Genomic DNA, 576,716 nt, shown 5'->3' with positions numbered 1-576,716 from the left:
AGGAAAGAGTGAAATTTTTTTGATAGAATAGGAACTAGAATTGAGCTTTTAAACTCTGATTTTTGCAATTACTTTCCAAACAAAGAATAGAGACACTTCAGGTTATTGACAGTCATATAAGGTGCCATACCCCTTTCTTCTTGGAAGCTCAGCATTCATCACTGACTAGATACTGTGAATCTCACCAGTGAGATACTTCCTAAAATTATTATCTTCTAAGCATGCTCTTCTGAAAAGGTGTGATTAAATGCAGCCCATGCATTAGGGCAATCAAGAGTATTCCTGGATGAAGGGAAAAACAAACTAATGGTGGACAAGCCCCTATCAATTTCCTGTTATGTTTCTTGAAAACAGAGACATTATTTTATTTCCTTTCTGAATATCAGGATAACTACACATTTCTGGAAGGCTTGGTCTTCATAATGGAGAGTTAAACATGAGTTCTGATCAGAATTTATTAAGATCCACAGCCCAGGTGTAGTGGCTGCAAGCTTTTAATTTGGCATATTATGGAAAAAAGGGTGGAAACACAAATCCAGGTATTCCTAAAATTCATCAGGATATGGTTCTGTGTGCCAGAGTTGGGATCACTTCTGGTCAACAGTAATGCAAGCAGAAAGTGGAGTTGGAAAAAAAAAAAAAAGGGGTCTTTTTTTTTTTCCTTGGGCAACGTAAGTTACTGTGTGCTCCAGGATTAGTATTAGCTCAAGGGGATCTTTCTGAGCATAGCTTTATTGTCAACTATTAACTCAGTCAAGATTAATCAAAAAAGTATATGATTTCTAATGGATTTTCAGGTTTTACCTTCACTGCCTTGCCTGTATGCATCATATTATAGGCATCTAGTTTAAGAGTTCAGCATTGCTAACACCTACGGAATCCCATGCTATAGTCCTAAGCTGGAATTTGCTTGTTTCTGTGTGATTATATTCTTATCAGTGTTGATATTTCTCCTGCTTTTTGTCATGTCTGGGAGCAGAAAAAAGACTGCAGGCTGCATGTAAATTACAGGCACTTATGGAACCTTCAGCAAGGAAGATATTATAGTAATGCAAATTATTACAATTATTGCTATAATAATATACTACAACATGCTCCTTGTGAATGGTCATTGTGTTTTGGAGTACTGGGAAGAATAAAACAAAACCCTTTTCTTCCTGTTGTCCAAACACAGCACTATCAATTTTACTCACAGGTAGTTGCTTACTCTAAAAAGGTATATACTACCACTTAATATTTGTACAGCAGAAGCTTCTACTGCTCCCTGTTTTGTTATTCCACAATGTGGAAGCAAACAATCAGGAAGGTTTTTTACATAATTGTGTTGGTTATGAAAATGTATTAAAATATATAAATATGTATTTCATGTATGAAAATATTAAATTTTTTATTTACACTGTACATCACCAATTATAACTTTTGATAATTTAATAATTTAGCAAGCAGCATGAATTTACAAATCTGTGAGTCAATGCAACCAAAATAAATGTAAAAAGAACCATATGCAATTTGAAATATTGAATTTGTAAATATTTTCACAATTCAAACAATTTCAATATAACCAAATATATTTTTAAAGGCTTCCTTTACAAATACTTTTGCACCAAGAAACGTTGACCACAATAACCACAGATTTTGAATCTCTAGAACTTACATAAAACATAGAAAATACTTCAATTTAACTCAGATAATTATTTTTAAAAAGTGCTAGAAAAGATAAGTGTTTGCAGAGGGGTAACAATATTGTTCGTGGCTCACCCAGTCTCTATAAGAATAATCAAGCTCCTGACAGTGCCTAAACCATGTCAGAATTATTTCTGTGAATTACCTGGCTGCCTGCATGTCTCTGCTTCCAGCAAAGAATATTAATCTCTCAAAGATAGTTGTAAGACGCTAATTTGTCTTCATTATCAAACTTCTCATGCAAACTGAGTAGATTCTGAATATTTGGGAATGTTTTAGCCATGGAGAGCTCATCTATCACTAGTCTATGCAATTTAATTAACAGCTGCTCTTTGCTTTTTCGAATAATTCTGGTTTTGGTATACTTTTTGCTCTGTAGAGTTAGACTTTCCTCTACTTTTCTGACAATCATAGAGACTAATTTGTATTTTGATATCATATATGAGTTACAATTGCTAAACTCCAACTGTTGAAAATAAATATTTCTTGCTTTGCCCTGGCAGAACAGAGATCCACTCCCAAAAATACTTCTTCACATATTTTAATCTCAGACATGTTAAACCTGTTCTCAAAAATCTGTAGAAGTTACTCAGCCTGTCCATAGCACTGTGAATTCTCTAGAAGATAATGTGTTTTGCACTTGCTTCTGCATCTGGAAAACATTATCTGTATCAATATTTTTTGCTTAACTCACGATAATACCCCATGCACTTTGAGGTGAATGTCTGCACTCAATATTGTTACTTTTTTTTTTTAAATATACATTAGTTGAAAGGATGGAAAGACTTCTCTCGGATTTTTCTTCATCTATGTCTAAACATATAATTGGTTTTAGATGTGGCAGTTGCTTCCTGTGAAATAAGAATATCAGTTGTGTTATGTCTGTATCATGTTGATGCCAGGAAAGTTTTTTTGGAGCCAGAAGGGAAATGTATGGAAATCCTTGTTGCATCACCATTTCCATAACAAACATCAAAACAGTCTTGTTTGTTTTTTGGAAAAGATATTAATATAGTAGAAAAAAATGGCAATAATTTGTTCCCATCAGCATAACCTGTGGGCGCTTTCTGTTTTTTTGTTTTCTTTTTGTTTTGTGAGATCTGCAGCAGGTGAATGAGATGAGAAATAATGTGCAACAATGAGGGCTTGCTTGAAATCAGGCATCCATCAACATTTACGGAAAGCATAGGTCTTGCAAATAGTTTGCTTTTATCTTTTTTTTCCTACCTCCTCTCAATGGTCACATGCTTCAGGAGGGGCTGCTTTGTTAAACAGTCACTTGCTGGATAATTCTTGTATTTTTTTCTAAATGCTTCTTTATAGTCAAGGAATTGAGGAAACTACTCCTTTTAGATTTAAATATGTTCAAAACTCCCTGTTATGTTACCAGTACTTAGTATCTTGACCAAAGTAAAGCCAGTCATTCTTTGCTTTGCCTGTAGGACATTTCTCAGCACACTTGTTCTTTGATCTGTTTACTTTTATGTTTCCCTTGTGCTAGATCAGCAGTGTCTGTTAAATAGATATGACTATAACCTCTTTGTTATTTTAAAGATGATGGACTTTGACTCAAGCCTTTCCCTCACCTAACATGCATGATTCTGAAGATTTTGCCACCTTTTGAGTATTATGATTTTCTGTCACAGATGTAACACTGCTGAGACATGTAATGTGGATTTTTGCAAGTTTCTGGTATGCTGACATTTAATTAGGACTAGACAAGATCTAAATGAAGCAATTAGGTCAGAGTATGTATTTCTGCACTGGATTTTCTTTTTTCTTAATTCTCTCATTCCTCCTGTCAACTTTCTGCTTCTGATGTTGGTTTTTTTTTTTTTCTTTTTAAATGGCTAAGTGACCCTGACCAGTTTCTTCAGCAGAACAAATCTTAGTGTAGTCCACAAGGAGTTCTGCTTCCTGTGAGCTTCCATTATTGAAACTGGTTTGCCCTGATTTGCAGCGTTTGGGCCCTGTGCCTAAAATGCTTACTTTTGACTGGACTATTACTAAAGTTTAAGAACTTGGTACAGGGTTATTCATTCTCTTCTAAGTTTTTCCTCAGCCTCAGAGCTGAGGATGGTGGACATCCCAAGTGGATGCAATCTATATGCAAGTACATCAAGAAAGCTTGCAATAATTGACAGCTTCATAGCCTAATAGATGCATTCTCCAACCATCACACTTGATGCAATATGCAGTATCTGATCTTAAAACAAATGTATCTGTTTCTTAAGAAGGAAATGAAAATGTGGTGCTACTTCAGTTTAGAAGCTGTTAAGTTTATCAAATTTCTTTACTGGGATTTTCTTACAGTGATACAGCCTCATTTTATAGTGGTTTACAGAACATTGAATGAATTCCATCTTAGAAATTGTTTGGGGTATTAGAAAACTTGGCTGCACTCTTAGTCTGAAAGGTTGAACTTCTTTTTCTCTGAGGTAAGTGAAGTGTTGTGCACCTAAGTAACTGGGAAAGGCAGTTTCACTATTTTACCATACAGCCTTAGATGTGACTGAAAGCCAGTTTTAAATCAGTGAATCATAGATGAAAATTATTTGTTTTGGCAAAGCTATTTATCAAAGTGTTGGTGGCAAACCTGCCAGACAATGTCACGATATAAAACCAACCAAAAATAATTGCACTAAATGTGGGGCCTGCCATGCCATGGAAAATCAGTAGCTCACTACACCTGATTATCTGAAAGCAACTGTATCAGCTGATCAAGAGAAAGTAGCAAAAGCTCTGTAATATGTCATCTAAAATTCCTTGTAGAATGTACATCTGATGTAGTGCAGGTGTGGCTTCGTTATCCATAAACTTTTGATCCTCTTATGAATCATACTTACCTGTTGGCATTAATTACATCTTACACCAAAGAACTTCATTGCTACTTTTGAATGTAAATTTGGACACCTTAGGGATGGACCAAAGGTAATGCCCACTTTGGGGGGGAAAAAGGCCACTGAGTAGACTATGGGTTATTTTATTCTGTTATGTACAGTTACTGTACAGCTTGTGGAGGACAGCTGTGTATGAACTGTGCAGGCTTAAAGTTTGTTTTCTTGTATACAAATAATAAAAGGAAAGAGTTTTCCATAGCTGCTTTTGGGCTTCTTTAGGCCCCTGTATTTAGATAAGTTCATACATTATTCAAAGAAATTATATCCACTTTATGTCTCCACATATTGGGCCACTTTTCTGATAACAAGAATTTTAATAGATTAATCTTAATCTTGGTAATAGTATACAAAACATTCCTAAAACAGCTTTTTGAAATAGAAGTTATACTTCACAATTTTTAGCCCAAACAATGGTAGTTGCACTTTGTCCCATTGGCCTTCAAAAGGTTAATCTGGCATGAACCAGGGAAAAGCAGTATAAATCTTAGGATGCTGTTGTTGGGGTTTTTCTTGTGGGTGGTGTTGGGATTTTTTTGCATTTTTTTGTGTTTTGTTTCGGGATTTTTTTTGTTGGGTGTGTTTTTTTTCTCTTTAAAGAAACATATGGTGAACATTCATAGTGCCAGCTGTCACAAGTAACAAAGTTGAATTTTGGTTTGTTGGGGGCTTTTTTGAGAAAAGTACCAAATCTGGACAAAAGCAGTTGCGGGTGCATGGTATTAAACACTGTTTGATATAAATAGTAATTAGTGCAAGATTAGTTCCTTTTTTATTTCTTCCATGCGTTTCCTGCTTTCATATGTCTAGGAATAAGGTTTTGAGTAACAATTTATAGACTGTAAGCTAAAGGAGACAAGTAATATGGTCAACTAGATTCTTTTCCTGGGCACAGGATATTACTTACCAATTTGTCTAGTGAAATTGAACCTCGTAGCTCTTGCCTGCAATTAATCAACCTTTTTCCTACATTTTAAGGCAAGATAGGGAACTCTGTTTCACTATGGCAGACATGAGGCAGAGCTATGGAGTGCTTGAAATTGCAATGAAAAAAGCCCGCATCACAAGCTGAAGTTGACTGTGCTCTATGCCAGGATATCAGCTGCAGTGTGATGCTGTCCGTGGTTCAGCTTTAAAGATCCTTATTCAAATACATTGCTGACTACCTCAGAATCCTAGAAACCCTTCTCCCTGCTTTTCCTTTCAGATAGTCTAAATCATCCATGACAGAATTGACTAACCTATTCTTAAAGAAGAGTCTTCAGTCTCTTTTGGTAAACTGGTCCCATGCTTCACAGTCCTTGCTGTTAGAAAGTTTTATCCTTGTGTCAATACTTAACTGCCCTTCCCAGCAATTTAAGCCCATTACTTCTCACCCTGTTACAGAAGGAAAAAAAAACAAATCCCGCTACTTTTTTTGCAGTTGCTTTTTATACATTTGGAGACTGCAGTTCAACTCAAGCATCTCCCAGATTCAAGTGCTTTAGTCATCAACCCTTCCTCAGGGGCCATAATTTCATCCATTCTCGTGGTGGCAATGACAGCCTCTTTCACCATTGTTTCTCAGTGCTTGTATGCACTACCAGCTTGCAGGTGCATAAAAGCATTGTCAGGAAAGATTCAAGGCTGAATGTATGTGACATGCTGACGTCAATAACCCAGACTGCAAAACAACTTTATAACCTGGAGAAAACAGAACAAGTCTATAAAAGCTTGTGAGTAGAATCGGTTGCATAATCCTGCCTCAAACACAGTAACCCCTCAGCAGACGCACACAGCCTGCTCAGCCTCTAGCTAGTCATACATGTTCAGACTTGACTCTTTCCTCAGGTAAGCAGATGAAATAACTGTGCTCACAGCATGTTTTATGTCCTTGCTGGAAACCCTGTTGGATGGGTTTCCTTGCAGTCCTTCAAGGCAGTGACAGGCTCATTCTCTCTGGCATGAGACAAATGAGCACACAGTCCAGTTGCTGCCGCCTTCTGGACATTCCCTTGTGTCTTCATGTCCACCCTGATGTTGTGTGACTGAGAAACCTGTGATATCTTGCACAAGGCAGCTAGCTCAGCCCTGGAAAACAAAAGCTGTGTGGGAAGGGTTTTCCAGACCACCCAGTTCTTAATGGCTATCTTTGTTTTTCCCTTGGAGTGCGCAGTTTCACATTCACTTTAAACCCACATCCCTCGGGCCTATCAATAAAAGGGATGGGTTTCTCCCATCCCTAATTGCAGGTCCTCCTTTTTGTTGCCTGTATCATCTTTATGGCAAACAAGATTATTTGACTGATCCAGCTGGAAAAGAATTTAGGAACAAAACTAACAATGACTTTCTGCACAGTATCTTCTGTGTTTTGCTCTGGGATTGCACAAGCACTGTTGGAAGAATAAGGAATAAATTGGGGCTGGCATAGGGCCAAAGCAGGGAAGCAGCCTGGACTTAAATTCACTGAAGTCACTGCATCACCAGTCTTGGAGAAATCTGATTGTTATTCATCTCAGCCAGATCATTAAATCTCATCCTTACCCTCTCAGTAGGGTGCTGCAGTGTGTTAGGCTTCCTCCTTCACCACACCTCTGTGTGACTGATGCTGTCATACTCTTAGGCAGGACATCACCCTCTTCTGACTATCCCAGCACACCTGCATCACTGGGAGTGTTGTTTCAAATGTGTTTCTTCCCACTGTTTTGTATCCTTAAAACGTGCTGATTTTATGGGGTCATTTTTTCCTAGCTTGTCAATGTCTTTGGAGTTCATAACTGAGACATATCTTTAGTGTGAAGCTAGGTAAGCTCAGGAACAATAAATGTAGCAGCTTCAGAAGGGAACAGCAGCTTCAGAGAAGGGGATACATGCCTATCTCTACCTTTTTGGATACCAGAAATTTTCTGTCTTCCAAACCCGTTCTGCTGAACTACTTCTGAAGTGACATGTCTTGGCATAAGCACAACAGACACATCCCTACACTAACTTGGGTGCCTTGCACATGGCTTGAACTTTAGGGATAGATATTCATGCATTGTTGAACTTGATTCAACTGGCTTACCCTTCATAGGAGACATGTGGTCAAAAATCAGCTGAGGCCACATCTTGATTTTCAGCCTAGCATGCTAATCCCAAGATGTTGGTTTCGTTTTGCACCTTTTTTTATGCAACATTGTGTTCCGGATCCTATGGGACTATCTTTTCAGAGCCAGGTAATTCAGCTAATGTACGATATTTTTCATCCTTGCTTTCTAAATCATTACATTTCAAGAATTGCTTTCTACTTGCACTGGTAACAAAACAAAACCATGCTTAAGTCTGCTGGTGCATAATCTTTTCTTATCAAAGTCCCTTTCTCATAAAACCTTATGTTGAAATATTCAAAAACCTTAGGAAAGCACGTGACTTCCCCCTGCAGTTACTGCCTACCAGAAGTTGGCTCCCTTCTTTGAAATGAGACCTTTACTCACAATAAGCTAACAGATGAGGTTCCTCCTTGACCCTGCTGCTGATCATGAAACTGTCAGGAGAGAGTTATGCACTTAAGAAGGCATAAATCATGTAGCTAATCATAATTAAACCTGCGGAAGTTAGACAGGAATTGGTTACAGAGACAAAACCAATCTAGCAGCCATTGCAGCTGCCCTTTTTGTAAATCCATCATTTGGAAAACGATAAGCATCCAAGGAAAAACAAATGCCTTTTGCTTGAATGTATGCAATTTCTAACACAGAGGTGATTGCCTTGAAATCCCAGTTCTAAATAATTTGCTTTGTTTAAAACATGAATTAGAGGTGGGAGAGGGGGTTGTTGGTTTGTTTTTTTGGTGGTGGGTTTTTTTTTGTCTTTTTTGTTTGTTTGTTTTATCATACTCGCAGTTTTCTGTCCTGCCTAACCCAACAGAGATTACTGGAAGAGAAAGCTTTCCGGACTTCTAAAATCAATTAGATACAGAATTGAGCGAGCACAGACCTGGGCTCAGAGGGGATGTGCAACATCAAGCCTGAGTTTTCAATTTTCAGCTGAAACTCAGCTGAAAGTGTAAATCTTTCTGTGCTCGGAGATTTGAGTCCCATATTAGAATTTCGGTCAAAAGCTTTTCCTGTGGCTGTTACTTAGGAACTTGGAGCAAGTGCAGTATTTCTCTGTTCAAACAAAATTACAGAAAACAGCTTGGCACAGAAACAATTTACTGCTTCATCGAAGTGGGGGGAGATAGGAGGGTGGGAATCTAGCTCTATACTGATACAAAACCAAGCCCATTACCTTTATGTATGTATTTTATGTTAGATTTGTTGGTTTGTTGTTTTTTTTTTTAAAGCATGAAGGGGGAGAAAAGCAGGGAGGAGGAAGAACAAGAGATCAAGAATAAAGACTTGAATCTGCATCTGCCTTACCCATAGTGAGTGGCAAGATCAACTCTACTATTGGCTTCTCTGGCATCTCTTTAACATTTTTTAATTGTTCCATTTTATACAAAGAAATATACATTGGAGAATAGAGTTTGTACCTCACCAGATCAAATGTCCAAGGTAAATGGATGTTCTGTGGCAACTGGACTGTGGGAGCATTTCACACTGAGGCCCAGTGGGTGGTAGCTGTTTACACAGAACAAAAGATCTACAGTAGGAGAAACAGAGAGCAGACCACCATTAAGCCTGCTAGTAAGCTCAGTCACGTAGTACACTTGTATTAAAGTGACTTCTGTGGCTACATTCACTTTTCACCAGGAAAAGGGGAAATTGAAATTTGCTCTTGTTATGGAAGTGCCTTAAGCACTAGACTTTTCTGCTGCTTCTTCTCTGTGCTTCTCTTCCTGGCTCTGTGATTTTTTTATTTATTTTTTTTAACTGAAAATTCCATTTTTCTTGGTGCAACTTGCTGTTCTGGTACTGTTCCATGAAAAGTTTTGCTCTTCATATGTCAATAGTCTCTGACAAAATGAATAATTTCATTAGAAAACCCCTGATCAAGCTGTAATTGGCACACTGCATCCCAGAGTGCTTCTGTACAAAAGGAGAGAATGCATATTGCTATGCTCTACTCCTTATGGTCCTCAACTCTAATTAAAGATGCCTTGCCATCTGTGAAACAGTCGCAGCAAGAAATGTGAAGCAACTCCAGTTACAGCCTAATAACTTCTAGCCTAAATGTTCCTTTAATGCTTGCTCTTTTTTCTCCAGATAATTTCAGAATAAAACCTCTGGTGCAAACACTTTCTGGGCATGGCCATTTCCGAAATGTCTGGATTACTGGTCTGTGTTATTCAGGAAGTCAGATTAGATGATCAGTCGTGGTCACAGGCCCCATTTAACATATACCCTTTTCCTTTACCCCTTTCAAAGTGTGAAATGCAAGCTTGATACTGAACAAGAACTTTTTATTTTCAGCTACCATTTCCCAGAACTCTCTGGGGTAACATGTGTAGTGGAGGTCTGCCATCCCAGAAGAGTAGGCTCAGCTACAACAAGTCTGAATTCAGTGTATTCTACTCTTGGAGGAAAGACCTATAGAACTGACAGGAATGGTAAAAGAAGTTGGTCAGATATTGCTGAAGTGCCAAGATGGGGGTTTTTGTACTTTAAAAAACCAACCAAACAAAACCAATTATCCAAGATTTGACAAGGATTCTACCTTCTGAGAGAGATTTGTTGGAGAAAAAAGATCTTCTTTCATATCAGAGGATGGTTTAAAAACTTGCAGAAAAGTAGAGCTTTTTCCATGACGGTCTCCAGCACCTGCTGGTGTCCAGTAGATTGTGCTGAGGAAAGTAGATGCTTCCTAATTACAAAAACAATAGTGGATGTTAATAGTTGGTATGCTTCTCCCCATTGTCCGATGCAATCTTTATTGCATCTGCTGCATATGTGCCAAGTGGCATGAAGGAACCTTCCTCAACCATCAGCTACTGGAGATGGAAAAATTACAGCTCTGTTCTCCAACCAGGTAGGTAACCTTCCCTGGGGAATGATTTAGGAAAGAGTCATACATCTTCATCTATTGTAAAACCGCAAAGCCAACTATAGGTATTTTGCAAAATGCATCCTATGCTCTGAGAGATAAGGGTTGGATTAGACTAGCATGGCTATATCCCCAAAGTCATGATTCTGCCTTGCACAAATTTACCAGAAAGGTTTCTACCTTTGGCTTGCACTGACAATGATCTGATTAGCTGGCTCTACGATACATTGCAGGCAGAGCTGAACAAGTAGATTAAAAAATTTGAAAGCACTTGTGACATCAAGGGATAGATGAAATCACTAAGACAATTGAATCATATTTGCAGCAGAAGGTAACATTGCAAAATTATTAAATCCACAGACCATTTTGGCTGCCTTGCTTATGTCCTATGTTGTAAAATATTGAAGCCAAAAATACCAGAGGCCTCTGCTGCTCAAAATGTCAGCTTGAATAGCTGTCTGGGGCTATTGAGTCTCCTCTGTAAGTAAATGATATAAAGGCTTCGGTGTGAATCAAAGTTGAGACACGGAGTGTTTACTGACCTTGTTCCATGGAGGCTGATCCAAAGTACTTGGTAGAAAGGCAATGGGTGATATCCCCATGTCTACTTATAAGAACTTCTATTCTATTTGTACCACAGCTATGGTTAGTCCCAATGGTTAATCAGCTTAGCACATATCTGGACAGAGCAACCATATAAGTCCCATTTTATACCCTGAGAAATAACGATCCAACCAATACAGCAGAATTGGAGCTACAGAGGAAAGATCAGAGGATGTGTGAAGCAAAGTTGAGTTGTACCATGAGGCTCATGGGAAAAGCAGTGAGTGAGTGTGAAGCCAATGAGGTCTTTGGCTTCAGGAGGTAAGATGTAGCCATGGAGGACCCCAAGAAGACATTGGAGAAAGTGACAGGAGATGACCACTGCGGATAGTGCAGGCACTCGTTTGTGAATGATAAACCCATTTGGAGATCTTTCAGCAGGGCTTACCTGCTTGTGCTTTACTTGGATAGGAAAAGTAAAGGGTGGTGTCCTGGGATCACAACTAAGGCTATCGTGTTGACTGGGGTTAGGACTTGTAAACCTGTGTTCAGTTCCCTGTTTCATGCAAATTCTTTCTGTGCCAACAAGCAAGCCATTTAGCCTCTCTCACTTCCTGATCTATCGTACATGGATAAAAGCCTCTGCATTCTCTCAGATTGAAAAGAATGGGAAGATCTTTTCCAGCAGTAGTAGGGGATAGATAAACTTGGAAGAAAATGTGCTGGACATAATGGAGAATGGATACTCCTGGAGAAGGAGAAAAAGATTACCTTTTAGAAAGTAGATGCAATTAGAAAAGCCTGCAAAGCAAATTATCTGATGTTTAAAAGACAAAACAGACATATCCCCCCCCCCCCCGCTTTGATTCCTCTTGATTTTCCTCTTGATTCTCTGGAAATTGTTTCTTTCCAAATCGGTTGTTTACTGGTTTGGTATTAATGTCTTACTGAAGGCTTACCAGACCTTATTTCTTATTTGCTTTGATACAGCTGTAAGTGATAACATCACATCCTGTGTTAATTTGACTTGGAAAGAGAAATACTGGATGGTTCCATTCTGTAATTTGCAGAATAAAGTACTCATATTCTCACTAGAGAACCAGAATGTTTAGCACCTTAATACTGGGCTCAGTAAGCTGAAATATCAACACATACTATGCAACAAAGTTCAGTGAGGAGATCCCAATGCTGACTACATTGTGCTGTACCAGTATGGAAAACTGGCTGGAGTCCTACAAATGTGGTGGCCACAGCAGTGCAGCAGACATCTGCACTAGTAACTTCTGCCTTGCAATTACTGCTGTGCCTGCGTGATTGATCTGTTTCAGGTAGTGTCAGTGACTTTCTGTAGTAATAAACACATGTGCACAAAGAAAGAACACTTAAAGGGGGACTAAGGCTGGGATCTGATGTGCTATAGGCCTAGAAGTAGGCGTTGCAGACGCACTGCATCTCAGATGTGATGTGCACTGCAAGGCAGAATGCTTGGTGGGAGCCTGTGTGCTGCCATCGGTACTACAATGCCCATGAGCCCTGTCTTGCCCAGAGAGCTGTAATAGGTATTTCTCCTAGAATGCAGAATTATTATTTTACCTGGCCAGAATCCACAACTTAAGTATAAAGCCCTCATCTCCACCTTTATAGTCAGACCTGTTCTTTGAATACTCTACTCGCATTTGATTAAAAGGCTGATGACACACAAAGGAGGTATTTTCTTATCCTTTAAGATGGCTTTTCTAAAACCACTGCATATTCAGCGGCATTTAACAATGCATACATCTGGCTGCTTGTATGCCCAATGAAAAAGGAGTTTAACGTTTTGATAAATGGCAAAACCATCTATATATTTCAAACTAAAAGGACAAAATAACTTGGCATAATTTCCTAACATGGTCACATGGTATTAAAAATGTTTTGTGGAGGAATTATTTTAAGCTATAAAATATTCTGTTTGTTTTTTCTGACTACTGAGATAACAGCAGAATGTTTTGTCTACTTGTATCCAGTCTTCATTAGCTGCTGGAAGATATAAAACTGATTCAAACTTCTTGGAACTTCATCTCAAAACAGGCATAATTTATAATGCTTTGGATGGGAATTTTCTGAGAAAGGAACTTACTTTAATAGTGGGGTTTCTGGTGGTGTGTGGGGGTGGGGTTTTTTTTAGGGTTGTTGGTGTTTAGAATATACTTTTTATTAATTGCTGTTAGTGACTGACTTTTTCTTTGGTTTTGTTTCCATTTGTATGCCTAAACCTCTTGCTCACAGCTGAACTGTTGGTGCCATTAACTAGTCTTGTTGCTGGTGGTTATCTTTATTCTAATAAGACCTTAATGCCATTTAGAAATATGGTTTTGTTTCACTAGATGCTGTATAAACAGACTAAGACAGTCAATGGTTGAAGACTTCAAAGTTTAAGTATGCCAGAGAGCAGAGCAGAGCAATGGATTATAATAAACAAGCAGAATAAATATTACATAGGGACAGCAGGTTTTTTTATTTGGTTTATTTCATTTGATTTGGTTTATTTCATTTGTTTAGATTTTAAGTAGGTGGTGCTCAGTAAAAATGAAAGGAGATCATTTGATTAAGAAAACAAACAATAGAGAAGATGTGGGAAGGGAAGCACTGAAGTGAACCCAGCAGGGAGTTAGACAAAGGGAAATAAGGCAAGTAGATACACTGAGGGCTAAAGTGTCACAGAGAAAGTTGGAAGAAAACATACAGATTGAAAACCATAGTAAAATTCCTGAAGGTGTCATGAACATATGGTGTTATCAGTTGGTGGTGTACTGTTCAGTCTCATGTTTACACATGCATTTTGTTTAGAAAGACCTGATGATGTTTCTAACACTAACTTTCTTCACGGTACCTGTGCAAATGCTAGTAGAGGGTTGGGACCAGTCCTGTACTCCTCAGGTAGTCCTTCTCTGCTGGACCAGTGCTTCTAGGCTCTTGACAGTCTGCACAGGTTTAAAGATGACTGTGGGGTTTTCTATTTAATACAAGGAACCAGACCAGCATAAACTGATCTTAACATCAGAAACACAAAATGAACTTAAACTCACTTCTGTGATCCTCATTGCAACTGAAGATCTTGGCATCTGCAGTTTACTCTGGTAAGGGAAAGAAAAGGAAGCTGTGCTTATCTGACTGTTAGAGAATAATAGATCTGTTTTCCATCGTGTCTTGTATTTCAGTGGTTACTTTCCATGCCTCTCATTAAAAATCTGGCCATGACAAAATGAAAACTAGATGTGTCCTTTGACATCAACAATGGTTCAATTAGTGGGTAGTCGGTAACTACATTAATATACATATGACTTTTTGGAGAAGTTAGTTGTTTACATATACTGTTTTTAGAGAGGAAATCTTAATTTGGAGTCTGGTCTCTCACATTGCTGCTTTCTAATGAAGTTGAGCCTGTGCCATCTGATAACCATACCAATTACTTGGAGAACTTTCATGTTGCTATTCACATAATAGTTGATACATGAGTTATGTTTTATGCTAGATAATCACCTTGAGGAATTTTTTCATTCTGATGAAGGCATAAGTTATCTTTTGCTGTAGTCACTGCATCATAGTTGGGTTTTTTTAAGCAAAAATAAAAGAAAAAAGTTAAATGTATTTCCTGTCATAAACCTGAAATCTCAAGCCAGTACCTTAAAATGCAAGAACAAGCTATTAAAAACTGCCTACAAACATGAAACAACTGTTTTAATTTGTTGCCAAAACTAGTTTATCAGATTAAGATAGCTGACTGGCCTTCCTGATGTTTGTGCTTCGAACTTTTTCTGGTCTATGGTTTGCTGTGTGGGATGCTTTTGTGTCACTAGTCTTAGTCTGACCTTTAGTTATGAGAAAGAAATTCTTTTTTGTTATGAATAGAACACAAGGAAAGTATAGCTTCACCTTCACTATGCTATCTTTAACATAAAAACTCCAGTACGGCTGAAACTAGAAGATTTCTACTATCTACAGCAGTGTTATTGAATCTTCGCTTACCTCTAGGTAAAGATGTTGAGTACCAGCCTGCTACACAGACAGAGGGTCCATTTCTACCACAGAGATCTGGGATCTCAGTAATTGCTTAGCTACTCCTCCCCTGTTGTGAGAATTAATTTGTGTTTGCAGAGGGCTCCGAGATGGTCAGATGAAAGGCTCTGAACAAGTACAAAGTATAATTATTAGCCAATGTCTAACAAGGATTTATGATTAGCATGCTGCCTGTGTAAACAGTGTTTAACGTAGAGTTAACATAAAGTAAGAGCTGGATGGCCCATGTCACTAAGTGCTACTTTTTCACTCACACTGAAACTCTTCTTAAAACATTTGAGATCTGTGTCTTCAGCTTGTTGCAGCTCAGTCTAAAACTCTTAAATGAGGCTACTTTGTTGATAAAACATTGTTTACTTAAATCTTAAAAATAGGCAGGAAAGAATGGCTTGATTTCAACAGCTGCTTTTACAAGGGTGTCTTGGCAAGAAGTAGTCATTTATTCAACCATCAACATAGAATTAACATGTTAAGGTAAAATTTTAAAGTTTCATTCGGTTCTTTAAAGAAATGTATATTTAAAAGCAAATCTCCGAGTTTGACATATTCATGTACACTGCAGTACACACTAAATGAGTCCCTTTCTAGCTTAAATTAGCAATTCTTGGGTTTGTGAGAAGTTTTGCTGTTTTGCAGTAACAGACTCTTTACTTCTAATCACTCTTGGTATTTGACCACCCCAGGAATGAGCTATATGGTATACATCACCTAACAGTGGTCAATTTATAAATACTTTGGTTGAGGAGTTCTTATCCAAAGAACCATATCAATATTTTCTGTGATTCTCAGAGCTCTAAGTATCATTGTGGATGCAATTCATGCCCTTCCTATTTTAAAGGAGATATTTAAGGTAATAAAATTCAGCAGGTAAGCGGTAAACTTTCATTGACATGAATGTCACTGTCAGATGTGCACATCCATCTGTCTATTCCATCTCACACTGTGAGTTGTTGCTCATTTTATTTATTCAAGATCTGTACAATAGTTTTGATGAGAGTAAGAACTCTGCATACCTTTCTGCTCCTTGTCAGAACTGACACCCAGAAATTCCTCCTTAAATGCCTACAAGTTAATTAAAGCTGCTGTGTAAGCTACTTAAGCTGCTTTTTATCTCGCTACTTGAGAAGAAATAAAAGTTCTCTTTTAATACAACTGGACAGGAGTTAGAGAGAACAACAACAACAACAATTTAAAAGGGCATTTTAAGGACTTATAATGTCCAAGAGAATTTGCTAGGTTTCAGCATTTCACGGTGCTTACCAGCTTCAGCATGTGTCTTCCTCTTTGCTTGAAACCTGTCTGATATCCATTCAGAAGATACAGCTGCTTCTAATGTCTTTTGCTCATTTATACGTTCGAGCAATTCCAATATACTAGAGAGAAGAAGGGAGGGGACGAGATGAACATCCTGACAAATCTTAGGGCCTTGTCATAGCTTATCACGAAGTAAAAGGTGTATTCCTGTAAAGGTCCTACCAAGGATGGTTAGAGCAGCAGCATGTCCACTGGCTAATGCTGCCCAGAAGAGCTATAAATAGAATCTCTTCTCTCCCTAGCACCAGCTAGATGCTAGATTTGTGATCATGGCGTTTACAGTCCTGCTCCACTCAAACAGATTCTGTGCCAAGCAGTAGGTGAAAAAAGCAAGCAAGCTTCTTCAGATCTCAGCACAGGGGATGTAGAAAATTAGATGATGAATTCATTATAAGCATAGAGTCTTTGCAGCTGAAGTAAATGTTACTCCTGTGTCAGATCCCTTTCAATCTTCCCTGACAAATGAACTGGCATCGACAGGCATATTACAAAGGCTTTATGGTTTGGGTTTAGTTTATTCAGGCACAGACAGAGGAAAGGCATGCATTTTCACTCAGTTGAAGACTCTTTAATTGCAGCTTTGTCTGTGTAAGCTCTGAGGAGTCAGGTCTAATACACTAATAATTAAATAAAAGCATGTTCAGTGTCTCCCTTTTACCAGTTTGCCTTACAATGTGTAATTCAGAGCTCTGTTATTCTTCAAGAGAGATCATCAGTAGATAATGCTCAGAGCAAAGAATCCATAGCATTAGACATAGGATGCTGTATTTTCTTCGCTGAACTGGAGGCACCAAAACTTTGTGAATCAATAGTTTATTAGGGCAAAGGGGGTTTTTTGTTTTTATTTGGGTTAATTATATCAAGTCAAAAGACTTCTGGCTTTGTGTGCTGAAAAAAAAAAAAAAACCCTAGCTTTTTTTGTGTAGGTGTGTATCTATGTATATGACTGATTTTTTTTGTTTTTGTTTTGTTTTTGTTTAGTGGCCACTGGGAGTGTTGCATGTGAGATGATAGTCCATATTCTTGCAAGCTCACAGTACAGAGGAGAGAGAAAGAACAGCAGGAAACATGGCAAATGCCAGGGAAGCTCAAAGTAAGAGCAGAGCAAAAGACTCAATAAACAGCACTTCCAAAAGAAGCAAACATCTATTACCAAATCTCTGTTGCAATAACATCCTCAGAGGAGAAATCGAGAAGGCAATCTAGAGATCTGTTAGCTGTATTTAAATAGTCTTTAAAGCATGAAAACCATTCCATTTACAAACTTAAAAACAAGACAACCTTCTTCCCAAGTCTGCATACTCAGCTAATAGTCTTGAGTAATGCTCTTTCATGTGTTTATTGGTTATGATGCCTTGCCCTTGCTAACAGATTTGCTCTTGGTTACACCTGTGCTACTTCATGGCTTTTAAATAGGCACCAAGTGGTTGCACTTAGCTTTGAAAAAACCATGAATCATAAACAGACAAAAAGAAGCAAAGCTTAGCTTGCTTTCACTAAGGTTTGACTTTGTAGGACTAGTAAAAGAAAATGTAGTATATTCAAAACCATGCATAGATGATTCGGAGCACACATGACAGATGTGCTAAAAAAGTTGATGCTCTCTCCTATAAAGCTGAGGCTAGCTTCTGCATTAGTTGTAAGTACCATCAGTAAAGGCTTGTTAATACTTCAAAGACAGAAATCGCCTGCCTGCCCTGGAAGTAGGAGAGTTACAATTGTGAATGTCCTGTTTTGTCTTCAGGGTGGAAGGTAGGGGAAGGGAGCTTTTGACAGTTCTATTTCTACTAAGGTTTTTTCACACATCAAAACGAAACTGGATTCTGTGAGGGCAGAAATTTTAGGACTTTGCTGCCTATCTAGATACTGATTTTATGACATAAATGACAAAGTTGCAATCTTTTATTACTTCTGAAGTAATTTCCAAGTCTTTTTGAGCCTGTCAAACCTCTCTGACTTCTGTCTCTCGGCACGGCTGTACCAGTTTCTCTGAGTTTTTACCATTTGGGGAACTGCTATTACATCCTAAAATGTCTTGTTGGTTTTGGTGTTGTTTTTTTTTTGTTTGTTTGTTGGTTGGTTGGTTGTTTTTTTTTTTGGGGGGGGTGGGCAAGCATAACTATTTTAGTTTCCTTCTGTGCAGTAAAACTGTCTTCTGTTTCTTATGGGTTGGAGAGCTGAATCTGTTACAGGGTTGGGAGAATCTGCTTTCACTGTGATGAAGTTGCACCTACAACCATAGTCATTTAATGAAAGACAGGAGGTGATAATGGAGTGAGCTACCCAGCCCACAGTGTGCAGTGTCTCGGTACAGCCTGGTTCTGGCTGTACAACCTACAGTACTGGTTCCTGTGGCCTCCAGTAAAAGAAGCTACTAATTCATACCTCCAGGGACATACAATTTACTGTGGTAGATTAGACCATTCTTAGCACCTTCTTAGCTTTTCTTAAGGTACCAGAGTGTTAGTACTAAGCTGTGTCTTTTCTTGGTTAGAAACTAGAACTAGTTCGCTCTCTCGTTTTGGTAGATTTCTCTGCACCTTTGGTGATTTCTACAGTAGCTGCTTATGCTCCTGTCCAGGAGCAGCAGGATGCTGGTGAGTGGTCTGTGTTTAAAACTCTGCAGAGTGTTTTTAAGAACTTTAAAGTAAAAGATGGTATTGATAAATATTTTTGAGTAAAATTTTAATGACAGAAATTCAGACAGTTCCTGGAAAATTAAATGCTATTACAGTGTGCCTGTAAGATGCCAGGAGGCTTTCTTTAAGTGGATGGTATTTGGTTTTGATTTTTCTTTTTTTATTGTTGTGGGGGGGGGTTGTTTGTTTGTTTGAGGGATTTTCTTGTGTGGTTTTTTTCTGTTGGGGGTTTTTTGTGTTGGTTTTGAGTTGGTGGTTTTGTTGTTGTTTTTTTTTTTTTTGTGGTGGGTGGTTTTTTTTGTTTTTGTTTTTGTGTGTGTGGGTTTTTTTTTTTTTGTCTGGAGGAATGGAAATACAAGCAAGCCAGCAGAGCAGGAGCTGTGCTTGAGTGCATCCTTGATTTTTTTCACACCCCCACTCCCCAGTTGAGGAATTTTCTGTTCTCTATTACAGGTCTCTTCCTGAGCTTAGTGGTGGGGTCCAGGATAAAAAATATGCCACTAATCCATTTCTATAAATGCTTCTTAGAGTCACGTTAAACAAGTTTATGAGCAGCTTCTGGCTGACTCACTGCCAGAAGTTACTCATACTGAGAGTCAGCAAAGGGGACAATCGATCAACGTTCATGTACTTTTTTATAAAAAAAAAAGTCATTTGTTAGGTCACACAGATTGTTAGGCTTGGCTAAAGAAAAATTCCTGTGCAATTAACTACAGGACCATGTTCTTTAATAATGTATGCTGGTATATAACTTAAAGTGCTGACATCCAACAGTGACAATACGGTACACTTCATGTGGCCTTACACACAGTTTACAATAGGAGACGCCTTCGGGCAAACAATCTATGCTTCAAGCTTTGCACTTGTGTATCTCTCTTCTAAATTGTTTGTCTAATAAAAGACACTGGATTAACTAAGCTACCTGTTGTTAATTAAGCAAAGGCTTGCTCTGCAGTCATGTAGCCTTAATTGGCACAAAAACTAGTGAAAAAACAAACACAGCTACTAAGCTATTGTCCAGATCACAAAGCCTTCCCAAAAGAAAATTATGCCAATAGTACTGTCCTTAGTTGTTAATTGCTTTAAAAATGTTTACAGTGAGGGGAGAGATTTATAAGCGTGCTAAAGTGGTTTGTTAAAATAATCATTATTCGCAAGCTTATCTGAAGGATGTAATATAATTTGCCTAAATACGAGCACGTGACAAATAAAATGGGAACACCTATCACTTATGTGCAATATGTCCAAACTAGCTGTGAGAGTCATTGATTTCCACTGTTTGATCTCTCAGCCTTAATTTTCTGACACACGGATTTTCTTTGTTTAAAGATGAGCTTACAGCCAGATGTGGGATATAGAAAGCCACAACTATTTCCACTTCATAAATGGGTGTTTTCAAACATGATCTCTTCTATGGATTTTAAAATATTTTATCTGCATTTTGTGACTTGAGCCCACCTCTCATTTCCCAAAGAAAACTTTATATTGTGTGTGAAGTGGTGTGGCAGACTCATAACCAGGAGTTTCACCTTTCTATACTATGTTGCTAATGGCTGCTCCCAGTCTGACACACCACAGACCTTCTAACTAGTCTCTGTAATTTTAATTACAGCAATGGATACAGATAATCTTCATTCAACACTTTCACTCATTTTTAGGAATAGGTAGATGTCAAATGGGGCAAAAGTGGCAGCAGCAATCACTGGGGAAGATGAGAACAGATGGCAGGGGAAGACAGAGGCACCTGGCCCATTGTTGTCAGGACTGCATGATTAGGAATTTTAAAGGAAGTGTAAAACAAAGATGTGTGCATGAAGTCACTCCATCAGCAAAGCAAGTGGCAATGTAACAGACATGGAGGCTCTAAGGGGCTTCATGAGACTTTCTGCCCATAAAAGTGCTTTTCTTGCATGATAGGTGGAAATGGGGAGAGAGTGTGGACAGAGACTTGGTTTTGAACGAGTGGGCTCTATATATCTTCCACTGACTTAATACTAAGATACCAAGGTCCAGCACCATAGCCAAAGAATCTGTGAGAAGAAGCAAACGCTGGGCTGTGAAACAATTTCTGTGCCTGTATTTTGTATCCTAACTCTCCCAAATCCTCTTCCACCTTCCCTGGAGGGAATTGTCTGCTTTGTAGCCTAAAGAGGCTCCCAGCATCCCAGTCCCCTTTGTCCCACCTCCTTTTAGAGTTCCATCAGGCACCTTCCCTAGATTTCCCCATATTGATGCCTTCTCCAGGACTATAAATGGCCTCCCTGCCTATGGTCTTTCTGGCTTTTAGCGCTGGACAGTCTTCGTACAACCATCAACGTGAGTGCAAAGACAATAACTGGTGTAAGGGATTTGAGAAGGGACTAGGGACCAGCTTTGCATTTACTTAGAAAGAATCTCTTGTAGAAGTGTTTGCCTGCAAGGCTTGGGTTCTGCAGAGCAAGCTGCTTGTGTTTGGCTCAGGGCAGACATAACTGCCGCCTGCAACTCTCCAAGTGGCCAAGGCCTAAATGCTTCTTTGTAGAGAATATGTTTACTTTATACAAACTTAAGACAAGACTTTTGAAAACTTGATTTTAATGAAAGTTAAAGGTTAGCCAGATACTTAAAGGGATACAAGGATGGTTTACTTTATCCTACCTTTAAATGTTAAGGTTAGTTGTTAGAGTAAAGACAGTGCAGAAATTAACGGAGTGTATACACACAATGGGAATGCTCTCACAGCCAGTTTTCTCAAGCATTGTGCTGACGTAAAATGAAAGAATAGGTTTTTTCATTGCTGTGCTCCTATGAGTTCCTGTGAACTTGTTGGAAAGTCATAGATGAAGTTCTGGGTACTTTTTAGAGGGCATGTACAAAGAATAGGTGCAGATTATGTCATTTTTTGTGTTTATATATCTCTTCAATAGCCTTGACTCAGAGGAGAAGTTTATTGAATCTAGTGCTATCTTTCATATAAAAAAGTGTGCCTGTAGTCTACAGCTTTTAAGGATCTATTTATTTTTTTCTCTCCACTGTATATTGTAGAATTGTATTCTTTCCTAATATGGTGCTTGAGAGATGTTTCAAAAATAAATCATATTGACATTTGGATTTAATTATAAATTTCAAAGATAGGAACACATAGTTTATACAATATTTCAGCAAAATATTCATCTGAGTAGTACACAATGAAAACAAATTTTATGAAACTTAAATTATTCAAGGAGCCCAAATACTAAAGTCTTTGAGAATTTATATGTTGATACGGAGAGAGGTCAAAATAGTGGTCTGTTGAAATTAACAGCAAACTCTTAGTCCTCTACAGAAACAAACCTGTGCGGTCTACGCAAGTTACTTGAGCTGGGGAGTGAATGCAAGTTAGCTTTCCTTCACCATTTATTAGAGGATTTTGTGAGAGAAGGAAAACTAGAGAGAGCAGTTGTAACACTGCTGGATTTTAAGACAGTGTTGGTATACTGCTCATCTCTGGACAGTGATATTTCAACTTGTCATTTTTGCAGCGACAAAAGGTCAGAAGGATTTCTGTTGAAGACTCTTTGGAGCTGGATCACTGCAAGGTAGCTGAAATACTTGACGTAGGATTTGTCTCATGGCTTTTACCATAGTTTGCTTAAGAGGTAGCAGAAGCTTGTCCTGAGATTAGAGCTCTGCCATGGTTAATATTCCAAAGGCTTACCTGAAGCAGCAAATGTAGGAGACCAAGTACAGCAATAGAGTTTATCTAGCATGGTCTCCTATAGTAGTACCCTTATAGCCAAACTGGTGAAATATGGACTGGGTAAGTGAATGACAAGCTGGGTGGAAAACTGTCTGGACTGTTGGGCTCAAAGGGCCGTGACTGCCAGTTTTATGAAGGCCAGCAGACAGCCAGCACCAGTGACATCATTCAGGATTGATATGGGCATCAAAATTTTACACCTTCATGAATGACTTGGACTAGAGGACAGAGTGCACTCCCAGCAAGTTTGCGACACTATATTGAGTTATGGGAGGACTAACTGATGATGGGTCTGCTATCCACAGAGGCCTAGACTGGAGAAAGGGGCTGACAGGGTCTACAGGAAGTCTTACAAAGGCAAGTGCAGAGTATTGAACCTGTGGTGGAATAACAGGCTAGGGCACTGACTGGCTAGAAAGCAACTTTGCATACATGGGCATGGGAGTCCTAATGGACAACAAGTTGAACATGAGGCAGCAATGTGCCTTTGCTGCAAAGCTGGTCAAAAGCATAGTGGGCTGTATTAGCAAGAGCGTGGCCAAAAGGAAATGTTTCTTTCCCTTTATCTGGGACTGTGAAACCATGCCTGGAGTGTCATGTTCGGTTTAGGGCTCCCCAGTACAAGACAGACGTTGACATACTTGAGTAAGTCCAGTAAACGACCACCAGGATGGTTGGGGTCTGGAGGCACATAATGTATGATGGGCAGCTGAGAGCTGGATTTGCTCAGCCATGAGAGGAATAGGCTAAAGGAAGATTTTATCAGTGCCAACAGCCACCTAATGGGATAACAAAAAGAAGAGGGAGCCAGGCTCTTTTCAGAGGTGTGTGGTAGAAGGGTGAGAGTTAACGGACACGAAAAAAATGAGAACATGGGAAGCTCCAATTTGATATAAGAAAAAACTTTCAACCATGGGGGTAGTTAGACACTGCAGTAGGGACCTGGAGAGGATACGGACTCTCCATCCTTGGAGATAGTCAAAACTTGACCGAACAAGGCCATGACAAACCTGCTGCAACTCTGAGCAGCAGGTTGGATTAGGTGGCCTCCAGGTATTCCTTCCCACCTGCACGACTTTGTGTTTCTCAGCAATGGGGGAAGGAAACACTAAAAGCAAGACTAACTCTCAGATCATGAAATTTATATAGACCAATTAACACATGACATTCTAACTTTTAATATCCGCGTGTATCCATTTTTTCACTGAATAGTGTGCCTCCCAAAAACTGAGTTAGTGCTATGGTGATGTAGCCCTTGTCTAGGGTGTCTGTTCCTAAGGCGCAGAATTCTTAATTTATGAAGTATATTTCCCTCACAGGAAACCAGTTAAAATATTTTTGCTTTACTGCAGGTGTTTTTCACAACACCTCAAGCTCCTTTGTACTTTCAACTTTATTCATCTTTGTAGATCTGCCATCTCCTTTTATAAAGCTGTAGGATCTGCACACGATTTTATGCAAAATATTTTGGTAGATTCAATGAACTTTTTCTTTAAGACTATCAAAATGATTTATAAGAAGACCCATGTGTCATATCTCCCAAAATATACTGTCAAATGGGAAACTTTCGGTACTATAGTCTCCAGGGTGCCTCTAATGACTTCCTGAACATAATCCAATGTATTGCAGGACTCTGACGCATACTTTGTCTTCCTAATGTAGCTACTTCTAGCATTTATCATCAGTTCAACTCTATTTTCAAAGTCCCCTCCAAGAGCCTTGTGATTTACATGAAGATTACAGTTTTCACTTATCTCAGAAGCTTCTGTCCTTTATAATAATGGATGGACTTAAAATATAGATTAATGAAAATATACAAGTGAGAAGAAAGATGGGAATGGTGAAACAATACATTCCTTCAACACTTTCAAGAAGCAAACTGATGAGACTGAGGAAGTAAGAGATTGCTTGAGGCATTGAATCAGACAGCTGGAGGGGCTGAAGGTGAAACAGCTAGAAGCACAGGTATAGAATTCTGTTGCCCTGGAGGAAGAATTTGTCTGGCTAAACTAGAAAGAAGGAAAGATGTGGGAAGGCAAAAATATGCTTAGAATGGAGAATACTAGCCTGATTATGGAAGCTTGATGAAGCTGGAGAACAGGAAATAGATGTTAGGCTAAGTTGGAGCTGAAGTTCAGCAAGAGTTGACCTAGTGGTGGGGAACAGTAGCAAAAATTATTATTGAAATCAAGAAATCACAGCAATAATCATGCTGATGAAAGCACCTTCCAGATTTTAAATACTATGGTCAATAGCAGGCTTTTGTGTGGTGGATTAAGGGCATGGACTCCAATTGGGGATAAATCGAAGACCTTTATTCTGTGTTACAGCCTCATTATATACTTTTCTCCAGCAGCACGTGCACCACTAAGTAAGCTATGATTGGTGTACAAGCATCATTCAGCGCCACTATCGGTAACCCCACTGGCTGCTATTTAGGAGGCTTGTGTTCCTCTCATACCTAAGGGTCAGCACCTGTTTACTTCCCCGTTATCTTCCTTTACTCTTGTTCAAGGCTCAGGGCAGGAACTGCCCGAATCCTGTTAACTCTTTCCATCCCTTCTCTCTTTGTTACTTCTTGCTTTTGCTCTTCCTTACACGTTGGTGAAAATACTAATTTATTCTGGTACATTTAGTATCATAAAACCCTAACACAAAGTCAGTGTAAAGACACACTTGGAGAAGTATAAATAGTGACAACAGGATCTGAGGCCTCCTGCAGAGGCGCAACAGGCAACTTCAATAGATTAACATAGTGGACTAAATTAATTTCCATTGCAAATTAAGTGCATGAATAATCTTTAATTGCTATACAGTCACTGGATTGACTTTTATTATTCTGAAGAACTAGAACTAGCTGATTCTGCATGATGTAACTGTTGATCAGGTCCAGCAGCGGCTTAATCTGTTGTTATCCCACTGGTTTACTTTAGAAAACTTGATTTTTGACTCTTCGTTGAATGGACATCTAGCCTTCAAACTGGTAACAAGAGTAATGAATCATCCACTTTCATCCAGTCAAAATGAACTGTTGGTGACAAAGAAGAGTAGAAGAGTGGGTGAAGGGGGAAGGAACAAACCTCACAAGGTAGTTCAGTGGAAGGTATAGTCCAATCGATAGGGAAGGCTGAAGTGCAAGTTTCTTGATTCCAAAAAAAAAAAAAAAAAAAAAGACAGAACTCCAAGAAATAACAATGAAGCTCTTTAGACTACATTATTACAAGCACCTATCTGAGCCTAGATCATTACGGTTGCTCTGGACTGCACTGGTTTCCACTGAAAACAAAGCCTACTGAGATACTTATCAAACTTTCAGTACCAAAGTGCTCCCCATGTTTCCAGCAATACTTACTCTGCAAATTTATCAAGGCAAATCCTTCAAAAGAAAATGAAAAATAAAATTAGTTCTTTTACTTGCATGGGTTGCTTTTTTTTTTTTGGTATTCAAACTTCTGATGAGATGTTCGTGAGATCTAATAAGATCATAGTTCAAATTTCTTTAGCTCTTGGATATAAATTGGAGAGCTGTCAGATAAGTTTCCATTTTAATTACAGCACCAAATCTGCACTTCTGAAATTGTACTTGAGGTTGCTCTCCATATCTTCAGTGACTGAAAGGAGTTTGATTATATTCAATAACTTTCAAAGGTCAGTCTGCACCCAAGGTAATGTTTTTATCTGTTCAGAAAATAAAAATATTTCAGTCAAGCTTAACCTTCCTCTGCCTTACATGCATGAAGGTAACATATGACAAAGTTTAAAAAATTAATTTCCATTAAGTTTCCCAGTATACAGGATCCAAAAATTGCAGTTAGGATCTTTGCAAAAATACTATCCTATAGTCTGTAAATCACTTGCAAAGCTGACATCCACCAGGATCTCAGTTTCTAATAAGTCATAAGAGACTGTCTACTAAGATAGAGATTTTGAAAATAATTAAAGTATTTTTTCATATTGTTAATTTTTCATGTGCACAACTTAATCATTGATAGTATTGTGTAACTGTTACTTTATACTTATATAGTTCCTGCCTTGTGCAGGAATTCAGGAACACTGAACAATTAAATTGCTTCAAAATCTCAGCAAAACAGCTACTGAAAAGTAATTCGGTAATGCCTGTCTACACATGTGTGCTTTCTACCTGATCTGTTAAAGACTTCTTTCAAACGTTGTGTGATTTCCCATTGCTACAACTTACAATGGAAGCAGTACCCCTTTTTATTACCTTGATTCCTCTTTTGCCAGTAGATTCCATTGCTACACAAGAAGTACTGATCCTGGATTTAAAAAAAACCCTGTATCCTGCATGTAGGAGAGTGTTGCGAACTTTAAGCCAGCTGAACTTCAGGGATCTGTGGACTCTCATATCTGCCTGAACAGCAGAGGAATTGCACTGGTTCTGGGGGGCAGGGTATTCTGGATTTACACTAGTTTGAGTGGAAAAAAAGAAGTGGCTTGGGAGCTTTACCCAAATAAGGATTAAAAATTATTTACTATTTGAAATCAAAATTATATGCACTTGATTGTCATGTCAAAACAGTTATCAACATTAAGAGAACATAAGGAAGCAGGTGAGCGCAGCCAAATGCCAGTGCACTTCTGGTAAAGGAAATAGCCCCTTGACCTAAAGCATGGTAGGTGTCTTTTTGGTTTTCTTTTCAGTAGGAGTGCTACACCCATCAGCATCTCTGGCAAGCAGCAGCAAGTCTAAAACAAATAAACTTTAGTGGCAATTTCCTGCCCTGGCTTCCTAATATCAAAATTGCAAGTGTCTAATTAAAGTACTTAGAAATGAAATAAGGGGGAACAGACATAATGGGTCCAATATTGTGCTGAGCCTAGTTTTAATGAGCACTGTCTTCAGCAGAGATACAAAAATAAGGGCAGAATGTGGCCCATGTTTGGAGAGTCACAGTCAGAAAATGCACATAGCTGGTAGACGTTGTTATGTAAGAGAAATAAGGAATTGGGAGCATAGTAGTGATAAATCAGGATATACCCTTGTCTCTGAGAAATCCCAAAGTGAATGACTTAATCTGTTGAGTTTTGCCTTGTGACAGGTTCATTATCCCACACATTGGAGAAAATGCATTGCATTTATCCATTAAATTACTTTCAGCAAAGGTAATGGAAGGAAATGATTGAAGTCTTTTCTGCTCATTTGTCTGTTCTTAGCACCCTCCATATATCCAACTGACATGCTCTGGTTTTATTTCAGTACCTACAGACATACACTGGGCTGTCTGTTTAGGAAAAGAAAAATATACATTTTGGTTTTAATTCACTAGACTTTTACCACTTTCATAGAAATTGCTATTTGGTAAAGCACTATCTTTATTCAGCATATTATCATTTTAAATTTCTAGCAACAGGTTAGTAATCCCATTTTTTTTTTTTTTTGTATCTTAACAACAACAACAAAAAAATCTTTGCAGAGTCTTTAACTTGTATCCCATCTACCTTCTGGCTGTTTCTATTTGTGTTGTGTAAATATTTTGAACGCCTTTATGCAGCCTTTTGGAGAATATTTGCAGTCTCTACACGATAGTACAAGGTTTTTGTCTGGAGACTCTGAAGGCTCAAGTGTGTCTAACTTTTATGTCAGCTTTTAGACACTTGACTTTGATTATACAAAATTATGAAATAAAAAGGGGGGTTTCCACTGGGTTGTTAATTAAGTAATTATATTTCTGCTGGCAGGAGGTGGATTATTTTATTTCCTTGCTGAATATTTTTTGTGTTGAAATTTGGGGTGATAGAAAAGATATAGCAAGAAAACTGGGCATTTAATTCCCTCTCAAACTCATTATTTTTATTATTAAGCAGACTGCAACAACAAGAAAATCCAATGTAGGTAATAATGTGGCATATAATCACCTATGGAAAAATGTCCAATCTTTCCATTAAATAGTGAGATTAATCAAGAACTTTAAGTTCTTTTCAAGGTTGGGGTTTTTTTTTAAACTTTCTGTAATGATCAGGCTTCTTTCAGAAACCAAGGAAGGAATAAAAGGATCTATCCATCATTTATTTCACAATCTTTTGAAAAATCAGTCTTAGCCAACTTGTACCCTTCTTTAATCCAAAGTTTTTCAGAAGAACAGGTACTCTGCTAGGAGATGTAAGGGTTTCTATTCAGTGTGACAATTATTTCTGTTTGCCTGGAAAGAGAGGTCAATACCTACATGGACTTGCATAACATCAGTGCAGTGTCAATAAAGTCAGGACAACAGTGAAAGGCAAATCAACAAAATTGAGAATCATTGCTAATGTGAGTATAGAGGTGGCAGAGCGAGAGCAGACTAAGTGTGCTTTGGGTGCTTTTCCAAGAAGGATGCCAATAGATACCTCTCACCATGGCCAGTTCTTTCCAAAAAGTAACTAAAGAAATCCTAGCAGCTTGGGGGAAAAGTAAAGTAAAGTTTACTTTAATTTTGGGTAGAGAAAAAAAAAAAAGTCTTCTGGGTGCCAAAATGTTGCATATTCTCAAGTTTTACTTAGTTTTCAGGCATTTGCGAGGTTTTAGCTGCTTTGTATCTCACTGGTCTTTCAAGAGGGATACATCACACTGCCAAGAGCCACTTTAAAATCCATTAAATGTAAGTGAAAGTGTCAAGCCCATTTCTTCTGCTTCTGTCTCTTCCATAACAAGCAAGAAAAAAAAAATCCATTTGTTTTTAAGATACTCACTTGCTTCCTTTGTTGCCAAGATGTTTTTCTGTAGCTGAGGAGCTCTGCTGCTGAACTTTTACAGTGCTGTGAATTTCATTTTCCAGAGCGGAAAAAAACTAGCACAGTGGTCAGGACAAATGAGTTCAGGTTGACTACAGCAAGCTCCACTCCAGGTTCTGGACCTGAGAGCCGAATTTAAAGAGCTCTGCATTTGCTCCTTCTGGAAAGCTGTAATAACTTGAGTTTTCCTTCCACTCTTGCATTTTTTTGTGGCTTCCTACACACTCTTCTTGATATACTTTCCATGTATAGGAATGTGAGATCTGCTGAAGCTGCACCCTCTTTTCCTGCAGAGCACAACCTTATTTTCTCTCTGATGCTTCATGCACTCACTGAGCAACCCTGGTATTTTTCACTCTCACAAAATACCTATGAGGACAACAGAGTTGAGACCAGTGATCATCTCCAGAGCTTCTCTCAGACAGACATTCAAACATGGCTTCTAAAACTGTTTACTACTGTAGCTTCTTGAGATAACAGAAAACTGGGCCAACTAATATGGCTGCTAATGACCCCAGCAACAGCAGATTTTGGTTTCTGTGGTTTGTTTCTCTGTATCAATGTAGTTGGGTTTATACCTTACAGGAAATACTTTTTTTGTTTGGTTTTTTTTAGGGGTGTGTTAAGGAAAAAAGGTTAAGGCAAACAGGTTTTCTTGCTGGAAGTTGTTTCTAGATAGGCATTTTATTTTCTACTGGTTTGTTTCACTCAATGTCCTGTCAAGGGGAGAAGAAACGCACCTTATATGCAAAGTTCATTGTTAATCTAATTAACTTCTTAACTGTCTAATAAAATATTATTAGTCATGTTACAATGGTATTAATACTTATGGTTAATGTACAAAGAAACTCTGTTGTATCTATCCTTTCCTCTCATGCTACACTTATGCTTCCACTGCCCTTCTGGGTTAAAGTCTTCAGTGTGGCAAGGGCATGGGGCTTGGCAAGTCATCAGCATCCCAAGTCCTTTACTAGGAGAAGGAGGATGTAGGTTGTTTCTTCCTGCTTTTTTCAGTTTCCCTATGTGGTCATTTTTATGTTTGTCAATGTGCTCTGCACCCTGCTTTTTCTTCATTTATCTGCAGTCTTATGTTGCATCCAAATTTACCATTATCTGTTTTATATACATTGAGTGCTTGTTCTTTTTTATCCCTAAAATAATGTTTGCTCAGTTCTTTAACTGACTGTGGGGCAGAGTGCTTTATAGCCCTGTAATCATCCCATATCCTTGCTCCTATTACCCTGTGCCTGTAACTCCTCCATACTGATCCTCCTCTGCTATCATGCTGTGCTTGTGTTCCTCCAGGAAAAGTCTTTGTGCTCGGGTAATTGATACCTCATTGTTCACAACTAATCATTTCTTGTGACTATTAGTTACAGAAATACTTATAGTAATGAGTCATGTCACACAACTGTACAATGCTAAGCAAACGAAACCAACTAGGTTAGCAGTCTCCGGATTATTAGATAATTTCTGTTAGAAGCAAACAAGCGAAAGCAAAGCTCTAGGTAAGTCAAGACAAGTCCAGACAAAGCCTGAGAAGCCCTGAGGCCATGGTTATCTGCATGATGCAAAACCTGCTGCTTGTTACAAGCAAGGCCATCACCATATCTACTGGTCTACAAGGCTTTGGGTGTTTAAGCACCTCCACTGGCACAACTTTTTCTGTTTCTCTTTGTGGTACCCAAACCCACCCCAGCTGTCAGCAAGGGCTGTGTCAGTGATGCCTGCTGCTGCACACAGCCCATTGCAGGGGACATGGGGCTTCTGCCTCTGTGGAGGGCAGCTGGTCTGTCACCAACATCCCTGGGCCTCAGCCCTCTTTCCTCTGCTCCAAGGTTGTGACTTTTCCTCCCATTTGTGGGTATGTTGCTTCCTGTAACTGATTCAAGATCATTTTAGCAAAAGGATCAGAGGCTTTTTTCTCTGTGTTTTCATGGGGGTGGACTGGTACTCTGAGGGGAGACCATTTCATTTTGGTATAATAGGGTGCGGCCATATCATTTTAATATAGTAGGCTCTGTGGGTATGCTTGCAGGCAGAGGTGAAGGTAAAGGGGGATGCCCAAGATGAGTGGCAATTGTCAAGTAATACATATTCCCTTCTTTCTGCATGGAGATGTGACATTAAAGCATCCTTCTTTTTTTTCTCCCTTTTCTATTTGTCCAATGCTGTTATTTCCAAAGTCTTTTTATTTGCCTTACTAGCTATTAAGTAATTCCTAATAGGACAGTGGACCTCAAAGGGGATTCTTCTGGATTCCTAAGGGTTTACAAAGGAAATATTAGGAACAGACTAGGTTTGGGACAGCCAGCGAAAGAAGCTGCTGACAAAGCACACCAGTAACTGTAGCTATCAAAATTGCCAGTACTTTTGGAAGTACGTTTCTTAAGGAAAAACCTTTTTTTAAGAAGGTACCTATTTAAAATGAGTTCTTGCTTTCATTGTTGCAGGTAATAGATGAGAATTATTTTCATTAGGACACAGGGCTAGTTTCTCTTTGGTGAAATGATCAATTATTATTTATGCAAACAGCCAAAAAGACAAGCCGTATCAATAGAGATGTGCATACGGCCCTTCTTTCACTTAGGTCAGCTGCTACTGTCACCTGCAGGAGCAAGATCTATTTCATAAATCAGGCAGTTGTGTTAAGTTGATGTTACACTGGGCTTGCCAGCCCAAGCATTTGTGCCTTGCAATTGTAAAAGTAAATTTTTACCATGCTACTACCTGGCTTATTTTTAATGTATTAAAATTTCACTTTTAATATAAATAGTCATAATGATTGCAACCTGGAGAGTAGCAGCATATCACCTGGTTTATTCCAACTCTCACAGTTTTCCAGATCTGCTGTGTTTATGCAGCCACTTTGGACTAAGAATGGGCTAAGAATGACCTATCCACATGAAATGATTCTTCCTATGAAATATATTTATCAGGAACCTGAGAAATTTACTGTCTTGAAGGTAAAAGGCACCAAGCAGAGAGGCACTTTCGTGAAGGAATGAAGAACAGATACCTGTCTATAAATTTGGTGCTATGACTCAACAGAAAAAGATGGCTCTGACATTTATAGGATTGAAATAACAATGTATTTTATGTTTTGAAAATATAACATGCAGGCAAAGGATCTAAAATTTGGGACACGGAATGCATGCTTCAACTCAGTCCTACTTAACTTTTGTTAGTAGTACAAGACTGAGGAATGTGATAGATTATGAGGAAGTAGGCAGTGTTAGAAAGACCTTTTGAATGGTAACTTCAAACACAGTCTCTTTTCTCTTTGGTTATCAGTCTATTTAGGTGTGTTATAAATAGCAAAGATAGATTGTTAGATACTTTCGAAAAGAAAGAGCGAGGGCAGGACAGGGAAGTAATAAGTTATATGAGATACCAATCATGTTTCCATCAACAAAAAATGACTCATGATTCATAAAAGCCTTCTTTATACTAGAATACATTGTTTAGTATTTTGTTTAAAAATTAAACAGAACATCTAACTTTTCAGCAGCTGCAACTTCCTGGCCTGGTTTCCAAGGGACATTCTATAAATAAAACATATATTTCAAAGCCTGAATTTTCTTTAGAAGAGCCTATAGGCAGCTTTGGTGGGATATTGTTTTTCAGCTCAATCTTACTAATTTGCCAGCTGAACAATTCTTTTGCAAGGAAAGTGATGAGTAAGAAGTGTGTTTTGAGTTGGCAAGTCAGAATAAGGTACCTCACAAAAACAAACATGCAAAAGAAAAAAGATCTCTGCAAAATCCAAAGCAAAATTTATGCCAAGATTGCTGTTCTGAAGAGCAGTGTACAGCAGCACGGTGAGATTTCAGTCAATTCACCACCTGTGAGTAATCCTCTAAATAAAGCTATAAATTTCACAGTAAATCCTTCTGCAAGGCTTTCAAAGCCTTGCACATTAACAAGAAAATATACAGTGCACGATTCAATATAATCTATGGGGAAAAAGGAAGGTTAGAAGATAGTCCCTCTGTCACTTTCTTGTCACACAGGCTATTTGCACATACTTACATAAAAGAACCAGTTTCTTTTCTGATGCCTTTGCTGAGATGCCATACAACTCCATAATACGGAATGCATCACAGGCACTGGAGGGCAGGCCTTAACTAGACACTAAAAAAAAAAAAGGAAAGTCCTTTATGAAAAGGCTTTTCCACCCTTTATTATTAAAATCTGGTATCAGGGATGGAGGTTGTCTATATCTGAGGAGCAACTGAGCTACCTTGGAGCCTACAGAGGCAGAAGATGGACACATCATACAGTGCTTGTTAGCAAGCATTTTTAGTGTGGGGACAGAAGACCACACTCCAGTGATATTTCTCTATTTAGGACCTGTGTGTATATATATTTGTGTTATTATTTGCTTGTTTTAGTCGTGTATACTTAGCCAGAACTATGTGTGAGATCTGGTGCACCTCCTTACTTTAATAATGGCCGTATCTGTACCATTTAATAGACAGGCCATGTACAACTCCCTGGCCAAGTGGCACAACGTAGTGTGGCTTGTGTCTGTGCACTTAAGCCTTCATCCTTCCTCATGCCCCCTGACTCCAACTCCCCCAAATTAGGTGGCTACGTCCAGGCTTCTAACTGTGAGCAGTGCCTTGCATGAGCTATCCCCTGAACTAAGGCCAAGCACTGACTGGGAGAATAAGCCTTCAAATGATCTATAACCATGCCAGGGAACAAGCCAAGAGCAAGAAGGTACAGATGATCGTGGCCCAGCGCTCAGTCTGTGTCCTAGCCTTGTTCTGTTTACTGGAATAGACAGAGCACGTAGCCAGAGGGGTCAGGATGAGAGCACAGCACTGAATGTTTTAGCCCGCTAGGGACATTTGTCCTGATGGCCTTGGCAATGTTTTCTCATGCACTACTTCTGTGCATATGCTCATTCCCTTCCCCTCCTTGCTTTCCCCTGCCTGTGCCCTACCTTTTCACGCATGTCTGAGAGACAGTCCAAGCAAAAAGCCTGCAATTATACTTTGTCCTGATCATGTCCTCTAACGATTGGAAACATTTTTTTGAATTTTAAGTTGCACAGACATATGAAGGCCAGGCACATCTGGTCCAGGAGTCCCAGTCACAGACTTGGAATGAAAGATGGAGACTCTACCACCCTTTAAAAAAATAATGTTCCCAGGAACGTACAGGACTGCAGAAGGCTGCCTGCTGCCCTGCCAAGGAGCCTGCAATAGCATGTGCACTCCTGTGAACTTCTGTAGAAATTGCATGGTTTAATTTTTGACTTGCTTTGATTCCAAGGGAATACAGAACTCTAACTCAGGCCGCCCTGTGTTACACACCAGTGACTTTCCCACTGATGGGCACTGTATGCCTCTGGGGTACAAACACAAGCTGTGGGCAAAAGTAATGAGAACGTCGTTAGAGTGGAATAATTATTATCACAAGTAATAATACTGGAATTGAGTACTTTTCTTCTGTTAATATGGCAGCAGTGTGGGTAGTAATGTCACACAGCAAAGGCAGTGGTAAAAAGGATGGATTTACTCTATGAGTGACTAAGGTGAATTCTCTCTATTTTATGTAGGTGAGTTTATAAAGTGAATAAAATGCTCCCCCACTGATATATGAGTTCATGCTGTGCTGCCTTCTAATAAGACAAGAGCTCCCCAGTGCCTGAAGCATTTTTCAAAATACTGTATAGGATCTAGGATCACTGACATGTTTTAAAACTTCCCCAACACTAAACGCGCCTGTCTGTGACGGTGGAAACCTGGTGGAGTGGTAAGAATTACTTTCAGGGTGTCCTGGGCCAGACCTTAAATGCTGAGAGTGCAACTTGATTTGGGCCAGCAATCCTATGGGCACAGATTGGTGCAACCCATGAGCATCATTTAGAGGAACTGTCAGTAAAGGAGTGTGTGTCCTTGGAGGTAATTTTAGTTCTTTTAATAGTTTACAGAGCAATTAGCTAAAGAGAAGTTGTTGTCTTTACAGAATGCTGTGATGAGTTGTCTTCACCAGTCAAAATCCAGAACAGGGATCTGAAAAACTAGAAAACAGAAAAAATGTGACAAAAAACAAGCAAGGGCAAGGAGGCATGCAACTTTACAAACTCCAGCTGGGGGAGCTGATCCTGCCCATGTTGAGATCAAGAACAAACTATCTAGTGGCTTTGACCCAGAAATGGTTTAAAATGAAGATAATAGGAAAATTTCCTTTTTATTTCCCTCTTTTTTTTTTTTTTAAAGTGTTTATTATTTTGCTTATTTGAAGGTCTATTGTCTCTATTTGAATAAGGTGGGTTTTTTTCAAGGATCAGAGATGTCTTACATTCTTCAAGTGCTATTCATTTCCGATAAAACACTCTATGTTCCATATTAGCCATTAAAATTTCCAGATTGTAAACCTGACAGCTTTGACAGATTTATTCTTGTTTTCTGTCAGGGTGAAGCTAAGATTTTGAGGGTAACATCTAGCATGTGGAGACTCAGCCACTCTTTCTGTGTCCCTGGCTTTGCTCTGTGGTGAAACTAAGCTGCCAAAATAAACGAGGGAAAGCAACTCTTTCCTGAAGCGGCTGAGGTTTGAACAATTGTAGTTTTAATATTCAATGTAACAAAGAAAAAAAAGATGCAAAAAACCATAAAATCTCTTGATACCCAAAAAAGTGAAAACTTAATAAGAAAATATCCTATAACTAAATATTTACTGGAGAACAAGTGACTACCTCAGAAAACAGAGGTAGATGAGAACTGTACAGGAGAGGCTTGGCTAGTGCAAATTGTCATTAATTCCTTTATGATGAGTTATGACACCATGGACATGAGCAGCTACAGGCTAGAGAAATGTCATGGGCTGGGACTCTGGGTGACTGTAGCTCCCAAGTTCCCTACCTGAGTCACAGGCAGAGAAGAAGGGACTGCAAACATTTTGTTTCCTGGTATTGCTAGAGGGCAGATGGAAGTCTCCCGTAAGTTTATTGCTGTAGCATCAAGTAACAATATGGAAATGATTAGAATCATGCTTTATGTAAGCTCTTGACTAGTTCTGTGCTGGACTATGGGAAAGCTGAGGCAGAAGGACCGTCTTGTGTGCTGACTAGAGACAAACGATATCCTTTTATTTGCCTGGTCAGAAGCTCTGGTTGTACCTGGGCATTACCTAAGCCTCCCTTAAACATGCAAACACACCAAACCCCTTGTTGTTCAATTCCTGGTTAGTGGTTGAAACTGTTTTAAGTATTCACAGTAAACTGTGTTCAGATTCTCAATGGTTAAACATGCTATTTTTTTATGTAAATCTTATGTCTATAAAATAAACAGAAGCTGATTCATTGTTCAGTGTGGGAAAAATGCAACTTACTATGAAAAAAATAACACTAAGGGCTCTTTTACTTTTTTTTTTATTTTTAAATAAAACCAAACAAACCTATAACTAGAAATATGTTTGTAGGCTGGGTAACAGGAACAGCAACAAAGTAATGTGGAACATAGGTTTTGATCCAGTGTATAAATACAATGAGAACAAACTAGCCAGTTCTAGGTGTTTTAACACTTGGCCGACTGGCTGCCTATATTTGTAATGTGCCATATTTCCTACCTAACCCCCATCGTTTATATACCTGTTCATATGGAAAGAACTTTAAGTCATCTATAAAACTGGTTTTAGTGCAGCTTGGCTCATAGAGATATTCCTTCAAATTTTCTAGAACACTGAAAGTGTAAAGGAGCGCTTGTCTGATACTGCAAACAGGTAGCAGAGCTTTTTAACAAAGTAAGAACTTGCTGTTAACTTTAAGATTAATTCCATGCACTTAATTCCATCTTCCCAGGCATAACTAGAGAGATGGAAAAAAAAAAAAAAAAGGTAATGTGAATAGATGTGAAATAAGGAATTAAAATGACTTTGCAAGGAAATTCTATTGCCAAACTGATCTTTGTTGATGGAAATAATTTGGTAGAGAATTTAAAAATAGTTATGGTCTTGAATTTGGATCCCAGGATTGCAGCTTGGTTTCATGTGTAATGTTGGAGCTGGCAGGCATATATTACACTCAACCAGAGGGCTACAGTAGGACCACCTTGGATGCGCACCAGTCATGACTTAAATATTTATTTGCTAAATAAAAGAATAAGTCTTGCTCACAAGAACATATTTATCTGGCCAAGAACAGATAGATTTTTTTTTTTTCTTATGCTTTGAGATGACCCTATGTAAGCAAAATATGACTTCTGTTTTTGTTTTGTTTGGTTTGGTGGGTTTTTTTTGGTTTTTTTTTTTTTAATTTTGTGTTGGTTTTGGTTTGGTTTGGTGGTTTTTTTGGGTTTTTCCCTCCCGAGAAAGCATATAGCATGATTTTGTATTCATCTCAGCACAGTTCTTTTAATTAGGTTCAGCACTGTCGTAAGTTGACAGTACAGATTTCTGGTCTGGAGCCAGTTAATATGTACTGCAGATGTATCTCAGGACTCTTACAGGCCTGCAAAAATGGAGCTGCTGAGGGACCCTACAAAGCAATGTATTTGTGTTCCTGGTGGAATAAGTAACCTGTAACTTTATGCGTATCAGATTACTTGATGTGTTTCATAAGTCAACTCATAGAATAACGTCAGCTAGAACCTCCCAACAGTGATTCTCCATCTCTATCTCTTCCACCACTGGGTAAGGGGAAAAAAAAAATAAAAATCTTTTATTTAGAGGAGGTTCTGGTGGCTGACTTGTAGTGAACAGTTCATCGTTCTTTTGGTTTCTGCTGTGTTTTTCTCATATTCATAGATTTCAAATATTCCAGTAATTTTACTTCTTTAGTAGCTAAGTTATGGATTATTTATCACATTAATTACTTTTAATGTATTTTCTTTGCCCCCAATCTAATGTGTACACTAAAAAAGGTTTACTACAATATATGAGCATGTGCGAGAATTATGAATATTTTTTAAGTACTGGCAGCAATGCTTTTGTTAAGAATTTCAGATCCTGACTGCCTCTAAAAAGCTGAGTAGCAGAATTTTAGTGTTCAGTTTGTGTGGCACCTGGAGGTAACCCTGTACTAACAGGCTGCTCTCACTATTTGCGTATTGGGTATCAGCTGAGAAGACACAAGATTCATTTCATTCCTAGGAGCTATTATTAACTCATCCTTTGTGTAACAGAGATTGAAGTGTTTTGAATATGAAAACCAGTAAATACAGAAATATTAAAAAGTTAACAGACAATTCTGTACTCTTACAGAGGTGTTGAACATATATGTGAAGGTGCTCAAAAAAAAAAAAAATCTTAGTATTGTGTGCAACATTTACTTAGAGCAAACCCACAGGGAAATTACTTTATTTCATCTTTTTCTTTTATATAAACTGGCAGCATTTTTAAAACAGCTCTTTCACGTCAGCTCTGTACATAATTGTTCTGTTTTGGCTGGCTAGTATTATTTGCTGAAATACCACTTCTTATCTTCCATCTCTTTGGCTGTTGTCCACTTTTCAGCTACTCCTCTGCATCTTCTGAGTTGTTGGACTTCTCCGGGAGACGATTTATAGCTCTTTAGATTGTCTTTGTATGCTGCTTGCTTTTGTTTAAGTTTTTTTTCTTAGTAGTATGTCCCGCTATTGTATTAGTAAGGAACATTCAGATTTTTTTGGTGAGTGTGGTGCAACTATGTGGTGGTAATGAAGGAATAAGTTTATTTAGTTTGTAACTATAGTTCTTAAGACATTAATTACTTAAGATTTTCTTCTGATATGACAGAAAAGTCTCCATGCTTACATTTCAAACTGGATGCCTTACTGTTTGCATTGTCACCATTCTATAACTGTTCACAACACTAAACCCAAGAAATATCTCATACTTTCTTTTGCAGGAAACAGTGTAGAAAGACGTCTTCTTATGAGGAGTGATAGAGCACAGTAAGGGATTGTTGTAATTTTTTGTCTTTCTTTTAAAACAAAAGCTGTTTTTAATAAGAACCTGGAATTACTCGTGTATAGTCCATCAAGGCTTTTATGATCTTCAAAACAGGGAATGCTTTTTGTTCCAGCTGAAGTCACATACCAGAGTGATGAGCATCAGAAACCCTAGAGAGGCAGGAAGACAGATGTCCTATAAGGTTAAATTCTTTTCTTTTCCGTGTTGACTTTTTTCTGTAGAACATACCATGATGTGGTGTTAGCTCCAACTCTCACTTTTAAGAGTAAACTAAAATCATGATTTCAGGCCATATTCTTATTCTCCCTTGTTTTGATTTCCAGGTTTACATATGTTGTAAAGCTCAACAAGAAGATTTCTGTTGAGACCTAAATACAACTTTATCATAGTGTATTAAAAAACATGATGACGGTTATTTGGTTAGCCACCAATTTCCTTTCTCATGCTCTCAGTCTCAGATTACTAAACTATCATCTGGCATTCTCAGACATGCTAACTAATTGTCCTGTAGTAGACAAATAAAGAGCACATTTTACAAGTAATGTGTGGGACGTAGTAACTAATGTCAATTCGTATGTTGCCTGGATACAGCTTTTATTTCTGTTTAGGATTATTTAATTAACTTCTTAATTGTAAAGTACAGAGAATTGAAGCATGCAGTCCCAAGTTTAGTCAATGGAAAAACTCAATAGACTGTAATGGACCTTGGCTTGGACACCTACTGCTATGGTCGTCAACTATATTGTAATTGCAACACAAAACATGAAAATTAAAGGGGGCTTAGATGGAGTTGAAGAAGGCTATATGGAGGGGGAGGATGTTGTGTGATGCCCATCTATAAGAAGGGCCAGAAGGAGGATCCAGGGAACTACAGGCCCATCAGCCTGACCTCAGTGCTTGGGAAGATTATGGAGCGGTTCATCTTGGGTGCACTCACATGGCATGTGCAGGACAACCAGGGACTCAGACACAGACAGCATGGGTTCATGAAGGGCAGCTCCTGCTTGACCAACCTGATATCCTTCTATGACCAGGTGACCCACCTAGTCAATGAGAGGAAGGCTGTGGATGTCATCTACCTGGACTTTAGTAGAGCCTTTGACACCATCTCTCACAGCATTCTCCTAGGAAAGCTGGCAGCTCATGGCCTAGACAGCTGTACACTAAGCTGCATTAAAAACTGTCTGGATGGCCGAGCAGAGAGAGTGGTGGTGAACGGAGTTCAATCCAGCTGGTGGCTGGTCACAAGCGGTGTCTCCCAGGGCTCAGTATTGGGACCAGACTTGTTTAACATCTTTATTGATGATCTGGATGAGGGGGTTGAGTGCTCCCTCAGTAAGTTTGCAGATGACACTAAATTGGGTAGGAGTGTTGATCTGCTCAATGGTAGGAATGCTCTGCAGAGGGAGCTGGGCAGGCTGGATCGATGGGCCGAGGCCAATGTTATGAGGTTTAACAAGGCCAAGTGCCAAGTCCTGCACATTGATCACAACAACCCCATGCAACTCTACAGGCTTGGGGATGAGTGGTGGAAAGCTGCCCATCAGAAAAGGACCTGGGGGTGCTGATTGACAGCTGGCTGAACATGAGCGAGCAGTGTGCCCAGGTGGCCAAGAAGGCCAACAGCATCCTGGCCTGTATCAGAAAGAATGTGCCCAGCAGGAGTAGGGCAGCGATCGTGCCCCTGTACTCAGCACTAGTGAGGCCACACCTCGAATACTGTGTGCAGTTTTGGGCCCTTCACTACAAGAAAGACACTGAGGTGCTGAAGTGTGTCTAGAGAAGGGCAACCAAGCTGGTGAAGGGTCTAGAGAACAAGTCTTATGAGAAGCAGCTGAGGGAACTGGGCTTGTTTAGCCTGGAGGAGGCTGAGGGGAGACCTTGTCGCTCTCTACAACTACCTGAAAGGAGGTTGTAGTGAGGTGGGGGTCAGTCTCTTCTCCTAAGTAAGAAGTGATAGGATGAGAGGAAATGGCCTCAAGTCGCACCAGGGAGGTTTAGATTGGACATAAGAAAAAATTTCTTTACCGAAAGAGTGGTTAAACATGGGAACAGGCTGCCCAGGGAGGTGGTGGAGATGTTAAAAAAACATGTAGATGTGGAACTCTGGGATACGGTTTAGTGAGCATGATGGTATTAGGTCAACAGTTGGACTTGGCAATCTTAGAAGTCTCTTCCAACCTAATGCTTCTATGATTAGGCATACCAGATTAATGAAGATGCTTTTGTAGAGAGATTGTTCAACATGTGTCATATAAAAGAATAAACCAACTTTGAATAGCTTTTCAAGTGAACATTGTCACTCTTTCTAACAGGCTAAGTATGAAGGTCCTGTGGAAAAAGAACTATATGTGATAATCGGAAGTGATCTCTCTCTGCTTTATATTGGTCCTTCTTATGGTTTTGGGATGCAAGTTGCAGAAATCAGTAAATGTTTGATATTGGCATATACTGCTCTATGCTCAATGAAGAGGCAGAAGGAAGTACAGAAGGCATACACATAATGTATAAAAGTGAGTCATGGCTCCCTCTCTGTAAACTTCTAGTGTAGAAATGTTATCTGATGTCTGAGCTAATTGAGAAAGATGTCTGGGGCTGAGGCCTCTACACTTAAAGATGTTGAGCTGGGAGGACGAGAACACTTTGTTCATTTGCCCCCAAGCTATAATGTATTTCTATCCAAGAGGAGAAGAGGAAATAGAACACTATAGCAAAATTGTCAGATTTAAGGTATTCATAACACCAGCTGAAACAAGAGTCTATCATCAAGCTGCATTAGGCTGCCTGTACGAGATGAGATGGGGCCATGGGTTGCTGTTTTTTTGTGGGTTTTTTGTAGTTTTTTATTCAAATTCAGAGGTACAAAAAGTCCACAAAACCTTATATATATGCTGTCTACTCTAATATCGTCTCAAGCAGGTTTAGGGTAGGTGGAAGCACCATAATAGTGGTGTATCTTTTACTATGGTTGTGTCTGCCATACCTGGTTTGTGGTGAAATGAGGGAGTTTTTAGTCTAAAACATCTGATTATAGCATTGTCATGAGTAATAAGAAAGGATCAAAATAAAAAGTAATTGATAAAATGAACAGTGAACTGATGACTCAGTTCAAGAATATGATGAAAGACCATTTCAGTAGAGGTGAAAGAATCTAAAGGAGGACTTTCCACACACAATGATGTGGAAATAGCTATCCAAGCTGTATTGTCATTTTCAAAGCACTGCTGTCACTTAGCCATGCCTTGGAGTGTCTAGAAAGCTAGGTTTTTGTTATTTTTCTCTGCACGTATTCGATGTTACATGAGACCAAGTACCTTGCAGATCATGTATAGCTTAACCAAGATGTCAGATGATAATCCGTGGCATTACCTGGGTAAATCTACTTAATTTATCCAGGAAAAAAAAAGGTGTGTGTATGGAGGATATTAAATGAAAGTATTCATGTACTGTCTACTGACTTGACAGCCTAGAGCCAGACATGATCCCGTAAGTTATGTTGTGCAGAACTGCTGGACAGTAAAATTCCCACTGTATTAGGCTGTGTGGAAAGGAGAGAGATAGCAATGGGCACCAAACCAACCCAAAAGCACTGAAAATTCAAAGGGTAATGAATGCCTGATGAGGTGGGGGAGAAGATGCAGAGATGTCTCAGTCTTTAGTAGTAGAACTAGTTGTTCCCTAGACACCAAGTCCCTTGAGCTGGAAGACAGGGAGCAGGGGCAGAATGTGGCCTTCACGATTAAAGAGGAAGAGGTTAGTGACCTACTACACCACTTAGATGCACACAAGTCTGTGGGGCTGGATAGACTACATCCAAGAGTACTGAAAGAGTTGGTGGATGTGCTCACCAAGCCTCCTTCCATTATCTAACAGAAGTCCTGGCTAATTGAGGAGGTCCCAGTGTACTGGAGAATAGAAAATGTGACACCATCTACAAGAAAGACTGAAAGGAGGATCTGGGAAACTACAGACCTGTCAGTCTGACCTTGGTGCCAGGGAAGGTCATGGAGCAGATCATCTTAAGTGCCATCACGAGCCATTTACAGAACAACCGGGTGATCAGGCCCAGTCAGCATTGGTTTATGAAAGGTAGGTCCTGCTTAATGGACCTGGTCTCCTATGACAAGATGACCTGCCTGATGGATGAGGTAAAGGCTGTAGATATTGTTTACCTCAACCTCCATAAAGCCTTTGACACAGTTTCCCGTGGAATTCTAGTGAAGAAACTGGCTGCTCATGGCTTGGATGAGCATATGCTTTGCTGGGTAAAACACTGGCTGGATGGCTGGGCCCAGAGAATGGTGATCAATGGAGTCAAATCCAGCTGGTGGCTGGTCACAAGTGGTGTTCCACAGGGGTCAGTACTAGGGCTGCTTCTGTTTAACATATTTATCAATGATCTTGACAAAGGGATAGAATGCACCCCTAGTAAGTTTGCAGATGACACCAAGTTTGGCAGGAGTGTTGATCTGCTTGAGGGTAGGGAGGCTCTACAGAGGGACTTGGACAGGCTGGATCAATGGGCTGAGGCCAACTGTATGAACTTCAACAAGGTGAAGTGCCGGGTCCTGCACTTGGGCCACAACAACCCCATGCATTGCTGCAGGCTTGGGGAAGAGTGGCTGGAAATCTGCCCAGCAGAAAGGGACCTGGGGGTACTGATTGACAGCGTCTGAATATGAGTTGGCAGTGTGCTCAGGTGGCTGAAAAAGCCAATGGCCTCCTGGCTTGTCTTAGGAATAGTGTGGCCGGCAAGAGTAGGGAAGTGATTGTCCCCTCGTACTCGGCATTGGTGAGGCCACACCTCAGTGTAGAGAAAGGCAACAAAGCTGGTGAAAGGCCTGGAGAATAAGTCTTAGGAAGAGCGGCTGAGGGAACTGAGGCCATTTAGTCTTAAGAAAGGGAGGCTGAGGGGAGACCTTACTGCTCTCTGCAGCTATCTGAGAGGACGTTGTAGAGAGGTAGGTGCTGGTCTCTTCTCACAGGTAATTAATGATAGAACAAGAGGGAATGGACTCAAGCTGCACCAGGCTAGGTTTAGGATAAATGTTAGGAAAAATTTTTTCACTGAAAGGGTTCTCAGACATTGGAACAGGCTGCCCAGGGAGGTGGTTGAGTCACCACCCCTGGAGGTGTTTAAATGTCATTTAGATGTGGTGCTTGGAGATACGGTCTGGGGGTGTACTTGGTAGAGTAGGGTTGGTGGTTGGACTTCATGATCTCAAAGGTCTTTTTCCAAGGTGAATGATTCTATGAGGGCCGGAAACCAACAGGCATAGAGATGGCAGCCTCTGTTCCCTGGGACTTCTAGGCAAAGGCAACCCAGAGCAAAGTGAGCTTTTCTTCTCTTCTCTGGAGGCATGACTGTGATGGCTTGCTGCCTTCTGTGCTCATCGTTGTAGGTGCAGAGACTTTCTCCTTGCTCAGTCTACTCTGAACCTGCAGCATGAATTAAAGGAGTGGGAAAAAAAAAATTAAAAGAAACGAAAATTGCTTCACACGGTGCTGCCTTGTGAGATATCCACAGTAACTGGAAGAACATATTTTTAAGAAAATATTTTAGAAGAGTTTCAAGTCATTCCTGAAAGCCAGTTCCTGTCGGAATTCCTCTTTTCACCTGTTTGTTGCTTCTCTTTTGCCCTTCTGAGCTCGTTAGGATAATGAATAACTTTTTTTTTTTTTAATTCTGTGTGAGTGGCATCTAGCATACTGTAAGTATCAACATCAGGACACAGGCAAAAGTGGCAAATAAACCTGGAGGTCATTATGTCCAAGACACACGTTTGCATGGGAAAGGACATGTCCCTAAACTCCCTTTCCACCATCCATTGTTTCAAGCAATTGTGGCCGTCAGATTGCTGACCTGTAACAGACACCTTACTGTAAAACCTGAAGTGTGCAGGCATGGCATTCAATGTCCATTAAATACCTAGATGAAATCAGCAGAACTTGCCTTGTTCACCATCAAATAAAACACAAAGTCCTGAATCCAGTGTGTTTTAACATGCTGATTATTTTGCTGAAAAAAACCCTGCACCTTTTTTTGTCAACTGACACAATGGAAGATGTGTTAATATATCTTTGCTGTGAAGGAAGTTTACAACATGGAAGTACTCCACAAGGATAGCTTTCAAGCTGGGCTTTGGCATTGAAATTCCAAAGAATAAGATATTGAAAAGAATAATTCTGTAACTTGAAAAAAATTCTCAAAGAAATGCACTGTCTTAAAAATCCCCAAACAACTACCAAAGGTTCTGCCTGTCACACTCTCTCCTTCACAAAAAGCCCTCATGACAAATCAAAAAGAAAGCATTTTTCACTGCCTGTTTCAGGCTACAAACTAGACAACCACTTTGCTTTTTATTTTGGTTAGCAGCTTGGACTCCCGTACTCCACAACTAACCTGAACAAATATTATGCCTTAGATCATTTCAAGAGAACAAATTCCAAAACAAGCAAAGAAACAATAGATAACATTTTTTTTTCTCAAGTAAAAATAGGTAATTAATTATCTTTCTAAGAAGGATAGATAATAATTTGCAGGGATTTTTTTTTTTTTTTTGTCTACAAAAGTACAATTTCTATAGACTTTTAAGTCAGGAAGGGAGAAAGAAACCCATACACAGTAGTTTTGAACTAGCTTGAGTCCTACTGTGCTGTGTACACAATGTAATAATATCCTTAGCAAAACAAGGAATAGTTTATACAGCCCCATGCTGCATAAGAACCCTGTAAATACTGGAATTTTACATAATGTAAAAGTTCCACGCTTTATAAAGGGTATTAGATACTTTTGCTACCAGGACTGAAGTTTTGTGGTTAGTAAAAATATTCATCTATAAACCTGTTACTGGTGTTGAGCAATATTGAATTTTAAAATACTTGTTCAAGTTCAGACCCTTGTATATCTCTTGCTAAGCAAAATGTACAGAGAGTGATGGCAGTGCTTCCAAGCATGTTGACCCTTTCCAATTCCTTGTGATGGTCCCCCAGTATAGACACAGCAAGTGCCTGCTGATTTCATGCTTCCTATGAAAGGGAAGGTAAATAAAAGGCCCTATTACATACCCATAAGAGCTCTCAAAATCTGATTAAACTTTGGCTGTGGTGGACAGCTTCCCTGGTAGCTCCAAGGTACAGCTCATACTGTGTCTCTGAAGGAGGAAAGAAAGATGTCTTCCACGAATTCCTGGCGGGGGTGGGAGGGGGTGCAATTGCTCACACATTCTGCGCGTTTTCCACAGTGATCTAGCCTGGGACTGGATAAGCCTGTTTCTTGCATGTGGTGACTGTTTATAAGTTTTTGTGTCACTTGTTACATTTTACGAGCTTCTCTGGGGAGCTCCGGTCTTGTTAGATGTAACAAAGGAAAAAGAACTCAGTGAGGGGAAAAAAGAAGGTTTGCTGATCAAACTTGGTGGTCATAGCAAATACCATGGCTGGCAAAGAACAAGTTCCAGACTTTGGCAGCTCTCTTGGATCTGCAGATCTCTTGTAATTTTTGAGCTCGAACCATCTGTGGCTAAAAAATTCCTCAGGAAGGCTTGTGCTCTTTGTTTATCTGTCATATTATCCCTTAAAAATCTAACTAGAAACCAAAGATTTACAGCCCTGGTACAAGGCACGGTTGTCTCCAAGGGAATATACTTAAGCAGCTAGAAGGCTGAGAAGAAGGACTGGATTGACTTGTTTGGGGATTCAAGGTATATGCACCACAGGACTCCCCTGTCAGAAAAGGTGCCAGGCATGAGGTCTCCATAACAACAATGTACTTGGAGGCATATTTACCTGGATCCATTCAAGCAGTCATGCATCCTTTTTACTCACAATTTGAGCTATCCAGGCCATAGCTGGCTCAGCAGGCATTTAGTTAAGCTGGTGTGTTACTGTGTAGGCCAGAATTCTCATTAGCTGGTACCCATGATTGCATTAACATTGCTGCCCTACTTCGGTACGGGGCTGGCTTGCCTCCAGCAGGTGCAGTCAGTGCAACAAATACATGAATGTCTCACACCAACAGGAATGATCAGGCCACAGATAGGGAATTGGAAATCCTGTTAAGTCCATGAACAGCAGGGAGGCACAGATGGTCAGCACATCTGAAAATCCTGGTACTTGTTCAGGTTTCTTACCATGGATCTAGATGCCTCATTTTGGGCTTTCTGTCCCTGCTTATGTTGTTTCCATTTCTCACCTGGATATATTCACTGTTTTCACTGTTTTTCCTGAGCAGATCTTCCCGTTTCTCTCTTTTTAGAATATTTTGCCTGATACTTAACCCAAAAACATCTCTGCTATTGCAGTGGAAGAAGAGGGCATTGCTGTTCCCAAGGGAATGTTCTCTTCACATGACTGTAACAAGATGCTTCTGAGTAAAAATTCAAAATAAGCTATGCTTTTTTGACACAGCCTTGCATTATGCTTTCCTATCTAACACCCTGCTCATACCACCCTTCTGTCTTTGCCTTCCTGTCTGCAAGGATCTACCTCCTGTGAATTTTTGTCATTTGAAGTCTTCCCTATCCTGACTCTAAGAGTGAGATCACGTGAAGTGTGAACGTGACAGACAGATCACGGAGTCTCAGTGTAATGTGTTGCAAAGTGAGCATGCTCTGTTGCGTGGCTCAGCTGTGTTTTTAAAAACATAAAAATTACAGAGTTTTAACATGAAACTGAAGATGATCAGCCCAATTCAAATTAATTTTTGTTGTGCTACTTTTTGGAAGCTTTTTGGTCCCATCTTCAGGAAGGAAACTGGCTATTTAGAAATGTAAGGCACTTTCACACAGTGCATTAGGAACTGAATATAGAAACAATGATAGTTTTATCCTCTTCCGTAAGATATTCAGGACCAACGGAGGCAGGGCTATCTACTCTGTGCTTATGCCACACTACTGCCTTAATAAACATAAATGAGAGATTCTGGGCTTTGAGTCTGGTCATGTAGTGTGCTAGTGCCCCCTTAGAAATGCCAAGTGTCATCCCATTCCCACAGCACCTGAAAGGGAGATCTTCATCACACAGTAGTGTCTGATCTCCGGAGTTGGAATGTTTACATCCATGTGTGACAGAATGTATCTACATGAATGTTTGGTTTCCACCCAACATCTTATGGTGACAGCAGAACGAGGTCGAGTACTGATAAGCTGGGGCTGATATTATTTTTTCAGGCCTGGAATGTGAGTCGAAGTGTGTATTCAACAGTAGACTAAGATACTTCAGTCAATAGATGTTAGAGCCATTATAGCCCTCACTTGTAGTATTACTTTGAGAAATACTTAGTTTTCCCTTACATTCATTTTTGTAAACTGCTGAATTAGAACAACATTTTCTCATTGTAATGTGCTTTAATAGCTTCCATATGGAATTTCTGTAAGTACACTGTGGATTTATTACAATACTGGACATCACTTTAGGGTTATTTATTAGCATTATTTATGTAAAGCAGACCAAAATTTAGCAATGCTAATAGAGCTCAATCTATCAAAAAAATCCGAGAGGTGTCTTGGGTCTTTGGATTGTTGCTCTTATACTTTTGAGCTGGCTCAGAGATGATACCACAAATCTGTTTTGCTCTTCAAGTGCTGGGTTGAACATTATGTGCTCTTGATAATTTTAAGGGTGGGTAAGTGGAGACAGACATTGCTACTCGCTGAAAAAGAGTGAGATGACAAGTCGGTGTCTTCTCTGTGTTTGATATGCCTATGTTCATTTCTGTCGTTAGCCTTGTAAGCCATATAGAAAGCCTGTCCTTAGATACGGGACCAAGGACCGAGTGAATCCTTCTAGGATTGCTGCAGTTTTTAAAAGATGCTGACAGGGATGTTCACTTGGGCAAGTAAAGAGGTAGCACTAGTTTGCTATCTGCCATCTAGCAGAAGTTTGTTACACCTGGTAGCTCAAGAAGACCTGGAGACCTGGACAAGTCTCTTCAACAGGGAATGTTCAGAAGGATCAAGTAAGATGTCCAGAAATTTTGGTTACCCTATCGCTTTGCAGTAAGATAAGAGGGGAATGTGAGCAGCATTCAGCCTACAGTGTGAACAAGCTTGAATGTCAAAAGTTTCCCACTGGCACAGAATTAATAGAAAGTATTCACCAACTCCTGCAGCCTCAGGGCTGAGGCACAGCAACCAGAGCATTGTTTCTGAGTGAGGATCTTGTCATGATCATAGACTAAAACCCCCAGTCTGAATGTCCTGAAGCTCTGGCAAAACTTAGATCCTAAATCTGTGGCTCCAGTCTGTTTCTGAAACAGTATCTACCTGCCTAAGTGAGGATTACACTGTTCCTAGATTTTTCTGGTTTGCTCTTTCCCTACATTGCGGACAAAAGTGCAAAGCTCCCGCAAATAAGATCTTCGTCAACAAGCTGAGATCCCAGACCTTGAAGACATAGGAAGGAATTACCATGGTCCCAAGGAAGGAAACTGACCCAGTTCCAGAATACATTGATGCAGAGACAGAGCTTTTGGGTTTATCGAACAAGATGGGTAAATCTCTGGCAGAAGAATCTTTGGAGGTCAAGCCACTAAATTATTTTTTTAAACCTGAAAACTTCTGTTTGGAACTAAAATAAGAAAAATTCTATGGCCAGAGTAGCTTAGGACTAGATGTTATAGGAAGTATTTGCTTTTAAGATAGTATTCTGAGGGGTTTTTGTAGTAACTGGAGGAGAGAGGAAGGCACTTAATACTAAGACTGCCTCATCTGATCCGTTGTAGACACTTATCTAAGGATGAAATTAATCACACCTTACAAACACTTTCCACTGAGAAGTTTAGGTGAGTGTCTCAAATATAGGCATATATATTTGTACATATGTACCCCACTGCAGATTGTGGTTGGTATGGATCTTCTGTAGTGTTTTTCCATAGTTTAGCCATTCAGACAGAACTTTTTTTCTCTACCCCTCTCTCTTTCAACTTGAGATTTGTTTTCTGAATGTCAACTGTGAAATATAACATCACTAAGAAAGAAAAGCAAATTAAAACCTATTCAAACAGCTCTCTAAAATCAAATGCAAATTGTGTCTTCACAAAATGTGCTGCTTTAATGGATATTCTAAAAAGGGAATATTTCTTGTTTAATTTAAAGCAAGTAGCTTTCAACAGAGATTCTTCTACAACCCTATTAGCAAGAGGCAAGGCAACAGAGAGTTTAGAAAGTGTATAATATGGATGTCAGACTGCTGTGTGCATACCACATCTGTGTTATAGGAAAATACAATATGTATGTAATTGAAATGCCTTTTCTGTTACTTTTTTAAATTTAAAATTATCTGGAAAATACTGTCCACTTGTATAGCAGAGAATCACTTAAAACCACTCTAATTTGTTGAAGCAATAGAAATTTTTAAGTACTACCTCCCACACTTGTATCCATTCATATTCTTCATCGATGCTAATATATGCTCCCACTTAGAAAACAGTTATTTTACCCTTGCATACCTCAGATACCAAAGATGATAAGCTATTGAAAAATAGCGTGTGGTTGGGGTCTTTTTCTTCCTTAATGGCACTTCCTTTATAAGTGCATTTCTAGGATTACACCAGGACAAACTTGCTCCAAGGCAATCATACTAACTTGATGTGTTTCCTAACTCTTTTAAGTGTTTGACTTTGCATCTTTAACATTATGTAATGTCAGTTCTGCATGTAACATACATCCTGCTGACAGTCTGAGTGCTTGCTGAGTAGCTCCCACACATCAGTTCCTGGCCAGTGAGTGAGTGAGCCACTTCTTTTTAATGGTCTGAACTCCTTTAAGCTCCCACTCCTTTCCTGTCTCCTGAGATGACATAGCTGGCTGACAAATAAGAAGTCTCAGCCTCCCTGCAGTGTTCTAACCAGCCAAGCTTAGCTGCGAGCAAAAATTTAAATTCTGTGAAAATTAAAGTGGTGATTTGATGCTGTTTCGACTAAAATGTAAAATGTGAAGTAGTTTGGCTTTTGTTGCTTGTGGAGCAGGTTAAAAGCACAGTAGGCGCTGTGTATTGCTCTACTATGCAGCTGGTTCAAACAGAAGCATCCGTTGCCACCCCAGTACCAGCACTGTGGTTTCACCACCCTCCCAGATGGGAACAATCAGTACCATGGATTTCTATACCCTGTTTAATCTTGCTTTTTCACCTCTGATTTCTTTTATTGCTCTTACGTGCTCTTTGTGTTTCTGATAGCTGGGACATTTGCACATGTTTTGCCTGTTATTTGAGAAGGAGGTTCAGCGGAAAAGTCAGTCAATCCAGGCTGAAAGGGAAGCCTCCATGCAGCGTCCCCGCTCTGGCTGATTTCTTGTGGGGGATGTGTTCCCCTTGAGAAGAGGAGGAGGAAAATGCTCTGACATGCTGCAATGTTATCTGAGGGATATGAGAGTGGGCAAGACTTCATCCTTTTGAGTTGAGTTTGATTTTGGAAAGACGATTGTCCCAGGGCCCTGAGGGGGTCTGACTGTCCCTGTCTAGCCCTCAGGGTCCCCACACCCTGCCATGGCCCAGGACGCCATTTCAGCCCCCTGGGGCTATCAGCTGCTGCCCCAGTGATGCCACAGTAGTGACATTCCCCCACTCCACACAACCCTGTCCAGCCATGGAACCCCTGAGCTGGGCTCACCCATGGGCCATATCCTGGCCTGTCATCAGCCCATCCCCAGGGATGTGCCCCATTCCTGGGACTGTGTCTGCCCCCAGTCACCCCTAGCTGTCCTGCTCCTGGCTGGAGCAACCAGACAGGCCCTGGCTGATAGGCCCTGCCCAGCCAGCCTAGGGTATGTCCCCATAGTTCCCAGCTTCCAAAGAGATGCTGGCCCATGACCAGCTGGCCTAGGCCACTTTTTTGACACTGGTAAATTAGCCACCATGAAAGCAGGTGGGTAAGAAAGTCCTCTTGACCTAAGTGCAGATCAGAGACATCCACCGCAATTCCCTCATCCACAAATCCACTCATTTTACTATCAAGGGTCAGACTGGTCAAGTATGACTTAGTCTTAGTAAATCCATGCTGACTGTTCCCAGTCATTTTCCTCTCTTTCAAGAGTGGTTTCCAAGAGGACTTACTCCATGACTTTTCCAGGGACTGAAGTGAAGCTGATGAGCTTGTAGTTCCCTGAATCACTCTTTAAAAGAACTCCAAAGAGGAGTTCCCAAAGGACCATTTTTTCTTGAAGATGAGTACAAAGTTTGCTTTTATCTAGTCACCAGGACCTCCCCTGATCTCCACAACCATTCAAAGACAATAGAGATGGGCCTCACTATGACACTGGGAGCTTCCTCAACACACTTGATGAACTCACCCTTGCTTGCGTTCTTGGAATTGACCCCTGACTCAGCCTGCACCCACTGCTGGTATTTTCTTTCCTCCTCAAACCTTGCCTGTAGAGACCTGGAAGGCCTTGTTGGTAGAGACTGGGACAGAGAAGGCAATGAGTACCTCTTATCTGGCCACTGTCACTGAATCACTCCTTTCAGTAATGGGCCCTTCTTTTCCTTGTTAAGGCTTTGATTTTGCAACTACATTCCCCAGAGGTTTCTCAACAAAGCTCAGCGGCTTTGAGCTAGACTGTCCCTCTAACTTCAGCTGTTGAAGTCTCAATATCTTTATTTTCAGGTTTTTTAAGTGGCTTTTTTTTTTTAATCTCAACATTTCCTTTATCCTACTTTTACATGTCTGTATGTAAAAGAATTGTTATGCTATTTTACAGCAGCATTTTAAATTTATTTAAAGGGATTCAGAGTCTTGGCCATAAATGTCATGGAACTGTTTATACTACAAAAATTTTCTTGTATTGCACCTATTCCAGAGCCACAATCCAAATTCTGCCTGTGGAAAAACTCTTTGATGCCTTCCAGAAGGTAATTGTAACTATACCTTTCAATGTGTGCATTCAAACAATACAAAATAGAAGATGTTTTCAAAACAAAAGGTGTTTTTTGAATTGTTTTTAAAGATGGGATGTATAATTCTCACGTATGCACTTGCTGAAATATATATCATGTCTTGTCTTCCTGTATGTTCATACAGCACTTAGCCTGATAAGCTGTTATTCAATTTAATCTCTTTGCTCCTTCCATATACCAGAATTATCTCATTACTGTGCATGTGGGCACCTGTTCCAAATTATTTCTAATGACCTTAATTAGGCTGATTTAAAATTTGTAATTATTGCTTTTCAGCCTTTATTTAGAGTCAGATTCCTGTGAATTTGTCAGAAATTGCAGAAATTGTAAAGAAAGTTCTATGCATTAACAACTGCTGTAGCAGCTGTAAAAAATACACACTACTCCCATAATGTTCTTCAAGTTGCAATAAATTTGTTTCTCTGCCTGCCTTGGTGTTTTAACTGCCCACTTACTAAATCATTGCCAAAAATTAGTGTAACAACTACCTTCTTAATGGTCAAAGAGTGCAGCCAAAACCAACAAAACTGTTCACCAAAGGAAAACACGTACATTTTGATATAAACTGTAAAAACATGTTATCAACTCTTTTCTTAAAGAGACTTGGGGTTTTTTACTTCATTTAAAAATGCTAGGCTGAAAATCATCCTGTCTTTCCTAGTAGTCGTGTGTATGACAGTGGGCACATCTTCAGAAACCTATGAAATCCACATATGCTGATAGAAAAGAGGCAAATTTTATTTTAATCATTCACTCATTTAATCAGCATGACTCTTGTTGGTTCCCTTCCTTTTGCACACAGCTCTGTCCTTGGAGTTCAGAGCAAATTTGAAATGGGAATCATGGAGATCAAGTTTTGAACATATCTTCAACTGAAAGGAGAGCCTGCTGAAAATACTCCTTCTGACTTGCCATATATCACTTTTTTCCTGTACATCAGCCACTTTGCAGACTGTGGAAATTCAAGTTTCAACACTTTAAAGGCTGGAGACCTGCTGCGTCAATAAAAGACAGAAGAACATCAGCAAGGCTTTATGGTCCTTCCGTCCCTGTTTATGTTCCTCCGGTTTCCTTTGCCCGTTCCCATTGGTGAAGGAGGAACCAAGGCTTGGATCACAGGGCTCTTACTTCAGGCGTAAGGAATGTGGCTTTCAAAGTTCAGCCAAGTATGAGCTACCAGGATACAATGCTCTTTTAAATTGTAAACTTTCAGCCAGCAGCACCTTATTCCCTATATCTGTAGTGCACAACACAATGCAGACTTGCTCTTTACCGGAGAATGGAGGCAATAATACAGAACTGCTGACAGTACTGAAAACTTACCAGTATTATATAGCATGTGTCTTTTCTTATAATGTTGTGAATGACTATGTGAGGCTGAAGAGGAATAAACCAAGCCTCTTGCATAAGCAAAAGTTTCTGATAGTCAGCAGTACTTTTATCTCCACTCTGATTAAAGAAACATTATCTTAGTAAATGTTTCTTGTTGATTGCACCAGTTTATAATCTTGCTCAGCTAAGTATCAGAGCACGTCAATGTTTCTGTCAAGCTCATTGATGAGGAAGAATGCTAGGAAGAGAAATAGGGTGGCCAGTCAAAATTTTGTGTGTTGAAGGTACTTCATATATTAGCTTCATTTCATTATCACCAGTCAGCACTCAATAGTAGGTTACACGTATTTCAAATCCAAACAACTAATTGGTAAGTTATTCTGATGGACTTTGATTTCGTTTCACTTAGTCATGATTGCCAAACTCCAAGAGTATAGCTTGTAACTAAGAGTATTTTTTTCCAGATGGGGAATTACAGCAACTTTTCAAAATACTGCAGAAAATTTACTACTGAGAAATTTACTTGGGGATTAGAAATACACTGTGGTTTTGTATATTTACTGTGGGACATGGTCAGCATCAACCTGGGGGCAGCAGTAATTCCTAGTGGAGTACCAAGTATCGTTATCTTTTGGTTAGCCTTCTGGTTTTGTAATTCCTTTAGAAGTGAATCCCCCCATAGTTGCTTTCCAGAGAAGAGCAGTGTTTCACAGAGAGACGTAAGAAGTTTGTTTCACGGTAACATTTGTTACATCTTACTTATATTTCTTTTTCTCATTCGAGTCAAGGAGGACATGTTAAACAGCCTTTTTTTCAGGCTGATAGCACACGGTGATTTAAACCCTTTGTATTCCAGGATTTGTGCATCATACCTGCTGACACTTATAGGGCACAGTGTGCCTTTAGTTTATTCACTACAAAGGTCTTCTGATTTTTGTATAACATCTGTCCTTTTTGGTTTTTTGACCTTAAAAGAATGTATTTTATATACCTGAATTTTAAAAACAATGTGTTTATAACCTTACACCACTGATAATTCTTAAAAACAAATGTTTCCTGTAGGCATTACAGCTTAGAGGTAAAAATGACCAGGTAAAAACTACTGCCAATAAAATATTCCATCTTTAACAGAGGTTTTCTCTAACTGCAACAGCAATTACAGTGTTACAGTTAGATATGTGCCAGGACTTGGAAGTCTCAGACAAATTTAAGCTATGCAATCACTCGAGATTTTTAGATTTCAGATTTTTTGTTTAGAATGATGTATCTGACAATGTATTTTTCATGCTGATACAAGTGAAAAAGCATTTTGTTACTATCTTAAGATGTTGGTAAATAGTAACAGAAATACGGTGTGGAACAGATGGATGTTCTCAGTTGTTTAGCAGGTGAGAAATTTCTCTGCAAATGGAAGGCTTCCAGCTCATCTTTGTGGCACTGCAGCATAGTGTAGTGTACAGTGCAGAACATGGATATCTCTCTGCCCATCTTACTGGGCAAATAATGAAAAGGAATAACCAGATCATGCTCAAGAAAATGAAGTGGTCACCTAGAGAGGGAAGGAAACCAGAAAAAAATATCTGAAGATATCAGAGTTGGTGAGAAACAATGTGATGGACTATTTCTAGTAAGATTTCCACTGAGAGACATTTGACTATGGTGTGGTGAATTATTAGCTTGCTAAATTAGTATTATTTTCAGATAATAATGTTTCACAGAAAATTGCATCCTGTTTAGAGTGGAAAAACAGGTCAGAATTCTGGTAAGTTTGCTCTTTTTATGAATAGTATTTTTATTGTAAGTTTATTTTGGTTTTGTTTTCTTCTTTCAAATTTCTTGGAGTAACAACAAATCTCCCTGTGGGTTTTTTCACACAGGACTTGTTACCAAAGTGATTAAACACAGGGCATTGCAGTTCAGCTCCTGCCTGTTAAAGTTTAATCCTTAGTCACTTAGTTGTTCTGTTACATGCTTTGGACTACTGATACCATAAAGCTGCATGGCCTCTATTAAAATTAAATTGTAATAAACTGATAGAATATGTCTGAAACACCAGGTAGAATTAAGACTGAGAGTCTGTTAATGTGAATAATTACTACCTCAGCAAGCCATGTCCCTGCTCACACCATCAGACTCAGCTCAACTGAGCTGCACTGCAGGATGCTCTTGGGAACAGCTATGAGATCTTCAGATGACAGTTTTCTCTGTTATTTGTTATTAAAGCAAACAGTCAAACCCTAATTCCACAAATCTAGGAATAACTTGGAATATTAAAGATCACTGGGGTCCAAAATCCCAATAGAGGAATTCAAGTTCAGAACTGAACTGCTAAATCAGGACATATTACAAAGGGCTCTGTCTATGTATTCAAAGGCGCGCAATCGTACACAAGAAGATATACTCAAAGTGAAATCCAGTGAAGATCACTGCAGTAGTTATTTGGCTGCACTAGTACCCTTAGTCTTAAAAAAATAATCAAGAAAAATATGATAGCATCTTTATAGCTTTAACAGCAGCAAAGATTTTGGGCAAGGTATACAAGGTATTGGACAGTATTAACTACAGTGAACTGATGTGTGGTGAATTGAATGCCTCAAGATGTTATGTAATGTAGACCATTTAGAAATATAGTGTTTTCTCTCGTGCTGAAAGGTCTATTTCATTCGTGACTTGAGAATACAGTCTAGTTTTCAGTTTTTAAGCCTGAATATATTGGGATGGAAGTTCTGTCTTCCAGAGTCCTTCCAAAGGAAGCAAATTTTTATGATTTTTTTTCCTATTTAGAGATATTTAACACGTAAACTTAATTTAATGGGACTATACTGATCCTTCTTCCCAAAGTGTCAGCTCTTGGGACTGCATCACATGGTGATGCTCTCAGTGACACTGATGCCAATACCAAGCAGATACCATGTCTAGGCAGCTGGAATGTTTGCTTTCATTGTATTTCCAAAACTTGGTCAAGAACAGCTGGCACATATACGTACACATGGGCCAAATATACAGGAGAGTGAAAGAACTCCCTGGCAGTTTGACTGCTTTTGTAGCAGGGCTATTTTGTGGTTTTGTTGGCTGGTTTTTCTTAATCCTTTTTTTTTTTCCTGCAAACTGCTCCAGCGGGAAATTCCTTATACTATCAAAGTCATAGTGTTTGAGCAGCTGTGAACTTACAAAAAGCCTGGGACACAAAAAGGTGTCAGTAAGAGTAATTTGTTTGATGATGCCTGCAACAGGTTAAATAGCTTCTTTTAAAGATGCACCCAAGTATCCAAGCCCGCTCAGGAATGAAACAGCACATGTTGCTCAGGATGAATATAGAGTCCTATTTTCCAGCTTTCAGTCTTAAACAGAACTTTGAACTGGATTATAGCCCCAAAGGAGTAGAAAAAGACTAGTGGTATAACTCTTACAAAGAGATTTTTGGGCAAGCATTGGATTCAAATAAGTTGTCTGTAGCTGGAGGTTTTCCCTCTAAACTGAATTGAAGGGCGCTATTGCCTAACTCCAAGGAAAGTGGAGAGGAGGGTTGTTCATTGGGATGAATTTATCTACCCTTTTGTTTGTTTTCTGCAATAAAGATTGATTATTCAATTAGAATCCATCTTGTGGAGTTATTAGGCATAATGGGAAGTAGAGACGTTAAAATCAAGGCAGTAGGACAGAATACAGGAAAGGACACAGTTTAAAGTTCAGGCATGAAAGAAAGAGTGGTAAGATGCACCTCAGGATGCCACTGCAAAACTATAGTAAGCACATTAAAGGGCAGGCTTTTTGAAACACAACAACAAGCTCTTTAAGTGGCGTGATTTTTTACAAAAGGTTGCTCGAAGTATCTGATGGAGAAAAGAGTAGAGTACTACAATGAGTCTGGTACAGCCACCAGCCAAGTCAGTTGAGTATGCATTGCCTATTGGCGTTATCATCTACAGGACAGAATATTATTGTTGCTAAGCAGCTTAAATAAATTGCAAGTGAGGTGGCAACAGTGCCATGAAATAGTATATGCAATAATTCTGATATGTACTACCACTTTTATGAGCCTCGTGCATATTAAGCAATCCAAACTAAACATAGCTATTTACATAGTCAAACCGTTAAGAATAAGGAAAGGCTGCTGATTTTATCTGAGCTTGTTGGTACAGATTCAGGACATCAACATCCTGATGTCAAAAGGAGAACTAGCTAATTGTTGAGCAGGACATTACCGGATAAGAAACCACATAATATGTGACCTAGAAAATATGATTTTTTTTTCCACCCAGCCTTGGAAAACATAAAAGCAGAGTTCCTAAGGCAAAGGGCACTAACTGCTGCTTCCAGAAGAAATAAGGAATATTAAAAGTGCCTTTATTCTTCAGCTTGGTTTGAGAAAGGATCTTGCTGTGTTCTTTTTGCTGGTTTGTGGGGGTTTTTTGGTTTGTGTTTGGTTGGTTGTTGGTTTTTTTTTATTTGAGAGCACACCCCAAGACTGTTGTTATGGAAATACAGGGCTCGGTTTCTAAGAGAAATAGAGACACTGATAAAGTCTTAACAGACTGGACTCTTGTGCTGTTGTCTGCTGCCACACTTTGTTATTTGCACAGTCATGGCAAAATTTTAAGAAACAGGAATAATATTACTGACAGATGGAATCATTTCTGTTTAAGGACAGATGCTTTTTATACAGCATTTATTTAAAAATATGGATTCTTTGAATGCTTGTTTATGAAAATTTAAAACAGCAAATTAGCACTTTCTTCATAAGAATGTGTTTCCCTTATCAGAATCTAGTTTTTAAGAACATCACACACATGTAACATACCGTGTAACTAAATTAATTACATAGCCAGCACTTTTAAGATATCCAAATGCTGTTTAGAGAAAATAAACACTTCCTGAGTAACTTCAAAAATCCTTGGGCATCCTTTGCTTTATAGATGCATAAGTCTCCCCGTCACTTCTAATAATAAAGATACCACAATAAAACTTGAAATGAAAAAGCTTTTTGTGTCGTTGCTATAGTAGGACAGAAGCAAGGTGTGAAGGAAACTCAGTCATCGTAAAGGTTGAGCAACCCTATGTGAACAGTGGGAAAATATATAAAATAACAATGGGGATTTGTCATAGTTGTTGTCTGGGCTTCATCTCCTGGGATACACTCCATGCCATGAGTCTGGTTAGTGTGCCTTGCAGCTTGGTTCTCTGCATCTAGATTGAATTCTGGTAGATGTCAGTTCTCAGTACCATAGCAGAAGGTAGCCAGGTACAAATGGCAACTTTGAAAGTGCTGTGCTGCATCAGAAAGGAAATGTAAGTGAAGAAAACATTTCAGGTCAGCTGAAAAAAAAAAACATTTTTCAGTTTTCGGTTAAAAAAATGTTTGCTTTTGATTTTCCTGAAAAACTATTTAAAAAAAATACTTTCAGTGCAGAAAACTCCAGTTTTGGTGATACAAAGTTTTTGTTACAGGGGCTACTCCGCAGAACATTTCTGGCTGGCTCTTAAAATGGTATTCACCTCAGAGTAATTCTATCTCTGGTAAAGTAGAGATCCGGTAACCTGTCTTAGGTAGCATAGCTAGTTGGTACCATTCCTGTAGCAGAAGAAAGATGGCTTTTATGAGTTTTAGCTGACATGACATGACAAACCCAAGATCAGGCTGCATGACAAATGCAAGATCAGGCTGACAACCTGTTGGCAAATTTCTATGGAATGGGAAGATGGTTAGGTATTCTACTATTTTTCTTTCTTTTGTATGATAAGCGTGGATTTATATTGTTTTTAATATAAACTACAAGCCTTGGCTGACTTAGCTTAATTTCAGAGTGAACCACAACCGCTGTCTTTGAGAAAAATCTAGAACACCAAAATACACTTGCTTTCTACATCTAACTAGTAGGATCTAAACAAGCGTTAATATTAAATGAGAATTTCAGTCATGAGGTAAACAGAACTGAATAAGCCTGTGTCATAAGGAACACCTTAGCTATATTTGTGAAGCCCAAGTACGTATCTGCCCAAGTACTCATCTTCCAGTGCTTGTCTTATAGGATTCAGCAGAACATGTGGCTGAAGCCTAGTTGCAAGATGCATCATCAGAGTAATTTATAATATGTATGTAGTGTTTATCGGGATATAAATATATAAAAGAGAAAGCACGCATACAAAAGATAAAACACACAGACCGTTAAGTAAGCTGTGCTGCCTGAGAGCTAAACATCTTCAAAGAGATATATTGTAAAGCAAGTGATTTCAGAACACAAATGATAATCAGATTTATAACATTGTTTCAGGTCTCTCACCCTATTGCACTGACTTTCACATGTCTAAGGAGCAGCTACTTTTTTATGCTGATGCAACTTCAGCAGTTGACTGGGAAAGATGAAAAAACACAGGTCACACAGAAGGGAATTGAATCAATTACAAGAGCGAAAAGTGAAATAACTGCATGTCTGATTGTTACGTGTTTTCTGGGGACAAGTGACATTGCTTTCTCTTTCATCCCTTCTCTTCCAATTCTTTAATGCCTTATTCTTTTTAGGAAGACAGCGAAAGACACACTGATTTTTTTAAAGTTAATTTTGACCAACAAGCAGTGCTTAGTACAGGATAGATAAAGGTGGCTTTGGCTAAATTATGAGCCTTTGAGCTTGATCCAAGCTCTGGCTCCACAGGTGCTCACCCTCTGATAACAGCAGAAAAGGAGAAACTTGATATACTGCTCAGCAGCCATTTCTTCCTCCTCCTTTTAGGAAACTCGGCTTTTGTTCAGGGAATACAGGTACAGCTGTGGCTCATGAAATGGTGCAGGATGTTGACAGTCAAATCAGATGACATTTTATGCCAGTATTTCCTTACTGTACAAGCTCATGAGCAAGTTTTAGTTAAGTCACTTGTACTTCTTGGCCCAGGTAATCTGGATAGCAGTCCAGGTGTGCCATACAGATGGTGAGTCTGATCTTTTAATCTGTGCTTTTGAAATCCTGATGGTATTATTAGAGCTGTCATTTGTCTTACCTCTGATCTCGAGAGAACATTAATTTGTCTCTCGGGACTGGGAAGAATATGTAGTCAATGTGAAGTGCTTTCATTCTTTGTGCCTTGTAAAGGGAAATTCTAGAGAATAGTGTTCAAGAGGGGCAGGGTCTTTTTTAAGCCTTATTCCTTATGTGTGCTCTAATCAGGTCCGTTATAGAGGGTTCATTTTGTCTTCCTTTGCATTTACACTTTGGGATGACTCCAAGGCCACTAAGAATGTCACTGAAGACTAAGTGGTTGAGTTAGCTTTCATGAATGGTTGAACTCATCATTTGCTTTCTCTCTCAGATGGTTACATCCCGGTCTCTTGGGGAACATCTGCCTACTTTTGCTAGGCTGAAAATTAGAACAAAATTGAATTTTTGTCTCTCTGACCGGGAGTCTTTTCTTGCATGTGTTTGTAGCTTGTGAATACAACCAGGCCTGCAGCTATCCTTGGGCGACAATGATCAAGCAGCGGCCAGGACAGCTTTTTTTTTAATTTGAATTTGGCTGCAGTTGGCATGTGATCTTCACCTTTGGCTGTCTGTTCCCCACCCTCTAATCATGGCTCTCTCATCTGAAAATCTGACTGTTGTAGGCCTTTCTGCTTGGAGCTATGTCTTAAATATATTTGGAAGCAGATAGTTACTAGTTGAAGTCTTTTCTTATTGTTGTGTCATTAAATTTGCTAACTCTGAGATTTTCAGCAGATTCTGAGATGTTGGTCTTGATCTCAAAGCTCGTACATAATTTGATTGTTGACTAACCCTCTGCATACCGTTTTTAGACAGAAATGCTAAAGTTGGAATTTCTTCGATTTGAGAGGGCCTATGAACATCTGTGAACTTTGGAAAATTTCTTCTGGTCTCTTGGGCTTTTTTTCACTTAAGATGTCATCAGCAATATTTGAGGGGGATACTTGCTGCTGTCAATTTGCAGGAACATATAACGTGCCCAGAGCAGAGGATAAATCTTTGCATGTCTTCTCTTGGATCTGAAGAACAGAAATGAATTATGGTAAATGAAAATGTACAAATGAAATTATGCTTTAAAATACTTCTTGGAGTACAGCTTTAAAATTGGAACTATGCTTAACATTCAGCTATGCAGCAGTCTCTCTCTCATTATGGAGCATAGTCAATATAGCTAACACAAAGTATATGTATAAACGTCAGTGAGTTCAGTAGTACAGGACTGGGGATCCCATGAGTGGACTTTGCTTTGCGAAGAGCAGCTCTGTGTCACTTTTGACAGTCTTTGCTTTATAAAGAACAGATTGGATAAGTCTGTGTGGAACAAAGTGTCTTTGAAGTGAACAGCTCCATTTTATTTTTTTTCTTTTTGTTTGACAGTTCAAAACCAAAATTCTAAATCATGCCATAATTTCCTTTTCTGTTATGCAGAAAAAGAAATAATAGTAGTGAACTTTTTGATGTTAATTAAAATAAGCAAACAGATAAAGTCTGAGACTGAAACCCCAGAACTTATGTGTCTGATTTCAAGTTTGCAGTTGGTCTCCACCTATAAAACGGGATGGTAAAGAACCCCAAACATAATTCCCAGCCCCAGGATTTATAGATGAGAGAATCTGGCTCTGACTTACATGGAACTGTAAATATAAAGCCTAGTAAATACGAAGACCTGCAATTGGATCCAGGAAACCAGTTGCATGTAAAATTCGGTGGGGCTTAATTGTCAGCTTTGATCATGGGATACAGGCCAAATTTTTTTTCTTATTCTTCAAGTCTTACATAAGTGCATTTTCAAGAACATCACTGTCTGTGTTTTGGAACTGAGCAGGGTCCTATTTTACTTTACAGCTGGAATGGAATTATTTCAGGAGGACTTCTGACCTGGTTTTTGGCTTAGTTCAATAGGCCGCAGACTCAACCCAATGGCATTTCTCTGTATGTCTGAAATGATAACTTCTAAAAATCACATCTAATAGCTTTCAAAACTTTAGGGAAAGTTACAGGTTTTGATAGCCAAAACCTTGTTGATTTTACAGGAAAGCAATAGGAAAAAACGGAAGACAGGTGGACATTGTGCTTTCTCTCAAACAGCCACAGTTTCGGTCTTTTTAATTCAAAGACCTGGTTAATGATTCCTGTACAGCAGAGTAGAAATGCTATGTCCTTCTCACAGTTGTTTAATGTGTTATTATGCTGATGAACTGTCTCATAGGAAAGTGTCAGTGTTGGGAGATGGAGGGGAAAATGGGACGTGCCAGAAAATGTGGAAGATTAGTTTGTGGAGTTAAAATATCTTAGAAAAGAGAGGCAACAGCTCAAATACCAGCAGGGACAGAAAGAGCGAATAGGAGTATGTAGAGCCAAGGAAAGAGACTGCTGTTATTGGACACATATGGGTTGCACAAAAGCAAATTTATCCGGCCCTTGTGGACCAGAAAAAAAATTGATATTCAGACGATGAGAAAGAAGGAATGCTGGGGCAAGTTCAAGGCCAGTAAGGAGGTAGCAAGAGGTAGGGTGGAGACTGGAAGGAGGGGTCTGCAATATCAGGAGTTTCTATAAGGTACAACTTGGAGGATTCTGCTATGCCATAGATGAGGAGGTGCTGTGTCGTGTGGGGAAGGACTTGCTGCTGTGGAATGAGACAGTGCAAGTGAATGGGGAGAAATTTTGCGTATTAACTGGGACAGGAAAAGAGACAAAGATATAGAAGACACAGCAACTCCAGGAAGGGGGAAGGAGGCTTTGTAATAAAGGTTGATTTGTACAGATGGGGAGTGTGGAGGAGAGACTAGGGAGGAAGGCAGAAACCTCTATGGCATGCTACAAGCTCAGCTTACAGAAGCTACAGAGTGTGTGACCCTCTTGTTAACTTCATTTCACAATGTTCCCTGCATGCTTTGTGCGGCTTCCAAGTAACGCATGACATCAGCAATCTTAATAAAAACCACCTGTTTGGTACATTTTATGTTCAGCTCTCTTAAACTTTCCTAGTCCAAAACATCCAGTGCTATCTGGAGCAGGAGTGTAATTAATTTTCTCTAAATTTGCTGAGCTTTGTTAAATGAGTTCTTTCCTTAAGGAGAAAAATGTGTATTTATATGCTTTAGCTCTACATATTTGAAAATCATCTTTCAGCTGTTCAGCTTTGTAAGCTGATAATTACATCTGTCAAAATTAACTCCTGATCCTCCTCTTGAACCTAGTCTACTTCCAGCAATGTTCACGATCTGTGTTTCAAGACTAAATGAAACAAATGGCTGCTGTGCACTAGGGAAGTATAGTGTGTAATTGGGCACAGGTCTAGCAGGAAGAATGTTCAACACACCCCAGAAGATCTCTTTAAGCTCCAGGTTGCCTGGAGTCTTTCAAGTCAGACAAGAAGCTGTGTTTATACATCCCTCAGCACAAGCGAGAAGCTGTTGTGGGCCAGAGGTAATTAATATCAGCAGTTAAAGTAGCTGCTTCAAGAAAATAAGTAGCATTAGAAAAAAAAAATGCTTAGCTTTCCACTATTGTGCTCCAAAAAGTCTCAGGTTGTGATGTTCCTATCTGTTAAATATTAGCTTAGTATCTCTCAATACATAACAAAAGATAAGAAGGACCACTCTTTTTTCCATGGCTACTTTGGGAAGTTTATTCCAAGTTTTGTTTAGCTGTCACAGAGGTTCACAAAGTTCTCAGTACTTAAGAAATAGGTGCAGGGGCCTGTCTTTTTTGAGAAGTTGCTATAGAGTCACAGCCAGAATTCAGAGTTCCTTGCTGTGATCTCTTGTTCTCCAGTTTAATCTTCTATTAGTGACTGAAGAGCGCTTGCCTCAAGGTAGATTTTGTGTTTTGAGTGAATGGAGCCATTCCCAGGAGTTTTTTGAACCTCTTTTTGTTTTATCAAAAAAGTCAGGCACAAGGCCGGCTTCTGAAAACCTATTTTAGGACAAGGAAAGGGGTCATGACCCTGAGGCTATGCTGTTTAAATCAGCAGAACTTCTTTGGAATCTAGCTAGGATAAGTGAAAGGGCAAGGGCTCTGCTGGTTGTGTGGCAAATTTTCCAGAGTGCTTTTTCTGAACAAGCCAGGAAAAGATTTGCCTGAAGGGACACAAGAATATGGGGCACATTAATAACTTTTTAACATAGAAGCTCTGTTTTTCTAAGAGAGAAAAATAAAAGGACTAAAAAGTGGGTACAGTAGAGACTGGTGGAGGGAAGAAGACATGAGGTTGACCTCTGTGCACTTTCAGTAGATGTGCAGCATGGTTGGGGAAGTTGAGTGCTCTTCTGAGACTGCTGGGCCCTCCTTGAAATCTGCTGCCAGAGCTCAAAATCTCAGGTGGTGAAGTCCCTGTGCCAAGCTTAAAAAATGGGTCTTAGTCTGGAAGTAAAAAGTGGATGAGAAGCCTTTTCCCCTGGTCTCTTTTGGATTACCTGCAGTGAGAAGACAGAGGTAATGTCTCTCTCCCTTACTGAGAACTTCTTGTTCAAGTCTTTTGGAAAGAAATGGAGTAAACTGATCTTTGTTTACGCTTAATAGTCTGTAATAAATACTGCTCTCCCTTGCTGCCTTCTTGCAAATGTTGGTGTCTTTCGGATTCTTTTGAGTGTGGACCATGAGGGCATTACCACACCTCAAAACAAAAAATAGTTGTAAATAAATCTCTACGCATAAACGCCCCAGACATCTCTATACATATACTTCTTAATCTACTTCTTCACCTTTCCCCCCCTATTTTCACATTTAGATATGAGTAGCTGTAGTGTAAAACAGAGGTATATATTTTTGTCTGCTCAGGACATGAGAAAGGGCACAGTGCTCTCTGTTTCAGCAGCTGTTCTCAGAGGCCAGTGTGCTAACTGTATTTATTTATTAGTGGGTTGTTTTGGTTAGGCTATTTTTTTCCCCCAGTATAACTTCTTGCAATTCTACTGTAATCGGTGGACATGCTTTCTCTTTCTTACACCAACAGAGATTGGCCCAAGAGAATTTCATGGATTATTCCCTTTTGACCTCTAAATTCCCCAGGTTAAGATTTTTTCCTACATGGTTCTTCCATTATCATCTAGCTCTGAATGCATCGTCTTGACATGTGAAATAGCAGAAGTATATACCACGTGTTTTCTGAGGACATGAGCCATAACCCTCAGAAATTAATTTGCTGCTTCTCTAACCCAGAAACCATTGAAGAAATTACATCTAGATGAACAATGAAAACATATTGCAGTTAAAGGAAAATTGCAGATTCTTTTTGCTAGCAACCGTGGTTTCTAATGCTTCTTTAACTTTTAGTTACACATACCTGAAGTGATGATTAATCTAATGAAATGTGCAAAATTACTCATGAAAATACAACTTTCATAAACAGGAATTATCTTAAAGTTTCATAAAGTGTTCCAACATTCAAATATAAACTTACTTCCATGTTGTAAATAACTATCACATATGTGTATCTTCACTTCTGAAATTTCCAGTAGTTCTGAAGGAAAAATTTTCATCCACTTGAAAAGAGCATCTTTCTCTGCAAAAGTTTACTCGTAGCAAGAGCAACTGCATTTCTTCTGAACAGTAGCAGAAATGTGTTGCTTGCCCCTCGATTAAAAAAAACTCAAGCTGAAGACTAACTTCCCCTCTCCCTTCCTGTTCAAATTGTGAAACTGGCCTGAAAAAAACACATTTTTTTTTCTTTCCTCTTTCCAAGTCATTCTGGTGCTCTGTGTTATGATCAGGAGTAATGGGTCCTTCTTAAAAAATGAAAATGTGAAACGCTGGTCCTCTTGATTCCAGCTGTTCAGACCTTAAGATAAAACAAATGTCACGCATATTGCAATAAATCCTGAAAGCTAGTAAAACGATGAGAAAACATGATCAGAAACTGTGCAGAAATGCACAGATGGAAAGAATAGCTTGAGGGCTGATAAAGTTCTTGTTGACTTTTCTTCTGGTGCTTGTTATGTGACAGCTACTAGCATCAGATAGAGAGAGCAGGGAGCAGCCTATTCACCCTAGAGCACTTGGGGCCTGTGTAGTTACCTGACCTCCCTGGTTCTCTGCTTTTAGGCCTCCAGAGATGACACACGGGATAAAAGCACTGATTAGTGTATTAGTATATACTATATGCTAGCATATAGCCATCCACGAAATTGTTGCTTAAGCATGTTAATTTTTCAAGAATGGCATAGTAGGTCCTAAAATTTCTCACTAATCTTGTAGCAATGGTCTGTGTTCTAGCTGTAAATCTGCCAAAGCAAGAGATCTTCCTCTTGCTGTGTATTTTAGTAAATACAGCTATTTGGTCTCTGCTACCCCTGTACTTTCTCATAACAGGTTTGTTGCATAAAGACTTTAAAAAAAAAAAATAAATACAATGGTCCACATAAACGTTCCAAGACAATAGACTCTGAGGTTGTAAACACATGCTTGTGACCTTATGAAGAGAATTTTGGTTTGAGAAGAGGAAAAGCTTGTGATCAAGCAAATACAATCACAATCATAACAAAAGAAAAGAGAAAATTACTGTCAGCATAATTATTTTGGGCGTCTCACTTCTCTGTCCTGCCCAATGCTGCCTCTTCATGATGACCTCTAATTCAGGACAGAATACATAGTTCAACCTAACTGAAATGTGGAAGTGTCATAACTCAGAAAAATTTGTGTTAAATTTTTATTTACCATATTATTCAAACAAACAAAACTGCAGAAAAATAACTTTGCAATCCAGAATTGCTACAAAATGGAAGTTAGTGCAAACACTTCCGAGTATTATCAAAATGGCTGTTCCTTGAAGGATCATGGATACGGAGATTATTTGTGTAACTCAGTTCCCATCAGCCTAGAAAGATACATAAAATGCGTGATGAGGTTTTTAGTAATTCAGCATTGTTCCTGTTACTAATTAACCCTACAAGCAGCACCAAAGATCATTGCAAAAGTCATTTAGTGGCTCCACCTTTCCAACATGGCATTTCATACAGATGATGTGTAAATGTTTGATTGTTTATTTTCTAGTATTGTGTTACTTTCCATTATACTACCTGTGGTGAAGATAGCATATGTAAATAAATCTGAGAAGAGATGGAGCTGGGGACAGCTTGTATATGTCAGTGTTCATTTAAGTTAATCAACCAGCTGGTCTTTATTCTCCCCTCTTTTCTCCCCAGAGCAAGAGAGAGATTCATGCTTCCTGACTGACTGCATGAAGAGGGTAGATTATGTCATTCTAGTGGCCAGATGGCCTGACCACAAAATTCACTATGTCAGCCTTAACAGCCTCAGAAGGGAAGCTCCCGGCCTCAAGACTGTCCCCTCATAGCCAGTGAGGAAGTACAGTGCTACAAGCATTTTTAGAAGCTGACCTGAAACTTTGCAGGCAGCACTTGTTTTATAGAGAGAGCTATTCCTCTGACACCTCTAGTAAGTGGCTTCTTCCTGAGATACCAGTATAAAGGAACTGAATAACCCCAATGGTGCGCACAGCTGATGCAGGGACACACAAAACATTGCACTAGCACCTAAAGCACACACACATTCACCCCTGTCATCCTTAGGCTGAATTTTGGATGCAACTTTTGTTTTGGCATATGATCATACCAGAGCTAGATTTTTGTGTACGTAGGTTTTATCTTGCCCTAACTCTTGTCATTCTTTTGTGTATATAGGGCAAACACACCACATTAAGAAACAAAATTAAACGCAGGAACAACTTTTAATTGAATCAGAGACATTGATGGAGAAGGAAAACTAATGGGAATAAAGCACACAGATGCAGCGAGAAACTGTTCTTACTATTCCTGTCCACGTCATTCTAGCTTGTTTTCCTTAGATACCAAATTACATCTCCAGCCAGTATACTTTAACTCTGTTTCACTGACATCAACTTTGTTCTGTTGCTGTTAATTTACAGAGGCGTAAGGTTCAACCCACTGTGTTTGCCCAGCCCTCAATTTTACAAAGGCTTTTCCTCTTTTAAAATTTACTTGAGTGTTGGTAGAAAGATGCTTTGGAAAGAAAGGCTTCTGACAAACCTTGTTTAGTCTACTGCCAAATTAGTTCTTTTTTAAAGGGAACTCTGGAAGTTTTAATTATGGTATTTCTACAAAAACCTTGAAGTAAAATAGTAGTTTTATGCATTTTCTTACTTTCCGAGAAGGAAGGAGTAGTTATGGCTTAACCACAGAATTTAAGATGTTAATTTAAAAATAGATATCATAAGATTTCTGCAATCCAAATTCACATTTAATGCATGTACAATACGTGTTTTCTAGTCTGTTTGCGTTGCCGATGATGTGTGACAGAAGCTTAAGTTGTAAATGAAATCCATCCCTAAAAGAATAGGTGACAAGGCAGTGTAAAATTTAATTCCCATTGCATGAGTCACTTCATTTTCACATGTCTCTTTACACTTGATTGGACACACTGATATTTTAAATGCATTACAAATTTAATCAAAGGCATCAAACAACATACACAGTGTTGAAATTACATCCAGGAAAACATCTGGGACTATGGAGTGGGAATTACTCTTGCAGAAACAATAGAGATTCTATACTTTACTAGATTAATTAAATAAACAAAGGAATATTGAAGCTCCTCAGAAATGTATACGGAAGGTCAACTCATGGTATTTCCCAGATTGCAAATTAATGCATTGATCTTGAAAAGACTTGTGTATTTGAATAACTTCAACGATGACTTTATTTGACTTTTTCCTGCGCAGTCTGTTGAGAGTGCTTAGATGAGGTCAAGAGGACTAATCCCATATGCAAAGTTATTTAGACTTGTGTTATCAAGTTGGGGGGGCTAAAGGTTCAGTCTTGCAAGTTTCATTTACTCAGATATGTCTGTTACCCTTTGAAGAACCATAGTTTAGAAAGGAACAAGCTCTTGAAGTGAGGTTGCTTTATTATCAAGATATAATACCCTGTCCTATGTAATACCCTGTGTTATTTAGCTTCCTGTGTAGTATATAATCTTCCATGTTTAGAAAATGTACTCTCTTCTCTTGAAACCAAGCTAAAAAACATCATTTAGTTTCTCTCCATACTCTGTCTGCCAATATGTCTGACTGGGATTGTCTTAAATTCTTGTGCTAGAGGCCTTTTGTTGATTTGTCTTTTTCATCCCTTTGGAAATAATTTACACTATATCAGCTTAGGTGTCAATATATAGGTGTAAATAAGGAAACAAATTGACCTGGTATAAATCACTAGTAAGAGGTTTCATGTTCCATAGTTTCTTACTCTACAGACTTCATTGTTGCAATTCGCATCCTGGGCAGTTTCAGTGAATGCCTGTGCTGTGCCTTAGTCATAGACTACCCAGAGATACTTTAGGATGCAGCAAACAGAAATGCCCAGATGACGTGTGAAATGATTGCTACTCAGGAGCTGAAAACTCAGAGCTCCATTTACCCTTTCTTTTATTGTTAGGATCAGGTTCATGGAAGATGAAAGAATATAAAATTTTGGTAAATGGAAGGTTATTTCAGCAGAACAAACACGCAAGCAATTATGTACTCCTCCATCATGTGCTATTGAAAGCAGATCATCAGAACTGAAACCAATGATGAAATCCAGAATGAAGAAATATTATAATTTACAGGACAGTTATTCTGTAAATTCATGGTTTCTTTACCATCTTTCATGTAGCAGTCTCTAAGTTGCCTTGCTCTAGCCTAAGATGGAGTATATATTTTTAAATAGGTCAGTCCATTAAATTTGATGTAGCAATATTCAAATCTATTGCATTCAGCTCTGACGGTATATAAGGTATAATTTTAAAAGTTGCTTATTACTTTACCTTGATTTGTTTTGCACAGAAGAGCAAACTAAGAAAAACCCAAGGTTCAGTTTTCAATCACATGTGGAATATTCTGTCTTTTTTTTTTTTTTTTTTTTTTTTTTTTAACTCAGACATGAATGAGAGACTTCTACGAGTATTTCAGCAAAATGCTGGAAAGTATTAGAAAACCAGGGATTTGAAAAACTTATAAACAAGTTTCTCTTCCTGCTACTCTGATCTGCCACAAAGTCTGAGAGCCAGCATTTTGCCTTTCTTCTTCTTAGCTTAAGAAAAAATCTTGAAAACTATGTTCTTCATAGGGCTGGAAGGAAATTGGCCTGAGTCAATAAATTGAACAGAAGTGCCACCTTCTATTACGCAGATAAAATAAATAGGTATGTTTTGTGACAGCGCTATCAAATTACCAACTACACAATGACAAAATACTCTTGTAGAAATTAGCAGTTTCATAGCACCTGTAGTAAGCTGTAAACCTGACTTTTTCTATGGTTATGTGTTGATTTCATGCCCCTTCAATACTGAACAGTTTATGAGCTCCATCTTTGTTCGGGTTATGAATGTCTTCCAAAGCTTGAGATACTTATTTAGTTTAATTCAGTCTCTAATAATCTGATTGAAATGAGACAATGTAAAAAAAGCTGTTGTTTTCACTGTAAAAAGAAAATGAGTATCATCAGATTTATTTGTTTGGGTTTCTATTCATTTTCCTCTTTTGTAGTGGACTTTTTTGTGGAGAAAATGCCTTTAAAACAGGAGAAGTCAGAAGCCACCCCTATTTCTAGTTTATAGAGAGAACAACAATGAAAAATGGATTCATTGAAGTCTGGTTAAGGACCTGGTTAAAATTCTGGCTTTCTTTAACAGTAGGGAATGTGTTCTATTACTCACTTTCTTGGATTAGATTTAACAAATCTGTCAAAGCAAAAATACAAGTTATTTCCTTCTTGCATTTGTAATAGAAGCTGTTCTAAAGCTCATACTGAACTTGTGCCTCAGAAAACTTTCTTGCAAGAGTTGCAGTGTTTAGGGTGATAGAAAAAAACCTAAAGTCCTGTCTGTTTCTGGAAATGTAAGCAACTCACTGCATTTTTTTGTTTTGTTTTAGTTTAGGTGTGGCAGTCTTAGGGCACAGGGAAAATTCCAGCTTGGTTAATTATGTTCTGCCTTTCCAATTGTCTGCAGTTAGGCAGTCATTTCCTTTTCTTCCAGCTCTGTTTCTCACTGTGATGTTCATATGAAACGTTAAACAGCTGCTTTCTTAAGATCCATAGGTGAAAATACCTACAACACAGGTAAAGTAATTCCTGTGGATGCTCTGTACTCTAGAAGTTTGGGGGTTTTTAACCCTGAAACCCATAAGGTAGACCATAAGCATTTATGACAAAATTCAACATCCTTTTGGAAAAGATGTAAGCATCCTTCAGTCAGTCATGCTTTTAATCTCTGAAAAATATGACCTTGAAAAGAGGTGGAAAGGCTCATTTAATAAACAGAAATTACTTTTGTACCTTTTGTTAAGCAAGCTATGGAATTTAAGAGCATCACTGCTCTATGTTGTGCCTTACCAAAATGGGAGGAGCTGACTGTGGATCTTGTGACAATATTGGTGTAGAGTCAGGCATTTTGGAGTGATCTATAATAGATGTAAGTAGGTTGTGTACAATTGGGAATATGCACTCTACGCAAGTCTGTGCTCATTATTACAGCATGACCTAGCTTTGACTCTGCATAGTCAATAGAAAGAAGAGATAAGTCAAGTGAAAAAGGCTGTACCTTTGCAGAAAGAAACTATCCATTCCTTCCTCCTGCAGTTTATAAAGCACTAACAGTAAGTGAGATTTTAAAAAGACAACCTTATTAAGCCCGCAAAATGAAGAATCCATTAAGTAATTCCCTGCCTACACACTCCTGCCTACGCAGTTTTAATTCAGGTTTTTTTGCCATATGTGAGGCCAGTTTTAATTACGGTCCTATACCAGGACCGTATATTAGGACCATGCTCATGAGATAGCGCTCATTTAATAATCTTGTATTAACTTCATTTTTTGGCACAAGGCCTTTATGTACCCCATTACTAAAACCCTGTCTGAAGAGACAATTAATTATTTCTGCTTTTGCTTTTTTTGTCAGTGCCCATCACTGAATGTCTGAGCAGTGCATGGGCTTTCTTCTAGTCTCACACCAAACCCATGAGGTGAGGGGCTAATATCGTTCCCATTTTATACGCAGAAGAAATGAAGCCCAAGGTAAACTTGAGTTGAAATTACACACTGGTTTTTAATATGAGTAGTCTGCGTTTTTTGAGGTTCCTGGCTGTTGCATCAGGATTTTATCATTTCAGTGCCTAGCTCCTCATATGAGTTGCAGCTAGGATTTCTGCAGAATCATATATTTGACATCTATAAAACCAAAGCACAGTATTAATGACTACTGCTAAAATTTATATTTTTAATGATTACTCAACTTTTGACAGATGCAGGCTTAAAATCTAGGTTTTGGTCAGCTTTCAGCTGCCTTTTCTTCCTGTAGAACTTTGTTTTAATACTGTACCCAGCCAAGAAACAGTGTTCCAAATATATGAATATTTCCTTGAGCTTCAGGAACTTTTTCATTCAAATCCAAGCTGACACATCTTCCCTCCACCTTTTCCCCTAGCACCCAACAACTGCATTTTTTGCCCTTCCAAAACTCAGCAATATTTCATTTCAGAAAGCAGAGGCTGTTTCCACAGCACAAACAGTTCAGTGTTTCAGAAGCAAATTATATTCTGCTCCTTCCCTGGCTCTTGGACTGAGGGATTATCGAAACACCAGAAATTCTTTCTTCTCAGTTGTCTACTCAATCACATGGAAAGCACGACTCCCTGGCCAGCCCTGGTGTCTTTTCTCCCCTTTGTTCTAACTGTTTCTGATCCTTGCCCAATTCCCTCTCTTCCTGCCCTGAAATCTCTTTTCTGTGATGCATTCAGTGAAATGGCTACTTGCTCACAGGCCTGGAAGGTGGGAGAATTGAGAGCATGGGGGACAACCTCCACACCTGCCACTCAGGTGCCTACACTCCAGCAGCTGGAAATGCTGGTCATGTGCTCAATACCAACATCTTTTGGGGAGTTTTCACTGCAAAATAGAAGAAAATTTTGCCAAGCATATGTAAACCGGTTTTTCAAGTGTGTTTAACATGATTAAATTAGAGCTTAGTTCAAGGGAATGAAACAGTGTGCCTTCCTGACGTAAGACCACTTCCATCCAAATGTTAGTCTCAGGTGTTTCAAAATTTTATGAATGCTTCAAAATACTAAAACGATCTGAGAAAGTGTCCCCTGCTTGCTTTTGCTTTTTTTTTTTTTTTAAAAAAACAAAAAACAAAAAACCAAAACAAAACAGATCAGGGGTGGAGAGAGTCAAGTAACAGCAGATAGTTCTCTGACTTTGTGCTTAGAGATGACCCAACCATTTCGGCTGAAAATGTCCAAACAAATTCAGCCTGAGGCATACCCTGAGCATGAGGAACTTTAGTTTCAGCGGCTTCAGTTCTTTATGACTTTCCTGGACTTCAAACAACATTGTATAAATTGGAAGTATTATGCAATCTTAATAATAGGCTATGTTACCACTCTGCTCACAACAAACCAGTCAGCATAACTGAAATTCCTAGGTATACTGTGGTTATTAAAAGTGAGTTTTCTGTGACTTACTGCTGGCTTTCCAGCACGTCATAAATATTTAAAAAAAAAAATAAAATAAAATCACACTTTTGCTCTTTAAACTTAACTTGATTTTCTGCAACTTTCCCCAAAGCATAGTGGATCATGTATTGCAAAACAAGTTTTAGTTGTTCTTGGCTTCTTACTCCACCCCTATAAATGATCCCTTTCTTTTAAATTACGGTCTCTGTAAACTTGACATTAGCAAAGATGAAACTATCAGAGACTGATTTTTCACTCAGATGAGACAACTCTGTTCTGGTTGGGTAAGAAGTATGGCAAAATGGCCCTAGTGGCCACTGTGAGTAATTCAGGGATATAATCTATAGATTTTACTATCCACAGGCATCAATACCTAGGTTTGTTCTTTTTTTCCTGAGGTGTAGATGGAATTCCCAAATAAAGCAGCCATTGAAATGAACTTTGACTTCTGAAACAAGCTTACGAATTAACTAAAGCAAGCTTCAGGCACAGAAATTAAAAGCAAACTGAAAAACTGAAATAAAGGCTGCATCAGCAGTAGCAGGGCCTGGTTTTATATTGATATTACTAGCATGTAACTCAAAATGGTACTGACTCAATCTCGTGCATATATACTGAGGTCCCAATGACTGTTTATTTACTTTGGTATCAGCAGTGTATTTGTCCTACAGATAAATGAAGGCATAGTTAACTTGGATTAAAACAGCAGTGAAGTAAATTTATTGGATTTTCAGGTGAGTAAATAGCTGAATTCAAGCTCAGATTCTCCCACTGGCTTGCATTTCTACAGAGAGCTTAGTTTTAATGACAGAATTCACTTCTGTTTAAAATCGAGGTAGCCTAACCAGGTTAAGCACCCACAAAGACAGGTGTTCTTCCAGCAAAGAGAGGATATGAAGCATATTCCTGTATAGTATGATTGAAGTCTTGGAAAACTGTTCATTTTGAGAATCGATGAAAGAAGTTGCCATGACTCACAGTCTCCTCTGAAGCTATCAGAAAAATATGGTTTCAGCCCCGAACAATGTAGGCTGTTGATTTATCTCAGCTGCTATATTTTGTTTTCTTATTTTCTACCATTCCCAGGGACTATCACAGTCTTTCTTTTTTCTTCACTTTCTGTTTAGTATTTAGTATATTCTGGGACTTTCCTTGAACACACCTGCTGTAAGAACAGTGTTCAAGGCAACTTTGGGAAACAATAATGAGGTCATTTTTCAATTAATTAATTATGTTAACAGGTGCTGAGCTTTCTAAATCCTTTTTCAGGAACCTATCCTATTTTCCTAAAGTGCCAAAGCCAGTGTGGCATCTCTGAAAATTAAGAGATATGAAACAAGTTTCAGGCTCTTCCACAGATCTGCTGTGAGACTTTGAGCCAGGCATCAGTTCTCTCAATTGTAAAATGTGGATAACACTATTTTTTACTCAGCTGTGTTAAAGTACCTGGAAATCTAGATGCAAAGTATCATACTCATGAGAAAATGTCCCTCACTGCGTAGCAAAGAAGTATGTGTTGCAATGTTTTATGTTTTATAAACAGTTCTGAAATCTCTGCAAGGTACTGTTTATAGTACTGCGAATCTATTATTACTACATACTTATTCTGGGCTTTTTCTTTTTGATACAGGCCATATTTTGTTGTAAGTTTTGCTGACATCTCCCATGTGTTGGAAGACAGTTGGGGCATGTCTCTTACAGTTAGGTCCTCAAATCCCTGCTTATGAATCAAAATAATGAAGCTACTGTCACAAAAAAAAAAAAAAAAAAAAAAAAGCATTTCTATCACAGATGGATGACATCCTCAACCAATGTAGAATAACATTTTGTAAACTCACTTCCTTCTAGGTGACGACAGATTTCGGGGACTAAAAGTAAATACAAGTTGTATAATTCCATTTCCAACCTTGCAATTCCTCCCATTATAATAGACTGATTACTCTTTTCATTTTAAGCCTCTTGGTCTATTTCTGAGTGCTGCTGAATATCCACTGCTTCCAAGGAAATCAGTTGTGCCTGCTCATTACCTCTCTGAACTAAATGTCTAGAGCACAAAACTTTGTGATGCAGTCGTGGATTAATTATAAATTACAACAGCAAGTGTGATGAGTTGGTCTGTCTATGTTGTTTTATTCGAATTCAGATAATTTGAACCATTTTTATGACTGTTCATTTAATGCAGACTTCTTTGTTAAGTAGCTGTACCACCAATCACTGTCTATACAGTAGTGCAGAATAGCAATTACTAAATTTTATTCTATTCCTGTGTGTTTTCAGAATTGACAGAAGTAGATGCAGTCTATTACTTTAGGCTTGAATCGAGTCCTTTCTCATTTGTAGTTCTTCTGGGTGAATCTTTGTAGAAGGAAAGAAACTTTTTATGTTGTTTCCTTACATCCCGTCCTGCATGGAATATTGTGAGAGGTTAGCGGTAAATTGCTGATAAATTGAGATTTTATCATAAAGAGTAGCAAGGTATTGTCATTCAAGACAGTTTGGTTCACCGACAGTTAGCACTATTTCATATCCAAAGGCTTGACTTTATCCCTTCCAGAACTGGGAACTGAGTTGCAAAGTTTTTAACTCCAGAGTTGAACTTCACTTAAAGTGCATCATACCTGGATTCCACACATGTTATGTAATATGCTTTTTGTTTTGTTTAAATATGGTCTGGTTTGGACTTTTTAGAAGCAGATAAAATTAAGAAAAATCTGCACAGATTTTTTTTTCATAGCTTGAGCAAATGCTCTGCTTATATTATTGCTGCTGAGTTATATTGCCATGGAAGCTTTAGGAAACTGCTATAAAAGCCAGCTGAACTCATTACTGTTTCTTTGTAGGTAACACTGGTGTACATGGTAATTCAAAGAGTTCACTGTCTAAGTTAGAAAGTAACATATTTTTCAGCTTGCACATAATTAGATATAATCTTTCTTGCATGAGCAATTTGTAAGCTAAATTAAAATAATGGAAAATCAATTCTGTGAGGGGAAAAAAATTTATCTATCCTTTCAAAAAAAAAAAAAAACAGCTGGAGGAAAGGTGTTTGTGTACTAAAGGGTTGTATGTTATCTGATGACAGAACTACCAAAAACATTTTTAAGGTCTTGGATTTGGGGTTTTTTTAGTAACCTTTTAAGAACCTTGATATTTTTCCTGGAGTTGAATTAATTTCTGCACAGAGAGCAAGTGTTAAAGTCTGAAAGGCAGAATTGCTGGGAATTCCAGTGAGCAAGGCAAAAGTGAAGGATCTCTAAAACTGCTTCAGTCTTTAAGAGAAAAAACATACAGCCAGCTGTTGAGAAACAGGAAAAAGTTTACGAAAATTATGACCTCAAGTGCCTTCTGCCATTTAGGGTTAATCATATTGAACAATCTGTTGCCTTGCAATTGAACTAGAAGCCTGGCCAAATTTCAAGTCTATGTCCCACCTTACAGTAGAGCAAACCTGTGGCTTACCTGTATCTTTAAACAGATCCTACTGTGGCTCTTCCATGTTAACAGAAGGAGATCTCGGCACTGCACCATGGCTGTGTCCCTTTGTTGATCTCTATGGAGGTGCTTTGAAAAATTGAATTCCATTGGAAAGAGTGCTAAAGTCCATGAATTCTCACTCTTTTTCCCAAGATTGACCAAATACTTTTCCAGGGTGCAGAAAAATATATAATTTCTTTTAGCAAGGAGTAGTACTCTCTAGATTAAGAATACCTTTACTTCCTTTATAGGGTAAGTTTAGCGGAGCTGCAGTAAGAGCTCCCTGATGATACATATTAAGGAAGGAGCCTCCCTCTAGCTGAGTCTGTAGGAGCTGCACTAGCCTCTTGTCTGCTGGAGATGGTTATTTGCACATCTGACATGCCACCAAAATGCCTATGACCACATTTTCTATATTTTGGAGCTTTTTGTTGCTATCATGACTTCACACAGAATGAACAAGCGTAGTTGTAATGCTAGCTCAAGTTGAGCTCATTCAGCTACGGTAGCATAACCTGCAGCTCTCATTGTTTCTGGATTTGGAAGTTCAGAGCATCTATTTGGTATTCAGAACCTGAGGGATACCTCTTGCAATGATACTTGCTTGGACTGGTAGATGCGCTGTGTCAGCTGTGTGCTGCTCTTCCACGCACCACTGGATTCAGAGCATAGTGCTGTGATGCTGCAAGCCGGGCTCATGCATCAGCATGTGGATGTGTGTGTAGAGAGGCTTCAGTACTCTCACTATAATCCTTGTATGGGATTGATAATTGTTGTTAATGGTGAGTTACATGAAGTGAGCAGCACAAGTTCAGTCTCCACTGCATCTGCTGCACAATGATGGCCTAGATTAAAACGTGCAATATCGCACGGCTGACATTATCTATCTTGTGTTTTGTCAACTTGTGTATTTGCAAAATAACAAGAAAATCTCCTGCTGTGAACTAATACACTGAATTGATGGTGGCTATTGAACTTTCACTGAATATTAACTTCTACTGTACTTCGCAAACGTACTTATCAAAAGGTGATCATGCCAGCCTGAGCTATTGATTGCAATGTAGATCTGCTACACTTACCATCGCCAGCTCTTCTTACAGAGAATGCCAGGCTAATGCTCTGATATGCTTTTCAGCTCATGGTGATGAGGACCTGCAAACTGTTCTTTGTCTAACGTCAGGTGGTTTCATTTGCCTTTCAGAATAATGCCATCTTTTCCTGCTGGTTATAACTGTTAGCAGCTTACTAGCAAATTTGTTTGATGTTGTGCTTTTTTTTTTTTTTTTTTGAACTATTCTACAATGGTGTTTAGATTAAGGGTCAAATTTAGCAGTCTTTTCCCATAAACTCTAGAGTAAGCCTTTCTGATATCAACGGGATTGTTTGGATATAACTAGTGGAAGAATTGGATCCTGTACTCTTGCTCAAGAGAGAAGTCAAAGGGTTGAAGTCCACCTAAAGGTTCATGTTATCATGAGAAATACAAATAAAGGAGATGGGAGTCACGAGGCTGAACGAAGGATGATGGGTCAGCATCTTGGGCACTCCCAGATGATGGCATGTGGAAATCCTGGAGGGCGCTTTCAGACACTGGATCTAGGGATATCATAAATTAGTTAATGCAGCAGACTAGTGAGTTAAACTAGCAGCTTTCCATGGTGTGTGGGATCACAGCAACATGAAGTTTTATTAAGATATTTGTTGTGCTCCAGGCTGGAGAGGGCAGACAAGGCATCCTGTATTTGTATTCAAGAAACTTGCTATGCAACGCTTGCACCTTTTTCCCATGAAGTTGTTCCATTGACTGCAGTCCACTAATTTACATTTGAACATCATTAGGCATTCAATGTCATTGCTTCATGGCATTTTTTTGTTGAAGAGTATTAACTCTGCAATATCATAGGTACAATTAATTAATAAATTAGGCTTAATCTTCATAAAGTATTAATACTAAGCATGATATATTTCCTGATTATTTGTCTTCTCAAAGAAGCTGTGGCTTGAAATGAGTAGATCTACATTTTATTAAACTTGTAGGGATGTATTTGAAAAGAACACTTCTTAAATGCCAGGGTACTTCAGTTTTCTTAACAATCCTCTGCTTTAGTGTGATCGTGACTTTGAGGTGCAGTCAAGCAACCTTTGAAAGCTGGTTCACTTGGACAGCTTGTAATAAACGGCTCTGTGTCAGTAAGCATTACAGATCTGATAAGAGTCTGTGACTTGAAACATATGCAAAAAAGTGAAATGAACTGGTGTTCCTACTGATCATGATGTGCAAGTTCAGTACAAACTACCAAAATACTGGATTGCAAAACAATAGGCTCTTGGCAGTAAATGTCCAAACTCAGTACAGCTTGATCATTATAGGGAACATAAACCTGTGCAATAAAATTAACACTGTGTTTGAAGTCGGTTTGTAAGAAATGCTTATGAAATCTGAAGGAAGTTTAGAAGTGTTTTGGGTTTTTAATGTTCTGAAATTCTCATTCCTATGCCTTTTTATTTGTGCACTTCACCTCAGTGACAGTAGCAGCTGAGGAAGGAAGTTCAGCTGAACTCAAAGAATTAATGAAAGTGAAGGAGAGGCAACTGCCTTTTTTTTTTTCTTTTTGAGTGTATTGGTGTCTTTTCTCAACACTAGCAATGAATGTGAAAGCAATAAAGACTGAGAAGCTAAGAAGCTGGGACTTGAGAGAAGAAGTCACTTCTCATAAGCACAGTAAACACACGAATGTACTGTCAGTGAAACTGCTGTAAGCAAAGAATAGAGTAGAAGTCAGTTAAAAATCACCCACTTTTTTTTGGTGACGATATGGGATGATAAAAGCAGAACAGTGGAATTACAACTGGAAAAAGAAAAGAAATAAAAGCAAGCCAGAAGCTACACCCTGTCCATAAATTTCCTATGTTCTTTCAGCCATTTTTAAAGTGCTTTTAGCTCCAGTAAAACAATGGTCCAAAGGACTGAAGACTTTTCCATATTAGTGGAAATTTCACTGAAGTTAAAAGTACTTCAGTATGAAATTCTTACTGAATGGCTCATCATATTTGACCATTTCATTAAGATCCTGAGAAGAATGAAAAACTGAGTCTGGTTGTTCTTTCCTTTTCAATGCCCTAAAATGAGTAGATGTTTTGCTACTTATGTAGCCCTACAGAAGATGGTGGCCATGTTATGTTTCCATGTGCAATGTGAAACTCTGTGATTTATGCTTTCAGTTGTAGGAGTAAAAGGCACTGGCAGTATTGCTGTTCCTCTAGTTCCTGGATGCTTGCTGCTTTCCTACTGGCTGCTAAAAATGGGGCTGGGGCAGAAAACTTGATTAGTAATCCTGATAGCTGAAGAGACCACAACTACAAAAAAGAGGGTGGCAGGTCTAGCCAGGCCTGGGACACATAGTAGTGGAGTTCCCTTGGCTTAGGAACATGTGAGAGGTCGTTGCTTCCAGAGGCACTCCTTGCCTGAGAAAGCACTGCAGTCAACTTGCTGAATGGTGGTGTTCATCTTTTGTTAGCAAATATGTATTGATTTTAATGGCAATGCATCCCAATGCCCCCAGCGTGTCGGTCCACATAAATGGCAACCGATAGGATTGCTCTACAACCCTCTATGGCAGTAACCTGATGTAGTGGCTTCAACAGGTTCAACCTAGCTAATTTGTTCTTTTTTACCCTAGAGTGTTACATGTCAAAAGGACATGAAAAAGGAAATAAAGCATAGGAAAACCAAATAAACTTAATTCCCAACGCTCTTGAGCTACAGTTGCAGTCATCCTTGCACAGCAATGTTAACAGGTTTCCTTGTGCCTGCAGGCATGTTACCTCTCCCGTTTACTCTTTAAGAATGAGAATTTGAGTTGACTTTGCCGAGAGATGGACTCCTAGTTCCAGGAAGGAGGCTTGATGTTCTTCCAGCCCAAAGGTTAAGGCTCTAATCCATCCCCTGGAGCTAAAACAAGACAATGACAAAACTTTCCCACTCCTTACAGAACATAATTGTTGTCAGAATATTTTGAAATGAATAAAGGTTACAGTTAAAAGTTTCCATTCACATGTCTTCCCTATTGGCTTGGTTGCTGCCATTGTTCTGATTTTGAGAGTATAAAGATACTGTAAAAACATCTCATGACGCTAAAGAATTACTGCTATTCACAGCTTGGGGAAACACCATCCTCCACCTCCTCATCATCCTTGACATGGCTATAGTAGCTACTGAGTTTGAACTCGCTGCCAATCCTTCATCAAAATCCACCAGGGCTGCTGAAGGTGCCCCATCTACCCAAGAAAGGGCACACATGGCTTGAATATGTGCGTACATAAAAGTTCCTCTTGGGTTCCCTTTGTCTGCTACTTTGACTGAAAACTAGATTTATAAGGTCAATTTAAAGAAATTATAGAAGAAATTATGTTCTGCTTGCACGGTGTCTAAACATTCTTCCGAGCATCTCTGGACTACAGTTTTATGTAAGAACTTTTCCTTCTTGTTCCTCTAGTCATGCTTTGCTGTCTTTTATACCATGGCATGAAGGATACCAAGGAAGTTCTTGATTAGATTAGCTGAATCAAAATCAAGTGTGGTTTGGCCATGTTCCTTTTAGGACCCCATTATCATAATGTATCTGGCGTTTTTACATAGCTAAATTACTCTGTGGTTTGAGTGGTGAGGAAAGAGTCCTGATGTGTTTGTACTGTCAAACTTTTCAACACCATACTGTACATTTCTCATAAGAGTACACTTGGAAAGAAAAATCCCTTGCTGCCACGTGGCTAGACTTTAGGCAGCTCTTTACAAGAGCAGGCACCTTAACATAGCTGGAACTGAAGTTTTTTGTCTTCTTAAAAAATTGAATGCAGCCTCATAGCATGATTTTATTGAAATATTTAATGTAACCCTATACAGCTGTTAGTTGTTTATACAAGGAGATAGAACTATGTAGTACAAGTCAATTTAGCATGAACAAAGCCAAGCTAAAGTATGCCCATAACTTGCAGCCCCAAAGCTTCTTCTCTCAAGACTATCTTCAAGAAAAAGCCACAAATTTCAATCCTGTAATTCTTACTGACCATTTAGCTCATGGATTATCCAGCCTGATTATTATTGAAATCAATGTGCCTGCCAAGTTCTTCTGGCCTACTTCATCCACTGGTAACATTAACAGACTTGTTATTAGCTGGACTGAAATTTTAAGGCCATTTTCTATCCTGTAGAATAAAATCTGTGAGCTAACCCCATTAGTCAGTCAGTTAAGTCTTCAGTGTGTGGGAATTCAAATTCTTTGAGCCCAGACTCCTGGGCCTGAGGAGGAAGTGAAATCCACAGTGAAGCTTCAGAGGAGTGTCATTCTCCACATTCTCAGGCCTAGTCCTGCTCATTAAGAAGTTAGAAGATGGTAGTCTTCCAAGTAGTTTAGTTAGTAGATCAGCAGTCTCCAGATTCCAGGGCTTTGTGTATCAAACCCAAAATCATAGTTTGGCAAAAGACATGGTCATAACAAGCCAAAACTTTTGTTGCACTTTGTCCATGCACACATCCTGGCCATTTTCTGGGTTTATTGGTTAATAAGGATGGAGTTTAATTTTAGACAGAAAAATAAGGACCAAAGTTTAAGAAAATGGGTTGAGTTGTATTTTGCAGTTCTGACAGAGAAAAATCAGAGCTTAATTTCTCTTGGATTTTGGTGGGGTGTATTGCTAGCTGTGGAACTGACTGACTCAGACTCAGACTTGAATCTGTGTAAAATTGCCTTTTAGGTATACTTAGGTGTACCACTGTTTTTTCAAGGAGGTGTTTTAAATACTGTGAGGCATAGTCAAAATAATGGAAAATTTTAATATCTGTCAGTATGAAATGGATATTTGTAGCTGTATTGGTCCAAGAGCAAGAATTGTCAATTTAAGACAGTACAGATAACATGATATGTTTTATTGAACCAAGAATAATTAATCTAATCTTTATATAACCATACATCCAGAAGAGGAACTTCTGGGCCTTCAAGCTTGAACATTCTAAAATATTCTTGTTCCAATAAGAAGTATCACATTATCTACCTTGTCTACTTAAACACATGTTCAAAATGATGGATTAGTGGCTATTTTGGGCACATTTTTACTGTGGTGTTATCTTGAGTCTCATTTGACTTACGCAACTGTTTTCAAAGTTATAAACATGTACTCTTTATATGCCAAACTAAATCATGATCTCTTTTTCTCTTTGCTCTAGTCACACTTTCAAAAGGAGTATAGTTTACACAGTTACAGAGTGTTGCATGAATGTGTTCTTGGTTTATTTTTATTATATTTTACTTTATTTTTGTCAGCAAGATAAAATACGTTTAAGAAACAAGCATAGATTTTAATGAATCTTATAGAATCATAGAATCGTTTAGGTTGGAAAAGACCTTTAAGATGATAGAGTCCAACTGTTGACCTAGCACTGCCAAGTCCATCGCTAAACTATTTCCCTAAGCGCCACATCTACACATCTTTTAAATGTCTCTGAGGATGGCGACTCAACCACTTCCCTGGACAGACTGTTCCAATGTTTGATAACCCTTTTGATGAAGAAATCTTTCCTAACGTCCAATCTAAACCTCCCCTGGTGCAACTTGAGGCCATTTCCTCTTGTTCTATCACTTGTTACTTAGGAGAAGAGACCGACCCCCACCTCACTACAACCTCCTTTCAGGTAGCTGTAGAGAGCGATAAGGTCTTCCCTCAGCCTCCTTTTCTCCAGGCTAAACAACCCCAGTTCCCTCAGCCATTCCTCATAAGACTTGTTCTCCAGACCCTTCACCAGTTTCATTGCCCTTCTCTGGAGATGCTTCAGCACCAAAATGTCTTTCCTGTAGTGAGGGGCCCAAAACTGCACACAGTATTCGAAGTGCAGCCTCACCAGTACTGAGTACAGGGGATGATCACTTCCCTGGTCCTACTGGCCACATTCTTTCTGATACAGGCCAGGGTGCTGTTGGCCTTCTTGGCCACCTGGGTCCACTGCTGGCTTATATTCAGCCAGCTGTCAACAAATACCCGCAGGTTCTTTTCTGCTGGGCAGCTTTCCAACCACTCTTCCCCAAGCCTGTAGCAGTGTTACAGGGGGTTGTTGTGAGCCAAGTGCAGGACCTGGCACATGGCCTTGTTGAACTTTATACAATTGGCCTCAGCCCACCATCCAGCCTGTCCAGATCCCTCTGTAAAGACTTCATACCCTTGAGCCGATCAATACTCCCACCCAGCTTGGTGTCATCTGCAAATTTACTGAGGGTGCACCAGATCCCCTTGTCCAGATCATTGATAAAGATATTAAACAGAACTGGTCCCAGTACTGAGCCCTGGGGAACACCACTTGTGAGTGTCTGATGACTGGATTGAACTCCATTCACCACAACTCTTTGGGCCCAGCCATCCAGCCAGTTTTTTACCCAGCGAAGAGTATGCCCATACAAGCCCTGAGCAGCCAGTTTCTCCAGGAGAAGGCTATGAGAAACAGTGTCAAAGGCTTTACTAAAGTCTAGGTACACAACATTCACAGCTTTTCCCTCATCCACTAAGCAGGAGATCAGGTTAGTCAAGCAGGACCTGCCTTTCATAAACCCATGCTGACTGGGCCTGATGACCTGGTTGTCCTATATGTGATGGCACTCAGGATGATCTGCTCCACAACCTCCCCAAGCAGTGAGGTCAGGCTGACAGGTATGTAGTTCCCCAGATCCTTCTTCTGACTCTTCTTGTAGATGGGCATCACATTTGCTAACTTCCAGTTAACGGGGACCTCCCTGATTAGCCAGGACTACTGGTAATTGATTGAAAGTGGCTTGGTGAGCACTTCTGCCACCTCTCCCTGTACCCTTGGGTGGATTCCATCCAGCCCCATAGACTTGGTGTGTCTAAGCGGTGTAACAGGTTGCTAATCATTTCCCCTTGAATTATGGAGGCTTCATTCTGCTCCCTGTCCCTGTCTTCCAGCTCAGGGGCTGAGTACCCAGAGAACAACTGGTCTTACTGTTAAAGACTGAGGCAAAGCAGGCATTAACTACCTTAGCCTTTTCCTCATCCTTTATCACTGTGTTTCCTCTCAACATCCAATAAAGGATGAAGATTCTCCTTAGCCCTCCTTTTGTTGCTAATGTATTTATAGAAACATTTTTTATTGTCTTTTATGTCAGTAGCCAAATTAAGTTCTAGCTGAGCTTTGGCCCTTCTAATTTTCTTCCTACGTAACCTTGCAACATCCTTGTAGTCCTCCCGAGTTGCCTACCCCTTCTTCCGAAGGTCATAAACTCTCAATTTTTTTCCTGAGTTCCAGCCAAAGCTCTCTGTTCAGCCAGGCCAGTCTTCCCTGCCATCTCGTCTTTCGGCACATGGGGATGGCCTGCTCCTGCACCTGTAAGCTTTCCTTCTTGAAGAATGTCCAGACTTCCTGGACTCTTTTGCCTTTCAGGACTGCCTACCAAGGGACTCCATCAACAGGCCAAAGTCTGCCCTCTGGAAGTCCAAGGTAGCAGTTCTGCTGACCTCCCTCCTTACGTCTCCAAAACATGATAACTCTATCATTTCATGAACATTGTGCCCAAGACAGCCTCCAACCATCACATCACCCACAAGTCCTTCTCAGTTTTCAAACAACAGGTCCAGCAGGGCACCTTCCCTAGTTGGCTCCCTTACCAGCTCTGTCAGGAAGTTCTCTTCCACACACTCAGGAACCTCCTGGACTGTTTCCTCTCTGTTGTATTGTATTTCCAGCAGACATCTGGTAAGTTGAAGTCCCCTAAGAGTACAAGGGCTAATGATTGTGAGACTTCTGCCAGCTGCTTACAGAATATTTCATCTGCCTCTTCATCCTGGTCTATAACAGACTCCCACTAGAATGTCTGTCTTGTTGGCCCTCCCACTGATTCTTACCCATAAACACTCAATTGTATTGCCACCATCATGACGGCCAGACAATCAATACACTCCTTAACATACAGGACTATGCCCCCACCTCTCCTGCTTTGCTTGTCCCTTCTGAAGAGTTTATAGCCATCTCTTGCAGCACTCCAGTTGTGCGAGTTGTCCCACCATGTTTCTGCTGTGGCAACTATGTCACAGTTTTCCTGCTGCACAATGGCTTCCAGGTCCTCCTGTTTGTTTGTTGCCCATGCTGTGTGCATTGGTGTAGACGCATGTCGGTTGAACTGTTGATACTGCCACCTTTTTGGGGGGAGAAACCCTAATTCCTCTGTGTCCATTCTCAGGTGCTTCTGTGGTTTCTAACACAGCAATAACCCTTGCATCTTTGCTTCAGCATAGATCTCCATGCCCTGCCTCCACTGAGATGGCAAACTGAAGGACCGTGCTAGCACACTGTCCCTCAAACATTGGCATGTTTCCCCCAGGCTTATCTCTAGTGAGCTTGGTTTTATCCCTTTCCCCCTTCAAATCTAGTTTAAAGCTCTTTCAATGAGCCCTTCTAACCCCTGTGCAAAGATCCTTTTGCCGCTTTGAGACAGGTGTACCCCATCTGTTGCCAGCAGCCCTGGTGTCGTGCAAATCAATCTATGACCAAAAACCCAAAAATCCTGGCAATGACATCAGGCTCAGAGCCAGGTATTGATCTGTTGGATCTTTCTGCTTCTTTTCTTATCATTCCTTGCAACTAGAAGGATACAGGAGAACACTACTTGTGCTCCTGAGCCATTAACCAGTTGTCCCAGGGCCCTGAAGTCTCTCTTGATTGCCCTCGGACTTCTTGTTGCAACTTCAATGCAGGAAAACCAGGTAAAAAATAGCTAAGAGCCTCTATAACATATTTATTATTGGAAGTGTGATATCTGTGAAGACGTACTGCAGTCATTTTGGTGTAAAGGAAAGATCGTGTTAACAATCACTGCAATTATCCGTCACTGCATGATTGAGAACATTTGCAGATGCCAGTCCTTTAATTGCAGTATTTTTATTGTTTGCATCACCAGTTAACAGGATCTGTAGAGATGTATAATAACAGATCTAGCCCACATAGCTTACTGTGATTGCACATGATCTACAAGCCTGGTCCACATCAGATAGCAACTTAAGGCATGAGAAAATTAGAGAGGCAGGAGTAACTATGGCAGACAGGAATCTTTGGTTAGTACCCTGATGCTTTTACATGGCAGTATTCCCAGGGACCAGGTCTTGAAGGGCAGTTAGATAGCACCATTAAGGAGAATTAGATGCTTAAATGCAGTTACAGACCTTGTCTTTCATCCACAAGCAGTCTCACTGAAGAATGAGGACAATATTTCCTACTGAACAGAAATGTAACAAAAATAGCAGGTTCTCTCCCTGAAGACCTAGCTGACAAATGTGTGACATGCAAGTCAACACTTAATATTTGATTTGAAAGGAAAATGAAAAGTAAAATAGAGGAGTTGTTCACCTTATCCGGATTGGGTTCAGAGAGTTTGCACAAAAGGTGCGAACTGGTCCCCATTGCACTAACAAGGAAATCCTAAGCAGGAGTACCGTTGCAATTTTTCCTAGGGTGTCACTGGGGGAGTAGTTTGAAACTGCTGCCAGGCCTCCCCTGGAGCACTTCCAGATAGAGGCTGCCCAAGAGATGTGCTGCACCAGAGTATCTCCCCACCAACCCTGACCGCTTTGTGGACTGTGGCATCTGGCTTTAGGCTGTCCAGAAAAATGAAGCTTGCAATGAGCTTTCATCACTTCATGATCACAAAAGACATACCCTGCTAAGTGAATGATACAAGGCTGCAAGATTCACTGAGGCTTTTATAAGGTGCTTTGTTTTTTCAGCTGAGTGTTTTATAAATCTGAAGTCTCCCCTGAAAAATAGTGATAGGTTTTAAAAGCTGGTTTCCTGCTGAAGGAGAATAAAAAATTACAAGTCTGAGTATATACTGTGTTGACTAGGCTACCGACAGGTGGTTAGAGGAAGTCAAATAATATGCAGACAGTTTCTCCCCCTGCTTTTTCAACATTTCAGTGCAAATGGTAGCCTGCTTTCTGGAAGCAGCTCTGTTCCAAAAGCCTTGGGCGCCTGGAGGGTTTCAGCACTGCGCACTCCTTTGCTTTTTGATGATGGACTCCTGAAGTATTTCTTCTGGTTCAAAAGTGTTTGAATAGCAAGAGATGTGTACATCTGTAACAGTACTTTCTGGTAAATTCTGCAGTAGCAATTAGTCTTTGACACCCTCAGGAGATCCTTCAAATTTGTAATATGCACTGATCAAATGATCACACAGTACACCTCTGCAGCTTTACTGCACGTATGCTATGCAGAAGCCTTTGCTAGGAAGCAAAGAAGAAACAACAACTTAAGTTTTCAGGAGTACAGGAAGCCAGCTGCAAAGATAAAACTAGAGGAAAAAAATCAGGAACAATCCTAATATTGACACATATGTCACAGGTCTATTAAAGACCGACCACAAGAGAACTTGAATTAGAACTTAGCCACACACAAAACGAAGCTGAGATCAGGTACGGCATGAGTAAGTGGGATGTCACCGATCAGCTAGAGACTTCCTGTTCAGCTGTCAAAATGCTCCTAGTAGAGAAGCAGGAGCCTTACTGCTGTGCAAGAAGCCAAGTTTGGGAGGTGTAAGGAAAAACAACAGCTGCCACAAAACTGCTAGTTTTGTGGTTATCATCTCTACTGCTCACTTCTGGGCTTTAGATGAGGAACATTTGGGGCATCCCTACATCTGTGGGAAGGGAGCAGACGCTGCAGCTGGATTTCTGTTTGGTAGCCTGAATGTGCATGTCTTCTGTGAGACTAGGGAAGGGAGTCTGTCTGTAAAAGCAGCTACTTCCACCTACGTTTATTCTGGCTCCTTTCAGTTATCCATTCCTAGATAAATTCTTTCAAACGTGGTGCCAAAACTGCAAGGTGCTGGTCAATTTTTGCAAGCTGCCTGAATGACTCACCTCATTTCTCAGATTACTGACAAAACAGGGAAAAAAAAAAGCCTAGTGGGATCGAAAGCATTTGGCAAGCCTGTACTGTCACTTTTGTGAATCAGAATGGCTCATTTATGGTCTCTTTATTCTTGTGTAGCAATTTTTTGATCATGGCTGTCAAGACAAATATATGGCAGGGGCTCTGCTAAGTGCGAGGGGGTGCAACAGCAGTTACGCCTACCATGACAGGGAGACAGTCTTGCTACAGATGCTTCCCTGGTGATAATACTGTGGTGACTCTGCCAGGTATACAGACAGCACAGGAGATGAGGTGTGCAACCATTTTGGAGTTTCTGGCTAAAGGCTGTGGGGTGTCCCCTGACATGACAGGATTCAGGAGAGAATCCCAGAGAATATGAGTATGGAATACTGGAGGCTAGTGGATTTACTGGGAAGCCCCAATGTACCAGGGTACAACAGGATACACCAATGCACCCAGCAATCCTGAAGCACCCAGAACACTCACAGTATCACCCCCTGGCTTCAGAGCAACAACCACTGGGGATTCCCAGTCAATTCAGGGAAGCCACATCTTTTCTGTGGGATGTAAGTAGTGTTGTGATGGAGTTTGTGAAGCCTCTCCTCTGACCGGTCACTGGAAGAGCTGTGAGGTGCACTTTTATGCCGAGCACCCTTAAATGTGGGATTTTATATTTTTTTGAGAAGAATCCTTTTAGGGTGAAAGGCAGTTCAATGGCTGCCTGTCACAGATCTGGTCCCCACATGTGTTTGCTATGGATGGCTTCCATCACTCATTTTGCAGGCACAATTATTTCTGGCTGAGGTGGGCCTGGGAAACATGAGGCTGAATTCATGAAGGAGGCAGCTTGGGTTGAATCACAGGGATTCAGGTTTGCAAACAAAGTCCTATCTGTAGACATAAATGAAAAAGCTGGCCTTGAGCTCTCCTGTTGCTGACTGCAGTACGCCTTTTCTGTGAATATGTGCAGTAGAGGGCACTAGTATGTTAATTCACATCTGGTCACACACTTTATTTCTTTAATGGGATCCACCAATAATATAGTGAGGGCTAAAGGCTAATTAATAGTAATTGTGTATTATTAGAATATATGTTAGTCTTTGTTAGAGGAATACGTTGATTACTCATAAGCAAATAATTGAGCATCATCTGCGTGCGCAACCTTCTTCTGAACTTTGGGACAAATTTTTACATAAAGCCCTGCTGAGAAATGGGGATTTCAATGAGTTGGTATGAACACTTCAGCTAGCTGCCACACTGAAATGGTCAATGAGTTCTCAGCAACTGGTGTGGGTACAATTTAATGGAGGTAGCTGAGGGAAATAGTCTGCTAGGAAGAATGTTCCTGCATGTAATTTTACTGTGGCCCTGGAGAGCAAAACAAAGGACAAAAGGCTACTCTATTCTTCCAGCAAGTGTACAAATTTAGTAGCTATCAAGGATAAAGGATGAGATTCATGGATAAGAATTTGTAGCTTGCTCAATATACTTTTAATGAAGCATCCCAACAGAAGTCTCTGAAGCAGCAAATACTTCAATCAAGTTGCTTAGAAATCATGTCAGAAAGCTGGCTGCGTAAGGGAATTGGGAATATGATACAAAGCCATGAAGAGGGTGATACAGGTCAGCAGTTCACATCTAGCCCAATTCTTTGGTAGCTGCACTATTCATTTTATCATGAAGTTTCTGGATCTTTGTGAAATAGGTTTGCTAGCCTGTTTTGTTATGAATATGCCCAGGTATCAAAAATTCTGTAATAAGCAGCATTTCCCACAAAGGAGCCAATGAGCAAATAAACTAATTAAAGTTCCTGCTCATAATAAGCTACTGCAAGGACAGCATTCAAAAGAATTTGGACACTTATCTCTTAAACACATCCTTCTTGCCCACAATTGTAATACAGTGCTGATTTAAGATAGGAAATCTCTGTTCCTGGCTATTGTTCATTTCTAAGAAATGGACAATAAACAAACTTTAAAACCAACAGATATTAAGCTGGCACCTTTCTCAGGCATTGGAAGTAACTTAGTAAAACAGGGGGGAAAAATTAAGGTTGGTACTTCATAAATTCATATGCAAAGAAATTAGAAAAGGGACATCCTCCCAGCTGGATTTTTCCAAGCTCTCGTTTTTTTGTTGCTTTGTTTATCAAGCTTTTCAATATCTTCATTTGTCTCCATAAATCTGTTATATACATTGAAGACAATTATATTCGCAGCAGTGTGTCAGAGGTTAGTGTTAAAAGTGGGCAAACATTCTTCATTTTGCTGCTCTGCATCATGTCATAATATCCTAGAGTCCTTTCTTCCTCTGTTTGTAGCAAATTTTTCTGATGTGAAGAGATACTAGCTTAAATTCCAGGAGGAGAGGTCATCCATCACTTTAGCGAGTGATGATTAAGCCCTTAGCTTCAGTATCCATGGTTCTACACTCTAAAGACAGATATTTCACTTCTCTGCATCAGTCCTGTCCTCCTTTTCTCCACATAGTCAGCAAAGAGAACTCTCTCATAATTCAGAACAAAAGAGGAATGATGAAAATTCATGATCCAGATACAGATGACAAACGAGACAAGGAATTTTCTCTCATATTGCAACCAAGAAAGACCAACCTGGCCCTTAGTTTCAATCAAATTGTTAGAACTCAGCAGGTTGCATTTATAGCTGATACAATTTCAGGAAAAATTTTGTGTTAATTTTGTCACACATTCTAGCAGATTCAACACAAACGCTTTGAACTCCGTTTTCATAGAAGGCATCGTCACATACAGTAGTTCAGATTTTATCTACAGCTGAACAGTAAGAGGGGTACCAGTATGTCTTTTAGGAGGGAGTGGAAGAAGAACCCTAGCGAGGACGATTCCCTGGTGTGAGGGAGTGGGAAGAAGGAATGTGCACACGTGTAAGTGGAAGGAATGATGAAAGGTCTGTCTTGCCCAGCTAAAGTGTCATTTGGGGTCACTTTTTCTGGGCATTTTGAAAGAAAAACCCAGGCTTAATATTTTTTAAAAATGACTTTGAGGGTGTGTTAACAAATTAGTCTGTTTTCAGAAACAAAGTTAAACTTTAGGAATACAGAGTTGAAGGAATAGAGGTGGAGTACCAGGGAGAAATTGCAGAAACGTTCAGCCTTCCTCATGTGGTTAGGTTGACTTTGTCAACACCTTGTTAGCAACTACTAGTAATTTGAGTAATTTATATAATTAGTCCATGATATGTGCATACTTTTGAATAGAAAAACATTCCTGATGGTTTAATTATGTTTGTGCCTAACAATTTTTTCCTGTTTATGGCCTGAATAATTTCTTTTTACTATATTAGTTACAAAAGTCTCCCCTTAAAATACATGTACAAAAGCCAGATGGACATCATAGCAAACCATGTCATTCTAGCTCTTAAAATGAAAAAATAATGAAATAGAGGCAATAAAGAAAGGGAAGAGCATAGCGACTTTGATCTGTACTTTTTGTTTCTATGACTGGCTAGTATGACCCCAAGAAAAGCCTTTAACCTTTCTTGCTGCAGTAACAAGTCAAGCTTACATATATCTGTGGTTGTCCTGGGCTTAATTCAGCTTTATAAATTTCTATAAAGTACTTTGGTCAGTTTATTTAAATGCAAGGCAAGACAGCAGCAAAGTCTGCTCTTAATGTTACATTTTCTAGCGTTGAGATGAATGTTGACAGAACAGAAAAAATGAGAAATACAGAAGGATCACTACACAATAGCCTGGAAAACTGTTCTGCACATTCCCTGTATGCTTTATCTTCCTTATTTTCCCCCAAGGAAAGAAAAGTAAGATGTAATGTCAAAAAGCAAGATATTTGGCCAATTTATTATAGAAGAAGAAAGCAAAATACCTTACTGAAAAGTAGGACAATTCTATCAAAAGTAGGACAGCTTACCACGTATTAAGTACCTTTGGATTATATGAATTATATCATGCTTACTTTACACACAAAGTTAGTTCCAGTGACTTCAAAGTGGGACTTCCCACATGAGCTAACAGAGGAAGATTTATCCCACATAATAAAGCTGTAGTACCGTTATCAAACAGGGTCAGAATACACACCCATCAAGAAAAGTATCTGGAGAACAGCTACAACTGGTTGAGCTCATGTAAAAAAGCAAAAATGTCACTGGCACTTAGTCTAGAGATCAAATCAGTTGAGAAAAACAGAGTAGATCAATGATGCTGAAGCAGATTACACAGATTAAAACTCTAGACCTGAGCAGTTAAATTTACTTTCAGAATAACTGTGCAAAACCTGTGAATTTTGTGTGCCTTTAAGGTAAGCATAAGGATGAGATCATCTCAGTGTTGGCAAAGGGTGCAAAATACACAGCATGATGGAAAAATGTTTTTCTTAAATGCATTTTTTTCATAATGTATTAATGGATAAATGAATTTTTAGTGTTCTGATGGCATTTTGAGGGCAGTATTTGCAGAAGCCCTTCTCCAGAAGCAATGTATCTGTAATTATAACCCATGCAGACTGATTATTCCTGTCCCATAAGGTAGGCTGTCTGAGTTGTTGGGCTTTGCCCTCTCAGAGGCTGTGTCTGCATGGTCCAGGTAAATCACTCCTGATTACACCTACAAAGGAGCCCAGCTCCAGAGGAAAACCTTGAACTTCGAGTTAGACTAGTTAGCTCCTTACACTACACATGGGGAATTAGTTCGTACAGCACAGGATTCATGGGAACCAGTACCTTTAGAATAGGTATTGCCTGAGCTGGAAATAGAGGCTGCTAAGGAAAAGATACCTCATGAGTCCCTTTTAATGTTGATAAGGAGGGTAAATAGAGAGTGCAGAGGGAAATAGAATCATAGAAACATAGAACAGTTTCAGTTGGAAGAGACCTTCAAGATCATTGAGTCCAACCTTTGTTCTAGCTCTATCGACACCACTAAACTATGTCCCCAAGTACAACACCTACCTGTCTCTTAAACACCTCCAGAGATGGTGACTCCACCACCTCCCTGGGCAGGTTGTTCCAATGCCTGACAACCCTTTCAGTAATGAAATTTTTCCTAATATCCAGCCTGAACCTCCCCTGGTGCAGCTTAAGGCCATTAAGTAGAGGGGTTAAGTGAGAGGATTTGACGGTTGGTTACTTGATATAAAATGTTTGACCTGCTGTCTTTAAGGTTATAGCAGGCAGTGTGAAAACATCAGTCCTGTAATTGGTGCCCAAAGTATGCCTAAGCCTATTTAGTTGCCAGAGCCCCTATTTGGATACAAGCCCTATGCTCTGGGTCTCAGATCCCCATCTATAAAATACTATAGTCAACAAACCAATGCTATAGGTGATGCATTATATAGTGTTTTACACAATATCAGGACCTGAGGGCACTAATAGACTTTAATGAGTGGTGCAGGTGATTCCTTTGAGGGAAAGGATGCCATCCAAAAGGACCTTGATAGGCTTCAAAAGTGAGCCGATGTGAACCTTACGGAGTTCGGCAAGGCCAAGTGCAAAGCCCTGCACCTGAGTTAGGGCTATCACCAGTATCAGCACAGACTGAGCCATGGATGAATTGAGAACAATCCTACAGAGAAGGACTTGGGGATACTGGTAGATGAAAGATTAGATATGATCTGGCAATGTGCGTTTGCAGCCCAGAAATCCAATCCTACCCTGGGCTGCTCCGTTCTTGTGAGACCTCACCTCGAGTACTGCATCTAGCTTTGGGGTCCACAGTGCAAGAAAGACATGGAGCTGTTAGAGTGGGTCCAGAGGAGGTCTGTGAAAATGACGAAAGGGCTGAAACGCCTCTCCTATGAACAAAGGGTAAGAGAGCTGGGGTTGTTCAGCCCAGAGAAGAGAAGTCTCTGGGGAGACGTTATTGTGGCCTTTCAATACTTAAAGGGGGCTTATAAGAAAGACGGAGACTTTTTATCAAGGGCTGTAGTGATAGGACAAGGAAGAATGGTCTTAAACTAAAAAAAGAGTAGATTTAGATCATATTTGAGTAAGAAATTCTTTACTGTGAGGGTGGTGAGACACTGGAACATGTTGTCCAGAGAAGATGTGGATGTCCCGTTCCTGGAAGTGTTTAAGGCCAGGCTGGATGGGGCTTGGAGCAACCTGGTCTAGTGAAAGATGTCCCTGCTCATGGCAGGGGGGATGGACTATATGATCTTTAAAGCTCTTTCCAGCCCAAACCATTCTATGATCCTATGATAATGGCTCTGACTAGCCTTACCTGGGACCAACACCCTGCCCATGGTCCCAGAAGCCCTGTTTCGGCTGGGCCTGTGCCATGTTGCAGGGGTGCTGGGAGTACTGATTGACAAGTGTCTGAATATGAGTCAGCAGTGTTTCCAGGTGGCCAAAAAAGCCAATGGCCTCCTGGCTTGTATTAGGAATAGTGTGGTCAGCAGGAGTAGGGAGGTGAGTTTTCACTGAAAGGGTTGTCAGGCATTGGAATAGGCTGCCCAGGGAGGCGGCTGCGTCACCATCCTTAATGTGTTTAAAGGTCATTTAGATGTGGTGCTTGGAGATATGGTTTAGGGGTGTACTTGGTATAATAGGGTTGATGGTTGGACTTGATGATCTCAAAGGTCTTTTCCAACCTGAATGATTCTATGATTCTTACCCGTGTTTTCAGCAAATGCTTAATAAGTCTCTCAACACTGAAAACCTTGTGGGTATTATGCATAACTTCAACTTAATCCTTAACATTATCAGTATTGTATGTGCCAAGCAATGACATCAGCCCTGGCTCCTGTCCTTCTCCCCCAGAGAGACCTCCTGAGGCTTGAAGCAGAGCTAGAAATCCAGTATGATATGAGGACTGCTCTTCTGACACAACTTCTCAACCCTTTTATCCCATTTGATTCAAAAATTAACTTACACAGACATATCTGTGATTTTTTTAGGAGGTATGCTGAAATATGAACTGACTGTGCAAAAAGTATGTGGGACAGTGAAGGTGAGGGCATATTAATATGCAGAATCTTAATATAACTCCAGTGCACTACTGCCTTCCTTCAAAATAAAAAGACATATTCGCAAGCAGGACCTGCTTGACTTGTCTGTTTGAACAAGTGATCTTCCAGTTTTGTTTGTGTATAGTCAAAATGGTGGTTCTATCGGCAGGAAGAAAGAGCCAGTGCTCCTTTACAAGATTATCTATACATATAATTTTAAAGAGGAAATTTCCCTCCACCTGTGTCAGAAACAAATGTCAGCATCCAAAGAACAGAAATCATGTTTTTCTTTGACTTAAATTTGAGAGACTTAATAAAATGAGTAAAGAAAGGCAGCAGCTGTGAAAAGAAGTCTCAGAGCATGGAGGTGGGAGTTGGTAAGATCTGAAATACAATTTACATTTGAGAAGTGGTGTAGCCGGAAATGAGGTTTCCCTTGAAGTTTCTAAGAGATTGAAAGAAAAATGTGGGTTCTCTCTCAAAAAAAAAAAAAAAAAAAAAAGAGCTGCATCTGACCCACAAAGTGTCTATTAGGGATTTAAGTAAAACAGGCAGAGCTTCAAACGTCAGAACTACGACCATTCTAAGCTGATGAAAACATTTGCTGTGGGGAAAGCCAATGTCAGTTGAATGACGAAAATTGTAGTCTTTAATATCACCTTATCACTTCAAGGAATGAAGGCTAATCCCAGGTTCTCCCTTGTCAGGGAAAGTTGAATAAGATGCCTCATCAACTGAAAATACCAATCTACAGATATCTCCAAAGACATTGAAATATGAAATGACATGTCTTCGCAATCTCCTGTGCACTAAGTGAAACTGTCTTCGTTTAACAGGTAGGAAAATGGAGTGGACAACATATTAATGACTGGGACTATAAAGAGAAGGTGACTGAGACAGTTGGGGTTGTTCAGCCTGGAGAAGAAAAGGCTCCGGGGAGACCTTATAGCGGCCTTCCAGTGCTCAAAGGGGGCCTGCAGGAAAGGTGGGGAGGAGCTCTTGATCAGGGAGGGCCGTGACAGGATGAGGGGTAACTGTTTCAGACTGGAAGAGGGGAGATTTAGACCAGATATTAGGAAGAAATTCTTCCCTGTGATGGCTGCCTCCCATGTGTTTACTAGATCTTTGTAATTGTTACAGAGACTTTCAAACATTCAGATTCTCAGTCATTAAGAGATAGTATAGCTGGAACTTATTAGATTGAAACCTAATCATTGCTCAATTTTTTTTATGCAGGTGGGTGTAGCTTGAGCACAGTACCTGGAAAACATGAATCTGATTTAGCTTAGAATCATAGAATGGTTTGGGTTGGAAGGAACCTTCAGGGTCATCTAGTTCCAACCCCTGCCCATGGCAGGGACACCTTGCACTAGACCTAGTGAACACATGGGTTACCTCTTTCAATGTGAAATTTGGTACTTTAAAGGAGTAGCGAGTTGAAAGCCAGGTAATTTCTAAGTCTAATTGTTCATTAATTCTCTTTGTTGAGTCAGTTTTAAATGGAGCTTTTTTATCAGTTTAACACTAGAAAATTAAACTTAATGAATGTGCTCACTAATAAAATACTGCTGAGCCCTAAAATCATCCATTTCATATACTATTTTCCTATGCACCATTATAATAATATAGATGTCTTAAATGGCTGTTAAAAGAACAGTAACTGAACTGTGCCAGACTGCCTACATGCAGCAGTGCAATATTGAAGGGAGAAATGGTTGACACTAGGCAAAGCAGATGTAAAGAGAACTGGAGTTTGCATTAAAGCAAACTAATGGGCGAAGTACGTTTAGAAGCGCAACTGGAGGGATGACCAAGTGCCCCTTAAGCAATAAAAAGTGCTGAGGGAATGGATCTATGGCTAAGAGCGTTAGTCTGTGTGTAGGTCACACCAGAGCTTTATGGACTGCCCCGCTGTAGAGAGCACAGTTATTGCTAACCCTCTATGTTGAAGGTAGAAAGTCAGGAGAAAAAGTTTGGTGCATTTTGCCAACTGTATCATAACCCTCAAATTCTCTCTTTAATATAAAGAATCTCAAAGATGTGAATTTTGACTAGTGATTCAAGCCAGAGAGACTATTCTCTACGTGTTTTTAATTCCTAAGGTTTATAATGGAGTATGTGAGACCTCTCAACTGGCTTAGATGAAATCTGAGAAGCAGCATTTTTATTCCTTTGCTTTCTTTCCTTAGCTTTTTACATTTTTGTCCGAGTTCTTCATCTTGCAATCTTAATATTGCATTATTGTTCAATACAGCTAGAATGCTAAAGGCAACTATAGGGAGATGCTACTTTTAATACAGGCATAGTGCTTTGTAGTATGGAATTGAATGGCCCTCTAGAACTTCTCGTTGAATAAATCAAAAATATTGAGAAAGGAGTTGAGGGAGCTTAGGAGAAGTGATTTTTTTTGTTTGTTTGTTACGTAAACTGTTTTCTAAAAAGACAAAACTAGAAATTATCACAGGCTTTGAAGAATAAGTTGGAGAGTTGGAGTCTATCCAGCAAAGAGGGAAACATTTGCCTATCAGAAGGACTAACCTTCTTCAAATGTTTGAGGAAAAAAAGATCAAGATCAATCCTTTTTTCTCCTTCCCACAGCCCTGTCTGTTTAGCGATGGGAAGGCTTCAAGAGGGTTATCCCACACAACAAAGACCTACCGGTCCAAATACTGTAATGTCCCAACAAAGTCAAAGTTACCATAAATGTAACGCAGCTTTCCTCTTGCCCAGAATTGCTGTGGCTTCTGAGACACTGGAGCAGCTTCATTTAAAGATGAGGATTCCAACAACTCTGATAACATTCCTGTGGTCTCTGAAGTGCAGTGATGACACTGAAAATACTTTCCCCAGAATTAATTTGCAGTAGATGAAATATCTGGAGTTTCTTATTTAGATGTGATTTTTACTTACAATTCTTTAAAAAAATTTGTTTTGATTCTGCAATTTCTCATTTGAATATAAATAACATTGAAAAATGCATGTATCATACAATGGCTATATGCATCCTTCTGCAAGTGAAAGATTAGTCACTATGCTACTTAATTTAAATGAACTCATTCTACCCCTTATCCTGTTACTTTCAAGTTGCTTTCTTGAGGTTCACAGTACCTCATTTTTGCAATAAGTAACTTACACTTGTGATTTTTCACACACGAATGCATTCATTATGTCTTGACTAGATATCAGATGATCCAGCTACAACTATTTAGTAAGGCATACTCCATTTCTGAATCTGTGCAACTACATCAGTGCTACGTAGTTTCACAGATGCATTGAAATCATCTCTGATTTGAGTACAGGTTATACAAATAAAAGTTTACTTAGAAATAAGAAGTGTTCTTTCTTGACAGCCAAAACCTCCCAGTCCCCCAGTTATGTATGATATAAAATATCGTACATATGTTTCTTCTGCTGATCATGATATAACTTAATACTAATGATATTCCCCTCTGAGGGATTCTTGCCTAACTACATTGCATATAAGAACAGTAGATTTACTGCAGTAAGCAGATAGTTTTAAGGGGGTTAATGGCATGAAGAAATTAAAGAACTGCGGACTACAGCTGTAGTGAAGTTTTGGACTACAGTTGTCAAAATAGTTACAGAAATAGGTAAATTTCTGCAAGCTGAAAAGAAATGTCAGGTATATCTAAATAAACAAATATTTACACTCTGACGCTTCAGACTTTATATCAAACAACATCTCATGAGGACTTCATGACTTCTAAAGGCTACAGGTTTTCCTATTATTTTAATCTTTCCTCATTAGTTTTTCCCATCCAACCTTTGTATGGCAAGTATTTTCAGTGAAAAAAAAAGTTCATCATCAATTGGTGAATGAAGAACTTTTAGCTGTCATTTCAGCAACCCCATTATCTGTTTAGACACTTTTAATTGGATAAATAAGCCATGTTTTCTGCACACACTGTCTCTAATGACTATGACTGAAACTGTCATCTACACCCTGAAAGGTCACTGAAGCCCTGAACAGGCACAATCATTTCTCTGTAGCCTCTGGTAATCCTTGTTTCAGCAAGCGCTCCCTGCCACTACTATTCTCTGCCCTTGTGGAGAGATTATGCAATGTATATTTTGTATTTACTATCCCTTTTCTTGCCTTTTCATAATGCACAGCTCCTATCTAAGAAGCTGCCAGTATTTTTTCCACTATATTGTGGGTGTCCACGTACCCTGTAATTCTCTTCTTCCTTGATTTGAGTCTCAAAGGGATTCCTTTCTGCAGATCATAGGAGAGGTCTGCATATGTCTAAGAATAAAAACCACTGCCAAACATTCAAATTGCAGACAGGTGTCAAGATGTTCCTGCTCTTTCCCAGCACAAGGGAGAGGTTTCCAGTACAGAGAAGAAAGATCATCATACAGAAAAAAAAAGTGGGATCTGTTGACAGAAACTACAGTTTGAGTTCCATCAAACATACCTTATTCCCTTTTCCTCCCAGTCTCTTCACATGACTGCGGTGCAGGATTTCCCTTTCAAATAAATATTTGGCACTTGTGTCCAAAAAGACAAACAAATATGCAGAGAAAATTTTGCCCGAGTAAGTTAACACTCCTATTCAAAATTCTGTGGCTAGATGAATGGATAAGTGACAACAGTGATGAATAAATAGTGTCTGGGCCTGCCAAAACCCAGCATTAGAAAGTATAAACAAAGCAGTACTGAAAACAGATGGATTCATTTTAAGTTTTATCCCTTTTCAGTCAAGAGATGCTAATGAGGCAACTTCGCTTTGTACCATGACCCTGACACATTGTGTGCTAACACCAGCAAGGAGCTGGACTGACACAGAGTCTGAGTGCCAGCACACAGCTGCCTTTCCACAGGACTACGTAATTATTACTAAAAACTACAAAAAAGCACAAATCTTCCTGCTGAATAATGACAGAAGTGAATTGCAATAGGCATCAGAGCTATGTAATTCCAGTAATTAGGTATTTGTGAGTATTTGCACTGGATTCACTGCAGAAAGCTAAAACATGGGGATTTGATCGCTGGGTTTGGTGGGAGAGAGGGGGAGTGTTGCTAAGAGGAATTGAAATCTGGTGAGATTTTACAGGCATGGGAACTGCTCTATCAAATAGACCTGTTGCCTGTTTACTCTGACGATGTCCAAAACTTGGTGGGTATCGGAGACAGGTACAGCCTGTTTGGCAACTGGCACCAATACAATATGGCAACTTTTTCCAGAGGAAATAATTCTTTTAACTGCTCCTCTTAGAATCCAAGTAACAAAGATTTTAATGAAAAATATAGGTTATAGGAGTTTCAATTTCTATCTGGTTAAACCAAATTTTAAATATAACGAAGTTATGCTTGAAGTAAAACTCCAGATTTGAAAATTATGTATGTTCACGAAGCTCTGGTCCAAATATCCAAAATATAATAATGTGTCTGAACAAAAAGCCAAGAAAAAATATATCTACTTGTCTGGAGATGTGGATTTGGATACTGTTTCTAGAAGCAAATTATAAGAGAAATAACATCTCCCAGTGACAATTACTTATTCTTAAAGTTCACAGGGGAACTTTCTAGCAGTGGGTCTCAACTTTCCTGTGGTCTAGTCCCCCCCCAGAGACTGCTGCTGCCTACTGCTCTTCTTCTGCATCTTCTCTCCTCCCTGTGCTGCACCTCTCCGGCTCTGCCTCTTTCTCCTCTGTGCCTTTGACACCATTTTCTTTTCGAAGGAGAGTTGTTCACCCATTTTGCTCTACAGCTTTCTCCTTGCGTCATTGATGGCTCCCATAAAATTATTAGGTTTTTTTTTTTTTTAAAGAATTGTATTATATAGAAGTTTATTCTATGTATAAGAAGAATATTATCCAGACTGTGCTGCTAACCAACGAAATATCTTCTGATAGAGCTATGTAAAGAGCACTTTTCTTTCCAGGCATTGTGGAAACCACTTCTGTCCTTTGATCCTGTTCTGGGAAGCTCACATGTGACCTGTGTATAATTATGGCCTTCACAGCCAGCACTGGTGGGATCTGTGTCGGGACACCTGTGAGCTGGAATGTGTCTCACCTGTTGAAATAAGTATTTTATAGCTACATGAAAGTTAAATGAAATATACAGCTGTAGAAAGTAAGATTATTTTAAAGAGAAGCCAAGAAAAACCGAGCTTCTGACTTCTTAGCCAGCAAGTAAATCAAATCATAAACCAAAAGTGTCTGAAAACAAAACCCGTGACACTCCCTGCTTTATCTTCCACTTTTCAGTGGAAGAGAAACTGAACTCACCTTCAGTACACTTGGTTATCTTACAAGGGATGTTGTAAAGTAAGACATTCATATAAGACAGACTATATATATATTTGAAAAGTATTTTCCCTACATAATTTTGTAGTACTGTTACTGTTATTGCTAAATGAATAATTGATCCTAATTCTTTGACTGCACTAAAGTGAGAGGCCTAGTGGCTTTCTATGTGCTTAGATATATTTGCTGAAAGGAGTTTAATAACATAACAATATTGCTGTCTTCTGTTATCGTTTCTCAGGTTATCTATCATCGAGCTGATTGGACCAAATTCCTGAGAGAGTTCTGGTATTCTAGATCATTTCCTAATCAAATACGGTCATGTTACTTATGTAATTCTCCCTACCCTACAAGGGGAAAAACATGCTTATTGTTCATTCCATGGAGATTTTGAAATCAAAATCATACCACAGACCAGTTTCCCATCCTTCCCTAATATCGATTTACTTTTCTACAGTCACTTGGAGAATGCCATTGTGCTTGCACTTTCTTACTAAGGGAATTTCGTTATCAAATATATACAATTTGTTGACCAATAGAAGGGGCTTCATGAGATGGCAAAAGAGCAATATTTATCACTGCATCTGGTAAGTGTTCTTGACCATTGCTGTAATTTTGTTGAATTAGGTGGCCCAATGTTTTTTCATCCAAGAAGATGATAATAGTGATGTAAGGTAAGCAATTATCAAGTTTGTCTGGGATGGTCCAACTACAAGGAATATTCTTAATTTAAAGATATATATAACTGCCAATATATATTTTTTTCTTAAACCTTACTAACTTTGGCTATCAAATGCAATAATAAATGATACTCCCTGTTCTTGTTCAGGGGCTGTACCTAATCCTGGAATTACCGGCGTCTGTATATCATTTCAATGGTAAATTACAGCTGGGATACACTAACCCCAAAGTGTGAGTAAGAACTGTTTGAAAATGATTGGAAGTTTCTTGGCACTTTATAATCAATTTATAATAATTAGCTTAGTCTTCATTCTCTTTTGACAGTTTGTGTAAAATTTGTGCTATTTTCTTAGCACCAGAGCTGATTGTTTTCTCAACAGAAGAATGGTCTTTCTGGTGAAAATTAGATTTCAACTAAACCTCATGTTATGTTAATTGCCTTCCCTCACTGACAACACTCTTTCGTTCTCCTCTTCCCACCCCAACCCCCTCCCCCAGTATTATCAGAGGAATGATGGAAAATTGGAGTACCAATTTGTCATTAACATTTCCATGGGGAAGTTGTAATTTCCCGACCCTCTCCGAAATAATTTAAATTTCAAAACTCTTTCAGCTACTAATTTGGTGCAAAAAGGTGATAAATAATATAAATATATGAATGGCTAAAATATATTATCTCAATGTAGGTGTCTTCTGGCCAGTTCTCTAATAATGCATTCTGTGATTGCCTAACAAGAGACTAAGCACAAGAAATACGAGAGTATATCTCAGAGCAAAATTTGTGCTACTTATCTCTATTGCCAGTAAATAACTTAGAGTAACTGTTTCTACAACTGTTAAAAGTTATTCTCCTTGAAAACAATAATGAATAATGACTTTTGCCGTTTGGAGAATGGTGGGAAACCTGTAAAGAGGTTAGAAAACTACTTTATTTCTCAAAACAGACGGCTTTCATGGCTTATGCCCATAATATGGCTGTCCAAAGAAAAGTTACACTTTATTTAGACTAACATTTTAAATTGTAATCTAATTTTAGGTCTAACATTTTAAATAGTAATCTAATATTTACATGCAGCAGTGAATTTGGCCTTTGCCATATTTTGTATTATTTTGTTGGTTTGTTTAATAGTAATTATAGGATAGCTTTGTTCACCATTGGAGGCACGTGTTTTCATAATTCTATGCTGCTAACTGGGAACAGGATGAAAAAACGGGGCCACGGGGCATACAAATGAGACTTTAATTGCCTTCATTAAGAATATCACATGCTTAATAGAGAAACCCTAATGAAATTCAGGAAAACTTTTCCAAATCACCTTTTCTCTCCTTGGAGAAAGGTGATTTCTGGAAGTATCTCAACAAATGATATTTTGTACGTATGAGCCAGAAACTGAGGAATAACAGTTAGAAGAAACAGAAACAAGAAGCTATTTTTAGAAGATAATCCTTATTGTATCTTTATACATAAAGGATATATGATTCTATGTGTGTAGACATGGTGCTTAGGGACATGGTTTAGTGGTGGACTTGGCAGTGTTAGGTTTATGGTTGGACCAATGATCTTAAAAGTCTTTTCCAACCTAAATGATCCATGATTCTATAAAATAAATCTCTCTGAAATCTGCACGATATATTTCCATAAAGTGCTGTGACATTATACAGGCAATAGCTAGCTCTACCTCCAGTGGTTTAAGATTATATTATTCATTGTCCAAAAAAGTGTTTCTTCTTAAGCCACTTATGTGTTTTCCTTTAATGACCTTTAACTGTTTATTAGTGTTTTTCAATAAATTATATTGCAAAAGAGACCTTCAAGTGTTTTTTGACTCCTAACTGGAAAATCTATACACTCTCTAGAAAGAGTAGCAGAAACAGTGTTCTAAGAACGTGAAGTATCCTTATTATTTCACTAAATATATGTAAATTTGGTTCACAGTTCCTCTTTCCCTTTGTTCAGTTCTTTTGTTGAGGTTTTTTTCCTATACTCTCTGATATTCTTTTGTAAGGTCCCAATTACATGTAACACTTCAGAACATGCACTAGTTTAAGGACACTAATAATGTTGTTTCTGCCTACAAAAATCAATTTTGTATTGATTAATTAAGCATGTGCTTAATTCTCATCCTAACTAAATCTTTTCTTATTCTGTACGTGCCTGCCTAGAAGAGAGAAGACTTAAATAAATTCAGTAGGCCTGTGCACTTTGATGGAGTCCCCATTTTAGCATAGATCTCTGTCTACATTATAACTGTATGTATTTTAGCTTTGTAAAACGTACCAGAAATAACTTCACCACTTTCCTAGCTCTGGTAATTATTATGTGCTTAATTGTTTTTAATTTCAACATTTGTTCACTCTCTAGGAGTAATCACAAACACCATTATTTTACAAGATTTTTATAATTTAAGAAGTCCTTTTCTTCTATATTGTAAGCTTAAACATTAATGGTAAACCATTTCAAAATCAACTTATGGTTGTTTCTAGGAAGAGCCCTTAGGGCCATATGGAGCTCTTATGAGTGGTGAGCATGCAAAAAAAGTTTAGTTAAAATAATATTCTGAATCTGAGAGTTGAACCTCAAAGCGGTCTTTGGGAACTTCCCAGAAATTAAATTTTCATAGTCAGGATTTTCCCTTAAAGGAATCATTAGAAGAAGTAGTGAATTTAAAATGTGTATTAAGTGACACAGAGTTTGATAACTTGGCAGGATAATCCTGTCCTAATTTAGAAGAAAACAACAGTCCAACTTTTTCATCTTGTTGAAGAAGCAAAAAAATTCTAAATCTATCCAAATCCTCCAAATTACTCAGAAACTTTAATGAAAATTATGCTAATCAATAAGTCAAACAAATAGCATCAACTGTGAAAGCAAGCCTTAATAATGTGCCCTTAACAATGTGAAAGATATGGTAGAGCCAAACCTGATCACACAAGTTGTAAAGTCATGAGCTCATTCATCCTAAAAAACCTGGGGTTTAAATGAGAAATATGGACAATGTAAGCCATCAGTGTGGTTTGGTTTGGTTTGTGAAAGTCTAAATACCCTTTCCACTCCATTTTCACTGGGGGCTCAGTTTACACTTAACCGAAATTGTAGCTGGAACAAGTTTCCATATATAATCTACCAAGGCACATATATACATGTGTATATGTGTGTATATACATACATATATCTATGTATATATAGGTACGTAAATATTTTCATCTTGATTCAGTCAAGCATGCAGTTCAGTGAGCCGGTCCATATGTAGAAGTTCCATACACATATTTGCAATACAAGGAATTAAATATTGAAAGAATATGTTAAAAATTGAATGGCCTATATGATTTTTTGTTTATGCTAGTTTGGATTTTGGCCAGTATCTGAAAAAACATCTGTTTTATATAAAATATTAAGAGGCAAAATGGCAACAATGGGCCATGTTTCTGAAAAGCTTGTTTTATTTCAAGTAGCCAGGAGCGGTATCTTCCCTCCCTCTTCTTCCATCATTTAATTTTCAAAACTGGTTCTAAAAATAATTAACATTGATGTCCAAAGTGTTATAATGTGAAGATACAGTTTTATATCACTGTTGTGCAGAAGCTAATTTTTATTATTACCATTAACATGAATTTATATATGTATATTTTTAGTCTGTTACTTATCAAATATGAAAAACAAATAACACTTCAATATTGTATTTAAATGGCAATATGTTTCTATTACTTGTTGTCAATGAAATGATAACAACAGGTTTTAAAAGTAGACAGATCACATATGACTTGGTGCTGCAGTCCGTATCAGCTTGATGAAGGCAAGATGGAGCACTTTTTTTTAAAAAAGTAATTATTCTCCTAATGGATGTATTTGCCCTGAATAAGGCAATTCTTCCTCTGTGTCAAACATTTTCAGAATCACAACTCTCATCTTAATTTGGGGTAAGAAATAGTAGACACTGGATGAAAATTCCTTCCCTTTCTTTAATAAAGCTATTTTCATATTTTCTCTTGGGGATGTGTGCTCCAAAGTGTACTTAGAAACCTTTCTTCATGAAAAGTGCAGGAGAAACGGATAGTTTTGCTCAGATACAATTATATTATCTAAAGCTTTGTCTTGAAGAGAGTAATTGACTTCATATCTTCAGTTGTTTTATCTTAACTTTGAATATTTCTTTGCAGATGTAGCCCAAGAGTAGAAATTCATATGCAACAAGTACCTGTACCTGTGACCACATATGTAGGATGCAGCAATGTCTTGTTTTTCTTTTGTGTTATTACAGTCTAGCATCATAATGAAACTCAGAAATATTTCATGATGTGCTGTGATGTAAGAATTATTTTTATGTCCTTAATGGATTTTAATGTCTTTGGAAGAAAAGTGCTTTCTCTCTCTCATGTACACACACATTCTGTATGTTATCAGATTAAGATAGGAAAACATATTTAGATCCTCCTGAATATTTAATGAAGATATGTTACTGACAACTCAAAAAAAGCAAAAGAGACTATACAGGATTATTATACCATCCTTCTCCATCCTGATCGGTATTTCAAATTACAAGTGGATTTGTTCTCTAAACTCTTTTAGATAGGCTTTCTTCTTTTGAAGTAGGCTGAGCATGACTTCATTCATGTTGGCGTTAAACACATGGCTGGGTTTGGGTTTTGTTTTGTTTGTTTGGTTTGGGTTTTTTAAATCTTGAAATGTAACTTTTGCTCTGACAGTAAATCATGGTTTAGTGGTTTAATGAGGGTAAATTATTCCACTAGCCAAGACAGACCTTGTTGTGGTTTTATTTTTGTTGTTGTTGGTTTTGGTTGTTTGGGGTTTATTTTATTTTATTTATTTATTATTCTTTGGTAGTGATACTTCATGATTTTCTGAAAGTAGTGCTGCTTTGGAGCCTGGAACTCTGTTCATTTTCACAGTGTTTTCTTTTTTTGCTTTTGCATTTGAAAGAAAACAATGACCTTGGATACCATCATAGCTGTAACTTGTCTCCAGGAATATCTGTATATTATTTCAGTCCCTAAGTAATGATACCTAAGAAGCACTGGCTGGGAACCTATATGTGTGTGTCCTCATCAGTACACTCCATCATGTGAATACTAAGATTTTCATTTGGGGGGTGGGGGGGTGTTTCCCCTTTTTTACTTCCTGGGACTTCAGCTTAATTTGATGAAGCACTGTAAATCCCACTTCATCTTTTAAGGCACTAAGCCAGTTCAATAATTATAGTAAGATGAACCAAGACTGTAACAAAGAGAGAGAAGGAAATAGAAAAAAACCCAAACAAACAGACCCTTGAGAAGTTCTGTGATTTCTCTCTTGATGCTGGCATCATCCACGGAGGTACTGTTAAAGCACCATAAAGCACTCTCTGAGGTAGAACTCATTCTGTCTTTTCTAACTAAAAATCTTTAACTCTTTTTTTTTTTTACAAAAATAATCATATATTCTATCACCTTTATTTTCCCAAAGTTTATGTTTTGAAGATCAGAGTAAAGTTATTAGCATATATTCTATGGAAAAAGAAAGCCTATGTAACTGGACTGAAAATCCATCTTTGAAATAAGTTAATTTCTCTGGGTAATTAAAATTACAGACAAGTGGTCATCATAAAGGAAGGCATGAGGTAATGAGACTTAGATGGCAAACAGCATTTGTACATCATCTTGCCTGAATCTCCTTCAGAAAAGGTAGTAGTGATAGGACTGTCCCTGCTCTCAGAGCCCCTCTTGAGGCAAGTAATTTTTAGCCTTGATTTCAGAAACTGTGCTGCAAGGGCAGCCTGTCAAAACTCCTGTGTGCTTTGCTCCATTACACTTTTATCCGATATCACCTATCAGCTAAAATAACATGGGCCACATCAGCTTCAAGCAGGCAGCGGAGGGAGAGGCAAATGGTGATTTGAAATGCAAATTGTAGCCCAGCTTTTTGCTAGTTTTTATTAACTGAGCCAAGCTCAGCTTTGTAGGCTTTCTCCGCAGTAAAGGGGCAGAGAGTTTCCCCTAAAGGGAAACTAAATCTAGTCACTAAATTGCCATCTAGACTAACCTTTGTCTCCCCTTCCCCAAGCTTGTTGGAGGATTAACAGGAGGTTAATCTCCTCAGGATAAAGTTATCCTTTGTGAATATCTCATGACATGTCATTGATGAGATGCAATCTTGCTGTTCATGACGTACGATGCTCCACAGCCGCGTAAGGCTCTGCAGGCCACCCTTGTTCATGACCCACTGTCTGGCTGCATTTGTGTGACAGCAGACATGTACTGTAATGGGCTGTGTCTGTGTTTTATGAATGTTCCAAATCTGGGTTTAACAATATTTGCTCGGGCACTGAGAAAGTCTGGGAATTTGATCTTGGCATGCACTTGGAGACAAAAATATAGAGCAGCAAATGCGCATATGAAAGACCTGGCCAAAATTCACCTCTGTTATCCCAAATGTCACTCTGAACATTCTCAGAGACTTTTAGACTCCTGATAGACTCTGTTGTGCCAGTATATCTGAATGTAATGAGCTGGACCTGTCAGAAGCACACCCCAGCCAGCATATTAATTCACTAGCTTTACAAATGTGATTCTTTAAAAGATTTTTGTCTTTGTATTATAGATTTTTGTGATTTAAACTTTGAATTAACACCTACTGCTATATCTGTCTTAACAGCCTGTGTCCCATTACACGTATCTGCAAGCATGCTTAGGAATGCAAATAAATCACTGTTACTGGAGGGATATTTCAACTACCATCATTCAGTAAAACATATTCTCTAAGTGGGAAACAGTGTCTAATTTCCCAGTGCTCTAGCAAAGTCTCCTCAGTTGTTTCATGAGATAACATAACAAAGATATCCAGAGAATGGGTGTATGCTTACATTTCGTTTGCTCAAGTACCACATTGCACTTAAACTGGCCTTCAATCCCCAGTAATCTCTTCAAAGTTTTCTTTTGCACATTATACTCAAAATAAAGGCAATGATACATTAGTAGGTGCCAGATACAGCTTGCTAAGCCATACCTACTGTGACTAGTTAATAGCTTCCTGATCCATCACTGCTGCATGTTTCTTGCTTTGCAGGTAAGTAGTCTGCCGCTTTTGAAGACCAAAATATCTGTTTTTTCTTCTTTATCAATTTTGTTTAGACCAGTGTCAGCTGTCTGTGAAACTTGTTTGGATTAAGATTTCATTATGAATTTGAAATGGCCCAGTTTCATTTAAGAGATTGTCTTAAAACATCTCTGATATACTTGGGCAGTTTTTGATTACGCTTCAGAGCCAGCTGCTGACTACAGGATGAAATCAGAAACACCTCACAATTCATTGTTTTGTTTGGCTTTAGGCTTAAATCTAGTGCATGGACAGGAAGGGCTGAACTTTCCAAGATTCGCTCATCTCTTTTGGACCTGTAGAATTCTGGAATGCAGTTATTTTTAGCAGTATCACTGAAAATGTTACTTCCCTCCTACATGAGTCCCTGTTTCAAATAATAAGTTCTTCTGTAACTACTGTGGTATTGTTGTATTTCTGAAATGCGCCATTCAAATATGAATGAAACTGCAGTAAGTTCTCTAGGAGGAATATAGAATCATGCTACCATCACAAAGACATCACAGTCTAAAGCAACTAAATGCAGATAAGAGGAAAAAGTGGAACTAAAATGCCTAGGTTTTGTTCCAATGTAAGCCCAGATATTCTTTATGGAATCAGCCTTCATTGAGCAACTTCACAGTTGTTTCACTTTGCCTAAGAGCAACCTAAATTTAATTCAATATATAGTTGTTTAAAGCAGATTTCATTTAAAAATAAATTGTGTCTAATTTATTCTTTGACTCAAAATACAATCTGATGGTTTTTCTTCTGAAGTGACAGATAAAACATGATTTTTTTTCCACCATAGATACCATTTTAACTTTCTGGAAGATATACAGTGTGAAAAATTCCACAAGCTCTAGTAGTGTTGATGTTCTTGTCTTGCACCAGCACAGTTATGTTCAAAAAGGTATGATAGTTTAAGATGTGCTTTGTTTTCTTTCCAGACTTTTTTTCTTTTTCAGAAAGAATTTTTCTTTGTAAAATCTGAGAGGCAAAAGCAAGGTGTGTCTTTTATGTTTTTAGATGCACAGGTTCTCAACAAGTTGCATTGCTTGACAAAGATTCATGAATAGCTAGAGGAAAATAAGATGCAAAGATGAATGCTTAAGCTCAAAATACATTAGTAAACACATTGTGAGGGAACCCTTCACACTTTTAAATGTCAAATAAAATTTTCTGATCTGCATTTCAGATCTCTGGAAAAGATCCATAGCCAGTGTCCAGCGTGGGTACTTGGCCTAGATGCTGAAGCTATAGAGCTAAGAAATTGCCTGAAATGTCTTCATGTAGTTGCATTATGGTTATGGAAAGGAGAGGAAATTTGTGGAGCAGTGGGTCATCTAGTCTCGGCCTTCTGATGTTTGTTGCATTTGCCCTGTGTGAATCTTTTATAGATTTGCCCAGCATTGAGTTAAGTCTGGTTCTTCAAAATATACAACTCTAAATTTTTCTCTATTGTTCATGGTTTTGAAAAGGCACATAAGTTTTTGAAGAGGCTGTATTTTGCCCAGATTTAATTTGAAGTAGCAATCTTTAAATGCTGCTGTGAATGCGATTTATACGGCAGTGATAACTTAAACTTACAGTCCCGTTCAGACTGAAGGTTCTCAACATATTTTACATACTCAAACTACAAATGAAGAAAATAGAAATCAAAAAATAATGTTACAAAGAATACCATGCCAATACAGATATTAGGTAGGCAGCATTTAACTGTTCTGGCATGGGAATCTATACTTAATAATTAATCAAAAATACAGGAGTTTTAACAGCAGCAGATGGTCAGATATTGTCCTGGTTTGGGCTAAACCAGAACTAATTCTGTTTTAGCGCTTTAACTTTTCAGTTAAGTCTCTTCTAAGTAATTGCACTTTCTGAAACCAACAGCCTGTTTTTCCAGACAGTGACTGCTTCTAGCAGTGGTAAGGCCTGATGTTTATAGTGAGTACCAAGGAGCAGTGTGCAGAGAGGCCCTTGCTTATACTTGTTCTTATAGTGACCAAGGTCACTGCTGAATCTTGTACTCCATGTTGGGGTGCTGTAAGTGAAAAGGGTCGCAAGCATGAAAAAGGTCGCACCTGCAGGGAGGAGCGAACCAGACAGGTGACCCAAAATTGACCAACAGAGTTTTTCATCTCATATACGTCACATTCAGTATAAAGCTGATGGATCACGAGGGTCAATCTCTCTTCTTCGATGGCCAACATCTGAGGAAGACTCTGTCTGTCCTTCTATCTTCTATGTCAATATGTACCCTCCCTTTGAGGGAACCACGCATTCCAAATTCATCCCTTGTTTCTCTCTGCAACTTGAATTACCTGATATGTTGATGGATTCATGCCTTCTCTGGTTCACCTCTGCATACCCAGAACTTCAGAAGCCATTCAAGTTCCTCCCTTCCAGATTATCAAGACGAGCAGGGCTTTCCTGAAGTTGTAGGATGAGTGGGGATGGGTTGACTCCAAAACTCACTTAGGCATGAAGATTCATTTAGCCAGCAATGGACTAAAATGTGGGTGGAGCCCCTGCTCATGTTCTAAACCCAAGAAAAATACTACAGTAATCAAAAACAATTAGTAAGAGAAAAAAAACAAAACCATTATTCACTCTCTTAGGGTGAGGTATAGCTAATTAGCTAATTAGAGGAGGTGCAACTGAAATTTTAGAAATGTTATGGAAGAGTCTAAAGCTGATTAAAACATTTTGTGAAACTTGGCAGATCTGGCTCAGGTTCTGAGTTTGTAGCAATCCAGGGTCTGGTTTACTTCATTCTTGGTACTTTCCACACAGCATTGAGTATGTTCAGCAGCTTCCAAATTTAATAGGAATCTTTAAATAATGTAACAGACTAAATCCTAAATTTCGGCCTGTCATTTTGCATTCAGCTTAGTTATTCAATGAAATCTGCAGTCTGCAAGAAAAGATCATGCAGCGCATTGTACATAGGCATCTCTCCTGCTGGCTGGGTAAGCATGGGAGCATTGCTGCTGCCTGCATGCCTGCCTGCTGCTGCTGCCCCACCAGGCTGCTACGTAGGCACAGGAGCCGCAGTTACAACCCAGCTCCAATGTTCTGTCACCATACCAGAACTTCAGTTGGACAACTGATCTGCTACACAAACAGGCAACAGGTAGGAGATAAAACAAGTTACATCTTCTAATTAACTGTTCACAATGTTCAGAAACAGAAAGTCACCCAAATCCTGAGCTCTTGAGAATCAGCTACCAGTGAGGTAAAACTGTCTACCTGCAAGACTCTATGTGTGTGCAACTGAAATGAAGATCAAACTAAGTAATGCCGGTTATCTATGTCTTATTGAGAACTTCTATAGAGATGGTGAACTTCTAATAAAGCAAGTTTAAGGAAGGATATCTAGTAATTTTCAGATTTTTAAGTAAGGTTAGAATATCCACTAATTTTTTTTCAAAAATGGTTATTCAGGCAGCGCTAATTAATGAAGCATGATCCTGAGGGAAAGGACTTCAGTCCACGGTGCATCTTTGTTGTTCCCTTATTTCATAGAAGCTTCCTCTTAATCAGTCATTCAGGCTTTTGTCCTCCTTAATCCTGAAGAAAAGAAATGGCCTTTGCTGGTCTTTTTCACCTCCCTGCAACTTTTGATTTTGGTCTTTTTTTACTTAAGAAAACAACAACAAAGACCTCAAAAAAAACCCAAACCTAGCCCTCCACAACTACTAGCAACAGTACTAGTAGATACGCCTTTGTTCCTTTGGTTAAATTAAGCCTGTAAACCATGAAAACCAAGGTGTTTAAGGGATTGCCTCTCTTGTTGACATCTTTGTGTGCCTTCAGCTGTCCTCGTGGGCATTGCAGCCTTGCTGGAGGATCCGCAGTTCAGCTGTTGACCACAGCAGCCTTCCTGAGTAAAAGGGTCAAGCTCTGCAAAGTGGCTTATCAACCTCCTCCTTGAGCAGAGGAAGAATCTGGTAGAGACACAAGTGAGATCAGCTTGTAAGGTCATCCTCTAAGTCTTCCTTCAAATGTGTGGAGTGCGAGATATGTCTGAGAAATGAAGAGATATATGGATAGGGATGTGGTGCTGTGAAGACTCTAGACACAGCTCCAGCATCAGGTATCCCACAGTGAAGACCCAAGAGCTTGTCCGAATTGGGGTAGAAAGGTCTTTCTCCACTCAAAGGACTTACATGTCAAAGAACTTGCACTGTGACCACTTGATGATGTTTCATCTGTTGAGAACAGAAAATAAAGAAGTCCTTGTCTTTCACATTACAGTGAAAAAGCATGAACTTTATCAGAACACATACCAACCAGACATTAACTTCACAACAATCTCATTTCTGTGCCTGTCACTCGTGGGTCATCTAGGCATTTCCATTCATTCTGAAAGTTTCTTATTTTAATCTTAAAATGCCTCTCTGCGCAATTTAGTTGAGATATTCCTGTTTTAAGTAATGCCATAATGCTTTCCTTCCTCCTTCAGAGCTCTCTGAAATCAAGCACTGCAGTCCACTGACATGTTGACAGTTTTGCATGAATTAATGAAAAAGGAGTCGGAAATGAATGACAAAGATATATTTATTATTTTTAAAATGACTGTGTATCCAAGTTGCACTTCTGAAAAAAAAAAATTAAGGAACTGAAAAAAAAAAAGTGTTTGAAATGTATTTTGTAGAATATATTTTGCTTCTCCTTTACAATATATCATTTTAGGAATCAAAGCTCCTGTCTTGAGGTGGAAATTTTTGCTCTAAATTGTAAGCAGGACTGCCTTACTGGTATAGCTTAATATGCTGAGAGGCAGTGAAAATGGATGTTTCCAACACCGGGAAAAACTAGGTCCAAAGTTGGTCATTTAATAGATAGGGGCTAACTTTTATTTAGTTCCTTTTACTTAAAAACAAAGATATGAATCATCTTGGTAATAAAACACAAAGATACAGGACATAAACATACCTCCTGAATATTTTCTTATATACTTCTTCTGATAAAAAGCTAAAATGCGTAAGTCTAAGTGATTCAAGCACAGAAGTAACACCTAATCTTTTTGAAGCAATGCACTGTGGAATGCGTTAAGTTAGTATGTCATATAAGGCTTGTACTCTATTTGCATGCACTCCTATTTCACAACCATATTTCCTTTAACACTTCAGCCTTCCCCGTACATTCTGTATTTGGCTTTGCACTTGCCTGGTCTGTGGTAATAACCTCAGGCAAAGAGCACAACAGCGGCTGGCTGCCAGCAGCAGAGGCCTGGCGCTGACTAGGCAAGGATTTGCATGGCACATGCCAGCTCAAACAGAGACACTTCCTTTCTCTGTTTTCCTGCCTTTAGAGGCCAGCCAACCAACGATGAAGTTTCTCCACTCCTGGAACATCTGGTTTAGACTCTCAATGCTTATAATTATCCACCCGTTCCCAGCTCTCTGCAGGTGCAGGAAAGTGTAGGACAGGTTCTTCGAGAACACAGCTCTACAGTGGATAAGTTCATCTATAAATCTTTGGTAAACGCATGCCGTATGATTTAATATACATTCATATTTTTATAATTTATGCCGAGAAAAGGTCTCACTGATAAAATGCCAGCTGGAATAATATCATTTATAAGGTCATGAAACCTGAGGCAAAATCTCCAACTTTGTAAATACAGGGCTTTGTATGGCAAACAAAATCTGCATGTCAGCATCTCACACTGCTATATCACTTACATCTTTACCATCTACCCCTATATCACTCATTCACTTTTTACGCCTTCTCTCAACACAGGCTTTCACTTCTCAGGCACTTATTTATCTTCATCCACTGCTCCTCCCTTGCAGGTCGACAACTCGCTGTCCTCATCTTGCATAGAAACACCAGGAAAATCTTCCCACGCATTCCCTGGCAGACAGATGCTGTTGTAGTCCGCATTGGCTCTTAGAGGGGCTCTGACCTGTGAATGTCGTCGTAGCCGCGACCCATTCCTTGTTCGACTCAGCACGTCTTGCCTAAGCAGATGGTGAGTAATGGCATGCAACGCCTACTTATCTTTCTGTGCCTCTCTCCATATGGTTCCTGTATTAGACCTGGAAACAAATTGAAGGAGTTAGTGTGACTAGGAAATGAATTCCATTAACCTCCACAAAGTTGCTGTTAAAAATTTTTGTGTTCTTGAACTGATATGCATAGTGAGCCAGTTCAGATCTGAGACAGGAATGTGCAGTTTCCTTGATTTTATTTGGGTTAAACTCACCTGTACCATGCCTAAACCTTACTCTGTCGCATGTGAGCCTGTGAGCCGCTTGAGCACACATGTGAGTTTCTCAGTTTCCCATTAAAATAATTTCATGACAGGTGAGATATCTTGCAGCATTAGTGTCTGTACATTTACATTACATAATATCTGTAAATGTTCTGATACTATATAGGAGTACACAGACTTAGAAATGAATAATGTCACTTGCTCCTTTTGGTTGTGGTAGGGGAGAAAGTATTTAAACATATGAAACAAGCTGATATTAAAATGGATGTTTAGATCATCTTAGATTTAGTTATATCCTCTTTGTGCTTGAAAGGAACTGATTAAAAACGTCAAGATTTCAGGATTTAGGATAACATTCTCAAAAGGAGCTTGTAAAGGCTCACGAGTCTCACTGTCATTACAAGACATAGATTTCAGTGAGACTTAACCTCAAAGGCTGGAATTATTTTACAGATATTTTTGATATATTCATTTCTCAGTCACTTGGGACTAAATCCCCAAGAGGGAGCTACAACACGAGGGATGCAGAAAGCCTGAGAGACAGTGAGCAAGCAAGTATGATCCTGCAGCAGCCCAGTAAAGAAGGAGTACACCTGGGAGTAAAGAAAAGGGGGAATGCGTGTCTTGGCTTCTCGTCCCTGCTTTGGAGGTGGCTCATGGATTTTACATTGAAAAGTCACAGAACAAAAGTCACAATCAATTGGGTTTAATTTCCCTTCCTGACCCCAGACCTCTCTCACACCTTCATGTATCCTGCCTTTATCACTAGTCTGTAGTAAAAGCTGTGGAGGAGGCTATTCACCCACCTCTCACCCTTAAGGCCAACTTACAAGAAATAATTAAGGATTCTTTGTTTTAAAAGACAGCATGATTACCTATAAAATGCTGGCTTGTATACTATATACTACAGAAAAAAAAATTGTTGCCTTAATCATTGATGTGTGGCTAGAAGTTACCTTCTAAATCAGAGAAAATAACAAAGATCTAGAGAGAGAGAGAAGAGGCTCACACAGCCCTGAGCTATGTACAGCTCTCAAGCAAGTCAAGGACTATTTCTAGGGGCATCTTGGTTGACTAGCTCTGGTGCTGTGAGTTGGTGCAGTGAGTTGTGACGTAATCTGAATTTCTGTTTGTGGGATGTAGTCTGGCAGCCCAGGCTATTGAAGGTGATATAATTACATTGATTTAGTACCGAATGGCAGGGCTAATGCAGCCTGACCCGGTAATGTCCTGGTGGAATTCCCGAAGAGCCACAATCAATTTCTGCTGAGAGCTCCTGCTTCCCTTTGCTTCCCAGCATATGGGACATGGATGTTTATTGTGGCTTCCAGCCGTATGAAGGTTTAGGTGTGCAGGTCACATAGGCCAAGAAGCTGTCAACCATAAAAAGTAGGGATACTCACAGGGGCATAGAGATACCTGTTCCTGTTCCAATGGTTGCTTTATGTATTTTAAATATATTTTTTATCTTATATTTAACATTTACCTTATAAATCAGCCTCTGGAAGAGGGGCTGGGATTAAGGCATCTCTGTCCCTCAGTGAATGTTCCTGCCACATGGCTGCAGAATTGTTGCTTCTCACTTTTTACAACAGATTTTTTATTTATTTATTTGTGCAAAGTGAAACATACTGATCAACAAAGTTTGCAAAATTAACAAAATATTGCATAGTGGGGAATTTAAGGCACTCCGTTGAAGAATGAGAAGAATTTGCAACCCAGCCTTCCACATTATGTAACTAGTGATTTTGGGAACCTGCTGCATGTGCCTACCACATGCCCCTGCGATACAGTCCCTCAGATGACAAAGATAGAGGAACTGTGTTTGTGGATCCTGCCAGGCATGAATTAGATATGAAGAATTCAGCTCTGCTGACACTGAAAGACTTCTAGACATGCCCAGAGGTGAAATATTAGCCACTTGGTTTAACATTGGAAGCAGAGGACTGTAGGGATAGCTGAAGAATTTCTGGGTGCAGGCACCCAAATGATGAACAATGTCTTTGAAAATCCTACTTATTCGCATCTTTAGATACCTACCTAACTGCAACAATTTAATTCCCAATGAATTTAAGACAGTACTGCATGTTAGTAAATGTCACAGTTTTTTTTCAGGGTCTGTCACAAAACAGGTTATGTTAAGGAGGAAAACTCAGCACCAGCACTGAAATTCCTGTTTAATGAACTTGTGACCTTCTTGCACCTTAACACAAAGTATTTTTAACCATCAGAAAAAAAAAAAAAAAAGGAAAAAAAGGTTAAAGAGCAAGTGCAAGAGAATACTTGGTCTTTACAGGCCATATATCTGGATACTGCAGTGAAATGAAAGCCTATGGGAAGTAGGGCCTCATTCTACAAATGTTTAAGTATCCACTTACATTTGTTGAATGAACAGTTTTATAATAAAATCATGCATATCTAGGAGTACCTGCATGTTAATCAAAAAAAAAGGAATAGTGGAAGAGTTAACCTTGACCTAGCTATCAGGAAACTGAACACCATTTGAAGCATAAAATAAACAGAGGGTCCTTTTCAGATTTGAACCAAAGAGCTGAAGTATTTCTAATTATTACTTTTAAAAGGATTTGAATATTTGCCTTCAAAACTCGTACTTATAAACTTCAGGCAGCTTCAAAACTATAACACACATAATTTTTTTTTTTTTTCCTGAACTTACATGTATGAAAGAGAGAAATTTATGACATCATTATCTAGTGTTAGCAATAATCAGCAAATCAAATTTCTGGGACAATTATTCTAATAGTATTCTTTCTGATTACCATCTAAAAAACCAAGAGAGTGCTTGTGATCACGTCACTATGTAATATTTCTTTCAAAAATAACAACGGATTGCTAAGAATACTTATGTTCTACCTACAAAAACAGGCAATATTCACAGGAACACGTTAGAGAGCCAGCTCATGTGGATGAGGTTCAGCACATGTCAGTGGAAAAGGACCTTCTTCTGCCAAACCCTGGGGAGAGATGGGGGCTGCACTCAGGGCCCTCACAAGGAAGTTGATCTTTTTTGAAGGATTTCTGCCTGCCTTGGTATACCTCATTTTCTTATAGCTGTACTTGCTCTATGACTTGTTTGTATATGAAAGGTAAATATGCCTTGTTCCAGGAGAGTATGTTTTTGAGGTATGTTTATATACACAGGTATAAGCATAGGTGACTAATTTTCTGCAGACTAGCTTCATGTTCAACATTGCAGGAAAAAGCTATGCAAAATGCAAACTCTCTGTTGTGACAAAATGGTATCGCTCTTTGCAAACTCGTTTCCCTTCATGGGCATCATCAATACATTGTATTTTTAATAGCTGTTAAAATTAGGTGTCATAGAATCATAGAATCATTTTGGCTGGAAAAGACCTTTAAGATCATCAGGTCTAACCACTATCCTAATGCTACCAAGCCCACCACTAAACCATGTCCCTAAGCACCACATCTATACATCTTTTGAACACCTCCAGGGATGGTGACTCCATCACCTCCCCGGGCAGCCTGTTCCAATGTCTAATCACTCTTTCAGTAAAGAAATTTTTCCTATATCAAATCTAAATCTTCCCTGGAACAGCTTGAGGCCATTTCCTCTTGTCCTGTCATTAGTTACTTCAGAGGAGAGACCGACACCAGCCTCACTACAACTTCCTTTCAGGTAGTTGTAGAGAGCAATAAGGTCTCCTCTCAGCCTCCTCTTCTCTAGACTGAACAGTCCCAGTTCCCTCAGGCGCTCCTGATGTGTCTATGATGAACATTCTGTGACTACCCTGCAGTTAAAACAAGGTGGAGGTTTGTATTCAAAATAGGGAAGAAATCCCTGAATACATACCCCAACCTTGTAAGCAGCTCCCTCTGGCCAGGTTGCGTTACCTTCATTGTGAATCCACTTGAGCACAATGTTCCATACATGTATATCGACAAAAGATACACAGAAAAAAAAATAATATACAAAAGCTACAAAACGTATGAACCTACAAAAGGTTCCAGTCACACCCTTTCCTTCCCCAAATCAGAATTTTACTCTTTCATTATAGCATGACCATTCTAGCAAGATAAAAGCAATCCATTCATTTCTGAATAATACTTATTTTGAAATACAAAGTCTGTACTTTCTTAAATGCCTCTAATGAAAGTATAATAGACTTCCAGAGACTGAAAAGCTCACTTCTATACTTCTGTTCTATACAGCAAAATCTGAATCACAGCCCACTCTTTACTATGCCTGAATATTTGTAACTGTTTTCCTAATACAGTAATCCTAACTCTTTCTACGTACACCACAATGAAAGGCAACGGAAAGTTTAATGAATGAATAAATTTGATGAAGGCATTTGTCATCAAATGGGTGCTCTTCACAATATAGGACCTCATTTTTGTTTGTTACATACCTCAGTCATCCCATTTCGAAGACAACCTTGAAGATGTGAATTAAATGGAGCAGATGCAGTGTGGGTGTTGTGAGTATGCCTGCACTCAACCCCAAAATAACATTATTTACTATTTCCCTGCTGAGAAATGGTGTAAAAATTAATCTAATTCATATGGTAAATATGTTTCGGTGCCACATTCACTACCAAAATCATTAAATCAGTGAGACAACTCACATGATAAAATCTTTTACTGGGTAATAATCTGGATGCTTACTGAGTTACATGAAAAGTCTAGAATTTTCAAAACTTTAAATTGAATTCCATGTGATATACTTTGTGAAATGTCACTGAAATCAAAAAAATACTCATGTTTAAAGGCAAACATATTTTTAAGTGCTCTAGTAGACAAACATCTATAAATTTGTCATGCAACCTCCAGGTCAGCACCTAAACTTTGGAGGATTTAGATGACTTAAACAGAGGTGGTGTGAATTATTCATTAATGTTTGTAAAATTATTTGAGATCCTAACAGAGAAAAGTGTCAAGAAGTCCAGAACATTACCACCATGTATAGGTTTTAATCACACCGTATTTCACAAATTAGGCAAATTTAACTTCGTTCAGTGAACTAATATTCTGTGGAATTATAAAAATTCATACAGAAATATCCATACACTTTGTGCAAGGTCATAAGAAGGTGAGAAAAGTTTAATTACAAGGAAGAAAGAAGAAAGAAAAATTATCAAAATGTATGAATAATCACCTCAAGTACAGACCAAGAGTGATACAGGTGAAACTGGATGAACAAGTCATAGACACTGTCTCTACTTTTCTTTCCCCCCAGGGCACTCCACAGTATGATGTGGTGTGGAATTTACTTGGGTTTTCTCTATTGCTTCTTTACTCCCAGAAGAGCCTCTTCTCACTTCAGCTTAATCACAGCATGTCTTGCACTTTCATTTTGTTGTCTTACTTTTGGGAGGACAGGCCATGTAACCTGTTATGGGATATGGCCCTGTGCGTGTTTATTGTGGTTTCCCAGACCAGCTGTGGCCCACTTAACTGCAACCACAAACCAGCAGTGGTATGAGAAAAGACCGTAGGGAAGTGTGGACAAATCAAGCAAAGGGTGATTGTCTGATCTGTATAGCAGGGCTTTAGCAGTTCCATTACAAAATCTTTTCTCCTTTCGTTAATGGTCAGGGAAGCTGTTGTTTCCTCATTTAGATGGAGAATCATGTGTTCTGCATCAATGCTTCATGAAAAGTCCCTGGAGTGGATTAGATAAGAGTATGACCTGCTAGACATAGTAATGAATAAAAGGCATTTAATCTTCTCCACTAATTTACCATTTAACTTTGGAGAAAAGATAGGTTGTTTTATTAAGAAATGACAGCAGAGCCCCGCGATTGCCAAGGACAAAGCGATTCTGAGACAGACAATTCCATCATGGGGAACAGTCAGCTGTCCAAAACCTCCTTACACCTCTGGCTCTTGGTTGTCCATCTCCTGCTCTTTGTTGTTCAGAGCAAACCACTTTTTTTCAGGTAAATCTATTTTGACTTTCTTATCCAATTTGACACTCACCTTTATTTTCTTCCAGACCTCCCTGTGATGGTAACCACAAAACTTCCTGGGTTTGCCTCCTTTGAAGTCTCTAAGAAATCTCTACCATTACCATGGAAGATTGCTCTCCAAATGGAAAACAGAAGGGTATTGCTAGGTTTTCACTTCTGCAAGCGACAGTTTCTTTGTTGAATGGCTAACAATACTCCGGCACATTTATACAATGACTTTATCATATGTAATTGTTTCCATTTTCTTTGGAAATGTAGATGTCTATGTGTCAAAAGGAGCCTGATTCTGCAAGTGCTGAAAAGCCTGCATCCCCAGAACTTCATTGAAGTCTTGAGCGGTTCACTATTTGCAGGGGCAGAGTCTGCCTTCCCAGAAATTCTCTTTACCAGATAAGGAAGATAGGATTTTCAGGCGACTGTAACTATGTGTTCAACATACTGCTTAAGAGGTACCTGTCATCTGTAGACAGCCCAGTCTGGTAGAATCACGCCCTGAAGAATGAACTAACACCAACACCCTCCCCTTCGCTTCTTTTTGCGCGTCTCTGCACGGGAAGTCTCCTAAATGGTCAATATTTCTCATCTTCTGCAAAACTCACTTTCTGTTTGGCTCACCACCTACCGCATTCTCCCACCTGATACTGATTTTGATGAAGATGCCAAAATTACATGACTTCTGCCTTTTTATTAAAGATCTTCACAACTTAAATGCTTAAAACACCCTTAGATAATCAATAGATAAATGAGACTATTACGTTGCTTAATTCAGAAACATGAAGAAGTAATTTTATCAACTCCCATGAGGTAGACAGCACAGCAAAGTTCAGCTTCCCGTGTGCTGCTCAATATACAACCTCCGTGCTCAAAAGGAATGAATTGGTAAGAGTCTGAGTCGTGCTTCTAGGAAATCTAGAGATTATCACATTTGTGCTAGTTGTTGAAATTGTTTTTGTGAACCTTGGCTTTCATCATGTTATCTAAAAGTTCCCTGATGTGAGAATCAAGATACCAGGAAAAAATAATCAAAATTTTACTTTCTTCTGTAAACTTCAGTGCAGGAATTAGCAGACAGCTTGAGCTGGTCTAGCCCATTTCATGTGAGATTGGAAAGATGCTGTCTCTGGCTGAGAGTTGCCAGCTTCAGGCAAGCTCAGCCACTGATGGCTTGAGCCCTGATCCGTGGTGAAGCCCAACACCCGTAACCCCCACTTTGCCAGTTGGACTCATAGTAACCTCAGAGATCCAGGCAGGCAGAGCTCAGAAATGTGTTTCAATCATTTAATGGGTTTGAAAAGCTCTTGAAAAAAGCCCTTTGCTATCAGGCTCTAACCATTATTATAACAGCTATTACAAAGAAAAAAGAAAGCAAGTTTCTTTACACCAACCTAGAATCTGTCCAACCAAAAAAATCTTGCTGCCTTTAATCTAAAGTGAATAATTCATGTTTTAGCTTAAAGAATTCAAAGAATATAGACCATTATCAGCTTTGACCTATGTGAGTAATATACATTTAAAGGGGGTGTGCAGGCAAAAATAAAGGTAGGGAATGTTTATTCCTCTAGTTCTACTTTTTTTTTTTTTTTAAATTTATTTTTATGATGGTATTTAAAGCCTCAACATTTCTGATATCACTAAATGTAATCGTAAAGTAACAAAGTGGAAATAAATTAAGGTGTAAGTGAATGCTACTTGGTAGGAATGCTACTAGGTCAAGGGTCTGATCTATCTGAATTGCAACTGTTGCATGTGTTGTCATCCAGTATTGCAATACCAAACTCTGTTTTGATGCATCTAGACTTAAACATATCCAAGAGATGCATCTTCTTTGTAAGAAGCTGAAAAGGAGTCAGGAGTCATACGATTATTACTATCTGGGCCCTGATTCTGCCTCTGGGATGTTGACGCTTGGGGTAGATGGAACCCAGCTATGTTTTTCTAGGTGTATATGGCAACCTGCTGATTGCTGTCTCACCAGAATAAACTGTAAACCTTTCCAGCTGTTCTTAATCTGGACCCTTAACCTTTAAAAAAACCAGAGGCTTTCCATTCCTCAGAGCCAAACTTTGCTAACAATATCTAGGTTGTTTTCAAACCAAGCTTCGAACATAAAAATGACTAATAAATCTATATTCCATAATGGTTAGGCTGGAAAACTATTATTTAAAAACATACTCAGTTTTTACGACCCATTTCCAGTAAAAATCCAAAACATCCTTCACTAATGCTACCATTTCAGATACTCAGACCCTGGATGATAGGCATGATATCCGGATAGATACACCAATAAATATGTAAAGGCTATAAATCTGCCTCAAATTAGTGATTTGTGGATGCAGAGAGGGGGAAGAGGGCTGGGAAATTCTGTTTTCTAATCTGTTCGTTTCCTGACTCTTAATGTTCTGTAACTTCACAGCTGGTGATTGTATTTTTCTGTGGTTTGTGTTATTATGTGCTAAATACACTACCCCATGCCCTTCGGTGGGACCTGGGGCCTTAAGAATAAGGCCCTGATGTTGCATGGGCTTTCAGCCTGCACCCGATTCCACTCATGAAAAGAGAAATTTTCGGCATCCCAGGGGTGGGGGCCGGAGTCAGCCCCTAGCAGGCTGCGGATCCCGGCGGAGGAGCCCTACGGCGTGGGGGTGAGACGCGTTTAGAGGAAGGATGGAGGGGGTTTGGATGGAGCCACAGCCTAGAAATTCATAACGCTTCAAAAAACCGTAGCCTGCTGGCTTCGGGATTCCAGTTCGGGCTTCCCATTAAAACAACAGCAAAAATAGTAATAATCATTCATAAACATCCATCTTTCTGACTTTTTTACGGCCTCGTAATTGCCCCCTCTCTGACAGGCGGATTTATGCCTTGGCCGCCAGCGCCCGGTGGCGGGGAGCTCCGCCGCCCGGGTGGCACCGCCGGCTCCTGCGGGGCGGCACCGGGCGGGGGCGCGGGGGCGCACGGTGGGTACGTCCCTTCCGTCCCGTTCCCCCCCCCCCACCTCCGCGCCGGGGCGGCCAGGGCCGGTGCAGCCCTTCCCCGGCAGTCGGTGCGGTGGTTTTTAAAGTGGCAAACACCACCCCCCCGCCCCCTGGCAGCCTCCTGCTTCGTTATCGTCTCCAACCTCCCCCCACGGCTGCTCTTTTTTGGTTTCTTGGTCTGTTCGGGTTTGGGTTTGCTTCTGGGCTTTCGGCAGCCTTCTCTCCCGGCTGGGGGGAAAGCTCTCATCACTTGATTCTTCCGTGCAAAACTCAAGGACTATCCCAGCAGCGTTCAGGAGGGAAACGTTTTCCTTCTCTCTCTTCCTCTTTTTCTCTTCCCAAGCAGCCTCCCTTCAAGTCCCTCCCGCGGATCTCTCTCTCGCCCTCCCGGCGGGACTTCGCAACTTCTGCCTCCGGCTCCGCTGGCCTTTTTTTTTGCGTTTTTTTTATTTTTTTTTTTTTATTTTGGGGGGTGTGTGTGTGTGTGCTTGTTTTTCTTTGTTTGGTCATTTCTCCTTCCCCGCGGTGGCGGGGAAGGAGCCTCCCGGTCGCTGCGGACCGCGGGGTACTGCCGACAGAACGGCGGGCCAGGCGCGGACCCTCCGGCGGGCAGCGCCGCCCCCTCCCTCCCTCCGCCGGGAGCGCTTGCGAGAGAAATGATGGCCTAGAAATTAAGCAGCACTTCTGAAGTGGTACATCTGCCTCCCCCCGCCCGCCTCCCCCTTTCCTTACACTGTTTAGGATTTCCCCGCGTCTCTGCCTCTCCTGCACTTAAAATTTTTCTTTTAAATTTACTACGTGTCCCCCCCCCCGCCCTCGAAGCCCGAGGTGGTCGCGGAGGAGGCAAGGCGCTCCCCAGCCCTTCATGAGCAGCGCGGGGCGAGCGGGGAGGAGGCGAGCGGGGGGCGCGCTCGGCGCTCCGCAGGAAATGCCGGCGCTGCAGCGGGGAGCGCCCCCGGCCCGCCGCCCCCCGGTCGCCCGCCGCTGACGGCCGCCGGGGCGGGGGGGGTCGCTCCCGGCCCCTGCCCGGTTGCGAATAAGCCCCGGGGCAAGGGCCCGCGCTGCCGGGGGGTGCGCAGGGAGGCCCGTCGAGGCCATGGCCGGCGGCGAGGCGCAGAGCCCGGACTGTAGCGGGCGCTGCCCGGCGGCGGGGCGGCAGCCCGGCACCCCGCGGGGCGGCGGCAGGGCGGCGGCGGCGGGGGGGACGTCGGCCTCCCGGGCCGCGTTGCCGCCGCCGCTGCTGCTGCTGCTGCCGCCGCCGCGGGAGACCTGGCGCCGCCGGAAACTTTCCTCGGCGCTGTGCGCCGGCTGCCTCTCCGTGCTGCTGGCCCTGGTGGTGAGGCTGGTGCGGGGGGAGCGCGGCCGGGAGCTGGCGGCGGAAGGCGGCGCGGGGCCGCGGGGCTGGGGCTGGGGCTGGCTGCCCCCCGGCGCCGTGCCCCTGGGCCTGGCCGGCGCCTTCTTCGGAGCGGGCCGGTACCTGCTGCGCGGCGGCGTGCGGCCGCGGACGGCGGCGCTGCTGCTGGCCGCCTGCTGCGGGGGGGAAGCGGTGGCGCAGACGGCGCTGGCGGCGGGGGAGGATCACTTGCTCTCCCTCGCCGCCACGGGGGTGGTGCTGAGCTGCCTGGCCGCCGTGACATGGCTGGTGCTGAAGCTGAGGCAGGGCGTCCTCATGCTCGCCGTCACTAGCGCGGCCAGGACCACGTCCCTCGTCGCTTTGGAGAGGGTCCCGGCGTCCTGGCGGCCCTACCTGGCCTACCTGCTGGGGCTGCTGGGCATCCTCCTGGCCGGTTACGCCGACCGGCTCTGGCCCCCGCGGCGGGCCGCCCCGCTGGCGGAGCCTCCCGCCGCCCCCCCGGCCGCGGACGAAGCCCCGGTGCTCAGGCGGCGGCGGCGGTCCAGCTCCATGATCTCCCCCGAGATGTCGGGCGGCAGCAGCAAGACCCACCGGCGGACCTCGCTGCCCTGCATCCCCCGGGAGCAGGTAGGGCAGGGGCTGGGGACGGGGGGCGGAACCCGGGTCCCAAACTTTGCTGGCGGCGGGGTGGCGGGTGGGCTCCCGCCAGGGAGCTGTGCGCCGCCGGCCGCTTGCCGGTAAAGGGGCTGAGCGCGGTGCGGGCTTTCCCCGGCGCCGCGCGGCGCAGAGAGCCCCGGGCGGCTGCCCCGGGCCGGGGCTGGGGCCGGGGGAAGCGGGGCTCTCCGGACCCAGCGTGACTTGCCCCGGCTGCGGGCATCGGGGAGAGAGCTGGGGGGTTTCTTTTCTTTTACAGCCATCGCCGGCGCTTGCTTTTCTTAAGCCTGGCAGAAGGTTGAGGCGGGTGGTACCCGCTTGGCTCTCGGAGCTGGTGGGAACCTGCCCTCAGCACAGCCCTCAGGTGTCCCAGCATCACTTACGAGCCTTGCTTTTTCAAACCTGTAGTTTCCTGGAAAGGTAGCTGAGCCCTATTAAACTTGTTTTAAGCTTTAAAGGGGTGTGTGTGTGAGCCAAGCAGCTTGCCCCCGGTGGGAGAAGTCCCTTATCAGGGCGACAACGTGTCCTCTGAGGCTGGTCCGCCCAGCGCGGTGCTCATCTTTGCACTTTGCCTCCCCAAGGCTGTTCCTGTGCGCGTAATCAATAGCTCCCGCTCTGCTGTGGTTGTGGGAATCGGTACGAGGCACACGCGATTTATCTCAACTTTGTTTCCTTTAAGAGGTCGTGATTTGAATGGGTGAGTGAGAACTTGCTGTGCTACCAGCGGTGCGTCCTTCTAAATGCACACCTCAAATAAAAAAAAAAAAAAAAAAGGAAACAAGCAAACACCATTATCTTTACTGCACAGCTGTATAGAGTCCTGCCACGGACACAGGGGTCGGCTTAGTTTTGCGGTCAAAGTGTTTTCTCAGGTTTTTTGAGATTTAAGATTGCCCCACGACAGAACTGTTCGATGGATCGAGTGTAACTGCGCATATTGAAAATCAGTGCAACCGTCGCTGCGTGATGGAAAGGGAAACCTGGGCGAAAGTAACTGGCAAATGGTGTTAAACTTTTTTTTCCAATTAGTATTGAAAATAACTCTGTGCACTGTGGTCAACTGAAGTGTATTGCTGTACACCAAAGGTTTTCTTTCAGGTTGCTTTCTGGCTAAGCAGCTAAGTATTTCCCAAGTGATGGCATCTAACCATATGGTGTGGGTGGCTAGTTTGTTTCTGGAAATGGTTGATTACATCCCTTTGTGGTTGGTTATGACATTTTCTAGAAGAGGGCCTGACAACCTTGTATACTTGAGGCTTATTTTACAACAAATGTACTTATTTATTTAACGGTTTTGTTTAGATAAAATAAATATTTACCACAGTGTCTAGGCACATACAGTGTGAAAAAGTTGAAAGCTGACCCGGTTCTGGCTTTAATAGGAACTGAGAAGGGTGTAAGAATAATTTGTAAATACACTATCTAAGGAGTTAAAACTGTTTGTACTTACTTGATGACACTAGGCATTTCTGGTGGTTTCTTACAATAATAATTGTTAAGGTTTTAAACATATTTCCACTCACTTTCGCACTTCGAGTAAAAGCAGCTTTTTAGTTAATGTCTCTAAATGCACTCATTTGCAGATGGGGCTCACTAGTTTGTGATCACATCCTTCTCTTTCTTATGGAGGGAATTCAAACCATCTTTATATACCAGGATGTTAAACTGGTGATGGATAACAAGGTAGATTTTATTCCCCCCAGTGGTGCGTTCCTTGGGGACAGCCGTCAGCTTTGCCCCGAGCAATTCTCGCCTCTAAGCTGCGGAGCTGGACTGGAGTTAGCTGGCGACTGTTCAGTTTGCCCGCTGCAGGATTTTGGCAAATTTCTCTTTCTTTTGTTCTCACTCACTATTAATCAATAGTGAGATCTGGTATTGCTTGCGTCACTGCATGATTAGAAATGGATGACTACTTTCGAGTTGGGGGAGACTTGTTTTTTGTTTTTTGGTTTTTCTTTAATGCCCAGTGTGTCTGTGTGTGTGTAAGTCAACTTCCCTCCCTAAAATCTGTCTTCTTAAATAAATGTTAGCAAGATAGAAAAATTGAAAAGTTGAAACAAAGCTCTGTAAGGACCTTGAAGAAATGCTGGGACAAGTGGGACTCTCACAGCAAACAAAGTTTGTGTTTATAGCAAAAATCAGCTCCCTGTAGACTTAAAGAAACCATAGGTAAATGTTTCTCTTTTGGACAGTTTTTAAATATAACATGTTAAAAATAGAGATGAGGGCTCTATAAACAAAACCAGGCCTTCGCTCACCCCCTGTTTTTAAAAAGCATGCCCTGAATGTTACTGGTCCGAAAGATAGCTAGTTAACACATCTGGGAGCTGCCAATAATTTTCATCAGGATATGGATCTACTTTATTTCTTTGAAATACATGCTTTCATTTGGTGAGTAACATTAGGTGAAGTTTTAGAGATGTTCCCCATTGCCTCTTGTGTAATCTTTCCTATTGCTGAGAACTTAATTAAGCTTTTGTTTTTCCAGAGTGTGATTCCCCGCTGATCTGACTGTTTGTGATACGAGATTCTACAAAAGTCAGAGTTTCTGAATTTATTCTTTTTAGTCACATCTCAGTTGTTAATCTGATTTTTTTCCCTGATAGAGTACAGAATTGAATCTTATGTGGCCTTGTGATATAAAGGACAGTACCAGGAACTGCAAACCAAAATCACAGAGATATTAGCATATTTAAAATTAAAAGTATACTTCTGTTTAAGCTGCTCGTAAGAGTAGCTGAAAATGCCTATGTCACTAAATTATTGCTTCTGTATAAATGTCTCATCTTAGTTGCTGATCAGTTCCCAAAAGAATTTAAAAACTGTTTAATTAAAAAAAAGTTACAACCGAAATCAAGCAACTTTCTTTTGTTGCTACAAGTGCTCTTTACTAGTTTTTTGTTTAATTCTATTTTTTGTGGCTCATTTTCATATATGTTCTCTTTCTCAGCTTCAGCAAATTCTTTGGATTAAAGGCTTCCAGTTTGGCGTGTGTATAGATCTCGTTGAGAAATGTGTGCTTTGTAATAGCCTGATCCTGCTCCCAGCTGAGAGCGTTGTCTCCCTGTGATTTCATCAATGCCAGCTGAGGATGCTCAGCTCCTTGAGGGCTCACTCACCCAGATTTGAAAGAGGCTGCAGAGAGAAATTGTGAATGGATGGATAAGACAGTGAATGAATGAACAAATGCCTTTTTTTTTTTTTTTTTTTTTGGTGGTGGTGGTAAATGCATAAGTACTGCCAGGATGATGACACTTGGAGTTTCTTCTTCATGTTTTTGACAAACATTTTAGTTTTTCCTAAAAGTGCGGCGAGGAGGTTGGGGGCGGGGGGCGCGTGAGCCAGAAATGTGTGCTGTCTTGGTGTTTCCCATGAAAATATATAGCCCGTGTGTTCTGGAGCTTGTGCCTCTGATCTGTGAGTGTTAATCTCGAGATACAGCAGTCCAAAGGGATGACTTCATCTTGGTGGGTAAAATACTCCACAGTAGATAGTAGCTGGACAATTTTAAACCGTGCTAAAGACTCCCGATTTTGGTTTTAAAGCCTCGCTTGTTGTTTGTTTTGTTTGGGGGAAACGGGAAGCTTTCAGCTAAGCTGGATTTATTACAAGTGTGTGTTAAATGAGCTAGAGTGACTGCTGCAAGTAGTTCAATTTGCTTTGCCTTTTTAGATTTCTTTTTTCCCTTAAGCAGAAGGCTGTCACAGGTACAGCATACAGGTATGTGTGGTACTTTCTAGTTCCCAAACTGGTGGGTGGCACAACCCCGTATGAGAAGGCACTAGCGAGGTGCTGAGTCTTGCTCTGCTGAAAAGCCCTGGTCAATGCAGGAGGCAGCACCAGGACGGAGAAGTTCCTCCTGCAGCTCTGATGTCTCCAGCTGCCAGGCCAGCAGCTCCATGTGCAGTCTCCTGTCTGTGTCCTCTGGCTCCTGAGGCAGAGAGGTTTTCTGCCCATTTTCCTTCCTTCTTTCTCTTTACTCTTTTCCTCCTTCTGAGCAGCCGGAGAAGTAGAAAGCTGTTTGCCTCACTGAGGGTCTGTCACTTATTTTTAATTGGTTTGAGACTTGGTAGCTTTTCCGTGCTGCCACGTCTTTCCCTGCCTGTTTCTCCTTTTAAAAAGTTATTTTTTCAGATAAGTAACTTCGATTCCAGACTCCTCTCTCTTCCAGCAGCAGGGGGTTTTTTGCTTGGTTTGACCGTTTTTCATGGGGTTCTAGATGGTGACTCTGCCTGTTCCCAGTCTGTAGCCTGGGAAAGTTGTGAGCCAGGACCGTCGTTATCGCTGCCTGTCTGTGGAGTTGAGAAGACAACACAGTAACAGTTCACATGGTCAAAGATATCTCTTCAGTGATAAGATCTAAGAAACGGAGGAGAAAAAAAATATATTTGTTGGGTTTTTTTCAAGGGAAAATTAAGGCTTTATATGTTCTTCTCATTGTTCGACAGTGAGAGCTTTGTAAGTGCCAGGAATATGTTGCTTCTCCCCTTTTCCTGGCTCTCTATCGTTCTGTCCTAAAAAAAGGGCACATGTACCCTTATCTTGTAACCAATTTTTAATATGACGTATCCTGCCCTATGGCCTGAAAAAAGGGGATCTGCGTGCAACATACAGAGATTTAAAATTTTGGAGAGAAGGCAGATTAAATCTGAATATTGAACTTTATGTATGTTGAAGTTACGGTCTCTTATTAGACATGCAGTATTGTATACCGTATACCTCCTCTTGCTAATAAGCATTACTGAGCTGTAATTACTCTGATAAGATTTGCTGGCATTACCATTTAGGTCACTAGAAACCGAGGGATACTGAGGAGTTATGTCATCTGGTGACTTGCTGAAACACAACCGTGTAAAATATTTAAGTAAGGCTCCAGGAAAAATCACCCAGGGATTCCAGATGTAATACTTTATTTTCTTTTGCATGGCTTCATTTACGCAAACCCGCTCTACTTAGGTTTTTTTTTTTTTTCCTTCAGCCTCACAAAAATGTAAAAACTGCTGCTGAAACTCTCACGATTGGTTTAGAATCTATTTTTGACAATTGGTTAAATCAAGAAATGTATATTATGGCATATTGGCAAAAAAAGTAAAATACAGTGGTGACTTTCTGCTCTTTCTGCCTGAAGTGTGAAAATGCAAAGCTGGGGAACTGAAAGAAATCCTGTGTATGCTGGGTTGTCATGTTAATTAAATAAACAGACAGAACAGTGACCCTGTGTATGAAATGTGTTTTGAGAAGCTTGTTGGGGGTTGGAGGGGAAAAACAGTGACACATGATGTTTTGGATATTAACTGCGACATTTGTATGAATTTGTCCTGATCCGCTGTTACTGTGCTTGCGTTCCAACTCTTTTTTTTTGCAGGAGACCAAGACATAGCTCTGTTTTGCAAATTGAAGGAATATTGCTTGGACTTTTTTCTTTAATATATATGTAAAAAAAAAAAAAGTCCCGCCCTGGAACTGGAAAGGTTACTGAATTCTGCTGCCTGCAAACCGCAGGGCTCGGAATGAGGGTGAGCTGAATGCATCCTACATGGTTTGAGAGTAAAAAGAATGCTGCTGCATTTAAAGCTTTGAGCCAGTTGCTGTGATTTGCCTAGATAGTCTGAGAGAGGTACAGTTTATAGGATACCACTTGATGGATAAGGAAATAAATGTAAAGATTCAGATAACAAAGTGGAAGTCAGGTTTTTCTTTGTGCGCATTTTTTCTTCTCTGCTTGTTTTGAAAAAGTTTCTTGATGAATTACCAAACCCTTTCCTCAAAGTCTCTTCTGTGTTAGTCAGTGTCACTCAGAAGAAATGCCTCTCCTTTGGTCTATGTAGTGTTTCGGTGTTTTTTTTTTTTTTTTTTGGGGGGGGGGGCGATGGGGGAAGAGGTTGCCTTTTTTTTTTTTTTTTTTGTCTGTTTGGTGGGGGTTTATTTTTACAATTTCTTTTGCTCGAAGGCCTGCTGCACGTACAGTGGTAGCATCAGGAGTTCTCTGCACCAGGGTGATGATTTGAGAAGTAGCAAAAAAAAAAAAAAAAAAAAAAAAATTAAATGTGTTGTCTGTCCAAGTTTTTCACTTGCGGGGACTATCGGTGTTTTTCTTTCTGAGCTGCCGCTGGAGAGTGAACGAGACCGTGAGCAGCGGGAGGGCTGTACCCCTCCATCAAGCGTTCCCTTTTCCCAACGGAGGGTTTGAGCGGCTTTCCTTCGCCCTCCGGGGGGGTGGCTGCCGCTCTTACGAGCCCATTATCATCCTTATTATCACCGTTATACCCCAGCAGCGCCGCACGCACACACGCACCCCTCACCGCCCCCCTCCCGCCTGCCGGGGCCGGGGGCCGAGCGCGGGGGCGGGGCGGGCGGGCGGGCGCTGGCGGGGCCGGGCCCCTAGAGGGCACGAGCGCCCCTCCGCTGCGCCGGCGGAGCGGTTCGGCGCGGTAGCGGGCCAAATCTGTCCGTGGTGCTTAACGGAGCCCGGCGGTGGCGGTGGCGGTGGCAGTGCTGCTCTTCAGCGCTTTGCTCTGCGTCCTCCGCGGCGGTGACCGCCCGCCTCGGCCCGCCCGGCTGCGGGGGGCCCGGCTGCGGGGGGCCCGGCCGGAGCGCTCTGCCCTGGGCGGGGGCACCCGGCAGCCCTGCCGTGAGGGGGCGGCCGGGCAGTTCTGCGGTGCGCGGGGCTTCGGGCGGGCTGACACAGAGGTCGTTGGAAGAAGAGCAGGGGTAGGTTTTGGCCTTCGGAAAGCCGATTGCGAGTGTAATTGGAGGTCTGGGTGAGAAGGAGCTGCCTCCAGATCCGTCAGGAATCCAGCAAAGTACCTAAATCGCCCTTGCTTTATGTATTGTGGCACCCCATCCCTCTATTCGCATATATAACTATTTATAGGAGTGCAATAGCAGAATGTGCTGATGAAACAAATGGTCCTTCGTCACTGTGGAACACATGGGGCAGCTGGATGGTTCCCCAATGCTGCCGTAAGGGCTGCTGGGTGAAAAGTAAAATACTCAGCACAGGGACTATATTGGTTATAAGGGTTTGGCTGGTGAAATTACATTTTTAATTTTGGAACCTGTCAGGAAAAAGACTTTGTGTCAGCTGGCAGTGCTGGTCACCAAAAAAGCCTGTGTGCGTCTGGAGTATTGTAGTGAAATTAGATTAGTGAAGTCCCGGCATGGAGTGTTGTATTGAGGTTTTGTCAGCCAAAATGAATGGTTGGGGTCTACAGGTAGACCAAACCTCTGATCATCATCTAAGAAGAAACTGGAAAGATACATAAAAGTAGATCTGACTGGAGAGTACTGAATAGGTATTTTCCTTAAACTGAAAGAATAGAAATGAGTTTGGAAAAAAGACAAAACCACCCCCACCACCAAAACAAAAACCCTCAACCCCCCAACCCTTTAGTTTTAAACTGCTAGGAAGAAGTCTGGGTGTGTAAGACAGAAATATGCACCGGTCATGGAACATGGGTGTCGCAAGGTATGAGTGAAGCTATTTCTAAAATCTTTAGACATTTGTATTTATTATTTGTTGAAGTTTAGAGGTTTCTTATGCCAAACAGGTTGAGGTTTAGAAAAACTGGCTTTATTTTTTTAAAAAATCTGATACTAGTTAGGAAGAAATTTCCCAGTTGGTTACTCTTGGTATGCTTTAGTGACCAGACTATTTATCTGAAGCGTCTGCTGACCGGGACCTCTCACTGCATGACTGTGTTCGTATTTTTTACTACAATTAACTACTGAAAACAGTTAGGGAGAAGATGTTTATGAGCATCAATACAGCTAAAGGCTCTCCCTCTCCCCCTGCACGAGGCTGGAAAAATAGGAAACCTCCACGTTATCAGAACTAGCGCAGAGCATAGCTGAGGCCTCCTTCTAACGCCCCTAACCCACCAGTGAAATAAGCAGGGCTGAAGTGACTTGTTTGCATTTTGTGTTTTGTAGGTTGCTTAAGTTACCTTTGTTTTGTAGTAAGAATTTATGCTTTGGTTTGAATTTTAAAATAAACTAAAATTATATTCTGCATCATTACTTTTTTTTTTTTTTTTTTAAATGGGATTTTTGTACTCTGTAGGAGTGGTGCTTTTCAGATATACTCAGGATGCTTTTCTGATGGTTGCTGAACTGAGACGGACCCTGGTACAGTTTGAAAAGCAACCATTCCTCTTAGACTGGTTGGTCCTCTTAGAAATGTCTCAGCTTCATTAAAAGCTGTGTGAAACATGAATATGGTGATGTCTGCTGGAAAGCTGTGTCACTTGCTGTGTTTCGAGGTCAAGTCACTGATGGTTGTCGGATTTATTTTTTGTCTTAAAGAAGCTTGTTGTTTCTTTGAACAAGCTTGCAGACTGGTTTTCTTTGGGGAAATTATAGTAATGTGAGGGAACAATTATTACTAAACCTCAAACCTGAACATTACTTATTCTGAGCAGCATGCTTCTGACTGATGTTTGAGGAAATTTGTCTGTAAGCACGTTTTGTGAAATGAATTCCAGAAGGGGAAAGAATAGAGTGTTTGAATGCCGAAGGTTAACTGGTTTTTGGAGTATCGTGCTTCCAGCAGGTTGATGATACCTTGCTAGCATCTCTGTATGCTGGAGTTGCAGCCACGGCACCAGCAATAACCTAAGTTGTTCCTCACCGTGGAGTGCAGATAATTCTGCTAGTCCCTTGCACTTACTTTTGCTGTGCAGTTTTAAATAAAACAATGCATATTTCTGTTTAATGTCGTGGGGGATAGGCAGAACATTAATACGTTTGTTACCTGTGTTACATAAAAATACTGATCCTTAGCGAAAACGTACACCCCAAAATTGCCTTAAAATAGAATGTGGGGCCGCTGAAGAGGCCAGGGTGGCAGGCTGTCTGCCCTGTGGTGGCAATAAAGCCACTCAGGTGGCAGCCTCCAAAAGCACCCTCAGGAGCATTTCTGTTTGCTGTCTGACCAGCCATGGATGAAGGCACTTGGAAAGGGTGATGCATGGGTTGAGAAGCTACGTCCAAGCAATTTTTTCTCCACTTCTGTGAGCAGTAATCTAGATATGCTCACCCAAGCTTTTTGTTGCCTGCAGAGTAAAACTTGTGAAACCTTGTCTATGTTCATGTATTAAATCTCAGTTGAAATGACAGCTGTAGAAAGGTGCAGACCTCTGTGCAAAAGTGTAGATTAAAAAGGGCTGCGCAACCTTGTCTTATGTGCTGCCACCCTTGCCTCCGTTAATACAGTTTCAAGTGCTTTTATTATATGATTCTTGCTTCCTTGCTTTCTTGCTTTCTTTTTCTATTGTAGCCTGTTAAAGCTCACCAGCTAACAGATCTAACTTGGGTTTCCTTGCAGAGGAGACTATGCTGCTTCATTTTTACCACATACCCTCCCCCCCCCCCCCCCCAATGCAGACAGGGCTATTCCTATATTGGCAATACGGAAATCCTTCCCCTGATAACTCGCTTGGTTAGTGGCAAAAAAGTGTTGGATGCTGATACAGTTCTCAGGTGCATTTCTATTCAGTTTTACTGGTGATGCCAACCACAGGTTACTCTTGATAAGATTTGATCACTGTATTTTGGGTTGATAAGGAATTTAGGTGTGTTTGGGTGCGTTTGTAACTGCAAGATAACTGATAAGTTATTTTACATGCGGCAAGAGCTTTAGTTTGAGTCTGTCAGTGGGTTTGTTACAGGAATACTTGTGCTGAGACATAGCTCTGCATCTTACTCTTGTGAGACAATGAATACCTTTAACTTCTGCTGGAGGTTGTTCAGTGATATTTTAAATCTTGTGCAAGTCAAGGTTTGTTAAAAATGCTATTTTTCTTATTTTTTTTGGTAGTGATTACTGACTCTCCTCCCTGCCTCCACTGACTTCACTGGGGATTGAGAGTGCTCATTCCTCCCAGGGTGACAGGATGATCCTTTCAGTTCAATCATTAGTGCAGGAGCAGGGTGTGCTCCCATACACAAATCTGCAGAGAGCGTTTTTTTTTTTTATTATTTAACAGCTAACCATCCTCTTTCTTATTTTAAAGAAAGTAATTAAGAGGTAATGTTTGTTGTGCTGCTTGAAATGTGACTTGAGTTGTTGTAGAATGTTTTTATAGGTGTGTGTGCACACACATATACATATATCTTTATATATCCATATCCCTGTGTATGTGTACGTATATGCACACTCGAATTAGTGTTGTGTATCCTAGAGGGACAGAATTCTTTGTTTGACTGTTACAGCGCAGTCTGCAGCCCGAGTTACATATGACACTGTTCTTCCTGGATATTTAGTAATATTTTCTGATGTCTCCACAGGCAGGCATGTTTCTTAATATACCAGCCTCTGTAGCCGCTGCTTGACTTTTGATTTGTTATAATCTTAATCTTTCTTTTTCTTTCTTGACTTGCCCGTGCATGCCAAGTTTTAAAAAAACGTTCTTCTTTTACTTGTAAATACTTGAGTAGTGATTTTGATCAACAAATAAATACTTGTGTCTTACAAATGCATGCGTTCCAATATTCAAACTGGAGCTTGGTGCTACAGCTCCATTCTGGAGGTGCAAAGCCATACAGGTGCTTTACATGGTATCTCTGGTGTCTAGACTGACTTGCCGCTGGCTTTAGCTGTGACGTGGAGCTCGGGTCTGGCTGAGCAGGAAGAGGTGATAAGGTTCCTGTGCTGGTGTCGTTCTCAGGGGCATAAATGGGGGTTTGTTCAGCGTGGGGCTCTGGCTGGGTAGAATTATGATAAGACCAGTTGAAATAAATAGACGATTTGACTTTTTACAGATAAGAGTGATGAGCTTTAGCTCTGTTATGTGTAATGGATATGTTAGTGCTGTTATGTACCTGTTCTCAGGGAAGCTGTGGACTAGTTAGTATTTGTTATTTATTAGGACCATTCTGGAAATCTATTTATTATGGCAGTTCCCATAAATTCGCTGAATTTCTGTTGATTCTGAATTCTGTACGAGGTGAAATGTTGCAACATAATTCATGTGTCATTACTGAGGATTTTTTTTCAAGACCAGCTTCATTCATATGCAAGTGCCATTCTTAAATGCAGTCCTAATTGTCTACTGATTACACAAAACTGCAAATGAATAAACATTTTCTATTAAAGGATTTAATGCTGTACTTCCTGTGTGCTTGTGGGGAACGGAGCTACTAGAAAGACTCCGCCAGAGATTCAGAAGTTAAAAGGGAGGTAAGGGTGGAAGGAGTGCCCTACCCTTTCCAGTAAAAGACTTCTGCTCAGAGTTGCAGAACATTAGTCTTTCCTTTGACTTGTGGAGAAGCAAGCAAATCTAGTACTGCCCGGAAGCGGGCAGGTATACCAATAGGTGTGTACACCTTGGTTATTTTGGGCAGCCCTGACTCTGTATGTACCTGATTACAGAATCTATACTGAGAAATCTGTTCAGTGGCAAAGAGAAATGCTGTGTGTGCCATATTGGTACTGAAAACTGACTTCTGGGTTGCAGAATACAAAATGGTAATTCTTCCTAAGCTTGCTGTGTGTGTGTCAAGTGGTGTAATAGAGGAGCATGGGATAATAGTGCAACAATTAGATGGACTGGGGTGCCAGCACTAAAGCACATATTCCAGCTTCAATTCCCCTTAAGGATCCAAACCTGTTGTTTCCTCTTGACCAGGCACCTTTGGAGTCAGAGCCAGCTAATAGGAAATACTGGGCACTGGGGTTTAACTGAAATTTAGAACATCTAAACCTAGCTCTCTTGACAGATGTGATGTGGCAAGACAGAGAGAGATGGCAAACCCGAATGTTTCTTGAAGAGTTCTTGAACATTTTTAACTGAAGTAGTAAAGATAAATTGTCTATCTCCTTCCTTTAAATCTATCCAATCTTTATTTCAGCTTTCTCTTCTGCTGTGTGTGCTGTATAAATCTAGACTTAAAAACATGTGATGTTCATACTCAGGGTTGATGGATGGTATATGCTTATGGATAGCAGTCACTGAGGTGTAGAATCAATGTTTTTCATTCTAATGTTTTAGCTGCCATCATCCTTGGATCTAGAATTTTCTTTTCCTTTTGTATTACATGTAAACGAGAGAGAAGATCCTTAAGATTAACCTTAAGATTTCCTGTCTTGGGCTGTGATCTGCCACTGTAGCAGACTTTCTGGAAACTCAGAATTTTAAACTCCGTGTTCGTGCTTGGACATGCTGTCGTGTTTAGATCTCTAGATTTTATTATTCTTTTGCAAACTGCAACTGATCTGTGATCAAAAATGATAAAATTCTTGGCTGTGAATTAGTACGACTCCTTAATGGAAGGGAATTTGCGGCTGCAAATATATGTGCTTATTTCATGTTCTGATTTGCTTTATATATTGTCTCTTCTCAGATGAAAGTGGAAACACGATGCTGAAGTAAACATTGAGTTTTAAACTGAAGTCAGTGTATTGTAGAATTTACTGATACGCACTTAATTCCAAGTCCCCAGCTAGTGGGAGCGGTGACAAAACAGCTTCCATTGCAGTCATTCAGTGTACTCATGAGAACTTGGCCTAGGGGCCTCTGGGTCTTTTATTTGGTAAAGGTTTTTAGAACTGAGATAAAAGTAACGATCAGATTGTCTTAATCATTCATAATAGCAGGTTAAGGAGATGAGAACTTTAGGCAGAAACTTGATAGCCCAGAAAGTTTCTTTCTATCTTTCCTGTGATCTTAATGGATTGCTATCTAAAACAGTGAGTCAGTGTTTGTAAGCATAACTATGTCGTATGCTATCTTTTGAATGCTTGAATTTGCAATCTCAGATGTTTTTAATGAAATTTTATGTATCTAACGGCTTAGATGTATGTAGGGTTTTTTTTCCAAGTGTTTGTTTAATAAAAAAGTAAACTTAAGAGAAATGTCGTGATGTTGATGCCCGTGTGCTTTGAGTTAGCAGCTTCCTTAGTGCCACTCTTCTGAGATGCGATGAATGGTCAAATGTTTCTTTTTGATCTAGGAATGTTTACATCAAGGAGCTGATTATTCCTGTGTCATTCCCTATCTTCTAGCCCAGCAAATCTGAAACCTCTTTCCTCTCATGAACAACAGGCCAAAGAAGTTAATGGTGGGCTTTGGACCCTTGTTTCTGCTTCCATGTGTAAGAGAGGTGGGTTAGATTTGTTTCAGACTGTCTATGACTGACACCCAAGAAACACTAGCGTTTTGTCCAGTGATACATTTTTTCCTTAGCTCATCTCATTTCTTTCCCTTCAACAAGATTCAAGAGTATCTGGTGATTTTGTTTTTGTTTGGTTGGTTTTGGTTTTGTTTGATTGTTTTGGGTGGTGGATGTTTGTTTGCTGAGCCAGGGAGATCCGTCCATGAGTTTGAGTCTATGGAGGTGCCATCTCAGACTTTAAGGGATGATAGAGTTACCTGGCTGTAATTGCAACAGCTTGTATGCAAAAATTCATTGGTGCCTTGGAGGAAATAGAAGAAGAATTAAAGAAAGGCAGTTTCAGATAAGCACAGGTAAAATTTCCAGTTAGTATGTGAAGTCTGTCTTAAGAATGTATATCGATTGGAGAAAGGTGGTTGCTGGTTTTTCATTTATTAACACCAAATCAAGAAATCAAGAAATGCATTTAGTTGATTACCACTGTTATTTCCCCTCTCCCCTTCTTTTTGGAGTCTCTTATTTATTTATTTTTTTTAAATCCTTTGCTTTCCATAGACTGTAGTGGCCTTTCACCTTTTGGGACTGTTTGTTCTTAGCAATGGCTGGAGCGATAGTGCAGCTCGTGTGACATCATAACCATTTGTGTTGGCAATCCTTCCTCATGGAGGACTCTCAAGTCTGACAGTGGTGAAGATGACTAAGTAGAGACAGATTTATGTGGAAATCTTATTAATACCCATAAAAGAGAGAATGAAGGCATAAGAAATTTGGCTTCAAATAAACAACCAAAAAATGCTCTGTTCTTAGAAGCATTTGGCACAGCTCCATCATGCCTTTTGTGGGAACTGGCTCTTTGTCTGGCCTAATCTTGACTTCTTTTTTTTTTTTTTTTTTCTTCCTTTTTAAAGATTACTAAAGACTTCCACTTTTCCCAAACTTTCTCACAGTAGAATAAAATTAATTTTCACTTTGGTAATGCACGAACCAGTTAATTATTTCAAAGACAATGTAAAACAGATGTCTCGCCTTGTTTCTCAGCAAAGATTTAACGGTAGCCTTGCTGTGAGATCTTTCACTGCTACCAAATGTCCCTACATGTTATATGGTGCTCATAATCAAAGCAGTTTACAAAGAAAGGGAAATATTTTTCAGCTACAGCATGTGATGGCTGGGAAGAAGTTGTATCGGAGATGTGGAATCATAATTCAGTTTTCTGGTACTTGGATATAAGATTTACCCAGATGTTTAAAGAGCAGGGTCTGAACTTCATAGCAGAGGTCTGGCTGTTCATAATGGGTTTTATGGTAGGTGGTTCTGGTGGGGAGTCCCTTTTTGATTCAGCTTTCTGGAAGCAGAAAGTTAGCAACTAACTGAGCATTGTGTGTTTGTTCTGCCCTGTGTATGTATTCGTTTTACCCAGACTGTAGCGCTGAGAATCTCATGGGATTCCTTGCCATTGCTGTCAAGGCTCCCAAGAGCAGTGCCCCTCTTGGCCCACCCAACACTCTTATTTCACATTTGCTACGGGCAGCAGAAGTCCCTCTGTCATACTGCTGGAGGCAAAACCTCCTTCGGTCTTAATTCAGTTCAGCCCAGGGAGTGGTGAATACTGAAATGCCATGTGCAACAACAGGAGAGTGAGCTCAGTGCCTGTCGGGAAAGACTTGCCAGCAGTCAGATGAAAGGGTCTTCATAGCAGTTTTGATACTCGCCTTGGGAGAGGTGCGTGTGACGTTAGGTGCATGCCAAGGCACATGCTCTCGTCTGTGCAGCTGCAGTAAGGTTTTCTGCTTAGAAAATTTGTCTTCATTTTTGCTGCAATACGTAGTATGTAGAGGCAAAAATCTTTTAGAAATTAAATACCTGCATGTGTTCTTTGCGTGTGGGCAGAGCTTTTTGTCCTGGAAATAATTTCATAATATTCTGAACACTTGTTTCTTCCCTGTTCCTGTTGAATGTGTAATTGAAACAATTCCTGTTTTTCTTTAAAATGTTACTATAATGACCTAGGCATGTAGTTAGTTGAGACATTGTGTTTTAGATCTTTAACTGATCCATGTACCAGTGAGTGTCTTGTACTTTTCCCATGTATTATTTTTCCCAGCAATTAGGATAGGCCAGGCTCACTCCTGATGTGAGCACATCACTGATTTGAAATAGGAAGCAATGAGTTAGCTTTTAGGGATAGTTTATGAGCAAGACCTTTTTCTTTATTTGTTTGCTGCTGCTTCTTGAATGTGTGTGTTTTTTAGGCCTGCTGTTAGCCCTGCCACTGAAATTGTAACCCTTTCAGAAGAAGGAAGCAACAACAAAATGAGGAAGAAACTAGGAAAGATCTCTCTGGGTGAGAAGATCATTTGCATTTTCTAATGTTTGCCAGGGTAAAAAAATCTTTACCATGAACTGTTGCTTGAGGACCTGGAGAGACAACTCCCATGGGCTGGTCTTTGGCCCCTGTCCCTCATTTGGTAGCAGCGCGAAGTTTCCTGCATTGGGCAGCTGTAGGTGGGATTGATGTCCTGCAAATGGCTCCTTGGAGGGGAAGTGAAGTTGTTACCTGGGATTTGAAGTCCCAGGGCTGTATTCTAGTGTTGGTAGCATTTACTGTGCTCCTCAAGTTCCTGAGATAGCATAGTTCTTTTTATTAACTCTTGGTAAGATTTCAGGACTGCCATCTCCACCCATCCCCACGTGTTCTTGCACTTTTGTGTCATTTCGGAGAGCAGTAATGCTGCAAGAAAACATGTTTCCTCAGGCCAGTATGTTTTATTAAGTGGCTTTTCCAGATACTTCAAAACAGCTGCAAGTATTGAAATTTGTTATTCCATTGGTGTTTGAATATCAAATGGCAAATTTGTGTCCTCTCTGCTAATCTTACTTAGTATTTGTGTTGTTCTCTTCGCCTTTAAGAAAACCCTGTAGACTTCTGGCCTGACCTTATGAGGTGCATCAGGTATTCAACTTGTGCTGAACTCAGCAAGCAAGGCATTTAGCATCTCACAAGAAGGAATGTGTTGACAGATTAATCTTGTGTTAGCTTTTGTATTAAATGTTGTGGAAAAGCTGTAGAAGCTTGTGTTAGTTCTTGCTGAGTCAGAGGTGTGGTTAGAAGGTGCATACTGAAATTGCTAACCCTGTTTTAATGGTGAGCTTCTCCAAGCTGCTGTCTTCTGAGTTAAAGGGCTGCAGTACATCACTGGTTTCTAGGAAGCTGAAAGTGAGGGAAAGCCTGACAACTCTTCCTGTCGAGTGGACTATACCTTATTCTCTGTATTTGTGGCAATTGAAATATGAAATTGAGCAAGGTTAATTAGTGCCATGTTCTTCTGTTCCATCTAACTTCCTTGCTTCTGCTGTGTGATTTACCTGAGAGCAGCTAGGTTCAGCTGTTGCCAAATGAGTGTGAAGAGGTATTTGTATAAAATGCAGTTTGAAGGGAAACGTGGTTCTCAGTCTCCCTTTATTTGCTATGGAGGCCAAATGCATCGCATCCGGTCTCCGCTGGATGAAGCCTGGAAGTCCAGAGTTCCCTCTGAATTCTTCTCGTACTTTACAGCTCCTCCCTGCTTTGTATATACAAACAACATTCTTTGGGAGGACTAGAGGGCGGAAATGGCTATGAACAAAAACCGTATCTTTTCTGATATGTCAGAAGATACCAGAAAAGAATAGTGTGCTCCGTGTCTGCTGGTAACTGATTTCTTTTCATCGTACTTATTTTGTAGGAAAAGAAGGCTTGGTTGGATATTAGGGAAAACTTTCCTAACAATAATGGTAGTAAAGCACTGCAACAAACTATCTAGGGAATTTCATGTGTGTACATGAGAGGTTCTTTTAGAATAGCCTTTTAGATGTTTTTCCAAGTGGGTCTAGATACCTGCTTTTTCTTAGGCAACTGTAGCTGTTGCTGCCAGTGTTTCCCCCCAGCCTGCACCTCCGCTGCCTACATCTGCTTGTGGGCTATCTCCCCTCGCTGCTGGCCAGCATCCTCATGCAGCACCAGTTCCTCCCACTGTTGGGATGCAGAGCCCAACCAGTAAGCCCAGTTTATGTTCCGCTTGGTGCCCAGTGTGCAATGTTAATGTTACTCTGGAGCCAGGAGCTTGCAGTCGAGGTGATTGCCCTTTGACAGGATTACTGAAGAACAGATCGGATTTCTTATGTCTCTTCTGCTGTTGCCCTTCTCTGATGCAGGAGTTGCTTGGTTTGCATTATCAAGTTGTGATTGGTGGCGGTCTTTTTTTTTTTTTTTCTTTTTTTTTCCCCCCATTTTCTTCCCCTTTAATGATCGTGTTTGAATCCCAGATAGGCTCCTAATTGCTCTTCATTTTGGCCAAGCTACAAGTTGATTTATCAAGTCCACTTGTTAGCTTAATGCTTTTACAGCTGCCAGAAGAGTGCTACATGCTGTAAGTGAGATGAAGTGGCCGGGAGTTGTTAGGCTTTGCGTAAGGTGGTTTCTTAGCAGCCAGATAAGAGACAGCAGTTTGAAGGACACAACAGAGCACTGGAGGGCCAGACCTCCTGACCCTTGCTCATGTGAGTTAGCAGCATTGGACTTGGGAGAGAGCTCCTGCAGGAGGAAGGGCCTGGGGATGGGTGCGTGTAGGGTACAGCGTGTTCTGTGCAACTACACCCTGCCACCCAGCCCAGTAGTTCTTGTCCGCTTGGTTTTTAATATGCTTGTTGTCAGTTTATGTTGTTTGGTGTTTTTTTTTCTCTTTTCCCTTGTAGAAGTCATTTCAGTCTGAACTAACTGGATGGTTTTTAAAGGCTGTTAAAATCTCAGCATGCCAGCTGTAAAATTGCCTAATCAACTCCAGGAGATAATCTTCCCTGGGGGAGACCTTTGAATGCATTGACTGTCAGTAGGAATAGGTCAGATGCCTCCAGGTAACTTTCTGGGAAGAGAGTCTTGTTTTCAAAACTGTATCTAACTGCTTTGTTAAGAACTAAGTAACTGGTTAGTGGGATCTGTAATAAAGGTCCTCTTTTACGTTTGTGCTAAGTCCTCTTAAAGAAAGCAAATAACTCATTAATGCTGCTCAGCATAGAAATAAAGCAGCTGTTCCAACTGTCAGAGGCTTTAAGAAAAACTTCAAATCAGAAAGAGTTTCTAGACTTGATCGGTTGATAAAACTCAGTAGGCTATCACACTGCTGTCTGGGCTCAGTTTCTCCTTGGAGTCTGGAAAGCATGTTGAGTTTGGGCCTGAGAACTAGTTCAGAGTTGTATTTTAAGTGGGTTGATGACACCTGAGGGAGCTAAGCTGTTACAAGAGTTTTGGTGTATTGAATTTGAAGAATAGATCCCTTCCTTCCTATGCTGGACTCCAAAATTTAGCAGTGGAAATAATGGAGAATGTCATTTGGATGTGATGCTGACCATATTGGTGGCTTAAAATACCTGGTTAAAACTACTTCCAGAGACTTCTATAACTTTGAAATTGCAAAATTGATTAACTCTGAATTATACTAAAGCTTCTTCGTGTATCTCACCTTCCTCCCCCTGAACTGGGGAAGCAGAAGGGAAAACCCACACCCGAACAGGCAATATTGCTGAGGCTTGCGCTTCTTCATTCTGGCACTTCCACTTGTGAGCCTGCAGTGGGTGGAGGATTGTTCATTGAATTACCTTCTCAACACCTCTGGCTCTCCCTGGTGCGTGGGGTACCATGCAGGCTAGCGCATCCTTGGGATCCTGCTCTCCCAAGGGGGAGCGCAGGGTCATGCTGTGAGCTCAGTAGTACAAGTGCAAGTGACAGATTTCAGGAACAGGATGATGTTACATAGGGAATTTGAAAAATGGAAGTGTTTATATATAGAATAAGTGTATATGTGTATTTTTAATTGATGTGGGGGTACATGCAGGCCTATTCATAGATGAAAATAAGGAGAAGGGAGAGAGGAAATAAAGCACCACAGCTGTGATTTGTCAAGATTGACATGAAAACAAATATTATTCTAGTAATCAGAGGAAATTCTTTGTAAAGCACGTACAAGAAAGGTATTTTAACCCACCTCAACAATTTCCTGCCCAACTATATCTGAAGAAAATCAGATGGACTTCTCCCCCCACCCCCCACCAAGAGTCGCTTTTAAATTACTGTTTCTCCCCTCCTCCATTTCTGTTGACGTTGGGGTTTTTGTTTGCTTTAGATGTTTTTCTTTTCTCTTGTCAAATGCTTCTTAACTGATTTTTGACCTGGCGTATAAAACTGCATCTAAAAAGTGTAGCTGTGGGGTAGGGAAAGGATTTGGTTTGGCATTTAACTGTAAGGTGTACTGAAGCTGAAGGTTATTGATATTGTTTCCACCAAGGGCTGTAAGGCCGGGCAAACTTGGTACGCCTGCCTGGTGTGCTCCATTTGCGGTGGAGGCGGTGGTGTGCCTCAGTCGGTTCTGGTCAATCACTGCTGAGTTGACTCTGCCGCAGTTCTTTGGGTAGAGTGCTGGCTTTTGTACAGCTGATCGATGGAGGCATGAAGAATAACTTTACCCTCTCAACGTCATAACTGTTTCCAACTCTTAAACATCTGAACTCCTAACAATGGTATGAGAGAAAAATGGTTAGGCACCGTACCTAACCAGAGAAATGGAGATAAGTGGTTTAAGCGAAGTCACCTGGAAAATGCCTAGTGGACCAAGGGGTTGAATCTGGCTCTTAAAATGTTGCAGGTTCATCTTGTCAAACTTCAGCTGCCTGAGGGTGACATGTTGCTTAGGACCCTGTGAGTCCCAAAACATTTATCGCATTAAATTATTTTTGTCTTTATTATTAGAAAGTATTTCTCTAACTCTGTTTAACAACATTCCTGCTTCGGTTGTCTGTCAAAAATGGGAATTAAGGAAATGCAGCCACAGGCCTTATGAGGTGAAAAAGGGAAAAAAAGGAGAAGGGAAAAAAAAAAAAAAAAAAGAAAATACCACTGAAGTGGATGCTCTACTTCCTGCTGCCCAGAGAAGTTTCCCATTTCTTGTTGGGAAAAAGACTTTGAATGCCTTGTGCTAATAACCCTTCCCTCTTAATGTGTATTGCAAACCACAAACACACCATTTATCTGCGGGGAATGATATTAATAATTTGAAGAGTGACTAGAAATAAAAACAAATCTGGTTAACATCATCCATGACCTGACTTGATTAAAAAGAATTTTCCCCTTGAAAAACTATTCAAATACTGTTTCTGAATGAAACTATAGATAATAACAGTGGCTGATAATACAAGACAGAAAAGCATTTGCAAGAAGCGTAACCTTGAGCTCCTTTCTAGCCTGTACTGAGCATGTGGATTGGAAAATAATAATAGATGAGGACTAAGCAAAAGGCTTCAGGCTGGGGCTTTTGATGTTTTTCTCCTGTGATGATTTTAACAGTTAATGATGAGATTGATATTTTCAAATGTCTGTTTGTCGTCTAAATATATTGCAAAAGGCTGAATTGTGGAGAGAGGGGAAAGAGTGAGGGACAACTATTTCTGTAGTGTAGAAATGCAGCTTTGGCTCCAGCATAGAATCATTAGGTTGGAATAGACCTCGGAGTCAGAGGTTTTTGCAGGAGGCTGTGGTTAGGGGGCATTTTCTGCTGCGTCACAGGTGATCTGGTCTCATGGGGAGCCAAAGAACCCATTTGTTTGGGTTCTTCCCTGACCAACGAAACCACACTGCAAGAGGGCATGGGGCTATTGGGCCCCCAACTCTTGTTCCCTGGATGCAGCAGACCCTGCATATGCCAGCACACTGATTTGCGTAGCTGCTGAGCTGCTTTTATCGTGATGCGGGCAGAGTCCTAGAGAAAGCACTGTGAAAGCAGTCTTTTTGGAGGGTGCTAGTTACCAAGGCTGGGTGGAAGGAGGACAGAGAGGGAAAGAACTCAATTATTTGCCTATGTAGGAGTGGGAGTCAGCATGAAAGTAAAGGAAATTACTCTTGATGTAGGAACAGGTCAGTAAATCCAGGCAGAGATGGAATAGCTTTGGAGAACTGCATCGTCAGGGTGCTTTTATTCAGCGTCCTGCATGGTCTTGGGACTAAACTTCAGTTTGGGACTTAGATTTGACATCAGTTCTTTCCTGTTGCTCAACTGCTTTTAGTGGGTTACATTGAAGTATCTGTGACTTATGGTATAAATGGAATTAATGTGTCACTTTCCCTGTCTTTTGCTGTATCAGTTTAGATCTCAAGTCAGTCCTGGTGTAAGAGACTTTTTGGAGGAGGATGTCGGGGGGAATGGGCATGTGATAATAGTTGATGTGTGGGTCTCTGGTCTCACAGGGAGTTTGTAATTGTTGGAAATTACATAAGAAAATACCTCTGGAGAGTGCCATTGCTTTACAGACCTTCAGTGAGCTAAAAAAGAGGGGAAGGGATATAGCCCAGGGATGGTACAGTCTTAACAGACCAGCGGGTTTCCAGGGCCTGATTCATTATCATTGCATAACGCAGCAATATGTTAGCCAGTGGGCCAGCTCGCTCAGGACAGAATATAGGGATCTCTAACGTGGTGCTGCCTTGTGTGGTGCACAGCCTTAGAGAGACCTGGAAACTATACCTTGTACCAGGCTCACCTGAGACCACTAAATCCATTCCTGATTATTAACTGCATACTTCTAAAAGGGATAGGGAAACTTCAGCCAGATTAGGTTTCCAGCATGACATCAGTAACTCCTGCTTGTTACTCTTTCTGGGCTTTAACTGGGCAAACTTCAGTTAGGGCACAGAAGAGTATTTTATTGACTAAGGGACTAGTTTGTCATGGAATTAATTGTCTCTTGATATACAGCTGTTTATAGAGATGGACACAAAGTACAATTACCTCCCTTGGTAGGCTGCCATCCATACTAGAAAGATGTGTGGTGAGCACACTTCTTCAAGAAACTGGCTGTAAGACTAGGAGGGATTTCAGGATACATTTTTTTACAGGAAGATTGAAAGAAGTCTTTTTTTCTTCTGCACCGCCATGCATTGTTGCAAACAACAGCCAGAGTCCTGGCTCTTCACTACTCTTGTACTCAAATATTCGTAACCTTGAGGAAATGGAATTTCTGCTGGACAGGCTCACTGGGATGAAACCAGCCTGCATCAGCACCTCTAGCATATCAGCAGTTATGGCTGGCATACACACCCAGTGCATCCTCAGCAGGAGGGAGCTTACCCTGCTTCATGTGCTGCTGGCAGGCAGCATCTTTCCTGAGAATACCGTTGGTATGATGCCCCTCTGCTTTATGCTACTTCACTCACTTTGTTTCTCTGCTTTCTGACTTTGTCTACTTGCTGTTAAAGAACAGCCAAGCCACAGCTTTTGGTCTTTATTTCTGTAGGTAAGTGCATTGAAATAGCTTGGAGGCCTGCCAGTAATCTTGCAGTTGACATTTAAATCTGTCCTTTTTTTTTTTTTTTTCCTCTAAACCCATTCTTTCTTTTTTCTTTTTACCAGCATAGAGGTCTGAATTATGTTGTTTGATTAGTGAACACTCGCCCTCTCTCCTGCCTCCAAAGATGCTGCCAAATGCTTTGGTGGAGATGCGGAGCAATTCTTGAGGGTCACCTATGAGCTACGTGATGCTGGTGGCTTTCTTGGGGCTGCAGGAGCAACGAGTTGAAAAGGAGTTGCAACTGTTACCTGTACTTGCTGAGCATCAAGCTGTTGATTTCAGTGCTGATGCACAAATCTGTTCCATGATATTTCATTTTCTGTTTTAGATTTAAAACCCTAAAAAGCCCTGTTGCTTGTCTCACCTTATCAGGTCAGGCACGTAACTTCTTTCTTTTATGGTAGTGGATTATCCTGCTGACACTCGCATTTTCCTACATGAAGGAAATGCTTGTGTGGTTGCTTAAGGCAGTGGTGCTGCCGTTGTGCTCGGGGCTGTTACAGTGCAGCTTATGTTGCTGTTTCCTGAACTGTGTGCCTAAGCTAGTGGTATTCATATTGCTCCCAAAGGCATTAGCAGCCTGGAGTGTGGATGCTCTGCTCCGCTGGTGTGGGTGGAAGCAGGGCTCTGCACACAAGCAGTTAACTGTGGCTCAGCTGTTCAGAGGTAACACCTAGTTTGGTCACCTCAGTTAACTTTGAAGCACATGGTAAATTTCATGAAATTAATGGACTTGTACTCAAAACATTGCATACAAAGAAGTATTTTATATTCCAGATGTTTTAAATTGCCTCTGTATTTATAAAAATGATACTTAATCAAAGTAACTCTGAATAGATTTTTGACCGAAAGTGAAATTTATTTGGAATGTTTGTTTTGGGGAAAACTCTAGTAAAACTTTATTTTGCTTGATACAAATGATTTATTTCAAGAACACTTTATAAGCGCATTACTTGATTTTTACAGAGTTGAAATGTAGGAAAAGGGAGAGGAGATATCTAGGAGTAGCCATGGTGGGGGAAAATAGCTTGTCTACGTGGAGAATAGCTGTTTTTTGCTGACGGGGCATTGTGCTCTTAGTTCAGTTGGGAGGCATGTTCCTAACAAGCATTTAAAGGGTCTCATTTGCAAACTGTGTGGTGATGCTGAGGTTCCTGGTGACTTTCCTTCAAAATAAAAAGGAGATTGTGCAATAAAGCCACAAAAAAAAAAAAAATCTATCTTACTGAAGGTAAAGAAATTCTTTGTATGTGAGCAATAAAGATAGTGTGATGATGTTGCCTGAGGAGTGGAAATCTGGTTTTTAAGTGCTCTAGGTCTGCCTTTTAAATCAGTGACAAATAGGCACTAACTGTCTCTACAGAGTCTGGACTTGACTGACATCCTTCACAGTGAGAAGCAATTGAGGGAGGTGCGATCAGCTCGTCTGCCTGGTAAGAGGTAGAGAGTTAGTCTTTGGTTACCTGGCCCAGGAATGGGAAGGAGGAAGTGGTAATGTTAGTAGGTCAATGAAAGGGTTTAAGTCCATGAGGAAGGCTAAGTAAGCCTTATAATTCTGCAGGCTGTTAATAAGTATATTATCTGTCATGCTGGTAATTCTGCAGTCACTCCCTGGTGAAGCGGAGGGCGCCGTGGAGACTGGTGAAGTCCTGTCCACACTTCACTTGCTGAGTCCAAGCAACTGAGGAATAGGTCAGGTTGCAGGAGAACGGCGGGGTGGTGTGTATCTGTGTGTGCAAGGAGTCCTCTGGCCATGTCAAGAGCTGAAATGTGAGAAGGTGCTGTAGAAGGGTCAGCACAGGAGTCCATGAAGCTGACTACTGCTTCTACTAATACAATAACGGTCACATGTTGATTTTGGGATGAGATGTGGGATTTTTTTTTTCTATAAAGATTTTTTTTCTTTTGTTTTTTCTTAATGGTGGGCACTGTTGCCTTAGATGGCTTAGCAGGTCTGATTTCATTTGCTGTTGAAGAGCAGTAATGTACCATACATCTTCCCCTCATGTTAAATGCCAGGGTTTGGTATATTTTTTTAAAGCTTTCAGCCGCCAGAAGACGCATGAAATTTTATGGGAAGTCAGTTTTTACAGGCAGAGCCAAGTATCAGAGACAGAGATTAAGTTTTTTCAGTTCTTCACTGTAGCATGTTTGATGGAGCCTTCCGCTTTTTTGTTCTGTGCAGTGGTATAAAATCAAAGTGCAAGAAACCAGTGAAATGACTGCGATGACTTGTCTGATAATAGGTCTGAAATGAAGCACAGCTACACTTTCTCTTAAAGTTTATTCAGCCTTTTGCTCTATCAATCTTATTTTTGTTAGTCTTTCAATTTATGCTAGATACCATGTTTCTTTCCCAAGTAACCACAACAGAAGCATTTAGGACCTTTACCAGTTTTACATAGACTAAAATTTTCATGAATACTTAGAGCCTAAGCAACTTCCACCACCGCTACCCCCCCACCCCCCGCCATAGCTATTCTTTTATGTGATAAATGGCTAAGCTTTTCAAGCAATTTCCTTATATCACCTTGCTCAAAGAACAAGTGATTTGTAGTCCGGGGGTATAGCAATTTGGACAGTACTTATTTAATTTGCTTTCTTTGAGATGCAAAAATCATGCAGCTTCTTTTTTTTTTCCTGCTGAGAGATAGCACGAGATTGCTAACTGCTTCCTTATCTCCCATCAGAGATTCATTACCGCTGGTCTTTCAATCTTGTATTTAAAATTTAAAAATAAGCGATTAATTTACTAATTTAAAAAGGGACACTTGTGTAATTTCATTATCTGCATCTTCTGAAAGACTGTCTTGACTATTGAGCAGCACACTAAATATTTCAAACTCTGTGATCACAAACTGGACCGATTGCTACAACAAAATGGGAAAAGGCCTAGGAAATAAATGTAATTGCTGACACATTTAGTGATGATGGGAGATCCACTATATTATTGAAATCAAAAATGAAAAAAAAAGACACCTTGTCAAGACTAGACATTGCAAGATGGTCATGCAGAGTCCAGAAAATGGACGTTTGAACAGGAGTAGACATTGTGACTGCCAGAAAATGAATTAGCAACATCATCTGCATCATTCTCAGGGTGGCAGGTTGTTTGTAGGTGCTCAAATATTTTTATTAAAAAACTGCAATAATGTCAGACACCCAGTTGTATAATTCTTTAGTGCAGTCCGAATAAAGATGCTGGTACATATATTGTTTCCTTGAACAAGACTGATTCTTAATTTTGCTTCTTGATTTTGTAATTTGTGTGTTTTGTTTGAGGGGTGTACATGTGCCTGGGGGCTGTTTCTTTAAAACGAGTGTTTTTAAAGGACTACCACATATGTGGATTCTGTTAATAGGGAGTGTTACTGTGTAGGACAGTGATTTGTTGTGCAATTAGGATGTTGTTTACTATCAAGATAAAATAACTGACCTTGATTGAGCAGACAATTTGGTCAAAACTTTGTAGGAATAAAGAAATTCCATCTCTCTGTCTCAAAAGTTGTTCTTGTAATGGCTGTGCATGTCACTTAAATCCTCTGCATTTTAAAGATGGTTACTGTGCCATTGTTGTTTGACAGCCCCAAGGAAAAGGATAGAAGCTATAAATAGTAGTTTGTGTGTGCACCCCAAATGCCAAAACAGCAACATACAGGCGGTTGCTGTCCAGCTTTTACTGGTCATTGATCCTGCAGCTTTGCATTTCCCTGTACTTACTTTGTCCCAGGCAGGAACACCTATGTATAGGACATGTTGTTTCTCAAACTGCTTTGTGGTAAGGAGCAGTCATACACATTGCCCTCTGCATGAGGGCAGTAAATATGTTCATTCTGTTTTTGAGCACGTGGCTGTTTTGTGTGGTGTTGCTGCCATGAGAGTAAATGGTGGTTTTACCACTGCCTAAATTAGGGCAAAACACAGGGACCCAGTTGTGCACACTTAACTTGTTGCTGGGGAGGCCTTTGCTTCCTGCAGGGCAGCTCTGCCTTATGGCTGTGTATTGCACTGTTTGTGTTTATTCTGTGTTTCTCTTGTGCAGACGAATCCATGTGGGCAGGTCTGAAAGTGGTAGGTGCAGTCTGTCCAAAGTTGAATGCCTTACAGCAGAGTCTCGCTAAGGCAGGGAGCTGTGTAGGGTTATATTGATAGAGAGCTCCAGTGTAAAGGGGACTTTGACTGTAACCTCATTCCCAGCCTGCACCAGTTTATCCCAGGGTGCATTACTGCCTTTTTATTTGTCGCAGTGGCTTTTCGACCTCCTTGCCTATCTCGGTTGCCACCGCTCCTCAGTGGGGATGACAGAGCCTTGTGTGACTCTGCTCGCTGGGCAGCCCAGCTTCTCCCAGCACTCAGACCCCACGGCCACACACCTGGGTGGGGGATGCATGGATTTGGCTGGCGCATCGCTCACTGGCTGCTTTTCAACTGTGGTCCAGAAGATTGTAATGTAAATAGTTGACTTGGTACCAGTTTCTCATTTTTGGGTTTGCAGCACAAAAGAAAAGATGACTTGGCTGTTCAGGTCACTAGCCTAAGGATGGTCTGGCAGGGGTCATGTTGGAGCCTTGGGTGGCCGATACAGCATCTCAAAAATTGTTTTGAAACACTTTTTTCTTTCCTTTTTTTTTTTTTTTTTTTTCTCCTTGATTGGAAAAACTTTTTCAATGGAAATATGTTAAATCATGTTGTTTTCTTCTGAACATGAAAATAGCAACATTTCCTTGGTTTGCCAGTGTTTGTCCCTTCCTTCCTGCTCACCTTCACCTTTTCTCACGAAGACAGATGCAGAGGTTTGTGTGAAACAGCGTGAACTGAAAAATAGATGAAAAAGAGCTTCTGACAGCAAGTGCTTTCTGCGAACTTGATCTAGCAGTAACTCTCTTTTTCTGTCCTCCAGAAGGCTTGTTGTTGTGTTGTTTCATGCCTGGGATGGCTGAGGGTGGAGGTCTGTAGAGCTGCTGTGAAAGGGCTGTGCGTGATAAGAGTGGGAGGCACAGTGTCATAATTAACGCTGTCAGTGTTTTTTTAATGTGACTAGTGTTTTATTTCCAGCATATTGTATTCATTTTCCTTTTATTGTGGTCTGACAGTACACCCTGAGCTCAAACCAATTTTTTAATCCTGAAAATGCTCTCAAGTCAAATCTGGCTGTGGGAGTTTAGGCCTCTAGGAGTTTGGGGTTGCTTCACAGCTGGAAAAAGTTACTTTTTCCATTAAAACAGGCATTAACTGGCTTTAAGGGACTTATGATCTTTTTATCTTAAGAAACTTTGTCAGTAATAAGAAGAGCTTAAATTGTGATGGTCTGCTAATCAAAATGAAGATGTCCTGGCTTACGGTGTTTCCATAGCATTATGTAAAACGAAATATTATCAATGTTAACAGAAATGGGATGTGTATCTTTAATGATTCTCAATGAAAAAAGTTCTGAATTAAATGCGTATGTAAAAGCTTTTGAATCCTTTTATTTATTGATTGCATGTTTTATGTTTGATTGCAACAGCAAATTGCTTGAAGGGATCACGAGTACGGGATTGTTTCTGCCTTTTCTGTCTACAGCTTTCTGGAAGCTATGTGTACGTCAGCATCAAAATAATCCTGTATCTTTCAGGTTCATTTTTCATCATGAGGTTTTTTGTGCGTAACTCCCTTATGTGACATCTCATAGATCTATCCAAAAGTGGTACCTGACTGCAAGCTGGTTTTGGTCTTTGCACATGCTATATTGAGGATGGTTAGACTTTCTGCAGAAGGCACAAGTGTGTATGCTGCCCTGCTTACAGGTTTCTTATTGCCCATTCATTAAACAGTTTTTCTTCTTCTAAACATTTACTGGAACTCCTGTTTGCTGGGGTTTCTGTTCTTGTTTGTTTTTTCTTCTTTGTGGAGAGAGGTTTTGTGGTACTTCTCTTTTTCAGTGTAGAGAGTTTAGGCAACATGTAGAAACACGTGAAGCTGGAAATACTTCTGGGTTTAGATAGGCACGTATACACAATGTGCGGACATACTTTTTATACTTTACATGTAATACATTCAATTGTATTGATGTGCATCCAGGTGTAAGGCTCTTTCATACTTGGGTACTTTGATATTTGTGCCATCATTTCCTCTTTGCTTGAGTTTCATTGCAAGTTACAACATTAATTCTCTGTATGGTGACAGTTGGTCGAGGACTTTGAGAGGCAGAACAGACTGAGGTTAGATCCTTTGCACAAGTTATGTTATGATAAGAGGATGGATTTGTCTGGTGAGAAATATGAAATGGTGACCCCCCAAACATCTATTTAGGCATCTCCAAGTTGTAGCACTAGCTTGTTATCCCTGTGGAAGTTTTTTTGACTACTAAGAACATACAGGTTCAAAAGTATTGACTGGGAATCAAGTGTATTCATTTTTGTTACTTCCTCACAGGAAGTTTGTGGGTCCTTACGTTAAGGCATTCAGTAGGACAGATTTTGAAGCAGGTTGGTGGTTTGTCTGTTTTAACAAATGGCAGATTTCATTCTGTAACTGGATGATGCTAGTATGTAAATGTACTTGAATGGAAGGAGGATTTGTGCTTTCATTTTGTTTTTGAAGCTTAGAAGTGTATGCTTGCAGTTAAGAACACGATATTTTTTGTATTTGATTTTAATTACTTTGTTCTCTGGTGAAGAAACTCTGTTGCCTCTTAATTGTTCCTGGTACTACGGTGATATTTAGATGCCCCAAGCAGATCAAGATCACCTTGTACCTGATGGCGTATATACATGTACTTAAGAGATGGTATCCTAATCTCATTTATCTTTTTTATATAGTGTAAATAAACAGTGATATAACAGGGCAAAGTCAAACTTCCTAACATGATTGTTGCCTCCGATCTCTAACCTAGAGATATGCATGCCTGCAGCTGGGGGGTTCTGGTCTCATATATGGTGAAGGGGAATCTACTTCGGCTTCCATGGCCGCTCCTCTTCCCGCGGCGTTGTCTCTCTGTGGGTGACTCAAGGCAGCAGTGCTGAGTAGGGGGTGACAGCAGTGCCTGCTGGTGGCAGTCTCTGTTGCTGCTGTCCTTTCTGGCATGTTTCCTTTCCCACTCTCCTCGCTGAGAAAAACAGCATGAACCTTCCTGCTCGACAGGAGTCGTAAATTGCTGAATTGATCCAGCCTTAACTTCATAGGTGTGTTCAATTTCCTCTTTCTCAAAGGTCAAACAAGTTGTTTCTCATATTGTTTGTCTTAGAAACTCTCTCTGTTTGTGCTACTGTTTACCTATATCCCCTGTTCTCTGCTCTTGCAGAGTCAGCTGGAGTGGACTTTGGTGTAGCTCCGTGGGTGCTGTGTTCATATGCTGAAGCCATTTGCTCCTACCAGCCCACGGAGGTTTGCTTTGTGCTGCCCTGCCAAAGGATGTCCTCCTATATCAGTACAGTGATTAACCTCTTGTAAGCATTTGTTTGTGGCAGTATTTTATTTTACTAGCCACCTATATATCAATGCAGAATTGATTTTGGTTTTTTTTGTGAATGTATTGACTTCTCTATATGTGTGATTTCTGAACTCTGTTTTAAATGAGAAGAAAAATAGAATCTTAATATGAAAAAATTGGGATGGGTAGATAGATTTGAAAACACAGGCTACCACCTGTTCTTTTCTTCTGCTCTTCCTGCTGTTATTTTGATTCGTGTGATGCAGGTTTTCAGTAAAATGCCTAAAGTGTTTATTTCTCGTCCTAACTTTATAATGTGATGTTTTCATTCTCTACAGTTCTTATACCTGAGAGATCTTCCTGGGACAGATGAAAATGCTGGTGAAAATGTAATTTTTGTTTCTTGTCCAGAGAGCTAGGTTGGTTGCAGCTGCTAGACTTGCATGTGTTGAACCATGCAAGTCTAGCAGCTGGAGAGGCAGAGAATGTAAATGTGAATGGTGTTTATGGCCCTGTCAAGCATACATTTGCGGATAGTTATGTTTAGTTTTGTAGTTCAGAAGGACTTGTGCTCACTGATACTTTTTTCAGGTTGCTTTTATTGTACCGTTTGGTGATGAAGGCTTGGGTTTCTGGAGGTTAGTGTTGCTGTTGACACAGTCATGTTCTCTTTCCAGATGGAAATTATTGCTTGCTTCTTTCCTCCTGGAGGAGGTGGGCAGGGGACGCTTGTATGTAGCCCCAAGCCTGCCCTGAGGCCATAGGAACTAAGGTCACTCCTGGAACCTTGACTTTTGTGTCACAATTGTCACTTCAGCTGGGAATGAAACAATTTATTGCTGTTGTGCTTCTGAAACAAAGACTGAAAGCATAGAGGTATTTGGAAGTTAACTTGGAAGAACAGTTGGGTAGTTTCAGGAACTGTCCCAGAAGTCTAGAAGCAGGAGGAAGAAAATATGTAGTAGCGCTGGAGGAGGTTTTCAGAGATCCTAGATCGTATATCCACACATCACTAGTGGCTGTGACATCTGTGAGCTTTCAGACTGAGCCTCCAAGCAACTTTTCCCAAAGAAAGAGTGGCAAAAGCCCTTTGGAGCTAACCCGCTTTGCTTGGTTGCCTTGTGGGTCTTTCTCTCTCCCTCTTTTTCTCCCTGCCACCTTCCGCACCCTTCACATGCTGCTGCAGATTGTCCCACATGAAGAAAAGCTCTTGGTCAGAGTCAAGCCTGCTGTAGTGGTCTTGTTCCTTTTGATGTCAACAGTGTTGCAGGTCCTTACATCTGTTCTGTATTTCAGCTGTTGCTTACCACACTTCAGATACACTAAATCCTGTTGTTCATATATATCTATGAGCTTAGCGTTGTGAAGGGTCTTGCTCTCTCTGGCTGTTGAACGTACTTTATGCTTTTGAAAAATGGGAAGAATAAGAGAATAGCAACTGAACAGCTTTTTACTCCTTGGAGATCTGCCATCATTTTCTTCTCTCCTCTATAGAGGAAAGGTGTGTTGCAAGCTCCTAGAGAGGAGAGAGGATGTGCTATTGATTGCCTAGATTGCTTGTTTCAGTTTTATGCTGATGCTGCTACTACTGGTATTTAGAATGCCCCTCCTGGCTTTGTATTAACCCCCCTCCTGGAACTTAGGCATATTCTGTTCAGCAAATGTGTTGGCTGTGTATTTTTACTGTGCTTGCCAAATTACTGTTTTCAGAACAGTTTCCCACACCCGTACAGTAGCTGACCAAATGTGAATAGCTGTGTTAGGAATAAATAGTGTTTGTAAAATGCAAAGTTGTAAATAAATGTCTGTTTTTACCCTTCTTCCTTTACTGTCTGATCTGTAAATTCTACTGGTCATGTACTTGAGAAACAAGATGCTGTTGAGGTATTGAAATCATAATGATAGATAGTGTAGTAGCAGGTTTCCAGCTATGCTCCTGCTAATACAGACTGCTTTGTTTTTCAATATCTTAACAGAGTTGATGACAAGACACCAATTTTATGTGCACTGCAATGTAGTGGAAGATTTCATTAGCTCTTGTAGTTCTTACTAATTTAGAAACATTCTTTTCTCACCTGTTATTAATAGAAAGGCAGGTTGTGGATATTAGTTCAGGGTGGCTAGTGGTCTCTATGCCTGCGAGCTCACACGCAAGAACAATGCTGGGCAAAACATAAACCATCGTCCTAAAGCATGTTGCTCCATGCAGTTCTGCTCTGTGTTTTCTATGAAATATGAGCTGATACATTTTGTTGCTTGCTGGGCTGCAGGGCATCTCTCTTTTGTTGACTACGTATTCAAGCTGGTTCATTAATCTGTCCAGGATTCCCTAATGCCTGGTAATCTATATTAAGGAATTTCTGGGTAGGGAATTGTAGAGTATCTTTGTGGACTCACAGTGGCAATGCTGGAGTGCTAGCTCTGTAGTAGGCCCATGGTTTTTGTTTGGTTTTTTGTTTTGTTTTGTTGGGGTTTTTTTTTTGACTAGACAGCTATAATATGTTCATGCATGTTTTGGCCAATTAGGAGGTCTGTGTATAACTCTGAATCCTGATGTGGTTCCATTTGTAATCTTTTATTTTGGTTTCCATCTGTGAAATGTAATTGTGGCTTGATATTTATTTACTTTTTTGTTTGTTTGTTGTGTAACATGCGTCAAGACTTTTAAGTTATTACAGTTTTACTGTCCAGAAGAAAGAATCACTGCCGACCAATAAAAAAGCTTACAGATGCAGAGATTTCCCCCTGCCCCACCTTAAGAACTTGCACATACATTAGATAAGAAATTCAAGTAGAAGTAGATCTACTTAATACACAAGTGTGGCCAGAGTTAGCCATAGTAATGTTAGTGTCAACTGATCAAAGGAAGGACTTTGATGATATGTAGTAGGCAGGAGTGTAGAAAAATTGACTTGTAAAAATACTGTAGAGTTTATTATTTTGGATCTTACTAAGTATTAAATTTTAGAGAATATATGTGTGGCTAACATTTGATTTGGGGAAGATTTGCTAAGTCAACCAGAAAGAAGTAAACCAAATTTATAATTGCACATGTCTTTAAACAAGGCTTCAAGTTAATGACAGAGAATGGGATGAATGTTATTGTAAGTGAATTGTTAACTGTTTGTCTTTTTAGATACATGATTTCCATAAAAGCTGGTATAATGGTGGAATAGGAAAAGGATGCATCCTGTCAGCTTTAGGAGCTTGCGTGTTGAATAATAAGTGGATTTGGCTGAAAAACGAATGCTATGCTAAGTTGAATGATTAAGCCCTTTTAAGCTGTCCAAAATGAAGATGGATTTTAAAATAATGAGCTTTTGCATGTCTTTTCATTGTTCCTGAAATCGCTCTGTTCTCTATCTGTATTCCAGAAGGTGAGTCTATGAAATGGAAGACAGACACCTCGTTGCTTGCCCCAGCATTCCCATGCTCTCCTCCCCACACATCCGAGTGTTGAGGCAGGCTCTGGGCTCTGGCTCCAGTGCTGCATGCCAGCAGCTCTCTGAGCCAGCTGCTCACACACTGAGCTGGGCCGTTGAGGCTCATTTGGTCCCATCAGAGCATCTTTGGTATGCTCTGGAGATCTAGCTGTCAGCATCTTTGCTGTGTGCAAAATGAAGAAATAGTAATGGCAGAGAAGAAAGCCTTAAGCGTTAAGTATCTTAAAGTGTGGGAGATGGGTTGTTTTTTTTTTCTTAGCCATTGTACGCTTGCTGCATGTAAGTGTGGATTGCAACAGTTGATGGGAACCTTCTGGGGAGCCTACCTAGCTTGTTCCCCTTATTTAGGCGTTCCATTTCCCATCCTTTATTTCCTCTGAGGGCTGTCCTGGCTGGCCAGACTTACTTCAGGACCTGCTGTTGAAGAAGTGGAAGCTTTAAATGAGCTTGCTGACGGAAGGAAGGAAGAATGGATGAGTACTCCTCCAGGAACACTCCAGATTGCCACTGCGCTTCGCACCTAGCTCTCTATGCAGCAGTACACAGTGGCTGACTTCCAAGTCAGCTGTGCTGACTTGTTTTCTTTGCTTGGACTAGGAGCTTCAGATATCAAAGAAAAGCTACGTGACTAGAGAGAAAATAAAAAGCACTCAGATTTCCCACACTTCTGTATCTGGTTTCCTTGCCAGTGGCTGTCGCGTGAGATGTTGATACTGCTACACCCAATCCTGCACAGTTGTGCCGGTCCTGGATGTACTCCAGCTCATTGAAGGAAATATTATTCTTTTTATCCCTTCCCTGAGGGCAAAAGTCCTTCCGTGGTCCATTTAATTACTGCAGGTTATTGTGATTGAAATTTCCACTATAACAACCGGTGCCAGGAATTGCAGTGTGGTTTTTTTCTGAAGCCTGACCCTATGCTTACTGATTTTGCTGGCATATTTGGGTTGGACAGGAAGCTGTTTCCCCACCTCCACTCTTACCAGCATAATTCTGTCAACAGAAGTCCAGGTGTAGCTGCACTTCCTTCAAGCACGAAAGTCCTCTTGGTGCTGTAGCTAATCCTCCTGCAGAGTCTTCTGCCAAAATATGCTGTGTCTTGGCTAGGCAATGGCGTTTACTGGTATGGCAAAAGTAAGCCGTCAAATCCTTTCCAAGGCCCTGAAGCAGGCACTCAGCACTTTCCTGGTGTGTAGATGAGATGACTGCAGTGAGCTGCAGCCTGGATTGAGTTTGTTAGCTGGAGCTGTAACTTGAACAGCCCTTCCCCATTGCAGCTGGGCAAAGTGTCACAAAGGGACTGTGAAATCCCCATAGCTGATCTAGGCAAGATTGTGTAATCTGCGTCACAGCTTCCAAAAGTTCAGTTTGCATTTCCCTCACCCTGAGCAGGTTGGGAATAGGAGACCAGTCTGCTGAGGAGGTTGTACCAAAGAGAGGTTTTGTACCGAAGAGGTATGCCGACTCCACGGTGTTGGCAGGATATGTTAGCCTCTGTTGAGCTTGTATTGTCATGGACTTGCTGTTATCAGTTCCTGAGCTAGCTAGTCATGTCTAGACGGTGGTGTAACAATATACCATAAATCATGCTCAGGATCTTTCCAGCCTTACACAGGAAACCTGGTGCTCTGCGCAAAGCAAATGTCCATAGGCGTAATCACAACAAGGCTGCGTTCCCGTGTGCTGTGATGGGTAACAAGTTTAGCGCCTACAGTATCTCAACAGGTTTTTGCTTGGAAGGAAGCTGAATGTTTTTATTTTTGCATGGAGTAAATAACTTCTTTCTGAATGTTGGAACTTTGCATTTTACAGATGCAGATTTATAAGGGAGATGATGGGTTGGGGAGTTCAGCACCTTCATCCTCTACTACAGTATTGGCGTTGCTCCATTTTCCAGCACAGTGTTATAGCATGTCCCTAATTTCCAGATCAGGTCTGCAGCAGGTAGCCTGTGCCTGCACTGGCCTTGCTGTTCCTTGATCTTACTCTAACCTACAATATGGGTCACCGAGCTCCGTTCTCTTCAGTGCTGCATCTCTCCTTAATCTAAGGTCCAAGTCCAAGGAGGTTAGTATTGCCAAGAGCCTTGAAAAATATTTCTGAGAACAGAATTCAGTTTCCTAACATCCATGTGTAACTTGCAGCCTCTTTAGCATCAAATAAGAAAGCCTGAAGTTCTGTGAACTGTAGTTTATCGTCTTTTTTAAAAGCAGTTTAGTTTTGTTTGTTTGTTTTTAGTTTAAAAACTTGATTTCAAACCTCATTATTGCAGGCCCTAGAAATATCTTGTGGGTTTGAAGAGGAGAAGACTTTTGCCCAACTGGTTTTCTAGTTAATAAAAGAATCTGTGATTTGGATAATATTAAAAGTAATTTCCTAATTAGCACAAAGTTCCAGTGCTTTTCCTTTCTTTTTGAGTTGAAAATGCGACCATGTAACCCACCTCTACAGGAAAAATGACATAAAACTGTGTGTTTTCTACTCTGATTCATCCTTCTTTCACACAGGCCTAAAAGGTTTTGTAATCTGATAAGGGTTCAGGCCCTCTTTGGTAGCAGTAAACAGTTGCAAATAATACAGCCATGTGTACATGTGTTGATATTTTGTTTACTCTGCTAAGCTCTCTTTGATCTTATCATGGCTTCTGGCAAGAGAAGCGATCAGCACTTTAGACTAGAGTGCTGTGCTTTTTGGTGCACTCTGGCATGCCTGCTTTGGTGGGAGGCTCTGCAGCATCCTTGGTGCAGGGACCCCGTGCTGATACCAGGAAATTTCTGGAGACTGACATGGGAGAGGCCAAGAAGGCTGTCCTAGCCATCTCTTCCAGCACAGCTGTTTCTTACCACTTGATTTGTTTTATTTTATCTGTTTTTCTGCTGTTCTCTTTATAAAAATCTGAAACTTTGATGAGGGCAAATTTCTTCCAAAGCACGTAAGGGTTTTGATGAGGTGTAGGACCCTGTTGTCCCTTTGATGGAAATCCCAGGTGGAATTTTCAAATTTCCTGTAATCTTGTTCTTGGGAAACTCTTCTGATCTCCAAGCAAACTCTCTCCCTGCACACACTCCTTCCTTTTCTTACTTCTGTACCACTACAGAGTCCCCTCTGCTGCTCCAGCATTGCCATGGGAGCCCCTCATTCCCCGTTCCTTTTTGAGTTCCCTGTGCCACACGTACATTCCTGGGGAGGCAATCTTACAGGTAAGCTAATGGCTCTCCTTTAGTCTGTTGTGTGGCAAATGCTGATTAAGACATCAAGCTGTAGTGACTTGACCATGCTCCATATTTGTACGTACGCTAGCACAAGTGCAATTCTGTATGCGTATTCCAAATTTTTTTCAGTCTTCCTGGAAATAAATTATAATTGACTTTCCAAGTAAAAATGTCTAAATTTTTATATTTTTTTCCCTCATCTCTATGCCAAGTGTATCTTGGCTCTACCCAGAGGCCTGATTAAAAATGTTAAAACACACTTACCAGGGTGCAATAGCTACATTTATAGCATCTGACTTGAATGTTTGTTTCATAGTCTGGGTTGTAACAATCTGATTCTCAGACTGCAATTGACGTCAGTTTAATAGGAAAATTCAAATAGAACCTGTATTAGATTTTCACTATTAAGTTAACAATAAAAACTTTCTACAGATGCCTTACGTAGACAAGGCTGTTAACAGAAATATTACATTAATGAAAATCAGGCCTCCAGAAACAGAGACTAGCTTATTTTTTAAAATAAATAATTTTGTTTTCCATGTGCTAGTTCATAAAAACATTTCCTTTTTAATAGTGCTAGTGGTTTAGATGTTAAGTATTGGGAGGAGGCAGCTCTTGGCCATTTGCAGTCTTGTTGCAAGTATCTTAGATTTTCCAGAGCTGGAGAGTCCTTCCAAAATTCTTCATTTGACTGATTTCATTGCTCTCAACCTCAGATTTCCCCCTTGGTTTCTGTGGCACACATGATTCTACGATTCTATGTTTATCAGCCCTTTCTTAACCTACTCAGTCATGGTGCTCACAAGGTAGTGATATAACCAGAAAAACTCTGGAGGTACCAGCTCAGATCAAGACAACAACTGTCAGGGTTTGCTCTACTTGTAGTGGTCAGTTGTCCCTGCCTTGAGGACTGTGCAGAGTGCTGCAAGCAGATGGTGGAGAGAAGAAATAATGTTGTTGTCCTTTTAGAGGTGGATAAATTCTGGTGTAGACCAGAAGGGGTTTAGTTAATTACTACGCACACGTGTCTGTACTACTTTGGTTCTCCCAAGTAAAATAAATAAGTCTGCTCTTACCGATGCGTTTTCCTAATATAGATGTAGTAATATCAGCGGTGATTAAGCTGCTCTTGTGCAAGGTAAGTGTATTTGTGGTAAGCATCTTTTACACCAGAGAAACCACATCTGTCTGAGTTTTGTCATGATTTAACTACTTGAAGAGAAGAATTTATGTCTGGGAGAAACTTAGAAGGCCGTATGTATTTTTCTCTCCAAGGATACCTAATCTTTGTCCTACAGATAAAAGTGGCTACTAAAATGGATGGGGGTGGTGAATGAACATCATATGCTGGGTTACAGTGGCTGGTGTAGCGTGGTGAAATTTGAGCTGTTTCTTTCTCTTAGTATCAGGGGAAGGACTCACTGATGTCTCTTCTCCTTGTGGGGAGCATCGCACAGGCACGGGACACCCATTTCTTACGTACCTGATGGATCCCCAGGGCTCGCTTCCTTACAGCCTTGAGTAGAGTTAATGAAGCCTCTGCACGCATACTCCTCTCCATGGTGAGGAGAGCAAGGGAGATATCCTGAAGGGGCTAGTCATGGTCCTTAGCAGGGATAGCAGGAGTCCCTCCTTGTGTCAGCTTCAAGCACGCAGGTACATCTGTGCTTTTGCCTAGGGGGATAAAACTGTCTGGCATCCTCAGAGTGGATGTAGACCCACTGAAGTGCCCAAGAGTCCATGTTACAAACTAGTGGATCAGTGCCATGCTGGCACCAGCTCTATTTCCCATGGTAGGCTTTGAATCTTCTTCATCCCATAACTAAAACATGGGCCCAGCCTAGCCTGCCTGCAGAGATGAGGCTCTGTATGTAGCAGTGGTTTTCTTTTTTCATTTCATTTTGTCTTTGCCAGATGAAATAACAAGGCTTTTAAGACACCGTTGAGTTGCGCTACTGTGGTTCAGGGATTTGTATTACTTTAGCAGTGTTAGGCAGGTATGTTGCACAAATGGACACAAAAGGAGGCATTAAGGGTTTCGTCATGAACTTTCAGCATGTGGTAAGGGCAAATGAAGGGTGCTTTCTATCTGTCCTCCCTCCACCCTCGCTTGAGGGCCTGGGATTTCATGAGGTGTGTTTTGGATGAATGTGGACTTGCATAAACACAGTTATTTTGCTTGTCTGCTGCTGAGATGACAATGTTCCATTGAAATGTTTGACAGCCTGAAGTAACTGACAATTATTTCACATGTGCAATGTTTATCTCCATGGTATGTGGTGTGACAGCTCAGAAGTGACACCGATATTCAGCGTGAATCTCGGTGTTCCTCCCATCAGCTGTCCTGGTAGCCTGCAACATTTTACAAACACTCCCTGTTTTTTACATCCTAACAGAGGCTCTCTGTTCAGAGTCACGTTAGGTGACTTTGTGTTTCCTTGCCATTTTTCATCTGCTGGCAGGACAGTATGCAAAAGTGCATCAGGAAGAGGAAACTAGGGTTTTATATACTAGTAAAAATTGAAACTAATATTCTTAATTTTGACCACATCAGTTTACTAGAGATCTTGTGAAAGCTCATACATATATATTTGAGAAGCTGAAAGGACCAGCAGCATCTGTTAATGTGACTTGAGGGTAAATACAGGATAGGTCTTTCGATACAGTCCTGCCGGAGTAGCTGAGTACTTTCTTCTTTGTTTTCATTCCATTTGCAGATTCCTGTATAACCATGAAGATCAGTGTCATAACCTAAAACACCATGGGGCTTGAAATAGTTTTAAACCATTGTTGAGAATGTATAATCATCTATGCTGCATCTTCCAACAACTTCTTTTGCCTATGGAGTTACATAGTCAAACTCTAATTTGTGCTTTGTTTGACTAGGGACGAGCTTTTATCTCAGGCTGGTAATGCATGTGTTGCACAGGCACTTCAAATATAAACTGGCTACACAATTACTGGGAAGGCACTGAATGTTTATTAGGGAAGTGGTTAATAGTATATTTTCTGTAAAAGGCACAAATATCAAAAGGCAGATAGTCAGTTTGATGGCAGGTGGGAAAAACACTTATTGGCTGTTATATTATACTTTGAAAGAAAAACAAAAACAAACCCCCCTTTCTTCTGTTTACCACTGCCAGTAAAATGCAGACTGATCTGTTTTCAAGTCAGATTGGCTTTCTGATTTTCATGGTTAAGCACAGTGCTTTTCATTATAAAGTCAGAGGCAAGTTGCAATACATTTAGTATCTCTGTTTCATTTTACAAAGCTAATTCTTTGAATTTTTGGCAAATTGACTGTTCGTTTATCAGTGTCACCTTAATCTACAAAACAGATAGTGAGCAGCTCCTTCATCTACTTTTTCTCCTCTTTGTTTAAAGAAATAGAAGAAAAAGTAAAGCACAGTTTCCTGGGATCTTTTCTCAGTTTATCCATATTGTCCATATTACAAATGTTGTTTTCTCTATCCATAGGGCGGTATTAAGTTTTTACTGTCAAAGGAATTTGTTAAGGCTGTAGGCATTGCCATGGTGAGATTTTCCTCTATGCTGACATTTACGTAGAGTGCAAAATGCAGAGTCTTTTATTAGTAAGCCAGATGCCAATTTTGAATGTGGCTGTGGATTTAACTTACTGTGCTTGGCATAACAGGACTCTTCTCGGTCTGAATTATTCCAACCTTAAAAAAAAAAAAATTCCTAAGAAATGTTGCAGCTATTTAGACTGAAAATTCACTTCTCTCCTATTAGCAGCTGAGATTTATTTTTCTGTTTAACTAGCTGGATCTTTTGTTCGTGAGAATTGGCATCTTGCTGTGGCATGGTATGTGTCCAGTAGTGAATGTGAACCTACATTGTAATGTCAGGGCAGAGACGGCAGCGTGATTTATTATCGGACTGGGCAACTGTTGAGCTTTGTGAAGCTCAGGCAGCCCACAGAGGTTCAGGCATGGGTGACCTTGGATTTCCCTCTCCTCCTGCAGAAGTAAAACTTGGGGCAGAGCCAGGTTGCAGGGGGCTGTGTCATGGCCTGGTGCTGCTCTGGGGCACGCCAGGGGTCTGGCATGGCATGGCACACGCGTGGCCTTGCGGCTTGGTCCGGGCCTGGCAGCAGGCCTATGCAGGCGGCTCTGGTCGAGCCCGACTTACACCATAGGTGTTCTATCAGCAAATTATTTTAATAATGGCATTTTTCTTTTGTGGTGTGGGGAGTGATGCAGTCGCATGTGTTTAATATTATCTGCAGTGAGCATATTGAGAGCATTGTGTTTTTCTTCTTTTCCTAATCCAACTGGTTGACTACAGTGCTGTTTTAGTTCAGTGCAAAAATCCGAACTGAGGGTGATATAATTTGACAGTTAAGGTTCCCCAGCTGCCGATCACTGGTGATACATGAGCCACCTCAAAGCAGTCAGTGCAGGCTGTTGCCGACTGTGTGCCTCTGAGCAGCAGCAGCCTGCTGGGCTGTGGTGACTTCTGCCTCTGCAGAAGTGGATTCCCCTTTGCTCTCAGCAGCTACTGCAGAGCCCCAGACAGTGCTAGGACCTGGTTTGTCTGCACAGGGTACGGGAGCAAGGCCAAGCACGTAGTCAAAAGTGACTAGGTGTGAGCTGATGCTACGTGAAAACTTTTAAGGAACAAAATCCATAGTACTCAGAATATTTGAGGTAACCAGAGGCTCTGTTACCCTGGGTAAAAACACCACCCACCATCATGGAGTTCATTCTACTTTATTCCCTGTTTTTCAGGACGGTAGCGTGCTTGCAGTAATTCCTAGGTGGTCTCTGTGTGCGTGTGGTGATGTCAGCATCTTGGGGAATTAGCTTTGCTGAAGTTTACATCTGCTGACTCATCTGTTTAAAGTTGATTCTTAATTTTCAGTGGGTAATAATTTTTCTCCCCTCATACAACACTTGAGGAGAAAGAAATGGTTATGAGGTTTAGCAGGGGCTGCCACAGTACAGGGTTTCCTTGCAGTCATTTAACTTACTGCATATTTTAATGGCTGCACTATACAGAAAGCCTCAGTTTCATGGTTCTTCTTGGACCTCATCCAGCTTTTGCTGTGAAAGTACAATTCAGCAGAAGCCCTTTTAGAATATTTATTTATTTTTAGTATCCAAGAGTTCTGCATGTGGTATCCTGCATCCTCACGAGAAGAGTTGTAGCAGTGGTGCCTTGGCACTAATGAATGCCTTGATATCGCTGTTTGGTTTTTTTCCCCACTGTTTTTTTTCATTGGGTAACAGAAAGTAAAAGCACCCTCTGCTTTCCTGCTCTTAAAATCCAGTTTTGCTCTTCTTCTCTCCCTCCTCCCAACACCCCTTTGGGAACAAGAAGGAATGGTGTCTCTGGCAAAGAAACAGGTAGGGTTTGGTTGGTAAGTGGAACTGATTTAATTAAATCTCCCTTTCAGCCTCATAATGGATTCATTCAAGAAGGCAAAGGAGTAGGAATGTGGCTTCTGATTTTTTTTTTTTTTTCCCCTTTCTCTTTCCTTTTTCCCTCCTCACAGTCAATGTGAGTAAGGTAGCTTTCTAAATAGAATGCTTTTTCTCCTGACAGTTTAAAAAATAGGCTACGTTAAAATTTATTTTATGTTTAATTTTTATTAACTCACCTTTGCACTCCTGAAAATATTAGAGCAGCTTTATTGTGTGCATAGCATTTGCTCTAGATGCGTGCCAGTGTAACAGTGAAGACCACAGATCCGTCTAACACCACCTGAAACCTCACAAGCATTGAGCAATACGAACTTAATACCAGGGAAGTCTGTTTCCCGTCCTAACTAGCTCATGGTCTTGTATTATTAGTTTTACTCTGCCAGTGCACTTTGGTTTTGTTATCTTGGCAATTGCCGATGATACTAGCGTTTCTCAGAAAACTTGGATTTGAAATTTTGTTGAAATGTTTTTTCTTTTTGGAGCCAGAGTCTTTTGCAAGACTCATCAGTTTTGATAATTTTTTGGGGGGGAATATGTTTGGGAGAGAGACTTCTGAAGAAATTCAGAGGGAAAGTGTGTGCACATCAGTGTGCAGATGTGGGGTAGGCAGTCAAGGGACTTGCTTGAGATGTGGGATTCTTGGTTTGACTTCCTGGTCTGCATGGTACAGAGTAATGTAGGATGGAAAACTACTCTCTGACCTTTGTATTGGGTGGAGTAAAAACTCAATTACTGGTTTCTTACCGCCAGGAGATTGCTCTGACTAATGGTTTGCTTTCTTGAGCTGGAAAGCAGGGATTTTTCGGTTTTGTGTTTTTTGTTGGGTTTTTTTCAGAATGAAGTTGTCACACTGGGATCGGCTGTAAACGTTAGGCAGAAAACCTGGTCTTGCAACAGATGTGATGACTCGTGTGAATAAATCTGAAGGAACTGAACACAGGAGTAAGATAGTTGTTTGTGGTACTTATATAGTGCCAAAGAAATAGATGTACACTCTGATACTTCGTTAATCTAAGCTGGTTTCCTTACCAGAAGCAATATGATTTTTCTCTGACTGAGCAAATGAACCCTGGCTCACTCTTCAGCTATATTGGTTTAGGTATTTGAACTAGCTCTGTACTAGACTGCATCAGGTTGAGAAGATGTACTTTTGGGTCTTAAAGTATTGTGCCTATGACTATGTGTTTGTATATGCCCATCTTCAGAGGCAGAAAATACATGCCAATATCTCATGCTGTCATACTTGCTGGAAAAGATGACTTCCCACTTAGTTTGCTGCTATTTTGGTTGTTTATTGTTGCCCTGAGAAAACAGACTGCTGCACTGCCTATGGTTTGCTCCGAGTTCAATGGAAAATTGTGCTCTCTGACTTAATGTACTTTAAACTGAACAACCCTGTGGCCATGTTATGACTCCAGTCCATCAGTATGTTGTATCTCATCCATTTCCTACATATTGGCTGTGTTGGACATCTTTTAATGCTAGCATAATTGTTATTTAACTTCTTGTCTTCACATCTCTGTTCAGGAATGGATAAGTCAACAGATCACAAAGTCAATGCATATGCTGAACATGGATAAGTCCAGAGCAAAGCGGAACAGCTTGTTCTCTGTTTTAGAATTGAGCAAGGACAATTATTTTCTCGGTGTCTGCAGTTTGTAATAGCCTGTTCTCTAATCCACGTAACTGCTTCAAAGAGGTAAAATTTGTTGTGCATAGGTAGATGGCTGACATGATAAGTTGAATGTTGACATTATAAGAATTCTGACACCAGTACATTCACATCCATGCAAACCCTCTGACAGTGTCAGGTTAGTTGTTTGCTTAGAATTGTAGTTTGATTTTTTTTTTTAATTATATTGTTTTTTCTCACCACTAATGAGACAACACATACTCCCTATGCGTGCACGTTCCCATATTGTGCAATACAGTGCATTTTTTTTCCTTGGGGAAATGGCCCTGACTATGTAACTAGAGACTTTATAAATGCTGTAGAACAGCTGTGCTCAATAGGCAAGGACTTTGTTTACTTCCACATTATTTATTCATATATTCTTTTTCTTTTTCCAGCCCCGCCCCCCCCCCCCCCCCCCCCCCGAGTAATGGTTGCATACTTTTTTTTTCTTCTTTTTTTTCCTGAAACTCTTTTGGTGGAGAATTCAGCCTTCTCTACGCAACACCACATTCGAGGGTTTCATGACTCATTTGTAGTTGGAATACCTACAGGGGCAGTATGAGGGGCTTAGATGAAATAGAATGAATCACCATGACAAGTTCTACGTAAGAGCTGTTTGGTAAATGTTCTGATACAAGAGACTGCCAAATGAAACAATTCCTTCCTTCTTTTGGTCTGAGAAGTCACAGCCCTGAAGATGAAAGCAATTGATCATTAATTCCTTAGACATGTTAAAAAATGTTAAAAAATTGAGGCTGCTTCAAGAGTAGGTGGTTCTTTTTTTCTATACAGGTTCTTGCATTGCGCTGTGGTATTGCAATCAATGTAGAGAAGGTTGAGCTTAATCACTGGCTTTAGCATTCAGGCTAAGTTCTACGTTGACAATAAATTTTTTGAGGAAGTCATTAAGTCATCTTGTGGGTGAAATGAAGAAGATATTTTTTAATAACTTCTTATAAGAGGTTTTGTACTGTTAGAAGGCAAGGCTCCTTCCCATTCTGTATCGCTTTTCCAGCTGTGGTCAGTAGCATTTGATGCTACAGAGAAGGGAGAGGAAACCAAGCAGCATGTTTGAAAATGGCTGGATGTTTTTTTGAAGCAGCTCTGTGAACTGAGTAAATCTACTTCAGCCAGTCAGACTTCCTGGGATTGCAGCGTAATGGTGAGATGGCAGCGCACCCCTCTGCTCTCTTCTCTAATAGTTAACATATTTAGCTAGCACAGTGGTCTGAGTGAATTTTGATAAATGTTTCTATTACGGTTATATAGCTGTAGTACGCTTTACCCAGCGAGCATCATTAGAAGGTGTTTTTTCATTAACTGCATGTAATCTGTGTTTGAGAAATAGGAGTTTAACTGAACAATTAATTTGGCCAAGCTGTGCCTGTGCATAGCTTAATATAGTAATACATACATGCACACACACGCTGTCTTGCTTGCACTTTGTTCTCTCTCTCTCTCTTGCTAATCTTTATTACCGATGGTCCTGTGTTGCCCTGTATTGGGCTTCAGTTCTGTAACTTGAGACTCCTGAAGCTGGAACCTGTTTAGAAAAAAATGTTATTTTCTTTTTCTCAATGAAAACATGAACACATTAGAGCTGGACAAAGTATATCTCAACTTCTTTCATAACAACTAGGAAGAAAATGAGGTCTGACAACTAATTTTACTCTTCTGGTGGAGGGGATACAGCTGGGTGTCTTGCTAGCATGCTGCATGGCGGAGTGCTTGTGTTGTCATCTAGTGCTACCATGTAAAACATGTTGCATCATTGAGCTACTATTCTAGTTCTAAAGGGCATTTTGGAAACCAAATAAACCCCATGAACCAGCCGGTAACACTTAAAGCATAGTCAGAAAATAATTTGAAATCACCATTAAAAAGTAATGAAGCAGTTTTTAAGTTGTTTTCTTTTTCCTTGAAATTAATGATGTTGGTATTGCAGATAAGGCATTCTAGTGAATTCCTACAGAGATGCCCATGGAGAGTGAAGTAGCTTAACTCTGCGCCTGACCAGGCGTTCGTTTATTGTTGGCGTTGAGTAGGTGATAGATACAAACCTGCAGATGAACTGTGGCCTGGTTCCTTTGTTCTGAGGCTATGTAAAAGTCTTGTTACCTTATTTATATTTTGTCTAAAAAGTCTTGGGCTAGCAGATCCATGTCTCTACCCCTCATCTCCCGCACTGCCGTCTAAACTAACCCATGAAATAGTTTTACATCTCCTTATATGGATGGAAGAGAAATTACTTTGGACTCATCAAATGGTTGATCACCTTCAGTAAAGCTACAGAAAGAATGGGCCCTATAACCTATCACTTTCATTGGGAATAGTTCCATTCTGCAAAAAATTGCTGGTGGAGAGAAAATTTTGCAGAATAAAGGCCACCAAGGAGTTCGCAGTTAGGAAACCAGCTTAAAAGAATCATGAGCCTTTTTTTAAAAAAAAATGGAAAGTATTTTTTTATCCTCTTCTAGTTTCTGAGCCTTTAATGAACTTCCAAGTCATGTTTTCAAGCTTTTAAAATTTATTTATTTATTTCTCCACAAGCATGAGAACTTGAGATATCTTTTAAAATAAACAAAACAAAAGTCCTGCAACTGAGACCCTTGGATTCTCACGGAGTCTTATGGTTCCAGCAGCTGGAGCTTTAGGAAAAAAAAGCTGCTTGTAATAATAGTCACCCCACCCAAATGGGTTAATGTGTGGACTTCCATGGGATTACACATTTCAATTAAATGCAAGATACAGTAATGGGAGCAGGGTCATGAGCTGAGTTCCCATTACACATGCTTATTCAGACAGACAAAAATTCAATAAAGGGAGCGCAAAGGAAGTGGGCAACATTAGGATGTGTGAAGTTTGGAGAAATTCTTTCTTTGTTTGTTACCATTCCCTTCCTTTCTTCTTAGTATCTTTGCTTTTACATCAGCATTGCACCTCTGATTCATCATGTTACATTTGCCTTTCCTTGCTTTTAGGAATAGAAGAGTGCATAGATTCCCTAGCCCCTAAAGCTGAAGGATCTTTTTCTACATCTTGTTCTATCTTCTGCAAATCAAGCTTGTTCTTATGATCTTCAGGGACCTGAGGGGTGGGGTGGGACATGACGCCAGGTATGCCAAAGAGTGCAGAGCTAATGTGGTTGGGATGCAGGAAGAAACTGGAGAATAGTTTCTTGCTGCAGTGGTGTTGATTCCCTTGTTTGTCTTCTAAGGCAGGTATTTTGTTTTGTTTGTTTCTATTTGGTTTTTTGGTCTATGTCAGGAGCAGCTGGAGATCTGGTTCCAAAATACCTTCTGATGAGCACACTTCTGCAGCTGAATGTCCATTCAGTTCATAACCCACAACTCTTTCCCTCCCTCCTGCTGCCTAGGATGACCACAAGCCACTGCCATGAGGTGGCTCAGCTCTCTTGAATACATTTTGGAATAGATGCAAGCACCTTAGGCATGACACACTTTACAGTAAGAAATAGTCTTTAGGCCCATCTTGTCTTGGGCAACAATTTGATTAATTGTGGAGAAGCAGAACAAACCTGTTCTGAAGCACAGTATAGTATTTCTCCCTCTTTTGCTGGAGTGAATGATTGCTATGCAGTCAAACTCTCACTTCTCCATTCCTTAATGAGTGACAGTTAGAATGACCTTTTATCATAGAGGCACAGATCAGTGTCTAACAGTAACTCCTGAAGCATGACTTGAGCACTTGGGTTGATGGAGATTGGTCTGTGACAATGAACTGAATTACTGGAGTTGTGTGATGGAGTTGGTACATTTAATATCCACTGCCATGTAGTTTGTTTGGACGGATGCCAGTAACTTTGTAGTCTGTCTTTTCCTTTCACCCAGGAAGTCAGTAAATGACTTCTTTTGTATACTTGACGTGAGTTGCCTTGTTTTCTAAGATGTGGGAGTTCTTCCTAGAAATTGGAAGGAACAGTATGCTTGCAATGAATACTCAGAACATCAAAAAAATCAAGCCCAACCAAGAAATGCTTTGTGTTTCCTATGTAGATGCTGTTGCTGTGGGAAAATATGGTAATTTGCAAGAGCCCTTCTGTCCAATCCCTCCTGATAGTTTAGGAGTTTCTATTTTTTTCTGTGTGTCTTTGAGTTTCTCTTTGCCCTCTACCTTTTTTGCTAGTGTGTTTGACAGACACCTCCAAAGTCTTTCCATACCCCTGAGGATGTCTGTCTGCTTAGCCAGTGGAAGATAATCTTGTGCATGAAACTGCTTTCCCTTGTGAAAAAAAAATTTTCTGTTGGTTTTGGTGGTTTGGTTTTGTTGTTTCTTTTTTTTTCCAGAAGTGTTGCATTAGCATGGAAAAAAGAAAGGATTTGGTATTTTGTAGTTCAGAATTGCTCTGTGTTAAACCTCGTGAAAGGGTTATCTCTTCCTATTCCTGGCTTTTGTTCTTTTTAAATGAACAAAAAAAAAAATCTATATGTTGTCACCTGGAAGTACTACATGACTAACGTTGCTGTGGATTTCCTACAAATTGCAACATGTATCAGAGCTGTAGGTTAATCAAAGGGCAGGCTGATTAGTACATCTTGTTAACCCTCTTGCTCTGGGTTTGGGACGTAAAAATGCTTAAAGCCAGCAAATAGCCCATAGCGGTGCTCAGAAATCTTAACCATCGACCCTGTTAGCCCAATAGCAGATGGCTGAAATGGCGATTGCAGCCGGGATGTAGTAGAGGGCTGCGTGGTGCAGGTAGTTTATTAGCACCTGTGCTCCTGTGGATCGTGTCGTGGGGTCCTTAATGAATACATTAAAAATGACTGAAAGCTGATTAGGTATTTATGTAGGAGAAAAGAGCAAGGGAGCAGCAAGGGGGCTGACTTGGAGAGGCAAGTACTGCTTTTAAGCATAATGTGCTTTTACTTAGTGGTGAAAGACAACGGCCAGCCTGTGATTAAAATCTGGCAGGGCAGCCCTACGACTCCTTCCCCCACCTCTTTTGAGGCTGGCCCTGTTGCTCTGCCTGTCTTGCTGGCCCTTTCACTTCCCCTGTTTCAAAAGTCCTGCCAGGAATAGCACATTTTATACGATGCCAAATGTATAAATTCCTTAGACCACTCGGTCTGGGAGGAATGTACTAATGGTGTGGCTGACTTAAGTTTTAATCTGGGATGTTTTTAATTTTCAGACCATGTTAATTTATTTTAATCTGAAAATTACAAGATTTGTTTCAGTTCTCCAATTTATTGCATCTTCTAATACATCTTATTTGCTTTTTTTTTAACAATTAACTCTTTTCAGTCTGCAGTCACACCTCCTTGTTCTATCTTTGATAACTGATAAAGTAGCTGTGTAATGGAGTATACTGTGAATTCCCTTGAGATGACAAAAATCAATGTGTGTATTCTGGTTAGTTTGTTATCACACATGATTTTAGTCTAGCAGCTGTTTACTAAACATCCAACTGGGGCTCATCTCCAGATTGTTAGCACGTATTCAGAAATTCTTCGTTCTGTGGGATCCAGGTTTGTTTTTTTTTACTGTTTTATGGACCTCCTTGCTGAAAAAAGAAGGTAGACTCCAAGCTGAGGGAGTGACAGAGCGCCCTGTGGTATTTGTATTTTTCATTGACATAAGGTCTAGTTTTGGAAATTTCCTGCTCAAAGTCTGCTCAAAGATTTTTATTTTACACTAATGCCATAGACATCAGCTATTATCACTGCAGTATCTACTTCTAGCGTGAAGCAGCTGACTTTACTGACTAAAACTGATCTTTTCAGTCCTAGCTGTTTGCACAGTCTTAAACTGAATGGGAGATAATAATTGTCTCAGTGCCTCTCCTGAGCTCCCAATAAAGAATTTCCATTTCTGGAAAAGCTTTTGACCATATTGAAGTTCTGCATCCTCCTCTTACATAGTTTTTGCCTGTGTTAACTCATTTCGCACAAACATATTTGCTTTTTAATTATGGTTTCTTCCCAGTAGCTGTCTTTTCTTCCTGACTCCTGTAACAGGAAAGTATGACTGTGACAGAACTCCACTGTGATGCCATTAGCAGGTCTATGATGCAACTGCACTGGTCAAGAGCAAACAGTGAATCAGACAGCACATTTATTAAAGCACTGCAAACCTGGACCCACACACTGTATGGGTACATGCCCTTCCATAGGGCAGGCTGAACTCTGAACTCTGCAGTAGCAGAGTCGGGAACTGGAAGTCTGAACATCGGGGCTGGCTGTAGCAATATGGGCACCAGTAAATTTATCATCTGGTTTGAGGTATGGTGCCAATACAGTCAGTCAATACCCGGAGTTAGGAGAGGCTTCTAGAGTAGCTGTAAGTCAAGGAGCTTTGCAGAAGGAGGATGAATAAATCTTTGGGTTTTGGTTAAATTTTTGTGCTGCCTTAGTTTTATCAGACATGTAGTTGATGGGGTCTTCCCCTTCCCCCCCCGGTTCTTTTTCAATAGGCCCTTTTCCAGTTCTTGATATAGTCTCAACTCTGTTTAAATTCTTTCTTAGAAATGAGAAGATCTTTTGCTGGTTTTAGCCTTCACAGACTACATACTAGTTGTTGATATAGAGACTGCCTGCTGGGTGCCAGTACAGGCTTCATATTGGCTGGTGGAGAGAGACAAGCCTTGCTTTGTTCTGTGCTTTTTCAAACCTTACCACCAATATGGTGGGCAGATGGCAGATACATGAGCCCTGTGTAAATGAAACCACGGTGCTCGCTGTGAGAAGGGTTGAGGGACGGAGAGCTGATGGCCTGTGAGGAGGAATGGCTTGCTGAAGGGCAGAGAAAGCCTGGCGTCCTGAAGTGTACTGCAAAGGATGGTGGGTGTGTGTAAAATTCTTAACTTTTTCTTGTGATAGAAACTTTGACCAAAACCATCACAGATCTGTTGAATGTAGTGAAAAGCAGGGTCACCACCATGCTTCCAGTTATGCCAGGGGAGGACAAAATTTATATTATTTTCCTCTCTAATCACATATCCTGTTTTTGTAATGATGCTCTTGATGAGCCCACTATAGTAGGTGAGCAAAACAATATTGCCTGTGCTTTTGTCCTGCAGAAATTGCCTGTTTACAATACATGGAAGATTTAGTACAGCACGTTGTGACCTTACACATTAGGTAATTATGTAAATGCCTTCGTGGCGCCTGTTTAAATGCATTTCTGTGCTGTTTGAGTTCTGTGGATGGACTAATTCATTCTAGTCTTCATCAGATGACAGTTCAGAGGGAGAAACACAGTACTGGCAGTAGGGCAGGACAGCCAGTACATTTGGAAAAACTCTTCAGCTGTATGCTCATGTCAGTTGCAGTTGTCACTCTGCCAAGTTTTATGATTTGGGGGGGCGAGGGTGGCTTTCATGTAATTTTTCTCACTGAAGAAGTCTAAGATAACTTGTCCATATATATTGGTTTTGTCCGTAATTATTGGAGCAGTGGTGGTAAGAAGGAGTATGCGAGTTACAGCCTTTTTTTGGTTGTGTGTGTTTTTTTGTTTTTTTTTTTTTTTTCCCCAGAGACTTCAGGCCAACCCCTTGCCTCTGGAAGCTGGGAGCATATGTGTCTCAAAAATTGGCTCAAGTAAAGCTAAGACTAAATTCCTTGCGTGCTTACTCTAGCACTCTCGAATACCAGCATCACTCAACTGACAATGCAGCATTAAAGCAATACCACCCTTAAAAGTTTTCATGCTAGAAAAAAGCTGGTAAGATTTTGTGTGGCAGAGCTGCCTGATGACCCCCTTAGGGACAGGCCATTGCCCTTCTAAACCGAGAAGTGGGAGTAGAGGGATTTTTATCCCAGGACCTTAAACTGTTGGTGCACAAGTCGCAGTATGCTGCCCTAGGGCAAATTCCTTGTCATCCAGAAGCAGGATAATTTCGTTGAAGCTGTACTGATATGTGCTGTACAAACAATTGTTTTGACTGTGCAATTTTTTCCTGGCTTTTCCTTTCTGTTTAGGCAGCTAGACACAAAAGCTGAAACTGGAACAGGGCCACAGGGTTAACAAAGCCTAAGTCAATTGCTTTCTTTGTTGTAACACCATCTTTGTTATTTTTTTTATCTTTAAGTTAGATCAAGGTGAAATCAAAGAGGAAGGGATGTTGTTATAATTTATTATCTTCTTGAAGACAAACGTGGAATAGTCCTATCCCACTATTCTCGTGCTTACAAAAAATGAAAAGAAAAAACAGAAATAAAAGGGTTGGGTCAAGTTAGCAGGATTGTTTTACTTCTTCCATTGTATGTGCCCCTCTGTATGGAACTTTGTGCTGTATTACAGCAATTTACTGTGACAGAAAGTGTTCAGAAGCCTTGTTTTGAGTAAATGTTTAACTTTTGATAAATGCTGTATTGTTCTAGCCAAACAGCAGTACAAACATGTCACCATTTGGTGCCTTTCCAGCACGCACACCTTGTTCTTCTGTGATGCTTTTGTTAAACTTGAATGAAATCAAGGTACATTAGGTACTCATCTGAAAGACAGACATGGAATTCAGCCAGCACTCTTCATAGTCAGGTTCATCCTTGATGTAAGATTTTCACTGCCCACGGAGGAATGAACTTGTCCTGTTATGTATCTCTTCTTGCTAGTTGTGTTTGAGGACAGGCCTGTTTTTCCACACATGGTCCTGTTGGTCCAGGACCATCTCTGTTGTCCATAAATCTGTGATGAGTAGAGATACCGTCATATTGTTTTCTCTTCTGTCAAGAGAAGACCAGAAGATGGACTGTCTAGGTGATACTACTCACAGAAATATTGTTTTGTTAGTCAAAGGCTGAAATGGGCTGTGTAGAATTGCAAGCGTCCCTGAAGGTGTGGGAAAAAGCTGTGATCAAGCAGATCAGCAGAACTGAGTTGCATTTGGAGGGCATACAGGGAAAGTAAGGATGCTTCAGAGACCATAAAGTAGAGCTACTATTTCAGGAAAGGGAGAATGTTTGGTCTAGCCAAACATACTTTAAATATCATCTGAGTCAAAAGCAAAATTCAGGCTATATGCATATTTACCAAAAGGAGAAAATTAGCCACCAGCCATCTTGCCTTTTGGAACAGTTCACTATAGGTGGAAAACATTGTTATCCTCCATGGCTGTCAAAATTTCCCATTACAAACTTGGTTAGAATAAGTCAGCAACTGTGAGCCCAAAAGTACATTCTAGACCTGGCAGCAAATATGTGAGAATAACTCCAATACAAGAGGTTTCTGCCATCGTCTTTCCCTTTCTGCTGTCGGGCTGTTGTTTCCTGTTTTCTGGAAGAAGATTCAGGAACAAACCATGTTCATGGGCAAAAGTCCTAGGTAACCCCTTAGAGCAAACAGCTTGATCATGAGGCACAAAAATGAGTACACATAAAAATGGACAGACCTATGCTTTAAGCCAAAGCTATTTGGTAGGTTTAAACAATACCCTTGAATATGGCAAAACCTGTATTTCTGACTGACTGTCATGCACTAATGGCAGAATTGAGCTCTCCCCAGAAGAGGGCTGGACTTGCTGAAAACAAGTCAAGATGAGAACCTGCAGCATATTCACCCAGTACAAACAAGTAATGTAGGGAAAGTAATTATGGAAATACCAGCAAAAATGTATCTTGGTCAATTATTTTTATAAGGGTGATTTTTTTTTTAAAAAAAGGTAGTAAGTGTGGTTTTTGTAAAACACAAATTTCAGCAGCATCAAAACATTTTAAAACATGACTGCAAAGTTGTCTAGAAGAGATTTACCTTTTGCTGAAGAAGCTGAAGTAAGTAAAACCTTTTAGAGCTTGCGTTTTCCTGGCAATTTGGTGGTGAATAATCCACAGTAGTAATCCAAACCTTACGCTTCTGCAGCACACTAAATACAACTAGAACAGGGTACTCTTTAAGTTAGGACATTTTTATTTTAGTCTTTTTTCCTCCTGAAAGCAGGGCTGTGTAAGCATTGGTAACATGCATATGATCACAGTATAATGAAAAATTTCTCATGCTCCTTTGCTGTTCTTGAGTCAGCTGGTGGAGGTTGGATGGGGGAGTGGATTTATCCAGCTGTTGCATCACCAGCACGTGGCTAGTGCAGGTGTAACTTACTCTTGAGTACACAGTGAGAACATGTTTTGCATCTAAATTTGTCTAGTGATCTGCTGAGGGCTTGAGATACTGCAAGCGTTGTTCCTAATGTAATAAATCAATATGTTGTTTATGATTCTAATTGATGGTCCTCTCTTTCTTAGTGTATTGGGTGCTTTCTGTACTTCATTTTTGCCTCTATATGAAAAAATATTTTTAAACATGCTTTTAGGTTTGATCAAGTGAGCATTTGGTATTGCTTAAAGAAAAAGCCCCCTCTGCCCTTATCCTCAATTCTTTTTCTCAAATATTAATGTATTAGTACATTATCCATTTCAGAATTGCTTTTTTCCTTTCTTCAGAGGCAAAAGATCATCAACGTTACGTGATGATGCTTCTCAATATAAAATTGTCTTTATAACATGTTACATAATAAATGACATCTTAAAATATCAGGGACCACCTGATAACTTGGACAGTATGTAAACGATCAACATCTTCATGAAAACCTCAAAAACAGTGGGGCTATATATCTGAAAGAAAATTTAATTAGGAAAAAAGTATTATACACTGAAGCTCAAGGTGATAAACTTGTGTGTGTATTTTCCATTCCAAATCAGTATTGGTGTGGCCATAGTCACTGTTTTCCTCGCTGGTGCTGGATCACAGTGACAGCTTTCACTGTTTGGGAGTGCCTGTCAAGACAAGCTCTTCAGTCCTGTGTCAGTGTAATGGAACCCAGCCTTGTTTTTGTTGTGGGAATGCACCTATGGATGTGTAAAGAAGGGTAGGTATGTGTGAAAGAGAGTTATGGCTCACATCTGGGGAAAGATGTCCCCAGGAACTTGGGATGTATTACCAAATTTGCTGGTCTTCCCCTCACTGCAAATGTCAGGTGTGACTCTTTGATCTTGTATTTGTTAACATAAATGTGCTACTTACACCTAGTCAACAACCAAGGCACTCGACCCTTCCCGCTACAGTGACTCAGTTTAACACATTGCCTGTGCCCATTCGTCCTCTCCGAGGAGAGGGCTGGAGAACAGGAACAAGCAGTGGTGGTTTTGCTGCCTTAACACGCTTGTGGGAAGCACTCAGGTGATGAACCTGGAATAGGAGTCTGTTTCTTAAATTTGTCTTTATTCTACTCAAAACTATTGATATTTTTATTTTTTTACTGTATTTCACTGTCTCTGGAAGTTGTATACTGTCGTAGCGTATGGCCCAGGAAGCATGTTTTTCGGCAAGCAGGACTGGGCCTTTAATAATTTTTCTAGCTGGAAGAGCAACAGTGAAACCGAGCTGCAGCTTCGCATACGTGGTTTCTGCAATTAAGGGCTGCAGCTGTTCTACTTTTTTTGTCTCTGTGACGCAAATCAAAGCGCAGCAATGGTATTGCCTGAGGGAAGAGAGAAAGCTACTTGCTTGCTTCCCCATGCTGATAACTAAGCAGTGATGACAAGAAACTGGGGCAAAGGAAAGTTCAAAAGCAGAATCTGAATATTATAAATGACTGAAGAAACACAGGTGCCTCTTCTTCAGTGCAAAAGGGAAATAAAACTGTGTGAATGTCAGAAGAAATAGTCAGCTACCTAAAGGAAAATATGTAGGGCTGTAAATTTTCTGTCACGTAAAGGAATTTTGACATGTACAGTAGCTGGAGTCCATATACAATCAAATATGTTACAGTCAGCCCCATTTTAAACACAATTAATTTTTACCTAGTGACTTCAGCCTTAAGAACCTTGATTCTCTTGCTTTCTCATGTGAATCCCTTTTTCATGTTCGTTTTCAGTATTAGCCTGAATGATCAGATCCTACTCAGTATCCGTGTGCTATTCTTTCATGCATAGCTTTCAAAATGTCCTCTGCAGGAGGAAATCAAAAGGAAACAAAGGTATTGAGAGCATGAGTGTCGTTACTTGTCTGAGGTCATGCAGCAAGCAGAGGAGAGAGTTTAGGTGACCTAATGTCTTGAATCACAACCTATTTATTGCTTTCTCTTCTAACTTCTAAATTGATTTGTGTGGCCATCCCAAGTTCATGGACTTGTTTGCTTGTGTTGTCTAAACTGAACTTCATAGGTGTTTTATTAAAGATAAATTTTGCAGGTTTGATATGGAACTAAAATGAGGTGGGGGAGCTGGACTAGATGATCTTGAGAGGTCCCTTCCAACTCCTACCATTCTGTGATTCTGTGAGGCTAGAGCTTCATTCAGCCATCAAAGGTGCCTAAAGAGTGAATGCAAACTTCTGTCAGGTGAACTAGTAAAGTCCTTTCTGCTGGTTGTTTTCTGTGTGCCCCAGCCTTGGCATCAGGCAGTTTTGTTGGAGGGGAGGAGTTGTAGGACTAAGGCATCCAAAGTTCTGCTCAGGATCTCCTCTGCTCTCATGTCTCACGTGAACTCTGTCCATCCCTACGCCATTGGTAGCCTTCACTGCCTCTCATTACTGCTCCATCACCCTGAGCAAGTGGGGACGGAAGTCTGGTTTTCTGACCTTGGCCATCATACTCCACCTGAGTGATGCCACAAGTCCCCACCGCATTTTTCCCTCCCCATTTCTTTTGTTTCTTATCACCTGTGTTCTGAATCCTGTTCCTTCTCCTCTATCATATCTCGTAATGCCAGTATCCATCCCTCTTTTGCCTTGCAGTGATTCTCCTGTCTTTGTTTTTGTGTCCTTCTCTTTAAGCTTTACCCACCGTTTTCTCAAAAGAAAACAGTTGTACCTTTGTGTGCTTTCCATAACTTACTGTGGTAAGTGCTCGGGATGGAGAGGGAAGCAAACTATGCGTAGTCCAAGATTTACCTTGCCCACCAAAGCTTTAGTCTTTTGGGGCACCTTATGTAGTTTATTTCCATGCTCCGGAGCAAGTCAGGTGTGGGTGGGATCTTAGCAGCAGTGTTGAATGTTTTAATAGGTCTAGTAGTAATTTTAAAGTACTATAATTTAATTAGAATCATAGAATTATAAAATGGTTTGGTCTGGAAGGGACCTTTAAAGGTCATCTAGTCCAGTACCCCTGCAGTAAGCAAGAACAGCTTTAGCTGGATCAGGTTGCTCAGAGCCCCGTCCAACGTGATCTTGAACACTTCCAGGGATGGGGCTTCTACCACCTCTCTGGGCAACTTGTTCCAGTGTTTCACTACCCTCATTGTAAAAAATTTCTTCCTTATATCTAGTCTAAATCTGCCCTCTTTTAGTTTAAAACTGTGACTCCTTGTCCTTCACAACAGGCCCTGTTGAAAAGATTGCCCCCATCTTTCTTATAGGCCTCCTTTAAGTACTGAAAGGCTGCAATAGGGTCTTCCCGGAGCCTTCTCTTCTGCAGGCTGAACAACCCCAACTCTCTCAGCCTGCCCTCATAGGAGAGGTGCTCCAGCCCCCTGATCATTTTTGTGGCCCTCCCCTGGACCCGCTCAAGCAGGTCCATGTCTTTCCTGTGCTGAGGACTCCAGAGCTGGACAGAGTACTCCAGGTGGGGCTCTCCAGAGTGGAGTAGAGAGGGAGGATCACCTCCCTCGACCTGCTGGCCACACTTCTTTTGATGCAGCCCAGGATACGGTTTGGCTTCTGGGCTGTGAGCACATATTACCGGCTCATGTCCAGATTTTTGCCCACCGGTACCCCCAAGTCTTTTTTGGCAGGGCTGCTCTCAGTCCCTTCGTCCCCCAGCCTTGAGTTGATACTGGGGATTGCCATGACCCAGGTGCAGGACCTTGCACTTGGCCTTGTTGAACCTCATGAGGTTCACACGGGCCCACTTTTCAAGCTTTTACAGCTAGATAGATGCACGAGGTGGATGTTATCTTATAAGTTGGCCACTTTAGGGGAGCTTGTGAGAGAGACAGCAAATAACATGTGTCTGATACCACAGCTCCTTCCAAACGCTCAGATTCATGATCTCAAACAAGACGTAGGAGAAAGTAGATTCTGTTCTTTCACATGGGTAAAATAATGTGTTTCTCTATCATGCTGCACAGTGAGCATTCAGCCATCCATATACATAATCTCAGGCCAAATAATGAAGAATCAAATGTTACACACACAACTTAAAATGACCTATGTTATGGAAGGTGTTGGGCCACTTTAAAGCTGATGCGACTAGCCCTGCCTGTACTATAGTTGTCTTTGATTCAAGGCTTTTTCTTCTGATGGTACTTGAATCAGCAAAACCCACGCGCTAGAATAGAAACAAATCCATGTTTATTGCAAGTCTGGGGTTTAAGATTTTTTTTTTTTTTAGCTCCAGCTTTATTTTTTCAGCCAAGGCAAAAATAGATTTTAGGATTGAAAAATTACGATAAGTCTAACTAGTTTACGGCACTTGACTTAAAATAAGGAAATAGTTTAGAAATATGTTTATATGTTTGCTACTAACAATTTTATTGGTAATAAAGAGGCTTGTTGACTCCTTTGCTGGAAACTGGATTTATGTCTTGGTTTTCATGGCTGGAGGCTAGGGGAGTACAAGTGCTTTATAATAGTATCTTTTGGGCAAGATCCACAAAAGTATTTGGGAGCTTTTCAGTGATCTGAGTGTTATTGGGTAGCCCACAAATGACCTACCCATGCTTGTAGTTAATTCTTCGGTCTTAAAGCATCATAAGCTTTTACCTATGGGGTCCCTTCTCTGTAAATGCGATTACCTCATGCTGATGCAAAAAGGGTTTCTGAATTCTGCAGTTTCTCACTTGCGTAGGTGGCATCTCGACTTAATGTGTTGTGATATGAGCATATTTTCATGTCTTGCCTCTTAATGTAATTTTTATACTCACGTGTAGTTTAGGGTGATAAGGGGACATTCCTTTTGATCCAGTTGTAACCATAATGGCAAATGAAGTTAGGATTGGAGTTCAGATATTTTTAGGACTGCCTTCCTTTGCAAGGAGGAGGTAGAGCTTCAAAATCTGGTGTATACTGAGTATTTATTAATGATATTTTCTAATATTTGTTTCCCATCAGTTCTGCTGTCTTCAAATTAATAAAGTAATGAATACTCATTAACGTTGTTAGGGCAAATCAATATCAAGCCTAATAGTTCTTGCTGTAAATTGCTTTAATATGAACTTCAAAAGCAATATTAAAATTTATTAGTCATTCCTTAAAGCTGGTTGATATGCGGCAGACTTTCACAGAAGAAAATACCTAGATGGGATGCATGCACTGCTAGCCTGATTCCAATAAATTTTAAAACTTTTTCCTGCTGTTTATAGTTATGATAATTGGATGTTAAAGACTTTCTACTGAGTCTGATGCCGACTCTCCTTCTTTATTACTTCCTGCTTCTAATGACCTTTGAACTGGATTCATCTCTGCCACAGACATATTATTTAGCATGAAAAGACCTTGCCATTATTCGGAGGATTTTCCAGGGCTTTGGTACTGATTTGGCAGCAGGCAAACTGTTTGCAGTTGTATTTTTTGCAGTCAGCATTGTTAAATGCAACTGAATGTGGAGTTCTGAAAGGATGCATGTGCTTTCCATTTCTTTGGGAAGCACTAGGTTGTCGATGTCCAGTCACAATCCCACTTTTCTCTGGTAGTGCCGTCCATGTGCAGCTTTCAGCTTCATCTCTGTGATACTCTAGGGCTGCACAAATAATAGACTGCCATCAGGATCTGCACCTTGTCTTGTGGGAGATCTCCATATTATTATTGTTATTTTTAAAAAATTATTTCCAGTGTGTCTGGAATGCCGCTGAAGTGCAGAGCCGTGGCTCTAGCTGTGCAGACGCCATGTGCATCGGCACCTGGCTGGGCTGCCTGAGCTGGACTGTGGCATGTTTGTCTTCTGTGAAGCTGCTCTGTGTAAAAATAGGAGAACTTGGTAAAACTACTCAGTCTGGCTTAGTAAAATGAGTGGATTAAATTCATTCAAGACCTTGAGAAATGTTTAAGGAAAAAAATAAGGTATACTAAAGCTCAGGAAACATAAGTGGTTTCGTAAGTTGTTTAGCCAAAGGCATTTGTAGTCCTTCCGCTTTGTATTCAGCTTTATGTAAAGCTCTCTCCATTTTGTTAATATTAAAAGAATAAATACTTTTTTACCTGGTCTTGCAACAATATTTAGGTTAGCTATCTTTGTGCTGCAAACCTACACAATTACATTTTTAGTATGTTACTGATTTACCCATTTTCTTGAAGACTTTGTCTTCTAAATAACTTTGAAATGCTGCTCCAAAGCCTTTTCCGATGTGTGAGTAAAGCCTTGAAGAAGTCGAGACTTGTCCACGGGTTGTGAAGATGTTCGATCTACATCCAGACTGTAATACTGTAATCTGGTCCCCTGGATCACTTACTGGAGAAGATGAGGTCTTAGATTTGTAGAAGAAATGTGCTCATGCCTGCAGCTCAGACTTGCTCTAAACAAATGTAGAAAGACATTATAATTTTATTTTTTCAGACATCGTCCATTTTAAATGGATGATGAAATATGTGTTAATTTTATGGGCTTTTAAATAAATTCCAATGACCTACTGAAGGGAAAAGTTTCTTACACCCCCACCCCCCCACCCCTCCCCTCTTCATCCTCTTCTGACAGGTGTGTCTGAATGATGCCTGTAAATAGGAGCTACAGTGGAATTGTTCATGTAACTTCCAAAGAAGAGTCCTTTTCTGGCTTTCAACATCACTGAAATTTGTATTCATTAGACTGTTGAATGTAGGGGTGCTTGTCATCAATGTACAGCTTTATAACACAGCAATTGGACAACTGTGTCAAATGCTGATAAACAACATAAGCTGTAAGATGCCATCCCCTAGTAAAGGCAACAACAGTTGACAAGAAAATGCTATAGAAGATGTCATTGCAGCCTCACAGTTACCTGGCAGGTATTTTCTTATAATCTTATTTCAGCTTTGCTCTTAGCTCATGAGGCTTGGCTTAAGATGTCCCAGTTCTCTGTGCCCCTGTAATCTCACATTTGGAAAATAGCACTGATACCCAGGTTTGATTTGTATGGGATGCCATGAGAATCACTTTCAGCTTGATACATTTGGCACCAAAGAAGAGGGTGTGGGAGAGAAAAGAAGACTTCCTCGCAGATCCACCTCCTCAAAAAGAAATCTAGGAAAGAAGAGGGTAGTTAAGTCCTGTTCTTAGGGGTTGAGAGATGTTAGTGTTTCTGTTCAGTCCAGTTGTAGGCTGGGGTGCTGAGTGGAGGAGAGTTATCCAGAGAGTAGTGGAAACAGTCAAATCAATCTGCAAAGATATTTTATTTAGGTGTTAGATACTTTCTGGTTCAGGTACAATGTACATCTTGTGTACCATAAGTAATGTTGCCTTTGTTGTGTTGATATGTTTTTATTACCAAGGGTGTGGTTGTGCATGCCACTGCTAAATGTAATGGTGATTTGGGACAGTCTTTGCACCTTCCAGCAAAAGCCATTGGTCTTAGTCCTGGCTGTGATATCCTCTATTTGGAAATTCAAGCAGTTGCATTAGCTAACACAGATGATTACTTGTGTGCTTGTATCTTAGGCATTTACATAGCATTTCTCCAAATTTAGGCCTTTAAATACTCAGCATCTCTTCAGGTTCAGTCTAATAGAAGCAGGGAGGATTTGAATGCTAAAATGTCCCACTTTCTAAATCTATTTGTGTATGTTTTCAAAATAACTTTGCTTTTATTTTTCTCTGGTTTTATGTGAACTGCGGTTAAACTTGTTTTTTCCATTACTTTGAATGTTTGCTATTTAACTTTCTGATTTTTTTTTTTGTTTGTTGGTTTGTTTGCTTTTTCCTCTTGGATAAACTCATTGGCAAGAACTTAGGGTTTCACTCTATTCTTTTTACCTAATGTAAAATGTTAAAATACAGTCATAGAAGTAACTAGCATTATTTTTTTTCACCCATACTTGCTGTTTGACCACTTAAAACTTAGGATTTTTGGCCCTTCAACCTCTCTAACAAGATGACTTGGTGGACTGGTTATGGAATTATTTGTGAATTCTTACCTGCCTATGTGAGACTTTTGTTGGGGAGGCTGGAAAGGAAATATAGAAATGGGCAAGAATCTTTCACTACTTTTTTTTTATTATTATTATTAGTGGAGTACATCTTGCATAAACACTGAGCATGGGAGGGAAGATGTTTCAACTGAAATGCTTTTTTTTTTTTCCCTCCTAGTGACAGCCCTTTATTGGCCTAAGAGGATTTAAAAATATTGTTATTTTTTTCTGTATTCATATGAATGTAGTTCTCTTTTTTTCCTTACAATCTAATATTAAAAATACTCAACTATATTCAGAAAGTAGCTCTTGGAAGCCGTTCTTCAATTGCTTTGCACAGGTTTGGTGACTTTAGAAGACGCAAGTCAGTGGATCTAGAGATACAGGCACACCTTGTCTTGGTGTTGCAACTGGTCCACCTGCATGAGGGGCCTTAGTTAGCCCCCGTGTTTAATTTCTGTCAACGACTATGAAAGATACTTAGGAGAGCAGATGCAGAGGACCTTCCAATAAGTCTTCACATCTCTACAGAAAGAAAGAATATTTGTTTGTTTTAGTGAGCATAACATCTTCTTCAGCTTTCACCTTCTAATCCTTTCCTCTTCCATTATTTGATTTCTCTTCCATTGTCTGTTGCTGTCAGTAACGAGGGAGATTGTTTTCTTTTAGGGGCAATGTTAAATGCATCTTTTATGTTTGCAGATGGATATACACCACTTTCCCATGTCATCAACACTAGTTGTATTTGTATGTAGCTGAAAGGTAATTGGTTGTGTAGATTAAGACAAACAAGAAATAGAAGAGCTGTATTTTATGAGCCATGCTAGGATACTACTTCAAGATTTTCATGTTTCTTAAATGCAGCAGCCAAAACATTCGTCTGTGACTTGGGTGCCTCTATTATGCTTAAAATAAGTGAATCAGTAGATAGATTAATCTCAAAGTAAGAGAGGCAGTCAAAAGGGACAATGGTGTAGAAAATGTGATCCAGGGTATTATTATTCCCCCCCTCCAAATGTGTTGATTTAAAATTCATTCATAGAGCTATGTAGCTTATTTGCAGTTCCTCATAATTATCAAATGAGCTCTGCTTAGGAGCAGACAACGGTAATCAGTCAGTCAATTATTTACTAGTTCCTCTGCTTGCATTTGCATCTATTTTCATTTGCAGTATTACAAGAAATTTGAAAGGACTCACAAATCATGAAAGCAAAATGAGAGGTGAGAATTTCGTTTGGCTCTCATTTTTCCTTGCCTCCAATAAACTTCTTTTAACATTTGCTGCCAGGTGTATGTTTACGGGTGGGGAGAGAGAGGTGGGCATGCAGAATTTCTTCTGGTGACTTCCACCTAATGAGAAAACTCAGTGTGCCACAAAGTGCTCAACGTGGAAAAAGCTTTGGAGTGCACTGACAGTTTTATTGACTGTCCCTTTTGTGGTGACATGCCGGCGCCCTTTGAATTGATAGTTAACAGAAGGGGGTGAATACACATGGCTTTTGTAATACAGTGATAAATTGGTGGACAGTTGGACCATGATGGCTTCAGGAGTTACGTGTTCACCATCAGTGCCCTGAGGCCATTTATGTTCTGTGTCAGTGGGGTGCATCTGAATACCATATGTCACAAAGACTAATGTCCTCACTCTTCCTTCTAATGGGCACGGCAGACACCGTGCACTTGGAAATTTCCGTGCCTGCCTCAGAGATAAACAGTAACAGGGCCAGCTAATTGTGTATGCTGTTAAACACCAGAGCTGCTTACTTGAAAGGTGGGCCCTGGCAATTAGTGAGAACCATTAAGGGAGTGAACAGCAAAAAAATAAAATAAAATCCATTTTTTTTCTGACATGGAGCTTGACGCTAGCAAATTAGATGGGCTGTTGTCCAGACTGATTGCTGCTTCGCTGCTAGGAGAGAGGTATAGGTTAGGGACAGGGATTGGAGTGTCATAATTTTCAAGAGTACTAGATGATACTTTAGACACTTGTTTGCCAAGGCCAGTGCAAGAAAACACTTGAGATAATGAAATTTCCCTCTTAACTGTGACTGAGAAACTGAATTGTTAAAAGTGTATAATCAGTATAGTTGCAAAATCCACTCTTGGCGAGAGGTCAAGTTGCAATGTGTATACTTTAAAGACGAGGGGTCCTGGTGCAATATGTGTCTGAGTAAGCAAAATGTTCTGGAGCGAGGCTTTTGGGCAAGGACTGTGTCGTTGCACGTGCAGGGTGGAGTTGATTAGAAGGATACACTCCAGATTTAGTGAATTTTGGAATGAATTAATATCTGAAGTGACAGTAACGTCAAGTGCTGTTACCTGCATTTCTACAGGCTTTCCCTTGTTTCTGGTCTTGTTTAGGGCAATAGATTTAATGGAGTTTAAAGTAAAAGGAGTTGTTCCATGCTTTATTAGAGATGTTCTGGGAATGCCTGTGGCCAACAGTTGAATGACCCGCATTGTAAATCAGAAGAAAATTACAGCAATGCAAAGAATAAAACATATTAATTACAGATGCATTTCATCTGTCTCTTTGTGAGAGTCATGAAAAGCCTATCCATACAGTAACTGCTAAGATCATGGCTCTGTTCTTTCATGTTTTTAGGAGCGCCAAAATGGCACTGTGGCATAGATGAGATGTTCGTCCATTGACGCTCATCCTTCCATTTGAATATTTTGCTAAATAAAAGGGGGTATGTGTATGTTTCTGGAGCAGAGGATGACTGTTATTTGTTCCTTAACCAGAGAAGCTAAAAGCCAGGAGGGCAGGGCATTGTCCGTGTAAATGGAAAGAACAGAAACCAGCTGGAAAAAAAAGTGTTCGTTTCCAAACCAGGTCAAATGTACAAAAGCTCATATTACATAGTCTTATATATTTGCTTGTCTGTGCTAAACAGTTTAGGATTTTTAGGGAACATTTGGCATGCAGGAGAAGGGTTCCCATTTTCAGTACCTGCATTTGCTTGAATGCTTGAGCAAATAATCACAAAGAATTAGTAGGAATGGCCAAAAATGCATATATATGAAAGAAGCTAAAATTAAAACCTTTAGTGAATTTCGAAGGTTTGAACACTGTTATAAACCTTTGTTATAAGACTTTACATTTTCAGAACAATGTTTTCCTTGGGTTGTAAACTCACTGTTCAGTGAACTCAATTTTCAGAGCATCCCAGAGTGTAATATGATGTGGTAGAATCTGAGTCCACTTCTTTTGCCGCCCCTTAGAAAGCTGACTTTCAAATCCTATATTTGTTTTGCTCTTAAAGAGAAATGTTTTATTATAGAGCAGCTGATTCACTACCGTGCATTTATGCTTTGTATTGTCTCTGTTGCTTTCTTATTCTTCAAAGATTCTTCTAGCTTTAAAGAAGCTTATTCAGACCTCAAGGTATTCATCCTCCCATTACAGCTGATTAAAATAAAGGGAGAGGTTAAATGACATGGTCAGGGTTGTGCAGTGAATCAGTGCTTCAATTGACAATGGGAGAGAGGGGCATTTCTCATAATTTTGACCATTAGGCTGCTGCTGCTGAGCTGTGGAATGAGACACTACAATCAAAGGTGGGTCCCTGGTATTTTTTGTTTGGTTGTTGTTTTGTTTTGATTTTTCAGTTCTGCCCATAATGATGGGTACTTTTGCATTTCTAGTCTGTGGCTTCTTAGTCCCCAGGTCAGTTTTAGGGAGTTAAAGACAAGCTGTTCTGCTGGGCTGGACAGAAGAGGTGGATAATGATAGGGAAGAAAGTGGCAGAAGGCTAACAGCCTCTTGGACACTACCGTGTGGGCCCAAAGTGCTTTAGAGCATGAGGTGAAAACCTTTCCTAGCTTAATACTAGGTGATAGTGATGTTTTCCCTTGTATGTGTGATCTTACGTTTGAGCTAGTAATGTTGCGGGGCTAAGTGGTATGTGCTGGAAAGCTATGTTGGCGGTTGCAGTCCAGCAAAGCTGGAGTGAAGAATTTATGGTCAATGGGCAGGATACGGTCCACAATTTCTAAAGCCTGTGGCCACGTTTCAGTCCTTTTCCCTGCTGCTGTTCTGTTTTGCTCTGGGGTGTGTGCGTGAATCTGTGGCTCACCTAGCTTGTTTCAAGGGCCCAGGCAGCCCTCAGCCCATGACCTTCCCTGGTGAGTTGTGAGGATAGAGTGTGATGTGCCAGAGCTGATTGCGGATCTGGAGAGTAAACCCCCCATCCTCACTGGTTGCTGAGAAACCAAGGTTTTACAGTGTGTAATGAATTTGTGTGTTTACACAGGAGTCCTGAAGTGGGAGGCTGATACTGAAGGTGGCATAAAGTGCACTCCTTGTCTCTTCTAGGGAGTATGTCAGCTTACTCCCAAACCTTCTGGCTTAAACTGAGAAAATTGATGGAAAGATCCCTGAATTCTAGTCTTCCAATTAATCTCAATATTTCATACCTGGTTGAAAATGTTATTGTCTGAAATACTGCACTGCCTGATTTTAATTAATTTTTTTTTTTTTTTTTTTTGAGGGAGAGTTGGTTTTGTTTCCTTGATTCAGTCAAATCCTGCTTCCTGTGATAAAGGACTGTTCATGTAATGGGTGCACTGATACTCAATGACACACATGTGTCAAAGCATGCCTTTGAAAGTCTAGCTAATTTGTTGGGTAAGTGGCAGACTTCTGATTGCAATCTCTTTTCAATACAGGTGAAGACTTAAGCAAGACAGTAATCTTCTCTATTTTTGTTTTCATTTTTCAAACTTTGGGTTGTGGGGTTTTTTTTTCCATCTCTGTCTTCATCCCGCTTCTCTAATTTTTTCTGCTCTCTAGGTACACTTTGGTTTCTATCTCTTCATAAACAGTTACCAGACATGATTACGAGCAACTTTGGTGTAGTACAGTTTGTGCATAACCACACAATTACGATCACAAAAGCTTCACTACACGCAATTGTAGGATTATGGAGTCTATTCTGGCTTCAAAACACGAAGCGTCTATACTGGATTCTCAAATCCACATAGAAATGGAAATTTTGGAAATACCTGTCAAAGAAATGCTTAGCTGAATTTTTGAATTATTGCTAGAAAGGTTCATGTGGACAGGAGTGTCCTGTTCTCTGGGTGTTATGCCCTCATCTCTGTGTCAAATGTGCGCATAAGAGCAGAGAGACTCAGTGTGACAGAGACTCGGTCTGACATTATTGTAATCTCTAATAAATGTCAAAGTTAAACCCTCCCTTTTTTCCCCTCTTTTTTTTTTTTTTTTTTTTTTTTAATAACAAGACAAAATGTTTTAATAGCTCTTAGGCTAAATCTGTGCTACAAACTTCCAGAATTTAGGGACAGAACTTTATTTTCTCCTTTATTAATGCTTACAAGCCTTTGTATACGTATAGGTGTTACAGCTAAAACTAATTTTATTTAACATAGCCTCTGCGCAAACCAGTCATAAACTGCGTGAACAAAACTGGTGCCTGGGAGTTTCACTGGAAGGCTTGGCTGGTGCAGTTGGAGCATCATAGAATCATAGAACAGTTTTGGTTGGAAGAGACCTTCAAGATCATTGAGTCCAACCTTTGTCCTAGCTCTACCAACACCACTAAACCATATCCCTACAACAAACCTACAACACCTACCTGTCTCTTAAACACCTCCAGGAATGATGACTCCACCACCTCCCTGGGCAGGCTGTTCCAATGCCTGACAACCCTTTCAGCAAAGAAATTCTTCCTAATATCCAGCCTGAACCTCCCCGGTGCAGTTTAAGGCCATTTCCCCTTGTTCTATCGCTTGTTACCAGGGAGAACAGACCGACCCCTGCCTCACTACAACCTCCTTTCAGGTAGTTGTAGAGAGTGATAAGGTCTCCCCTCAGCCTTCTCTTCTCCAGGCTAAACAGCCCCAGATCCCTCAGCTGTTCCTCATACGAGACATGCTCCAAACCCTTTACTAGCTTGGTAGCCCGTCCCTGTACCCTCTCCAGCACCTCAATGCCCTTCTTGTAGAGAGGGGCCCAAAACTGGACGCAGTCCTTGAGGTGCGGCCTCACCAAAGCCGAGTACAGGGGGATGACCACGTCCCTGCTCCTGCTGACAGCACTATTGCTGATACAGGCCAGGATGCCATTGGCCTTCTTGGCCACCTGGACACACTGCTGGCTCATGTTCAGCAGGGTGTCAATCAACGCTCCCAGGTCCCTCTCTGCCTGGCAGCTCTCCAGCCACTCCTCCCCAAACCTGTAGTGCTGCTGGGGGTTGTTGTGGCCAAAGTGCAGGACCCAGCACTTGGCCTTATTGAAACTCATGGAATTGACCTTGGCCCAGTGATCCAGCCTATCTAGATCCCTCTTTAGAACTTCCCTACCCTCAATCAGATCAACACTTCCACCCAGCTTCATGTCATCTGCAAACTTACTGAGGGTGCACTCCATCCCCTCGTCCAAATCATTGATAAAGATGTTAAACAGGAGTGGCGCCAGTACTGAGACCTGGAGGACACCGCTTATGACCAACCACCAGCTGGATTTAACTCCATTGACCACAACTCTCTGGACTCGGCCATCCAACCAGTCAAATCCTACCTGGTCTTTCTTAGCACTTCACAAGCCTTATTTTCAAAGTGGACCGGGGTGGGGAGTTCCATTTTTGGGGATGCACAATCTGAGAGAGGAGATAACTTATTCACATTTTGGTGTATGTAAATGATGTTGCTCAAAATGGAAGCTGGGTGTTCTATCTCTGTCTAATGCTGTGACCACTGTATCACACAGCTTTCATATATAAATTTATCTGTATTTTACGTATACATATATATATAAAAAATATGTAAAATGCTTCCTCTAAAGATTTGCTTAACCAGACAAAACTATTGCTATTTATGGATACAGAGAAAAAAAGGATTGACAATAAAGTGAACTGAAGACTGGGCAAAGCTTCCCATCTTTACTTTTGCCAATCTGTGGTAGCCATTGGGATGTTCTTTTTGGATTGATACAGCATGTGCTCTGCCACTGACACAGCACGGATTTCAGACACAACTGCATCTTGGTGGAGAGGCCTCTGAGGATACCTCTTCACTCTTACTGGTACACTGGAGTTAGTGCTGGATGGGGCATCTGGCAGAGGGAAATTATTATATGTATGAAATACAGATACAGTTAGGTTGGTCCATTTTGCCATCACGATTTCATCAGGCAAAGTCAATGTTAATGTTTTAATGGCCCCACTGGTGGGAAATTCGCCTCAGATGGGGAAAGCAGACTGCAGGGGGAAGCCAGCAGGCCAGTATGTGTGCAGGCAGTACAAATGTGCAGGGATTTATGGCCAGAGAGGCCAGGAGGGGCTGGGCAGCTAGGGCTAAGGCAGGGGCAAGCCTTGGTGATTGCCCAGAGATGGCTCTGGTTTATTCCCAATAATCGTGATAAACCTCTGGCAGGGTCTCTAAGTGCCAGCATACTGAATCTCTTATGAGAGGAATCAATTTGTAGGGCTTTGGGAGCCTGGAGGTCATTGCACTGAAGCAGTCAAGACCCCTAGGACTTCTGTAGCTTCCTTCTGCATGTCTTAAGTAATGCTAACATGAGCCTTACTCTGGTTCTTCTTTTTGCCACTGACTGAACAGAAAAGATAAATTGTCTGTGTACAGGAGAAAAATGCAAAACTGTGATGCTGAGATATTTGTTAAAAACAAATGAAGGAGTTTTTTAATTTGCTATTTCAAACCATCTTAACAACTGATGTGTTATGATTATTGATGAATTAGCAGGGAAGTCTCAATAGCTATTTTCATTATGATAACGTTGAGAGAGGTTCAATGTTGAAAAATTAATGACGGAGGATGTTGATGGTGGCTTTGGGGAGCAAGAGCTGAGCAAGAGGGCAGAAGTTGACATTTCTGTAGTTACTGAAGCCCTGTACTGTTGAGCTTTACTCTTCATGCTGACAAGTTCTTTAACTGCCATTGGTTGTACTTTCTACTTGTGGAGTCTCTTTAAAAAAAAAACAAACCCCACATAAAAAGCCATCTGACTTGTATAGCAGGGTGGCTAGTGACCTGCTCCTTTAAGAAGATAGTCTAAACACTGGATTTCAAATGAAGGTAAGGTGTTAATCCATACAAACTTGTAGTATAAAGGGGAAGAGAATCTATATATCTTTTTTGCCGCTGTAGTAATTCCATAAGAGAAAAATAGCGAGCAATGAGTTTTAAAATCTCTCAGTTTAGATAGAGGTTTACTATGTAATAAAGTTCCGTGGCCACAGAGTGGATGGCAGCAGGTAAGGAGCGATGATTTTATTTCAGCATCCTTGCTGTCTTACCTTAGCTTGTATGGTGTTTGCTTGTCACTCCTGCAAGCTCTCTGCAAAAAGCTTTTATAAGGAACTGTAAGAGTTGAACTGTGACAGGAACAACACACACCACCCCCACCCCCCCCCCGCCTTTTTTTTTCCAGTCCAGTAGGAGTGGACCTGCACCTATAATCCGTGCATGGAAAAGTAATTTAATGGTACATTTCTTCACTGTGATGTCTTGAACAGCTGAACTGACTGGATCACCAACAAATTGCCATGCTTTGTGGATCAAGGTAAGAAGTCCAAAGGGAATGTGGCCTCTGAGGTGCAGGGCTTGCACAACTATTTTGGGTCATTAGAGGTCATACATGCCTTATGTCTTCTAACAGAGCAACATTTTGCCATCCACAGAAGCTAGAAGACATTTGATCTGCCCCAGCATGACTGGTCTTTTGCATTGATGTTCTTATAACAGACTTCAGTGGTAACAAAGGATTTTGAGGAGAGTAAGTTAGTCTCTCATAGATAAAGCTGTTGAAGCCCCAAAGACTTGACAGATAGATTTAGGTTAGATATACAATGCATATTTTGCATGGTTGTTTGATCAGGCAGATTTTCCAGGTGCCTCAGCTGGAAAAAATTGGACAGTAAATCTTAAAACAAACACAAAAAGTTTTGATAGAAAAGAAATACAACTCCGCTTTTCTAACCAAGTATGTTATCAATTATTGTGATAGTCACCTGAATGAGCTGTGTCATCCCCAAGTTATAAAAATACAGAAACAAACTTTTTTGTTGGGGTATATATGCTTGTTTAATATTAAAAGTGTGTATATATAGTTTTTATTTGCCTTTTTGAGGAGGTGTTTGGGTTTTTTTCTTATACATTTCTCAAGGTATTCCTAGCCTGTTGTCACTGGAAACTTTCCTTTAAAATGAAAGCCAATATTTCCCTATTGTTACCTTGCAGTAGGCATTGAAACTCCTAGAGGAAAATAGGAAATAGCAAGTGATTTGAGGGGTAGGACTGTGACAGCTGGCCGTACATGGAGTAGTTCCATGCAGAAGTGCAGAACCCAAACCATGCTTTGCGTTATCTAATAAAATGCAAATACGTCATATTTGTACTTAACTATTTATCTGAAAATAGATACAAATTCTGCATAATTTATGTGCGTTGTGGTATCTTGCTAGTGAATTGTGGTGGTGGCTTGCTTTGTGTGGCAAAATGCATTAATTTTATGATAAAAGATCATGAAGTATTTATTTTTAGCTGACTCTTAGTCACACAAACCCCATTTTCTTGATATTTGTATAAATGTGTGTTTTGCCATGTCCTCTTAAGAGCTTTTGAGCCCATTGGCTATTTGCAGCCCAATTTCTCAGAGGATATAGAGAAGTGAAAGAACTTACTTCCGACAAGTTATGTGAGAAAGGTGTCTGGGTGAAGGAGAGAGAAGGGGACTCTATTCAGTTCCCTCTCTTTCACAACTGAAGAGAAAAACCTAAGATGACCTCAACTTGAATTTCACATGAGAACATCCGTGTGGGGCAGGGATGTACATGTACCATGGTCATGGAATAAAGCTTGAGCTTCACTGCTAGCACAGAACAGGTACAAGAGGTTGCATACAGGTTTCCTTAGGGAAGCACGCTTTCTTAGCATTGGGGGAAACTACTTGCCCAGACTGAAATGGTATGATGAGAGGTAGAGAACTGGGTCCTGGTTCTGAAGCAGAACAACTTTTGGAAACAGAGAAGTTGTGCAGAATCCCGTTGGCTGTTGCCAAGTTAGCAGGAGGTACTTGCGATGTTATCATTGTAGTGGATAACACTTGACCTGAAAATATTTGTTTTCAGAGAATATCTTTCGGTGTGTTTGTGGCAAAGTGCAGGAAGTTATTTATTGTACAGCTGGTTTAAATTGAAACTTTTGAGGATAGTGGGACAATGCTCTATTTCCTCCCATCCCTCTTCTTAAATTTTCATGCAAGAGCACATTTTCCATGACTCCATTATTGTTTGAACATCAGGATATTGCATAAGCCTCTCTTGGGGAAAATAGGATATGCAGAAGCACAAAATTACCTATGTATGCCCACCCACAAGGGCTATTAAATGTAGCTTCACAAATACTGTCAAAAATGAAGACTATTGGAGAGGAAATAAAAGTGGGGGCATTTGAATGTTATAATTACTGGGAGTGGCAGTATTTGGATCCAGGTTCTCACGGTACTTTCTGCAATGACTCTCTGCACAACCGTGGGCATATCTCCTAACCTCCCTGTTCCTCTCTCTCCAGCTTTGAAATACAGCTCTCTTTTCTCTTAATGGTACTGTGTAGTGGTGGGTAGGAGAGGATAGGGAAGTGCAATTCAGTTTTGTTGTTGTTGTTGTTTGAGTTTTTTTATTCCTTTGCCTATAGAATCAGATGAAAAAGTCATCAAAGAAAAATGTAAATAAACAGGCTAAGCTGTTAGACAGCTTGTGCAAATTACACAGTTCTCTTTGCAGAAGTGGTTTTGGTGACAATATCATATGACTTCATCCTAGACAAGAAAAGACTAACACTTGGTAAATTTACGTGACTGCTACTGAGGCCAAGCATTCCTGGGTCACCCTGCATTCCTGTCAAATAATCTGGAGTTTCGAGCATTGCACAAATTGAGGAAATGCAGTCCTAGGCTCTGTGTTCTCCTGGTCAGTGTTGCGGTTTAAGTCAGTGGCCTAGTTCATTTGAATGTCAAGACAAATACCTTAGGGTTTTTCAGACTCAGGGATTAAGTTTGCACAGTATTTTACAGACTGCTTGTGCTTAATTTCCTCTCCTCTGCCTGAAAAGCCACCTTTTCTGTGTTGAACGAAACAATACTTGAAGAGCCTGTAGCAGTGCTGGAGGTACGCAGGATGGGATGAGCAGGCTGTAGCCTCTGACCTCACTGTGGCCAGACCATTGGAGAAGGTGAAAAAGCAAACGTGCTTTTCATGAGGATGTGCATGTGCAGTGAATCCCTAAGAGAGAAAATGGTATTTCTGCTGCTTGCTCATAAGTGCAAAATTAGCCTCTCGCATCTCTTACATATTTTCAGATCAGTAGCGTGTGAAGTTGGAGCTGCTGCTGTGTCCTGTTAGAAGCAGAAAGGTAGTGGTGGAGGAGAGCTGAAATTTAGTTTGGTCTCTTCTGGCAGGAGACCAAATCCCATGGGCAATGAGAGGCCTTTAAGTTTTATCTCGTTCCCTGTCTTTGTCACTCTTCTAGAGAGCAGTGAGAATTCTGTTGGCTCATGGCGCAAAAGAGGAGCACATTGCATCCCTTATAACCCTCAAAATAGAAAAGAGAGTGACAAATAAACAGGGAGATGATTACACTCCAAAGGCTAATTTCTTTTCAAGTGCAAATGAAGGGGATCTGTTACCCAATAAGCCCTGGCACCTGCACAGCATCGTGCGAATCGGCACAGATAGTAAAGTATCAACAGGCACTTCATTTGTGTCTGGGCTCAGGAGGAAAAACAGACCTTTTAAAAGTCGATGTCTATTTGCAAATTGAGAGAAGGTTGTATCTTCCTCTTTCTCTCCTTAAGGGAAGGATACTCTGACTACATGGGGCAGAAAGAGAAGCAGCCCTGACTGAATCTGGTACTATGAATCATTTACTTGAGATAAAACGTTGATAAGCATTATGGAGAAATCACCTCACTTTTATTATTCTAGTTAATGTGAGCTGGCGGTCTGTGTTTATTGCCCCTGCAGTTAAATTTTATGGAAGTTCCTCGAAGGGATGCCCTTGAATCTGGAACTTAGTGACTGCTCCCTCTACTGGTATTACAGCTTCTAACTGAAGCAGCTTAGATTAATTTCACTTTTATTGCATGAATAGTCATATGCAACCTACATGTATCAGACCTCAAATCTTCTGCTACAGAACTACAGCGTTAAAAGCCAAAAAGCTCTAAGCTAACACCACGTCTTAAAACTCGGGAGAGGAATTTGAAAATCATGGGATATTAGATGTTCTGAGGTTACTTATTTCATGTAAGTAAATACATCTATTTTTGAAAAAATAATCTTCAGAGCTTGTGTGTTTCAAGCTCTCTTCACACATGTTCCTCACAGGACTAGGGGCTAGTATTTGTTTTGTTTTGGGTTGTTTTTTTTTCCTCCTCCAAGTGAAAAGGAAGATCTTGATGTAGTTCTGAGATTGCTGCTGATGAGTATTTTTGAGAGAACACCTCAGCTATTGTAAGACTTGTTGCAGACTTGCAAGCACTGAAAGTTGAACTAAATAAGAAATTTTCAGCTTGATCTCAGGTTGCATTTTGGAACCAAGGAGTTGCAGACCAGAGTTTTATTGGAGTGGTCGTTGTTCAAAAAATGGAGCCGATCTTCATGAGACCTATCTGCATCCATACAAAATGGAAGATGCCTCGTTTCAAAAGGCAAGATCAGGAATCGAGGGGTTTAAAACAAATTGCATCCTGCTTCATTCAAACTGAACAAGGTTCACAGATTTGAGGGAAGCCTAAAAACTCTGAAGTAAATTAAAGGTCTTCCATTATGAAACAAACACAAAATAAGTGTGAACACTGGCATCTCTGTCTTTAGGCACTGGTTGAGTTTTTGAAGGTGTAGAGCCTATGGCAGTCTCTGTGAAGGTCATACAAAAGTGCACGTATGCTGTGCTTCTGGAGATCATGGTGTGTTCAGCTGGCAGAGTTCCCCTCCCAATCTGCTCTGATGAGGTTTTCTTGAAATACTGTGGTTCTGGTCTTGCTTGCTTTTATTCTGGATTTTGTCAGTGCAGAAGAATCATAATAGCTTCTTTCGCTTGACCTTATATTTCTGCTGAGGTCTTAAAAATCTTGTGTTAAGGCAGGGCTCAAAAATTTGCTAATTTTACTTCCCATATTTCCTTTTTTTTTGACTGCTTTTATGGGAAACACCAAGTCTTTGTCTCTGCCAAGCACATGGTGTACACCTTGTACACTAGTGAGAATCATTAACTTGCAAACATCGTAAAAAAGGTTATCTTCTACACATATAGGTGAGCAGTCGGAAGGATGGAAGCACTGCAAAAGAATGTTTTAAGTAGGTCATTGATAATCCTTTTTATGGGCATGATTGAGTAAAACACTGAGTATTTTGGCCTTGAACCAGAAGAGCTCTTAGCTCTGAGTGTCGGGCCCAAAAGTAAGTGGTAAAGACCTGCAGTGATTTCAGTGAGGTTTGTCTCCTTGCTGACATTTGAGCATCTGCTTGTGTGGCTTTGTGGAATGTGGCCCCTCTTGGGTAGTGCCCGTGGAGATGTAGGATGGGAAATTGCAAGCCCCTCCTCAGCTCTGAGCTCTGTTTGCCTTTCTGACATTTCGCTGTCCTTTGTTTTGCGTGTCCTAAATGGACTTCTTGCTTTGTCCCTGTGGCCTAACTGGAATGAATCAGTCTTGGAAGTGGTGAAACAGTTTCGTGTTTGCAGGTGGGGCACTTGTTCCTGGTCATGCTTCACTGGAGTCCACAAAGGGTGAAGTTGTGGCAGATGTTTTCTAACATGTCCTTCTTGTAGGTCAAGGGGGTCTTCCTGTGTGCTCAATGTGTACGGAAGTTAGTCGTTCCCAGATGCTTTCTGAATAGCATTCCTGTCATTTGTGACCTCATACCTACCTATATTTGCTTTTTCAGTTTAAAAAACATGAGAGGTTGAACATTTAGATTTTGCCACTATATCTGCCTTGAAAAATAAGTTATTTTGCCATAATGTGTGCTAGTTGGCTCGCTGAAAAGAAATAACGTAGGTTTTCATGGTGGACTTGTCTGTTGGTTTGTTCTAGTAGCATATCAATTGTATCACTGTGCATATAAATAAATAAAAATTAAGTATGGAGTTTCTTATTTAGGAATGAATGGATTCAGAAGTATCCAGAAGATTGGAAATTTAATGAGAGACAAAGAAAAAAATACAGTAGGCTACAGTGAAAAACTACCTTCCTGTTTTCATAATTTTATTATTTGTTCAGTAATGGAAACATGCTGTGGGTAAGTTTCCCAGAAAATCTCCAATTTCCTCATAGACTTTCTGTGAGGTAACTCATGGACTTGTCAAAATCTGACCTATTTTCACACTACTGTTTACGTGTAGTCCTAAGTTTCTTCTCAGTAAAGGAAGTTATTTGGCTTTAAAACCTGATGAATTGAAAAAAAGAAATAAAATTGGACGTGATAACTTCTTTGCCTGAATAAATTAAACCCATCATGAACAATATGCTGTCTGGTTTATTTTTGTGTTTACATAAACCAGATATAAGAAACAATCACAACTTAGTTACCTCTTTTTCAATGAAGTACTTTAGCCAACCAAAGAATTTGATGACTTAAAAAAAGAAAAATTACTTAGTTTGGGTCGTTCTTCATGGCTTAGTGACAGTAGTTAGTAATATGGGGGTATAGTACAAAGTGTCCTAACTCTAAAAGAACAGTTTCCTAACAGAAGACAGAAGCACCCAATGAAAAAGAGAAGACTAAATCACTTAGTGAACAACTGGTAATTTATCTAAATTTTCTCCTCAGTAACGGTTTGATATTTTTCTATAGCCATGAGTTGGCACTCAGGGCTGACTGTACCAAACATTTTTCAACATGCTGAATGCAACACATGGCTGGATGCAGAGCTGGCAGCCTCTGGCTGGGATTCTGCTGGCATGCGAGGCAAACAATAGTTTCCACTGAAAAATGTGGGCAAACAAAAGGTGAGAAAAATAGATGAAGAACAGATTTTGTTGCTGTTGGAAGCTTATGAAATTATGTGTTTAACTTCTTTCGTCAGGCTTGTGTTCTTTCATTTGATTGTAGGGAGTTGATGTTGAATATATGAGTGGATTTAGGACTAGGGTCAGCTGGTGTAGAATTGGTCTGGTGTTCATAATAACTACATATTAGGAGGTTGGACAAGGTGTCTGCCTGAGGTTCCTTCCAACCTGAATTATTCTGTGATCCTGTGAGCTATTAACTGCTTGTATTTAAAGCTACAGAACCTTTGCAAGTGTTAAGAAGGTCATTTGATGGTTGCTAAAAAAGGTAAATAGGACTATTTACTGGCATTTTCATTACAGTGAAGCACTTGAAAGTTGTGTGCCTTCTCTGTTAGTACCTCTGTACTGCAAGTATTACTACTTTGTGACTGATTAGTTATGTTTCAGTAGGCCACTGGTGGATCTCTTGTCTCCAGAGCTTAGACCTGCTCTCTGGTGAGCATCAGCTTTAGCCTGCCAAGAGACAGGCTCTTTCTTAGAGGAATAATAGAGGGGGAATGTGTGCAGGTGTCTGTCAGAAAACTTGCTTGTGAAAACCACTGCAGCTTCTTGTTTTGTTGCAAATCGGAAATTCTCTAAAGAGGTAGCTTGAGAATATCTTCTACGGTGTGCTGCAAGTCAGTGGAGAATACAAAAGAAAGGAATGTAGAATGAAAGCAGACAAGGTTCTGGTTGTTTTGATGACAACTGAAATGGCGATCAACGGTTTTGGTTTTTCCATGACTAAAACACATACTCTTAGTGCTGTCGTATAAACATGTGATATGAGGGAGTCTGTAAGCTACATCTGTTAGATCCAGAGGCTCAAAAAGGCAGAACTGATAATTGATTTTGCATGTGGGTTTTTTGGTTTTTGTTTTTTTGTTTTTTTTTTCCCTTGGAAGGCAGGGCTGAAATAACTCCCTTAGCTCTTTGTACGTAGGTTAAATGTGTTTGAGTGGGTCCCTGGACTCTTCTGTGCTTGCCAGTAATTTCGCAGAACACTATGAAAATGGGAGAGGCAGTTGTGTGAATTAAGGCTTAAATGAAGAGCAGGGATAAGAGAGATTCTTGTTATCATGACAATTACTTCTTACAAATGGACTCCAGTGATGTGAAGTAATAAATACTGGGGGCTTTTCCTCCACTCAGTGTTGATGCTATTTGATGAGTAGACAACATAAGGGGAACGTAACAGGAAAAGCAGCTAGCAGACTACAGTAAGATTTGTGGAAACTAAAGCTGTCCTACATCATGATTTCCTGGGAATGGTGGGTTCTCCTGTCCTTCCTGCTTGTGCTTTATCTAGTCTGAATTGAAATAAAATCAGAGGTGTGAAATCTGTATTGTTTTCTGTAAACTCTGAAAGCCATTCCACGAACTGTCCAGGTGGTGTTTTGGTTGAACACCTCTCAGCCATACTGGTGTCTCTGGCTCACTTGCCTGTTTCAGTGTGCAGACATACAAGAGGAAATAAAATATATGTTCCCTGAAGAAAAGCTGAAAAAAAACTGCATTTCAAAGTATCTAGTGAGATTACTAGAAAGAGTTGAACACAATTTTTAAATTGACTTGATAGCATACTTGCAAACCACAGATTTGAGGTATTGTTGCTTCGTGTTGGACAACTAGAGATCTGGCAAACTAATTGGCCAAGACAATGAGATTTGATCAACATTTGATAATTTATTCTTTGTAATGCGAGGATGCTTGTCTTCATGATTTTTTTTTAATCCGTTCATATAAATAATTCTTGCAGTACATGAAGTCTATCATCTTTATACTGGACTCATTTTTCCTCTGCCTATAGCTATAAATAGAATAATGACGTCTTATTCTCTGGGCTCTGTGCATCATTCATACAGTACATCTCCTTTCTAGGTCACAAAGCTCCCCCCACCCCCCAGGTTTTTTTGTTAAAACACTGTGACAGTGCTCAAGAACACAGAATCTTTTGCAGCTGAAAGCAGTGCCTCATTGCAGGATGACAGCAGGGTACAAAATAATGAAAATATAAATTTGATTCAGAATTGTAAGATATCCTGATTTCAGTAAAAATATGCTTCCTCTTAGGAGTGACTCAGAGAGAGATGATGGTGAGTTTGAGGGGGCTATTTAATTTTATTTTTCCTGTGGTTGTTCTTGGGAAGTTTTACTGAAGGGTGTGGTAGATTACACAAGAGCAGTGAGCATATGGTAGAGTTGTCTTCAAAGTGAATTTTCATGAGGAAATCATGATACTAACTTTCATTTCATACAACAGAACACAAATATGCTCATGTGATTCCAGTGCCGTTGGTGGGATTTTGGTAGCTGGGAACTGAGTTTGCTGATGCGTATCTACCAGTTCTATCCTAGAGGGACTCCCTATTGACCTGTGGTTTTCTGGCCCTTCCTGTGCATTGGCTTCTCCATATCCAGCAGAAATAGTCAGGTTTCTAGTGGTCTGTTGGCATTTCTCCAAGCGAGAGATTAAATCCAAGACCTCATTTTGTGAGTACTTTGTAATAAAGCTGTTTCAGTATGAATGCTTTCCCCTGTATTTCACATTGACATCTGATTCTCCTTAGAGCAGGGGGTTGGACTGGATGACCTCTGGAGGTCCCTTCTGATCAAAATTATTCTGGGATGCTTTTGTGCAGGCAAACTAGTGGTGCCCAAATAGGGTGGGAGCACTACGTATATATGCATGCCTTAAGCACTTATGTACAAAGCAGAAGTCTATGCTGCAAGAGTAAAAGCTGAAAATCTTACTCAGTCATGTGGTCCACATCTTTAAGGAAGGTAAACAGGAGTTGGTTTTAACCAGTGGGTTAGAGCCAGCTGGAGGCCAGGCTGTTCTGCTGCATCTGCTGAAAGGAAATCGAAGCAGTGGTGGGATTTCCAAAGCATCAGTTTTACGTGACAAGTGTTGCTTTGAGTAGTGTGGTGCCACTTTGTTACATGATCTAGACACTGCTTTTCAGCACAGAATATTTTTCTGTGCCACAGTATACTTGAAAAAGTGAAAAAAATGATAAGTACTTGTAGGGTTGTAATATATTTGTTTTTAAATTGACTCTCACCTTCCCAAAGAAGCCATTTTTAGCTATCAACATTTTTCGCAGTTTATTATTTTTTTGTCCCAGCTCCTCCCCTGCCCAGCCCCTGGCCCTTTCCCCATGCTAGCTGCAGGAGAAAGTAATTTAATTGTGGTTTCTAAACAGATATACTTGGAAAAATAAATTGGCCAGAAATAACACATGAAAAGGCAGTTGCTGGTTTGCTATGTGTTTATTAGGTAGCATCATCTTCCCTTTCCTGCCCCTCATTTGTCAGCCGAAAAGTTCTTCATGTCTCCTTTTAGAGGTATGTCATTTTGGTCAACCAGTGGAGAAAAGAAAGAAAAGTTGTGCGTGTCTCATTTCCTTCTTTAGCAGGAAATCAATGTGAATATACATTAGCCTAAGTAAACGAACAGCTGTTTTAAAGCAAGGTCTTGACACACAAACATTATAATGACATAGGAAGACTAATATATGTACACACAGAGAAATGTCCATGTATTTCTCCCCTCCTCCCAGGGTCTAGAGGAAGAATGTCCTGCTCGTTACCATGGTCACTGTTTATAATGATAGTATTTGCCAGAAGTTACCACACTGCACTTCCTTTAGCTTGATGCCACAAAGCCCTCTCTGCCTTTTAACTTCTGTTAAGATTTTGCTCCAGAAGATCAGATAAGAAGGATTTGGTTTGTATGTTTTCTAACAACCATTAAAATCAACAACAGAACTTCTCTGTTTTAGTGATGTAGGGTCATCATCTGAGAGCACGCTTTATTCTTAAGAGGAAACCATTGCGGTAATTTGCTGGCATATACTTACTCTAAGGCAATCGGCAAAGTACTCTTACAATTTCTGCTAACCCAGAGGAAACCACAAGCCAGTCTGTCTTGGGTAGTTCCTGTGATTTTTCTCATACCAATAGCTGATGCCTTTTTTTTTTCCTCTTCCGGTGATGCTACGGCTACTTTGCTTGGACAGTTCAAACCAAGCATTCATGTTGGCTTATGTGAGAAGCCAGTTTCTGCAGATACTTTTTTGTGTATTGGAAAGTTATCCGATCCTTGGCTTTCCATCTTCCTCTATAATCTACAGGTCAAATCTGTTCCTTTTTTTTTTTTTTACTGTATTTGCATAGACTTGAAGACTGGTGGCACTTCCAGAGATTCTGAACAATTGTTGTTTTTTTTTTTTTTAATCTTATCTCTGCAGTTTTAAACATTATTTCTTTTAGCAACACTTAAGCTATTTAATACAAAGCATCTTAGGCTTTGTATTACAGTGGTACAACACTGGGTACAACACTGTCTTGTTTAATACAGACATCCAGTATATGACCAGTGTAGGTGGCTGGACCTTATTGCCTAATATGAGATGTTTTCCAGATGACTTTGATGGACTGGTCAATTTGCACATTAAGGGATGATTTGAACTGCATTTTGGAGAATTTGCATGTGCAGATGATTCTAGCTGTGGTAAAAGAGGAGCCACACATTTTGTTGGTGGAGCTGCTCCGTGCCAGCCAGAGTTAGAACACCTGGGAGATTCAGCCACTCCTGGGAAACTAAAATAAGCAGCTCTTGACCTGTAGAAATGATTGCTGGTGTTTTGTTCTTCCTCTTGAGTGCCAACATCAAGGGTAGCAGTGTTCAATTTGATGACTTGAATTCTCAGTCTTTCTGTGCACCTCTCTCCATCTAGAAAAACCCTTGTTGTCACAAATACACGAGCGGCTTGGCTTTCACTGAGTGGCAGCCCTGGTTATGGGTTTTTACTGTTTTTCATGTGAAGTGTACTGGAAGGATGGATTATTTAACTGTTTTCATTTACCCATGCTGAGTTTGAAGGCAGGCAGAAATCCCATCATCTTCCTCTTTTGGAAGTGCTTTGGCTGTCCATTTTATTTTCTTACCCAGAAGAGGGATTTTTCTGCTTACAAACTGGATTTCACAATCACAGAATCTATTTTCCAGATGTTCGAGTATACTCTTTCCTAATACTTTGAGTACATTAACAAAAAAGTGGTGCAGTTTGGAGAGCATGTTACAAAAAGATCCACCTTAACTCATCTATAAATTATTACATCTGCATTGTAATACAAGCAAGCCAGTTTTTCATGTAGAAAGGAATTTGTTTGTTACTTAATAAAATTCTGATTTTTTTCCGCCAATGGAGAAGCTGCATAACTTCCTTTTATTTTAGAGTGTGAAAATAATTTTGAAAGCTGCACGAGTTATTAGATAAAACGCTGCAGTGAAGGGAAGTGGAATTGACTTTGTGGCTGATACTGTGTTTACATAGAAATGTGAGTCTTTGTTTTTAACAAAATATCCTTCTTTCCCAAATGAAGCTAACTTGCTGCTTCATTCCCTTACTAGTTTGTGATAGTGTTTGGTGTTATTTTGGTTTGGGTTCCTCCCCTGTCCAGTCACAGCACAACTCTTTTGAACAAAATACCTAGAAACGAGTTTCTGAAACCATGTTTTTCAAAGTGTCCTTTCATAGTTACTTTAAGTTAATCTTGTTAAGGTGAGGTGGCTGTTGATGGAAGAATACTGCTTCCTCACTGTTTTCCTCCATTTTAAATCAGCACTGCTATTAAATCAGCTGCACAGTAAGCTGTCAGGATCTGATCCTGCTGAAAATGTAGAAGTTTGTTTTGTTTTGTTTTGTTTTTTCCCTTTTAATCTTTGTCACCAGCCTGAAATTGAATTGGATTTGTATACTCACAAGAGAGCACATGTATTCATTTGGGCACATTTTATCATTACGGTATGTCAGCAGGCTCTGCCTGTTGATACACAGGCAACATCAAAGTGTTTAGTGACAGACCACTGACTTTCTCCGCCATGGCCCCTATATTTAAGGCTAGCTTCTACCTTGTTTTTTATGTAATTCCTTGAAGTTGGGATGAATCTGTCTTTCTTTCAGGGAGGTATTTTTCATCTTGATCATCTTAGCAGTTCAGTTTTCATCATGACTCTACAAAGAGTTTTATGTTGGCAGGGTGGAAAGGAGAGCTGATAGACTGCAGTGAGAGGACTGCAGTGCAGTTAGGATTCCCCTAAATGAGTTTTTTTCATGGAAGAAAATACACACCACACTTTTGATGCACATGGTGCTAATGGGGAACTAGTGGCTGTGTTCATCTTCGTTTCTTCACCCTCCACGGTCTGCCTCCCACTGGCTTTCAGGAGGCTAATGGGTACTATTGGGTGCTCAACATTCATGAGAACTGGCTTGCTTATACTCTAATGATGCTTAGATTTAATATGCTGCAGGTCAAATTTTGGATGTTGTGAGGTGCACTCTGTTTCTCTAACCAAAGACCAGGGCCATTCAGAAAACCTGTATAAACAGTGGGTTTAGCACCTGTAGCTTTCATGTTTGGACTACAGGGGGTCCAATTTTTATTTCAGCCCTTATTTTAATTTTTTTTTTTTCCTTTGGCTGAAGTCCCTTGTTTATGATTGAAATGGAAAAAAGAATCTATATCCTGCTGGTACTGCTTTCCTGTTGAAGTAGCGTCACATAAAGGTTTATGTTTAGATTTCATGCCTACTGCTTCCTCGCCATCGTACTCAGCATGATTCTTTTAATCTTTCATGAACCTGGAATTTCAGGCTATAAAGGGTAAAAATGCTGCTCTGTGGAGTGTTTGAAATCAAAGTAGCAACATGAGGACAGCACTGTGAACAGTGTGGAAAAGCGTGGTTAGAATCACTGGTCTAACTTGTTGCTGAATCAAGCCTGATACTCTCTTTTTCCATTTGGCTGTTGTATACATGCCTTGTAATCATGGTATTTTATAGGGGATTCGCAAAGACTTAGTCTTGGAAACTCCTAAAGAAATCTAGACAGTCAAGAGATATCCTAAGAAAGTGCATGAGAAAGCCTGAATTAAGGAATGTGAGATGAGGTGGTTTTTTGTCTCCCTGTTTACTGTCCTAAAGAGAGCACTTGAGTGTTGATGTATTTAAGACTGATTTGCCATGTCATGACTCAGTTACTGCACTGAAACTTGGCTCAGTGGTGGTAGGAAACTCTTCTGTTTGTTTCTATTTTAGCAAGACCAGCAAGTCGTCTAGATGTCACTACTGTATTTAGAAGTGGGTGGCCAATGGAAGATGAACTTTTGTTGGTCCAGTTCACTAATAGTACGGAGTATTTATAATCGGGTGCAAAAGGTGGGAACCTGTACTGCTGCTGCATCCAGTGGTGACCCTTCCCAGGGAGTGCCGGCTTCAGCTGGGCTCCTGGGGAGAGCCGTGTGCTCCCAGGCGGCAGTCTGGTGAGCAGGAGACCTCTGCCAAGCCAAAAGAGTAAGTGGAAGCAGCTGCGAAGCCCTATCCTGTCAGCCACTTCTGCCAGTCACTCAGCTCTTACGGGGCTCCCACCATAGTGTCTGCATACAGAGAACCATACAGGACAAGGATAACAAACTGGTTTCTTTTTCTGCGAGAAAACAAGCCCGTTTTTGTTTCTCCAGGCATCTCTTCTCCTGAACCAGCTATTTTACCAGAAGAAAATTATTTTTATTTCTCCCTGAAAATATAAAGAGAGGCTTCGTAACTAAACAAAGAGTAGGGCTTGAGTGGCTGTCCTTCAGCTTGTTCTGCGTGCTCTTCCCTTTATGGTGGGGCAGGAGATTTTGCCTACCTTTCCAGGTAGGACCCACAAATGATGCTTTACTCTAGAATCTTTCCACCCTCTGAGATAATAAAGTGTAATCCAGATGTGGTTGAATCCTGAAGAAAAAGGCAGATACAAAACAAGATGTAGACTTGAGTCTTCCCTTGTCAGCTCCTGAGCAGAGCAGCTTTGTTTTCTGCGTTCAGAAAAAGCCACAACTGCCATGTGCCACCTCACTTTCACTCCGATTGCTTTGACTAACTCGGTGGCAATGAAACGAGATATTTTTGTTGTAGATGAAGGAAAAAAAAAGGCTTTCTGTTAATCTAGTCTATATTATTCAGATTATTTTCTATACCTGGCTCCAAAGGATCATCAAAATATGGAAGAGGTCCATTAATTTGAAGTTCATAGCATTTCAATATTTCATGCCTTCCCAAGATATTACGGTTTCAAATGTGTAATCTTTAACTGCTTGTTTTGTAACAGAAATTTGATCATAGAATACAGTATTAAGGAAAAACAATAAAAATATATCAATAAATCTTTACAGAATTAATTGATGTCAATTACTGAATATTTTGCTCAAAACAATGAAACTCGATAGTTTGTCTTCAGCAACAATGGCCAAATATGGAGGAACTTTCTGCTTCTTAATTTCAATATTTTTATTATTTGAAACTAGGTAAATGCATCCAGATTCATTACGAAATTTTCTTAGTCATGAGCAGATTTACTTCCTACTCTGCTCTGGAAGATATAGCTTACAGAAAAAAAAAGATCCCCTTTTTATGGTAGCTAAATAGTGAATAGTTGTGTTCATAGCTACTACTTGTGTGGTGGGTTGAGTATTCCGCGTGAAAACATCCAGGAGACCCAACTGGTGTGGTTAGAAACTACTATAGGTCTTTACATTAGGCTGTTGGAAGACAGTGACAACTGCATTAAGAGCTGTTAAATAGACTCCGTCTGTCAGTTTATGAATTTCTAAAATTATCCTAATTCTGTTATCTTTCTTTATATACAGACATAGAAGTAGGATTTTATTTGGTCAAGACAAGCAAGCTTGAAAGTTTGAGGTGACTTATGGTTTGCCTGGAAGAACCTTGATAACGGGGAGCTACCATAATCTAACTCAGTGCCTGTGTTTGTATTTTATACAGAAGTATTTTTATTTGGTGTAGTAGCAACAATAAAAAACAACAAAAGCACACAGTAGAACAAAAATGAGCTTATTTTGGCTTGGCGTTGACTAGACATTTACTGCAGCTGAAATTTTTATCTGACTCTGCCAGCTTTAAGTTTACCAGTGAACAAGGTTCTGTAATTGTTTTAAGCTGTGACTTGATAGATGTGTTTGTTTAAAAGAAATACTCAAAATTTTGCTGTGTAGTGTATCCTGAATCAGCTAGAATGTTATTCTTTGTGATTGTTGTAACAAAAAAAAAAAGGCCAAGAAATGCAGGTTTCTGCTAGAACCTGTTCTATTTTTTGGTAGGTTGTGAGCTACTAGATTTCAGTATTCTATGCCTCCTTTGTGTTTTCTTCTATTTTTTTACTTGTCCTGAGGAATGGAGGATAATCCTAATGCATCAAATATGTATCGGCAAAGGTCGTTTATGCTCTTAAATATTATTGTGCGGAAATCAGATCGGGAAAACATTTGGATAAGTGAGTGGGTCTGGTTTTCAGGAGGATTCAGATCTGTGGCCATTAAGTGGCGCACTCATGTTCTTAAGTTACAGCCAGTGTTATATGAGAAAATAGTATCACATTACACTCATGTTCTTTTGGGCACATGAGGATATTTTTAAGAATTCTGTATTAAAACCAATTCCAAAAAAGTGCTTTTTATGGAAGTAGACGTCAACACACTGTTGTTTTGTCTTTTGACTTACTAGCCTGGTTAAATACAACTTCCTAATGGTCAAAAGCACTGTACTTCTTTTTATGTCTTTACTGTAAACAATGAGACTTCTTCTAAATCAACACCTGATAACCAAGCAAGCTTGTGAGTAATACTTCACCTTAGGGAAAACCGGCACATAAGAATTTTCCATTGTATAGCTAGAAGGTACTTTGGAGAGGTTAATTCAACTAGATTTTTTGAAGTCTGTTTTCGAGTTGTTCCTGCTTTCTTGTATTTTGGCAGTAACTTTTGTCTTAGGGCAGGTATTTAAAAGAAATCAATTTTCATGCCAGTAAGCAGTAAATGAGTTAGTTCATGTAAGCTTTGCCACAGTTTTCTTCATTAAAGTGAGTAGGATGGCTCTTTCAATGCTGATTCTTGAGTACTCTCTTAATATGTACATATATTACGTTACAGACAGAATATTGACAGCACATCTGTAAAATTCAGGCATACGTAACAGTCAGCATATTGTATTTCTGGTAGTTAAAGCTCCTTAAGAAACAAGCAGTTGAATGGTATCGATAAAGACAAAACTAAATGTTTAATTGCAAGGTTAAATGAATTTAGATTATCTATTTAAAATGTGCTTTCTTTTATGGTGACGATAAGGGTTTGGAAACACTTAGCCACTGTATTACATGTCTCTTACACTGCTTTTTGACATTGGCATCCTGGTTACCCTGTTAATTAGGTTTGTTGATTAGTTCGTGACCATATGACTTGCTGAACCAGACAGCATAGGTGGTACTTGGTGATAACCTCTCACCATTTTGTGCACTTTCCCAGTGCGATGACAACAGGGCTTCAGAGACCTTTTTGTTGTCCAAACACTGCTGTTTGTACACTCTTTCTCCTAGAAGAAAATAGTTGAAGAAGAAATCTATCATCCTACAATGTTAAATACTGCTCTTTTTTGGTAGTTTGTCTTCTCAGGCCATAGGTCCTGATGAGAAGTGCAAGCATGGTTTGGTGAATATTTTCCTGGCTTGAATGAAGAGATCCCAACAGATCCCCAACACCATGTGTAGGCAAGGCAGTTTTTGTGAGGTCTGTGCTTTGCAAATTAAACTAGGAGACGAGTTGACCAGCTACAGGTTTCTTTGTACATGATCCAAAAGGTGAGTCTGAGTGCTCAGAAGCATCAGTTTACCCATTGGTTTTCCTGATCTAGCAGAGTTAAGATTCACAGTCTGAAAGCCCATGAGTGTTGGACTCCATTTGGCTGCATCTGTAGGGCCAGAAGAGATGCATCATCTTGCTACTTGGAAGAGTTAAATTAATTTCTAAACTTAACTTCTAGTGCAGAGCCAACTTGTTAATTATTTTGTATTCTGCAACCGTGAGATGCAGAGGGGAGAGCAACTTTTCCTCAGCACCGCTCTTTTATGTTCTTCCTTCCAGGTCTTTTGTTTGTGATGTTTCTTTGTCATCAGAGTTTTTGTTCTCATCTTAAAGCCAGAAGCTGGTGCTGTGGTGAGGAGCCGAGGCTGTTTGTATGGGGCTGAGTAGCTCTGGGAGAGCAGTTCTTCGCTTCCACAGCTCAGTGGCTGGGAACCTGCTCCTCTCTGACAATCACATGAGAGCTTCTCCTTCTTAATCTTTGCTAAATGAAAAGCTTTAGCCTCCTCCTGGTTTCAGGCAGCCTTTGGCACTCTGGACTGCTTTTTATTTGTGGTTTTATGCTGGTTCTGACTGGGGCACTCATTATTGCTGTGGGGTTCTAGCAATCAAATTTCAATTTGTTCTGTTGGCAAATGCTTAAGGCACAACAGAAATTTTCTGTACCTGTGAATAGAAATATGTTATTTTCCTTTATTTTTTAAACCTTTGGGATGATTTTCCACATCTCCAAACTTGAATGGTTCAAATATGCACTCTGTGTGTATGTGTTGATTCATTTTATCTTTTTCGTTGCCATAAATAATATTTCTGTGTGTCTAGCACCACTTAGCAGTGACAAACGTGGTTTTGTTTTGGTTTAAGCTCCCTTTATTCTTAAAAGAAAAGTTATAAAACGCACTTTCAGACCCTGAGGTAGAGAAAGATGATTATCAAAGAAAATGTGAAATTTTAAAGAAGTCAATGAGGTAAAGGCTATATGTGTATTAGGAAAGTATTGCAGCATATAACAACTGTTTTTCTGTGAGGTCCACACTCTAAATCAGAAAAAAATGGTATCTTCCATGATGTCCTTTGATTTTAAGTAAAAAATGTGGATCTTCACTGCATGTTTTCTGATATAGAAAGGAATTAATGTTTTCTGGCTTATTGACTGGGACCCTGTTAAGTACCCAATTTGCAAAGACTGTTACACTTACATGCAGCACGTTGCTCCATTAAGTGAGGAGGAGTTGTTTGCAGCAAGGAGAAGTGTGCATGTACAGTGGTTGCTGCAGAAGCAGCACTTGGAAAAATAATGGTTCTGTGCATCTCTGCAAGTTCACTAGAGCAGTGTTCAGGACAGGACATCACAAAAGCATTTTCTGTCTGCAAAATGATGTAATGCTGCGTACTTTTGTCCTTTAGCACCTTTAGTAGAAATGGATGGAGTAAGCAGTGGCATTTTTAAAACATTTGTAGGATGTGGATCTTTTCTGAGGATCAATAAGGGTTGAAATTTTTATAGCTATTTGCAGATTTTGCAAACCATATTTTGAAGGATTGGGGAAAGATTGTGAAATTGCTTAGAAAGAATACGCTCAAAGTGAACAGCGCAACACACTTAGGTTATACACATTAATAGAAATACTCAACTGATTGAAAAGACCTCAGCATTGTGTAATAGCAGTGATATGTTACATTCCAAGATCCCAAGGAATGTTACAGCCATTAATTAACTGGGAACAATAACTTCCTTTGATGACAAGTAGTGTTTCCTCCTGATGAGGCACAGAGGATTAGATGCCTATCTAAAAGCAAAAACATGCTGTTCTTAAAAGGTACTGTTAAAAGTGCCTGTTTTTTCCTTTTTTATTCACTTTCATTTAAGGGTGTATATCACATCACTTCTCTGATTAATTGCATCCTACTCTTCCTCTGCTTTGGTGATAGAAGAGTAAAGAGCTTTACTCAGAGGGTGGAAAAATACTCTGCTGGTGTGAATGAAAATTCAGTACAATGTTGTTTTTATGAAAAATGGAAAGCAGACACTGTTGTAAGGAGTGAATTTTCATGGAAAACACAAATTTTCTCTTCCTATACATATATATAAAAGAACAGTTATAAGGTTCTTTTTTAACATATATATTCATTAGCATATAGTGGCTTTTAGCGTAAAGGAAGGATGTCAACTAAAGTGGAAGAAGATAGTGTAACATAAAAAGAACCCAACTGATGAAGGTTTTTATGCGAAGGGAAGAGAAACATGTTATCCTTTCTCCTAGCATACTGTTATGCTGTCTTTCGTCCCATGTGGCCCCAGGTCTAGTCCTTCTTCCTATGCAACTTAAAGTTTAACTAAGCAGACAAAATGCTATATATTGGATGTAGGCATTCAGTTCTCATGATAACATGGGCTGGTCTCACAAGCAGGAAGGGGTCAACACTGCTTAGCAAGAAGGAAATGCAGTGCAGTTCCCCATTCCCTCCTCTCTGCAAAGGACAGATGGTTCTCATGATTTACTTATTTTAACAGCCCTTCATGGGATGCTGAAAGAATGTTCCAGCTGAGGAAAGCCAATGTAGTAACACCATGAATCGGTGTGCCAGACTGATTCCTTCGCTTCCCAGGGAAAAAAAAAAAATGCAATCAGTAAGTTGTTCTGGTTTAGACTAGATAAAACAACAACTGCTCCAGGGGCTGATAAAGTTTAGAGGCCTCTTTAATAAGGCCTGTTTGAAAGTCTGTTTTCACAAATTATGTCCAAATACTCCCTCTGAGTTCCCAGTCCCACCCTTTTGTTCAGTGCTGAGCCCTATGCAGTTATGCAATGTGGCTTTTGAAAACTGCCTGCACAGCGTTCCTAGCGGACATCAACCTGGATGTCAGAGGGCCATGGCAGTGTTGCTTTTCTTGTCCTTGTAACTGTTTGTGAACAAATCTCTCTGAAAATTGCCTATTCTATGGGGGATTGGTATGAAGCGTTTTTTTGTTGTTGTTGCTGGCTTGGTTTTTTTTTCTTCTTTTTTTTTTTTTTCCCTTCTCTCTAATCAGAACCAATCAGTAAGCTCTCGTTTTTGATTCATGATTTCATGAGTACTGGTAATTGTAATGTGTTGGCCTTAATAAGGGATGCCTTTGCTAAATAGGCTGATGCCAACTGACTTGTTCATTAGAGGAAAAATGAGAGAAGTACTAGATACATTGAGTGATCCATCTCACATCATATTGATGTTAACACATGCTAACAGAAGAATTAAATTTGGAAAGCCTCATTACTAGCTACTGATGTACATAGTTAGCTTAGTAAAATCAAAGACCAAAACAGTTCTACTCCATAAAAGCGAATAAACTTTAGTGCTCTCTCCTCCTGGCAATCGGGAATTAATTTAGTTCACTGAACTTTAGGAAGAAGTCCAAAGTCAGGTCTGAAGCTAAGGTGGTGATCTTAAAAGCTCTCACAGAAGTTATATTGCATTTTCGTCTCTTTTCAAAGCTGTTTGTAGTGAGCAGGCAGTTTATTTAGGTCCTGTACGCCTTTCTTCTCAAGAGAGTTGAGTGGTTAGTGACCCTCTCCTCACAGAAAGTGTATTGTTTCCTCTCCTTTGTAGTACTTCCCATATTTGATGAACTAAATTCCAGAAGGGATGGAAGAGATATCCAGTCTGAACCTCTCTGGTTTCTGTTCACATCTGTTGTCTCTCAGCCTCTGGCCATGCTTCACCATGAAGAGTCTGGCTTCATTCTCTCGATACCTTCCTGGTTAGGTACAAGCAGGCTGCTGTTACGACCCCCAAAGCCATCTCTTCCCCAGCCTCAGCCAGCCCAGGTCCTTCGGCATCTCCTCACAGGGCAGGTGCTCCAGTCCCTGACCGTCTTGGTGGCCCTGTGCTGAAGTTGTGACAGTTCATCAATCTCTTTCTTCTATTGGGGGGCAACAAAACATGAAACAGTCTTTCGGATATGGCCTAACAAGTGCTGGGCAGGGGGGATGATCCCTCTCTTCCCACGAGCTACTGGCCGTGTCCCCGTTGGTATGGCCCTGCAGGCTGCTGGCCATCTCTGCTGCCGGGGCACTGCTGGCTCGTGCCCGGCTCGCTGCCCACCAGGCACGGGGGCCTTTTGGCAGAGCTGCTCCCCCGGCAGGCAGGCCCCAAGCTGTGTGGCTGCTGGGGCTCGTCCTCCCCGGGGCAGGGCTCTGCCTTCGGCCCTGCTGAATGTCCCTGGGCTCCTGGTGGCCCCTTCCCTTGGCCTGTCTGAGTTCCCTCTGGATGGCAGCCCCTGCCCCCAAGTGTATTGAACCATCCCCCCCCCCCCCCCGATTGGTGTAATCTGCAAATTTGATAGTGTGCTCCATAATTTCCTTCAGGGTAAAGAGATATCAGTCCTACCAGTTCTCCCTAGTTACGAGCAAGCTAGCCCTGCCTTCAGGGAATCTGAAAGAAACAACCCCGAGCTTTCATGAGCACAATAGAGAACAAGGCAGAGTGGATTGGAAATAAGCCTTTCAGGTTAGTAAATTACTCTTTCTTTGTATTTTCTAATACAGTAGTTGCTTCCCTACACATGCATACTAAGATTTGCAATGAAGATGGACGTCCTGAAAACCAGGATAGGATGGGAAGGATTGTGTACTGAGACTTGTTTGCTTTTGGGTTCTGCTATAGGTGTGTGGAAGAGCATGTGAATAGAACAGTGAAACTGGGATTGTAGAGCAAGTCTCTAGAAATAAATGAGTTTGAAATTAGTATTATCAAAACATAAAATTACCAACGCTTCACTTGATTCTTGTTCTTGAGTGTTATTGTTTTCATCCTTTAGATTAAATGTTGCAGGTACAATAATTGAGTTGATGCTGGGGTAGCCAGATATATTGCATTTCTGACTTCTTGGAAAAAAAATTGTGAGGATAGGGGTTCTGAATACGATAGGTGGACCCTAGCTGTGTGCACTTATTTCAATACTCAGTAGACTTAGAACTGATTTAAGAAAAGATAAAGGGAATTACCAGCTAGTGGAATTCGAGTTGATGATGACCTTTAGATACTGTGAGCAAAACCTGTAGCAGTAGGAGGCACTTCTGCTTAGGATTGTTATGGGGGGTGGTGTTTGGAAAAGAAAATTTATAGAAGCAATCAGAAATAGGTGTGTGTTGGAGGTGGCAGGGGAAATACATCATTATCTCCTCTTTGGGACTCTAAAATGGAGTGTTTCAGTTTGAGCTCTGACCCTGGGAGTTCACATTATAAAATCTTTACATGTAATTTAGCACACGAATCGGGAGCTTCTGGCTTGTGAAGGTTTGATTTGGCTGGGACTGGATCATTCTGTCCCCTGGAGAGACTGTGCTTCCTCCATATCAAGGCTGAGGTAATTGAGGAATGTTATGGCAGGTTTGCAGGCTTGCTGTGCAGTTTAACATTTGTATTTGTTTTCATGCAATACATTACCTTTACAAAAACAGCACATCCTGTACTTCCTTTTTTTCCTCACGTGTTTGCCTCATACAAGTAGTATTTCTTTTATTTTCATGGAGAAAAAAAGTAAAAAAAAATCTCCTAGGCACAGAATGGAGAGGGAGAAGGAGGAGAGAGAGGCATGAATAGTACTGCAGAAAGTAATGACCTATTCTTTTCCTTGGAGGTTTTTAAGGAGAATGTGCATGCGTCTTGACTTACAGTTTCTGGAACATACAGCTGGGACTGGGGAAATCTGATTTGTTTTCAGCCCTAGCAAGATTTTTGGTGTGACAGTGGGCAAGATGTTCAGGATGAAATTCATAGGGGTGCTGAAGTGATTTGTAGGTAGCTCTATATGCATTACTGGGCTCTCCACAAATGGCTTCATCTTAGTGTGCCATGAGTGTTTCTGTAGTCTGAAGGTGATGGTATATTTTTGTCTGAGGGACCTGTTACCCTTGAAGTGATTTCTTCTTACTGTGCTCCAAGTGGCTTCCCAGGAGCTTTCTAGCTCCCTTTCTGTTTAGTGATCTCTATATCTTCAGCACTGAAATATTGAGCACCATCATCATTTTTGTGTCTTTCTCTTTAGTCCCCATAGTTAAATTTGTTCCCCATCATAAATGCCTATTTTGTGTGTGAGAGACTAGAACCTGTTGAACTCCCTAAAGTAATTTTATGACTTACACTGTAGCACATAGCTTGCTCTTTTGGGTGGTTAGACAGAAGCTGTGTCGTTACCTACTACTGTTTTCTCATGTAACTATTTCCTGACTTTCTGTATACTTCTTTTAAGCTGTCTATTTTAACCCTTAAGGTTTGAAATCCTTTTTTCCCACCTCTTTTCTTTTTCTTACCCGATAAAAGCTCTGCTTCCTTTCTTTTTTTTTTTTTTTTTCTGCCAAAAGATGTTTATACCCTTTTCCTACCAGCTCTTGCTGACTATTTGAACATTTTCTCGCACCAGGTTATCTCCATGCTTACTTACATGCTTATCTTACATGGTTGCTGATTTGTTCTTTCCACTGCAGGGGTCCTGTATAAACTGTTAGCCTTTTGTCCCAATAGCAGCCTGTCTTGTAGTGATGATGACTGAGAGATGAAGGGTTAGAATTGAAGAGAAATGAGACAATTTATCTGGTCAGAAGGCAAAAGCTGTAAGCCATCATGAAGATGATGTATGTAAAGTTTCTATACGTGAAGATTTAAAATACTGCTTTTCTCCCATTTAACTTGCCCAACATCTTTTTAATTAAACATGATTTTAAAAATAAAGCCAATTTTAGACTTCTAAATTCTTATTGGGAATGGGAGTGATACAGTCTTTTTGGTTTCAAACTTTAAAAGCTGATTGCTTGGGTCTCTTGCTTGAAAAGAAGCTTTATGTGTAACGGGGATTTTAACAATTACATTCATGATTGCTTTTTCTCTTGAGTTCTTGGGAATGGGGAATATGTGAACACATGAATTTAGGAGTTAAAAAAAAGAGTGAGTGAAGTTAAACGAAGGGCCAGTACAAAATGAGAGTCAGCACCGAAGGGAGTGAGCATTTATCAGCTCTTCCTGATGTTAGCCTGAGTTTACAGGCTCAGGGAACACTGGCATCAAGGTCTGTTTTCTTTGTTGCTGGGGTCCTGTCTCCCTCTTCCTAATCCTTAGCTAAGCCTAGACTTAAATGCAAAGAAGTTTGGTCCTTATTCTCGACTCCTGAATCTTAAACATAAACATGAAGTATCTTCATGAGTCACCAGTCTCCATTTTCCAGCTGTATTCTGTAATTGGTTGGGCTTGTTTTTATCCTCTTTGGTTGTATACAGCCAACTGATTCTACAGCATTTTGATGCTTTCTGAGTAATCACAGTGAAATTTTTCTAGAACTGTGGGTTTTAAATTGGTCTATATATAGTAAGCATTTTCCTATACATTTTTGATTGACTAGTTGAAGTATTTAAAATCTGTTTTGAAATAAAGGCCCCAGATATTTATGTGATTGGTGATAAGGTAAAGACAGCTCTAAGACATAAATTTGCTGGTTATGGGTTGTCTGCTTTGGTTTCAACTGAAATGATTGTGCTGACGTGGGAAAGCAAACGTACATCGAGTAGAGTATTCTGTAGCAGTTTTGTGATGTAACAGAGCAATGTAGCAAAATCGTCTGCTGCTCTGAAGGGGAAAGAACTGTGCTGTCAAATATTGGAAGAATACACTATTCTTTATCCTATCCTGGTTTCTTGCTGAAGTCAGTTTCTGAAGTATGTTCTTAGAGTCTTCTGGGATGGAAAATTCTTCCATTCCTCTACATTATGTGGAACAGAAGACTTGGAAGGCTACTTTAAAAGAATATTTCTATACTTAGACTTGTTCTGTCGTTTCCTTATTCTGTCATTTAAGGTCATTGCTCCATTCTTACGTGACTATGATTGTACTGCAGCCTCTTTGCACCTTCAGCTCTTTGCTCAGAATGCCTGTTAATTTGTTTTTCCATAACATGCAGAAATAGTTGCTGTAAGACACACCCACCCAGATTTGTCTTCTGTGATGCATTGCTTGTTGACTCAGTTTGAGACTCAAGGTGTTGTGAGAGGTTGCCACCAATGATGTGTTACTCCACTTGTGCTTTCTAAAAAGGAACTTTTTCTCTTAAAATATGGATAGAAGTAATATTTTCAAAGACAACAAATTCATGTAGCTCATCAAAAGTGTTTAGGAATACTCAAGCATTCAAGGGCTGCTGCCTTTACTTGTAATTACCTTTACTAGAGTTTAAGTGTCTTGCACATAAGGCAGAAGTGTCGTTGGAGATGAAGTCCAAGAGGCCCAGATCATGTTCTTGTTCCTCCCATCTCTGAAACAGATATTTTTCCCCTCTCTGCCCTATTCTAATCAACTGACACACTGTCCAGCAACTGAATGGGCGTGCCTGTCAGTCTTGCTTGTTCTTAAGCCCATGTTATCCTTGTATCCAAACAGCTTTGTCTTTAGTTAAGCACAGTGAAGAAGATGATCTGAACTTTGGCATGATCTCCTTGCTTCCTCATCTCCTGTACAGACAGACTGGTAGAGATGTTTGATTGCCCATCTGAGCCTCGCATTTTGCACCCATAAGTAATTCTAGTATTAAATGTGTAGCAGTGACAGATGCTGAGCAAACAAATCAGCACGACTCCTTCCTACAAAAGCATGGTGATGCATGTTCAAAGGCATTGTGAAATTTGTGGTTGTGCAGATCCATGTCAGGGACGCCACTGCAGCTCAGTCTGGTCTCCAGCTTCCTGGGTTAATGGACAGAAACAACGTAAGTAGATGTTGATTCCTGTAATGTTAAAACTGTCCTTTTGCTCAGTTGTTGGTAATTCTGGATAAATCTTTGAAATATGTACTATTGAATGGTCTATATCTGTAGCAGCAGATTTATTTTTAAATAATAGTATTACTAGTGATTTATCTACTCTACTAAATGCTGAAAACATTTAATTTTAGAGTAAGTAACAAAGTAGTTTAAAGAGCCTGCATGCAACATATTTTCCAGAATGTTTTTGCTTATGTACTCTAACTTAAATTGGGGAAAAAAGACTCAAAGGCTCAGCTTGGCCTCGGGAGCAGCAATGCATCTTACACTGCTATGAGTTACTCCTAAATTGCTGTATACATGTTCATTTGATCTCTGTCTGCTTGACTTAATTAAAACACTGGAATGTTTGTTCTGTAGATAAGAACATTTCTGAAAGTTATTTAAATTAGTGAGTACTCTGCTTACTGTCATTAAATGTCTTTCCCCTAGCCCTCCTCCACTACTCCTCACAGTATGTAGCAATAAGTGATATATGACTATAAAATAATAACAGTTAAGTCACAGAGGGTTGAAGATAAAACCTTTAAATGAATGCTGAATCTCTTTGCTGTTCATGTCAAAGGTTTTGGTGTAGAGGTGTTTCTTTTCCTTTTTTTTAAAATGCTTTCTAATTAAAAATACTGTTGGTTTTACTTTTTTGTTTTATTTTACATACAGTTTTAATTCTGTTCACATTTTTGATAGTAGCCATGACTATATGTCCTTCTGCCCGCTTTTTCTCTTTCCCTTGTGACAGTATTTGCAGCACGAGCTGATGATAACTGTGTAGAGGTGCCTTAGCAAATACCAGGCACACAGTAGAAGTGTCATGGGCTGTTTTAGTCATCCCATTTGCCAGGAGCCATTCTGCTTCTGTGAGGTGCTACATGTTTTGAGGTTAACGTTGATATGTCTAATGCGAACAGTGAGAGAGATTTTTAGTCTTCTTTGTTTGAGAACACAACTTCCTTGCATGCCACTCCTTTTTACAGTTTTCTAATTATTTAAATAGTGTTAAACCTGACTGATGCATATTCAGTCCTGTTCGTATTGTCGTTCCACATTGAACTGGTATTTTTGCCTTGCCTTCTGAATTGCTCTTGCCTTTTTAACAGCATCAAGACTTTGGCTTTAGGAAGATTATGACATCTCTCTCTTTTGTCAGAAACTTTGGATCGTGACACAAGCAAGACAGTTTTTTTTGGAGAGGAAAGTCACGTGAACTGGAATGACACAAGCAGTTCCCCACTACCCAATTAGCGAGAACAGTGTATTTGCTTTATTGAGTTAGCTGCAGTTCTCCAGGCTATCGTGAGAACGTTTGCTTAAGCTTAGAGCTTCAGGATGTTTATAGGTTCTTGCAAGATCAAGGTGGTGTGTTCATGCTGCAGGGCGGATGAGAGTCTGGTGAGGTGTCTGTTGTAGTGCTGACCGAGGGAATTTGTTTCGCTTCATTTTAGCTGTGGTGAAATTATAGATTGTCTGAAAAACATTTTTTAGTATAGTAATAGCAATTGGAACAGGCCGAATAATGTTAAAATGTATAATGAAGTATTTTGATTGTTGTATGGTACCATTCGCTTTCCAGAATCTATTTTCATGTGATTTTTTTTTTCCATCCCCTTCATTTGAAATATTCATCAAGTGTTTGTATTTTTCCATTTCTCAGATTTTACAATTTATTTTGGTCTTTTAGATATGAATGGTGTGATGTTTTACCTGTTCTTGTAAGGCATCCAGTTGCTCAGGCTCTGTGAAGCAAAATATTGTTTAATGTATCCTGATCACCACATGAATGTCAAGTGTGAAGAGAAAAGACTGCCTTATCACTTTCTTTTGTTTTGTTAGTTGTTATTTCTTTCAATTTAATTTGAAAGAAAAAACACAGATTGGAAAGGCTTCCTATGTGCCATAAGTGGTCCTTTATGTTAAGACGTTAATAGGCTTCTGGAAATGCCTGCTGCTTACAAAATATGCAGGGTCTGATGACCAAATATTTGAGGTTTCTACCATTCTTTTAATACCTTGTGGCTTGGAATAAACCAGAGACTACAATTTAATTCATTGATGTGAGTTTTGTGAATTCAAAGCTAATTTGTAAAAATCCACTGTTGTTACCAAGATTGGTTGTCTAAAGCATTTCATAATCTAGATGTTTTCTGGAAGGCATGTTTTTATTACTTTATATTCCTGTCTAGTGAAAAGCATCTCAACAGCAGGGGAATACAGGTTTGTTCCAAGTAGGCAGAACTTGGGGGACATTTATCAACATTTTCCATTACTTTTCTCTTTCCCATGTTCCAAGATCAGTACATGTACGTGGTCTGGTACCTCAGCTGGGTTCCTTAGGTCTTTGCTGAGTTGGTCCCTCACTTTTGCAGCTTGTTCCCTACTGTCAGATCACCATTATTTGGTGCATTATTTCATGTTCTCCATTAATATTGTCTCCCTTAAGAAGACTTAAGATTTTTTTTCCCCACTTACAGTGTTTTGATTAACAGAGATGAGATGTTTGAAGTAGCTCATTGGATGTCTATGTAAGAGAGTTATCTCCCAAAATTTCACTGTTACTTTTTAGTGTTTATGGAAGGCTAAGTGCAAGTAGCGGTTGTCATGTGCTTCCGTGTGGATAATTTCTGTGGGATCTCTTCGTTTAACAAATTCACAGGGCTACGAGGTGCTGTAGGAAAAACTAACAATACTGTATTATTTGAGGAACTGCACGTGATACTTGCACAAACCTGGTTCTGAGGGCTATAATTCAGGCTGTCACCTTCTGATTAGCTTTTTTTGTGCAACTTTAGCGTTCTTCTTATGTATTTAACTAAGAAGTAACGGCCACTATTTTAATTACTTCCCCTCCAAAAAAAAAAAAAAAAAAAAAAAAAAAAAAAAAAAAAAAGAGAGAAAAGAAAAAAGATACTATTTTTCTGAAGATACAAAGTATTGTAATTGCTCTTTAGCAAGTACGTGGTCTGGGAGTGGCTTTGCTAGGCAGTGCTAAAATATATTGTCCTACCTCACCAAAAATTGTTAGCAGGGAGAGATATTAACAGAGAAGGGTAATCTCACATATGGATGAGGGGAAGTGCAAGGGTTTCTCCTTGTGCTTCAAACATGAGCTAAGAATAGTGTGACTGTTGCTTAAAAGGTAGGGTGCTCTCCATTGCCCACGTAGTCTTCAACTATTTGTCTGCATTTGAGTGGCCAACCAGATTTGGTCAGTGAGCAGTAAATATGGGTGACACAGGTGTAGCGTGATGCCTGTATCATTTGCAAATCCGAGCAAGAGGCAGGATGGCCTTGTACCAGGCTGTTCAGGCAGCCAGCCACCATCAAAAAAATCTCCTGTAGTAAGTATACAGAATAGCTTGCTGATACTTACACAGTGTGTTTATCTAATGAAAGTTTCTAAGCGTCTTTTCTGGATATGGTATGCAGGGCCCAGCAGGATAACAAGTGTTGTGCAATGTGGATTAATGCAGCAGCCTCTGCGACTGGTGAAGACTTTCACCTGGCTCATTTCTGAGCTTCTCCTCATTCTGAAAATTGCATGCACTCGTGCTTTTATCCTTGTACCTTTCCTGTTCAGTTATTTCTAGCATACAGCTGTGTATGCTGGATAATACTACATTGTTTCCAGTGGCTTTATTTTCACTGAAGGTTTTCTTTTTTCTCGGTTTGAATTGTGTTTCAAGACTGCAAGGCTGTGTAATACCATTCATGAAGTTGAATAATTGGAGAGGAGGAGGACGAGGGTGGAGAAGAACTGTACAGGTGTAGATATACAGGAAGATTACTCCAGACAGCAAGAACTGCAGAGGAGTTGGCTTGCGTAGCAGAAGTGCTGAGGTTATGTGGAGAGCAGAGAAGGCAGCCAGCTTGAGATGAGTGCAAGTTTGTAGCAGGGGAATAGAAAGAGAGCAGATCTACAAAGTACGTTGGATGAAGTCCATAGGGAGCTTTACAAACCAAGAAAGATATTACTTATGCTGGGTCAGGTTTCCACACAGATGTTGTGTTAGCTCTTGCGTTGTCATTATCTTGGACCTCTTCAGTGTGACTAATATTGCACAAATTTCAGATCTTCTTTTTGTCTCCCTGCATGCTCAAATCCAAGGAAAAAACCTTGAAAAGCTTTCTGTCTGGCTTGTCCTTCCACTACCCTGAAGTAAAAGTTGAAATTACTTCCCTTACTGGATTTTAAAAGATTAAATAGGGAATGAGTATACTTTCATTTACAAATCAAAACTAACTTACATGCTTTGCAGTTCCAAGTACAGAACTGTAAGAAATCAAGGTGGTTTTTGTGCTCCATTTTTGTGCTCCAAGAATAAGGAAGGTGATTTCGGATGTTCCTTGCTGTTTATCTGCGATAGCTGGTTTAACTGTTCTGTGAGTTAAACGGACTGTGGCTGGGAAGAAGCTGTGAACATGACTGTATAAGCTGTATGATAATGTCTCATAAATGCCAGCTCTGTGAAGAAACACCAATGTTTCTGTTTCCTTTGAAAAACTTAGTCTGGTTCATTTTGGTTCACGTTCCATTCCTGTGTTCCTCTGTCGTTCCTTTCTCTCCTAGCAACAGCTAATTTGGGAAGTAGCTTTTGATGCTGTATGGTATTTAGACAATGTGTATCCAATGCCATGATCAAACCTGACTTAGCCTGACTAGCCAGAGTTGCAAGCATATGGTAATGTCCATAAGAAATTAAAGCCTTGAGGTCTGGGCAAAGAGTCTTTCCAGAAGAGCAAGGATCAGTCAACAGAATTGTAGCCTACATGTAATTCCTACAACTCTGTGAGTGGGAAATGCCAATGCTTATTAGACCATGCATTAAATATCATTGAACAGATGTTCGGAGAGCCTTTCATTCATAATGCTGTTAGCAATGAATGAGGTATTATGCCCCCATTCTACATTTTTAAGTGAAGTGTAAAGATATGTTTGAAAAGGAGAAATAGTGTAAAGTGCACCCTGCTACCATTCATGTTCCAAGACAGTTTTTTTGTTCTCCAGTATCTAAAATTAATTATGCTGGAAATAAGTATTTAATAATACAGTCTCAAGTTGTGCAGAATATGAAATTACACAGTGAGTGGTTTTTTCAAGAAAATATATATACATCTCATATGGCAGAGAGAATTTTTCAGACACAACAGTTCTTGAGATCTAGCCTTACCACTTCCTTAGGGCCATATTATCTTTGTGTTCAGGGTTCCTTCAATATATGTGTGTTTTAACCATGTTTATTTTTGAGGAGTTTAGGAAGCTGCAGGGAAATTTAGTTGTGATATTTTCCTAAAACCTATTCTGAAAAGTCTATTCTATTAGTCTCCTCCACTTTCTTTTCCTCTCAGTTCTCTCCTTGTTTTACACTAATGTGACTTACTTTCTGGAGTTTCCTGTCTCTCTCTACTGATTATAGAAGAGTCTTGGCTGTCTGACTTAATCTAATCCTGATGCTTAGTCAGCTCAGCTTCTATGAAAGGATCCCACTTGAGATTCCTGTTAAAAGGTCACACAGGAGGACTGTGGTTTTCCCATGGGTTGCTCGCAGGCACAGTGCACTGACAAAAGCCCAGGTGCATGCATCTCAGACTTCAGCCTATTTGTACCTTTGACCTTATGATGTACAGATAAATTTGTCATGTTATGTGTGAGCTTCTTGGTCCTTCTCAACTACGGTGGTCTGAGTTTAACAAGAAAAAATAATGTTTAGTAAAAAAATAAAAGAGAAAAAAAGTGCAAAAGAGTCTTGGAAAGGAGTGCAAAACAGTGTTCTTGAGAACTACATCCAAACTCCCAGGGCTTAGAAAAAGACCTCCCCAGAGGTTAGAGGGTACCATATCTGCCTGTCAGGGAGCTCTTGAACTGTTCTCTTATCTGTCTGACACCAACTGGGTGATGGACACTGAATGGAAGCACTAATGAACCATTCAGTGTCTCTCACGTGCCAGAAGTGTGGCTTCCAGAGGCTCCCGACATGGAGGAACTTAGCATTTAAAGATATTCCCTTTTTTGGTTTGTTTTATCAGTCACCAAAGAATGGTGTAGAATGTCTGCATTTTGGACCTCAGTAGAGTAAAAAAATACATTAAGAGAAAATAGTAATTTTGAAGCACCTTCATTCATCTGCCACCGTCTTATATTCCTGTCTAGGTTCTACATCATGCCTCTTCTTGGACTTCAAAGGTATTTTGTAAAGGGAGAGATTTAAGTCAGCAGCAGGTAGCCTAGAAGGCACTTCAGAGGGTTTATGTTTTATTCCTTTTTTTGTTTAATTTGGTTGACTTGCATGCTGTGTTTTTATGTAAGTCTCAAAGACTTTTGATATCCCTTTGTAAATTATTATGGTTGTATTTTTCTTGTTTTCTCTTTGAAAGAAAAGTATGAGAAAAACATGAAGTTACTAAGTTGGCTGTGCTTTGGGTGGAGTTGAACCAGATAACCTCCAAAAGTCCCTTCCAACCTAAGTTATTCTGTGATTATAAAATATTTTAATTAAAGATTCATGTTTTCTTTTGAGCTTCCCTCTCTGTAGTTTCCCCATGCAGCACTTTCATGCGAAGCTATTTTGGAACACAAGATGAGCTGTCTTTTCATGTTCCCCTGGTTTTGATACATTGACGTCATCAGCTGTGTGTGCATAGTTATGGGAGAGAAGCCTTTAAGACTCCTGTTCTTAGCAGCAATTGCTGCCTTGTGCAAAGAAGAGTATGGTCAGTGGAGTAGCATGTCCCTTCTGTCACCCTGTCAAACAAACCCATTTCTTTGTGCTGCAAAATGGATCTGTAGGTTGAAGTAGCAAGTTCTCAAAAGCTTCCTAAATTCTGCCTCTGTACTTCTAAGTTCAGCATTTCATGTTATATTCTGTGACACAGAAGTGCTCAGTACCGCCAAGTGGCACATCCATTATGAAAGCGCCCCCTTAATGGAGACCAAAGGTTCAAGAAAAGTAAGAGGACTAACACGATTAAAATAGTTTCAGCCAAAGAATGAAAGATTACAATGGGAGAAATTCTAGAAATACCAAACTAAGCTAGTTAGACAGACCTTGTTTCAGAACTGAATTTGTCATTTCTGCTTAGATGTTAAATAATGTTTCAGTTTTTAAAGATTAATAAAAAATATGCTAACCAAAAATGACAGAAAGAACTTTATTTTAAGGTGAACCTACTCTTGGGGTTAATTTGAAATGTTGCTGTTTCTTGGCCTAAGGTGATTTCTGCTTCCCCCACTTCCCTTCTTTATTTTAACTGAGCCACCAAGCCAGAGAATTTCATTAGTCATTTAGCTCTGCTTTCAAGCTCTTAACATGCTTATGTTAGCCATATAATTGGGCATTTCAGAATACTAAGCAGATTAATTGATCACTAAAAACATTATCCTGTTTCACTAACAAATTACATCAAACTTAGAGCTCCGAAATAATGTACTGTTTCCTGAGACCATGTTTCATTTGAGATTGAAAGAACGATAGAAGCTGGGAGAAAATACACTGTGTTGGGAAGGAAAGGACGAATCATGAGGGCAGGATAGCAGGCTGACAAATAACCGTGTGGAACATCTTGCTTTCAGTATCCAGTCATCTTAAAATCTTAGGTCTGGAAAGGACATATGGTGTGATCTGTTCCAATTCTTCCCTATCATGGTCAAGCATGTTATGCATTCCGCTTCATAAACCAAACAAGTTTCTAATTCCTGACTTACTGAAAAAGCATGGAACTCTGCAAGCATTGCAATGTTATTAGTGTTTGCTTGAAACTTTCCTTGAAACTTGATTGGGTTTTTTTAGCTTCAGTGAGAATTTTTAGCTGGCAATGGTTAGTCCTTATCTTTTCATCTGTGTATGGTTAATTCTTTGGTGGGAGGGACTCATCAGGGTATGTGTTAAATTCCACTTATTTGTCTTACGCCAACAGAAATTACTATGGCTTTGTCTGTTTGTTATTATTTCAGCGTAATTGCTTTTTTTTTTAAGATCTGTTTTATGTTCACTCTGTTTCAAATTCAATGGAAAGAATGTCTCAGGGCAAAGGGAAAACATGTCAAATAGCAGGGATAATGGAGCACGCAGTCTCAGATTATGACACTGGTGGTCTCAAATGTGACTAACAGTTTTTTACTTTTATTTTCATAAAACCATTGAAAAGTCAGTCCTGTTCTAAAATGACACAAAAAAATGGCAGCTGATTGCGTTGTCCTTGAAATGCATGAATGGGCCAGTGTGGGTTTCGGCTGTTTGCTGCTCTCCAGCTGGCGGGTGTGCTCTCCCTGCCGACTCTCCAGCCAAGCCTCTAGCAGCCCCTTTCAGCAGGAGTGACCCCATGCCAGACTCCGCCGAGTCCCCAAAGTGCCAAAGCCTTTGAGGCTGAATTTACACAAGAGCACCCCAAGTAAATGTAACATGGAGAGCTTGAAAATCTTCCCTAAGAGTTTTCAAATGGCTTGGGTACTGGCCTGAATGTACTTTTGATGCAATTTTATTGGATCTGGGAATTTTAAACCTTCGGGGGCAGTACTACCACTGCTTGCATGTTGGATAAAGTGGGCTCATGACAAAGGTCCACCCACAGCCTTTTCACTCTGACAGGGATGACTGAAGTCAGTTCTACCTGTGTGGAGCTGTGGTGTAGAAACATTTATTTTTAAATGTGGAATGTCCTTAAGAGTGAATTTTTTCCTAGAGTTTATAGACTAAGATAAAAAAAAAATTCGTATATAAAGCGCCAGTGACAGTAATAGTTTGTGTCTGTTCACTGACTCAAAGAGTTCGATGAGTTTGAATACAATACACATTTTAGTATTTACTTAAGTGCTTCTTCTGACTGTTTTTGGATTCCTCCTAGATTCCTCTTCATGGCAAAGACTATTTCTTAGTACTTGTCTTCATAAAAAGAGTTGCATGTTTGTTCAAGAACTCTAGACTCTAGCTCATTCCTCACAATCCAATTGAAATACATGTTTTTTGCAATATGTATAAAATTGCTATTGAACTGACATGCTGATTTTTGTCTTAGGACAAACCACATTCCCTTTGAAGAATAAAGTTATTGATTAGATGAGCAATTGTTTCTGAGTATACATGCTGTCCATCTATCCAGTCTCCATTCTCAGCATTTCAGTTGTAAGTTTTTGGGGTTTTATTTGGCAGATGGAATTAATTTAATTTGTAAAGGTAGCAAATGCATTTAGAGTAGATCTGTGTGTTTGAAAGAGATCTCAAAGTGGTTGGAGAAGTGGCTGTGGCAATCTAAGGGTATAAAAGAACTTGTGTGTCCGAGAGAGAGCCCAGTTTGTGGACTTGCTTATTTCTTTATTCAACACCTGCACTACATCAGATCATCCAATTAAAAAGTGTGTGTCAGCTCCTATCTCTGTACCTGGGACACTGTGGAAATGGTATGCTTTTGAAAGTTGATAATTATGTGTGTTGGAAAAGCAGTTTCAAAACCTCTTGTGGTACCTTGTGGTATGAAGAATACTTAAAATTTGACTGGTTCTTACATTTGCATATCTGACTTACTGCCTTGGGTTTTCAAAAGGAGGAAAAGAAGAATGAGGAGACCCATTTCTGAGGTCTGTGGGATGAATTTGAGGAATATTTGAACTGAGCCAAATAATGTGAGCCTTAAGTTTGTAGCCAACCCCTTCTTCCATCAGTTCAGAATAGGAAAATATGGAACCATTATTCTTTGTGCTGTCTGTGCAGTACTGATAAGGCTGTTTTAGTGGAAAGTAAGTTGTTCACCCTTGAGTACAGAAAGGGCTCTGTATAACATCGCATTTGCAATGCATCTTCTGGCATGTTTATTAGTGAATCTTCTGAAGTTAGCTGCTGCTGCTCTGGTCTGTAAATGCAGTAGTCCATTTTACAGAGTAATGATGTGTGCCTGCATCCTAGAGAACAGAATTGAGCTCAGACTTGGCATTGAGCCCTGATTTTAGTCACTTGTGCTTCTGCCCCACCTTATCTTCTCCCTTCCATTACTTCACCCAACGGTGCTTTTGGATTCCCCTGTTCTGGGACTACTCGATCACCTGGTTTTGGCAGCCTTATACACAATTTTTTTGTATGGTTCTGAGTAAACGCTGAGACAATTTTTGCTCTAGCCTTGGTTCCTGAGAGGTGTTTGGGGCAGGTTGTTTTTACTAATGTTCACTATAACCCTTAATAATTTCTAGGCTTTAATTTGGGGCCAAATGTGAGCACATGAGTATTTATTTTTTGGCTAGTGGGGCAAAGTGTGTGTTTGGAAAAGGCTTCAGATTACACAGACGCGGCTTGGACCACTGGCTTCAGCAGATGGAACTGCTTAACAGATACTCACCCCTGCTCTGTGTTTCTCCTTAAAAGGTTTTTGCATACTAATGGCCAGCATTTAGATAGTGGTATTTTAAATCTCTTGTGTAAAGTTGAGAAATAATACAGCAGATATCATAATCTGTGTCGCCTTCCTCCACCCTTCTGCAATAATGTTGATTGTAAAACCAAAAAGCTATTCATTGATAAAATCTTTCCTGAGCAGGGGTCAGTTGTCCGTTTCCTGAGCCATGCATAGCTCTGTTGAGAATACTGTTTTTCTCAGGAACAATCCTTCCTTTTTTGTAATCTGTTCTATTTTCCATATGCTGTCCCTGGATTACTTCCAGGAAAGAAAAGAAACTACCAAAAAAAACTTTGACCAAACCAAACCCACCAAATCTCACCCCAGCTTCAGTACCGTTGCAGCATCTGTTCTCAGACTCATATGTAAGTACCTTTATATGGGGTGATTGCCATACAGTTGCCGTACACTGACAAAATGTCAAAGCTCCAGTTTTTTTCTCTTATAAACCATCTTAGACTTGCAGTAGCTTTAAGGTCAGCTTGCTTGATTAAGTATAGTAGAATTTGGTCTTGGCTTGTGCTTGTGCATCTGTAACTTTTAATCTGGAAACATATTTTAGTCATTTTAGAGTGTAGCCTTGCAAACAAATGCTCTTGTACTTCCATCACTTACAAGGTTTATTTTAATGTATTTCTATTACAACAAATATATATAAACAGTACTTCTGCATAATACTTTTTATCTTATGATAGCAAAACACTTTACAAACTTCAAATTCTCAAGTTTTCATTTGTTAGAATTACCATACTCAAAAGCCAGGAAACAGTGGAGCATAGATTGAAATCTTTAATTATATGCAAAGCTGGCATTCACGCTACTTCACCGTCAGCAGGATGATCAGCCTGGAGGCTGAGAAAGAGAAGTGCTAGAGAGATAAGTCATGTTTAGGGGAATGGGAGGATTCAGAGAAACAGGATATGACACAGAGGCCATGGGAAAAAGTAGAATCTCCTGCTTTGCCACAAACCAAGATGCTCCTGCTAAAACTGGGCTTTCAGACTGTAACATTGTTGGCCTTGGTGAGGTGGGCTCCATGTAGGCATAAGAACAGCTATAGAGAGCAGCTGGCTTTTGAGGCCCTTATACAGCGCATTTATGTGTATGGTCAACACTTAGTATATGATGAATTTGAATACAAATAATTATTATTAATGTTTGGCAAAAGCAGCTGCTTGTAGAAGCTGGGACAGCCACAAAAATGAGTAATTTTATGCTGAGAGAAGATTTGGGCCTGGAACAAAACACTGGGGATCTAAGGAGGAGCCCTTAGTGTTGCTAATAAATATCCACTTAGGCAGATTTGTCACTCATGTTTCTGAAAGTTTTGTGGCTGGATGAAAAGAATGTGCTTTTATTTCTTGAGCAGCTGTGCTTTTAAATGGGTGCAGCTGTACCACAGTGTCCATTGACACCAATTGCTTCGTGATTTACGGTATTGGTTGTAGTGGGTAAGTGTAGTCAATCAAGTAGGGCTTTCTTCTTTTTCTTTTTTTTCCTCTACTGGGAAGTGAGGAAAATCTTGTGAAATAGCTGAAGTTGGTTAAACTGGAGCAGGCGCAACTGCAGCCTATTTGTGACGTTACTGCGAAAGCTTTTGAGGGATATGGAAGTTGCTTATCATTCGCTGTTAGCCGAAGCACAGCTTTGCTGGAGCTGTCACTGTTTGTTCCAGTGGGGGCATGACCTGCCACATGCAACATGGAAATAATTTGAAAGATTTCCCATGGCAAGAACAACACAGCAGTTATGTAATGAATTTTTTTTTGTTAGAAGTATGTGAAAACAGGAGCTGTGAACTTGCAGGCAATTCAGAGCTGAAATTTTTCCTTATTCTCACTCCAAAAGGTTTTTTTGAAAGTTTAATGGAGTGCTCTTTAGGTTTTTTTGATGAGAATGAGTGTGCATGTTGTTTGGAGGGAGAGTTTTGGTGTGTTTGCTATTTTTTTTAACCATCCCATTCTAACAGCAAATTTCCTAAATTCACAGCATTAAAAGAGTGAAAGTTTTAATGTTGGCTCTGCTGATGATTTGCTGAGTAGGCTTGGAAAAGGCCTCCTGTCTTCCTGTTGTAGGGATAAATTATTAAATGTCTACAAAAAAAGTTTTATAGGTAATACTGGAGCTTTAAGTCATCATCTTAAGGACTTTTTGCAAAAGTAAAAACCAGGAAGACGTTGTTGCTGCTCCACTTCTGTCAAAACTGAGGTGAAGTATCAGGAGGTGGAGTTTGTTGAGGGAGTTTGCTTTTTTACATAAATGACTATAGTTTCTAGAAAGTAAGTTACTCCTCTAATTATGCATGTCAGTTTGTGTACTGCTTTTGAACATCTAATTTTCTGTGTAAATAATACAGGTAATGTCACTCCAATTAAAGCCATACCATTCTACTGTTTTCTTTGAATGAAGACGCGCAATTATTTTCTCTTTCCTCATCGAAAAAGCAAACAACAGCCTGTCTTTTAATCTGTAAGGCAGTTTTAGTTGCCCTGGAGAGAATGGTAAAGCTCTTAAATTTCTGTCAGTTTCTTAAATCCAGGTGGCCAGGTAGAGGAGGGAAATAGACATCGTGTTTGGAGACGGTGGAGAAGGGGCATTAGGAGTGCACTACTTATCAGACAGCAGAGAATCTGCAGGCAAGTAGTGTTTTAAATGGCCCCATGGCACAAACTGCAGTAAACGCTTAGATTGCTCTCGGCAGCAAAGGCAACAGGCTCTTGTGAGCCAAACAAGGAGGACCCGTCTTCCTCGTTCAGTGGGACTGTATCAGGTTTGACCTGTGATGGAGTTTCGTGATACATCAGGCTTTCTAGCTCCAGCACTTGAAAAAATGGTTAAGCTCGTAATTTTCTAATGGAAGCAACTTGCTGCATTGCTCAGGTGCTTTGAGATGCTGCTTTATTCATTAGAGCACAGGAAATGCTACAGCTGCTCGGTGGTTTTGCGGTGCCTTTTTTATGTTGATTTTGGTTTGGGATTTTTTGTTTGGTTGGTTTTTTTGCCTTCTTTTTATCACACTTGTGTCCAATTAAAGTTTAAGTTAATTAGGTTTAGATTCTTGACTCTGCTTTAAAGAGTCATGTTAAATGAAAATGTGAACCAAATGCTAGATTTCTTTACCTTGTCCATTCTCACAGGGATTTTCATTGATAGATGTATTTTTAAAGGATAAAATTTAACTACACCCTGGTTTGTTATCTGGACTGTTGCTTATTCACAGGTGCTGGAACTTACAAACCTTTCAGTTTACTGTGGTCTTGAGAGGAACTGTTGAGATGTCACTGCGTAGCAACTGCCAGCGGCAAAATGTTGTCAGTGCTTTAGGTAGCTGAGAAATCATCTTGTGTCTGGTAACATTTACTGTCACAGCCACACAGATTTTGGTACTGAAAAAAACCCTGATCGGACACATCGTCTCTTTCCAGCGGAAGGTTCTTCCAGGGTTTTTGTTTTGGTTTGTTTTTTTGTGATGGTTTGTTCGTTGGTTGTTTTTTTAATACTTGAAGTTTCTTTTTGTACTCTCTTAGACCTCGCTTTTGGGAATTTGTGGGTTTTTTTCATTGGTTTTGTCTGGTTTTATTTAAATTTTCTCACTTTCATTTAATTCCTGTTTGGAATAACATGTCTGAAATTTCTTGTACTGTACTAGGACTTGGCAAGCTGCTTACTGATTGATTAATATAGATATGTTGATTAAAAATTCAGTGTAAACAACTGAAGCCAACTGGAGTTACTTTTACTTGTTATAGGGCAGTCTCTGCACTACTGTGGTTCAATGGGGAGAAAACACAGCAGTGCTCTCTGGACAAGTCTGTTTTACCCTTAGCAGTTAATGCTTAACTTATCTAAAATCCAAGGAACGACTTGTGTGATGATTTAAATTCTACTAAAGATTATAAAATCTGGAAATGTTGAGATCTGCTTACTTTTTGATTGCATTTATAGTAAGGTGGAAACTTTCTCTTACACAAATATCCCTTCTCCCTTTTGCCTGAAGAGAACCCCCACCAAGGACAGGTGAATGTCTTTGGAAATTCAAAACAGCAACACTTTTTTAATCACTTAAAAACCAATTTGATGTTTTTATGACCAACAGCGTATTCGTGAGCATGCCGTGCAAACGACACTGTTCTAGGGTACCTCATACTTTAGAGAGTGAAACATGTGGAAGGCAGAGGCTTCAAATTAAGTTGATATGCCTATCCAGAAAATGTCTTGGTTTAATGTGTTCATGAGCATCCCAGTATGACTTGGGTTGTTTTAGTGGTTCTTTTTTTCTAACATTATGTAAACTAGGATGATACCTGCCTTTGAATACAGTATATTGAGTGTATGCTGAGAATGTAAGCAATATACACTGAGGTTGGTAAATATGAGTGAATATAGAACATACTTCCTCATTGTAGAAAATACAAAGCTGTACCATATTTATTATTTTCTAATTGTCTGGCTATTAGGGACCACTTAAAAATCAATATGTTTCTAATTATTTTAGGCAGGGAGGGAGTTTGATAGACCTGAAACTTTTACTGAAGCCAGTGGAGTGGTATGTAACATAGTTAAAATTGTCCATTTTCAGAGCACTGCTTTGGTTTTATCATCACAGTATTTATAGATTATTCCACGTTAAATCTAATCATGTGGTACTTATCAGGCATCTAGTTCATCTCATTTTTACTCTGGCCATGACTAACAGGGTCTTGGGTCCCACCACATGCAAGAGATTCTGGCTCCCAAACCAGCATTTAGATAATTTCTCTTTCTGCTGTCCTGTGAAATGATTGAGACAGATGTCCTCCTTCAGCTGCTTTTCCTATTCCCTTACACCTTTTTTTTTTTTTTTTTTTTCCTTTCCCTTATTATGAAGCAGCTATGGTATTTACTGCTTTTCTGTTTAGTCCTGTATTCTTCTGAATATTTATCCTTCTGCTGCAGTCTCACCCAAAACTTTGTATAATTGTTTCAAGTCCCTATAGATGCTCTTTAGAGGTGACTCTTGTCTGAAGCCCACGTTCTGTCTGAGCAATCAGGCATTTTGTTTATTTTTTTGTTTGTTTGGTTGATTTTTTTGTTCTTGCTCTGTGTTAAGCAGCTGAGCCTGGAATCTTCTTGTCTGTACTTTACAATAAAATTTTTGGATCCACTGACATGATTATAGCAGCCCCCATTCAGCTGGACAGCAGCTTTTGCACAGTAACATCATGTGTTTGTGTTACACAGGTAAGCCTACGTAAATGCTGAAAAAATTGTGTTCACTATGTTATTCTCTCTCTTTATATATGCACACCAGTGTCTGGCATTCAGATGTTGGGTTAGTTTGTGCTCTCTCTGATGGGGATGGATGCCACTTCGTTGCTTCTGTTCATGGCCCTCTTTCAATGCACTCTGTTTTGCAGTGTACGGGAGGGCGTGAGTTTTGTTGTCACACAAGGAAACAAGGAAGGCTCCAGGGTTTTGGGATAGGGTGCCTTAAAACATGCTTGCTGTCTAGTCTGCAGCTTGGATTAAAGTGGTAAGTGTCAAATACATTTAATAGTAAAAAAATAAAATTGCTAAGAGAAGAAAACGACTTGTAATTAAATTCTGTAAAGCAATGATAATTCCAAGCATCACAAATGTTTTAATTCACCGGTCTGACTATAAGTTAAATCAGCCGCAGCTTTAAGTGTGTGGAAACTACTTGCATTCTGCCCTAGGAAATATTTGTGACCTGGGTAGAATGTTTTCAACCTGTTTCTCTTGGGAATATAGAATGTTCCCTACTTTTTAGTTGTTGCATCACCGAGTGCACCCATATCATAAACAATGTATGCTACTATCATTAATGGTATTTTAGGCAGAAAGCTGTGTTGGAAACTTTTCACTTTAGGGAGGGCACAAGAGTGGGAACCTGGAGGAAACACTGCTGTGCCAGTTATATGTGGGTTTAAAAACAAAACAATCCCAGCACCACCCCCACCCCCGCCCTGACCTCTTCAATAGGTTATATCACCACATATCTGTTTATTTCTAATGGCTCTTTTAAATGAGAGCTTCATAAACTGAAGTATCCAAAACAAAGGCCATGAAGTTTACTTTGGCCATCTCAAGTAAATTTTCCTAATCTAAACATCAGCAGTGCCTTTCATAAATCAGTCCAATGACGTCATCTTTTCAATTAGTGAAGTTGGTATTTGTGCTTGCTCTGGCCTCAAAAGCTATTTGACCAGTTAATGTTTTCAGGTTTTGTAGTAGTCCAGACTTCTCACCAGCCGCAGTTCTCAGTAATGTGCGTGAAGTGGGAACACATTTATCAATAAATGCCACTTTTTAAGTGCAGATAGCAGACAGTGATTAATTGCTAACCTTCTTTATTGTCTACCAGGAGTAACAGGCATCATCTGTAGACTTCGAAATTGTTCCTAATACATCTTGCACTTCTTGTTGTTGAGAGATACAGACATCTGCAATTGAATAAGTATTAGTTGGGCTTCTAGGAGGAAGGAAAGAAGAAAAAATAGTGGGTGGATTGTGTTTCCAGGAAAGGTAAAACGAGGTAGTGGTAGAGCTGAGAGTGAATCATCTGTCAGCCTGAGTGTGCTAGTTTGTTTTGTTTCCCAATAAGTACTTGAACTTAAGGTAAAGGGCTACTTCAAAGAGATTCAACTTCAGCCTTCCTTTCCTTTCCTGTGTGTGGGTTAGAGGGATCAAGCCCGTGCTGACAGGGAGGTTGCCTGTGATGTTGGGGTGGGGAAGAGTTCAGTTACAGCATATCTTTTTCTGTAGATTAAAATGCTTCCACTGCATGCCACAGAAGCCAGAGGTTTATTCTGATAAGGTTTTTAGCAAAATCCATGAACTGCCAAGAAACAGTCAAGCAGAGCAACAGTATTCTTTCTTTTAATCGCACCTTCCTCCCTCTATGTGAAAATAACAATAAAGGCTGACATGAGCTGAAAAAAGCCAGGAAATTTAGAGCCGAGGCTTAACTCCTATCCTTAGCTCACCCTAGCAACACATTTAGGCATTGCAACACAGATGCTATGTAAGGTCACCTACTAGCAGCTCAGAAGTGTCAACTATGATTGAATTCCCTTAAAGAGAAACCAAAAATTATCTTAAACACACAAACTATTCCATATGTGTGTGTATGATGTATGGTTTTGTTTATGTTAATGAAGAGACTTGCACCAGTAAGTGGTTATGTGCTTGGCTTGAAATGTGCAAATGCTTGAAACCTCACTCTGTGAATCACTTTCTTTCACTGTCCTTTGAAACAACCTGAGCTTGGGTTCCCATGATACTATTTCTGTTCTTCAGCTTTCTACACACAGCAGTCTTTCACCAGACCTCCTGCTACTTGTCATTGCTATGACTTTGCTTGTTGATAGCGGGAATGGGAGCTTTGTGAGCTAGACAGACCTTTTTCCATTTCTTTTTCACCACCTTATTTCTGAGACGAGTTAGAAGCCGTGATACTAACAGTGCCAGTGGCCTGCAGCAGAGGCTGAAGATGCAGCATGAGAAGACACTGAAGCCTGAGTGTAATTTTAAGGGAGTTAATGTAGGATAGCTGGAACAAGTTCAGGAAATGCAGGAAAATACCATCACCTTTACTGATGAGATACTTGTAGGTCTGAGCCTATTTCAGTGTTGTGCTTTTTGCATCTTGTTTGCCCATTAACATGTGGCCCTCACTATAAAGTCTTAGCTGTGAATTGACCACAGACTTGCTTGAGAATATGGAAACCTGCCCTTAATATTCTGTAGGAAATTCTCTAAGTCCTAGGGCTCATGCTTAACAGATTGCTGAACTGATCGTCTTACTCCTTGGTTTGCCTTCAAGCAAGTGAGCAGGGAATTGAGAATGGGGGTTTGGGGGTGTCGGCATCATATCCATTATTGAAACTCCTGAGTAGAGTGTGTAGGCTCTTTCTTCAGTGTAAATTAAAGCAATTTCCTGTAATTTTGAGAAAGAAAGAGAAGCACATGAGCTGGAGATGTCTGTTAGTCTTGTTACTGAGATACTTGTGCAGTGTCTCTCTCTGCACTAAGTGTGCCTTACATTGTTTGTAGGGTTGTGCTTTAAGTCACAATTTAGCCCTGACCGAACAGGCTTAATGATTATTTTTCTATGCTTCGAAGATTTTTTCTTTCTGATTTTTGCAGTCAACTAGGTGAGTTCCTTTTTTGGGGGTGTGAGTGGAGTCAATTTGTGAGGAAGTTAGAGAGTCAGTTTGAGAGGACAGAGGATCAGTTTAAAGGGCTTGTCTGTTTTGCTTACTTTATCAAGAATGTTCCTTGTAGAGATATAGTAGAAGGAAAAATGAAACTTATTTAAAAACAATTTTGTCACATATCAATATTTAATGGCCATCCAGACAATGATGAAATAAAATTTATTCTTCTGAAGTACCTCAAAAGCTTGATATGGTTTCTTAATTCAATTAAGACCATTTCCCATCGCAGGATTATGCCACAAGTCTTTCTTGTGAACAGTATTTTCATTAGAGGTTGCATGGGACAATTTCCAGTTTGGTACAGTAAGAGATTTTATTGCTTAGCAATGGTTTGCTTTAGGGAGTTTTTCTGTCTCCTGAATTGCATAGAATCATAGAATCCTTTAGGTTGGAGAGGACCTTTAAGATCATCAAGTCCAACTGTTAACTTGGCACTGCCAAGTCCGCCAGTAAACCGTGTTCCCAAGTGCCATGTCTACATGTCTTTTAAATACCTGCAGGGATGGTGACTCAACTACTGCCCTGGGCAGCCTGTTCCGGTGCTTGATAACCCTTTTGGTGAAGAAATTTTTCCTAACGTCCAATCTAAACCTCCCCTGGTGCAACTTGAGGCCATTTCCTTTTGTCCTATTGCTTCGTACTTGGGAGAAGAGACTGACCCTCACCTCACTACAACCTCCTTTCAGGTAGCTGTAGAGAGCGATAAGGTCTCCCCTCAGCCTCCTTTTCTCCAGACTAAACAACCCCAGTTCCCTCAGCTGCTCCTTATAAGACTTGTGCTCTAGACCCCTCACCAGCTTCGTTGCTCTTCTTTGGACGCGCTCTAGCACCTCAATGTCTTTCTTGTAATGAGAGGCCCAAAACTGAACATGGTATTTGGTGCAGCAAGGATGATCTCGGTCAAGGGATACTGTTGAGGAAATATTAATTTAGTGGGTTTGGTCCTTGAAGAGAATCTCCAATCTTTGTGTAACTTGTTCAAGATTACTACGCTGCGGAGATGTTACAGTCATCTTGACAGAAGGCCAGGGGTGCAGTGCTTGCTGATAACCTAATAGTAGCAAAACATTAGCCAAAGGTTTGTGAGTATTCAAGAATCTGTAAAGAAACAGAAGACTGAATGATTTCTGGAACATGATAAAATTCAACAAGCAGAGCGTGCATATTTTTCTGAGAGGCTGAAAGAGCAGATTCATGTATTATCTGGTAACTATACTAGATAGCTGGTTTATCGGTTGCACTATTATGGATTCTGTCTGACCGTGCCCTTATCTCTCTAGTGCTATTGGTTGTAGGGCAAGTACCTTTTTTCATCCTTTATGTAGCAGCTTCTCACATGTCTGAAGGGGAAGCTTTCTCCATTCACTTGGGTCACTTGAGCATGCCAAGGTCAGCACGTGGGAGGAGCAGAGTCTAAGTGTTGAGGTTTACTTCATGCAAATAGAAAGAGACAGCAAAGGGGAAGATGTGTCTCTAGAGACCAGTGTTAAAAACATTCCGAGGGGTATTTTTACAAGTTAAATTAAATAATTAAAAAGAACACAAAAAGTAACTTCAGCTTGGGAAGCTGATTAGATGGAATTTGTTTGGAGTTTGCTACCTGAGTCCGGGATGAAAGTGGATAAATTGGCTGACATACAAGTGAGGCAAGGTACCCTGGAATAACTGCATTCCAGCAAAACAGAACAAAGGTGGCTTTTCAGCATGGAAGAACAAAACTAGTGACAAATTTGTGAGCTGTATGTATGATTTTCCTTGGGCTCTTTTGTTGTTGAGAGGAAATGACTGACATGGCCAGCACTGATTTCCCAGCCCTACTGAGCACACTGGTGGTAGATACATCTGCCTGTCCCATGTTCTGCTGGGATTACTTGAGTTACAAACCCTAACTTGAGTTATAAACCCTAAAGGGAATAATCTCTGCTACCACTATCTGTTGTGTGTATGAGGTGAAACCATGGAGAAAGGGAGTTTACTGGAGAGTCTGGGGCTGAGCCTAAAACCAGAACATACAAGAACACTGCACAGAAAGATGCTCTGATGTGTAAAAAGTGAAGGCGGGAACAGTCTGGATGATTTTTGTGTACATGGGAATCTGCATCTGCACATGTCCTGGAAGGAGTGAAGGAGTTGACTTGGAGTGATATGTAGTGCATATGTTTTTATAATTAGGCCACAACCACAGACTGAGAAAGCTGAATTAAGTGAAACGAAATAGTGTATGGCTAACTCCTGGCTAAAAGTTGATAGCATAGGCTTTATCTTTAGAGAACAAATTTTCTTTTTCATCAGTCTGATTTATATGGTTAATTAAATATGGATGTTATTTCAAGAAAGTAATCTGAGCCAATCTAATCATACAGTTTTTGATAAAACTATTATTTCTGAGGGGCGCTCTGGGGTGAATTTTTTGGAAATCCATTATATCTAAATAAGCTAGGGACTTTTTAAAAAATCCTTTCAAGAGGCTGAAGGACACCTAAATATTATTTTCAATTGTATACATAGTAATTGGCCTTGAGCTACACAGAATAGATTCAAGAGTTTCTAGGGACTATGATTTTGATGAATAATTACTTATACCTAGCTTCAAGAATGCAACTTTTTAATGGTTACAAAAGAAACTGCATTTTTGAGACTTCAGTGGAATCATGAGCATATTTGCCATGTGTCAGGTGGTGTGCTCTTCGTTTTCCGTAGCAGTATCAGGAGGACTACAGGTAGCAGTACCATCTGTCTGCATGTAAGAGTAGCCAGTAGGTCCAATGGAGTTTAGTATGTCTAGGTGTAGCCTTCTAGGAAGTCTGTGACCGGTGATAAATATGGCAACTAGTAGCAAAGTGTCTTTATTTAAGTTTAACATCTGGGAGGAAAAGTGTGAAAGCAGAAGATCTTATTTAGATGTATAACTTGCTTGAAGTTTATTCTCTTTATGTAAGCTTATGCAAGAACTTTCCCCAGTAGAAACGAGGTTCATGTGTTTAGGAGATAAAAGGCAGCTTATCAACAACAACTTCCTTTTTCCTCTAGATTCTTTAGCTTTGTGCTCGGTTGGGAATCCTTTTAAGTTGCAGTTTCCCTGACTTGTGCTGTCCAAAGACATTTTGTGCATACATGGGGGGTTTTTAAGCACTTTCCAGGATTACACTGCTGCCTCAATGCCTTGTGACAGCCCCTAGCGACAAGGCAGGAAAGATCAATGATACCTCCTCTAGAGCCTTTGTTTGGTCTTCTTTTTTGTTTTGCTATTTTCAGCTGCCCAATGCAGTTCATGCAATAGATATCCCAGTATCCAATGTTGTTTGAAGGACATGTCCAATTATCCACCGCTGAGTGTGATTTGGAGTGCTGTAGCCTGAGGAGTGGGAGGCTGGGGAGATAGGGCATGTAGCAAGAGCCTGACCCGGACATGCCTGTTGGGTTGCCCAGGGAGCTGATGAGGGCCACGTGGACTCAGCGCAGGAGGTTTGGGTGAAATGGTGCCTGCAGCCTGCTCCTGCACATCATCAGTTGAGCTACCACACTTTGATGGCTCCAGAGGTGCTGGTGCCCCATGCTGATACACGAGCGGCTCCAGGTGGACTCAGCTCAAATCTGTTGTGTTTGCTAACTCAGGCTTCACCTTATGGAGGGCTGTGCTGCCTGTTGCGCAAATGTAGACCCTGAAAAGTATCTCTGGGTCTGCCTGGCAAATGATTCTGTTGTATTATTCAGGGGACAGCTTTGTGAAGAGCCATCTCTAGTGTCCCTCCATCTGAAGCACTACTGACCTGCAGCCCAGGCAAAGCCTCCAAAGGATGGCTGATACTCAACCATGGCTCAAACTTCACCCATCAGGGGAGTGTACCATCCATTCACTCTGATGCCAATTCAGTCTGGTTTAGGCATGAGTTACCTTAAGCAAACCTTGCAAGAGAATTATGTTCCATGAAGATATATATTTTTCAGACCCTTTTCTGTCTTATTTTTCAAGTGTTATATAGACAAAAAAAAACCCTCTGTAAGGTTGCTTGACCAAGTGTGTGTTTTGCTTTTTTAAACCATGTCCACCAAATCCATGTAGCTCTCCAAAGAAGAAACTTCAGATATCCTTACCTCAGTGCATGTGAACACGAAAGGATTATAGTACAGGGGAAGTTTTAAAGAAATGGTTCACTCCTCAACTGCCAATGTTTAAAAAAAACCTTGTGTGGAACTGGTAGTGATTTTTCTTCCTTTTTTCTTTTGTTAACATCAGCAGTTTTGTTGTTTAGCATATATGTTATCCAACTCCATTAGAACATAAAGCATTCAAGTTTCAGATTGAAAGCTGGAGGCTTAAGGGGGTAGGATTGTTCTAAAAATGAAAATGTGTTCTAGTTACGGATTATATTTTGGGCAAACGTTGGCAAGGTTCATATTAGAAAATGTCTAAGGCCACAATAGTACAGGAAAAAAGCTTCACTTCATCATGTTGTGAAAGCAAACATGGTAGTCTGGTATTTCAGAGTATGTTCTGTTTTGAAGGGGGAGTATTGAATGTCTGAGTAGCTAATAATGTCAAAGTGCTATATAATAAGTATTAGAAGGTTAGCAGTCTTATTCCTTGATAAAGTAGCTATGTCAGTGCCCTTTATAATATTTAATTTTTTGTACCATGCAGTTAATTTTTCCATTCTTGGATTAAGCTGTTTAACCTTATTGATTTGCCTTTGCCTTTTGCTGACAACTGGGGAATACTGTTCAGGTTTTCATTGGCATTAGAATTGTTGGTGCTAAAAGCAGGGCGTCAGGGGAGCCCCCAGAGCCCAGGGGATGCTCCTTGCTCAGCATTTGAGAAGGGATAGCTTGTAATGGTTGTGCCTTTTGGAGATCCAAGAGTTCTCAAATGTGTTTCCCATGGCATGCACAATTGTCTTTGGAATACTGAGAAAGGAGAAATTAGGTCTGAACAGGTGCAAGAGAGAAGTGTGAAAAAGAAGATGGAAAAGAAATAGAAATATTTCCATGATAAAACTTAGGAAATGTGACATGCTGTGCATTTCTGTTGAGAAGATAAGTTTTCCATTGAAATTAGAGGTGAAATACAGAAATACTGCCTCAGCCATGCTTTTTTCACATAGCCACATAAGTGAAATAAGAGGTATTTAAGGCTCTTAGGAACACAAAATGGACCTGAATCTCACTTTTTGCATCTTGTGGGCAATGACTGCATGAGTACAAAGACTTCTACATCTTTAGGTTGAATTCTGGAGTGATTTTAATCTTTCCATTAAATTTGTTAAGGTTTGTTACAATGTATGGTAGTGTGATTGTTAATTGAAATAAGACAGAGTTTCTGCTGAACCAGGAAATTTTCAGGTGATGTGTTTAATCTCAACGATTCTCTAGATAAGGCCCTCCCATTTTTCACTTCTTAAAATAATATAAAGTAGGAGAATCTGCCTTTCCTTTCCCCCTACTAATCTCATTGTTCTGGGAAACAGGCTTTAACCTACCCATTGGGAAAACAGGCTTTAACACTGCAAGACCACGGAGGGGCCATACATAGGTCATCAAAGAGGCACTGTTGACACCTTTATTTCTTTTAAGCAGTAGTGCTGGTGAACTTGAAATGCAATCAGTCCACCTTGGTGGATATTTATTACGTTAACTGGCCATCAGCTTTTGGGGACAAAACCTAAAGATTCTTTTTCTTGTCCCTCACATGATGATGAAAGTCGATATTTTTAAAAGATGCTGATGCAGAATTACCATTTTCTTCTCTGAGACTTTTAAGAGCTTTATTTAATTTAATACTTTTTTTTTTTGAGAGTAACCCTGTCCGTTCAGGAAAGTTGGATATGTGTTTGGATACCTAATGATTTATTTGGGCCAGAAGCTATAGGGAACTGTTAGCATTATTAAACTCAGTGATTGGGACTTCCGAAATTGCTGTGATAAGGCACTCTTCTGCATAGTTGGGTTTTGTCTTGTTCTGTAGGAGGCTTTTAAATTTATAATCTAATTTCTCAAGCATTCATAACAATCTATTTACACGTAATTTAGAGGTCTGTCAGATGTCTAAAATTACCCTATTAAATTATTGGAGCTAACTTTTAATGCAGGTTGTAATTAGTTACTTGTTCCAGTGGGGAATTAGAATCAAGCTGTTAGCCTGTACATCTTCATCGAAGAACAAAAAGCTGTGGCTAATTATTCTGATGGTGTGGGACTGCTGGCTGACTCATGATGCAGGAAGGGTACTATTTGAAATACAGTCTCTTAGGAGCAGAGGAGTGTATTGCATCCATGTTGTGGACTTAACAGCAAATGATGATGCCTTCCTGGTCTGGAACTACTGGCTAATTGTTTTTCAGGTCATAGATACTGCACTGATATCTATATGATAGTTTAAAATTGCATGCCATTTTACTTACTGTTTCTTGAAAGCTATGATGTAGTACAATGTAATATAAACTAGATGCTATGGAAAGAACAGCCATTAGTGAGATATTGAGAACAATGAGAACATGGATAATTCAGAAGCTTCAACCTTTCCCAACTTAAATTCACTTTATCAAAAGCAGAATGTTACAGTGAAATCTCAAAGGCATTCTATCGACCCATTCCAAACTGCAGTTAACAAATTATAATTTGGCTTGTAATCCTATTGGCGATATAGGCAGTGCTCCTCATTGCTATAGAGAATAGAACAAGAGTGTCACTGTTACGGTGAGCGTTAGTCTGCATGTCTGACTTCTCTCCTGGCACGTTCTTCTCTTCTCTGGTCGTCCTTCTCTGTAGCCTCTTGATTTCATTTCTTCACTGCACACTGTCTGTAGCATTTACTTGTCATTAGTTTTGAACTTTGAAATAATTATGATAACTATGTAAGTGACACACGCTGATCTTGATAAAGCATCGTTTTTCTCATGAAGATAGTAAAGGGAATCAGTTTAACCAAAATTTCCACATGAGCTCTGACTTGTCGGACAAAAATAAAGTGCATATTTCAATATTAAAGAAAAAAAAAGAAAACCCGGGGGGGGGGGAGGGGAGATGCATATGAACATATTAATGATATGAGAGGTGGTACTGTAAAAGAAACCGTGGATGAGTGTGTGTCCTGGCTTGACTGGGACATAATCCTAGACCAGCCATGCTAGGCAGGCCATTAGCAGGTTCAAGTCAGCCAGGGCAGTTGGCCTGAGTTAGCTACAGGTGTAGCCCAAACCATAATATCATGGTCATTGTAAAGGGGGAGGGTTTGCTGAGGAACGGGAGTTCCTGCTGGAGTTCCTGCTGGAGTTCCTGCTGGAGTTCCTGCTGGAGTTCCTGCTGCTCCTCCTCTGGCTTCTCCTGAGGACTGCTGTCTGGTTGATTGTGATGACTGGATATTCATTTGACTAAGTATAACTCTGTATATCTCTGTTGGTATTGGTGATGTTTTATTAAATCTGTTTCAGTTCTACTCACAGGTCGGCTCCCCTTTTTCCTGATTCCCCTCCCTGACTGGTGAGGGTTTGTCAGGTGATAGAGCGACTGTTACAGTTTAGCCCCAGGTACAGGCCAAATGTAGACAATAAGCAGTGTTGCCTGGGACAGGCACCTGACCTAGTAAGTAATTTCAGCAGAAGATTAATATTGAAATAATCATTTGGCTCAAGAAGAGCAAGCAGAGAGCAGGGCTACATCTTTGCATAAACATGACGTAACTGTTCTGTGATCATGTGTATATGGGAAGTGTCTTTACCCAACGTCTTTATGTGACAGCTAAAGAAGAAAAGAATGCGGAACGTACTATGATGAATGCTAGCTCTGTTTTACCTACATGCATGAGGGGACACGCAAGCAGTTAAGTGGCTTTTATTTCAGCAGATGGAGAATGGAAGTAGAGAGAAACTTCTCAAATTTGACTCCAAACAATACGAAGGAATGTGTCCAGGTGGGAAAGCAACATGAGTGAAAAGGAATGACAGCAAAGCAAAAATGTTGGATTTTGTGTGTGTGTGTGTATGTGTATACACAGGACATGGAAACTGAGTCAAGGACCTAAGGACAAATAGGGGAATGTAGTAGAAGTACCCATGGACAAAACCAGAAAAGCTAAGCCAAAAAGTAAGATGAAACTAGCAAGATACACCCAAAATAACAAGGAGTCATCATATGTAGGTGTTCAAAGGAAGACTAAGCAGTCAATCCATTTCTTCATGGAATGGGAGAGCGTATGATTAGATACCAATATTTTTTAAACTTACTCTTGACTGTCTAGCAGCTGTTTTTATGGAAAAGGTCAGTTGTGTGGAAGATGGCTGACAAAATTAATGTGATGTGACCACAGATGACAGCATTATATGAGGAAGGTTAGAAAACATTCAGATGTTTTGGGGTAATCTTGACTTGATTAATTTTGTGTTAGGACATGTAAAGAGTTGGTGGCTAACATCTTGGAGCTGTTAGTAGCCATATTTGAGAGCACGTGTAAGACAGACCTGTAGATTAGTGTTAGAATCTATTTTTGAAGAGGGGGAAAGTAGATAGGAAATTTTAGATGTTCAGTTCTCAAAAAAATACTGAAACAAAGTAGTTATATTACGTTTAAGCAGTTAGAAGAACTAAAGGAAGAAAATAACAACTGATGTTGGTGTTTAGTGTTTTCACTGGCAAGATGAATGATGGACTTCAGGGAATGTTCATTAAACATGAAGACCCCATGGAGCTAAGAGAGACTGCGACTACCTTGTAGAACAGGTTTAAATTTCAAAATATATCTGGGCAAGTTGTGGTTGCAGTGTGGGAAATGAACTGCACTCAGTTTAATAAATGCAGATTAGTGTAGCCAGACAATCCTAAGAAGCGTGGGGAACAACTTGCTTGGAGCAGCTATTTAGAGAAAGACCTAGGTTTGTTGTGGATCGCAGCCCACAGTTGGAAAATACTGTTATGTGATTGTGAAAAAGATTAGTGCCGTAATGAATACCTAAACTAAACTATTGTGTCAGCAAGACAAATCACATAACCTTTTTACTTTGCTCTGAAATTCTTTGGCGTCAGTTTGGGCTACCTCTAATTTTGGGCCCCATGCTCCAGGAAAGATATGAACCCAAGACCAGAGGAGAATACTTAAAATGACTGGAGATAAAGAAAACATGACCTCTGAAGACAGATTGACAGAATTTGAGCTGAGTCAAAAAAAGCTGGAGGAGTAACCTGAGTCTTTAAAAGGCTCTCACAAAGAGGAAATAATTGTCTATTGTGTAAATTATTAGAGAATAGGATTACTTGCACTGGCACTGGAATCAGTGCTGTCAAACAAGGGTAACTGGGTGTCTCTCTCGGAATGTCACCACCATTAAGTGATCCTGACTGAAGGCAGGGGTAAGGACCTTAGGTAACTTAGAGTTTCCTTGCAGTGTTCATTGGATTCAGCAGTGACCATACTCTGACCCCCAGCATAATAGCATAACTTTTGGCAGTCATGACCATTGAGTCTGATTCCAGATGACAGTTTGCTTGCTTTTCCTCTTTTCAATTCATAAATGGATCTTAATTTTTGCTAAGAAGTATATGGGGCAGGGAAGGGTGGTTGAGAGAAGAATGATAACAGCCTTGTGCTTGAAATGAACCTGCTGCTTTCCATTTCTACATTTACTGGCAGTTTGTAACTTACTTTGGTCTCTTGCAATAATTATGCACATAGATGTTTTGATGACCAAAGTCTAAAATTCTTTATATTGGGATTTCAGTCTCCAGATCAAAGCTAATTTGGGAAGAATATGCTCATATGTACACATGCAACTCATCAAATTCGTAAGTGTTCTTTATTTTGTCTTTGGTTTTGATCGCATCAATGCAAATGATTTGTAGTTTGACCCTTTTGAAGTTTGCTTTAGGGTGAAGTTTGCCATAACAGTGGTGTTAAGAAGTGCAGAGATGAATGTTTTCGTTTTAATTAGAACTTGATGGAGGAAGTAAGATCCACTCTCTGCAGTGGAGCTAAAAATTGGGAAGAGGGACACAAGCCATTAAAAAAAAAAAATCAAGTGAAGTTTTAGAAGCAGCTGTTCAAGAAACAAGAGAAAAGTACTGTAGGAATAAGGGGAGATGAGAATAACTAGTGTTTCTGACTAAAACTTCTGGAACACTAGTCCCTCCCAAGCTTCTATTGGATTCTAACCTCCCAACCTCTATCTCCTCCCCCCGCCCTTTCCACCTCCCTCTTTTCTCTCTGCACCTTATTTGCTGCTTTATTTCTGTCACATTGACCATGTGATAAGCCATATATGCATTTTTATTTAACTAGAATTCTGAAACTGTGAATGGTGAGTGATTTCATTGAGATTAGGAGCCATAAGTATGTGTCTAAAATGATACTTCAATACCTTACAAAAATTTAAAGGTGTGCTATGGTTTTTAAATCCCTTATAGAAAGCAATTGTTAAAATATGGCTACAGTATGTATTCATTTTTAGGCTTTTATTTAGAAATGCCTGTCGATTTTCAGGACGGGAGACATCATTACTGTCTTTCTTCCTGTACTCATCATTTGGAATGATGCTAGTTTTTTTTAGTTTTTAGAGAGCATCAGATGTGAGGGTTTTTAATGGCATAAATATGTGCCTTTTGTTTGAGTGTAGTCTTGATCAATGTTATTAAGAAAAGTGCCACAAGACGTTGAGGCATAAGGCTTTCATCTGTTGCTTTACTTCACAGCTCAGTAGAGCAAGCAAATGTTCTGCACTTCTGCCATTTTTAGGGCTCATTAGTTGAAATGGTCAGCACTGTATTCATTACCACATTGCTTCACCAACAGAGAGCAGAAAGAAAATTTCTCTTTGCTTTGAAATCCGGCGTATAATACATTGGCTAGAGCAAAGGATGACCAGGGCTCTGCCACTAGTTATGTACCATAGTGTTTGGTTTCTTACCAATTTAGCGGTTGACAGAGTTGTTATTTTTCTCATGCGGGTATCACAATACGTAAGTTAATTGACAGTGCCTGAGGCACTCCTGTATACCCACAGTATCACCAACTGGTTTGCATCTTTTACAATTTAAGTTGGAACAGTAACAATCTTTAAAATTGTTAGCAGGCCTCTTGTAAGTGTTACTTAGGAGGTCTACCCACTGAGACAACTGCATGGATGGCAGCACAGACCCGCTTGCAGTGAGACCAGGTAAATCAGGGCAAGTTTGTGCAGCTGCGTTTTCATCGCTTTGTCCTACGCCTGTTGGGCTGAGGGCATTTTCAGGAAGTATCATGGGTTGGGTTCCTGTCTGCTTTGTCCTCAGCACCTCTGCTCAGGCCAGGGCTCCCCATCAGAGCCAGTGTGAGTGCAGTGATGGCTTTCAGTGATCTGGAGACCTTTATTCGAAGCTGCGCAGGGCTGGCAGGGAGAGCTGGCTTTCGATGGGCTGATAATGTCTCGACGGTGAAGTGCTGTGTGGGAGCACAGCTGAGGTCTTGGAAGCAGTGTAGCTGTGCCCCAAGCAGCCGCTAATTAGCCTGGACACTGTACCACACTGACGTGGCAAGGCAGCTTCCCGTACCTGAGCTGGCTCCTGTAGCCTTGTGCAGTGTTGTAGTTAACATGGTGTAGACTTAGCTAAAATTGTTTTGCATGAGCCGCCAAACAGTTATCAGGCGGGTAATGATTTTGGCTGCTATTGTCCTAAGGTAGATTTGACCTGATACTTGTGAGCTGACAAGTTCCATATCCTGCTCCCAGAGGTTTTGGATTCTTTTGATGTAATAGTTATTGTGAATTTATTTGATTACCACTACAGTGTCTGAGCCTTTTATTAGAAGTGACAAACCTTTTGAGACTTGCAGGATTTAATGTTCTTGACTGGCTCGGTCTTCCAGGGTAAATGTTTCTTCTGCATTTTTAATAACTGGCAGATCTCCTTATTAAATTCACTAAGAGAAAAAGCGTGTTTCCATTTAAATGAATACCTCAGGAATGAATTCTGTTTTAGTGGGAAATGTTCCAATCTCTCTGCACTTTTATTTTGCTCGCTGTATGAGTCCTTCCGTATATTTTACTGTATTTGCACTTATCATATAACAAAGCCATATATAGGTCTGACTACTTTTCTGTTCCTAACCCTCTGCTAGTCTGTATGCCCTTGAATGTGCACACACAGACAGAGCCCTGTGATCATCTAGCTGTGTGCAGTAAGATCAGTAAAATCCTCATGGGCTCTTCTAATTAAGCACTTCTTTATTTTCTTTGTGATGTAATACAATTTATTCATCCAACAAATCTTTGATACTTCAGTTTGTTGGCGCCACAGGCCAGTATTAAAATGTCACCCAGTCAGATTAAAAAATTACTCATTTTCTAGATCTTCTTTTTCCCTTATAAGCTAGACTTCTTGAAGAGCTGGTTTCTCTTGGCCTTATTTTGTTTGAAAGGGTTTCTGTACTTGTCAACATGTCAGTACTGGAAGTCAAGGATACTGAATCCTTATTGCTGCCTGTCACTGCATGTTAAGTGTCTGCAACAGCTCCATCGGCTATGGAACAACCCTTACCTGGCCACTTACAAGGTATATACCATTCCAAACACTAGATTGAATAATTTAATAACAGTAGAGTAACTAGATTATTACTTCAGTGTTAAGTATATCAACATGATGTTCTCTGATGCTGTCAGAAAGGGAATGTAGCAGTGATCCGTATAATGTGCTAAGCAGATCTGAGCCTTCTCCAGAGGAGTAACTGGCTCCTGGCTTCCCACCTGCCTCCACCCTCCCTTCACCTCCCACCCCGAAATAAAGAAGTTGTTGAAGAACACTGTTTCTGCTAGTAGTCTCACCACTATCGGTTTACTTTCTGATAGTCCTCAGCTTCTGTCAAGTTGATTGGTGAGTTAGACTGGCAAAATAGAGTCTTAATTTCATCTGCATGTACGGGAGTAGACACATATTGACCTAGTAAGCTCTGCTTATCATTTGTAGCAAGCAAATAGTAGGGAGTTGGCCCAATTTTGGGACGACATCTACTAAGGAAAAATAGTAACTGGTTGGTGTTAAAGACATGTTTGCAGGTGCCCACCTTCCTCTGTCTTCTGCAGAAGGAATCCAGCCTCCATCAGACTGTGCCTGACCAAAATTTAAGTAAGTTGACCTTCCCCATATGGATTCCACCATTTTGAGGAGTTGCTTTACCTCACAGTTATGCAGCTCAGTGGTATCCACCATGCACTTCTCTTTACTAGCCAGTCCAGAACCCAAACACTAATTGGGTACCAAAGGTATTAAGGAGGTTTTTGAGATTGGGACATAGTGTGATGTTTGCTCAGTGTTCAGTGATACCAGTTTGTAAAGTTACCACCACTCAGCTGTTCCTCATTTCTCCCTCAACTGAGACACAAAGTGTCAGAGAGCTCCCACTTCATTTCAGTGTGAGGAAGATCAGATTAATTTAAGCCACCTGTTTACCTGGGTTTGACATTACACTAAAAGAAACTGCATTTGTCTTTCCTTTGCCTTGAGGCATGAGCGAAGTGGCTTGTATCTGTCTGCAAAATATAATTTTGACTTCATACAGTGTTCTGTCTGATGACTGGCCAATGAATTTATTGGCTGTTAAGTGATCTATATCTCACTGAGGCTTGGAAAGTAGTCCATACCAAGAAAGCCATGGTTAGCCACTAGGCTTGAACTTTGTAAGGGAGACATCCAGGCAGGGTTTTTTTTTCTGTTGGTAGGTAGGGCTTGAAATATGTATTGTTCATAATTGATCTTAGGTAATGTGGGAGTAAAAAAACTGGATGAATTGGAGGTGGAGTAGGTATCATCAGTGGAAAATGCCTAGAATAACACCTTGATGTACACAAAGAAAACTTTACCTGTATTGTATCAATATGGAAATGGTGGGCCGTTTTCATCCTGCAAGTCTCTCTGCGTTTAACTCTATATGGAGAAAGGAAACAGCAATATGCTGTAGCTCAAGCCTTTGCCATGAAGAAAAAAAAAAAAACAACCAATGGCACTTCTCTTCTTATAGAATCATAGAATGTTTTGGGTTAGAAGTCCTGTGTCAAGCTGAGATACTTTCTGTAAAATTATCAGAAGGGAAAGAGGAAAGACATTCTCTTTAACCTCATTATTTTTTTTCTTATTTTTCCTTTACAGCCTTTCTGTAAAGGGAGCACTTAGTTAGAATATGATTCTTGGCAGAACCTCAAAAGATTTTTGGCATGCTGGAGGGAAGGACTTGAACAGTTAAGACAGTCTTATACTGTACCTGCTATAAGAGAGTCATTCTTTGGGAGGATGTAGAAACCTTGGATGCACGTTCTCTACATAGCACAAACAGATACTTGCTTGGGTGCCACTAAAGCAGTATTGCTCTATTCTCAGAAGAAACACCTGGAATCATAAATACATTACCGTTTGCTCTGCAAGCTGGGCATGCTCTGAAAGCTAGGAAGGTAGATGGAGCTGTGATGCCAGCAGATTGAACACTTGCCTTCTTTCTTTAGTATAATTGCATTTGCTTTTTTGAAGTAAAGTATTTCCTCCGGATTCATGGTATGACAAGCCCAAAACCATGATTGACTGCAGAGTTGAGGGCTGTATGCCGGAAACCAGGTGCTTTGTTTGATGGATAGTTGATGTGGTTTTCTTGTTTTGTTGCGTATTGGGAGTAGGACGAAAGAGATTTATTTTGGGGTGCTGGCTGTCTTTTGTTTTGTAGCACCAAGAAACTCTTTAATTTAAAAAGATGGATTTTCATAGTACTATGGCCTTAGTCCAATATCTGTTAAACAGCTGTCAGACTTATGGTTACCTGTTCTTCCATGCAAAGTCTTTTTTGCTGTATAGGTGACATTGTTAAGTCAGATACTGACACTTTTTTGTCTTTTCAAGAAGATTAATTCTGTGTCAGTTGTCACCAATATGGTATCAGTCAGTTCTGGTGCACTCAGTCAAAGCACTCTGGTGTTAGCAGTAGGCAGAATACTGTGAATCATGATACATTAACGAAGACAAAAGTAGCAACTTACCCTTTTCAGCAGTCCATTAGCACTTTTGACTGATTAGCTCAAAAGGCAACCATAGTTCCAGGGAAATGAGTCAGCAACGAGTCAGGCCAGACCCTGAGTCACCACTGCACCCGCCTGGCCATGGGGGCTCACCATGAGCCCACTGCCCTCCCAAGCGTGTAGCTGGCCAGCTGATGGATGTGATCCTTCCCTTCCCCCAGGGATCTGAAGGCATCCTGTGACTTGCTATGTGTGCTTTACTCCTGTGCCAAACTGGCAAGTTGACTGGAGGGGCCACCAAGGCTGAGAGGAGAGGCTGAAGAGCTGTTTGTAATCTCTTTGCTCTCTTCAGACTACCTAAAAGGGGATTACAGGAAAGGTGGAGCCAGGTTTTTCTTAGAAACGCATATTGTAAGGTCCAGAGGCAATCAGTAGAGCAAGAGAAAGTCAGATCAAATAGGAGAATTTTTCACAGTAAGGATAGTTAAACAGCAGAATGGTGCCCAGAAAGGCTATGGTACATCTACCCTAGGGCTGGAAAGTTCACCTGACCCAACACCCTGAGTTAATCTAAGATTGCTGTGAGCCCTGCTTTAAAACTGTACTGGGACTAGATGACCTCAAGAAGTCCTTTTCAATGTAAATTCTTCATGATTCAAAAAATAATATGTTTAAGTGGGTTTTCAGTCAGAGTTTAGTAACTTAGTAGTTAATCCAAACTGAGGTTTACCCATAATGTTTTAATTGTACTGGTTTCTTAAAGAGCTCTAGGCATTCTAAGCCTGATGGCTCTTTCCTTAGATTTGGAGATCAAGATTTTTCTTTGCATTCATGGAAAATAAAACTAAATTTGCAGGAAGTGAGACTGTGGAACTGTGGATGGTGCAGGTTTGGGCTTTGGCTTCAGGCTGAGCAAGTGCTGCGATGTTTATTCTGTTGGAGGTGCATGTCCTCAGTGTTGATCTGTGGCAGTGCTGTACCAGCTTCTCTTCTAGCCTTTGTCATCTTGCATGGTAACCCCAAGCTCGCCCTGTGGGCCTTTGTGGATGCATGGGTTTTTTGCAGTGGTGGAGATGTACCCTCTGAAAGGCCAGCATCGCAAAGGAATAGCTCTGTGTCTCTCCAAGATGTTTGTTATTGCAGTAACACAGATGGTAAAATGTATTAGACAAATATATCCAGTTTCTCAGCCTCTGTGAACTAGGAAGAATAACTCTATTTTTTTTCTAGTTTCTTGTGTCTCGGGTGCCATTGTGTACTCCCAAGCTTTTTTCTCATGGATCCCTGATATTGTTCCTGCTGACAAAAATGACAAGCCACATTTAATAACAATATTAAAAAAGTGTACTACTTCTGGGGTTCTTTTTTCTTACTTGTTTCCCTAGCAAGTAGTATTTAAAAGATCTGCTTGAGTAATCTAGAAATTCACAGGCATATTTGCTTGCAAGAAAGACAACATTGTGGGTATGTCATCTTTCAGGAGGTTGGTAGTCTTGCTGCTCCCAAGTTTCCCCTTCACTTTTCTCTCAGGTTCTTCATTGTTTTACCCCTGACATTTTTTGAAGTGAATATTGAGGTTTTGTTTTTCCTGTCACTAGGCTGGCCTACCTCAAGGAAAAGTTCAGACCCTTCCAGTGGAGGATCAAAGAGGTCAATTATAAATGAAAGGTAGGGGAAGGAGGGATATTTTCCTGTCTTGCTTCATCATTTTAACTGATGGAGTCTGCAGAAGCAGAACAGTCTGGTGTTTGTAATATTTGGGGATGGCTCTGTGTTTTCTGAGCTCATTATGAAAAGGAGCCAGCGAGAGCTGGAGAAGTGAACAGGCTGCCCACATATTTAGAATGGGCTGGGAGGCAGCTTCAGGTTCCTATTTCCCAAGCCCTGCCCATGAAAAGGAGGGAAGGCAGGAGGTTTCTCATGTTCTTTTGTGGAGGGGGAAAAAAAAAAAAAGAGAAAGCAATGAAAAAAGGAAAATGAGAGAGGGATGGGAAGAATCTGCCTTTTTCCTACTTCTCAGGGGACTGATGCTACATAGAGCATTTGAGGAAGAGAATGCCATGTTTGGATTTTCAAATACTTGAATTTCAACTGTGCCATTGACCTCAAACTTGTAAGGAAGTCCAAAAGAAACAGTCTTCCTCTTCAAAGAGGTTTAGCTTGCATCATGTAGGCTCCTTTGCTTGTAGAGTTATATTTAGTGATGTAATGAAAAAAAAAAAAAAAAGTGGAAGTAGTGTCTTTCAAATCTTGCTGTCAACCAGCTTCAGGCCTGGACAAAAGAAATTAAGTCTTTTTTATAGCCTGTATTTGTTACTGTGTAGATGAAAGTAAAACAAAAAAAAAGTCAGCTTTATCTTGGTTTTGTTTGTAAAATCTTGATAAATTCTCTTTTGCCCCCCCAAATCAGAGAGGGAAGAAAAATTTTGATTTTGGAAAGTATGACCTCTCCTCACAGGAGAGGTACTTATGTATGGTTGGCTGCTTTGGATTCTTTTCTGGGTTTTGTTCCCTCCCCACCTACCCCTATACCCAGCACAAGGCAATTCATTGGAAAGACCTTAAAATAGTCTTTAGAAGACTACTGCAGCTCTGCAGTACTTGCCTGTGGACTGCAGCCTCTCCTGTGGATCTGATGCAGGAAAATAAAATGCACTGTGTCTTCAGCATAGAGAGATTTTCCTACCTTTAAGAATTTTTCTGCAGCAAATCAATAATTATCAGGAGTTAAGACCTTTTGTGTCATTTACACAGTCTTGTCATTGCCCCACATATAGAAATAATTTTGGATGGCCTCTCCTAAGCAAGTTAGTGTTTTTTTCACATTGTAGAATTTACTGCAACTTATATTAAAATGTGCAAGCTGGCTGTGGTGACCCAGATATGACTTGTGTGCCATCACCCTGCCCATGGCAGTAGTCAAAAGATACTGCTTAATTTATTTTTATTACTTCAAGATGGCCAGGGCAAAGTGGAAAGAAAGCTAAAGCTTTAAATAATAACATTGTAGCAACAGGTGAGCTATTCATTCACGGGCCCATTTTCTGCCTCTTGCTAGAATTTGGCACAGGTGGGGATGGAGCAGGCACAGGCAGGACAGATTTCTGCCCGGTCTCTCCACTGCCTTTCCCTCAGCTTTCAAGGAGAGGGACAGGGGGCTTCTATTCTGGCCACAGCCACGAGAGGTGGGTTGGAGGCAGCAGTGAGGACTGAGTGGTTGGTTTGGCCAGCTGTCCCTCAGCTCCTTGGCTCAAAAGCAGACCTTCTTCCCTCTCCTCATGGTTATTTTTCTCTGTCCCCTGTGAAGAGCCACAGCTCAGATGAGGAGAGTGGCCTTCCTCCTCATCATTGTTGGCTCATCAGGGGATGTGTCAGAGAGCCACCAGAGTGCCTCCTGAAATCAGGAGAAGATGCTGCTGCCTGTTCCCCAGGCTCCTTGGCTGGAGCTCTGTGTCCAGCTCCAGCGCTTCTCCTTACTTCCTTATTCCTCTGGGAGAAAGAGGTGGGAACACAACTGGAATTTGAACATGGGTCACCCTTATGCGTAGAAAAGGAGGAAGCAGTTGTGTTTTAGACTTTATAAGTCTTCCTTAGTCAGACATTTCTGATTACAAGGTGATCATATGTGTTACTACAGTAACCACGTTCGATACATCCCCTTCTGGTCCAAAAAGCAGTTATTGCTCCCATTGTGACACTTGTCTTCCTCATATACGTTTTCTGATTTTTAAGTCTGACCTCTTTATTTATTGATACTACTTGAAGTTTTGTCTACCTTGGAGTTTTTGAGACCTACCAACTTCGGTAGACCGAACACAATGGCTGTAGCACCCTCTGCATCAGAGGAGGATCTGTGACCATGCTGTAGAGTTGTTCTCATGATGTCAAGGGGGAGCTATGTGCTCAGCAGCTCAGGAGGGATGCTGGCATGCGGCCAGAGGGAGTGGTAGGCTAGAGCCAGCACCGGTAGGGTAGCTGAGCCTCTTTTGTTGAGACAGAGATTGATTTGGTCTGGAGTACTGATATTTCTATATTTACAGTCTTGAGTGAGCCAGCAAAATTATGTTTGGTTTAATTTAAATATTTTGTTTTGGAGTGAGGAGAGTAAGGTAATTTTTTTTTTTTTTAAAGGCAGATTAGTTTTTTGATAGCATTTAAATTTTTAGACATAGGTAGTTCTGGGCACTAGTGCATATGTAGCCAAAGATCTGGTTTTGATCTGATTTGAACTCAACTCCAGGAGCTTTTAATGCTTTAAAAAAAAAAAAAAAAAGAAAAAGGCTTATATGGGATACGAAAATGTTAATATTTTAATAAAGCGGATTTCTTCATGTTGACCAGGTCACTAGAGCTACTGTAAACAGTAGGGCTGTTGTAGGAAGGTTTCCTGTTTCGATGTAAAGATCCTCTTTGTAATTAGTTATTTTGATATTTCGCAGCTTTCCTTCTTGGAACTCAGAATATGTAAATATTCAGCCTTACAGACTTGTTTGCTAGAGAAAAAAACAACACAAACCTTTGTGAATGGGGGGGGGAGGGGGGGGAATCACTTGTCTGAGGGCTTAAAAAGCACATTGACTTTGAGACCTCTTGTTTTTGCAGTCCCTATGAACTCATCTGATTGCTGCTGTACCAGTTGAACTTCAAATGTTTATGCATTCTGTCTTTCCCCTGACCTGAGCACAAACATCAACGTTCTCCATTAAATTAGATGTCTGATAAAGCGGCAGCCTGAATGCAAGTGCCCATTCATCCTTAGCCAGGCTTTATTGTAATGTTGTTTCTTGCTTTTTTCTTTCCTCCAGAATGAAGTAAATTACATAGAAGCACTAATAACTAAATAACAGTGCATGTCAAAAAAAACCATCTAGAAGAACATTATTGAAAGCTCAAGTTTACAAATTATTAGGTTAAAGAACAAGGTCCCAGGAGAATAGATTGTTAGCAAAGCAATATTGGTCTTAAAAGAAGAATACATTTAGAAATTAGGAGAGGTGTTTAACTTTTTTTTCTTCTTAAAGACAGCATGTGGTTACTCAAGCTTATGATTGAAGGGTTGGTTTATTCTTTCAGATAGATACTAATGTTTCTAGTGAATCAGGTAAATGGAAGCTGTCTTGTGTAACTGAAAAAATAAATAAATCTGAGCCTAAAATGATTATGCTTTAACAAGACACAATTTCTGAGCCCATTCACACTGGATGATTTCACTTGCTGCATCTTTTAAATATTCATGAAACTTGAAGCAGAAATGAAGACAGGTCTCACTTTTTCAATTGTATATCTCATAAAACTCCACTGAAAAACATTGTAAAAGGATTTATTGAGCATTCAGAAATAAGGAGAAGGCTAAAATTGCGCTAGCCTGCATGAGCTTAACTAGCCTACATCCCATTATCCTTTTCATGTTTCTCTCATGTTCTAAGCCTTTGAAATAATATACATCTCCTACACATCTCTGCATATTTCTTTTCTTACAGTTTCCCTGATCCAGTCATTGCACAGAACAAACCTGTGCTGGGTGTAAATCTATGCTTTCTACTGAGGGAAGCAGTATTTTCTTAGATCACATTTTTGAGGATGCCGGAATGTGTTTAGAGAATGAGTCAGGAGATTGCAGAAGGAAAAATTTTAGGGTTAAGATGGGTGAATGATGCCCTAGAGTGCTGACTTTTTGTGCAGTACTAGGCAATTTGTTTAAAATCCAGATTCTTGTGAGTTCCTGGTTTTGTAACTGCTTGACTCCATATTGAATTCATTTATTGAATGCTTCCAGAGATCAATGGGACCTGTTTTGAATATGGAAAGTATTATATAATATGAAAAATTGTCAGAAATAGGCCTCAGATTTCTCATACTGTACTTTTCAAATTAGTAGATGTGTTTGACCTGACACTCTTTGTCTTAGCTCTGTCTTCCTTAAGGAAGTCTTATTCAAGTGAGTATTTCTGAAGCTTTCAGGTACTGGGGTGACGAATGTTAAAAGGTCCCAGAAAAAAAGGGACAGGAGAATTTCCATAGCTTGAACTTAAGAAATTTTGGTGCTATACATACTGAAGAAAATGCAGCGGCTCATTCAAAAGCATTTATAGGCAGCACCCATTCTGTGTGCCAAATGAGATAGGACCCTGCAGTGAAATACTTTGTGGCCACTTCATTAAGCTCTATGCTGTGAAATAGAAGAAAGAATGAAATAAAATTGGACTTTTGAGGTAAAGTTCTCCCTGTGGATTTTTGTTTGTTTGCAGACTTTTTTTTTTTTTTTCATTCCTAAGGTTTTCATTACTCAGGTGAACCAGTAATTCAGAGGGATTTGATTTCTGACTGCCTTCTGGCCATAAGAGGGCCTTGTGTTGTAGCCCAAGTTTGAAATGTGTGTGTGCTCTGTTGGGTGGATGCTTTGGCACATTTCTCCTGAGTCTCACCGCTCATGATGCATCTTACAAGTCTTTTCCCTGGCTCAGATTTCTCATCTTTGTTCATAGTCCCCAGCCTGTTCTCACCATTAGGGAGTTCAGCAGTGGCCTGTTTTGTTGAAGAACCCAGACTACACATCCTTACTCCATCCTGTTGTCTCCCTCTGTACCATGCTGGCTCCTCATCTCTTTCATTCCATTGGTTTCTACCATGACCTGGCTAATCCCAGCTCCTTGCTGAGTCCCACCATGGATCTCTAACTCCACCATGCCCCTATTCATTGATTCTGCAGATTTGTTCCCAGGATCGTTCCCCTACCCTCCAATTCTCCCTCACCTTACCACTTTGCAGTCACTTGCGGTGAACGTAGCATGACTCTAGAGCTGAGCCATGTGGGCTTTTTTCCTGACGGCAGCTCTCAGCTTTCACAGCAGAAGACAGCAGGACTTTTTACCTTTCTGTTTGCTTATTTTACCAAGGAGATAAGGCTGTTTAGTCACCTCCTCAAAAGTATTTAAATAGCTGTGAAGAAGCAGTTCAGCAGTATGTAAGCACAAACCACCACTGCTCATGAGTGAAATGAGATAAAACTGAAGTGGAGTTCATGGTGGTAGGCTGAGGCAAACACTCAGGTAATTTTCAACCAAGGTTCAGGGAGTTTTTCAAGGCATTTTAGTGCTGAGCATCACTGCAGAAATCTAGCAGGTCTTTTCTTTGGAGTGTTGGCCCCTGAAAATAAACATCATAGGCCTCAGTCTGGTGTTTCCCAACATTTGCTTTCCTCGCTGGAAGATGCAGTACTGTGCGTTCCCAGCCCTGCAAAACCTGTGCGCGTTGCCATCTGCCTCTGCTGCCATCTGCTCCCTTGAGCTTGCTGCAGCCAGAGACTGTACATGCCCTTTCCAATGGCTGAGGCATAGCTACAGGAAGATTATCTATCCTGATACCAGGATAGCGTTTCTCTGGAGGAGCAGGAGGGAAGGTGGAGGCTTGCTGGTTTTAGCATACTTCTAAACCTGTTTGGCACTTGCAGCGTTTGAGGGTAGTCTTCCTGCAATTTGGCTGCCTTGCCCGCTGTGTGGAAGAGGCCTTGTAGCAGAGACAGCAGGTGCTGCACATGCAAGGTGAATTTTTGTGTTTTCTTACTGGCATAACTTTTAATTTTAAAAGCTCTTCCTTTTTCCAGTGTATCACTAAGATTCTTTGACACCCGGCTTGATTGCATAACAGCGATTCTTCAAGAGTTGAGGTTTTATTGGTTTGTCTTTTTTGGTTTTCCTCCTCTGTGTGTCTGAGTAGGACTTCAGAGCTGCATGAGGTCATGCCCCATTTTCTCCAGGTCTTCATTTTTATCTTGATAAATAATACATAAATAAACATTGCAGTTATATGTAAGCAGGCAATAGTGTGCACCCAGAATTTCTTAGGGTTATCATTAGCTCAGTGTGCATGTGTGTACGCTTATGTGTGTGTGTATATATATATAAATAAATCGTACTTATATATAATGCAAAATCCTTGAATAATCCCTTCAAAAACAGTGCTAGGCAATTTTTGCTGCAAGAGTTAAACATTTGAAGAGTAGAGTCCCATGCATGGTTCTCATGGCCCTATTTTTAGTCTCTCTTATGGGAAGAATGGCAAAAAATAGATTAGGACCGTGACTTTGGATTTAGTGCACATAATGTTTATAGGTTAGTTGACAGGAGCGTGTGCATGTGTATGTGCCATAGGACTTTAGTATTACACTTCCTGTACATTCATTAACAGGAGTCCCGGCAGAGCTACTGTAGTAGCTCATAATACTGATTTTTACATGCCGCTCTAAAATGCGTCATAGCTCTGAAGTGCTGTTTGCAGCCTTGATTAGGGATTACTGACCTGAAAGATCTGTATTTCTTCAATGAGGGGCTTTCTTGAATTGGTATTTGTCTCTCTGGGTCTGCCCAGAGTACTTTGCTCCTCCACCCCTCTCCTCTCCTGCAGAAGCTGTAGATGCAGGGGGTGCACAGGGTTTTGTTGCACTTATGCAGATGATGCATTTATAGCCTGCAAGTACCTGTGCTGCATCTTTTAGACATACCTAATTTTTAACAAAATTACATAAAAGAGTCTTTCAGAATCTTTCCCCCCTTTGGTTATTGCTTTCACCTTCTGCTGCCCTTGCTGATTTTTTTTTTAGTGTGATGGGCTCAGTCTGGAAGGCTAGTATTTCGAAAGTGTAAATTGCAGATCTCGTATGTCTATGTGACTGCAAGACTTAGAGTCTTAAAGCACACTACATTTGATGCACATTTTCAAATCATGGCTGTATAGGGATAAGGTGAGAGACAGGGACATAGAAACCTACTATCTTTTGTCCAGAAAAAAAAAAAAAAAAACAACCCCAAAACATTTAAATGTTGAAAATTTTAGCAAACTAACTCTTGTCACTCTTAAACTTTCCATGGAAATACCTGCCTTGTATTTTCCAAGTCACTTTCCATTGCAGCTGTTTCCTTACTAAATAAAATGTCCTGCCTTGTTAGTGACTTGCTAGCATTTTAAAAAAATCCCAAAAAACCAAAGGTGAGAATCTGAGCAAGGCTCACCTTCCTGTGGACTTCGCACTCATCCAGAGTTTGAAACCTTTAAAAGGATGGGGTACTACTGGAGTAAAAAGCTTCCTATCTCCAAAGCCAGACAGAAGGGGAAAGGAAAAGCCTTGACTTAATGACGTGGAGCAAGAATTGAAAATGTTTCAAGAGTACCCCTCCCCTTTCAGTTTTACGTCTACAGAATACCTGCGCTTAAAATCAAAAATCCTTGCGATGTTAACTTGACTGGAAACAAACATTTAAAAGCTCCAGCCTTTGCTGTTCGTCGTTTATTGGGCAATTACATGGCAGCTTTGCTGCTTACAGTGCATGAATTTGTTGGCATCGCTCTGAATCGGGTGTGCAGGATCAGATTGTTTGACACTCTGTACATTGGGCATTAAATGAGCACATTATTCCAGCAGCAAAAGGAACAAATTTCTACCTTGCCCTCAGTTTTCCACACGTCTCTGTCATTCTCTGTTTATGGGAAAGGGAGTGAGGAGGAAAAGCAAATATTTCACTGCCTCTGGGATTGTAGGGAGATGGAAGAGTCTAACTGGTCACTCCAGTTGCAGCTCCAGATTTGGTCCTTTGCCTTTTTAGTTTTCACTGTAGTGAGTGTTTCCTCTCTTCTCTGTGGTTCCAGCACCATAATAACATGCAGATTTGAAAAGCCGTTTTCCATAAAATTAGTGAATACTGATTCAAAAAACAAAACAAAACCAAAAACACTACGGAGAGCCAGATTGGGATGATAAATTGTGAGGGTAGGGGTAGCAGTTTTTCTTTTAAAAAAAACTGACTTCATTAAACAGCTAGCTCCATTTCTACTCAGATAAATGCCTACACCCGTTGCATCACATGCGTGGCATGTCTTTCATTTGCATTTTATAAATGCATAAAATATTCAAAATAGGTTGCAAAAACTAGTGGTTGGCCTGTTAGAACTGCGCCTGTTAGAACCGCAGTTATTGCGAGTAATGAGGCACAGAACAGGAAGGGGAATAAAATCTTTCAGCAATCTTCATCTAAATACGTGTATTTAATTTCCCCTCTTCTCCTGAGTGTAAAAACAGCAGGAAGGCCCCAGAGCCCCTTCGAGCAGAAGAGCAAGTTAGAAAGCCCAGCTTTCAGCGTGCCGGTGAGGAGACAAAAATCACAGAGCTCCAAGCCTGATGTGCTGTTTCCTCTCACCCCCCTCTTTTCCCCTCCACCAACCTACATTTCTTGGCTCCCGTCAGCTCCGAGGCTGTTGGGGTTGTGACGTAAATGACTCACAGCGAGTGACCCCCGTGGCAAACCTGTAAAACATTATACGGCATGAATAAGAAGTCTCTTATTAGGTCTGCAGCTGGCGAGATGCAGACATATGGCAGCAAGGATGTTTTGGAAGAAAGGCACGGCTTGACAAAGAACCCAGTCTCCCGATAAAGGTTTACACTGGCACTTTCCTGTGTTTATAATACCATATGCCAGGGGCATGGCCTCTTTTTTCATCATATTGTTGTTTAACTTTTTTTTTTTAAAAAACCTAATCAGCCCTCAGGTTGAGTCGTTGGAGAAGCAGAAATTTAGTATCAATATTATTTTTTCCTTAGATTTGTCCGAATGGAGTTACCCTGTTGTAACTGCTTGGACTCAAATCTGTTTCATATATAAAGTGAAGTAAGTTTGTCAGGACCAATTGTTTCTGTTATGAGAAGGAAGTTTTATTTTTGAGAACATTCTCAAAATAGACTCAATATTGCCTGGGTTTTTTTGGTTGCTTTTCTTCTCATGTAGGTATTCAAGCTTGTTTGCTTGCTTGCTTTTCCCTGTGTTAGTTTATTATTACAGGATAGTATAAGCATGGTTGTTTTCAAGGAGGGTTGCTATTTGAGTGTGTTTTTAAAACCACTTTCCCTTGCAGCCTAACGATCCCAATAATAAGCTTTTCCTAGATCTAGGCATCTAGTCTCTGGTTTAAGAGCTGCGCAATCATGCTGTTCCTCTGTCAGTTACTGTGATAACTGGTACTTTAAATGATCGTCCTTGGCCTTTATTAGTCTTTCAGGCTGATTGATTAGTTTAATCCATATTTACAATGGTAGCCAGCAAGAGTTTTGGTCAAGTGTAACTGGTGGTTTGAGGTTTTGTTATTTACAGGATAGGAGCCCTTAGGATTTCTAGTTGGGGATCTGGCCCTGTTGTTCTAGAAGCTGCATTAAACCAGGGCAGAAAGACACTTTTTTCTGCCTCAGAGAACTTGCAGTCAAACTGAGTTTTGGCTTGAGGAAAGTTTTTGCCCTGAACTGTTTCAATACCACCTGGCCCCCATATGATATGCAGAGTATAAGAGCATAGCCCTCACTTTGGGAAATTCATATTCTAAAACGCAGTGCATTGTTTTTCTGGCTTTTTGCAAGTGCATTCAGTGACAAAGTGACTCTTTGGCTGCTGAAGGCTGAGCTGTTGCTGCTCTATTGACTGTGTCCTCTTAGGCCTATAAAAATGCTACAGCAGTACATAGTCACCTTGGTGCAGCTTTTTAGCAGTCAAGAGTTTGTTGGACACTGCGCTGTGTGAGGAAAAAACTGAAAATAAGTAGTTATAGTTTAAGGGAGATGCTAATAAAAGAAAAAACCAGCAAGAGTAGTCTGGGCTCTTCTTTTCACTTCTTTTCCTGACTCCTTAATACAAGTTAATCTCTTGTCTCATACCTCTTCCATATCTCAGGTTCCTGTAGTTAAATCTATGGCTGTCTGAAATACACACGCAAAATATCTGTGTTCAGAAAAATACTTGGCAATAAAATAACTTTTATTTTAATTACAGTATTTTAGTTTCCTTGGTTTTATCTGCCCTGTGGTAGGAATGGCCTGTATAGTAATAAAGGACTTAATAGTTTTCAAGTAGCATTAGAGCTACTTTGTTCCTCTGTGCTTGCTGATGAAATTGCTGAGTTATTGTGCATATTATTTCAAATCCTGGTGCATCACAAGTGACACACAAGGTCCTTTATATATTCGTTCTGTTGATGCAGGTGGGATACTCTACACAAGCAATGGAGCACATGAAGCGAAAGGCGGAACAACTGAGCACGCAGAGCATGGGTGATGCCTTACACACCCCATGAACCGAGCAGATGACTGTACAAGTCAGTCACTGTGCAACTGTTTCTTGGATTTTTTCTTAACAGTGTCATTTTTATCTAGTTGAGTTAAGGAGCCATTACTGTCTTCAAGCTAGTTTCTATACTGTCAGTGGTACAGGCTTTTTTGTCTGGTATCAGCCAGGATCTGACAGAAAAAATGAATTAACTCCAGTCTGGTACAGCTAGTCCCATGGGTCTGTCCTCCTCTGAAGTAGTGAAGTTACTGTTTTGTGTTATTCCCACGGGGACTTGAGGACAGTTAGAGGAGATTGGTGAAGAAGATTGGAGCAGCTAAATTGGCCAGTTAGTCACTGTCTTGCTTGCTTAATTTAGGGATGGATTTTGCATCCCTTTGTAGCAGTGTGGCCTTTTAAAAAACAGAAAAAAAAACGGGGAATGCTTTTTTTTCTGTTCGCTGAGCAGTTAGGTGTATCAGCTAGACAAAAGGGTGAGCTGTATGCCTTGTCCCTCCTCATATTTACTTGATTTCTTTGGAGCAAAAGCAAAAGGCTCACCATGGCCTAGCATGCCAAGTTATCCCTGTTGGATCATGGATATTTGGTTGAGAGTGAGGTTTTCCATAAGTATTATTTAGTGATCATCTCTTTCTGCAGAGATGCCCTCCATTGTGATTAAATGCAGATTGATATCTGTAAGATACGTATTAATAGTTCAAGTGTCAGAAGACCCTTCACACTTACTTGGAGCTGGAGAGTAAATGTGTTTCCTCCTTGCCCCACCTTAATCAGAGAGGGAGCCCATGCTTTTATGTTGGACAAGGCTTCTTTACAGCGCGGTGCTCTGCACATTTGTATTAGAGCCATTGTTGTGTCCAGCCAGGGAAAGTGTGCACAGTTGTACACGGTGGGCTGGCACCATGTGGAGTAGCCAGGGTATCAAAAGTGTGTGAGGTACAGAGGATGTGTTTGCCTCAAAGTCAGTATATAAGCAGCATTAGAAACGCTTTCTGCTGATATCCGTAAAAGTGAAATTCCTCCCTGGTATGAAATCCTGAACCTATGACTCCCCCACATGCAGCAAAACAAAAACAGCCATCTGCTTGCCATGTTCTTAGCACATTTCTGGTTTGGGTTTGTTGTTTGGTTGGGATTTTTGCCTTCTTTCTTCCAAGAAAGTTGACATCCTGCTTCCAACCTCCTCCTACTAGGAAATTAACTTAGATGGTAATGAAAATTAAAGACTCCTCCAGGAATACACACAGCTATATTCTGCCCTGTCCCAGCTGTGAAGACGAAAGGGAAGGAATCTATTTTAGATCTGGGTCCCCAAGCAGAGGTGAGTCTGTGCACGGGAGGACATGCAGCTGATGCTGTCCTGGCAGAATATGGTTGGCAAGGTGGGAATCACAAATAGGAGAACATGCAGCTGTAATTCCAAAGTCATTTTGCACCATGTTGTTGCTATGTGACAGGCAGTGCCTGGAGCGAGCAGAAGTGCTTGTGCTACAGTTTAGAGTGGTTTAAGTTTGTACCCCTGGTCTAGCCTGCTTTTAAGCACACATTACTTCGTAGTTATATGAGCTCCAAGGATATTCCCTCTTTTCCCTCTGCCTCCAATTAAGTAACAAGATTACGGCGAATTGTTGGCCTAGATATAGCTTGCTGTGCTCCCTGGGTTGTAGATCAGACTCTGACCTCATTCTGTCTTTGCTCTCTGACGTCTACATCCTGTGAAATCTGCTGGGTCCTTTGCCCTTATGGCTTTGCTCTTTGTAAGTGTTTCTTTACCGTTCTGCACCCACAGAGCTGTTTTGCTGGGCACGAGCAGTGGCACTTTCGAGCAGCTCACAAGGCGCTTGGCTTGCTCCTGCATACCAGGTTCCCGGGATGTCTGGGCTACTTCTGGGGAGATCCAGACCTGAAAGTAGTGGGAGGAAGGAAACCAGGCTTCAACGTCATGAGTTTCCCTAGAGCCTGACTGCTGGCAGCCTTGTGGGGCATCCCCAGCAGGGCATCAGGCTGCCTGGTGATCTGCTGTTGTCTCCTGCTCGTGAACCTCTCCTGGCTCCCTCTCCCCTGCGTTCTCCCATGCATGCATCTTGTGTGTCTTGACCTTAGAAAGACTAACTGTCTTGTAAGGTCCGAAAATTTGACCACTTTTTCTATATTAAGAGCCCCCTGACAACCGGATTTGCAAGGATGACTGCGGAGGCATTTCAGGAAAGATTTCCAAATGCAGCTTTTCTTCCCCGTGCCCCCCCCCCCGCCCCCCCCCACCCCCCACCCCCCCCGCAGAAGTAGCCTGAATACTTTGAGAAACTCTGTGAATTGAGTTTCTTTACCACAACAGCAGAAAAGCTGATTTGGGTCAGTAAACCCTTTAGAGCTTGAAGCAATAGTGGGATTTCTTTTCCTAGGTTTTGGGGGTTTTTCCTTTTCAAATTTTAACTTCAATACTCCATAGTAAAACCAAAACTGAAATGCTGTTGTCCCTAGATATTGAAACAGGAGGTTCTGGTGTCTTATAAATATCCTTTCTCTCTCCAGTACTTGCATCCAAACCAAAATCTGTAGCAAATTCAGTTTGTGAAGCATTTCACTTTTGAAGAAACCTGGTTTTAATTCTCGCAGTCAGGTCAGCTGGTTGTGTTATTTGCTCATATGCAGATGTTCTTTGCATTCTGGGGACAAGGAATTAGTCTGTACAAGATGTCTCATATCGGTCTGAAAGTACTTTTTAATAAATAATCAGAAGTCTGTTTCATTGGATAAAATTTTAAAAAGTAAACATTTTTTAAAGAATTTAAAAATTTCATGTATTAGAATGTGAGGACTATGTATTAGAATGTGAGCTTTGGTATTCATGTAGTGCATTTTTAACTCTCATGCTCTTCAAATAAACACAGCATATATTTGTGCAGCAAGACAAGGAATTTTCATGCTGATCTGTACTGTTGCAATAGCAGATATTTAGGCAGTGGATAAGCTACTGGGTAAATTTTCACATGCTTTCTGACCTTTCTGATGCTGGCATTGCCTAGTCTTCTTAAGTAGCAACTGAGATAATTTGGCCCTTGAGATAAAGAAGGAGAGATAAAAGTTATTTTTAGCAATCACTTGCTGTAGTTCTGGCATTTTGTTCTGTCCTGCCCATCCTCCTCAGAGTGGAAGGATGCAGCTTGTTTATTATGTTTTACCATATCTGCTGTGCTGGCTTTTGATACCAGGCAGAGCTGAGGTTTGCCCTTCGACAGCTTTCCCACCAACGCAGGGGCAGCCTTCTGTGTTTTGGAGATCATGGATCAGCCACGAATCCTCGTTTTTCAATCCTTCTATTTAATCTCCCCCCCCCCTTCCCCCCCGCCCCTTCCTTTGCAGTCCTGGTAGTTAGAAGCCTCCCTTTTTCTTTCTTTTTTTTCCTGTTCTTTTCCTACAATTCAGATTCTAGGAACTGAAATTTCTAAGAAAGCTTTAAATGCTGTAAGAAAGATTGTCATTTCAGATATAATCTGTATGACTGCAGAAAATCAGCATGTGTGTCTTCTGTAAGTTACAGTAAGAGTATTTAGTACTGTCATCTTAAGAGGTTCCATATGTTTTCAGTATATCCTTAGTTCTATGTGTGGGCTCTACCTGTATTTCCATCCCGTTATTAGTTGATTCTGTGTATTTAATATTATGGAAGATGTTGGTAGCGTTACACATATGGAGGCTGAATGCCACGTTTTAGTCATAGGGCAAACAAAGTGTAACATAACAAGCTTTAGTGGGGTGTTGCCTGGGAGCCCCTGTTCTCTGCAGCCATCTCTTCCTTCAGCCTCACACTCCAGACTGCCACCAAGAAAGGCATTTTCTCTCCACCACAAATAGTTGCTTTTGTGTGGCTCCTTGGCAAGAACTGAATTTCCTCTTGTCAGACGGGCTGCACATAGGCAGCTCCTCAGTTCACCTTGAACTTCCTGACTTTCTCGCTAACCAGCATGGGTGTTTTAACATGAACTGTCCTTCCCTCAAAACAAATGAAAATGCCGGTTCCAGGACCACACTGTGTGTGTTGGGGGCAGCAGGGCGGATGTGTGGGAAGAGAAGTATTAGGTTAGGAAAAATATTTAGGATATATACATTTTTATTTATGGTCTATATTTAGGTATGAGAAGGGAAGTATTTTTTTTCATCTTCTGCAGTTCTCTCAAGCTCATAAAGCATCTGTTTCTCAGCCTCTGTCGCTCTTGCCTGAACTGAGGTTGTTGGTGGCCCTCGTTGCCCTTCAAAGAGGCTTTGTCCTGATAAAGGGACCCATTGAAAAGGCCAAAGGCATACAGGCGCAGGCACCCGACGTTCAATATGCAACTCCTTATCTCCTGGCAACATATTTGTGGAATATGGGTCTTGATACTAATAAAGTAGGTAAACTGGCATTATCTATGATTTCTCTTGCTGAAAAAGGAATTGCATGGAAATACGGGAAGAGAGAAAATGCTCTCCAATTCATGGAGCTCTTGTGGTGAACACTTTTGCGCCAGAGATGCCTCATGCACCTCATTCACTTGATTTTGATGAATAAATCAGAAAGCTTCATGAGAACACTTTTTTCCTCCTGGCAGTTTGGCTCTTCATCCCTTCCTGTCGCTGTTCATCTCTGCATCCACGAGTGCAGAGCTGAAGTGGCCTCAATGTATTTAAAGCTTAGGGAAAGTTCAGTTTAGGTCTGGGGCACAGCTGCTGGGTTTTCACTTTGTTCAAGTCATTTTCTTTAGCTGAAGTCCTTCTAACTGTGTAAAGAGGATTGCAGGATACCTGGGTGTTCGGCCACAGATACAGGGGAAATATTTTCACTATTTTTGATCCTTTGAGGTTTCCTATCTTTCCTGTTTCACTTTAGTGCTTTCTTAAAAAGGAAGGTTGTTGAGTTTTGAAGCCTGTGCTCTTTCTGATATTTAGAGGGCTGAACAGTTTGTTTTCAGAAAGAGCGATAAGATCTCCTGGCAGCTGAAAACGAGAATAATTCTGTTCCCTGGTGTATGCCCTCGACTCCCCCCAAAAAAGAACTTGAGCATAAATAGTTGATCAAAATGAAGCCTGTGGTCTGATGCCATGAACTGAGGGTATTTAGTTTCTATTCCCAGTTTTGCAGTACTGTGCTGGGTAAGGGCCTCAGTTCTCCATCTGTGAAATGGAGATGAATCAATTTTTTTTCTCACAAAGGTCCTATCTGAGTTAACAAGTTTGTATGGTGGTCTGGAAGTAAGTGCTTTAGAAGTGGTTGCTACTAAGATTTCTCTGATTTGCAGCTGATATATAATAGCAGGAAGAGACTCAAAGCTGCCTTAGAGAGACTCAGACTAATTGTGTTTAACCATTTCTCCTGGAAGACCAGGCTGGTTCCCAGACATGTGAGGAAAAAACAAAGGACCACATCGAGGCCATGCCGAATTGAAAATGTTGTTAGCATTAGAGGATCAGGGTTATATTTGTAAGCAATACAGATCTAGAGATCTTTTTTCATAGAGGATCAGATCTGCACAGCTATTTAGCACTTAGCAGTGCCACCTTCTTTTGTGGGTTTTTTTTTGCCTTCCTTTTTTTTTTTGTTTGTTTTGGTAGCTGGAAATATAAATACCTTTCCATCTGGACTCTCCTGGTTAGGGTAAAGTGATGTATACTAGTGTCTGCTAAAATAACTTCTGCTGAATCAAAATAGCATTTTTACACAAGGTGAACATAAGAAGATGAAAAAAAAAATATTTGGGACACAGGAAAAAGGAACTTAGATTACTTTTTCAGCAAAAAAAGAAAGGACTGAAGGTATCATAATCAGATTAATAGAATGGAAGGCTCTTATTTCTGAGGGAGTGCTGAACAGCTTGTCATAAGAAGAGGAAATACTGCTTTTTTTGATCAAGTTTGGTTTAGAAGTATATTTCAGCAACATGCAAAGTTAGATTATGCAAGGAATAAAATTCTGGGGAAAAAAGGCTCAATGGTGGAGGGGGAAATAGTTGCTTGTATAAAAGAAACCAGATTTCAGAACTTTCTATTTTGAATAGGTGGACCTTTTCGACATGCAACTTTTTTTTTCTTAACCACAGAAATGCCTCTTAATTTTGTTGAGACCTGTTTTTGAAAGGCAGATTAGTCAAAATGACATATTTACAATGGTAACTTCTTCCATCAAAGAATATTTCAGCAGCTTTTGTGTGACTCAGTTTAAGTGAACCAAAAGTGGGGTCCTAAAACAGGGAACAGGGCAGCTGCACGTCTCTCAAGCCCGTTCCTTTGAGGTCAGCCCTTCCAGAACGGGCTCCTGTCTCCTCTGACCTGCTCTGCCTTTCTCCTTCTCACTCTAAAATGCCACCTGGTATATCCATTTTCACCATGACAACCCTGGATAGTATATATTCTGTGCATCATTTATACCATGATAGAGACGACACCTTTTGTGGGCTCTGGTTTTGCTATTAGCAGTACCGTGATGCTATGGAAATATGGCTTGGGTGACCAGGTGGAATTAAATGCTGGCAGACAACATTGCAGGGGAATGTATTTTATTATATCCCTTTAAGACAACATGCGTGGTTTTATTACTTTAAAAATAAAATCTCAGAAGCAAGCTTTTCAAGAGTTATACTGAAAGACAGCATTTCAAATCATGGAAAAAACCTGCAGCCATTGTGAAAAATCTGGTTTTGCTCTGACTTGTAGAAATCTCTACTGAAATTACTCCTGTTAGGGTGAAGCTGACTGCCAGTTCCCCCCTGTACAGCACAAACCCGGTATTCATCTTCCTGGCTTTTGCCTGTTTATATCCAGCATCTCTGCAATCCAGATGGGGAAGAGCACATGTGACAGCGTGTGTGTGTGTGTGATTTGGAGCAGCAGATGGGTGCGAATGACAAACTGTTGCCTGTGTAGGCACCTACCTAGAGATTACTCAGAGTCCTGCCTCTGTGTGTTGTTGTTCTGTTCCTATGCACCGTTATCAAAGAGGGCACTGTCAGGGCTTCTGTGTCTGAAGCTTTACCAAACTTGACAGGGATCCTGTGCAGGCATCCAGACTTCAGTACCTTTCAGCACTGATGTCCATTCATGATGTGCCTTCCATCTAAGGAAGCACTGACCGTATTAAAAGTCATATAGGGAGAAAAGCAAGGTGGGATTGACTTTATATTCAAACTCCCTGGTAAAGAGAGATCCTGCTTCAGTGTCGTTTTGTCTGCCTGTCATCCCAGATTTCTTGCCCTATTTGAGTTGCCTTTCCCTTTTCTGCTCTCGCTCTGAATGTCTTCTGCATAAAGACAAAAGTGGTGGAAAGTGAAGTGCCCTGGGAGAGGAGAGGTCGGTGTTTCTGTTGTGGTCCTACGCGTGTATTCTCACCGCAGGGTCATGGCGTTATCGGCTGGTACAGAATTTCACACGTCTGACATCATGACTGCCATTTCCAGCAGCAGGGAAATTTAAGGCCCGAATGTATTTTTGCATGCTTTTCAGCTGGACTGTCACTTAAAATTGTAGGACAGGGAAGTCTGAAATGCATGTGTAACTTGCTTCCTTGAACTATTCCCTTTTGAGTCAGCAGGGTCACTGGTGCCGCGGTCGTGCATGCACATGTACTTTCTATGTTAGGAATGCCGTTAGCGCAAGGTTAGGTGTCTGACTCATAGCAGTGATTTAAAATCCACAAATTCTGTAATTTCTCTATGTGTTAGTCCTGCCAGCTCTGCTGTAAGGCCTGACTGGGGTACCAAAGGGGAAGCCCCGCTCTGCCAGCTCTCTGAGCTCTGCTTGTTTCGTAGAGCCAGCGAAGCACTAAAGTTTGGTGCCTGTGGTCCCATAAATTTGAGGTAGGTAATCAAATCCTACTGCTGTCTGGCTGAAACATGTATTCTGTGGCCAGGAATTTGCATGTAAATGTCAGTGTGAAATTATCATGGTGAATTTTCTGTGACAGTTGTTTCTTTCTTTATTTTAAACCATGTGGTTACAAGGATGAGTAGAAAAGATCCCCAGTTTGCTGCTGGGTAGACAGCTGAGCCCCATGTGAGCGCCCTGCCGAGGACAGTTGGAGGAGATGTGGGAACTGGGCTGCTTGGGGAAGGGGTGGGTGAAATGTGTCGTGCTGAAAGAAGATCACTGAACTGATTTAATTAGTTCTGTTTCAGAGGATTCATTTTTGCTCGGGTCACTGCTATGTTCATCTATTTGCTTTTTTCCCCCCTCTTAGCAATAGACAAATGCAGGGTGATAATTAATTTGGCAGGTTGATTGAGATTGGGTGGCAGAGAGGGGAGTTTTCCTGGATGAGTGATGAAGCATTGCTGGTTAAGCTTAAAGTGAATAGTCTGAAATAGAAAGTAGTTAGTATAAAATCCCCCCAAGGGTGTGTTTAAACTGAACGTACTTTGAGTTTTGACATTGAGGTTTTTTAGTAAGCTACCAGGCTCTACAGTGTAATATTAGGACATTTGCTAGCTGGGATCTAGCTGTTGAAATGTCTGTTATTCATCTGCGTTGTGAAACCTCAAAATCTGGAAACTGGGGTGTTAATGAAAGTAGTAGCTTGTTTGTGTGGGTGTCAGGCTGGAATGAGATTTGGTAGAATGATGTTCTTTTCTTTTCCAGGCCAACCTTGGAAGTTGAGGCTTCACCTGACCAGACGCAGTGCTGCTCTCATGGTGGGAGAAGGCACTGTGGGTCAGTTTGCTCTGTGTGCTAGCCTGAGGGAGGCCAAATCCTCAGTATTTTAAAATTTTCATTACTAAATCTCAGCTATCCCTCAGTGTGCAACCATTAAAGTTAATGCATTTCAGGAAAATGAGCTGCTGGAACTGTAAGAAATTATGTTTCTGGCTTTCTGCCTCATTGTATTTTATCCTCACAAGGGGCTGATTCCTGTAATTACTGTGTTTTGTGTTTGACACCAGGTGGACATTAAGTTGCAAAGTTTGGTTTTTCCTTTTCAATAAGTGCGTATGGTAGCAGATGAGATCTGATTTGTTCAAACTGCTGAATTCTCATGCTTACAGAATTTTCAATTTTGGGGGGGGCAATGTCACTGCAACCTTTATTTGATTTCTCTGACCCAGCAGTTGGGGTTTGGGGGTTTGCTCTCTGACCCTCTACTCCCTTCTGTTTTGTAAGTGGCTTATTCTTTGGTGAGAGTTGACAGCTATGACAGAACACCATCCTGTGTGCACGAGGGAAGTACAATGGGGACACAAGCAAGTCATGCTTGTCCCTACCCACACCGTGTGGCTCAGTTCCCTTGCAGAGGAACCACTTCTGAAGGTTAAATGTCTGGTGAAACCTCCATGCTTACTCAGTCCTAAGGGGTTTTTTCTGCTGAGACTGCCAGTAAAAATGTCAATTTGTCAAGGTTTTCTTTTTTTTATTTGGGTGGGATTTTTTTTCCTGTGAGGTAGACACTTATCCACTGGGCATTTAATTGGGAAATTCCTATTTTTATGCAGACTGCCAGAGAGTGGTCAGATTAATGCACTCACTAAACTAATTGACTAAGTTGCCCTGCATATGACTTTTCAAGTTTTGTTTTAGTGTTATGGATGAGTGTGATTCAAATAAAATTAGAGCTTGATTGAAAAGTTCTTCAAAAGTTTTCCTGCTCTTTCAGTGGGGTTTTTGATTACTTTGCAAAAATGCATGCCCTGTATCTTCAAGGTACTAATTTTTTTTGAATCAGAAACCCTCCTATGCATTGATAACCAGCCGAAAAGAGCACGTGTCATCTTTGAGGCTTGTGTTGAGTAATAACAGAAAGCGCAAATACCGTATATGAAACTAGAAAGACAGAATGTGAGAGAAAAACTATGCACTAAAGAGAGAATGGTATTGGTAACATACATTGCAGAGCAGATTTGTTTTGTAGAAGTCTTTAGACTCCTTTAAAGAATAAATAATAGGCTTTAGACACCTCAATGTGCTTTCAGACTATGCTGACTTTGTCTGCTGCGGTAGCTAGCTAGTTTATAAAGCCTGTGCCAGGCTTGGTATTGTGACTTGGGCTCTTAATGCGTAGTTAATGATTCCCAATGGAAAAAAAGTAAATAAGCTTTCTGACTTTTTCTAGGAACTTAATTACACCAGAATGGACTTGACTGTGTAGCTTTGAAATCCAGGAACTTAATGTGTCTACTTTGAATAGCAAGCAAGGTTTAAATAGTAATTTTATTCTTTTGTCAGCTTGCTGTTAACGTTTAGGAGTCTTGATATTGCTTGTTTTGCTCTGGCATCCCTGTACCAAGGAATCTTCTGCTTTACGTTACTGTCTGTAAATGATGGCCATGGCTAAGGTGGGAGGATATCAGAGTACCTGTGCCCACATTTTGTATCTCACCAGTATGGGTATCTTTTTCTAGGGCTTTGGATTTCATGATTATGCTCAGAATGGGAAAGTGAGTATGTGGAAAATTTGGCGAACTCTTTTGATTATTGAATCTAGTCCACCAGAACAACATGCCTATTACTAAGTTACCTGATCAGTTTAAGGGGATAAGAAATCTATGATCAGTTTAATTGTTTTATTAATTTATTCTGGAGATCTTTTGAATATCCAGATTCAGATAAGACATAGGAAGCTTTTGCTAAAAGAAATGTGCTCCACATCTGCAAGTAGCTCTTTGTGTGGCATCCGTCCTTGGGGATCATTGAAGAATAATAGTTGCTTTTCTTAAAAAAAAAAAGTCAGTCCTTTTCTGTATTTTACTACAACTCTGCCTCCAAAACTCGTTGTTTAAAATAATGTTTGGTGTGTGAAAGATTAATAAGGACCTGAGAAATTTGATAGTAGGACTGAAAATAATAGAAACCTGTCTGGATTTCTTTTACTACTGTCATCTGTTTAAGTAGTTGTGACAAAAATCTGTATAAATCCAGATACAGGGTGTGGAGGTGGATGTTCCCCTGCCTTTTCTTTTTCCCACCTACGTGGTTTTTATTTCCCAGTACCTTCACACTATCTGAAGTTAAACCTGCTCATTTCAAGAAGTGGCCTGGAGCAGGGGGCACCACAGTTGCTCACGAACACACCACTGCCAGTTTGCCATGTCATACATCTTTGTGCCTCCTGCCCCCGTGCAGGGGAGCCAGGATCCCTGAAGAAGTCAGATGCAGTTTATTGTCTGGAAATATTCTAAAAGGTCATATGCTGCCATGAGAAAAGTCCTCAAAAATGTAGTCTCTCTCTTGCTGTCTCGCCCAGTGCCAGATATGATCTCATTCCTTTTATTCCTTTGGAGCTGAGTCCCTGGTTAAGTGCTTGGGATGGTTTCTTTGCCGTGCCTGTGAGACAGTCCCTGCTGGTGCTTTTTGGGTTGTCCTGTGCCACAGCGCCTGTTCGCCTTTCCTCAGTCTTACCTCACCAAGTGCCCTGTTTTCTCCGTTCCCTTCTGCCACAGCGGCTCGGTACCATGTTCACTGTCTCAGCATAGTATCTGCCTAATATGTATGGTTTTCCCTTGTTCTGTGTAGCCTCTGGCAGTGCTGCGGTTTGTTGCTTGACCTGCCATCCAGGCTGTTAGAGGACTGTAGGGGTCGAGGAGGCAGCTCCCTCCAGGGCTTCAGCTTCACCAGGGTACCAGCTTCAGAGGGCTTAACTCCGTCCCCGCACAGGACTCGCCCTGCAGGGAAGCCATTCACTCCAGCTCCTCTCCAGAGCCATCATTCTACCTTGCTGTCCCCGCTTTCAGTTCAAAGCAATGCCAAGTTTCAAAGCATCTCTGCCTGTGCCTTGGTTAAAAAATCTTATCTCTGCTTCCAGCTGTTGTCCAGCAGCCCAGAAACCTTTGAAACAACTTACTTGATTAGGAAGAAGGTGAAAGGCTCTTACACCACTCACCCCAATTTATTGGTTTAGTTAATTTATTGTGGTGGGGGTCTTTTGTTTAGTTTTTTAACCAGTCTCAGAACAGGGGCTGACCTTGATGATTTGCAGGGCTCTAATGCATTGGGAGAATTTGGGTGGAGAGTTTCCTCCCCACTAATTGCACAGCCAGAGGCTGCGATGGGGCGAGCGTGCAGCTCACATCTGGCTGAACAGCGCAGCTCTGACATCTTGCGTTTTAAGCTGATTCTGGGAGTTGGCGAGTGGTTGTGGAAAAGGGATTGTTCTTCCAAATATTGGAGCACTTTGTTATCTCTGTGTCGTAGCCTATGCATGCATGTGTATGATCATGCTCACCACACAGTAAGGAAGATATCTCTGATGCTGTGGATGCCTTCAGGGTGAGCAGTAGCTGTGCCATTTGATGGAGAAGGTGGTCAGTGCGGGCATGCAGTTGTTCCCCTGTTACATTATCAGGATCTGGCAGTGCTGAATCTCAGCAGCTACAGCCCGCTTAGCTTCTCCTGCTGATGGTGTCCACACCAAAACTGCACTCCCTGAGTCAGTTGAATCAGTGTATCATCTCATTTGTCTTGATTACCGTGGAAGTGTAGAAGGAATAGAATAGAAAGAATCCTACTCAAAATAGCATCTGCAAAAAAACCCGTTAGTTGCTGTATGACCTGACTCCTCCATATTTGTAAAAATAGATGTTTCTTCTAATATGTAATTAAGGAAGTAATTTGTGCTTTTTTGTTACTGAAAAAGAAATTTATCAGGAACATTTTGTGCCTACATGCTGGTAACAGTTTCTTTTTACCAGTGGAAATATGATCCTGACTGAAGCATAGCTAATACCCATTCGGTCAGAGAATATGTATCATACTGTGCCCCATTCAGCACAAGCTCTAAGGAGGCAGTGTCAAAGAACTCAACAGAGAGAGACTGTTCCACATCCTCAACATGCCCATTCAACAAAATCTCTTCCAAAGAGGGAAGATGTTATGCTCATGTTTAAATACAGGCTCTGCTATTTTGGCGAAGGTTGAAACCAGGTACCAGCCAGATTGGATGCTCCTGTCTATCTCTGCTGGACACTGATTCACAAATATAAGCAACTCTAAACTTACGGCTGCCACGCAGCCAGAACTTTTCAGAATCTCATTGGTAATTAATTTTTTCCTGCTACTAAATGCTCTAAGTCCTTGCAGAAGTGGCAGAAAGGCATTTTTGCAGCTTCTCAGCTGTTTGTGGAAGCTCAGGGTATTCTATTCATATATCACTGCCAGTTTGACAGAGAACATTGGATGCTACGTGTTTGGCTCCCAGTCACAAATAGGTTAAAGGAGCAATTTCTCTAGCATTCCTGTGCTTTGCTTTGTATTCACCTTTCGTTTATTCGCTAGAGGACAGCAGGGCTGTCTTAGGCTCGCTGTAATGGAAACATGGTGTTCAGCCATGGTCTGAAAGCTTTAAAGTCCAAGGGAAGAAGCCAATGGGTTGGGGCAAGGTCCTGATGCATGTATTTGGACTATGTGATCCTGCTTTAGTCTGTTTGAATACCATTTACTAGCTTTGGTGAGTTATGGCTGATTTAGCTCACCTTTGTCGTCACCATCTAATTATTTTTATAACTGCTAGTGTTGTGTATGTGTAAATATATATCTAAATAAAATTCTAGAGTAGTGGACTATCATCTGAATAGAATTAGAATAGTGTCTGAATTGTTTTAAATTCTTTTGTTAAACACTAAGTATAACTGCTTTGTTGGTCCTCCGAAGTACTTACCATGAAAAGATCTGCTCATTCCCTCTAATGAAACTATGCTGAGTGTTGTATTTGCTTAAATAAAAAAAAAAACAACCCACAAACCCTGTGGTTTCAAAATGCTGTTGCATTCTGCTGCTGAGGACTCCCTCCCCTTCCTAAGAATATACATGGACTTGCTAATATTCTAAATGTTGGGGCTTTTTCCCACTTGTGCCCAGTTGTAGAGATCCTCATAGTAAGATTATGCCTTTTCTGTTTCTGTGAGTTATTATTTGGGTTTGGGTTTTTTTTTTTTCTTTCAGCCATAGCATAGTTAGCAGTATTGCTGGTTCAAGGGTGCCCAAATCAAAAACCCTAGGCCAGAAAAGATGATTTAAGGAAAAAACAAGACCTAGAAACAGCCAAAAAGGATTGAATTGTCATTCTTTACTTTCCGTCTTTTTATTTATTTAGATCTTTCATGGTATGTGGGGGTCATATTTTCCTGCAGTTCACTTAATACTAAGGAGGCTTAGAATTATGGTTTATGAATTTTAACGAAAGTTGAGATTATTATGTAACCATATGCTGGGGCTTTAATTAAATCACCAAGTAGGAGAGCTGCATTTAGAGAAGTGAGAGCTGAAGATACTAATTTTTAAATGTCTTTATTCTATTTGGCATGGGTATCTCAGGTATCTAGTGCAGACGGTCCCTTATACTGTTCCTTACTCCTTTGCAGGTGTCATTGCATTAGTGAACATCTGGTTTACATTTAAAATTTGTTTTCACAACCATAAGGTCTGAAGACTTCGTAGTGTTTATAGCAAAAGCCTGACTTTTAGAGCAGAGGCTGCCACCGTATGTGTTCAGAGCTAGCCCTGTTTCACTTCTCTTTTTCTCTCTGTGATGGCCATTTTGGTATTAGGGTCTTCTCCATTCCTGCCTCCTCTTCCATTCACAGTCCTCACACTCCGCTGGGCTGGGGGAGGCTATTTGCCCTGGAGACCTGTTAGTCGGTTAGTAGGGTAGAGCTAGCCAGTTGGCTGTAGTAAAACTCATGGTTTTGTGCATTCTTGAACATGTAAGAGTTGTTCTTGTTGCTGAAAGCTGCCTTCATCTTTAAGTGTTAAAACTGCCTAGAGTTGGGTTTCCAGGACAGTTTTAGATGAAATGTAAAATAGTTACTTTCCTTGTGAGAGAGACTGCATGCATATAAGCTGTGTGGGAGTTTGATTTTGGTTTTATCCTTCCTTTGCTGCTGCTGGTATGCTCAGCCTGAGCAGCCTGGTCAGTAAGAATGATAAAGAAAAGTAACTGGATGTTGTGAGGCTGGTTACCATCACTCTGGACCAAATCGATTCACAGTAGTTTTTAGAGGAGTGGTGGGGTCTGGAACAAACCCTTCTGTTAGTGATAAACATAAATCCCTCTACTTCCAAATGCATTTTTGTGTCTGTGTCTCTGTTTTCATGCATACACCAGTTAAACAATATATATTTATTTTTTTCTGATTTTAGATGGTTGACTCAGACTCAAGTAGATTTATGCACACTCTATATTTCTGAGTGTTTGTGGTTGGTTTCTTGCTTTCTTAAATACTGTTTTCTTCATCTTTTGATTTCTATAAAGCTTGTGGAAATTGTGGTTTCCAAGTAGCCCGATAGGTCAGGTATACTTGCTTTTCTCCTGTTCTGCCTATTGTACTCCAGCACTTACTGTTTGTCCATTCAAAGAAACTCCCAAGTTCAGGAGTAATCTAACACAGTGTGGCTTGTTAAGCTGAAGGGTGTCATACTGATGCAATCCTACTGCTGTAGGATATTGGCCTGGCAGAGATTGTGTTACAATGCTCTACCTGTTTATTTGTTTTGTTTTCCGTCTTTAAAGTTTGAGGGCCTTTTGTAAGTGTGATATACTTTTTGTTTCATTTTTTCCTCCTTCAGTCCTTTGTTAACTGTGGACCATTGCAGATGTGCCAAGAACATTCTAGCATGACATGAAAATTCTTTTCTAGATTGTGAGGAAGAAATACATTTTAAAGCCAAGTAAGATTAGGTAAATTGTAAAAATGAGAGGAAAAGGTTGACTTCACAGGGTCATGAATTTTACTACCATGCTTCAAAACTGCGTAGAATTGGAAAAGTTTCTTACCATCCTAGAACTCTTCCTTTACTTCCTTGTGCACACCATTTTACCAGGTGATAAACAAAGGGCTAACTCAGTAGAGCATCCTGGCGTAGTATGTGGAATACAAAGAGAGAACAGTAGTGTTGAAATACCTTTACACTAGGGGCAGTGGATCGATCAGCAAAAATACAAACATGACTGATTCCACAAAGGCACGTTTGTAGAGAAATAAATGAAATGCAGGTTGTTTAATTTGCTGTGAGGAGTTAGCAGTTTACTAATAAAACAGTGCCAGAATAAGCAAGCGGTCACTCCGTTGGTTCCAATGGTTTTATGACTGGTTGCTTCATTGGTGTCTTTGGCCTCTCTTCCATAAGTGATTTTGATAGTTAGATGCTGAGAAATAGAGAAAGGACAAGTTGTTGTAGCCTTCGGACTCATTCTTCACTCTGTTCTTCATGTCCAGTCAGTGGAGCACCCCAGGACTGCCCACACCTGTTAGCAGAGTAGAGCTAGAGGTGGAGGACCTGGGCCAAAAGGCCACCTGCAGGTTGTGGAGGAGGTGGGGCAGTGAAGCAGAGCAGGGGCTGGCTGGGGAAGGACAGGAGAGCATGCCAGGGGCTGTGTGGAGAAGTGAAGCACCAGGCAGTAACTGGGAAACAGGGAACAGAGTGGGCAAACCATGTCTGAAGAAGAATGAATGTTTAAGAGGACTTGATTTGGGCTTGAGGGTTGGTGGTGATCATAAGCAACCACCCCTGGCACTCATCGATCTGGTTTCCTGGGACAGGCTAGACTGGGAGCATCCCTACATTTGGTGTACCTCTTCTTGTGGGAATGATAACTCCAAGCTTGACTCTTAACTGCATTGCTTGTTTTTGGTGGCCACAGTAAAGCAACCCTTCGCTTTTCAGTAAACTATGGTTTCAGTGAGGGTAGGAGCATGAAAAACCTGGCAGTGGGATCTCACGCTACACTTGGTTTTGAGGGTGTGGTATGCTCTGCCCTATGTCTATAGAGGCTGGACAACCACAGTAACTATAGCCAGGCCTGTAACATTGTTTTCCTAACTGAAATAACAGGCATATTTTTTGTGCTAATTTCACTGGTAGGAAGTTGTAGGTAAAGATATCCTTTATCATGCTGGGAATCGCAGGTGGTCAGACTCATGCTAAATTAATTTTTCTTTAGCCAAGTGAATTAAGAAAGCAGACACCGTTTCCCGACAAGGCATAGGGGCTGAGGAGTTAAAGCTGAAGAGGCTTTCTTAGTCCAGGGTGGCAGGAGCCAGGGAGGAAGCACAGGTATGAGGGTTTTGGCAGAGGTTCTGTGAAGCACATAACCTTTGGTAGATGCATCTCTTGGTAGCTTTTGCATGCCAGTTATTTACTGAGAGGCCAGCTTTCATAAACATCAAAGCTCAGTTTCATACAGCAGTAGGCAAACATAACAGTATGGAGAAACAAACAGGGAAACCTGGCACAGCCAGTGTTTCCACCAACAGTATATGGAAAAAGGAAATAATTACAGTAAAAGGAAGGGGTCAGTCATGAGGCTGTATCGGGTAAAAAAATGGTGTGACATTTCTGATCCTTGATGCCTATCTGCATGTGCCTTTTGTCTCCAGTTATGGGGGTTGGTAATTGTAAGTAATAAAGAAATGAAGGGGCCCTTGGAGAAGGAAAGGGTAAGTAGGAACAGTAGATGGAGAGGACAAAGTTGTCATCTGAGACGTATGTGGCTTTCCTCATTTTTCAAAGTAGTTTTAATCTCTTGACCTGGGATGAGTATTTCAAAAGCATGTTCTGCAATAAGCATAGGTTTCAAATCTTGTTGCCTACCTCTGACCTGGGAGAAGGCATTTCCTTTGGGAAAGAATGTGGGGAAAAAAAGAGCAAGAAAATGTTTGTGACTAAGTCATTACATGTCATCTTTCATTCATATATTTTTATATTTGCATTAAGCCATGCTCGTGTGAGTAAGAAAAAGCATTACCCAGAAGAGATCTGTGAGTAGCTGTAAAAAAAAAAAATCAAAAAAAAAAAATCTAGGTCTCAGGCTGGAACACATGCTGGCAGAGAGCTCAAAGGCAGGATTAGCAGTGGCAGCCACCTAGTGTGCTGCGCAACTCTGGCTCCACCAGAGCTGTACCTGGGCACTCCCTGGTGCTTTCCAGGGTTTTTTAGGCAGGTATGAGGACAGCTTTATTGTCAGCAGTTTACGTTTGCCCGTAATCTTTGGATATATAAAGCAGTAATAAAGCCTACTGGGTATTCTCGCTCCTCTTTTTTCTGTCCCCCACCATGTTGTATGTGGAAAGAGCTGCTGTGTGCAAATTGTATGTTGCTTAAAGAAAAAAGAGTGAGTGCCTGTGTTAGCAGACAGTTAGGAAGTACAGTAGAAAAAAGATGGGAGAAGACAAATTATTTTTTCTGGAGTCCACCTGTACCATTCAATGTCTGACCACCTGTATCACAACACAATCTCCTGTAGGGTTGCACAGAGGATTTGAGAGCTGAATTTGGGCTGTAATCAATGCTTGCCTTCTCTTTAACTTGAGGAGCTGTATGCCATCACAAATCTTAATTTCTACAAGAACTCATCATCTCTAAACTCTCTCTTTGCTTTACTCTGCAATGTAATGACCCCAACCTGTTTTCCTTTAGAGGGTGAACCTCTACTTTTTTATTACATTGAGAATAATTCAGTGGTGAGACAGACCTTAAAGCTGTATACCTGGTATAAAACATGCATTGCTATTTAATAAATGTCCCCTGGTTTTGGTAATCTCCTTTTGCCAGATCACTAGTAAACTTTTCCCTGAAGCTGAATCTATGGCAGTGGGAATTTTATTGGCGTGAGCAGGATTGTGATGCTAGATGTGTTTTGGCTCGGAATGTAAAGGTAAAAAGTTATAGTAACAAGTCCCAAGTCTTCTCACCCTCATTATGAAGCTAAAAGCTGTGTGAAATAAATCATAAAAGCAAACCTGTTTTTTCAAAGAAAAAGTATAATGGTTATAAAAGTGTGAAAATTAATTAAAGCTTATGAGCACAATTTCTCACTTACCTGTGCTTTTCTTTGTTTTTCAGCTCATGGGGCATTCTGAATGGGATCACAAACGAGGACCCAGAGGCTCACAGGTCAGGCTGCTCAGTATTTTGTGTTTTGGTTTGGCTTTTTGTAAGTTTGACGTATACAAGCAAGTTTTCTATCTGACATTGTCAGAGTTGTTCATTTTGTTCATATTTGCAGGTTTGAATCAATGGAAAAAAGGCGTAAAACCATGACAGCTTTCATTAGTATAATTTCTGAGCTGTAATCCAAACAGTTGATCCAGACAGAGCTGAGTCATGCAACAAAGTTTCTTTCAGTAGCAGAAAGATGGATTAGATGTATTGAGAAAGCATTTCTTACTCGGCTATCTCTATTGGGATATCAAGAGAATGCAATTTCAAATAATGTGTGTGTGTTATGTGGTGGAGTTTTTTTAAACCTGACAAACTTGTAAAACTTGGATGGCCCTCTCACCTTGTTCAGTAGCAAAGGGGTTAATAGTGTTAGAACTGTGTGGGAAGGTGCAGGAAAGCCATGTGCAGCTACTGGTTTTCTCTTGACACATCATTGAAAGTAAGTTATGCTAGTAGTGTTAATAGCATTATGGTGATACGTTTTTAAATTAGCTACAGAGCTACAGTTGCTGCGAAGGAGACATTGCTACCAATATTGAAGTTCAGGAATTTTCCTGCTTAGGTAAAGCAGTCTTGCCCATCTGGTGTTGAAACTGTATAAATAGATTATTAGGGCTCCAGTATTTTGTGATGGTTTTTCCTTCAGGTGACTCCTTGTAAAGAGGGAGTCTCCATCTTCTTTCTAGCCACCCTTTAAATATTGGAACACGGTGATAAGGTCTCCCCTAAACCTTCTTTTCTCAAGGCTGAACAAGTCCAGTTCTCTCAGCCTTTTCTCATATGGCAGGCTTCCCAGTTCTTTGATAGTCTTAGTTGTCCTGTCCAGCCTGTCCATATCTTTTTTTGTATAGCGGGGACCAAAACTGAACACAGTGATCCAGGTGTGGCCTGACAAATGCTGAGTAGAGTGGGATAATGAGTTCTTTATCTCTGCTGGTGATGCCCTTGTCGATACAACCCAGCATCCTGTTGGCTTTCTTTGCCCCTGCAGCGCACTGTTCGCTCTTATTGAGCTTCTTCTCCACCAGGACACCCAGGTCCCTTTTCACAGGGCTGCTCTCCAGCCAGGTAGATCCCAGTCTGAGCTGCATTCCTGGATTAATTTTTCCCAGGTACAAGACCTTACACTTGTCCATGTTGAACTTCATAAGGTTCTTATTAGCCCACTCTTCCAACCTATCCAGGTCTTCCTGCAGGGTGGCTCTCCCAGAGTGTCCACTTCCCCACTCAGTTTGGTATCATCAGCAAACTTCATCAGGCTACACTTGATCCCATCATACAGATCACTTATGAAGATATTAAACAGCGTTTAATTGTGAGAAGAGAACTCTATATAATTTTTTTTTTCTGTATTTTTCTCAGAACAGGTTTGTTCCTTCCTTGTGTGATGTTTTAGATACTCCACCACCATTTCATTTTTATTATTTTTTTAAATGGGGTGAGGAGAAATTCAATGGCATTCTCTGCAGGTCAGCCTGCAGTCGTTTGAACCTTTCGTGAAGGATATTGTTGAATTATTAAAAACATTATTCTAGAAAACTCTGTTTCAGATTATCATGTAGAAGACTCCTGATGATTTTTTTTTCTTAGGCAGAATGTCTTTTAATTTTATTTTTTAACAAGATAAGCAAAAATACTTCACCCCCAAGAGTACATTCCTTCAAAACCAGATAAAATCTGCATACGTAGGGTTTCCTTGACAGAGCAATGAGGTGTTTCCTTCTAAATCCATCTAAAAATAAGTGCATAGTTTTAATCAATTTCATCCTGTAAGCACTCTTTTATTTCATTTGTGCTGCATATAGGTGTTCTGCAAAGCTTCTGGAAAGCTGATTTTTACAAATCTTGGAAGAACCCTGTAAAACTAACAATGAATATGTACCACAGAAATGTTAAAGGATCTTGAAAAGGGTGGGAAAAGAAAATGACCCAATGACTCTCTGATTACCGTGTGGTATCCTAGTGCCCAGTCACAAGAAGCAAGGAAGAAAAGTTTCTTTAGGGGAAAGAAAATAAGCCTCAGTTGTTCCACTGTAGCCTCAGACTCTCTATTTTAATGGCTCTGAAAACTGTCTTTGATAGGAATAGTGTTAAACCTAATTTAACTAGTTCATTGAAAGGTTAGGAGAAATTTAGCAGGTTCCAATTTTTGCATGTAGTGTAAAAGACACGTTTTATCCTTTTGTGATTCAGTTGCTTTGTTTCCAAGTTGTGTCCTTAATAAATGTACCCTTTGTTAAACAAGATCGTGCTTAAAAATTAAGATGAATAATCTGTTAGGTATACTTCTTCTTCAAATCTAATGCATCAGGTGTTTAAAGATAGACTGGCAGTTGCCTGTACGATCTGCCACAAAGTTGCTTATGGTATTTCCTGAGGTCTACAGGGCTTTCTTCCAGCAGAGAAATGGGACTTTGGAGGAGAGATCTCTCCTGGCCAGTGATATAACCTGTGCTGCTTGGGCAAGCAGCAAGAGGGAAGGACAAGGTTTAGGCTTATGTTACTGGGAGCCAATTTATTAGTCTTCCATCATCTTTTAATTCTTATGGAGTAAAGTGAAGAAAGTGGGAAGATAGATCTTAGGAAGCCACCCATGCCTGTGAGTGTTATCGATGTCACTTGTGAGAAAAGGAAGTGGAACCACTGGTTTGCCATAATATAAAACTAAAATCCACATATAAACTCATAAAATTATTCTACCAAGACTCATTACACAAAACTCTAATTTTCTTAAGATTTTTTAAGAAGTTCTCTATGTATGTGTTGAAACATGAGAGGAAACTACTACAGTGCATGTCATACTTCTTAATGACTGACTTGGAAAATGCATTCCTTTTCTGCATGTGGTTAAATACAAAGGGCTGTGGTTACAGGTGGTGATGGATGTCAAATGAAATACACTGAGGTTTATAGGAATTTCTGTTTGCAGGAGTTTGTCCCCTGATAAACATCTGCAATTCAATAGAATGTAAATGGGACAAGTAAAAAGCTGTCTTTACAATATTTAACTTGCTCCTGACTTGCACACCAACACCACACTCACTTTTTTCATAGGTTACACACACATATATGTATATGTGTGTATTGTAGGATTCCTTTTCTTTTACAATAATTATACTATTAAGGCTGCTGTAATAAGAGTGAATTATAGGCTGCCTTACAAAGACCAATGAGTTCCCGGCTACCTACTTCTTTTTTTTTTTTTTCCCTTCTTTTTTTGATCTCTGAAGGTAACACTTCCTGCTGTAAATGCTTCATGGAGAGAACTTACTCTCTGGGTTTGAAATCATGCAAGAAGTGCAACGTTAATTTCATTATGTTCTATGATTAATTTTTAAAATTAATATAGGTTAGGATTTAGGTACAAGACTTTGAATTTGAGTTCCAAGTTAAAGAAATTCCTAAATGTTTAGGAATGTTTAACCAGCATAAAGAAATATATCTCTCTCTCTCAAATATACACATGCAGTCTGTAAAACCCCATCATCTCACTCATGTGAGGGGAAAATATTCATACCCATTTCTAATATCAGTACATGGTACAGGAAAATGTGACTAGCAGAATTCATCCTTGGCATATTATCTCTCTGTAGAAAAAATAAGCAAACTGTATTTTAATTATTCTACTAAAACATAGTACTTGATACTTCTAAGATATTTCAGGTGGGACCCATGGCACACGTTTTTACGAGGGACCTTGAATGTGTGGGAGTTATATGCTGCTCTGTCATCAAGATTTGTTTGGCTTGCTGAAGATGGTAGGCGTAGCCCCGAGAGTCAGTGCAATCGAGCGATCATTCCTCCAATATTATAAAAGGATGATAATCGGGAGAGAAACACAGAGGTCCAGTGGTTTTAATTCTCTTTAAACATAAAAGCTCTCAATTATATATCTGAGGTGCTGCATTTTACCCCTCCAGTTCCTAAGCAACAGCTATTTTCAGATTGAGTGCGTCTGGTGTTGTCTACCTACTTCATGCTTTTGCGAGGTAATTCGTCAGTGAAAGCTAGGCTTTTCACTATCTCACCCAATTCTCTTTGTCGTGGCACTATAAGGAGACGCATGCTCTAGAGAAACAGGAGAAGCTTGGGTGTTACCAGTCTCAGCCTTGCAGCTCGCAAAAACTTCTGTACATCGGGGAGCTCTGCTGTCTACGGCAATGAAGCACAGGAGTCAGAAATAGGGTTCTTGACACTGGTTTGGGAGAAGCTTTTTTCTCGAGCGTGGAAAAACCTCTAGAATAAATTCAAGATCATGAGCCGGAAATCTCTGTACTTGCTGAAGCGTAGATGGGAGTCGATTCCCGCTACTGACCAGGTACTGTGCTCTGGTGAATCTGTTGTGTCTCTGTCTTCCCTTGCAATGCCACTGTAAAGAGATTTATGGTGATGTAATGGTGGTGGTTGGGGTCCTCTGTATACAGTAAGAACCACCTCGTTTCCATGTCGAATATGATGAATAGTGCAAAATGTTAGTAAAGCTGATTTTGCAAGAGCATATGCTTGTGAATGTGGAGGTGCCATGACAAGCCCCCTAATGCAGACTTATTTAACCGACAATCTCCCTGTTTCAAAAATGAGACTTTTCTAAAGGTTTTAGGAGTATTTTAAACTGAGTGGCTAAGGAAAAGTGTAGTCTACTGCTGATGGCTTCCTCGGTGCATGTGTTTGTTGCATTTCATATCTTAACATGTATGAAACCATTTATTATAAGTAAATGTAATGCATTGACAGAACCTCAGCTTTTTCAGCATCATCTGTTGATGCCTCATTTCAAGTATGTTAACAAGGATGAGAGTAAAGCAGATGTAAACGATGTAGACCAGATGTAATGTAAAAGTTGTGGGATGCTGTTTGGAGCAAGCATCGTTACCATAAGTACGACTAAGATGTGATGAATGGGAGTACTATTAGTGTATTTCCTACTTCTTGCACCAGGAACTCCAGGATTCCATGAAATTTTTTTCAATACCTTACTTGGGATGTAAAGACGCAAAAAAAAAATAATTCTAGAAATAATATTGAAAGGAAAGCGGAGGTAGTATCTTATTACATGTTCCAACTCAACTTTCTGTTTGTAATGTGGTTGCCTATGAAGGGATGCCTTTATCAGTGGGAAAGAGGCCATTTGGGAGAAAATTCTTCAACAGAAGGAAAGATGGACTACAGAAATACTTCCCAGTTTTTGAGAAGGATCCTCTTGCAAACTTTTCATTGAGAGGGGGGAGGGAAGGGCAGATTGCATGCCTTATTTTATAGAGTTGCAGATTTTAAAGCCAGTTTGGACCACTGTGAACATCTAGAGATCTCAGACATGTTAATAATCAAAAGTACCATGACGTCACATCAAGCCTATGTTTTCTGGTTAAATAAGAATATGCCTTGTAAATATATCTAGTCATAATTTAAAGGTTTCAAGTGAATAATAATCCACAATATTCTCTGATAAAGTTTTTATATTTTTTAAATGTCATTTTTTGACATACTGTGTCTTCCCATTTGACTTTTTCTAATTTAACTCCCACCGTATCAATTTGCCACACTTTTGAATGCCACATTTAAAAAGCCCTGTTTCAGAAATATTTTTTTTGCCTGAACAGGTACCTAGATAATTCTTCTACTTTGGTTTGCTATCATTTGAACTAGCTGAAATACTAAATTTCAAAGGAACCAGATTCTCTGGTAATTCACAATAAAAAATTCACAATAAAAAATTCACAATAAAAATAACAAGACATTGTTGACTAATACAATTTCATTGTATTGAAATTGAGTTGAATTGATCGGTTCAATCAGCCATTCTTAAATCTCCTGGTAAAAGAGGGGTTATAAATGCTCTGTTAGGAAGTGAGTCATTTGTCATCTTGTTTCTGTTAAATAGGGACACTAATGTCATTTCAAAGGAAAGCTCGCTTTTCTAGTGTTGCCTTTTCCTTTTAATCACTCTAACCCTGATGCTGCATTGCATCATACTGTGTTACAGTATGAAGTATCTGGGGAAAATATGTGTTTCTTACCTAGGTGTGAGGTGTGCTTGACTGCACTGAGCTGTGCAGTCCTTTCCATCATCAGCCCCTCAGTCACAGAACCATAGAATGGTTTGGGTTGGAAGGGACCTTAAAGATCATCCAGTTCCAACCCCCCTGCTATGGGCAGGGACACCTCCCACCAGACCACGTTGCTCAAAGCCCCATCCAACCTGGCCTTGAACACTGCCAGGGAGGGGGCAGCCACAGCTTCTCTGGGCACCCTGTGCCAGTGTCTCGCCACCTTCAGAGTGAAGAACTTCCTTGTATCCAGTCTAAACCTGCCCTCTCCCAGCTTCCAACCATTGCCCCTCGCCCTATCACTGCAGGCCCTTGTAAAAAGTCCCTCCCCACCTTTCCTGCAGGCCCCCTCCAGGTACTGGATGGCTGCTATAAGGTCTTCCCGGAGCCTTCTCTTCTCCAGGCTGAACAAGCCCAACTCTCAGCCTGTCCTCACAGGAAAGGTGTTCCAACCCTTACCATCTTGGTGGCACTCCTCTGGACTTGCTCCAACAGCTCCATGTCTTTCTTGTGTTGGGTGCTCCAGAGCTGGACGTAGTATTCCAGGTGGGGGTCTCACCAATGCATAGTAGAGGGGGAGAATCACCTCCCTTGACCTGCTGGCCACGCTTCTCTTGATGCAGCCCAGGATGTGATTTGCTTTCTGGGCTGCAAGTGCACACTGCTGGCTCATGTCCAGCTTTTCATCCACCAGCACTCCCAAGTGATGCCTCTGGAGAATTTTAAAAGAGAAAAGGAAATTTCCCTGACCCATCTACCACTTTGGGAGAGCTGAGACTCAGTAAGTGATGCGTGTAGATGGAGCTGACTTGAGCGTAGTGTGAATCTGTAAGGATTGTTTGAAGGTAAACTAGGGGAGGGAAGATGATGTTCAGCTTCAAACACACAGATATTTCTCTGGCTGTTCATACTGCTCTTTACACTGGGTGGCATAGGTGGAGTGGGGCTGCTCTGCTTGCACCCCCCACCCTTTCTCAACAGGGCTTCATAGGAAAATGCGGTTACTGTGCAAGATGACTACAAAGAAGCAACTTCTTGAGCATTTTAGGCTGATCCTGTTCACATAGTTATCATACAAAAATAATAGCTCTGCCTTTTGGTGCAAATTTATTCTTTAGTCCTTAAACAGGTGCACTAGCTTACTATGTTCTAGGCTGACCTTGAGGAAATTATATTATATTTTGATAGGTAAGCAGTAGCTGTAGGTTATTTCTCTGTTCAGAGGAGATGAAAGATATTTATTTAACAAATGACAAAACCTCTTCAAACTGGTTTACTGTATTACCACTTCTCTTTTAAAGGAGTAAAGGAAGGAAATAAAATGGAATCCTGAAAGTGGGATTTTTGGTTTGATCTTGTTTCTAGTTTAAAATAATACAGCAAATCTGACTTTTAAGGACATAGGAGCTCGAAGTCCACAGTGAAGTGTGATACCCTATTTGAACATACTTTCTGTCTTTTAAAAGTCATAAAGTGATTTATGTTCTTCATCCTACATACTTTAGATCAAATTGAATGAAACCCAGAACCATATAGGCAAGGGTGAGCAGGCTGAGAAGAGACAAAAAAATGAGTAGTTAAAATGGCTATAGACAATATTGTTGGGGGGGGGCGTGTTATATAATTTTATTTTTTATCTTTTGAACATCATTTATGCTTGCAGACACTACATCGCAGAAGTCTCCATGGTTTCCAGGGTCTGGTATGACAAGGGAATTTTTTGGTTGGTGGTTGGCTTTCTGTGTGTGAAAGAGTGAAGAAAGTGGGTTTGAGTGTGAACCCTGAATTAGATCTTTTTGGTTTCGCTTGATGAGAAGTGTCTTATCTAACTATACATTTTTATATGTGGGAGAGCTTTATCCTATGGACATTTTGTATGGGTAAATTTAAGCAAAATGGTAATGAATTATATATTTTACCCTCTATTCAACAAAATGTAGTACCTCTTAGTGCTTAAATCTTGAATGTCTTTATATCTCTCAATAATTTCAGAAGGAACTACCTTAATAGATCTAAGGAAAGAATTTATGAATACTTTTCTTTCTTGTCCATCCAGCAGCTTGGATTGCCTGAAAGTCTTTCATGAAGTTTCAGTACAGGCTTGGGGGGAAATTCTCTGTTGGTTTTATTTGGTGTATGTGCCTGAGGATCCTGTTTCTTGGACCGATACTAATTTTTTATCCCTGATAGCTGCAACTGACAATGATTTCACTGAATGGGTATGCATTTAAGATGCTGTGGTAACCAAATGAGCCAAAGGTGATGAGGTGTTAAATATGTGCTGTAAGGACTTGAGTATTGCCCTCTGCCTGAAATTCCCTGTAGGCTTCAAGCCATAGTCTTTGAGCATAAATTGTATTTGATACCAGTCCTAAGACAGAAAGAATCTTCACACATTAGCCCATGATGGAAACTTTTAATTGTTTCATCAGTGACTGTGGATTTGAAAACAGGAACTAGATTTATACAACAATATAAAAGCAAAGTAACCCAAAAACTGATATACAGATTTGTATAGCTATAGATTGTTCAAAGGAGTGTACAAGGTAAACAAATGCATTAGTAATATTTTTTTAGCTAGAAATGCATGCTTGTAGCAGTGTAAACAATGGTAATGTTTTCTGTACCATTAAGTCACCAGTTTAGGTTTTGGTGGATTTGTATAAATGTCATGAAGTGATGCCTCTCTTGCCTGCCAGTGATTTACAGCACAGCTCTACCTAAGGCAGTTTGTATGTATGGTACAATAACCTGTTCCTTACCACTGATCCAGTAGACAGGAGACACTCCCATAGCCTACAACCTATACAGGGTGCTAAACAGCAAATAAACTGATCCCAATATGACTTGAGTCATAACTCTGAAATGATAACTAAAGGGATTTTCTGAGAGCAAGCTTGATATTACACTACATTATGCAGCCACCATATTTTCAGTCTGTTCATGTGTGAAGTAATTCCGATGGATTAAAACTGTTGTAAAGAAACGGAATAGGTTTACTTTGTTGGCATTGGGAACTGTGTTTTCACTTTTAAATTTTTTTTTAATGGCTCACTCAGCCACAGACTTTTTTGCTAGTTGCATTTTGCCTTTCTGCTCTGAATGCTCTTCACTTATAACCACTACACATCCATGAGGATGGACACATCATATATGATATCTTTATGAGAAGGCTGGCGCTCCTGTGCTTTATTTTCCTTTCGATGGTTATCAAATTCAGACTTTACTTTGCTGCTGTCCATCTGCCCCTGCATCCAGCAGACTGACACTGACACAGTACGGCACTGCAATTGTCTTCAGCCAGAGCCAGCTTCACAGGGAACTTCATGCTGAGGAAGCACGAGCCTCTGCAAGACAGCAGTTCTTGCATCTCAACAGCAGGCATGAATGCATCAGTATGGATGTCTGTATAGGGGAGAGCCATGGCAGAGTCTGGTTTATAGGCAGGACAGAATCAGGGACCTGGATGAAAACCTTCAGTGCAGCAAGGATTCTTGGGACGTGCCTCCTTTCTATGCAAAGGTCATGAAGCTCTTCACAGAGAAGGGGATGAAGCAATGGTTATGGGTGAGGAGGCCTCAAAGCAGTCGGTGTGGGACTGTGGTGTTCTCCTTGGTTCACTGATTGCCTAAGGATTAGGAAAATGTGCAATGGAGCCAGGGTCACCTGGAGCCACGAAGTTCCTTTTCCTTTGGAGTGCCTGTGCCTGGTGGGGTGCGCCTGGTTGTTCCTTTTGCATAACCTGTCTCCCAGGTGGCCTATGGCATGTGGTGGGAGCCATGCTCACCATGGCACCACCACAACACATAGTCTCTTGAGGAGGTTTCAGTGGCAGCAGAATAATACACACCCCCCCCCCCACACAACCGTGGAGAGGCAATGCAAGCCAAGGTAGAGGTAACGCACTGCCTTGTATCATTGCATGCACTTAGAAGTGTGTGCCAGCAGTCAGTCAGGAGCAGTAATGCGAGTGACCACAGGAGCTCAGCAGAAGCCCACAGCTCCCCTTGTATCTCTAGCTTATTCAAATCCATGCACCCAGGTATTACAGCCTTTACAGTCATAGCTCATCTCTCCCCCTACCTTCACATTAGAAAGGCCCATGGGAAATACAGGCCTGAAGCAGAGTTCCTGCTGGGAAATGTCACAACAGCTATTGTTGTATCTAACCCAATCCTTCTTATGATACCTGAAAACAGTTTTAAAAAAAAAGACGTTTCCTGTTAAGTATGTTTTTTGTTGTTTTCCACAGTTATTAATTGTCAATAAAACCTTACATTTTCCTTTCATTCATCAGACAAGTTTCCAAAGATTTAGTGGCAGAGCAGAGATCTGTGGAGTTTGGGATGTTACGAGAAGGAGACCTCATGGGAGGGTTGTGGGTTGGTTGGAAGCTGAGGCTGGGAGAGTAGAGTTGCTTTTGCACAGCAGAAAGATGCAGAAAGCGGAGGTTGGGATTAGGAAATTATCTATAAAATACTTCTTTGCTTTCTAATGCAGCAAATGAATGATGTAATGCAGAAAGCTATCTCAAAGAAATAATCTGCCTCAGATTTGGCCTTGTTTCTCTTAGAAGTGAGGAGTTGAGCCACAGGCACTAGCTGTGACTGGGATTGTTTCTGTTTGTCCCCTAGGCTTTGTACCCTGCTTCTCTAACGAATATGCAGGAGGGGAACAGGGTGGTAATAAGCTTGGCACCTGAGAGAGACTGCTCTTGCTTGCTGATGTACCAGCACCACTGTTCAGGAGATGACTGGACAGGTTCTGCAGCTAGTCAGGATTGTCAGGATATGCATTTAGGCCATGGAACCAGTGTTTCCAAAGTAAATAGAGACCAGGTAATTTCAGAAGGATCAGCACCAGAAATATGTTTGCTGTCTTGCATGGCTTTAGCCAGGCAAGAGCTGGGACAGGGAATCTCAGCACTGTACAACCTTCCATGCTGGCAAATGGAAATAAAATGTCCATAGTGATTCACAAGAGCCTGAAGTGTGATAGAGCAATTGCATTAAGTGTTGATGTAGGGCTGTAGGAGGCTAGAAGCCGGGAGGACAAAAGACTGGATATGTAGTACTGGCAGTTGTGACACAGATGATGCAGGCAAACCTCCTGCAACCTCACAAATCCATCACTTGTAGGATGGAAAAAACCCTTTTAGATGGTGTCAGCCACTCTGTGAATCACCTTCTCTGTCAACTTCTCTATCCCAAAATGATTGGCAGTGGGACAGGAATGGATTGGAAGCATGATAGTGATAGCACTTCTCTTAAGACTCAGTCACTCTGTCATGTCAGTTTTCTTCATAGCTAAGCAGGAGCTCAACACAGATTTCTGGAAATACTATCTGTCTTCTTGAAAACCTTTCTTTACCATTAATGCTCCCAGGTTTGTAGTACAAGCCTTGCTGCTAGGCAGGCAGTCCTGTTGTGACATAGAGTAGAAGCTTGTTGATGATACTCAGCTTGAATTGTATTTTACTTTATTCAGTGAGCAAGTTCTAGTTCAGGAAGGTTGCAATTTGTAGGACTGTAGCCATGCTGCAGTTCAGTGCAGTTTGGAAGAGGAATTAGCACTGAAATGCAATTGGCAGTCTGAAACTGTACCCTGGTGAAATGATTCCTTGAAGCGGCACGTTAAGAGAACAAGCAGTTAGACATGGTGATACTTGACTTGGTATTCTGAAAAGCAGAGACAGTAGAAGAAGCTGATATGTTATCTTTTTTTTCCCAAGCATTGCCTTAGACTGGTGAGTGCATATCCACTTCTGTGGTGCAGATATAGATTATGGCAATTGAATTGAGAGGACGAGATTATGAACTGTTGCCATTTGGAGCAGGGGAAGTGGATCTTTTTCTCTCTCAGGTGATCAGACTCCTGAAATACCCCTTAATCTCCCTGCATTTCTCTCATCACCACAGTGTACCTTTCTGGTCCAGCAGTTTTCATAATTTTGTTTGTAGATCCCTGGTTTTTGTACAATGTCAGTTTACTGGCTACGGCTTGTATTTCTCAGTTCCTTCTTTATAAATTCCTTTGAAGTAGTTCAGGGGTTTATGGTCTTTAGGTTAAAAAACATTGGTTAAGAGATTTTGTTCGTGTGCATTTTTTTTAGTTTTCCAGTTGCAAACTGTTAGGAAGAATGCTAGGGCATCAGTTATACTTGTTTGTTGGATTTAGGGGAATTTGAAATTTATTGGCATCTGACAGTTAAAATTGCAGGTTACCTTTAAGTACCCATAGAGAAACTTGTAGACTTTCAGAGAGTTTAATCTGCTGAAATTCAAGTCCTCTGCTTTAGCACAAGCTAAAACTATCTACAGGTTTTCAGATTGTGAATTCTTCATATTGGCAGAATTTGGACACTCATATGCTAATCTCTGAAACAAAAATTGCACTGAGAATAATGTTCTGAGTCCAGAGTGGTGCACCTCAAAGTGGGTAGTAATTAATGATGAGTAAAACAGTGTCCCTTAGTATTCTGGAAATGGCTATGATGGATAAAATTTTCTGAATACAGGCGAAACATTGCAAGGGGAGATGTCAGCACAATGTTTAAAGTTTTGCAAAAGTATAAGCAACTGAAAATAGAGTCTTACAAAGGGAAGCGATGGTGAACACAATAATGGGCAATACAGCTAGCTTCCTTGTAATGAAAAAAAGCCCCATGTTAAAAGCATGTAGCACTGTGGCTTTTGTGATAGTAGAAGACTGAATTTCGGCTCCTCACAACTATTAAAAGCTGAGAGTTGTGCCACAAGGTGTTCTTTTCATTTCCAGTAACATCTTTAATTTCACTTATTGCATATGTTGCAGGTATTTGTTATACTGAATTATTATATTCCCAAACAAGTTGTTGAACACAGTCATTGTAGATTTTTGGCTTCCTCTTTTCAGAGATGAACCCAGTTGTGGAAAGAACATGATTAATGTACTTAGTTTTTTACTGAGAGGAGATTATGCCTCGTCTTCAGCCAGGGTGCTTCCACTAGTGTGTTAATAATAGCATTGTTAGAGGATGTGGGCTGCTCTAACCTTCCTTACAGAGTTTCCACAATGCCGTTAGTATCAGAAGATGTCTTCAGTAACGGGGACAAAATGAACTGACTCATTTCACTCTGTAATGGAAACTTTTGTTTAAAAGCATTTTTATTAATACCATTTTATTTTTTTCCCTGTGCTTTCTGTCCATACTGGGGATGATATGTATGCTGTAATTGCTGCTCTCTGGGATAGTTTTAAAGAATAAATAAGTGAAAGTATTTCCTATTGTTCCTTCCTACAAGAACACATGCTGAACTCTCTAGTAGCTCATTTTATGAGTTTCCCAGTGGAAAAGCTCACAGCTGATCGACTCTATTCTCAACAGCAGATGTTCTTTTTCTGCTTGACTTTAGTAGTGAGCCATAATTTTGTTCTGTGTCTGATGGATCAGTGTTCAAAATTTCAAAATGAATTATTGGAGCAGCCTCCTGAGATTTTTGAATAAGCCAGAGCTGGAGTAAATCTTAAAGTCAAGTCATAAAAAATAAAATTTCATGTTGGGTTGGATTTTGCAGATCAAAGGTTCATTGTGTAATGGGTCTGCATTGCTCAATTTTCAATTCCTGCATAACCTTGAGTATTACAAGAGCAGTATGAATTCTTGCAGTCCATAAAGGAAGTCTGGAGATTATCAGACCTGAACCTAGAGTTCATAATTATTGAGTTACTGGGCTTTATGCAGGACTAAAAAAGCTGCTTGTTATGGTGAATAGACAAGCCCCTAGAGGAGAGGTAGAGGCATCAGTGATTGAACTGAAAAAAAATAAAATTTAAAAAAAAAATTAAAAAATTGCACGAAAGAGATAACTTATTAATAACCTGGGTGATGGACAGAGTGCACCCTCAGCAAATTTGCAGATGGGCTGCTACACCAGGTGGTTGTGCTGTCATTCAGAGGGACCTTGACAGGCTGGAGAAATGGGCCTACAGCAATCTTACGAAGTACAACAGAGGCAAATGCAAAGTCCTCCCACACCTAGGGAGAAATAACTGCAGGCACCAGTAGAGACTAGGGACTGACTGGCTGGGGAGCAGCATGGCAGAGAAGGACCTCAAGGGTCCTAGTGGACACAAAGTTGAACATGAACCAGCAATGTGTCCTTATGGCAAAGAAAGCCAACAGCATCCTGGACTGCATTGGGCAGAGCATTACTGACAGTTTGAGAGAGGTGATCCTTCTCCTCACCTCAGCCCTGGTGAGACACATCTGGAGTGCTGGGTACAGGTCTGTGCTCCCCAGTACAAGAGAGACACAGAAATACTGGAGTGTGTTCAACAAAGGACCACGAATGTGATCAAGAGACTGGAGAATCTGTCAATGAGGGAAGTCTGAGAGAGCTGGGACTATTCAGCCTGGAAAAGAGAAGGCTCAGGGAGATCTTACCAACGTGTACAAATACCTGAGGGAGGGAATAAAGGAGGTGAAACAAGACTCTTCTCAGTGGTGCCCAGTGACTGGACAAGAGGCAATGGGTACAAACTGAAATACAGGAATTCCCATTTGAAAATAAAACCAAACTTGTTTACTGTGAGGGTGAGCGAGCACTGGAGCAGGTTACCCAGAGAGGTTGTGGAACCTTCATCCTCAGAGATACTCAAAACCCAACTGGCTACAGTCCTGAGCAACTTGCTTTAACTGACACTGCTTTGATCAGGGAAGTTGAACTGGATGATCTCCAGAGGTCCCTTCCTACCCTCAGCCCTTCTGTGGTTCTGTGTCCTTTGTTGTCGTGAAGATAGTCTTCCATGAGGCACTGTTTTTTCCCTTAAAGTACAGGAAGGTTTTTTCCACTAAATTTAGCATGTCAAAGCTGTGATGAGGTGCGTTATTGCTACTAGATACTTGCCTCTGCTAATATTCTTGTATGTGCTGGTAAGCAGAATTGGCAAGAAGGTCCTGCTGAGAGTGTTGTGCCAGTGTACCATTCTGTGGCAGTTGCAGATCATAATGCATTAACTGGCGTCCTTCTCTTGTCTGGACGATGCTGTTAAAAGGGATGGACAAAGTCCAGAGAGAAGGGGAATGGAGTCTTTTTCTGCTAGTTCTTTGTAGCTCACAGAGAGAGAGTGAGGGATGCAGTGTTAGTGATCCTATTCTGCTTGTGAGGTGTGGAAGCAGAAGGTGAGCTTGTAGAGCTGTAATGACTCATCCTCTCTACATCCCAGCACCACCCAGTAGCTGGGAGATACATGGCAGTAGCAAATGTTTGCCTTTTCATTTTCCTTGCACCTACACACATACACACATATACATACATACAAATTGGGAGCAGGGGAAAAAAGCCATAGATGGAGAAAAGGAGCCAGAAAAAAAATCTTTCCAGAGCTGGAGCTTTATTAAAAACTGACTACCAAGGTAGCGATTTAAAACACGTAACCCTTTTCAGACTACATGTATAGTACTTTGGTAGAAACCCAGGTAACCTTTCTTTCCATTTCCAGTGGCATTGCTTCTGAAGCACAAGAGCTCACTTCTCTAAAAATGAGCTCTACAAATGAGAAAATGTCACTTGTTAGTACTCTTCTGGTATCTGACAGACAAACAATTTGAAATTTTCTGTCAATATACAGTTTTGAAAGTTCATATCCTGTTCTCACATACATGCCCTCAGCTTCAGAGTAAATCCCACACATACAGCGTTTCCAGTTTTCACATCCAGGATAGTGGAGCCTGAATCTTCAACATTAGGTAACAGATAGGAGAGAAATGTGGAATGGCAATAAGCTTTTTGTGTGTCATATTATCACAGGCTGATTTTTATAGGTGTCTAATAACTCTCTGCATCTAGAGATTGTGTTCTAGGACTCCTGGAGGGTTTCATGTGCATGCTTCTTTTAAATTAACAGTTGGAGTTGAGTGAACAATCTGTGAATAATTATTTTATATTAAGTTCTTCATTAAGATGCAGAAAAGGAAGGAGGGGTAGCTGACAAGAGAAGCTGCAGTAGTACTTTCTATTCCTTACAACTCTGTGGGATGTCAAAGTGATGAATAGCTGAAGTCCGTGATTAGGATCCTAAAGGATCAGCATTGCCTTTGAGACAGTGCTGTCTTGGAATGGCAATTGTTGGGGGGATTTTGGTGTATTTGCATTCTCATCACAGAAACAGCCCCTGGACAAAATCGCACTGTAGATTTTCACTCATTTCTGCCCAGATAGGCGCTGTTAAAAAGTATGATTGTACATGTGGTTCCTGTGTGTAGCTGCCAACCTTCTCTCTTACAAACAGAGACTAGCTTTCTTTTTTGAGCTCCTACTAATATTGGCATCGATGACGGGTACATCTTGATGTTGGTGAAGGAGCAACACAAGACAGTGTCTCCTTTGTCAAAGAATACAGTGCAGATGGACAGTGGTACATCAGCATCTCAGATGTGATAACCCTCACAGCATGCTTAGGCCATAGCAGAAAAGAGCATGGTGTGCAGTGTACATTTTTTACTGAAGAGGAAGCAGAGCATGGAAGAGGAGGAAAAGTAGAAACCGAAATGGAAGTGCCTTAAGAGGGGTGTGAATCAGTACCACACACTGTCTTGTCCTGTACCAGACACATTTTCTGGAGTAAATCTCGTAATTTTTTGACATGGTGTATCCCATTGGCTTTGGGACTGCATAGACAGCATGTTTCTCTCAAGACTGCAATGCTCTTTCTCCACCCCTCCCAACACTGAGAGTTGGGAAGAAGAAACTGGAAAAGTTATGCAACTGGGCAGTGGATTCCTAAGATGCTCGAGGTCCTAGGGATGTGCTATTTTTGTTGCTGCAGGCATTTTAAAAAAATGTACTTCCAACATTTTGTTTTGGAATTATTGCTGGAGTTCTGAAGTCCAGGAATTTTTAGCAAGTCCTCACCATGGGAGCAGAAAGAAACAAATCCAAGATATTTTAATATGGCACACATAGTTCTGCTGTTGCCAAAGGGAAGTGCTCTACTTAAATGTCAAGACAATGTTAGCAACAGCTGACTTGAGAGAAGTGATCTGGTGATCTCAGTCCAGTTTCTAATGGTCGACTGTCACTGAAAACTCTACCTCAGTCTTTCAGTGCTTGGGAGACGTTTATTGTGTAATGGATATGTAACCTGCACTCTGCTTGTTTCTTCAAGTTGGGCTTTTTGGAGTCCTCGTAGTAGGGCAGATGAACCTTCCTTGGTCAGCTTCTCTTTTTTGTGCTCTAGAGGGAACCACCTGAGGTGTCAATCACAGTCTGGGTCAGACTTATCTTCGGGTGGTATTTCTCTTTAATGAGAAATTGGTGTCTCTTTATCTCGGCTGCCTTTGCTAGGGAGATAAATAAGCAGTACTATTTTGACTGCTATGATTCTTTCTGTCATGGCGCATGATCTCATTTGGAGTACTTTTCTCTGTTTTCCTCTCACTTTCCTGATCATCTCTCCCAGTATGAAGCTAACGAGTTAGAACCTGTCCCACTTATATGCCCTGTCATCTTGGTAAAACGGATGATATCAAAGGACCTTTTTGGCCGTTACCATGAAACTGGAATTTAACTTAGTCTTGCCTGTAGGTTTCTCCCACTGCCATAAAATCTTTTATGCAGATTGATCCTGGGCCTGTTTTAAATGCAATTTTTAAGCTCAGTAATACGATCGTTATTTTTCCGGATATTACTCCGGATATTACTTCTGGGACCCCAGCCTGATCACTTCTCCTGTTCAGCTGTAATGCCTGCCCAGTCCTTTATGAAAATTGCTGTGTGTTACTGGCATCCCAGACACACGTTTTCAGCTGACCAGAGTGCATGTTAGCACTTACTAACTTTTTCTTCTCCACATTTGATGATACTCTTCCGTATGCTTAATTTACTGTATTAGGGTATTAGGGCCTGTATCCCCTTTTTTCCAGAAAAGTTCAAATGTTTGAATGCCTCTTAACTTTACTTTTTGACTCATCAGAAGCCTAGTATACAGACCTCAGACCTATGCTTCCTCTGAATTCGCTTCTAGATTCCTCTCAGACCTCCTTTGTATCATCTTTGTCTCTGTGTAAGCCCTGCAATCCAACGAAAGTTGCCTTAACCTTGCCAACCTTTTTTTCCTTTTGCAACATTTCTGGTATGGTACTTTCCCCATCCCCAAAATGTGGTCTGGGTTCTCAGTATTTAAAGCTTAATCCCTGCAACATCCATTGCTTTGATCTTTAACTGAAAAGGGCATTTTTTTAAGGACAAAATCTTCAAATCATCGTCATTGTTCCTGTCTGTCTGTTACTACTTCTAATGCTCTCATCAGAGCCCATCTATACCTTTCAGTTTTTCTCCTGTACCTAAACTTAACTCTTTCACTGTGCCATTTGACAGTAGCATAACCTAGTGACTCCCTTTAAACCAGGAAAACAAAAGATGAGTGTCTCAAACTTCTTTATAACTTAGTTTTGTTTCTGCTGATCTTTAGCATTTGGTTGGGGTTTTTTTTCTATACAGAACACTCTTTTGATTTTGTGGCTATCATGTTTTGTAAGCCAAATCCTATGGCCTTGTTATACTATAACACCTGTTGCTTACATGAGAATATTGATAATTTACAGACCAAAAATTTGCTTTCTCAATACTATAACTCTTTTTTTTTACTCAAGTGACAGAAAATGCCTATCTCTGCAACAGTACTTTCACAGAAACATTCTAACAGATGATGGACCATGTTTTTATTGGGTTTTTTGCATTTTTTTTTGGCTTGCCACCCAGGGAAAAAAGTTAATTTGGTGTTCCTATTTTAGTTTATAAAAGTGCATTCTTCGTCTATTTTGTGTAATTTGACTTTATTTTATTCAGCTTCTTTCAATTAAAAAGTCACTAATCAGTGAATATTTATTTTATTATATTATGATTCATTAATGAGCATGAACGATTTAAAAGTATCAGGGGGATGCAATTATAAATAGGAGGTGAAAACTTTGAAAACCTGAGTTAGGATTGCCATTGTGTCTAGGGGGATGGAACAGGCTGCCCTGTGTATAATGTGCTCTGGATGCCTTAGCGGGATGTAACCTGATTTCTAAATTCCTGGCTGCCAGAAATATCACTCAGTGAGAATTGCCATCCAGGTGATGCTTAATTTGTTATGTCTGTGTGAGGATATTATATTAACATCAAGAGAGATTTTTGCATAAGTTCAAGAAAATGACTCACTGCTTTCTACTTTCTGTCAGCATCTAGAATATGGTTGGTACCAATATATCCAGATTTCATTTGTGCACTGTGTGTGCTGTGGGAGTGGGAAGGGTACTGGGGGGATGGTGGCCCTGTTTGTGGGTTTCTGCTGCTGCCAGGACGCTGGAGAGCTTGCTGTGTACTCAGTACTGTGTACTCAAAATGAAACTTGGCTGAAAACTGCCTTGTCCTGTGTCAGTGAATTCATCTCTTCAGCTGCTATTGCTGCAAGCAGGTTTGCCTTCTGGGCTCAGTAATTGTCAGAAGGCTTCTCAATTATTTCACATGGACAAACATGTTGTGAGAACTTGACGCCACTGTTTGCCTCATGTTGTCCACTTCATGACTCCGTGGTTTAAGTTTTGAGACCACTTGCAAAACTCTTGCTGGTCTTCTCCTGTGCTAGTTTTCCTGCTGCAAGAGACAAGATTTTTTCCATGCTCCGTGTTTGATGCACTGTAGAAGGAAGAAATAGGTGGGAATGTTAGGTTAAATGTGGTGTATATGATGAGCAAAGAGTAAGGCAAAGGTTGAGCAAAATGTGTCTAGTGGATAATTTGTGTAATGTGTGAATGGTGAAGAGTGATAATGTTCTTGGACATTTTAAGAACAAAGGCTCAAATTATGAGATATATATGTGTGTGTATATATGTATGTACGAGAATTAGCAAATAGAAAAGGGATACGAAGTTGGCAAAACTGCAAAAGAAAATAGCATTGTGCTTGCTAAGTTCACATTTTGTAATTTGATTCTAGAGAAAAATCAGAGCCAGAAGAATCCTAGTCTTAGAGGGCAAGAACTGAGTTTTCACATCCTTTTCCCCACCCAGTAGTTGTATTTCATTTAGTTACATGAACAAAACAATTGAAGAAAAAGGCAGGAGGAATATTCCAACTTGCAGAAACGGGCAGAAAAGCAGAAGCATTCTCCAGGGCAAAGAGCTATAGGGATGGAGTAAATTGTTAGTCATCTGTGTCTATCCCCTAGACTACCTGATGTATTGGAGCAGTTAAAGAGGAATCTACTGCTTAGATGCAATCCAGAGTTGCATTTTATTGGGGTATTTTTCTTATTAAAACTTTGGTGTCAGTTGTAATCAGGAGCTTACCCTGTTACAGCTTGGCTAGGATGTACTTTATTTTCTCTGTCTAGTGTATAAAGGGAAGGCAGGTGACTGAAAAATCTCACACTTTCAGTTCTCAACTGGTGAATGGCACAAATCGTGACTGCAGTGAAGTAACTGTAGCGGCTTGTAACCCAAAACAAGTTGGGAGTCTGCGTTACGAAGTGTTTCCCACCAAGCTGTGTGTGCTGATTTGGGAGCTGGTGAGGTCAGATGCAAAGTTGTTCTTTCAGCAGACGTTCTCCAAGGCACTTATGGCAGAGGCTCAGCAAGACAGTGACAGTGCTTTATGCTTGTGACATTGGATGACCTCATATCATAACAGCCCATAACATATATCTTATGTATCTAAGAAAGGGTATTAGATCCCATCCCTTTCTCAGGTGCATGGGTTGTCAGATATTGTGGGGTGAACTAGTATTCGGTGCAGCTTTTTATCTGCTCTGCTGTCAAGTTGGAGTTTCTTCAGATTTGTAGTTTTGGGGAGTAATGTTTAAATAATATATTTTTCTATAGGTATATGGAGAGACAGTGTATGGAGGCATGTGGGAGGGATGTGGGTGTATGCTGCATTTAAAAAGCCATCTTATATAATGCAAAACATATTTTAAAACATCAGGAAATGTGTCATGTCTTTATTACAAAAATCTGATTTCTGTTGTTTATTATTTGGATCTGATATAGCAGACAAGTGCTCTGGAGAACCAATTACAGCTTCGGTGTGTGTTGTGCTGGGTTGTTCAGTTCCAGGACTGGCCATGGAGAAAGCAGAAGCAGCATCTGTGCAAAGCCTGTATTTTCAGCTCTGGAAATTACTTCCTGACCATGAAACATGTCTGCACTGCAGGATTTTAAAACAAATTCTTATTTGTTATTTGATTCTTGATAATTAGTCGTGTGGAGAAGTGCAGATAGGTCTGCAGCGCCAGGTCTTCTGGCTCTCCAGCTAGTCTGTGACTCCTTTCTTAGTTTGAGGAGTTTTCTGAGGAGCACGGATTTTTTAAATTTTTTAAGGGATTCATTTTCTGTTGATTGAATCATTTTATTATCTTTTAGAAGGCAAGGCAGAAAGTACTAATCCTAGGAGAGAACAACTGTTTCCTTTTGGAGCACAGAGTGAGTACTGATGAAGGAGAGCAGCTAGGCAGCGCTTCTAGTGTAAATGTAATCATTTAGGTTTAGATGGCTTACAATTACAGCTTAACCTAAATGGGTTGCTCTACAGGCAGAAAATCTAATTAAACCTAATTAGTCAGTAATTTATGTTTCACATCCTGTATATATCCCTATTCCCTAATCCCTATCACTCCTGTAAATCTGCTAAGAATTAGCTGGACAACAGAGGGTAGGAGCTGACTGGCCAGGCCAGGTAACTACTAACCTGGTGTTGCAGCCTTTCCCTCTCCACTTTGGAAGTCAGACCAAGCATTACCTCTCATCAAAACTGATGGTCATGTAAGAGAGTCTTGACAGAACTGAAATACATTTGGCTTTTATTTTGCTGTCAGAGTTGGCTGAGAGCAGCCAAGTGGTTTCAGCTGTTTCAGTAGAAGGCTTCTGAGGGACGGACAGGGAGAGGTACCACATTATTAGCTTTATTTCTGTAAAATACTGCCGATGTATAAAAAGAAAAGGTGATATGCCAGACAACTTGTATCTTTTAGACTATTATAAATAACTGATGATATTTCCAGCCAAGAATACTTTGTTGAGACTAGAGCATTTCTTAGCCTGTTCAGGTAATTTTGTTGGCTGCTCTGTGTTGGAGTTTGTTGACACGTGTAGGAGCATACAATGCTTCCAAGAGTGCTCATTAATTGTGGATTAGCACGTATCTGTAATTATTCTCCTGATTACTTCCCTGATTGTGTGTAAAATGAATAATACACTTGGTAGCATTCATGTAAAATACACAAATTAAAGAACAGGATCATAGGTCTTTTGGAAGAAGTTTTGCACTTCCCAGCAGGAGGACAACTGAGAGAATACGTATCTTTTCTTTGATGCAGACACATCACTAGCTACTGCCACAGCAGATACAAATTTCCTTTGACATTCCCACTGAAATTAGATCACCTTCCCTCCCTCTGTTTTCTGATAAAATTAATACAATTACATTAACATTAAAAAGAACAAAAGGAGCATGTGACTACAGAAAAAAGACAAAACAGATTTCAAAGCAGATACTGTCTTTTGTGCACTTAAATGCTGCTGGACTCGTGTGAGAATTGGATATAATATAAGTCTTCGTAACTAAATTATTTCATTAGAAATTGGAGTTAAATATTTTTAAACTGGTTTAAAAGAGAGTTTGTGATCTGACAGAGTTTCTGAATGCTTAGCCATCCACTGTTGTTGGGGGTTGTGTTGGTTTTTGGGGGAGGCAGTGGAGGATGGTGGAAATGTTTCCTGTGTAGGATAGTTGCAATACAAAAGAATCCGTTCCTCTGCCTCAATTTTGATCTCCCAACCTCTTATTTGCTCAGCCTACATACAGATGATGGTGCCTAGTGCCTAGTCACTGCTTGGATTTTGGGTAGAGGTTTGGGGTTTTTTTTGTTAAAGACTTCAAACCAGTGTAAAATTGCATGGTGAATATTAACTAAAGAATGTAGGAGAGAAAATGAAAAACAAATGTTTTTAATTGAGCTGGCACACTAGTAATTATAAGATTAAAGGCTTCTTATATCATGGCACCTTTGTTTCTTTCCTAACTTACAAAATCAACCTGTTTTGGGAAGACTATTGATTTGGGGCAGTACATTGCTGTGTAGATACAAGCAAATTAGCTTTCAGTATTGGGAACAGTTCAGCCTATACTGAAGCAGGCAGACAGATATCCTCAATAACATCCCATTTCTCAGCTTACCTGGCTTGTCTGCTTCTAGTAACCGAGAGGTCTTTTCTGGTTAGGTTTTGTATCCCTGTACCATGCTACATCGCTCCATATGCATTGCAGCGTCTGTGTTTATGGCAAGTGTCAGTGGCCTCGACTATCTGTAATTGCTCAACTATTTACTTGCCTTTTGTGCTTTTGGGTTTTTCCCCCCTTGTGTCTGAGACAGTTGGAAAAAGATTACTAAAATTCAACTGTTTTCATATGTGAGAGACACCAGGTGCAGTGGATATAGTTCAGAGAAGATAGAGCAAATTTCATCTCAAAAGCAAACAAAAACCCCCACCCCAACACAGCTAAACCCAAAAAAAAGCGGCACAATTTGGCAGGGTGAGTGCAGAGGCCTCAAGTTACAGAGAGACAAGGCTGTTTCTGTCATGCTGCATCAAGAACAAAGCACTTGTGTGCACTCCTGAACAGCTGGGGTAGCAGGGAGACGAGGGGAGGCAGCGGCAAGTCCGCTCAGGTGAGTAAACCTGCCTGAGCGCCTTGAGCCCAGGGTTGGGGCATGGTGGAAACTCCATCTTCATGCTAATTGACATGAACACTTTCCCTCTTGCTTGAGATCAAAGTGTTTTGTCTGTGCACTGTAATGAAATAGTTCAATACTGTACAATGTGGAAACTCCATGTCTCTCAACGCCCTGTGCAGAAAACTACACCGGGTGGATTGCTTTTCTGCTCTTCTGTGGTGCCAGCTACTGCCTCAGCACTAGCTACTTGTGCAGCTCATGTCAGAGGAGTGATGGCTCCTTGAAAAGCGCTCCTGACCCAACTAGCCTGCTTTCTCCTTGTGCTCTCTCTTGCATCCCCTGACCGAGTGAGACAGATTCAATCTTGCCTGTAAACTACTACCAACACTGCCTCTGTAGCCAGCTGCAGAGTGTTTATCACTGATGAAGCTATGGGAGCAGAAAGAAAGCTGCCTTTGATTTACCAATCTCAGATGACGTAGCAAAGATGTCAGGAAAATCATTTAAAGACCTCTTAACTGACCAGAGTTACTGAGTTTGTAGCAAACTAGGAATGGTATGATGTCATTTTGGCACTGCTCCTTTTCCCATGGTAGATGTGTTGTAACCCTTTTTTGGAAAGTGTCTGTGTTTTTCATGTCAACGTGCTAATCAAGTTTTTAGGTAAATGAAGACACAAAAGACTTGGTCAGTGCTTCAGTACTTTTCTCAACAAGCTCAGTTCCAGCCACACGCACAAATATTTTTCTTATGTAAAAATCTTTACCATAACAGAATTTGTGAAGCACAAAATAATTTTCCATGTGTTGTTTGTTTGGATTTTTTTTTTTTCTGTGTTATTTCAAAGGGGCAGAAATGCCAAAGAGTTTGTGTGCTTGCATGTGTGTGAGTCAGTGACTGAATGCACGTTTTATTCATAGCCTTGTTTTCAGACTTGAGATGTTGTGGCACCTGTCAGGTGTGACTCAGGTGAAACTGTGCCACTGTCGAAGTATTGCGGTGTTTCGTACTGAACCCTTTGCCCCATCTGACTGCACTCCACTTTGAAGTTACTGTGTAGCTTGTTTTTAAAAATGTTTATGCTATTTGTGGAGCTTCCCCCCACTCTCAAAAAAAAACCCTTAAAAATAGCTGAAGTAGAAAGGAACCAAGACCAAGAAGGAGGTGATGCCAAGACAGGAAACACTGTTTTGCAGGGGACCCTGGATAGAAATGGAGGAGGAAAAAGAACAATGGTATCTTCCCATCTCATCTTCCTTGCCAGTTCGGGGTTCATCTTTGTGGGTTATCCCATGCTACTCTACAGTGAGACAGCAGTGGAAGTGAGCAGTTTAGCCGCGTATGTGTTCCACCCCCTTCTTATTCTCTTAGCTTGAAGTTAAATATTTTGAAGGTTAATACTCTTAAATTCACACACTGATTTTAACAAGAAATGCAAGTTTGTGGGCTTCAATGTAAATCATTAGAATGCCAAATAACTGAGGTTAAATTTTTGAATGGTTGTTTATGCCAACAATTTATAAGAGTGGAGGAAATAAACCTTTTCTGAACAGCTTTCCTAACAGAAAGTGTGACTTAAGCCAACAGAAATGTGCAAATACATAGCTTAGTGCCAAAACTGCCTTACATGAATTAGATTTATTATACACCAGACAGAAAGAAATTCAAACATTCGCTTCAGCCCTCGTTCTGTGTTGAGATTTGAGGGGGGATGGGTGTGTGTGTGTGTTTGTGTGTGCAATCTGTGCAAGATAAACTGCTTGGGAAATTAAACTTTGGAAGAACCCCCCCACCCATGACATTTTTTGCAGTCAGGCTCATGTGATCTCCTGTCTTAGAGTGTGGGTGAACTTCCCGAACCCTGACATTGCAACTCTGCTCAGTGTCACAGCTACAGTATGTCAAGCTCGTAACAAAATAAACCTCCCACCGGAAATGGCTTCTCTTTGAAGTTCCCAAACTTGCTTTAGTCCTGGTTTTAAAAAAGTAGTATCGTATATCAAATACACTGAAAAGTTATTTCAAGCTACTTTTCTATGATAAAGCACTATGGTTTTGGCCACTGATGTAAGTGCAGATGTATTCATTGCATTCCAGGCTTTGCCAGCGCTTAATTTTATTTATGGCTTGCTCCCTTCTTTTTATATTTTTAATAAGTGTTGGTAAAATTTGTCACATTGCTCCACGCTAAAGACTTCCACACAGTGGTAAGTTAAATTTAAAACTCTTCACAATGATATATGTGCTAGATTGGCTAGCACAGCAGAGAACACAGGGGTTAGCAAAAAGGCAAGTTCACAAATATGAATTAGCTACCCTTTGTCAGAAATAATTTTGTCCTGATAAAACTGGAAAGTTAAAGTGGTAATGGCAAAGCTCAGCTACAAGTACAGAGTCTTTGTACATAAGCTAACACCGGACGTGCCAACAGAGCGCTTACTTGCAGTGGCTCAGAAGTGGTGAGATACTTGACTGTAAGCAGAGTTACAGTTTGAAGTCCGCTCGTGGCTTCTCAGTGATTTCCCATTTACCTTGAAATCCTTTCTGCCTTGCTGACATGATAGTGAAAATGTGGCTAAAGCAAGGTTTAGTTACTTATCTTATTGAGGTACACTGCCAGCAGTAAAAAGTATATTTTCTTGAAAAAATAATAATTTTACACACCCGTGCTTAGGTTCTAAAGGCTGCTATAAAGGTGTTAAAGGACTTTAGCATGACAACCAAATTGCTGATTCCACTGAGAATTAACTCAGTAATGAAGTGAACACCTGCTTTAAACTTGCTGGACTGGAACCTACGTTACTCATTTTTTCCTCTTTGGTGTCTTTCTGGAGAGGGTAAGGTCATACTCCCTCAGTGATCCACAACTTTGCATGGCTATTATGTCAGCAATGTAATCAAATGACCTGTAATTTCTTACCATTGTTCATCCTAGTACAAAGATTTTATATGGAGCCTTTGCCATTTTTATTCTTCCCAGGATATTATCATTTTTGCACTTTTAGTCTAGTGGAGAGGTTTAGTTAGCTTGTTTGCTAATGGCCTATAAAAATGTGAGCATAGCACCTGCACTGTAAACCTTTGGTTGAGTTTCTGACTGTGATTTATAGGGGTGTTGTAAAACTCTGTGAAACTGTCCTTGGATGAGGATGCGCAGCCTTTGGAGGAAGCCAGCGAGGACTCCGCGGGACCCTTTCACACTCTTGATAAGCACTGTTCTCTCTGCTTCACGAGTGAGTGTGATAAAAGGGGACTTTGCAAGCATTTTAGCTGTCAGTGCATGAGGCCAGGATTTCCATATTTTACCTTCCTTCCCTGGGTCTGCAGTGGCTGCCCAGATTGTGTCAAGGCCACATTCTTTCCACTGCCAGAGGTGTTTACGGCGCTGTCAGCTGTGAATTGGGAAACGCAGAGCTCTCAGCAAGGGGTTGGCACACAAATAGGGAGAGGGCAGGCATCTCAAATGGCATGACCGCATGGATGTCCTTGGGTTTGTATTAATTTTTTGATGAACAACTTGATATTAAATTCAGGACCCTGAAAACGTTTTTAAAAGCCTTTCAGTTTACCTTAACTTCAGTTAAGGTAATGATTCTGGGTGTGCAAGAATCAGACTAATGCAGCTTAAACAAGGCCTGGCTCCCCACCACCTCACACACACAGATGCTACATAAGACATGAAAGCAATTAACCTAATCTGTGTTTGAGTGCTGTTATCGGCGGATCAACCGAATTGCTACCCGTGAGGCCTGCAGGCTTAGAGAAGTCCTTCAGGTCATCCAGTCACCAATCAATCTGCTGTGCTGGATTTATTCCAGTAATGGCCGGATTGAAACTTCCCAGCCCAGGTTGGGCCTCCGGGGATTTTAGCTTGCTCGGCTCTAGTCTCCAGACTGAAATATGGAAGGATCTCCAAGAGGGGGCAACCTCTCTGGGAGGGCAGTGAAGGGGCAAGTGAATTCCTCAAGGCCCCTGAGTATTTACTTCACATGTGGAGGCCACTAGTTTTGGTATTGCAGTAGTTGGAACAGTAGATGAATTAGTGCAAATAAACTTTCAGGTGTGCCTGGCAGGGGAAGGTATGACATTGATTTGAGAGAGAGATGACTTCCTTGGAAAGCAGCACAGTGCAACTGGAGAACAGGAAATAGCAACAGCAAATGCTATCTGTACAAGAATAAACAAATATTTGTAGAGGAGAATCTGCAGGTGGCACTGGTTTCCTCCCGCGCTACTTACTGTTGTCAAAGTGACAGGCTGCCTTTGACTAGGTTACATTTAACATATGCATGTTACAGTGAATGTCAGTGTCTGAATAATCCTCACAAACCTTGAAAATAAGATTCATTTCAGAATCCTGAATTTTGGCTATCCATCTGGACTTTGTGTTAATTAGAAGCTGAAAGTTTGTTAGAGTGGAGCTTCTGAGGGTCTCCCTGGGAAGTGTCACAACAGCCATTTCTTGTCTTAGCTGAGGAGCACCAGGATCTGCAACAGCTTCGGAAGGTGAAACTCACACATTTGTCATATGGACACAGGGAGGTTGGCTTTCTTTTGAGTGAAAGATTGGAATGGATGGAGAGGCATCTTGCTGCTTTTGAAGATAACACAGTCCTCTGGATGACAATTTGGGCACAGGGCTTCTGTACCTCATGAGTTCATTGAAGTATTACCCTTGGACCAGTGAAAGAAGGCATGAAAATTTCTTATTTGTTGATGATTGTGAGGTCTCTTGGAGATTGCTTTAAGCAGAATCACTGAGCGGGATTTAATTGTGAAGTCTGAAAATTGTTTGTATTTAAAACAGACATGACATGGTGCAGACCTGAGAGATGGGAGAATTTGGAAAAATCTTTGTCTTCTGTGTCACCTTTGTAGCTTTAAGTTTATTCTTCTACAGCTTCACGTAGAGGCTTAATACCCGTAAAGTTATCAAAGGATGGTTTTGTTGTTTATGTATTTTATGAAGTCAATAAAGAAATGTTAAGCAGAAGTGATTATACCTGAAATGGCAGCAGGAAAATAGCTGTCTCTCTTCTCTATCCTCTGATTAATTCCTATGTCAGAGTTTACAATTAACTTAATTAAACGCACACTTTCCTCATAATTGCCCATGTGCTAGCAGAAAGTAGTCGGTTGTTGGGGGTTTTGCTCATTTCTGAGTTGGCTGTCTGAGAACATAAGGATTTGGAGAGAAACTGTGGAATTACCCATAAATTTTCTTAATTGAATTGAGCATAAGCTTTCAAGCTTAAGACGTGAGCAAGGAAAACTTTCCAGTTTCCAGGCAGAGCTGTCTCGTTGCAGTTATTTACACAGTGCTGCTTTGACTTGCTGTTAAAAAATTACACTGAGGCAGAGATTAGGAATTCAAAGAGCAGTTTTGTAAGCAAAAATGCCTCGGTTTCATTCAGTAAGAGGAGATGTGGTGAAAGAGGGAGAAAGCGGGGGCAGTGAGCAGGGGAAAGAAAAAGGCTATTACTTCAGGCAGGTTTGCGTACGTCAGTCAGTGAGACTTTGATCCTGTAGAGCCTTAGGAATATGCTTTATGTTACACCACTTCAGTGACAAAATTTAGACCATGTTTACGTAGCCTTAGGTGGCAGGTCAGCCTTCTCCCTCTGTCTTTCCCTCCTCATCATTGCCCATCTTACGTGGCTCTGTGTCCTAATCTTTTGAGAAATAGTATTGATGGGTTTGAGTTTCTTTAACAGGACTACTATAAAATTTCTCATCCCTTATTAAAAGTAAGTCAGAAGCTCCTCATTTTGGTGTTTGAATGTGGTGCATGGAAGGCACATCCATCCTTTTAATGTTTGGTTTAGGGTGGTGTACTGTTGCCCTTTTCTGCATTTTGATGTGAATTGTTAACAGAGATCAGGAATAACTGAAGAAGTCTTTACTAAGAGCAAAATGTACTTTACTACAAAAAGATGCCTGCTTTGTCTGCACACACACGTGTTGATAGTACTGGTTTAGCTCATTATGGAAAAGGTAACTTACGTTACAGACTTAAAATGTTGGCATTTTACATGAATATTTGGGGATTTTTCTGTGCCGAGTGGCATGTAATACTTAGAACCAATATTGTGCCTTCTATTAAATATAATACAAAACTAGTAGCCGCAGCTCATAATACTGTCCCTGCAGGATTTGAAGATAATTTTTACAGCATCTTAGATCATTTATCTGTTGTCATAATGAAATATTTGTGTGAGATTTTGCTTAAAATAGTGCATAATTTCTTTCATTGTGTTCCAGTTCGATGTGCAAGAAATCTAGTCAAAGTAGCTAAATGAGTGCACATCTTTCATACCCTGTAAAGTTCCTGGTGTGTTGCTGGAAGTTTTCTGCAATTCCCTGTAGTCTACACTAAGAGATTTGTTCCTCGCATACGATCTTTCAGCACCCTGAGAGAGTGACAAGCCAAAGTAGTGCATGTTGCTTGATGCTTGCTAGCAGTCTCTGAAACTGGGGTGCAAGAAAACCCATGGCTGCTCAGAGGTATAAAGTAGAGGCAAGAGGTTACAGTTGCATTCTGTGCGTGCTTTGGGACTTGTCAATGGAGAGAGAGTACCATGAGGTGATAGACTCCTGCTTTCTGCCAGATCAGAGGTTAGATGCACAGTGTTCTTCATTTAACTCGTGCTCGCGACAGTTCCCCTTCCCTAGGAGAAGTGAAAACTTAAGCAGTTACTTCAAAAACCTTCAGTAGCTTAAGGGAGAGCAAGAGACCCCTTTTTTCAAGGAGGTCTGTGCTGCCAAGAGCAGGAGAAGATGTTTCATTTGCCTGCGCTGCTTCCCGCAGAATTACGGGTCTCTGGGCTGACAGCGCTGCTGCAGGTTTTTAGTAACACCAGCCTGAAGTGCACACGCACCATGGAAGGCTGCATTCCTCCCCCTCCCGCCCAAGGCTTTTGCTTTTTTGGGGGAGGTGGTGGTTGTTTTTCTGCGCCTGCTGACGTCAACAAAATTGCCAGATGGCATTTCAATGCTTTGCAAAGAGACAGGAGCCTTTTATTACTGGGGTCACGTGGATCCCATTCATTTGCATTCCCAGAAGTGGTCTATAGCTTTTGCTGGCTGTATAGGCAAAGAGTGCTCTGCACCTTCCAGTGACCCAGAGGGCCTTCTGTGGGATATTGTTACCTTCAGTGAATCCTGTAAGAGGCGTGCATAGATGAAGGTTTTGCTTCACACTCATTTGGCTACCAAACACTGAAAGCCTCTGGACAGTTGTGCTTTGCAGAGGCTTTGTGGGTTTCTTTTTAAAATGACAAAGGAATAATTTTGCAAACTTCGGGTAGTAAACAGACCTACGGCGTAGCTCTGAGAAGATTACATACAGTCTGTCAGATCCAGGTGACTCAGTAGCTTGCGTAACAAACATGCAAGTCCAACACAGTGATAAATATTAGTGGAGAAGAAGAGCTAACTGGGTTTAGATTTTGAAGCTTTCAGGCTCGTAACATTAGAGCCGGACTGTGATGCGATCGATGCATTGAAATGGAATGTAGTTCCCCTTGTACCCCTGAACTTGGTACCAGATGCACAAGATTAAACCAATTTACTTTGCTGTGCTTGAGCCATCCCTGGAGCAGCTGGGCAGGGGACATGGCAATGCTTGAAGGCCAGAACGATCTCTTACTGATGTGGTAACTCCAACAGTAGCCGTTGTCTGGCAGCTAACCCAGAAGAGGAGTTTGTGATTAGATTTTCAGTGGACTGAAACCTTGGAGAACTGATCCTAGAGGAGGAACCTTCAAAGCCCACAGGGGAACACATGAATGCTGGAGAAAGAAAACCCACATTTAATTTTGGGGAGCACGAGGCAGTAGAAGCCTTCTGCTGCTTGCAGATTATGAAGTTGGTCCTTGGATTAGTTTCTCAGGTCAAAGGGAGGAAAAATGCATTTCTGTCTGAGAATGAAAGGTGGGAGCACTTTTTATTTTTCCTTGAAGCAAACACATGTACCTTGGCTGGAGCACATGGGCTCTGAGGTGATGCAGAAAGGAGGTTAAGTAGTCTGATTTTGGCTCCTACGTCACGATTTAAAACGAAAACTCCCCTAAACCTATATGAGATTACCATAGGCTCCAGAATGAGCAATAATCTTGGCTCACAAACCAGCTTTTAATACATTACTATTTTATTTTCTACTCGTTTCAGCTTTCAAATGTGCCCCTGTGGTGCCTCCTTGCTCAGAGTACACTGCAGTGACAAAGATGGGAGTAAGTTAGCAAGGGCCATCTGTCTGAAAAAAAAAAATATGGGGCAACATAACCCTATGATCTTTCCAAGTGTGAATATTTTATGGCTTAACAAAGTGCTATTGAAAGGCATGAAACAAGCAGCATCACACACTCCCCTTTCCTGCTTGATAAGCCATGTGTTAATATTGCTTACCCTTGTCTTACCAATTTTCCAGCTGTATGACATGCACTAAGTTCTGGTGATTTATCATGGTATTCTGTGTATGTTAAGCCTTGCTGCAGTTCACATGGTGTTAAGTGGTTACAGAAGAACACACAAATAAATATAATGAATTATTGGACTCTTTAAATTTGGTACCATTATATTCATGACTAGGAAGTAGAGAAATTATTTTAAGCTGGCTTAGAGCAGAGTGGTTGATGTTGCAGAGTATGAAGAGTAATAACCAACTCGACCCTGCTTTCATAACTCCATTCTTCAGCTGAGGGAAGAAAGAGTACCGTTTCTTTAGGGCTGGCATCTTAGGGAAACTTATTGCTCACGCTGTGCTCCGATACCTAATTTAATTTCACAGGGCAGTAGCGATTGGCGTTCACATCGTGATTCACAGATCATGGAACAGGAAGCAGCCTGTCAACTTCTAGGGAGCTGAAAGGGAGGAAAGTTGCTTAAAGAAAAACAAAAATCTGTTTTGTGAGGGAATTCAGCTTGTGAGCACAGCAGACAGACTTCAGTTCTGCTGTGACTCCAGCTGAAGTTAGAGGAGTTACTCTGCAGATTAATTTGCCCCTCAGTTTATCAATTTGGAGAGTCTTGAGTGCAGATGAGTCCTTTGGTGGATTAAACAAGAGACAAACAAACAAAAAACCCCAGAAATAACACTCTTTCTTATCTAGGATGAGAGGGTTTTGAGACTTCAGTTTGAATGTGCCCCTTGCGTACTTCCGTCTCAAATTAGCTGTATTCTGGATTTGCTTCCACAGCCTCTGTAGCTTGTACCTAATTGCAAATGTGTTGCTGAATACTTTGCATCCTTTTGCAAATCACATCAACAAACTGAAAGAAAGCGTGCTTACACCAACATGCACATGTAAATGCTGTCTTTTTGTGTGTGTGCATGCTGATGTTTTATTATTAGCATTTTTTGCAATATTCTTCCATTTTTTCTCTTCCATTATTATTTGTATATGGATACTCTCAGCAGCTTTATATATATAAAAAAGTATAATAATCTTCAACCGAATTTAGGGAATACTTTCATACTAAACGTCACACAACTGTAGATGGAGTTTAGCATCTTCAACAGCTCTGCTAGAAGACAGAAATAAAAAACGGGGAGAAAAGAGGCATATATTATCCTTATATGTTTGACTTACTTCTTTGAAATAAATTATGCTTTCTTAATACAGTTGTCAAACACTGCATGTATTGCTGGGGAGTTTTGTGTTCCTACAGAAATGTCTGTAATCATTCTGCTACGGAATATTTTAGTATGAGGATCAGCTCAAAATGTTATGAGATTCCTTCCATCTCCCTCAGATACGGTAATTTTTGTTTGTACAAGATTTTTAAGATCATTGGAAAGAATGCGAACAGTGAGAGACTAGTGGGCTAATACACAAAAAACATGGATGAAGATCTTTTTCCTTCCAAATTGATGGTAGCATTTCATGTCCACAGCAGAGTTACAGTGTCGATTTGAAGGAAGAATAGTGCCATCTGGTGATCCCTGGGAAAGGCTTTCGTGCACCTAAAGCTGCAGGATCGTAATGTGTTATATTTAAGTTCTGCTCAGTTGTACCATTGCTGTCATACTATACATTTTCCTGAAGCACTGACTCACTTGAAGTGGTTACCTAGCACCTAGATATCCTAGGTAGTATGCTCATTTATGGAAGTATCTGTGCTCTAGCTTTGAATATGTATTCAAACCAGCTGTTCTGTACTTTTCTCACTGGCAACCCCATTATGAAGCTCTCATCCCCTTTTCCTGTTGTGATTTTCACCTCTGCAGCTGGATGTCCTCACAGCCGCGCTGTGTACCCGCCTCTCCTGCCCTCTCCCCTTTTCCTGTGCCATTGACCCCATGAGACACTAGCCAGACCATCCGGGAGGCGGTAACCATTAGAAAGATGAGTGGCATTTTGGGCTTCCTTGCTGCATCCTGCTGGGAACTCCCCGTCTGCATTGCTTGGTTTGTAAGCAAGGCGGCGGCTCCATTCCAGCAGAAGACCTGCTCTCTGATCTCCTTTCTCGTTACATTCTCGTCAGTAATGAAGGGCTGGCGTCCAGATCATCGCTGATGCTGCTGCCTGAGGGGAAGCAGAGTTCAGCTTGCTGCTCTGGAACCATGTGGGGTTTTGCATGGCTGTCAACCTGGTGCAGGGAGAAAAGGTTGTGTTATGTTAAAGGAGGATTTATAAATTATTTATACAGAGCTAAATGAGCATCATTTTACAAGAAAATAGTTACTGTGTGTGGTTAGAAGTCTGCCAATGGACAGGTTTTTTAAAATAATTTATTCTGTGCACTATAACTGGTTCTGATTTAGGCTGATCACGTCAGGAAGCCCTTAAAGCAGAGTAGAAACCCCTAAATTATATGTAGAGTCAGAACATGATTTTATCTTTTTTGATGAGTTACTGAGTACACCCAAATCCACATAGATCAGGCTTCAGAGTTAAATGTGAAGTCATATTTGTAACTTGTCTGTTTGTTTTTAGCTGGCGCGGGCTCATATGGTTCTCTTTATACGCAAAGAATTATCTAGTCTTTAGAGACAGATTTTGATTTGCATTTTCTTCTCTGTTTAAAAAAAGGCCAACTAAATGTTAATTCCTTCCTTTCCAATTAATTCCACTCCCCCCATTTAAACTGAGCTATTAACATGTTTAAGTGTGAAGTATGTTACTATGGCTCTGTATAGAATTGGATCATTATAGAGTTAGTGATGGCTTAAAGGCATACTTGTATCATGTCAGAGAAATACCATCCTAATTGAAGGCATCTTTCCTGAAAAGGAGAAGAAAGTGGGATCTCATCACACTGCCTTCTTGTGCCACCTTGATTTTATTGACAGGAAATCAAACACATTTCTCTGATCTGTCTGTGAAGATGAAAAGGGCAAGTGGATAAATTGTTGTGCATGTTTAATTTGGTCATGTATTTAATTTTACTGTAATATCATATAGAATGTTTCAGCTTTACTCTCTACAGAAATTGTAGCTTGCATTAAAAGAGGAAATGGATACAAATAAATTTGTACTAAGATTAAGGGCAGTCTTCACATTACTGGCAAAATGTCAGCATATTGCACCGAGTTAACATTACTGATATACATTTTCTGCTCTGTGTTAGCATTTTGCTAGGAATGACAGTAAGTAGAAGAATAAATAATGTGTAATTGAACTAATTCTTCTTTCTAGAGAAGATTGCTTCCTAATGTTACTGCCAAAAATCTCACTAAATGCATTATGAGCAGAAAAGGGGTGTACAGAAAGAATTGATCAGTAAAACATTTTTTTTTCCTTTTTACTTTAATTGGATAAATGGGGTATCTGGGGCCACTTGTAGCACTCAGCTTGAATCAGTCAGGGAGACAATACAGAAGTAGGAAGACTGAATCCATATGCTTCATCAGCTGATTTGTCAGAGCACCGTATGGCAATTTTGCTTGTGGTCTGTTTCAATTTGTTAACAAATATGTTTACATAAAACATTGCAATGAGTGATGTGCGTGACTCTTCCACAGGGTCAGTGATATGAAGTCAAGCGTTTTCTTGTGGTTAAAGTGGTCTTTTATCTGTTGTTCCGAGTTTAACCTTCCAAAGTTAAACTGACTATGGAGGGAGACCTTTAACTTCAATACCCTGCATTAGGTCACCAGTGTTAGCAAATCTGAATATTGAAGTCATCTCCAGGGTCTAATCCGTTATGGATCAGTCCCATTTAAGTCAACAATGAGGCTCTGACTGCGAGAGACACACTAAGCCTCTGCAGAAGTCTGGTGCAGCACAAAATGAAAATGTGAGCACCAGGCTGTTCTGCAGGACAAGGAGTCATAACCTTTTTGAAAAAACAGAGTAACTTTGTTTCATCATTTTCAAAGTGAAGATTGAAACATGAAAGCTGACATGAATTCTCATTCCTATCTTTTAATCAACATGCTTTAAAATTGCTGAAGCAAAGCCAAAACAAGCCCTTTCAGTTGCCAGAAATTCCAAACCCAGTAAAGTTTCTGGGTACAAAAAATTTTTTGTGTTTGTCTAAAGTTGTCAATACAGTGAGAATCCTTGAGCTGCCTAGTTTGAACTGCTGTTTCTTGTTTGTGAGGACCCCGCTGCTCTCTGTGTAAGAGAGCTCTGTGCAAATTCATGTGATTAGAAATGAATAGTGTGATAAAAGCAAATAGTGTGATAGAATATAAATGGATATAAGGGATAGAAGTGGACAGGGTGATGAAAGAGCTCTATGCAATTTCATGTGATTAGAGCAAATTTATGTTATTAGAAGTGAGGTGTCGTCACCAAATAGCTCAATGTTATGTCCACCGATTAATAGAATTCCTCCTGAGTTAAAATACCCGGATACAAGGCTTTGTGCTGATGTATCTTTTAAAGTGGTTGATTTTTAGTGTTAAGAGAGATCTGTATATTAATACGGCTTTTCTATACTTCCTTTTCAAAATTTGGAGCAGCCTTTTAACCCTTCTGCCAGGAAATGTGAACTTCTCTATGGTTTAATGCACCATTTTTAGCTGTTCTGAAACTGGCCCTCGCTGTGTCCTCCTCCTTGATTTCAACTTGTCAGTATGTCTTACCCTTCTTCTCCAAACTCTAGTCCTTCCTTTCCACATTCTCCATACACTGCCATACTCCTTCACGCTTCCATACATTTCCATACATCTACGTACTTCTCTGTGCTTTTCTTGCCTTCAAGGACAGATCAGACCCTGTGCTGATACTGGTAACGCCTGGTGGTGGCTGGGGGTTGCATTGTGCACTGGACGTCTCTTCTGATGCTGGCGGGCTTCACCCCTTGGGAGCTGGTGCCAGGGTTGTGCGTGGCCTGCCAGCTGGCTGGGCAGCGTAGGCTGTTCTGTGCATTGTTGACCCTCTTGGCACAGCTTGCCCAGTCTGTAGTCAATCATTTTGTGTTGGAGAAATTAAACATTCAGTTATTTATATACCTGCATGTGCATGCATCCAGGCAGAGGTACCTTATTATTTGTCTGAAAAGTCAGTGGTACAGGTGACTTATCCATCAGACAGCGCTGCTTATTTTGCATTGATCCTGTGGCCATGTAGGACTTCACATTTATTTTATAGCGGCGTGGTCACAGCATGTGTTTCTTAATTGTCAGCAGAGGTACTAGCGCTTTGGGCCTTTAGCTTTAAAAGGCCTGAGTGTCAGTGTTGTGTCTGCCGTGTCAGATGGTTTGCGTGCTAAGAAAGAAGTGATGATTTAGGTGGGCTGCATTCACTTGTTCTCTTTAAATGTGATTTCAGTGTGTCTCTGGTGACAGTTCAGTAACAGTCCTAGTAAAAGAGTTTCAGTGGGTTGTCTTCTCCCTCCAAATTCAGCCTATCTACTACACTTAGTAGTAGTATTGGCTTCTGTTGCACTCACTGGTACCTCATCATTCATTTCTTGCTGGAGTAGATTCAGATGAACCGCTGAAATTCAGCTTCACAAAGGGATTTAACATTTTTTAAAAACGTGTGTAACCCACAGTTGATTTTTTTCTCTTAATACCTACATCCAAACAGAAAACACAAGCTGCTGTAGAAATAGAAGTCATTGTCTAGTTGGGTTGCTAGCATAAGCACCAATGCGCCATGATCTGTGCCTGTTTTATGGTCTCTATTACAAAAGTTGCCTTTTTGTAAATGCGAAGCTGATGCTGTTAAATAATAATAATAATAATAAAATAGATGTGAATTTGAATCCCAGCTTTCCAAAAATACAGAAGTGTTTGGCCTTCATCAAGAAGTGCAGACCCTGAGCCAGATGGTCGAAGTTCCATATGGTGAGTTTGTGATGCAGTAGTACAGATTGGATCGATCTCTAATTAGAATCGAGAAGCAGCCAGCATATCGTAATTAGGGATATTGTATGCATTTTCTTTATTTCTTTTTCTAAAATGCAAGTCAAGAACTGCTCACAACCTAAAAGCCACAAGTTGAAAGTAGGACTTTTCTTAGATTAAAACTGTGCACAGGACAAAACAGTCACCAGTTTCATGAAAGAAATTTGTGATTGCTGAGATTGCTTAGAAAGTCCTAGAGCCTTTAGCATCTGGTTCGTAGATTATAGGCCAGAACAGCAGCGGCTGAAGAAGGCCGTCTTATGCAGGCGTTGACCTATTGTTGTGATCAGCTGTATACCTTATATGTCAGCAGGCAAGTATTTTTTTTCTCATTTGTGACAACAAAGACAAAGTAAGCCTTTAGTATGAACTAACCTAGTGTGCCTTTAAGTTGATCCTTGCAGGTCAAGGATGAAGTAGACTGGAAGCAGTCCTCAGGGCTTGCTGGTCTGTCAGTTTATATCTGTGCTAAGTGAAAAAAATCATTGTAATATCATAGAAGAGATGTGGAGGATATTGTTTTATTTTTCTTGTGTATGAATTACTGTTTCTCTCTGTTCTGATCTTCACTGAAGTGTCCGCCTACAAGTAATCTAGGAGAGGTGGGGTATTTTCACATACAGTGCATGCTTAAGTGTGCCTTTTGCAGGTCCTGGCTTTAGATGTTGAAGTAGCTTGTACTTTTGAGAATTTACAGCTCTGCAGCACTGATGATGAAAGATTTGGGGGCCGCAAGTCTCTAAGGCTACAGTTGCTTTTCTTGAATGAGTCATAATATAAGAATCCAGAGCCAAGTCTTAAAGAAAAATTATTCTTTTCACAGAGGAGTTCACTAGTGATATAAAGGCATGAGAAAAAGGAGGAAGCATCTGTAACACTAAATGATTATTAACTGGTATTAGTGTGAGTCCTTTAAATCAGGAGAACTAAAATGATGCAGACCACAAGGTCTGATAGAGAAGAAAAAAGGGTTGAAATTTGACCAGTTTGATTGCAGAGAGGCAATTGCTTGACTTCCATGAGCACAGGATGTATCCTTTTCAAAAGGTGAAGAGTGTCTCTGCGTGCCTTTGGCTTCAGTGAAAGCATGTTCTAAAAAATGGGCCGCTAAATATCATTAGTGTTCTGGTCGCCTGGAGAGTTTCATGAGATCTTCCTGCTCCTGTTGCTACGACATATGCAAAACATGGCCCAAGATATACATCTGGCTCCTGCTGTCATTTCCAAATCCCTGTTGTAATTTCATAAGAACATACTGAACTTTGAAGATGCTGTATCTGCAGCTTCACTTGTGATTATTTCCTAGTTTCTAATTTTCTTTTTATTCTCGTTTTCAACACTCAGCGAACAGTTCTTAAAACCTCACCAAGTTGGCTTTTTTCAGTTTATTCCCCTGATGGCAACTCCTTTTTAGGATTTAAAAGTACATTTGATGCTCTCTGTAGCAATTCCTTATCCTCCCCCCCCCCCCCCGCCCCCCAATCTTTTGTCTTAAGTTAGAGGCTGCATTTATTTGCATTATGATTATAATGATATTTAGTAATGCCGTTCCGCTTAATACTGTTAAACAGGCCTTAGTGAAGGACTGAGGTGGATGTGAATCTTTAGATGGGATAATTTCGTATGCATTTCTCCAACTTGATGCTAATTGTGATGTCACTTCTCAAGTTGCATCCCAAAAGAGTCTGAGATATTTTGAAAGGGAGAAAATATGACAGTATGTAGCTCCTTTGGCTTTCTTCTAGCGTAACTGAGACTGTCAAGTTGAAAATGTGGGAGGATTAGTTAGTACACAGGAGGCAGAATGGTGATTATTGCTTTCAGTGGATCTTTTTTTAACTCATGCTGTGTATTTGGCTGCTCTGTTTTGGTTCACCGTAGAATTAAAATAGCTTCCCGTGCTATGCAGGCAGTTGGGATGTTGGAGCTGTAAACTCAAATGGGTAGGATCACCAGGTATTAATAGATGGCATATCCTCCACTGCGTGCGCACCCAGTGTCCCGCTCCTGCTGGGTCCCAGCTGGTGTTACTGCATCTCAAGTTGAGACTGAAGACAGTTGTCACTGTTTTCTTCGCATGAACGCAAACTATCAGCTTCAAGCTACCAATTTGTGACCATCTGATGTACAAATTGAAGAACAATAATATAAGACAATTGAGGACAGTCTCTGAAGTACAGAATTGTTTTCCTCAGTCTGTGTTATTCAAAGCAGATTTGAGCCCCATTTAGAATTTAATTTTTCCCATCTGCTGTGTTTTAAAGAAAAGTAATAATTTTTAAAGTTCTGAATTTAGTTGGAGCAGTGTCTACTTTTTAAATAATAAGACCTGACTGTTTGTGACTGACTCTGTGATCTGCTCTACGTCGTCAAGTAGCTCTTCAGGCTGGGATAGTCGTGATAGTTCAAGGTTTTTAGGCAGCCAAATTGCACGGAAAGTCCCTTGGAACTGGGTGACTGAGTCCCTAAGGCTCTGCCGAGAACATTAAACATCAGCGTCAGAGTTTCCACAAGGTATCCAAGCTGTGACCAGCAGGAATTTCACCCCGTGCTCTTGCCTCCTTCCATGAGCTGCTTTCCCTGGATCCTCCTTGCGGGATGCCTTATACAGAAGGTCACCAAAACTCTCTGAGTGCCTTCATTTGAACTGGGATTTCCCCAGGAGCACAAGGCAGAGCATGTGTACAGCTGGTTCCAGCTTGCCCCCCGCTGTTCTGGGTGACAAGCCTCTGCCCCTTTCTCCTACAGTTTCTGCAGTTTTCCAGCAGCAGCCAAGATACTTGTGCTCTACTGTGGCAGGAGGAAATGTGGAAAGTTAGGTACTACTTTGTCAGTACCAGTGGAGTTATTTAATTTGAGTTCCTTTCGGTCAGATATAAATGGTGGGGAATTCTGCTGCATTGGGTTATGTCCAGTACTTGCATCCACATGGGTGCAGGCCTTCCTCATCTGTAGGTCTTGAATCTTACCAAATCTAATCATCCCACTCCTTGAGATGATTTCTGCATCTTCCTTGTTGTTGTTGTTTCTTCATTGCCAACAACTACAGAGAGATTTTCTTTTGGTACATGTTATAAATCTGGGAAACCTTGCTAGGTGACCTGAAAGCAAGAACCCATGGTTTCCTTGAAAGTACAGATGGCACCAAAACTGCTTAGGACTAATATGTATTCTCTGTTTCTCTCTCTCTTTTTTCTAATTCATAATGCTTGTCTGTGAAAACCTTGAAGCCATGCTTTCGTGAGGGAATGTTGGTTTGTCTATTGAGTATGATATGCAAAAGAATCTCCTACATATATATATTTTTTATAGATGTCTGCTAAAGCTGCAAGACAGACTTCTGTCTGAGCATCTGTGGCCCATCCAGGGAGATGCTCACCCAAGCCTGGGCATTGAAGAGAGAAGCAATCATCATGATGTTATCAGTGCTAATGATCACCATGATGTGACATGTCACTCAACAAGAGGAAAGAATAATTGAGGTGTAAGTCTGTGTTGCAGACTGACAGTGCAGTTTAAATGTCATCCTTTGCCTCTTGGGATGTTGAGCACAGTGCACAAGGCCATGTGGGCAGCATGTGGAGGTGTGCCCACTTAGGGCAAGCAGCATCCTCAGGCAGTTTGATGGCTGCTGTCTGACAACACACAGAGGTCATGCAAGGCTAGCTTTGGTTTTGTTTTTCCCAGAGGCTATGTAACTGAATCTGGACATATCAGGACAGGGAAAACAAAAGGCCTTACTGCACCTTTAGTACCTGCTTCAGATTAAATGGTATCAGTTTACTAAGAATTTTTAGCATGGATAAAACTCTCCAGCAGTGTTCTTGTAAATGTCTAAACAATTTTTCTCAAACGCTGAAATAATTCACCCCAGACAAATACCTGGCAGTATACGTTTCAGTCTGAGCTCTTTGGCTGACAAAGCTATCACAAACTGAAAGGCCCTGTAATGGAAGAAGTTTAGTCAGCTATATCTACGAGCTTTGTGAGTGGTGTCACCTAAGGTAGAGGTGCAGGATGTGGCAATGGCAACTGTAGCCCCAGACAAAGTGTTCTATAAATGGTGATACATTCTACAGTCTTAAAAGAAAGAAAAAAAAATTTCCTTCTCAAACTAAGGCCTCTTTCTTAAAAGCTCCAAATACAATATTTGCAAAAGTTTGTGATTACTCTGAATAGATTAAATGCTCGAGTCATTTAAGAATGATGTTTTCATCCTGGTTTTCTGAAGACAGTAGGCTTACGTGGTCATGCTGTCATGCATGACAGTTTCATGCAAATATGGCAGATGGGAGGAAGCATCAAAGATGATTATCTTCCTAGAAATTTTATGACAACCTATGATGTGATACCAGAGGAAGGTCCAAATTAGTGGCCTTTCTTGGTAGTAGATGCCTGGCAGTTTAACACAGGGCGAGATTACCGAGAGCCCCCTCTAAGCCTGCTCATCAGCATGCACATAGCCCCAGGCACAGCTGCCTCCTGCTGACTGTGGCCACGGGGCTGTTGCTGAGGAAGGGGGTCATTGCAATACAGTGAGTGCTGAGGAGACAAAAACCAAAACTCTTCAATGGGCCCCATTTCAATAGATCCTCTGTTTTCAGAACTGCTTTCAAAATTTTCCTCTGGCTACGCTGTGATTCTTGGACTCTGGCATAGCGCTGGCAAGTGCTCAGGCTACAGACAGACTGCGTGTGGCAGTCGCAATATTTTCTTCTCTGCAGATCAGAGTTCAATGTAGTTGTTACCAGGAAGGTCTGCTTTGTTATGGTGGTGCCATCCTAAATGCCGTAAAACAGGGTGAAAACCATAAACGCTATGGCTCACCCAGGATCTAGTCTTCCCTCATCATGGGCTCATCTTTTGTTCTTCAGTGTCTGGTTTACAGTTATGTGGCTCTGGGTGCTTTAGGGAATCGTCAGCAAAATCAGTGATTAAATGGATCATTAGGAAAGGTTTTCTTTGATCAATGTGATGAGACAACGGAGAAGGTGTTATTTTCAGTTCTAGCAAAGAATATGCCTTACAGAGCTTGCAGCTCATCCACTTCCAGGGAGCAATGGAAGTGCTGTGCTTCGTTAAGGTGGAGAAAAGATTCTCATCAATGTCCTGTTTGCTTGCTGGAGAAGAGAAAACCTGAAATTTTGTGTTAGTACAAAATCAATGTGAAATAAAAACAAGAAGTCTGGGTAAGACTCCAGTTCTTCAGCTTTAAATACAGAAAAGTGAAATGCCAAAGAATTGTACGCACGCTTTTCTTTTCTCCTTAGTCATTCAGTGAAAGGTGGGGTAGTTAAGTCTGTGGCGCCTTTAAAATGATTCATTATTTCCATAGAAGCCAATTCATGTTTATTCTTCAAATCACTCTGCGGAGATTAAAATAATGGAGAATTATATTTGCTTTTAATTTTGTTTCCAGACAGCTTGGCCTGAGCATTCATGATGTGACTTGGAAACTATATCAAATTGTGATTTATTGTTGCTCATAATTGTGTGAAGATTGAAGATATGCTGGATGCTGCTTTTTTCCTTTTTTTTCCTCCTCGACTCCCCCATTCTTTCACTTACAGAGCATTCTTGAGTGTAACATGGTGAAAGGCCAGCATCTCTGCCTTCAGTGCTTTTCCTTGTACAAGCCACAGCAAATGAAGATTTTATTTTTTTCCCTAACATGAGGCTGTGTGAAATGAGTTGTGGTTTGTGTTTGGTAACACTTTTTTTTTTCTTCCATATTTTTTATCGTGCTTAAGTTTTGACTGATTTTGTGTTGTCATGTTAATCGTCCTTTCTTGTAGGATGGATGGAGAGCAGTATTTTTTAGTTAAGCTGAATGAGTTTAGTTTTATGAGAATCATGCAAAAAAACAAGGGCTGGGGGGGAGAAGAATGAAGTAAGGCATCTGTTAAGTACAAGGATGTCGGTTCTGCTTCACAGGTGGGTCAACAGTTTCTTAACCAGGAACAATTCGTAAACTAAGTTTATCTATCAGGTCTTACGGATAAAGGAATTTGTTATTCCTATTTTCCTAAATTTGTTTTTCCTACACAGTTTTATCTGCTTTTTCTCCTACTGAGTAAAAAGCTATTCTTAAATTTTTATGCATAGTATAATTTAACAGAAGAAAATGAATGGGGTTTTGTGACTATAATTTGTAATATAAAAGCCTACAGAAGGTTATGCGAATTTTGAAAGGTTTTTTTTCTAGCCATGTTACAGAATCCAAAGCAAACTATTCAGCCCTAAAAATCCTAAGGGATCAATAGAATTTACCAGAATGTTGTTTTCATATTGCATTTAAGAGTGTTCCTTGAAGGTAAGTTTCCTGCCTTGGCAAAAATTTACTGAAGGTGGGACACGCTACTTGTGATTTGGTCCTGCAGTTGCAGCGGTATGTGCACGTCTTGGTACATGAAAGTTTTCTTGACAATTCCCAGTAAGCCCCCACCCATGCAAACTTAACTGATTGCACAATTGGTGGTGTGAACTATGCATGTCTGTCTCCGGTCTGTAATGCATCCTGCTGTGATCTGGCCATCTTATTTTTCATATGAGTTCTTAAGGGAAAAAACCTTCCTTTTACTTCTGTATATTAAAAAAAAAAAGCCCCAAAATGTACAGCAAGTGCATTTGGGCCCAGTTAGGAATTTCAGGTGGTACCACAGGGTGAAGCACCCACCTGGCTGCCAGTTTACTAAAAGAAGCGGGGGGGAGGGCAGGGAAGAAAGCACAGAACCAGCTGTTTTTCAGTGTTGTAAGGAATTTATTTTGCTTCTTACCTTAGTTATCAATGAGCATGTTTAGTTGATCTGGTTTTGCTTTTGTTTCCAGCCTGTTTGCTTGCTCATTCTCATGCCCCAGGGCATTTTGGTTTTAGTCACTGCATGACATTGCTTAAATCAGAGTTGGAATGAAGTCACAAAGTGAACAGTAAGCCAGTCTTCTCCAAAATTCATGGGAGGAAACTGCACTGACAATTGTTAGCATAGATTGGTAAATGAATACTGACCAGTGTGAAATGAAATTCACCTTAACTTAGATCTCCATTTGTTTTGGTTTGTTTTGTTTTATCAAGTTAGTTTTTGTTAGTGTTGATTGCAAACATGTTATTCATGCCTCTATTCCCAAGTATCCGGCTTTTGAGTTTCGATGATTAAAGTGGTTTGGAAAGAATCCAGATCAGTTCATGCAGAGGCTATGCACGTTAGTAGAAAACTGCTAACAAAGGCTGAGCATGGATTTTTGTATGCAATTCTACCCTAAAAAAAGACTGGGTATATATATGTGCGCACTTGTGTGTACAATTACATCAATCTAAAATTTTCAGCAATTTATTGTCTTGCATAAATCTTTATGTTGTTTCACATCATCATATGTATTTTATAAAAAATTCCAGGCTTCCTTCTCCTTTAGGGAAACACATTTTAGTTTACTCTCTGATTAATGGTTTGCAAAGCATACACAGTTCTCTACTGTTTTGTAGCAGAGAATCTAAAAAATAAAATATTTTAAAATGTTTTCATGCATTCAACTTGTAACTGGTTTTAGAAAATAATAATTTAAATACTTGTCATTTTATCTAGTCATACCAGTCTGATAGCACTTTGAATTCATCCTCAGATAGATTAAGTATTCCAGTTGCTCAGAAAAGAAACTGTTTTTCTCTAGACGAGTTCTGTGCAATTAAATTACAACATATAAACTGTACCAATTTAGGATGTGGTGTTAATGTACTGAAATCAGTCTATTAGAGCAGTGTTTACTCTCTTCTGCTTCTTTCTTATGTTCTGCTTTTACATATGCTCTTATTCTAAGGATTCTACGCGTTTTGAGTAGTTCAAATGGTATGGTAACTATGATATATATATATGTGCTGTTTAGAGCAGCTCACTACAATGCAGCGATATCTTTGAAATGCTGTGTGAAGTGTTTTCACTTCGAAGTATTGTGCAATGCAGTATGTCTAGTTGCACAAACTGGTGACTGTTGATGTTTTACGGTGGCCCTGGCTGGCTATGCTGACCAGGACATAGGTTTTGTTTCAGCCCTGGTGAGGGACACTTGGCGTGCACCTCCCTACAGACACGGAGCTGACCTCTGTGGGCGTGCTCCATGTGGGCAGGATGGATGGCTGCATGGGTTTCATTGTGAGGTGTCAGTTAATAGTGTCAGCTCTGCAGGTAATGCCCTTTTGGTCAGAAATGCCAGAGGTCCTGCCACCTTGCCGTAGGAAGAGCACATTGTGCAGAGAATGAGGTGGTGTCGTATGTGCTATTATCAAGCTCGGAAGCTTTTCCAAGCTGCAAGGCACGCTTCCAAAGAGAGAATCGCTTCGTTTCCACTGATTTTTTTTTCTTGTGGGGCGTGGGCTGCAGCAGTGTTACTGTGTGTTTCGTGTGTGAGTACCTGACCCCGTTTGAGTCCAGGCTGTCCTTTGCAGTGAGGTGCAGGCACAACTCAAAAGAAGGGAGGATGCAGACCCAGTGTGTGGCGTCCCTCTTCCTGGGCCATATGGTCTCATCACCAGCACCTTGCATAACTCAGCACAGCCTGGTGTTTGAGTCAGACAAATCTGCTGGGTCCCAGAGTCAAGACAGGGGTCACCAAGACGTGACAAGGCCTCCCCGCATGTCAGAGACCATGTGGCAGAAATTTACCATTGAGAAGAGAAGGGCTCTCCCTCTCCCCACTTGGTACTAATCATGGAGAACAATGCTGGCTGCTTTGCAAAATATTAGTACTGCTGTGCAAAATCTGGGCCTCTCCTTATGGCCCGCTGAGTCAGACTTGTTTACTTCACTGAAGTATTAATCTCTGTCTCTGATTGGTAGTCAACAAGTCCGGGCTCCAGGCTTAATAGAGTTTCAAACTGTAGATTATGCAGTTTTGCTGAAAATACAAGGCTTCTATCACACTTTGAATGATGTATTCTCCCTCACTCTCCCCTTTGATCTTTTTTTCAGGACTGAGGTTAAGATAGATAATTAATTGCTCCCATCCCAAGCCTTGTCTTTTAGTTTAAAAACTTACTTTAGCATCTGCCAGAATCTTCTGCATGCACTCCTGAGAGGTTAAGCAATGAAAGAGCCATTAAATTAACTTCAGCCATTAATTTTTTTCAGTAGGATGAAATAGCACTTCAGTATATCAAACAGTTTCTGGTTTATTTTGTTTCGTATCATGACAAAGAAACAGAAATGTGGGAAGAAGAGGCTGGTTTTCTGGTTGTATGAAAGGATGATGAGTGAGGAGGCCTGTCTTCTGGTCCTGTGGCTTACCTCTGTGTTACCAAGAAGTAGGCCACAAGGAGTGGATCAGTGGGGTGAAACATCTGTTGCCAAGGGCTTGATGTCCACACTACGCAATTGGGAAGGTAGTGGGGAAGGGTTTAGCTATACTTAGCTAGTACATCACTTTCCTCAGAAATACTTTGCTATTGCCTATAAAGCCTTTTCTGAGAAAGAAGCAGTGTCAAGCTCTGCTATGCTGTCCTTTGATGTGTTGTGAGGTCCATAAATGCTATCACTGGTGAGTCACTCGTGGCCGGGACTCTGATCACTCTCCTGCTAAGCAGTCTGCCCCATTCTCCATGCTATGTACTTCCCACTCCAAGAAACCCTTATGCTCTTTTCACAGGCATAACTTCCCCATTTGGAAAACTGTGTACCTTATGTTTTTCTAAGAAATAAATGAAAACAAATTAGTACAAAATCTCCTGGAATGGTATTTCTGGCACACTGCACGTATACCTGCTGAAAAGTCCCAAACAGTAGCAGCAGGATTGAGCTTATGTGTCAGGAATACAGCAAAGGAAAAGTGGTCGGTCTTGGAGTGTCTTGATTAGCGATTCCATGCAGAATGTATGGTGGTTTATAGTGCACCAGCCTAGTGAGGCTGAAATGTCACTGCTGCATTGAAAGTTCATATGCCTTCTGCGTTCCTAGTTGTTCTAATTCTGTATGCAAGTCTCACTGTTCTTGAAGATCCTCAGTCTTTTGCAATTGTATCGTATAGGTGTCAATTCACAGACTTGACAACCTTCCTTCTTTTGGCAATAGACTGTTTCTTTTGGTGCCAATATATGGCCCTACTGGGTTTCAGGACAGATGGTAGTTGGAGCTGCTGAATATCATGAAGTTCTGGAGAAACTCAAAGATGTGTTTATGCATCAATCCTCTTTTGCATGCGCTCAAAGCCCGGTGCTACACCTCTGTTGGATTACCTGTGTGCATGATGGATGGACTATACATAGAGGAAGAGTTTTCCTGGGCCACAGTTGATTTGCAGTGCATCATTTACAGATCGATTATATACACGTACTGGGCAGGGTGTGTAAGATTTGCCAGTGATATGAGCTGCTCATTGGAATTATTTCTGCTTATGCATTATTTTAGTTAATAATTCTTCCTAAATGATATATATAAAGTAGGTATATATTTCAAACCCTAGAGGAAGTGAGGATCATCTGAATTGATTGTACAAGTCAGTAGAGTAACTATTCTTATCACTTCTGTCTGAATAAATTAAGGATTGAAAAATCCACTTTTTACTCCGTTTCAATTTTGGTGTAGCTGCCCAATACATAATTACTTGGAGAAGAATGTTATTGCCACCATACCAGAATGCTCTATTTTAATAGTGCGGAGATAATTTAAAAATCTTGGTGTATGCTTGGGATTCATGTCATTCATCTAAGCATAAGCACTGAACATTAGTTGTTCTAGGTGCCTCTGTAGTTAGTAGAAAAGCATCTCTCAAAGGAGACTCCTCCCATCCTAAGCTATGTCTCCAAAATTATTTGTGCAAATAGCCCCCGACCATTGACTATATCTCTGTAGGGTGCCAGAACAATTCATTCAGGTGGGTTAAGTCGGCTGCAGATGGTGAAAGTTGTGAAATCAGATGTGATGAAATTCCAGACTCTTTGCAGACTGTGAGCATTATGCTCGATGATTGACCTATTCAGCATGATTCCCCTTATTTAAAAAATTATTTCATGTTATTATTTTTCCACTCTGTAGGTAACTGCTTTAACAAAAGCTATGGAGAGAGTTCAGCTTTAGATACTGCTCAGCAAGTCGTTCACTTCTGTTGTCTTACACATATTATTTTTGTCGTCTTTAGTCTTCTGGTACCAGTATCACAGTGGATATCGCTGTTATGGGAGAAGCACATGGGCTCATTACAGACCTTCTGGCAGATCCTTCACTGCCCCCAAATGTGTGTACTTCGCTGAGAACAGTGAGCAACCTGCTTAATACACAGTTAACCTTCCAAGCCATCCACAAGCCAAGGGTAAACCCTTTGGTGTCCTTCAGTGAGAACTACACCTGCTCCGACTCAGAGGAATGTCCGGAGAAAGGAGAGAAACTAGCTATTCCAAAGGTGGGTACTGAACCCTGTCTGTCATCTTGTAACTTGGTTCTCCCTAAAGGGACAGCACTGGACTAGTGGGAGGTGTCACTGGAGTTTTTGCTTGCTTGCTTCAGATTAACGTCTTATGCACTGATCATACTCTACTATAAAAGGTCAGCTAAGTAGACTGTTTAAGTCTACTTAAGTAAGACAATTCCTGTGTATCCTTCAGCTCATGGTCAGGTTAACTTTGGTTCAGGCGTCTTTAGAAGGTGATCGACACAGGATAGCTCACATAGATGGTGTGCGTATTTTGACACAGGTGTTGGTTGGAACTTGAGAGAAGAAATGATAAGGAGCAGAGCAAGCAAAAGCCTTTAAGCATCCAGACTCACAAGTCTTCCCCATTACTTCTCACACAGAAATTCCTTTCCGACTCAAAAGATTTGAGCCACTGCATGTGGGGTGACTATCCTAGTCAATGACCAATGGGGAATTAAGTAGTAATATAAGGGACCTTTTTGACCACTTTGAAGACTGGAATTTGAAATTCTGTATGAATTTCAGTCTCTTCTTCCTTCTCTTAGGTAGAGGTGTGAAACCTGTAGAAGTCAATGAAAAAGTGTATATTGATGACCTCCAGGTGCTTTGGATCAAGATTAAAATGTTGTATACCAAACAAACAAACAAAAAGATCACCGCAATACTTAGTATGACAAATATTGTGAGCTCATGAGTAGTCTTGAGAAGAAAAAGAAGACTGAACCAAACCAAATAAATAAATACATGATAGATATATATAAAAAAAATTTTACTGCCTTGACAGATGGCTTTATGAATGCTCAGGAATCCGACAGGAAATAAGCAGTGTTAACCACCCACATTTAGTAAGTGAACAACTAGAAAGAACACACCAGCTTTGAAGTAATTTGAATTGTAGGTTCATTACTAATTAGCTGTCCTGCGTGGCTTACATTTCAGTTTTGAAACTAAACCAAAATACTTTTGTACTGCAATCTCCCTTGTAAAATTAAATATAGGTAGAGTACGTTGCACAGACGAATGCTTTTAACAGTTCAGTCAGCACAGCCAGCATTCATTCCAGCATTTCCTGGAATCTGTATTGCAACACTTGTGATTCTTTTTATAATATATTTTGGTGTGATGATAATTATTACCCTATTTGCCTACGTAGCAGCTGTGTATATGAAATGGATGTTCACAGGTTTTTAAGTGCATTTTCCAGTTTATTTTAGTGTACATGTCTATAATGGCTGTACTCTAGGCTCTGAGGGGAATAGTTAAGTGGAAGAACACTGCCATCACATGAGCAAACATAGTGAACAGATACCAGTTTGCTGTTACATAATACCTAGTGAGCAGAAGAGAAATGAAGGATGAAGAAATGACTTAATGCTACAGAGAACTAATTTGACTGAAGAATTCACTGACCTAAATGTATTACGGTTCATAAAACTAATAGTTTGCAGCCCTTTATTTAAGTGTCTAAATATAGATTTAGTGTCTTTACCTTAAGTATCTGACATTAAGCATTTTGGGTAAGGAGATGGTATGTTAACATATTTATCTGTAAGTCTGAGCTTCAGAACCACAAGTTTCTTCCATCTCATATCTCTTAACCCTCTGGCAAAGTCAAAGCTCTCCATCACAGAGACACCTTTATTCTAGTTCTTAACTGTAAACACTTCATGAGAACTACAAGAGAAATGTCTTACAAAATTACAGCATTTGCAACAGCAAATCTGGGTCTACAAAGACTCTTTGTCATCAACCTTTATTATCTCTGCCTTCAAAAATTAGGAAAACCAATGTGAGTCCTGTTAGTATAGGAAAGGAAGAGTCAAACGAAAGAAAAATACAGGGTCGTCAAGAAAAATCTGCTGTAAACAGTGTCGCTAAGCTTTTCAGGAGACATCATATCCCAGAGCATGAAAGTTTTATTTCAGTGTGTGATCTTTGGATTGGGTAGATATAGCAGGAAAAAAAGTTGGAGCTCCCCTCCCTTGTTTTTCTTACAGCTTTTCTTCCCTTGAATCTCTGATTCTGAGCATTCACAACAGTTTAAATCACAGAATAGTTAAGGTTGCAAGTACATCTGGAGACCATCTAGTCCAGTCTGGAGATCATCTAGTCCAGTCAAACAAGTTAAGCCTGGAGCAGGTTTCTCTGGGCTCAACTGAAAGTTGGTTGCTCAGGAGGATGTCCAGTTGGATTTTGAGTATCTCCATGGATGTAGACTCCACAGCCTCTCTGGGCAACCTCCTTCAGTGTTCAGTCATCCTCACAGTAAAAAGTTTTTCTTACATTTAAGTGAAATTTCTTATATTTCAATTTGTGCCCCATTGCCTCTTGTCTTCTCACTGGACCCTGCTGGAAAGACCCTGGCTCCATCTTCTTTACACCGTCCCCTCAGGTTTTTATATACATTGGTAAGATCTTCGCTGAGCCTTCTTTTCTTCAGGCTGAGCAATCCTAGTTCTCTCTCCTTTCCTTTTGTGACAGATGCTCCAATCCCTCAGTCACCTTTGTGGCCCTGATGACTTGTTTAAGTGCTTTTGGCACATCGTATAACTCCAAAATTTTTGAAGGGCGCAACCAACATTGGCTGACTCCAGTGGGAGCTCCAAGTGTTGAACATCTGTGGCTATGAGGCTGTGGATATATACCTTTTTTTTAAAAACTTGAAATAAGGAGGGTGGTCCAGACCCTCCAAGCATTTAAAGCACCAGCTGTGTTGATTTGAATAGAAGGTAAGCACCATAATAACCTGGGAGAATTCAGATTTAAGGTACCTCACAGGTGTTGTCAGGCAGAATTAATCAAATGGAAATATTTTTCTTCTGCGTGTTTGAAGTTTTTCTAAGCCTATATAAACAAAGCAACTGATTTCTCTCTAGCGCTTACGGAGAAGTTTGCCTCCAGGACTGCTGAGACGAGTGTCCTCAACTTGGACCACAACAACATCAGCCACAGGATTACCTACACTAGAGCCAGCTCCAGTGAGAAGGGATCGCAGTGCCAGCATCAAACCTCATGAATCATCTTCATCCAGGTTACAGATTATCTCCTCTCTCTTTCATGTCTCTCTTTGGTCAAATTTCTTCGGTTCTGGGTGTTGATGTCTGTCATTTAAAAACGCTGACTCCAAAGTGTGTTAGAACTGCTTCTTCATGTTTCTTTAATTGGGTTGCCAAAGAAGTAGCATTCCTAGTTTTAGTGAGACTATGCCAAAACTATCCTATTATTGGGAAGGGAAAAATAAATTTAAAAAAAAAAAGAAAATATATTTATGCTAGCGAAGTGGCAAAGTGCAGAATCGCACAGTAAAATTGGAAACAAGGCAAGATACCTGGTTGAAGTCTTGTTGATATGCAGTGGATATCTCCATGGGTATTGCCCAGCCAAGAAAAAATCCTAACAAGTAACCCAGCTGCTGCACATCACTTCTAAGAACACACCTGCTGATCTGGTCCTGTTATTAAAACAGTTCATAAAGCACTTCTCCATTTTCTAGGTACTAACTTCCAGAACACAAACCCTGATTTTAAGTGGACCCTCCTAAAACACACAATTTTGTGGTTTTCTGTCCATAGAAATGGAGTATCATCAGACCACACAGCACTGTACATACCCTGCATCCCATGTACAGCACTTAATTCCAGAATATAAGAAGTGCTTAGGGCTCCCTCAATGAACTCAAGAAAATGCAATACCAGCAATAGATGGCAAATAAAAAACATTTGAGTTAGGTGAGTTAAGAAGTGATTTAGTGGAGAGAAGTGAATTTGTTACCATTGGGGAAAAAAAAAAAGGGTATAATCTAGGAATTACAAAGGAAGTTTTGCTAGTAGAGGTTGAAAGCAAAGCAAATTAAATGGGCAGTGTAAAGTTTTCTTGCAGTTGCTTTACTCTCTCTTATTTTAAGCACTGCAGTGGAACACTTCTTTCCTGTTGACCACAGAGTTTAGCTTCTGGGATTCAGAATCTCAGCTGTTCCATCCTTAATCCCAGCTGTCTCATCTAGTTAAAAGGCTTTTCCTAATTGGCCACAAGAAGCAATTACACACAGCTGGTTTGGGGTGCAGACCGAGTACCAGCTTCTATTCATGATGTATTTATTTACGTACTTATTTAAGATGTCCCATGTTTTCAAGGGTTCTGTAAGCAGGTGCTGGTACTGGAAGAGTCACAACTAAAAGCAATAATTAATAAAGCCTTGAAATGAATTTCAGCAAAATCACAGGAGGAATTTTACATTATTTGTTTGTCTTGCCTGGAAAAAGAGTTCTGGATTCAGTCATGACACATACACTTTAAGGTTATGTTCATATAGTGCGTTGCAGAGAGAGATCACTAGACCTGCAAAGAGGTTTGCATAGGCAGAGGTATTGACCTACTCTATTTTGTGCCCAATCCAAAATTTATTTCCAGTTTCCTAAAGCACACACTTTCAGAGTTACCCAGAAGCTCACTAGTTCTCACTGTTCTGAAGAGAACGGTTTTTATCTCATGGCTATAGTCCGTCATGACTGACTGTATCAGTTAGGTACTCCCTGCTCACTCTTACCCGTTCTCTTTTTCTCAGGGCCTGATCCCTGACCCAGCATCATAAAATATATGATCCTCCCATGAAACGGAGAGAGAGAAGTTGTGTCCACTCAGCTGCTTACAGCCAGTAGCTGACTGGTTTAGGGCATTTGCAGAGGACTACCCTAATAAAGTTGCTTCTCTTCCTGAGGGCATTTAGACCTAGGTACCTTGTATTTTGGGACTACCGTGCTACCAAATAGCCTGAGGTGCATTTAACTCTCCACAAGGGCTGCAGCAGATAATCCAGTGGCAGCCAGTGAAGGAAGGGGATGAATGGATGTTACTCTTGTGGGAAGGGTGCTCATCTGTGAGAAGAGAGGCTTGGGTCACAAGCGCTGTTAAGTGTGATATGTTGCTTAGCTATTTCAACAGGATTTCGTCCTTTCTGGCTCCATGAATATTTTTCTGTTCTAGTCAGAAAGGAGCAGAGCCATCAAAGGAGGGGCGGAGGGCAGTCAGCCTTGCAGCCTGGTAGTTATAGTGCCACACTGTGAGAATAAAGTTTGGGTCCCCTCCCCACCTCAGCAAGGGCTATCATCTTGGAGCTGGTGGATGAGTAGAGAGTATGGAGACATGCTTTGCTGTAGGGAAAGGAAGAGCAGAGCAAAAGCACCAAATTCAAGAAGAGAATTCAAAGTTGTGATATCAGAAGAATCACATGTTCTTCTGCCATTCAATATTTGGTGCTGGTAGTGGACCTGAGAAGGCCCGACATCACTGGTGTTTGCTGTTGGATAGCTTGAGTGAATGCAGCCCCAGACAGCTGCTTTGGTCGGCCTTTCTTCCAGATACATAAACCTTCCCATAGAGGAGGCTCTTGTGCAGGGCACCTAGGTGCTCAAGGCAGCCTGAAGAGTATTCTGAATGTCTGGTGCAAGAAAAATACGTGGTTAGCCAAAGTTCCCTTTGTGAGGAGTCCTGTATATCTCAGTGAAAGTAAATATAAAGAAGCTATAACCAAATGGAGATGTTCTTCAGTCACTGGCCTGTGGTTCCCAGGGTGCATTTGATTTATACTGTTGATCTCAGACTCTCACGTAGTGTGTAAGCGTCCTAAGATGGGAATCAGAGGCAGAAGGAGAGCAATTAAATATTATTGTTGGTCCTTTTCTACAGTTGTTATATAACTCTGCGTGATGAGCCAACTAAGCAGGCTATCAATTCTTCCTACGTTTAATGTCGCCAATTGTATAATTATAGCTCTGTCAAGCCTCCCAGCCCTACTGTTTGCACTTCTTCTTTTACAGTAGGAGAAACAATGTGTATTCCAGAAAGGGGAAAAATGAATCCTATAAGTCTCACTTTAGAAATTTTGGCAGAGCAATACAGATTTGCTTTCAATGAAAAGAATCTTAAACTGAAGGGAATAAAAGATCTTGATTATGTGCCACTTCCCCTGTACCAAATTCAAGTACACCACAGGCCACAGAGAAAGAAACATTTCATGGGTTGAAGGGTTGGAGAGGGGAAATGACACTGCAATTGTCCTATGGCAGATTCTGCGGTTATAAAACCTGCAACTTGTTCCTCACAGTCTGGGACATCACGTCTAGATTTCTATAGTCACATATTTGCAAAAGTCCTCCTTAAATCTCTGTTTAAGGTTAGTAATCCTGTATTCTTCCAACCCAAAACTGGTAAGACATGGTCCTCTTATAGCTTCAAATTATTTGGGAAAAGTAATAGAGCTTTGACATTCCTTCTGTCAGTCACTTCTATATCCAGTGGTTCTCCCTTAAGAAGTCAAAGAATGTGGTTTGGGGGTGTTTGGTTTGGTTTGGTTTTTCTTTACAGTGGGCCAGAATGTTATATTCTTTCTGTCAATTAAAAAACAAAACCACAAAACAAAAAAACCAAACCCCCAGCTAGATTCTTTATTCATCTTACTTCATCGCAGATTTATAAGAATTTGGGCCAATGAAGACAGCCAGCAAATATTTTTGTAGGTAGAGCTTGCTCTTACAAAACAGTGGTGTTTGTAGGGTTAAGACAATGTTACATGCTTTTGTCTTTCAGAACACTTTTTTTTTTTTAAGTTTTTTTTCAAGTTCAGCTGAGACTAGGCTGCTTTAAAAGGCTGTCTTCTGCCTAGCATGTCATCTCACCACTTGGACGTGAGGCTGTTAGGAGAATTGTGGAGCCTGAGAGGCCTAGTGGATCTGTCCAGAGAAGTCATAGGCTTCATAAGAGACAGTGCTACATCTCTGCAAGAAGATAATATTTGATGAGTGTCATTCGGGAAGACAATTACAAATACAATTCTCTTGCTTTACAGAAGTATTTGGCCTCTTCTGGTATGCAGTTATAGCTTGAAGGCTGAAAGCATGCACTCGTCCTGTTATAGGGGACCAGCATTTGTTCCCCACGCACACAGACACATGCACCCTATTTTCCTTCAGTGAGTTTCTCTTAGATCAGTTGCAAATGTCTTCAGGGTCTGTCAGTAGAATTTTTTTTGAGATGCAGCATGCATTTCAGTTGGCTAGAGCATGAAGCGCTTCACCCAGAGAAGAGGCACACCACTAGCAATGCAGGGCTTTTGCGAGCCTCTTCCAGTCTCCTGAGTCGCTCCTCCAGTGCCCAAAGGGTTACTGGGTATCTGCCTTGGTGGTTGCAGCAAAGGAGTCAAGGAGACTGATTTTTCATTTACGCTGAGAACTTCTGGCACTTCTGGCTCTTGTAAGGAGGCATGAAAAGAGAATATAAATTTAACTTATTTCAAGTCAACTTTTAAGCCTCTTTGTACTGTCAGAACAATATAATGAAGACATCTTTGTATAAATAAAGTGAATAGGCCTCAGCACTGAAGGAAGTCCAGCTTTGGAGTGTCTCTTTGTAAATATTTTTGCAGAATACAATACTGAGTGCCTCACAAATAGCAGTTCAGCCAGCAGATAGATGCTGTTCTCCTTGTCAGATTTGTGCTATTTCAGTATTGCATACTTCTTGCTGTGGCTCCTAACCTCTTAAGATCTGTCGTTGAGGCTTTTTACTGTGTTGAACAATGCTTGTTTGTGCTCTGGTTTTGCAGCAGTGACTCCTGGAACAGCTCAATTCTGATGACAATCACGAAGAGCAGGTCCTTCTCCACCTCCTATGCCATGTCTTCTACCAACCATCTGAATGCCAAAAGGCAGAGCCGGCAAGGTGAGTGGGCATCCGTGGCACTGTCAGCCTCACTTAGCTGCTTCCCCATGGCTAGCACATGCAGCTGCTTTTGATCTCTGTCCAATCTGTGTCCTTTCATATTTTTCCATCAATATAAATATAATTATTTCCTCTATTTTTGAAAAAACAATGGCTTAAAATCCTATAGCTCATAGTGGTGCCATTGTAAATGTTTTGACTGTTATGATTTATAGAGGTTAGTCATGATGTGGTGCCGCAAGTGCGATACTAAATTCTGTAGTAATTTATATCCATGTAATTCCCTTGACTACAACAGGGCTGAGAACAGAATGTTTTCTATGACATTTGTTAGATTAACTGTCTGTGTATATTGCCTGACTGAGATTTCCTGAAGCAAAACCTGCATAATGCCATTTGGAGCTGTAGGCAGCAACTGACCCATCTTTTGCAAACAAATACAAGACAAAGCCATTGTAACTCAGAGGTCTGTCTCTGTGTGTTCATTATTGAGAAAGTCCAAGTAGTTCTTAATGATTTTTAGAGATGAGAAATATGAGGCTTTTTACTCAGCTTTTTGTGCCTTTGCAAAATGACTCCTGTTTTAACTGAGGGAAAGAGGGTGACTTATTAATTGATGATGAAATGTGCAACGTGACAGCTACGAAGCAGTCTTAATCCACAGTAACGTGGTTCTCTTCCCTGTACAAATGCAGGATAATGTTTACCCCTGCTTTAACTTGCAATTTGAAATGAACACAAGGCCTGCCTTACTTAAATAAGACCATTTTTTTTTTCCCAACATGGAGTAATGTTGGCATAATTTTACTCGGAGATACCGGCCACCCAGACATCAGATGGAAATTGATAGATGCCTGAGGTCTGACATCAGAACAGTCAGAGAATCCCAACTTAGAGATGGGTTTAAAGATATGGCTGCACAATTATTCTGCATATCTAGCCCTGTCACATCACATCTCCTTTTCAAACTGAAGAGTTTATTTAATCTCCTTTTGTACAGAAGCTGCTTTGTTATACCACAGTGAAGATTAAGTAACACGATACTGTCTTAAAAGGTAATAGGCACATAGGCAAATGAATAAAATTGAACCTGGAAAATAATGGAAATGTAGTACCAAGAATCTAGGAATTTATTTTAGAACAAAACAAATCCAACTTAGGCTTGTGAATTTTTTAGAGATTAACCCATTAACTTCAGAGAGGTGTGTGTGTTTGTATAATATTTTACACTTGGAGAACAAGACTTATCAACGCCATGAGTCAGTTTTACATTTAGTCTCTTCTGCTTCCAGAAAGTGTTCGTAGTCATCTCTGTTGCCCAGATAAATGAGCTCCCTCGTGATGAACAGAGAGCTCCATTCCTTCACAAGCAATTCCTAATGGCTGATTGACAGGACTAAAAATTTTGGCTCAGCATTTTATGCAGAAGATGGGTATTTTGAAGTTTTAGACTGTTTACAATCATGAATTTTTAATTACCATTTGTTTTCATGTTCCAACTAAAGAATTGCTTCAATTTGCACTAGTTAATACAAATCAGATTTTTATATATTAGTTCTATTGGCAAAATGTAATAGTTTTTGGTAGAAGTTGCTCTAGTAAAATCTGTTAATCTGTTAATTTACGAAATGTGTGTTCAATTATGCATTAGAAATTAGCATTTTAAATTACTGCTAGCTATACCTATTTTGGCAAAACTGAGGTAAACTCAAGTGTTTTCATATGTAATTTCACATCACATTGAAGTTACTGTTTTATTTCTTCAACACTGCACATGTGCATAAGTTCTGGAGGATCTAAGCAGATGGATGTACTTAAAATTCTCCCTATATTGTTATTCTTCTCTTATCTTGATTGTTCAAAATTCCTTGCTGTAGCAAGACATGTTTTCTCTCACTTTTGCCAATTAATGGTTAAAAGTTGGATTATTGAAAATAGATTTGCATTTTTCTGGTATTTTTTTCTTTTTTTTTTTTGTTACCTACCCTGGAAAATTACTCTTCTAAAAAAAAAAAAAAATCACAGCCAAACGTGTTTCAAGAGACAGAAGCCCAGGCTAGCAGTAGAAAGCCAGCTGTGATTAGAAACTTTATTGTGAAAATTGCTGTTTAAATTCCCAAGACTTACTTTGAATTGTTGAAAGATGACCATATACGTTGTATTCTCTTAACTGTCATGACAATTACCTGGTAACGTATAGCTCAAAGATAGATAATAATCCAACTAAATCCCCTGTGCAACTAACAGACTGCAAAATGTTTTTAAAGACATATTTTTGTTGGATGGAAAGCAGATATCTCAAAGGATTAGTAAATGTGAAACAGAAGCTTTCTGTGTTTTAAAGCAATTTCCATATGTCATGGCCATCTGATAACTTTTTAATTGCTCTAAAGGCTGTAGGGTTCTGATCTCAAGACTAACATAATATCCTAGTTGCAGTTATTGAATTAAGACAGTAATACATAGCACATGTTTGCTGAAGAAATAGCCTAATCAAAACTTAGGAGATGTTGGATATCTCAAAATTACAGTGTAGTAACTGTCACAGATTATTTTTAACTCTTGGATTGTCAACAGTAAATCATATTTTAAGCTCATATCACAGTAAGTTGTTATCAGGAAGAACCACTGGACGTGTACACATATATCCTGCAAGGTTAGTATTGCATAAACTTAGATCAACACATTGCCTTATTCTAAGACAATTTTTGTATCTGGAATGAATTTAGATAGTGAGCACAATTCAAACATAAAACCATGTAAAGTTCCTAAGGTCTTTATATCATTTGGCTTTGAAGATGAAGAGGTAAATGAAGTGGGGCTGAGTTCCTACAAACTTTAGAACAGGAGTTAAGTAAATTTACATGCATTCCCTTTTAAGATAGATTATTTTTACTCCTCTGCACTTGATTGTGAATGGGACCTTTTTGTCTGAGACTAGAAAATGTAAAGTGGATTCAAAAAGAAGGTGGCACTTTGTCTTAAACCCTGGACTGTCTGATGCATTTCTTCTTGGCAGTGGTGCTTAGATAGAATACGGGGGAGAGAGAACTACATCTTGCTAGTGTTCACACATGTGGATATCGGCAGCTTCTGATCCACTAGCTCAGGAGTACAATACCATGTGGTACAGGTAATTGTCGCAAGTGTCTCATAGTGAGCAACAGATACTGAAAAATAAACTCAAGCTGCACAAGATCAAGGCCAAAATCTGTGAGGAATGTGGAAATGGCACCATAAGTGCAGTATTTTATAGTCATGCAAGGTATGACTACTAAAAATTGCTTTTTTGGTTTATTGCTAATCTTCACACATGTAGAAATTCAAATTTGCTGGGAATATGTGCAAACCTTTCTTGTTCCTGCTTTGCAGTTGGAGGCAGTGAAGCAAAGAGAAACTGCAGATGAGTCTGGGAACTGCCTGTTTGGAGTTTGGTGTCTCTGTCACTAGAACATGTTGATACCAGTAGTCATGACATTACCGCATGCCTTTCATTTCACGCCTGCCAGTTAGTGCATCCTGCTCAACAGGGAGAATATGCTTTGTATTTTGAGCCAGATCTTCAGCAGGTAGAAGTGGCTGGTATTAATGGAGCTTCATCTCTTTCACAGCTGTGGGCTTGGCTCTGAGTGGAGGAGGGTTTTCTCTTATTTTTCCATTTGGAAGCTATGCTGGTACCTGCTCGTCTCAAGAGGAGTATTTCTGCACAGTGAACTCATACAACCATCTGCCATTTCTGTTAAGTGACAAGACTCTTCTCTTCTCTTGCCAGGTATCCCGCCAAACGTTTCACCTCTCACCTCACCGTGCCATTCACCGATTCAGGGGACACCTGCCACAAGTCCTACCGGGAAAACATCTTCTGTATCATTTCCAGACTCTACAGATGTTGACACCAAGCAAGGCTTAAAGCCGCACAAAGTCTTAACTTCTACTCAGAGTGCACCTAGCCTGTCAGACCCCATTATCAGCCCCTCTGTCATCTGCAGCAGGTAAGATTAGTAATTTGACATGCGCTGGAATCATTTCACATTGTTCTCATAAATAAGCTCTTCTGGCCCACATACAAGTTTTTGTGATCTGCTGCGCTATTCATCAAAAACTTGCAGATCCCCAAGTTGGATTTCATGTTAACAACCTGTGTTTGTCTTGCCATACCATTAACGTGAACAGTCACAGGTCACAGGCCAAGTCTTTCACAGCAGGCACCTGACATTCGATAGAAAAATCTGACTGCTAGGGTTTAAAAAGCTGCTGGCCTGTAGCCTTCTGATAAAGATGTGCCAACAATGCCTGAAGACTACGTAATTTTGAGCACTCTCTCAGGAGTGGATCTTGTCCTCTCTAGGCAGTCAGGTTAAGTAGAATTGGGATTTTTTTCAGCTGCAGCTGAGTTCTTTCTACTGCTAAGAGTTGCAATAACACAGTTTAATTTCATGCTTTAAAGTAGCAAATTATTAGATTATGCAGACCTGCTCTGCAAAATCAGCATTTTGAAAAGAAAGTTGTTCTGCTTAGCTTCCAAAAGGACTCAGTGCTAAGTTAAGATTACCGGAGTTTGCAATATGTGTTCAGTTCAGAATAGTGGGAAACACTGGTATTTAGAAGCCTGTTCCAGTGCTGTTTCAAGGTTACCTTACTCATTAGATGTTACTTTTGGTCATAGTAGTGAGTGATTTGTGATTATTGGCTAGCCAGCAGATAGCGCGTCATCTGAAGCTTGCTTAAATGTTATCAAGTTTGACTATCTTTGGAAATAGTTTTTTGTTTCCAGCTTCAGTCACGTGAGTGACTTTGGATGTGTCTTGGTATGCTGTGTGCAGGGCTAGGAAGCGGGTGTAAGAAAGTCAAAATTGAGATTGAGAGTTTGCTCAAGGGAGTCATCCTCACTGGGGTTCAGACTAGGATTCTGACAGGCTTTCAAGACATACTTAGGTGACTAAATAGAAACTAAGTGCTTTTAAAAGTTTTCCAAAGGTATTGCAAAACTGGGACTTGCACGGATTCATGTGAAATGAAAACTGTATTACACATAAGAAATACACCATAAAAGTGCTACTGTCTTACTAAAATGTGCCTTTATTACTACTTCAACAAAATGTTATTACTGTAACTAGTACCAATTATTGCTGGAAGCTTTCTATTAAAGAGAACAATTAACAGTTGCATAAAAAATGACCAAAAAATAATCAATGTAAGGTTGGTGTAGATAGTAATTAAATAGATTTTCTTGATATGTGTAGACTTTGATTTCCATGTAATCATTGATAAAATGCTCATTAGCTTTTATGTGGCTACTGTCTTATGTGATCTATGTAGGTTGCATAGCATATAGAGGTTCTTAATTTCCTTCTTTTCAAAGGCTTAGACTGTGCAAGCGTTACAAGTATTTACATTGCTAGCATAGACTTTGTTGATTATTTGAAACAAATACATTGTTTGAAATATTATGGTGTAATGACTGCTAATAGAATTGGCATCCACTGTTACTAATAGTCACTGTTCTTTTAACATCCACTGAAAAATCATGAGCACTGTCATGTTTCTAGACATTAGTATATAGAGATGTCATAGCCACAGATACAAGCCGAACCAACAGCACATAAATAAGGCGCCCCTTAGTAATGTCAGCACAATTTAAAAAAAAAAAAAAATAATAAAACCCCAAACAAACAAACAAACCCAAACCAAAAAACAAAAGAAAAGAAATTAAATGGCTAAGACAAGCTGAGAGAGTTAAATTAACAAACACTGCGAATAAATCTTTTAATGTTTGAGCTTTCACATTGTAGATTGCTAGTCTCCATGATATGGAATCCCCTACATTTACTGGCAAAAAACCTGCCTTGCGAAAAACCTGCCTTGCTAGGAAATAATACCAAGCCAGCAAACCTCTGCCTCAACCAAACCTATCCCACAACAACAACAAAAGAGGAAATAAGCTCATAAGCTCTTTATGGGTTCAGTGTTTTAAATCAGATCCTCCCAGGCAGTGGCATCAAGACAGCAGGTTTACTGTACCTTTTTTTTTTATTTACAAAGTCAAACGTGGTAGGTTAGCAGAGTTTGAAAACTGCATTAAACAAGAATATACACCAGGCAATGCTGTTAAAATAACTTGTAAGTAATCATTTTTAATTCTGCTTAGTGGATGAGGCAGGAATCCTGTGGAAAAAATGTTAAACAGTCCTGTGATTAAGAAGTACATTATAATGCCTGTGCATGAAGGTGATTGAGTTAAAGTTGCATGGGCACGTTTACTTCTGACATTGAGCAGATTTCAAGTGTTCTACTAGGTTGCTCAGTAGTAGTTTTAATACAGTGTTTTATGTAGACCATACATATTAAATCCGTGTGAGTTTGCATATGTTCTGGAAATAAAGAGGTACACTCGTACTGACGCAAAAGCCTTGTAGCATTACAACCAACCAAAGGCACTCTTTTACATTTACATTTTGGCTTGTTGGCATTGACCTTATGGAAACCACAAAGAATGTGGGACAGAGAAATGAATACCTTTTTGTCATGTTGTTTATAAACCTGAATGGTACAAGATTTTTTTGCTTGGCTATGCTATATGCATAATTGTATATAGATTTATATTTTTATTTAAAATTATTTCAGGAATTCATTATGTTTGCAGGGCATACCAAGGTCCAGAATATGTTTTGGATGACCCAGTCAAAAGCCATCTGGCATAGGAGTTCAGCCATTTTTATATGGCAAACTTACATTGGTGCAAAGTTTCTAGTACAAAGTTTGACCTATCAAAATGATGTTTTAATAGTTGCTTTGCAAAGGCTGTTATATATGAGATATGCCACAAAATACTGACTCAGACCAAAGAAAGAAACGTTAAAATATCTGGTTTTCATGGACAGATATAATGGTACTAAATAAGGCATCAGGTTTAAGTTGTCTCATGTTTTCATGGTGTATCATTGTTCCTTCAGGCCCTAGACTCAGTCGTATTGGGACGTTGTAATTTGAAATGTTCCTGCTGGTATTGAATTCACATGTAGGGCTTAAAGGGCACCACACACAAGGAATAAAGTATTTTAATGGAAGGGAAGAGCCAGTCATTTGGAAAGGCCATGATATTGTGATCCCTCCCACAGTGTCTTTCTGTTCTGAGAATGATGAGGCAACCTGTGTCCTCTAGTTTCTTTGCTAAATGTCTGGATGCCAGATCACTCACCTCATGTTCTGTCCAAAATGCCCCCTTGTTTCTGATGTACTTGGTATGTTGTCAGTGAAGTAATGGCAAAATACCTTTTACCTCCTTAATAGGAACATATTGAAGTTTTAAGCAAGTAAAGGACAGTAAAGCCACATCATGGCTGTTCAAATTGAATTATATAAGATTGTATGGCACTCTGGCACATTTTCATCATTTAAATTCATGTTTATAGGGCATCTGTAGTACAAAATCAGGGGATTTTTCTGTGCTGATAAACTTAGAGAATAAAAAATTCATTAAAAAAGATAAAACCGTATGGTGTAGGTTTACTGTTAGCAACACAAATTTAATGGTGGTAGCCGGTTAATCCAGGGTCTCTTTGTATTTTTGTCTTTTTACATTCCTGTCTTCCAATAAAACTTCAGCTCGCTCTTGTAATTTTGTCTGGAGAGTGCACCCTGTACCGTAGCTTGTACTGTATGACATAATCTTACACTGTCAGCAGGAAATCATTTTACATAAGACTGTCTAATGCACACGGTTCTTTATATTGTGCATGTTTCTTGATGTATTTCAGCTGTGGCAGACCCTATAACCAAATAGAAGCTGATGATGGGACACTAGATAGAAATGATGGTACCACACACACCCTGAACAGAACAGGTAATTCTTTGTCCATCAAAAACTCCTCATCCTTTAAGATTGAGTATTCATTCACTGAAAGGGCGGATATGCCTGTCTGTCACAAAAGGACAAAATATGTAGCTGAAACCGTACCAATTGTCTTTGAGGCTCCTTTCCTTTTTTATGTACAACATGTGCAAAATGCTAATGAAGAACAGAGTTAAAATATAAAGGAAATGTGTTTTCCCTCATCTAACCTAGTCAGTTCAAGTAATGGTCTTCAAAATTTTTCTCACTCTTCAATCCCTGATCCCATTTTTTATACTCTGCAGGGTATATGTTTTAATGCCTTTGGACAGATTGTCCGACTTTGGACCCAGCCAAGCAGCACATATGTATTATGAGTCAGAGATCCTGTTGCTATTATTCGGAAGGTCACAGGATGACTTTCATGCAATCCTTGCTGTTCATACAACAAGCTTTGTGATTTGTGTTGTAGATGATCCTGCGCAAGCCACTTCTGACTATGAGACCAACAATAGTGATAGCAGCGATATCGTACAAAATGATGATGAGACAGATTGCTCCAAGGAGCAGACACGGAAGGGATCCGTCTGTAGGACATACGCGCCTGAAACCATCATTCTGCATCCCTTGATACCACCTGAGGTAGCTTGTTTAAGTTCCACTCACATGATAGACTCAGTGTATACTGATACTGGGGGGGGAGGGAACAAAACAAAAAAAAACAAAAACAAAAACAAAAGAACCCACAAAAAAACAGACTAACAAAAAACCCCAGTTCTCCACAAAAAAAAACCCTTAGGGCTGTCTACATATTGTGATCTTGGTTTTAAGCAACAATTGCGGTAGTCTCCTACCTTGCAATAGGAGGATTGACTTTCAAGAATTGAAAGGAACCATTGAAATGTCTGAGAGCTGCTAAGCACTGGCCACTTGTGAAACACTAACCATCTATTTTGATGAATAAATATAAGTTTATGACTCTGGCATTAGGCATTTCTGAAATGTTTGGCTTCTGTGTTAGCGTTGCCTTTAAAGGGAATGGATTGGGAGGAAGAGAAATTACCTTCTCAGACTACTGGTGTGGTATGTAGTCTTCCTGTTCAGCCAGTTCATCTTCTCAGTGGCCTTGCAATCTTGGCTAATATAGACAGTGGTCCTTATTTTAAAATAAATTAACAGTTGTCTGAGGGTGCTGCGTGATATTATTGTTGGTGTATGTCTTGAACACAAGAACATTGCAGCAGGGCTGATCTTCTCACAACTGCTGCATTCAGCTGTAAGCTTTATTGAAATGTAGAGGGAAAGCTTTGTTTAGTTAAATTTTCCACAGCCTGTTTTACAACAGAATTAGTAAGTTTAAGATGCCATGAGCTCTTGAAAAATTATTGTAATTTGTTGGAGTTCTACAGTTTCTTAGTAATAATGAAATTCGAGGAAGTATACAGGGAGAAATATGAAAGGAGGGGCACAACCCATCTTTTATTTGCAAATCTTGAAAAACAGGTAGGTTTCAGTTCAAGAAGTACAAGTCTTCATTTGGACCAAGCTCCATTAGCCATGTTAGATTGTGGTGAATGGGCCCTGAGTGCTTTTCCCTCTGTACTGCAGCAAATTTTACAATGAAGAAGACAGACTCCCTTGGAAATGAATGAATGATTCCCATGAATGAATGAAGGAATGTTTCTCATGGATAAGTTCAGAGACTGATGTTTCGTATAAAGAATTTCTTATATTCATTCAAGTGAAACAAATTATAAAGCAGAATGACTAGCTGCAGGGCTGGTAGAAATGGGAACATCTCCACTGAGCTGAGTAAAGTACCATCGACTTAGAGATGATGCTAATGTGACCTTGCATAATTTTTTCCATGAGTTGCTTGACAGAACTAAAATTCCTCTTTTTTCTGATTTCCGGCATAGGACAAGCCTGTACTTGCTCCTGAGCCTCTGGTTATGGACAACTTGGATCCCCTGATGGAGCAGCTGAATAGCTGGAACTTCCCAATCTTTGATTTGGTGGAAAAAATTGGAAAGAAATGTGGTCGGATTCTCAGTCAGGTAAGAAGGATATCTTGTCTGCAATGGCTGGCTAGATTATTGACAGATCTAGACGAAGTAGTGTTAAGACTCATTGTCCTTACAAGCTGGTCGTCCAATGAATTGTGATCCCTGCTACCGCTGACAATATGAACTGCATCTCATTACATTCATTATTTTAAAATGTCTATATTTAGTAATTTAAAAATGTGAAAAAAACACATCCCTATTTTACCTGCTGCTCTCTGCCAATGAGTTTACATGAATCTTTCTGAAGATTCTCTTCTATCTGCTGCCACTCTTTATGACAGAGAAGAAAGTTCAGCCAAGAAAGTGATTATGGAAGTGACATTAATTGTGCTGGGTAGAGATGGGCTGAACTTTCTTCTCCGTTATGCCTCTTTTCCTGGCATACTGACAAATTAGCCATTTTTTCTTAAAGAAGTATTGAGATTTATTAAACAGGAAAGGCAAGTAGTTCTTATTATTTAGGAATGGAAGGGAAAAAAAACGAAGAGAATCTGACTGATCTAGTATCACTTTACAAGGCATTCTGTAGTAATGAGTGCTGGAAAGAAGAGATTATGTTAATTGGTATATCGCCCCCCCCCCCCCCCCCCCCCAACACAGAGGTTAGTGTGTCAGGCAGATCTCAGTGCAACAAGCTCCAGAGAACGCGGTATCAAATCTTGGTCCCTTGGTGGTTAACTATTATTCGACTAGATTAAATTATCCAGTGGTCAACCAGGAAAACCATGGTATGAATTCAAATTTATCCTGTGGTCTGCCTTTTATTGTTCTGTAGCTTGGCAATTAACATGTACGTTTAACCAGCCTGCCAGCTCTCTAGGTTAATTTTAGAGAAATAGGCAAGCTATGGCTGGATGTGGATATTGATATAAATTCAGTGATGACCACCAAGACACTTTTGCACTAGACAGTGAGTATGTGTTTAAAATGCTCTTCTAGATCATATTGGTCATGTTGTTTTCTGATAGCATAGAATCATATTAGAATGATAAATGAAACATAAAGAAAAACAGAACTCTCTTTTTAATGGCATAACCAACAGTTTGGATGAGCCAAAATGTGTTCTGGTTTTATGTGGGTACCTCAACCAGTTGCATGGAGTTCTGTACCTCTCAGGACAATGCCCTTGTGCCTCTCTGTGTTTGCAATAAAGCTCCACACTGTTTCCCAACATCTGCTTTTTGCATAGGTTCTGAGCGTGTTATCCATTTTGCAGTGCCACAAAATGAGGCCTGTGAAACAAAATAAAGAAGCTTAAATAAATAATATTTGTGATCAAAATTCAACATTGTCTGCAACAGCTGCTTGTAGTAACTCCCACTCCCTAAGAGCAGACTGTAGCAAGTTCAACCTTGTTCATAAAAACACAGATCCTTTAGTTCTTTCTCTCACCTACTCAGATGTTGTTAACAAAGTTATTTTCACAAATAAGAGAACTAAAATAAATAAATCTTTTTCTACAGTGAAAAGTATTGTCTTTTTCTTGTATAGTTTTAAAATCCTTGGATATTATAAACAAAGGACAACAAAGGCTCTAATGATTTATTCTCTGTATTTTGCCATTAAATGGACTCATCCATTAAAAATAAGTAAATTAACAAGCTGAATTAACTGTGTTTGCCTTGCTAGTTTAAATTTATGAGATGGAACAAAGCAGAGTTGACACGTGCCTCTAGGGAAGCATTCAGTTTCGAAAGCAAATGCTGGCTTAGCATCTTTAAAGCTGCTTGAGATGTCGGTTTCTTCTTTTTGGAATGTTAAATTGATTTAGACATATAAAAAGACCTCAAACCAGTCAGCGGCCATAAAAGCATCTGTGCAACTACAGTGGCAAGCACTCTAAATGTGGCACTAACAAATATGCATGATAGGGGTTAGAGAGGAATTTACATACCAGTCTCATTTCAGAAAGGAACAGCAGAGCTCTCCAACTGAGTTGATGCTTCACAACAGGCCGTAAAGTTAGAAATGTCTTCTGTCACACTTAACACTCTTGCAGCTCCTATAAAACTAAAACCTGTGGAAGAGAAACTCATTTGCCTTGGAAAGCAAATAAAAAGAATAGGCTAAAGTCAAGGTCTCTCTCTAGCTTTTATTACTGGGCCCATAGAGACAAGAAATGCTGGTGGTGCTCCTTATGCTCTCAGTACACGAGCAGCATTGAGGCGGGGTGGCGTCATTGCGGTGCCTGTAAGTTGGTCCCTGCATGTTGCCAAGAGGAATGTTTGGTCGTCTTGTCATCATGCATGGCTTCTGCAGAGAGAAACTCTAGCCATTATATGAAGGAGTGAGGGAAGTCAGTCCTTGGGGGATTCCTGGGGTCGTCATAGCGGCCCTTGTGAGGAATTGTGTTTGTCAGAGCCAGAGACCGGGTGCCAACAACTTAAAAGAAACACATGTTTGAAGAAAGCAAATACAAGAGACAAAAAAGAAGTGCAAGAGGGTTACCTGCAAACAACAAGTAGGGAAACTAACCTTACAGAAACCTAAACTTTGCACGTGTCCTCCAACGAAAGCCGTTTATGTGTGCCTGCAATACCCAGGAGAGGAGCTACATGCCAATAACGATTCTCATTTCTAAAACAGCTTCCATTAGGAATCATTCGGGAGGAGTGCTTGTCCTTCTTCAGGCAGCAGCGCCGCAAGTATCTGAGTTATAAATGATTCATTCAAGCATTAGCAGTTCTTGCAGAAACAAGCAGAAAATGGAGGCTGGAGGGAAGAGGCAGCGTGGAGCACCCACTGCCAAGCGCCTGGCAGCCATCGGAGTTTCCTTGGGCTTGTCCCTGGCAGCAGGGGCTGCACTGTGGCTGTGAGGGCACCATGCTCAACCTGTGGGATTCTAACTCCCAAGGAGCTCATGAAGCAGCACGTGGTTTGGGAAGGAAGGACTTTAAAAGACAGAAGTGTTTACGAATGATTAATCCAGAGCAATGAGTAAACAAAACAGCAGTTTTTCTTTTTTTTTTCCTTTTTTTTTTTTAATGAAAGAATTTAGTTAGTTGACTTTCTGGAAGACATCAATGCCCTTTTTTCCTCTTTCTGACCTGTCCTTACCCCTTCCTCCTCCCCATTTGCTTAGAAAGAGAGGAAGAAAGAAAACATTACAAAAATATCCAGGTGACTGGCTTGGCTGTTATGCTTTCTAATGGCCTCAGAGAATAGTGCCAGCTTACTCCCAGGTCACGGGGAAGAGCTGTCATTCATATCCGCCACAGTCAACTTCACTACTTTTCCACTGCTAATTCCCGCCCCCCCCCCCCTAAAATCCAAGGGGTGAAAAAACATGCTTTTATGGCATGGTTTATTTAAGATACTTGTCCAGTATTTACAGTGTATTAAGATACCTATCCAGTATTTACAGTAAGGTTTGGTCCTGCAGAATAATATTTTCATGCTTCCTCTTTTTATACAGAGATATTTTGCTGGAAATATGAAGCTTACCATTCAGTGATCTAAGACTAGAGTGTAAAATACCTCGTCCCTCTGTAGGTGAAAGTTTGGATCACAGATGATTTACTTCAGCCGTGATTCCAGATGGATAAACAAAATTCTATGCAGTTTCTAATCCAAATTACACATGAAGTCAGTGTCTTCACTCTGCCTGTGTACAGGAGGATCCCATGGGGTTTTCAGAGAGTAAAGTTTTGTCTTCTACATGCCCTACCTTTTGTTCTAAGCTCATGTCTTCCAGAGCACTGTAATTCAGTAGTTCCTTAGCTCCTTGAACTTTTCACTTTATGGCCAACAGCCATGGTCACAAAGAGGAATGACCACCAGCAGTGATTTTTGACTGCATTGCTAGTGGCACTTGTACAGTTATGGTAGGAACAGAAGTAAGAGCTGGGGCCACCATCAGAACCCCATTTGTCAGATGTGTCTCATTAGAGGGGCATCCCGGATGGTGTCAGACACCACACAGCCTGTCTCTGCATCATCACTGCATGTTGTGGTGCTTTGCCAGAGTTAGTTCACATGCAGATTTTTCCTGGTAGGGAATGACTAGGAGGGGAGGGGGGGGGAGGGGAATATCATCATGCTACAAATTGGCATCCTTTTTTTTTATTCTTACTGTAAAAATCAACAGTGGCAGGACATTTGAAGTTTATGTTCATTAAACTTCAGGTGCAGCTCACAGGTCCCAATTTCTGTACACAATATTCAGAAAGAAACGGGTGTGGATAGCTGTTTGATTTACATTCGTCTGTAAAACACAAAACATAATTTGTAACAATTCCTTATCAGTATAGCACTCATCATTCCAAATGTGCTTCAGATTGCTTAGCTCTAGGCAGATCATTACCAGACAGATGGCATCAAAAGGACAGAATTTAGCTAACAGCAGTAAATAAATAAAGACACTGAAAGGCTTTAGGGTCTGATTTGTGAAAGAAGTGAAAAGGCCAGGCAATAATTTTACTATGTCCCATTGTTCTGTGTGTCAAGTTCAAACTTGTCTTCAAAAGTGTCCATTTGGCAGCAGCTGCTGTCTGCGTTCCTGAGCACCCCTCTCTCCTGAACACCCCCTCACTCACCCATCGCGTTCTCCTTTCCAATACATCCTCTCCTGGATGTCTACAGTCATTTTTCCATACAGGAACACTTGGAGCTTCCTAAGCTGCTTGCTGCTCTGAAATCCCATTGGAGAAGTCATTTATGCCATTTCACTTCCAAAATGGGGGAGAGGGAAAGGAGATATAAAGCATGGGATCCCAATGTTTCTCTGCTTTGGTCGTTCCTTCACTTTTTCCCTCTTTTTCTGGGAATCGATTTGGCATATGGAAGCTCCTTGGAGAAGGTTGTGGGGAAATCTTTCCCAAGACACTGAAGACCTCTGGATATCTTCTTTATTTGTGTGTGTTTCTGAGGTGCTTGCAAAATTTGGGGGATCCATGTCCCTGAAGGGAAGATAACATCTGGAAGGGTGTAATGAAGGAATGAGGAAGACCGTTCGGTACTAATAGCTTGTCTGTTTGGCTGTGTAGCCACATCCCTATGGAAATACAAACAGCTGCAGCTATAACTGGATCAGCTATACTTGAGAAAATACGAGGAAAGAAGGTTTTAATGGGGTAATTCGGCAGAATGATTTTTATATCTAATTTTTAGAGATTTTCCAGTCTATTTAGCAGCATGGTTGTTTTGGTTTTTTTCAGGTGTCATACAGGCTTTTTGAAGACATGGGGCTGTTTGAAACATTTAAAATACCAGTGAGGGAATTTATGAACTACTTTCATGCCTTGGAATGTGGATACCGAGAGATACCTTGTAAGTAAAAATTCCCAGCAGATAACAATGCTTCTGTAAAGTTTTGGATATCTTCCGCACACTTTGTTATTGAAGCCTTTCTTCTCTCATTATAACAGCTACTTTTATTCTTCTGAAATGTCACAACCAAAAGGATGGCTCTCTAGTCAGAGGCTAGTGCTGGCCTGCAGCCTCTTGTCTTTTTTTCATTGCATTTAGTGTTTCATGTTGTTTCATAATAATGAATGGCAAATTCTGTGCAAGCCTGAAACCATATAGAGCTAGTATAGGTACAAAGAACTATTTCCTGATGATACAAGTGTACCTCAGTGCCTCAGCTGGATTTTATTGAAACATTTCCCCCCATAAGCAATTTGGATTTTTACACAGTGGCAGTGTTATGCTGCCTTCAGAGATGAGCTTTGTAAAGCAGAACAAATATGCCAAGTAGATGAGGGCATCCTGTTCTTCTGCAGCTACAGCTCAGCTGATATTTCTCAGTGTGAATCATTTATTCACAGAAAAACCTGCTTTCAGTCATCCCCAAAGTATTTACTAATTCAAATCAAATTTACCAAACTGCTTCAACTGCAAAAGGCTCTTTTTTTCCAGGAGAGAGGGAGTTATTACCCCCTTTAGCTGGCAGATAACCCCAGTGTTGAGGAATATGTGACACCCAGTTTTCTCCCACCTCCCAGAAAAACATCTGAAACATTGGTTTAATAAGTCATACAGTCTCTCTCTCAAAATATTAAAAATCAATTGGAACAGCCACAGTGGGAAGGATTGAAGGAAAGCTACCTCAAAATGCCTCCCAGACAGGTGGTTTGGACTCTCTTCTGGGAATATGAGAGACCAAATTTCAAATCTTTCCTTTTGTTTGAACCTGATCAGGGATTTGAAGCAGCAGATTATATAGCCTGAGGAGGTTATATGTGGATGTCCCACAGTCTGTCTGTCCTGTTGGATCCATTCCTCTTTGTTTAAAACATTTAACTGTTCATAGAGTCTCAGAAATTTTTATGAATCTAGCCCTTCATTTCCTTCATTTTCCTTAAGTGTGTTTTGTTTTAGTAAAGCAGAATATTTTGTCTCATATAAAATAAATTTACCTTCCAGTTTTTCATTTCTGTGAAGGGATAAAAACCAAAGCAACTTATTTGGACTTCTTTCTTCTGGTTGTTGAGCTGAAATACGGGTTATTCGCTCAAAACTAATGGTAACTATGCCAGCTGGATTAAATCAGTACAAGTTTCACAAGAGGCTAATCCAGCCTTTACTCCTGAGAAAAGCATTAGACCCCTGTGCAGGGCCATCCTCTAGGTTTTGTGTGAAGAGATTAGTGTCTCAGGAGAGGTGTTCTTAGTACTTTGAGGAAGGCAGAGGAGAGGAGACTCCTTCTTTGTTTTACTTTCTTCTTTCCAAAACTAACCATTCCTACGCTGCTTACTGTTTTGCTGTTAAAAATTTCAGCTAGTGATCACTAACAAGTATTTAAGGAGAAGGTCACAGGGAAGACGGAGAGGTAAGCAAGGGGAAAATAAAAGGGCCAACTGGCATGACATCATGCTCACGTTTAGTGAGTAAGCAAAGTAATTGCAAATTGTGAATACAATAAACCTTTCTGTGTTACACCCATCTGCCCTTGGCGGGCACGATGCTGCCGGGTTTAGGCATACACAAGGCAGGCAGTTGCCTCAAGTACTGGAGTGTAGGATCAGCAAGATGGTGCGCCCTACTCTGCCAGAGCCAGGGAAATGCAGGCTGGCAGCTGCTGCCCCACTGATGGTAGGGGTTAGAAATGTGAGCTCAGCAGTGCTGCTCTGGGTGGGGCAGGTGGCTGTTCCCAGCAGGAGCAGGCATTATCCATCCCCGAGCGTGGCAAGAGGGCAAATATGGCTCTCCAGGGTGCTTTCTCCACCCCAGGTCTTCTCCTTTCTTCCTCTTCTCCCATAGAAGGAGCAGCCTTAGGTTGAAGTTCTGCTTTGGCGCTGAGAAACCCTCCATCAGCTGCACACTGCCTATCTTTAGGATGCAGCAGGTATAAAATAAGGTTGTTTACACATAGTCCCTTCTACTCCCCCAGAGTACAGAGGTTTTTTCACCCCTAATGAGTGAAACTTATTACTTCTTTGAGAGGACTTCTGGACTTGAGTATTGGTAACTTTTCCTAATTAAAAGGTTTCCAGTGTTATCCTGATTCTTGACCATTACTCTCCTTAATATAACCTAGTTCTTCACCTGTTCACATCATCCTTGTTCCAGTAGTTGGTTTGCCAATGAGACACACATGACTGATTGGCATTACCAAGGTGTCTCCCACTAAGATGTCTGATTACGTAGAGATGTAGCCAGTTACTGTGAGTTTTACAGATGAGGGTGACCCAGCAGTGGAGCGCCACATTTTTGTGCTTTGTCTGCTGAAATGCGTCTTTCCAGAACTGCAGCAGCAGTAATCTAGCCACAGATTATAATTCACATTAGCAGATTTCATTGTGTTTAGCCAGTCATTGTAGAAGACACCTGTGCTCTGCTCAAAATTAGCCTGAATCACAAGCTGAAATGCTTGTCCTTCAGTGGTTTAACCCCAGATGTAAGCTTTGGTCCTGGTGCAGCAAAACATTACCCCTCTTTTCAGCATAGTGGTTGCTTTTTGCTAGTGTGTGTTTAGACGATGCTTTGTGCTGAACTAGCATGTGCTTCTTTTTCAGCTAGTTATGTTGATTGCGGGATAGTTTATCTGGCCTTGCAGGATTAGGTGATACGAGCCTTGGGGTGACTTTTATTTCTCATTTCTGCAAAGAGAGCTTGCAGTAAGCCAGAGTACAGGATCCAAGGCCTGAACTCTTATCCCTGGCCAGAAAACTGCAGAAAGAACCTGCTTTTATTGTGCAGTGTGCACATATCCTGAGTTTGATTTTTTTTCTGCAGTGCAGCTGCTAGCACAGCACCTAAATTTGCTCAGAGTCAGGTAAGTGTAACCTGCCTTGTATTTAGAAGCTAGGTGAAATCTGACTAGCAAATTGGAGGTTAACAGTGCATATTCACCCAATGGCATTTAATTAGCTAAAGGCACCCACTGGAGTAAAGGACTGGAGCTGGTAGCATAGGTTAGGCTCCTTGTTTAACACTTTTTTTGCAAAGTTTCCTACATTGCAGATGCCACTGCTTCTCTGCTGTTTTCTCTTTCTTGACTGGTGCGAGACATACCATTGAATGTGCTTCAACTTTAGTAAAAGAACTGAGCATTTACAGAATACAGCTATTTTTCATACTTGTGATACTGTTTGGTTTGTCTCTGCTCAATTGGCTGCCGGGCAGTACCCACTAGATGGTGCTGATTTCCCTCTGTCGGAAATATCCTTCACGTTTAATAGCAGGGTCATTTGGTTTATATCACAGATCACAACCGAATCCATGCAACTGATGTTCTACATGCCGTTTGGTACCTTACTACTCAGCCCATCCCAGGACTCCCAACTGTGATTAATGATCACGGGTCAGCAAGCGATTCAGGTATATTTAAATGCGCAAATGTATGTGTTGTATTTTTCAAGCTTTTGTCATGAAATTTGCTGTAAGAAAGCCAACAATTGAGGATTGCATGCAGTACTTGTTATTATATAGACTTCTAAGTTCAGTAGCACATTAAGGTATCTTTGTGTAACTTCGAAAAGAATGGAATTGGTCCTCCAAAACCTAGTACTTTACTAGGTTTGTGAATGCAAGCCTTTGAGGTCACCCATAACAACAGCTGTTTGCTACCATTTGATTTTTACAATAGGTTTTTTTTTTTTTAGGAAAACAGTATTGGTAGTGCTTTTCAGCACTGCTCCAGAAGGAATGTAGACTTCTAAATTCTCAAACCCTGCATTGTTTTGCTGTTACAAAACCACTGGGGCATGCAGGTAGTGCCGAGCACTTGCTGCTGCTTGGCTGCCATGAAGCGTTCCTTTGTCTTTCCTCACTGTCTCCAAAGAAAGAGACCTGTGTCCATTTTGCAACTAGTTTGCAAGACCACTCATCTGCTCTTTTATGATTGCTCCTTACAGAAAGCTGTTCTTACTATGTCTTTATATTAACTTCTCCAGGTTCAGCTGTAGCAACTAGAGGACCTGTCTGTATTTTGTGGGAGTTCTGAGGGAGTTACTGGAAAAGCAGGAGTTTGTTCCACAGAAATCACTTCTATTTCTGCTTTTTTTGGTGGTGTTTGTGTGGCAAATACATACCATTTGTGAAACTCTTGAGGATGTTTTGGTGGGGTGGGAAACATTTTTATTCCTGGAAAATTTTATTAGCAAGGGTTGTTGGGGGCTTTGTAGGTGGAGTGAAATGGGTGGACTGAAAGGGGTTGAGTTTGGGGGCTTTTTGGTGTTTATTATTTGAAAGACATTGTTCAGCTGCATGTAAGATCCATTCAAGCAGACTAAATTAGCAAAGCGTCTCACTCAGTATCTGCCTCTGACAGGCATGTTCAAGCTGCTTCAAAAAGAGGTTGCTAAGAGGATTATCAGCAAAGATCCAAGGTCTAGGCCTTTGGATTGGAAAACATGCACCGTAATTGAGTTAATAAATGCTAGTCCGTTGCTTTGAGGACTGTCAGTGTCTCATAGACTAACCTATACAGTGAAGCAATTAGAGGAAGGAGTGGAAAGATCGAGTTACCCACAAAGCTCCAGCATGGCCATGAATCCACGGCTTACTGCTCATAACTTACAGAGCTTGAGAACAAGCTCTGCTGGATGAGTGGAAGGTCCCCAGTTGGGATCAGAATTTGTTGCTTTCCAGTTGTGTGCCTTATTGCACTGGATCATGTGCACAGTATGAGAAAGCATTGAGGTCAGGATGCGTTTACTCTTCTGTTATGTATTGTAAATTTGCTCCTTCTCTTCCTACTTTGTTGCTTCTATCTGTTACAGTAAGTCACTGAAAAAGTGGTAAGGATTTATTTATTTCTGCTCAGATTCTGACAGTGGAATCACTCATGGACATATGGGTTATGTATTTTCGAAGACATACACACCCACTGATGACAGCTACGGATGCCTAGCTGGAAACATCCCTGCCCTTGAATTGATGGCTCTTTATGTAGCTGCAGCCATGCATGATTATGATCATCCAGGAAGGACCAATGCCTTTTTGGTAGCAACAAGTGCTCCTCAGGTAAATAAATCTCAGGCAGCGTTGCTGTTAAGTTTGGAAGGTCTTTGGCAACAATTTCTCCTTGCCACTGGTGCCTGTGGCTTCCATTAAGCGTAAGTCTACCAAACATTTTGGAACAGCTTATCAAAGTGACAGAAATAATCACTTCACTTGGGGATTACCAGTAAGAGTCTTCTTATACACTCTCAATATCCTCAGTTAGTAGAGCTGTTAAGAAAAGTACTGATAAAATGTCTTAGTGAAGGAGAAGCTAGTGCTCTGCTGCTTGACAGAGTGTCTATAACTGTGAAATAAGGGAAGAATTATTCTACCCTATAAGGCACAGAAAGATTAAAATAGAATTAAAAAACACCTTTATAGTTGACAGTGCACCATGCTAGTTAGTTTGTGCATGATCGTAATGTATTTTCTGTTGTTCCTACAGCATATGGGCAGCTGCAGTCTTTTATGAATATATTTTTACACTATGCATCTCTCGGAGTAGGGGTGTGCATGGAAATCTCAGTTTTATAAATGAAGAATTGAGACTTACTTAATTTACTGCCAATGCTGGGAGTTGAATTCAGCAATTCTGAGTCACTGCTTATTGGCTTAATTATGAGATCATCTCTCCTTACTTTACATAGCTGACCGGCCTGGCTTCAGCATACTGTGCTGAAAAATACTTCTATGCACAAGGAAAGAAAAAAAAAAGATAGCCCAATGGTGACAAGTTGAGTAGGGATGCAGAAATTCTAGATTTACTCACCAACTTGGATCCAGACTTCCTCTCTCACCAAGAGCAAGTCAGCTGAACTTGCTCTGTATCAGTTTCTGCCTATAAACTGATGGTAATACTTCTCATCCTCACAACATCTTTCTGTGATGGAGAACTTTGATACTCTGGCCAGGTAAATAGATTGATAGAAGACTTATGCGATCCTTAAATCAGTTTTTAAGAACTGAGTGCTATGGCTTTGTGGTTGTGGTAAACATCCACAAGGGAAGTTAGATGATTAGCCTTAATATATTGTCCCTAGCTTGAAAATAAATTAATGGGAAAAAATCAAATTATTCTCGTTATTTTTTGTGAGTTTCATTTTGATTTGTTGTTTGCTGTTTTTTAAAATCTGATATCACCTGAAATTTGCAGAACTTGTATTTGGCATCTATTTTTTTTCTTCTTTTTCACGAGAAGTAGTATCAGCTTACAGTAATGACAAAGTGCTGCTGTATTAAAAATCTGCCCTTAGGATTTGGGCCTGGGTGGCAGAATATATCGCAAATGCTTACTGTGCCGTTAGCAAGATGGGCTGTAAAGCCGAGTTGCTTCAGCAACCTGTTCTCTGGGGTTAAGAACAGATTCTATACTTTAGGGTAGGATTGAATTTTTTCATCTCTAGGTGACAGAAAAATGTAATTGAAGTGAAAAGCCACTGGAACATATGTATATATATTTGTGTAAAAAGTTACAAACCTTGTGTCTGTTTTACATAGCAGCCCGTTTCCAAAAGCTTTTATTTCCATAAACAAATTGTCAAAGGACGGAATGCTGCTGAAGTGGAAAGATTTCCTGGATGGTTGTTGTCCCCTAAAGTCCATTTTCTAGATCTTTCTTTAGTTTCTGAATGGAATTGCCATCACTATGAGAGTTATGCGTAAAGATTTAACCAATTTTGAGGTTTAGCATTGAGAAATCTGTCAGGCTGTGTGTGTGTTGTCAGGTCACAAACTGGAATTTCACTTGTTTCTGCGTTTGGAATCAGTCCAGTGTGGACAGAATTGCCAGGTACAAACACCAAAGATAGTAATCCCTGTTAAGTGAGGTTAGTTCTGAGAAACAGGGAAGCACACACCTATATTATATTAGCCATTAATTTGTGACCTGAAACAGAATAATCCATTGTCATATGATGCAGTTCAGTGAGGAACCAAAGACCCTTGAGCATGAAAGACCCAGATTTTCAAATCAGTCTTCCAATAACTCTCCAACATCACAACAATTCAGGTGTCTGCTATTAGTCCTGCCAAAATCATATCTTGAAACCTTGAGAAGTTCTTTTAGAAAAACCCAAACAAATCAACGAAACCTGAACCTCCCTCATGCATCATTCCCGCATCATTCTCATTTCTGCATTGCAGTGTCTCTTTTGCTAAGAGGTTTCTGAGCTTTCAGCTGCCCGCATTGCTTTCACAGGCAGTGCTGTACAACGACCGCTCCGTCCTGGAGAATCACCACGCTGCTGCTGCCTGGAACCTTTTCATGTCAAGGCCAGAGTACAACTTCCTGGTCAACCTCGACCACGTGGAGTTCAAGCATTTCCGCTTCCTCGTCATTGAGGCAATTTTGGCTACTGACCTGAAGAAACACTTTGATTTTGTTGCCAAATTCAACGCCAAGGTAAGAAGATTTGTTCTGGTTTCTGCTGTATGATCAGAAAAGATTGTGAGGCTCGGTAGCATCACAGTGAAAAGGCTAGAAAGGCTGCTGTGTTGCTCTTTCTTCTGAGTGTCCTTTTGGCAGCTGTAAAACATTCTGTTGAACAGTATTCTGGCACTTCTGTTATTTTTTACTTATTCAAATTTAGTGGCACAGCTTCTTTTCTTATATGTTTTTTTTCAGAAAGCGGTATAAGGCTAAGGATATGGACTATTTGGATGCAAGTCTCACTTACATCCTACTTTTCAACATTGTTTTCTTCTTCACTGGCAATTTAGCCCTGTTAGCAAAGCACTGAGGGGAAAAAAAATCAAAGATGTTACCAAGTTTCCACAATGGCTAAATACTTACTGTGAATTTTTATTTGTTTAATCCTGCTGTTATATTATCAAAGCCCAGAACTCATAACGATTTTGAAATTCTAATTTCAAATGCAATGAAAGCGTGATCTTTCTTTCCTACTTTGTTTCAAATGGGTAAACCCCAGAGAAAGATCACTAAAGTTCTTTCCTGCACACTCCGTTCAGTGAGTATAAAATCGCAACCCTGGGAAAACATTCTTAAAAATTATTTTATCCTCACTATTGGAAATCACCACCTATCAAGTTACTTCAATAAACTCCATCATCCATCAAAGCCATTGGCATGTTACCTAGATGATACCTGCCTTTGGTGCTGGTACTGCCTTCACATTCCTTGTGAGAGACACACCAAGCACCGTGTGTTTCTCATCCAGGACTAGGACCTCCTAGCTGGTTTGGTGACACATAAAATGTTTACTTGTGGCATTGCTTAGGATGGACCCGTATCCTGAAATTTTGAAGCCTCCAGATGTATGACTGCTTTTGTTTTCCATTTCCCTGTAACATCTCTCTCTTTGTTAGGCTGTAAAGAAAGGCCTTAAATTATGGTCCAGGGTAGACAGAGAACTCCTGTAGATCTGTAGAAGTCTGAACCTCCTCCTGCACCCCTGCTAGTCATCTCCCAAAACCTCTGGTAATATCGAGGGGGTTCTTTAGGTTTTAATTTTAAACTCTGGGGTCATTTTCACCAGCCGCATTTCCTCCTAAAGTATTGAACAATATTGACAGGTTCTCATCTGTCAGGACTACAATGACAATAAAGCACGAGAAATTAAAGCTGTCTGAATACATCCCTTGAATTTGACAGTTGGGACCAAAACCCTTAGTTCCATGAAGGCATGAAAAAAAGACAGGCTAAACCAGTGATTACTGTGCCTTTGTCACAGAGATAACTGTCTTAACTGTGGAAGAGGACAAGCTTGACCAAAGTACTAGACGTAAATTTTGGATATTGTAAACTAAATGTGTCTTAAATCTATTAGGCTGGACAACTGTAGGTGTAACCACTGTTGTAACCAAGCAAGATGATGCCTGAGACACTGCGGGTAAATAGGAGAACAGTTTGATGTATCACATCCTGCCAGCTCACTGTAGATTTGTAAGGACATCTGTTAACCTCCTTCTCTCTCCTTATTGCTTGAACAACCAAATGATCATGCATGGAATAAAAAGTGGAGGAGAAGGTGAACATATTAACCAATGCTTGTGGCTGAGCCTGGCTTTCCCAGAGTAATCACTGCCTTAAAAGATTATTTACGTTTGGTAAATAATCTTTTTATTTTGCCAACGTTTGGTTGGCAAAAACTCTTTTGTGCCAGAGTGGTCTCAGAGAGCAGACCTGACTTGTTTGTACATGGATGGAGGTGCTGTAACTGATAAAATTAGCTCTGAATGATCATGTTATTGATTGGGTTGCTGAACTGTAGTGTAGTATATTGAGGCTAGGGTCAGAGAGACCCTTCTGTACAAAAGTCGGTGTAAGCAGATGTAATGTAAGCATCCTCCCGCAGGAAAACTTGCTCTCTGGAAAGTACTAACAAGAAATGATGAAGGAAGCTCCCTGTCCAACACTTTGATGATATCAATGCATTGTAGCACTTATTGTTCACTGACATTAGTTATGTTGGATCATGCACACCAAAAGCAAAGCCCTCACTATGTGGGCCCACTGCTGTATGGGGCAGGGGCCCTGCTGACAGAGGACATTGAAGTTTCATAGCACAACACAGTCATAACACAGCAACTTTCTATCTATTTTCAACTACTGCCAGCTTGATAATTAAAGCTATGTTTCAAGGAGGGATCTGAATTTCAAAAAATAAGTGGACCATAGAAGAGAGCCCCTCCCACACTAGGAGATATTCTAGGAGAAAAAGCTGAGATGGAAAAATGTGGCTAAAAGCAATAAAAGTTGGTATGGCTGACCATTTGTAGATGTAAAAGGCCAAAGTCCTCAATGCTTTCTCAGCCTGTCTTTCTGGCTAAGACCCGGCTTCAGGAATGCCAGGCCTCTCAGGTATAAGAGAAACTCTGAACTGGTGAAGACTTAGCCTGGTGATTGGCATCACGTTAGGGAGCACTTAAACAAACTGGACATACCCAAGTCCATGGGACCAGATGGGATGCAGCCATGTGTGTAAGTACCTGATGGAGAGAGAGTAAAGCAGATGGAGTCAGACTTTTCTCAGTGGTATGAGGTGACAGGACAAGAGACAATGGGCACAAGCTGAAATACAGGAGTCCCCATTTAAAAATAAGAAAGGACATTTTTACTATGGTAGGAGTTGTACATTGGAAGAGGTTACCCAGAGGGGTTGTGGAGTTTCCCTCCTTGGAGATATTCAGAACCAAACTGGATGTGATCCTGAGCAGCTTGCTATAGCTGGCCCTGGCTTGAGCAGGGGAGTTGGACCAGATGATCTCCAAATGTGCCTTCCAACCTCAAACTTTCTGTGAGTCTTTAAAGTGATGCTTTTATTTCAGAGCAGTAGATAGATAGATAGATAGATATCACTTTTTATTGTGGGAGTTATGGGAAAAATAAAGAAAAGGAAAAAGATTGGGAATAGTTTCAGGCATACTTATATCGAACATGGAAATAAACTTGTTACATGCGTCTTCACACTTGTGATTGGGTGTCTGATGGGGTTTTGGCAGTGGGGGACGTGGCTACAGAGGTGACTCCTGTAGGATGCTTCGAGAAGCTCCCCCCCCCCCCCCCCCCCCCCCGCTCCAATTTCGGACCCTCCTCTGGGCAAGGCCAGGCCAATGGCGCCTCTGCGAATAACTAGTGAAGAGTGAAAGAAGGGGTTGGTTGTCTCTCTTCGTTCTGTCTGTGTTGGTGAGGGAAAGGGGGTGGGAGAGAGTCAGCCCTGCGGACACCCCGGTCAGTGAGGCAGGAGCGGGGGAGCTGTGCCGGAGCAGAGGTTCCCCTGCGGCCCGCGGGGGGGTGGCGGCTGAGCCCCTGGAGCCCCGCGGCGGCCCAGAGGTCGCCCTGCCGCCCGCGGAGGGCCCCGGGCCGGAGGGGCAGGGACCGGGCCCGGAGCAGCCGCGACTGCGGCCGCGCTGGAGCCGCCCGTGGGTGGGAGGGCGGCAGCCCCGGGAGGGACCCGCGCTGGGGGGTTCTGGGGAGCTGCGGCCCCGCGGGAAGGACTCGCGTTGGGGCAGTTCCTGGAGGGCTGTCTGCCGGGAGAGGGACCCCGCGGTGGGGCAGGGGAGGGCTGCGAGGGCCCCTCTCTCTGAGGAGGAAGGAGCAGCGGAGACATCTTGTGCCGGACGGACCGTGACCCCCATTCCCTGCCCCTGCGCTGCTGGAGGGGAAGAGGGAGCAGAGCTGGTCCTGGGAAGACCGGAGGGGGGTGGGGGGAAAGATGTGTCGTATTTAAGACCTGGTTGTATCTCTCATTCTTCTTGATGGTGGTGGTTGTTTTGTATTAAATGTGTGTTGTTATCCCCAAGTTGAGTCTGTCTTTTGCCCGTGACCATAACTGGTGAGTGAGCCCTCCCTGTCCTTTGTCTCGACCCGCAAGCCTTTTGGTTGTATTTTCTCCCCATCCATCAGGGGATGGGGTAGGGGTGAGCGAGCGGCTGCGTGGTGCTCAAATCACGACAACACTGCAATTGAATCAGCATGGCATTTGATGGTAATTTTTTTTGTATACCAGTTAGGTAGTAACTTCTTAGAAAATGTCGTGGAAAGATTGCATTTGTTTTCCTAGTAAATGCTTTCAATCAGGCATATCATTTGCTAAATATTAAATTCTCATAATTTATGTCAATGTTCATTCTTTTTCATTTATTTTTCTTTTTACATATTGCTCTACAGCTGATTGTAAATTCCAACTTTGGGTTAGCTCACCTGCTTACACTTGTGATTTTATTAAATAGCTAAATATACTGTAAGATATTCCAGAGCAGAACTTCCTCTGTGGATGCATCCTTTTACCAAAGATTACTGTCATGTTTTTCCTTTTCCTGTCTACTAGGTGAATGATGACGTTGGAATTGACTGGACTAATGAGAACGACCGCTTGCTGGTTTGCCAAATGTGCATCAAACTGGCTGACATCAATGGGCCTGCAAAATGCAAAGATTTGCATCTGCAGTGGACAGAAGGCATTGTCAATGAGTTTTATGAACAGGTAAATGAGTGCATGTCAAAAGTGGTATCTGCTGGTTGTATATCTTGTGTTAAGCAGTCCTGCAGCGTGCTAGTGCTGGTGATGAGTGAAAGTCAAGAAAGAACAGCATTGAAGGGGATGGCTAGTTACACTTTTTTTTTTTTTTTTTTACATCCTTTTGCTGGATCAGTGGAACTACATTTTTCACTGAAGTTTCTGATGTGTCCTCAAAGACCTCTGATGATGGGGTTTCTACAGGCTTAATTGTTCCAGTCTGGACTATCCTTAACAGTGGACGTGGTGAACAAGTGTTCCATTCCTCTTTTTTTGCTGTTGGCAGTCATTATGGCTCCCTTTGTCTTCTTTAGTGCAAACTATCTTTTCATCCTTCCTTCTGTATCTTTTCAAGACATCGGGTGGTTCTTACTGCTCTCCTCTGGAGTCACTTGTGGTGGCTCACTCTTTTATTGTCATGTGGTCTCCACAAAACTGGACACAACATCCTTGTTGAGATGATCTAAACAGAGCAGGAGAATTATTTTAGCTTCCCTGAGGGCCACATCTCTATTCACGCACACAGAACCTTTATGTACTGAGCCGAACTGTAACACTGACTTTCAGTTTATCATAGACTTAACTGTATCTGCTCCTTACACGTTGATCCTGACTCATACTTTATTCAGCTCTTAGAAGGTTTGTCAGTACAACTGCACTAATTATGCAAGGCTCAGCTAATGGCAGCACAGGGAAGGACAGCCACAGATTGATTTACAAAGACCTGGGAATACAGCCAGACACTGGTCCTGTCCTGCCAGGTGTAAGGGAGCCCTTAATTGAGCCTTTTCTCATTATAACCCATTTAGCCCTGCCGAGTGCAAAGGACAGGGCTGTTCCCACACTATTCGACTGTTTCTTGAGTGGGAACATATTTTGAATGTGCGGGTTAGACTAAACTCCACATCCTGTCTTTTCAAGAGGAAGCAAGCAGGCTAAATCACTGAACCAAACACCCCACAGACTTCTCGGTGAGGCTGTGCAGTAACTTGAAGTCACAGGCTAATTCTTTTCATCTTCCCTTAAATTTACTGTACTTACAGTTTGGAAAAAACCTGGATTTGCTGCTGCCTGCAGGAGTATGTAAAGAAATGGGAAAAGGGACAAAATTCAAACATTGACCTGAAGCTCCGTCATTTATTTCAGATCTCCTGGGAAAAAGAAAGAACAATGACCCTTACATATATTACATAAATAGTTGGTTCCACTTTTCATTTTTTCTTGTAGAAAGGAGTGCGTCCCATAACAACAGTGGTCAACCTTCATCTCCCAAATTTTCTTCCAGGAAATCCTTTTCATTATATTTCTCTGCTTTCATTACAACTCTCCTGACAAATTGTACTTCACAAATCTGGCAATGATCGTAGTTTATGCGGGTGACTACTGCATGCAGACAAACCTGTTAATCAGATACGTAACATGACTCTCCTTTGATACGACGTAACTAATGTCAGAGGGCAGTAAGTGCTTCAATGCATTAGAATTGTCAGTGTGTTGGATAGTGAGCTCTGAATCAAGCTTGAGAGCAACACCTGTGGGAGGGTACAGTGTTAACCTGTTCCACAGTAGGAATCTGGGTTATTTTCTGTCAGTCAGAAAGGTGTGCCACTAATGTTTTCATGATCTTGGAAGCTGCTCCAAAGGACTATTGGAGATTATCTTTCTTATAATCCTGTCATTAAAAAACAATACATTTGAGATTTATACTCTCTGCAAAACTTGATTCAGAATAAACGTTGTCTTTGTTAATGGCATTGCTTTTGGCACGGGCATTGTGGGCAAATGTATTTGAACTCTTAGCTTGCAGATTCCAAGAGGTCAGGTAGTCAGTATACTGTTAGGGGTTTTCAGATTTGTTTTTGTTTTAATAGAAGATGTGTATTCACTGTATTGAGAAATCAGTATGTCCTAGTGGGTTTCCTGGTTTGTTTTTTTTTTTTTTCAGGGCATTACTTGACATGCTGACAGGATACTGATGGGATTGAAAACGTTTTCTTCCTAGGACTTACTTTTGACATTAAGGAGGTTAAGCTAGATACTCAATTTATTCATCCTAGGTTAAAATGTGATTTTCTTTAATGTAATATGATATGAGAAGTGTATCAAACCATCTCCACCATGCTTTTGATAATCAGATTTTTTCTAAGAAGAGTCTTCATTTTCTCATTTTTAAAAAGAGAAGTATTTTATGGGAAGTTTGAATTTCCATAGAATTATCAAAAAGCATACATATGTACATTCAACCTATGCTGTGAAAATAATGCAATATTTCCTTAATTTTCTTTAATAAACACCAGTTTCTTTGAAGAATTTAAATCACGTATAAATAAAAACGCCTCATTAAAAACATATTGCATAGAAACATTCAAAATCCTGTGTCATATTGTTACAGGATGTTTCCTTTTCTTCCCTCCACATGCTCAGCATACTTACTTGAAGACAGGTTAGACATATTAAAAATAATCAAAAAATGCACTGCAAGATGTTTCACGTAATAAATCACATTTTAATGGAAGATGAAAAAAGAACTTGTGAATGTTTCAACGGTCATCTTTCTTCCCGCTACTGGCAGCTCACAACCAGAAAATTGCAGATGTGTTACTGTAAAGAACAACAAGCTGCCACCTCCTCTTAATTGCTTGCTATTTCAAGAATGGATGGCATGTTTCAGTGTTTTGTTACACAGATGTTTTGTGCTTAATGATTGAACAGAACATTTTGGGGTAGGTCATTATAAAAGTAACAAAACAAAACCACAAGGAAATGAGACGTTTGCCGTACATGCTTCAAAACTTAACTCTTATTCTTTGGCCTTCCCAGATCTCAACAGGGTGTTGACCAGATGCTTTTGTCCTTGACTTTTGGAAAATTTAGGTTACAAGGAGATAAATTCTGGGCAAACTGTAGCATAATGGAAACTGAAAATGTCTCTCCAAATTCTAATCTGTATGCTCAAATATAGATCTCTGTATTATATTCAAACATTAATTTGCATATCAGGCTTGATTTAGGGGGATTAGATTTTTTTTTTTCTTAGGGAGGTGGCATTCAGTCTTGACATGCCTACTCAGCTGAAAACTCATTGATATTACCAGAAGCTTTGCTGTGATAGAGTTGAGTGAGTATATCAGACTTGGTTCTGCAAGCAAGTTTTACCTTCTTTTGCATCATGAAAGGATACCTCCCCTCTACCCTCGCTTTCCAAGAAAAGCTAGCAAAAAGCTTAATGGGAAAGATTTACTGCTTCTGAGTAACCTCTGCTTTCATAGGGATCATTCTGATAGTCCCAGGAAACAAATACTTACGACTCAAAGCCAAGAGGACCTCTCCATGTTATGGGTAAAATTAATAAGAAAACTGGTTCAGTGAGATAGCCTTTGCTTGTAGAAGTTCAGTCTTGTTCCCTGCAAACAGGTGTCTGACTTCAAGGTTGTTGTGAGCTAACAGTCACAAAATCAGAAGGGATTTTTTTTAAATAATGTGAAGAAAGAAAGAAAATAATAATTTTCACACTTTCGCACTCACAGTGTAAAGTACAGGAGAAGGGTAGTGGGCATCATTTTGCACAGTCATCAGCTAACATCCTTGTTGAATTCTCACTATCGGTAGCAGGTCCTCTTACAAGAAAAGAACTGTAACTGTGATTAACCATTTGACATGATAGCAATGTCACACTGGGCACGCTGTGGAAGTGGCATTAGAGTTGGATTATTTTTCTTTCATCATTTTTAATTGGTTTGATGTGCATTACTCCTTTGCATGACATGGTTTTGCTTCATTTACTTCAGAGAAATTACATCTATTTTTCATCTCCAGGGTGATGAAGAGGCTAGCCTGGGCTTGCCAATCAGTCCTTTCATGGATCGCTCTGCTCCTCAGCTGGCAAACCTCCAGGAATCTTTCATCACTCACATTGTGGGACCACTATGTAACTCTTATGACTCAGCGGGGCTGATGCCAGGAAAATGGATAGAAGATAGTGATGAATCAGGAGACACTGATGAGCACGAAGAGGAAGAAACAGCAGAAATGGAAACTTGTGAAAATGCTGAATCTAGTAAGTTGTTCACATGTATATTTTTCAACAGAGCAAGTTTCGTATTGTGACCAGAACCTAAGCAGCCATATCGTAAGAGCATAGAGACAGTGAGCTGATCGGCTTCAACGTGGGCCTCTTCAGAGTTGCAGTGATTCAGTGCTGTCCTTGGTGAAGCTGGCATGTAGCCAGTTACATTGATAATGGAGACGTTCCGTGGTTTCAAGACTGATACGCATTGCTGTTCATATCTACTACTGATTTCTACCTTCAGCTGAGATTTCTGGTGGTGGATCACCCATCTATGCATGAAGGCTTTTTAGACTATTTCAGCACTGGTGTTAGTAGACCGCAACACTCTCAGTTGAAGAAAGGATGGTTAGGAGAACATTTTTCAAGGAAAGCGCTCATCTTTTCCATGACATAGCACGATGTACAGGAATAATAGAATGAGGCTCTCAGATGCTAATACAGTAGAAGAGTTTTTGGCAATGGAATTGTTTTAATGCAAATCTCTTCATGGTAATGTGAGGAGAGAACTGGCACTGAGCATTGCTGTGTTGTGTGCTGGGCGCTGTGTCACTTGGCCCTTCTGGCTAATCAGTAACTAAATCTGATAGTCTCCTGCCTCTCCTCCAGAAGGTCACCGGTGCTGATATTTGTCGCACTGAGAGGAAAACTTTATACCTTGAAAGGAGATCTCAGGAACCTATTGGAAGTTATTTTTAATAGAAAAGGCTGCAGCTGTAGACCTGTTTCTCTTACTAGTTTAATCCTGCATGCATTACCTTTTCCTTTCTTCCATGTTCCTCCTCCCTCTGAATTTCCTACTACTGTTCTTTCCTTCCTCCAGGTCATCTTTCTCTCCCTTCCCTATACCTAATCCTTCTAGGAAGCCCCAGCCTTAAGTGCACTAGTGAAATACTGATACATAGCTTTTTCACTTAACCACCTCACTTTTTATGCTCTTTCCCACACGCTTTCTTGCCCTACTGAATATCATCCCTATTTGCTGTTGGGGAAGCTGAGATTCAGAAAGATTTGATGATTGCAGTAAGTCACATAAAGACACGGAACTAAAATCTACGTCTCCTGATGTGCAGAATTGACCTTTTATCTTTGATAAGATCCAGGGGTATATGGTTTGTGTTTAAGAAATCATTGCTGTTGTTCACACGCACACACTTGCACATGTTTTAAGTTTAGCAGGCTCACGTGCACAAAAACTGGTGCCGAGGACCGCAAACATTAAGTAATAACAGGTTTGATTTGTCACCTTGTGATCTACCAGCTCTCTAATATCAGGCAGAGCCACTTGTTTTTGTGGCGGATTGGCATTTATGGAATTGCTTACCAGGGGGAAAGCGTATGCGATTGGTAACCAACATAGACCCCCAAAGCCTGAAACGGCTATTGCTGTATGAAAAAGATGAAGGATGTTCTCATTTCTCCATTGGAGCATCTAACACTACTTTGAAATCCTTAGTTTCCTTTCACCTCATTTCTCTGTTCCCTTATCTTCTGTGTCACTGCTAGTCAAGTCAAACAATGCTGCTTTCAAGTTGAAAGTGCAGACCATTATTAAGCCTTGTCAAATTGAAAACAGACCATTTTTCATTTGTTTCCTTTTTCACGTTCTGCTCCATGACAGTACTCTACTATTCAACCTGGTGCTTTGAGGCTCTTTATCTTTTTCAAGACCTTAAAAATTAATCTATCAGAAGTTTTAAAATATCCAACAAATTCTTCCTACTTCCTTCTTACCCAATGTGGGGTGCTCATCTTCTCGATCATGCCAATGTGTTACAAACTGTTTTCTTCTGGTTCCCTAAATGCTCTGTGACTTTGTAGATCTGAATCAGGAATCTACAGCATCTTTTGTGTCCATATAGGGTTCTTACAGGTGGTTAGAAATTTATACCTATGATCAACACAATTTTGGATGTTCTTAGCTTTCCCCGTGAAGCAAAATAAAAGGTTGAGATTTTAGATGCATAGATGCTAAGAGTTGTGTAGATGGTGGTGAAGATCTTTTTCTTGATGGAAGTGCCCTTTAGACAGGTGGAAATGTAATTGTGGCAGAAAACGCTTCACTTAGGTCCTGATAATTCACTAAAGCTGTTGAGATAAATTTAAGTTATAAAACCTTAAGGTAGCTTAAAATCATTTTTGTTATTATACAGGAACATGTAATTCTCCCAAAGTCCTGATGCAAGTATAAGACTTAAACAGGCTCAGTCTTTAGTGACTCAGACAAATTTTAACACCACAGCAAGTGCTCACTAGTATCTGCAGAAAGCAGCAAGATGCGGGGTCACCCGCAAACCCCAGGAGAGAATGTCCTGCTGCGGCATTGGCAGGGTAGGGGCTTCTTATTAGTGCTAAACCTGAAGGTTTCCTACAGGGAACCAAGGGCTTTCTAATGAAGGATTGAGTTGGATTTGGCTGTGCTCAGTGAAAAGCTCTTTGTTTCCAGTTCAAAAGCTTCAAGGGCTAAACGTTTTGGATCCTGACACAGACATACTTTAGGCAACCTGCAAATACTAATCCACGCAAATTTATTTGGTACAAAACATTCCTCTACGTCACCTTCTTTAAAAAAGAAAACAGCAGTTGTCTTTGGAGGGCTTATTATTTCAGCTCCATGACTGCCATTGCCACTGTTAATGACCAGGGAAAATTTTCAAGCTTTGTACTGATGAGGAGTTAACAACCTGTGTTAGACAGACTGTATTGACACAGAAAAAAAGCACACTTCAGACAGCAGAACATTTATAGTGCAGCTGTGTCAGGAGCCATGAGAACTATCAGTGGCAAAAACGTTTTATAGGTTGACAGTAGGGGACTCACGCCTCAAAACCAAATGCAAGCAAGGTCCCTGATGGTATTTGGCTATATGACTGCTTCTTCAGTGGTCAGGCTCGGTTGCCAAAGCAAGGTTGGGCAAAGGCTTTTCAGGTCACCTCCGCTGCGATGGTGGAGTGGCAAATCTCTGACTTTGAAAAGGGAACGTAGGAATGGGTTCACTCCTTTGATTACTAATGCTTGCTTATTCATTATCCTTCTACAGCTCAGATCAGAGCTAAAATGTGGAGAAAACAAAATCAGGATTTTTCTTCTAGGGCAATCAGCAGCCATCCATTGGGGGCGGGTGGGGGAGGCCACAGACTTTAATGCCTATGTTACAGAGTAGGTTGATCGGAGTCTTTGAGTACTTGATATAAAAAAGTGAGCAGAATCAGCTCAGCAACATGTTTCATGCATAATCATTCCAGCACTAGATGTCTCTGTGAGCTGCATAGTCAGGGACAGCATGCAGCCAGTGACAGGATGAAGCTGGGGCTTAAACTGTGCAGGAAACCAATTTGCTTTCCCAGATGTCTGGAGAGGCATAGCTTTCTGAATTTTAAAACTGTTCAAGTTTGTGGTTTTAAAAATCTGTTGGTGCATTTCCTATACGTCATAGTACACCCTGTCTGCTTCCTATGCCTTCGGTCCCTTTTCCTTCTTCTCTCATAGAAAACAGTATGTTAATGTCACATGGTATTTTACAGGAAAGAAGAAGTTCAAGAGGAGGAAAATCTACTGTCAGATCACTCAGCACCTGCTTCAGAACCATAAAATGTGGAAGAAAGTAATTGAGGATGAGGAGAGGTTAGCTGGGACAGAGAAGCAAAGTGCGGAGCAATCCACACTGCACCAATCTTCAGAACAAATCCAGGCCATCAGGGAAGAGGAGGAGGAGAAAGGGAAGCCCAAGAGGGATGAAGAGGAGAACACGACTGTAGAACCAAACCAATGACAATATTTACAGCAGTATTTTAAGACAGATTGACTCGTGCACAGACTCTTTCTCAAGCCAGCACAGCATTTAGACACAACACTGTAGAAGTATGGGATAATGCGCCTACAGCTGTTTAATTTGTTTCTCTTTCCTTTTTATGGTGAGGTACATTGTTTAAACTCCTATGCTCAAGGAAGCTTTCACACTGCGACACCGGCTTTTACAGACTTTCTTTAAAGAAATTTGGGGGTGGGTGGAATTATATAAATATATATAAATATATATATAGCCAGGGTTATTGGCTGCACACTTCAGCAAAATACATTTAATGATATATTATGGTCACTGTGATATTTACAGATGAAAGTTATCTACGGAAATGCTACTTCTAAAGCACATTTGCAGTTAACAGTAAGGTACCAGTTAAGTAGCTTTTGCTCTTAATGCTGAGGGATAAAAGTTCCAAAGCTTTATATGAATGCTGATATATCCTGCCAACATACATGTGTGTGTGAGGGGGTGTTTGCAGGGGTGAGTGGATGTAATGTAACACAGCACAGTTTGAGTTCTTATTACACTAGCTGTAGCACATGTGCCAATATACGACAACAAACAGAAGGCCTGAATTTTACAGAGTTTGTGCCCACAAGGGAACCAGAGACCATTTCGCGGAGCTTTGCGTTCCCCGTAGCCCTCCACGTCCCAGTTTGCGCTCCAGCTGCCGGCAGCAGCCTTTCAGCAGGGGCCGCGGTGGCCCGGGCCGCTGGCCTGGCCCCATCCAGCTGTGCAGGCTCCTCCACCTCCTCCTCTTCCTCTTCCTCTTCTTTGGCACTTCCCAGACTGCTGGCAAAAGGGATGTGCCAAGAAAATTATTTTCCGAAGGGGGTTGCGAGGGACTGTGTGGCACACTGCTCTGTTCCCCTTGAGAGGACCTGGCCCTCTGTGTACTTCTGAATGCGTGAATGGCTGCGTGGGGCAGCGTGTGTGTTTGGGCAGGAGAGAACAGGGAGCAAATGTGCGTATGTACTCAGAAACTAGAGGCAGGCTGTCATCTTCCTACCCTAACCTTAATGCCTCTGTGCATCAGTGGCCAAATATATCATTTAAGAACGAAGCTGAACTACGTCTCTTGAGGGCGAAAGAAGGGAAGTGTGGGGGCCGTGCCCTTCCTCAGAATACAAGGCAAATGATGCATTAGGAGCAGCGTGGGGGACAGGTGCCAGTCCTGCGTCGGCCGGACACTCGTATGTCTCAGCAACCACTCACATGAGCTGCAGAGAACTTGGTTTTTCAGTGTGAGGTGCTGGATGGGAGCAGTTTGTTGCTGGCATTCTGCTTAGAAGCGGCGTGTTTGATCCCACCAATATAACTTTTTTCTTCTTTTTTCTTTTTCTTTTAAAGAGAAAGGAAAAGATCAGGCCTGTAAGAAGAGCAGAATTTTTTTTATTGTTGTTCTGTTTATTTGTTTTCTCTGTTGTTTATGCTGTGAGCCAAATGTCTATTTAAAAGGTTGGATATTCACTTTCAATATTTTATTTCACGATATTATATTTGTCAATGATTAGCTATCTAGATGTAAATATGGAAAAATTTTTATGGGTTCCTGTAGATAATGATATCTTTAAGAAAAAAAAAAAAAGAAAAAGAAAAAAAGGGAAGTTTTTGTAAAGCTAATTTTTTAAAAATAAATACAAAAACATTTTTATACAGTGTAGCCATTTCCAAACCCAACAAATAAAATCTTGAGTAATTAATATAGACCCTTCTGGGAAGCCAGTGGTCTACAGGATCAAGGCTTTAAAATATCAATGCTCTTTGGGACTGGCAGCACCAACCAGTACCACACAATTTAGAGTTTTATTCCCACAAAGAGAATTATGAAGTTCACTATCTCTGAAAAATCATTTGACTACGTATGCTTTTTGTATTTTGATCCTGCAGCCCCTTGCCAAGAAGAGGATTGCTTGTGTAAGTAAGAATGCTTGTGAAAAGAAGAGTTTGTAGAAGTCCTTTCTATATTAAATTTCTGACATTGCATCCATCGCTTTTTGCTATTGTTACGCATTCACCATATTTTGTATTCCTATTGATACCTCCCCAAAAATGTTGAAGACATTCTCTATCAAAGCCAATCAGCACGTGTGTTATCGCTTCAGAGATTCTTTTTGCTTTGCATTTCCATTAGAGTGAGCTTTTGTTGGGAAATGGGATTTTGATTCCTTTCAGGTTGCATTTGCCTGATATCATCCCATCCTACTCTTGCCGGTAGAGAAGGCATTTTGAACTTCGACAGAGTGACTCTAGAGCATGGCTCTGAATGCTCTTGTCAGCAGAAATATTTAGTAAGTCTTTTTCAGTGAAATCAGAATAGCAAAGATCCAAATTGTGCTATTATTTTAAAGGGAAAAGATATAGCAGAATTCATTCAAAAGGAAAAAAGGTGTCTCCAAGATCTCAGCAAGTCTCCACCCATTCCAGCTTGCACTGTTTTCACACCTCTTCAGTCACTTTAATCATTTTATTTGAGGTTTTCTTGTACAAGTGATATGCGTACCTTATAGCATGAGAAGAATTTAATATGCCTCGTTCTGTCCTTTAAAAATTAAACTTACAGAGATGCTTTAAAATGTCACACCTCCAAGCACTTTTTTCTCCATTTTCAGTGCGTGATCACTGGGGCTGGATTGTTTTATATTGATTTTTATATTGCCTTTGCTAGAAGAAGAAAAAAAGAGGTTGTTGCAGAAAGTGTTAGTGGGTGCCCAGTTGGTAGAATTACAAAGAGGCTTTCAAGAATGAGGCAAAATCCTGCAAGTGGAGTTCCACATACTCCACTAAGCAGGCATAAACAGTGTTGAACTAAGAAAAAACTATACTGAAAATGTGCTGAAATTAAATGATTATATTTTTTCCTAGTTACCATTCTTGGTTGCCATTAGGTAAAATCAGTGTCAGCTTCTAATTTGTTAAGATTTCTTTTTGTATTGCCAATGCAGCTGTCACAGATTGTTACTGCATTGCTACACAAGCCTGCTTGTGGGTACAGTTTGGTTAACTCAGGTCTTTCACAGTGAAGGAATTGCTGACAGGCTTAAAATCAGAATGTTGATTGTATCCAAACTGGAAGGAGTACCAGTGAAGAAGCTAAAGTTGCTGGGAGAGGTTAACTTGGTAAGAGATGACTCTTCTTTGCTCTCAAATAGTTACTAATAGAAACCAATTTCTGCAGGTGTCCGCTCCTTACAAATCTGATTTTCAGTCTTTGCAGCGCGTTTCTGGCAGGCAATGATCAGGAAATTTCCCAGGTTGGCTTAAATATAACACAAAAGAAAATACCAGAGAGATTTTCTATCAAACGTGTGAATACCATTTTTTTGCTTTGGGGTTTTTTAGTAGACAATGAAGCAGGTAATTTTTTAGAGGGTTTTATAATAGTTTCTAGTACAAAGGAGGCAAAAGCCTGCAGTTGCAGAAACCTTTTGGAGGCTAGACCTTGATGGTTTTCCACTTTGTGCAGTCCTCTGTTTTTTCAAACTGCAAATAAACCACAGCCTGTTGTGCAATATTTTGAGGAAAAAAATAAAGAAAAGGAAAATAGTTATATTCTGTCAGCAAAGTGCTCAAATTTCAGGTGGGGTGTTTACAATGTTGATATGGGTTTCTGGTATATACAGTATGCTGAGAAGTTTGTTAGATAATAGAGAAAGCAAGCCCCGTTTAAACAATATTTTGCAGTAAAAAAAAATACATATTTTAGTTTTCAGTTCTTTAAAAACAGAAAGATCGAACTATTTTTTCCAGTTGGATATTTTGTTTCCTCCACTGTAATGTCACTTGATGACTAATCCAGTTCCCTTCTAGTCTAGAAGTTTGCTGTTCCCTTAAATAGGGGGCTTTTTGTAGTGCTTGCAGCTCCAAGTGCAGTGAGAAAAGCATTCTGCCCGTCATGTAGCAATCCCGTATAAACCCTTTTGTCCTCATATTCCCAGTTTGCTTGATAGTCACATACTGTTTACTGTGGAATATAACTTTTCTCATTATGCTTGGGTTGCAGAAGGAACACATGGAGGTAGAGAGTGTGAAAGCCCCAAACTATTTATTTATTACCTTTTCTTTTAGGAGGAGTCTGAGACTTTAGTTTCCAAGAACCCAAAACTTCCTGTGCCTAGAAGTAAAAATTTCCACCATGTTCAAAGGGCCATAGTTTACTATTTATGCTCTAATTCTTGAGGGAACCTGGCATTTCCTGATTTGTTTTGATCTAATGTACAGAGCTTGTTGACACTCATCTCTGAAAATCGTCTGCCTCGTCTAGTAGAAAGATGGTGTCCGACACGATGTGGCAAGAATCTACTAGGGAAAAGGGATTCTACCATGCTCTTGGCAGCATTTTGAAGTCCCTTCCTCTGTGAGTGAAAACCTTTACAGGAAGCTGGGGAGATGGCTGTGTGTCACCAATGGCCGCCCCTGTCACCTTGGGCAGGGTGCTGGCTCACATAGAAAATGACAGTCACATTCTGGCAGTAAATGGTTCCCAGGGCAGATGTAATTTGAAAATGCAGTTGATAACAACTCAAGGGTAGTTGTTCATCAGTTTTCACCATGACATCATGTGTGAATGTCTCTGCATCAAGTTAAAGTCCAAGACTGTAATTAGTCAGGACCTTTTGAGTGGATGCATTTGGAACTTGTACCCTTAGTGTACTACTGTTAGAAGTTCTTAAATTCCTGATGGTTTGAATTTGGCAGGAAGTTAAGTCTGTACAAGTCCAAATAGAAAGTTAAGTCTGTACAAGTCCAAATAGATGCTTCGAAAAGTACAGTTTGGCATCTAAGCAAATTCTGTACCCAACTCCCTTTTTATGTTTTCCATGCTGGATGTTAGGTTCATTTGTTCTCTTCAGAAAGTTCTCCTAAATTTCCTCCTGCTTTTTAGATCCATTTTTTTTTTCTGAAATTCTGTCCCTGTCTGTCTGCCTGCCTTCCTTCCTTCAGAAATGCCCCAGGAAGTAGAATGTGGTGTGAAGAAGCCAAGGATCTTGCCAAACTGAGCATCAGTCAGTGGTACAGCCCATGAGGATGGCCCAGCCTGTTGCCCCAATCTGGGCATGTTCACACCCAGTGCTGTGCTGATGCTGCTGATCTGTGAAATTAGTAGGTGTGGGGTAGCTGTCAGTTTGGGTACTCATCAGCCTGAGCCCCACCAGCTTTCAGTGGGACTTGGGATCTTAGAGAATTTTGTCCGTTTTCAAAATGAACCTTAGACACTTTTGAAAATTTTGCCGTAAGTATAATGCAGCAAAAGGTTTGTGGTTGGTCCCAGGTGTTAATGAAGTACTTGTGGAAAGTCTTATTTATTATCTGGCGCATCCTGGTTGGTCTGTGTGGTGTGATCCTGTGCTGGTGGTGGTGAGGGCTTTGCTGCTGATGAAGATGGTTACAAGTTTGAGTCCACCCTCTCATTGACTTTCCATAGGTGCAGCCTGATGTGCCAGTCAGTGTGAGCCTGGGCAGCCCAGCAAACCCAGCTGTGCCTGGGGCTGCGATCCATGGAGGGCACAAGGTACTTGACCAGCAAATACCCCAGGGAGATGCAGCAGCTGATTGAAGCGTGGGAGAGGCAACGCAGATGTGCTGTGGTTCATTCTAGAGCTGAGCGATCTGATAGACATAGTGCTCAATAGGTTGGGGAGGCAGCAATGTGTCTGTGGCTTTTTCTCTGACTGTTGGAAAACCTGTAATTCATAAAAAGTATAATATTTACTATTACTTTTGCAAGTACTGCTATGGTCGAAAGGTTCCAGCATTAACGTGTTTGAGGAAGAAAGGTTTCAATTTAAGGATGACTATGAGAATTTATTGAGCATTTCACGGCCTCATGGACAGAAAATTAGATTGAGGCACATGCCCAAAGCAGGGAGCGTGCCTCTCCCAGGTCTGCTGCAGGCACCAGCTGGGAGGCAGGTGCAGAGGAGTGCTCCTTGCTTGTGGGTGTTGGCCTGAGAACTTGGGTATTCCTCAGATGGCAGCACAGCTCTGGGGTAATTAGTCCTTGAGTTGATGGGGTTGTAGACTTACAGGGTGGAAGTCAAACTGGCGATTCGTAGGATAGAGAAGAGGAAATTGTAGTTGAGTATGAGACAGACTTTATGCAACACAGTTAATTTTCCTTTTTCTTTCAAAATCAAATGCAATCCCACTGGAGTGAAGTAACCTTGGAGTTTCTGGGGTTTTAATTATGGTTTGATGTGGCAGCATTAGTCAAAATGGTGGCAGCATTAAGGAAAAGATAATTGTTTCCGTTAACTAGGGTAGGGGAATCTTTTTTTTTTTCTTCATATTTTTAGGTGAATCAACAAATAAGAGTGTCCAGGCCTCCTGAAGAAAGTGCATGTTAAGTGGTTTTGAACAGATGGGGGAATAATTGCAATTAGGCGACAGCTGTCTTAAGCAATCAGTGGAAGAGCTAGCAAAAAATACTGATTATTGCAGGCAAACTTTGAATTAGAGCAAAATAGCACCAGTACTTTTGAGAGCAACTTAGTATGATAAATCTTTCTTTGAATTTCATCACTTTCATTTAGCAAAACAACATTCCTCTGGAGGTAAATCAAAGCAGGGCTTTAACCCCTGCTGTGGTAGTTATTGAATCCCAGTGTTGGAGGGAGCAGTGTGAGAGTTATCCTCCATTTACATCCTAATTATGATTTATTCAGAGGCCATTAGTGGGATTTTCCTGGCAGGCAGGTGTTCTCTTGATGAAAAATACATCATGCCTCCTCAGTAGGATGCAGACGTCACCTGCGTGAGCACCCACCTGAACTCAGGATGATACAAGCTCCTTCGGAGCCTGTGGGCAGAAGAGACTCTCGAGAGTCCATTTTCACAATGAGAAAAGAGGGCAAAACCTCAACCTAGTTAACAATACTTCTTTGATAAAACTGAAACAACAAGTGTTGTGCAGTTTGAAAGCTTGCCAGCATCGCTTGAGGTGTATGCAAAAATTTCCCCAAGTGCTTGTGCATATAAAACTGTTCTGGAAGGTGATGAGTTCGGGTGAAACCAACTGGCCTTGGCCTCGGTCTATTGAGCTGAAGGTACAGTAAACCAAGAATTTTTGACTGAAGTAGTTTAATTCTCCCTTATTAAAGAAAACTTTGCTTGGTGCTAGAGAAGATTTTCAGTTAAGCTTTTCAGGTGGATAATCTGTGCCAGTTCTTACTTCCAAAGCCGTGTTTGCAGTATGTCCGAGGTGTGGAAACGAGACCACAGATGGGACTTGTTCTGCTGTGGATGGCATGTGGGATCTGTGTGCACCAAGGAGCACCACTGAAATCTGCAGGAGTGGGAAGTGGTGTAGCCCAGCAGTGAATTAGATGGGGAAACCAAACTATTCCTGTTTTCTGTCTGTGTGGAAGTGTAAGAGCAGGTGTAAAGGACTTTGCTGCAGCTGCGGACCACGTATCCTTTTATGACTGAATTCTCTTGTCCTGATTCAAAAACCACAGAAATCAGATCAAATAAGCAAAACACAGTGCGTGCCGTGGCCCCGGCGAGGCAGGCGTGTGTTAGCTTGCTTTTCCTCGGGCTCACGGAGGGAGCTGTGCTTGCACCATTGGCCTGCAAATGGCGTGGGGTCCCAGGCAGCACAGCACAGGGGTAGAAACTGGTGGGAGGTAAAGAACAAATGCCAAATTTCAGAGGGCTGTTGTCATTAGCTGGAGAAATACTTTAGAGTAATGTAATCCAACTCTGTACACACCTCACCGTGGTTTGCTCACAGTGATAGCCCTGAGGCAGTGGGCTTAGATGCTCTGGTTTTCAACACAGTCTTCCTTTACCACAGCGAACTACAAACATTTAATGTGAATTAACAATTGCTCTTTGCTTTCAAGTATTTATTTAAAAGAGATTGAGTTTTGGGAGTTTTGCTGTTGTTTTGGGGTTCCCCCCCCCCCCGCCCCCAAACCTAGTCATTTTGCCCCCATGCTTCATAAACAGGGAAAAAAAAAGGTCCATAATCTGATGTGAGAGAAAACAATTAGGGGTTTGCCATGTATGTACATACTGCTTTAGGTAAAAAGCCCGTCATCTGTTAAAGCTATCTTTCCTTTTCAAAATTCCTGCCTGATTCTGACACACGATGAAAATCTGTATTGGAATGCAAAATTTTCATTTTTAAGTGTTTGTAAACCTTAATACAGTACTGCAGATGGTATCCTCAAAGATCAAAGACAGCGTTAATAACTGCTACGTAGTGTTAGTGGTATTTTTGATATTTCAACCATGTCAGCATATATTTGGTCATTACTTTTCTAAAGTTAAGTCTTCTTTTCTTGAATAATGGATATAAGATGTTTGCATGATGGAAAGTAATTTAAGTTCACTTTTTAAAAATACGTGATTCATACTGTAGGTTATGTTTAAAAGATTAACATTTTCACTGACGGGTGGCAGTTTTTTTTCTTTTTAGTGCTTTTGATAGAAGAACCTCTAGTGTTTTCCAACAGAAACACATTCGGTAATCTTTGCCTCCAGTTCTGGAAGTAGTACCTTTCAAAAATAATTGTTTTCCGATACAGTTTGGCCATCTGATTAACAATGTGCAAGTATATTTATCACATACAAGGTATTATTTAAAAAAATAATAATCCAATTTTGGTGAAAGTAATCAAGAAATTAATCCAGCAAGGTCTAAAACCCTTTCTGAATGGAAATTTTGGATGTATTGATATAATTGACCCCCACTAGATTTTAGGCCCAAATCATAACAAATTTTGTATTTTCGAATTCACAAAAGCCCAACCAAAGTTTTTTTAGTTCAGAAAACAGTGAGGAATTGGGTCACCTTACATCCTGTCCGATCAGGTTTGACTCCTGGCCTGGGACCCTGGGGCACTGCACCTCTGACAGAATTGGTTTATGATGCCCCTTCAGGCTCAGCTCTAACAGCAAGTTTCTGCAAATCACCCATGTATTTCAAAATTAATCCCTCCTTGATTTTTTTCACTTCAAAAGGTGAGAGAAAGCGGGGGGAGAATGTAATTTTATACGGCTCTATTTGAAAAGGGTTTTGTGTACCTTTATAATTCTTTTGAAGCAATATTTTAAAAAATAACTGCCAGCCAGAGTGGCAATGCAGAAAAGTGCCATCTTGTTTAGGATTTGTACACGCCGGTTTTTAACACAGTGTTCTTTTCACTAAGTACTACATACGTTAATTTATATTTATATATTGTCAATATTGTTGTAACCAAGCTTCTCCTTTCTAAACACTTCAGGAACAAGGCCTTGTATTTTTAGGTGATTTTCATAAACAGAATAATTCTTTTCCTTTCACTAGTATCTTGCACTCGATACATGTAGCAATACTTAATATATTCTCTTCACAAGTATTTGTTAAGTGATTTAGTTAATGGCTGATAAATGTTTTGTACAAAATAGATTCTGTACAGGAAAAAAAATCTTTTAGATAAACATTATTTATTTTTACTGTTTTGTAAGTTAGACACTATAATGAAGCTCCTTTTTGCCAGAATTACTGGAAGTGCCTCTTGGTAAAATGTATTATACAGTAAATATGTATTCAAAATTATTAGAAATACTTGTCACAAAATGAACAATGTGGATGTTGCAATGTGAAGACAAATGTACTACATAAATATAATTCTGTGGTATCCTGTTTGCTGTGTTTCTTTTTCCTTTATTGAACAAATTTGCTTTTGGTGCCCAGCTTTCAGTTTAAGCACCAGACTGCAAATGACCTGTGGCCTCTTCAGACTCTGATTTAAATCCAGCAAAGCTGGTGTATATCAAATTACCATTTTATCTGCCAGCCCTGCTTGGTACGTGTTAGTGACCCATGTTCGCGTTTATTGGTTTCTGATTACCTGCGACTTTTACCAACAGAATTCTGCACTTTATTTCAGATAACTAATAAATCCCATGCTAAATGCTGCGTGACTCAACCAATCTGTGGAAGGCCTGATTATAAACATCCTTCTTTAATGATGATGACCAATATTTCAACATCCGTCATCTGTATACTTTTCAATCCAATTAATATGGACCATACTGATTGAATGTGGTCTATATTACATGGCATTATTCAGCCATAGTAATGCAGAGTGACTAATGCTTCCAGAGAAACTGAAGTGTGTTACCTTAACAGTGTTTTCCTTATTAACCACAGAAGCAGTCTGTTAAAGTGGGACATCAGTAAGTGAAATCAATTTTTTTGCAATTATATTGGTAAGTATGCTGTCATTCTTCAGTGAAAGATTTTACTAGTCCATTATGTGGGCTAGGATTGACATCTAGCTACTTTCTTTGATCACGGTTTTTAAAAAAGTATCTTACAGCTGTCAGAAATATTCCCGATTTTTTAAGTTTCATTAATGATCTGGAGAGCTCTTCAGCCAACTCATCTGAAATGGCTGCATACAAATTATATGGATCAACTGTGTATTCAAAGCCTCTTTTCCTATAAGTTAAAAATTACCATATTTCAAAAGATGGAAAAGCATCCGCTGCATATCTGGCTGTCAGTTTTGAAGTCACACCAGTTTTATTTGCCCTCCAGCTTAAATTCTGAATGGCAAAAATGTAAGGAAATTTGCACCAGGCAGTGATTAGGAAGATAGTAGTTGGGATCATTGCCAGTATGAAAGTAAAATACGGTTATACCTGTTCTAAGGGAACTGCTTATAAGCCTGCAGCTGGTCTGTCCCAAACACTTCATAGCTCCATAGCATGGAATTATTTGATCCAGAGATTCACTGCAGCCCACAGAGAAGCGTCCAACTGGAGTAGTGAAGAAAAACTCTTTTCCTTCAATAGTCCTCATCACAAAGAGTAGCGGCTACCAAGGTAAAGAATGCGCTTGTCTTTGAAAATCACCGACCTCTCTCTGGAGCTCTTCAAACAGCAAGATGTTCCCATGGGAAGAGATGAGCAATAAAACACGGAGCAGAAGCAGTCAATCTGCTAATGAGACCACACATGAGCATGCCTCTCCTGGGTTCTGGGAAAACATAAAGGAGGCCATGGTGCACAGTCAGTAGCAGCTCAATTAAATGTTGCATTTTCCAGGTGTTCAAATTACTCTCAATTGCCCAGGCAAATCCACTTGCCTAAAACCACTTAAAATCTTTCACTAAAAATAGAAATCTCAGAGAACTCTTGGCACTCTGTTTAGCAACGCTTTCTTTAATGTTTCTTCAGTTATCTCAGCAAAATCCTGTGGAAATCGACATTATCCCTCATACTACCATGACCTCCCTGGGTATCGTTGTGGAGATGTAAATACTGACTTAAGCAAAGTAGAGCAATGTGTTTGTCATGCCCTGGATAGAGCAAGGATGAGAGCTGAGCAAGTTGCGCATCTGACAAAAAACAGCAGAAGGTTAAGAATGCTGGTATCTGCTTCTCCCTTCTACAAACCTTGTGAGGGGAGGCAACAGCTGAAAGAGGGAGCCTTGTGGCAGCAAGATGGCTCTGTTTTGGCTAAAGAGTGAGGAACCAAGCAGAACAATGGTTTCAGAACAAAACTTTGAAGGCCGTGGTGCCTGGAGTGAAACCTTTGCTTAATTACCTAGAAAATTAATGTTATAGTTAATTCCCTGCATATATTCATGAGAATTCTAGAGATCATGCTATACATGTATGACTATGTTACTTGACCCTCTGCCTAAATCATACTATACGTAACCCATGGGAGGGAAAAAAAGAATTGGAGAATATAAAGAGGAGAATAAGGGGTAAAAATTGGGAGAAAGGGACTGAAGGTCTAGAAGAGACAGCTGATGGGCTGTGCTCCTCTTCCTCCACCCAAGATAGGGACGCCTTCTTGGTAAGAATTGCACCTTCACCCCTGGCGAAGAATACCCAGGAGAACTTGTTTAGCACTATTATCATATAATAGCGCTATTGCAGCAAAGCTATTTGTCAACAGCAATTCCGTACTTGTTATATCTGTCACCCTAGTAAATTAGCTATATTTGCTACTTTGCAAAACTGTTTCAGTGAAAGTCCCTGGGGGCCTCTGACAGACAAATGTCACATCCATATTCTTAACGAGAAAATGGTCAGTGATTCATGTAGTGGTAGAACAGCAAGTGACTTTGACAGTCAGATGTGTAACTTCTGGGTGCTACCCTGGCTGATGGGGTCTGTAGCTCTGGGGTAGCCATCTCTAAGGGAGATTTTTAACCTCTCTGCACTGGGATCCCAAAAACCTAGTGTACTGAGATGTAAATTGTTAAAACCAACTAATTTTTTGAACAGCTTCACAGCCAAGGGGTGATACTAACGTTGCATTAATTCGTGAGCCGTGGAAGAAAACATGCAAGTTTAAAGTTTTACCTAAGGTTTTGATGGCTTGTGTCACACCCAATCCAGGATGCTAGTTATAATCACTGCATAACCTGGGATAGATGTGGTTGTAATGGTTTGGAAGTCTGATACAGATAAAAGGTTACTGCAACATCTGCTTATCTGCAGCCAGGAAATACAAAGCAGAAGGTTCCTGTTTGATCTTCATGATGGCTTCATTTACAGTGCCTTTTGGTGTTGTTGCTGGTATATTACTTCCTTTCACAATCCTTTGCACATGGCAATTGTTTATTACTGTGCTTGCCAGAGGCATCGTATCCTACAAATTCAAAACCTTTTGTGTAACAAACTCTTCTGTTAAATTCTTTACGCTTTCTCTTTCCACATTTCTAGCCAAAACCTTTGGATTTAAACCACTTCAAAGAACTTATCTGCATTACAGAAAGTTCTATGGGATTTTATTAAGATTAATGGTATTAATCTCTAGTGGCTGGACAAATTCCAGTTTCTCTTATTACATTCTCCTAAATTAAAATGCTCCCCAAAGCTCCAGTGGGTACAAATTCTTCCTGCCCTAAAGAGACATGTTGTGTCACTGGATCTCTCATTCATCCTTCTTGTTATACCCCCTCGGAGCTAGGTTTCACAGGGACCATTGGGATCTTTGCAAAGTGTGGTCCTATATAAGTGTACATGTTACTTCTCTTCTCTTGAAAATTCTAGTCAAAACCTGTCTGGGTCTGGAGTTTCAGTGTTTTTTCTAATCATTCAGGAAGGCAGGCCTCCTAGCTCTTTTACCTGATCAGTTACGCTCTGCAACTGCTTTCAAGGTAATCTACAGTGATTGAGCACGATCCTGTATATTGCCTCAGGCACCCAGCACAGAGAATATGCATAGAAAAGATGGTATTCTTCTATGGTCAGGGTTCAGTAAATGCATTTACTGCAGCTGCTGTTTTCAAAAATTCTTCTTCCTGAGGTCTCATGAATGGGCCGAAAATCTGAAGATCAGGAATAATTTGATGAGCACCTCAGGGTAATGAGACTTCTCAGAAGGACCTGTGGATATTCTAATAACAAGTTAGCCGCATCCAAGAAATAATTAGAACAGTTTTTGATCGCTTTTACTGTTCTTTGGCAAGAAAACTGTTCTTTGAGACTAGATCTGGAAGTCCTTAGCTGGGCAAGGAAGTACTATCCTCAAGCCTGAAATTTTCACCGCAATCTCCAAGAGCTTCTAACAGCTGAAGTGTATTATTTGTCTCTGGTGCTTTGATGTGGAATGGGTATGCAAGGTTTGTTCTGACCATGGGTTCCCTACTCATTTATGTTCTTACCAAGTATGTTCTTAGGACTGGCAACAGAAAGAGGAAAATTAATGTCAAGAAATAAGGAATCCATAGCAACAGAGTAGCATAGCTAAAGCAATTAAAATTATATATGCAGTGAAACCAGATTGCTTAATTACTTAAATGTCTTCACTGTGTCTTATTGTTATTGACTCCAAACTACACATTTACCTAAGAACTCACAGCTAGCAGAAATAATTTTTTTATAAACTATAAAAGTTAAATTTTACTAAAATTTAAGTATTCAGATATGTTTCTTTGAAAGAAACAGCTGCCTCCGAGCCATCATGCTTTCTAAGTTGCCTTTATTCTGGCAGCTGCATTTCCAGACTCGACAGTGGCACGATGCCTTGAGCTTCTTGCTCTCTGGACAAGGATTCAAAAGATCTGGCTGTTTGCTTTTTTCCCGAGCTCTGCACAAACTTCCTGCATGACCTTCAGCAAACATGAACAGTTCAATTCCTCTCCTTCAAGTGCGAATATTACTTACTGTTTAGCCAGCTCTCTTGGTCTTGTCTGCAGTGTTGGGCTCTCCGGGGGGTTTAGGAGATCACTGCAGTAGGAGAAGCCTGGGCCACAAGCAGTTGCTACCATGACTGGCTCTCTTTCTTTGTGAGTTGTTCCAGGAACAGCAAAGCAGCTCAGGGTTGGAGGATTTCCATGCTAGCATAAATAAAATAGTAAAAGAACATTTAGCCAAGTGTCAATCTGAGTAGTTGAGAACTCATTCTACTGAGAGTTTCTACGTTGCATTGCTTTGCTTTGCAGCACACTGTTAAAGCTTGGGAATGTGTTCTCTGTTGGACCACAGAAATCATATGAGTTCAGATTTTAAGGTGATGTGGTATATCAAAATCCCTTTTATACATTTTGGTTTTCTTTTTAAAAAAAAACAAACAATATTTTCCTTCTATCAGAGAAAAATGTTTCTTTGCAGCTGTTATGTGTGTATTCAGCTTTCAGAGTAAAGTTTATCTTTACAAGTAAGCCCTTATGATTTAAATAAGCCTGTTGGAATATGTTTTTAAAAAATGTCTTTTACAAAGGAAGAAGTTTCATGCTTCTGAACACTGGGAGGGAGGGTTGAGACATTACGAGGTTAGCATTTGTTCATGAAATGTGCTTGAAGAAGAAGCAGCCGGTTCCCTGGAGCTATGCCTCAGAGATCTGTTGTTATTAGGTAGTTTAAAGACTGACCCACAAACCTGCTGGGTTGTTAGTGTAGTGATAGGTCTATGAATCAAGATTATGCTTGTCACAGCTATTCACTATGGCTAGACTAGGCTTTGTAAATGTAATTAATTTAGCCCTATGCTTTAGAAATGAAGGTGGTCTGGCTTCTAATTTCCTGAAACTAATACAAAGTAGGAATGCAAAGAAAATAGAAACAGACCTCAAGAAACAAGACTTAGTCTGGTTCTTTGTCCTGTAGTTGCTTTAAAGGCTTTGTGTCAATTATAGAATAAGTATATATAAGTAAGCCATTTCTTTTAGGACTATGGGAAAGCAAAACCTTTCTTGTCTGATTGACTGCCTAGCAAGCTTCCAATGAGTTTTGTGTCATTGTTCTTGGGAAGTGCTCTGCTGTGGGAGGCAGTGAAAAGTGACACACAAGAGTCATCATGTCCTGTATTGGTATTGGTAATGATTTGTTTCCCCTGTCTCAGTTCTTGTTAGTAAATTGTAGTAGGTGATGTACTGCGTTGCCTTTCCATGTGATAGCCATGGCCTGGGAGACTAATAAATTCCTACCTTAAGACTTTTTTTCTCTGCCAGATGAACTCACTGAGTTTTAGTGAGGATCTTGTATTCATTTACTCTGAGCATCTGGAAAAGTGTTGTAGAGGACATGAATATGACTATTTTTGAGGAGCTGCTATAATTAGCTCATAAAGGAATGGTGATGCTTTTCTGGAAGGTGTAAGAAAACTTTCATAACAGAAAATCCCTCCTCCAGGGTGGTTTTGATAAAATTCCTGTTAAGATATTATCTACACCTATAAAGAAGTCAGAGAAGGCTCTATAAAGAAATTCCATTAAAAGTCCAACTGTGATAGAAAGCTGATGCTGAGGTTATACAATGAACCAAAAATCCAGGAAAGATGAGAAGATTGCACCAAATCTTGTGGGCCTCATTCTTCAAAGCATTGCTTCATCTCAAACTGCATAAAAACATTCTTTAGGTATTTTTCACTAAGGATAGAGGACTATACCCTGGTGTTCACTGACATGATTTGTAGCATAACGGGGTCTTGGAGGATTGTGTGAAAGGGATTTATAGAAAGATTTTATGATTCTGAACATAAGCATCACTTATTTTAAGGGACAGTATGGTGAAGGCTACCAGTGGCAGAATAACTGAAGTCTCTGTCAGAAATCATTGAAGGAGACAAGGTCAGCAATGAAGATTAAAGGTCAGGCAAAACTAATACAAATCCTGTATTGTGTAAACTCGTTTTTCCTCATAATTGAAGGAAAGAGGCTGGAAGCTGTTCTCTGAAAGAGGCTGAAAGAACTCATAATCACTAATTCTCCTAATTGCTAATTCCTGTGGACTATTGGGCACCCTGATATCTCTTAGAAAAGGGGAAAAGAGATTTCCAATTTCTAAACCCACCAAGTAAGAATATAAGACACATTAAAGTACAAAATCTGAATTATGTGCAGTGTAATAAAATTCCAGAAGAATTAAGAACCCAAAATTGAGATATAATGAAGGAACAGATAATAATTTGTGCTAAATCCAGGAAAGTAGAAGCCTGCTCCAAGGCGCTGTGTTTGGCATGGCACCCTTTTGAGAATCAGTGAAGTTTTAGCTGCCATGGGAACATACCCTACTGCAGAGGGTGGGAGAGAGCAGGAAGGGGAAAGGGAGAAGAATTTATAGTTTTAATACCTTCTCTGTCGGTGTAATTAAGCAGGTTAGACACAGGATTTATAGCCTCTCTCAGCTCAAGCAACTGCACTGGGAACTAGTTACATTCTTCACCTTTACACAAACTTGCAAATAAATGCTGTTTCAGTAGCTATGACGTTGTGACAGGAAAAACACTGAGTGGGAATGAAGTCTGCAAAATTTTCCTTTCATTGTGACAAAGGACTTGACTGACTCTCCCATGCAACTCTGTCCTCTCCTTTAATGGTTCTTTTCATTCTGGTTTTACATCCTGTTGATGGGTGCTGTGCCCTGAGGCTTTTGGGGAGCAGAGTGTACTGGGCATACCGGGTACGACCAGGGTCTGTATAGGAAAGTTTTGTGAATCACCTGTTCACCCTACATCCTAGCTTCTCCCATGCACACACCCCTCCCCCCCCCCCCCCCCCCCCCCCCCTTATTTTTCTGGTCCATTCCCACTTGAAGTCTTTAGTTTGCTGGGAATGAGCATTTAAGAAGATCGGGTCATTTAGGTTTTTTTCCTCTCCACAAAGCTTTGTCACGTGCCCCATCAAACTTACAGCAACTTACAAAGAAAAATACCCCCAGGAGGGTTTAGATGCTCTTGAGGATTTCCAGCTAGGGCACCCGGCATCTTTGCTTTGCCTGTGTGCCCAGTGTCCTGGAGCTGATAGGAGGGGAGAAAGGAAGAATAACAGTGAGGAGGTGGGGGAGGAGGATGGAGGGGGAGATGAATACCAAGTACTCAGGCAAAACAGGAGACAAAACAAATTCCCCCACCTTTATGCTTTTTCCTTTCTCTACCTCCAGTATAAGACGTACCATTCCTAGATAGGGTAATTTCTAAGAGGTGGCTTACCCCTCCTATTCTTCTCACTTCCAAGCTGGGACTGGTGCCCATGCATGCATGTATAAGTATGCATAAGCAGTACAGGGAGCTTACCTACGAAAAGTGGTAGGCACCATCTCTGGGGATTTCTGCTGCCAGGTAAGATTTGGCTTTTCTTCTTCTCTTTGTTGAGTTGCCTTTCAGAGAGGATGTCCTGTATCTGCGTTCATGGGTAAACAGTCTCTGTACCTGTCTCCTATGTCCACCTAGTCTAGCAAGCGCAGCTCCTACGCCTGCAGGCTGACACACAATAAAGGCATGTCTAAGGAGGCTTACTGCAAAGCGGAGGAGTTTCCAGTGGGGGGAAGGACTTTTTTTCATTGCTTGGCGTTTGAATGAGTGGAGGAGTGCTTCAGGAACTGTGGCAGTGTCTCAGGCTGCCGTATACATGCTCAGGGACAGGCTCATCCTTGGACCTGACTGTCAGGCACAGCTCCACATGCCAGCCCTTGTGAGGGGGAGCACCGCTGCCACCCAAGCTGTGTCACAGGTGAGTTATTGGGCGTGCTTTCGGTGGGATAGAAAGCAAAGCCACCAGAGACAGCTCCAGCACCCTAGCCAGCTGGAGCCAGGAATGCGAGGAGGGGTCAGAGCCCCAACTGTGAGCCCCGGTGACAGGCAGGGAGAAGATGTGAACATGGCAAGCAGCTGTCCTTCAGGGAGAGAATCACCCGCCTGGACTTACTCGGGTGTCGTAGGTTTGATAAAGCACAACTGGAGTATTGCAACGGATGGTTATAAACTCTTCAGAAGGCATAAGCAAGTCAGGAGAGACAGGGGCATAGCCCTTTGTGTTACGGAGTGTTTTGATTGTTTAGAACTTAATGATGATGGTGATAGGGTTGAGTATTTACGGGTAAGAATCAGTGAGAATGCCAACAAGGCAGATATCGTGGTGGGAGTCTGTTACAGACCACCCAACTAGGATGAAGAGGCAGATGAAATATTCTATAAGCAGCTGGCAGAAGTCTCACAATCATTAGCCCTTGTACTCTTAGGGGACTTCAACTTACCAGATGTCTGCTGGAAATACAATATAACAGAGAGGAAACAGTCCAGGAGGTTCCTGGAGAGTGTGGAAGAGAACTTCCTGACAGAGCTGGTAGGGGAGCCAACTAGAGAAGGTGCCCTGCTGGACCTGTTGTTTGAAAACTGAGAAGGACTTGTGGGTGATATGATGGTTGGAGGCCGTCTTGGGCACAGTGATCATGAAATGATAGAGTTTTCAGTTCTTGGAGATGTAAGGAGGGAGGTCAGCAGAACTGCTACCTTGGACTTCCAGAGGGCAGACTTTGGCCTGTTGACTGAGTCCTTTGGTAGGCAGTCCTGAAAGGCAAAGCAGTCCAGAAAGTCTGGACATTCTTCAAGAAGGAAAGCTTACAGGTGCAGGAGCAGGCCATCCCCATGTGCCAAAAGACGCGATGGCAGGGAAGACCGGCCTGGCTGAACAGAGAGCTTTGGCTGGAACTCAGGAAAAAAACTGAGAGTTTATGACCTTCGGAAGAAGGGGCAGGCAACTCGGGAGGACTACAAGGATGTTGCAAGGTTATGCGGGGAGAGAAAATTAGAAGGACCAATGCCCAGCTAGGACTTAATCTGGCTACTGCTGTAAAAAACAGTGAAAAAATGTTTATATAAATGTATCAGCGACAAAAGGAGGGCTAAGGAGAGTCTTCATCCTTTGTTGGATGTTGAGAGGAAACACAATGACAAAGGATGAGGAAAAGGCTGAGGTAGTTAATGCCTGCTTTGCCTCAGTCTTTAATAATAAGACCAGTTGTTCTCAAGGTACCCAGCCCCCTGAGCTGGAAGACAGGGACATGGAGCAGAATGAAGCCCAAATAATCCAAAGGGAGATGATTAATGACGTACTACACCAGACAGGCACACAAAAGTCTATGGAGCTGGATGAGATCCACCCATGGGTACTGAAGGAGCTGGCGAAAGTGCTCACCAAGCCATTTTCAATCAATTACCAACAGTCCTGGCTAATTGGGGAGGTCCCAGTTAACTGTTAGCAAATGTGACAACCATCTACAAGAGCTAGAAGGAGGATCCAGGGAACTACAGGCCTGTCATTCTGACCTCAGTGCTGGGAAAGGTTGTGGAGCAGATCATCTTGAGTGCCATCACGCAGAAGGTACAGGACAACTAGGTGATCAGGCCCAGCCAGCATGGGTTTAAGAAAGACAGGTCCTGCTTGACTAACCCGATCTCCTGCTATGACAAGGTGACCCACTTAGTGGATGAGGGAAAGGCTGTGAATGTGTCTACCTAGACTTTAGTAGAGCCTTTGACACTGTTTCCCACAGCATTCTGCTGGAGAAACTAGCTACTCATGGCTTGGACAGGTATATTCACTGGGTAAAAGACTGGCTGGCTGGCCGAGCACAGAGAGTGGTGGTGAATAGAGTTCCATCCAGTTGGCAGCTGGTCACAAGTGATGTTCCCTAGGGTTTAGTATTGGGACCAGTTCTGTTTAATATCTCTATGAATGATCTGGATGAGGGGATTGAGTGCACCCTCAGTAAGTTTGCAGATGACACCAAGCTAGATGGGAGTGCTGATCTACTTGAGGGTAAGAAGGCTCTATAGAGGGAGCTGGACAGGCTGGATCAATGGGCCGAGGCCAACTGTATGAGGTTCAACAAGGCCAAGTGCTGGGTCCTGCACTTGGGTCACAACAACCCCATGCAGCGCTGCTACAGGCTTGGAGAAGAGTGGCTCAAAACCTGCCCAGCAGAAAAGGACCTGGGTCTACTGGTCAACAGCCAGCTGAACATTAGCCAGCAGTGTGGCCAAGGTGGCCAACACCATCCTGGCCGGTATCAGAAACAGTGTGGCCAGCAGGACCAGGGAAGTGATCATCCCCTGTACTCGGCACTAGTGAAGCCGCACCTCAAATACCGGGTGCAGTTTTGGGCCCCTCACTACAAGAAATACACTGAGGTGCTGGAGCGTGTCCAGAGAAGGGCAACGAAGCTGGAGAAGGGTCTGGAGAACAGGTCTTATGAGGAGCAGCTGACGGAACTGGGTTTGTCTAGTCTGGAGAAAAGGAGGCTGAGGGGAGACCTTATCACCCTCTACAACTACCTGAAAGGTGGTTTTAGTGGGGTGGGGGTTGGTCTCTTCTCCCAAGTAAGAAGCTATAAGACAAGAGGTCATGGCCTCAAGTTGCACAGGGAGGTTTAGACTGGATATTAGAAAAAAATCTCTTCACTGAAATGTTTTTCAAGCACTGGAACAGGCTGCCCAGAGAAGTGGTTTAGTCGCCATGCCTGGAGGTATTTAAAAGACGTGTACATGTGGCACTTGGGGACATGGTTTAATGATAGGCTTGGCAGTACCAGGTTAACAGTTGGACTTGATGATCTTAAAAGTCTTTTCCAACTTGAACTATGATTCTTTGATTCTATGATTACATTTTGCTGGCATTCCTGCCACATCTGGGAATGCCATACAGGGTGCAGTGGAGGAGACTGTGCAGGCCCCTTGCTCCTTTGCTGGACCTTCTCTAGTTGGATGTTGCTTTGCTAAAGATAAGGACTTTTCAATTAGCTATTTCAGATGTTATCCTTTTTTTAGTTGTTTTTTTTTTTTCATCCTGAGTTTGTAATAGTAATATGTGGAGAATTTCAAACCTTAAGCTGTGATTACATGGCAGCATACCTTACGTAGGTGTCATGCCCATGCCCACAAGTTTGAATGAACACATCCTCACGTGAGTGCTGTGAAGTGCATGCCGTCATTCGCCATTGTACAAGTTCAGAAGCAGGTCATAGAGAGACAATGTGACTTTTCCCAAGATTGCAAGAAAGTCAGAAGCAGAGCAGGAATAAATTGTAAGTTTTCTGCAGCAAGCACAAACCATTCTTCTTTTGTCACTGTTGGTTTAAAAAAATCTGCACACTCATTAGTGCTGACAAGGAAATACATTAGAGTCCCTGTTAGGGCAGTGTCAAATGCAAATACTTCTCTTTTATATGTAGTCAGTAGCTCTTATACCATCTAATGTGATGGGGAGATCTCCGTGAAAATGTTGGTACCACAAACACAGTCTTTTTGCCTTGTTCGTGTATGAACAGAGCCTAGGCAAGCAGTTGCATTAGCAAATCTTAGCATCTAGATATACTTTTGTTACTTTCACTTACAGTTCTGGAAACACAAGTACGTACTGCACAGATCCTTGGGAAGCCACGAAAACACATGTATGTTCATGTATATATACATATAAATAAAACTATATGTATTTTACATATAAATAAAACTATACGTATTTTTTACTTGTGTAAAATCTGTGTCTTTAGATAAATATAAAAGAATAGGAACTTCTCCTACTTGTATTTTCAACCGGCAGTTCTATAAAACATAATGTTGCTTAAAAGTGAACACAGAAGCTGATTTCATAAATATTTTCAGATCTGATTTAGAGATTTAAATTAAGAACAAAGTACTGCAGTATGTAAGTAGAGATTTAAGAATTACTGATATCTTTTGTTCTCAAAGTGCAGTATTTAGGTTTTCTTTACTTCTTTGTCTTTACCTGCAAAGAGGCAAATTCACATTTTTCCTGTAACAATTGACCACTGAGACCTAAGGATCTATCTAAAATGGTAAAGGGAACTAAACCTCTTTATTCTTGTGTAACTCATTAGCTAACATCAGACGATTAGAGCTAATGTTTCAATCTAAAACAATTCAAGTCCCTCATTAACAGGGCTAGATTTCCTTTGATATAATTACTTAATGTCCCAGATGTATGGGAAATTCAGAGATCAGCTCTGAGAAATCTGTGCAGACATGGTCACATCTAGAAACGTAAACTTACATACAGGCTCCAGAAATGTTTAAAATGTTAACAAGTCTCATTTAGTCTGCCAGTAATGCTTGGTCAAATGTTCAATGAAATCACATTGATGATAGCTAGAGAATGAAGATGATGACTGTTTGCTGAGTATGATTTAATCTTCATTATAACAGGCAAGTGGATTGCAAATTTCCATAATTAGACAGCCAGTGCGCTGGTCAGATTCTGTTGTGAAGTTTGATAATTGCTGTTGTAGGGAAAACACTACAGCAGGGTGTTGCTGTCACATGACGAGCTTTTGAGGCTGAGCTAATAGGATGCCCTTTTAAAATGTTCTCCATGTTTTCTGGTTTAGAGGCAGGGGATACCATCATGGAGATTTCATCAAAAGAAAATACTCAGTTTTTCTCAAACAACACAATCCTGTCTATTGACCGATCTTCATTCAAATCTGAATCTTCTGCATCCAAGGAAAAACAGTCGTGTTGTGGAGGTATAAAGGTAGAGTAAGAGTTTTTAAATATTCCAGTAGGGACATAGAAAACCTCTTTTTTTGGTGAACTATCCTCTTTTTTGAGTTCTGATTATTTCTGGCTGAGTCGGTATGAAATTATTACGGATATTTCTAAGTCACAAAAAAAAGTTTGCTTCAGATCTGGATTTGCCTAACGTTTGGCAGTGTTCAAATATAACATGTTGGTTGAGGCTTGCATGTTATGAGATCTTCAAGGGTCCTTCTGAAAGGTCACTATTTCCTCCTTACTGCACCACCCTCTTTTCCTGAAGTTAAGAACAGAGTATCGGCAGACAGATACCACAGGCAGCTGTTAGTACATCTTACTTTTTTAAGATTGTAGCCATGGTAATCTTCTGGATTCTGAAGAATAATATTTGTATTATAGTTGTATGTTTTGAGTTCTGTATTATTGAAGTATTCTTGTAACATATTCCTGATTTGAGAGAACTCTTCATGAGATGACTTTAAAACGAAATGGCAGAAGTATCACTGCTGTATCTGCATTTATCTCACCCATGAAAAGTACTTCCAGAAGGCAATGGAAGCTCCCTGCTTTAAGTCTTGTAATGCAGCTGTGCCTGCCTGACGGTAGGATCGCCGCACCTTGGAGGTGCATTCCTCCCTGTATGGGACACTGGGGTACAGGAAGCAGCATGATACTTTGCCCACTGTCTCTGTCTGCTTTCCAAAGCCAGGTTGTAAAATGCTAACACTCTTTTGGATGAGATCTCAATAAATCACCATACAATGGTGAGATGAGATGGTTTGAGTTATACAGAAAAGGAGTCTTTGGCCTTGCCCAGTTCTTTTCATCTTGTACAGTCTTTATTTCCTGTTTCTTCTCACACAGGCACACACCCACCCCTACTTTCAGATACTAATCCAGCTCCCAATATGGTCAATGACTTCAGTAGTAGTTGACCTGAAGTCTATCAGTTATGCAAAGCAGTTAAGATATTGTGAGATTAATTGAGTCTGATGACTGCTATAAAAATATTTTGGTTCCTGAATATTCTTCTTGATTTTGTCTGATCCCGTAAAGGCCCAGAAATGGGAACCCATTTTGAAACAGAATATGAGTTATATTAATTACATTTGTAGCATAATATGAATTCTATCACTGTTACTCTATTTGCTGCAACAATAATCCGATTCCCTCATTGAATAAACTTTCAGTCACAGATTAGCCAGTTAGGAATCATCTTATTAGCTCCAAAAATAGAAAAGCAATAATATTTCATCTCAGTTCAGTTTCTTTCTGTTAAAAACATTCTTGTCTTCTGGGAACCCAAACCAATATGGTTAACCTATTCCAATAGGGATTTAGAAAACCTCTTTTTTTGGGTGAACTAACCATTTTTCTGTTCTGATTATGTCTTGATAAGTCAGTATGAAATTATTAAAGATATTTCTAAGTCACAAACAAGTCTGCTTCAGATCTGTATTTGCCTAATGTGTTACTAAAAAAATACTTAGATTCAACAAGTAGTTTTCACCAATTATCAGCCTTCCCATGTGTTAAAATTGCCTTTATTAACCAGAAAGATGACTTACAGTCATTGACAAAGCACAGAAGAATGTGAAATCATGCTCACCTTTCTGTCACAGCTCTAAGTTAGGGCTGTTTTGCCACCATTGCACACAGCCTCCATCTCCCTCTTGGAACAGTTGCAAACCCAGTAGAAAAACTTGTGCCAAAGAGAGACAGAGATGTTTGAAGTTCTAGTTTGACCTATACAATTTTCCTGTGAAAAAAACGTATTTGCTTTCACATTGCTATTTAAAATCCAGTGGCATAAACACACAGAAAATATAAAATATTATGGCAATATTTTTACTAGAGAGCTCTTTGAGAGCCCTCACTGTGGGAAATAAGAACCAAATAATGTTTATTTACCCACAAATGTTTCTGAAGGAGGAATAACCAGCAATGGATAAAGTGTGTTGAATGTGACACAGAGATATATATTTGAACCTTAACACAAGAATTTGTGTTCAACAGTGATGCCAGTGTTAATGCCAGTGTTATTAACAATGTGCCTTGTCAAATGAGATGTAAGCAGTATTGCTCTGAAGGTGAGTACATCGCTTCAGAGCACCTGCTTACTGGAAGTGTGATTGCTTAGGGAGCAGGCCTAAAGAGTAGGGCAAGGGTCTAGACTTCTCTTCTATGTGAAACATCACTGTATCATTCAATTTCTGGTTTAGGGTTTGGTGGATTTTTTTAACATCTTTTACGAAGAGTATCCCTATATATTTACTCAACACAACCTGTATCTGAAGGCAGAAAGCGATATCATGGTTTCCATGTTTCACACATGTGTGAATATCCCTGCAGCTCGCAAACTCAGTAGAGCTGCATTAAGTGAAGGCAAATTTAGGCAATAGTTCTGCAGTGTTAAACAGTTGATGCTAAGAACTCTGCACTCCCACCGTACACATTTCAGGGTGGGGAGTTGTTTCAGACCAGTTCTAGTCTTGTCCCAGAGACTGAAGAGCCATTGGCTATTGAAGTGAGTGTAATGCCCTTCTGGAACACATCTTCCAGTTGAGTTTTGTGTAAAAGGGATTCAGTCTGCACATTTGTAGTGTGTACCAAAGCTCAGTGAAGGGGGGTAGGACTTCCATTTCCAAAGCCCCCTCCTGATTCAGACTAACACACTAAAACAGATACAGTGATAACTAACAGAAAATAACTGCCTCTGCAAAACAAAAAAAGATGAGAGAAATGGTCCCCTGACAAAATGCAGTGTGCACTCAAAAGAAAAAGTATGTATTAGAGCTTGCAAGAGATCTGGTGGTGGAAGGACAAGCCTAAAAGAAAATTGCCTGGCAGGTCACTGTTCAACTCATGGAGCCATTTAACAGGAGTCAGAGACTCCTCCCTCCTGGCCACTCTGGACTTCAGTGAGAACAGAACATGACTCTGAAATCCAGCCGATGATTGCAAAAGCCTGTGTTAAAAAATACTCAAATAACTTACCTCCCCACCAAGCCACACTTAACATTTACCCTTACTGTTATTGTGTAAGATACTCCCTCCTTAGAGAGATCAGGAAGGTGATAAGTTTCTCTGTCCTTCAAAGCTTTGGCAGCTACCTGAAATTAGCAGTAGCTGATAGCAAGTTCAGTTTGTATCATTTTTCATAAGAAATGGACAAATTTGCAATCTAGCATTTCATAAAAAGTAGGAGAAATATTGATGTGGCTATCTGGGAAAAGAAGAGGTGGGAATGTAAAAACTGTTTAAAAATATTTCATAAAGTAAAGCCTTCTGTACTGCCTGATTTTAATCACTGTCAATTTCTTTCACAGATATTTCTTGGTGCATTGTCTTTTGTTTATTTTGCTAAAGCATTGTCAGGAAGTTATCTAAAAAGTACTATCACACAAATAGAAAGAAGATTTGATATCCCTTCCTCTTTGGTTGGCGTTATTGATGGCAGTTTTGAAATTGGTATGTGCTGTAGAAACCCTTTTTTTTTTTTTTTTTCCCAGACAAAGAGAGTGATGCAATTTTTTGTGAAAGATGATTGTATGAATCTATTTGAACCATTAAAACTGAGCAAGATTCACTTAGTAAAAATCATCATGGCTGTCAGTATGGTTATGTTGGATAGAATAGGGTTGCTAATACAAGCCGTTCAACATAGTCTTAAACATTTTGTAATTTGATAAACTTAGTGTCTGGCTAATTAATACTAACAGAGATTTTGGCAGTTGAATGAGAATTTACCTGCACAGATTTCCACTTTCTCTCTCCTTTTATCAGCAATCCACCTCTCCCACAAGTGTTTGCCCTTTGTGATTTATTAAGCAGCAAGGGCACAAATCCCTGACTGTAATCTATGTTCATTGTCCCGTCCATGCCCTTCCTTCTTGCACTACAGTTTCCAGCGTGATATTGTCTCTTAAAATTTCAGATTACTGAAATTTATCTTGTGGGTGTTCAGTGGGCTGTGCTATTCACAGGAATGAAATTTTAGCCTAAGCATATAAAGTTCTGTTTGATTTCCTCTTTTCCTGCTTTCCTGGTTATTTGTTCTCCTCAGCTGGCACAGTCCTTCTTCACTTTTCCAGCTGCTTAGCCGAAAGCCTATGGTTTTCTTATCACAGAAAGCGTTGGGTTCCTGTAAGAATGTCTGGAAAGAGGGAGAAACACCAACCCCATGCAATCAGCCCTCTCCCCCTGAAATCGCTGCCTGTATCACACACTAGAAATAGTTATTTTAGGGAATCTTTTATCAACAAGCCATAAAACTCAGTTTTCCTTTTGCGCTCTCAAAGGGAACCTCCTAATCATAATTCTTGTAAGCTACTTTGGAGCGAAGCTTCACAGGCCAAGAATAATTGGAGCAGGCTGCTTAATTATGTCAGCTGGAACATTCCTAATTGCGATGCCCCAGTTCTTCATGGGACGGTAAGTGCAAAGTGATCAGTATTTTCCAACTGGGCTATGCACACTGAATGTTAGCTCACTAAAATATTTAGGCACTCGTTGTGAAGATGACTGTAGAAATAGGCATATGTGGATGTGGTTAATCAATTTATTATTTTTTTGTGAAAAGACTTAATACTCTAGAGCAAATAATTTAACATGTATGTTGTTCTCAGCAGTAATCAGATTATCATTTTATTAGTCTGTGATCTTGATCAGCCACATTTTGACACAGTTTAAGAATTGTTGAAGCTTCAGTGATGAAGTGATGGCTAAACTCAAGAAGACAATCTGAGTATCAAACACAAGCCAGAGGATCCACCCACTGTCTCATAATCTCTTAGTACAGACTCATGCATCATAGCAGAGCAAAGTGCATGTTAAAGTGAAATGTACCACTGTTACACAAAGAGAATCAAAGAGACAATTTTCATGTGTTACCACTGTATAGACCAAGTTCCATTTATTCCCTGTAAACCAACACTGGATGCAGATGAAATTGTATTTAAGTGCTATGGGCCTGTCTTCTACGGTAGTAACAGAGCTGTTTGCTTTTTCTTATAAGTTGGGACAGTAAAAAACAACTTTGATTTATAAACAGGTATCGGTATGAAAGATTCCCTTCCACCATCAATTCGACTGCTAGCATCTCTCCATGTCTGCAGGATAAAGGCCAGACTCCACTCTCAGCCTTGGAAAAATCTCAAGCAAAAATAAATGCAGGTGAGAATGATCTCTGTTAAGTATTGAGATAAGCACAATAAAATACATCAAAAGGCTCCCAAACGCTCATGCAACAGTTTATTAGAACACAAGAAATAATAAATGGGAATCAGACTAATCTTTCCCACAGAAAAGCCAGATCTACTGGCTGAGGCAAATTCATTAAAAATAAATGTATAACTGCCACTGCCCATTGCCAAGAGTTTTTTTCAGGCCTCAGCCTTTTCTTCAGCCTTACTGTCTCCTCCAGCAACCTTCTGCAGCTTTGTGGCTTGCAGAAACACCAATCTCCCATGGGAACCTTGGACAGGCATGGTCTTCCCTTTGCCAGGAAATATGCCTCTAGATCCTTGGCCCACTGGAAATAGCCACTTGGGTCTCCTAGCCTGCAGACCGCCCTCCTTGTTTCTCTCCCTGCCCGTTGCCTCATTTTGCGCACCACAAAGTTGCCTCCCCTCTGTGTGTATTGAGTTCCTCATAGGCAAGGAGCCTTCCTCCCCGATGCTTGGCCATGAATAAGCTGTGGGCGAGCAAGTAGAACCCTCTGTATGTCACAATACATGTGTATGTTTGCACCCTTTTACCTGTGGATTAGATGTGGCTCGTACTGCTCACTGTCATGACTATTTACCAAATCTTTCCGTTAGGAGATCCCAGTTTTAGTTAGACAGAATTGAAAAAGGTTTCTGAAATGGGATGTGATGCAAATTTCTAAAACTGCCAACTTCTAATATCTTTAACTAAAGCGGTTAATGCTAAATGTGTGTCCATCTCAAGCTGATTAGGTTAAAATTGCCATCCCCATAGACCACAAAGCATTTCTCACAGTTTTCATACTGCTTTTCCCACAGTAGAAGCATTTTAGAAGTCCTGTGGATTCAGTGTCAAACTGTTACAAATAACACAGCACTGTTGTCTCTCTTGTGATATAACCAGGATGTGAAAAAGAAGCAGGCTCTTCCATGTGGATCTACGTTTTACTTGGAAATCTTTTACGTGGAATAGGTGAAACTCCTATCCAGCCTCTGGGAATTGCATACATTGATGATTATGCCATTGAAGAGAATGCTGCTTTATATATTGGTAAAATAAATATTTTTTTTTCCTAATGGAATTTTCCCCAGAGGAAACTGAGTCGTTCTGAATAATGGAATGAGTGTTATTAAATTAACTTGCTCTGATTGTTTTGATTGCATGATTTCCAATATTAAAGTTTATTTAACAGTCATGTACACTCAAGGGACTAAGTTCCCCTTTAATTACACGAGCACAGTTCCATTATCTTAATTTGAGGAAAGAATTTGACCTTGGTTTCCTGCTGTTACCCTAATCTTCCTAATTCTTCTGGATGTGGACTGTTGAGCCTCTATGCACATTCAGTTCTTTGGAAGTGATAAAAAACATGTACTCATTTAAGCACTTAAAATAGAATTTCAGCAGGAACTCAAAACATTTCTTCCACATTCTCTGTGGCCCTCTATAGACAGATAGGAGCAGCCTCACGTTCACAAGCCCTGGTCCTCATGGGGGACTTCAACCACCCCGGTATCTGTTGGAGTGACAGCACAGCAGGGCATAAGTAATACGAGAGGTTCCTGAAACGTGTTGAGGATAACTTCCTTCTCCAAGTGCCAACTCCAAGAAGCCAGTGAGGAGAGGTGCTATGCCAGACCTTGTTCTCAGCAACATGGAAGTGATAGTGAGGAACATGAAGCTCAAGGGCAGTCTTGGAACCAGTGACCATGAAATGATGGAGTTCAAGATCCTTAGGGCAACAAAGAGGGTGCACAGCAACCTCACTACCCTGGAATTCAGGAGAGAAGAGTTTGGCCTCTTCGAGGAACTGCTTCATGGAGTACAATGGACAAAGCCCTGGAGCAAAGAGGGGCCCAAGAAAGCTGGTTAGTATCCAAGGATCACCTCCTCCAGGCTCAGGAAGCCTGCATGCATGAACATGGAGTTCCTGGACAAACTCAAACACAAAAAGGAAGCCTACAGAGGGTGGAAGCAAGGACAGGTAACCTGGGAGGAATACAGAGAAATTGTCCAAGCAGCCAAGGGTCAGGTCAGGAAAGCCAAAACTTTGATAGAATTAAATCTGTCCAGGGACGTCAAGGCCAACAAGAAAAACTTCTGTAGGTAGGTTGGTGATAAAAGGAGGACTATGGAAAATGTAGGCCCTATCTGGAAGGAAACAGGAGACCTGGTCACCTGGGATATGGAGAAGGCCGAGTTAGCAACTTTTTTCCTCAGTCTTCACCGGCCAGTGCTCCAGCCCAAGTTGAAGAGGGCAAAGGCAGGGGCTGGCAGAATGAAGAACCACCCACTGTAGGTGAGGATCAAGTTCAAGACCAACTAAGGAACCTGAAGGTGCACAAATCCATAAGACCTGATGAGATGCACCTGGGGGTCCTGATGGAACTGGTGATGAAGTTGCTAAGGCATTATCCATCGTATTGGAGAAGTCATGGCAATCCAGTGAAGTTCCTGCTGTCTGGAAAATGGGAAACACACCCTCCATTTTCAAAAAGGCAAAAAAGGAAGACCCAGGGATCAAAGGATCAGTCAGTCTCCTATCTCTGCGCCTGACAAGATCATGCAGCATGTCTTTCTGGAATCTACGCTAGGACACATGGAAAATAATGAGGCGATTGCTGACAGCCAACATGGCTTCAGTGAGGGCAAATTGTACCTGACAAATTTGGTGGCATTCTATGATGGGGTTGGTGGATAAGGGAAGAGCAGCTGATGTCATCTACCTGGATTTGTGCAAAGCATTTGACACTGTTCCACATGACATCCTTGCCTCTATACTGGAAAGACATATATTTGACAGATGGACCACTCGGTGGATAAGGAATTGGCTGGATGGTCACACTCAAACAATTGTGGACAATGGATCGATGTCTGAGCGGAGACCAATGATGAGTGGCCTTCCTCAGGGGTCAGTATTGTGGCTGGTGCTGTTTAACATCTTTGGTGGTGACATGGACAGTGGGATTGCATGCACCCTCGGGAACTTTGTCAATGACACCAAGCTATATGGTGCAGTCGACATGCCGGAGGGAAAGGATACCATCCAGAGGGACCTCACAGGCTGGAGAGGTGAGCCTGTGCAAACCTCATGAAATTCAACAAGGCCAAGTCCAAGGTCCTGCACATGGGCTTGGGCAATCCCAAGCACAGAGACAGGCCGGGCAATGAGTGGATTGAGAGCAGCCCTGGGGAGAAAGACTTGGGGGTGCTGGTGGGTGAAAAACTGAACGTGAGCCAGCAGTGTGTGCTCACAGCCCAGAAAGCCAATCACATCCTGGGCTACATCAAGCATGACCAGCAGGTTGAGGGAGGTGATTCTCCCTCCCTATTCCACTCTGGTGAGACCCTACCTGCAGTGCTGTGTTCAGTTCTGGGACCCCCAACATAAGAAAGACATGAACCTGCTCAAGTGGGCCCAGAGGAGGGCCATGAAGATGATGAGGGCGCTGGAGCACCTCCCTTGTGAGGACAGGCTGAAAGAGTTGGGGTTGTTCAGCCTGGAGAAGAGAAGGCTCCTGGGAGACCTTATAGCGCCCTTCCAGTACTTCAAGGGGGCCTCCAGGAAAGGTGGGGAGGGACTCCTGATCAGGGAGGGTAGTGACAGGACGAGGGGTAAAGGTGTCAAACTGAAAGAGGGGAGATTTAAATTAGATATTAGGAAGAAATTCTTCCCTGTGAGGGTGGTGAGACACTGGCACAGGTTGCCCAGAGAAGCCATTTCTGCCCTCTCCCTGGCAGCGTCCAAGGCCAGGTTGGATGGTGCTTGGAGCAACCTGTTCTCGCAGAAGGTATCCCTGCCCATGGCAGGGGGTGGTTGGAACTAGGTGCTCTTTAAGGTCCCTTCCAACCCAAATCATTCCATGATTCTATGAATCAGGTAGAATTATAAACAATAATGCTGAGGCTTTAAAAAATTGATATTACTGTTTTCTTGTAGTGTTCATTATCTGAAGACCTCTGCATGTTCACCTGAAATATTACCAAAAAATCTTTCCCTATCAGCATCTTATCTTGACAAGTTTCCAGCCTTGCAAAAGGCAAAAACTCAGGTTCTCTCTGTAAAAGATTCAGTCTTCCCAGATTTCCAGATCAATTCTGAAAATTCAAAATATTCAGAAATACTGCCTGTGTATTGATACATGTAAATACTGGGTACTGAAGCAAAGTGATTTTTCAGTGTGTTCATGGCCCATGACAACTTAAAGTGATCAGTTAACTTAAATCAGTGACATTTTCTTTCCAGCTACTTTAATCTAGCCAGCTAAAGAGTTTCTAGCAATTATAGATTGGTGCTGCTATTGAGTTAGGGCCATTAAGATCCCTGACATTTTTTTCTTTTGGGCTGAATTTCATTCTTTAATTGGATGATAACAAAAACTGTTCAATTGTCGATGTAGTGGGAGAAATTTTATTGTTGCCTTTTTTCTTCTTGAAAGTGGTCTAACTTGTGTAACTAATGTGCCAGAGATCAAAGACTGGCTCGGTATTTTAAGTCTGTATCACTTGTTATACATCACATGTCATACTTTGCTGCTAGGTGCAGCAAGAACCAGTGCTCTTTTTAACTCAGAAGCCTAACAGTCCCCTGTTTTCTATTGCAGGCTGCGTACAGACAGTTGCAATTATAGGGCCAATATTTGGCTTTCTTCTAGGATCACTGTGCGCCAAACTTTATGTTGACATTGGCTTTGTAGATCTGGGTAAGTCAGAAAACTCAGGTTTTAAAAATTCAGTCAGGCTTTAAAATGCCTGATTTAGGCCAAGAAGTACCTAGTTATCTTCTAGGCATAAGGAGCTAATGGGGGTAGTGCAGGCACTTTATGAAATAAAAAGGATGACAGCGATGCAATGCCCCATGCAGAGAAGGCTAGCAAGAAGGATGGGTATAGAGGGAAGTATGAGGCCTGACTTCCTCAGCCCCAGCAGTTCTGTGGCTGGTGCCCCCCAGAAGATGCCCTGGTGAGAAGGCTCTGGGGGGACAGCGGGCACCAGGAGGAGGCAGAAGGCTCAGGATCCTCCCAAGAGCTGTGTGCGTGCGTTTTGTAGTACGCTGCCATTGCCTGGAAAAGTGGTCTTGCAATGGGTACTGGGGCTTCTGGTTGCCTTCCTCTTGAGAAAACAATTTCCACCCCATTTTTCCATGGCACTTTTGTGCAGAACAGCCTCACTGGGAGCAAGCGCATGGTCACCTGGACTAATGTCCCATGTCCTGGGCCTCTCTGGGGATGTGTGAGTGGCATGGCTGGGGACCCTGTGGTGTCAGGGGAAGGCTGCTGCTGTGTCACAGGAATCAGCAAATCCTTATTGCCTTCCCAGTATCGCTCCTGTAACATCAATACACACAGCACAGGAAAACCCGGCAAGGTGGGGGTGGACTCCTCTGGAGAAGGTCCCTGCAAAATCACCTTCCTTGTTATCAGCAAACATTCTTGAAATGGATTTATTAGTTTCTTCTTTTTTTGCCTTTCTCCAGACAGTGTAACAATAACTCCGAAGGACACGCAGTGGGTGGGAGCCTGGTGGCTAGGGTACTTAATAGCAGGTGTGATTAGCATTCTGGCTGGCATCCCCTTCTGGTTCCTGCCAAAGCACCTCCCAAAAACAGAGAGCAGAAAGGACTCCAGTACCTCCTCCGAGCAGTCAAAGTTCATCACTGAGGATAACAAGGACCAACACAAATCTTATCAGCAACCAGCGAAGATTGCTGAGATGGCAAAAGGCAAGTCACTAGAGTTTCTTTCCTGAGCGTTGAGTCTTTCTTTTACTAGCTTTTATACTTTAAAACTTTATACTTTCTGAGGCCGTATGTTAATAGCCTCAGAATTACTATTTCCCTCAAGTGTTACTCTCCAGATAACTAGCATGCACAAAAAGGGTCTTTTCATTGTTCCCTGGACATGCCCTTGCATGCAGAATTTCTCCAGCTGAGATTTGTAAAATTACTCTAGTGGCCCAGCAGTTATTATGAAACTCTGCAAAAATTTTTCATTCACAGATAGTGATTGTTGCAGAAGCAGGGCTCAAAAGATCTCAGTTTTTGTTAAACCTTTTTCTTTAAGGTCATTCATGTACAAAAACATGTACAATATCTGATCAGAATAAGGATAGGCATAGACTAGATTCAGATTTTTAGGAGGCTACCTGGATTTAGACACAAGCCATTTTGCACAGTTGCATTTGCTTGCCCCTACTCTGCCAAAAGCATTTTCCCTTAGTTGTTGAATCTGTAACTCAGTATGTCTGTGCTTACTGTCAGCTGTGCTGAGCTCCCAAATCTGCCCCCAAATTAAACCAAAAGATTCTGTGGCTGTTGAAGACACATAGAAATGAAAACAGTCCTGGTTTATGATTGAAAGAAGATATATAAAACAAGATACCTCTTCTGGGAAATAGATGCTTACTGTTTTGCTCCACTGTTCCCCAACCCAGAAATGGGGGAGCTCTTAGGAGCATCATGGAACTTCATGGATTCCTTCTGAAATGTTCTGTAGTCCTTCTTTGAAGGGTGAAAACATGTTGCAAAGCATTATGCACAGAAGTTATTCTCTGTCTGTCCTGGTTGTCATTTCTGCTGTTTTGTCTTGCAGACTTTTTGCCATCACTGAAGAACCTCTTTGGGAATCCAGTTTACATTCTGTATTTGTGTGCAAGTATCATTCAGTTCAATTCTTTAATTGGCATGGTGACATATAAACCAAAGTATATTGAACAACAGTATGGGCAAACATCTTCAAAAACTAATTTTGTTATAGGTAATGCTATATCCACTTCCTGATATCTTAAAAATGGACATTTTGGCAATGGTATATACCTATACATAGGGAAAATTGGATTTATTTAGGATAAGTTTTTTTCTTCTCCTTTCTGGCTTTAAGTAGTAGCTCACAGAAGGTAAGGTATTTTATTTCTGCTTTAGCACTAGTTAGCTCTGAATTTATCTATGCAAGAGTTACTGTGAAAGATTACATCATTTGATACCTTATTTCCCATTTTACTGGACATTTGAAAAATAATGTATGTACAGCACAAGAGAATAATTGATAAGAGAATTCATTTTAAAATACTTTACATAAATTGTCATCAGACAGATCTGTTCCCTTGCTGACTTCCCATTTATTTTAACAAGATGAAGATCAACTCAGTGAGTGCTAAAGGACTGACCATAAAGTAGCTGTGATATTGCCAGTGATTTCTTATTTTCTGAATAGGTTGGTTTTGAATAAAAGAAGGCAAAGTCACGTCGGTGATCACACAAAACATGCCTTAAAAACCTAACATTACCTCAGTGGGATGCTGGTGAAGGAAAAGCAGGTATTTCTGCCCTAACTTTACTGAAGAGCCTTTCTCTGTTGTGGAGTTAGTCTCCCAAACCCTCCCATACAGCACAACACTGAGAGTAGCCTCACGTTCACAGGTCCTGGTTCTCATGGGGGACTTCAGCCACCCTGATATTTGCTGGAAAGGCAATACAGTTAGACAACACAGTCCAGGAGGTTGCTGCAGAGCATTGACAATAACTTTTTGACACAGGTGGTGGAGGAGCCAACGAGGAGAGGTGTGCTACTGGACCTTGTGCTAACAAAAAAAGAAGGACTGATTGGGGATGTGAAGGTTGGGGGCAGCCTTGGCTGCATTGACCATGAGATTGTGGAGTTCAAGATCCTGCATGGAAGAAGCAGGGCAATAAGCAGGATAACAACCCTGGACTTCAAGAGAGCTAAATTTGGCTTCTTCAAAGACCTACTTGGAGGGTTAGAGCTCTTGAAGGTAGGGAGGCCCAAGAGAGTTGGTTAATATTCAAGCACATCTTCCTCCAAGCTCAAGATCGATGCACCCCTATGAGTAAGAAATCAAGCAAAGGAGGCAGGAGACTTCAATAAGCAAAGAGCTTCTGGAAAATCTCAACTGGAAGAAGGGAGTTTACAGAATGTGGAAAAAGAGACTGGCCACTTGGGAGAATTATTGGAATGTTGACAGAATATGCAGGGACACAGCGAGGAAAGCTAAAGCCCACTTGGAATTAAATCTGGCTAGGGGTGTCAAGAATAAGAAGAAAGGCTTCTTTAAGTACATTAGTAGCAAAAGGAAGACCAGGGAAAATGTGGGCCCACTGCTAAATGAGGCATATAGCCTGGTGATGGAGGATATTGCGAAGGTAGAGTTACCGAATGCTTTCTTTACATCAGTCTTTACTGCTAAGTCTGGTCCTCAGGAATTCCAGTCCATGGAGGTAAGAAAAGAAGTCTGGAGAGAGGAAGACCCCCTTGGTTGAGGTGAATTGTGTTAGAGACCATTCGGGCAAACTGGACACTCAAAAAATCCATTGGCTGTGATAGGATGCACCCATGAGTGTTAAGGGAGCTGGCAGAAGTCATTGCTAAGCCATTCTCCATCATCTTTGACAGGTGATGGAGGACAGGAGAGGTGCCTGAGGACTAGAGGAAAGCCAATGTCACCCCAATCTTCAAAAAGGGCAAGAAAGAGGACCCAGGAAACTACAGGGCAGTCAGCCTCACTTCCATCCCTGGAAAGGTGATGGAACAGCGTGTTCTGGGTGTCATCTCTAAGCATGTGAATGAAAAGAAGGTTATCAGGAGTAGCCAACATGGATTCACCAAGGGAAAGTCATGCTTGACCAATCTGATAGCCTTCTATGATGACATGACTGGCTGGGTAGATGAAGGGAGAGCAGTGGCTGCTCTCTACCTTGACTTCAGCAAGGCTTTTGATGATGTCTCCTGTCACATCCTCATAGGTAAGCTTAGAAAGTGTGGGTTAGTTGACTGAACAGTGAGGTGGATTGAGAACTGGCTGAAGGACAGAGTTCAGAGGGTCATGATCAGCTGCGCAGAGTCCAGTTGAAGGCCTGTAGCTAGTGTTGTTCCCCATGGGTCAGTACGGGATCCAGTCTTGTTGAACATATTCATCAATGACCTGGATGAAGGGACAGAGTATACCCTCAGCAAGTTTAGTGATGATATGAAACTGGGAGGAGTGGCTGACACACCAGAAGGCTGTGCTGCCGTCCAGTGAGGTCTGGACAGGCTAGAGAGTTGAACTGAATGTTCAGCAAGAGCAATGCAGGATCCTGCACCTAGGGAGGAATAACCCCATACACCAGTACCAGTTAGGGGTTGACGTGCTGGCGAGCAGCTCTGCAGAGAAGGACCTCGGAGTCCCGGTGGACAGCAAGTTGACCATGAGCTAGCAATGTGCCCTTGTGGCCAAGAAGGCTAATGGTATCCTGGATGCATTAGGAAGAGTGTGGTCAGCAGGTCAAGGGAGGTTGTCCTCCCCCTCTACTATGCCCTGGTGAGGCCACAATTGGATTACTGTGTCCAGTTCTGGGGTCCCCAGTTCAAGAGACAGGGAACTACTGGAGAGAGCCCAGTGGAGGCCTACAAAAATGATTAGGGGACTGGAGCATCTCTCTTATGAGGAAAGGCTGAGACACCTGGGTCTGTTTAGCCTGGAGAAGAGCAGACTGAGAGGGGACCTTGTCAACACTTAGGAATATCTAAAGGGTGAGTGTCAAGAGGATGGAGCCAGACTCTTTTCAGTGGTGCCCAGTGACAGGACAAGCAGAAACAGGCACAAATTGGAGCACAGGAAGTTCCACCTCAACATGAGGAAAAACTTCTTTACATTAAGGGTGACAGAGCACTGGAACAGGCTGCCCAGGGAGTTTGTGGAGTCTCCTTCCCTGGAGTTATTTAAAACCCATCTGAACACGATCCTGTGCAACCTGCCCTATGCAAACCTGCTTTAGCAGGGGGCTTGGACTAGAAGATCTCCAGAGGTCACTTCCAACCCCTACCATTCTGTGATTCTGCCTTTGGGTACCGAGGTGACCATTTTTGGAGATGTCTTCAGGTTGGTGAACTTCACTCCCCAGTTGCTGAACCTGCGTGCAGGCTTGAGTTCAGTTCCTGAGGTCCAGGGATTCAATAGCATTAGACAGCAAAGAGGTTTACATCTACCCAATACAGAGGGAACTGCCTTGTTTCAGAGCAGCATTAGTTGCACAGCAACGGAGGTATATATATGCAGAAAAGCTGTATTGATCCATTGTGCTATGTTAATTCCTTAAAGATAGAAACTGGAATTTCCTGGCACAAAACTCCTCAAAGGAAGGAGAAATCTTCAAGCACAGTCGATGGTCAGAGAAAGTCCAGAAAACAATCCCTACATTCAGTACAGTAATTCTCATTGTATTTAAAGATTTTCTGGAGCTAAGCTTTTGGGTATGTGCAACTGAGTGAGGATTAAGATCCATCTGATTTCACAAAGCATAGGTACTATATGCAACAGAGAATGTGCGATGGCTTGGCTAGGGAAGGATCCTGGCTGAGTGGCCATCCATGCAATAAGGTGTTTTTCCTTCCTTCTTTTCCTTTCTCTCCCAGTCCGCCCTTGGTAAGGAAGCTGAGGGCTGACTAGAGCTAACAGTGTCTATTTCCCTTTCCCTAACTCTCTTCTTATTTCTTCTTCTTTTCTTTTTTTTTTTTTTTTTAATAACCCGCTCAATTTCTATCATAATCTCTCTGATAGACATCAGAATTGTCTGAGCGATTTGAAGCACTGCTAAAAAAATATCAGCTGGAGGTCATAAGAGGGTATTTTTCAGTAGTCACAACCCAAGGAATTTGCAAGCAAATAAAATGACTCCTGCTGTGTTTGTATGATTTTCCTTAAATATAAATACTTTGCTCCCCCCTGCCCCCCATGCTTGGCATTAGAGTTATCTGTAAGGGTATGGGACAAAGGCATGAACGAAAGGGGTACATAGGAATCGTCAGGCAGAGTAGGGGTACTCTCTGGTGCATCACACAGCTCCAGTTCCAATCTCAGTCCCGTCTTACAAGCAAAGGAGAACAGGAAAACCAGTTATATAGTGGCTTGTAATTTACACATGCTCTATTTTCAATGCTGCTTCTAAATCCCCTGAAGTACAAATTTCATGTGTGCGCAGAGTGAAAAATACCATCCCAGTGAAGCTTCCTGAACCTTGTCAGTAACTGAACTGGGCTTATGTACTCTGCCAAGATACTGACTCCTGGGTTTGCTAGATAGAATAGGCTTTTTCTAACATCAAACATACCTACCAGCATCTGTTCTAAGCACTGATTTTTCCATATGTGCAGGTGGATCAAACACTGACTCAAGCCAGAAATTTAAGGGATCCCAGTGCACTTCCTAGCAGGCAGGTTAGACTCTAGTGTCGTAAACTGGTGTTTTATACAAAGTCATTTGAAATCATGTTATATTACCTCCAGTCCCCTAAGAAAACTTCATCTGCTATATGAATGCATGTATGCTTTGGTACTTGCTTGTGTTTTGTACACTCACTTGAATCACCACTGCTCAGTGTCAGAGTGAATTAAAAGCTGCAAACCGCATACACAGCCCTATACAAGGGGGGAATTTAATGCGCTGGAACATTCTGGTAAAGCTGGGAAAATAATTTTCAGTAACAAAGAAATTCAGCAAAGGGCACCTTGCTTGACTGTGCAGTACCATTTACAGTAGTTTCTATTTACGTGTCTTTTGCATGTACTGAATGGGATCTTTTTTGCTCTTGTTATCCATGTCTATCAATATGGGCAACGTTCTGAGCAAAGTTGTCCGGGTAAGGATCAATGACCACCCAATGTTACATGTTTCCCAATGCTTAATTGCCTGAAGCCTGATACGAGAGAGCCCACGGCGTATACCTATGTTTCTGCTGTTGCAACACTCACATAAGGGAGCATTTCAACAACCAAATCCAGAGAAATTCCCTAACTCTCCTGGGCACTGAGGCAACAACATACCACTGGCTTTCTCCCTCTAGAAGACTCCTCCAGCGGATTATCAGTTTCATGGCCAAGTCAAAACAGGAAAAGCAGATCTTGCTCCAGATTTCATAACACTGTAGGTAAAACTGAATTGCCCTCTAGCAATATGCAGTTCAGGCTCCTCCTGCCCTTGGAAAAGGGAAGGAGAGGAGCTGCCTTGGAAAGCCGGAGTGGGGCAGCCCCAGAGAGTGGCCCCAGTTTCTCCTACTGTTGCTATATGGGTGAAGGACATGGGGAAGGTCTATAGCAAAGCCCCAAACTGTGCAATTGGACTGTGGCTCTTTTGGCTGCCCTAAGCAGCACTATACCCCAGGTCACTTCTCTGTGCCTAGAGCAGGTCTTGTGAGAAACAATACTAAAAGTATTTGAATTAACACTACAATGATCCCTCCACCAACAAACTAGCAGGGGAGAAAACCACCCAGCTTAAGAAACTGGAAGATCATTATCTAAACCTTATAAGTAATCTGTCAAAGAACTAGCAAAGAAACATTTCCCTAGGAGCAAGGTTTTAAAAGTAGTCCCAGCACCTTTATCAGGACAATCCAAGTCTGGACAAATAAAATGGCCTGACTAAAGATCTTTCATATTTTGTTGCTTCGTATTATTGCTGCTGGTTTTGTGGCTGAGGAGGATAGCCCATTGAGCTGAGGTTCTCATTAATACAGATTTTTCTGTTTGATTTCAGGTCTTATCAACATTCCTGCTGTGGCCTTTGGCATATTCTCTGGGGGACTGATCATGAAAAAATTCAGAATCAATGTTTTAGGGGCTGCAAAACTCTCTCTGGGATCATCTTTCTTTGGTTACCTTTTGCTCCTCTCATTATATGCGATGGGCTGTGAGAACTCGGACGTGGCTGGACTGACCGTGTCATACCATGGGTATGCTGGGAAGGGCACGCTTCAGGATAAAGTGCTATTGCAAACCAAAGTCCTTCCTCATTTTATTCCACAAAGTATATATTGTTGAACAGAGAATGACTGACCTAAATATGCTTCCCAGAAACTTGATTCAATGCAGTGGAAACCGCTCCATCTATTCCAGCGGGCATTGTGTCAGAACCATTTCATGATTGTTGCGTTCAGCCCGGTGGCATTTATGCCACAACTGCAGATTATTTTTCTGATTACTTTTTAATTATTATTGCCATGGGACACATCCTTTGAGCCTAGAGTTTTCTGGAAATGAGAAGCTTAGTAGGGGTTGTGAGATTCAATTAATTGTTCCTTGCCTCTGTGTGCTGCTGAACAATCCATGGCATTTAACAACCTCTGAACCCAAAACTTAAGGATTCATGGATTAACTATGAGTTAGCTGTGATGTTACCCATGAGATACACCTGAGGCTAATACTTTTAGATAATTTTTTCCCCATGCTATTACTCTGTAAGGCTGACTTTTTGGGAGGAGTTTCCAGCACCAACTCCACAGCAGCCCCAGGAGCTGCTCTACTGGTGACTTCAGCAGCAGCTGGCTGAAGTTGGCAAATAGCTGTCGTGCAAGGTATCAGACCCTCAGTTGGGATGAATCCCATTCTGATGATTTCCTCACTAACTTCTACAATGACTGTTTCCCATGAGTAACTCACTCCTCTCTTTGCCACTGGACTAATCAAACATTTTTGTCCGGTTTTGTTAAAATTGCATCAAGCCTCAGATAACTAAATTCTCAGAAAATCTGAGCAAATGCATGAATAGAAATTATTAGCTGTCCCCCTTAATAAAGTCGTTACTATCTCACAGTAGGTGGTGTGATATTGTGAAAACCTTTTGATAACAGAGAAATAAGAATTTAAACTGCTGTGTGGATGTGAGGAGACAACACCTTAATGGACTACAGAGAGAAGGTCTGGCCAGGTGCGCCTGGCAGAGAGCATAACCCACGATTTAATAATGATTTCTTCCACATCTGCTAGAAAACATTACTGTAATTTCTATTTTTCCCCAGAACTAAACAGCTGACTGATTACGAGCAAGCCCTGTTTTCAGAATGCAATTCGGGCTGCGCATGTTCCAAAAACGACTGGGACCCCATCTGTGGGGCAAACGGAGTTACCTACATTTCTGCTTGTCTTGCTGGCTGCCAGGCATCCAACGGCAGTGGGAAAAACATTGTAAGACAATCTTTTATCTCCATATGTGATATGGTAGTTTTCCTAATACAACAGTTTTGTCAGAGTAAATGGATTAAAATTGCATAAGGTGTGTCCTCTCCAGCCCTAAACTGCTCAGGTTTTTTTAGCAATCTGCCACCCACCTTTAAAACTTTCTCAATTGCTATTTCCAGCAGAAATCCAAGCAGAGAATGTAGGAGGGTGGGGTGTTTTTTTAGCTGTTGACTACCAAAACTGTTAAAAACCCCCAAACCTCTAAATACATTCAGCAACAGTAGATAATTTCTTTATAAATTTCTCCTTCAATGAACATGCCTTTTCATTTTGAAAAGACATTTTCCAGTTTGGATTTAAACTTTTGGCTACCCAGAAAAGCATAATGTGCAATTCCTGAACATCCACTTCTCTGCTATTTAGGTTATCATACTCTTTTGCCTTTTGTCTTTCAGGTATTTTTTAACTGCAGCTGTGTGGGAATATTGGAATCCCCTTCACGAAGCTCCTCAGCTGTGGTGGGACCATGTCAAAAAGGAAATGAGTGTCCAAAAATGTTTCTGTATTTTCTAGTAATATCAGTTATCACTTCATATACTTTGTCAGTAGGTGGCACACCTGGATACATACTGCTTCTAAGGTAAGAAATAATTTCTGACTGCATTGCTAAAAGTTTTCAAGGTGTTCCCTCCCCCCTTAGTATTTTGAAATGTTTTCACCTGTGCAAGGTGGCTTAAAATATTTTTTTAACTACTGAAAGGAATCTTTATAATTTGACAAGAAGTCTTCTGCCACTGAAGCAACAATGTGCTTATGATTAGCTCTACCAGCAATAGCTTTCTGGTTTTAAACATGATCTAGAAGGCCTTGTTATCATTTATACCAAATTTCACTTCCCTTGATGCCTTTTATATTACCAGAATATAAATGGCTTCAATGCAAATGGAAATTAACGGCACCTGTGCCAGTGTGTGCATGTGTATGCTTATAGGCAACCAGACTTCCTCACTTGCTATGGATAACGACGCATAGCTACGCAGAGGTGATCTAACTCAAACCCTCTAGATACACTCAACTCTTCTCCTCTAGTCCATTTTATTATTCCATATAATTGTCCTGTCCCAGATTTCTCTCTTAAAAACAAAGATAGATTTAGTACGTGAACTTTTATTTTCCTTCGCAATAATCATGGGTTTATTAAATGCTTGTCCCAAGGGATTGTTCCAATACATACTTAACTGCTGGAACTATTTGTCCATCACCGAGTGTAAGCTTTTAAGCTAATTTTAGAAAGTGCAAAAGGAATATAATACTTTCAGTGATTATTCTGGATTTTTGTCAGCTTCTGCAATTTTTGGATTCTAAGTGCTGCTCTGCTCTGGTTTGGAAAGCTTTCTTTCTCAGTTCCTCTTTCTAAATTATTTCCAGATGGGTACATTCTACTTCTCAAATAAAACAACGGTAAATACAGTTTAACTAGTCTTTGTTATTGTTGTGTTTTCTTACCCTAAATTCTCTTTTTTTTTTTGAATGACATTTTCTGGAACAGAACCTGTCTCATTGCCAGTGTTTTTATATAACATGGAAAAAGCCAGTGCTAGAACTGGCTGAATATAGGCTATATATGAAAAACCTAAACAGAGAAATGTAACTTCAGCTGTGGTTCCAGCACAGTCCTTGAACCAGAATTAATATTCGCACAGGGACTTTCAGAAATGGTTGAGATGAGGATCCTTCTCCACTGCAGTCCACAAACACTGCCAGTGAGGTATATGCCTTAAACAATATAAGCTGAGTAGCTTTCCCTACCCACCTTGTAGCGTTAACATTGAGTACTTCAAAAACACATGGCATCTCTCTCTATCTCTCTCTCCCTCTCTCTTTCCCCAAGGAGTCACTCAAAGAAGAACAATTATATTATAATCCATTTTAGACAATTTTTACTGAAACTTATTCACCAATGAAACTGTCCATGCACCAAGAGGAGGGTGATTCTTGAGTTGAGATCTGGTAGCAAAACCTTCAGGATTTCTACCAGATTGCCCTCTGTAGTTGCTTCTTAGGGGGATATTTTTCTTGTATAAATACGGGCATAGGGCTGTGCAGGGATGGAGTTTCCTTCCCCTTTCCCTCCACGTGATGTCCCCTCTCTATCCATAAAACATATGGTAGAAAATGTACAGATATGGTACCACATAGGGCCTCAAAACCATCATTGCCATGCTCAACTTTCTGCTTTTCACCTTGTCTCCACTGCAGAAGTGTCTGGGAGGAGATATTCACAGTTGAACACCTATGATCTTAAATCACACAGAGTTGTCTGCACTTCTCAACCTTAAGAACTTGCTCTCAGGGGACTTAATGCTTGATGCATGTATTTAGAAAAGCTTAGAGAGGTTTTCAATACCGATACTGAAACATTTTGTTACATGAAATCAGCAAAACATCTTCATTGGTTCTACTCCAAAACTTCTGTTTCTATTGAAAATAATTTTATTTTGAGAGCCGTTTAATTGAAACTGAGGATTATGTGTTTTTCTGCTGGACTGAAGATACCTGAATCTGATGTGCAGCTAAATAAAACATGTTTCAGTTAAGTTAATTTTCTTTTTTTCTCCTCTCTGTGAGTAACCAGTGGGCACAATTCCAATTTAAGGTCACACTCACTTTTCTGAAATCCATCACTGACTGACTTTCCCTGAAAAATCTCTCTGAACTGAAAGCGTGCTTCCATTCCCAGAAAGAAAATAAATGCTTTTTGGAAACCAATAGTCCTAAGGTCAAGCTGCAGATTTCATTAAGTACTTTTTCCAATTATCTGTTTTTAAAATCTTTCAGTATTCAGTCAGCCCTGATAAGATTCCAGCACTTAAGCAAGCTGATATTTTCGGATGAGCAGATGTCATTGCACCTGCCGTGGAGCACAAATATGTCTAAATCCCTAAAACCAACAAAATTTAGTGACATTTACTTCAGACATTTACATGGCTGAAATAATTGAAATATGCTTACAGCTAGTGACCGAGTCATTTGCTGAAATGTCTTTTTTAGTGGTATTAGACTAATTACAATTGCCAAGGAACTTGGGAAAGCCCTGAAGTTCTGGAGACAAAAAAACAGGCGTTCAGATAGCTGTTGTTCAAGCACAAGCTATTAATAGCAGGTGATTAAGCAGTGAAAAGGAAGTCTCAGATCTCGCTGAGAGGTTTGGCTCTCACTCAGGATCTCAAAGAATTCATGTTTCCATGCAAACAAGATATAAATGCTCAAACAATTTTTTTTTCTATCTGAAGAAGATTTTTTTTTTTTTTTTTTTTTTTGCAGGACATAAATCCTGTGGAACACATAATAAATATCCAGTTATTAGGTTTATTTTGTACTTTTTGCTTTCCATGCCTTCACATTTGGTTAAAAGGACTTTTAGGCTGTGGCTTGCTTGTGTAGCATGTATCTGATAGGAGGGCAAAGCACTGTTCTTCCAGCTCAAAGTCGTATTACATTCATGCCTCCATAGGTGGCAGTGCCTGTATAAGGCACAATATAACAGATTGTATGATGATAACCCGTGATCAGGGCATTAGAGAATAAAGCCCTGATCAGATTACAAAATGAGATGCACACAGTGACTTCTTGACCATGATACTTTGGTGTTGTTTTCCATATATGTCTTTCGTGTCCTTTTCTATTTTCACTAAATTAAGGGAAGATGACCCAAATATCATTTACAATACGGGTTATTAATGCTGTCTCTGGCAGCTACATTGGGAAATAACAAAACATCACCGGTGGGGAGCAAAAGAACTAGTTCTGCAACATCTTTGTTATTTTTTAAAAGATATTCCTAATTACACGAATTTCTGCTGGAGCCAAATACATCTTAATTCAGAGCACACAGACTGGACCTCCATAGTGCTATGTTTATCCATAGTGACAACTGAATTTCAGCCCTTTTTTCTTTTTATGTTGATTGTGACAACAGGGAGTTTTATCAATTACCATAATGATACATGTGTTACTCACTCCACGTATCAAGTCTATCCCAGTTCAATTGTGTGACTGGGACTACTCATATGCTGAAAGTAGAGCATGTTCTCAGGTTCTGGCTAGATCAGGTATTGTAATAGGCAGTCTGATACATGCTGGGTGAAATAGCACGCTTGAGCAGCTGGTGAGGTTAGCAGCAGTTGAGTCCTACTAATTTGAGTGGCTCCATATGCAAACTGCTGCTAGCATGGCTGGGAAAGGCAGATGTTTTCCTGCCCACCACCTCCACCCTAATAGAAGAGCCAGGATGATGACCTAAGTCTGGGGCAGGGCTAATCTAAAGCCAGAAGGACTTAGTCTGTGCTGGGCCCTCACTGCACGCTTGGAAAAGTCCAAATGCAAACGGTCTGTTCTGTCAGAGAATGACTTGGAGGATTTACCTATACAGGAGATGTGACCCTGATCCTAGATACAGTGCAATGAAAACTGAGTGCCTAAATACCTTGTACTAGCCTAGGTCATGAGCCACAATTTCAGAGAGTGTTTAACTGAATTAGACTATCTAATGATGTATGATTTCACAACCAATTTTCTTGTCCTTCATTGGTAATGAAGTGCTGGTATTATCTGAAAATGCGTCACGTTCTTAAAATGTGATGTTGAATATAGATGTTCAGAGTTCCTAGATACTGTTCTGATTTTATCGCATTATTTACATATTTCTATAATTCTGTTAGGCAGTATCAGTAAGGAAGAAAAAAAATCACATTTCTTTCCTTCCTCTTGCTTTCTATTTTTGTTCAAATTATCCACAGTCAATTCTTTATTTCTGCTTAACCCATTTTTTTTAATTATTTTTAGATGTATTAAACCACACTTGAAATCATTTGCACTTGGTATTTATACCCTGGCAATAAGAGTACTTGGTAAGTTGAGTTGTACTCTTGGGTCTATTTTAATATTCTCCTCATTAATTGTTTATCCTAGAACTAAACTTTGATTGTTGGAAAGAATGATGTCTAACTGACAAGTTAATATTACATGTTTTTTTAAAAAAATCTAGGAAAATGGTTGGAAAAAGGAAGCGGTTTTGTATTTCATAAATTGTGTAACTGTGTCTTAGATATAATAAAAATATGCATGGCTAAAGTCCATGCAGGTGACTATGAAGCTAACATCAAAATTAGTTCTTGTCTGTCCTTATTCAACAACAAGAATTACAAAACAGCTATGGCTCAGAATTTGTGACCATTCTTCAGGTATGTTTTCAGTGGTTTCTAAGGGCATTAATCTAAGTGCAGGTGTGCCTGAGGGCAGGGTTCACTGCAGCTTTGTGGTAGAGCCAGCTGTAAGTTTTCTCTAAAATCGAGGGTACCAGGAGACACCAATGAACTGGAAACTCTAAAATCCTCTAGATATTCATAGAAAAGGTAATAATTAGCAAGAAGCAAGTCACTTATTTAAATAGAGCAGACTTAGATGAGCTGGATGAGGCAGACAGTAATATCAAAACAAGCTGCTTTCTCACACCTTTGCAAGCCAGGATTTTCCCTCCAGGCTTACTTTCTTCATCAGCAACCATGGGTGGCTCCCCGGGTTGCACAGAGACCACAGTGTCCCCATTAGCACCCGAAGAAAGGTTTTTCCTTTCCATCGCCCACAAGCACTGCAGTAGGTTTGCCCCTGCCATGGTAGGATCTCAGGATACTTGTAGCCCCACTGCAGGCTCCCAGCCCCGCTGTCTCTCTACCTTTTCACCCCCCCCAACCAACATACAAAACACTCCCCACCCCCAAGCTGAACAGGCTCCATCGCTCTCAAGAAAGAAGTTGGGTTTTTTTTCATTTTCCCAGAGGGGTCCTGCAGGGCAAGGAAACCAAGCCATGGCCAGCACTCCTTCCGCTGACTTCCGCAGGCTCTTTGATGTTCACCTGCATTTCCTCCCCACCCCAGTTCCCCTCAGGGAGGAAAGGGTGGTGTGTGCTTGGGCAACACAACGCACGACTTCTTGAACCAGCAAACAGTGTGGAAGGGTCATTGCTGTTCGAATGTATTATTTAATGTTCTACATGAACATGTCTCTAGATCAGAACTGATCACCCTGGAAAGTAACCTTTTTGCTTCTATTTATTTGTTAAATACACCCAGCGGGAATTCCAGCCCCAGTATACTTTGGAGTGGCCATTGATACGACTTGCCTGAAATGGGGAAGCAAAAGATGTGGGGGAAGAGGAGCATGCAGACTCTATGACTCCAGTGCACTCAGGTAACAGCTCTTTGCCATTCGTTCTTTAACTTGTGTTCTGTAAGTACATATACATCTAGCACAGGTAGAAGAATTTCTGTCAGAAAGTTTGAGTGAAAGATTTGATGTCAAATGAAAAAGTCTGACTAACCATATTAACAGTAATGCTCAGATTTTAACATTCTCTTTTGGTTTTTTATCTTGGCTGGGGGAGGGGGGCAGGGCGGATGTTGTCTTATTTCAATATCAGCTGGAAATTTTTAAATCACTTGATTTTTCACCCAAAAAATGTTCAGTTAAAACTTCAATTTTATCTTTCTCCTATTTTTTAACAACTCCGCTGTGAGAGAGTGTGTGTGCGTAAATAAATAACAAAGTAAATAAGTAAAACGTATGTTAAACCTCGTCACTGCTCCACGCTGGAGCTGGACCACAAAAAGGAAGCGAAGGGTGCCACAAAGCATGCTTGGCTTATTTAGAGGCTTAAGCACAGTGTTGTCTTTATCAATTTGTTGCTAGAGGAGAGTAATTGTCTGAACTGCATTCATGAAAGGCATTACCATAAATGGAGAAAGAAATAACAATGGTAAAAGGAAAATGAGAGAATGGTTTGCCCTTCCCCACATCCTTGGGAAAAAACATGTGGGGAGGGTACATCTTGTTTTGAAAATTTGAAGAAAAGAACAAAAACTCAGTTGGGACTCATTACTAATAAAGCATAATGATGATGTTGTTGTTACTGTCATTAAGCTTGTAAAGTAAAAACACCATCAAATATTCTTAATATCACTGGTACTGTTTATGAGGCAACTGAAAAATAGATTAATTGCCCTAGAAATATCAGAGTAACTCTCACTGAAATGCATTGGGGTGGAGGAGTACAATCAATGCCTGAGACACTTTCTTGGCCACAGATGACACAACACCTGACCTGGGTGAGCTGACAAACTCTCATTTCCAGGGTCATCATGTTGCTTGAAGACCTTTCTTACTCAGCTTTACCACATGAAAATATGAATGTGTCCTTGATGCCTTCTGGTCCTTTGTTGCCTTTGAAATAGGCTCTGATCAATAATTTCTCTCTCAGGTATGTGTACCTGGGGCTGACTTTGGTGTTGGGCACGGTGTCCATTTTCTTCAGTGTTGCTGTCCTTTGGGTTCTCCGGAAAAGGTCTTCTCCACAAGATGAGACCGTCCCAGCCAATGGGGAGAGAGGCGCCTGTGGAACAAAGAGCAGGAAAGATAATTTTGTCAATAGTGACCATTTAATTCAGACAACTTACTGGCCAGAAAAGGAGACTAGACTTTAGGAAGACTGAGATCTCCACCGTGACTTTACCCAGTGAGTGGTGTTCCAGGCAAAAAAATTCCTCATCAACGAAGCCGTATATTAATATCCACCCTGAAAACATTCACCTTCATGTAATTTTCACGATAAACACCAAAAGCAAAGACAATCATTTTAACACATGTGCAGCTCTGAAAACACTGCTCACCATTTGTCCTGCCGAATCAGTGCCACTCAAGTGAGGGGATTTGTTATGGCTGAGGAGGTGCAGCTTGCTCCCTCGCCGAGAAGCCAGTTCTACAGATGCCCCACAGCTCCATCACTCCTCGTCAAGCTGCAACTGCCACTGCTGCCTCTCGGCTTCCTTCTGTGTGTGAGGCATAGTGGAGAGGCTGCAATGCAGCTCTCTGCCATGGCACTAGCCCAAGAGGAGCTGGTGCACAAAACCCAACTTGGCAACCTGGAAGGTGCAGGGATATTCTGCACATAGCTCACCCTTGCAAGCAGTGCGGCACAGGGCAGGAGGAAGGTGGTTTGCTCGAAGGACAAGTCAGCTACAGGCTCTGGGCACCTCATTAATTCAACCCATAACACTTAGGACATCCAAAGCTGTGGTTAGGAATTCTTTTTCAAGTAGCTCTGTTATAGCACAACAATAACAACAATAAAAGTTGTCATTGAAGTCAAAGAGACCACAAGAGTATCGTCCAAAGGAAACTGGAGTAAAAATACAGCTTTTTTAGGTTTCCAGCAGTTTCTTGCTACTTGCTAGTACTCAGTGTACTGAATAATTCCATGCATTTTATGCAATGTAATAACACTGTGATACAAGATACGTATGATTTATTTTTTAAAAAGCATGACAACACAGCTTGGGAACAATAAAATGAATGCAAAGACCAAGTGATTTGGGTCTTTTCCTTTTAATTTATTGTATTTGCTAGCTGAAACTAAGCCATGTACCATAGTGTCCCTTTATATATAATTTTTTCAGTTTGACAATATTTGATTTTAAATAAATTTGGGGTGGGGAGTACAATGGAGAGGTGTTTAACATGGAACAAAATCTCAAGAATGCTTGCACATAAAAAGATAGTGACAGCACCACTACAAATTATGTCTTTTAGAGCAACTAGATTTTTAGAGCACATGGTAAAAGGTAGGCTTCACCCTTCATCCTAATGTTGGCAAAACAATCTCATATCACATCACTTACATCTCAGCAGTCACTGTAGGTACCCTGCTGCCTAGCTGAATTTGCAGGTCAGAGGCAAATGTGGAGCTGCTCCTACAGGATGTATGAGGAGGGGCAGAGGTATAAGAATGGGATTTACTGAGCTTTAACAATGATAAATGTTTACAGTGTGCCTTTAGGGCACCAAATCCTTTCAACAGGAATACCAAAGGATGTTGCTTGAGTACCAAATATCTGCAGAAGGTAAGGATTTAAAGCCAGCACTTGAAAAAATGCAATTATCAGAGGAAGGACCAATGCCACCCACCATTTGCCACGTGGGTGAGTGTTTAGACCGTGGCTTGGAGTATGGGAGACCCGGTCCCCTGTCCCAGCTCTTTGTCCTCCCAGGTGAGTGTCAGAAGCTACAGGCGATGGGGTACTGTAGAGCTGGGGCTGTTCACTTTGCCTTGTATGATTGGATATTGAACTAAACAAATAAAATTAAAATAATTTGTAAATATGGGACTAACTGAAGCATTACAGATAGGGTGAATCACAAAGATTGACATTCTAGTCTCAGTCTCCATTCATACTACATCATCATAAAAACAACAGAAAATGCCAAACCACATCAGCATCCAGGAGTGAGAGAGATGCTTGGAGCATTCCATAGCCTCCTTGGGAAGGCATTTTTCATAGCAATAAGCTGTCAGATCCAGTGAGAGAAAGGGACAACCCAACTTAAAAACACACTGGGATAAAAAAGGAGGGATATCTGCGTTTCACTCAGTGCTTGATATTGTATGTATGTCAAATAAATGTGGATGATTCCCAATTTGTGAGTCAGTCCCAGCAGGGTTTATGGCAGGGGCACTGCTGCTCAGCAATGCTGAAACTGTCACAAAGGCAGTACTGCACATGCCCAGCAGCTAGATAGCCAGGGAAATTCACTGGCTTACAGGACAAATAAAAGAAAAAAAGAGAAATAAACATATCGTACTCTAATTCAGAAAGAAATAGGGAAAAAAAATCAGCTTCTTGGGTTATCACCAAAGCTTATGTATGTAAGCCTGTACTCAGTGAATAATTCCTTTAAAGTATGAGCTTTCTTTCCTTCCATACCTTCTTTACACATGAAACGAAGAGGAATACTATAAAATAATTTATTGCAGTAAGTTTTATTTTCATTATCGTTTAAAAATGAGAACTGTTTTCCTCTCACCGTTTGGCGATGATAGTACTGTAAGTTACCAAGCAAATATACTCCATTCCCACTTGAAATATTTTCAAGTCTGCTACTTTAATACTTCAAGTAGTAACATGGACGCATGGATGAGTGTCTGACTAGAGATGCATATTCTGGATTTATTATAGCAGATGAACAAACGGTCTCAGCTCTAAGGGATTTGGATGTGTCAGGTTCTTCCTACCAGAATTCTTCATATTAAACTAAATCTGCAACTGGTAATTTCTCCTAAAGGTAAACAAATTTGGAATTTTTTGTTTTCTTTTTAAAATTAGAAATATTAAACTGCAGTTTAGACTGCAAAGAAGCAAATGTCTTTAATTTTAAAAGGTGAGACTGTTAAAAGAATTGGCTGCGGAGATTGCCCAAACCTTTGAGGCCAGAGAGGGACTCACGACCTTGTTAAGAAGTACCCACAGGCTGTATGCCTATGTTATTCATGCATTTTCGTCTTATAGCAAGGACCCTAATTGGCACACATGGGAGAAAGCAAGGGTACCAGGCCATGTCACATGATGGGTTGTACAATCAGGCCTGGGGTACGTGACCCAGTGCACATTTTATCTTCTACCTCCCAGCAAGAAATGCAATTCCCAAATGACACAACATGTCTCACTTACAGGCACATCATTTCTAATCATGTCAGCAGGGAAATATCAAGGAATTCTAACAAACGAAGGAGGCAAAAAGATGAGATCAGTAGACTGTGGGAACAATGCATTGGATCTATATCTTGTGCTCTCCCAGCATTTGAGAGGAAAGAAGCATCAGTATAGGATGAAGTATATTCAGGTCCCAGGCAGTAGAACAGCTACCCCATCCTTGTGCCACTATTACTTTGCAATATATGGTCCTGTAATTTGAGGGAATTGCCAAAAGTCAGAGAGCAAATGGCGTGAATGTACCAAAAAGAACACATAGGCTGAATGACAGGTTGGATCCTTGATGTGCTCAAAATAATGAGCAAGATTGGTGTATGAAACAACTATTGTAATATTTTTAAATAGCAGTATGATTATTATAATCTGAGAGAAAAAATTGACATTACCACATTGGCTGGTTTGAATGTTGATGACACAACATAGTTTAACTGTTTGAAACATGCAACTTAATTCTGCATAAGATTGAAAGAAAAAAAGTCACTCCTCTCTAGAAGCTATGAAGTGCATAATACATAGACTAGCAAGCAGCTAAGTCAGCAAGGGTATTTTTAAAGTATTTGTAAATAGAGAACCATTACTGATAATCGTGAGAAATATGAAAAAAGTGAGCACACTTGCTCAACAGAAAAAGAGCATAGGACGATCTTGAAAACCAGTAAGCATGGCATAAATGAACAGACGTAACTTTCATCTCACCAATAGTAGAATTATGAGGTTAGAAGTTTACACAGATTTAAATACTGGCTAGGTGAAGAGGAAAAAATGTATTGAAGTGTAAAGATCACCTCAGAAAGTCCCAGGCCAAAAAAAAATTTAAAAAAAAAAGATCCCTGGAGAGTGAAAAAGCATATGAGAAAGCATGGTTATGTGTAAGACTACAAGGACGACCAACAGCAAGAGACTTTTTTCCACTGGTTAACGTGGAAAAAAGATAGCGAAAAGGAGAGCTGTAAGCGGCATGGGAAGTGTTGCTAGGGATCAGCTTCTCACCCTGTTTTCCATTACAGGTACTAGGGAGCACCAAACCAAGATAGCAGAAGGGATGTCCAAAGCAAGGCAGTTGGCTTTTCACACAACAGATGTGAGACTTGAGAAATCCTTACAAAATTTTGTATTCAAATTTTGTGTGCATAGGTTCAAAGGGAGACAGGGTAGTTATAGAAAAGAAAATGCCATGTGGGTTCTGCTCAAGACTTCTCTTGTGTTTTGAAAATAATTGGCAATTGGGGGAGTAGTAGACATATACTTACTTCTGACTCTCACTTCCCCTAAACGTCCTCCCTTGGCTATTGCCTGTCAGGGCTTTGAACGCACCTATGGCCCTGATCTGTTTCTCTTGGGACCCACCTCCACCTCTGCCCATGGGTCCCAGAACCCCATTTCAGCTCCAGCCTGCACAGGGAGTTCCCATCTGAGACACTTCGGAGGTTTGCACGTGCATATGGCCAGTGACCATCAGCCAAAAGCAAGTTAAGGAGTCTCTTGCTGTTCCTGAATTATTGTCTGGATTTCTGGGATTGTCCTATGGCCTGACTTCTTAACTCACTTTTGGCTGATGATCACTGGCCTGAGACTGGAACCAGTGGTTGTCTCTGCCTCAGCTTTGCTGACCCTGATCAGGCATTGGGTATACAGCCTGCATTGGGCTGGCCCTGAGATACCAACTTGTCCGTCTTTGTAGAGCTGCCCCTGTCAGCAAGAGCCTTTGGGCTAGAGGGATCATAGGTCTGAATCAGGCTTGTTGTCTCTTCTTGTACACTGGAGCATCACTTTGCATGAGACAGTTCTTCATTCAGTGCTAGTCAATCTCTGGAAGAAAAAGAAGTCCGTAGTTGCTGTAAAAATTATGGGAGCAATTTAAAGGTAGAGCTCTTTAATGGTGGCTTAGAGCACTCATTGAAACGACCTTACTTAAGCAACGCATGGTTGATAACATCAGGAGGGTGGTTAACCCACAACTCATCACAGATTAATGCAATTCATTGAACTTTGAAGACAGTAAATAAGGAAAGGATTTAGTGAAGAGCAAGCAGAGCACGTTCTCACAGCTTGATAGTGACTAGGTCAGGAAATATTCTCTTATGGCTGTTGAGCAAAGTAGCTTTGAAATGTTGTTGTACATGGTGATAACCAGAACCCTCTCCTTGATCCCATGGTGCTAGCACTTCTAAAAGAAGATGCTGAGAAATGGGAACTGGTTTAGAAAAAACCCTGTGAAAGTGCTATGCAGACAGGAAAAAAACCCTGTTTGTTTAATTCTGCAGACAAAGGAAGACTATGTTCCTGTGCCTGGAAATCAAACAGGACAAAACTGCATTAGAAATAAGATTTTTTTTTCACTAGAACAACTGTCTTTGGGTTGTTACCGATTTTTCTGTCATGTGTAGCCTTTAAATCAAGACTTGACCATCCTTATAAAAGATCTGCTGTAACGTAACAAGACAGAAGAACAGCTTAGTGAAGTTGTGTTGCATATAATGCCGTATTCAATTAGTTGAACCATAATGGGGTTTTTTTCAGTCCTTATATCTCAGCTAATATCCCAGACCAAATAAAGTTGATGGTGGTTTTGCCCTGGGGATTTCACTTAAAGTATGAATGTTTTTCAGTTCTGTTATTCTATGATACAGCACACATTTGGACTCACTCTTACAGAGGTCTAAGTACTCTCACCTGCCAATGAGTTTCACACCCTCAATTCTGCATCTGTAATAACTCCAAACCAAGCTACTGATTAAAACTGAATGCAAAAAGGAGCTGTACAATCAACATTAAAGCCTTACCTTTGTATTTTAAATAGAAAAATAAGAAATATCATTAAAACAGCACATCCTGGTCTGTTTTTCCCCAGATAGATAAGTGATGCAAATCAATGACGAAATTATACAGAGTTCTTATGAAAGACAAAAACTCCACTGAGCAGTGGAAGTAACAAGTTCCACACAGTAGCTGAGAAGGCGACACCAAATCAGCTTGTCAGCATGCTTTTCTTTCTTGTTAGCTCTACAGCAACAAACTGAAACAGGAGCGCCAAGAAACCTTTTCCATTATTGTAAGTTTTTTTCACGTTCTCAGGATTCCTGTAGTAGCTTAACATTTGCTTAGCTGTACACTATCCCTTTCACTTAGTTCGTTAAGGAAGAGTTAAATTTTAAAATACATTTATTTTCTTTATTTAGGGATTAGTGTCCCGAGAATAAAAAGGGCTCTAATCAAAGCTGTCTACTGCAGTTGGCCTCTGCCGGGCCGACTGTTCCTGACACTGCTGGCTCACCCCTTGCAAACTGGTGCCTTGGCAGTCACTTCTGGTGGGAGGCTGCTGCCACCCTCTGCCTGGAGGAGCCTGCAACCAGCTCCTGCGGTAAAGGTGATTCTTAGTGCGGCTTTTGTAAGGATTGTTTTTATTCTCAGGAGTAATCAGCAATTACTGATATCCCAGTGTTCTTATTAAGGGGATTTTAACTATAATAATCCAATTTTCTCTCATGAGTGTAAGTTACAGTGGCGGGGCGGGGAGGGGGGGGGGGGGGGGTGCGGGGCAGGCCTTGGATGAGAAAAAGGGTGTGATACGTCTTTTTCAGGTGCAAGATCATAGTCTTCAATTTGAATTCAGTAGTTTCCCATTTTCCATTCTGGTACTTTTGGTCAACAGTTCTTGGTTCAAGAAGTCAACTTTGAATGTAAATACTTCCAGAAACAGCTTGGAAAACAGCAGTCTGAATATAGAAAAATTCTTCTCAGCCATACAGAAAGCAAATTATAAAAGATATTTTAATTCCTGAAGCGTTATAAATTAATGGTATATTCAAGACTGGGAAAAAAAATGGTGAGAAATTGCCATGTATTCGTATGTTAGAATGAGGAAACCAAAGGAATACTGTTCCCTTTTTTACTACATGAAAAAGAAAGTGGCACTTTTTCTACGAGTTCTACTACTTCCAAATTACAGAGTACATTTAGCTTCATGCCTTTTCATCATTTTAGGATCAAAAAGCAAAAAAATCGCTTGGATGGTTCTGCTAATACATCTGAAGACAATCTGAAAATGAAACCTTGTGAACGCAAGGCTCTGTTGAAAAACATCGTAGAACAAGAGGGAATACTTATCTTGACACAGTCAGAGCATAATAGTGGAGCTTGTAACACACCTTTGAAGAAGCATGAGGACACAGATTTTTGTGTATATGGTGTGCCCTTGGCGGAACATCAGTAACCACGCAGATTAACAGAAGTATAGTATGCCATCCTGTTACAAAAAACAATGGACAAGGGCCAAGATAACTATATTGTGACTAGAAAATGTCAGTCGTGTTATAAGAATCCTGCTGGAAGTGGATGGTTAGTGCTTTATGCCCCAACAGAACAAGAAGAATCACCACCTCTGAGAAGGAGGCCCACATCTGTTGTAGGACCATAAATTTTGACCTCTTGCATATGGTTAATACTAAGTGCATGATCATCTGACTGTGAGGATATGCTTGACTCTTTTAGAGAAACTGCAGGGAGGAGTTGTGTTAGGGGTTTTTTAATTCAGACCTAAATCTAATGGAAGCAATCATAATGTAACACCACAGTTTTTCTCTGTAGCAGTGAATGAAGCCACCTTTGGCCATGGTATTGATCACCTAGTCGTGGAAAACTGAGAAAAGTTCTGCACAAAAACCTACAAAGAAAAAGAATCAATAAAATACTGAGAGGTTTATAGAAGTTTATGGAACAAGTTATCCTTGAAACCCTTATTAGTCACACAATGAACTGGCGATTGGGAACAGCCAGCACAGATTCATCAAGGGCAAATCAAGGCCTGACCAAGGCGATTGCTTTCTACAGTTTTTAAACACCAGAAGATCTGGAAAAGTGGTTCTTTCCCTCTGTTCAGTGCTTTTCAGGATGCATTTGGAATGTTGTGCGTGGTTTGAGGCTCCCCAGAACAAGATAGACATTGATAAACTGAATTGATTTGAGTGAATGATGGATCTTTTTGCTTTCTTCAGCTATCTAATGGGTACTTATATAGAAGACAGCACTAGATTCTCCCCTGTGCACAAGTGATGCACAGCAAAAAGATGAGAGGCAATAGACACAAGCTGCAGCTAAGGAGATTCCAATTATACATACATATACATCTACATATACAAGTTATTTAATGTGAGAGTGGTCAGACACTCGACCAGGTGCCAAGGGAGTCTGTGGAACCTCCTTCCTTGGAGATTTCCATCCAAAACTCAACTTGATGAAACCTGAGCAACACCAACAAACTTTGAAGTTAGCCCTACTTTTAGTGCAGAGGTTTGGACCAGGTGAGCTCCAGAGTTTCCTTCCGGTCTAAATTATGCTGTGATTCTAAGACTTTCTCTAAGTTTTTCTCTAAGACACTTTCTTACGGGTGGCATCCCAAATGTTGATGAAGCCAACAGTTAAGACCCTCTATTTTAGGTTTCTCAGCTGGGCACCTGTCTGTCTCTTTAGTTTTCATTACTGTTACTAGTTTTCTAAATATATTATGCGTGACATTCCAGCTTCACTTTTTGAAGTAACAGGAAAGGCACAAAGTTGGATGGGATGGTTAAACAGAGAAGAGTCTGGATATCATAGAGAGAAAAAAAAAGAAGAATGAACCTGAGAATGGCAAAATAGGAGTGGAATAAAGTGTTAAATAAAAAGTTGTTCAGTTGATGGCCAATAACAGGAATTTCTGCTCCAAGGTAGGAGCTCATTAGCTGAAAGTTTTTGAGAAGACTCTGAGTGTACCTGTTAATTATAAATAACTAGGAACCACACGTAAAAAGAAGCTTTTCTGAAAATGCTATGTTTAATCTTAGAACATATCAGACAAGGCTAGAGATAAGTGATAGTTAATATTTCAAGAGGTGACACTGGTGACATTACACCTGGAATATTATACCCGTGTATACATTTTTAGCCACGTGCATTAATGAGATATGGATCCAGATGGAAAGCACTGTAGCCAAGGGCTCCAAGGATATGCTGCAGAATCAAGACTATTTTTCGATAAAATTATTAAGCATGATTACCTCGTTTACCTAGTAAAACAGGTTGAAAAACTGTGCTCTCTTCATTGATGATGAAGGCTGAGTCTTAAGTATCAGATTGAGAGGAAGAGCTTTTAAAGCTAAAGGACCCTGTCAGTTCAAAACCAGAATATAATTTGATCATGCTTGGAAATTAGGAGAAGGTTCCTGTGCATCAGAAGACAATTCTTTTGCAGTAGACTTAGAAGTGGATGGAGTAGGGAGGAATGCAATTATTGTTCTCAAGGCAGGGCTTGGCCTTTTCACAAAAGGTGCTTTTGAGTTTGCAGACTGGATTTGTGATCTGGATTCCTCCTGCATTCTTATTTTATAATTTTACTAATACTTGCAATTGAATTGCACTGACATATAGCTTTGTAGTGACTACCATTTTCTTGATGATGACATTTCTTGTTCTAGGAAGCTGAAGGGAACTGTCTTGTTGGGAGCTGGAAAAGCCCTGAGCAGGGCAAGGTATTGAAGACAAAATTTGATTAAGATTATCCAAAGGTCAGCGTTATTAAGTAGGCTCTAATTGTTCATAGCAAGTAAAAGATGGGTGTGGTGACAGTGGTGGCAGGGAAGGGCACAGGAACTACAAGGAATGGCTCAATCTGCTGTAATGTCTGGGCAGACAGTAGTCATAGTTCATACGTTATAAGAATGACTTCTCTTTTAACTACAACTCTCAGAAATCAGGCATAACCCACAACAAGGGCACAATTAAATAAAACACTTCTCAGGAAACCAGTTCAGGTTTCCTTGAACTAGAGCTGTAAGTAGGTAAAGGGCTGCTCCAAAGTACACATAGCCCCAATATACTTTCACACTGGGTTCACCTGTGCTGTTGATAGCACTGACCTATAAATCTGAGCAGACTTCTAGGCACAGATATTTCCTGAACACTCAGTTTTTTCAATATACCCAAGGCATTACGTTTTCTCTTCCTGCAAGTCCTTGTCTGGCTCTAGCAGGTCTTAGCTGAATGGACTTTAGCCATAAGCTATGAAAATAAAACATGCCAAAATACGTTTTAGCTATCAGCAACCAGGACCACTTCTAAAGTTGGGACAACCCATTTTTAAATGCCATGAAGGTATAAACCTCCATAATCTTGATAAGCTCAGGAAAAAAGGTGTTTCACAAGAGGAACACTTGTACATTTCCTACCTAATTGATTTTTGACCACTGTGGACAAACATGTATTTTGGGTTCTTTAACAGAGGGCAGAACTGGGAGGAGACAAGATTAAAACTGACTAAACCATAGTTTGTGCTAGAAGTTAATGATTCTTCTACCAAGAGCACAGACTTGCTTAAGGAGAGGATACTCTGACTTTTCAGCATTTGTGTGGTAGTGTAACTGCTGTTGTGGATACAGAACCTAGGTAGGAACCTCTTTAATATTTGTTTGTCTTAACCTTAAAATGTTGCCATTTAGTGTTTGTGGCTGACAAACATTACCTGTGTAGTACTAGTTGCATTTCCTGTGACCAGAATACCAGTAACATTCCTGCTGTAAATGTCAGTGCTTTAGTGATGGCATCATACAGTCGTGTGTGTCTCAACAGTAAGCATCATATATGCTATGTGCAATGCAAGCAGCATTTAGACCTGCATAGCACTGTAATACTCATTTTTCATATTACATTAACTTAAAAGGTCTTATGGTTCTTTAATATATTTAAAAATCAAGAAGACAAGTGGATTAGCACTGCAATTAGTGTAAATCAGTACAGTTCCATAAACTACTGGGTGAAATCTGGCTCTTGGTTTGTGATATGGTAGTCTATTGGATGGTGGTATAGCCCCTGAAAGTATAACTGTGGTGAGAAACAGCTCAAGGACTTACAATGTTTGTGTTGGATTCTGAAAATTCCTCAAACATAATTGTATTTTTCTTTCATAAGAATCTACAAAATCTGTAGCAAACTATTGTCTTGACCTTTGTAAACTAATTACTGGTTATTCATGCTAAGGTGTTTAAATTTGTCCTCTTATTCATTATAATTTGCATATAATTAGGGGGTAGAAAACCAAGCTTGAATTTTTTTTAATGCTCATTAAGGAAAAGATTTACTTATTCTTAACAGGCATAGAGTTAGGCCTATAAGGTCACATATCTTGAAGCACTGAAGTCTACAGCTGTCCTTTCTAAGGCTGGCTGCTGTAGTCTGGAATGCGCCACATGCTTCCCATGATGCTGTGAAAGATCTCAGCTCTCGCCAACACAAATGATCCACATCGATTATTAGTTAGGACCCTTGGTCTTCCCCCCACCCCCCAAAGTGTTTCTCAGGAAAGACTATATTAAGCAGAAGGCCAAACAAGTGTAACTAGCTGTTTGTCAAATGTTCCCGGGGTATGATGCAAAAGTGAACTAGAAGAGTGTTTGCTTTCATTCTCATGGTATGGCTTAGCGAGTTTTGGCGGGGGGTGGGGTGTCCTTATACTTGTTTTTTGCAAAAAGGATCATTTTCTTTCCTCAGGAAGGAAGTCAGGGTGATTTTTGTTTAGGCTGAGTGACTACCTAAACAATATGTTATTTGACTGATCTCGTCCTTCTGCAAATGCAATTACCTCAGGTCATTACTACAACAGAGTGGTTTGTGCAGGCAAAATGTATGATTTTAGAGAAGCTATATAACTGAATGAACACATTTGGTCCAGAAAGCTTCATACTTTTACTTGGCTTGTAACCAGGTCCTTGGTTTATTAAACATAGAAAAAAACACTAGCGAAATAAATCTAAAATAGCAAATTCATCAGTACTTGAAACTGTCAGGCTCAACAGCTAATGTATGTTGACTTCAATTGTGAATCAAATTTTTATCTTTTTTTCTAATCTTCTTGTGCAATGGCATTTCCCCAGGCCTGATCTCTTCTATCTCCAGCAGATTTCCATGTAGGTCAGGGTCAACTGAGGATGGGAGGAGATGCTGCCAGCAGCTCCAACTGTTGATCCTTGCACATAGCTCACTAACATTTCACCAGCACAGGTTGTATCACCTTTTTGTTTCCTTCCCCCCATCTCACTCTTTCCTGGCAAAAGTACCACCATCTTCAGGGCCACCTTTGCAAAGCGATGATAAGACATGTGTCGTTCACCACTGACAGAAGCTATTATCCCTGTTCTTGCCTGAGAGTCCTTCCCCTGGATCACAGGAAGACCTCAGTACTGACAGTGTTGAGCCAACTAACTATCACCTTCTAGCTGCCTTCACACTTTTCTTTGTTCATCAAGCGGCTTCTGCCGCCCCCCACGCCCCCGCCCCCGAAAGATGAATTTTACTTTATTTTTCTTCTCTTTTTTTGTCCTTTATCTTGCCTGGTAGACTAATGTTTGCCTCCAGATGCCTTCTCCATTGTTCGCCTCTAACTGCTTAACCTGATTTTTGACACTTACTGCCTTCTTGTGCCTTTACAGTCTTTCTCTGAAACGTTTACTGGAATAGCCTGCTAATCTTCAGTTACACATGTGGATACCTAACTGCCTCTCTCTTTTTTTACTTTGCCTCTTATTTCTATCTTCATGTTTTTCTGCCTTCATTCCTTTTCTTATATTCAGACTCTAAGTCATGTTGTACATTCTTAAAAAACCCACTTCTTTAGTCTTGCGAACTGCAATGACATGCTACCCCAGCATCTTATTATTATAGTCCTTAATGTGTCATAACAGGGAGAAGCTAATATCTTCAGATTACACAGGGACAGATAAATTTCAGAGGACCAGATGCTCAGAAGTATTTGTGTACTAACTTTCCCTGAGCACTAAGAATCTCATTTCAAGAGCATTTCTGTTGGTAGTTGTGCAGACTTCAGAAAATCCTTTCCTCTACTTCTTGTTCCTATCTAAGGATCCAAGGGGGAGTAAAAGCTATTTTCTCATCCAGATATGTGTTCTGACCCAGACTTACAACACAGCCACAGAAACAGTGGTACTCGCACCAGTGAAGAGTGCGGGAAGCAGGTATGAACAGTGGGAAAGGAGTTGTTCATGCCAGCAGTAGTACCTAAGGACATGCTCATGAGATTAAGCCCAAGAAACACCTAAGTTGTTTAAATCTCTGTTTGTGTATTTGTCTTAAACATTCTTAGGTATTAACCCTCTTTCATCTGAGCGAAGAAAAATGTTCTTCACCATCATGAATTAGAGCAATGTCTAGCTTTTAAATGCTCTGGCAGGTGTTACTCTGCCGTATGGCCTGTAGCAGAGCAATTTGCAATTGCAGATAGAGTGTTTCCAGCATTGGAAAAGTTCATCCAACTTTTTTCAGCTTCACTCAAGCATGGAAATCTCTCTTTGTATGATCAGCCCCCCACCCCCTGCCTTTTTCACCCTTTTCTCAAATGAGGAGACTACCATGAAAGGTGGAATAAATCAGTTCCTGTGAGCTATGATTTCTGAGTTCTGACTTGGGGTCATTAGTTTCAATAATTCTCTCTCCCCTGCATGTAAAGATCTGCAGATCTGAAAAGAGTTTGTTTCAGGTGACATTTTTTCCAAGGGGCTTTGCGGTGACATCTGGATCTTCCTTCAGAAATATGTTCAGTTTGTAGTTGGAGTTGCACAAATGGGCAAGTGGTTTCATTCTTTAAATGAACCTTGCAAATAGGTACATAGACTTCCCTTACAGCTTTTCACTGAAGTATTCTTTTTAATTGCTTGCTTATCTCTCAGAAATAGTTTTAAAAAACGAGAAAAGTAGTAGTGAAGTATTTTACTATTCATTGCAATAAAACCATGTGCAACTTAATCATAAAAACAAGGCTTTCAACGACAACAAAAATGTTATCTCAAAGAAGGGGAAAGATTTGTCCTCTATGGCTACAGGGTGTGCTCTTCCCAGGGGAACTGAAGTGGTTCTGCTGAACTGCTGAGTTGCAGATGATTTCATGCATCAGGGGATATAGACAACACACTGCAAACAGAAGTGGATTGGGGATACCCTATATACCATTGCATGAAGAAAAAATGTATGATCTCCTTGTAGTAGGTCAGGTAGCTAAAATAATAAACTCTTTTGTCATTAAGAATTGTTTCCAACAGGTCAGTGAGAAAGAAAGACTAAGTCAGATGGCACAGTATTACCACAGAGATCTTACCAAATAGGTGACTGGGTCCTAAGCTGTGTGGCCTGCAAATTCAGAGCTTCACTAAGACTCCTTGTGCTTCAGCACTGATGCTTTGTTGACCTTTGCAGTCTATTTTTGGACAGAGACTTTGACTCTTACTCTTTTGCGGAAATTGTCTTTTTAGCATAAAAATTCATTCTAGACTGAAAAAAAAAAGGAGGGGAAAATGGGAAGCAGTGGGGAGAGTAAAGACCATTTCACTTGAAAAGAAAGACATCAGAACAAGGTACTTCAGAATTTAAATAAGTATACACTTTGAAAAGCCCAAGTCATTGAGCCAAATCCTTTCCAAATAAAAGATTCCGTTTCAAGATCTCAGCATTTTCCTGTAACTACTGTTTCATCAGAAAGGCCCTTAGACAACTCTATTTTGGCATAATTACTTTTGTATTTACAGTTTTCTCTTTGGTTCAGATCGCTCAGTAAAGAAATCAACCATGACAGTAGAAACTGAATCCAGCAACATCGACGACTCAAATCAGGAAGCAGAACCTGCCCAGCTTTTGGATGATGAAGCAAACAAAAGTCTACCAGTCAAAAAGACTTCCTGTTGCACAGGCTTGAAGGTTTGGTGCCTTATCAATATCACCAGAAATTACTGTTTTCATACGTTAAGAAATGTTCAAGATATGACAGGACAGATTACTTCATTCCTGTTCCCCCTATCTTTTCTGGAACTAGATACACACTGGAGATACAGGGAAGGGTTGTATCTTGTGCTTGTCCTAAAGAAGATATAAATTCCCAATTTAGCATATTTATTCTCGAGTTACTCATAGGGAGATCCCCTTTTTGGTCATTGGAGAGAGGTAGCAATCTCCAAAGACTTGAGGCATCCTAAAATAGGTGGCTATGATACACTATTGTCTGGAGGTTGCTATCAACATCCATTCTTGTAGCACCAAAATAGGGTGGGGCAAATTGTATTCCAGGACTTTTATCTAATCCAGAGCTGTAGGTCAAACAATCCACTGATTCCCACAAGCATCCAAGCTTTCAGGAGCACATAAGAAGAATTGACGGAACACAGCAAGTAAACTAGTAAGAATTTTTCTTTTGTGTTGAAGCCTTAGTATTTATTGCTTCTGGCTGAGCTGTAAATACTACAAGGGCAAGATTTTTTTTGATAGTTATGTGTTTGGGTTTATGGTTTGACTACTTCTTCAGCCAGCTTCATCTCAGGTTAAATTCCATAGGCTCAGTGGAGTTGCAATTGGGGACATATTTCTCTCTATGAAAAGGTCTGTAAAATGAAAGATTAACAGAAAAAATAGGTAATTGCAAGTATCTCAAACATCCAAAATAGTTTGGCTCAAGTTATCAGGCAAAGGTTGTTACATTTTTTTATTTTATATGACTCACATTTGCTACCCATATATGCCTGTAAAAACAGAATCTGATCTCTCTGGGAAACTCACAGGACTAACTTTGCCAATATGTATGTGAGCAAAGCTGCGTGACTGTGGATGTACGTCTAAATTTGTGGCAATTAGAGTTTAACAGACACGATACCTTGGAGATAATAAAAGACAAACTGTTATTCTCCCTCACCTTCCTGTTATATATCTTGTGGTTTACCTGCGGGTCGCATTTTCAAACCCCAAATACCCAAGTTGTTTTTGTTTGTGTTTTCGTGATTATCAGTAGTTTGTGATTTCAGCCAAAACCTCTGAAAGCACTGCTGGCATAAGGCAAGAGAGATGGTTCTTACAGACTTTTTGCCAGCCTAGCTCAGGAAATACAAAACATGGCAGGACAAAGTCCACACTTGTGAGATTTTTCTCTTTGTTCTTGGACAAAAAGAGCATAAATATACCTATTTTCAAGGTTTTACTTCCAGGACTGGCTTCATTCCTTACAGTAGATAGCATTGCAAAGTCTAAATCTATATTTACTTTCATTTACTTACCCAACATTGTGTTCTATTGGAACTTTTACCCAGTGAGCAATAAGTCTATTTGTTTTTTTAGACTATGTTGAAATAGTTGGGTAATATTTAAACAAACTTAGTTTAACTTTTTATCAAATACATATTTATTTGCAAAAGCCACTGTATGTCTTGTTGGAAGCAACTGTGACATTATAAAGACTATTAAGCTTTCCCTTTGAGGTATATGTTATACAGGCAACATAGACATGACCCACACATTTGAAAATATATCATCTGAGACAGTCGGTAACACATTTCACACACTGGGATACCATAAAAACTTGCATAAAGCCTTTATTTTGATGTCATGGCTATCTGTATGTTTGAGTTAGAACCAGTTATGAACTGGCCTAAAGTAAGCGACATGAGGCCCAAGCAGAAGATAATTTAGGCTAAAATTAATTTTAGGTTGGACTAGTATCAGTAAATCTGACCTGATTAGGTATTTCACCTCTGGCAAATATTACATTTCTGCAACATCTAGAAATCCCATCATTTTGGCTGCCCAATACTGGGCCTCAGCTTTTTGATAAATTTAACCTCAGGATGTTAGCAAGGTACACAGTCCCCAGTGAGTTGTTTGCCAAATTTAAGTTCCAGAGTCCGTAGGATTTCTGCTTTGGACAACCTCTGGACAGCAATGCAGGGAAGATCAGGCTTTCTGGTCATTAAGATGGCTATTGCAAACCTGAACCCTAAAGCAAACATCTGCTCTCAGTGTGGCATCTAGCACCAGCCCTCTCCAGAAATGAAAGCCAGAGCAAGAGCAGACGTTGCTGAGAGACCACACTGGCGCTCCATAGCATTAGGGTACATAAAAATTCACACGCAATGTTGTCACTGCAATTTGAGTAACAAGTGTATAACATGATGATGACTGTTCTACACAGTTTTAAACATATTTGATCCTTCTGTGACTAGTTTCCCTGCATCTACATCCCATTTTCTGTCCTAATCTTTCCTCAGGTATTTCTCGCTGCTTTATCATTCAGCTACTTGAGTAAAACATTGTCTGGTACAATTATGAAAAGTTCCATCACACAGATTGAACGAAGGTTTGACCTGACGTCATCTGCTGTTGGTTTCGTCGATGGGAGCTTTGAGATGGGTAATTGGTATTCCGTAACATCCAGAAAACTGTTCAGAGAAATATAAGGCACAGCATCTGGCATTAATTTTGGTTCGTTACCTTCCAGGTAACTTGCTGGTGATTGCATTTGTAAGCTACTTTGGAGCTAAACTTCATAGGCCCAAAGTAATAGCTGTTGGATGTTTTACTATGGCATTGGGAAGTCTTTTAACAGCAATGCCTCATTTCTTCATGGGATAGTAAGTATTAATCAAGATTAATTTGGGTAACCTAACATTGGAATTGGATATTGATTTCTGTTTTTTGAATAAAACTTGGTCTATATTAAGTCCTAGATTCCTAATGGCCTATAGAGCCACACCACGATGCACAATGAATCACACTTGACACACGCACCACTGTTCATTATATCAGGTTGGAAAAATATGGCTCCTCTGAAGTAAAAGTTTAACTTTTTGAAAAAATAGGAAAAACACAAGGCTTTAGTTTTCAGTCAGACTTGTTCAGAAAAGAGGCAAAGAAGGAAATGACTTTACAAAATTGTTAGAATTTATTTTTTCAGGAGGAAACACCTATGAAAATCTTACAAAAATACAAGTTTCAAATAAAATAGATTGTTCTCTGAAAATCTTCAACAACTCTGCTATGCTCATGCTATTGCTTTAAGGAATTAGATACTCTTCCTGAATGGCAAACTCTAAGAACACCTTAATGGGAAAATCAGTGTTAACTTAAGAATGCAGCATCATTGGTCACTAATAGAGATGTCAGGATCATGTAGGCAGGAAAGTCAAACCAATATGAATCACAGTAAAATTACGAGGAATAAAAAATACACCTATATGATTTCCAGAATATGTTTGTGCTGTTTTGAACAGGATCTCAAAGCCCTGAGTGGGTAACTTCATACTGAGAGACAACTCAGACTGTTATATGACTTTATTTATAATAGCAGGTAACTCTCATGTCAAATCAGGGATTCAGAGCTTACTTGGTGAAGAAAATAACCCACAGAGATGCTCATTAGAAGAAATCCTGCTCCTTGAAAAAAGAAACCAGAGGCTTGTTGTGTAAGATGACACAACTTGCTCTCCTGTGACAAAGAGCTGCTACTCACACAAAGCTGCCTCAGCTTCACGCAAAGCCTGCAGATGGATCAGTGCTGGCAGAACTAGTCCCAGGCTTTTTCCTGTTCCAAATGCACTCGGCTGGTTAAACTGATTTTCTGTGGCTGGTTAAGCTAATTTTTATTCATCTTCTCTGGGCTTAGAGAGTTACTGCATATTGCTTATATGCAATAATGTTTCCAGCCACAGCTTTAACACAGTGGTAGCGTATAGAGGAAGACATATTTCTGTTGCTCTCTTAAATATATTAGAATAATTTTAGGTATACTACTGTAAAAAGAAAACTGAGGAGTGCTTTTTATCATGATAGTACTTGTACTAGCACCATACTTCTGGTTTCCACTGCTTAAGCCAAACTATGTATCTTGCTCATCTATACTGGGAAACTCACACAATTTGTCATGAACCTAGGCCTGAATTTTTATAAGGAAACTGTTCTGCAGTCTCTTATGATGAATGTTCTTTGTTTCAACCTGAAAAATAAGCCTTCTTGGTCTGACAGAGCTAGGCCAGTTCCTAGAAGCAGAATGTGTGCTTTACCATGTTGTTCTGCTTAGGCTAATTGTACTTTGCACCTCGACAGGGCTCATATCTGGGAAAAGGATCATGCTAAAGCAGCTAAATGGCTTCCAGAACCTGAGCTGCTCAGCTGCTTCCCCACAGCATTGCCCTGCTCCCTGTAAATACAGCTAAAGTGTGTCTTTTACCACTAACTTTATCCAGCCATGACTATACAACAGCTCTTTCTAAAGCCAATGCCAATTATCACGCAAACAGGTACAACCTGAGGATGACTTCTCCTCACTCCTCCCTCACCACCCCAAAATATCTAAGATTATCTAAGATTAAAACGGGGACTTACTCTCACACTCAAGTGATTCTTCTCTTTCTCCTTGACTGTGGGGTCAGTGTAGGGAGCTCACTTGGACTTGACCTAAATTTTGACACCGAAAGTTCAATCCTACCTGAATTACTTTCAAAAGCCTTTTCGAATTTTCCAGCTTAAGATGTTATGTCTTCCAGACAGATCTTTCTAACTTTTATTTGTTCTTAATTTTAGTGTTTTGGCTTCCCAAAATGTGCTTAAATAATCCTCCTTTTTGCTCCTTCAGTAGCACTTTGTATTGATACTTAAACAAGGATATCTTTCTCTTTAGGGAAACAGTAGTCAAGTGGTTCCTGCCTTACTATGTTAGTATTTCTCTACTGAACACTGCTTGTAAACCTATTATTGTGTGTTTTCAGTTATAAATATGAGACAGCATCACATACAGCTTTTTCAACCAACTTAACTTCAAGCATAAATCCCTGTTCTGTACACCAAGATGTGAACGAAACTTTGCTGGATGTCTCCCCATCAGGTAAGGAACTATAAGTGTAAGTACAAACACGGGAGTTAGTTTTATCCTTGGTTGCAAGTGGAGTAAATCTTTGCCCCATGCAAGATGCTCAGATTTCTAATTTCAGTCTCTATCTGGGAACATTACCAAAACTTAAATGCACTTTGTGCATCTCATTTGGTGAAGAAACATCAAAAAAACCCCAAAATTATAAGGATTCAGAACCCCAGATTCCTATGTTCACATGTCCAAACTGTAAGAAAATCACCTTAGCACTGAAGGGGATGGTAAGACTGTGTTTGAAGGCATTCAAATACCCAGGACCTGGAGCTGGGCAGGTGGAAGAGATAGTATGATAGGACATGAAACTGCACAGGGTTAACTGGAAATAAATGGAGACTTCTATGATCTTGCTCACAATACGGAATACAGCTCTTTTACATGTTGCTTTGTATGGGACATAGATAGAGAAAAAGCCAAGCTTCGCCCCATCTCAAATTTCTCACATTAAAGATATATGTTACATGCCAGGTAATATATTTATGACAACATCAATCTGCCATTTCTTTTACACGAGTGCTTTTTCTGATGGGTGATACTTCTCTGTATTTTTAGAAACCAAATACAAGGGAAGTGAAGTGTTATTAAAAGATTATTAAGAGGTGTAATGAGGTTGATAACCTTTCATTAATCTTCCATAAGGAAAGTGCTGTTAATACTTTAAATACTAAACAATAATAATTTCATGTGCTGAATTTCCTGTGATTTATCACTTTTTCCCATTCTACTATTCTGTCACAAAGATGTAAACTCTCATCTGCAGGCTGTGAGAAGGAACCATCATCATATATGTGGGTATACATCTTACTGGGAAACATGTTACGTGGAATTGGTGAAACACCAATAACACCGTTGGGCATCTCTTATCTTGATGATTTTGCTAAAGAAGAGGATGCTCCTGTGTATGTAGGTAATCTCAATATGAAGTAAACTGAGAGATTCACAGTATAAGACGTCAATCATCCTCTGTAGAAGAAAACGTTCAGGCATTAAAATATACTAGTATCTGCTTCATTATATTTTCAGCGTGTTTGCACACCATAGCCATGCTGGGCCCAATGTTTGGTTTCCTGTTGGGATCTTTATGTGCAAGACTATATGTGGATATTGGATTTGTGGATTTAGGTAAGCAAAACAGAGGAAAAGTGAAAGTAAGCTAATACTTGTTTCTAACAAGTTCCTCTACATAGTTGCTTAAGTTTTTATTATATTAATACAATTTATATGTCATTCATATTCATTTCATTAATTTTATTGGTTTCATTAATTTTATTATATACTTTATTACAATTTAAATAAAATACTGGAAGTTTTTAGGGTAAAGGCAGAATTAGACAAGAAAAATATTTTAGAATTGTGTTTTAGGATTAAAGGATTAAAATACATGTTTAACTTCAAAAGTTAGTACCAAGAACTCTCACAGACCCAAGATGTTTTACTAAATTGGGATCTTAGTGAAAGGATTCTGCTTGCCTAGCAGTTTTACAGTTTTGGTGGATTACCCACCCTTTCAGCTGAGCATTTTACATTATTTACAATTACATTCGTGGAATGTTTGCAGTACATTATACACTTTTTGCCAGCCCTTGTTTATTCACATGAAAAAAACCCACAGCTATGTATTCACATCTGCAATATGTCAGAGGGGGCAGACCAGTCCCTGTAAGTGGTGACTGTTGTCCTTCATCCTGTTCCCTTTCACTGGAAGAGGTAGGAGCCATTCTCTGAGGTGGTGTCTCCTGGCCAGCCCACCACCTCACCTGCTGGACCAGCCTGATGGGGAGTCAGGCAGTACAGACTGGTGATAGCTTTTTCAGGAAAAGGCACACTGTAGCAGCAGCAGTGGTTATCCCATTTTACCAGCAGGTCAGAGAAGTTTTCAGATCTTCAGGATACTGTAACTAGATAGACAAAGTGTTTTGTCTTTGCCCTTTATTAAGCCAATGTTCAATTTTACTTAAGCATGAGGACAGCGAGCCAATTCTGGTCATGCAGTGAAAAGTCTTGTAGTGTTGATCCACCACTAAACATGCGAGCTTGTAACAATCACAAAAATACAACCAACTACTCTCATCTTCCTTGCAATACAAAGTTTAAAGTCGTGGCTAATCTTGCCAATGCCACAAAGAATGACTGTATGCTTAACAGCAACGTACACAATTCAGGTTAGCAGAAGATGGTCTTAGTAGAAATGTATCAGCCCTAAAAGGACCCCGTGCTTGGGGCCTGTCTGCCACCCATTTTGGTTTCATATGTGTTGGATAAGGACCTCTTGTGTTGCCATTTATACCACAAAAAGACAGTCAGCATAAGATGTAGAAAGGCAGATGAAACGTAAGACCATTCAGCGTATGATTCCTGATGCCTTCACTGCATGAACAGTCTTTCATTAGATGACTATCATTACGACTGGAAGTCAGACACTGTAAAATGCAGCTGTGTTAGCAGATAAAGGGTGGGAAGGATCAACCTCTTCATTTAGGTAACTTGTATCTGTTTCCCTCAATTCTAGGAAGCATCACCATCACCCCACAGGATTCCCGCTGGGTGGGTGCATGGTGGCTTGGCTTTTTAATAAGTGGAGTAACCAGTTTCCTAGCTGCTATTCCATTTTGCTTTCTGCCAAAGAGTCTGAAAAAGCCAGAGGAAGCCAATAATGATAAAATTTCGTATGGCCTCTTGGAAAACATGGGCGCCACAAGGAAGACACTTCCTCCTGCAAAATCTAAGCCAAGGAAGTGGTCAGTAATACTGAAAGGCAAGTGTTTTGCACATTGTATAAATGTGAAAAGTAACAGGCACAAGGTACAGCAGGAATGTAATAGTTCTGCAGAATATTTTGCCTCCCCTGCACTTCAGTCCAAACCAGTTAGCTATCCCCAGGAAAGGAGAGGTCTGCTAAAGTCAAAGAGCTTCTTTAAGACTTTGAGGTTCTGCATGCATCACCTGCAATACATCATCAGCCGAGTGGCACCTACCTCTAAAAATTTGTGCTAGAAGAAATTTGAACAGTGGAAAAATTGTTTCTATATCAGGACCTAAAGAAAATATTATAAGGTTCCTTTCTGAAGATTATTTGTCTGATGATCACAGAGCTCATGGAGACTATGAAGCACGTTGCTACCTGAGGAAAACACAGCAGGCTTGAAAGTCAGCTCTGGCTGTGCAGTCATTAAGCTAAGAAAAGGGTGGAAAGGTGTTGGGAAGAGATTGCTTTGCATCATTAGTCAAATTCTCCTGTCTTTGTTCAGATCCCAATGGAAGACATTGGGCATCTCCACAAAGGCACCTCTGAGCCTTGAACCTGTGGCAATATTCATGTAAGCTGGAAGAAGTCTTTGCCCTCCAGTCTTCATGTGCAGATCTCACTAGAGCATCCAGGCCTTAACCCATACTTCTGTCATCTTTTAGGATTCTCTTCCTGTATCTCAGTCTCTGGTGTTTTTCAAGAATGTAGTTTTGCTTTCAGATACTCACATGCAAATGAAGATCGGTATGGCTTGCACTTGGACAGCTGAAAGAAGAATTTTGTCCTATGTTTCACAGATTACTTACCAGTAATTATGCTATGTGTCTTTCAAAGCCAACTCATATATCCCTTTCTTTCAGATTTCTATACTTCCCTGAAAAAAGTATTGAGTAATCGAATGTACTTTACATTTTTGTGTTGCTCACTGTTACAGTTCAGTAGCTTTATTGGTTACTTGACTTACAAACCAAAGTACATGGAACAGCAGTATGGACAATCTACATCTAAATCTAACTTTCTAATAGGTGAGTTACACTGTGCAAAGACTGTTTATGCTATGGGGAGAAGTTCAGGAATGCTTTTTTCAGGACTAAGTTCTTTGCAGAACAGGCTGATGTAAATGGTGATCTCTCCGGAACTTGAATTATATAAAGGCAGCATGCAAACTACTGTTTTGGTGCCTATGGGACCAGAAAGAATAATTATATTATATTATATTATATTAATTACATTATAGCAAGGGCACCCTAAATATACAATGACTGTGGCGTGAGCATTTTAAATGCTGCAACATTTGACAAGTGCCTTGCAAGGGAAGTGGTTTTTGAGGTTCAGGCATTTTGACAATAGCATACACAACCCAGATATGAGGCTGAGCATAAAGCCACCTAGAGTCATCATAATACAACATAAAGCTGCCAGGGATATCAAGCTGAGCACAGAGTTTGTCTCTTAAACCCAATATGACTCTTTTATTTTGACATTCCCCTTCTATAATCTCTTTCAGGATTGACATCTTTACCTCCTGTAGTTATTGGGATTTTCCTAGGAGGACTCATAATGAAAAAGTACAAAATGAGCATCGTTGGAGCAACCAAGTTTGCATTTGGCATGTCATTTTTGGCTTACATCATTGCTCTCTTGCACTTTTTTGTTGGTTGTGAGAATCATGTAGTAGCAGGAATGACAGTGTCTTATGAAGGGTGAGTATAAAATGAAGAAGAGTAGGTTTTTCTCCATGGCAGTTCAAGAAATGTACTATGACATGAAGGATAAAAGATGAATATGCTTTTGCAATGCTTAAGAGAAAGCCACGCCGTCATTGTGATAGTTTTGTTGGTCATCAGAGCATCAGCCTGCCAAAGCACAACACTGGTTAAAGATTAATTAGAAATATATTAGCACAATTGCATCATTACCGATGTAGGTTGTTCAACTGTGTGTGGGGTGGTATTGCTGTTTCACACAGTGCTATCTCTATACCAGAAGCAATTTTCTAGCTAAGTGCATTCAGACTCAGTAAAAGGGTGAAACATATGTAACAGAGAGCATTGGTAGTATATCCTGCACAGAGATGGAAAAACTGCAACATGCTAGACTCTCAGCCAGCTGTAAAACAAAATGAAGCTTTTATGCCTACTGAAGATGCTCTCTCCTCTCAAGAGAGAATCAGGGTTTAAAAGTTGCAGGCTGTTAATTTTTCTTGGAGCAGAGTAAAGTTGAGTAAAGATATCAGCACAGGAGATGAGTGCTAGGATCTGGCTGTCCAAGGGGCCCAGCAAGACACTAGCATAGGGGTTGTCACTGCCTCTTGCTCATGTCCGGCCTGCTCAGACTACCTCATGGCTAGGGTCACTCATCTACATCTCCCTGAAGACTTACCTGCAGTTCAGTAATTTGTTGCTACAGTTAATCTATCAAGCCATAATAGCTCACAGATGAAAATGAGGAACTGGACAGGCAGGATGCCAAGGACGTTTGTGTTTGTTGGAACCTGAGGTCTAATTGTTGCTTGTCCTGTACTTGCAATGCTTCTACTAAGCATACAAATGGTGCACCAGGGAATATGCTTAGTAAGGACGTAAGGACTGAGATGAAAGAGAAGGCAAGCACATAAGCTTAATTAACACAGAAAGGAGAAGATGAGGGAAGTCCAACCCTCTTTGTTACAGATCTCAATACTCAAAGGGTCTCTGAATGTAAAAAGGAATACTGAATTCTCCATGTCCTCCAGAAAGAGTTAGGCTAGGCTTTAAGAGAGGTGTATTTTTTATCACAGAGACCAGCAAATCTAGTTTCTGTCATCGGTGCATTTTTACCAACAGCTAAAGACGTACTTGCTAAGACTGTGTTAACTGTCGTTAGCCCTACATTCAATTAGAGGGTGTTGTAGCTGACCTCCAAAAGCTTTTCAGCTTTCCCTTTTTCTTTTCTGTCGACGCCTACCAGGTAAAGTTTTCATTTTCATTTGTTTTAAAATTCTCTATAATCTAGTAATCACTTTAATGTCAGTGCAAGTAGAATGGAATTTCAAACAAACAGATCAATACTGTAGTGACTCAGCTATGAAAACATATGTCCTGGGCATATGAGGTGAGTTTCAGGACAGTAACACTGTCACACAGAAGGCACTACACTGACCTCAGCACTGAATTAAAAATTTCTAACCTCTTACACCTATCTGAACTTAACTTCCAAGCAAACCCATTCCGTACCATGAAAATGCTGTATTTTCTGAGTGCAACTCTGACTGCAAATGTGCCTCCAATGTGTGGGACCCTGTGTGTGGAGACAACGGACTCACATATGTTTCGGCGTGTCTAGCTGGGTGCACGACTTCCGTGGGACACGGAAAGAACACAGTAAGACCCTACTTTCTGAGGTTTTCTACTAGCTTATTTTCCATGTAATGTCTGGGATTTAGTAGTATAATACATTTAAGGAAAACCAAAGTTACTGAGGACCAGTCAGTAAAGTATGATTTCTGGCTGCAAACAGCACAGAAGACATAGACTTCTCTGTTTTACTTCATGTTGAGCAAAAAGCCCTAGCTCCTTGTTGTATATATTAATTTTCATCTTTTGTAGATTAAACATAAGAGGGGCAAACAAACAATTCAAAGTGGTTACATGTTGTGTAAAGGTTGTCCATGGCTTGCCTTTCATAAATCTCATTTTGATTGCCCTGAGATTCTATCGAACAATTGAAGTACACTAAGATAGTGTATCTTCCCTGATATGATCATTAATGTGTAAGTATGAAGAATGATTTGAGGAGAGGCAGCTTGCTTCCTCCATGTGAGACTGTGGGATGTCAGTATACTGCTAATTTTTTTGACTGACTGCTGTCTGCTCAGCATGGAATGCTGGGGATAATGCGCAGAGTCCCAGAGAGGACGCCTCAGTCGATGATTGTAAGACTTCATTGGACCACGTCATTCCCATGTTTTCTGATGCCAGATGATCACTCCAGAAGATATATGGTCCAGAGCTGACTCTTGCATTCAGACAGTTTTCTCTCCATTTTTCTTTGTGGCTGTCTACAGTCACCTTCTCCAAAAGCTATTCTTTGCTTAAAATCTTGAGGGGGGAGGCAGGAGAGAAGGGCTCAATAACTTCCATGACAGTGGGGCTACAGCCTCCCACACAAGTCTGTCTCTGTAGAGGTTAAAGTTTGTGGCTCACAATTCCCCTTACCTCAGCACATCCTCAAGCCCCTGAAGCAGTGGGTAAAAGCTCTTGCTCTTAAGCTATCAGTACACCTACTGCTGATCTCAGGGTTCTGCATGCATGAGCTATATCATGACAAGTAGCTGCTGCTTACAGCTGTGAGGTACCTCTGGTGGATCAGCATTAGCAGAGAGGGACCTGTGATCCAGATGCTTTTCACAGAGACAAGTCAGCTAACAGGCAGTGTCACCTAGCAGCAAAAGGCACCATTCCTTGAGCTTTGCTTTTCCACTTCAGCTGCCCTCCAGGGACACAAAGGCTGAGGTCACCCTCAGAGATCTTTCAGGTGCTCCAAACTTCTTTAAAAAAGGGTTGCTATGTCCACTGGCAAAAACGTGCTGGCACAGAACATCCCGTCCAACTCCGAGCTCTGTTTGTAGGAAAGAAAAGCTGCTGCCAATTACCTAAAGAAAGGCAAATAAGCTAGTAATAGGATGCTTAGGAAGGCTTCAGGCTCTGCCTGTGTCTGAAGGCAGGTTTCCCCACTGCATGAGCAGTGTCCTACCAAATCTGCTTTGTATCTTCCAGGTCTTCCATAACTGCAGCTGTCTTGCAGCCAGCAGTTCATGCACAGGAAATAACTCTGCCACCTTCGGGCAATGTCCAAAAAGCGAAGATTGTTCAATGAAGTTTATTTATTATACAGTAATACAAGTCATAAGTGGCTTTTGTTATGCATTGGGAGGCACTCCAGCATACATGATCATGTTTAGGTAAGTAAAACTGTGTACCAAAGGTTGAGGCTTTCTAACAAGGGGATCTAAATTATATTTAGGTTTCTCTCTTTTCCTTAGGAAAAAAGACTCTCTTACAGTGTAATACATTTTCTTTAATGAATTTTGTCATTTGCCATTTGTTTGCAGCTGCTAATGTCAAACCTTACTTTGCTGCTGTCTCTAAGTCAATTCCAGCGTGTTGCTTCTAACTGCTACAAAATGGTTTCTCTTATGCCTGTCATACACCCAGGTTTTCCAGAACATGTCTTCTTTCTCTGCTGGGATATTCTGGCTGTATAGGTTTTGAAAATGCCTTGCATTTGTCAGGATTTCTGGATGTGGAGTTGCCCTAACAGATTGTGCTTCTCAGAAGTCTGGAAATTCAGGACATCTGAGGGCTCAGTCTGAGGCTTCTATACTTATGTCTGTTGATGTACACAGTCATACCAGGATGTGATTTGGAACCACATATGTGAATTAGCACATACTTCTCAGTAACATGAAGGGAAAGCTCACTCAGTAGAAAAATGCATTAGTGGCAAATTTAATGATAGTCCTAAGGGCATTATGTCATCGTAAATGAGCATGGAAAACATCATGAAAACTCCTCCTCCCTTCCTCGTCATTATGAGACGTCTTTCTGTGTGCTGACCATGTGGATATTTGTAAGGAGATGTCAGGGGCATTTCTGATGCTTGGAGTGTGGTTTCCCATGAAACACACAGACATATTGCCAGATGGCTTTGTGTAGTTCAAAATGTGGAATTGTACAGAGGAATGCCATTCGAGAATAGAAAGATGCCACACTAATGCAGCTACTTGCAGTGTTTTTGTCTTAGGGCAATATGATATTTCCCATATGGAAATGGGAATCCACTAATGGGAGATGCCATTTCAAAAGACTAGGATAGACTGTGATTATGACTTTAAAACTTCACTTCTTTAATTATGCTCACTGAATGGACTTCCCAGGAGCTATGCGATGGAAAACAATAGATTAATTCACCTTTTTCATAACACTCAACATATTTTCAACAAATGCAGGAAGCACTTTCCTTCCGAAGCTTGATTTTCTGTCATTAAGAGTATTAAATTCAGGGTAATTAACAGCAGTCTAATAGACATGTCTAAGCACCAGGTAGGCAAATACTTAATACTTATCGCTCTCTCTTTCAGATGTGTTCAGCCAGAGCTGAAATCTCTTGCAGTTGGTCTATACACACTCATTATGAGAGTACTAGGTAAGAGAAATCATTCTGAGATGCTTGCTTGTACGGCTTTAAGCAACACAAATCCAACCACAATTTGTAAACCAGATGTATCCTTGAAATAGCTGTTAGATCCTGGGCTGTTCCTGAAGATCCTGCTTTTTTTCTGAAGGTCCAATGCTCAGTCAAGAGTTCACTGGGAAACCAGCTAACACAATTCTGAAAACGTTTGACCTGATGATGAAATGGTGCTGCAGTTTGGGAGCCTGGTGTTCCAAAATGGAAAGAGTTTCTAAGCAAAATTAAAGTATTATCTTGAATTTCTGAACAACACTATAAGGTTTCAAACTTATAGTTCAACCAATGGCTCACTGAGACACAATGCTGCAAGTAAGATCGAAAAGACATGCTCTAGTAGGACTTCACTCAACACTAATACAACTCTGCTCATAGCAGTGTTTTCTCCTTGTTGAAACTTCACTTTCCTGGTAGACGACAGCTTAAATTTCAATTTCCTTTAAGCATGCTGCAATGCTTCTTTTTTCCCCTTTTTTATTTGAGAGTTGCTAATGAGATGGTTGTTTAAGATGCCTAGGTGGCATCTTAAGATGTGAACACTTCGCTATTTCCTTTTGTTCTCTTTGTCAATGGAGCAAGAATACCTACATTTCAGGAATGTGTGAAGAGACAAGCCACATGGGTTTGCTACGAAGCCTAAAAAATCAACAGCTACTTACAAATGTCTACAATTAGAGTTAGGTTAGGGCTGTAGTCTCTACTCAGTATTGTGATGGGACATTTTGAGATAGGAAGGTGTATCCGCACTTCGTCCTCTTCTACTTTTCTCATCACACAGTGGAGGTGCAGAATTTCTCTCCAAGCAATCAGGACAAGCAATGCCAATAGGATTCTTGGAGCAATTTCGGCCATAGGTAATTAAGCATTATGAAAAAAGAAACGCCCCCTTTCTATAGCCTTCTGCTTTAGCACATTGAGCCAGCATGCTCCTTCCATTGCAAGAAGGAGTAGAGCCACTGTCACTGATTCAAAAAAGGTGGCATTTCTCTACAGTGACTCAGAGATCAAATCTGATGTGCTCCCATCTTCCTTCTCTAAAGAACCTCCAGAAGGAGCATTTGTCCCATCACACCCTGACTACAGCAATGATGATTGTTGCCTTTATCGATAAATTTCTGAGTTCGGATTCTCACAAGAACCCTAGGGTAGAACAGGCTGGGATAATACCTGTTTTTACAAAATAAATTATTTTCTAGATAAGGTTGCAGGATGCTCCTCTGGGAACAAAGCTGATGTGAAACATGGTCCTGTACGCATTGAAACCTGGATTCCTCTGAAGTTAATACTTGCCTTTACTTCAGCAAGGCTAGGATTTTGTCCCATGTCTGCCCTGTTTTGCAGTAAAGCATAGGCTCTTATCTGGCCAAATCACACTAAGGATTTCAGTTGCCCTACCCTCATACACATTTTTGAAAAGCTTATTCAGTTCCTCTAACCATGTATACTTGGTGCTGTCCCTTCAGGCAGAAGGGACTATCAGCTGCTATCAGATATGAAGCCCATATGGATAATTTAGGCTATGCATAGAAGAAGGAACTATTCACTAGTTCAGTGCTCCAAATGCACAATGAGCCCATCTCTCCCTTTGCATTAAAACTTAGCATGCACTGGAAGCCAGCGGTGGCTCTCAGAGCCATGCTTGAGAAATCAGTGTGCATGACTGCAAGCCTGGCCAAACCCATCAGGTCACATTTCCTGGGGACTGATGATCCGCACAGCATGGAGAGGGTGTCCAGCTTACAGTTACTCTGATAAAGGAAAGGAAAAATTCCCCACAGTCCAATCCGCCTATTGCCACTATTGCAGCATGTAACTTGCCATTAAGAAAACATAAAGCTGATTTCTAAAAGCATGTCTGTTCCTGTGATATCTTGTGACATTTTTTGCTTGTTTCCTTGCAGCTGGGATCCCAGCACCAGTTTATTTCGGCGCACTGATTGACAAGACATGTTTGAAATGGGGAAGCACAAGCTGTGGGCAGAGAGGGGCTTGCAGGCTGTACGACTCTAATGCATACAGGTAAGGAAAATTAAGGCCAAAAAGCCTCATGCATTTCCTCTCTACAGATAGTCACACCTTGTTCTGTTATACTATAGTGTGTGAGGTCATTGATCAAAAATTATGGTCAGATACTAACTCTGGACTCAGATTTAGGTCAATCCAGAATTCCTGAAATTGAGAAATCTTAAAGTCAAATCTTAAACTCAGTTTTTCAGTCAGTTTTTATGTTGTGCAAAAATAATTTAATATCAATGACAGAGTTTTCTGGAATGAATTACGTGTTTTTAGTATCCTTTATTCAATTTAAAAGACCTAGGATTGTGCAATTTGCCATCAAGAGGAAAGATAGCCGAATTTACCTTATTTGCAGGTTGTTTGTTCATACTGTCAAGAATGGTAACTTTGTGCATTGGCCACATTTGAGAGAAAAATAAATGAAAGAAAATCATACTGACTGACTGAAGGTACTGGTTAAACACAAACACTATTGGTATCCAGGAGCAATATTCCAGATTTTTTTCTCTTTTTCACCCAAACCTAAGCCATTTCTGATGTGGTTTTTATTTTTACATACAATAGCCCACTCTGGCAATCCCTATATGTTTCTAGCCCTAAAATGTCTAAGGCCTTAAAGTGACCCAAAAATCTTCAGAAACAAAGGGAAGATGATTCAAGTTTCCCTTTGCAACTATCTTCATAAGCAAAAAGAATATTACTGATTCTTTAACAGCATTTTTTGCAAGCAAAAATACCCAGTTTGCAGTACCATTCACAAAGAATGAATGTTAAGTTTTTCCCTAAGCTCTTTTGTATGTATGCAATCCTTAAAAGCCATTAAAGTGATTTTCTTCAGTGTCTTTGAAAACTTCAATGCCTGGCACGGTCTTCTGTGCTCTATCCCACAGGTATGTCTACCTTGGTTTAGCATCTGTGTTAAGAGGTCCTTCCTACTTGATTGCAATTGTGTTTTTTATATTGATAAAGAAAAACTTTCAAAATAAGACCTCCAGACCTATAGAGAATGGAGGAAGAGAAGATGTTCCTATGAATAAAGAAGATAATTGCAAGATCAAAGAACGTTTGCCAGGTCCTTCTGAGGCAGAGAATGAATCGTGTATTTAGAAAGCCATTTAGACCAATGTCATATGAATCAGGGCATCTTCTTTCAGAAAAAAAAACTTTTGCAATGTTATGAATAACTAAATAATAAATAACAACGCTGTTCAGAAAGCAAAACTAATAGAAAATCTGTGATTGACAACAAGAAAAACTAGCATACAAGTATGAAAGGGCCTTGTGTGTACCTGGTTATCAATAACAGACAGAATAAGTTAGATGAACTGAAGCAAATTCTCAACAGATAAAGGAAAACCTCCCTTGGCATTTCCGATAGAGCCAGCCCGCAATTTTTAAATGTGTCACAGATGACTGCTGGCAGAACAGCCACATGCCAAAGGCCTACAAAATGTGATGCTGACCCTGTACGCAGATCCATGTGGTAGACTGCCATGGGAATGACAAGCTCAAGGCTAACAGCAGCTTTCTGATTTCATCAAATTCAATCAGAATTCACAGTAAAACCAAGGCCTTTAAGCAAAACATATCCACCTTATCGAAATGAACCATTGCAATAATTTTCCATCACAAAATTGACAAAAAGCAGTATTTTTCCAAGAAGTGTTTTATCTTAGCTCAGCTAAAACTGCCTACTTAAAACTACAAATAGGTTACCATAAAGGAAATAATTGTTTTTAAAAATCTCAGAGTTGTAGCATTTTATTAAAAACTAATTTTTTTAGTTAAGCAACTATGAAACATAAGAAATATTCTGAATTTTGTAGTGATGTTGTTCTCAAAATAAAATCCATCCAACATATGCTTGTGTTTTTATTGCTATGCCATGTACCGTCCAGAAGAGGACACTCAAACGATAACATTACTGCTATGACTACTGCAAATACTCTGTACATTGTCGTGCTCAGTCTCATATATTGTTGTGTCTTTATTGTTCTGGGAGAAGCTCATCATCAGGCAGGCAAAACATTCATCTTTGTTTTCATGTACCATAAAACTTTCTCAGCTAAAGCCTTTAGCTCGTATATTCAAAGTGCTTTTATGTTCATCGTATTTGCATCACTGGAAGCTTGACAACTGTTGTTACTTTAAATAAAAAGATGTGTGCTTGAGTGCCATTTCACAACAGTGACTGAGTTCTCTGGTTGGTACTTTAAAATAGGTGCTCAAGGCTCAGTGGGATATGGTTAACAGACATGTCAGAGCAAAATGCTGAGTTGTTCTGAAATAAATGTTGTCTGTCACGACAGTCACTTTTGCAGTGATTGCAGCAGCTGAAGGGAAAAGAATGGGAATTTTTTACCCAAATAAAGTGATATTTACCGGAGGCAGAGATTCTTCATCCAGCAAAACTGATACAACTCTTTACTTGGTCTTGTCTTACAATTACGTTTGCAAATATTTTGACATATCCAGATACAGCCATAGGAGTGACCTCTGGGACCTTAAGGAACAAACCACCTTTTCTAACTACTGAACTCAGGAGTGAGTTTTGGCAGGGAGAGTAATTGCAATTGTCTGGTTCTGCTTGTCTTTCAGCTGCTTTGTCCGGATGATATTTTATTAACACATTTTTGTGCATATGTAACTTCCTACAGTGACTTTAAGGCCAGAGGTTTGGGTGAGATATTTTTAATCCAAAATCTGTAACCTTTGAAAACATATTTTGTGTGACAAAATGTACTAGTTTTAATTGAAAACAAGAGCTAGCTCCAGATGACAGATTATGAGAATTATGCACAAGGAATGAAGGTGTTATGGCCTGAAGCAGGTTTCGGAAGCTATGACTCCAGGCTCATGAGGTCAAGGAGGTGTCACTAAATTTGCATCTTTGGATACAGAGAGGAAGGCTGGCACAAGAAGGTCATAACCTGCTTATCGAGGGCTTTTTCCCCTTTCTTGTGGAAAAAGTGTTTCCAGCCAGAATCAGGGTGCAAAGCCCAGCTGCCTTGGAGTGCCACAGCAGCTCAGCACCTGCAAGAGAAAGAGAGAAAGAGCAGCACTTCGATTTGTTGCCAGCCTTGAAAAAATTGTGATCTTCCCTTCGTCATTAAAAAGCTGCAACTGTAGGTCGTGGATCTACAGTGGAAACAGGGCAAACAGGACAAAGTATTTTCTCTCATAGTGGAAACTCTAATTAATATTTGTGCTACTGTTGTATCTTAGAGCCCTTGCTGCATAAAAAGCACTGTGCACAAACGTGTGCACGCATTCACAAAATGCCAATCATCTCAGCTGCAAGAGGCATGCATTTGAGGGAGGGCAAGATACATACTGCCAAGCAGGAAATCAGTGAAAAATAATAACTGCTACTAAGTTCTGGGAGGAAAGCTTAGATAGTTTTCTTGTTGTTTTTGAGGGGAGAACAAATACTCAGTGGAAAGATGTGCATTAGTGTGTTTCAGCAATAATCTGTTACTGCAGCCACAATTTTTACACATTGAGTAGGTAAAATTAATGCCTACATCTAATCTTTTATCCACTGCTGTAAATATATCCGTAGCTCCCATTACTTAACCCTTTGGAAAGGCAGGCCAATTTTATTCACATGCCTCCCTTTACGTACTGAAGTTTTGAACATAAGGAGCAATGCCTCTAAACCCAGAGAGGCATAGTTTACATTCACAAAACTTGAAATTGTTGCAGCAATTTGGGGGGGCAGGGAGGGAGGCCTTGGTTTTCTTTGTGTGTTTTAAAATATTGTTTCCTGGCTAGGTGGTGTTTCTTGGCAAACAGTGGGAGAAAAAAAGGTTTTATCTTTCACACTTAAAATGCCTCAGCCTGGCCCCTATTCCTATTGCTGATTCGGCCCAAGCCAGGCCAGGTGAAACCCTTGCAGAGATGGCCTCAGCAGTAGTACAGGTAACTGTCGAACAGGTACCTTCCTGTGTTTCCAGAATGAGAACTTATCAGCAACATAAGTTTCTTACAAACATTAAGGTCTGAGCTTCATAAAAGAGCAAGAAAAGGGCAGAAAATTATAAATAATGCTCTTTCAGAGTAGAATGGATGCAAACAAAGAAGAAGAAAGGCTGAAAGCATCTGCGTGATGAGTTCTGGGAGAGCAGGAGTGAATCAAAAATTTGATGAAAAGTTTAAGAAATTATCTTACCCTCCTTAAAAGAAAAACTACAAAGTTGACACGTTATGAACTGCAAAATAAATATACTGTGTTCAGCGCTGTACACCATGAGTCAGAGAAAAAAAGTATAAAGAGAAGAAAATCCTTTTCCTATCTTACTACTTTCTGTGCCTAAAGCAAGCCAGGGAATTATTTTTGTCTTTTCTGTTACTGCACAGGAAGGTAACTATGTTGAATATTTCCCACTTACTAAAAAGTACTTGATCTTCAAAATCAATACAGAAATACATTCAGAGCTAACCATGCTTTGCTTAAGGCTCATTTAGGTGACTGTCTCTGTTTCAAGACAAAGCTGAAACACATAAAAGAAGCGGTTTTCCAAGACTTTGTGTGGTGACATGAGCTTTATATCTGAATCAACACAAAGCATGAGAAAGGCTCATTCAGTTTTTATGTAGTATATGCTACCCTGCGGATGTTATCATAGCTTTATTCTGGAGCAGGATCTACAGGCAATAAAACACATCACAGATATTAGACACAAAACAAAGACAAAAACTTAATCTGTCAATTTTAATTTGTTGACAGGTTATCTACTGGTGCAAATCCATCCACTGCGAATAACTTAGCTTACCTGTCCAACCTGGCAAGTTACTGCTCAACTGAAACAGTGTTAAAGATTAGCGCTTTTTTTTTTTTAATTTCAGAATTTGTAAAATGGATTTCTTGTCAAAATGGCCATTTGTCATGTATTTTATCCAATGCAGCATAATATCATTCTGGGAGGAATACAGAGAAATTGTCCAAGCAGCGACGGATTAGGTCAGGAAACCCAAGGCCCTGATAGAATTAAACCTGGCCCGGGACATCAATGGTAACAAGAAAAGCTTCTGTAGGTAAGTCAGAGACAAAAGGAAGACTAGGGATAATGTGGGCCCTCTCTGGAAGGGCTTACCTGGGATATGGAAACAGCCGAGTTACTCAAAAACTTTTTTACCTCAGTCTTCATCGGCCAGTGCTCCAGCCACACTGCCCAAATTGAAGAGGGCAAAGGCAGCGGCTGGCAGAATGAAGAACCACCCACTGTAGGTGAGGATCAGGTTTGGGATTAACTAAGGAACCTGAAGGTGTGTAAGTCCATGGGACATGATGAGATGCATCCATGGGTCCTGAGGGAACTGGCAGACAAAATTGCTAAGGCACTATGCATCATATTTGAGAAGTTGTGGCAGTCCGGTGAAGTTCCTGCTGACTAGAAAAGAGGAAACATAACACCCATATTTAAAAAGGGAAAGAAGAAAGATCCAGGGAATTACAGGCTAGTCAGTCTCACCTCTGTGCCGGCAAGATCATGGAGCAGATCCTCCTGGAAACTATGCTAGGGCACATGGAAAATAAGGAGATGATTGCTGACAGCCAACATAGTTTCACTAAGGGCAAATCATGCCCAACAAATTTGGTGGCCTTCTGTGATGGGATTACAGCGATGGTGAATAACGGTAAAGCAAGTGACATCATCTACGTGGACTTGTGTAAGGCATTCAACCACTGTCCTGCATGACGTCCTTCTCTAAACTGGAGAGACATGTATTTGATGGATGGACCACTCAGTGGATCAGAAATTGGCTGGATGGTTGCACTCAAAGAGTCACGGTCAACAGCTTGATGTCCGAGTGGAGACCAGAGATGAGTAGCATTCCTCAAGGGTTGGTATTGGGACCGGTATTATTTAACATCTTTGTCAGTGACATGGACAGTGGGATTGAGCGCACCCTCAGCAAGTTTGTCGACAACACCGAGCTGTGTGGTGCAGCTGACACACTGAAGGGAAGGGAGGCCATCCAGAGGGACCTCGACAGGCTGGAGAGATGGACCCGTGCAAATCTCATGAAGTTCAACAAGGCCAAGAGTGGGGTCCTGCACATGGGTCAGGGCAATCCCAAGCACAGAGACAGGCTAGGCAATGAGCGGATCGAGAGCAGCCCTGGGGAGAAGGACTTGGGGGTGCTGGTGGATGAAAAACTGAATATGAACCAGTAACGTGCTTGCAGCTCAAATAGCCAATAGCATCCTGGGCTGCATCAAAGGAAGCGTGGCCAGCAGGTCAAGGGAGGGGATTCTCACCTCTGCTCCACTCTGGTGAGACCCCACCTGCAGTGCTGTGTCCAGCTCTGGGGACCCCAGCACAAGACAGACATGGACCTGTTGGAGCAGGTCCAGAGGAGGGTCATGAAGATGACCAGGGGGCTGGAGCACCTCCCCTGTGAGGACAGGCTGAGAGAGTTGAAGTTGTTCAGCCTGGAGAAAAGAAGGCTCTGGGGAGACGTTACAGCGGCCTTCCAGTACTTCAAGGGGGCCTCCAGGAAAGGTGGGAAGGGACTCCTGATCAGCAAGGGTAGTGATAGGATGAGGGTTAAGGGTTTCAAACTGAAAGAGGGGAGATTTAGATTAGATATTAGGAAGAAATTCTTCCCTGTGAGGGTGGTGAGACACTGGCACAGGTTGCCCAGAGAAGCTGTGGCTGCCCCCTCCCTAGCAGTGTTCAAGGCCAGGTTGGATGGGGCTTGGAGCAACCTGGTCTGGTGGGAGGTGTCCCTGCCCATGGTAGGGCAGTTGGAACTAGATGATCTTTAAGGTCCCTTTCAACCCAAACCATTCTATGATTCTATGATCAAATTGTGACTTCAGTTTTAAATGTATGAATTTTCTTTTCTAATAAAATTCTTGGAATTTAAAAAATACCATTAATTTAATGTGCAAGTATGAAATATTCTAGAGTACTGTGAAAACACAAGAGACATTCTACAGACTAGGCAAACCCACCCTGAGTGTCCTGTTGGATTAGGGTCATAGACCTGACCAGGGATGGACCACTCATGCATTCTACTCACTTCAAGGGTAAATGTCTCATATGCAGTCAGATCTCTCAAGTGTTTCAAAAAGTGTTTGGCAAATTCTTTGCTACATTCATCCGGAATCTTAGCAGTTACTCATTATTTTTAAAAGCTACTTGCTAGTGGTCAGTAGTAGCACTAGTTAGTTTTTGTATTGCACCTTTTCATGTATGCTTTCTGGAATGCCTAACTTTCACAAACACTAAGTACCTGCAAGTATTTACTTGCAAAAGCTCCTTAGTTTCCAATTATTCATGCTATTCTTTTTTTTTTTTCTTTTTCTTTAAAACAGATTTTGAAGGAGAGCTCAATAGCTGACTCATTTCTGAATCATCATTAGTTTCAGCCCACTAGTCTTTTTTTAATCCTCATTTTAATACATGCAATTTAAAATTGTTTGTTGTTTCCATTGACTTTAGGAATGCATTGAGTTGGTTGAAAAGCATTATGGATGGTAAGAAATGCTTTTGCCATCCAGGTCTCATATCTGCCCTTATTCCAGCCCTGTTCAAGAAATTCTCCAAAGCTGTAAGAAATTCAACAGCTAGTTCTTAAGGTCATCCAAACACTAGCAGATCTACAAGACCTGCCATTGGGCAAGTTATCATTATCTCTATATTGATAACACCACTCAAGAAGGGATGCACTTTGTCAGCTTGCAGTCAATTTGAACTTGCAATAAATGCCAACTTTGGCATTCATTGGTATTCATTGGAAAGCAACAGCACAGAATGCGTTGAACGAGATTCCTATTGTTCCTGAAAAGCTTCAAGAGGACTGAAGGTTCCAACAAACGTAAAATTGCAGAACAATACTGTCTTAGCAGCTAGTACTTACATGTGGATGGATAGGCAAACATTCAAAATCAGAATAAAAATGTGTCAAATCAATCTACCACCTAAATTATTTTGTCTCCTAAAACAGCTGGATTGGGGTCAAGGGTTGAGGCTGAGCCAGGCACTAACGAATGATGGATGCTCTCTATTAACTTCTCTCCCCTCCTAGAAGGGGAAAGTAGAGAGAATAAGGGAAAGAGACTTACAGGTTGGAAAAGAAAACTAAAACCGCTTTAATAAAACAATAACAATAAAAGAAAATATAATAATAAAAATAAGATAATAATTAAATATAGACAAATATATACCAATAAAACAAAACCAATACTGAACCCAACCGCCACTTGTAACAGTTCTTCACCACTGATGCTGCAGGGCTGGCACTGGGGAAGTCCCAGTCTGGACTTGGCAGCAGATGGGAACCAGATACAGGAGCCGGATTCTGGAAATGGATTCAGGAGCTGGATTCTGGAAATTGATTCAGGATCTGGATTCAGGAATGCATGTATCAGGATCGAAGACAGAAGAACAAAGAATGGATGGAAACCTCCTTGGATGTTGGCCATCAAAGAAGAGGGCTTGACCGTTGTGATCCCTCAGCTTTATACTGAATATGACATCTATGGAATGGAATACTCTGTTGGTCAGTTTTGGGTCGCTTGTCTGGTTTGCTCCTCCCTGCAGGTGCGACCCTTTCACGCACTTGCGACCCTTTCACTTACGGCCCTTCAACATGAGGTGCAGGATTTAGCAGTGGGCTTGATTGCTATAGGAGCAAGTATAAGCAAGAGCCTTTCTGCATCCCATTCCTTGGGAGTAGCTATAAACATCAAGCTGTCACTACTAGAAGCAGACACTGTCTGGAAAAACATGCGGTTCATTTCAAAAAGTGTGCTTACTTAGGAGAGACTTAATTGAAAAGTAAAATCACTGAACAGAATTACTTCTTTCTTAACTCAAACCAGGACAATTGGTGAAAACAGTTATCATAATACAGTGCAGAGAGTACATACGGAAGGCTTTGCAAGACAAAAGCTCTTAAATGTTATTTTGAAAGTTGAATTCAGAAGGAAAAGAAAAAAGACATGGGAAAACAGGGAACAGGAGTGATTGCAGTAAACTGACTAAATTGTCTGGTCCAACTTCTAGCATTACAAAGAAAATCTGAAGATAATACATCCAGCTGATCCAAAAAGGCAAACTCTGGGTAGGGACTGCATGCAGGACTAGAATTGTTTGTGTTGACGCAGGAGTGAATAACTACACTGTGCAATTTCATGTTTAAGAAGGAGAAAATCCTGTTAATGAGTTACTCTCCTACTTGCAGTTACCTCTTTCCAAGTTGCTGCAACATACCTTCTACAGTGAGAGCTCAATGACCACCATTAGCTATTCTTGTTCCTTTCTGGCTCCAGTTTTTTTCTCAGATGGTGCCTTCTGGGATATACAGAAACAAATGGAAATGATGGTATTTCCCCTACAGTTTCTGTTAGTATCTTCAGATCTCAGAACAGTCTCCAGCAACGCTATGTAGTCAGAGGAGAATGGAAGAAAACTGAGCTGGAAATAACTATTATATTACCCATAAACATTTGAATGGTCTAACATGAGAAGGAGTGTTCTTTATCTTCCAAAACTTCACTAGAGGACCTGTAACCTTCACATGAACTCAGGCTAGCCATTTTTTGACACATTGAAATTGAACAGACCACTTTGGCATTGGGGTGTCTGCATTCATTTCCTTACTCTGTTACAGCCTTATTTCTTCGGTCAAGAAATGCAAGCTTAGGAATCATAGATAAAATAACATTTGCCAAAGCACTTCTAAGCTAGATTTATAAGCAAACTTCTAAGTAAAATTTTTGTCTTTCAGATTACTTTATAATGGCATCCCAATGGATGCAAGCTCGAAAAAGCTTAGCTCATGTTCAATAGTGAAACAGGACTGTGCAAGTGCTTTGAAAACTTCCATTTGAATTACTTGGATCACAGTAAACATACAAGAAAGGAAGTGCTTCAGGAGATTCTATTCTAAAAAGATATAGCCCCAAAAACTAGAATGTTATGTTATTCATTAATAGTTACTGAGTTATTCCCTCATTCTGGAAGAGCTTTCCATGTTTGGAAAAGATATTGTAGCTTGTAAGTGTTTTGGAAATACGATTTTATCTGAAGTCCCCACCCTTTCATTTCTTGACCCAAGAGTAATTGGGCCTGGAGATAACAGCTCTGCCACTGGAAGTTTAACTTTAATTCATTTAGCTTTGCATGACAGTAGTTAGGAACACACCTTTGCCTTCCAGCTTGCAGCACAGTGTTTTGGTTTTCAGTCCAAACACATTACCAGAAAATCTAGAGGGTTTGTACATCCCATGCAAAAGTGTCTTTGCCACTGCAACAGGCGGCAGCTGGCTTCGGGTTAAATTCACTCAGCTGTGGTCATACCTTTGGCTGCATTTCAAATCTCCTGTTTTTTCATGTATTGCTGATTTAGAACTTTATGATTCAGCCATTTTACTATTTATAGTACTATTTATAAAGATATAGACTAAAGAAATTCAGGGCGCAGGCTCAGTGAGGGGTGCTCGCACCTTGGAGGCAGGTAGCTTTTGGGATGGAGGTGTGTTTTGACATTATAATGAGATTATATTGAGCAAAGTTCACCCAAAAGATGGTATTTTGTCAAAAAATGACAGAGTGTTGGCCCAGGGTAGCAACTACGCAGCTTATCAGTTCCATGGGACCATCAAGTTCCCATCCTGGCAGGGGTATCACAGAGCCTGGCCATGGTGATTTCACTCCACTTCACCCTCCATGCTGTTTTTCTCTTTAAGTCAGCACATCAAGCTCCCCTGATGTTGGCAACAGCCAAGTTCGCCTGGGGAGCTTCTGTGGAATATATTCCTTGTGTACTCACTACATTCTGTTCTATGTCTTTCCTTAACGTGTGAACAGTGATATCCTTGATATAAGTTTAATTTCCAAGTCACGTCCAGTAATTATCCCACACCCTCTAAATCTATTATCATATTTTGAATATGCAGATCAATACTTTAAAGCATTGATAGGAACCTTGTTCACAGTCTCCTAAAGCCATATTTAATCAATTTTTTCTCTTCACTTGCAATTTTATTCATGTGCTGATGTGTTCCTCTTTGCAAACCAGGTGTCTCGATGAACCATTCTCCAACCAGTATATTATAATTAGCCATAATAATCTTGTATGATTCATATCTTCTGCTGGCTATGAAGAGTAAAATTCTGTATAGAAATCCATCTATCTGTTATGTTTAGGAGATTATTTTCTCACCCATGCACCTGCAGCTTTAAAAAAAGCTTGAAGCAATCAACACATAAAACCCAGCAGGACCTCTTAGATATTTCGAGTCACATCATCATTATTATTACTATAACCTGTTATTAATACCGGAGTAAAATTTCAGGTTTCCCGGGTCTTGTCAGGTTAAGTCAGGACTCAAGCACAAACTCTGTAATTACATACATTGCTAACATATATTGGCCCTTGCCCTATTTTAAGGAGAGACCAAGGATGTCTGGCTTTCTGGGGAAGGAAACTCTAGCAGAGATGGGGCCAGCTCACCTTGAAGCTATGCTCTGAAAGCCCATGCAGATACAACCAACTCAAGCTGTGACTAACAGCAGTAGCAGGGAGGCTGCTGTGCTGGCAGGAGCAGCCCATGTGATGGAGGGAAGAGGACCAGCATACTCAGGCAGAGCTGTGCTCTTCCACTGTTCACTATGAATCAGGACTCCATGTAGGGCCACCTTACAGCAGGACATCAGGCTCCAACATGCCCCTGTAAGTGAAACAGACTAGCAACCCACTTTTGGTATCAGGGAGATGCATCCTGAGGGACGTAGTGAGTAGGGCCACCAGCAGCCGCAGGGGACAAGCCACAGGTGTCTCCCACAGGGCTACATTTGGACCCTGTGTAGGGAAGCTCAACAGCCATGGCTGAAGGTATATTGAGCCACCTAAAAGCAGTGTATTCTTGGAGGATGCCTTCTGGCCTTGTCTGAAAATGCATTAATACCTCTCCTGTGAAAATGCCATCTGAGCTATGGGAGTGGCAGAACTCAAAAGATGTATAAAAAAACCAAGTGTGAGATCTAGTATAATACTAATGTTAGAGATATGAGCTCATACATAGAATCAGCGTTCCATCAAGAGATAATAAGAAAATAATGTTCAAACAACTTTAGTTTTTGCAGATAACAGGAAGAGAACTTGTTCACTTCTGTGGCAGTATGTTCCGGCAGTATGAAACTCCTCTGATGATTTCTTGCCTTGTGATTTTGGAGGAGAAGAAAATGTTGCATTTTTATATAAATGCCTTATAGTGTAACGTGGCTGAGGAGATGAATTATTTAGGTATGACAGTCACTGACTCAGAATGTCTCTGGTTTAAGACGCAGATCTGTTATAAGAATTTTAGAAATACTTCTCAGGTGTTTTCACTGCATCGCAGAATTCTGACCAAATCTTGAAAATTCCATAAGAATATTTTGTCTCCACCTGTATCTCCCTTATAACAGTTTCTGTATAGCATCTCTTTTAAGTTTATTCCACTGATCTACTGAAATCAGCTGGTCTGCTTCCTTCTCTCGGGATCTACTACTTTTTTTTTTCTTCACTAAATGTGGTGATCACTCTACAGCACCTTTAGAAGACCTAAGGGAAAAAAAAAGCACTTCAGTCCCATTGGAAATCAATCCCAGGCTTTCTGTTTCCAGTCCCACAGCACAACCACTAGACTATGTACCAGAGATGATACCCAAAAAGCAGTCTGCGTCCAATGGGTGGGCCAGGCAGGAGCTCTCCCAGCGTTTGGCATGGGTGGGCAGCTGCATAGGAAGCTCTTGCTTGACCATCAGCTTCAACCTCTTCAACCTCTTGGGCTTTCGTCTTTCTGGGTGGCTCCTTTGTTCCAGCTATGCCAATGGAAGTCAACCTCCACCCCAAGCAGTTCATCCCACGGAGGAGGGACAAGTCCTAGGAACTAAAGTGGGATGGTAAGTGCAGTGACACCATGGTTGGTCTCAGAGGAGACCAAATTTACCACACATGCAACACACAGCCTGTCCAAACCCACATCATAACTCCACTGTGCGGCACTTGGTTGTGCCATGGATGCCATGGCCAGGTTTTGTCTGACGCTCAAAAGAGTCCTGGCTGCATGAGGGAGAAACTGTGTCCTGACTTTCTCAATCTGAGACTCAACACTGGGTTTTCAGACCTGAGCTGAGTGCTGCTATGTCCTGCAGGATGCTGCTAGTGCCTCAGGCAGGGCTTGGGCTCAGAAGTCCACCCTGTCCATGCGGATCTTGCCAAAGAGATGGACGAACACCTTAGGGCACATACAGCATGCTGGCCTGTTTCCCATGACCAGTCTCCACCCTCCACATCCACGGCCATGCACAAACAAATAATTTACCTTCTCTATAGAGCTCTGTCTGACCTTATAGACCACTTTAATATTAGTGCAGGGGGTCTCATGAAGGAACCTGCTCAGCCTCAAAATTCAGGTGCACTTGTAGCAGGATTTTTTTATTTTTTCTTCTTGGCTGACTTGAACTGTGATTAAGTTACTCTTTAGTAGCTCACAATAAAAACATGAATTAATTAGGAAGTAAGATATATCGGTAACAATGAAGAAAATAACATGTGATTCATGCCTATATTAACAGTTTCAGCTAGAAAGAACTTTGGCCATGTTCCAAACTAGAAGTAGGCAAAATGGCAGTATAACGCACAGTGAAAAATCGATAGACTAAATCTAATGCTACCTTTCTGCTATATCATTGAATAATTTGAAATGCTTTAAATTTAATTAGACAGCCTGCAGTATTTTCTGTTTATTCTGCAACAGCTAGTACTCTATTCCTAAGTTATTTTTGTGCCAGGATAGACAGGACTTGTTGATAATGGGGACACAAAACCCATAGGAGGTCTTGGCCTTTGTAGGGTACATGATCCTAATACATACAGAAAACTGTGGGTTTAGGGCTGCTGGTTTTTTTTTTTCTCTTTGATAAACAACTAGAAAATCTCATAAAAACAGGTAGTCATAGGTCATTATGTCTGTTTGATTATATATCTAAAAGCTAAGAAATGCCAAATAACTGCACTGTCTTCTGAAATAAGGTTCTGTCTTCCGTAGCTATTCTGACAGAAGGACTTTGATAATGCCATTAAAGGGCTTTTTGATAGCCTCAAACGAGTTGGGTAAATACAAGGCTCATGCCCTTAAACACCCCTCCCCAGCGTGATAAAAATTCACCAGTTTCACTATGTCTTTTTCAGTGGAATTGCCATGATTTATGGCCCACCAAGTTGTCTGTAATGATCCTTAAATTGCTCAGTTTATCGTCTTTATTAAAAAACATGTGTGACTTGGTGTAGTTGCAAATTTGCCTCCAAAAATAGCCTTCCTGGTTAACAATTTCTCTTACCACCTTAGAATACAACAGGTTTCTCTTCCTTCCTGGAGGATCTTCCCAGTGATGGAGCTCAGACATGTCAGAGCTAGCTCTGAATATGTTGACACAGCTGTCACACAGGATAAAGATACCAGTTTTGATCCTAGAATCAGTATCGGGGCTTTGCAATTAAATCAAAGTCCCAGGGGCCTCTCTGCCTCCCTGTTTGATGAAATCTTGCCTTTGGAGCAGAAGGAATTAAAAGGGGGAATATTCTTACTTATTCTCTGTTGTGAGAGGCAAAGGGATAAAAAACTTCTGAAAAACGCCACTCAGTTGACCACTTATTTAATATTTTGTATATTCTGTGCTATGGGAGTGCATGTTGAAGAACAAATTATTCCTTTGAACAAACTACTACCTGCTGTTCACAGGAGAGGGCTTAGACTTGCACACAAGAAACAGTGCACATTGAAAACATAGGCAAGTGATACAGCCTTGGAGCTGGGAGTACACTGAGCCAGAGGCTCATTTAATACCACCTGTGGCAGCACTTAGGCTATTATCAATTCGGGACTGTTACGAAGAATGATGTTAAGTCTTATTTGTCACAAAAAGCTCGCTTTACGAAGTTGCATCTGGGGTAAACACCTGGGGTAAACATCATCAGATCTGACCAAAGTCTCATTTCTAGTCTGATGCCAATTATCGATGCACTTTTGATAAAACATTACCTCCTGGGAAAATCAAGCAATATGTGCAAAAGATCTCATCAAAAAACCTGTAATATAAAAAAAAAAAAAAAAAGTACAAAAATAAATACCCGAACAACAGAAGTAAAAGGGAAATTTTGTCAGTATGAGCCACCTGAGTTTATTTGTCTGGCACAGATTAGGAGTGTTTCTAGAACCGCCAATATATTTATTCAATGTTAAAACACTGTTTGCAGAAAGAGAAACACAAACCATGATTTTTCTCTGTGTAAAATTTCTGGGGTTTCTGGAACACGGATTTTTCTTTAATTATTTCCAGACCTAGCTGCAATATTGATATTATCTGTACTAAAGAAGCTTTTATTCCTATTCCCTTATCACACACATTGCTTCTCCGTATCTGCTGGCAGTTTATAATCAGAGCTGTGGTTATAAAAGACAACATCTAAATGTGCTGGTCATTGTCTTTAAGCAATGAAATGTGAACAACTCCACCCCCAAGGCCAGGATATGCAGAACTTCCTTTCACTGAGTACCACATCAACCCTTTTCCCACTCCTGTTCTTGGACTTACATGGGCCAGATGGTAGAAGAAAGGTCAGAAGATCATTTAATATGCAGAGTCACTCTCTTTAGCCCTCTGATCTTCTACTTTCTCAGATAAAGTGTTGTAGATTTTCTTTATATTAGTGACCTGTTATTCTAGATCCCAAGGAAGTTTAAAATTAGGAAAGAAAGCTTGCTGCCTAGTTTTAGGTTTGTGCACAGGACTGCAGGGAGCAGAGAAAAAGGAAGCGAAATGGCTGTGATGACAGAGGCAAAACCTACAGGGATCTTACTAGAAATGTTTGCTCCCATTGCGAAGGTATACCATGAGGGCTATCAATAAAATATCACACTTCAAGTACATTTAGAGATTTTTTTTCCCAGTAATGACTGTTGGAAGCATCCTTTATTAAAGTTTCTCTCTGGACTAGGCTGTTTGTGAATTTGCAAGCTTTCCGTATTATATTTCAAGGCTTACTGGAGGTTCCTTAAACAAGGAAGCAAATCTATATACATGTGGTACAAACGCAGTGGTCGTCAGGATAAAAATTCCCCCCGCCACATGAACATAAAAAAAATCAAAGAAACTTAAACACCTATCACTTTATTGCATCAGTTCACAGTAATTTTACTCAAACCCAATACAGAGATGTGCTGCAAAATTAATGCACCACTTTCTTTTGTTTGCATTCTATTTTGGTTTTTTAATGTGTTCAAGCCAAACCTCAGAGTTGTGCAATTCTTGTTCAGAGGGCACTCACTGACAGCCCTGGGACTCTCACCTAATCATGGGTCATAAGACCCAGTCTGGAACAAACAGCTCTGGTCACAAACCACACAGCAAAGGCCATCAGAGCAACTGGGCAAATATAACTTGGCTGTTTAGAGCTGCAGGACTAAATACAGAGCAAGAGGACTTGAAATAGAGTTGGTGAAAAATGTAAAAGAAGATTATTGTGGATTTCTTCTTTTTAATTTTTCAATCAAAATCAAATTTATGACACTTGAAAAATTTTGGCTAGTCCTACAGTTGGTCTAGAAAGGGACTGAGAGCAAGAGAATGGGAGAGTTCTCCAAAATTTTGTATTGTTTCAGATGAGAAGAGGAAGAGGATTAGGTAAAGCAAATTAAAAGTCAATGTTTCAAAGATATTTTTTGAACCTCCAAAATGTAACCTAGCTGTTAAAGTCAGTAATTAGACTCCTGTTGTGCTTAGAAAAACTGAAGCATAGCCAGTTATGAAAAAACCTTTTTTCGTTTTTACATAGAAGTTTCCTCACTCTCCTCTGAGGTTCTTGCACCAGGAAGAATTTCTCTTTTGTTGGCAGTAGCTGGTTCTTTGCTGGTTGATCTTTCTGTATTTTTGATATCTGTCACCTCTTTGCCATCTGGTTTGAAGCGTTTCGTTATTAAAACAGAGAGCACTACGTATAAGAGACAGCATCCTGCCCGTAGTCCTGCAATGAGGCCAAGATAGACATTTCTAGGAAAAAAAAATAGAAAAAATATGTTTGTATTAATAAAGCTTACCAGTTCTGAGTGGAACCAAGAAAGATATCAAACACAACTTGGTAAAACCACCTATTCTCAGACAGGTATTGCTCCACATTTTGAGAAATAAGACAGAAAGCAATAAATCTAATGATATTCAGCCCCAAGCAGGTTCTAAGCAGGTCCTATACTGCTAGCAGAAGCACCTTCTGGATGAAGAGTACTTGATTCAGCAGATTATTTTTTAGGGCTGGGACAGGAGGAGCTGCACCAGCTGGGGCTTTTTGCCTTCCCCCAGCCCCTCGCTGGCAGCACTCGGTGCTCCTGGCCACAGCTCTCCATGCAGTCATTTGGGTCCCCTCTCCAAGCGGATTTTGTGAGGTGTCTTATATATTAGGAAGAAGAAAAATAAGGGATGAGGAAGAGCATCTTCAGTGCTACACTTACTCCACGTCTTTTCAGTCTCCCACAAAGCCAAAGCGTCACAGAGTTATTCAGTGCACTAAGGTTTCAATAAAGGAACACATTCTGGTGATGTAAAGCAGTATACTGCAGTGTCATATGTCAGTTTGAATCAAAATTATTTGGCTTATTTGATCTATTAAGGCCTAGTCAAAATAAGAAGATTTTGTTGTCTTGGTATCCTAACCAGTCTATTGACAATTGACATGGGAAAAATATACTTTCGTCCTTGGTGCTCAAAGCTGCCTCAGAAGCCAAATTCCCAAACCCCTTACCGAAGATTTCAGCTTACCTGAATGCTTTCGTGTCATATACTCGGCAAGATCCAGATCCACCACAGTCTTTTGTCCCCCATTTCAAGCAAGTCTCATCTATCAAGGCACCAAAATAAATAGGGGCTGGGAGTCCTCCTGCAAAGAAAATTCTTATTACATGATCTCAGACATGAAGATCTCAGCATTTAACATCATGGTAAAGAAATGAAGAAATTAAAGGTTTCTGAATTATGGTTGCATAAAATGGGACTAAACATCCATCTCAAGCTTTGACATTCCAAGATTTGTGAAAATACTTAAGTACCTAAAGGGAGTTGAAAGGATGGAAGATTATAACATTATTATATTCAGCAAGGGAAATGTTAGTAATTCTACTTTAATGGCACTTTTATTAGAATTATACCTTCTGTTCTTTAAAGAAATAATATAAACAACATTTCTTTTTCAGTCCCCGGCATGGAATTATGTGCCATGATATTAATATTCAAGTATATAAATGTATCTGTTCAGGTATTACACAACAGTTTGCCATTAAAAATGGTTAGTTGAGTGCAAAGGGCTGAAATAAAGCACTTAATCAAAACCAAGTAGGTAATAAGTGTATTACTTATGTAGTACTGAAAGAAAGCCTTTTTGACAGTCATAATGATGCTTTAACATAACCAATAAGCTACTTCAGGGATAATGTGCAGTTTTGTGAAGAAAACTATTTCATAAAAGCACAGGATTGGTTCTCTGCAGCATTCAGCTAAAATATGGAGATTAGGAGAGAGATCCGATGACTACTTGGGCTTATCTGCATGGGGAAGATTTCAAAAATCAGCAAACAACTGAAGATAAGGCAAGGTTTGATAGAGGCAGGGCAGACTATACGTCTGAAGAGTTGAAAATTATTTATTGCAAATAAACACAAGAAGGAAAATAATAGGCAGAGTACACGGTAGCTTTAAGTGAAAAATCATCAGCAAAAGGAAGCATGGGTGTTAAGGATATCCAGATTGATCAAGCTCAGGTAGTTTTGTCCGTGAATCAAAAATACCCCCACAACTACAATGAAATTTCCTTCCTTTGCCTGATTCCTTTGCTGCATAGGAAAAATTCTGAAGAGATAATCATAACATGTAATTACATACCGGGAAACATGTAGCAAGCTCCTCTAAACCTTTTGAAATGCACAGTCTGCTTACAAAGAAAAATTTTGGAAAATTTCTTTTGTTCTCATCTGGAGCAGGGACATTACACTGACAAGCTTTGATTTATCTCTGACTACGTACTTGAATCCCACAAAGAAATGAAGTTTTACCTAGTACTCTGCCACCTAAAGTTTCAATCCCAACAGCAAAGGATTTCAGGTCTGGTGAAACAGATCTAGAAAGGAAACAAAAATATTACAATGTTTTGGGGAACAATAGAATAATGTAGCTATAGTCACATTATGAACACCTGCACGTGCCCCATTACAAGAGTTCTGTGGCTTACCTAGCATAGCTTACTCAAACCCTAGTTGAAAATATTCCCCAAAGTTGAAGGTCAGATGTAGAACCTCCTTCCATTGACTTTAGTGGATGAACTCTCATTGAAATAACTGGGAGAATCTACAGAAACTGATCTTGAACCCAAGGAGAACAGATTGTAAATACTTTTGGGAGAGGATGCACAGGAAAATTAAAATGAACCAGCTCAAAGTAGGCAGTTCATGTCCATAAGTTGAGCTCCAAGAAGCTGCCTTGCTTTAAGGGGCTGTATTGAACAGTGGTGAACAGAGGGATCAAGGGTGTGTACTCTTTGCTAGCTACATGCAGGTAAAACCCACCTCTGCCTCTAGCATCTTACAGAGAGACGGACAGCAAACGTGAGTTACCTGGCTACAAAAGCACCTCATTCCTACCAGTGGAGAAATAGCCTGTGCCCATTGGACAAGCTGGAAGCATTGACAAAAAGCAGAGGGGAGTACTGAGCTGGCACAGGGGCAGGAGGGAGAGTTGCTTTGGCCAGCCTGTTTCCTGAACTGGAGTTTATACATCAGTACATAGTCTCTTCAGCATTAACATGAAAGGCTTTTCATTATACACATTAGTGTTCTGAAAACTGCCTAGCAAAGTTAACCCTGTCCATAATCCAGCCACGCAGTAAGAACAGCTGCACTTAGAAATATGGCAGAAGAATTAGCAGCTTAGCCAACAGAGTTATCTAGTCATGTGCACTGACTGCTGAAGATTGCAATTCACCCACGAGCGCGAGAGGAAAGAATCTTCCATGAAAAAGGCACAGAGTATTATCTTTTCTTCTGAGTGTAAAATAGCAGCCCTGCTTTACAACTGAAGGAAAAAAAATAAATATTGCTGCTGACATAGTTCTGTTTATACTAGCTTGACAAAAAATGGGAGCATCAGATTTCTCACAACACAAAAAACATTGTGAGGCAACAAGGCTGAACAAAGGTGTATGTTTTTCTCCTGATTAATGTGAACAGCATAGTCACCTTGGATATGGCTTAGCACCGCATCTTATTTCAAGTTCATTGCTCTGTTAAAAACATCCCTGTCATTGGAAGTGAAAACTAATGTTCAGGATCAACATAAGTCCCACCCATTTAATCACCAAAGTATCTACTCGGCTTTACATTGGAATTAAATTGGTGGACAGGCGTTCTGCTCTGCCTTTGAAAAGAGCTGGATTTCAGAGTACAGGCAAAGATTCAGGGCCCCAGTTTGATCAGCACTCCATTCGTCGCAATAGGAATGAAATAACAGATATCATATTCTCTCTCTCTCTCCCCAGGCTTTATGGTCAAGGTAAGGTAAAGTATTTCACCTAAACATAATCATGTACGTAGGAGTGCCTCCTAAGGCTAAAATAAATGCACATGCACTCTGTAATGCTAAGAAATAGGGAAATGCTTTGGTACAGCTTTCTCTTTGGCATTGTCCCAAAACTGCAGAGGAATTGACAAGCCCATGCCCTTGTCCTTCCACACAGCTGCAATTGTGAAACACCTGAAAGGAGAAGATGAGAAGATTTTATTTAATCAGAATTCAGTGGCACAAAGCTATTTTAGTAGCTAGATTTTTCACTCCCCATAACAGGCAGCCTGTTGTTTACACTGAAAGAACCTGTCTAATCATCTTTGCAGACTGATGGCCAAGTTCATTGGCATGCGCCAGCCACTCTGAGCTGCTCCAGAGATACAAAGCAACTGTGACTCTAGTTTCAGCCATGCCACTGCTAGGACAGAAGGTGCTCTGTCTATGCTTAAAATGGGTCAAAGCTCTAAAATTTAGATGTGATCTGCTATCCAACCATTCAGCTCAGGAATCCTATCAAGCAGATCAGTAACAACAAAAATATAGATGTGGACCCAACAATGCAATTATGCATATCTATCGTTATGTATTTAAAACAGCATTTTGTGCTGGATTGAGAGTGGGTTGTTTCATAGCCTTTGAAGTTAGCAGGAGATATATGTTTGAAAGCAAATTTCCCTGAAGTTAAGCAAGAGAATATTGCTGGGATATGGATATAAGCCTGAAAATATTGCTCGTCTTTTTCAGTATTGTTACATTAAGACAACTCTGCTTCTGCATTTTTAATGGTCTTGCCAAGGTAGGATTGTTTGAGGTCCTAGAAACCGCTTTGCTGCTGATATACTGAACAAAATGGCCAGCTGTACACTTATGGGACCACTTGGCTGTACAATTTAGTGTTATGACTTGCTTTCCTGAGCTATGGCAGCTCAGGAAAGCAGGCAATTCCAATATGATCTGCAACAGTTTGTGAAACCAGCACTCACAATTTTATACAGTTCTGCTGCACATGAGTTGACACCACAGGATTTTACTACTTTACTAGTAAAGGTCTTCTAGAGCAAATCCCTCTTAGCTGTGTTGTAACTACACAGTAAGAGATCTACTGAGAAACTTAAAGCCAAATTTATGGTCATCTTGCTGAGTAGAAAATGAGTTTTTAAAAATTGAAATAAGAGCATTCAAGAAATGCAAGTTCAGTCAATGCTATTCTGCCTTTCCTAAATAGCTCGCTTATCTCACCCCAATTTTTTAAAACCTTCCCTGCAACCTTGCACTCACTCAGTTTCTACAAGGTTAAACTATACAGAATGGACATTTGTATCTCCAGGATTTCTTAATCACAAAGCCAAAAAATTGATGGAGAAATCTAGCTGTATCTATAATCATAGAATCATAGAGTAGTTTGGGTTGGAAGGGACATTTAAAGACCATCTAGACCACCCCCTCCCTGCAGTGATCAGGGACATCCTCAACTAGATCAGGTTGCTCAGAGCCCCGTCCAACCTGACCTTGAATGTTTCCGGGGATGGGGCATCTACCACCTCTCTGAAGAACTTGTTCCAGTGTTGCACCACCCTCATTGTAAAAAAATTCTTCCTTATATCTAGTCTGAGTCTACCCTCTTTTAGTTTAAAACCCTTACTACTTGTCCTGTTACAACAGACCTTACTAAATAATCATCTATCCACCTATGTATTTACCATATTCTTTCCCATCCCCGTTGACGATTTACATCCCGCAAAGCAGGCTGTCATGTAAGTGATCCCATCATCCCCACATACAGGGTCCCACTGATCCAGCTTGCAGCTGCAGTCAACATTGCAACTGGCCATTAAGCTGTTTTTGGGGGAGGAAAGATGCTTTAATCTGGAAAAAAACAGGAAGAAATAAATATTTAGACAAATTATATAGTCAAACAAAATATCAGGGAGTAGGCAGGAAAAACATGGAGAAAGTGAAGTAATCAACATGGACAGATATGGACTGTGAAGTTGTCATATGGAGACTAAGCTAATTTCAACTAAACCAAAGCTCTCTTGAGATTTTTCATCAAGCATTAACATTTTTATGGATTGTTGCTGTAAAGGCCTGGAACTTGCAAACTAGGTATCCTTGGCTGGGAGGGAATATTTGGTATTACTTTTTCATTTGAAAGCTCAACCCAAGGAAAAGAAAAATCATACCTAGGATCTCTTACCACCTGTAGACTGGCCATGCTTTTCCTTAGCAGTAGATATCATACCATATCTAGGTGCTAGAAGTGGTGATATAAAAATACTTAAAACTACAGCAGCAAGATGTCCTTGACACTTTTTTCACTGGATCAGAGTGGGTTAGTGGCAATGAAAGTTGCATGACTCTGAGTGAGAAATGCTCGTTCTGTCTCAGCTCTGACTCTATTCAGCAGCAGCAGCAGCCCTGCACCTAGGACAGGCTTGAGTCCCATTTCTTATCAGATCTCTTTTCTTGTTGCATATTACCATGGACTTTCATAGCTTCTACTTTTGCCAATATTTCTATAAGAAACCTCAAAATCAGGCCCCAAGGATTTAAACTAAGTGTATGACAACTAGAATTGAGAATTTAAAAAGTGGCCAACAACTCTGAGGACATAGTAGCAGAGCTCAATTTTCAGAAAATGTTAGGAGTGCACCATCTACAAATCACTGCCACTTTGAAGTCATTTACAATATAAACAAAAATGTGTTCAAAATTTGTCTTTTCCTCCTCCCTACCCCTCAATTAAAAACATACCTCAAGGCAGATACATTTCTCCTAAATATTTTAGAAGGGAAAATATCTGGGGAGGTTAGCCCTCATTAGTCTGCTGCTCATCCTCAAACTACAAATTGTTAAATGGGCAAAACAATATGTGAGTCACTTAACCAGAACAATCCTAGCACATGCTAAATGCTCCAGTCTCAATTCTCCCAGAGAAGATGTAATTTCTCTTTCAGTATTTGCTGTCTTGAAATTTCTGCTTATTTTTAATTGACTCTACAATATCAGATGTTGCCCTCAACCAGAGTTATTTCCACTGCGCAAGCTTCTGACATCTTTTATGTAACAAACCTCAGAGTTGAACTGGGTGTCAGGTTTGCCAAGACAACTTAGATATTTTCCTGAACACAGGCTTAGTTTAAAAACAACAGGACTGATTTTCTGTCTGAATTAAAAATCTAGCAAGCCCTGCTGGATTCAGTTTAATCCTTCAAAATCCCTTGAAATTTGTTGGACCGGACTGAGCTAAATTTAAACAGTGGGCAATTGTGGCAGGATGCTAGAGTCAGCAAAATGTTCTCAAGAAAGCATGACCATGGTCATGGTAAGGGAGGGAGAGTTGTCTGTTGGGCAGCATACACTCCTTACATGACCACTTTGTACTTCCCAGCTGAGAAAAGGAACGCAGGCAGGTCAGTGGCTCCAGGTACCAAGGGAGGCTGGTAACGCCCCGTGCAGGTTGAAAACTACTGATCTAGATGATGGTCCCTTCTAGAGGCAAAGCCATTGTGGGTATATGGGGAAGACACGTTCAAAACTTCTTTTACATCCTACTCCCTGCATGGTAGGAGGAGACCAGCTTTAAATTACAGCTTTGAAATAGAATATAAAAATCTAATTCGCTTGTGATAAATTTCATCTTAATTAGCAATTTGCCAGAGTACAGAGGTATATTGTCAATATCCAGCAATAAACATTTTAGAAATACAAATTTCCGGTTTCAGTGAAATTTGAAAAACAAAATCAGGATATTCTGCTCATTCCCAACACTAGGCATCATTTCAGCCTCACAAGTCTATCCCACAACCTAGGATTTTCTTGTGTGAATCACCACCAAGGGAGCAGTACAATGATATAATCACAGTAGCTCCTCTGTAGTTGAGACCACACTGATTGACACTAGCAGATGACCTAATACAGGTGAATTTCCACAAAAATTTATTGTCTTTAAACAGACACTTTTTTTTTTTTTAAAGCAAAAGGATATAGTAATATGCTACAGTAAATCAACAGAGAAGACATTTCAGAACTCATCCAAATTCATATCAAAATGTTTCCTAGACATTGTAGCCCAGATGAGATTACAAACCCAGATTAGTTTGTGAGAGTACAGGACTACAGGTACATGCACCGTCTTCTGCACAGGGCAGGAAGCAACCATGACAAATGACATGATCGATGCAAATACAAGAGGATACAAACCCGGAGTAGGGTGCTGTCAAACCAGCCACCTGGAGCACCTCGCAACTGCATGTAAAGTACAAGAGGTTTAACAAGTACGCTACTATAAAGGTGATGCATGCAAACTTCGCCATTTCAGTTATGTGAAGTTTGAATTTCTTGATCAGAAAGCCTCCTAGAAACATCCCCAGGATTGTGATGGGTAAAAGTATCACACCTGCAAATAGAAGGTAATAAAAATGTTACCTGCTGTCACTTGCATCGAACATTTTAGAATAAATATCTGGTTCTAGTAGTTTCCAAAATATCAGATAATGACCTGGTTTTGGACTGATCCCTTGAGGTTTCAAGGCTTTTTATTACCTTTAAGTAATTTTGCTTACTTTCTCATTTTCTTTCAAGTCATGTTATGACTTTAAAAAATTTAGTTCTGCAATATTCCCTGCCTTTTTACTATACCTTTGTTTGTATGTACAGTGATACAATAAAACTTGTACAGGTGCCTGTTAGAAACTGAAGTAAATGAGATAAATGTCTTAGATCATGGGCACTTCTTCATCTAAAATAAAACTTCAGATTTTCTGAAAGTTACCAAAAAAAAAATAATCTCCAAACCAGAAACTGAAAGGAATCAGCATCTGGGTTTGCATTGGATTCCATTTTGCTCTGAAAGTGAATCATGGAAAGATTTGCATTTAGATTTAATCTGTTCAGCATTTCGCAAACTCCAGCCCTGATATTTGCATGCTAGATAGAGAGCTTTTACAAGGTTTTATTGTGAGCGGTTTGCCTTTCTCTGTGTCTTTTTTTGTTCGGTTCAGGGTTTTGGTCATGTTTTTGTAAAACTTTCCGTGCATCCAAAAATAAGATGGGAAAAAGAAAGTTCTTTCCATATTTATACCTGAACCACACCAAAGCACCTTCAGATTAAAGTAATGGAATATCGATTCTTCAATGACCTCAAACACCCTGGTTTTCTTGCCAGGTTATGAGACAATATTAATCGCTGTAAGATTAATACAATATCAGTATTTTCTTTTTGTAGAACATTACAAAGAACTTATTTTTGAGGGAACTGGCAAATAGAAAAAGAGCTTTGAGCTGAATGAGATTACTCAAAATTTTATATTTTGCTTTCTTACTGCTTATAAAATTTGTATCATTGTACTCAAAATGGAAGAACATTTATACTGAGTCGTTATTCAGAAAAGAAAAATGATACATTCATTAGACATTTCCTAAATTTTTTTTTCTTTTATTTGTCACTTAGTTGCAGTTTACATGTGGGGTTTTTTTTTTTTCACAAAAGCAGACACATTCATAACCGAAATCTCACTCTGAAAAAAACTCCAGCCAAAAATAATCTACCCAGTTCTAAGAAACCTCTAGCTCTCTGAATAAGGAACACCATGAAAATTAACACTAAAATGGACATCCATTTTCAAAATATGGTAGGAAAATCAGAAAAACACTACTTTTTTTAAAAAAAATCAAAAAAAGTTCACAGAAGCTCCTCCTAAAAAGGAAGGCAAAATAACAAAGAAAAGCTTCCTTTTTATTTAAAAGGAGGACAGGTACCTACCGATTAGAAAGATGGCTCTTGCCACTGATACGTTAAATTGCTGCTCCATAAACTTTGTCTCATAGGTTATCAACCCAACAAGAGAATTGTACTGCAGAATAGTGAGGAAGATGAACACCAGGAAAACTGGATTTCCAAACAGCTTCTTCAGAGCTGGGAAGAAATCTGCAATGGAGAGGTATATGCTGTACACCCTGCTAAACACAGAGAAGAGTTGTTTTGACATCCTTTAGATAATAAAACTGAGTTTGATTTAATTACTGGCTGTATTGCAGGTTATAATACCTTTGCCTATCAAAACATACGCTCGCTCAAGTGAGAGTTTTCCTCATTGCCAACACATGACTCACAGAAGCAGCAAGGCTGAATGGCACAGTGGGTTAATCTAGTTCATCCTAGATTATCTTGTGTGACACAGGACTATTCATCAAAGGCACTAAGGTTTGCAACATTGATTCTCAATGCCTGTACAGGAGAGGATCCTTAGAGGAGCATTAAGACTCTCTATGATGTACCAAGTGAAAAGTTTGGTGCCTAAAGCAGGAGCCTTCACAAACCACATGAGATCCCCACGAGTCATATTCAGAGAAAGGCGCACATGACCCAGCAAAAGGCTGCAACCTTTCTAAGACCCTTGGTTAGAGTATCTAAGTCCATTAAATTAAAAAGAAGACAAAAACCTGCATTTAGCTTGTAGTCTGGCTGTTGGAACACTTCCCTAAAGCATGAGAGTTGAAAACACATCTGCTATAGCTACTAAGGAGTGCACATGCATACATACATACGAATAAAATCCTTGTGGTAGTCCAGCAATGGGTAATTGGGTCTGATAATTGCCTATACGAGGTTAATAGCTCTAATAGCTCATCACTGAGGTCTTACACAGGAGCTATGAATACAGTGAAATCCCTCTAACAGTTAATGTAGTACATAGCCCCATGTTTCCCTCCCATATGTTGGCCTCAGTGAAACAGTAACCCACCAGCTGTGGATTGGTCATTAATGAGGGATGGGATGTTTTCCTCCCTCTTCCTTCATAATCATAGGATTATAGCTGTAATACATCATGTAAGAACTACCATGTTGAACTGAGAATCTCTGACGCTCAAAGCAACAGTATGAGCTTTTTCTAGCTGTCTGACATAACGAGAGGACTGAAACACACCGTTAGCATGTAATTATAATACTATAAATTAAAGAGAGCATTTTTGCCCATTATTTGCACTGCAGAAAAGTGCACTTCTCTGAGGGTTGTGCAAATCCATGCTCAGCTCAGAATGAGCCCATAAGAGAGAATTCACATGCAAAATCCTGGGCAATAATCTTTCACCTTTTACTGCCTCTGAGAACTTTAACTGTGGGTGAGCTGGTGGGTTTATTTTACAGTGATCTCCTTGAACAGGAAAATGACCACTCTTCAGGTTTTCATTCTCTCCTTCTTTTGGTAAGGAGTAAGGCAAAAACCAGAAAGGCAATGAAGCAATGAAGTTGACTGCTCCACAGATAAGCAATCCAAGCCACCAGGCACCAACCCAACGGGTATCCTTAGGATTTATGCTGATGGCATCTATAAAATACAGAAAGGCAGGAAACTATGTTAAATATCATGCAGAACAGTTAAACTTACTATAGGTATCCTTATATATATTATTTAAAGACCAGAACAGAAACAATTTATGTTTCATATGAAGAACTGAAATGCAGCTTGTATCAAATCTATCTCATGTAGTCAAAAATAGATGTCTCCATTTAGACCCATGATGGCATTTCCTGGCCACAATCTTCCAAAACTTTCTGTGGGAATGACAGCAAGAGGGCCCTTCACTACCCAAAATGAACTTCCCTTTCTCAATTTCCCACTGTCCCCTCCTTCCTCCATCCCCAAACTCAACAGTTTTTCCTTGAAGTTCCTCAAATTTTCCCTAGGATTAGAGACTTGAAAGTGATTTGAACAATGAAATGAGTTTTCATATGAATCTTTGCTACATACTTTTAAAATAAAAGAAGGCAATTTTTGCCAAGTGTTGAAAGTGTTCATGAGCAAAGGCCTTTCATTGTTCCCTCACCATGGGGCTGTCCTTTCATTTGCTCATTTGTTCTCAGCTGCCCAGTGAGGGTGTAACAAGTGCGTACACAAACGTAAAAAGGTGCAAAAATTTTCTGCAGTGGGGGTAGAGGTCTTGCATCAAAAGATATTCCAGTCACACTATTATGCTGCAGATATTAAAATGTAAATAACACCAGATTTTCAGTAGGAAAAACTGTCTAGACAGTCTCTCTTTTTGGGATAGTGAGCTGGGAAGGTGCTTCTTGGCATGTAGGTTTCTATGTACCACCATCTTCTCAGTTAATGCACTACCCCTGGTGTCTTACCGATATCCACAATGCCAATGTCAACCCAGAGGCTGGCACAGAAAGATCCAAGCAGGAAGCCCAGGGTCGGCCCAAACATGCCCGTGGATCTCACCAGGCCTGTGAGAGAAGGGAGGCAGCACAGGAGAGTGAGCAAAATGCTGCTTGGACAAGAATGCCTTCTTCTCTGAGGGCAAGGAAAAGGGAGAGAAAAGAAGAGACAGAAGAAGGGCACAGGCTGTTAGGAGATGTGTAACAGGAAGCTTCTGAGCAGCAAGAAAATAAGCCGTAAGCTGCCAAAGTGCTAGCTGCAATGTGGAAGCAGGCTCCTTCACCCACACAGGGCTTTGCTGAAGCAAGCACAGTCTTACATGCACACCCGCCTGCGTTTCATTGGCAAGATGGGTGTCTTGGAAGGAATAGGAAGAAAGAGAATAACATGGCAATGATTTTTATCCCTCCTCCTCCCTACTTCTCTCCTCAGATTTTTGTAGTTGCATTGTTCAGCTTATGGTAGTTGAACATACAACTCTAGGCCCATTGGAGGTATCATAAGTCTACCTGCAACTCTATTAACAGCTTTCATGATGTTCTGTGATTGTAGACATCAGGACTTTTCCCTGTACTATGTGTTCAGGTCCCTAGTTTAATTTTAAATAGCAATGTGAGGCGCATATAAGACTTTCTGCAGTTTGGAGTCACATTAGGATGACAGGGACAATGAAAGTGTGTGGACATGTAATTAAATACAGGACCCTGAAAATATTTTCAGTAGGCAACAAGGAGGTATAAGCGTCCCTGTATTTGATCAAAGTTCATTAGACAGAATCTTTGTTGATTCATTCAGCACCAGAAGGAGCAAATCAGCTGTTACGTTAATATGTACTTATGCAGCTGTAAAAAAAAATCAAGAAATCTAGTGATCAAGTAAGGACATTTTTAAAAGCAGCTTTCAGTTTTGCTACTGGCCTCACTGGGGCTTCCATTTTCTGCTCTGTCTCTGCTTACAAAGGAGATAACATGGGATCAGAAGAAGGTGGGATGTGCCTAGAAGCAAATGAATAAGCTGTGAAGGCTAGCAGAAACCTAGGAAGCTAAGACTGCATTTTGCTGACTGGGTATGTAAATACAGCACAATTTGATTTTGGTGACCACTGCTGGCAATCAACATAAAGTTAAAATATCCTCAAAATAATTCAACTATAGATCCTTACATTCCCTTGTCAGTTGTGTTGATCTATTGAAGTTTGGTTCTGAGTGGTGGGTAACAGTTTCAAAAAAAAGTTCAGTGATTTGGATTTCTGAATTCTAGCATGGCACTGCCACTAGGACCTGTTTGAAGTTTCCAAAGGCTTAATTCTATTAGGAAAAAAAGGAATTCTTTACCAAGCGCCTTTCAGTTCTTGCCCACTTTTGACATCATGCTCTGTAAATCCTATTGTGTTGTTCTACTGCAACTCCTGTTGGTTTTGCAGACTCTCTTCTGAATATAGTTATTGCTCATCTTATGATCAAGGACTTCAGTACTAAATTCTTACAACATGATTTAACCACACAATTTTTCATCTTTGCTTCATTGCTCCAATTGCATATTGCTTTCATTTAGTTCTGCATTTTACTTCATCTGAAGATCATTGAAGCAACGGATTCAATAGATACAAGATTATATGCTAGTGTACAACTCAGGGATGAAATTATTCATTCAAAGCCTCTGCTTTGGTGAGAAATCCATGGAAGTGAAGTACTGCTCATTGAATATCTTTAATTGTCTATTATTCCGCTTACATCATAGTCTGATGGCTACTGCCATTAATTAACCATGTTGACATTCAGTTTCAAATACAATCAGAAATTAATTTTTAAAATTGGCTGCTGAAAGCTTATCGGTATAGATGAAATCCTCATATGTATGTCGGCAACTCTTCTATAGGCACCTGAACAGAAGTGAAACATCTGAAGACCATAAAATACCTAAATAAATATGCGCTTAGCGTGGGGGAGTATTTATGAAATAACCTCTCAGTCAGAGCAGTCGGCCTCAAAGGTCACTCCACCAAAGGCACACTAAGAACAAAGCAAACGACTGACATTTTTGTCTCTTGATAAATGCCAATTGCACGTAGACAGTCAGATTATTATACCTTACAGTCATTCTGAGTAGTGACCCTACGCAGAAAAGCTTTTCAGGAATGTATATGGTGTACAGCGCCTTGTACCACCTCAGGACCACATTGATGGCCTTGTAGAACTACATAAATTAAACAGGTTCTGTAAAACTCAGTGTGAAAACTATAGAACTTCCTGGGGAAAAAAAGCTGATTTCCTTTCTCAGAGTTCTACAGAAAAGCTACCACCCTCTACCAAATTCTGTAAGACAGCTTAAACAAAAATGCTGATTTCTTCCTTTTCTGTTCCGTCCTATGGCAACTCTGGTTTTATTGCTGTCAATTATCATTTGCACTACAACTCTGCCAAAAAGATTTTGATGCATTCTATTGACACTTAATAATGTACTCTATTGACAATAAAAAGCTGTCTCAAAATAATCTAAGTTCTTACTCGACCAAACATCTAAGGGCAGGAGAAAAATGAGAGACAAGAAAGTGAAACTTCTTGCTCAGGGTCAAATAATGAGATCAGTTATCAAAATTCATCAGCAAGGCTTGACAGACCTTTTTATTACAGGACCAATTTTTTTTGTGTTTTACAAAAACACTGATTGTAAATTGATTCAGTCAACTAATAAAAAAATCAGGTGTAAAAAAGCATTAAAGTTAGTCAGGAAAAGGAATTTCAGCTCTATGGAAAAGACTATTTCAACATCCTCTTTTTTTGCAAATTGGATCAGTCCATTAAAATGGAATACGAGACCAAAAATTGCTATTCAGTGTATTAAAATGAAATTTTTTAATACTCTATAAACAAAATACTTTATTTCCCTTGCATGACCCAAACAAATTATCATTTTGGTTGAATCCACACTATTTTCTGTGTCTGCTTTATACTTTTAATCTCACTCCCCAAGAGTCCCCAACTCATTGTAAGCTCTCCCAGATCAGATTCTGACAAGAAAAAATTTCAGCTCAACTTTTTAAAATACCTTTAATCAGAAGCTCAGAGGCGATTACAAGTATTTTGGATAACTGCTGAGTGGAACTTTTGTTTTTGTCAGCTCCCTTCACAATACATCCATTTTCTTCAACCTGTAGATTTCCTTATCCCCAAATGAAGACAATGGCAACAGCCTTCTCCTGTAGTTTTACATACTGAGCTCTTTCTATCTTTACGACCAGTTCAAGCAGTTTTGACCTCCCTCAGCCACAAAAACACTCCATGCTATTAAATCAGTTTGGCAATCAATTAATCAGCCCGGGTGTAAGTCTTTCTGTCTTGGGCAATAGACTATCTTCCATCAAAACAACAACAAATTCCTAATTAGAAAGGATTTTTTACAACACCCTGGCAAGGGTTTGTTTTTTCCTTCAGTAACTAGTGACTTTGAAAGGCTTCCATCAAGAAGTGTGCTGCATGTAAAATTCAGAAGGTCATGTAAAAGCTTCTGAAACATGTTTACATCACTGTGATTACGCTACTGATCCTTTCATTAAGGATAATCACTGTGAAAAGTGAAATAGTGAACTGTGAAACAGTGATTAGGAAGAAATTTATCCTCTGAAGCTGTGCTACTGAAGATGATACGCCAGACAAAACAGATATGACTTCTCACTTTGGAGAAACGAGTATTTGATTATGCTTTTTTTCATCACAGAGAAAACTGGCACATGTAGCAGAAGCCAGTTGGAGAAAGCAAAAGGAGCCCCTGGGAAATACCCTTTGAAAATAAACACAAGATCTTTTTTGCTTTGCTTTTTTGTCTCTGTACAACTCAAAATTATCCAGAAAAGAGCAGATAGATAGATAGATTTTTTTTGGTGAGTGTTTGCTTGGCTACAGAAATGTTAAAGAAAAGAATGTTTAGCATAAAAACAACTTATTTGCATATTACCTATGTAAAAAGCTGAGTTTTCTTCTTTAGAAAAATCATCTATATATGACACCCCCAGTGGCATAACTGGTGCTTCCCCAATTCCACGTAAAAGGTTCCCCATCAGCACAAAGAGCCACAGATAGGTATTTGTTGTTTTCTCACATCCTGGAGGCCGTAAACATTTACATTTCTGTGAACATAATTCTGACAATACTTTATTGCAACAGAAAAATAACATAAAAGATGGGGTTTTGCAATCATTATAGGCTGAGTTTGTATATATCATGGTTTCTAATAGGGGTTTTACTGTTTTCCAGTAAAAGAGAGTGTATTAAATAGGGACAGCATCAGAGCTTACGCTTACCGAAATTTTTCACTGCGCTGGGTGTTTCCGTAGTATCTGTGACCGGACGGCCCTCAGACAATGCTGGGGAGCAAGCTGATACACTCGCAGAGGAGTTGTCCACACTAACAGTTATCCTTTCATAATTATAACTGGAAAACAACTATGTAAAATACAACTGACACATGAAAGACTGCTTTGCAGGAAGTGTGTATGAGCCTTGTGTTCATACATATTCTTTCCTGTTACATGCAGGCAAAGCAGAGGGGCAACCCATTTCCAATGCTTCACTTAAAAAAAAAGGTAGGTATCTTCATTCCTTTTTCAAAGCCAAAGAGCAAAACTACTTCCAGGGCTTAAGAGATGGTTCTTTAGACTGAAGGACCAAGGCAGAGTCCATCCACATGTGTCTACATGCAACAGTGCTGATGTTTCTCCACACTGGCACTGGTTTCTTACATATGTAACAGGAGTGTAACAGATTTCTGTGCCAGTTTAAAATTAGCTAGCTAAGGATCTAGTAATAGCCTATCTGTGTCTATAAAGAGCTTAGAATGAATAGCCACCATGCAGAAAAAAAACCTCTTCCATGAAGATCTCATTATAGTTCATTTAAGTATATATAAAAAAGAAGAGTTTTAAAAAAGTATGCATCTATATATATCCATCCAAGGTGAAAAATTCAACTTACTTTATCCCTAACTATGTATAAGTTCTGTAGAAACCTGAGGTTTCTCTCTTACTTACCTGTAGAAAGAGGTAAGCTTCCAGAGAGGAATTCAGAAACTCAATACTAAAAGATCCACTTATTAAAACCTTCCTGTTATCTGGAAGAAACTACTATTGCCAAGCTTTTAACTCAGGTGTAGGATTAAAAAACACTTCATATGGTCAATTTCAACTAGTGCATAACACGAAAATTCTCCATATTTACCGTCCCATTAGGAACTGAGGCATCACTGACAAAAATGCTCCTAAAGACATGATGAGACATCCAACAGCAATTACTTTTGGTCGATGAACTCTTGGTCCAAGGTAGCTCACCAACACCATTACCATTAAGTTACCTGCATCAGCAGGAGAGAGAAACAGTAAGATTACAAAAAGATCATTTTTTTTGTGGGGGAAAAAAGTATTAGGAAGCAGTATTTATCCACTTTCAAAGAAAGTACAGATACCTATCTCAAAGCTGCCGTCAATAATGCCAACAATCGATGACGAGATTTCAAATCTCCTTTCAATTTGACTGGACATGCTTTTCATGTAGCTTCCAGAAAATCCTTTGGCAAAAAAGGAAAAAGCTAGAGCTCCAAGAAATATCTGAAGAGAGAAAACAATTGAGTTTGCAAAGAAATAATTGTTTCTTTATGGCTGGATACCTGAGGAACCTACTCAAGAAACACAAAAATCAAATGCTTTGCTTTCTAATGCTCTGTGAAGATGTTCTTCCTATTGCTTTCATTAAACCAGAGGATTTCACTTTGTCTTTCAGGATGGCCTCCAAACATTATTCTACTGCAAGGAAAAGAAAGTTGACATTGACTATGTGCACCTTCTACTTTTCTACCACATACTGTTTTGGCAGTTTCCTTCCTTAGGAAAAACTTGCAGCATAAAGTTGTTCATTACTGGTACCATTATTATGGCATGTCTTATTACTCCTACTTCTCCTGTTCTAAAAACCACGGATAAAAAGATATAGCTGTAACCACCACTATGACTATAGCACACCTCTAAATGATTCATTAGTAAAGTACGGCCTTAACTGCTGAACACATTTATTGACTTCTATGTGTTTGGAATCACAACCTAGAGTGTTGTTTCCAACACATGTATCATAGAATCACGGAATGGTTTGGGTTGGAAGGGACCTTAAAGATCATCTAGTTCCAACCCCCCTGCCATGGGCAGGGACACCTTCCACAAGACCAGGCTGCTCAAAGCCCCATCCAGCCTGGCCTTGAACACTACCAGGGAGGGGGCAGCTGCAGCTTCTCTGGGCAACCTGTGCCAGTGTCTCACCACCCTCACAGTAAAGAATTTCTTCCTAGTATCTAATCTAAATGTCCCCTCTCTCAGTTTGAAACCATTACCCCTCAACCTGTCACTGCTCTCCCTGATCAAGAGCCCCCTGTAGTGTCAGTGTCATACTGAACTAATTGAATTTTGATAGAACTTCAAACTGTGATTTTCAGTATTCCAGAGAAAATATGTGGTGAGGGCTCCTCTCCATACCTTTAGCTTTGAACAATTATGGCACACACTCTTGGCAGGAACTGTGCTGCCGTCACTGTCCTGGAAAAGTGACTTGTCTTTAAGTTGGCCAGCAGTGTTTGGCCTGTCCATTGTTTTCCTCCTCCAGATCTGATATGTAGGTCTTCCTGTTTGGAAAATATCACTATGATTAACTATTATTTGCATAAGAATAAAGGTTCCAGTGTTTTTCAGACATACTACATGGTGAGACACTACTTGAGATGTCTACACATGGACACCTTTTCTAAGGAAGGATGTTAAAGTCTGTTCAAAGTGTCACTGTAATGACTGGTGTACCTGCTCTGTGAAATCTGTTTTCTAAAAGAACCTTCCTGGATAGATTGAAAATTTTGAGGCAACTTGCTGACAGTTTTTAGAAATCTTTGTAGAGAAGGGAAGTCCCTAGGCAGCTGGAGGTTAGGACAGTAGGTCAGAGAAACATCTTCATCATACTTGATCAAATTCTTACATTCTCTCTTAGATATCCACTTTTGATTACTATTCCAGGCTAAATGGACTTTTGGTGTGATCCAGTAGGCCTCTGGTATTATGTTATATTTATGAGAATTTTCTCTGTGTAATCTATGAATTTGCAGAAATACTGAACACTACCATTCTGTCAACATTCCTATGAGCAACGTTATTTATTGAATAATGTTTGTAGAATCATACCACAAATGATGACTGAGCAGAAAATAAGAAAAAAAGATACGGTAGGTAAAGATGTATTAGGGGAAAAGCAAATAATGACTGTCTTTAAGTTCACAAGTCTCCAGAAGTTCCTGCAAGACAGATGATAAATGTAACTATTTTAATGAGACTGCCAAAGATTTCCATTTAAAAATTGGTTCTGATATAAGGAGTCATCTTAGCTACATCGATTGATGTAGATTAAGCTAATCAGGAGAAACCAGTTAATACAGAGACATCTGGAATGCTAACAAGGTAAAAAGAGCTATTGCCAAGCTCCTCTGTTGGAAAACTGGTGCAGCTTACCAAAATCAATTAGTTAGTTCTGACATATAGTGGCACGTGTATTAGAGCAATATAGAGGAATATAGGTCAAGAAATTGGCCTGTAACATTTCTCCCCCAAGGCACTGCAATCTTAGATATCCCACTCTGTTTAATCCTCTGGGAACTTCTCAAAGTTCCTCTCCTGCAGGCCCCAGAGACCAGCTGACACATGAGCCATTTAAGTATTGTGAGGGATTTTTGACACAGGGGGTGGTAGGGCTGTGGCAGGGTCCTGGGCTGACAGCAAAGGTCACTCTGTTCCTCTGGAGAGCTCAGTTCTCCCAAGAAAGATGTCCAGGAGCAACCTGGACCCCCTGAGAAATGTCCACCCATGCCCAGAAAGGACAACACTCCCTTAGCAATCCAACAGCTGCCCCCAAGTTATTTCTAATGATTGCAAACAGGCACTAATGTCTAATAAAGCCCCATAAGCACTCTAACTTCAGTTTTGTAGGTTTTAGTTCCAAATACTACTCCAGTAGGATCCACCAAAAGTGATTATGAAAAGCAAACAGATGTATATTTCAGAGGGATCCACACATGAAATTTGTAAAGGGACCTAGCCTTCCTTAGACCACCTTCAGCAGCTCAGAAATCAAAAAAGATTGAAGAAAGAAGTTAGGGATAATTAAGATATGGTGAATTCAGATTTACCCCAATCTTTATAGGACAGGAGATGAAAGACAGAGTTCTCCAAAGCAAATACATTCTTTATCGATTTGTATTTTGCTGATGATTAACTTTGTGAAATATCTGACTCTGTTAAATAAACAGTATTTAAATCAGTGACATGGTTTTCTTTTCACAATATTTACTGTTATGCTGCCAGCCAAATTATATACCTTAAACTTATAGAAAATGTTAAACTGTATAAACACTTCTCTTACGCCTAGTAAAACAATAACATTTTCCATAACCACTCTATAAAACTTGAACTTGGCAAACCAGTGAATCATTGACACCAGTGGTATTTAAAATTAAATGAAGCAAGAAAAATAATACAAGATTTAATTTATGACAAATTTTTAAAATGAATTAATGGTAATGATAATTTTTGTACAGAGGGCTAAAACTTCCCACTGTTCACAATGCTTGTCCTTTAAAAGAAGATATAATTTGCAGAATTGTACTTTTGCACTTTATATAATCTCTCTCAAGTTCAGTGACACTGAGATGTACAAAAAAGTCCAGTCTGTCCTGCACTAACAGCTAACAGTTAGAGAAACAAACAAACAAACAAATAGAAAGAAGCAAGAAGGGAAGGTGGGGAGAGACAGTGAGAGGCAGAGAGAGAGAACTTACTTTGTGTCACCGCAGCGTCAGGCTGTTTCTTTCCCCTGCCCTAGGGCTTTCAGGCTTGAAGCCAGCGCAACGTCACAGCAAAAGCGCTGCCTACTCCAAGAAGTGGAGCACTCCATGGCATGTTTTTAAACCTTGGATTTCCTTCTTATGGTGATTGCAAAACTTTCCCGCATTCACTGATACAAAAGCTTTGCAAAAGAAGGCAGGTTTCTCGTGTTGTCATTCCTTTGGCAGCCTACTTGCCAGCATGCTAATGGTGCCAGCCTCTCCCAGAACAAACAACTTGTTTTCTTCATTCCTTTTTTTTTTTTTTCCTGAAGTCTAAACACTAAAGCTCCTTTAAGCACCTCTCCAAAGGTGACTCCTTACCATCCACCCAACAGCCATGGAGTGGCTCAGCTCATGCACAAGTGCCCTGAGAGAGCAGGCTCAGTTTTTCCAAGCATCTTGCCTGCAGCCTCAATGCCTTGCACATCTTGATGCCTTTGATAAGGGTCAGCAGAGATACTAAGGGATGACTTAGCTCCTCAAAGGGCAAGAATTGCGTATCAGTGTCTGCCAGTTTTTGATATGGGCCCTCTGTGTCACAACGCCAATGCAGAGGTGCAAAAGGGCTGCCCTCATGGAGACCTAAAGAGAAGCAGATGCTCTCAGAAAATCCCAGCCTCTCGTTTGACCCTCTGCCTACTATACACCAGAATTATTTAACACAACCACAAGAAATTCCTGCAGCTGCCAGTAGGAGATGTGGGATGATACAGCTACCCAAGCTGACTACAGGCTGTCCAAACAAAAAGAGTGAGCATATTACCCACAGCCAGCCCAGCTCTCGCACCCTAACCAACTACAAGTAGAAAATCAGCTCTCACATCTAACAGGGCACATACAGAGTGCACAGTCACCTAATCCACGTCTTCTCTAGTGCAGAACTCTCCAGCACAAGGAAAGAGTCTGACCCAGAAGTCATTTGAGGTGTTATCAGCAGAGTCTCAAGAAAACAGCTTTTGGTCATCTGGTTGCATGTAACAGCATGGTGCTCGCTTTTGTAGAAAATTGAATTACAAAATCAGATTCACATCTAATTAAAGGACTGCTCTAGTGATCTCTAAATATAGAAAAAAGAGTTTTATGACTCCAATAACTTCAGGAACCCTGGAAGAAAAAAGCATTTTCCTACCATGCCCTTTCTTTCAAGCAAAAAGTAAACTCCTCAAATAACAAACTCTGACAAAATTTGTATGAAAAGCCTTGATTAGCTTTTTCTGTGTAAAAATACATTAATAGATTTGCTAAATATTAAATTAAATCAATGAAATACATGTAAATTTATTATTTAGTCATGAAAGTTAAATAATGAACTTGCTAAATCCATAAATATGCAAGTTCTCACTTTCACCTGAAGCTTGGTAGTTAACTGCAGACAGTCATTTTATCTGCTGTATTCTCGCTTGCTATTGGATTTTGCTTGACAGAACTTTGCAAATTTTACTGTGATGATTATATATTTACTGATTCATTATGGGTCTTTAATTAAAGTTCCAATTTTTCTATTTTGCCAGCAGGAGTCTATGCTGTCACCAGATACTCAGTGAGAAAATCAAAACACAGCTTTTTTCTATCATTTAGTAGGAATATATACAATACAGAAAAATGTTATTATCTATAAGGGTTTTAATTGCAATGTTCCAGCATTAGTCTTTAAATGCTAACTTCCTGTTTAATTGATTTAGTTTTAACACAAGGGAAAAATGTACATATTGAAACTTTCTTTCTCTTAAAAGAATTCAGAATACAAGAAATGCAATCAAACCTGTTCTTGAGATAAACTAATCCATTCTCACACACGTATTTAGGTGATGACAAGTTATCTTTGCCTAATTCTTAATGCTTTTTTTTTTTTTTTTTAATGTATAAAATTAGTAGATTCATTCACCAGAATAGGATAAATCAGAATTTGCCTCATCCGGTAATTCCAAATTTACATATATTACAACTGCAAGCCTGTTGTCTATCAGGAGAAGAGGGACAGTTCTCAAAAAGAGACACCCAGAAAAATACTATCAGCACTTCGGTAAATGTATTTTAAAGTTGAATACAAAGAAGATTATCTATAGAGGGAATGACACTTCTTGCAATTGTTGCACGCTGATGGTAAGATCCACTCACAAGGCAGCACTGCATGGATTCAGTGCAGACACTTCCAGATGAACCACTCGAACAGTTTCTCTTTATAGCCAGAGGAAAAAGAAGCGTTTCCAAAGGTGTGAGTTGTCTATTTTAGGTACTTACTTTAGCTATGAGATGGAAGGAACTCCAAATATGGCTGTGAAAGAAGGCTAGAAGCAAGATCAGCTTTTGACAATGGAAAGTCAGGAGAGATGAATCCCACCATAAAAGACTTCAATACTCCAATAAAAATAGTCCTCTGTGGCTTTTGCAAACTGAGCTCCAGTGTCTGTGACAGCATTTGCCATCATGACTGTTCATGCAACTCAGTTGTGATATGGCAGCTGCTAACAAATGAGGAAAAGGCCCTTGTTATGGAAGAGTAGTCCTGGGTGAGCAAGCCACGGCAGCCAGATCCTGGCCAGCCCACTAGCACATGCTGGCAGAGAGCAGCATCAGTAGCACACATCAGTGCCTCTCCAGGAGCCATGGCGTGGGCTGTTGTGTCAGCCACCAGCCTGACAACTGGCTGTACATTGGCCTTGCCCACTGGGAACCTGTTCTGCAAGACCTGTGGTAGCATGGAATCTCAGACACAGGAGAGCAGTTCACCAACAAGGAATTGTTTGTTGTTGCTGATAAAGTGTTGCTGCTTCTTGTGTGACCCGGCACTGTCTGTCTGTGGCAGGCTGGTTGTGGCAGCTGCTCAGAGATGGGTGCAAGAGCCCCCTGCAAATGGCCCCAGGAACAGCTTTAGTGGAGGGAGCTTCCTCCCGAGCCTGGCTGGGTGCTGTGCTGCATAGCACCACCAGCCATGTTCCCACAGCAGGACACTGTGTCCCTGATGTGATGCGCCTGGCTGGCTGCACATCAATGCCCTCTGTGTTATGAACCACATCAAACGGGTGCAAGATATTCTGCGGCTGAGGACAAGTAAGGACATTCAGAGCGAGTGGGTGTACATTCCCATGCTCAGCTGGCTCGTTTCTCCAGGAGGGTATTTTCTGTAGCAGTCACTTAAGAAACTGCGGAAGTTTTAGGCTCAGCCTCCTGAGCAGAGGTAAACCAGATGGCAGCTGCCGCTCAGGAGCCTGCCCGTTTGGAGCTGTGTCTTGTTCATCAGTGGAGGAAGCATTGTGAAAGGGGAACCCGCTTGTCACAGCTTTAGCTGCGCTCGGTTGCACTGACTGAGCTTTACTGCCAAGCAGAGCCCCAGCCCAAAGTGGCACAATCCCATGCGACAAGCTGGCAGCCGAAAGATCACATGGTGGTGCCGTGTCAGGGCTGACGTGGCTGCAAGACCAAGGCTCAGGGAGATCAATCTGCAAGCCACATCGTGGGTTTCCTCAGGAGCAAGCAGTAGCAGAGGGAGGAGGAATGTGAATTCTAATAGATTGTTCCCTTCTACTGCTGAAACATGAAAGGACAAGATGTGAAAGAAGAGAGGGGGAAAAATGTTACTCCTCTGCTTCAAAAAGAAAAAAGCTTTTAGAAGCATGATTTGTACATAGGGCGTTCAGTCTTTTTCTTGACACTGATTTTTCACCTCTGGAAAGGTGCACAGAGGATTTGGGGTTGCTATGCTAAGCTGTCATGTGATCTTATTTTAGTAATTCCAGCTTCTTTAGGTCCCAAAGAGAATTACAAAAAGACAAAGAATGTAAGTGGTAAAATCATTTCAGAGTGCTCTTCTGTGAGAATTTTCTCCTGTAAAATTTAATTTGGCAACTGATCACAGGCCTCCTGCAAAATTGGTGCAAGCTAACTCTGCAGTAAGGGGATTTTCTCCCCAAGGATGGGGCCCCTGAGTACTCATACATAAAACCTCAAACAATAATAGTAGTAGAGGAGGAGTGTTACTCATCTCTTCAAACTGTAAGACAGATACAACATGTGTGCTTATATGGGAAACAATACTATTAACCTTGGAGGAATAGACATAAATAATATTTCAAGTCATACCATATCTTGGTAAGATAGGCTGCATATGCCTTTGAATTCAGATATAATTTGTGCTTGAATTAATTAGCCTTCTGAAAAAAGGAAATGGTATCTCAAAAAAATCAGCCTTTTGTAGGTGTTAATGTATGACTTCCAGCCTGAATCTCCAGCGCATGCTGGATCAATGCTTTAACCTGAATAAAGGAATCATTGTTCAGACACACCCTACACTTACAAATAAAACATCACAGGATTTGGATAGCCCAAATAAACATACTGGGGATGTCTTCAAAGATGCAAAGGATAAGTCTAACTACCATTGACAGCCTCCAGAAGAGCGGTGCCCACCTTTAATGTATGCCATTGGAAATCAACTTTTACAAGCATCTTGTGTGCAAATTGTAAAGTTGTATTAAACATGAACCTAATAAACTGACAGGGAAATTCAGCTTCTAAAAATCACAGCCCTTTTTTGCCACAGAAAGTTTGCAGTAAGAGAAAGTAAATAAACAACTCTACAACCCAAAAGAAGTCATCTGCACATATGTTAGTACTCATGTATTTCTCAGGCTAAGATCTCTGCTGACCTCTCTAAGCTCCAGCTCAGAGTGGGAGCTACCCACTGCCTGTGCCAGCTCCGTGGGAGTGCAAAATGCACCTGAGCCAGAGGCCAAGGAGGAGTGAGCCACTGCACATCAGGGAGCAGGATCACAAAGTGCGGTTGTGCCTTCACGAGCAGAGCGGAGAGAAAACCTCCTCTCGTAAATAGTTCTCTGGGCACTTCAGAAGCACGCTTGCACAGGCGGTGCATTTTCAGTCTCATCTGCCTGTGGCTGACAAGCTAAATGCACAGGAGAAATTCTCTGCTGGCAAAACCAGTGCAAACCCCCTCCATTCCAGTAAATTTGACCAAAGTCGTAGGGAGAACTCTTGTGAGCATTATGATTGACCTGCACTGCTTTTGCCTGTCAACGTGGTTGGTGCTTATGTGCTAGCTAGATCTTGCATTCAAAAGTACAATAACAGCTTATGGTATTGCTAAGTAATTCTCAAATAGTTTTCATTCTGTCATTGGTGGGAAATGTATAAGGAATATCTCAACACCAATTTGTTTGTACATTAGGATGTTACAAACTTACCTTAACCTTTTTTAGATATGAAGAAACCTTAAAGTACCTTTATATGCAAGACTATTACTACTTATGCAGCTTAGGGTTTTTTTTACTACTAAACAATGTTTTAAAACTCATTAATTACAAACCTTGTGCTTTCACTTAAAAAGTGCTAGATGTGGGAAGCTTCAAGGAAAACATTTCTTAATTTCTCCTCAGGTCAGTATTTCTCCTCATAATTCCAAGGAAGATTGCTTTTCTCACAGCTACTTTTTGAAATGATATTTTATGTACAGTTTTGATCTTTAATGAAATGATGCATTAAGGATTTTTTTAAGCATTAGTTGCAGTAATTGGTTTTGTGGGAGTTGGGTTTTTTTACATGAGGAGTATCTAAAGCAAAGATATCGTGAAGTATCACTGAAACTATTGTGCGTCATAATCTCAGGCAAACACCCAATGTGAATTTCGTCTGCTAAGGAATGTAAAGATGTCTTCCTCTACAATTGATAAGGAAAGTCCTAGATAGCACCAGTGATATAGCTGTAAAGATTAAAAAGGCAATATACTGATTATTTTAGTGTTCAACTGCAGTCAGCAGCATGGTGACTTGTTTTTTTTTTTTCATTGTTGTCTTTGGAAGTTCTAAAAAGCAAATATAGGAGTCCCTGAAACAAGTTTCTCATATTCACTTACACAGGACCAGTGACAACATAGTTTAAAAAAATGGTTCTTTGCTTTTTGTTTTGTAAATGGCAGAAATTATAGAAAAATCTCAAAGCTAAAATATTCACACAGTATCAAAATGTAGGAAGACCTTGGTTAAAGCAATATTGGAAGAACTTTTTCAAGGCAATAAAGCAATACGCCAGCTAAGAACCAGTTTTCAAAGCAAAAGGATGTTCATTAGATGAGCATCACACAAATTTCATGCATTCTTGGGACAAATCATAAGGTGCTCAGTACATAGGGAAGGTACAGGCTTATTTAGGGAGTTTGACACAAGTAAATATCTGAAGAATGTAAAAAATATCAAAGAGAAAAAATTAATATTAAACTGGATGAGAAACTCTATATTAAAAGAAAAAATAAACACAACAGGGTGTCTGTTACATAATGGGAAAAGTTCCAAGACAGTAAAATTAACAGAGTATAAAACAATCTCCAGGGAAGTAATGGAAGCCATGCCATCTATATTTTAAAATTAGACTTGATAAACATTAATAAATTTGTGCCAATAAATACTCCTTTATTGGTGGTGGAGAATGTAAATTTACTTACTATACTCGACTTATAAACTCAGAAGTGCTAAACCAACATAATTAGGACTAGACTCAGAGGCCTAAATTGTTCCCATCTGTTTGTTACCATCACTGCTATGTTCTCCAGCATGAGCACCTTATAAACAGGCAGTAATTTAAATCCCCTTTGATAGCCTGGGGGTTCACATTTGCAGCTTGTGGTGCAATTGTTACACCTGAGCCAGATGCACCAGACGCTCTTCCCCCTGCCACAGCAGCAATGCCAGGGACGCCAGCCACAGCATCCTCTGCTTCTTGCCCTCCCTTTCTAGTTACCACAAGCAACACACTTTTACCATAGAGAGGTACCTGCCAGCCCAAAACTCTTGGGAAGTAGTTTTTCTTCTCAGGCAAAGCCCAGGTCACACTGGGGCTATGGAGGGTCCCACTGGTGCTGCAAACCCAAGGGAACCGAGGCCAATTCATCTCATTGCAGGACACACTGGCATCTGGCAAAGCTTCTAATGAGGGACAGAGGTGCATACTTGATTACAAAACCAAAAGCAAAAAGAAAAATCTTGTCAAGCAGATTATTATAATTTACATGATAGTCTAGATTGATGCATCACTTTTTGCCATAGAGTTGTCTGGATTACGGGATTATTCCAGTGCACATTGCACTTGCTACACGTTATGCGCAGGTATACATTCTTGGCTGTTGCCCAGCCACCTAAGGTCTGATTCCCACAACAACTCCTATCTTCTACCTGCCATCCTACAGTACATAAACACTGAGTAAGGATCACTGTGCATCCTGGCATTATCTGGGTGCTTTTCCATGCAAACCCAGGGTAAACAGACCCCCTTGGTACCTCTTCTCCTTCCTCTTTCATTCTTTAAACCAAAGGTGCATGCAGACTAATCTTGGTCCTCTCTCTGCCTGTCACTTTATTTAAAGAAGATATTGTTTAGTGAGTTTGTGATAATAAACATGCAAATGAGCACTGATGGCTCAGCTGGCATTTTGGGGCATTCAGGCCTTCGAACTTTGCAGAGTAATTCCCTATTAGCCACCTCAGCATCTGGAAGGCTGACTGAACTGCAACCCGGTATATACACTCTTTAGCTGGTATTACATACCTTGTGAAAAGACACATATCAGAAAAGGTGGGGGGAAGGTACCAATCATACCAGCTAAACTGAATGATTGCAGTAGCTCACCCTCAGTATAAAGCCACCTACATATACGGCAGAAGGGCTTTTTGTGTGATATGGATTTCTTCAGGATTTATCAGCTCCTAGTACTGAAGCAAACCAGCCCTCCCACACCTACCACCATCTCTCCAGATGTTTACTGAAGTCGCAATTCTTTTTTAATATCGCTGCCATAGAGGGGTGTAGTAGCAAGTTCACAATGTTCATACAGAAATAAGATTTGGAGAAATTTAAGCTCTGCTCTACACACCACTGCCTTTGCTAATTAATACATGAAAAAACTAAACTGGACCCAAAGGTCTCTGACTCTGAGGAAGGTTTATAACTATATCCAAGCTCTAGTGCTCAGGCCATCTGACCTGAAAACATAAATTAACAGAGAAAGTTGGAAACAATGAATAGTTTGGTGTTTGGTGTATTTGAGTTTAGAAATAACTTCTCTAGCACCCAGGACAGGATTTCAAAAGCCAGACTCCTACATAAAAAAGAATTAAAATGAAAAGAGAAGTCTCTTAGTAGACTCTGTCAAATTGTAATGCCTGAAAAATAAATGAGTGCATAAACAATACAAGCTATCTATGTGTCTGTGTCCATGCAGGTATATACACCTTTGACAGGAATATTTGAAGCTCGTGGTCGTAAGTGGAAGTCAGTCACGAAGTAACAGCAGCAATGTTGCAAATGCTGGTATCCTGTTATTTAGATTCACCAGGAGAAACGTCCCAAGTTAAAATGCAGTATGAGGTAGAAAACTGGGAACACGAGTGGGGTGGGGCACAGAAATAAAGCAGGGCTCACACCCTGTTGGAAATTTTTTTCTAATTCTGGATATTTCTGCAGAAACTTAAGCTTATTTTATATATAATTCTGGTTTTATACCAGAAAGTTTTATTGAGATTGATTTACTAACTGCAGAAGAAAGAAAACTCACATGTCAGACAGCATGCAGTCGCCTGCACTCTGGCCTTCCAGAGAGCTGCCTTGAAACAATAGTAACAGCAAAGGTACAGCATGAACTGGGCCACTTTGTGTTCATTAACCTCAAATGAGAAGTTTGGTTTTTTTCAAAGCCTGTTTTGGAACCATTTAAATGCTAATGTTATAAAGCTGGGCAGCCTTTACACAAACACAGGGGGTCAAGGCCTTTCAAAAAGCGAAAGCTTTGTAGTGAACTTTTTTTTCACATCCCCGTTTTCCACCTGTAATGGGCTTTTTGCCCTGCAAGTGAGGAGCTTCTTCAAACAGGCTATAAAGATCCTCTGGCAAGCTGCCACCTATGGTCACAGGCATGTCTACCCTGAACAAACAGTGTCTGTATTCCTAAGTACCTCTGTTGGAAATTAACAGGCATATATCACGCTTCTAGCATGGAGCTACTGAACGGTCTCTTCTTGAAGGGATGTTAGGCACTGTGATACATAAGATTTTACCTTCTAAAGGGTTCTACTACTTTTTGTCCTGTGATTTAAGTCTCCGGTGATTTAAGAATTTATACCCTTAGCACCCAAAACAAAGCAAGAGAGGTGCAATTACCTAGTAATTTTCCACATTCTCAGTGAAAGTCCTAAACAATGAAAGTTCAAAATCCCAACTAGCGTAACTGGGAACACTTTATGCCCTGTTAAGAAAGGAAAAGACTAACAACAATTCTGTTAAAAAAGCAGCAGTAGCCAAGAACTTGTTGCTGGATATATCTAGTTTTTAGCACATGAAAAACTTACATAAACTAAAAAGCGATTTGGCTTTTTTGCATGCCAAATCCCATACCAGGTATATTCAGAGTGTTCCTCTCTCCACAGGTTGAATTAGCTCCTGGTACTATGAGGCTTGCTTGGATGAGAAGAGTCTGTAGGGAGAAGTTATCTGCTAAAACTAGACTTGAGATAGAAAGGGTAGGTACAAAACCAGCTTATTGTTCACTGTAACTGAAATGACTGAAAAAGAAAGTGAACTTAACTGCCAATAATACTTCTCCAAAACTAATGCTCGTGTATTCAGAAGCTACACATATTAACATAGTGTGTTTGTATCACAAACACAAAGCCAGCATTCATATCATAAATCAAGCAGTCACGCCCTCAGCCAAATTATTGTTTAATGACAGAGCTTTGGTCACCACAACTCCCTTATGCCCACTAATTAAAATAAATTTTCCCAGTAACGTTTTTTCTTCCCAAATGAGTAATTTTCTCTCCAGAAAAAAATCACACCTCGAACAAAATGCATAATCATAAATTTTTAATTGTGCACCAAGAATATGTTTCAATTCTTAAAAGCTAGGAGCAGCAGGGAGACAATGAAGTTTATACGACAGAATTTTTTAGGATATACATAAAACTGTTAATAATGGCTTGTAAAATACTGAGAGACTTGGCAAGAAAGTAGCTGATGAAATTAAAAGTTGATACAGAGAAAAGAAAAATCCCATAGCCTACACATGCACAGAGATGTGCTTTTTACAAAGCACTGCCATTTTTCAGTAAGATACTGAAGACTTTTTTGTTATTTCTTTGAAAACGATGGCTCAGCACCTAATCATGGTCAAAAAAAGCCCAATGGAACATCAGGGACTATTACAAAAGGCAATGAGTACAAAATGCCAGATAAATACATGTGTGCCCACTCTGTGTACCACGGCCTTTAAAATATCTCCAAGATGGTTGCACCGGTCACATTGCCAGAAAAACATCAAGTGTATGTTTCTCAGTGTCTGGCAGCATCCATATCTAGGCACCAGCACGTAGTCTTCCACTGGTAGGTTTAAGGACCAAAATTCAACTCATGGGCACCCTTTACTGATTTGAAACTTCAGTGACAAGGAAACGTGGTTGCTTGTACTGTGAAAGCCATCTGGTCTGCTCTCAGGTACTCAGAAAATAAACCTACCACCCATTTTTATTAATTTGATACTGGACTTAATCAACTTGGATATTCATATGCTACTGCTTTATAAAAAACTTTACACCCATTGTTATTTCTATTGTCATTATTCTCATTTGTGGCTTGTGCTATCCACAGGATTGATGCAAGTCTCAGTGCTTCAAACATCAGACCAGGATCAGCCCAAACTTTCAAGCACAGTGAATATCATCTGAGTACCTACTGTAACCCACAGCAAGAAGCCTCTGTTGAAATGAGTGTCACAACAGTGTCCGTTTTGGGCTGAGTCTTGAAATGTCTGATGACACCTACTTAAACAGTAAATATCAATAAGGCCACTCATTTTTAAGTTAAGCACATGCTTAAATGATTTGCTGAATCAAGTCCAGCAAGCTCAAAACTTAGAAGGATCAAGTCTAAAGTTTGGCTTTACATTTGAAGGCATAGCTTCAAGAGTATTTTTCTAACCTCCCAACCTAATCGTAGGCATGTTTGTTCTATCAGACATGGCATATCATAAAGGGTTTATGATGATTACTTTGGAATGACCTGCAGTCTTTCCTGGTTTTCCTCTGGGGAAATAATGTTCCCATCATAGGCTTATGCCAAGAAGCCTCTCTACCATGCTTTCACCAGCCAGCTCTCCAGCCAGCACCTTCTAAGCTGATAAAACAGTATGAGTAGCAGGCTAATGACTGCAAAGCATCTGGTGAAGGTGGGTTTCACTGCTACATTCTCAAGTAGATGAACTGGAACAATTAAAAAGAAAGTTAATGTATCTACTAAAATGCTGAATTTAAAACTTGCAAACTTTCCTATCTGCTTCCTTCCATTTCAAAACACAGTGAGTTAACTAGGCCTGACTCTCTGGCCATGGTCTATTTAAATGGCACAGATTTGCCTACCTAACAAAGCTCTTTTGTTTCCTACAGCTGTGAAACTTTGGTGTACTGTAACTTTTCACATCTCCTGGGTTACCTTGGCACCAAGGACTAAATGCCTGCAAAAGATTTTTAGCGCTAGCTTTGGACGAATATAATATCCACGAGGAAGAATGATGGCTTTCAGTAAGTGGCCCATAGTAAAAAGAACAATGCTGAAAATCAGCTGTGCTTCAAGTGCCCACAAAGTTTCTAGAAGATCTGCAGTTTAATAGAGAACCCTGCTCTGCTCTGCTCTGTTACAGGCTGCATCTGTTCCCCTTCCTCATATTATACATGTTCTCCTCTATCATCCAGTGCAAAGGGAGGAAGGGGCTGTGACATATCTTTTCAGAAGAATTAATTGTAAAAACCTCCTGTATTTGAAGAAAATTTAAATTCTGGAGCTGATTTCCTGCTCTGTGGGAAGAAATGGATCTTTTGTCATTGATTCCACAAGGGCAGGAAGCAATTCCAAATATATACACATTTGGTGTTAATAAGACACTTTAAATTAAAACAGAATATAACTTAACTAATGTAATTACTATCTGGAAATATCCTTATCATTTTTGGGTGGCTGGAGAAGGTCCCAGGTGGATAAAATGGGAGTAAGTCTCTGTCATCTAGATTGAATGGGTTGGAAACACCTGTAAGTGCTGGAGCATTGATCCATGGTAAAGTTCCAGAAGCTCCCTCCATGCCTTAGGCAGCAGGGAGTAATAATCAGGACTGGCTTTTTTATTTCCAACAGTTGTTATAAACAGGCATGAGAAGTTATCTCATGGGCACCTGCACAGAGACCTAAGAGTTCTCTGCACTGGAGCCAAATATGAGGCAGTTCCAACCTAGAAGCTAAACACGGATGCACTATACTCAACCAAAGACACACCTTGTGTGACATATACCCTACCAGCAGGGTTATCTGTATGTTTTTTTTCCTGACACATTCAGGGTCTTTTCCTGAGATAGTTAAGACATCCCAGGGCAACAGCTCACTGTCAGTGAACCCTGAATGGATACTATATTCATTGTAGCATCACATTTGAGAGAAATAAAAATCAGACAAAGACCAGGAAGAGCACATGGATGACTATGGTTATGTACTATTCAAAGAATGATTTGATAAGGTATAAGAAAGTGTAGGATTTAGCAGACAGCAATATGATGGGCAAAATGCTCACAAGTATCATTCTATCACTCTTAATGTGTGAGTTATTCCCCTCTAGAGTGGATGCAACTGAAGTAAGAAATCCTGAGAACTTTTGAACTTTTCCTTGTCCATGCTCTATGCAAACATTAAAAATCACCATAACACTGCATTTTTTAAAAAAATAATTTTTTTCTTTTTTCATTTGTTGTTATTACTATGGCACCTAGACCATATCATAAACCAGGTTCCCAATATATTGATCACCTACACTATGCAGAATAACAAACAGTCCTTGCCTGAAAGGACTAACAGCATAATTGAACAAATTTACGGAAAATTCAGGCCCAAAGAAGCTACAAATCAATGACAGGCTGTGGCAGAAGCTGTTGGAGAATTCCAGGATGAAATCTGGCATTACAGGGGTGCCATCTTCAGTGAAACTAGGACTGAAAGCATATGTTTCTGCTTCATAGCCCTTTGCTCAGACAACTCAAACCTGGCATTTCATGTTTTCTTATTTCTACTCCTTGTTCTTTTGCAGCAAACATATTTTTCCTGTAACTTCTGTTTATGAACTGATACTTTTGTAACACAATTAGGCTACAACTATGTGTAATTCTATTAATCTCTGTTCAAGTGTTCACTAGTTAAAGTATGAAATCTTTCACAAGGATATATCCAAAATTTACACTGCAAGTTTTTTTCCCCGTATGTCCTGCTTTGAAATGCTAATTCAATGCTTCTTGTTCTTTATCCTGCATTTCTACTGGTGCGTTTAATAAGACTTGACTTTCCGCTTTAAGTTTCTTCTTTAAAATGAGGAGAATTAGTGCACTTGGGATATAGGACAGTCCACGTAATGCTGCTGGCAGGCCAAAATAAAGCCACCTGAAATAAAGGATGAGCTTCATTAAATACATGCATACATGAAAAAATAGCAAAACTATTTGGCATACATTGTTTTGCAACAATTGCCCAGCCACTCTAAAGCTTGTGCCCTGATCCTTTTGGATCTCACAAAAGTTGAATCAGTATGAGAACAAATAATATGCCAGAGTCAGCAATTTACATCACCCAACCCAGGCAATTAATTGAGCCAGTGATGTTAGACACCTGGTACCCTTATAGCTTTCTCTGCAGAGAAAAGAGAGAGCCCCGCAAAAGGCAGCTCAGACCACCTGAGTAAAACTTCTGGGTATTCACGAGTTAGCATTCTTCTTCCAAACCAGCCTCAACTCAGTGTTGAAAGGAATCAGCCTGAGGCCATTAGTTCAAGACTGTTCTTCAAAATTCACACAGTGCTCCTTGAAGCACTATACAAGTATGAAGTGTAGTATCCTGGGCCAATTTCCACCTTGGGTAACTATCCTCTCTATATCCTCTATTTTAATTCAAGTACTATTTCAACCATTTTCTGTTCAAAGATACTGCATAGTCAGCCATTAAACATTTTTCCCCACAAGGGCTTACTGCTTTTAGTTTTTGTATTGGAATTCAGTGTTTTAAGGTCTGTTCTCATGAAAGGCCATTAGTGAATGTAGTTACGGCACCAGAAGATTTCTGTTCAAAGGGTGTTCCAACTTCTGTGGCAAATGTTGCACTTGACAAATAAGGCTAACGCCAAAGTGTTGTGTCAAATCCCTAACACAGAAGCAGTTTGTCTACTGGGAAAAGACAAAAGCGTAAAATTGTATCTCTATGCCTGTAATAATACAGTAAGGAGAAATTAAAATAAAGCAGAAAATATACCTGTATGTGACAATGTCATACATCCTACATGCTCCTTCTCCACCACAAGTCATAGTACCCCACTTCAAGCAAGTGTTATCTATCAAAGCTCCAAAATAAATGGGAGATGGAATTCCAGCTAAAAAGAGTATCAGCAAGATTTTTGTGAATAGCTTATTTCTTCTGATTAGCAGATACACTACAGAAACTATGCTATTTCTCATCTACTCCATCTGTCCTGTCCTCTAGCAGCATGAACCATGTTCTTTGTATTTCTTATGTTCTCTCTTCTTCCTTATCCACCTAACCTCAACCAAAGATTTTCTTTCCTGTTGCCTGTTTAACAATATATACATGCTACAATATGGACTGAGATTCCTATTGAAAACTCAACATTTTCTCTCATCAGTGAGTGTTGTGTTCTATAAACATAAAGAACAAAGGAACGTAAAATTGCTTTCAGATGAGCAGCAGATGTAGTCAGCCTATTACCCAGTATAAATAAATGCAAACTGAAATCTGTTCTCATCTGCCATGCTGCCTAGATCTGTAAAAAACCCCAAATTATTCCTGATCAAAGGCACTTCATATTAGTAGACTCCTGCGTCATGCCCATAGCCCTGATATGATCCTTGCCTAACCCTAGATCAGACCTAGCTGCACTTCTGAAGTGTGTTAGAGCTTTTCTTACCAAGTACTCTTGAAGCTAGTCCATGGATACCCACTCCAAATGACTTTTCTTCAGGCTTTAGAGACCTGTATGATAATTACATTTTACACCAATTAGTAGAGGTGACATTAATATGAAATGTTTAGCTCTGGGGTTTTTTTAATCAAACTCTTCATCACACTAGGTTCAAACCATTCTAATTAGAGCACTGGTTGAAAGAGTTCATTATCCTCATTAGGGGATGTTTACTGAAGTTCCTTAACTAGGGCTGCCGAATGACAAAAAGAAAAGCTATTGTTCTGGTATCATCCACTTGGTCTGAGGTCAGTGCAAAGTGCAAGATATTTGTGCCTTAATCAACATCATGTTGATGTGATCAATAAACACACAGCTATCATACACACCTCAATATCTCAGTGCACTGACTCAGTGGTCCTACAGTAATTCAGGGTACAGCTGATAGCCAGAAGCAACAATAGGTTATAAAGCTGACATGACACTTAAACCTTAACACAGCACAGAAATGGCATAAAATCTTTCTATTCTTCCTCCCTCCATACACAAACTAACACACCTTTAATTTCTGGGGGTGTTTGACCTCAGAATAAAAAGTTCAGTAGGTTTCTTAAGATAAGGACATTTCACTGTACCTTATTAAGACCATGTACCCAGGCATGGCTGCTAATGAAAAAATGAAGCTGCAAACTAATGTCAGTATTAAAAAATAACGAAGCATCTTGTCACAGTTTTCTTCTCCACCACACTGGCCCAGAATTGCAGAGACATTTTGAGATGAAAACCCTGAGGCTGCAACACAGGTGCAGTTTTCAAATACCTGTCAAAAGAGTATTTTAGTCACACAAACTCATCAAAACTCACACACCAAGTGCAAAACTCTCTCAGTTGGCACCTAGCTCACCCTCTGCTGCACTTGAGTGTGTTACAAGCAAGCAGCGCTGCACTGCGGCCTCTCTCCCAGTCTGCCAGGCACAGGTCCAACCATCACCTATATGGGGCCTATGGGGCTAGAGAGCAAGAGGGAGCTATGGTCCTCTTATGCAGCTGGGACTAAGTTTCCTCAAAGAGTCCATGATCAAGACAGCCCTCATTCCCAGCACAGCCTGGTTACGTGGTCCTTCAAATGCCAATAGATCTGACCTTGTTTTTCATAACCTAGTGGTGGTCTTTCATATGCCAGAAGAGAAGAAACCGGATATGTTTGACTGAGGCTGGGTTGCAATATTCTCACTCAAAACACATGCTTGTACTGAAATCATTGAGACTATTGCAAGAATAAGGGCTGTCAAATGTCAGCCAAGGTGAGCAAGGGCATCAGTGTCTGGCCCTTACTATCACCTAACACTTCTCTGAAATGTTTGTAAAGTACAAAGGCTTTCTCAGATCTGTATGACTTGGGGTTTTATTGAACTCACTATGTTCAATTGTTTTCAGTCTAATTAGAAATTATACTTTTTTAAAATGGAAAATGTATTATTACTTAAGATAACAAAAGTTCTGTAATGCCTGGTTACTTGTTTAAATCTACAGGGTAAAAGAGATTATAAAGTCCATGCTCTAGAAGTTCATTTTGGCTGAAATGTTCTTGGGCATTCAGGTTTCCAACTGGCAATAGCTTGAGAATAATTTCTCACTCCATTTTGAGTGTTTCAGATCCCTTCAATTATTAGAAGAAAAGGAGGCTTCTTCATTATACTCTTTAATTCAAACTTAAACTAATTTTCATATTCAGATTGGAATTTCTATTGCCACTTCATGAATTTGTCCAACTCTATCACCTTATATATCCAATTAAATGTACAGGTATGTGTATTTCCCACCCTATATTGATATGGATATTTCTCACCTACTGTATTTCATAGTTACAGCACAATAAAATGTATACTTTACCATACTTTTTCCAGTTCCTCTTGAGGCTTTACACCCAGCAAGACAAGGTGACACATAAGTGATTCCATTGTCCCCACAAACAGGGTCCCATATTTTAAGTGGGCAATCACAATCACTGTTGCAGACAGCAAGCAGAGTATTTTCTGTGTATGAAACTTGCTTTACTCTGAAACACATTTAGAAGATGAATAAATATTTCAGTAATGAAATACCTACAGTAATCCTTTTCAATGTGTAAGATTCTATTCTAGCTCAAGTGCTCATTCAGGACACAATCCTACACGCTCCTATCCTGGAGTCATGCCATTCTATCTTCCTATAGATGTTATATTACATTATATTAGTATTATCAATTCATAGATAGGTATGCATACCCTACAGCATTTTTCCCATCTATAGCATGTATGTACTTGATTGTCTTTAAGCGTTACATATATACCTACATGTGCATTTTACAAACACACAATGCTTCCCAATGATTAATGGCAGGCCTCAAATCAAGAAACTGTAGATAAAATATCCTCTGATAACTTGCTTGCAATCAAATTCCAGTAAACCACTACAAGATAAAGAAAGGGTTTTGTCCGTCTGTAATTTTGAAATTGTACTTGTTTATGCCTAATTTGATCAAAACCTTTTTATTTTTATCTGCAGTTGCATGACTTGAATGTATAATTATATTAGTAAAAGAATTAATATGGACATGCAATTTCATGAGTCTTGACTTGGATATCTTTTTTAATACATTTTATCATTTAAAACAGGGGTAACAGAAAACAGACCTACTGTCTCATGCAAGCAGAAAGTTTTGAGAATTTAGATCACAAAACTAAAACGCTGCAAAGCTATGAAATGCCTGGATGATCTTTGACAAGAAAAATCATTCTGGTGTCTTAAGGCTTAAGTCCTCTTGTGTCTTAAAGAACATACCCTTCATATGAAACTGTTAGGCCAGCTACTGGTGAAGTATCACAGACAGTCCAAAAGGCAGAAAAGTAGAGAAGGTAGTCCAGTAAAGATATCCAAAATGCTATGTTCGCAGCCTGATAGATATTTATCTTGAATTTCTTCATCAATAGGCCTCCAAAAAAATACCCAACGCATATAATTGGTAAGTTGTAAACACCTATTTAAATAAGCAAAATTTCCATGTTAAAATAAAGGAGACCATCAAAACTACTCATAAAGGAAGACTGTGTTTGGCAAAGACTCATATAGTGCCTGTGACTAAATAATTTAAATACAGTCAGAAATGGGTCTCTACTAGTTCCCTTGCATACCCAGGGTCACAGCAGTTTGGAATTGCTCGGAGAGTGAGCTAGAGGGATGGACTGAAATAATTCATCAGAAAATTGCAATCTAGAGTTGCAACCTAGAAAAGGCACGGTTTTGATGCAGCCTCCCTAGCTGAGAAACTCAACAGGAAGATAAGCTAGTGGAGAACATCTTGGTGAGCACTGAGCATTACAGGAAGGAGGAACAGACTTTCAGTTTTGATATGGGATTACTGAACATGCTGTCATGCTTCTTTGCTGTTTGATACCTTAATGAAGCAAAGACTGAGAGAAAGACATTTAGGAAGTTGTTTTACAAAAGCATCATAGTGCTTAGTTGGCTTTGCTCAAGGCAATGTTGGTTCTTTAACAATACTTGACTGCAGGTGAGCATGGAGAATGTGAGGAACAGGGAAGACTATTAAACCTGAATTTGGTTCAATGTACCATATATTTCAATACAGAAAACAGCCTGTCTGAAAAACAATCCAACAGTGCAACATCAATGCAAGATGTTTGAAAGTTACGCGCCTTTGGATGCACAGCTTCAAAACACTGGTAATAGAGGATGATAGTAATACTCATAAAGTCTGGGACATTTTGTGTAGCAGGTTTTAAAGAAAATAGTGCAGCTACTGTGAAAGATTAGCACTGAGTTAAAGAACAGAAGTATAGCTAGATGTATTTTAAGATGATTCTTCTATTATGATTAAATAAATTCTAGTCTAATTAAGTCACTGCAGTTAAACAGGGGAACTCTGAGAATCTAAAACATGGTAAAGCGGAACCACAGAAAGGCTCCTACAGTTTCAGGATATTTGCTTTGTGCTACAACTACTTGCCATTAGCATTTCCCAATGCATGAGCACATTGTCCTCACTCATAAAAAAAAGACAAGCTAATAAAGAAGAGACAAAAAAAAGACAGCTATTTGGTCAGTGCTTTACTTCCACGGAGTTCTGCATATGAAGGAGGATCTGAGGCTTTCAGAAGGCCTAAGACCAATACCTGAGGTGTGGAGATGATGGAAAATGTTGAAGATCGCTGTCAATTTTAGCTGTACAAAGGTTCAATCCATCTGTTTTAGGATTTCTAGTGATGTCATTTTCACGGACATGAAATCTACTGTCTACTTTATAGTACACTTTTAAATCAAGATAATATAAACATTGGGCCCACGCTTTCTTGATGCAAATTAGCATAACCCCTCTGAGATCAGTGATGCAAGTTTTATACCACAGGTGAACTTTCTGGGCCAATAGAAAAGATGGAAAGTAGATTATAAAATTCTGCACAGAAAATTAGGAGATGCTTAGCAGAAAATACATAATTATTTAGAAATGCTTTGTAGTACAGAATCTCTCATTTGTAGAAGCATTTGACCTTAGCATGTATATGTATACACACACACATACACATACATAAATATATATATATATATCTCAATAGAGAGAATTTGCACAGAGACAGTGCTACTTGGTAGAACAGAGCATAGCAAAATGCAAACATACCAATTAAAAAGATGGCATCTGATGCAGATTTTCCAAACTGCTGTTCCAGATATTTGGGCATGAAGGATACCATGCCATTGAAGGCACTGAACTGTAACACAGTTATGCATATAAATAACATATAAACTGAGTTGTGAAACAGAGCCTTGAGGAACGGGATGAAATCTGGAATGAAATAATGTAATGAGTTAGTGTGATGCTTTATGAAATGAATCACCATTGCTCAGCGTGGCTGTGGGGGGAAGAGGGAAACAGAAATGGTCCTTAACTGTATCAGGCTAATTCTTGTGTTTTGCCAGACACCACAGGCCAATGATCACTTGCTTATCCCAGGCTACCTCAACACGTCTCCTCTACACAAATATAACCTCATACACACACATGGACACCAATGCATGCTGCTGCTTACAAAAAAAATCACAGTAATAACCATACCTTAAGTTTCCTGAAACGTTTTAGCTGCACAGTGACTGAACTTTGCACCTACAGATTTGCAGCAGCAGCTACTCCTTCACGATTTCTACTCTTTTTTCTCTCATCCAGTGCCCTCAGAGCATTCACCAAAACCCCTCTCCTGCACCTGGCATGCAAAGGGAGTACAAGGGGGAAGGGGTGCAAACGCAAAAGATAGCTGTGGCAACCTGCCCCCAGAGACCTGATCATTGATTTTGGTTATTGCTACTGTCAGTGATGGAGCGGAAGAGGCCTGAAGAGGGGCATAACCACAGCGATTCCCACTGTACTCTCAAAGTCTGGATCCACCAGTCTTCAGCCAAGTAAGCATCTGAGAAACTAATTTACACAGGTCTTTTCTCTGCATAATGTCTATTAAGTCAGGATGTGAACCATAAAACCCCCACAATTTCTCTTTGACTAATGTTCTATACTTATTCATGTGGTGAGCTGTTGTCAAGAAACTGCAGAAAAACATAAGCATCTATAAAACAATGACCATGCTTCATTGAAAGTGGACACCACTCAGGACAGATCCATACCTTTTAGAGGTAGGCAAGTATCTTACTAGAGGATGATCCGTATGCGAGTCTTGCAAAAATGAGTCAAATATCCAAAATGCTATAAATAGGCCATATCATTTATATATACAGTTTACAACCAGAGCTTTCTGAGGAAGCAATTTTAACTATAAATACGTAAATTTTCAACTTGAAATCTTTGGCGATTAAAAAGCTGTCTGAACGCATCCTGGTCAACTGGCTGTAAGTGGCCCTGCTTGAGAAGGGGTTTGGACCAGGTGCCTTCCAGAGGTGCCTTCCAACCTCAAACATTCTGTGAAATGAAAAGATTCTTAACTCAGGTTATTCAGGGACAGTGGACATTCACACCAACACAGGGAGGGAATGATGATGAAAACATAAGCTCTGAAGGGAGTATGGAGTACTAGGACCCACAGTCTAAGCTGGGAACCTTTCCTCACCAGAGCAGTACATTATTCATGGATTCATTCGAGGCTACATGACAGCAGAGAAAGATGCCCTGTTTATCAAAATGAAGTTGCAATATCAGCCAAGACCTGAGTAGGCACTCTGAGTATGATGAATTTGCAGGACTCAGCTTGAAACACCATGGAGAGGTAGCTGGCACTTGGGACTTACTTTCTGAAAATGAAGATCTTGTCAAGAGGCCCTGAGCTGGGTATACAGAATCATGAGACTACTCTGAAGATCATAGACTTTGACATATTTTATTCACTTACATTTCTAACCAGTACAAAAAATGGAAGGAAAAAAAATAGCTTCCTACAGATACATAGACCTGAAAGCCCACAGACGTGAAAGTTGCCAATGGTAACATGAATAAACGTAAGTCAAATAGCTCCTTGTTCAACAGCCATTAAATGTTTATGAGATACTTAAGCACCTGTCAATCCTCTTTTATGGCTTTAAGTTGGACTCAAGAAATGCACAAGACTTGTGCTGGTTTTCTGCTTTTCTGCACAGTGACTGTGGGGTACAAGCAACTAGTATCTGCAACTTGTCCGCAGCTCACTGAGCTGTAATATTCTCAACCATATTTCAGTGCATTAATCCTCTACCAGGAAGAAAGGATCCAGATATACATACACCTGAAATGAAGGAGGGGGAAAGGAGTGAATTCAGATTATGAAATTAGCTTTCTTCTGCTGCAAGGAACCATTCTAAATCCCCACACAAATCCTTTGTACTACAGAGAGATGAAAAACAAGAGTATGCATTTCATACCCTGGACCCATCTTTACTTACACAAATAGACAGACATAATTCACATCTGAAGACTAAATTAAAAGGAAATAAAATACAACATAACTTACCTTTAGCAATTTCATACATGGTCTGTTTGGCTTCATTTCTATCCTTTTCTTGCAATGACACTACACTTCTTTTATTCATCTCCTCAGTTTCATTGGTTTCTCCTTCTTTCACAAGTGACTTGGGAAAAAACCAAAAAGGTATTCCAGCAAGAAGATTCAGTGTTGCACAAACCAAAATGCCCAGCCACCATGCGCCTACCCAGCGGGCATCAGTAGGTGTAATAGTTATGTCCTCTACAAAAAAAAAAAAAAAAGCAAACCCACAGGTCTTATATTAGTTCAGAAACATTCTTTGCTGTCATTGTGTGTTTTCCTAGTCATCTCCAATGTGATATATTAAAATAATTTTAAAGAGTCTTAAAATGAGACTGATGAAAGAGAATAGTCTCCAGTCTTCTTTTCTAATGTTGCTAATTTTCTGGCAAATTCCAGTGTTTTGTATTAAATTAATTCTATTCCTTTCCTATGTTAAGCCAGATGACACAATTGTTCATCAAATAATTTATATGCAGACTAATTTGTGTATATGTGAATTCAGGCCTTTTATTGAATTGAATATTATACACAAATTTTCCATTCTAAAGGAAACACTGGCAAACTCAGATAAAATTAAGACATCTTGCTAGTCAGTCTCACCTCTATATGTGGCAAGATCATGGAGTGGTTCCTCCTGGAATCTATGCTAGGGCACATGGAAAATACGGAGGTGATTGGCGACAGCCAACATGGCTTCAGTGAGGGCAAATCGTACCTGACAAATTTGGTGGCCTTTTACAACAGGGTTACAGTGTTGGTGGATAAGGGAAGAGCAACCGATGTCATCCACCTGAACTTGTGCAAAACATTTGACACTGTCCCACACGACATCCTTGTCTCTAAATGGGAGAGACAGGGATTTGACAGATGGACCACTCAGTGGATAAGGAATTGACTGGATGGTCACACTCAAAGAGTTGCAGACAATGGCTCGATGTCAGAGTGGAGACCAGTGACGAGTGCTGTTCCTCAGGGGTCAGTATTGGGACTGGTGCTGTTTAACATCTTTGTTGGCAACATGGAGAGTGGGATTGAGTGCACCCTCAGCAAGTTTGCTGATGACACCAAGCTGTGTGGTGAGGTCGACATGCTGGAGGGAAGGGAGGCCATCCAGAGGGACCTTGACAGGCTGAAGAGGTGGGCCTGTGCAAACCTTATGAAGTTCAACAAAGCTGAGTGCAAGGTCCTGCACATGGGTCGGGGCAATCCCCAGTATCAATACAAGCTGAGGGATGAAGGGATTGAGAGCAGCCCTGCCGAGAACGACTTGGGGGTGCTGGTGGTCAAAAAACTGAATATGAGCCAGCAGTGTGCGCTGGCAGCCCAGAAAGCCAATTGCATCCTGGGCTGCATCAAGTGTGGCCAGCAGGTCAAGGGAGGTGATTCTCCCTCTCTACTGCACTCTGGTGACACCCCACCTGCAGTGCTGTGTTCAGCTCTGGGGCCCCTAGCATAAGAAAGATATAGACCTGCTCTAGTGGGTCCATAGGAGGGCCATGAAGATGATCAGGGGGCTGGAGCTGGAGGTGATCCTTGGGTTCTTCCAACCCAAACCATTCTATGATTCTACGATTCATATTGGCAAAGAAACATCTTTTAGTGCTGATAAATACACCATCATGCCTACCAATGTATATGTAAGATTTTACATATTCATCCATTACCTGCACCTACTGTTCCCAGATCAACAAACAGTTTTGCACAGAATGATGCCAACAAGAAACCAAGGAAGGGGCCGATTATAGTTGCTGTATGTAGACATCCTGAAGTATGAAAAGGAAAAACCACACTCAATCAGAACCTGGAAGTAATTATTTTCTTAGAATTGTTATATACATTTAGGACAGCTCTGCTGAATAGACATTTGCACCTAAAACTGGCCTCATTTCAACATGTTCATTTTTAGTTAGATTACAAGTTCTACAGCATTATTTTTTTGATAAGACAGTAACATCTGTCTTCTCACTTCCCTTATTAGACTGAAGGGAGTCATAATAATTCTCTCTTTTGCTTTTGTTTATGTGTGTGTTTGTCTTGGGGAGTGGAGTTATCACAATAGGGTAGAGTTACCCAGGTAGAAAGGTGAATTCTCTGCTTTGGCAAAATCCTCCAAATACGAAATGCCTAAAGGCATGATGGGAGTTTCACCCATTCCTCGTACTATGTTTCCAACCATCACAAAGATCCACAGCAAGGACCCAGGCTCTTTTTCACATTCTGTGAATAAAACAAGAAATCAGAATTAATGTTTTAATTCTATTAATTGAATTCTAGAGACAAAGAATTGACTAACAGCTTAAACTTTGGTGGGTAGGCCTGTCCTGTAAAACAGGGAAATAAGTAGTCACAGTACTTGAAAGGCTCTAGAATTGGAAGAAGCTGCACCTGTCAGCACCTGTCAGTCCAGTCACTGCATAACCTTCCCTTTACTTATTTTCCTCACCAAAACTGCCATTTTCATGACAGTGAAAAGAAGACAGCACCTGAACATCAGTGATGAAGGAATGAAAAATCATGCCTGACTAACCTGATCACTTTCTACAAGAAAGTAATATTTTCTGTTGACATGGGGAGGGCAGTGGGTGTTTTTTACCTGCACTTCAGCAAAGCATTTGCCACTGTTTCCCATAGCCTCCTCCTAGACAAACTGGCAAGACACACACTGGATGGACAGTCTGGGAGATGGGTGGGAAATTGACTCACAGGCCACTCTCAGAGGGTGATAATCAATGGCTTCTACTCAGGCTGGCAGCATGTCACAAGTGGGGTCCCCAGGGCCTGATACAGGTTCCCCACCTTATTCAACATCTTCATAAATGATCAGGATAATGGGATTGAAAGCACTGTTACCAAGTTTGCTGATGACACCAAACTGGGTGATGGGGTGGACCCATCAGGAAGGAGAGCCATCTTACAGAGAGACCTGGACAGGCTGGAAGACTAGGCTAGCAAGAAGAGCATGAGCATCTCTCTGAAATTCAGGAGTCTTCTGCAATGACTCAGGTAATCGTTGCATAAAGCCCATATACTGGCATTTGATTATAATAATCTTGTCTGAAATAAACCAGAAGACTTCCTGATTTCACAGTGAGGTGCCACCATTTGTTTACAAGAAAGCCATGGCAGTGCGGAAGATGTGGTGGTGTTCTATCTTTGCATGGAATGAGATTTCTGAGTTTTACGGCTTCTTTGCCTTGATTCAGACTGCTAGCTTCTGGTTTATTAATGTTCATACGCCCCCAGAAAAGCACATGGAGAGTAAATTCGGCTGTGTCTAAATCATTGGCTATTTGCTTGTACCTTCAACTGGCATTCTGTACAGGAGTTCTCACCACCTGGAAACACCAGCTTAGACCCTTACCTCAAAGCTCTGTTCTAGCACTACAGACTTTTGCTTTGCAATCAATGACCTCCCTATCTAGAAATTTCATCTGTCCTGATTTTATCTGTCCAGGTATTCAATTTCAGATTTGGGACATATTGAGGACAATGCAAATTCTTGTTTGAAAAATAATATACAAATTCTACCATAATTGGTGCATGTCACCAAATGTTACTGAAAGGTTTTCTACTTCTGTCATACCTCTGCAACTCAGAAAGTCAGTGTTTCCCTGAGCAGGCACCCATTGGAACATAGCCCACAATCTGCCTCTCTGGGCACTGCTCTGAGGAATTCTCTGACTCACTGTGACCTTTATACAACTCTCAATCAAAATCAAGATCCATAACAATATATCTGCCCAGCCTGCTGAATCTATCTGGGAATCCAGCTCTCATTTATTCACACCTGTCCTCCTACATAACTCAGCAGAAGAATACCATGCTGCAGCATAATCTTGTTTGTCCCACATCAGGACCATTTTATCAGGAACTATGTGAACTTTGGCACTATCTTTCTCTCCCTGAACTTGGATTTCTTCATCCCATACAGTCTGCTTTAGATTCCACTGTTCTCTATGGTCCACTTTGTCATGCTGAGACTTCTCAGTGCCAAGTTGTTAAAAAATAAAAAATGGCTTTGTTAGCAGCACCTGAGGACTTTCTAAATAAAAGAATTACTGTCCAGAGATCAAGCCTGGATCTCCTGTATCAATGTCAGATTGCTGTCAGCAAACGTGGATGAAGCAATACACATGCAGATGTGGTCAAATTCAAACCAGTTTTTGCATCACACAGGAGACGGACTCAGTGTTGAGTCACAGTTTTGCTCGTCCATAAACTAATATGGAAACAATTACTTTACCCAAGCATAGTCATAGGCTTGAGGACCTGTATGATTCTAATTTGTATATTGAATGCCTGTATAATTTAGAAGAAAATGCTTTACCTATCTATATCTAAATTTGTGCGTTTACAAAATGAAGAAAAACAGTATCTGAAATCTTCAAATGAAACGTTAATACCAAGTGCTATTAAGGATATACTTTGCTCAAGTTCTCCTTGAGAAGATGGAAAAATTAATGCCTTAAGTGACATGCAGTCTTGGAAAGCTTGGAAGCCATACCTGTTTCTAAACAGAGACACAGAAAACTACAGTACAACACCACTATGGTTTGATGTCATTGTGTTCCTACAATATTACAACAGTGTGATTCAGCTTTAGCACACATTGATGGAACACTATCATAATATATAGCAATTAAGTGTGGCGTTCATCTAACTTAACTTTTGCCATCCACCAATCACCTAAGTTTCCAACAGTCAGTAGGCACATCTGGGAGGTAATCCGACCCACCCGAAAGTAAAGAGCATGAATGTCCTCACAGCAAGGGACACACTCTGCAAGAGCTCTGTAGTCTCCCTTTGACCAAGGGAGCCTAAAGGGATGGTTCAGACTAAATGTTTCCCTTTGAAATAGCTGAAGACTAATCCCATCCTCAGTGTGAGGATTTTGTGTCTGATCATTTACCAGTTGCCTCTGAGCCTTCTGACTTCAGAGCAGTAACTTTATATGCATATTGCTAGTGCACATACATGTTTCAGTCTCCCAGGTAAGCTGTAGCCTTGCTTAAACTATTTTCTCTTTTCTCTAAAAGGAAGTGGGATCTACATTTTTGCTCTGTTTCTCATTCTTTTCCTTCTTGTGTGGTACAGCAAAAAAGCATCCTGATGCCTTTTACCCATTGTCCAAACACGTTTCCCACCTCCGTACAGCTTCATAGCATTTCAAGTCAAAAAGAGGAACATTTTTGAAAGCAAGCTGGTGTTATATTTCCCTGAAGTGGACTGACAGGGATGTTAACTGAGCTGTTCAGATACTGTGAAAAATGCATGAAAAAAAGCTACAGCTCTGGAGTCACGGACTAAAGAAACAAGAAGGCTAGGAAATTTCCTGACCTCTAATTTTTATGCCTGCAAAAAATACTGATCAAAAGCAGGACCCTGAAATAATTGCTAATAAAAATAAAATCCTATTTACTTAAACACTATAAAAACTGAGGAAAAAGTATATAGTAGACATAGGAAGAGTCATACCTGTTGATGGTTCCTCTGTAGGTAAAGAGAACGAGCTTTGATTAACAAGGCACAGAGGTATGACTGAAAAATTCTCCTGTTGTGAAATACTGCTTTCAATATGATACCTGTTTGAATCAAAAGAAAGCATGTATGGGCTAAGTAGAAATACATCAGAACCGCCTCATAAATCTGTACTTCAGTAATGAAGCTACCCATAAGAAGAGTGTGCAGCTAAGGAATAAGGAAAGCCACATCAAAAGTTAACTGAGCCTCAGTAACAAATCAGGCTAGGAATAAAGGAACTGTAGCAGGGCATCAACTCAGTGCTTTAGCCAGACTGTTATCTAGCCTCTAACATAATCTTGTAACAGATGCTTCAGGAGGAGTTGATGAAATACCCTCATATCATCTTCCGTCCTACTTTACTTACATTGTAATCCAATTCACACCCTAAGCAGAGGGTGCCACCAAGGCTGTCAAAGCCATACCACACAGGACACAACAAGATTAGAGGATCGTCTTTTCTCAAAGATATCTCACTGATTATAGACAAGCCCAAATCATTATTTTGTTAAGCCAAGTAAAAATAGTGGTTAAAGAATTGGTATGGTCAGTAAAGGCCTTGTCAACACAGCGATCATGTATGACCTGTCATCCAGGCACCAGACCAAAGACATCTTTAAAAATCACCTTGCCCACCCAAGCAGATAAGAGCTAGCAGTGTAATGTGACAGTATCACAGGCCACTGTTTCTTCAGAGAGTCCACTCAAGAGGTAGCACAAGGATGAAGACAAGGGCAAGGGAAGATGCCCAGCAGAGGGGTGACTCTCCTCAGGAACTGATGACTGACTTTTGAAGCCATCTCAGAAGCAAACAAAACAAGCTGCTCTACAATTACCATATCGTACCCACGCTTAGCAATGTCTCTCAATAAGCAACGCTATTTCAGCAGGAGAAGTTGTGGATTAAGGCAAGTAAAGATCACAGAAGCTGCTGTGAGCTAAGCAATATACTCACCTTCCAAATAGGAAATGAGGAAGTGATATCAAAAGACATCCAAATGACAGAATCGTGCAGCCCAAAGCAATTATTCTGGGTCTGTGAAGCTTTGCTCCAAAGTAACTCACAAATGCTATCAGCAGCAAGTTGCCTGCAAAAACAACCTGGTTCATATTTACAAACAAAAGCATCCTTATACCTTTTAAAGTGCAATGCAAATTTGCACATACCTTGTTAGCTCAAGATCTGTTACTTCTCTTGCCTTGTAAAAATTGTAACTAGACAGGGAACTGCCTAAATGACATAGTAATTCCCTGCTATCTGTGATCTTTTTCTGGAAGTTACACCACATGGAAAGAACATGAGAATAAAAGGAAAAATGGAAAAGAGACCACGGTGAGAGAAATTTTTGACTGCACCTATGTAGAGAAGAAATGTCCCACTACTTTATGTAGAGACCAGGCTCAGGGGCTGCAGAATAATATCTGTTTTAGGAAGTTATTTTCCTAGGATACTCTATTTTGCAATGTGTGGGAAAATACAGAACCATATATCCAAGTGGTTTTGTACTGAAGGTAATAAACATAAGATGACATACAGAGAAAAAAAGGAGTAATAAATTAATGTTAATTTCAGTAATAGTTTGAGAGGACTAAAAAAATACAGAGTTTTGTACCTAGTAACATTTTAAAATAAAAACGTGCTAAAAATCTTCATTCTCTTCTCCACTTTCACTTCAGAATCAGTTTTCTCTACTCTTCATTTATTGCTATGCAACTAAGAAAAGAATCAAGCTTCATGTTATGAATCAGGCTGCATAAAAATAGCAATTTTGTAATAATACACCTACTAATTTTATGATCTTTGAAGAACCATGTCTCTGAGTGATAAGCATCATGCTCTGAAAGAAGATTATTTTTTTTTACTTATGATTGCTAGACAGACTGTATTAAACCAGTGGTTTGAATGACACTTGAAGATATACACTTACATGGTCCTAATAAGTTACTTATGTCTGCCACATGGACTGACTCTTAATAATTTCAAATATTATTATGATTATTCACAGTTATTTTACATCCCTGGAGATAAGAATGCCACAGCTCGTAAAGGAAAAGTCCATATGAGAGCATAATTTATTTAAAATAATGTCTTTTACATACCACTTCATTAATCTTGGCCATTTCATATTTCTTAAAATCTCCCTCTTATCAAAAGCAAGAATATATTCTGGGTATTCCTTCTCTACCATAACTTTGAGCAGACATACCAGAAAGCAGCACGGTATTGCCGACAGTTTCTTCTTCTTGCACATGCAGACAAAGGAGACCAGGAAAATGGGGAAAAGGAGCCTTGTCTCCCCTCCCCATCAGTGTATATGAGCCTATGCAGCCCATTTCCTCAGCTGAGCCAGGGATAATAAAGATCAACATTATGACTTTAAGGGTATAAAACAGATCCTCTGAGGATCTCTATTTAGATGGGCTTGAAGCTATCAAGCCTTTTGTTTGCCTTTTTTTTGACGACGACAAGAAGTGTCACTGGGCAATAAAACTCACTGATAGGCAAGGTAAGTGTCACTTAAAGTAGAACTGGAAACTTTCTTTACATTTGTACAGGTATGAAATCTTGAAATACTATCGAGTTTGACTACTCCAATCAACTTTGAGGTCACTGATTAAAAGAACGGAAAAATGCTAAATAAGACCTTAAATTCAAACAAAGTTTATAAAATCTTTCTGGTTTGTTCAGAAAGATTCAATACAAAGCTTATAAACTAGTTCTATTTTGTTAGTTGCTCTGTCATATCTTATGATAGCGAAGCTTTTAATCTCAAACTTCCTCATTTAAGTTGTCCTGTTAGTTTCCAAGATACTAAATGTGTAAGTACCAGCTGAAACACTATGACAGAGTTTGTCACTATTGTCACATATAATAATCGACAGATTGCTACGGACGTGACAGTCACTAACACATGCTCAGCCAACATATTATCTTTTCAAATAATAAGAAATATTAAAATGAGTGATTACCAATTTCAAAGCTTCCATTAATGATCCCCACTAAAGAAGCCGGAATATTAAATTGTTTCTCAATCTGTGTGTACATGCTGTTCATGTAAGCACCAGACATCGTTTTACCAATAAATGCAAGTGATAGTGCCAGCAGAAATACCTAGGAAGAAAGGAGGAGAATTACATACTTAGGAATATTCCATGGTTATTTTTCCCACCAAAGATGTGCTTCCAGGTAAAAGAAGTGAACAGTTCTTTTCCACTGATATGTGTGTAAATCCCATCATCTGTCCTTGTCCACAGAGTTATGGTTTCAATAACCAAAGGAGGAAAAAAAAAAAAAAAAAAAAAGAGAAAGACTTTGTTCTTCACCTGCTCCCATTGACCAAGACTGTCTTCAGGAATCTTAAGCCCCATTTCCTCAGCCAAGACAGGCCCAGCATAGCCTTGCCCACCATGTGTCTGCTGCAAGATTGCCATCTGCAGGACCAAAAAACGTCTGCAGCCAGACCAGGATTCAAAGACTTTGCTCATCTGAATGACAAATTACTTGCAGAACTAAGACCTTTTCCTTTGATCGAGTATCTGCTCTTCAATCTCAGTAGAGGTCATGAGACCAGAACAAGTTATTTCAAACAGGAGTAACTAGTGTGTCCTTTATACAAGAATCTAGTAGCAATTGACAGTAAAAAAAACCCCACAAATAAGAATATATGCAGTAGTATTCAAATTCTTTTAACTATAGGGTTCTTAATAAACAGAATTTATGACATGAAATCAATAGCATTTTTAAACACATCTGCTGCAAATGCTAAAAAGCATAAGTAATGTATTTGAGCTTTGAATTACTATTAAAAACAAGCTATTTTACAACCTTTTATAGTAATTCTTGACAACTTGAATAGTCTAGGGTACATCAACAGCTAATTTTTACTGCCATGACACAATTGGTGAGGCTCATTTCATGCGTTTAAAAAGGAATAGAAAACATGTCAGACTAGGCGCACTACACAAATTCAAAGGTGGAGCTTCAAAGGAACGATCAACCATACTTCCAACACGTCACAGAGTGTAAAGTCCAGAGACATAAGAAGCAACAAGTGATTGCTTACAAACTTGCCTGACCTTGGTTAAGGCATTAAGGATAAGGAAAGAAACAGAGCTTATTCATTCATTTAGTCTAGATTGTAACTTTTACCAAACCACTATAAGTGCAAGCAATTGTCTGTTGCTTGAAAATGGCTAAAATATTTCTGTACCTTCAGCTTGGAAATGCAGCAGAATTTGTCCTCTGCACGTGCCTTCTCAGTTTCTTTCATATTGCCTTTTTTAATTGATCCTGATGGATGAGTCTGTCCAATGATCCCCTTATGGCGTTGAAAAAGATGAAAGAAAAAAATAAACATTTTTGTCCGATGTTTACAAAAAATTAGATTCCTTCGAAGATATTTGATACTTGAGCATCTTAAATGATTGCAAACTGGATTCCAACAAAAGCTTGTATTCTAATCAAGAAACTGGCATTTGAATGTCAACAATGTAACAGCTAGCTATTTCTCGTCAGATACTGAATGCTGTCAGCAGCACACAACTAGTAAGCAAAGAACAGAGAAAAGAGACGTTCTGAGGGCAAGCTAATTTGTCTGTAACACAGCTTTTCAGTCCTCTTCACAAGCATTTGGTGCTGACCACTGTGGGACATAGGACTATGAAGACCTATACGTTTGACTGACGTATACCTGTCTCCATGGACAATGCCTGTCCTTGCTAGCCATAAAAAGGACATTTAGCTCTGCTCTGCATGTTCTGTTGAGCTCTACCCTCTTCCACTGGCTTAAATGTAAATTTGTTAATTTTAATAGAAACTTCATTGGAGACTATTGTCTTGGCATTAAAATTATAATGAAAAAAAAAAAAAACAACCAAAACCACCAGACCAACTTAAGTTCTAACAAACCAGACTCTGTCCTGCTTCCCCTTCCAAGATTTGTAAAAACATCCCTCTTTATTTGTCTGCCTACTTTTAGTCATCTCCATCTCAGCTTGATGGTTAGAGCTTCTGGCAGTGCTAAACCACCTGTTTTCTTACACATCTTACATACTTCCCAAAAACGTGTTCGAAGAAGGAGCAGTATATTCCATGGACTTGGAATATACTTACCTGTAAAAGCCCCTAGACATCTGAGGGTTAGCACAATGAGTTAAACAGGGAGAACACCAGTTTAAAGATTTATCTCTAAGGACTGCTACAAAGGGGTCATTAAATCAAGCTATCCAATACAGTTCCCTCTGCCTGAGGGGGTAAACTGAAGAAAACTAGGGCAGGTCAGAGTCCTACCTTATAGTCGAGATGGATATAGGTTAATTTCCTCTTTTTTCGTCTTGGATATGCGTTCTAAGTGTGATCTTGCAGCACCTGCTCTTCTCTATGTTTTCCACTTCATGGAGCCATGGCTGGGAACAAGCTGTACTTGACAAGCCCACCAATAGGACTGAATTGCTTTTCACATTCTTCAACCTAACACCCTCTCAGTCAATCTCCTCAAACACTAATTTCTACAACAATGTTAATCCCCTCAAATGTGTTTCTCAACTAACTTGATTCCCAGTAAATTCACGGGCATTAACTCCTTCTACAGCTACCTCCTCAATTTCAGTCTTTAAAAGTGTAATGCATTATTATAGCATTCCTGGATACATTTATTTTACAATTAAGTGTAGGTGGTCAGCAACTCAGACCTGATTTATACCTATGATTTATAAATAGTTTGCATTTCTACTTTGCTTAAAGATGCTTACACAAACTTTGTTCAAACACAGTACTAAACTGTGCTTATACAACTTTGCACTTTCTTTGCAGTTTGGCATAAAAGTTTATATCCCAGGGAACAGTTTATGCCTTAACACTGCTTTATTCAGATTGTAGCTCATCAGTGATGCTAAAAGGTGAGCAACAGAATAAAGACTACAGTCCTCTATGCCTGCCCTCTTCTGCTCCTAGGAGTTGGCAATGGGATTCTGTTTCTTACTACACCAGTCCCTGCACTTCATTGACACACACAGGGAACATCATCTGGCTAATTACAGGTTTTCTCTTCTGGTGCCAAAAGAAACCAGCTGGCAACTTCTGTCCAAGTATCTCTTGGGGCATCAGAAACATCACACTGCCCCTCATACAACCACAAATGACAAAATGGCAATGTTTGCCTTAACTTATTATTACCTTCCCTCAAAGCATAAATTATGGTAGAAAAAAATGCATTTCAATCCATTTTTTACCGGGACAATTAAGATTATTAACTGAACAACAAATTGACAGAATTATTATTTCCAGCTATGTTCCTGAGGTTGCTTTCCCTGTCTTTAAAATATTTTTGTGGTCACACTTGGTCAAATGCAACGGAAGCCAACACAGACTAACAGCCTAGATTATTAGAGAGGTGCAGGTGCATAACTCAGTCAGTCCAGGTGCATTTACACCACACTTTAAATCCAAGTTAGAAGTCAGACTACAATTTCTGTGCCTAAAGATGAACCAATAGTGTTCCCACTCCCTACTCCCACCTCCCTGCTCTCCATTGTACATTCCTGTTTCTTACCTTACTTCCACTCTTGGGCTCTCCAGACTCTTCTGCAAACCTCCTTAACTTATTAAACAGGAAAAAGTTTAATGCAGGAAAAAGACTGCTTTCCAGGTCGTGAGCAGATTTGGCCCACAGAATGGTTCAACAAATTCAGACCCACACAAGCAAAAGAGCAGGAAAGCAGAGCCAAGAACATGAGAAGAGAAGAAAGTGGGAGTGAAAGCAGAGTAGGAAAGGATGGAGAGTGAAACCTGCCCATCTGAGCACCAGTGATGTGGTATGACACCTCAAATATTTGTGGAACTATGGTCTCAAGCTGTAACCTAAGCTGCCCAGGCCAGCCCTGAACACAGCTGGCCGCCTAGGATCAGCATAGCTGTAAGGAAATTACCTCCTTCAGTGAACATTCAATTAGTATCTCTTTAGCCAACAGTAAGAGGAGAAGCAGTTTACGCTGCTAGGATAGGCACATTGTGACTAAGTTTTGTAACAACCCACCTTGCAGTGCAGGTGAGATTATATATTTATGCAAAAGTTTGCCCTCGGGTTCTGCTTGACCTACCAGCTATCATGTAAACACCTACACTTGAATCCTACTCGTAAGCCTGCAATGTCCACCAAAATTTCAGGGAAGAGGTCAATAAAATCCCTCCTAACAGCATCTTACTCCTTCCACTTCTGCACTGAGCTGGGAACACATTTATGGCAGGCTAAGAAGTTAGTTAGTGGTAACACTATAACTGCCTCTTCCAGCCATCTCCACTACTGTACTAAATTTCCACAGGCAATCAACCAGACAGACAAGTAATAGGAAGACTTGTTTCTAGAAGACAAATGCTTTACACACAAAGAACTAAAGTGCACAGTTTTAGTACAGGCCAAGCTGCAAAGCAGATGCACGAAGTACAGCTGATGTAACTTAGGCTGAACAAGGTTGGCTTGAAAACAAAGCAAATATATCCTGTACGGGTCAAAGCAGGGATATTCAGTGTGGCTGACAATAGCAGGCAGGCTTGCATTGAGAATTGAGTTTGGACTCATTTGTCCTAAACAAACCAAAAAACACATTTTATAGTTTTAAACCATGTTTCACCTTAGCTACACAATAAAAAAGTGAACAAAAGCACACAAGTATCTGGATTAAAAAAACTAGGAAGCAATATTCTGCAAATTGCCTTGCCTGAGTCCCAAGGGGACATCCTATTTTCAATGTAAAATGCATCTTCCATTTGCCTAAGCTTAGTCATACCGATAAACTGATATGTCCTTGTTTTGTTTATAAATAGGATCAAAAATCACACAAGGTAACCAAGCAGAGGGCAATTATAGTGTCAGAATTTTTAACTAATTTATTTTTCCCGTTGCAAAAAGCATTTTGAAATCTTGTTTTACTAAGCACAGTTCAAACTGTTACTCTAATGCAATTACATTAATGTTAGACTGAGACAAAGGAAAATATTCTCAAGGCAAAACAATTAGGTACTTACAGGTTTGAAAAGGTTTTCAGAATGACTGATATTGTACACTGAAAGTTTGACCTTTATTCTAAATTGTTAAAAATTAACCCAAGTATGCTTACCGCAGAATTTGTGGTTTTACCAAATGGTTTCAGATGTGCATTTTTGAGTACTCAGATGGGAAAGACACAGGCTGAGTTCTTCGTTAGAAAATAATTAAGCCCATCTCTTTCTCTTCCCCATCAAAAAAGGTCAAGAGCAGTGACGGATCCTTGAGGATGAAATGCTGACACTCCTGCCCACTGAAGATGTCTGGAGAGTGCTCACAAGCAAGCAAGGAACCTCAAGAGTGTACATAACTGTGTAGACTTACAGGTTAGGCAGTTCTAGCACAGAGTGACAAAAGGTCAGACTGGAAGACAGGAATAAATTTGTGTTTCTCACATCCTGAGGGGGTGTGTAAACCCTGAGTTAGTGGATGTAAACCAGCACACGCACAATCATTGGCCCCTTCTTGCTGTCTTGGAAGGATTTGGAAGATAGTGTAGCCCTTCCCAGTTGGTATAAATCACTCAGAGGCTCAGCTGGAAGGCAGAACTGGGTCTGAACCAAAAGTGGAGAAATTACCTCAGCTCCTGAAGCACAGAGGCATAATATTAATCTTCTCAGCATCCCCAGATGCTGTTCTTCAGTGTTTCTTCTAATAGCCTTTCTAGATCTATTTTTGAAGCACCCAAGTTTAACTGCCTACTATTTAACTGGGGTGGTGTTAATTCCAGAAGGTGGCAAATATCCTAAAAATAAGGCACTGCAACATTCGCTAGGAGCATCCTTTCCTTTGGGACTTTTGTTGAATGATGACGGTTCACCATGCAAAAGTGAAAGACAAAAACGCCACCCAGAGTCACATAGCTGCTGTGGTTGTCCTTCAGGTTGGGTGCTGCCAGTTACTGATTACTGAATGTTACAAAATCAGAGAGTAGTTTGACCAAGGGTAAATAGTTCTAGCTAATGTGACACGAAGAGATTATGTGACTTTATCAAATTGGGTAGACATTGCAGCTAAGAATCAATAGATATACTTTCAAGTACTGGTGCTGAAGTAGGTTTCATCTGTGACCTTAAGTCTCTTGTTGACACTTGTGTTTACCTCTTTCACAGAAATAACTACTAATGCACATGAAAAGCCTAAAATGCAAGGTCTAAAAGGCGTGGTGAGAGTGGGATTGGGATTAATGAAAGCCTAGGTTTGAGCACAGTCTCCAGGGCAGTGTTTCTCAGGTTTCTGAAGAACCTCCCTAAACTACCACATACCTTGTGTGGTTATGCTGCTGGGAGGGGGAAATAACACACTGGCAAGATACTTGGCATCTTTGTTACACAATATGTTTTTGTCTCACAAACTTACAACTCTACTGCTGTACTGTAAAACATTCTGGAGACCCTCTGCTGATGCCTTACAGACCACCGGTGGCTGAGGATCCTGGCCTGCTCGGTGCTGCACCAGAGTATGAAATAAGGCCTATTTCCCCTGTTATTTTTTGTAATAAAAGTTCACAATTGTAAATTTCTAAGAGTTCTCAGTTCTCACATACTAGAAAATTTCTACAGAAAAAAATCTATTAACGTGCTTCTAATATGTGAAAAGCCTCATTCTCCCTCAGAAAATATACATTTCATAAGAGCTACAGCACTGCTTTCTGTTCTTCCTTCATGACAGTCTCCAAATCACACCTGATGGCTGTCTGTACTGGGATTTTGCTTATACAGTTTAACTAGAAACAGAAATTCTGTTTCCACTTTTGATTTCCTTTAACTAAAACCTGAGGTAAAGTCTTATTTCCCACTAAGATATTTGGAAGATTTTCTTGCATTTTATATTTTCTCCAATTACCCACTGCAACTTTTGGAAAACTAAAAAATCCTCTGACGAAATAAGAAGAAAATATAAAAACGGTGGTCCGAGTTCTGCCACCTACTGCTTTGTGTTCACAGAAGACTGTACAATGAAAAAGCAACAGTGAACAGAGGTAGAAAATGGCTGAGAACAAAGCTGCCTTAACTCCATGTGGCCATCCTTGCTTCCTTTAACAAAACAGCTAAAGGTGATGAGAGAAGAGGATACTGACCACTGAAATGGCAGTTGTTTAAAAGTGTATGTCAACAGCAAAGCCGTATTCATTCAGGTGTAAAGTGACTTCTCTCCTGTACCCATATTGTGAGCAATAGCCCTCTGCGTATGACTAAGCCTTGTTCTATGTAGGAGACAAGTCTCACTGTCATTAGAGCATTACCCTTGCTTTTGCATTAAAAATATCTTAACTCAGTATTTTAAATGTAATAGTTAGCTATGGAAATCTAACTGCAAGTACCTAATCAAGAGATCTGGCTAGGAGAACGCACAGGTAATTTGATACATGGTATTTATCTTAACTGATTAGAACTATAGATCTCAGTTTAGTTGGGTTTTTTACCACATGTCTAGCTATTACAAGGATTTACCAGTCTTTCTTCTTTTTATCTCACTCCACCCAATTTTTTAATATTTCATTTCATAACTATTTGTAGGATATATTCTATATATTTTTTATATTTTAATGAACGCCTATCTGGGTGGAGGAGGCACCACGATTTTATCTACAGAGATCCATATTTTGAAATCTCCTTATCCACCATGATTATTTAAAAGTGAGCTTCTGAGATGCATGCAAGCATTTTCAGTATCTACAGGAAACCAGTGAAATAAAAGCCATTGTCTGGGGGTTTAAATAATTACTAAATAATTAAATAATTTAAATAATCTTTGATGAGATAGAAAGTCATAGTAGTATCACATACAGGACTGTGTAATTCTACAATCTCAGTAGGATTATTTTGTTCAACAATAATTTCTGCCCAGGGTTATTTTGTTCAACAACAATTTTTGCTCAGGGTGAGTAAGATTTAAGATTCAGACCCAGCAAAGGAATTACAAAAATGGAAAGCAAAAATTCCAGTCAATAAACACCTTCTTATAGCAGGCACTTAACAACTTGCTTTAAATACTTATCTCTATATCTGAAAAAAATAACCCAGGTGGCAGTTAAGTGATTCATAGTTTGTGCCTGCTATCATATGATTTTCTAGCTCCACTTTAGAGAACTTTGCTTTTAAAATTTCCCCTAGAATTCATCATCAATAATGTGCATTTTAGAAACCGAAGACAAAGAAGTGCCCTCTTTCCTTTTGAAAAGAGCAAATAATAAAGGGGAAGAAGAAGAAGAAATACTATCTTTTTAAAAGCTGAAGTACCTCTTCAGGATGATAGCTTTAATTACTGCATGCATTGGCTTATCTCAACTGACTTTTCAGTTTTAAACACCTGTTTCCTAGGATTCACATTGCCTGTTATAAAAAATTTACTCTGATACATAACACTCGGTTTTGGTCAATTCATATTAGCATATTTGCAATGTGCCTTAAAGTAGGAACCTCTGTGCTGAACATTCACAGAAGTCAAAAGAATTTCACTTACTGATGTGCTTAAGTATGAACTGAGTTTATCTTTAAAAGCAAAATGAAGAAAGATGTTTCAAGGGCATGGTCCTTCAGACACATACATGCACACACAGACACAGACAAACACACACACTAACAAGTTTTCCCAAGGACTGTCTATATTCAAACCTTCTCTCTGGTGTTCTATTTTTCTATAGCACCATGAGATAGGAAGTACTATCGGAATTATATCAGTCTTGGTTTCATAGAGAAAGTGTCTTAGAGATTGCTTACAAACGAACAAAGGCTAGTATCCATACATTTGGCTCCACAATCCTGGAGGAAGGAAAAAGGCTTTTACAGGGATAATGAAAGAAATTATTCCTATGAAAAAAGTGTTTTTCCAGAAAAAAAATATTAGACTGAAAATATATTTATTTTAATTTTTAGCTGGCTGAGAGTACTGGAAAGCTTTTGTATTTTTTCAGGCTTTTTGGTAGCTGAAGGATTTTGGGGGAACATTTTTAGGGTAAGTGTGTGTTCTCAATCTTAAAGTATATAATTGTGGCCTATCTGCATGGTCTGTGTGCATAAAGAAGTAGCTGAGAGAATACACCCATAAGGCCCATACCTGGGCACTTTAGTGACTTCTGTGAATTTTCAGTGTGTGGATAAGCTTAGGTGACACTGGGAAGCACCTACCGTGCAGAGCTTGACCTTTATAACCTGCTTTGGTTTCAGCACACAGCCTTCAGCAGTGGCACTGAGGTACTGAATGAAGGTAAAGAGTCACTCCCAGACATTTGCTAGTGATCAGCAACATGTAAAAACTAAATACCACTCCAAAAACATAGGAGTAGAGTTATGATATTAACATATTTCACAAAGGCATAGTTTAATATTCAGTAAATTTATGTAAAATTCAGTGCGTATGGAATTATTTTTCTCTATTGTGATAAATTCACAGGTAATACAGCAGTATAGAGAGTCTATGATGTCTTAGTATATTGAATTCGCATCTTCATGGGATTTCTCCTAAAGGTAATGTTTGCATCAAGTTCACTGCTTCTTGCATTATCAACCCACCACTTGAGAAACTGAGACTACAAGTACTCTTTTCTGTCTGGATAGATTTTGTTTGAGGGGGCGCTCTAATGATTTTAATGTTTCAATATAAGCAAGTATTCAAGTATTTGTATAGAATCAGGTATACCCTATTCTTAGCGAGTAGCTTTGTTGAAGATCCTCATCCAGGGTCTCACATTAGGCATTAGAGAGTGTCATCTATTTCCAGAGAGTAATTTATCCCACCTTGAGACAGCTGTCTAAAATAAGTGGGAGGAAACGGTCTCTGGAGGTGCTTCTTTCTTCTCTTTGATTTGAAAGTCTAGAGAACTAGCTTAGTCTAGATAACTAACTTTCAGATGACATCTGTCCTGGTTAGCTCTCCTTGTGTCATTCTAGATCTAGTCATCTTGGCCAAGGAATAAAAAAGCCTCTCAAGGCAGCATCTCCCAGCCTAAGGTCAGGACCCCCTTACAATTGCTTATGCAAGCTCAGGGGAAATTCAAATGGAAAAATTGTGTTCTTACGGAAATCAGTAGAAGTTCTCAGTAAAAAATGCAGAGCTGATGTACAATTATTGGTGCTAGTCTAAATGTTATATGTAATGATGAGTTACTTACCAAAAATACAGAAGTCACTTCTGGCCTCACTCTAAATACAACACATGATTTTGGAAACACTGAGGACTAAGTGGCTCTTTCCCAGTCCTGCAGTTGTAAACATCCACAAATGTAACTAATTCAGGAAAAGCTGGAAACATGAGCTATGTCTCCACAGAACTGAGCTCATGGGCTGCACATCCCATAGCATGACGCTGTGACACAGATTAAGTCCACTGTCATTTCCCCCATCGGTTCAGACTCGGACCACAACCCAAGTGACGTTTAAAACCTTTTTTTTCTCAGTGGTATCTCCTGAGATCTGCTTCTCTGCTGCAGGCTTACCAGGAGACACAAGGGAGCTTGTAATTTCACCCCTTACTAGTACTGATTGGAACAGTGGCGGTGCAGAGCTGTGATAGTTAAATAGCCATGCAGCTCCCAGTCAAATGGAGGCTAACTGAGAGAATTTCTAACAAAGACAACACAGAATTTTCTTCTCAGGATTGTGCCCTGTTCTGGGTACACACTCCAAAAGCTTCACTGCAAAGTTAAACCTTTGAACATACCAGAAAAACTGAGTCTGGAAACCTCACAAGACAGGCTCTTTCACAACAGTTTTACCTCCTTCCAGCTGCTACAGAGGTCACATCTACACAAAGCAAAAATCCCTTCTCAGGATATTTTGGGAACCTAGTCTCTCAGAAGACAGAGAGGAAGGATGCAAAATAAATAAAGATATAATAATTTAGTTGACCCTCCTTTAATCAAAAATGTGTTTATTCTAGCAGTGGCTATACTACACTAGAGGTAAATCATGGGCAGTTACAAGGTCTCATTGTACTGGCCAGTGAAGAGACTAATAGGTAAGAGCTTGATCTACTCAAGCCAGGAAGGGAAGCACTCTTCTGCATTTAACAAAGAAAGTGGGGTGTTGTTTATCCCTGTATATTCAGAAATACATGAAGGCACAAAACCTTCTGCCCATTTTGAGCCTGAATTCAGATTTAGTTTGACTATCCAGTAAGACTTCCTTTCCTCTCACCTCAACAGAGTGCATGTCAGCTACAGACTAGATAAAGATTCAGAGATCTTCCATCCTCAACCCTGCCATTGACTGTGCATCCCCCTTAACTCATCATCATCTCATTTTTTTCCCCTGTAACACAAGAACAGTAAATAGTCATTTATAGCAAGCATTCAGATCCATGCATTGGAGACAATATTGTCTATGTGCAAAACATTGTCTAGTTTTGTAACTTTTATTTATTTATTTAAACTAGTGAACTGTCATAACAGTTCCTCTCTTAAGAAAGCAGTTTAGCACATTGATTTCCACCTGTATGGATATGGAGGTTTTCCTTGTGTATGGATTTGAGGATTTTCCTCTTGTTTTAGCAAAACAAGTTCATGTCTTCCAGCCTTGTGGCAGATGTTATGAAGACATAAAATTCTTTATTCTTCATAAAATTTGCCATAAGGCTGGAAGACATTGTTACACAAACTTCTATTTTTAAATGTTAGAAAACATAAATGTTCCAATTGTCAAAACAGCTTTTTAGAATAAATTACCTATGTAAAAAAAAGTTGAAAACCTAATGATACATTTTTGGGCAGTACCTCCTCTTTAAAGTGCAAAGCGATTTGTTGTGTGCTCAGGTCGTCAGCTTTTCGCTAACGAGGCATATTGTCTTATGAAGATACTTTAAGAAAACTTAAAGGAACAAATGTACTGTAGGTTGACTGGCAGTTCAAATGCTTCAAAGTCTCTCTGGAGTCTTTTCCTCCAAAAAAAATGACATTAACTATGATTCATCAATCAGTGGTTTATGTAACCTGATAGCATTTCACTTTCGCTATCCATCAAGTCCCTGAGTTTTTTGGGGTGTGATAATACGCTTTGTGTGCAGAGATATCATCAGGCTAGATACTGGTTACTAGAAAATGCTTAAAGGTGATACTTCGGCCTTTCTAGGTACACTTCATATAGGGACCTCTTCTAAGACAGCTCAATGAAAAAAGATGTGAAACATCTGAGTGGAAGCTCCAGGAACATGGGTGAACTTTTTGGAATCAGGCATGTAGCTATTCATCTACCTGTGAGCATGGCTTTCTAGCTATAAACACCTCATTTTTAAAACATGAGAAATTTTCATAGGAAGCCCCAAAACAAGTATTCTTGTTCAGAAAGATTTAAGTTGCATGGAATATACCTCCTCTTTTGATGACGGAAATTAAAGAACTGACTCCAAATAACAGTGTACATTTAATACTTTCTAATAAAAAAATACCTTACCTCTATGGTGACAAGTTTTATGGTTCTTTTAACAGTTGTTTATTCGACTGCTACAGACTATTATGAGAAGTATAAAAGGCAATAGGATGATATATGACTAGACAACTGCTTACAAAAATAAATTAAGAAGGTGTTAACCCTTCATTGACATGAAATCATATAAAATATTATGTTGATGTGAAATTATATATGACATTCCTAACATTCTTCATTTTTTAACACAATACCAATAGGTATGAACAGTGTGGCAATGTGGTAGTTCTCTAAAATGAAAATAGCCATTTACAGCCTGTGGGAACACATCAGGAAGAGGCACAGGCCCTTTGTGAAGAGTAACAAAATAAAGCCTACAGTCACTAGAATCACAGTCAATAGCTGGAGGTCCTACCCCTGCAGCTGCAAATGTGTAGGAATTCTGTAAATCAAGAAAAAAAAAAAAAAAAAAAGACCACCAATCTAGACAATAGTTTATGCAATAGAAAAGTCTCTGAACTCAGAAGCAGAGATTAATATACCCATTCTAAATAAATACCACATACTCAACACCAACACACTCGGATTTTAAAGACACTTGTCCTGAAGGATGTGCTTCCCTGCTGCTCTGCACAAGGTTCTTTTCTGAATCAAACGCTACAGTAATATGACTTTTCAGCTTTGTCCCATTGAAACTGTAGCGTTCATTGGCACAATATATGTTAATATGGAATTATTTCAGTGTGTTAATGACTGAAAGTTGCTAGAGCCTCAAGGGGTTTTTTTGCCTTGCAACACTACAGTGCCAATTTTCCACTGGGTATTTGGTTCAATAGTAGTTTATTGCAAAAAACCATCACCTTTTCAATCAGCCGTGTCACTTGTAGCTCCTAAAGTATTTGTGAGAGCTCCCATTTAAATACTGACTTTTCCGTACCATTCATGTTTTCTGTTATCAGGGACAATCTCAGCCAAAAGAGGAGCAGTTGCTAAACAGATGGAAATGGCAATATTTGGTGTAAAAGACACTACCATAACAGAGCAAAAATGCACTAATTTTTTCCAGATACATATGCTGAAGTCCTAATGATTTTTTTAATGACTTCTTACAGTAGAGAGACAATTTTATGTACTGATTCACATTCCCTGTGCTTATGAAAAACTTTTCTCATCTCCAAGTAGAATGAAAAGGTCAGGTTTTGCGCTCACACATACAATAATCCAAGCATACAGTAAATGCAGCCCTACTGCACTTCTCTTTGAAGAAGGGCTACGTTGTTTTGCAGCCGCATGTGCCGACATACCATAAATAAGTTAATTTATGTTTCATGGTATTGTCGACGTAAATCTTCCTACGTAAGCTAGCACACTGCATTTGCCCTTAGTGAAAAATTATTATTAACATGACTGATTCTTAGTTCAGCCCAACCCTCCTTTTTAAACAGCAGAGAAAATGCCACTATTAATAGCAGAGCTGTCAAGACCGCATCATCTAAAAGATTCAGAGTGTTTCAAGACAAAGCCAGATTGTCACTCTCTTGCTGCAGTTTGCAGAGGGAAAAAAGAAAAAAGTCTGATTATTGAAAATGAGATACCTTAAAAGAAAAAACTTAGTTAAAACTTACGCACTGAATCAGGTAGGAAGGGCTGACATGATTCTGTGTAGATTTATTTTGAAACCCAGCAGTTTCTCTTACTGGTGAATGGTTCCATTTGTTCTGTACTTACTAGCGATTCACCTCCACTGAAATAAGTCTGGGGAGCATGGAGGATGATTCCTGGTTTCACTGTATCTTTTACAGATGTCTGTGCTCTTTATAAGATTCTGGGGTGGGGAAGAGGGGGTGGAGAGTTCTCACAGTTACACTTAGTAAATCAGAAACAGCACTTCTACACATACCTAATTCCTTAATCTCTTTTTTCCCTTACAGGAGCATTCAGGGAGACCTCATTCTGCACACTCAGTAGCAATATAGTCACTCTGGACTCTTCTGTAAGGAGCGACCTATGCAGTGAGCCAAGATGCAAATTTACAATGTACTGACTCTGTAAGATGCTCCAAGTAAGCACCATAGCCTTCCTTTTAGCAAAATTATTTGTTCTGCTTTGGAGTACACATGAGTCCACATGTTATAGGACTCCATATACTATTGTAGCAGTGGTATGTATACATTAAAACAATATATTTGAAAGCTGAATACCTTTTTATAGATGAATTCTTATCGACAGTGACTGTAGAGAATGATCATAGCAGGAACCAATGGATGGCTTAGGTTACCAGAGAGGAAGAATAGTAGCACTATTCATATGACTTATTTACCATTAGCACTGTCTAGAGCCCTTGTAAGCGACCTTGATAACCAAATGAGAGTTCTGCTTTTGCTTACACTTCTGGAAGCAGGTTGCAGAAGAGACAGGGAAAAGGAAAATCAAGAATTTAAACCTTCTGTTGTATTCAAAGGTAAATTGTTGGATGCAAGCCAGTAGAAGCCATGCAATTAACTCTATAAACTGTAAGCAGGAATGGCATTAGGAACTACAACTCATCAATCACTGTGTTGTCAATTCTGGCTTTTCTGATCTAAGCATGGGGTTTATTCCTCTTGCTTGGGAGATTCACAGTTACAGGAACAGATTCAGCACAAACTCTGCTCATTCTCAGAGCAATTATTAGCAACAGTCCTTTGAGGCTACATCATTGTTGGGTCAATGGTGTGAGCCGAGTAGCATAATACACCATGAAAGTCAAATTTAAGATATTGTTAACTATCCAAATTACTTCTTTCCATTTACTAGTCAATTCCATGGATGGCCACCCTTCATTTCTGAATCACCTGTTTTTTTCCACTGGAGGAGGAATGATTAACTTTGTTCCTCTTCTGCTGCATCTTCCACATTTCTTCCACAGGTTTAACATAAGTATTGGGATCAACAAGAAGAGCTCTTTGACCTTTTATCAGTGCTGAAATGGCCCACACCAAATAGGAGTAACAAAGAAAGTTGTGCTAGCAAAAGCATATTCGATAAAACAACTTTGAACAAAGCAGATACACATAGCTTAAGTGCTAACAGTAGCAAATTACAAGTCCGCACACCAGAAAATACAAACATTGTCGTATTCATCAACACAGTACCAAGCAAGAAATACTGGGAAGAGAGTATTATAGCCAAAATTTTCAGAGTTTGGCATCCAACAATCCAGGTTCCTAATCATAGGTGTCTACTGTAATTTTAGACTCCCTCTGATGTTCCACCTAGTCTGCAGTTGCTACGACAGTGTTCTATAGCCAGGTTCATGCATGTGAGTCCTGGATACCCTATGATGTCTAAAATAATAGCAGAAAACTATGTTTAGGCACCTGATTTACTCCTCTAATTTCAGATTTTAGGCTTTTTCAGATGTGCTGACACTATCAACGAAACCTTTTTTATATACACTTTTATTTTGAAGCTTGATTCAGACTTACTTAACAGGAATCAAAGGCTAATAAAATTGTCATAAAAATGAAACTATTTTGTCAGATCACATGAAACATTCTGCTCAACTCATATAAGAGCTACAAGCAGTGACACATGCACCATTCTGTTTCGTTACTGGTAATATTTACACTGATGCATATTAATGCTGTTGTTATGATTTCTGGTTTATTCAAAAAATTGAAATATGCTCATTTCAGATTAAAAGCTTTTCCTTTTCTGTTTTGATACAACAGGAAAACTAAACCATGAATTATTCACACACAGTTCCTGGTAACTGAGTAACAATGTAATTTACTGGAAACATTTACCTTACACAGCAGAACAGCATCTGGTAAAGTGCATGCAACAGGTAATATGGCTTTTTGTCACTCCCACAAATGAGAAAGAGACATCCATTACCAAAAGTCTTAATGTGTGTTATTAAAGTTATTAAGCAAATGTAGAACTCAGAAATTGAAAAGCAGCCACTAAAAGTGGGAAACAGCTGTCCAGTAGGTGTCAAGAATAGCCTAAGAAAAAGGTAAATATGAGGAAGACAGAGTGACAACTTTAAATGTTAGGAATTGAGCACATAAGAGAGCTAAAGCACCCCTGATGGAATTAATTTCACATACATTTAGACACCTGCAGTGTAAACATCTATATCTGAGCAAGTCACCCATAGTCAAAAAGGAGAAACAGGCACAAATCATCTGAGCTATTTTAGACTTCTGCATTAGAAACAGGCACTAGAACGGTGTCTCTATTTGTCTCACATTTGGTCAGATAAATCCCACTCCCCAGTATATAAAAGCAGTAGACACTTGAGAAGAGGCTGGCTCCCTGTTCCTCTGCTGCTAGTACATTACAGTGCAGAGAATGCTCATAATCTTGCAACTCAAGACATTTATGTAGGTAGTTTCCAGAAGGAACTGGGGCATTGGCATACCATATCTTCTGGATTTTTTGTAAAGAATCAGTTCTGGTGTCCTCTAACCTTCATACAGGTGCAATACTTAAGACAAATCTTTTCATACAAACTTAAACACCACTATAAATATGTAAAATTACCATGTAACTACTTAGGATAGAATTGGACATTGTTTTCTTTACTGAGAATACTTGCGTTTTTCCTTAGGCTGGTAACGTTTGTTATGCACAGTAATAAAAGGTTTTTTCTATGATCAAGGTTAAGGAACTTTGTCAGTGATAAAATTACTTTTGTAACTGCTTCATTGAATGGTACTAATTGCACAGTACCTAGTGCCAGGTTCTTGAAATTTGAGTTACAAATAGTTCTGCTGTCAAAGAGATTCCACAATTTCATATTCCACTCTCGTTTGTCTGTGAAAACACTACTCCTGCTTAAGAGAACTTATAACAGAAGCCATAACACCATTGCATCTGACTAATAGCTGGATAGACCTCTTGCTGACTCTGCCAAAATGCTATGTGGCCCAGGAGGCAGGCAGTGGTCCTGGGACACCACAAGCCCAGTTTCACCTCTACAATGCAGTCAAGAATCATCCAATAGCTTGATTTGAGCTTGACAAAACAACCTTTCACTTAGATACCTTAAAACATAACAGATTCTGAATATTCAGTCCAGTCTTTTAAAATCTTAGATGCAAAGTGCATCTGATCTATGCACTGCTTTCCAGGAGCTGTAACAACATGAGCTTGCTTTTTCATAAGACCTGAGCACACACACCACTACTGAGTGTCACTGGGCCACGGTTCTCTTCCCACCCCAGAAGTACACCAAGGCATTTTCAATATTTAAGCAGTGAATATCGGCTGGTGTCAATCACCAGACAGATTGTTTACATAATTGTTTTTTCAGCACAATTCTATCTCTGTAAAATGGGTCTAATCATGCCTTCATTTCAGAGGAGTGAAATTGCTACAGTGAAAGTAACTCCAGAAGACCCTTTGGAGAGATAAACTTGTTTCAGATGATACACAGAACATATTGACATGGTGAAGATAAAACAACACTATACTTACTTCTCTTACGTTGGAACTGTCCATCCAGGGGAGGGTGACAGGAAGCTGGGGAAAAAAAGTATATGATTGTATCACTAAAAACAGAGAGCAAAATATCCAGAAACAGCATCCCTTTCAAACAAACAAACAACCCAAGCAAACAAAAAACCCCAAGCATTTCAGCACTTGCTAGACTCTTATTTGCTGACCAGCTGTTGTGTCAGGTTAAGAGGCTACTATCCCAGCTAAATATTCCTTCTGTATTCAACTCAAGTAGCACAGGTGCCTGAAGAAAGCCAACACTGGAACTTTAGCCATTTCATTGAAAATCTGGTGTTATGGACTAAACTGACGAAGAAGGCTTCCAGTTAAGGCAACATACTTGGCATTAAAGCAGTTTTGAATTAATTCTTGTTCTCTGGGGATATGGAAGATGCATATGATAACTTCTTACCACAGGTAACTTTGCCTAAGCTTTTGTGCCAGCATCTTAACCTCCATAAATAATTGAAAGACTTGTTTTCCAAAGGCGTTCAGGCAACTTAAGGCAACTAAGCACACATACAAAACAACACCAACAAAAAAAAAAAAAAAGTAAAATTTGCCTAATTCCCACTGAAATGAGGAAAAAACTGTTCCAATCTGCATCACTGGAAATCTGCAGTTAGGTAATTTATTGATTTAGTCTATTAAAAGCTGTATATACTTCCCTGAGCCATACTCTGTGCACACTAGAGAAATAAATTTGCACAGGCAGCCTTAGCTGCATTTCTTAGCTTTTTAATCCTAGTCTTTGCCTTCTTAAGAATATTAATTGACACAATTTTCATTTGTGACACAAAGAACCTACCAGTGTTAACAAAACATAAGATTTTACATTAATAATGATAGAATTTTCATTCCTATTTATACTCTACTGAAAAACGTACATGATTTCTACCTTGCTACCCTGAATGATCACCCTGTCAATTTAAACAATTTGCATTCTTTTCTTACTCCTCATACAGCTTTTATCCCTTCAAACATTTTTTTTCTGTTTTGATCATTATATACTTCTACAAACAAATTTCCACAACTTTAACTATTCTATCTTTCCTAAGATACCTGTTTTCTGATATTTCAATTACTGATGATCCGGTGTTTCATTTACTCTGGCTTTCTTTATAACTTTTGTTACCTTATTTAGCCCTTAAAAACACCCACAGGGAATATTACTTCAGCATCTTATCAGAACCGTAAAATTGAGGCGACAGTTCTGATGTGCAATATGCTGTTACAGTACCTTCACGAGGGCATCCTGCATGTACCAGGTTAATATTTACTGATGTGCTAATGTAATAATGACCTATCTGCCTCTGCTCCTCTCTGGGGTACTTTCTATCTATAGGGATGGGAATTAATGACAGTCTCTCTGTGCTGCCTGATGTCAGAGCTGAGAAAGGTGTGAAGGGTATATAAGAGCCGTACTACTTGTCAGCAAGGAAGGGGAAAAAGGGATACTCCAGAGCTAGATGCAAGCGTGGAATTGTTGCCTGCACCCTTCTTGCTAACACAAGCGTGCTTCTTCGGTTAGCTCCCTGACCACTAAAAGGTAAACAATTTCCCTTTTTTTCTTACTTATGATGCAGTGCAACAGATGTGCTTTCAGGAAAGCACAATGTTTCTCATTATTAATACACAGCACTTTTCGGGAAAAGGCTAAGATAACTTTAAGGTAATTTGCACCTGGGACCAGAATTTGAGACTGGGACATGTCACAAAATGCAAACCGGAGATAAGGGAAAGGATTGAAACTACTAGATGGAAAACAAACATTACTGTTGAGACCTATCTGTCTGAAAGTGCGTTGTGTCACTAAACTTAGGGGGATCATTTTTTTATTCTAACCTGTGACAAAGACTAGCTGCTGTTGATTTAGGACAGAATGGGCATCAGTAATTGGATATGCTGAAGAGTATTTGGGTTTGCTTTCAGTTTTGAATCATTATTCTTTTCAGAAAATTTGGAAGCAAAGATGTGCAACCTAAAGCTGTCAGTTTTCTTCATTGCACTTTCTGTAACTCTGAGCTGTTTGGAAACTACACCCATTGAGAAGTGAGTAATAAATAATCATATTTATTTATTTTTAGGGGAAAAAGTGTTCAGATTATTGCATGAATTGCTTTTGCTTTCAAGTCTCAAATACTATAAGCAAAAATAGGGCTATTCAATTTCACAGGGTATTTTATTGTCATTTAAAGATTACTATCTGTGGCTGATGATCTATCTGACGGCACTTCCAAAAGACAAGGATGGATAATGCCAGCAATGTCACGGAACACACTTTCAGGACTTAGTGAGCAAATGCCAGAACAACCAGCAGCAAAGACAAAAAGGTATTGATTTTCTACGTTTATTCTAGTCATATCAGTTAGGATTAAATTATGATGTAAAATTCATGCCAGTGATATCCTGTTACTTGGGCTGTCTCTGTTGTTTATTCTCAAAAAGGGCTTAAAACACCGTTCTTGTAAACAGAGCAATCCTGTAAGCATAAAGATCAAAGCATTCAGGGTAGAAAGTGAAATCCAGGGACAAAAGTTGCAGATCATTTAACCACTTTACAATTATAATGCTTTCATAAACAAAAAAGGCTAGAAATACTACATCACCTTGAGAATGAAGGTTTATTTTGAAAGGGCTTTCTTATTTGTCACATTTCCAAGCCTGAAAGGGAAAAAAAAAGATAATATACCCTTCTTAACAACACCAATGCTCTGCTAGAATGGAATTATTTTATAGCATAGCTATTTCCTGTAAGTAAGTAATATTTCATTACAGAGTTAAATATAAATTTAATCATGGGAGAAAGGAAAAGAAGCAATTGGGTCTGAAAGACTTTAACTAGTTCAAAATGCATTCCTGTTTATATGTCCATGAATCCAATTTCAGTTAACTTTTTAATGAATAAAATAGCATTTCAGAAAGTATTTGTAATTTGTACTAAAAGATAAACAGCACTGAACTATTCTAACTGTTCATCAGGCTTTTCAGTGGATTCCTTTCAGTTACAATTTTCTTATGGATAGATTCAGTAAATACACATCTGTATAGTTACCTGTTCCTTTTCTCCAAGTATATTTTAAAAAGTCATTATTAGATGACAATTCGGTTATCTTCCAAAATGTTCTGACAGTGGAGACTAAGTTCGCACATTTTTACAGCCATTAATTTTTAATTTTTTAAAAAATAAATAAATAATTGTAATACTCAAATACAAGGCATCACCTTTACAAGTGTTGTATGCCTTATCTGCTTTTCTGGGGCCTTGGTTTACAATATTTTACTGGGTGAACCGTCTCACTGAAGCACATATTCAACTAAAGGCTACAGATCAGAGAGCTAACAAGTATAATGGTTTCAGTCAGGCTAGACATCTGCTAGAAAACTAGTAGCTTCCTGTAAGGACTGGAGTTTTAAACTTGGAGTGTCAGGGCCTAATTCTGTACCTTTAAAGAAAATGAGAATTCTGCCTCCACAAACAAATCAGGATTTCCATGAGAACCTCACTCCTTAAGGGCTTGATTAAACTCTTTTTAAATCAATAGAAATACCCATGGTATATTCTAAGCTAAGTGAAGCTATATCAAGACACATTCAATCATTTCCTCTAAATACAATTACATATTTAAAATATTAATTGCTTAGAAATTGCTGCCTATTTGCCGATGAAGAACCAGTATAACACAGACATTTCTCTCATAATTGCTATTCCATTTGGACTCTTAGATTAATACAAATAATTCTAAAAGAATAGATGACATTTCAGATAACAGATTCAGTCAATCAATGGGAAAATGTACTTAATGGTAGTTGCTTAGAGTATGAAACTGGTAAATTGTCACTCTTCACAGTAAATGTTTGCTGCAAACTGTTGTCTACCTCATGTCACATCAACATGAATAAACTCAAGAAAATTAACAATAACTCAATAAGAAATCTCAGCAAGTGAGTATTTCTGTCTGAAGGAAGAACATAGTGGTCTAAGAAACATGTCTGAAAACCCAAGCTCTGTCAAGCTAACCGTTGTATTGTGATTAAAAAATAAATAAATAAATCTCCTACTACAGAGGTACTATATGGAATTCTGGTGAATGGTCTGTTCATTCAGACCATAAAATCATCTTTTTAGATATGGATTCTTCCATGGACACTCTTTAAAGTCTCATCCAGCAAATTATTATCTCCTACCAAAATAGCACTTTCAAGTTGCTGGTGTTTCAACAAAGATGTGTCTGCTTTACAGTAGTGAAGAAATCTCTGGTTAGATGGAACAAAATCTTAAGTGGTATTGAAGTCAGCAGAAGTTGGCAATGCCTGCCACCTCTCATGATATGTGGCACAGTTGGAAGAAAGAGTCTCTGGGCTCAATCCACTTCAAGCAAACTGGAAGATTACTGTTCACTTCAGTGAGAGCAGGATATGATCCTGTGGGAACAAGAGAACTAAATAAATGTTAGTGATTGTCATTATATTAGTAATCCTCATGATATCAGCAAGAGCTCTAAATAGATTTCGAAGTTCAGCTTAAAGCTAAACATTTAGTCATTGTTTTCACTTACTGTCTTAACTATGCTATCATTACAGGTTTTCTAGATGTCATAAACTGCTATGAAGAATATCAATAAAAATGACACATGACTGTTAAGGTCTTTGCATTTAAATAACCCCCATCATTAAAACTGATAATAGCATACAGCGCAAGATTTTTTTTCAGGCACAAAGTAGGTGTTAGGAAGATTGTAATGTTCCTGTAGTGGTGCACATATTAAAAGAACTCCCACATTAGCACAGCTCAAATGCCTATTAGAAGTGGCACACTTGATTGCTCATCATTTGACTTAATCTTGGCTCTTTTTGTTTTACCTTAGTAGTCACCACCTGGAGAAACGGAAATGCAACACCGCTACATGTGTGACACAACGCTTGGCTGACTTTTTAGTTCGTTCCAGCAATAACATCGGAGCAATTTATTCACCTACAAATGTGGGGTCCAATACATATGGAAAGAGGGACACAGTTGGGCTTTTAAGCAGAGAACCCCAAAACAATGCACAGCTTTAGGGTTAAAATGACTACGATACAGTTTTCATTAGGAGCTCAGTTTTTAGTGTATCAATAACCTCTTGGTCATTTATTACTTGTACAGTCTTAACAGTGCCTTGTTTTCTGTGTGTGCGTGTGTGTGGGTATGTGATTTATGTTCATCATTTCACTATGCATGTACAGTGACATGCATAGGCTTTTGTTTCAACTCCATTAAGAACTCCAGAAATCTGCTTGTCAAATTCCTTTGTAAAAAAAAAAATATATATATATATCTCACAATAATAAATGGAAAAGTAATTGCAGCAGGGTTTTTTATTGTTATTATTATTATTAAAAGGATGAAAAAGAGAACCACTATGTGTATGTCTTTATAGTCACAGAGAAAGAAGTAATCTTAACTGAGACCAACAAAAATCAGAATGCTATCAAGAAGTTATGCCCTAATGAAAGTAAAACAGAAGAAGCTTCTGGTTTTGAAACATCTACAGTGTCTTGTTTTACACAATTGAAGGAACAGCTAGATGAAACAAGATGGCTGCATCGTGCATATGATCATATCGGTTAACTGACTGGTCTCTTTCCACCTTAACATGCATTAAGCAAGTAGAAGTGGTCTTGCAGCACAGATTTCTGTATGTACTGAGCATGGGATATTAAGAATTTACAGTTCTTACTTTAAGATAGTATCAGTAAAATGTAAGCATAATGAGCATAACTGCATTTAAATATGAATAAGAGAAAACTCAGTTAACAAGCTAGCAGAAACACTTGTCCTTGGATACTCCTTTCCTTTAGAGTAACAAAGGGAAGAGAAAAAAACAATGAGCAGTTCAGGCATCAAAACTTACCATAAGAACAGGGTAAAATTGCCTGCTGGCATATTTACATTGCTACTAAAATCCAAGAAAATTAGTTTAGAGAGGGGTGGACCTTAATGGAAATTTGACAGTGTTATTTTCTCCTACCTCCGCCCAGTATCAGTGCAGGCTTAATAAACATGCTTGTAACTTTAAATTGTTAAGAAAACTTTCACAGAGTTGACATCCTATACCACAACAATGGTTGTTTTGTTCATCATTTTCTCAGTGAAGTGTTCACTACCATCTGAAAAACAAAACTGTCCAATTATGAAAAACATTCAGCAGAAGCTTAGTGCTAGAGAAGTAAATGAACTCTTAATAATTGCCTTGGTTAATTTGTTTCCATTATAAAGAATGCCTTCAAATATAAACTTTATTGCTAAATTTAATGTTAAATGGCACATTCCTTTCATTCCACAAATAATACACATGAATAAAAATTAATGCACAGTTTTTGCTGTAAAAGTATTACTGATTATTCTCTTTGTTGAGTAAAGTTTCAGTCTTCATTGATGTTCTTATGGCTATCTATTCTGAAAGTTATTGAGAAAACTATTCAGATGATATTAAACGTGTCTACTGTTTCTGCCAGTGTGAAAGGCTTCCCATTCAAGTTACTTTTGAGATATACTATACACCCATTATGGGCTTAATTTGTTTTTCAGCTAGAGTATTTACTTTTCAGAAAAGAAATGAGAAAGTGACAGTATAGCTCTGAAGGGCCACTGTGACATTTGTGCAGAAGAGTAACCAGGTGGAGTCGTCACTGTGGGTGAATGCTAATTTCTAGGCCGATCCCAATGTGAAATATGTGCAATGCCTTATACATCACCTTTTGCTTTTTAAGGTACAATTTGATAAATCAAAACAAAGCACAGACTGTCTATGCATGGTCTCAGTGGAACTGTATACATTATTTTCTGCCTTATGTACTCCTGAACCTGGTGGATATGATACTAACATCTATTTAACGTGTTTGCCCTATTTGGCAGATACGGGAAAATGTTACTCATCTCCCAAATCAGTGAAACAGAGAGGGATAAGAGGTGTATCAATAGCTCAGCGAGGAAGCATCTCATCTATCTTTAGCTGTTTTTTGTCTAACCAGTTGTCAGCGCTGTCCTACTATTCGGTGAAGACAACTACTTCCAATTCATCCCAGCTTAGACATCTGTTCTAGGATGGCATGAATCACAGTCTTGAAGTGCCTCTGTTTCTTCATTGATGATAGAGAGTGTATAGACAATTAGCTGAAAATGGGCACCTAACTTTAAGATAACTAGAGTTCAGTAACAGGAATCCCACCTGCAGTTGGTATGAACAGCTCAATCTTAAAAAAAAAAAAAAAAAGCTCGGTACAAAAAACAGCCAAAAAACCCCAAATCAGGCTCCAAATCATCTCATATTCTGAACATTAGTTAATTCTTCAGTCAGAGCAACTTGAGAAACTGCCTACATTAAGATTTGTTTCCCCCTATACACCCTTGAGAACACAACTCTGCTACCCTTCCTCCTGCTGTGTAGTTACCACCAATTGCACTTAGATCTCTTAGAGAAGAAGGATCTAGTCGTGGTAAACCTGGATACAAGCACAATCCTGAGAGAATGAGCCAGGAAAAGAGTGGATTTAAAATGAAAAAAAAAAAAAAAAAAGAAAGAAAAGAGAAAAAAAAGAAAAGAGAAAAAAAAAGAAGAAAGGAAAGAGAAAAAAAAAGAAGAAAGAAAAGAGAAAAAAAAAGAAGAAAAGAGAAAAAAAAAGAAGAAAAAGAGAAATGAAGCATTTCAATATTAATTCATCAGAACCCCAAAAAGCATAACTTCAGACATTTCAAAATATAAAGACTGCTAGATGAAGCTTAGTTAAATAACAAAAATTAACTGCCTCAATGCATTTTGAAAAATCCTGATATGTATTTATCTGCATCTTTAGGGATGTAAATATTTTTTGAGAATCAAGTATTACATAGCTTCAGGTTTTTTTCAATTCATCTGGATGCCCTACATCTTTCAGAGAATATGCAAGAAAACAAAAAATACAAAAGAAGAGAATCAAAAATGTAGGTAATGTGATAAACATGGCTATATTCCCTTTAAAAATAAAAATACTAAATCTCTGCATTTTAGTGCCTTCTATTAAGTTGCCTTTAAAAGGAACAGAATAGGGACATAATATTAATTTGCACTAAATGAGAGAGAGAAGAACAAAAATCATCAAACAAGCTAAAGGAATGCTAAAAAAAAAGATGATATGAACATGAAGAATGTTTTAAATGGAGTAGTGGGCCCTAGGGTCTAATATTTCTCAGGAACTATGACAGCTTCATAAAAGACAGAATTTATATTTTTTTCATGATGAATAGAGTTGAGGTAAGAAACTGATTTCACTTTCAAAAGCTTGGGCTAAAACTAAGAAAGCACGCAATATTCACAGAACATAAAATGTACTTTTATTGAATAGTAAATTTTGAATGAATAGTTTCAATTTCCATTAAGAAAAGATAAATATTTTTCAAATAAATATGATTCTTGGTGAGAGCTTTGAACACTAGACTGGCAAAACTTTCATTCACTTTCAACAGGACAATGTTATTAGGAAGTCTTGATTTTACTGAACAGCTTTCTAAAACTATTTGAAAGCTAATACATCGATACTATGAAAAAAATCCATTTCCTGTAATGCACTATTGAACATCCCAGCAGCTGCCATCTTCACTTTCCAGAATTATGCTGGGTTTGAGTCAATTAGCTCACTTGCAAATATAGTGTGACAGGTAAGGTAGAGTCTTTTTGTTCAGTTACAAGGTTAAGTAATTTTGTTGTCCAGCTTCATTATAGAAAAGAGACTGCTCTATGTTGCTTTTGCAATGCAACTAGCAAAAAGCTGTGGTTAGGTATGACATAACTCCTTGCTGTATACAGAATATAAAAATAATGGTTGAAGTAACATGAAACAGAACCTTTCTATGGGATGTGACAACTTCTGTTTCAATCATCTTACTGTTATCTCTTTTTTTCCACACTCAGAAAAAATCCTAGACTGAAAAATATTTCTGTGGAGCTGTGTAAGGTTCAACAACCAGACTGAAATTCAGACCTGAAACCCCCCATTTAAACTAAGTTCCAATTGAGGAACAAAGACCCTCAAAATCTGGATTCTCTACTGATCAGTTTTTCTGAAAACTTTAGACAAATCGGTTTCCAGCCTGAAAACAGTATATCCTTAACTAGATCCAGTGTTTCTCTAACTAAAACCTATCTTCAAATCAAAATGTTAAAAAAAATTCTCCAGCTAGGAATCATATATGCCATCAAAACTGAAAGTCGTAACATCAGAAGCTCACTAAAGAATAAGACAATGGTGATAAGACAATAGTTAAAACTGCTCTTCATTATGCAACAAATTTTCTCCTTGAATGCTAAAACATCTGAACAAAAAGAACACATTCATATGCATTTTAATCCTAACAATAGGGCTGATCTCAGTAACAATCACGCCATAAAGTCACTATTTCCTAGAGATGCTTTTATAAACACAAAACGAGTTTAATTATTTAAATTAAGAATCTTAGACCTGCCCCTACTTTAATAACATTTTTCTTCTACTCTAAAAGACTCCTTTTCATCCTGTATTAGAGACAGTGAAACTGTTTCTTATAGGCTATTTTACAATACCCTTGATATAAATGATTATGGTACAGGTAGACTGAGGTCTGCTGTGGAACAATTGATGACACCAAGGGTGATAGAAACTGATTGAATTGCATTTCTTTAGTCCCAGGTTTTGGTTAGTGTATCATCTGTGTGATGGGTTGGGGTTTTTGTTTTGTTTTTCAAAAGGAATTAAAATACTGGGATGTATTAAAATAATTGGAGCTGTATTAAATAGATCATTACATGTATGAATTGAAATAGTTGGAATCATTTTGGAATGAAATGCTACTCAATATGATTAAAATATGATTAAAACCAGAACCTGCTCATTATTTACACTGTTAACAGAGGCAGATCACTTTATTCAAACAGAATCAGTCCTTACTCATTACGCAGTCCCTTTAGAAGGGGAGGCCTTATCTGCACTAAGGAAACTGTGTAAAAATTTAATCAGTCCGTTATTCTCAGTCTAGCACTGAAGAAGCCGAGCTACTTAACTCTCAGAATGTGGGTCATTTTTAAATATAATTCTTGGACAAGCTCATTACTTCTGTTGCATAAGGAACTAGCCACATAACAGAGGAAATTATTTTTTTTAAGAATTTTTTTTTTTACAGGGGGAAGGGAGAAAGGTCTCAGGAAAACTGGAGGAGGATACAAAGAATGTCAAGGTTGCAAAACACTTCAATCCTTTTTCCAGGATCAGTAAGCAACTGGTAGCTATTTTTTATTTTCAAAATACGTGCTGTGTTATGATACAGGAAGGAGAGAGGAAAAACTAAGATCGTGGGACAGTATATTCTTTCTTTCAGAGAAAATATAGATTTGAAGCAGTCTGAGAGAGTAGGAGATGGTCAACTGGATCTTAGGAGGAAAGACTGCCTCAGTGCTCCAAGCACTACTTCAAATTTCAGGATGATCACATAGTGGTCTTAAGAGAGATCAGAAGTTGCTACCTCCACTATAACAATGATTTTCACATCCAGAGCAAGCTAGCAGGACCAACACTTTCTGGATGCAGTGCCTTGAAAGGTGGTGCTGGAGCAAGTGTCCATCTCCTGCACTTCTTGGGAGCTGCTGATTTCTTAACCAATCTCAAAAATCAGGCTGGCTCCTCAGCATTTGGTGCTTCAGGCATCTGCCTGCAGCACTTCCCCTCAGTGTTTTTGTTAAACTAACATGCTGCAAATTTCCAGGACAAGGCATGGATGCTGTTCACAACTGCAGGAGGTGGCATTAAGTGTGCAGAGCCTGTGGTCGGGGGAAGCCACAGCATAAGTCATTGGTACTTTTCCCAGTCTCTCCTTTGGTTTTCTGAGGTTATCCCTGCATATCCTTCCTTCTTGAGGAAGACTTACTGAGTAACAACTTTTTAAAAACATTATCCTTGAATCCATAGTTACTTGCTGGTAACTTTTCCTTTTTAGGAAACCTTTTCCCAAATCAAAAGGCAAATGCTGTCACTAATTTTTCCTATTTTTTTTCGCTAGTATTATGCAGGATTTTCCCAACACCCTTTGCGCACACTCCATCTGCTAACATGCAGCTTACACACTGAGGACAAAGCCAGACCAGACATCAGCATGTTTGGAAGACCTAATAAAAGTGTGGTTAGATGAACTCAGAGAGTTTAAACAGTAAAGAAACTTAGCATGGTGCTACAATCTATTTCTGGAAGAGAAAAAGTTTGTGTTTTTCTCATTACTCATTCAGTGTTTTCCCAGCTCAACTCCAGGCAAATGAAGCACAGCACAGACAGCATCAATACCAGTTCTGTAAGCATGAATACACTGAGTGAGCCTGATGTAGCATTAAGCTACTAGACCATGATATCTAGAATTGAACGACTGCAGGAGAAGTCTGCTTCATCCTGCTATTCTTCCTCTTTATTCCACACCTAGCAATACAACTTCTGTGAATCACCACTCACAGCTGTGAACAAAAGTAATTAAAACCCCAAGTCTTTCCACATTTTTTACATTAAATGATTGGCATTGGTGAGAATGACTCTGCAGAATGATTTCCATCACCCTGAGTATTGATTTCAGCTGGATCAGCCTTAATGTCTGAAAGGAAGCTACCCACACAGCTAGCCATTGCCCAGTTCGAGAGTAACAGTCAAGACCGATTTTTCCAGAACAGTATGTTGCAAAACTGATTCCATAAAATCAAGAAAGAAATCACTCTGTCCCTAGAAAGGTATACATCTGTTCATGTCTCACTCCAGCAGACACAATAATTTTACTATATTTTTCCTGTCCTTTACAGGATGCTGAACTAAATGTAGAGGCCTAGCTGTCTTCTTCCTGCTCTTCCCTAATTTCACCACTTTTTTGCACCCCAGAATCCTCAGCAAAGATACTGCCTCACAGATCATCATAACTAGGGTTTGTGCTACAGATCTTCCTAACAGTTTTCCCACCAAGATCACTCTCACCAGAAGGGATGCTTCCCTTCTCACTCCAGAGCACAATACAGGAGAACCTAGACTGCAGATGTCTTCCCCTGTCCTGTTGGAAGTTATAGGCTCAGGGTCTAGGAACTGCTGCTTGGACCAGTGGTCCTATCACAGGCAAACCTCCTCCTTTTTTAATCACTGCTACTTTCCAGACTAGCTTTTGTCCCTTTTTATTTTTTTCCCTTCTTGTCTTGGGAAAGTTTGAAAGGGAGAAGGAAGGAAGGGGGAAAAAAAATAAAAATCAATTAATAACTAACCATTGCTTTGAAAATAGTACAGCACAATCAGCATAACCAGCCAGAGGAAAAGATAACTGAATGTTTTTCAAGGCCATAGACAGAAACAGCTTCAAATCAACAACAGACTCTCAGTCACAAGGAGAGGCTGACTTGAACATACAACCCAAGCAGCTATGCAGAAACAACATGGATTCATCTAATGACCACACAAGGCAACATGGGACAGGAGAAGAATTTTCCAACACCAATGTAAAAGACAAAACCTTGAAACAAAATGGTACATACATTTTTGTTGCTTAAAAAATAAAAATCGCTCAAAAGTAACAGATATTTTCAGAGACCTGTATCAAAGTCTTCAACCTTAACAAATCTGTACTCTCCTTCAAAAACATTCCACCACATATTCAGGCAGCTGTTTCATAACATGTTTAGCAAACTAGAGGGCACATCTCATTTCTGATGTGATTTTTCAGAAAACTAACATTTATGTTAAGATCACTATGAAGTTGGGCAGTACAAAACCTGGCTAGAATAAGAAACACTACTAAACCAGGAAATAACTTCTGAGTCAACTGCAAAACCCAAAAAAGCGGAGTTTCTGATCGCTTACATTACTAGTAAGAGCAAAACTGATACTTTGCAAAAGCTCTGTGGCAAGGCAGCAGCAACAAGCCTCAGCATACAGGCCATTTCATTGACACTGTATATGTGTGGATGTATGCACATATGCAAACACAGCACTGGGCAGAATTCTGCAGCTTTAGGTAAACAGCAATTTCCTCTTTCATTTTCCTTTGTGGGATAACATACTGAAGTTCCCACTTTCTGCTGAGCTTCAACGGATTAATCCAACTGTTTATTATTTATCATAGTACTGCCAGAACCAATATCAATATTATTTTTTATCTTTTTGACAACTTCTTTTTGAGCGCAAAATGCATCCCAAGGATTCACATCAGCACAAGAATTTAACACTTTCGTCTGACTCTCAGGACTCAAAGAAGGTGTTCTTTGGACAGGTCTTCTACACAGGAGCTAGTTTCATCCTAGGGGTGAAAAATCTCAATTTCTTCATTTAATCACCATATTAAGTAATGATTTTGACTGAGTGAAGACTGCAGGATTTAACCTACTGCTACTATATGTCTGTGGAAAGAACCAGGATTGCACATGTTTTAAGAATTTTTTTTCCTGTAGCCTCTATTCAGAAATGCAAGCAACAGACTCCAGCAAGATCAATGGTCATAAATTTTACTGCTCACATATTACACTATATTTATTCATATATTCTGAAAGGGACTCGAGATTGGGTGTGTGACAAATGCTAAGGTTATAAATTGCTCAAAGAAGAAATCTAAACATAACTGTGAACTTCCTTCTCATCCAAACACATCCATCACATTCTAACAATATGAACTGCAGTTCTAATCAAAAGTGATCTGAACTTTCTTTTATCCAGGTATCTGCATCCAATGCATATTCACTGACGAAATAAGAATTGTTCCTAGAGAATTAAAGAACTAAAGAACTAGCACAAATCACTCAGCTTTTCTTGTGTTTTCCATATGCTATAGAACTATTTTTCCCCCCTCAAAGTTTGCATAATATCTCATAACCAAAATAAAAATATCCATTGAATGAGCTGGCACAGACTATGAACTTGTTATTTTACATGCTGGGTACCACTCTATGCCCCAGAATCTCTCTCTGAAATGTCTCTTCAAAAAATGCCTCATGTTTTGAACTGACAAAGATAAGCTGGAGACAAGACGTAAAAAATTTTGTACCTGCCTCATTGTTTTCCATTGTGTTTCACTCTCAAACCTAATAAATATTGATCATAAATGAACGCTGTTAACTATTTCACTGTGGCTGTAAGCAGGCAAGGACAGACAAAAAAAAAAAAATTACAACGATGGTCTGCCAATCTGTTGGTAAAGCAATTTTCTTTGGGCAACATCTTTTGCTGTCACTAGCAGCTTCAATTGTCAGCGTACTGTGGAATTCTCCTTTGCAAAACAGGAAGTTTTATACTCAAACCTATGTGAGTCTTCAGAAATACCATTTGGCCAGATCAGCTTTTCAAAGCAAAACTGATCAACAAAGTCACGAGTACATCACATACCAGAAGTTTAAATACAACGCAAGTCCTAATAAAGCCCAAGCGCACAAGCATAAGACAAAGCATGAATATATTTTCTAAGGATATATCACTCATTACTACTCAGTACCATTTTCCATTTAACCTTTTATTGCATCTACTTGTGTCAGTCACTTATATATACACTTTTTAAGCCTGTGTACTTTTCCCCCCCCCTTCTACTTTTCTTATGTAATGCTTTTACTTTGCAATGCATTAAAGGGAGTTGTTGCAGCCACAGAACACTCCTACTGCACTTATCTTTCCCCAATATGCCACAAATAGTATCATGATAGCCTTCTCCTGTCCACCTGCACACAACTCTTCCCCTAAACACAGCTTTCCAGGAGATTTGATCTCCATATATTGAGTTTGTTGCAATCTGTCTTCCCCTGCTCAACTGCTTTTAACTAGTGCTCTCACTCCTTTTCTTAGAAAAGACAGCCTAGGAAGAGGTTAGTCTCAGCAACATCCCTGCACATAGACAGGACATCTTATACTATATAACCTGACACATCCTAGTACCAAAGGTACAAAAAGGAATAGAAAGAGAAGGACTTCTATGAGGGTAGAAGGAATAACAGCAAGTTCTCTCCCAGGTTTTTTTTTAGGTTTTGGTTTGTTGGTTCTGGGTTTTTTTTTGAGCAGTGTCATTCTGAACAGAAACATACAGGAGAAAGTTGAGAATGGGAAAGTACACCTTGTGGGCAGGACACTTTTGAGATAAGACACTTGGGCAGGTCACAGCAGAAGCTCTACTCCCTCTGCATATATTGCCTCCAGATCTGAGTGCAACCAAAAATGACAAGGCTGTAAGTTCTAAGACAATGAAGGGGGCAGAAGCCAAAAGGGGCAGCACAAATCCTAGTGCAGTGGAGGCTTCCTATCAAAAGGACAGTGTGATGACTCACAGCACAGAAAAGGAATTCAGTGAGGGAGAGGAAGTCGCAGTGGCAGACTTCTGAGTGAATGAGAAATGAGACCCAGCCCGGTCACAGGAACTTTTCTTCAGGTACAAGATTCCTCCTTCAGTTCTATAACAAAGACTTCTTCCCCATGTCCTTAGACCCTCTCACCTCCTGCCTCTTATCATGGCCATTGCTCAGCCTGCCCAGATCTACACAGTACCAAATCCTTCCAAACCTTTGGTTCCCCAGTACTGGTATGGCCCCTGCTTTCCTGTCCCTCCAGCCTCTTGGACACCTTGTCGTTCTAGAGGTTGATGGCAGCTATCCTGCTATTCCACAACTCAGCGCAAATATGGTACTTGAAAAATACAAATCAATGCCACCTGGATTAGGATTCTGCTGCAATCAGTTGCTACTGCCCAAGAAATCAAAAGAAAACAGAAGTGGCCAAACTGGCTGGACACTTGAATATAATTACACAGCTGAAGCCATACACAAATAAAACTGTTAGAACCCAAAGGAAAAAAAAAATTACCAGTTTTCTAGTGAAGCACCAAACACCATCAATTTCCTCAAATGAGACTTAGTCAAAATTAGACAGGGAATGTTTGCTCTGAGTCTACGCTGTAACTAGAATGTGAAAAGTAAATTCTGATATTAAGGCAGAAGAGACCCAGTGCCCGCATCACACCCCCTCTACCAAAACTGATCCCTTCCTCCCTTCTACCTCCACATCATCAGCACACAGCCAGCTCCTCATTGGCAAGCCATGGAGTATTGATCACCATCCACTCACCCTTGCTCCAGGTTGCACCTCATAGATGAGCTAGAACAACCCATCTAAGCTGCAGCCCCACGCTAATTACTGACAGCCCCAGCACTGCCCAGAGAGTACTTTATTCCTCCCACACCCAAGTCCACTCTCTCCAGCAGAGCAGCAACATCCAAGTTCAGTGTTCAAGCTGCTCTTCTCCCTTTCAAAGAAAACATAGAGATAAAAGCAGCTGTGAGCCAGGAAGACAGACAAGTTTGTTTGCCCTTGAAAGGACGTACTCACATGCAGTGAAAGACAAAATGAGCAGAGAACTCCTAAGGAAATATATTCCCCCTAGTATCTTCTGTAGGTATTAGTCAAAAACTCCACAAGTTGGGCAGCAAGATACCACTTTCACAATCCTGAGGTAAAATTTTTGCGCTTTTTCAACACAAATAAAGGAAACCCTAACATAAGGGCATACACACTGCTGAGGAGGAAACACCTTATTGATGAGCTGAAGTTCCCTTTCACTATCATAATGTGCAAAAGAGTTAAGTGGTTCCTTTACTTAGTGCCAGAAATGCCCTCGGAATTAATACAGTGGCAACTTCTATAAGCAACAGGGTCAGCAGAGAAGGCAAAGATCTGTACTTAAAATAAGTTTCAGAAACAGATACTGAGATCATGAATGAGTTAATAGATACATACATATATGTATACATCTGGCCCAGCTGCAATAACACCCATAGGTGACTCTTGCAAGTCAGCAGAAAGGCATTTTCACAGAATGAAACCTCTAGAAAACAGAGAATACAAGGGCAAAACACTTGGAGAGCAGGAAAAATGCTTTCGCCCTGAGGTCACCCCTAAAGTGGGGAAAATGGAGTCAGAGAAGCCTGATTACCCACCACTTTCACTTGAAAATTTCATCTGACAGCATTATTGTAGGCTACAAAGGGAGTGAAAGACAGGGACACCCTCACACTGTGAACCCTCTGGCCAGAAAATCTTCCAGGTAGATGACAAAGCAGAGTAGAACACACTTTAATTCATAGCGTGCATGCAGTTCATCTGCCAGGGTACAAGGATCCCCACTCTCCTTTGCCTCCTTCCTTCCACCAGGAGAGCAGTCTGGAACTGTCCTTACTGCTTCCGCAGACACAGGCCATAGGTGTCAGCAGCAGGACTGAGGTTCACCCTCTCACTCTGAGTGATTAAACACTCCACACAGGGTCACCGGTTTCAGTACATGGTTGCCATGTGTCATGCTCAGTACCTTTGTAATGAAAAACGGAAAGACAACCTCCAGGATCCTGGACCAATGCTCTGGCTGCCAGCACATCCTGAAGTCCACATCTTCACTACTACTGCAATCGAGGCTGACAAACAAATACAGACATAAGAAAGCATTTAGTGAACTCATAAACATACAAGCCTATTCCTTTTTTATATTAGTCCCTGATCTTGCACTGAATTTCTATTTTCTCCATTATCCACTATCTTGACAACCAATTAACCCTGCTCAGACAATCAAGAAAGCGATGCTACCCAGTAGGGAGCTGCTAAGATGGTTGTGAATGTGGAGAAGTTCTTCTTTATTACCATTGTGGCTCTGTTCTTCAGAGGCATAATCTTCCAAGCCTTCTATTTTTGTTCAATAGAATTGAATCATTGAGCAAGGTTTTCTCACTGAACTAAGAATACAGTTAATAACAGATTTGCTACAGATTAACAAACTGGCTACCTAGATGAAATATCAGCAACGAGAATCAACATAACTGATTAATAAGAGTCAAGCTGTATCAAAGACAGGGCAAACAATAACTTACAGATGTTCGTATCTGATGGCTACAGGTTTCAGAAGAACATGAACCAGCACAATTAGTGGAAAAGCTGAGCTGGGGGAGAGCAGGTAGGAAGTAATATTGCTACTGCTTTAAAACGCCTTTAGCCGCTGAGTAACCTAATCACTACAGTGACAATCTTTTTTGTTTTGTAACATACATTTAAAAAGCAACAAAACACTACCAAAACAAAAATAAAAGCCTATGTGAATGGAAAAGAACAGTGGAAAAGGCTGAAGAGTCCTGTAACTCAATATGGTGTGTGTTATCATTTATAGGGGATATGAGGAATGAAAATAACTTTTAGCATTATTTACATTCGTAGCTTAATTAAACCTAGGAAAAAAAGGCAAAGGAGAAAAAAAAAGTACTAGGCAACGAAATGTTAACAGATGTTATACATAGCTCCGAATAAAAAGAAAACAATCATATGAAAAGTAGGTGAGCTAGACAAAGGAGAATTAATGTAGGGGAGAAAAAAGAAAAATAGAAAATAAACTGAAATTGAGAATTGTAATATAATTCTTCAGCGCACAGTCTGGAGAACAGAAAGATATCCCAGAGGCTGGTTATACCCTGAATACCCAGGGGAAAGCTGGATAAGAAAAGTTAGGCTGGAAGAGACATTCAGAGGATATAGAAAGTGCTAATCAGAAAGCTCATGAGCAATTAACCAAGGCAAAGAAATGCACTCCTGTAGACCATGCTAAGCTCTGGAAACTGGAAAATAATGGGACAAGTAGCACTCCAGCCACACAGGGTTCTGAAATAATTTCTACCATGCCACAGAGTACATATCCTTCTGCAAACATAAATAGTAATGATGGGAGCTAAAGACCCCTATGCTATCAGGCATACAGCTCTGAATATGATGGCTCTTGTATTGGGGAAAATAACAAAAGAAATCAGCCAACAGTATAAGGCAAAAAGTTCCTCCACAAAATTGCTCAAGGCAACTGGAAGGGAACATACCTGTTCCTTACATGTAAAATGCTCACGTCCCACACGTTGAGGTATATACTTCTACAAAAAGGGATTTACATTATGAGAATGCTAGCTGAGTTTTACCTTATGACTCAAGCCATTTGAGCAAAAATTTAGTCAGTTATTCTTGACAGAAATAGCTTCATACTTTTTTTTTTGTTTCAGGGACTAATTTGGTTCATTACGGAAATTTAACAAGCAACACTAACTTCCAGAGGAAATACAATACTAAAACTGTGCAGTCTCTTTCATAGTTCATGATGGTATCTGTCAAATTCATTGTCTTAAGAGATTAATTCTCTTTTTCAAATTGAGGCATTTACAAAGTTATAAAAGCTTTAGGGTTTCGTCCAACCCCTAGTGCTTTAGCTCAGAGAAAAAAAGTGGCACCTGTTGTACTCTGAGGTCTTTTGCACGACTTAAGTTATCTCAGCATGTCCTTTAGGAAAAAATCTATCAATCTTATTCCTGTTTGTGTTTCTGTAACTAATGCCATGAACTTAATTAAAAGGCTATGGTTACCATGGGAATGAGTTCACTTAGAAATAGAATCTTAAGAGAAAACTTCATGAATACAGGGAAGTAAGCTGCTGTCATTGCATCTTTGTAGAATGGAAATTACATTTCCACAATAATGCTGTGCTCTTAGAATGCAGATGGAAGCAACGACGAATGGCCATTTTCATCACAAATAAAAGTAAATTGTAAAAGTTAATAGTGATATTAAGACATTGTAATACCATTCTCTTTTTACTTCACTCTGAACAATCGGTATTTATTGATATAACTACAACTAGCTCTTTCAAAAAGCACAGACCTCTTTGAAAATAGAACTAGTTGCACTGGATGCATAATTTGTGAGTTAACTTTTGAGATCATTTAAACCATGGCCAAGTGATAAACTTCCTGATTATTTCAACGCTTAATGCATCTTAGGCTTTCCAGTTGCATATGAACTTCACACATTCATAGTACATGTTGAACTTCTGTTCTATTCTGTCTAAATGGAAAATGTTCTAAATCTTGCCATAAAACACAATAACAGACCATGGTCACTGTGACCGATAATTTAAAATTAAATTTCCCCTGCCCCAAAATATAGACACTGAGACTGTACTTTTAATTACTTGGCAGTAATACTAACTACCCATATTTGAAGTGTCAGTGCTCATGACACCTTTATTGGGGCATTCAATGAAAAAGTGGGCAATGACAATGCCTAATTGGCTTTGCTTCCTGCTAGAAGGACAAACGGAGCTGAAAAATTCTGGATATCACTGAAGTCAGAACTGAAATTCACAGGAGCTGTGGATGCTTAGCACCTCTCAAAAATGGGTCATTTGTTAAAGCTTGCTTATCACATTAGAAATAACGAGTCCACCCTCTTTAAAACAGGACACAAGAACTAATTTATCTTTAAAGCCTCTGCCCCCCCATAGAGAGCTCCCTTCATAGAGAGCTCTGCTGAACAGAATGCAATTACCCACATACCCAAACCAACACGTACTTACATACTTTGCTGATGACAAGTCTGTGTTTCTCCCTTATTTATTCTGCATTCAGTTCTGCCTCAGCTACAACCCTACTCTCACTGATGCTCCTTGTCCTTCCTCAACCCTAACATTACTCTGTGTTGTGCACACTTCTCCCACACTTGTGAATTCTGCATGTGATTCCATATTTTCCTTTTTAGCCAGGTAAGAGATAAGGTGCACAGAACAACAGATAATTTTTATCTTCCACACCCTTTCTGGACTGAATCCTTTTTAGGGGGAGGTAGCAATAATGGCACAAACCTTCAGCATCATCTTGAGATCCTCTAGGCTTCTCTCTACTCCTGGAGAGAAGAGTGGCGTAGTTTACAAATACTGAAGGGTTTCCTTCAGACCAGCCTAGAATTTATTAGAAGGCAAGAATTTCCTTCCTGTTCATAGGCTGGCTACAACCTTGAACAAACTTTCATGTCACCTGGCGGAAAAAGAGAAGGCAAGAGCTACTCATCCCATCAAGAATCTCATGAAGCGCTATTGAGACCAAAAATTGCCACCGAACACTTGAAACACTTGTATGTCAGGTAAGATACATGGTAGCTGGCAGAGTAATTTTGATTATATAATAATGATTTTTTTAAAAAAAATACACAAAATACCTTTCATTTAAGCAATGTTTGATACGTTTGACACCTTTTGCTGACTAATATGAATACGTATATGCTTTCTCCATGCTCACATGTGAGGCACATATAGACATGCAAGATTGAGAACACTTCTAAAGTTACTTCTATAGCTCATCAACTGACTGAATTTGCTGGAAAAGACAAGAAAATATTAGAACAAAATTCTGGAACTGAACGGCCATGCAGTGGATGTTAATACAATCTCTAAACAAATCTAGCAATAATACCATCAGTGTTAGCTAGCTCTAAAACTAGATCAACTAGCAAAAAACAGAGTCCTGATTCACTGAAGGGAAAGACACATTCCTCTCTGTTTGTACTTAGAATAGTTCAGGGGGTAAGCTGAATCTCTGAGCTTTCTTCCTGTGTCTATGGGTGTCAGTCTCTTCATGGATGTTGGTCTCTTCTCCCAAGTAACAAGCGATAGGACAAAAGGAAATGGCCTCAAGTTGCACAAGAGGAGGTTTAGGTTGGAAATGAGGAAAAATTTCTTCATCGAAAGGGCTGTCAAGCACCGGAACAGGTTGCCCAGGGAAGTGGTTGAGTCACCATTCCTGGAGGTATTTAACAGACATGTAGATGTGGTGCTTAGGGACATGGTTTAGTGGGGACTTGGTAGTGCCAGGTTAATGGTTGGACTCGATGACGTTAAAGATCTTTTCCAACCTAAACAATTCTAGGGTTCTAGCATTCCTTTCAACAGTCAGGTTTATACTCACATTTCTCCAGTTTTCTCCAATTACAAGTCGAGTAACCAACATGCGTAACATTCACATAAATACATACCTGCCCTCTTATTAACCATACTTAAACATCAGCAGACCAGCTGAATTTTGCCCCTGCTATGGATTTCTCTCTACATGATTGTTATCAGTATGAACTTTATAGGCCTTCTTTAAGAATTAGTGATGAGGGAAGAGAACATGCAGAAAAATTAAAAGCAAAAAAAAAATAAGGATATTTTCCTTCGACCCTTCCTGCTAATTACAGTAATTTCTGCTTTAGTAGGTGTTCCCTCCTCTTTTTCTCCTGAAAAAAATGAAAAAGCTACACAATGCATCAGCAGTCCTGCAAACTGTCATTCTGACAGTCTAGTGTCACTTATAGTAGAAATACCCGTTCCTGCCTGAGATTTTGAGCAGGATTCATGTGGACAAACAGGCTGCAGGACAGTAAGAAACAAACTTTCATAATTAAATTTATTATACCATTTGTTTAATTATCAGTTATCTTTGAGCAGCCTTTCTTCACCAGAGATACACCTGGAATTTTAACACTCAAGTCCATACAGGCAGCAATAAACAATCACTGGATTTATAGGACTTACACTTTTCAGAACTATTATCAATGTCTTTCATTTATTCGTTTATCAGCAGTTTTATCTGGCTATATGGCTTATTATGTAAGACAAATTATTTTAAAAACATTTCTATGAATGTATACTGTGGTAAATCACATTTCTAAGATGACCTAGTTTTAACATATTTGTATAATGTGATGTATCTTTTACAAAACGTGATTAATTGCTCCTTAGAAAAATGTGTTTATTAGCAAAGGCCTTAGGGTGCCCAACAAAGTCAACAAGTCTTTCTCTTGATTTAAAGCACACAATTCTCTTTCATTCTCTACACTAAAAAGGACATTGCTTGCTGTGTCAACATAGTAAACGTCCAACAGGAAATACAGGAGCATATGAAATAGTATATTTATTTGTAAAAATACCTTCAAGAAGAAAGGTTTGTTTATGGATGAGGAAAGAAAAGATCGAATGACAGTTACCAGTTTCTCACTGCTTTATTTGTGGTAACTTTAAAGTGTACTGTACCTAAATAAGGTAAACACTGTCAGAATCCGGCTGCAAAAGATGCATTATTTAGTGTCCTTGCATTTCTTTTTTTTTTTTTTTAAAAAAAAAAGGAAAATTACAGCTCATTTTAAACAAGAAAGCTACTCCTTGACTTCGTTAACCAAGATGGCTTGCAGCCAAAAGAACTGTGCTGATTTACAATCCTGGCTCAGTCCTTATTTTTGTCACCAGTAAATTCACAGGGATTCTGTATTCACTTAAGAATGTTTTCCAAAACTGTTAAAAACAAATGCAAAAAATGGCTGTAACTTGAAAGATGTTTTCTACATGTGTATTTTCTAAGGTAATGTCCTTACTATTCATACTTATGTAAGGCCACATTTTCTAATCCCAGTAAGGTGATTATTAAGGTCATGGTTATTCTGTCAAAGAAGGTTTTGATTTTAAACCTTGACCAACATATTTATAATTTTATTAATTCTGCCCAGAAGATAGGGCCATGCTGACCTTTTCAGAGAAATCATATGACAAAGGAGAAATGAATTCTGATCGCTTCCTGCTATCAGAAAAAAATTCATGTTCCAAAAACTTGAGCCTCTGATGCACCAGCAAAGTTAAATGACAGCATCTGTGTTAAAATGAATCATCAAAAGGGACTAATGAAAAAAGCATTGCAGAAGAGTTTCTCCCTCTGCAAATGATTCATAAATCTAATCTTAGGGAAGAAAGAAAGAAAAAGAAAAAGTAAAAAAAAAAAATAAATAAAGGTAGAAAGTTGTGCAGTTGGAAAGTAAGAGGCCAGAAGACAAGAAGTATGCTTTTCCTTGAGTACCACTGTTTATTTTTTGATGGGTAGTCATATACTGGCTATACCTGCTCAGAAAATGCAATATTCCTTGCTATGGTGATTACTACAGAACTTTATCATAAATTAATTTAACATGCACCAATTTTTCCTCCACTTCTATACTATTCCCAGATCAGTCTAAGCAGAACTCATTTAAGATGCTAGACCTCTGAAAGAGTCTTCCTACAAACAAACACCAAAGAAACATCTGCTATTTTCCTTTATATCAGACTGGCTAGAGACTTAAGAGAGGCAATTTCCTTATCATGTCAGAATTACGATCGCCATTCCTCTGCCATTATTCATATCGGAATTAATAAGGCACTCCCACAATAAAACAATAACTAACAAGAGCAAGGGAAGCAGAATTTGGCCATTAAGATCTAACTTTTAATGGATCTCAGAGTTTAAAGCAGAACTTGCAAACTACTAGAAAGAGGACCTATTTGACTTGCTGAGGGAAATATGTACCAGTCTCTGACAACTCTTGGGTACAAATTCTTATTTTATTAAATCAATGAAACATGTTATTTCTAAAGATTTTTATGAAGTTGCTAAGTGAGATTTTCCTTTCAGAGTCTGTCTTGTGCTGTTGGAACTTGTCAGACTTACTAAAACATTTTTCTAAATAATAGCCTTAAAACGTTGTGGGGGTTTGTTGGTCGGTTGGTTGGTTGTTTTTCTTATTTTGTACGTGAGAGTATACCATCTGTCTATTCAGATGTCTGTGCTACAGACAAAGGTGCCACAAGTAATCTACAGCCCATCCAAGTCTATGTAAGTAAAGCCACCAGGTATTTCCTATAACTGATGTCTAAACCACTAGATTTTCTAAGCCCACTGTTCTGAAGAAGTAATGGCTGTACCAGAATTTATCCCTAGCTGCAAAGCAATCTTGATCAATGTTTCTACTGAGTAATCATCTGGATCTGCATGTGTAAAAAAACCCCAGTAATTATACACCTTATTCAATTTATTTCCACAAGGGGTTACTTCTGGGGTTATTGTATTCCCCTGCGAGAATGAGATTTGAGCTGTATAAGACACTTGCAGAAGACTCATATCCTATGTTAAAACATTACTTCATTGCTCAGTATTTACACTGTCATTGTTGTAGGAAATCATGGTCCAAGGAGAAAGATCAACCTTCAGGTAGGAAGAACAAATGTCACTGAAGTTTTGGATATTAAAATATAGTCCTAAGTATCTACTTAGGAGTATAACAGCACTTTCCCCTTCCTAGCAACATTCATGCAGTCTGGTTTGAATTCCGCATCAGCCAGTGATGCTTTTTCAGGTGCAAGCTTTTTATTTATCCAGAGATATATGTTGGCATGATAAGTTTGATAAAGACTTGCAGAGCTATTAGACCATGCAAAACTTGATAACATTCCAGTAATAATTTTGTTTTGTGGAGTTCAAGAGGTGACCCCATGAATTAACAAAGAATGTGGCCTATAACGATCCTGTGAGAAAACTACAGTCACTACAGAATATTTCTGTCATCTCTGCAAACAGCCAGAAGTATGTGGTACCAATTTCATGAAGTCCTCAGTTACAGTCAGTTGAGATAGGCTTACCACTTCTGTACAGGTGAAAAGGGAGTTGCACACAAAATGACAGGACCTTGTCTTTGTTCCATTCCTTAGTTTGAATGATCAAGGATGACCAAGTTCCATTTCCAGAACTACAAATTATAGTATGACTTCCTGACATCACCTGCCTACCTGTGAAACACGTAAAGCATTTTGAGATCCTGAGATGAAAGTGGCCTCAACACACCATAGAAATAACTGACACAGAATACTGTAAAAACCAGAAGAATAAATGGGTTAAGCAAATGCATTTAAGGTAAACCTACTTTATAATCATAATGCTATTAAATATCCTGCTTTAGACTACAACCTCTTACTCTGGAGTTTTCTTAACCAAAGACTGTGAGAGCCTGGGAAAGTATTCCAGAGGTAGGTCACTCCACATCCTTTCTTTAAGTTGACATAATCGTCAGAGACCAGGTAACAGTCTGGAAGAGCCTTTGATCCAACCCTGTATAACTCTGCTCTTATGTACACGTGGAAGAAGTATACTGTATTTCATTTCTGTTGCAGTCTATTCTGGAAAAACTACAGTCAGAGTTTTATAAGTATTTATATATAGAATTACCTATATATATCCCACTTTGCCAAACATTACAGGTACCATCACAAAGCATGGTGTTCTATGTTGTAGGAGGAAGCTATGTAATGCAACAAACTTAAGATTTTAGAGTTTTAAAATACTACATAGAAATCATGCACTAAATGAAATTCTTAATGGCAAGGCATTTGTGACAGCAAAGCAGGAAATAAATCTAATGTATAATATGCACCACAGCTGTTCATCATAAGCTCCTGGAGAAATGATGGAAATAGAAAGCAGTGGTCCTGCTCTGGCAGGGGGGTTGGACTAGATGATCTTTTGAGGTCCCTTCCAATCCCTAACATTCTGTGACAAAAGAAGTTTCTGTCTGAGTCCTGATGGTTTCATTTATCAACAAACAAGTTTAGCTCCATGACAAGACTACATTAAGGGAAATATTAAGCTAAATGTGACCAAATGTTATTTGTTTGGCCTATCAAAACTTATTACTGTCAGAACCACTACCAACATTACAGTCTGGGAAAGAGAGACTCAAAAGCTGGTTGTTTTAAACTATTATTTTAAAAACACATCATGGATAGAAGTTTTTTCCTTTACCTTGTGCTACTATGACAAGCCAGGAAATAGAAAAAAAAAAAAAAAAAAAGGTTAAATCTTTATCATAGATGAAAACCACCCTGGGGAGAATTATATGTACATCATCAGTGAACATCTTACACATATCTGTGGACACGCTGAGCTGCCCGGTCACATCAACATAGGGCCATTGCTAGGACCAGCTGGGGAGATATTGCTAGGATGGGTGGCTAAAACTGATCTGCAGACATAAGATGTTTAAAACACCTAGTTTAGTATTATCCACAAAATTAACTTAAATGTTACTTACAATTTCTTCTAGACTACAGAGGGTAAAGTTCTTGGCCCACACACAAAGGGATGAGGGACATCTCTGACCGCATCTGAACTACCAGTTGCCTCTTAGGTTGATGCTAGTGGACTTTGCAGGGAGAAGGCAGCAAAACCATTTGGAGGGTGGCTTGTAGCATCTTCTGGCCCTGCAGCAAACTACCCCCATCATTGCACCTGGGCTTGATCTCAGCAGGAACTTGTTGCCGAACTCCAGAAGGCAGCCCAGAAGCAAACTAACTTCCACACAACAAGGACGATCAGAGGACCAGGAGATGGATAAGAGGCACCAAGAACTGGAAATGAACAAAAATGTGCACACAAAAACATTTCTGTCAGGCACTAAGAAGCCTTAATTCTGCTGATTGGCCCCACCTGGGATCCCCCACGCCCCTGGCCTGGGAGCCCTACTGAAGCTCTAGCTGGGCTTTGGTGTACGTGTACCTGTCTCTGGACAGGTCTTGGGCATCCCCTGTAGTTGTATCTCCTGGTGGGATTCCCTGGATGGACCCGGCTCATCGTATGCCATACTTGGGGCTGCTGACAATCCCCTAGCCAGGAGCTGCTCTCTGTGCTTAGCCCCGTGGGGCTGTGCCGGTGGGTGAGGAGTGCAGCCAGTGTGTGGGTCACCCCAACTCCAGGCTCGTCCCCCCTCCAGGGGCAGCTCTGCTCCCACAGCTCCCTCATGGGTCGCTCCAGTTGGTGGAGCTGAGTGCCTGGCCCTCAGGCTGTGCAGCACCCCGCATCCCAGAGCCCAAGGGCCATGGAACTAGCTCCCAGGGACCACAGGCTCCTTGGTCAGTTTTCCTATCCCACATACCTCGTCAGGGCTATTCAGGGGAGGCTTGGTTCCCTCCCCGTGCCTGGCTTCTGGGACCTTGGCCTGGCTCCATGGCTCTGACCCAGCACACCTCAAGGGCTGAGGAGGCTGTGGAGGATGCCAGGAGGGTCCTGATGCCCCATTTCACCTCAGGCTGGGGCCTCCAGCCTTGCCCGTGCCATGCTGTAGGTGTGCCTGTGCCCAGCCTAATCTCATCCTGCCTCCTGGACATACTGCAGACCTATGCCATCGTTCTGCCTCCTGCTGCTCCCCAGCAGTCTCCCTGGATGGGTCTGTCCCTGCTCAGGGCTGCCCCATGGCCCCTGCTGCTGTCAATGGCCTGCCGAGCTGCTGCAGTCTGCGCTGGGGCAGCCCCTTGCCCACCATGCCCCAGACGGCCAGGCTCTCCCTGCTCCCTGGCTACGGCCATGGGGGTAACGTGTCCTCCTTAGGCCTGTGGCTCAGGATTCTAACTAGGAGGAAGCGTGGACTGAAATATCAAAGCTTTTTGCAAGACAAACTGGTTTTGACTCATCTGGTTCTTAAAGGCTTTTGCAACGTGAGCTCAGCCCAAACCCAGGGTCAGACACAAGGGAAGGTTTGCTTAGGAAAACATGAGCTGCAGCCATTTCTACTGTTAGTTTCATGGAAAGCAACCCTGATTTCCACAACATTCAATATAACACCTCTTAAACAATATCTATAAATTTTGAAATGTTTACAAGACAAAAAAAAACCCTCTGTTGGTAATTTAGCTCAAGTATCTTCACAGCATGGGCTGCCACAGGGCCGAGTCCTGCCAAGCACTGTGTGTCCTCCGCTGCCCTGCAAGCGAGACTGCTCTCCTCACAAGGTCTCACTCAGTGCTTTGCCCCTGCTCTGCCAACAAAGTATTTATATCAGCTTTGAGAGGACTAGATTTTTTTAATAGTTCAGAGAAAGTATTGTCCTGGGAACATCATTTCTAAGTGTTCAGGACACCAGGAAACAAGCAAAGTGACGCTTGCCATCTAGATGATGCTAGAGAGCAGGGGAGGGAGGGACAACCACATATATAAAAACAAAGCTATGGGGAAAAATAAATTTTCTACCCTGAAAGCCAATCACTTCCCAAAGCTGAATTGCAAACCAGACAATTTGCTGAGGTGGCTCTGCGCTTGACCTAGCCGGAGCCAGGC

At 40.2% G+C, this 576,716-nt stretch overlaps 6 protein-coding genes across 8 annotated transcripts; 4 read left to right on the top strand and 2 right to left on the bottom strand.

Moving 5' to 3' along the window:
• The first annotated feature begins 127,718 nt into the window (after positions 1-127,718).
• Positions 127,719-381,628, top strand: PDE3A (phosphodiesterase 3A). The gene is made up of 16 exons (XM_086466846.1): positions 127,719-128,603; positions 289,270-289,320; positions 338,539-338,799; positions 341,688-341,842; positions 346,412-346,527; positions 350,300-350,519; positions 354,285-354,370; positions 354,831-355,000; positions 356,278-356,415; positions 361,581-361,692; positions 365,074-365,187; positions 366,635-366,834; positions 369,011-369,214; positions 373,602-373,757; positions 377,607-377,847; positions 381,381-381,628. Exons 1-16 carry the CDS (start codon positions 127,719-127,721, stop codon positions 381,626-381,628), a joined length of 3,357 nt encoding a protein of 1,118 aa, XP_086322972.1.
• A 22,628-nt stretch (positions 381,629-404,256) lies between these two features.
• Positions 404,257-431,083, top strand: LOC104351440 (solute carrier organic anion transporter family member 1C1). Of its 2 annotated transcripts, XM_086466814.1 has the most exons (14): positions 404,257-404,385; positions 407,717-407,858; positions 408,689-408,821; positions 409,441-409,562; positions 410,499-410,645; positions 414,200-414,298; positions 415,072-415,317; positions 416,186-416,350; positions 422,124-422,319; positions 423,385-423,550; positions 424,000-424,184; positions 428,390-428,454; positions 429,677-429,794; positions 430,861-431,083. In XM_086466814.1, the coding sequence occupies exons 1-14, from the start codon at positions 404,257-404,259 to the stop codon at positions 431,081-431,083; spliced, it is 2,136 nt and encodes a 711-aa protein (XP_086322940.1). The 2 variants fall into 2 exon arrangements, with proteins under 2 accessions (XP_086322940.1, XP_086322949.1); XM_086466823.1 differs by lacking the exon at positions 410,499-410,645.
• A 14,530-nt stretch (positions 431,084-445,613) lies between these two features.
• On the top strand, positions 445,614-462,963 carry LOC104346013 (solute carrier organic anion transporter family member 1C1). The gene is made up of 15 exons (XM_086466834.1): positions 445,614-445,641; positions 445,728-445,879; positions 448,210-448,351; positions 448,440-448,572; positions 450,706-450,821; positions 451,624-451,770; positions 451,887-451,985; positions 453,373-453,618; positions 454,470-454,634; positions 455,117-455,312; positions 456,809-456,971; positions 458,367-458,551; positions 459,731-459,795; positions 461,742-461,859; positions 462,747-462,963. The coding sequence occupies exons 2-15, from the start codon at positions 445,751-445,753 to the stop codon at positions 462,961-462,963; spliced, it is 2,121 nt and encodes a 706-aa protein (XP_086322960.1). The 5' UTR covers positions 445,614-445,641; positions 445,728-445,750.
• A 15,724-nt stretch (positions 462,964-478,687) lies between these two features.
• On the bottom strand, positions 478,688-497,279 carry LOC104350771 (solute carrier organic anion transporter family member 1C1-like). Its single transcript, XM_009956693.2, has 14 exons — positions 497,145-497,279; positions 496,088-496,229; positions 495,844-495,976; positions 494,931-495,061; positions 494,585-494,731; positions 490,600-490,698; positions 489,557-489,793; positions 488,227-488,391; positions 486,666-486,861; positions 484,163-484,328; positions 482,470-482,651; positions 480,959-481,023; positions 479,673-479,790; positions 478,688-478,910 (listed from the first exon to the last, which is right to left on the bottom strand). Exons 1-14 carry the CDS (start codon positions 497,253-497,255, stop codon positions 478,688-478,690), a joined length of 2,115 nt encoding a protein of 704 aa, XP_009954995.1. The 5' UTR covers positions 497,256-497,279.
• Positions 497,280-512,839: 15,560 nt separating this feature from the next.
• On the bottom strand, positions 512,840-531,349 carry SLCO1A2 (solute carrier organic anion transporter family member 1A2). The gene is made up of 14 exons (XM_086461218.1): positions 531,278-531,349; positions 530,037-530,178; positions 528,022-528,154; positions 527,022-527,128; positions 523,617-523,763; positions 523,211-523,309; positions 521,511-521,744; positions 519,203-519,367; positions 517,348-517,543; positions 516,418-516,583; positions 515,160-515,344; positions 514,531-514,595; positions 513,861-513,978; positions 512,840-512,999 (listed from the first exon to the last, which is right to left on the bottom strand). The coding sequence occupies exons 1-14, from the start codon at positions 531,335-531,337 to the stop codon at positions 512,840-512,842; spliced, it is 1,977 nt and encodes a 658-aa protein (XP_086317344.1). The 5' UTR covers positions 531,338-531,349.
• Positions 531,350-549,928: 18,579 nt separating this feature from the next.
• On the top strand, positions 549,929-553,017 carry IAPP (islet amyloid polypeptide). Of its 2 annotated transcripts, none has more exons than XM_086466791.1 (3): positions 549,929-550,008; positions 550,155-550,289; positions 552,828-553,017. In XM_086466791.1, exons 1-3 carry the CDS (start codon positions 549,929-549,931, stop codon positions 553,015-553,017), a joined length of 405 nt encoding a protein of 134 aa, XP_086322917.1. The 2 variants fall into 2 exon arrangements, with proteins under 2 accessions (XP_086322917.1, XP_009953765.1); XM_009955463.2 differs by having other exon boundaries at positions 552,825-553,017.
• Positions 553,018-576,716: the final 23,699 nt, after the last annotated feature.

This window comes from Leptosomus discolor, chromosome 1 (genome assembly GCF_034619465.1).
Source record: "Leptosomus discolor isolate bLepDis1 chromosome 1, bLepDis1.hap2, whole genome shotgun sequence".
Lineage (NCBI taxonomy): Eukaryota > Metazoa > Chordata > Aves > Leptosomiformes > Leptosomidae > Leptosomus > Leptosomus discolor.
The sequence above is the reverse complement of the archived record's forward strand: the minus strand, read 5'-3'. Positions and strand labels throughout refer to the sequence as shown.

Coding starts and splice junctions, on each gene's coding strand:
- PDE3A (XM_086466846.1), top strand. CDS start 127,719: ATGGCCGGCGGCGAGGCGCAGAGCCCGGACTGTAGCGGGCGCTGCCCG. Junction 346,528..350,299: donor CAAAAGGCAGAGCCGGCAAG/GTGAGTGGGCAT, acceptor TTCTCTTGCCAG/GTATCCCGCCAAACGTTTCA. Junction 356,416..361,580: donor GTGGTCGGATTCTCAGTCAG/GTAAGAAGGATA, acceptor GGTTTTTTTCAG/GTGTCATACAGGCTTTTTGA.
- LOC104351440 (XM_086466814.1), top strand. CDS start 404,257: ATGGAGATTTCATCAAAAGAAAATACTCAGTTTTTCTCAAACAACACA. Junction 414,299..415,071: donor CATTGGCTTTGTAGATCTGG/GTAAGTCAGAAA, acceptor GCCTTTCTCCAG/ACAGTGTAACAATAACTCCG. Junction 423,551..423,999: donor ACGGCAGTGGGAAAAACATT/GTAAGACAATCT, acceptor TTTGTCTTTCAG/GTATTTTTTAACTGCAGCTG.
- LOC104346013 (XM_086466834.1), top strand. CDS start 445,751: ATGACAGTAGAAACTGAATCCAGCAACATCGACGACTCAAATCAGGAA. Junction 448,352..448,439: donor CGATGGGAGCTTTGAGATGG/GTAATTGGTATT, acceptor GTTACCTTCCAG/GTAACTTGCTGGTGATTGCA. Junction 461,860..462,746: donor TACGACTCTAATGCATACAG/GTAAGGAAAATT, acceptor TCTATCCCACAG/GTATGTCTACCTTGGTTTAG.
- LOC104350771 (XM_009956693.2), bottom strand. CDS start 497,255: ATGGACAGGCCAAACACTGCTGGCCAACTTAAAGACAAGTCACTTTTC. Junction 484,329..486,665: donor TTGACAGCACCCTACTCCGG/GTTTGTATCCTC, acceptor GTTTTTTTCCAG/ATTAAAGCATCTTTCCTCCC. Junction 478,911..479,672: donor TATGACACGAAAGCATTCAG/GTAAGCTGAAAT, acceptor TTTTTTTCCTAG/AAATGTCTATCTTGGCCTCA.
- SLCO1A2 (XM_086461218.1), bottom strand. CDS start 531,337: ATGAAAGAAACTGAGAAGGCACGTGCAGAGGACAAATTCTGCTGCATT. Junction 530,179..531,277: donor GCTGCATTTCCAAGCTGAAG/GTACAGAAATAT, acceptor CTTTCTTCCTAG/GTATTTCTGCTGGCACTATC. Junction 523,310..523,616: donor GAATTCACCTTTCTACCTGG/GTAACTCTACCC, acceptor TTCATACTTCAG/GATGTCTACATACAGCAACT.
- IAPP (XM_009955463.2), top strand. CDS start 549,929: ATGTGCAACCTAAAGCTGTCAGTTTTCTTCATTGCACTTTCTGTAACT. Junction 550,009..550,154: donor GAAACTACACCCATTGAGAA/GTGAGTAATAAA, acceptor TGTCATTTAAAG/ATTACTATCTGTGGCTGATG. Junction 550,290..552,824: donor CCAGCAGCAAAGACAAAAAG/GTATTGATTTTC, acceptor GTTTTACCTTAG/TAGTCACCACCTGGAGAAAC.